Source organism: Ursus americanus, chromosome 8, assembly GCF_024610735.1.
Source record: "Ursus americanus isolate L20-20 chromosome 8, mUrsAme1.1.p, whole genome shotgun sequence".
In the NCBI taxonomy this organism is placed as follows: domain Eukaryota; kingdom Metazoa; phylum Chordata; class Mammalia; order Carnivora; family Ursidae; genus Ursus; species Ursus americanus.
This window is the reverse complement of record NC_142134.1, coordinates 40,514,159-41,077,737: the sequence shown is the minus strand read 5'-3', so window position 1 is coordinate 41,077,737 and position 563,579 is coordinate 40,514,159. Positions and strand designations below refer to the sequence as shown.

Below are 563,579 nucleotides of genomic sequence, written 5' to 3'. Positions count from 1 at the left end.
CAACCAGTCTCAGAAGGAGATTAAGAGATTTGTTATAGAATGAGAACACTGATTGCTTACTGGGTGCCAGGCACTGTTCGAAACAATTTACATGTAATGCAGAGAGAAAGATCAAATTAATATTCAGCTTCTGACTTTCAAATAAGATTGTGAAGCTGAACAATAACTTCAAAAAATAGGTCATTGAATCGGGAGGGGATTTCCTAAATTCTTTTATTAGGCTTCATCCCCCATCCGTTAGAAACGAGGCCTGGGTGACTTGGCTCAGACATTTCTTTCCTTGAGTAAAGAAGACACTCAGTTGAGGAGTTCTAACTATTCTGTGGTAGAAGGAGGGTGTGTTACCAAGGAAGTGGGAAGGAAACCATTCCTCTTCAGCCCCAGAACTGTGGGACGAAGAGAGCAAGACAGGAACGCAGCAGACACCTGTCCTAAGTATGTAGTATGAGACTGGGGAAGGCACCAAGGGCAAGAGGAGGTCCTTCTTCCTCCTTCCCCATCTGAGACTCTGAGAAGAGGCCTCATTGCAGGCTGCCTCATGTCAACCCATGTAGGCCAGCATGGCCAGGCAGAGAAAAGTCATGAGATTTAACTTTAGAGTCACCTATACTTTCCATATGAGGCCCTTGTGACTGAGGATATATGAGAATCTGGCTGGGGATCCACAGTGCCTGTGAGGGAGGTGAGGGACTGCAAGATGGGATAGGATAAAATGGAAGTCACAGCCAGTCACAGGAGGATGCAATGGTGGGAGGAAGCCAGGGAAGGTGGGGTGGGTCAGAAAGGGCCACCAGAAAGTGCAACAGAGACAGGCAGAGAGATACCCATGCATCACATCAGCCACAGCCCAGTGCCAGCAATGCCAAGAGCAACCAACTGGACAAGAGTAGAAGAGGTTCCCAAGGACCACAGTCTTCCCCTCAGCCACAAAGTCGGGCAACTCCATACCTCTCCACATGCCTCCACACAGTTAGCGTCTTGGAGCTGAAAGGGTGAAAAATCTGACAGACTAAGCGTTTATTTTCCAAGACAGACCAACATCACATTTCAAAGGGAGTGCTTAAATTATTGGACCAGATTAAATTTAAACCAGGAAGGCTGTAAATGTTCCAATGTTTTTACTCCTCACCAGCAGGTGGGGATGGAGGAAGAAGGCTGGATTAGTTAACAAAGGGACAGCTTCTCTGTGTTTCAGAGATGTGGTGTGAGTTAAATTCACAATCCTGCTAAATAAATTTAAAAATCAATTACAATACAGAATATTAAATGCTATGAAAAGAAGCATAGGGTGCTATGGGAGCTCAAAGCAGCAAAAGTAATTGCTGTATTGGATCAGACCCATAGCCATCCAGCCCCGGATTTGGTCTTTCTAGTGAAACCTCAAATGCTGAGCACTAGAGTAGGGAGCATGGCTGATTTTGACTTTGCATTTCGTCAACTGGAAAATTGAGGGTATTCCTTGAAATATCACCAGCTTCTCATAATATCTCACCTCATATTTGGCATCCATTGATTTCTCCAATTCTTCTTAAACACATTTATACATCTGCACCATCTTTGAGAGGCTTTAAGTCTCTGTAGAGGATATTTTTGAAACTTCTCAGGTTTTTTTAAAGGCTTATTTATTTATTTATTTACTTTGAGAGCGAGAAAGCATGGGTGAGAAGGAGAGGGAGAGAGAGTCTGAAGCAGACTGCGCTGAGCACAGAGCCCAACGTGGGGATTGATCCCACAACCGGGAGATCATGACCTGAGCGGAAACCAAGAGTCAGATGCTTAACCGACTGAGCCACCCAGGCACCCCCGAAACTTCTGTTTGTTATCATCCAATTTTGGTGAGTTAGGAAGAGTGAGGTGAGGCAAGTTCTGTGTATCAGAATCTTCCTCTTCAGATGGTTTTCCCCAACCCTGAGGGAAAAAAAAATAAAAAGAAACCAAAGTATATGTTTGAGGTTTAGATAGTACATACGGTTTGCTCAGAATGGCTCAAAACATGAATTTTATTTCCTCACATGCAGGTCTTCCTTTTGCCCCTAGAAATAACTCCAGTGTAACCCATGACTTTTTGGGTGTCTCTGAAGTAGAATAAGTCCATAGTCAGTCACAAAAATATCCAGCTCCCTGTCATCAACAAAACGTTAAGCATGGCTGAACAGCCAATGTTTTCGCCCTTTCCTAGCTTTGGGCTGCTACAGGGAGAGAAAATAAAGGGAAGTGGTCACTTGCTTTCCTCTTTCCCATCCTCATTTCAATTCCTCCTCTACCCAAGCTGCTAAAGAAAGAGGAGGGGAGGGGACAGGAAAGTTCTTACTTGACCAGTGTTGCTGTGAACCAATGTCTGCTCTCTGGCCCTACCAGATGTCTAAGCCTCTTTCTTTGTTGTTGTGAGTGCTTTGGAAACCCCCTCCCTTCTTCTCTAGGGCTCTCTCACCTGCAGCTCAAAAGTCAAGGCATCCCTATTCCCAGAGGTCTCTTACTCCTTCTCTACCCTGAAACTGGCACAATTTCCAGCTTCCCTTCCTGTAGACCTTTCTAGACAGGACCCTTTCCTGTTAGGGTTTAGTTTCAGACCACAGAAATCCCTCTAGGTCATTTAAACAGAAGGAGACTTACAACCAGGTTATAGGAGGCTGACAAAAATTGTTTGGAAGGGCTAGAAGAACACACTCTAGGCAAAGCATCTGGAAACAGTTACCAATGCCAGGATCACATCTCCCTTGAGGTCAGGAAAGCCTTCACCAGCAGGGTGAAATCTCTCTTGATTTGAGATAAAGAGACAAGTTCTCCAAAAATTCCCGGATCACTTTTAACATTCTGTTACACTGCTAATAAAACCCTAATTTGGTCTGGGAATGAATCAAAACTCATTCAGGCCTTCTTTGCCAGGGACTGCTCTTGGGGTGGGCATGGAACCCAGTTCTGGCCAATAAAGGGAACTCTACCAGGGTATTCTGGCTGACATTTTTCTCCCTGATGACAACGAGGCCTTTGAGGCAAAATCCTCTTTTTTCTTGTCATGCAATCCCTGTCCTCTGCCCTCACTTTTTTTTTTAAGATTTGTATTTATTAGAGAGAGAGAGAGCAACAGAGGGAGAGTGAGAGGGAGAACAAACTCCCCGCTGAGCGGAGAGCTGGACATGGGCCTCGATCTGAGGACCCTGAGACCATGACCTGAGCCAAAGGCAGACACCCAACCGACTGAGGCGTCCCTATCTGCTTCACTTCTTGTATTAGGTGTTGTTGCACACAGACCTATTCTTAGAGTTGTGACAGCCATCCCAAGAAATAATGGGACAAAAGTTCTGAGGATAAGAAGCCATCCACTGAGAAGAGAGAACGTGGATGGATGAGAAGTGATCAGGTCCTTGATGGCACCGCTGAACTGGCACCAAACTAGGACCTGCTACTTTCAGGGATGTTGTCAAGTGAGACCACGAAATGCTTTGATTACTTTATCAGTTATTCGTCAGACATTCAGATACTTGCAGCCAAATACATGTTGACCGATACGCAGGCTGAATCTCTGAACGCTGTGATAAGTTCTGAGAGAGGATGAGAGAGCCAGTCTGGGCCTAGGAAAAAGATGCAAAGCCCGCCCCAGTAAGCAAGTAAGTGTTTTCATGTTTCTGCCCAGTTGGGCCTTTCTGAGCAAGTTTCACCAGAACCTGGGTTCAGGAACAAGCCATAGAAGTTAGAATATGCGTATGGCAGACTATAGTGAGAGAACTGAGAGATTTACCTCCTGGATGTATGTATTTACCTTTCAGAGTAGGGCACAACCCGAAACCAGGGTGACATCACAGGAGGTTAGAGACCAGGAGAGGCTTCTCTGGAAACTTTCACAGCTGACCCTTGGACAATATGGGCTTGAACTGTGCAGGTCCACTTACATGCAGATATTTTGTCAATAAATACAGTACAGTACTGTTAATGTATTTTATGATTTTCTTAATAATCTTTTCTCTAGCTCACTTTGTTGTAAGAATACAACATATAATACATATAACATGCAAAATATGTGTTCATCGAGTTTATATTATCGGTAAGGCTTCTGGTCAACAGTAGGCTATTAGTAAGTATTAAAGAAGTCACAAGTTATATGTGGATTTTATTTTTTTTTTTTAATGATTTTTTATTATATTATGTTAGTCACCATACAGTACATCCCCGGTTTCCGATGTAAGGCTCGATGATTCATTAGTTGTGTATAACACCCAGTACACCATGCAATACGTGCCCTCCTTACTACCCATCACCGGTCTATCCCATTCCCCCACCCCCCTCCCCTCTGAAGTCCTCAGTTTGTTTCTCATAGTCCATAGTCTCTCATGTTTCATTCTCCCTTCTGATTACCCCCCCTTTCTTTATCCCTCTCTTCCCCTACCGATCATCCTAGTTCTTATGTTCCATAGATGAGAGAAATCATATGATAGTTGTCTTTCTCTGCTTGACTTATTTCACTTAGCATTATCTCCTCCAGTGCTGTCCATGTTGTAGCAAATGTTGAGAACTCGTTCTTTCTTATAGCTGAGTAATATTCCATCGTATATATGGACCACAACTTCTTAATCCAGTCATCTGTTGAAGGGCATCTCGGCTCCTTCCACAATTTAGCTATTGTGGACATTGCTGCTATGAACATTGGGGTGCATATGGCCCTTCTCTTCACTACGTCTGTATCTTTGGGGTAAATACCCAGTAGTGCAATGGCTGGGTCATAGGGTAGCTCAATTTTTAACTTTTTAAGGGACGTCCACACTGTTTTCCAGAGTGGCTGTACCAACTTGCATTCCCACCAACAATGTAGGAGGGATCCCCTTTCTCCACATCCTCTCCAACAATTGTTGTTTCTTGCCTTGTCTATTTTTGCCATTCTAACTGGCGTAAGGTGGTATCTCAGTGTGATTTTGATTTGAATTTCCTTGATGGCTAATGATTTTGAACATTTTTTCATGTGTCTGTTAGCCATTTGTATGTCTTCATTGGAAAAGTGTCTGTTCATATCTTCTGCCCATTTTTTGATTTGTTTATTTGTTTCTCGTGTATTGAGTTTGAGAAGTTCTTTGTAGATCTTGGATACCAGTCCTTTATCTGTAGTGTCATTTGCAAATATATTCTCCCATTCCGTGGGCTGCCTCTTAGTTTTTCTGACTGTTTCCTTGGATGTGCAGAAACTTTTAATCTTGATGAAGTCCCATAAGTTCATTTTATCTTTTGTTTCTCTTGCCTTTGGGGATGTGTCATGAAAAAGGTTGCTTTGGCCGATGTCGTAGAGGTTGTTGCCTATGTTCTCCTCTAGAATTTTGATGGATTCCTGTCTCACATCGAGGTCTTTCATCCATTTGGAGTTTATTTTTGTGTATGGTGTGAGATAGTGGTCAAGTTTCATTCTCTTGCATGTAGCTGTCCAATTTTCCCAGCACCATTTATTGAAGAGACTGTCTTTTTCCCACCGGATGTTTTTTCCTGCTTTATCAAATATTAGTTGCCCAAAGAGCCGAGGGTCCATTTCTGGGCTCTCTATTCTGTTCCATTGGTCTATGTGTCTGTTTTTGTGCCAGTACCATGCTGTCTTTGTGATCACAGCTTTGTAGTACAGCTCGAAATCCGGCATTGTGATGCCCCCAGCTTTGTTTTTCCTTTTCAACAGTTCCTTGGAGATTCGGGGCCTTTTCTGTTTCCATACAAATTTAAGGACTGTTTGTTCCAGTTCTTTGAAAAATGTCCTCGGTATTTTGATCGGGATAGCATTGAAAGTGTAGATTGCTCTGGGTAGCATGGACATTTTAACTATGTTAATTCTTCCGATCCACGAGCATGGAATATCTTTCCATCTTTTTATGTCTTCCTCAATGTCTTTCAAGAGTGATTTATAGTTTCCAGAATATAGGTCCTTTACGTCTCTGGTTAAGTTAATTCCAAGGTAACGTATGGTTTTTGGTGCTATTGTAAATGGGATGGATTCCCTAATTTCTCTTTCTTCGGTCTCGTTATTCGTGTATAGAAATGCAACTGATTTCTGAGCATTTATTTTGTATCCTGCCACGTTACTGAATTGCTCTATAACTTCTAATAGTTTGGGAATGGCTTCTTTTGGGTTTTCCATATAGAGTATCATGTCATCTGCAAAGAGAGACATTTTGACTTCTTCTTTGCCAATTTGAATACCTTTGATCCCTTTTTGTCGTCTGATTGCTGTTGCAAGGACTTCTAGTACTATGTTGAATAATAGTGGCGAGAGTGGGCATCCTTGTCGAGTTCCTGATCTTAAGGGAAAGGCTTCCAGCTTTTCCCCATTGAGAATAATATTTGCAGTAGGCTTTTCGTAGATGGCTTTTATAAGATTGAGAAATGTACCTTCTATTCCTACACTCTGAAGGGTTTTAATCAGGAAAGGATGCTGTATTTTGTCAAATGCTTTTTCGGCATCGATTGAGAGGATCATGTGGTTCCTGAGTCTTTTCTTGTTGATATGATGTATCACGCTGATTGATTTGCGAATATTGAACCACGCTTGCATCCCAGGTATGAATCCCACTTGATCGTGATGGATAATCCTTTTAATGTACTGTTGGATTCTATTAGCAAGTATCTTGTTGAGGATTTTGGCGTCCATATTCATTAGGGAGATCGGTCTGTAATTCTCCTTTTTGATGGGGTCTTTGCCTGGTTTGGGGATCAAGGTAATATTGGCCTCATAGAATGAGTTTGGTAGCTTTCCTTCTGTTTCTATTTTTTGAAATAGCTTTAGGAGAATAGGTATTATTTCTTCTTTGAATGTTTGGTAGAATTCCCCAGGAAAACCGTCCGGGCCTGGAGTTTTGTTATTTGGAAGGTTGTTTATCACTGACTCAATCTCTTCATAATTAATTGGCCTGTTTAAGGAATCAATTTCTTCCAGTTTCAATCTTGGTAGTTTATAGGTTTCCAGGAAGGATTCCATCTCTTCCAGATTGCTTAGTTTATTGGCATATAGCTGTTGATAAAAATTTCTAATAATCCTTCCAATTTCAATGGTGCTCGTCGTGACCTCTCCTTTTTCATTCATAATTTTAATAATCTGGGTCCTTTCTCTTTTCTTTTGGATAAGTCTTGCCAGTGGTCTGTCAATTTTATTGATTCTCTCCAAGAACCAGCTTCTAGTCCTGTTGATCTGCTCTACTGTACTTCTGGTTTCTGCTTGATTGATTTCAGCTCTAATTTTGGTCAACTGCTTCCTCGTGCATGGATTAGGCCTGTCCCTCTGTTGCTGTTCCAGCTTCTTGAGGTGAGAATATAAAAACTGCATTTTAGATTTTTCTATTCTTTTGAGTGAGGCTTGGATGGCTATGTATTTCCCCCTTAGGACTGCCTTTGCAGTATCCCATAGGTTTTGGACTGTTGTATTTTCATTCTCATTGGTCTCCATAAATTGTTTAATTTGATTTTTGATTTCCTGGTTTATCGAGTCATTCCTGAGCAGGATGGTTCTTAGTCTCCAAGTGTTTGAGTTTCTTCCAAATTTTTCCTTGTGGTTGAGTTCCAATTTCAGAGCGTTGTGGTCTGAGAATATGCAGGGGATAATTTCAATCTTTTGGTATCGGTTGAGACCTGTTTTGTGTCCCAGAACATGGTCTATTCTTGAGAATGTTCCATGGGCATTAGAATAGAATGAGTATTCTTTGGTTCTGGGGTGTAGTGTTCTATATATATCTAAGAGGTCCAACTCGTTGAGTATGGCATTCAAAGCCTTTGATTCTTTGCTTAGTTTTTGCCAGGGTGTTCTGTCTATTTCTGATAGTGGAGTGTTGAGGTCCCCTACTATTAATGTATTTTTATTTATATGTCTCTTTATTCTGGTTAAGAGTTGGCTTGTGTATCTTGCTGCTCCCCTGTTGGGGGCATATATATTTATAATTGTCATATCCACTTGTTGAATACTTCCCTTAAGAATAATATAGTGCCCTTCTGCGTCTCTAACTATAGTCTGTAGTTTAAAATCCAATTTATCTGATATGAGAATTGCTACCCCAGCTTTCTTTTGAGGTCCATTTGCGTGAAAGATGGTACTCCATCCCCTTACTCTCAGTCTGAATGCATCTTTGGGTTTGAAATGAGTCTCTTGTAGACAGCAAATGGATGGGTCATTTCTTTTTATCCAATCTGCAACCCTGTGGCGTTTATGGGATGGTTCAAACCATTTACATTAAGACTGATTACTGAGAGATATGATTTTAATGTTGCCATGTTGCCAGTAAAGTCTTTGTTTGTATTGGCTGTGACTTTCTGTTCTGTATCACTCTTGGGGCCTTTTTACTTTTATAGAACCCCCCGTAATATCTCTTGTAGGGCTGGTTTCGTGGTTACAAAATTGGTTAGTGACTGGCGATTCTGAAATGTCTTTATTTCTCCATCAATTCTGAATGACAGCCTTGCTGGATAAAGGATCCTTGGCTGCATGTTTTTCTCTGAAAGAGCTTTAAATATGCTCCCCCAACCCTTTCTCTCATTCCAGGTCTGTGTAGACAGGTCTGACGTAATTCTGATGCTTTTGCCTTGGTACGTGAGAAATTTCTTTGCCCTGGCCGCTTTCAATACTGTATCCTTGCATCTAATATTTGTGAATTGCACTATGATGTGACGTGGCGTAGGTTTGTCATGGTTGATCTTGGGAGGGGTCCTCTCTGCCTCTTGGACACGAATGTTTGTTTCCCTTGCTAGATTAGGGAAGTTTTCAGCTACAATTTGTTCAAATATCTCTTCTAGACCTCTGTTTTTCTCCACCCCCTCGGGGATGCCGATGATTCTAACATTGGATCGTTTCATTGAGTCAGTAATCTCCCGTAACCTACATTCGTGGGCGTGGATTTTTTTAAGACCATCTTCTATTTTCATTTTTTCCTCTATTAACCCATCCTCCAATTCACTAACCCGTTCCTCTGCTTCTGCGACCCTGGCCGTCAGAGCCTCTAATTTTGCCTGCATTTGGCTCATAGAATTTTTAATTTCTGTCAGATTCGCTCTCATTTCTGTCCTTAGGGATTCTATATTCTCAGTAACCTTTTCGTTAATAGTTTTTTCAATTCTACTCATCATTTTGACCATCGTTACTCTGAATTCCATTTCTGATAATTTGGTTACATCCATATCCATTATTTCTGTGGCAGAGGCCACAGACTCACTGTCTTTTCTTTGCTGGGGGGGGCTTCTCCTTCTTGTCATTCTGATGAGGAGAGGTTGCGGGGTTGTCCAGAGCCCAAATTATTGACTGGGTCCCAGGCCGTGCCCCTTGTTTTATAGGGATCTTAGGGATGTGGGCTTCTTCTTTAAAGATTTTATTTATTTATTTATGTGGCAGCCAACCAGCGAGAGAGGGAACAGAAGCAGGGGGAGTGGGAGAGGAAGAAGCAGGCTCCCAGCGGAGGAGCCCGATGAGGGACTCCTTTCCGGAACGCTGGGATCACACCCTAAGCCGAAGGCAGGCGCTCAATGACTGCGCCACCCAGGCGCCTCGGGTTGTGGGCTTCTTGATTTTTCAGCCTGCCTTCTGGGGGAGGGGCCTGTCGTGCCGATACTCAGGCAGCCCTGTTTGGGTAGAGTCTCCGTGTCCCCTGCGAGGGGGGATGGGGATGGGCACTCCCTGAGCCGGTATTTCCAGGCTTTTGTTCTCTGGCGGCTTTCCCTGGCGGTTTGCTGTGCCTCTTCTGAGAGTCAGAGCAGCAGCGGCCAAATTTCAGGCTCTGTCACAGAACAGAAGGATTGCGGCCCGTTCTCTACTAATGTTCTGGCCACTTTAACTCTGTTTCTGTCGGTGCTGCTCAACCCTGCAGCGTCCCGGGATGTGCGCCCCACACCCGGCGTCCCAGCCCTCACTTCCAGGGCCGGCGCGTCTCTGTCCTTTGTGTTTCTAACACCGCCAGCTGCCCCGCGCGCGCTCCCGGATCTCCCGGTCTCAGTCTGGATCCAGTGAGCGCACCGGGATTCCGGGGTTCCGCGAGATGCCTGGTGGCGCGCGCACCCGGCTCACGGTCTCAGTCTGCTGTTTTGCGGGTGCCGACCGTGAGCCCCGCTCGCTCCCCCGTGCAGGTGGCTACCGCTTCCCGGCGCCCGAACACGGCGGCTCCCTCCCCCTTCCGTTTATCTTCCGATATCTGTGGACGGTTTCATGGCTCCCCGCTTCGTACCTCAATACTCAGCGCTGGAGATGTTCATTTGTAGAGATCCAGATGCGTCTTCCTGCGTCTCAGGCTGGTTCCGTGGTTGTTTAGGCTGGTCTGGTACCGATCCAGCTCGACTCGGGGGATCGGCTGAAAACGGTGTCTCCTACTCCTCCGCCATCTTAACTCCAAGTTGCTATATGTGGATTTTCAACTGTGCAGAGGGTTTGTACCCCAACTCCCCATGCTGTTCAAGGGTCAAACATATTTATATTTGAGAAGGTCAGAACCCAAGACCTTTCCCTTCTCTTTCTGAGGAAAATGAGTATACCATAGGTAGCAAAAGTTTCTCTCCCTTTCTCAGGAGGGGAAGGGTAACAGCTGTCCCTCTCATATTTAAACTCTCAGATTAAAGGGGCTTACTCCCCTGCAGTACAGAACCCAGGACATATTGGGTAACATCTGGCCTTCATCTTATCACTATGGTGGGTGGGGCAAGTGAACACATAGTTATTGATGCGAGTAATAATAACTTTGATCTCTGCTCCAAAAACTCATATTTGCCTTCAAGATAATATCATATAGGTATTAAAAATGTATCAGCCATAGAAAGAAGCTTGTGTATGGTTCTTTACCTGTGAATATGTGACTCAGTTATAAAAAGGCTAAAGTGATACTAGATTGTGTTGCTAAACACTGAATGCACTGTGCCAGATATACCAACAGAAACAAATATATCCCAGTCCTCAGTCCTAATCTGATACAATCATGTCTAGGTATAAATCTCACCAAGAAAACAGAGAAACTAGAGTGTTTCTGCTGCAGACGAGGTAGCCAGTGAAGTTACAGGCTTGGGGACCACGTCATGTGAGCCAAGGTTGAAGAATCTGCAGTATTCTGAAGAGTTATCACAAGTATGAGGGAGAAGATTCACGTTCTTTTGATTGCTTGGAAAAAATTGCTCACGCTCAAGAAGCAGATTTTAGCTTCATATAAAGAAGACTTTTTCTAACAAAGCTTTCAGCGATGCAATGAGCTGCTTTGCAAAGCAGTGAGTTGTCTTGTTGTTGGAAGTAGCTACAGGGTAGCTGGGGTGACCATCTGTTAGAGACGTTGCCCAGAAATCTGTTTATGTGAGAGGCTGGTCTAATTAACCTTTTGGGACCCTGGCATCTCTATGTCTCCACAAAGTTTAATTGATCATCTGAATACTCTCTTTTTTGACCGCTGTCCTATAGAGTTCCTTTCCTTGACAGAATTGTTTTAACTTGCAGACTTGAAGCCAACGCTCGTATCACTTACTTTGTGACTTCAGTAAGTTAATCTTGTCGGTATAAGAGATACCAATACCTCCTATTCCATAGGGTCACTATGCTGATTAAATGAACTAGTACCTGTGAAGCATGCAAGCACTTAGAACAGAACCTAATATGCACTCGATGCATTATAACTAGTATTAGTTTATTCACGTATTTGCTTATTGCCTTTTTCTACCTTTTACTTGGCTACCTACTCATCCATAACTCCACTACTTTCAGTTTACATGCCTCTTATTTTCAGTGTGTTTGAGTACCTGCTCCTACGGGTAAAGAGCCATGTGATGCATTACATGTTCATACCTTTGTTCATTTTAAAATTATTGTCCTACTATAGTCTATTATTCATTAGTCATTTTACTGTCGAGTTATAGGAGCTTTTTATGTATTAGGTTCATGATAATAGTTGTAAATATTTTTCCCAGCTATCCTTTGTCTTTTTTTTAATAATAATTTTTTATTATATTATGTTAGTCACCATACAGTACATCCCTAGTTTTGATGTAAAGTTCCATGATTCATTACTTGCGTATAACACCCGGTGCACCATGCAATACGTGCCCTCCTTACTACCCATCACCAGCCTATCCCATTCTCTCACCCCCCTCCCCTCTGAAGCCCTCAGTTTGTTTCCCAGAGTCCATAGTCTCTCATGGTTCATTCCCCCTTCTGTTTACCCCCCTTTCTTCTTCCCTTTCTTCTCCTACCGATCTTCCTACTTCTTATGTTCCATAAATGAGTGAAACCTTTTGACCACAGAACTTTTGATGTGCAAGAAAAAAAGTTTTAAAAAATATACATTAGTGTTTATCTATCTTTTCATTCATGCAGAGTCCCTACTCTTTTTATTATTATTATGTTAGTCACCATACAGTACATCCCTGGTTTTTGATGTAGAGTTCGATGATTCATTAGTTGCGTATAATACCCAGTGCACCATGCAATACGTCCTCCTTACTACCCATCACCAGCCTATCCCATTCCCCCACCCCCCTCCCCTCTGAAGCCCTCAGTTTGTTTCTCAGAGTCCATAGTCTCTCATGCTTCATTCCCCCTTCTGATTACCCCCCCTCTCTTTATCCCTTTCTTCCCCTACCGATCTTCCTAGTTCTTATGTTCCATAGATGAGAGAAATCATATGATAATTGTCTTTCTCTGCTTGACTTATTTCACTTAGCATTATCTCCTCCAGTGCCGTCCATGTTGCAGCAAATGTTGAGAACTCGTTCTTTCTGATAGCTGAGTAATATTCCATTGTATATATGGACCACAACTTCTTTTTTTTTTTAATGATTTTTTATTATATTATGTTAGTCACCATACAGTACATCCCCGGTTTCCGATGTAAGGCTCGATGATTCATTAGTTGTGTATAACACCCAGTGCACCATGCAATACGTGCCCTCCTTACTACCCATCACCGGTCTATCCCATTCCCCCACGCCCCTCCCCTCTGAAGTCCTCAGTTTGTTTCTCATAGTCCATAGTGGACCACAACTTCTTAATCCAGTCATCTGTTGAAGGGCATCTCGGTTCCTTCCACAATTTGGCTATTGTGGAAATGCTGCTATGAACATTGGGGTGCATATGGCCCTCCTCTTCACTATGTCTGTATCTTTGGGGTAAATACCCAGTAGTGCAATGGCTGGGTCATAGGGTAGCTCAATTTTTAACTTTTTAAGGGACCTCCACACTGTTTTCCAGAATGGCTGTACCAACTTGCATTCCCACCAACAATGTAGGAGGGATCCCCTTTCTCCACATCCTCTCCAACAATTGTTGTTTCTTGCCTTGTCTATTTTTGCCATTCTAACTGGCGTAAGGTGGTATCTTAGTGTGGTTTTGATTTGAATTTCCCTGATGGCTAATGATTTTGAACATTTTTTCATGTGTCTGTTAGCCATTTCTATGTCATCATTGGAAAAGTGTCTGTTCATATCTTCTGCCCATTTTATGATTTGTTTATTTGTTTCTCGTGTATTGAGTTTGAGAATTTCTTTGTAGATCTTGGATATCAGTCTTTTATCTGTAGTATCATTTGCAAATATCTTCTCCCATTCCGTGGGCTGCCTCTTAGTTTTTTTGACTGTTTCCTTGGCTGTGCAGAAGCTTTTTATCTTGATGAAGTCCCACAAGTTCATTTTATCTTTTGTTTCTCTTGCCTTTGGAGATGTGTCATGAAAAAGGTTGCTTTGGCCGATGTCGTAGAGGTTGCTGCCTATGTTCTCCTCTAGGAGTTTGACGGATTCCTGTCTCACATCGAGGTCTTTCATCCGTTTGGAGTTTATCTTTGTGTATGGTGTGAGAGAGTGGTCAAGTTTCATTCTTTTGCATGTAGCTGTCCAATTTTCCCAGCACCATTTATTGAAGAGACTGTCTTTTTTCCACTGGATGTTTTTTCCTGCTTTATCAAAGATTAGTTGCCCAAAGAGCCGAGGGTCCATTTCTGGGTTCTCTATTCTGTTCCACTGGTCTATGAGTCTGTTTTTGTGCCAGTACCATGCTGTCTTTGTGATCACAGCTTTGTAGTACAGCTCGAAATCCGGTATTGTGATGCCCCCAGCTTTGTTTTTCCTTTTCAACAGTTCCTTGGAGATTCGGGGCCTTTTCTGGTTCCACACAAATTTAAGGACTATTTGTTCCAGTTCTTTGAAAAATGTCATTTGTATTTTGATCGGGATAGCATTGAAAGTGTAGATTGCTCTGGGCAGCATGGACATTTTAACTATGTTAATTCTTCCGATCCATGAGCATGGAATATTTTTCCATCTTTTTGTGTCTTCTTCAATGTCTTTTAAGAGTGAGTTATAGTTTCTAGAATATAGATCCTTTACGTCTCTGGTTAATTCCAAGGTAACGTATGGTTTTTGGTGCTATTGTAAATGGGATGGATTCCCTAATTTCTCTTTCTTCAGTCTCATTATTCGTGTATAGAAATGCAACTGATTTCTGAGCATTCTCGCCACTATTATTCAACATAGTACTAGAAGTCCTTGCAACAGCAATCGGACAACAAAAAGGGATAAAAGGTATCCAAATCGGCAAAGAAGAAGTCAAACTGTCTCTCTTTGCAGATGACATGATACTCTATATGGAAAACCCAAAAGAATCCACTCCCAAACTATTAGAAGTTATAGAGCAATTCAGAGTCCCTACTCTTATCTCTATTCTTACTGACTCCAAATGATGATTAAAAGGTGTCATCCCTTGCACTAGCATTATGATGTCTTCGTGGACACACAAAAGAAACTGCTGTGTCATTAAGATGCTTTAGCATTGTGCTTTTAAAAGCGACCCTTTCTTGGAAATAACTTCCTAGTGTCTCTGCTGCTAAAGAGCAGCTTCTCCTAACATCTGATCACTTACACAGCCTGAGTGTCTTTTGCAGCCAAGTCACTACCGAGGCTCCACTGCAAGGCTCCAGACAGACGGGAACTATTGTAACCATGATCTTATCTGCCAGTAGAAATCAGATTGCCAGACAAACCACACACCTGTGGTAATAGGGAAACTGAGTCCCTGCTGCTTAAATAAAAGGACCTGAGTTAACTAGCCGTCACAGGGACAGTTTAGCCCCATCTCTGAGCCAGTCACTGAGGGGAGGCAACTGTGCCGTATTGGACTCAGTGTCAGAAGATCTGGTTCATTCAGTTCTGTTCAATTCAATTCACACTTCCTGATCTTTTATTAAGTGTCAGTCACGGTGCTTGGTTATGGGCACAAAGAAGATCACATTAGTCGTCTGTGTAGATAAGGCACTCACAGTCTAACAGGGGAAATGGGATAATCAATGACTACAGCAGAGTTCATGATATCCAGATACACACAATATGTTTTGAAAATACAGAGAAGAAACCTGAAAAAGAAATCTCAACTTATCTCTGTTAAGTTTATCTCCTAAACATGATCTGCACATACTTAGTTGTTTCTTGGTGAGTAATTTTTTATTCACAACACTTTTGACACCAGATGAGAGGTTTTTCTTTTTTTTCCCCTCTTGACACCAAATACAGTGTCTTTTCCAAAACCACTTTAACAAGTGGTCCAGACTTTAATTAAGTTCTGGCTAACTACCCAGAGTTACTGCAGACTCCACAGGTTGAGACTCTACAAGACTGGGTGCCTGGGTGGCTCAGTTGGTTGGGTGACTGACTCTTGGTTTCCGCCCAGGTCATGATCTCATGAGTTAAGGGATCAAGCCCCGTGGTGCAGGGGGAGGGAGGCAAGAGCTTGAAGATTCTCTCCCTATGCCCCTTCCCCTGTATGCACCCTTGAGCATGCTCTCCCTTTCTCTCTCTCTCTCAAATAAATAAATAAATCTTAAGGAAAAAAAGACTCTACAAGACTGCTCCTACTTCAGATGCCAACACAAGTCCTGGGCCTCCCATACTTCTGATGGACCAACTATAAACTGGGGTTCCCATAACCTCTCTCAGGTTCTATAATTTACTAGAATGGCTCACAGAACTCAGAAAGGCACTTTATTATTACCAGCTTCTTATAAAGGATGTAACTCAGGAACAGCCAAATAGAAGAGATGCACAAGGCAAGGGAAGGGGGAAGGGGCATGGAGCTTCCATGGTCCTTCCAGACATGTCACCCTCCCAGCACCTTGATATGTTCACCAGCCTGGAAACTCTCTGGATCCTGTTGTTTAGGGTTTTTATAATGGTTCCATTACAGAGGCATGCTTGTTTGTTTTCCTCCTTACCCAGACTAAATGTGGTGGGTTGAAAGGTAGCCCTCCTAGAGATATGTATGTGTATGCCAGGGACCCTGACATTAGGCCCTGGAGTCCAGCAATGAGCCTGACTCTGGTCTTTCATGTCCCTTGGAGCTAAACAGGCCCATAACATCAGTGTTTCAGCCACCTTTTGAATTTCTTTGATTTTGATTTTTATGTTTCTAACTACTGTGTTTTTGGGGCAAAAGGAAGCCAAGGAGTCATCTGGACTAGATGGCTGTTGCATAGCTATTTTGCTATGTTATTAATTTATTTATGCCTCCCTGTTTCCAAAAGAGATATGTTGTTCAGAAAAAAATGTGTTTATTGTATATGATCAAGACTATGAAAGCCATCTATAGTACCTAAGTCACTGTCTCCTAGAAATTCCATAAAACTACTCATAAAGACATGTGGGAAAACAAAGTACACGTAATGGAAACGTTAACAATATATGAATGGGTACAAAGTTATTGAGAGCAGTTACATGACATATAAGGATTAAGTACCTTTTCTGACTGTAACGCCTACTTGGGAAAGTAGTGAACAGAAAGGAATTGAGCTCCTCTCTGATTATGCAGAAATCTTCAAAGGAGACATGGAATTCTAGGATTTGACCTATAAGGTTTCTTTAAGTGAGCAAGCTCCCTACCCTACAACCAGTTTATTTCAATTTAATTCCCTTCAGAAATGTTTATTGTGGTAGGTGCTAGAGAAACATAGCTGAGTAAAATAATCTCTGACTCAAAAAAGTCACAGTTGTGGGGGCAGGGACAGACATAAAACTACGTTTTGATGGGATGGGCTATAACTCATGGAATCAAAACTTAATATTATACTCATGATGGGATGAGTATAATAAATGTGTCTACACAGCTTTACAAGGAGAGGGGTGTGGCAGCAATAGTTAATTTTATTGTGCGGTTGTCAGGGAAAGTTGCAAGAACCGTGATTTTTAGGTTGGACTTTCGTGGTCAGCAGGCGTTCACCTGGCGGGTGAAGGCTTGTCCGCTGCAGGAACCAAGGGCTGGCAACGAATCCCGCAAAAGAGAGGATCATTTCCGGCATCCACTGAAGTTCGGGGTTTCCCGGCCGCCAGGAGGCGCCGTGGCCGCGCGCCGTCCAGCCGTTGCGCTTCCGGGCACTTGGGCCCAGCGCCGCCATCGCGGCCGAGCGCGGCCCCGCCGAGCGCCGCGCATCGCCTGCGCCGCTCCCGTTACCGAGGCAACCGCGGCGCCGACTCCGCGCCGGCTGGGATCGTCTCTCCGCGCCATTTTCAAACTGTCCTAGCGCCGGAGCCAGAGTCTGGGGCGGAAGGAGTCAGCGAGGGAGGCGAGGCCCGAGGGGCGATGCGGCCGCAGGCGGAGGAAGCGGCGGCAGGAGCGGTGGGTGAGTGCCGCTGCGGGGGCGGGAGGCCCGGGCGAGGCAGCCGCGCTCTCGCCGTGGCCTCTTGGGAGGTCCCCGCGGGCCGGGCCCGGGTGTTGCCGGGAGGGATGCCGCGCGGCCGCGGGAGGAAGTGGGGCCCGGCCGGGCGCGGCGCGGCGACGCCCCGTCGGATCCACGTACGACACCCCTGCCCTTCTACACCCGGCAGAAAAGCTGCGGCCCGGAGGTCGACCCGGGGCAGCTCGAGCGTCCCTGTTTCCTTCCGTGCCGCTCGCCGTGGGCGTCTGTGCGGTATGCACACCCGCTTACGGCCGGCCGATGGGTTGATTTAAAAGTTAAAGTGCCCTCTCGTGTAAGAATCTTACATGCTCTTTGTAAAAAACAAAGTGCCCAGAAGCGTAGGACGGGAGCCATTTGTTAACCTTTGCCCTGCACCTTCGAAAACATCCCCTCTACCTTCCAGTCTGTATTATTTTAGTTTAGTGTGGAAGGACTGCGAGACAACCTAAGTTTGGTGTTTGCTTTGAGTCTCTGTGCATATAAACACCCAGAATACTTTTGTTAAAAATAAGATGTACTGGCTTTCAGACACCCACCTCCCCAGAGGTAAGCTAGTGAGTAGTTCTAAACACGTATGCGTGGGGGACCTCCAAACCTAAGCTTTTATGTTGTGCTAGAAACTTTAAGTATAACAACGATGTTTGGGTGATGTAGGTGAGGGAAGACAGCAGCCCATAGGTCAGGATGTTTTTTGTTCTTCTTGGGGAGATTGTAATCTTTTCCATCAGTCCTGTGTTTCCATTATTTATTTATTTTTTTGATTCGTATTCATTCTCTGTCTCAGCCAGTATGTGAGGAAGTATTATTTCTGGGTAATCAAAGTTGGTACCAGACAAAGAGGAGGAATGTTTGAGTGGTGAGGCTCTGCTAGTTCTTGACAGCTGTATTTACGATGTCTCCAGGAGATTCTCTAAAACACCTTGCATCAGTCAGGTCACTCTTGTGGAAGGAACCTAGAAAGTCCATGGGGATGCCACTAAAAGAAAAGGTTAGCAAGAGTGTGGAGAAAGAAAGATTTGTAGAAAGGAGTAGATTAGAAGTGATGTGGCAAGTTGCTGCAGCTTGGTATAGATACTACACTTGATCTTATCCAAAAGTCCAGGAAGCAATTGCAGCTTGGTACAGAAACCAGAGTGCTAAAGCAGGACCCAGGAGACCTGAATGACCACCTTCTTTGTGGCCCAGTGGTTTGGGAAAGTTGCTCTCTAGAGGCAGCCTTTCCTTGCCTTTGAATAGAAAGAATGTCTAGTATGTCCTGTCTCCCTTACAGGGTAAGTTGTGAGGATCAGTTTTGCATGTACTCCCATGCATTCACGTTTGGATCAGTTTTGCGTGTACTCCCATGCATTCACGTTTTATAAGTTGTGAAAAACAATAGAGATGTTAAAACAATTTATTTGGCTTAGATATATGAGTACTAGGACTATATTTACCTGGCAAAGGTTAGAAAAGAGCAAAGGTTCTACACAAGCAATCTTTAGAAAACTCCATTTTAGGGCACGTTGATATATCTATTCAATATATTCATAAATATTGAAAAAGACAAGGATAAAAATGTGTGTAGAGATTCATATGTGTTTGTGTCTTTTTTTTTAATGGAAGTAAAATTTACATGGCGAAATGCACAGATCTCAAGTGTACTATATGAAAACCTTTGATAAATATAATACACTTGTGTAACCAGTGTACATAATATTTAACATAATATTTTCATCACCTCATAAAGTTCCCTCTTAACCCTTCCAGTCTCCACCCACTCCTGTTGACCCAGCCCACAGCTGTTCTGGTTTCTGTCTACATAGTTTCATGTTGCCTGTTCTTGAATTTATGTAAATAGAATCATACAGTATATGTGTCTGGCTTCTGTTGCTCAAGTAATGTTTTCCAAATTAATTCATGTGGTTGACATGCATCAGTATTTCCTTCTTTTTTATCCTGAGTGGTGTTATATGGTACAAATATCTCATAGTTTATCCTTCTGCTGTTGATGGATATATACGTTGTTTCCAGTCTGGGGCTATTATGAATAAAGCTGTTAGGAATATTCTTGTAGAGTCTGTGGATGTTTATTTTCATTTGCTTGAATAACTACCTAGCAATAGAATTATAGAGTTCTAGGGGAGAAGTTTAACTTTATAAGAAACTGCCAGAATTTTTCCACTGTGCTTTTACATTTCCATCAGCAACGTGAAGATTCCAGTTACTCCAAATCCTTGACAACATTTGGTCCCGTGCTTTTAATTTTAGCTATTCTAGTATGGGCGAGATTGTACCTCACTGTGGTTTTAATTCATATTTTGCATATAACTAATGGTGGTGAGCACCTTTTCATATGATTATTCCTATTCAGTTATCTTTGCAAGGTGCCTGTTAAAGTCTTCAGCCCATTTTCTTACCCGATTTTCTTTATTAGTAGTATTGAGCTGTAAGTGTTCTTTATGTATTCCATATACAAATCCTTTGTCAGATATTATGAATATTTTCTCCGAGTCTTTCGCTTTTTGTTTTCTTAATGGAATATTTTGATGGGCGACATTTTTAATTTGATGAAGTCCAAAAATTTATCAGGTTTTTCTTTTGTATTTAGTGCTTTCAAAAGAGGCTTCTCTAAAGATTCTCTGCCTACCTCAGGCTTGGGAAAATATTCTTTGTTTTCTCCATTATTTTTTTTAACTTTTATGTATAGGTTTATTAAGAGATACTTATTTTAGTGCAGAAACATGACTGTCATAAGGAGCATTTAAGTCAGTCTAAATATTCCAGAAGGCTGCCTACCTGAAGAGAAAGAAAAAAAACAGTTGCTTCATATTGAAAGAATCTTTTCTTCTTATCATGAAATAGTAATAATAGCCATAATAACAGAATAATGTTTTACTCTTTTCTTTTAGGACTTTAATTTTGAGGAGTGAATAAAACTCGTTTTGGAAGACAAGATGACTACAGCTGCAGAAAGAAAGTACATTAATATTAGAAAAAGATTGGATCAGTTGGGATACCGCCAGACTCTGACAGTGGAATGTTTACCGTTGGTAGAAAAACTTTTCAGGTAAAGATGAAAATACAGTTCTAAACCTGCGCGATCTTTAATCCCATTTATCTAGTTTCTATTAAACTTCATGTTACAGTAAAGAAATAGGTAGTTGTTGTTCTTTTTTTTTTTCTAAGTCCATCAGTCATCTGAAGCTCATTTATTCTTAGATCCTACTCCCATATCATCAGTTCAGGGCGTCCACATTGCAAAACTCTGGGGGTCACCTTTCACACTCTACTGTTGAGAGTAGGTTTTCTGAGAGTTCTCCCTGAACAGAATTACAATTTTTTAATGTGGTTTTCTGATATCGTTGTGTGTTCTATGTCTGCCCATTAGTCTTTAATTACTGTGATTCAATAAAGGTTTTTTCATACGTGGTTGGTCATTACTTTAGCAATTACATGTTACTTTAACTGGAAGATTCTATGTCCTTTTGTTCTTTTCCATTTTTTGTTCTTTCCTTGAGACTGGAGCAGGGAAATTGCTTAGAAAGCTTTTGCAGCAGGGCTACAAGCTATGATGATGGTAAGGAGAGAATGGAGGAAAGATATTTGGTGCTCTTTATTATGCCCTCCAGAACCCTTCATGATCTAGTTCTAGCTCTGCGATTCAAGGTTGGAGGATGGGTGAAGTATGTCTAACTTTCTAAGAAACTGGCAGACTTTTTCCACAGTGATCTAATACTCTGACAGCTTCATCTCCCATGTATTTAACCTTTGGAGCTTCCTAAACATATACACTCCCCACCAGTCTCGTCTCTCCATGTGCTATTCTGTCCGCCTGGGAAATCCCTTGGACCTCTCCCTTCTGCCCTATGCTTGTTTAGCTCTATGGCCTGCAAGATTGTCACATCTGCTACATGTTACCTTCAGTACTTATCATTGTTAGAAACTTGTTTTTGTGTTTCCTTTAGAATGCAAACTCCATAAGACTAGAGACTGACTTTACCTCTGCTATATCTAGTACGGGCTGAACACATAGTTGTTGAGTTTATCACATAGTGTTATAACTTTTGACAAACTGTCAATAGGATATAAGCTCCATGATAGTGTGTTCTATATCGTGTTCCCTGCTCAGTAAATACTGATGGAATGAATAGTCTACTGGTCTATGTTCTCAGAGGTAAGGAATCAATTCTTATTCTTATATACTAGCAGTTAGCTTATAGCAGGCATTCAATAAATCTTTGCTGAATGTACAGATAAGTTTCATAGGTTCCACAGGATCAGGTGACTAACTGGACATGGGGGATGAATGAGAGGAGAGATTGAAAGATGATTCCAACTATGTGTATGTTTCATAACTTTTAATCTTGCTTGAGAAATTTTTGAGCACCTGGTACCTTGAAAGGCTCCTAGTGTTTTTGTTTGTTTTTAGATTTGACCTCACTTAGTGTTAACATGTAAGTCTTTTTTGAAATATATTTTGTGTTATTAAAAGTTAATGGAATGTTTCCTTGTATTTACATTTTCTATTCTTTAATTTCAGTGACCTAGTTCATACAACAGAAAGTCTTCGGAAATCAAAATTATCTACTGTGAAAGCTGAAAAAGAAAGTGCCAATTTTGATTTTGTTTTGGAACCTTATAAACTTGAAAATGCAAGGTTGATCAAGGAAAATAATGAATTATACCTGGAATTAATGAAACTGAGAGAGCAATCAGGCCAACACATTAAAGGTAAAATTTTGTGATTTTTAAAATGTCATATTTTTTGCCCTTTTTGTTTTTTCTGTAGGAAAAGCTTATGTGTAGTATCGTGATAGTCTTCCTGCTAACAGGCTTGAAATAATGTAGAGTGCATTGAAGAGTTCCCAACAAGGAAAATAAATATGCATTTCATAGCTATAATCATCGTCACTATATGTCGATTAAGTTTTTAGAATTAAAATTGCTGTAGAAAGATGCAGAACATAGGTAATATAGTCAGTGATATTGCAGTAGTGTTGCATACTGACAGACAATAGCTACATTTGTGGTATGCATAGCATAACTTACAGAGAGGTTGAATCACTATGTTGTACACCTGAAATCAATGTAATGTGTCAACTATACTCAATAAATTTTTTAATTAATAAAAAAATTGCTCTAGGAAATATTAAATGCTTAAAGTAAAGAAATGTCCTTGAAAACTTTCACTTTTCCCTTACTGAAAGTAAGAGGGCTAAAGTCAGGTGAAAGCCTTGTATCATTCTGATTCTTTAATACCCCTGTCTTCGAGCTGGAAGATTGAATAGAATGATTTCAAAGGTACTGGACAGAGGGTAATTGTACGGTTATCTTCTTGTTATAAATTCTTATATCAGTAGAAAGCCCTGTCTGATACCTGGCATGAATTCATAATCCCTCAGCTACATACCTAGTTGACTGGATTGGATCAAATGCCATAATTTATATTAAGCCATATAGCAGAAGAAAAATATAATTCCCTTTTTTGTATAGTGACTTATTTGTAGTTTTGTTAATAGTGGTAGAAGAGGTAATAGCCTTTCAGACAAAGGCTTGGGTAAGAATCAGATGGAGCCTTTCAAATTAATGTGACTTTTGTATTTTGTGAAATGGAAGGACTTCATAGATTTCCTGATCTGTAAAATGGTCCTTGAATCTTTTTCATTTTAAGAGTTGAAAACTACGTTGAAGAAGTGTGCACGTGAAACAGCTGATCTGAAATTTCTAAATAACCAATATGTTCATAAACTCAAACTTTTGGAGAAAGAGAGCAAAGCTAAGAATGAAAGAATTCAACAACTTCAAGAAAAGAATTTGCACGCTGTAGTACAAACTCCAGGTGAGTCTGCCCCTTCTCAAAACAAATTGTACACGTCTAATCTTTTAAAGAGGTTAAAGCTGTTGGCTAAAATGAGACTTTGGACTTTCATGCTTAGACTTTAGTATTTGAAAAGATGATTTTGGATTGTCACATAAACTTTTAAATTTATTTCTTAAGATCTAGGTAGTATTTTATACATGTGCTTAGAAACTTACATAATAGTAGGTTCTTAGATGTAAGTAGTCTAACTGACTTCAGTGCCCGGTGTTTTATTTTCTAAATCGTTACTTTAACTTCTTTTTAAAATTATTGTTATTATTTTATTTTAGTGGTTTTTTTCCAAGTCCAACTGTATTCAGTTTTATTAAAAATACCCGTCATAAACAATCCTGGTATTTCAGGGAGGACATGGGCAGACAGTCATTAGCAGTATACAACTTTCAAACTCTGTTCTTCAATTGACTACTAACATCAGAAAGCCACTATAAAACTCAGTGAAGTCTTCATGTGATGATCTGAACAGAGAAGGTTTAGGGTGAGGGTTGACGGTTCACACTTAGCATGTTGTTTAACATGTTTAACAAGTGAAACAAAAATGGCAGAATCATCAATCTGAAGATCCACAAGCTAAAAAAGGAACTCTTTTGAGAGATGCCATCTCAATATTACCATTATTATTTTAGTTATAAAGGTAATCCATACTCATCAAAGAATTTGGAAATGACATGTTTTCTGCATTTTTTTTAGTTTATTTTACTTTTTTTAGCTTTATGTTCAGTAGGTCTATAGAAAGAGAAAAGAAATGAGGGGGCGTATCCAGAGTTGAGGGTAGTTCAGGCATAAAGTTGGAAGAATCACCAGTCCCAGTGACAAGATCGTCAAGATGTCTGAATCACGGGATGAAGATGATGGGAGTGAGTGAGGCATAGGATTATGAGATGAGGCGGCGACTGAGGAGTTAAGAGCACCGTGAGGACCAGGAGGCATTTGGTCAGAATGAAGACTGTGATCAGAAGGGAGTTGGAGATCTAGACGCTGGCACAGTTCTCAGTGGTGACGAACTGTCTCAGTAGTGACAGTCATCTTACGGTGTCCCTGTAGCCGTCTGGAACCAGTAGAGGATTGACATGTCAGGAAATGAGATTGAGGGGAGGGCTGTGGACTAAAGGCAAAAAAGATCAAGAAACATGGGAGAAGGTCTTGGAAGTAACTAGAAGATTAAGGGGAAAAATGAGGATAATCAGGTTTCCTGAGGGTGGAATGGGGCAGATTCCAGAGAGATTCACGTGGTGTAGTCTGTAGAATTCAGTGAATGAATGTGGAAGACTTGGGAAGTAGAGGAATTCCCAGATTTCTGTTTCAAGTGAATGAGTGGGTGGATGATGGTACTGTTTTTAAGATAGAGAAGGTGGAAAGCAGAGCAGGAGTTCGCTTTTGCATGTGTCGTATGTTACCCGTGGAACATCCGCATTGAGATTTCTAGTACGCAGTGGGATATGTGGATCTGTTTTTAGATGTGTGGTCCCAGATGGAAATTCGAATTTGAGAGTCATTGGAGTATTGTGGGAATTGAAGCTATAGATGCAGTAGGAATTATCTATGAGATTATGTAGACTGGAAAGAGAGAACAGACCCTGAGGGGAGGTTGGTAGTTAAAGGACTGGTGGCAGGAGAGGGTCTTTAAAGGAAACTGAGAAGGAACAACCAAGGAGGAAAACCAAGATGTAAGGGTAGGAGAAAATGATTTACCTTTTTTAGGTGTGTAACTACAAGCAAATCATTTAAATACTTTCTTCATCCTCAAAACAATAGATATGTGTACAAAATGTGTCAGGATCCTAATGAAGACACAATTGTAGATTATGTTTGTTCTTCATGCGGATAAATTCATTTTTCCATTGCATGTCTAATCTTGGCCAGGTGCTGGGGAAGGTAAATTATCCATGTAATTTGGATGTATCTGTCCATTAAAAGAAATTACTCCTGCTGGTTTTAAGGATAATTAAGTAGACATTCCCCACTAATTCAGGTTATAGCATCACTTTATATTAACAGATGACATTCATTCATTATATACTAATTTTGCTACATAAAGTTTCTGTTCTCTGCTCTTTTGGCATTGCTTATAAGCATGTTTATTTTAGTTATCACTGCTTTAACCTTCTCATTTGATAGTTTTCTGCTGGTGATGATTTCTTGAGTTCATAAGAGCAAATACCACAAGGCATGCTCAACTTTTAATCCTGCCAAAGTCTTGTTCCCATCTAATGGAGGAATATATTACATCTGGGTATATGTACCAAGCATGCCGAAAATAAAACTTGTTTTATAACCATGTCTTGTTGAGGTTTTCAGGAATGCATTGTTTAGTTAAAGATCAGGGTGTGAGTATATATATACATCAGGGAGGAGATATTTTATCATTAGGTAATACGAGCTAGAGACATCCTTTGTAACAAAAAGCCTAACCTTCTGGAATATTTAATTCTCTTTTTTTTTTTAATAATTTTTTATTATGTTAGTCACCATACAGTGCATCCCTAGTTTTTGATGTAAATTTCCATGATTCATTACTTGAGTATAACACCCAGTGAACCATGCAATATGTGCCCTCCTTAATACCCATCACCAGCCTATCCCATTCCCCCACCCCCCTCCCCTCTGAAGCCCTCAGTTTGTTTCCCAGAGTCCCTAGTCTCTCATGGGAATATTTAATTCTAAGGCAGTGTTTTGTTTCTTTTGAATGTTTTTGAAATACACAATTGTGTTTTAGGTGGCAAGAAAAGAAGTATTGCTTTTAGGCGCCAGCGTATGCAGATTGACGAACCAGTCCCTCCCTCTGAAGTCAGTTCATATCCGGTTCCTCAGCCAGATGACCCTTACATTGCAGACCTCCTGCAGGTGGCTGATAACAGGTGCATTAAATAATTTTTTGTTGGTTTCAATTAATCATTTGATTAACCGTAAGTTCCTTGATGCTAGGGCTTCAGTCTTTGCTGTTGTATCTCCAGGGCCTAGCACAGAACTTTGCATGAGCACTCAGGAAGTACTTTCTGAATGTTCCCTGAATATAGACTTTTTTTACTTGTTTTGAAACTTTGATCTCAAATAGATCATAAATCTGATGTTTCTGTCCATACTTGCTTTAAAATAATTTAGTGCCATCTAGAAGCTATTTTAGTAAAGTTCGTCTTTTTGCAGGACTCTCTCACTTCAGATATGTCAAATGCCAGTGACCGTGAATAGATTTGTAGCTGGCTTTGAAATTCTTGCTTCATGATTCTCTAGCTCTGTGTGCTTGTTTTTCCTTAAATTGGAATCAGATATAAATTCTATTTAAATAAAACTTCATCAAGGTCTATGGGAAAAGCACTATGTAAGTGTTCTGGGGATGTAAAGATAAGTAAGATGGTATTTCTGCTCTTCAGAAGGTTACATTCCAATACTAAGATGAGACAAGGAATACACAGAATACCATTAAGAAAATTTTAAGAGGTTCAAAAGAGCAAGAGAACACTCGTGACAGCCTCTGGGGTCATAGCGGGAAAAACATCCTAAAATGTGTACTACACTAGTAAAAATGGTTCGTTAGTATGGATACTTTTTATTTTGTAGATTATACAGAGAATATGGAGGAGTTTTTCCACTTTATTAACCTCATAACAATCTAAAGGAACACTGGTGGGGGTACTGATGAGGATCTCTTAGTTATTCCCACACACTGTTACATAACTGTGTTTATACAGTTACCTGAGCTTAGTTGTGAAATATTTTGTGGGGTTGTTTTTTCTGTTACAGTTGTAATCTAGGACTTCTCAGCAGTGTGTTAGTATATTTAAGGAGTTTTTGGTCTGTATGTATGGCATTTTCTGTCTGTAATCTTTTTCCTTAACATCTTTCTTTTCTGTCAAACCATCATAGGTGACATTAGTCTGTTGATGATCTCGGTTGTTTTCTTTTGCACATATACATTTTGTTTGTATTCAGAGTAATTCGTGTGCATACATATGAGTGCAGTTGCATACCTACTTTTCTCCTAAACCTAGATTAGTAGAAAATACTGGTTCCAATAACAGCAGGGACTTGTGCCAGCCTCACTTACTCTACTTCACAGAAAATCTCTCTTAAACGCAGACCTGGCCTCAGGCTTTATTTTTCCAATATGAAAGTGGTTATGTCATATTTATGTTAATTTTTGGCAAAGTTTGATGTAATACAAATACATTTGGGTAGTTGTAGAATTGAGGTAATTTGGGCAAATCTTGGTTTTGTTAGAATGAACAAGTTCCAGAAAGGAGTAGGTTTTTGCTGTAGTTATTTGGTAAATTATAGTATTTCTCAATATTTTTCTTCTCTCCAGGATTGCAGGGTAATTCATTAGAAAATACAGGGTCATTTAGGGTCAGAAAACATAGGTTAGCCCCTTAATTCTGGGCTAAACTCTAGTTTCCTGAACCTGAGAATTGGCAGCAGTACCTCAAAGAGTTTTAAGGATCAAAATGCAACAGTAGGCTTAGTGTATCTGATTTTCAAATGATTTACCACTAAATTTTTGAAATCTGTTCTTGTAGAATTAAATCTCCAAGATGATGTACTCTGTGCTGTGGTTCGGAACCCTTTGGCATCGCACTTCATACCTTACTGAGAAATAGAAAATAGAGAATTCACAGGAGAACATATCTAGTTTCATTTCTTTCTTTCTTTCTTTCTTTCTTTCTTTCTTTCTTTCTTTCTTTTTTTTTGTATTTCTTAACAAAAGTATATTGGCATTAGTTATAAATGTGTTTCAGAATTCAAGAACTTCAACTGGAAGTCCACCAGTTAAAAGAAAAGTTAGCAATGATGGAAAGTGGACTGAGAGATTATACTGAGCAGGTATGATTTTTATTTACTTCCATAGCAGGGATGCATGGTCTCATTGTTGAGATGGGTATGCTGTGATTGTAAATAAAGTTGGGTTATATTTGGTATTACTGATGCTGAATTTTTATACAGCTTTTATCTTTTCCACCAATTTGTTAATAGAGATAATAGCTGGAGTGGCTTAGCTGGCTTTAGAGCAAACAGTCCAGTCCATTATGCATTGAGGCAAATAGTAGTTTTTTGGGGTTTCTTTAGGTGAATCATCGATCTCCCCAAACATTGTAACCATATTACTTGTTTCCATCTTCAGGTATTTTACTGAAGTGTATTATGCTTTACAGTGGTATCATAAATAATTTTTTTTTTTTTACTCTTACTATAGATTTTTTTATTTGGAACATAAGTCTTGATAGTTACTCTTTTGTGGTACCATATTTGTTGTGTGCTTTCTCTACAACAACTAGTAAAAGAGTTTTTTGAAGAAGCAGGGGAATTAATATATGAAGGTTAGATCATAATCATAAAAAGCTTGTTCTTTCATACCTTCTGTTGGTGTTTGGCTAAATTCTGATTCGTATAATTTCAGGCTTGCTTAATATGCTTATTGAAGCTTAAATTGGGTAACACTTTTTTTCATTTTCTGCGTATGACTGCATTTTTTTGGAGTGAAGTGATCTGCACATACAAAATAGATAAAATTTATGGTATAACTGTTAAGTTTGTAAAGTACTTCGAAGATATTTGGATAAAAATGGAGTAAAAAGGAATTGTGATCACGTCAACCAAAAAACTCACAATATGGTGAGAGATTGAAAATATCAAATATGCACAAGTTGAATTGCTGATATTTTTCAATTTATAATCACACTTTCATCACATTTTTTCCAAGTACTTTATGAACACAAGCTGACCAGTCTTTACCATCTCTGTGAGGTAGTTGAGGTGTTTGGAGAAGATAGCCTGACCATTCTGACTGAAACCATCAATTTATTATGGTTATCAATTTTAGTTGAATCCACCCTGCTGCCTATCTTTTTGTTTTAAGTTCTGTTTTTCTCGGTCTGTATTCCAGATGTTGCTGTTCTCCACAAGCTCTTTCCCCAGCCTATAATAAATGCTCTCCTCAGGATACCACCTTGTTTCAACTTTGTTTCTACATTTAAAATTAGCAATGTTCACAGTGTGGCGTTCTTCCTGTTTAAGGCTTAGTCTTTGTACCTGGGCTCTTGGCTCTATTTCCTCTCTTCTCCTTTTTTTTTTTTTTTTTTTTAGGATTCTGTTTATTTATTTGAGAGAGACAGAGAGAGAGAGGGCACAAGCAGGGGGAGTGGCAAGCAGAGGGAGAGGGAGAATCAGGCTCCCTACTGAGCAGGACCCTGGGATCACGACCTGATCCGAATTCAGACGCTTAACCAGCTGAGCCACCCAGGTGTCCCTCTTCTTTTTTTTTTGCCTTCATTGATATTCTTTTTTTCTTTAACAAACACTTAAATGGCCACTTTACAACTAATGCTTTTAATCTCCCTAACTGTCCTAGAAAGAGGTGCTATTATGGTCATTACTAACGTCCTCTAAAAAGATCTCTTTTAACTACCTCTCCCTCTTGCTGGTGCCTTCTCCTCCCTCATGCAAACTTCTCTAAAGAGTATCTTGGTCTTCTGTCTCCACTTCTTCACCTCTTGCTGTCCTATTGCGTTCTGGCTTCTGCCTCCCATTACATAAATTGGTCTAGTTAATGACACCATGACATTAATTGCTAGATCCAAAAGGATATTTTAGTCTTTATTTTCTTTACTTCTCTGTAGTATTTGTCATTATTCATAATTTCTCTTTAAAATGCTTTCATGACTTCATTTTCTTTCAGTTTTCACTTTTTAAAAAATCTCTTACCATTTCTTCTTTGCTTTTTTCCTCTACCTGTTCCATGAAGTATTACTGTTTTTTAGGACTCTGTCTTTGATCCCTCTCCTTTCCTGGTATATTTTCTTAGAAGGTCTCATTTACTCTCTTGGTTTAAAATATTCCCTGTATGTTAATGACTTTTCAGTCTTTCTGGCTCAAATCTCTACACAGCTCCAGACCCATATATCCAATTTCATACTGGGCATTTCCACTTGGATGAAAGCTCTTCATACCATATGCCTAATACTGAACTTGTTATCTTCTGCCTCAAGTCTATTTTCCCTCCTATATTCTCTACTTTGGTTGGTAGCATCACCATCTGCCCAAGCCAACATTCTGTAGTCTTTCTAGATCTCATTCTCTTCCCTTCACATACCACTCACCAAGTTCTGTCACTTCTAAGTACTTTGTAAACTTACTTTTTCTGCTCTAACCTGTCTCACTGTTTTATGCCTTATTCATCTCTCAGACATTCCTCCAATAGGTCTCCCTTCCTCTGGTTTTATTCTTATTCATCTTTTAGTCCAGAGCAATCTTTCTCCTTAGCAAAGTATTCAGAGCTTATCATAATTAATTCCTGCCTGATTCTTCAGACCCAACCATAAGTTCCCTTGCATATTACAATCCATTCTTACTGAGCCATTTCTGCTCCTTCAGTCATACCATGTGGCTTTATACTTCTGCGTCACTGCCTGGAACATTCTTCCTTTCTTCTCTTCATAGATCATTTATAACCTTTTGGGCATATGTATTTGATAAAGTCTTCACTAATTTCCATAGGCATATGAATATATCATGGAGAGTAAATCATTTTATTCCCTTAACTGCTTTGGTACCATATACCTATTTCCTTTATTCTACCATTGAGCAACATATTATATAGCAATTATTGGTTTACTTGCTAGTTTTCCCTGTAAAGCTGTGTTCCTGAAAGTCAGAGACCGTATTTTATTCATCTTCGTATACCAAGAATTGTGCTCCATAATTGTTGAATTGAATGCTTGGTTTCAGTTTTCAATTTTTTTGAAAAACAAAAGCCCCAAAATCCAAAGCTGTAAAAGTGTTTGGGTTTTTCCAAATTCATGCATGTGAATAAGTGTGAATTCATGGTTGATAGTGATCTCTGTGATTTTATGTGTGTTGTTTTCTAAATAATAGATAATTAATTAAATTCACCCCAACTTCCTGTCCTTTTCTGTATTGAGTTTCAGTAGCAATTCTTCATGTCCTACACCCATTTGTTTATTCTATGTTTATTCCGCCAGGCACTGAAGTAGCTCAGACTCAGTTCTAGTACCCAGTGGTTTCTTTTTATATAAACATTGCCTAATCTTGGAGGAGGGAGCGAAAAGAAACAAAAATTAAAATTAACTGGGAAGAATCTGTTCAATACAAATACATATGAAAGCTTTGTTGACATTCTTATTTTGAAATTTTTTGTATTTATTTTTGCTTGTGTACATGCATTTCATAATCCCATATAAGTGTGGGTACGTATATGAATGTTAGTCTCTGGTACACATTGTGAAACATAAGAAAAATGAAAGCATATCCAAATAAGTGTTTGTACAATGTTAATTATTTCAGTTCAAAACAGATTTTTTTAAGCGATAACATGACTTTATGTCTTCAGATTGAGCTAAGAGAACGAGAGATAGAACGACTATCAGTTGCATTGGACAGTGGCCGCTCCCCTGATATTCTCTCTCTGGAGACTAGAAATAAAACCAATGAAAAGCTCATTGCTCATTTAAATATTCAGGTAATGGCTTTTATCATTATTTCACTGAGTATATAAAATCATTAAATGTCCATGGATTTGTAGAAGTGACAGAGTTGTTCACTACTGTATTATTTACCATAGAAAAATTTGATAGAGCCAAAGTATCCAGAAATAGGATGTAGCCATTGAAAAACCATGTTTCTAAAGAATATTTAATGGAAAAAAAGAATATTTAATGAGGCAGAAAAATATGTACACCATAATATTAAATATTTAAAAGAGGAGAATAAACTGTAGACACAATGTGATGTTCAGTTTGCTTTCTAAAAATGTACGTATGATCTTGGAGAGAGAAAACACTGGAAGAGAATACACCAAAGTATACTCACAGTTTATCTTTGTGTGATGAGATATTCTTTTTGATTTTCTTTATTTTCAAAAATTTTGTTTGTTCTATAATGTAAAAAAAGATTTTTAAAAAGAAATATAAAAACTAAACATGTAATAGATTTCCTCGCCATGCATTTGACCTAAGAGTAAAAGAACAGGGGAGTTATATAAAGCATGTTATGTTACCTTTAGAAATTTAGACGTGTCATTGCTGCCTGGGCTGTAACCAGAATAGAGTAAGTCACGAATATCAGCAGTAGCTCTAGAGCAGTGCTGTCCAATACAAATATGATAGGAGCCACATATGTAATGTAAAATTTTTTAGGGGCACGTGGGCAACTCAGTCGGTTAAGTGTCCGACCAACATTTGATCTCGGCTCAGGTCTTGATCTCAGGGTCATGAGTTCAAGCTTCTATGGAGCCCACTTAAAAAAAGAAAAGAAAATGAACTTCAGATCTAAATGTAAAACATAGAACTATGAAATTTTCTACTAACCATATGAAGAAAGTATAAACAGATGAAATTAATTTTAATAGTGTATTTACCTCAGTATATCCAAAATATAATTTCAGTGTGTAACTACTGTTGTAAAATATTGATATTGAGATATTTTACATTCTTTCTTTTTTGCATCAAGTCTTTGAAATCTTGCGTATATTTTATATTTATAGACATCTCTGTTTGGACAGGCCACAGTATGCATCTGTGGATACTAGTGACTACTATATTGGACAGCACAGTCTAGAGTAGTATTATCATTGTAGTGATATTCTTGTCGTAATTTTAGAACTCTCTGCTGGGAAAAAGTTCACATAAATGTTTTACTTTTCCTTTCCTTCCATGTTTAAAAATTGGAAGCCAATGGCTATATATTTTTATTACACCCCACATTGTCAGTTTTGTGAATCAAAGCAGTGTAAGATTGCAAATGTAAGATACCTCTGGTTTAAATTTTCAGTATTTTAAAAAATACAGTATTTTGAATTATTTTTGGAAGTTCAGTATTTAGGATAATTTTCCAATTCATATACCTGTGAATTACAAATTCAATTTAGGTTGACTTTCTTCAGCGAGCTAATAAAGACCTGGAGAAGCATATACAGGAGCTTATGGAAACCAAGGAAACAGTGACTACTGAAGTTGTTAATTTAAGTAACAAAAATGAAAAACTCTGCCAAGAATTAACTGAAATAGACCAGTTAGCACAGCAGTTAGAAAGACATAAAGAAGAAGTGCTTGAGACTGCTGATAAAGAGCTTGAGGAAGCAAAGGTATGTCTAGGTTGTGGGCACATTTGTTAATTCTCCTGGAACATAGTGAGCATAAGCCCCTTTGATATCTGATTTGGTCTTTTGGTTTGTTTCATAATTCAAGTTTTTCTGAAGTGTTGTTTATACTCTCTAAATTTGGGTGTGTTTCTGAAGCACACCTTTTCTTTGGATAGCTCTCCAGGTTTTGTCCTATTTTCCCTCAAGATTTTCATCTCTGCATTGTGAGTGAGCTTTGGAAGTTTGTCCTCTGTGTCATTCTGTGCTCATGATCCCTTTAAAAGTATTTTCCAAAAATCGTATGTCCTTACACATTTTTAAGTTGGTAGGTAACATTTTTCATCTTTAAGTTTAAATAGATATGAAAGGGGGCACCTGGCTGGTGTGGTGGGAGGAGCATGCAACTCTTGATCTCGGGATCATGAGTTCGAGCCCCAAGTTGGGTGTAGAGATTACTTAAAAATAAAATCTTTTAAAAATAATAATGAATAAATAAATAGATATGAAAGATGTAATTTCTAGTCTATTGTAAATATTGATCTCTTAAAACTGTCACATTGTTCTTTTAAATATAGATAAAAGACTGTTTCTTCTTGATATCTCCAGAGTTTTATCCTATTTTAATATATTTATACTTGAATATCTTTTCATGATCACCCTATCAAACATCTCTGCAATAAAAAAATACATGAATTGAAATTATTTATTTATTCAGAGATTTTTTATTTTAAAAAATGTCCTTTGACTACAAGGTTCAAAGTGTTAACATTTTCCTCTCAATAGTGTTATCATTATAATTATTAGTAATTGGTGGATCAAAGTGACAAATACAGCACAAATGTTGATACTTACTGAATTAAAAAGTAAAATTTTATTGGAAATACATCTCTTAATAAGGTACATATCTTATTAATACATACCTTAATACATATCATTCATAAACGTCGATTATCTTTTTGTTTGGTGCTTCAAATTTTTTCGAATTTTAAGTGACAGATGCATGACTTTGCTTTAGAAAGTGGGAGGAAAACAGTTGTGAGAGGGGAGGTGAGAAAGGAAAGATCATGAGATACTTAGACCACACACAGGCTGTCAGTTAGATAATTCTTAAAAAGGACTGTACATGCAAATTAAGAATCCAGATATGGATACCTTAAAATTACATGTATACAGTAGGTTTACATAATACTTGGGAAGTATTTATGTTATCCCAGGAATGGGTATAACCTAGTCTAAGGATCAGTACTCTACATCATTGAATCAGTTTCGTACAATGTCATTTCCACTAATTAGTGGAATAATAGTAACATACCTTAACATAATAAAGGCCATATATGAAAAGCCCACAGTATATCATACCCAGTGGTGAAAGATTAAAGCTTTTCCTCTAGGATCAGCAGCAATGCAAACATGCCCATTCTTACCAATTCTGTTCAGTGTAGTCCTGGAAGTCCTAGCCAAAGCAGTTAGGCAAGAAAAAGAATTAAAAGCCATCCAAATTGGAAAGAAAGAAGTAAACTTATGTTTCCAGATGACATGATCTTATATGTAGAAGACCCTAAAGATTTCACCAAAAAAAGCAGAACTAATAAATTCAGCAGATTGCAGGATACAAAATCAATGCACAAAAATCAGGTGTGTTTCAATATGCAAATAATTAAATCCAAAAGGAAATTAAGAAAATAATCCCATTTGCAGTAGTATCAAAAAGAATAAAATACTTATGAATAAACTTATCCAAGGAAGTAAAAGACCATACGCTGAAAAACTATAAAACATTGTTGAAAAAAATTGAAGAAGAAATAAATGGAAAGACATCCTAAGTTCATGGATTGGAGACTTAATATTGTTCAAATGTCCATGGTACCCAAAGCAATTTACAGATTCAGTACAGTACCTATCCAAATCCCAATGGCATTTTTTATAGAAATGGAAAAAAATTATAAAATCTCAAAGGGCCCAGGATAGCCAAAAGAGTCTTGAAAATAAGGAATATCGGGGTGCCTGCCTAGCTCAGTAGGAAGTGCATGTGACTCTTGATCTCAGGGTCATGAGTTTGAGCCCCACGTTGAGTGTAGAGACTACTAAAAAAAATAAACTTAAAAAAAATGAAGAACATAATTAATGCAGTTTTAATTTTTTGTGGCTCTAGTTTCATTGCAATATTCCTGTATCTCATTCCTCTCTTTTTACACTTCCTTTTGCATCTTCTCTGCTCATATGCACAACATACTGAGCATAGCTTCTCAGGTCCCATTGGCAGTGCTCAAGAATGACAGTTCGGTTCACAAAAGATTCCTATGGGTCAAAATATTTTAATATTGACATTCAGTGCTCTCATTTACTATATAGAGGTTCCACATTGGTAGTAGCAGGTGGAGGGAAGTCAAATAAGATAGGAAAATTAGGAAATGACAGTGCCATAAGAAGAACCTAAAAATCAAGGTTCAAGGAAGGTCCTGTAAGTATATAGGCAAAACAGGTTTTTAAGTGGGCCCTCTTGTTTCAGATGTTACAAATAGCTCCCTATAAGCATTCAGGATACCAAGAAATTAAAGAGAAACCTGGACTTTTCCTCTTTCCTGAAATTGAGCTTTAAAACAGCTAAAGCCTCCCATCTCACTGGTGAGAAGGAAGACTACTCAGAAAAATGACTTGGTCTTATTTGCAGTGTGACTTAGTGATAAATATTCTTGACCTTTAGGTCTGTACCTAATAAGTTTTTTATTCCTAGAAAGAGATTAAAAGAAAGCTTTCTGAAATGCGGGATCTTGAAGAAACAATGGCAAAACTTCAGCTGGTAAGTAGATGTCATGTTGAATTGCCGGAACTTTTGGTAAGAAAATTTGCATGCTGTATTTTACATATATTTTTTAATTGAGAAATAATTTACACATTATAATATTCACTCTTAAGCATTTAATTCATTGGTATTGGTATAGTCATGAAGTGCTGCAGCCATTCTGACCATCAAGTAACAGAACATTTTCATCACTCCAAAAAGAAACGTCATACCCTTTAGCAGTCCCTCCCCATTTTCCTCTACTCAGCCTCTGACAACTACTAATCTTTCTATTTCTGTAGACTTGCATATTCTAGACAGTTTATACCAGTGGAATCATACAATATGTGGCCTTTTGTGTCTGGCTGCTTTGATTTAGCCCAGTGTTTCCTAGTCTCATGCTTGTTGTAGCATGTATCCAAGTACTTCCTTTTTATGGCTGGGTAATGTTCCACTGTATGGATGTATTTAATTTTATTTCTATTCTTATAATTCTTTAATTTCATATACAGAGATAGCAAGTTAAATTTGAATTTGGAAAACCTGTTAGGAATTTTATGTTCTTTTAACTACTTCATGATTTATCAGTTTACTAATATTAAAACTAGAAATTGATAATTACTTGTTAAAGTTGTTGACTTTTATTAAAAGCACTCAGTCTGGGGCACCTGGCTGGCTCAGTCGAAGCATGCAACTCATTTTTTTTTTTAAGATTTTTATTTATTTACTTTAGAGAAAGAGCACGTGTATATGTGAGTGGGGGGAGGGGTAGAGGGAGAGGATAACAAGCAGACTCTCCACTGAGCATGGGAGCCCATTGCAGGCCTCAGTCTCACGAACCTGAGATCATGACCTAAGCCAAAATCAAGAGTTGGATCCTTAACTGACTGAGCCACCCTGGCGCCCCTGGAGCACGGGACTCTTGATCTCAGGGTTCTGAGCTTGAGCCCCACGGAGATTACTTCAAAATAAAATCTTAAAAAACATAAAACAGTCCTCTTTTAATAGCTTTGTTTGGTAGTGTAAACCATTTTTCTAGATAATATTTGTTCTGGTAGTCTTCAGATAAGGAAAACAGTAATCATCCCAGCATAAGCCTAGGTGTAGCATATAGTTCTATAGTCTAGAACTGACAACATGTCTTGCTTCCAGTTAGAAACTCCTGGGTGGTCACCTAAAAGATGATTGGGGATTTTTTTAATAGCTTGTTAAGTTGGATGAGTTTCTTTTAAGATTAGAAACTAAGACTAATACTAATTTTCAAGTTTTCTCATTAAATAGTCTTAAACAGCATAGCAGCAATGTTCTGGTGGCATAAGGCAGATTAAAAAATGAAGCCATTGCGATAAGCTGCCACACCATAGGAGCTTGAACACTTGCTGACTTTGATATGCTCACTGTGAATCGCAGTGGCTGCCTTGTTCTTCGCTTGCAGCTACTCAACTCAATATTGAATAACTGGATTAACTAAACCTGCTAAATGTTGTCCACTCTTTTTTTTTTTTTTTATGTTATCTACTCTTGAGTCTCATAGATATTGTGAAATTCTTCCATGAGGTCAGTAAACAGAAAGTAGATGTTTTGATGATGTTTTTACTAACCGTGTAAACTCTGCGAGGGCCTGGATTTTTGTTTGCTGCCATTGTATGTACGCCATGAACAGTTGAGTGTGATTCGTAATGCTTGTCTCGGACTCTGACCAAGTCTCAGTAGTATTGGCTGACAGTAAGGTGTTATAGTTACCTTCTGACCTTTCTTATTTTTTCCATTTGTACTATATTATGTATTTTTAAGATAAATACTAATGATAGTAATAGCTAACATTTACTAAGCACTTGCATATTCTAGACACCATGCAGAGTGCTTCACGTCCTTAGTTTCATCCTCACCAGTGAATCCTCGGTGTCCAGATGCTGCTTTTATCCCCATTGTGCAGATGAGCCTGAGACAATAACCAGCCTAGTTACTATGATAAGACTATGATAGTCTTAGAGTACTGTCTTCCTTCTGCCTTCTTTTAAAAATAAAAAGTCTTTAAAACTTTTTATTGCACAAGTATATATTCATTTTAAAAAGTAGACAATATGCTAAACAAATTAAGAGAAAATAAAATCTAATAATTCTACTACTCAGAAAGGAGCCCTATTGATATTTGGGTTTTATGGTCCTTTTAGCCACAGTCGATAATTAACTTTAGTCGAGCCCATATATTTGACTAACTTAAAGTGTGTGTCTGTGTGTATATGACTTACTCTTAATTAAATGTACTTACCAAAATATCTATTTTAAGTTCTATAATATTTTATCAAGTTGTTAGAAATCTTAACTATAGTGTTATAATTTGCAGGAATTAAATTTATGTCATAAAGAAAAGGAGAGACTGAGTGATGAACTACTTATAAAATCAGACCTGGAAACTGTTGTTCATCAGCTTGAACAAGAAAAGCAAAGACTTAACAAAAAAATGGAAAGCTTTGCAGTTACAGGTAAAATATAAAATGTTCATAACTTAAAAAGTGATTGTTATTCCTCGTGACATATTATTTTTCTTAAATTATCTTTCATTCATTTGTTCATTCAATAAATATTTGTAGAGTGCTTATTATATACCAGAAACCAGACTGGATGCTGTTGATAGAGTAGAAAATCTCCTTCAGTGACCTTACAGGATTCTTTTATATTTTGACTAGTTGATACAGGAAATGCTTGAATATTCTCCAATAGAAGTATATCCTTTTTTGAGGCAGATAATAGAATTAAGACTAAGAGGAAAACTTCTGAAATAGTGAAAAATTGAAGTGCAGAATCTTTATAAGGAGGTGCATTTGTATCACCCAAAAGAACACATTCTCATTCTCTCTTTCTCTCTCTCTCTCTCTCTCTCTTCTCCCAGTAGGGCAACTTTCTGCCAGGTACCAGCCCTAAATGAGTTAGCTTAAGAGACATGTAAGAATTCATCCACTGATCCATTCATTCGACAAATGTCTATGAGCCTGTTGTGCGCCAGGCTCTGTTTTGCGTACTGGGGTATATCATGGTAAACAAAATACACAAGGTCCCTGCTCTTAGGGAGCCTTTGTTCTGGTTAGACAAACTAGTAACACATAAATGAAAAAGCCCAAATTTAGATGATAAGAGGTATTAAAATAGGGGGAGATGTGCTAGAGATTGACTGACCCAAGGTCTCAGAGATAAGACACCAACCAAATGAAGATTTGGGGCCATTTTTTCCAAGCAAAGGAAATGGCAAGAGCAGAAGCCTGGTGCTGCCAAATTCCCATGTGTCTTCAGAAGTAAAAGAAAGCCAGTGTGCTATGTTAAAAAGAGACTATATCCTAGGCTCTTCAGCATTCATGTGGATAATATGTTTGACCCCTTCTGCACTTACTGCCTTCATGACTTGAGCACATTACTTAACCTCTCTATGCTTTAGTTTCCCTAGCTATGGGGTTAATGATGGCACCTACCCAAAAGATTATTCTGAGGATTAAATGGGTGAATAAATGAAAGTGCTTAGACCTATGTATAAAAGTTTGCAGTTTACTTCCTTTCATACCTAGCTGTGACCTCTCATTTCAATGTGATCTTTCGTATCTGAAACTCCCTGTTTCTCTGTGGTGCAAATGCACTAGCCTGCCAAAAATCCAACCACAGGTCAACCAGAATATTTACCTTCTATACATTTGCACATGAGCAACTAGGTACTGCTTGCGTGTGCACCAGACACATCAGTAGCCCTGTAAATTAGATGGTCCTGAACTTTAGCAGCACTCTCCATGATGTATAGAAGTCTTACTCTGTATTTCTTACCACTTGCTCTCCTACTCTTTGCAGGGAACATTTCAAATGTTTTCCATTCTTAATAAGCCTATGACGCTCATTCCACCTCCCATTCTGAGTGGGCGATCTTCAGGTTCCCTAAGAGAATGGAAGCCATCAGGGAGGCCTTCTGTCAGTTTCGTGTCTCAAGATCTTAAACTGTCCATTTTTATCTTCCCTCCTGTTACTATAGAAGTGTGTCCCTCTTAGGAAAGGCCACTGCCTCCATCTGTTCTCTGGATCCTATCCTCTCTAATTTTAAAACCTCGCATATTAATTATCTCTTTTCCCTAACTTAAGTCTGTACTGTTTTTGTCCATTGGCATTTAAACATACTTACCCTGATATGTCTCCTGAGGCAAGGGAAACAAAAGCAAAAATAAACTATTAGGACTACATCAAAATAAAAAGCTTCTGCACAGCAAAGAAAACAATCAACAAAACTAAAAGGCCGCCTACAGAATGGGAGAAGATGTTTGCAAATGACATATCTGATAAAGGATTAGTATCCAAAATATATAAAGAACTTACAGAACTCAACACCTGAAAATCAAATAATCCAGTTAAATCGGTAGAAGACATGAATAGACATCTTTCCAAAGAAGACATACAGATGGCCAATAGACGCATGAAAAGCTGCTCATCGTCACTTACCATCAGGAAAATACAAATGAAAGTTACGGTGAGATATCACCTCATACCTGTCAGAATGGCTAAAAACAACACAAGAAACAAAAGGTGTTAGCGAGGATGCAGAGAAAGGAGAACTGTCTTGTATGGTTGATGGGAATGCAAACTGGTGCAGCCACTGTGGAAAACAGTATGGAGCTTCCTCAAAAAGTTAAAAATAGAACTACCCTATAATACAGCAATCATACTACTGGGTATTTACCCAGAGAACACAAAAATACTAAATCAAAGGGATACATGTACCCTGATGTTTATAGCAGCATTATGTACAGTAGCCAAATTATGGAAACAGCCCAAGTGTCCATCGACTGAAGAGTGGATAAGGAAGATGTGGTGTATATGTATACAATGAAATATTAGCCATAAAAAAGAATGAAATCTTGCCATTTGCGACAACATGCATGGAGCTAGAGAGTATTATGCTAAGTGAAATAAGTCAGAGAAAGATAAATACCATATAATTTCACTCATATGTGGAATTTTTTTTTTAAAGGTTTTATTTATTTGAGAGAAACAGAGCACGAGCAGGAGGGAGGGGTAGAAGGAAGAGGGAGAAGCAGATGCCCTGCTGAGCAGGGAGACCAATGCAGGACCCATTCCCAGGACATTGGGATCATGACCTGAGCCAGAGGCAGACACCCAACCGACTGAGCCACCCAGGCACCCCACTCATATGTGGAATTTAAGAAAACAAATGAGCAAAGGGAAAAAGAGAGGCAAACAAAGAAACAGACTCTTGGGGCACTTGGCCGGCTCAGTCAGAAGAGCATGCGACTCTTGATCCAGAGTTGTGAGTTTGAACCCCGCGCTGGGTGTAGAGATTACTTAAAAATAAAATCTTAAAAAAAAAAAAAGAAAGAAAAGAAAAAAAAGAAACAGACTCTTAATGCTAGAGAGTAAACTGATGGTTACCAGAGGGGAGGTAGGTGGGGGGATAGGTGAAATACGTGATGGGGATTGAGGAGTGCTCTTGTCTTAATGCACCCTGGGTAATGTGTGGAAGTGTTGAATCACTATATTGTATACCTGAAACTAATATTACACTGTATGCTAACTAACTGAAATTTAAACAGCAACAATAAACCTTGCTTACCCTTTTCCCATTCTATGACAAAAACTTTGACCCATTCCCCTCCAGCCACCCTTTTCTCTTTTTCAGTTTTAACATCTTGAAAGGTCATCCACCCTTGCTGTTTCTGCTTGATCACTACTACCCGTTAGCTCCTCAGTCCACTCCAGTTGGCCTCCATCCCCACCTGAGCTGCTCTTGGAAGCGCTTCCCTCATCCCCATTATGCTAAATGTAGTGGTCATTTTTCATTCATTAACTTATTTGACTTCTTAGCATTTAACCCAATAGCCCATTCCTTCCCACCCTCCTATTTTCTTACCTCTCTGGTCACTCTCTGGGATGAATTTACCAATTCGTCCTCCAGATTGCATTGCATGCTGTTCTTTTGTAGATTTTATCCTACTACACAGAATAATTGTTTGACCTTAGCTGTATTTTTCATAGTTGTATTCTTAGCTAGTGCTGGGCATAGAGTAAATGCTCAATAAATACCTGTCAAATGAATGAAAGAAGAGATGAGAGTGAATCAGAGTTTGTCTTGAAAATCATTTCATGCCTCAGAATTAAATTAGATTGAACAATGTGAAATTACCAGTATTAGGCTACTTGGGACTCATGAAAAGGTAACTTGTGGTAAAAGTTAATAGTTGTGCTTATTTGGAGAGAGATGAGTTGCTTTGATCTCTTTGTATAATACTGTAGTAAATTCAAGCTTAATGTTAAAAATCATGCATATTAAGATTAATTGCTTATAGGCAGATTTTCTTTTAATGCATTTTCAGATCCCCAGAAAGTACCATGTGGTAGTTTATTCATTCTATAGTACTAAATGTTACCATCCTTGTGATAAGACAAAAGTAGGAGGACTTTGACTTATTAGATTTTATTTAAACTTTTAATGTAAATTGTGCTCTTTTTCCTCATTTTTCTCAATGTTTACTTCTTTTCTTTGATATCAGCCAGTGGTAGGTGATATACAAAAGTTAATGATTTTTAGTAGCTTGTATTCTAAAACTAATTGATAGAATATATTTGGCTAGTTGTGTAATTTACATGCAACACTTTTAATATTTAATTTACAGAAAGAGAACTTACTCTGGAAGTTGAAAGGATGAGGCTAGAACATGGAATAAAACGTCGAGACAAGTCACCCTCTCGTTTAGATACATTTCTCAAAGGTATAGAAGAAGAACGAGATTTTTATAAGAAAGAGCTAGAAAGACTCCAACATATAATACAGCGAAGATCTTGCTCTACAAATTATTCTACACGTGAAAAAATCCCAATATTTAAAACACTAGAAAAGGTAATATCTCTTTTTAAGGTTGATTGATAATCAGGAGTGTATCTTTATGAACAAACTTTTCTGGTGTGATTATTGTATTAAATATAACTTTATTCATATTTGTTTTTTAAAAGTTTTTCTTGGGGCGCCTGGGTGGCTCATTCAGTTAAACATCTGACTTTTGATCTCAGCTCAGGTCTTGATCTCAGAGTCATGAGTTCAAGCCCTGCGTTGGCCTCTGTGCTGGATGTAGAGCCTACTTAAAAGCAGGGGGTGGTGCACCTGGGTAGCTCTGTCGGTTAAGCGGCGTCAGACTCTTGATTTCGAAAGGCTCACGTCATGATCACAGGGTCGTGAGGTTGAACCCGGAGTTGGGCTCTTCTCTGGGCATGGTGCCTGCTCAAGATTCTTCCTCTCTCTCCCCCTGCCCCTTCCCCTTGCTCACATATGCAGGCGCGTGTACATTCTCTCTCAAAAAAAAGAAGAGATTTTTCTTAATTTTGATTTTTGGGTTTTTTTTACATGACCTATACTGTAGAAACATTCCATTTATCAGGAAAACTACTTAAGAACAAAGCATAACATACTGATTTTTGGAAATTAAGGAAAGATGAATAGCTCATTACATGTATAGGGTAAGTACAGGGACATCTGGGCTTCCAGAAACTGGAACTAGTAATTCATGCTACTGGACGTTTCCTTTCTGTCCTTTACTCTTGGTATCAGCTGCATTTTCTCTCTCAAAGCAGAGTGGCTTCATCCACATGGCAGACAACATGGCTACTTGCTATTCCCAGCCTTGGACCAGTCAGAAAGGCGGGGCACATTGCGCACACCAGACATCTTTCATGTTAACCATGCAACAGGAGCAGGTAGAGTGTGGAAGTGAGTGCAGGGCAGGTCTTCCCATTTGTCTGCTACAGCCACATCTATAAGTTAGTAGTCTAAAGATGTGTATTAGGTAAAGTTAGCCGTGTGTCATGAGAGATTAAAATCATGTATCTCTATTTTAGGTCATAATTATTTTCAATGTTTTATGAGTAGCATTTGAATTCTTCATTCACGTTTTTCTTTTTTTTTTTTAAGCTTCAGAGCTATAGGAGTTCTGGAGGCTTATGACTAACATTATCTACAAACTAGATAAAATTAGGGGAAGTTGGGAGTAAAATTAAAACTCAAAACATTTAATTTCAAATGTTTAAAAATATCAAGTCACTGTGACATATACATGAAGATAATAGGTTAAAAAAATTTCAGACTTGGCTGAGTTTACTAGTTTCATCATCTTTTTCCTGAAGATCCTGTGTCCGTTATCAAATGGTTGGGTTTTTTAACTTCATTGGCTAATGGCTGAATTTGATTTATAGGTGTTAGTAAAAACACTACATTGTGTTATCTGTTATAAGCAGAATGAATTGGTGAGAAAATGCTGTAGAAGTTAAAGTATGTGTTACTGAGTTGTTTTTTAAGCCCCATATATACTTAGGACTCAGAAAAAAATGAATCACTGAATTGATCATCTTCATTGCATAGGAGAATCTTCCATAAAATGGTTGATTAGTGTAATCATATATTTATTAAATAAAACTGAGTAGACAAATATCTCAGAGTTTTTAACCTACATATTTGATTTAACTCCTCCATATAAATTTACAGTTGAAGAACAAACAAGAGATATTGTTGAGGTACTGATAAAATCAGAAGAGACTTTTATCCCCTTTCAACTTACGTATTTTCTTAAAATTTTCTAATGTTTTATTTATTTATTTATCCTAACACAGATAAAGAATTCCTTTTCTAAAGTTTAGAAAGGTAGGGTGTTCAGAGCATTTTAGAGTTCCCATAATAAGTTGCAGGAATGGCAGGGAATAGTAGGTGTGTACATGAGTGAAATGGTTGAAGTGGAAAACAGTTGAGAGTTCTGGGCACTAGAGAGTGCATCTGCACCTAAACTTGGGTATTTTAAACATGTTTAGAAACTATATAGCAAACAACAAAGTTCTCTAAAGCTGGATTTGGTACACAGTTTTGAGTTTTCAAATCTTGCCCTATGACAAACTGAGGCACAGTTTCTTAGGATTGCAGTAACTCAGAAAAAATATTGATACTTTTAATATCAATGATCTTTGTCAAAAATACACCCATTGATTCTCTACTGTCTGTGTAGGGTGAGCACCGCCTCCTTTCTCCTTGTGCTTGTACTCACTATGGTTCCAATTGTGAGTTTCAAGTATAGTGGAGTAGAAAGGGCTTTAGAGTTGGAGACGCAAACTGCCGTTATGACCTTGGACAATTTACCTCACTTCATGAAACCCCTGTTTCCAAAGGTTACATGAGATAATAAGGGCCTAGCAGTACACCTAGTTCCTAGTAAATATTTCATTCCCTTATTATTTGCTGGTTCAAAGCACATCAGGTCTAGATACAAAGTTACATTCAGTTCAACAGGTACATATTGAGTGCCTGCTCTGAATGAGGCACTGGATGTGAGATAAAGAAGACTTAGCTTCTGTGCTTGTAGTGTTTAGTACTGTGTCTGTATGTCATGAGCATGTGCGTGTGTGTGTGTGTGTGTGTGTCAGGAACAATGGAATGGTAAAAGAATTATTAACAATTACATATGAACACAAATATAAATATCTGCATACTTATGTCTATACAAGATATATTTAGAAAAGAGCTAGAGTCCTTGCTTGAGAAGGCCAGTCAGTAATGTTGGAGAATTCATTCATTTTAGGTACCATGCTAGGCACTGAAGGTGTGGTCAGACCAAATACCTACTGTGTCTCTCATTGAGCTCACATTTTAGTGGAAAAGACGTATATTAAACACCTAATCATGTTAATAACTTTATAAGCTCATCTATAGTGTTAGTAAAAAAAAGGATAGAAGGTTTCAGAATGCTCTAAGAAAACAAAGAGGGAGATCTAAATTAGATTGAAGAGTCAGAAGATTCCTTAGAGAAAGTGAGATTTAAGCTGAGACCTAGACAGTAATGATAATAAACTATCAAATCTTTTTTTTTTTTTATGTCCCAACTTTATTTATAACCAGACGGCCAACTCTCACCCCACCGCAGGTCCTCAGCTTAGCTCTGGGAGAGAAGCTGGATGAACAGTGTGACTCTTCTGCCAAGCCTAGAGCTCAGGAGCCCCTCACTACTTCTGGGCTTTTGCCCTAGCCTGCTGAATTTTGTCAGCCGTGTCCCATCTGTGACTCCAGTGCAGTGGAATAGTACGAGGCTCAGCTCTGCTTGGTTCCAGTGCTCAGTGACCACATCTGCAGGATTGTCAAATCTTTTTTCACTGACTTCTCCTTTTCTAAAATCTATGCAAACCACCTCCTTTTTGTAAGATATTTTTATGTAGATATAGTTAGGTTGCAGATTTTCTTTTATAGTTATCTAAGCCTTAATTAAGTCCTCAAACCCTAATGTGCTTTTGTCCTGTAAAATATCTTATCCTTTAAGGTGTCCAGATAACTAATCTCATCCATTATGCTTTGATTTTGCTTGTTTAACCAAGAGGATAACTTACTTCCAAGTGGCAGGTTAGAGGTACCTCACAGATACCAAGTCTACATTAGTCATGGTTATGTGTACAGTAGATAGTGAATAACATATATCAGGATGCTTTCCAATGTACCAGATTATCAGATTATCTCCTCCTGGGGCTTTTGCATCTAGAACTTTAATGTTAAGATACCTTACATTCCCTCAGGGTTGTGAGATCAAGCCCTGCATCAAGCTCGCCTGGTCCACCGGGTGTGACATGGGCCTAAGATTCTCCCAGTACCCTGCTTGCTCGCTCGCTTGCCCTCTAAAAAAGAAAGATACGTTGTATCCCAAGTCTACATTTATCACCTTTATTTTCCACATCGTTTTGAAGATAGTGGATCTTTTGAATTGGACTAAAATAATAGGCATCATTCTGTTTTAGAAATGTTGGAAGTATTTGCTTATTTGGTGAACATCCTTAATGTATACTGCCTGGTAGAAATATTTATATTTATCTCATTGCAAAAATAGATTTCACATAGGTTGGGACTGGGATGGTTGTGGAGGTTGGTGCGGCTGGGAAATTGATCTCAGATTCAGTCAGAAAACACTGAAGAATGTGCTAGGCTGTAATAGTTACTTGCACTGGGTGAGCAGGCACACACATACCCTCCTAGTCCCTTCCCTGGAGACGGTTGTCAACTAGTGGTTCCCAGCAATTAGCCTGCATGAGAATCGCCTGGAGGGCTTGATAAACTGTAGTTACGGGCCCTATGCCCACAGTTTCCAATTTAGTATGTCTGGGATGGGCTCACCAACTTACGTGTGTAACAAGTTCCTACTTGCTGCTGATGCTTCTGCTCTGGGGATTACACTTCAGTTATGACCATTATAAACAACTCCAGGAGAATGACAGTTGAGGCGTCTGACAGGATCTGATCAAGTGGTATCATTGGCAGCAGGGGGGTCCCTTCTTGGGCATTTGAAGTCCAGGAAATTTACCCCAGTACTGCCTACACTTTCATCTGCTGCCCTCATTATGGATAAAAAATTTGCGTTCTTTTTGTCTGTTAACATTATTCAGTCACTGTCATTACCAACATCCTGTGACAACCATATGGTGATAATTATAACAAATGATAACTTGTTTTTAAATTATGTTTCAGGGTGATTACAACTCAGAAATTCATCTGATCACAAGAGAAAGAGATGAACTTCAGCGTATGCTGGAAAGATTTGAAAAACATATGGAGGATATACAGTCCAATGTTAAATTATTGACAGCAGAAAGAGATAAACTAAGTGTCTTATATAATGAAGTAAGAAACTGATTAAGCCAACAGATTATTTAGAACAAATTACAAGGGAACCAGTATAAATCTTTTAAATTACTGTATTATATGGACCTTGTTATATTCCTTCATAATTAGAATTATCTAAGTATGGTAGTAGTTTCTTTTGTTGTCCTGTTCCCAAAGCAGAGATCTCTATTATTTTTTCCATATTTATTCTCTTCTAGTCTATCTGTGTGTTAAGTCTGTTAGAGATAATTTCCTACTTCTAAAGCTACCTGGCACAGGTCTTAGCCTGACTCTGAGCCAAGTTTATCCTTGGGATTGAGACATGTTAGGAGTCTATCAGACAGTGGGTAGCACCCACAATTTGGATATATTTCATATTAAGGACTTAGCCTGTAGTTTAAAAAAACTCTAGGGAAGAGAGAGTTGGTACAGCTTGGCCCAGTTATAAAGCCTCAGTTGTCAGAGAGCAGGTGAATACGAGCAGAGCAAAGTGTCTAAATTTGTTCCATACCAATTTCCCGTGAAGTTCTAATGCTACTTTAGAGAGGGAGAAGGACATGTAAGTTAAAAGGTCAAGTTGAAAAAAGTGTTTTTTACTTTTGGAGATTTTTTTGGAATCTCCAGATTTGCAGATTGATTCATTTCTGGGCTTTCCCCACTATTGGCTTGGATTTTAGCTTTCTTGGGTCTGCTTAGTTAACTACTAATTGTCTATCTGCTGTCTGGTTTCCAAACTTTTGTAGCTGGCATTTCCTTTCAATCTCCTTGTCTTGGGATTTTGTTGTTGTTGTTATTTTAATCCTTTTACTCATTTTATTGGGATTTGGAAAGAGAGCAAAGGTAGCATGTGTTTAGTTAGCCTTTTTTTCACTTTGGAGCACATCCAAAGTGTGTTTTATTTATATCTTTTAATTCTTTAAGGCTCAGGAACAGTTATGCGCACTAAGAAAGGAGTCCACCCAAAACGCAGTCTCCCATAATATCGTTAGTCTTATGGAAAAAGAAAAAGAACTTGCATTATCTGACTTAAGAAGGATTATGTCAGAAAAAGAAGCTTTAAAGGAAAAGTTAAAAGTAAGTAATAAGATCGACTTATTTTTGAAAGGTAATTTATAGGGAAAAGGGAGGTCTTCACGTTTTACTGTGAAGTGACTATGTAGAATGTACAGCTAGATCAAGGGGTTGGCGGACAATGACACATGAACCAAATCCAGACCACTGTGTTTTTGTATGGCCATGTGCTAAAAATGGTTTTTACATATTTAGGTCATTGAAGAAATATAGAAGAATATTTCATGACACATGAAAACTATGAAATCCAAATTACATCGTTGGTCAGTGTTATTGGAATACCATGCTGGTTTGTGGACCGTAGTATTCTGTGTAGCTTCTGTCGTGCTGCAGGGGCAGAATTGAGCATTTGCAGCAGAAACTGGCCCACAAAGCCTAAAATACTTATTTGGTTCTTTAGAGAAAGTTACTGACCTGTGATCTCAATAGGAAGTTCCTTCCTCCTGTGGAGGGACATTATCTTTTTTTTTTTTAATGTAAAACAACGTGACTGAGTTATTCACATACCATTCAATTCAGCCATTTAAAGTGTACAATTCAGTGGTTTTTAATATATTCACAGACTTGGGGCTCCTGGGTTGCTCAGTCGTTAAGTGTCTGCCTTCGGCTCAGGGAGTGATTGTGGGGTCCTGGGATCGAGCCCCGCGTCGGGCTTCCTGCTCTGCTGGGAGCCTGCTTCTTCCTCTCCCACTCCCCCTGCTTGTGTTCCCTCCCTCGCTGGCTATCTCTCTCTCTGTCAAATAAATAAATAAAATCTTTATATGTATATATATATGTATATATATTCACAGACTTGTTCAGCCTATCACCACAATCAATTTAAGAGCATTTTCATTACCTCGAAAGAAAACCCCCGAAACCCATTAGCAGAGGTTCTCCATTTCACCCTGGCCTCCCCAGGCCTAGGCAACCATGAAGCTACTTTCTCTCTCTACAGATTTGCCTACTCTGAACATTTCATATAATTGAATCACTTAGTATGTATCTTTTTATCTCTGGCTTCTCTCACTTGGCATAATGTTTTCAAGTTCATCCATGTAGTATGTATCAATATATAAAATGTTCCTTTTTATTGTAGAATAATATTCCATTCTGTGGAAAGACGGAAAACATTTTAATTTCCATTTATGTGGTTTAAACTTTTTGACTATTATGAAAAATGGTGCTGTGAACATTCATGTACAACTTTTTATTGATGTAGGTTTTCATTTATCTTGGGTATATACCTAGGTTCATTGGATAACCATAACCATTTGATCAACTGTCAGGCTGTTTCCCAAATCAGCTGTACCATTTATATTCTCACCAGCAGTGTGTAAGAGTTCTAATTTCTCCACATCCCCACCAACACCTGTTATTATCTGTCTTCTTTATTTTCTTCATGTTGGTGGGTATGCAGTAGTATCCACTGTGGTCTTGATTTACATTTCCTCAATGGCTAATGACATCGGGCATCTTTTCATGTGCTTATTTGGCCATTTGTTTATCTTCTTTGGAGAAATGTCTATTCAGATCCTTTGCCCATGTTTACATTGCCTCACTGTTACTGAACTGTAAGAGTATTTTATATATTCTTGGTACAAGCTCCTTATCAGATACATGATTTACAGATACTTTCCCCCATTCTATGGGTTGCCTTTTCATTTTCTTAATGGTGTCCTTTAAAACACGAGAGTTTTAATTTTGATAAAGTCCAGTTTATGTATTTTTTTTCTTTTGTTGCCTGTGCTTTTGGTGACCTATTTAGGAGCAGTATCTTATATTTTCTTTTATAATCTCCCAAAAAATGTGTGAATGTACATAAAACACTTAATAGTGCTTGGAACATTATAAGAACTCAACATTAGTTATTATTGTTACTATTACGGATTCTGTAGTTTACTTCCAATAAGTATTATTGAGTTAATGCTTAGAAATTAGCAGCTCAAGTTAGGAATAAGAACATTTAAGCATTATAAGGGTAGTCTTTATGTCATACATTTTCAGTTAAAATTTTACCCCAACGGAATATTTTTAATTGGGATCTTTTGGAATACTGCACTCCAGAATGTGCTTTCTTAGAAAAATAAGTGTTAAAACTACCAAATGGAAAGTTTCTGTGCAATATGGCAGCTTTTAGCACAAGCTACTGATTTATTCTTTTCCGTACTTGTTGAAAGGACCAAGGAATGTAGAAACAGGATTTTAAAATGCAGTAGTACTGAAAGCTCAGAAAAAGTGATATTCATATTACCAGAATCTTTCTAGATTGTAGAAGTCAAGATTTATGAGTTTATAGGTGGTCTTTTACTTAAAAACTAATCATCTCAATCCTTAAGCCTCCTCTAGTAATTTCCTCTTATTCAGCTATCTACCCAGTTGTCACACCAGGCATCATCAGTGACTCCTCTCTCCTGTAAAGTTCTTTTCTCTCAACTAATCACCAAGTCCTATGTGTGCTACCTCTTAAAATAATATTCAACACTTATTAAGCTCTTTTCATGTGGGAGGCTCTGTTAAGTGCTTTTTACATGGCTGTCTCAGTAAATCTTCACAATAGCCTTTTCAAATAACTAATGCTTACAGATGTGGTCTCTGAGTTACAGAGTTTTAATAATCTGCCCAAGATCACCTAACTGTGAAGTCGGATGGAGTCTGGCTCCTGAGCTCACGGTAGTTTCTCTCGAATCTGTGTACTTCTTTCTGTTCCCCTGCTCCCATCCCATTCTGGCCATTATTCTGTCCCAACTGCGTTAGTGGATCAACAGGCTCTCAGATCTGTATTTTACAAAGAAGGCAGAGTCATCTTTCAGAGATACAAATCTGATCAGATTTAAAATCCATGAACTGGGGACGCTGGGTGGCTCAGTCAGTTAAGCATCTGCCTTTGGTGCAGGTTGTGATCCCAGAGTCCTGGGATCGAGTCCTGCATCGGGCTGCCTGCTCAGCGGGGAGTCTGCTTCTCCTTCTGCCTGCCGCTTCCCCTGCTTGTGTGTGAGCTCTCCCTCTCTCTCTCTCTCTGACAAATAAATAAATTAAAAAAAAAAATGAAGTAAAACCTATGAACTGTTTTCAAAGACTTCAGTGATTGGCGTTTGCCTACTTCAAGGTCTAGCTTCTTTTCCCCAAACTCAAGCTTCTTTCCCCCAAACTCATCTCCCCCATTTCCCACATCTCATTTTCTCAACTCCAAGCTTAATGGACTTTTTCTTGGCCCCAGTTTTCTGCATAGGCTATTGAAAAATCTTCCCCCCACTTACAGTACTTTCACCTGGCTAGTTCCTATTCCAACTTTAGAGTCAGGTTAAACATCATTTCCTCACACAGGAAATGAACCCAAGACTCTAGATTCCCTTTCAATATGTTGCCATAAAGTTCATTTTCTTAACAGAATATTCATGGTTTTATTATAGTATCTTGTTTAAGTTTGTCTTTTCTACTAGGCTTTAGTAACTGTGATGTCAGAGGCTTTATCCATTTTTCTCACCATGTATTCCTAACACCTTGCTGGGTGCTTGGTATGTAGTCTGTACTCAATACTGGTTGAATGATTTAATAAAAAATGCATACAGCACAGTGACGCTTCCAACCAGATATATAATTCAAGTGTCCAGGTGTCTTAATTGATTTTTTAATGAATAACATGGATAGAAGTATGAATCTGCATTAGAAAAATTCTCAGGGAATACCAGTGTATATCATTTGTCCTACACTTAGCATCAGCAAGAGTTGGATAAGATAGCCTAACCACGGGCGCCTGTGTGGCTCAGTCATTAAGCGTCTGCCTTTGGCTCAGGGCGTGATCCCGGCGTTCTGGGATCGAGCCCCACATCAGGCTCCTCCGCTGGGAGCCTGCTTCTTTCTCTCCACTCCCCCTGCTTGTGTTCCCTCTCTCACTGGCTGTCTCTCTCTCTGTCAAATGAATAAATAAAATCTTAAAAAAAAAAAAAAGATAGCCTAACCAAAGAAATAGTACTTGTGATTACACTGTTGACCAGCCTATTCTTGAAATTCTGATCTCTTGCTTGGCCCTGTAGTATTCTTTCCTGTCTCTATGATCTCGTCATTTCTTCTTTGCCTTCTGTTCCTCTGACATCTCTCATGAGGGCATACTCCTTTTTTTTTTTTTTTTTGAGATTTTATTTATTTATTTAACAGAGAGAGAAACAGCCAGCGAGAGAGGGAACACAAGCAGGGGGAGTGGGAGAGGAAGAAGCAGGCTCCCAGCGGAGCATGGAGCCCGATGTGGGGCTCGATCCCAGGACCCCAGGATCATGCCCTGAGCCAAAGGCAGACGCTTAACAACTGAGCCACCCAAGCACCCCTCATGAGGGCATACTCCTGATCACACTTAACCTGCTAGTTTTTTCCTTTTGTAGTTGTACTAATGGATTGATCTGTATAAATCTTTAAAAACAAATCCATGCCATTCTGTGTCTTCTATTACAATCACACGTGGAAGTAGTATATAAAGGATAAGAAAGTCTTGTCCTTTTTTTTTTTCAACCAAAAGCATCATTATTATAAAATTATAAAATGTCTAAAGGATTTCTTTCTAAAGGATTTCCATGTTATTAAAAAGACAAATAGAATAGTACTGTAGACCTGTGTTGCTTACTTTGCTAATTTTGTTTTTTTATCTGCTGTGAATAAACATTTTCCATAAAATTCTTTTTCAGAATCTCCAGGAAGTGAGTATTTTTGAAAAATCAAAATTAGAGAAAACTATTGAACATTTGACATGTATTAACCATCAGGTAAGTTATCAAACTGGATTTCGGGTAAATTGTGTTGTATGAATAACTATTTCAATTATAGTTTCAATGTGCTCTATGTTTTTAAAATTGCAAAATAGTAAGCTAGAGATGCTGTGTAACAGTGTTTAGGAGTATATACTCGGAAGGCCAACTACTTGGGTTTATGTCCTTCTCTGTCACCTATTACCTGTAGACAAGCTACTCAAACTTCCCATCTCTCAGTTTCTTTATTTGTAAAATAGAATGGTGGTAGTACTTCCTAAGTTTTTGTGAAGATTAAACAAGTTAATACATGTCGAGAACTTAGAAGAGTCACTGGCATGTTGTAGGCACTCACTAGGTGTTAGTTATGATTATTGTATGGTAATGCAGACATAGAGGAAAAAATGAAATTCATTTTCATTCCTTATTGCTCTCTCTAGAGGTAGAATTTTTAAATAATTGTTATGTGTTCTGAATCCTTTTTTTTTTCTTGGTGTTTCATTTTGGCTAGTTTCCTTTACAATGTCCTCACTGTTTTTATTTACCACGTCTATAAATATTATCATCTGTTTCTATCAGTTGATTTTTTTTTTCCTCCTCATCATGGGTTATATTTTCCTGATTCTTTGCATGCCTCGTAATTTTAGATGTCAGACATTGTGAATTTTACCTTCTTGGCTGCTGGATGGATTGTATCCCTATAAGTACTTTTGAGGTTTGTTCTGGGATACAGTTAAGTCAGAATGGAAGTAGGTTGAGCCCTTTCAGTTTTGTTTTTAAGGTTCATTAGGTGGGACCAGAGTAGCATTTAGTCCTGGACTAATTTTGTTTCATTGCTGAGACAGAACTGTTTTGAGTACGCTATCTATTGCCCCATGAATTATGAGGTTTTCTTTTTTTTATATAATAATTTTTTATTATATTATGTTAGTCACCAATTATGAGGTTTTCAATTGACTGATGGCAACAGGAATTACTCCTGGTCTACATGAGCCCTGAGTATTATTCCCTTTAACTTTTTGATGGTTCTTTCTCTGGCCTTGGGTAATTTCCTCTGTGCTGAGCTCTGCTCAGCTGAACACTCAAGGAGCACCTTTTATAGATCTCTGGAGCTCTGTCTGTGTAGCTCTCCTCCAGTATCTGCTCTGCAAACCCTAACTGCCTTGGCCTCCCCTGACTCTCAGTCATGTCTTCTGAACTTAGGGGAACCACCAGGCTTCACCTGAGTTCCTTTCCCTGTGACACAGCCTAGAAATTCTTGAGGCAGTAAGCTGGAGCAATGGTAGGGCTCATCTCATTTGTTTCTTGTCCCTCAGGGGTTACTGTCCATCACGGCCTGATGCTCAGTGTCTTGGAAACCATTGTTTCATGTATCTTGTCCAATTTTTAATTATTTCAGGTAGAAGGGTCCAGCTTGCCCAGAAGCTGAAAGTGAGAATTAATGAACAGAAAAGTATAAAAAATATATCTAAAGTACTAGAAGTCATTGGAAAGAGACTAGGATTTAGAAAATGTAAAATAAGGTAAAGCCTTAGAGAATAAAGTGAGAAAGTCTACAATATATTTAGTCAAAATTCTAGGAGAATGTACTAGAAGGTGTGACAGAGGCAGTATTTGAAAAGATAATGACTGATAACTTTCTAGATCTAATAAAAACACAGGAATTCTGATTCAAAATGCACAGTGAGTGCTGAAAGTATAACAGATCCCAAAGAAGAGAAAAAGAAAAATCCAAACCATTTGAATAGAGATAAGCAATGTAAGATACTTATGTACGAATTTGCTGGATCTCTGTAGAAAATATAATACAACCTTATTGAAAGACATTAAAGAAGACCTAAAAAAGTGAAGAGATATATCAGGTTTATAAAAAAGGTGACAAACATTATGTTTATAAAAAAGAGTGTAATTCTCCCCAAATTGATCTATAGAGTTGATGTAGTTCCAGCTGAAATTCCAAGATGGTATGTGTGTGTGTATCAATTGACAATGGATTTTAAATTTTACATGGAAACAGAGCTAAGAATTGCAAAGAAATTTTAAAGAAGAGCATGGTGTGGAACTTAGTCTACCAAGTATGAAAGCTTTAGAGTTAGGAATTAATATAAAGTGGTAGTTCACAAGGATTAAAGGAAAATTATAAAATCCAGTAGAGAGCAAACCCACAAAACCACAAAGATATGGAAACTTGATCTATTAAGGACTCAGGTCAATGGGAAAAGAAAGGATTATTCAGTAATTATTTCTGGGACAATTGGCTATTTATGTGTGTGTGTATACACACAACACACACATATATATGTATACATCTATGTATATTAAGAAGGAATTGCATGCTACTTCAAATATGCCATACCCAAAAATCAGTTGCAACCTTGAATGTTCAAGAAATAGCTACAATTTTTGAAAGAAAATACAGGAGATGGAGCACCTAGGTGGCTCAGTGGTTAAAGGTCTGACTCTTGATCCCAGCTCAGGTCTTAATCTCAGGTCATGTGTTCACACCCTGTATCGGGCTCCATGCCCAGCAGGAGAACATCTTTTTGACCTTGGGGAAATAATAATAATAGCAATTTATATAGCATTTACTTTGTGTCAGGTGCTTTCTCAACATTTTATATAATTTTAATTCTGATAACAATCGTATGAAGTAAATGTTAATATTATCCTTATATCATACATAAGGAAACTGAGGTGGGGGGGTGGAATTTGCCTAATATCACGCAGCTAGCAAGTGTCTGCTGCCAGAATGTAAGCTCCTAAACACAAATGAAAGGAAACAGATAAATAGGACTACATTGACAAGAACTTCTTTGTTCATCAAATAGCCATAAGTTGAAAAAACAGGCCACTAACTGAGAGGATTTGCTATACATTTAACCTAAGAGAACTCAACAGAAGATATGAATTGACACTTCATGGCAGAAGAAATTACAAGTGGCTAATAAACATAAAAAGGTGTTCTACATCAGTAATAGAGGAAATACAAATTATAAAACCATAGTAAAAACATTTCACATCCATCAGGGCATCAGAAATTAAAAAGTTCAGGGCACCTGGCTGGCTCAGTCAGTAGAGCATGCAACTCTTGATCTCAGAGTTGTAGGTTCAAGCCCTTTGTTGGGTGTAGAGATTACTTTTTAAAAAATAAAAAAATTAACAAGTTATAACACACATAATTTAGCAAATACATGTAGGGTCAGGGAGTGCAAACTGGTACCTCTTTGGAGGATAATTTGGCATTGCCTAGCAAAGGCATATTCTATGAGCTAGCAAATCCATTTCTAGATAAGAACCCTGGTTGGAGGTCAGTGAACTGTGGCGCCCAGACCAAATCTGACCTCTAGTTTGTCTTTGTCATAAAGTTTTTATTGGAAAACAGCCATGTTCATTTGTTACACATAGCCCGTGGCAGCAGACCAAAGCCTCACAAAGCCTTAACTCCCTGGTAGAAAACAAGAAACAATCTTGATGTCAGTTATGGGGAAAATAGAGAAATAGTGGTAATAATTCATACAGTGAAGTATTACAGAGCAGTGAAAACGAGTGAACAGTAGCTGCAAACATCAGTGTGCATGAATCTTACAAATACAGAGTCAGAGAACATGCAGCATGATTCTGCTTGTGTAGAGTTCAAAAGTATACAGACCTAAACTATATATTATTTAGGGATTCATACGGATAATGGTACACAAAAAAAATAAGAAATGAGAAACACGAGACTCATGATAAGTGGTTACTGTGGCAAGATTTGGGGGATGTGATTGGTGATTGGAGACTGCTCCCAAGCAGTTTCAAGGTTCGGGTAATATTTTTAAGCCAGGTAATAGATACATAAATGTTCTTTTGTTGTTGTTATTCTTTATACTATACATGTAATCTTGTTTGTACAAGATATACCCAAGGAATTTTGAAAGGTTTTTAATGGAAAAAAAAAAACAAACAAACCCAGTTTCATTTCCCACCTCTCTATACCCAAAACTACTACCCACAATTCTAATTCCTCCTGGTGTTTACCTCCCTGTTTCTAAATAATGTGCTTATAACTGCTTAGTCTTGTCTTACTTTATTGATTCAAGATTATTTAATGAATATCCATGATGTTAGATGATGACTTAGCACTCTTCCCTTTTGCTTCCCCCATTACTTCGTATTTACTACATATTACACTTACTTTAGTAGTAACTTTATATTATTATGACTTCTAGTGGCCCATGGGTCAGCCAAATGGGATAGTACTACTCTTGCCTTTTCTCTTACAGATCTTTTTCCTGGAATTAATCATTGCTTTTGTTTTGTTTCATTTTATTTTTTGTTTCTTTTCTGTTTTCATTAAACCCTTTGCCAATTTTTGTCAAGAACTGCAGCATCTCTACCACATGCTCAAACCTGTCAGTTCTGTTGTTTCCCACTGAAGACTTCCGTCTTGAGCTTTCCATCATCTTGCTCAGTTGCGGACTATGTCCTCTTATGAATTTCTCTGTTCCCCTCTCCTGTATTCAGCCTCGTGTTTTCTTTCCTTCATTCTGGTATAGCACCTTCTCTAGCGGTTTCCTGGAAAAGAGGACATGGGAGGAGAGTTTCTGGGTATACTACTTGTCTGAAAATGTCTTTATTCAGATTTCATAATTGATTTATGATTTGGCTTGGTATATGGAAATCTAGATTAGAAAATTATTTCCACTAAAAATTTTGAATACTGTCTTCCATTGTGTCTCAACTTTCTTTGAGATGTCTGATGCTATTCTATATCCTAGTCCCTTGTACATGTTTTTATTTCTGAAAACTTTAAGAATTTCCTCCTTGTTTTCAATTTCTTGGGTAATTTACTGTACTATTATATTTTCTCTCTCTGGAACTGTTTTTTGTTGTTGTTGTTGTTGTTGTTTTTTAAGTAAGCTCTACACTCAGCATGGGGCCTGAATTCATGACCCCAAGATCAAGAGTCACACACTACCTATTGAGCCAGCCAGGCGCCCCTCTGGAACTTTTATTAGCTGGTTTTGGACCTCCTAAAGAGATCTGAGGTTCTTATCCTATCTCCCTTATTTTCTCTTTGACTTTTTGTTCTTTCTGGGAGATTTCCTCAGCTTTATCTTCTAACTCTTCTATTGATTTATTTTAAAATTTAGTTATATTTCTGGTTTCCAAGAGAACTTTCTAGAAAGAGGTAGGAGCTCTCTCGGGTGTGATGTGCCCAGTATAGATTTTCAGCCAGTCTTCCTTGTTCTGTTCCTGACCCCCAGCGCACCACTTGGTGCCTTTGTGTGTTGAGTTTCTTCAGGGCACATCAGCTAGTTACTAACTGTGGTGATTTTAGATTAGTGTTCCTCAACTGAGGTCAGTTCTGCCTCCTAGGAGGTGTTTGGCAATACCTGGAGAATTTGTGGTTGACGCACTAGGGGAAAAGGTGCTTTTCATACCTAGAAATACTACTAAGGGCCTTGCCTACTCAGGAGACTGGGATGCTGCTAAAGGTCCTACGGTGCACAATGCACAGGTCAGCCCCCCCAGCAAAGGAATATCTGGCCCCAAATATCTGTAGTTCCGAGGTTCAGAAGCTTTGCTTCGGATTGTATCCTTCCACTCTGAGTCGCTCTTCTGTCTATTCTCTGTCTTCCATAAGTTACTGACATCACTTATCTATTGTTGTTTTCTTTCTTGTTCTCTATGTCCTTATGAGTGTGTTACTTTCTATTCCTTTACTGTCGTTTCAAGAGGGAGGGGAGATTAAATGTGTATAGTCAGTGTATAGTTTTAAATGGAAGACTTCTGTTTAACACAAATATTTCTTGGTTTTGAGTTTTACATATAGATCATTATTCTATTTAGAATTTATTTTTGTATGTAAAATAGAAATCTAACTGATTTTTTCTTCAGTGAGTGGCTGTCCCAACTCTGTTTGTAAAGAGTTTTTTCTTTTGGGGGCGCCTGGGTGGCGCAGTCGTTAAGCGTCTGCCTTCGGCTCAGGGCGTGATCCCAGCATTCTGGGATCGAGCCCCACATCAGGCTCCTCTGCTAGGAGCCTGCTTCTTCCTCTCCCACTCCCCCTGCTTGTGTTCCCTCTCTCGCTGGCTGTCTCTGTCAAATAAATAAATAAAATCTTAAAAATAAATAAATAAATAAATAAATCCCTGTACATTTAAAAAAAAAAGTTTTTTCTTTTCCTACTTCCCTTAACATACTGCCTTTTCTAAATTTACATCTGTGTACTTGTATTGACTCATTCGTGTGAAATCCACACTGTAGCTTGTAATTTATTCTGATATCTCAAATCCCCCACAATTTTTCCTGTTTTCTTAACTTTTTTTCCTAAATGAACTTCAGAATGAAATCTAAGCCACCTTCCTTATTTATAAAAGGTTCTGTTAGGATTCTTACTGAAATTTCATTGAATTTACGGTTATTTCAGGAACTTTTAATACATTTCCAATATTGTGTTTCCATTCAGAAACATGTTGTGTCTTTTACATTAAATCAGGTTGTGTTTTATGTCTTTCAGGAAAATTTTAGTTTCTTCATCTAAATCTTGCCCATTTTTTGTTTGGGTTACAGTATTTTCTGCTCTGATTTTTCTTCAGTTTAGTCCTATGTACTTATTGTTTTTTAGAAATTCCTCAAAATGTTTGCCGTGTTTGCTAATGGTTTCCTTTCCTTTTTTCATTGCTCTTATGGATATATTCTTTTCTTCCTCTCTTGCTTTTTTAAAAATTTTGTATCTTTTTTTTTCATTTTACTGATATTGATAAGGAGAGATAAATGTGTATGCCCGTTCTGGCATCTAGAACCTAAAGTATACAAATGACTTTTCGAGTATGGTTAAATAAATATAATTTATTTCCTTAGTTTTTCTCTAGAAATATTACTAAAGAGTGCTTAAAGAAGACAAAACTGAGACATCTATTAATTTTTTTAATTTAAATTATAGCTTGAAGATGAAAAATGTGATTTGAAGTCTAAAGTGTTAATAATGAAAGAAACAGTAGAGTCATTAGAGAACAAAGCAAAACTCCAAGCTCAAAAACTTAACCATGTGGCTGGTGACTCATCTCATAGGAAGACAGAGATGAACTCACTTAGGTAAGTTTATTGAAAGTTTTGTTTATTTCACTTCTGGGAACAAATTAGTGGCTATGTGAGGTTCTTAGTGGTGGTGTTTTGAACTGGGCCTTTAAGCAGTGAAAGTTGGCCCTGCAGTAGAATCACCTGTAGCAGTTTTGAAAAGTATGAATTTAAGGGCAGATCTCTGGAGGTACTTATTCACTGAGCAAACCTGGGTAGATGTTGAGTATCTCTATTTTTAAAGACTCTCAGACTGATATGATTGCAGGCAAGTTTTTATACCTACTTCCTTCAAAAATTCCCCTTAGCTACTTCGGATTATTTGTATTCCCTACTGTAGGATTGCTGAAAATTATAAAATTCTTTGTCATTTTCCTTTCCTCTTTCAAAAAACGTAAGATCAGAATATGCATATACAGAGTCTAAAAAGGTGATGTGTCTCAAAGGTAAGAAGGTCAGTATGGAAAAATAGGGTGTATCTATAGGTTAGAGTCAGGGTATGAAGAACATGGTATGATAACCAAGAGTGTCTGGATTTTACCTTATAAATGTGGAGAACAAACAAATTTTTAACCAAAGAGCTGATGTTATTAGCATACCTTTTAGGAAGTGAACTCTGGCAGAAATTGGGAAGATGGATTTGGAATCTTAAGAGACTGATTGCAAATGATGGAGACCATGTGTCTGGACTAGAAACAGTGACAATGAACTTGAACAGAGGCTAGATTTAGAAAACATTTCTTCATAAAATCAAAAGGATTGGATGATCTGTGTGAGAATGAAAGAAAGATTCAGTAATGCAGAATGTGTTTGCCTTAGGAGACTGGGTTGTTGGTTAGCCATTAGTAAATTTAAAATACAGAACATTGAAGGAAACAAAGTCAACAGGTTTTTTTTGGACTAGGTAGCTGCAATAAGTAAAAAGACATGATCAGAAGAAGGAGATCACTGAAGAATCAGAAGAGATATTCCTCTCTAAATTATATTTGCAGTAAGGATCAGGAAAAGATTTTCAGATGCCAACATGACATACATTTGTGAAACTAAATCAGTCATGAAATAATAACTTGAGATCAGAAAGGATTGTAGTAATGATGATTAGGAAGAAGATTGGGGGGGAAAGAATAGAAAGATTGATAGGGGCACCTTAGTGGCTCAGTCAGCTAAGCATCTGCCTTCAGCTCATGTCATGATCCGAGGCTCCCACGTTTGAGCCCTGCGTGGGCTCCCTATTGAGCAGGGAGCCCGTTTCTCCCCTCCCCCTTGTTTGTGCCCTCTCTTGCTTGCGTGCACGCACATGCTATCTTTCTCTCTCTCTCTCAAATAGATAGAATCTTAAAAAAAAAAAAAAAAGATTGATAAATTAGAACTGAAAGTGTTAGTGAACAGTAGAATGGATATTTCTGAAAACTGAGTTAGTGAAATAGAAAACAAATTCAAGAAATTCATCTAGAATTCAGAACCCAGAAGAATAAAAAGAAATGATGAGATACAAGACGCAGACCTAATCTACAAACACTGAGAATTGCAAAATATATAGTAAAATAAACAGTAGGATTGAAAATCCAAGGAATAATTAGGAAAAGAAAGGCCTGAGTTTGTTCATAAGGGTTCTGTGATTATCCAACAAATTTAATGATATAAGATCAAGAGCTTGTTGTGTCTGATTAATTAAGGTAAGGAATACTATTTTAGGGACTCATACACAGTATCTCTAATTTTTGCCTTTTTGCTGCTCTGACTAAAGTCTTGATAAGTTAGACTTCAGGAAGAACTAAGGTGAAAGCTGCTTTTTTACTTTTTTTTTATGAGTGCTACATACATCCTCTGGAAAGCTAGCTGAATAGACCAGCCTCACTTCTGGTTCATGTCTATATTCAGCTCCAAAGTACAGATACTATGGCGTATTTCTTCACCCAGAATTATTAGTTAGTCTACCTATTTCCCTGTTGTGTTGAGCTGACTGGATCTGCATTTAATCCATTTTGCTTTTTCCTTCAGACTGTAGCCACAACTCTCCTATCTTTTCCTCACAGGAGGCCCTTCTCAGTCTTATAAGGCAGAGCTTTCAGTGCCCTTTCTTGATCCCCTAGCCTACAGCTCCTTTCTCATTTTTTTTTTTTACAGTGATGTCCTTTTCTCTTGTTAGCTCAATGTGCTACTTCCCTCACAGACACTGTGTTAAAGGAAGGGATTGTGAAGACTTTACTGTCTACCTTGTACAACCTGGGGAAATCGCATGGTTCCATAACTGTATTTTGCTCTGACAGAAAAAAACTGACTTATCTCTGAGGAAAGTTTGTCAGTCACATTCTCCATATCATTCTCCTATTAGAACCATGAGCTCTAGCCTTCAGGTCCAATCCAAAGCTGAACCCAATACAAACCATGATGCCAAGCACTCCGTGGAAGCAAAGCCACATTACCCAAACCTCATGCCACTTTCGATGTCGTTAGTGGAGATCTTGCTGCCCTTTTAATCATATAAAGTTATCTTACCCTAGACATGGAGACATTTAAGAAGCTGATACTCAGGGACGCTTGGGTGACTCAGTCAGTTAAGCATCTGCCTTCGGCTCAGGTCATAATCTTTACGTCCTGGGATCGAGCCCCACATGGGGCTCCCTGCTCCGGGGGAGCCTGCTTCTCCTTCTCCCTCTGCCTCTCCCCCTGCTTGTGTGCTTTCTCTCTCTCTGTCAAATAAATAAATAAAATCTTAAAAAAAAAAAAAGAAGCTGATACTCAGATAGATGAAGCATATGTTCCTTTTTATCCACCTGGTGACCCATTTCCTCTTTCCCATCCTGAGTCAGGCATCTTTAAGCAAATTTCAGTGCCACCAAACAGTCTTTTCTATATCAAGCACAGTCTCTCATTGTTCAAATACAGCATCTGAGGGTGTAATACAAAATCCCACCTTAAGACCCCCGTTAATGTTAAACAAATGACTCTTGTCGTCTTTGAATTTTAGCATTTAATGAGACCTGGCATTTAATGCCCCAATTCAAAACTCCATAGTGCTATAAAGCAACTTTACCCAGGGAAGATGGTCTTAGCCCTCAGAGCATGTTAGCCATACTGGAGCTAGCATCAGTAAACTTTTTCTGTAAAGGAACAGAGAGTCAATGTTTCAAATTATACGCACCACCCAGTCCCTGCCTCATCTACTCAGTCCTGCCTTTGTAGCACAGAAGCAGCCATAGACACTATATAAATGGAGGAGTGTGGCTGTGGTCCAGTGCAACTTTATGGATGCTGGAATTTGAACTGCATATAATTTTCATATGTCACAAAATATCAGTCTTCTGTTGAAATTGTTTTCAGTCATGTAAACATGTAAAAATCATTCTTACCTCTTGGGCCTTACAGAAACATGTAGCAGGCTGTAGTTTTGCCAACCCCTGCTTGAGGATAATTTCCAGCCCAGTTAGACAACTGACTTTTCTCAATCACCCCCATAGTAAATAGCCTTAATCCTTACAACTGCTAGCAGTGAGGCTCTAAACGTTTAGATTCTTACAGCTGAAAATACCCTCAGACTGTTTTCAGTTTACCTTAGTCTTTAGTTATCTTTGGACCTTTTTCAAAACTAGAAGGTTGTATACTTATCCAGGATCAAATAAATGCATTAGCAGATTTTCCCAGAAAAGGCCCAGAAAACTCTAGTTGAAGTTAATACTATGGCAATGGGTATCAGTTGTTATAGTAGGATTTAGTTATATTCAGACAACCAAATATAACTGGTCTCCCTTGAGAAGTTTTTGTTTGTTAAAGGAACTGAGAACCATTTTAGATATGGGAAAGAAGGTTCACAGACTCCTTTGAATGCCTAAGAAGTGTCTTCTGGACATGCTAACATGTTTTCTACAAAGACAGGAAGAGGAGCCAGAGCCCCAAGTGAGGGCAATGAGCTCATAGACATGGACTTGGAAGGGCCAAGGGAAATTAGGGTCACCAGATTCAAATCATCATCCCTTTGTACAAAGGCAAAGAAAAGTCAGTACTGATCCCTTTTCCCCTCTCTGGCTCACCAAGAGGTGACACTTAATAGTAGCCAGCCTGTCTCAATTAACGGTGGGCCGTAAACATAGACTCTTGGAAGACATCTGAAATAAAACAAAGGGGAGACCCCAATCAGTGTGGCAGAGTAGGAGGATTCCCCCCCTCCCCCAGAGTAGCAGGATCTTGAGCTCACTTCCTCATACAGACACACCAGACAAGAAAAAGATTAATAAAAGGCATCCAGATTGGTAGGAAAGAAATACTATTTGCAGATGAAATAATGCTATACATAGACAACCCTAAAGAAACCAAAAAAACTGTTAAAACTAGCATTTGAATTCAGTAATGTTGCAGGATACAAAATTAATATATAGAAATCTGTTGGGTTACTGTACACTAATACCAAAAAGCAGAAGGTGATATTAAGAAAACAATTCCTTGTATAGTTGCATCAAAAAGAATAAAATACCTAGGAATAAATTTAACCAAGGAGATAAGAGACCTATACTCTGAAAATTATAAGACTTTGATGAAGGAAACTGAAGATGACAGAATAAAAGGAAAGATACACTGTGTTCATGGATTTGAAGAACATTGTTAAAATGTTCATACTACCCAAATCAATATACAGATTCAGTGCATCCTAATCAAAATACCGCAGGCATTTTTTTACAGAACTAGAGTGAATAATCTTAAAATTTATACAGAACTGCAAAGCCCCCAAGTAGTCAAAGCAATTTTGAGAAAGAACAAAGCTGATGGTATCATGCTCCCAGATTTCAAACTATACTACAAAGCTATAGTAATCAAAACAGTAAGGTACTGGCACAAAAACACATAGACCAATGAAACAGAATAAGAAGCCTGGAAATAAATCCACACTTCTATGGTCCATTAATCTATGGCAAAGGAGACCAGAGTATACAATGGAGAAAAGACAGTCTCTTCAATAAATGGTGTTGGGGAAACTGAACCACTTTCCTATACCATATACAAAAAATAAACTCAAAACGGATTAAAGCCCTTAATGTAAGACCTGAAACCATTAAACTCTTAAAAGAAAACAGGAAGGAAACTCTTGGATATTAGTGTTAGCAGTATTTTTTTTAATCTGTCTGAGACAAGGACAATAAAAGCAAAAATAAACAATTGGAACTATATCAGACGGAAGCTTTTGCACAGTAAAGGAAACCAACAACAAATTGAAAAGGCAGCCTACTGAATGGGAAAAACATTTGCAAATCATATATCTCATAAAGTTAATATCCAAACTATATTAAGAACTCATACAACTGAACACCAAAAAAACAATCGATTAAAAAATGGGCAAAGGACATGAGTAGACATTTTTCCAAAGAAGTTATGCAGATGGCCAAGAAACACATGAAAAGATGCTCAATGTCACTAATAATCAGGGAAATGCAAATCAAAAAACCACAGTGAGATATCACCTCAGGCTAGTCAATATGGCTAGAATCAAAAAGACAAGAAATAACAAGTGGTAGTGAGGATGTAGAGAAAGAAGAATTCTCATGCACTGTTGGTGGATTTATAAATTGGTGCAGTCACTGTGGAAAACAGTATGGTGGGTCCTCAAAAAATTAAAAACGAAATACCATATGATCCAGTGATTCCTAAAGAAAACTAAAGCACTAATTCAAAAAGATATATGCATTCTTATGTTTATTGCAGCATTATTTACAATAGCCAAGATAGGGAAGCAACCCAGGTGTCCATTGATAGATAAGTGGATAAAGAAAATATGGTTTAAAAAAAAGATATGGTATATACATATACAATGGAATATTACCATAAAAAATAATGAGATTTTGTCATTTCGTGACAACATGGATGGACCTAGAGGCTATTACACTAAGTGACAAAAGGCAGACAGAGAAAGAGAAATAAGTCACAGGGAATGTAAAGTACAAAGGAGAGGATATAATCAGTAATATTGTAATAACTTTGGTGACAGGTGGTAACTAGACCTATTGTGGTGGTCTTTTTGTAATGTATAAAATGTCAAATCACTATGTTGTATACTTGAAGCTAATATAATATTGTATATCAAAAAGAAGAAAAGTGGGGTACCTGGGTGGTTCAGTTGGTTAAGCGTCTGCCTTTGGCTCAGGTCATGATTCTCGGGTCCTGGGATCAAGCCCTATGTTGGGCTCCTTGCTCAGCAGGAGGTCTGCTTCTCCCTCTCCCTCTGCCTGATTCTCCCTCTGCTGTGTGCTTGCTCTCTCTCTCTGTCAAATAAATAAAATCTTTTTAAAAAAATGGTACAGTATTCAAAACAGTAACTGGCATAAACCAGTGGTAACTGGCATAAAGATAGACATAAAAATGGCCCAAATGAATAGAACTGAAAGTCCAGAAATAAACCCATGTATCTATGGCCAATTGATTTCAACAAGGGTGCCAAGAGCATTCAATAGAGAAAGAATAGCCTCATCAATAAATGGTGCTAGAATAGCTGGATAGCCACATGAAAAAGAATGAAACTGGACCCCTACCTCACACTAAATATAAAAAATTAACTCAAAATGGATCAATGACCTAAATAGAAGAGCTAAAAACATAAAACTCTTAGGGGCGCCTGGGTGGCACAGCGGTTAAGCATCTGCCTTCGGCTCAGGGCGTGATCCCGGCGTTATGGGATCGAGCCCCACATCAGGCTCTTCTGCTATGAGCCTGCTTCTTCCTCTCCCATTCCCCCTGCTTGTGTTCCCTCTCTCGCTGGCTGTTTCTATCTCTGTCGAATAAATAAAATCTTAAAATAAATAAATTAAATAAATAAATAAATAAATAAATAAATAAATAAATAAAACTCTTAGAAGAAAGCATAGGAGTAAATCTTTATGACTTTGGGTTTGGCAATGGATTCTTAGATGGGACACCAAAAGAATGAGCAACAAAAGAGAAAGGTAAATTAGACTTCCAACAAAATAAAAAACTTTGTGTATCCAAGGACCTTATCAAGAAAGTGACAACTTGCAGAATGGGAGAAAATATTTTCAAATCATATCTCTGATAAGGGTCTAGTGTCAAGAATGTATAAAGAACTCTTTGAACAACAAAAAGACGCAACCAGTCTTTTTTAAATGGGCAAAGGACTTGGGGCACCTGGGTAGCTTAGTTGTTAAGTGTCTGCCTTTGGCTCAGGTCAGGATCCCAGGGTCCTGGGATGGAGCCCTGCATCTGGCTCTCCTCTTGGCGGGGGGAGCCCACTTCTCCCTCTTCCCCTGCCTGCTGCCCCCCCCTACTTGTGCTCGCTTGCTCTCTCTGTCAAATAAATAAATAAATAATCTTTTAAAAAAGTAGAAATAAATGGGCAAAGGACTCAAACAGGCACTTCTCCAAAGAAGATATATAAATGACCAGCAAGCATATGAAAAGATGCTCATTAGGAAAATGCAAATCAAAACCACAATGAGATACTACTTCACATCCCCTAGCATGGCTATAAATGAGAAAGATAGAAAATACAAGTGTTGGCAAGAATGTAGAGAAACTAGAACTCTCGTATTGCTGGTGGGAATGTAAAATGGTTCAGCCACTGTGGAAAACAATTTATCAGGTCTTCAAAAAGCTAAGCACAGAATTACCATATGACCCAGCAATGTTAGGTATATACCTAAAAGAATTAAAAACAGACCAGTATATGTACACACATGTTCATAGCAACACTATTCACAATAGCCAAAAGAAAGAAACAGCCCAAATGTCCTCAACAGATAGATAAACAAATTGTGGTATATACATACACTGGATCGACCATAAAGAGAAAGGATATTCTGACACTTGCTGCAACATAGATTAACCTTGAACACACTGTACTAAGTGCAATAAGCCAAATACAAAAGAATATATATTTTATGATTTTACTTATGTGAGTGAGGTGCCTAGTGTAGTCAAATTCATAGAGACAGGAAATAGATTAGAGGTTACCAGGGAATGGGAAGAGAGAAGGAGGAGGAGTTATTGTTAAATGGGTACAGAGTTTGTATTGGTGATAATGAAAAAGTTTTGGGAAACAGGGGTGATGAGTATACAGGATTGTGAATGTATTTAATGCCACTGATTTACATTTACAGATGGTTAAATTGGTAACTATTACACAAATTCAAAAGAAAAAACAAACCAGGGATAGCATTATTGTTTCTCTTTCCTCTAATACGCCATTAGAATTCCAAACCTACCTCTGTTGGATGGAGCTTCAGCTCCATTTTAGAACTTGAACACTTCTTATGAATAGGACTCTTTAAGATGCTGTCTTTAAAATATATTTCATCATGAAGGGCAGTAATTACTTTGCCCCCTAAAATGAAATCATGTGTACATCTTCGTAATGTAGTATAACTAAAGACTTCGAGGCTCAAAGAGATGGTCCTATCCAGCCACATGGCTGGTAAGTAGAAAGCTAGAACTTTGATTTTAAGTTTTACTGCTTCACTGTCTTGTGGTAAGTCATCACTCCCTTTGCTATGTTCATGACACTTTTAAAGCTAAGAAATTGGTTCATTTCTCCTAACAATATAGTTCTCAAATTTTCTTTTCCAGATACCATGAGGAACAAATAATATGATAGTCACTCAACTATTTGTCCTTATGAACTTTATACCTCAGTTCTTTCATTAAGCAGACCTTTTTCTTAGCAGCAGTATTTCTGTCAGAAAAGTTACATCCAGGGTCAGTTATAATAGAATCTCTATTGTCCCTTTCCTGTCTACACTAGAGTATGAAAAGGTAAAGCTATTTTTAGGACTCACCAAGGGCCTATTTTATGTGTACAGTCAAGATGTTATCCTGCCTTCCTTATTAGGAATTAACCTTCCTTCTGAACCTTAAATGTGAAGACATCTTTACATTTCTACTTAGGACTTCAAACACTGCCAACCACTTGGTGTCCTTCATAGGGACTCTGTGGGCCATTCCATTTTTGAACAGACATTTTCCCTTCCAGATAGAGGATATTGGTCTCCCTGAATTCTTCATAGAAGGCAATGTCATGTAGTATAATAACATTGATATCAGGTTAGCCTACCTGGATTTACATCTTTGCTTTAAATAGCTTTGTCAACTTGGACAAGTTATCAGTTTTTTGTTTCTATAGAATTCAGATGATATTTCTAAGTATGGAATTGTTCTAGGAATGAAAGAACTAATGTGTATAAAGTATCAGTACAATGAATATTCGCCTTCTTCTTTCTCTGCTCCCTGTTGTTATATCCCTTAGTGTAATAGCTGTAGCTTTCAGGAACAAGTTAAATACAATGCAGTCACCTGGACCTCAGAGATAATTTTTTGAAGTAAAATTGCTTGAGCCTGGAGTCCTTCTGACTTGGTTCTGTTTGATTGTGTAACCCTGAAGAAGCCAGTCTCAGTTCAACTTTCCTCCCTACCTCTGGACCGTTATTCACTTGCTTTGGAGCAGCCTGGGTCATGTCTTTTGTCTTTCAGAATACCTTGGTATTGCCAATAAAACTTGCTCATTTCTATCCAGCTGTCGTGTCTTACTTGTGGGTTTGGAAATTGAAAACTCCTCCCCTTTAAGCAGTTGTAAACTGAGCCACCCGTGGTAGTTACTTCCCGGTCTTATCCTCAAACGAACTCTAAAAAGGAACATGTGGGAGGTCCCAAGAAATAGCCTGAGGTGAGAACCACTTCTTTCCAGCTGGCCAGGGTTGAGAACTCTAGGTCAGGGCTGAAAGCATCCCGGAACTAGATGACAGGAGAGCAAATTCTTGTTACTTCTGAAAAATAATCTCACTGATGAGTGAGTTATTCCTCTGAAATTGTCTTTATTTCTTCTGTAATGTTCTTTCTTTTGTTCCCTGAAGCCAGTCTTTACTCTTAAATATTCATTGCACTACAATAAATGTCCACTTTCCCCGTTTACTATGACCTCCAGTTGACTACCCACCAAAAAAGTCAAAATGGAAAACAAAAGCTCACTAGTCAGGATTTATGGATAATCCTTGGAAATGCCAGGCAATACTGTAAAAAACAACTATGCCTTTGCCTCCACTATTGAAAATAGATTTTATAAGGGAAAGTGTTGGTATTAGGAAACTGAGGAGGGCTTTAAAACTGCCAAGAAACCTCTAGAAAAGAGTATACAATTAATTTAATTTTTATACTATATTATTTTTAGGAAGATGGAACCATTTTGGAGAAGAATGGTGGACAGCAAGAAATAATATATAATATAATACCATTGATTATACTGGAAGAGCTTTAAAATAAGAAATAAAAGAAACTTTAAAAATAAGAAACTACTTTTTTAAGATCTCTCGTTTTTAAGAACTTATTTCTACCAGAGATAAAGAATGCCGTTTCTTTTTGTCCACTGGTTCTTTAGGATAGTAAATGAGCAGCTACAGAGGTCACTTGATGATTGTCAGCACCGGCTCTCCATGAAAAGAGGTGAACTTGAATCAGCCCAAGCACAAATTAACATACTGGAGGAAAAAATAGGTAAGTGTTTTTAAATTTTGCTTTTGCTAAATTGAATTTACTTTGTCTAACAAGCATTTCTCTTTTTTCATAGGTAAACTACACCTTCAGATGACTTCGCAGAATGAAGAGGCTCATGTAATGAAAAAGACCATTGGTGTTATTGACAAAGAAAAAGATTTTCTTCAGGAGACTGTAGATGAGAAGACAGAAAAGATTGCAAACCTGCAAGAAAACCTGGTTAATAAAGTATGTGACTGTTAAATACCTTTATCTGGCATCTCAACAAACAATTTCATTCTCTCTCTCAAATGGCTGTTCATACCTCCCATATGCAAGTTCCTAAGACCCAGAGTCACCTTCTAATATGCTTACATTTCATTTCATGCCAATAATTCAGATCTGCAAAAATTCTACTTATGGGGCACCTGGGTGGCTCGGTCAGTTAAGCATCAGACTCTTGATTTCGGCTCAGGTCATGATCTTAGGGTTGTGAGATGGAGCCCTGTGTTGGGCTCTGCACTGGGTGTGGAGCCTGCTTGAGATTCTCTTTCTCCCTCTGCCCCTGCCGCTCCAGCTCTCGCAGGTGCATGCACTTTCTCTTTCAAAATAAACTGTGATTTTACCGGATGTGATTATAGCAAACTCAAACAATTCAGGTTCTTAGAGTGGGTGGAAACATGCCAATATGTGAAGTACAGTTGGGACATAGAAATGTGTACTTTGAAGCATTCTTTTATAGTGTAATTTATATAAATTTGATAAATTATATAAATTCAAGTAAAGACATTTTTATATGAATGCTTTAGAATCCTTTATTTTCATAATTTTTGTAGGAAAAAGCTATTGCTCAGATGAAGAAGACCATCTCAGAGTATGAATCATCTATGAAGTAAGTAATCAATGAAATGGCATCCAGCTTTTTTTAGAAATTTTCAGTAAGTGCATCTTATGTCTTTAAGTAGCAATTTGACAATAGGAAAATTTCCTTGTTCAGTTTTCCCGTTTTTGCCGCTGACAGCATCTGAGTCTACTACATGAACATGCCATCCTCTTGAACTTTCTCCCCTCCTCCATCATCAACATCTCAACAGTTATGTCTGATTCATTATTCTTTTACAAACCTATTGCTCTTTATTTCTACTATAATTGTTCAGACCCTAATCATTAAAACTTAGATTACTTTAGTAGCCAGTCTGGAATTTGTTCTACATCAAAATCTGTCTTGAACAGTTACAAAATTTTACATCTTATGTCTCATCTCTACTTAAGACAAAAGTCACTAATTATTTTGTATACCTTTACACATTACATAGTAGTGGGAACTTAAACATTAAATAATATTTGCCAATTGAATCTATTATGTTTTGCTCCTAATATTTGAAAGCCCTCTATTTAAAAAGAAAAAAACAAAAGTCCTCTATTTTTACTTGACTTTTGGAATTATGAATTTATTTTATGACTATTTCTAAGTAATGATTGGAAGAGATCTAAAATATCTGCTTTACCTAATTTATCAGTGTCTTAATGCAATGTGGTTTCTTGTATTCTTAGTATACTTAATGTAGAGTACAACAGTTTTCTTTTAAATGATTTACAGTTTTCCAAAAAGCTTGCTTTCTTATTTCCACATCCCTTGTGTTAACAGCCAGCTAAAGGAAACGTTGACTAATCGGGACCGAGAAATAAGCAGCCTCCGGCGCCAGCTTGATACAGCTCACAAAGAACTTGATGAGGTAGGAAAATCTAAAGAAGTGTCTTTTAAGGAAAACAGAAGATTACAAGATGATCTGGCTACAATGGCGAGAGAAAACCAGGTATGAGCACAATGCATAAACTTTGATTGTTTTATGGCATATTCGTTCTTTGCTAAATTTTAAAGCTCTAAATATGTTTTTTAAAATTGAATGATAGAAATATCAACAACATAAATAATTCTTTGAGGAGAATGGAATTTATAAGAATATTAAAAATGTGGTTTAGAATGCTACTGTATATCACTGGGTGTTTAATTGATGCAACTGTGGTCTCCTTACCATTTTGGTCTTTGTTACGGGGAATCCTAAAGCTGAGAACATGGTGATTCTCTGTGGCAGATACCATGTCACTCTCAGCATCACTCCCAGGGCAAAGTGCTGTGTTTTAAAGACCCAGGATAGATTTTAATTTTTCATACTTCCTACCAGCAGCTTAGAAATACACCTATAAGTAAATTAGTGAATATTTTAGAATGGCAGATGCTGAAAAGTATTGGGTTTGTTTGTGCTGGTTTGTTAAAGGATTATACCAAGAAGATGAATGATTTTCCTGTTTTAAATACTGAAAATTTTTTTTAATTACTTTTAGTGTTCAGTGTACAGCATATTGCCAATAAATGAATTTTAAAAAATGTCACCCTAGGAGCATAGCTAACCCAATAATATAAATGCCAGATACATGGTCAAGACTATTGTGGGAGATGGGTGGTAATATTTGGTTAAAAAGTCGAGGTCAGGAAAAACATGTGAAAATAACTCTTGGGAACAGTTTTCCTTTTTCCTACTCTTATTCCCCCAATTCAAAAGGAGCTCTTTGAATATAAATAGAACTCATTAGGTGCCACATTCATTGTAGATTTATCTGTCTTCAATTTTCTGATTTATAGGAAATCTCACTGGAATTGGAAGCAGCCGTGCAAGAAAAAGAAGAAATGAAGAGTAGAGTTCATAATTACATAACTGAGGTGTCACGATGGGAGAGCTTAATGGCTGCGAAGGTGAAAAAAAACATTATTTAAGTTGGATTTAAGACTGATATCTAAAAATATTTTCATGAGTAGTTATTCTGTCTCCTCATTTATATATTTATTTTTTCTGTCCCCTCTCTTAGATACTAAGATACGAGAGTAGAGATCTTGCCTACTGTATTTTTATGTTTCCCCACAGATCTTAACTTAGTATGCTGTCTGCACAGATAGTGTACGCTTCCTAATTAAAACAAAAATCCCATTGTCTGTATATGTTTATGATAGGAGTATTCCATTGGTGACAATTACTAATTTTGAAACAATTTAATTGTGCTTAAAACCAGGAAAAAGAGAATCAAGATTTGTTAGATAGATTTCAGATGCTTCATAACCGTGCTGAAGACTGGGAGGTCAAAGCCCATCAAGCCGAGGGAGAAAGCAGCTCAGTTCGACTGGAACTTCTTTCTATTGACACAGAGAGGAGACACCTCCGAGAAAGGGTGGAGCTATTAGAAAAAGAAATTCAGGAGGTAATATATACATTTATCTTGTGATGACATTATTTAGTAAAACAATAACATTCAAAGGTACTTTAATGAAGTGAGGTTTAAGCACTGATAAAGTCAAGTTCAATATAATCTTTTATCATGAATTCTAATAATTTGCTTAGGAGCCCCGTTACTTTTTTTTAAATTGTAGTAAAATATGCATAACATCAAATATACCATTTTAACCGTTTTAAAGAGTACAGTTCTTTGGCAGTTAGTACATTCACATTGTTATGCAACTGTCACACCATCTCCAGAACTTTTTCATCTTCCCTGACAGAAACTCTGTACCCATTAAACACTAATTCCCCGTTCCTCACTCCCCACTCCCACCCTCCCTCACCATCCCAGCACCTGGCAACCCTATCCTACTTTCTTTCTCTGTGAATCTGACTACTCTTTGTACCTCCTGTCAGTGGGATCATAAAATATTTGTCATTTTATGACTGGCTTATTTCACTTAGGCTTAAGGTTCAGTTAACCTCAAGGTTCATGTGTGTTGTAGCATGTGTCCAAATTTCATTTCTTTTTAAGGCTGAATAATATTCCATTGTGTACATACCTCACATTTTCTTTATCCATTCATCGGCCAACGGACATTGCATTTGTTTTCATCTGTGACTATGAGGAATAATGCTGCTATGAGCATGAATGTATAATATCTATTCAGGTCCTTGCTTTCAGTTCTTTATGATATACCTGGAAGTGCAGTGCTGAATCATGGTAATTTTTATGTTTGATTTTCTTTTTTTCAGGAATTGCCATGCTTTTTTCCTTAAGGAAAACTATAACAAACATAAAAATATGAAAGTGGCTTTAGAATTTGGTAATGGATAGAGGCCGAAAGGATTTTGAGGTGCTTGATCGAAAAAGCCTAGACTGCTTTGAAAAACTTGTTGGTAGAAAGATGCATAGTAGAGGGGATTCTAGAATGGGCTCAGAAAAAAGAAAGAAGAGCTATTGACAAAACTTCTGTCATTTACAAAATACATAAATTGTCAAGAACAGAATTTTTCCAGAAATTTTAATGTTTCTTCTAGTAAGGTCTCAGATACAATTGAGGAACATGTTATTGGACACTGAAAGAAAGTTGATCCTTGTTATAAAATGGCAGAGAACTTGGCTGAATTAATTATGGTCTACTCTTGGAAGGAAAGTAGAACTTTTTTTTTTTTAGATTTTTTTTTTTTTTATTTGAGAGAGCGACCAAGCATGAGCAGGGGAGGAGCAGATCTGGTCTATGTATATACGTATATATACTGTGTGTGCGTATATATATATACACATACACGCACGCACACACAATGAAATATTACTCAGCCGTAAAAAAGAATGAATTTTCTAATTCTTGCATTTGCAACAACATGGATGGATCTAGAGGGTGTAATGCTAAGCAAAATGAGAAAGACAAATACCATATGATTTCACTCAAAGATGGGATTTAAGAAATAAAACAAATGAACAAAGAAGAAAGAGACAAACCAAGAAACAGACTCTTAACTCTAGAGAACAAAATGATGGTTACCAGAGGGGAGGTGGGTGGGGGAGGGGTGAAATAGGTGAAGGGGATTTAGAGGACACTTACCATGATGAGCACTGAGTAATATATACAATTGTTGAGTCACTATATTTTACATCTGAAACTAGTATAACACTATGTTAAGTCTACTAGACATAAAATTCAGGGGGGAAAAAGCAACCAGGTGTTGATGATTTGGAACATTCTTAGCCTATCCGGACAGTGTGCTCTGGAGACAGGGCCAAGTGTGTGGCTCCACAGCCTCTTTGTGAACAGATTAGGTATGTGACTCACGTAGCCAGTCAGTCATCACAGTAGAAGTACTGCCAGCTTGTACTGACAGGGACAGAAACAAAGTGAGATGGAAGGAAGGCTGTTGAACATCTGGGATCCTACCAGCAGAAAACAGGCTAGTAGAGTTACCTGGCTACAAATGTGTGTTCTCCTTAGAGGAAAAAGGAAGAATGGCTCTGTAGGTAGCTCAGAGACCAGCACGGCTGCCAAGAGCAGCTCAAAGGCTGACGGGGCTGCTATTGCCACCACAGGTCCCGAGGGCACAGGCCCAGGGGATATTGCCTCCTTGGTTCCAGAGTGCAGGGCCACTGCCACTGAGGGTTGAGAAGGTGGGGCCACCCTAGCAGCCCAGAAGACGACAGACCATCAGGGCACAGATAATTACTCTTAGGCCTTAAAACCGAATGGAATTTGCCTTGCTTGGTTGTAAACTTACTTTGGACTAGTAACCCTTTCATTCCTTCTGTTTTCTCCCTTTCATAGTGGGCATGTCTATTCTATGCTTGTTTTGCTGTTGTTTTTGGAAGCAAATAACTTGTTTATTAGTGTCACAGATCTCAAGAGGGAGCATAGTTTTGCCCCTGGATGGACCATACCCAGAGTCTTACCCATATCTAATTTAGATGATGCTTATATGATATTTTGGACTTAGAATTGATGCTAGAATGTTGGAATGGAGTGAATGTATTTTGCACAAAGGAAGGACATGAATTTTTGGGGAGCTAAAGGGTGGATAGAATTATGGGCCTTAAGTTGTGTTGAAATCCTAACCCCCAGCACCTGTGAATGTGGCCTTATCTGGACATAGGGTTTTTGCAAGTATAATCAAGTCATACTGGACTAGGGCAGGCCATAATCCAATGATTGGTGTCCTTTGTAAGAGAAATCTGGAACAGAAGATACAAGGGAGAACACCAGATGAAGCCAGAGGCAGAGACTGGAGTGAAGTATTTACAAGGCAAGGAACACTAAGGATTGCTGGTAGCCACCAGAAGTTGGGGAGGGGCGTGGAATAGATTCTCTCTTAGAACCTCCAGAAGAAGTCAACTCTGCTAACATCTAAATTTCAGACTTGTAACCTCCTGAATTGTGACAAGAAATTTCCGTTGTTGGGGCGCCTGGGTAGCGCAGTCGTTAAGCGTCTGCCTTCGGCTCAGGGCGTGATCCCGGCATTCCAGGATCCAGTCCCACATCGGGCTTCTCCGCTAAGAGCCTGCTTCTTCCTCTCCCACTCCCCCTGCTTGTGTTCCCTCTCTTGCGGGCTGTCTCTATCTCTGTAAAAAAATAAATAAATAAAATAAAATAAATTTCCGTTGTTTTAAACCACCCAGTAGTTTGCAGGGCTTGGTCACAGCAGTGCGAGGAACTACCCTCTCTCTCTGAGCTTTCCTATTAAGAGTATAATAACTGAAGGAATGCTTTACAACCTTCAGGAAAATTCTCAGAAGAAACTGTTCTTTAATTTTTCTGTTCTTTGTCATTGTTCATGTTTTTATGTGATATATAAAATTGACTTTTACAAATTTATATTTAGTTTTGGGGAACTTTGATTTTAAATTCATTAACTTGGAAAATCAAAATATTTACTTTTCTGGAACTGTTGAAATTTATTAAATCTTCACAGCACAGTTAGATTTTTAATGTCAATTTATTTCATTAATACCTATTAAAATTATTTTTCAAGTATGGAATTCTTATTAAACTCTAGAGTTTATATCAGTTTGTATTTATCACTTAATTTAAATTGAGAAAGTTAAAATGTGTACTATTCTAGGAAAAGAACTGTATCAGTATTTCAAACTTTATTATTTCAGTTATTAAAATCTTATAAAGTTGTGTATTACTATTAGGTTACATTAAATTTAAATACAACTTCAGGTATTTTGTTTTAAAGCAAACTCCATTTTGAAATTTAAAATTTAAAGACAGCTGAGGAGTGAGAAGTATATATGTTACATTTTCTTGAAAGGGTATTATAACAATTTATAAAGATAAAATTTAACCTAACTTCAGAGATCCCTCTTGTTCACCCTAAAACAATAATTCTCATCTTTGCATCTTCCAAATATATACATGAGGTACTTAGGTACTATGATGAATAATTATATACAATTTATTTGGTTAAGCATTAAATAGGCCATCTTTAAATAGCAGGCAGCTTCCTGAGAATATCTTAAAATATGTAAAAATTGGCTCTCATATTTTCATAAAGTGAGGTCATGGCTGCACAGACTCAAGCCTTTAAAATTATTGGGTTATTTCAACTTTTTACTGGTTTCTTTTTCTACTTTCAGCACATAAATGCACATCATGCTTATGAATCTCAGATCTCATCCATGGCAAAAGCCATGTCTAGACTGGAAGAAGAGCTGAGACATCAAGAAGACGCAAAAGCGGCGGTGTTGAACGATCTGTCGTCTCTTCGAGAGCTTTGCATTAAGCTTGATTCAGGCAAAGATATTATGACCCAACAACTGAATTCCAAAAACCTGGAGTTGGAGAGGGTAAGAACTTAGAAGAGTTTGGTTTGTAGCACATTGTTTTATCGAGCCCTACCCTCCTTGTTTTACTTATTCATGCACTGCCCAATATGTTTGTTTCCCTCTAAGAAGTTACTTTGACTACAGGATTTTGACAACTAGATTCTTTGCCAGTATTTTTCTGGCAAACATGGTGATGAAATCCGGTGCTCTCCATTTTGGATTAGTTTGCTGTTTAGGAAAATAGGAGTCTTCTTTTTATAGAATAGGAGCATATCCCAGTAGATTTCTTTTCTCTGTTTGAAGGTAACATTTAAATGAAGGATTGAGCAGTTCATTGCTTCCTAAACGGAATAGTTTTTCTGATAAAATCCCAAGATATTTAGTGGTGCTTGGTGTCTCAGTCGGTTAAGTGACTGCCTTCGGCTCAGGTCATGATCTCCTGATCCTGGGATTGTGCCCCGAGTTGGCTTCCTGCTCAGCGGGGAGTCTGCTTCTCCCTCTCCCTCTGCCCCCAACTCCTCTCGAGCGCACTCTCTATCTCTCAAATAAATAAATAAAATTTTTTAAAAAAATCCCAAGGCATTTAAATCTTACTTAATTTTTAAAGTTTAGTTAGCTGGAAGTTCCAATTCTCAAACTGAGGCATAACTTTAAACAGCCCAGTGTGTATTTTCAAACATAGGTGTTTTCAATTTTCATTCATTTAGTAGTATCTTTATTTTTGGGTACTGAGAAGCTCCAGTGCTGGCTTGACTGTGTAATCAGAGGACACATAATAGCCAAGAGGGGCCTTCTTGCTAATAAGATTGGCCACATTTTAGGATTTTATGTTTAATGACCCTCTCTTGACAAGGTAGTGTGAGTGAAAAGTATTCGAGGGCTGGAGTAGGTCTTGTAGCAAATAAGCCCTTACTGAAAATAGCAAAAATTATTTTGAAAATAAGATGATTTTCTTACACTTAAAAAAATGGTTCAAAATCTTTAACTGGTACCCAAAATAAATAACTGATGGGTGTATAGCTCTGCAAATAATTTTTCAAACAAGTCTAAAATTGTACTGAGGTAATCTTCCTTTGTTTTCCCTGTAGGTTGTGGCGGAATTAGAAAATGTAAAATCAGAAGCAGAACTGTTAAAAAAACAACTGTCAAGTGAGAGACATACAATTAAAAACCTTGAATCGTTGTTGGCTACAAATAGAGATAAGGAATTTCATTCTCATTTAACATCCCACGAGAAGGATACAGAAATTCAGCTACTTAAGGAGAAGTTAACCCTTTCAGAAAGCAAATTGTAAGTGGCATAAATCAACCTATGTAAAGAAAACAGCTTGTCAAAAATAATTTTTCAGTTTTTGGTGGGAGAGGGGGATGGAAGTGTATAAGGTGGTACAAAACCAAAATATCTTACTTAGGTGGTGGCTGCTTTTGGGAACTCAAGGGTTTAGTTCAGGAGAGACATCGTGTTTGGAAATGTAGATTTGTATATCTTCACCACAGAGATGGTACCCATGGAAGTGAATGAATGAACTTTAGAAAAATGTCTAAGTTTGAGGAACAAAGAGGAGTCAGCAAAGGAGAGAGCATTTCAGGATGGGGAGAGCCATCTGTGTCTCTTGCTGTGGACTAGGAAAAAGACCTCAAAAAGGCTGTGTGATATTACCTTTTAGGAGATTGATGATAGTGTCTTTTAAATGGACAGGTTTGGACATACTTGATGGAAGAGGGGAAGAAATCCAGAGTGGATAGTATGAGTGGAACAGTTTTAACAGAAGTTAGAAATATTTCTCTTTCAGGGCGCTTGGGTGGCTCAGTCGGTTAAGCGTGGCTCAGATCATGATCCCAGGGTCCTGGATCGAGTCCCATGTCAGGCTTTCTGTTCAGTGGGAAGCCTGCTTCTCCCTTCGCCTGCTGCTCTGCCTGCTTGTGCTCTCTCTCTCTGTCAAATAAATAAAATTGAAAAAAGAAAAGAAAAAAAATATTTCTCTTTCTGAGGCAGGAGTCAAGAGCCAATGAAGATACTTTACATCTTGAAGTTATAATTCATATCTTGTTCAGATTTGTATTTCCACCATTGCTGCAGTGCCCAGCACATAATGGAAGCTCAGTTTAAGTATTTGTTAAATAAATAAGATGAATGAATGAATGAATGAATGAATGAATAGGAAAACTTAGTGATAGAAGCTTCTGAAAAGAAAAAAAAAAGCTCCTGAAGTTGAGAAAATTTGTGTTAAAAAGTCTTGTTTTCTTTTTTTGTCCTTAAGGAACACCTCCATTTGTATTTATTAATAACAAAAACAAAGATCCGTAGTACTTGACCAGAAAACAGTTGCATTTGTTATTTATTTCTTTGATTTTTTAAATTTTTTTTAAGAACTAGTCAAGGCCGGGAAAATACCATGCTTCGGGCTAAAGTGACACAATTACAAACCGATCACGACGCTCTGAAAAGGCAGATTTCAGCTGAAAGATACGAACGGTAAGAAAAAATCCTTAGCACTGGACGGTGTTTTTATTTATCCCCTATCCTATTCCAAAAAGGATTTAATATGGCTTAAAAATAGACAACTTCCTTTTAGCATTCATACAAAAATAAATTTCTTCTGATATTTCTTCTTAAAAAGGCAACAGGTGTTGTGGAAGATAATATCCTTACAGTAAATAAAGTAGCAAGTATTGTCTCAGTGTTTTCTATAGCTTTTCTCAGGGCAAAATTCGGGCATTATTTGAAGGAGTATAGATAGGGAATCAGCAAGCTAGTAAGGATTCTACAAGAACCCAAAACAGTTTGGTCCAGTAGGAAACTCTAAATATAGATCATCACAAAAGCGATGATGATCGTAAGAACAATTGATAAGGGACACCTGGGTGGTTCCGTCGGTTAAGGGTCTGCCTTCGGCTCAGGTCATGATCTCAGGATCCTGGGATTGAGTCCCATATTGGGCTCCACGCTCAGTGGGGAGCCTGCTTCTCCCTCTGCCTGCCACTCCCCCTGCTTGTGCTTTCTCTTTCTCTCTCTGACAAATAAGTAAATAAAATCTTAAAAAAAAAAAAATTGAGGGGTGGCTGGGTGGCTCACTGGGGCGCCTGGGTGACTCAGTCATTAAGCGTCTGCCTTCAGCTCAGGGCGTGATCCCAGAGTTCTGGGATCAAGCCCCACATCAGGCTTCTCTGCTGGGAGCCTGCTTCTTCCTCTCCCACTCCCCCTGCCTGTGTTCCCTCTCTCGCTGGCTGTCTCTCTTTCTCTGTCAAATAAATAAATAATTTAAAAAATCTTTTTTAAAAATTGATAAATATGTGTCAGATATGGTATACCAATAATCTATTATGCTTATATTAGAGAAAACCAAAGCCACACAAATAGTAAATGGTAGAGTCAAAACTAAAATCAAGGTAGATCTTATACACCTGAAACTAACATATGTATGTTAATTATACTTGAATTAAAAAAATAAATACAAATTTAATGGGGCGCCTGGATGGCTCAGTCAGTTAAGCATCTGACTCTTGATCTCAGCCCAGATTTTGATCTCAGTGTTATGAGTTCAAGCCCTGCATTGGGCTCCATGCTGGGCATGGAGCCTACTTAAAAATTAATTAGTTAATTAATTACAATAATTAATTCAAATGAAGGAAAGGCAGATCTAATTTTATATCCCATGCTCTTATATACAATATATTCCCTATGGCTTAGTAATTTTCATACTCACTTATATTTCAGTTCATTTGCTTTGTTATATTGAAAACTTGAATCCCCAAATGTTACAAAGGAAAATGAGACCTGCTTTCACAACTAAAATCAAAATCTAATTTGCAAATGACTTGTCAAGTTACTTTTCTTCCATTACTCTTTCTTGCTATGTTAATACCATAGACATAAACATTCCTGAGATTTCATTCTCAAATAGTTCGTTAAATTGATTAGGTCAATTTTTTGAGTTCTCTTATTATCCTTTGGCATCAGAACTATTTGGAGTGTAGACAAAATCTGCTGGGAAATCAATATTTATGATTTCAAAGAGAAATGAAGCCTGAGAAATGAAGTGTTATAAAAGCATCAGTGACATAAAAGCAGTGTTACTAATTTCTTGTAATTGGAAAGATTTAGTTTCTCAATGTTCTAAACTACATACATGATGATTTCCATTCCCTAATGATGATTTAAATTCTCTTAAATCCAAGGGCCCTAAATCAAGCCCTCTTTTGCCTAGAGTTATAAGGCCCTGTTAATTCTGCTTTTTCCATTGCCCCCGGTCACCCCAAAGAAACCTTGGCTGGCATGACCATGACTCCTTTTCCTTACCATCCAACTAGATTATACATTCATACACCATCCCAGGGAACAGTGTTGGTTCCTGGGGGAAGAGAGAGTGGGGAAAGAAAAACTTTAGGTATTACAATGATTTATAGCCCTCTAAAGGATCTCAGTACATAAATAGCGTATCTAGGTATTAAAATTTCATGGGGAGAGATAGATAATTTAGGGGGAGGGAATATCTTAAAAAGTTTCTTTAGGGAGATAATAATGAAAGAAAGTTTGTGAAACACCCAGCTAGGTAGAAATCCTGGATACTGAAGAACATAAGGCAGAAAGTCTAGGCCAGAGACTCTGAATAGCCCACAAAAGAGGTAGCAACACAGTCACCATGCTTTGTGGGGCTGACTCAGACACAGGGAAGGAGAGCATAACAGAAATAGTGATTTCGCTTCTGACATTTGGGAGTTGTTATTAAGGAAGAGGCTAGATTTATGTGCACGAGGAGGTGGGAAAGGAAGAGGGGGGCAGAGGAGGGAACCACCCAACTTTGAAAATCTCTATTCAGGGAGGCTTTGAACAATCTCTTATGGTACATATTCCTTTAATTGAAATCTTTTATTCACTACTTAAAAATTATATAAGGACGTAGGATTTAAATTTAGTAGAAATACTCATTAATTAATTGAGAAGTTAGTTATCACCCAGTAACAATGTAGCGCCTTGTATTTGTATTCCACTTTTTGGTATAATCTCTTATTTGATCTTTACCAACAGAGAACGAGCAATCCAAGAGATGCGTCGCCATGGTCTTCCCACACCACCCCTTTGTTCTACTCTGAGGTCTCCTGTACATTCTCCTGAACATATAAACTGTTAATTATCAGAAGGTATGTATGTAACACCAAGGACAGGCAAAACTAATCTGTAGTTATAAAAATTCAGAAAGTAGTTTTCAGTGTGGGGGGAGGGGAGATTGCCTACAAAGGTGGTCAGGGGAACTTTGTGAAATAATGGAATGTTCTGTATTTTGGTGATGGTTACATGGATTGTTAAAAACTCAGTGACCTGAGCATTAACAGTTCATACCTTTTATTGTATGTAGATTATACCTCATTTTAAAAAAGAGAAGACATCCACAACAAAACACTAAATGACAGTATGAGATATCACATGGTAATATGTGATGAAGTGCCAAATTCAAGGTACAAATAATAGGTGGCAAAAGTAGACACAGATGTATAAATAGGAGTGTACATGGCACAGTAGACTCAATCCGACAAGATCGGCAGGTGGTTGAGAGATGATGAGGGAAGAAGGCATGGAAGGTAGAATGGGACATACAGGTTATATTGAATGTGAGGCAAAATTAGAGATTGTATGTAGTCTTGATTCTAGGAGTCAAGGGGAGCCGTCGAAGGTCCTTCTGAGTAAAAGATGAATATGAGGGAGGGATTAAGATGAAAGAACTGTTCCTGGTGGATCAAGGTTGTAACTGTATTTGGGCCATATTGGGGAGGGTGGAAATCAGAGGCAGGGAGACCAGAAAGAGGTATGAAATGAACAGTATATGCAGTTCAGTATCTGTATAATAATTGAAAGCTAGGGGGGCGCCTGGGTAAGGCAGTCGTTAAGCGTCTGCCTTCGGCTCAGGGCGTGATCCCGGCGTTCCGGGATCGAGTCCCATATCGGGCTCCTCCGCTGGGAGCCTGCTTCTTCCTCTCCCACTCCCCTGCTTGTGTTCCTTCTCTCGCTGGCTGTCTCTGTCAAATAAATAAATAAAATCTTTAAAAAATAATAATAATTGAAAGCTAGGACAGATTTTAAAAAACAAATTATGATATATATACAGAAAAGTGCCATATCCTAGTATACCACTCAGTGAGTTCTCACAAATAGAACACACTGATGTATCATCTACACCCAGATCAAGAAACAAAACCTCTCTCTCTCGGGCTCTCCCCTGGTCATAAGCCCTGCTCCAGAAATAACTGTCCTGTCTATTAAAAACATAGATTTCTTTTGCCTGTTTTGGGACATTTTTTAAATGAAATCCTACATTTCTGGCTTCTTTTCTTCCACCGTGTATCTGTGAGATTCATTTGTACTGTTGTGTGTACTTGTAGGCTGTTCAGTCTTGTTGCTGCATTGTGGGTACTCATTCCATTGTTGATGGAATGGCTTTTGGTAATTTCCAGTTTGGGCTCTTACAGAGTTATGATGAACATTCTAGTACCTGTAGGTGAACAGACCTATGCGTTTCCTTTGGGTATATACTCAGGACTGAGGTTGTTGGGTCACTGGACATGCAGATGTTCAGACTTAAGTAGCTATAGCAAGGTGGTTGTGAAGAGCTAGGATACATTTGGCAGAGGAAGGGCCAAAGGGATGTGCTGGTTCCCTGGAAAAGGGAATGAATGGGAAAGAAGTATGTCAGACCCAGGGCTTGAAAGGTAGGTGACTGTGAAAAATGCAAGCTCCCTGACTGAAATAGTGAAGTCAGTCTTTTTAAAAAATACGCATTTCTTTGCCTTTTTAAATAGAAGTATATAGAAGATAATTGAGCATTTCCTCGATGACTCGGAGTCCTCATTATGAACATTAATTATATACTCTGCTTTAACCTACTGATGCCCCCAGGGTTTATTGGTATTTGTAGGACCCGGGTTTAAATGATGTCTGATCGCTGTGCTTTTGCTTTTGTGTGTGTGTGTGTTTGATTAGACCGTGTATTTCCCTCTTTCACTTTGAGACCACTTCTCAGTGCTGGCTGCGATCGCTGTGTCCTCACAACTTCAAAGCCGTATTAATTTGACTGTGATTAGATGGACGTGCAGCTTCTCCTTATAAGGGCTTGTAACAGTTGTGACACGTACATTTTCTCATACCAGATTCACAGCTGCATTTTAGATCAGGGCTTGGTAAGTTAAGGTCCATGAGCCAAATGTACTCCACTGCCTATTTTTGTAAATTTAGCTTTTTTGGAGCATAGCCACACCTGTTTACATATTGTGTTAAGACTGCTTTTCTAAGTCGCTGATTGAGTAGTTGTGATGGAGACCCTGTGGCCCACAAATCTAAAATATTTATTACCCGGCCTTTCACATCCTGTGGCCTCTGGAAAACTCCACTGTACACCCGTGAGATAGTAGAGTGAAAAAACAATTCTTTAGTTTTATGAAAATAGGCTTTACCTTATAGACCCCCCAAAAAGGGAGGGTCTACACCCAACATGAGTCTCAGATTCACAACCCCGAGATCAAGAGTCACCTGTTCCACCAACTGAACCTGCCAGGTGTCCCTAGTTGCGATAAAAAATATATATCATGGACTTTGCTCTCTTAACTATTTTGAAAGTGTACAACTCAGTGGCATTAAATTCACAGTGTTGTACTGCCAAAACCACTATTTCCAAAACTTTTTCATCATCCCAAACAGAAACTCTGTATCCATTAGGCAGTAACTCTCTAGTCCCCTGACTTTACCTCCCTAGGCTCTGGAAATCCCTAATCTACTTTTAAGTCTTCGTGAATTTGCCTACGGATTTTCATGTAACTGAGATCATACTTTGTCTTTTCGTGTTGGACTTATTTCACTTAGGATCATGTTTTCAAGGTTCATCTATGTTGTAGCATGTGTCAGAACTTGACTCTTTTTTATGGTTGAAGAATATTCCTTTGTGTGGGTGTGCCACATTTTGTTCATCCACTCATCAGTTGATGGACCCCTGAGTTGTTTTCACTTCCTAGCTATTGTGAATAATGCTGCTATGAACATTGGTGTATAGTATAGTATTAAAATCCCTGTTTTCAAGTCCTTTGGGAGTACCTAAGAATAGAGTTTCTGGGTCATATGGTAATTCCGTGTTTAAATAATATATCCTCACCGAGAAAACATAAAATACAAAAACATAAAGAAGGAAATCAAAACCACTTTTTTTAACATTTTTTTGTTGTGATAAAATATACATAACATCAAATGTATCATTCTAACTTAAGTGTGCATTTCTCTGGCAATTAGTACATTCACATTTTTGTGCAAAGGTAATGTCCACTGTCCATCTCCAGAACTTTTTTATCTTCTTCAACTGAAACCTCTTTACCCATTAAACACTAACTGCCCATCCTCCGCTCCTCCCAGCTCCTGGCAACCACCATTACAAATTTCTGTCTCTATGAATTTGACTACTCTGTTTACCTCATATAATTGGAATCCTACAGTACTTGTCCTTTTTGTGACTTACAATGTTTTCAGGGTTCATCCAAGTTAAAACATGTGTCAGAATTTCCTTCTTTTTTGAGGCTGGACAATATTCTGTTGTATGAATGCACCATGTTTTGTTTATCCATTCATGAGTTGATGGATACTTGAGTTGCTTCTGTCTTTTGGCGGTTCTGAAAATGGATGTGCAAATCAAAATCACTTTTAATCCTACAACCCAGAGAATGTAACAATTAGCATTTTGGTATATACTTCCTTCTTGTGTTTGATGTGTAATAAATATACACACACATTCATAGACATATATACTTCTAATAGAGATCATACTCAAAATAGTTATCCTATTTTTTGTTTTGTTTTGTTCTTTGGGGTTTTTCCCCTTAATAAATTGTTGAGAGTATCTATTCTTATCATTAGAAGTATTTTTAAAATGCCATTTTAAAATCATTATCTAACAGTTCATGACATGGATGTTCCATGATTTACTTAGATTACTTTCTCAGTGTTTCCATTGTGGAATTTTTCATATTTGTGTGTGTGTGTGTGTGTGTGTGTGTGTGTGTGTGTGTGTGTTTTAATTGGGAGGGTGATTGGATAACACATAAGGTTAAAATATTTGGAAAAATATTTGACTATCCATAATGTGCTGTTTTAAGACGCAGACAACACAATTTACAGTACTTGTATATTAACCTAAAGGTCCTATTGTTCCTCATTTTGAGTGATTTTTCTCAGTTAACATGCTGTGTTATCCCTTTCTTTTCACTCTGTATTATTCATTTAGTCCTCATATACTTTGATGTACTTTGGTGGTTTGAGGAGAATATCTTCTTGAAGTATAGAACAGTACTTCTGGGGGCGCCTGAGTGGCTCAGTCGTTTAAGCGTCTGCCTTCGGCTCAGGTCGTGATCCCTGGTTCAGGTCGTGATCCTGGGTTCCTGGGATGACCCCTGCACCGGGCTCCCTGCTCAGCGGGACGTCTGCTTCTCCCTCCCCCACTCCCCCTGCTTGTGTTCCCTTTCTCGATGTCTCTCTCTCTTTCAGATAAATAAATAAAATCTTAAAAGAACAAACAGTACTTCTGAGCTATTAATTATAACTTCATTATGGGCAAAGGCTTTATTGGAGACTACAATTTCAGTTAAAGCTGAAAACAATCTCAGTTTTTGTGAATGTTCTAAGTAATTTTGTTTGTCATTTTTCTCTTAACTCACCTTTCCTGTCCCCTCTTTTTCAGAATGGTGGCTATCAATGAGTTACCTGTATGGATTTTTTAAAGGATAGAGCAGTAATGAAATATTTGGAGTACTTGTTCCTGAAAATCATGAACATTGACACAAATTCTACCTCTGTCAACTTTTATTTAAATCAGTGAATATTTATGTAAAAAATTTGGTTTAAAAGAGCCATATCTATGTGTATATTTTTATATGTATGACAGAACAAAATATGTATTAATAGTGCTAACTAATGTTCTGTCTGTATTTATACTATTTCTGACTTATATTACTCCTCAAAGTGTGTGTTCATACTGTGAATTAATATAATGTATTGTTCACATTATGCTTTAATCATCTTTTTCATAAAGAGCCATGATATGTGTATATAAATATTCTTACAGTACTTGTTTTCAAAGTGTTTTTAGTTTTCATGCCTGTGTTTATAACCCATATCTTTAATGCATTCAAATAGGATTATCAACTTTGATGCTATGCTCTCTTAGTTAACTATTTTCTTCTAAATGTAAAATTAATTATTCACCAGTTTGTTTTCTGGTAATATATTCAGGTCTATTTTTAACAATAGCAGAGGTCTTGATAAAATAATGATTACCATATATAATTTGTTATTGCTAACTCGAAGAACTGTGATGGAAAAGACACATTCATATATTATAAATAGTATTATTATTTTGGTTATCACATGGACTTTCATTTAATGCAAATTGTATCAAAGTCAAATTAAATCTGTATTTAGAATTTTGTAAGACAATAGAACAGAAATTTGAGACACTCTTTCAGTAAATAAAATTCCTCCCTGTATTAATTGAAAATCTCAGAGTATAAAAGTATGTGGAGTAAATATAGTATTTTGTTAAAATGCCAATCTGCATTCAAAAATAGCAGTTTTTTGCTTCTAAACCTGTGTGTTGTAATTTATGAGTCTTGCAGAATAGTAGTAAACACTGAATTGTGGCATGTTAAATAGAAAACAACTTTTTACAATTAATTTTCAAAGTTGTAATTTTAAGGAATTTAGATATATACATACATCAATAGAAGAACAGAAGTACAGAATAGAATGTCAGGTACAAAAACTAATCGTGTTTGAACCATACACATTTGAAGAAAATTCTGTTCTCTGCAGATTTCATTATGATTGAAAAAGAAGAACTTAAGGACTACCATAGGAAAGTTGAAGAGCAGTTATTTATGATACGTTTTGTTTCCTCTTGCTGTTTACTACAGTGGAGTGTGTGTGTGTGTGTGTGTGTGTGTGTGTGTACCTGGGGGTGGGCACTGTTGTTTTTCCAAAACTCATATGCCTTATATGTTCGGGTTATGCCCTTTGCAACAATTCGCTGTGTATTTGGGTGTGACGTGGCTTACTTTTCTACCACCTTTGTAATTTTATGAATTCCACCTCCTTCGTGTGAATTCATGTGTTATATAGCAAAATACAAGAGAAATGGGACTATTTGCAATGTCATATGGAAAATCTTTTAATAAATATATGTAAATAAAATTAAAAAATCTGTCCCCACCTTTTCCCCCAAGCAACAGCAAGACATTGTGTTATTTTATTTTTAATGTTTTCTATAATTAAAAATGTATAGCTTTAATTGTTATTTTCTTAACCATGTTATTACAATTTTTCTAAATTAGTTTTATTCTAAAATACTGAATGTTCTGACATTTTATAGATGTTTTTGTTTTAAGTAATTTTAAATTATGCTTGATATAGATTTTCCCAATAAACTTTCCAATTTATTTTCTCTTTCTTACAAATAGTTTTTTCTTAAGTTTTAGCAATATTCTTAATTCTAAAATTAAGTACAATTAATTCAAATCAAACTTTATCATGATAGGATATGGGGAAATCGCTGTGTTTATGTGCCAGGTATTTTGTTTTCTTTTTTTTTTTTCACTGACTTTGATTTATTTCTAGATATTTCAAATATAAGAAATGAAGTCAGGGGCGCCTGGGTGGCGCAGCCGTTAAGCGTCTGCCTTCGGCTCAGGGCGTGATCCCAGCGTTCTGGGATGAGCCCCACATCAGGCTCCTCTGCTAGGAGCCTGCTTCTTCCTCTCCCACTCCCCCTGCTTGTGTTCCATCTCTCGCTGGCTGTCTCTGTCACATAAATAAAATCTTTAAAAAAAAAAAAAAAAGAAATGAAGTCAAAATTTCTGTTTGAAATCCATCTACGAAATGATTAAACAGGCTCTCCCCAGTTCTTAGACGATTTTAGCACCTGACTTACTGTCTTTCTACCAGTAGTTCTATCATCAGTCAGTATCTTCTTAGAACAGTGGTTATTGACCAGGCCTGCACATTAGAGTTACCTGGACAATTTTAATGAAAAACTGATTTCTGAGCCCTACACTAGTCCAGATAAGAATCTCTGGGAGTTAGGTGTGAGCATTTGGGGTTTGTTTTTTGTTTTTTGTATTTGTTTTTGTTTTTTTAGTTTTAGGTTCTCTAGGTGATTCTAATGTGTCGCCAGATTTAAAATGCTAATTTAGAAACTGATCCACCAAACTGATTTCATGACATACTAATGGGACTCAACCTGTAGTTTGAAAACACTGCTCTAGATCTTACCATTATCTCCAAAAATCTCAACTTCTGGCATGCTGTTCACCCCACTTTCTGGGTCATCTGTCGTGCCTGCCTAACAATTCTTTGACTCTACCAGGATCTCCAGACAATTGATTCTCTCACCTATCCCTTGTCTAGAAGTCCCTGGCTTTCTGTTTTATCTAGCATCGGCATCATTTTCTTTGCATATACCCTAAATTCTCTTATACCTCTAAACTGAAAACTCAAATTTTGTTTGTATCCAACCGCTCCAGCTACACTGCGTCTGTACCTCAGCAGCTGAACGGGACTAGAGGAAAAACCAACCGTGCTGACTCTTTTTCACTTGAAACTTACGGCCCTGAAAATCAAGGCACTGTGTGAGGATCTGTTCACATTTTCCTGGTCAACTCACACTTAATCTCTCCTCAACAAGCATTTCACACCTTCTCTTTACTCAGACCTTCAGTCCTCCCTCTTTCTTGCTCTCAGGTTGTTTCTTTTTCACTGAGAAAATGGAAACTAAGGAAACTTCCTCACCCTCCCAAATCTATTAACAATAGATTTGGAGATATCCGTATCTTTATGACTTTCTATTCTAACATGAGTGATCTCTGCCTCTAGCTGTTTTATATAGTTGTGATCAGTATTCATTCCTCCTACTACTCAAAAGACTGCTGCATTTGACCCCACATTCCTAAGTCATTTTTGCTCTATTGGCTTGTTCGCACTTGCGTGCATACCTCCCATTTTTAATCTCCCATTTTAAAACCCTCCCAGACCCAACCATTCCAATTTTTGCACCCTTTAGAGAAAAAAAAAAAAAAATCTTTAAAAGGTGTTATCTACACTCACGCCATCCCCCCCCCCCTTTATACCCACCTTTTCTTCTTGAACTATCCAATCATGCTTTATTCCCATTACTCCAAACCATTTTTGTCACGGTACCAAGAACACCCATGTGTTCTTTATTACATTTTTCACTCATGTTTCCAGTTAGTGCTTTTTGTTTTATTTTGTTCTTATATGATACTGCTTCTGTCCTCTTTTGAGGAAGGATTGGGGATAGATAGAGCTTTAAAATAAATAAATGCATATGAAGATATGATTAACGACTTCTTCCAGAAGGCATCAGAAAAAGAGATTGCAAATGTAAAAGAAAAGCATTTTGGAGGATGCGTGTTGGAGGGCCAACATCTAGGTAATAATGAGCCTTAGAAATATTAGAATGCAAGAACTATTTTAAGAAATAATGGAAATGTCACTAAATCAAAGGATACAGTCTAAGGTCTTTATTAAAAGGGCTCAGAAAAAGCCAAGTAGGAGAGAAGGGGAAAACCCACATTTAGATATAGTATTAAAGACGAGGAAAGAAATTTTAAAAGCCCCAGAGAGAACAGTTCACGTGAAAAGGAGCAAGGATTGTTGGTGAGGTCTATTGTACTAATAAAAAAGGAGGGAAGGATAAAACAGGGAAAAGGAAGGGAGGGGGGAAGGAAAGCAGAAAGGGAGGGAGGAGGGGAGGGGAGAAGGAAGATCCATAACAATTCAGACCAAAACTGAATAATGACAACATGCTAGATGGAAAAACATGAGAAGTCGAATATTTGTGTTATCGGGAGAAGATACAAATACTAACGTTTCAGAAATCAACAAGGTGAAATAACACAGCTAAGAGTCTTAAAAGCAACTATCATAATGATATAACAGTAAACACTTACCTAGAACTTTATTCTTCCCAGGTGCTATTCTGAGAATTTTACATATGTTAACTCATTTAATTCCCACAACAATCATATTCTTTATTCTCATTTTATAGATGAGAGCATAGGCAAGAATTGCCTCTGGACATATAACTAGTAATGGTGAATTCACTTTTAGACAATTTGTTGAGTGACTTAACATTTAAACCAGCACAAGAAAACATGATCCCTGCAGTGAAAAGCAAGAAAACAAAAAAAGAAAGTATATTAGAAAAGTGAAACAAGATGACAGAAGTAAGTATATAAGAGTAACCACAGTAAATGAAAGTGGATAAATTTCTTCAATTAGATGGCAGAGTCAGTTTGGATTTAAAAAACAATATGTCAGCTACAAGAGAGATATGTTTAAAATAAAAAGCCATTGAAAATTTGAAAATAAAAGGAAAAGATTCACAAGGCACATAGGAACCAAGAGAAAAATAGAGTACTAATCTTATCTGACTAGATAGAATTTTAGGGAAAAGAAAAAAAAAAACCAAGGTGTTACATGCTGGTGAACAAGAACAGTAATAGAACATGAAGATACAGGCATTACAAACATAGAACTGTATGTGTATATGTACATATAGAAAACTTCACACCCAACAAACAGAATACACATTTTCTTCAAGTACATCTCTTAAATTTAAAAATATACCATATATTAGCCTTTAAAGGAAGGCTTCAAATTCAAAAGGATTAGATCATATAAATCATTTCTTTGACCATATTGCATAAAATTAGAAAATCATTGCATTTGGAAACTAAAATATGTCTTTCTAAATTATCCTCTGATATAGATGAAAATCATAAAATGAAATAATTTAGACTGATAAGTAAATGATAACAAAACCACTGGAATCAACATTGTGGGACACAGCTAAAGTAGGAGTAGAGGGAAAATCTAACCTAAATATGTTGATCAGGAAATAAAAACCTGTTAACAAATGAGCAAGGATTTAATTCAAGAGATTGGGAAAAGGTAACAGCAACCCTTGCTCTTTCCCCCTCCTCAAAATAATAGATAAATAATGAAGAACAGAAAACAATGTTAGAGAACAGTAACATCAACCACAAAAATTGAGATGAGCAAACCAAGAGTTGGATCAATAAAAGGACTGATTGATAAACTTTATTTGAAATAAGATTTATCAAGAAAAATATGCAAAATTCAAAACAAAAAGGGGAAAATAATTAAAAATATGTCAGGTATCAAGAAAATCAAAGTATGAAGAATAGTTACATGCTAATATATGAAATACGCAAAATCTGTGAAAATGAAAAATGCTGAAATTTGGTACAAGAAATAATATAGAACTCGAGAACAATATGTGATAAAGAAATTGAGAGACAGTTAAATATAAATGTGTGGGGTTGTATTTTTCTCAGTTTTAAGCTAATAAATTAACATATCCCTGTTTACTAGATGCTGGTAGAAAATAGGAGACTCCTGGGTCAGAGACAAAGGCCTTTATTACTCATGGCACAGCAAGCAGCATAAGCGTCATGTCTGTACTGGTTCTCCTTAACCCCCCAAACACCACCCGGGGGGAGGGAGTGTGGAGGGGCCCAGGTGAATACCAACATGCAAAGGTTCCTGTCACAGCCTAGGAACACTAAGTTTAGGGAATCTGTTTCTTTTATAACGAGCAATAAGTAAGCCTGCTCTTTGTCCAAAAAGGAGACATTGCCACATCCCTCCATGTTGCTCACAGCAAACACAATGCTGAAAAATGGTGTGGGTGAAGATGGGTTAGGGCCTTGCATTGTTGGCATGCCCACAGCAAGAATATACAGGGGTGTTCCGAGTCCATGGCAGTCTCTCCCAAGGATAATCCACACCTTGACCGTATATGTTCTTGGCCAAACGTAAGTTTTTATGTAAGTATGCCACTCCATTGGCCACGCTGCTTAATCTGATCAACAGAGGCGGGGACCAAACCTATTCAATTTGTCTCATGTAGTATTAGTTAAGGCCAGTATTAGTAAGATTCTAAGCAGCAGGAAGAGCCTAACCAGTGGTACTGACCTCAATCATGCTTCCCAGGATCCCAGACACAGCCAGCTGTGAATAAATATGGGGAGCAGTGGGTATTATTTTAGACATTCAGGATGTAGTCTAAGGTCAATCTGTTAATCATTAGGACTCTTGCAACGTAGACTGGTCTGCTAATCTCTGGTATCGTTGTCATGAGGCAATAGATGAACTTCATCTACAATGGAGAGAGAGGCTGTGGCCATCTTTCCCGCACTTACAGATAGCCCAAAGAGTCACAAGTCTCTCTAGTTTGGGGTTTATTTTGAAACTTGATTTGGATCATCGTTACATTGGTCTGGTTAAGAAACATGGGCCACGTCACCGAGTAGTTGGAGCCTTGATAGGCACGCATGGCATAAACCAAGTCTGCTCAGCAACCGGGAGAAGTGTATGCATTTGCATCAATCAGATTTTTAAAAGATTGTACTAAAAAAAAAAAAAAAGATCGTGCTGGTCTGTGTGTTTGTACATAGACAAGGCAGAGTCCGTGTTTGGCGATAGTCATAACAAGATGGTTGAAGAGCAGCCATACCCACGTGAATTTTTCTGTTCCCGTAGCACGTGGACAGGGATGACAGACACGGAAGCAGGTTAGATGGCCAGCCACTGCAGTTCTTGATTCAGGCAGACCATATGATTTTTTGCCAGGCTGCAATGTAGGCTCTTTGTAGGGGACAAAGAGAGCATTCATTGCTATTGGTTTGGGCCCCACTCACAGAATGCTGATTTGTGGATTAGCAGATATAAAGGACCAAATAGAATGCCCAATAGAGGCACATACTGTCTCCTGTTCCCAAAAAGTCCCACAAGATGCTCAGCCTCCTTTTTGGTTGGGGCATGGCTGGAGATGGAGCACTTTCTCCTGCGGGGCCAGAGAAATTGGGCATTGTGAATCTGCCCATACGGTCCCCAGAAACTTCACTTGGCAAGTAGACCTCTGAATTTTGTAGGGGGTTATTAGCCACCCCTGCTGGTGTAGATGTGAGAGTCAGAGGCCTTGAAACCGAGGCTTCTGACTTGCCAACCAACAGGAGATCACCTTCAGGGTGAAAACTCTGAAATCAGAGGGTAGAGGCTCCCATGCTAAGTCCAGGCTAGCCTGCTAATGATAAATGGCAGGAAGTTTGTCCCACAAGCATGCCTCTACTTTCTGCTCTTCCCTGATTGAGATAATCCTCTCTGACACTTACGGGATGGGAATATAAGCATATAACACCTCAATTTCTACTCTTCATTCAGATGTACAAGCAACAACAGTACATTGAATAACTCCAAAAAGTCCCACCAATAAGATTGTATTAGCTTCTCTTCCCCATTCAGAACCCTGTCCAAATCCCATCAGTTAAATCTAAATTCTTTGGACCAGGTAGGACGGTGACTTGGATGCCTATATCTAAGGGAGCTATAGAAATTTCAGTCCCTCCCTTCCCTGAAGTTTCTCAGTATATTTGTACAGAGTGTGTATGGCCTTCAGTTTTCCATGGGAACAGGGAGACCTTGACCCAATCATTTGATTCCTTAAGGTAGCAGGACTTTCCTGAGATCAGGACAGAGGAGGGAGAGATCAGAGGGCACAGAGAACAGCTCTCTTCGTGAGGCAAAGGCTTGTGTTGATTTTTACTTTCAGGTTCAATCAAACAAAACCAAAATTCTGGATCCTTCCTGCTGACATCATTTATCTCAGCTTTGGGGCTCTCTTGACCTAGAAGCCAAAGTCAATTTGCCTTTTAACTGGGGCCCCAGGGCTTGCTGCTCCAGGGTCATGATGACATCTTTCTCCCACCTGAGGATGAGAACACCTTTCAGACACCACCTCTCATTGCTCGGACTCTAAATATCCATGAACAGGACTGAATAAAATACTGTAGGACTGTTGTGGACTGTTGGGTGAGAATATTCACTACCGGTTTCTGTGTAATCTCCTCATATCCCCTTACCTCATCCTTTCCCTGTCAGATAGCCCCATCTGTCAGCGGCCTATCCTTGTTGCCCAAACTGTGAAGAACTGTGAGTGGTCTGAGATTCTTGTCGTATGCGCCACCTGGCAGGTTAGCCCGTCACAGGTTCGTGAGTGGTAGCAGAAGACACGAGACTTCTGGGTCAGAGACAAAGCTCTTTATTACTGCACACACCAATTCCTCCTGTCCCCAGATCCCAGCAGGACCACACAGGTAGACCTAGATGGACGCCACACATAGAGGGGGTTTATATCAGAGCTGAGGAACGAGAATCTAGGAAACTTCCACCTTCTATATAAGGCTTCAAGCAAACTTGCCCAACCATTGCCCTGGGGGGGAGACATTATCTTTTTTAAATTGGGCAGCAAACAAATCTGCCCCCCTGGTCTGGAGTGACAGTGTCTCTATCTTCCAAAGCTAAACAAACATCCCTGAAAGAACGGAGCAAAATCTGTCAGGGCCTCTGAGGCAGAGGCAGAATGAGATCTCCATGGACAATTACCTCCCAACACCTGTAATGTTAACTTCTTTTATTGTGGTAAAATATACATAACATTTACCATAATAACAATTTTAAGTGTACAATATGAACTGTGGTTAATGCACTTTTGATTTTCTAGTATTTATTCAGATTTTTAAAAATCTGTGCTTATAATAAGGACTGACCCATAGTCATCTTTTGTGTGAAAGCAGCATTGTCTAGCTTTGATGTGATAGTTATGTTAACTTCCTAGAATGAGTTATGAAATGTCTCTTTTCCCATGCTCTGGAATCCTTTGCATTACATGGGAATTATTGGCTCCTTGAAAGTTCGATAGAGCTGACTCATGAAATCACCATGTAGACATCTTTTTTTGAGGAAAATGTATGACTACCTTTTCAGTTTCTTCAACAAATATTGATCTATTCAAATGTCCCCCCCACCTTCTTAAGTCAGTTTTGGTGATTCAGTTTTTCTGGAAAATCTGTGTCATCTACATTTTAAAAATCCATACCTTAGTAGCTCTTTTCTTGTGAAGTGTGTGTGTGTGTGTGTGTGTGTGTGTGTGTGTGTGTGTCTTCACTGATTGACCAGAGAGATTGGCCAATTTCTTCCCTAAGAATCAACTTTTTATTTTATTGGTCAAATCTACTGCTTGATTTGTTTTCTGTTTCACTGACTTCTCTTTTCATTCCTTCCTTCTTTCTGCTTTTTTTTTGTTTTTGTTCTCGTTCTTGAGTTATATACTTAGCTCATTTTTAATCTTTCTTATTTTCTAATATATTCATTAAAGTCTGCAGAGAGAACTTCAGACTGCAGCCCCACAGGGTTTTTAGTCGTTATTTGTCATTGCTTTCTAAATAGATTCCAATTTCAGTTCTGAATTACTTCTTAACTGGGGTCACTACACAGTTTATCATACAAATTGGGACCCTTTGCCAATAAAATATAGATATTATGTCAGGACAATAGGTAAAAGTCAGGACTGTTCTGAGTGAACTGGGAAATATGGTCACTCTATTTTTTTTCACCCTATTTTTAAAAAAGATTTATTTATTTGAGAGAGAGAGAGAGAGAGAGAGACAGCATGAGCAGGAGGGGCAGAGGAAAGGGGAAGAGAATCTCAGACTCCACGCTGAGTGCGGAGCCCAACCGGGGGCTTGATCTCTAACCCTGAGACCATGACCTGAGCCGAAACCAAGAGTGGGATGCTTGACCAACTGCACCACCCAGGCGCCCCCTATGGTCACCCTATTTTTAACATGAGTTATTAAAAAGGAAGTTTTAAATTTTTCACATAGTAGTTACAAATTTTAAATTCAATAGAATTTTGATCAATGAATGTGGTCTGCATGGATCTTGTTTTTCGAAATTTATTGAGGTTTGGGGTTTTTTTGGCCAAAAACTTGGTTAGTTTTTGTGACGGTTCCCAATAGTTTTGTACAGAATGAGTATTTTCTGCTTGTTGGGTATACATCTCTTGATATCTTTTAGATCAAATTTGTTAATTCTTTGTGTGATTTGTCAATTTCTAAGAAAGTCTCCCACTCTGAGAACAAATTTTTAACTTTTCCTTTTATTTCAGTTTTTGGCTAAAAAAATTAAAAAGCTCTGTTTGATATGTAAAGTTTCAGGACCGTTATATTTTTTTGTTGACTTGTACCTTTCAGGATTTGATACCTTTTATTTATTTATTTATTTATTTTACTTTTTAAAAAGATTTTATTTATTTATTTGACAGAGAGACAGCCAGAGAGAGAGGGAACACAAGCAGGGGGAGTGGGAGAGGAAGAAGCAGGCTCCCAGCAGAGCATGGAGCACCATGTGGGGCTCCATCCCAGGACCCTGGGATCACGCCCAGAGCTGAACGCAGACGCCCAACAACTGAGCCACCCAGGCGCCCCTGATACTTTTTATTTTGACATTTCTTTTATCAGGTATTAATATTGCTACAACTTTATTGAAATACAATTTATATAATCCATACAATTCATCCATTTAAATTGTACAGTTTCTTTAAAAAGATTTTATTTAGTTGACAGAGAGAGAGAGAGCACAAGCAGGGGGAGCAGCAGAGGCAGAGGGAGAAGCAGGCTCCCCGCTGAGCAGGGAGCTCGAGTGTGGAACTCCGTCCCAGGGTCATGACCTGAGCCAAAAGCAGACGCCTAACTGAATGAGCCACCCAAACTGTATGATTTAATGATTTTTATTATATTCACAGCGCTGTCCAACCATTACCACAATCACTTTTAGAACATTTTCATCAACCCCCAAAGAAACTGCATACCAAGAGTTACTCTCCATTTCCTGCCAACTTTCCCCTGCAATCATGAATCTATTACCGTCTCTATAGATTAACTTGTCACACAGGTTAATTTGGTATAAATGCAATCATACGATATGTGGTCCTTTATGTCTGGCTTCTTTTACTTAGCATAAGGTTTCCAAGGTTCATCCATGCTGTATCATGTATCAGTATTTCATTTCTTTTAATGGTCAAATAATATTCCATTGTGTGGCTAATAGCACATTTGTTTGATCCATTCATCAGTTTGTGGGCATTTGGATAGTTTCTACTTTTTGGCCATAAATATTCATGTACCTGTTTTGGATGGATATGTTTTCATTTCTCCTGAGTATATACTTTGGAGTGGAATTTCTGGGTCACATGGTAACTCCGTATTTAATATTCTCAGGAATTGCCAATCGTTTCCTAAAGCGGCTGCACCACTTTACGACATCACCAACAATGTATGAAGGTTCCAATTTTTCTACATTCTTACCAACAGATGTAATTATATTTTTTATTATAGCTATCCTAATAGGTATTCCATTGTGATTTTTGATTTGCATATGCCTGATAGTTAACGGTGTTGAGCACCTTTTCATTTTCTTATTGGCTATTTGTGTATCTTCACTGGAGAAATATCTATTTGGATCCTTTGCTCGTTATAAAATTAGGATGTTTGCCTTTTTAATTATTGAGTTGTACAAGTTCTTTTTATGTTCTGTATACAAGCTCCTTTATCAGACATACGGTTTTCAAATATATTTTCCCATTCTGTGGGTCCTATTTTTACTCTCTTGATGGTATCATTTGTAGCACAAAAGTTTTTGATTTTGATGTAGTTTAATTTTATTTATTTTTTCTTTTCTTGCTTGTACTTTTGGGTGTCATCTAAGAAACCATTTTTTGACTCCGGGATGTAAAGATTTACTCTTATGTTTTCTCCGAAGAGTTATATAGATTTAGCTCTTACCTTTAGGTCTATGATCCATTTTGAATTAATTTTTGTAAATGGTGTGAGATAGTTGTCCAGCTTCGTTCTTTTGCATCTGGATATCCAGATGTCCCATATGGTTTTTTAAAATAAGTATTTGCCTAGTATACCCTTCTATTACTTTATTTTTAGATACCATCATAACTTCGTAATTTGGATGTTAAATACATGAGATACAGCAGTTATCCCCACTTTACAGGTTTGATGAAGTGTCTGAAGTAGAATGACAGACCCATGCAGAGACAGAAAGTCAGTACGATGGATAGGATAAGCGTTCTGATTTCTCACCCCATCCCAGGAGCTATTGCCTACCCTCTGAGCCATTTAAATAAGCCCACCTCACTCACAATAAATTCTGAATATTCACAAGAGCTCATCCCCTGGAGTTGTCAGGAGGTAATTAGTAACCTTATGCCTGATTAAGGGAAACTTACAAAACGATGATACACTTCAATTTTCTCACTTTGGAGATCAAGGCTGTTGGGCAGACACAAGAGGGCTCCGAAAAAGTTGCAAGGGACAAGTAAGATTCTCCTGCCTCCCAATATTTCTACTACCTTAGCTTTTTCCTATCTTTTGTTTTTATTTATTTTCCATATGACTTTTGTTTGCACAATTATTTTTTGTCCCACTCAGTTCATTAGTGTCTCCACTCAGTGAAAGATTTTGTTATTGTATTCCTTTACTGAGCACTAAGAAAATTCGATGTTCATATATAGGGAAAGGATTGAGAAGCAGACATGCTGGAGTACAGAATCAAGAGGCTTTGAAAGTCCATGGTCTCACTGAGGGTTTTCTTAACCTTGGCACTATTGACATTTTGGACTAGATAATTCTTGGTTGTGGGGCTGTCCTGTGCGTTGCAAGATGTTAGCAGCATCTCTGACCTCTACCCACTAGATGCCAGTAGTGGCACCTGCTAATCAGTTGTGGCTACCAAAGATGTCTCCAGACACTGCCAACTGTCTCCGAGAAGGGAAAATTGCCCACAGTTGAGAACTACTGATTTAACCATATAATCTCTCACATCCTTTCTGTACCCCCGATACAGCAGTTAAGTGGTTAAATTTTTAAAAAATTCCTTATGTTCTGCATCTTTTGTATTATATTATGGTCTCTGAAAATCTATGTCGTCACTGAAAGGTAGCTATTTCAAAAGTGGAATAATGGGCTGATACCTGGTTTGCTGTGCACTGTTATTACAGCCCCATATGTAGTAAGTATGAACCAATGTGTTTGAAAAGTGAGGGAAAAACAGCACCTGTCAAAACTGGTGTCTGATAGCTTCTGATTTCTGAGGCCCATGAGACATAAAGTCCAACTAGAAAGCTGAGCATTAAATTCTCTAGAACTCTTTCAGTATTTGAAGGCTAATTCGGGTACCTTGCCCTGCAAATTTAAAAGATAGTAGATCTACACTTGATTAATGTAAATTTGAATTTTTATAGAGTATACTTTCTCATGTAGTTGGCAAGACTAAATATGTCAAGAAAAGATCTCAGTTATATGTCCTACACAGATTTAATTTTTGGCTCTGAGAGCTCCTCATGCTACTGGATCAAATCAGAAAGATTTTTTTTTTTAATTCCAGTATAGTTAACATACTGTGTTAAATTAGTTTCAGGTGTACCATATAATGATTGCCAAATCAGAAGGAAGTTGCTCAGCCCCTTGTAAAATTCTTCATTATGCTTATTTGAAATAAAGCAGACATTAGTTGGAATATGCAAGAACCGAACAACTGAGTTTTACCTATAGTCACAAAAATACACAACCATATTTTATGCTGGTAATTAAAATATTTATTTAGAAAAACCCAGTTGGATAAAGCAACGTGCACTAGGTTCTCCCAGTATCAAAGCTTATTCTTCGAAGTCATGCATTTACATCACAATTATTAGTTGTTTTTGGCATTGGGGTATCTGGCCCAATATTGAGTACCTCTTAGGGTTACCTTCATCTTTTTTAAAGATTTTATGTATTTATTAGAGAGCTCGGGCTCATAGGCGCGCACCTAGCTGGGGGAGGGGCAGAGAGTGAGGGAGAAGCAGATTCCCCGGTGAGCAGGGAGCTCGATCTGTCATCTTTTGTCAAGGAGGATTTTTGTTTTACTTTGTTTCCAATTTCCTGATTAATAATGATACTGAATTATTTTTAGCATCTTTGCATGCATGGTGAAGGAAAAGATCACTAGAAACTAATTTCCGAGTTCCACTGAAACAGTCAAAGCAAAAAGTATGGAGAAAAAGTCTCAGTGTTTCCAGTTAGGCCACAAAATGAAAAGTTAACATATTTCCCTTAAAATATCAAACTCAATATTTAATTTCATTATGGCTGGGGACAATAACGCCCAATGTCAATGTCACTCTGTTCTGATGTACAGAGGCTCAGCGAAGCAATTTTGAGCCTTTCTATTTCTGTGTGGCATCTTTCAACTTGTTTGACTTCCAGGAGTCCCAGGGCTCTCTCGCAGGGTTGGGGCGCTGCGGGGGGAAGCTCCCTCTGGAGTCCAGGTGGCTCCCATTAGTCTCTAGCCCGCCCAGGTACCAGGGACAGGCTTTGCGTGCGCGGGGTGATGGCTGATGGTCCTGGGTTCTGACCCCACGCGAGCCTCTCTGCGAGCCCACCCCAGCAACCTTAGACCCCAGGCGTTGGGTGGTCCCCGAGCCATCCTCTGCAGGGCCGGGAAGAATTTCATCAATCGCCTTCCGCGTGGCCGGCTCGCTTTGCCTGTGCACCTCCAGGCAGGGGAACTGTCCGTTGCGCACCCTTCCCGGCGGGCGCGAGACTTCGGGCGCCCGGTGCCGGGCGGCGGCCGGCGGTCCCGGGCAAAGCCGGGCGGGGCGGCGGCGCGGGTCCGAGCGCCCGAGGCGCCGGTGGAACACGTGACCACGCCGCGCGGGGCCGGGCGCGCAGTGCCGCGCGGTGGCGGCGGCGGGGAGAGCAATGGAGGCCGCGGCCGCCTGAGGGGCGGGTGCGCTGCTGGTACTGCTGCGGAGGCTGCCGGTGCTGCGGGGCGGCTGCCGGCTTGCTCGCGTCCGCCACCCGCGCGGGACCTCCGGTCGCCGTCCAGTCGCTCCGCCAGCCACGGCGCCGGGCCCAGACTCAGGTGAGCGCCCTGTCGGCCAGCGGCCGGAGCCAGACAATGGGGGCAGCGGGCGGGCTTCTCCCCTGCACTCGCGACCCCCCTCCCTAGGGCTGTGCCCCCTCGACGCCCCGGGATTCCCGATCCTGCCCTTGCCCGGGGGGCGTGGGCTCCGCGTGGCCGGCCCGTGGACTTAGGGGCGGTGTCCCTGCGTGTACGGTGCGGACCCTCCCCGAGGAACCGGCGCTGGGTGTGCGCCGCTTTGGATCTCACGCGAGGGAACCTGCGGGCGGGCTGCGCCTCGGGAACTTGCTGAGAGCGTGGGACCTTCTAATTCCCGTTCTCCTTCCCGCGCAGCAGCATCCTGTCCCGGGGTCCCGGGGTCGGGTCCCTGCTGCGGCGGGGGCAGAGCGAGTCCTCGCCGTCTGGGATCTCAGACGCTGCCCGCGCTCAGCCCTCTCCCCACGCCGGAGCTGCATTGCTTTGTTTAACCTCTGACAAGCCATTTCGCACAAACTCTTGCTGCCCCAATTCTGATGAGCCACCAGTTTGATGGCTGAGGCAAGACAAAGGTTCTCCCTGTTTACTAAGGGCTGGAGCCGGGAGACTGCACGCTGCCAGTGGTGTAAAATGTGTTTTCCTTATCTTCTCCCAGGCATTCTTGCGATGGTTTTCCTGGTCCTGTAACCGTCATTTCTTGCAGAGGTCTGTAGTGGTGAGATTGGACCTCCTAACCCTACGGATACGGTAGGTGGGGTATGGCTTTTATTCATGGTTATCAGTAAACAGAAGGGCAGACGTTTACATTTTATGTTTGTTGTTCTCAGAAAAGAGGCATCGTAATATTTTCTGAATTCTGGATTTTAAGAAAGAATGTATATATAAAGAGACATTGACTCAGTAGGTGGAGGGGGGTGGGGGGGGACCTAGTAACTACGACCATGTGTTGTGAAATTTTAATATGGTTTTAGGAATAATGGCCCGGAAACTGATCTGGTGTAGGTGAGGGAGTGTGAGAATGTTGGGGGTGGTGGTGATGGAGAGGGAGTGGTTAGAATACAAAGGATAAGGCAATTTTAGTAAACGGTTCTTAGTAAATATCTTGTAGCAAATTTCAATTCATTAAGTTGTCAGTAAATCGGTGTTCACCTGTAAAAATCACCTATCTTAGTTGTTGAATTATATATAAAACGGCTAAGAATTATTTGGTATTGTATGTGACTCAGGAATCTGAATACAACAATCAATTTCGAGTAATTTTAAAATGTCAACAAAGGAAATACACCTTCACTACTGCCTCCTTTATTCTATGAGAAAACTGAATCCTAGTTCAATATATTCAACAGAAAATTGTCTGTAAGAAAAGAAATTTCAAAGGCGGGCTTTTTTTAAGAAACCTTTTGAAAAATGCATCTTATGTAGGTGATATGGTTGCACTATAGATTACTTCAACTCAGAAATGTGAAGGGAAAAAAATCATGCTACTAGATGGCCCCTTTCCAGTGTTAAGATGTATTTTCTTCAAAACCTTATTTTTACAGTCACCTCTGACATCGAGAAACTTTCACTCTAAAGATTTAGTACTTAGCACTAAATTTGGAGTCAAGAAAATAGTAATCCTGACTTGACATACTTAAGCATTTGGTTCAGGAAACAAAAGCTACCGTGTAGTTTTTTCTAAACTATAACGCACTATAATAAATGTAAGCTATTATTATTGCTGGATGAAGAATTGTATTTTTAAAATATTAATTGAAATTAGTATGAAATTCTCCAAAGCAAGGGACAGTGTATAGTCTTTTTTTGTAGTCCACATTTCTAACTTGGCTTATAGTAGGTGTTCAATAAATAGTTATGGAAAGAATGAATTAATGAAAAATAAAATACAAATGGATAAAACATGCATACAGATTGAATTGATTTTCTTCTATTAGTTTAATGAACAATTACTGAAGGCCTACTGTGTGTCAAAATTGTGTAAAATGTTTCTAGATATAGTTTATAAAAGCCTGATGACTTTCCTTTTTTGATCACGTCTGATGTCTGTTTCTATGAAGAATGGGGCCCTTTGGGTGGTATTAATGATCATCTCATATAACCGCATAGCACGCTAAAGCATTTCACTTGTTGTGTGTGCATATACTTTCCCACAATGGCCTATGGGAAGGCAGACCAGATGCTATCATTCCTGTTTTGTAGGTGAGGAAATCCAGACATGGCGAGATTAAATGACTTGCCAGCTCCTTGCCACTGAAGCAGCAGTGCCAGGGGCAGAAGCTGGATCTCATGCCTAGTGTTTTCACCTCTGAATCACACTGCCTTTTTCAAGATATACTATACTCCAGAAAATCACTCTCAAATGGAAAAAAAATTCATGGAAAAAGTCTAACTTTCAAATAACTTTTATATAAGGAAAACTTATATTTTACAATCTAGTAATTACTGAAGTGGTCAAATGTGCAAGTTAAAGGTGACTAAATTTGAACCCTGGATTAACAATACTAGCACTGCATCTTTGGCAAGTGACTAAATATCTCCAAGTCTCAGTTTTCTCATCTGTAAAATGGTGGAGGTAATAGTACCTATCTTATAGGGTTTGGAAAAGGATCAAATGAAATCATGTATATACGATGTACATAGCACAATATTTTAGCACAAACTAAGCATTCAGTGTCAACTAATTATTTTTCTTATTATAATGTAAAGCAGTGCCTTTTATATATTTATTTTTAAAAAGATTTTATTTAGAGAGGGAGAAAGCACGAGGGGTTGGGGGAGGAGCAGAGGGGGAAGGAGAAGAAGGGGGAAAGAGTCTCAAGCAGACTCCAAGAATCTCAGGCAGACTCCATGCCAACCATAGAGCCCAAGGCAGGACTCGACCTCCTGACCCCAAGGTCATGAGCCAGCTGAGACCAAGAGTCTGATGCTCAACTGACTGAGCCACCCAGGCACCCTTAAAGCAGTGGCTTTTAATATATATATACATTTGCACAGTAAGAGGTGAATTTTATATTGCCATGCAGTATATAGACATGTTACAAATATGTTAAAAAGAAATTCGTGAGTGAACGCTTAAACTTCCTATGTGCAATGCATTTTTATATTTTTATTCTATCTATTTTAAAAATGCTGGTTAAGAACCACCGAATGATTTCAGATGCCATTAATGGGTAGGACCCGATGTCTGAAAAGCGCTAATGTAAAGGATGATCAGGTTAAATGAAAGAAAAATCTTTTATTGAATCTTTGTATTTTCCCTTTTAATCATTTACATCATTTGGAATGAATATTAAATTACACTGAAAATAGATTCTTAAATATTTCGTAGTAATTACAGTATTCAGTAATTGAGTATTTATCATGATCTAGGTCCTGTGCAAAGCAGTCTACTTATATATGTTATCTAATTTAGTGCTCACAACAGCCTGTAATTTGGCCCTGTGTTTCCATTTGATAATTGAGATTACGACTCAGAGGTTTTATTAACTTGCCCAGGGTCATAAAGTTAGTAGAGATGAAGCAAGAATTCATACTGAGCTCTGTTTGACCCCAGAATTCTCTGCTGTCTCACCCACACCACTCTGTTCTGATGTTCTGTCACAGTGATTGCTGTAGATTTATCATTCTTTTTATGTAAATTCGAATGGCAATCTCAAGAATGTACCCCTTGTGGTACATCTTTTGTAGTTTCCTTTGAAAGGACCATTTGAAGAAAATTTTCAACTTAGTAAAGTTAGAAAGCATATTGGGTGGACTAGTAATTCACTTTGACTTTGGCTGTTCTTTGATGTAAATATTTTGGAATAGCTTCTCAGGTTTTTACGATAGAGTCAATTAATTGGTCAGTTTTATTGAGCACCCAAAGGTTTAATATGTCTTCAAAAGAGACATGAAATAGCTGTGTAACTATAAAAAGACTTCATTAGGAATGAATGTCAGCTTTTGTTAAGGCACAAAATGAAGACTTAAGAGCTGCGAAGAGTATTTTATGGTATATTGATTTGTCACAAACTCACCGGGCAGTACAAGTATTTAAGTACTCGAAGGAAGCACAATGAACTGCCCTATTAATTTTTTTTAAATTTCAGTTATTTGCAAGTGTTGCTTAATTTTTAACAGTATTTCAATTTTAATTTTTTTATTTTTGGGTATTTCCTCTTTTAAAACTGTTGTCAGAAAGAATTAAAGAATGTTTTAAGGGAATATATTTTATAAACAGTACTTAGAATTTACAAGTAGGTGATTTTAAATGACAGTAGAAAAGCAGATTTCCCTGTTTCTTTCACACTTACATCTTATAGATTCAGACTCTTGTAGTGTCTGGTTTGCCCTATTGCCGTTGACATGTAGGAGTGTCTCTTAAAAATGAGATGATTACCAGGTGCTTAAAGATATATAAATATGCTCCTGCTTTTGCATTGTAGTGTCTCTGTGCGTGGAGCTTTAAACTTTTAACTCTATGTTTAAACAGTTTATTTGTTGAATTAAGGTGAGTCTTTTCAAATTTGATAATTTTAAAATCAGAGTCTGTGTACATCATGATGATATATTTGACAAAGAACATCAGTTTCATGGTTTATTTATGTGGTTTGAAAATCCATATGTTTCTGTTCATCAGTCTTCATTTTCTGTTAAGATTAGATAGAAGTGAATACATTGTTTTATTTATTGTTGGATATCAGATTTCATCCTTAGGTTAGCCCTCAAAAAGCTGTTTTGCCACTAATGAAATGTGTACAAATTTAGTAAGCTTACATCTTATGCTTAATTTACTAACTTATTCCTTTTGTCTAACACTTGACCCTTACTAAATTGGTATAGTTTCTGTGAGCATCAGGAAACATTCCAGCTATTGAATTGTTGTTGTAATTTGATACTATACTTGGTTACCTTACATTTTGTGCTATTATTTTTTTTATTGAAGTATAATTGACATACAATGTTACTAGTTTTAGGTGTACAACCAAGTGATCGTATTATTACTCTCAATGTGAAAATTTTTAGAGATAAGAGCATAATCAACTTAAATGTTTATGCTGGTGACTTGCAGCAGGTCCATGTGCATAGTTTAGATTTACGTATATGTGTGATTTCCACAGATATATGAGAAGTGCAAGATTATAAACTCTTCATCCATAAATTAAAAAGATTCTTAAGGAACTCTGTGGAATTAAAAAAACAGAGTAAAAACCTTTAAAAGATGTCGAATGTCTTATAGTTACATGTTATCAGAAACATTTAAGAAGCCAAACAGCCCAACCATGTGTAATAGCTTTTATATTGTAATAAGTTTGCATGTGAAAAGGTGATTCCATTTGAAATGTGAAAAAGAAAAGCAGGAATATTTTCAATCAGATGTTAAAATCTTCACCAGCTCTTTCAGATGTTTGTAGAATTTTTCAAAAGTGTATTTTAAGGCTTAAGGGGAACTTTAAATAAACTTGCTTCTAAAACTTGTACTATAGTAAATATTAAGTGTTTGAGGAAAAGATACAGAAACTGCATTTCCTGAAACACCTTGGGAGATATTTAAATCAGAAGTAAGTACTCAGCTCATTAGAGACAGGTTGTTAGGATGTTAAAGAGGTAGCAGCTGCTAAGAGGAATTATTCCCAGTAACAAGAAAGGATTTACTAAAAAGGTGTTGGGCTTTTACCAGGGAGGGTAAGAACAATCCACCCATACGTCCACTGGCCTCCCTGGTGAGGGATTGCCTGGCACAAAGAGGGAAAAAAGGGGAACAGGCAGGGAGGGGATGCAATAGAGAATTTTGGTTATTATTTAAATCTGAGATAAACTGGAGTCCATATATAATCAGTGAAAATTCTTGTTAACCCGTGGTTTATAATTGTTAACCCATGGTTTCCTCACATAGGAGACATAGAAAGGAAGGGCCATGGTCCTATGATCACTGTTTTTGGAAAAAGAAACATCAGTACACTGAACCCCCTTGACAAAGCTATTTGTGATCTTAGATGGGGGCCACAGCTGTTCTTAGGGAAGCTTGTGACTGATCCAGCAGAGCTAGTAAGACACTGCTGGTGAATTCCAGACTGCTTTAAATGATGCATGCAGGATTTTCTTCATTTTGAAAAGTTCTTAGTAAATTTAGAGTGACTTTTTCTCTACCAGAGTATTGTTGTGACAGACGCAGTGGACTTTCTTGGCTCTATTATGATGCAGCTGCCCAGGCATGTTTGTGATGGGTTAACTGTTTTCTAGAGTTAATGAGGTCAGGGTCACAGGTTCAATTCTTGGGAAGGCCAGTTAGCTTTGCTTTGTTCTCTGATCTCATATTGTACTCTTAACCCAGACTAGCCATCTGGCGAAGGCAGATCATTGATCACAAAGGGACTAATAAACAAGACAGTGTGAGAGAAGCAGCATGACTCTTTCTAGAACAGTGGATGTTGAGTAATTAGAGAAACAATCCCAAAAGCATGTGCAAATTGTGTTTCATAGCATTGTCTTAATATGTGGAGGAAAACACGTTGTCTATTATTTTTCTTTGTCATTTCTGTTGAAGTCTCATTTCAACAGTTATTTTTTCCTAGTTGGGATTTTCTAGAAGTCTCATTCATTATGTTCTTAATCTGAATGTTCTTAATCTCCCTTTAGGTTTGTAGGATGGTGGTTATAGTAGTGGGAACGGGGTAAGTCTGCAAGTACTAGATCAAACCACTACTCTGTTGTTTACAGATCCAACTACACTGAATCTAGCGGGGGTCACTTACAGGTTTTCTGAGTCTCCCATGATGTACTCTTCTTCCCTTTATTGAAATTACCTCCAGTAACAAGCGAAATACCAAAAATCATCTAGATTTGTGCTGTCTCATACGGTCTGTGTGGCTGTTGAGTATTTGAAATGTGGCTTGTCCAAATGGAGATATGGTGTGAAAAATACCTTATTAATAATTTCAAAATAGACTATGTTGAAATAATATTTTAGCTATGTTAGGTTGAAGAAAACATTATTAAAATTAATTTTACCTGTTTCTTTTTACTTTTCTGAATGTGTCTATTAGAAAATTTAAAACTGCATATACAGCTCACATTTGTGGCTTGCATTCTACTGGGCAGCAGTGTTCTAAACCAGCCCCTCATTTTACAGACAAGAAAGCTAAGGTTCAGAGGTTAAGTAACTGAGCTGAGTTCTTTCCGTTGCCTGTAATCTCTTCTTGCTAATAGGTTAGGTGCTCTGGAAGATGGAACTCTTTGAACTACTAGGGGACCATTTAGTTCATGGCAATTATCATTAAGTTGCAAGATCTGTGCTTGAGTCACTGTGTATTAGGTGTTAGGCCAATTTGTGTGTGTGCGTGTGTGTGTGTGTGTGTGCACGCATATATAAGACGGAGAATTTGTAATGTTGATGTTTAGACTCAGGTTTAGCTTCCTATGTAGGTCAGAGGTCTTACAGCTTTATTTACTTCTGAGAAAAACACATTAGGTATTAGACATTAACAGCTGTATCTTGGATAAATAAGATCATGCTCATTAAAGAGCTACTTTAATATATATTTCTTACTACAAAATTTTCAGATAGTTTTAAATGAACCTTGATGGACAAAGCAGCAAGATTTTCAGGCTGTATCCCTTTTGGAAGGAAAAGAGCTAAAGTGAAGAGACATTGCTTACTCAGCCTGTGTTCTGAAGAAAGAGCGACGAGCTTTTATTCTCTTAGCCATGAATGCTCCTGCCGCGCCAGCTGAGGAAGAACTCGCCAGAGTTGGCTGGTACAAAGCCATGGCCCCAGAATGTGGGTTTTCTGTCAGTTCTGTGAACATTATGGTCTTTAATTGGCACCAATATAAAGGGAGAAAACCTTAGGACCAAATTTGTTGTCTTTATTATTTCTTGTGGAGATTTTTGCTTTCTCAGTCAGCACAGGCAGCTCAAATTAACATCTTAAAGATGTTCACTTTATGCATCTTCAGATCTAGTTTTTCTTTTTGGTCTACACAGTTCTAAGACACTGTCAGTTTGTTATCAGTGACCTAATGACAACTAGTAACCAATGACTTCGTCAGGCAGCCTCTGACACTTCAATTAATCTCATCATCCATACTAGCTAGAAATGTGCAGGAATTTATCTTTTTTTTTTTAAGATTTTATTTATTTATTAGAGAGAGAGAGCACAAACAGGGGGGAGAGGGAGAGGGAAAAGCAGACTCCTCACCGAGCAAGGAGCCTGACGTGGGGCTCCATCCCAGGACCCCAGGATCATGACCTGAGTGAAAGGCAGACGCTTAACCGATGGAGCCACCCAGGCAACCCCAGGAATTTATCTTTTTAAAGGGGTAGTGTGGAGGTTGAAAGGTGGTATGTGATTACTTCCAGAAGATTGGCTTATAAAAATATTTCCCGATTACCATTTTTCTCTGCTTTTTGTCTGTTACAAAAACCTGGTTGATCCTGGGTACAGAGAAACAAAACAAGATAGCAATCTCTGAATGGTTACCTTTGAGTGGCCAAAATAAGTAACAGTGCCCTGTGGTATGAAGCTTAATGAAAAGTATGTCAACCCTAAAAATAAAACTGCCGGTTATTTTACCAGCAAAAGATGTGCTTATTTGAGAATAGCAGAGAATTGCAATCTGGGACATGGAAGCTATGGCAGAACCATAGCCAAGACTGAAGAACAAAGGAGAGGACTGCTCTTTCATAGAGGAAAGGGGGGAGTTGGGAAGGGCTTCTCATGGGCTGAACTGTGAATGCCTCTCATTGGCTGGGCTGCTGGGATTGTAAAAGTAGCGTCCACCTGCAATGTGCCTCTTCGCCTTGGGTCTGAAATTGCCCGCTGGTGCTGGGTGTGAGAGCTCCCCCTGCTGGTGTCGAGACTTCATTCTAAATGAGGTATTCTTTTATTAATTTTCACAAGTACCATGACCGTCCACAGACCATCCAGGCTGAGTCATCGGAAACCCACTTTATCTCATGGCAGCAGACATGTACTGACTACACACCATGTGCTGGGCAGCATGGGTAAAGCATGAGAAGAACAAAGGCTGGGGGAGTGCAAATTACTTGAATGCAAAAATACTAATAACTTTGTCTTAGAGTCTAACTTAAGAATGTAACATTTTTACATTGTTGCAGAACGAATGCATTATGATTTATGTTCTACATTTCACTAGCAGATTTCATGTGCTGTCATGTTTACTGTCACCTCTCCTTTTTAACAGTAACGAAGTTTTTTTTCTTTGTCATTGGGGCAGCCAGGTGGGAGGCTGGGAGGCTGTTGTTGCACTGGGAGTCATATTGAGTACACCTTCCCTGTATCCCCTCCCTTTCCCCCTGATCCAGCTGCTTCTATCAGGCAGTGTGGAGTTGGTAGTGAGTATAAAAACGAAGAACTCACAGTTGAGTGAAGAAGAAACACAAGGCAGATTGTAAAGTGTGCTAGGATAGATCAAAATGCTATGGGAACTTAGAAGAAGGAGTGATTATTCTGGTGAAGAAGGATCAAATAAAGAAATATAAGGAGCTCCTTACAGAGGAAGTGATATTTGAGCTGGGTCTTGAAGGATGGGGAGAATTTTGACAGATGGAGAGGGGGTGGAAAGGTAAGCATGAAAGCCATGGGATATTGAGGTGGCAGGAACATCTGATGTGGAAGGGAGTAGCAGAGGCAGGACTAGAAAAGTGGGTCAGGCAAAATTCGGAGAGATTTGAAAAAGGTGAGGAGTGCTGACGTTTTTTTAGGCAATGGAGAGCTTTCCAAAGCAGCGAGTGGCATAATTGCCTTGACTTTGGAAGGATGACTAGGATTAAAGAGGCCTGGTTCTAAGGGCAGCTTTCCCTCTAATTAGCCTAGTGACCTTGCACAAGTCACTTCACTTCTCTCAGTTTCAGATAATCTCATGTATAAAATCAAAGGGTATGGGGCAAGAATTATCCAGTCAGTCAGTAAACAGATATAGTAGTTACCAAGGACTTAGTCCATGCCAGTTACCCAAGTGCGTTGTTGGTGCTGGGATACAAGAGCAGACATACAGGCCCTTTGCGATGGAGGCGATATTCTGGTGGGAGAGGGACAATAAATAGTAAACATGTAAGTATATAGTATAATGTCCTAAGTGCTTTAAACAAAGTAAAGCTGAGTGAGTGGAGTGAAATGTGGCACTGTTTCTGGATAGAGTAACCCAGAATACTTTGAAGGGGGAGAGCCGTGAGAATATTTGGAATCTCTTCCAGCTTTCAAATCATCGGTATAATTAAGTGAAAAGCTGTGGGAGTTCAACCTCTTCAACATCGATTAAAATCAGTTTCCAGATAGATGTTGTTCTTACAGTTTCGATTAGTTCCACCAATATGGTTATTGATGGGCAGGATCTTCTTAGCGCTCCATCTTTAAGTAGCCTAACTAAGTACAGCACAATCTCATTTTAGAAAACAGTTTCTTTGGTGTCGTGAAAAAATGCCACTCATGTTGGTAATTTGGACGCCATCTCTCTCCCTCTGCACATTATCCCTCTCAAACCTTGCAGTTTATGGAAAGGGAAGATGTTAACATTTAACCAACTAGATTTGAGGTGGTTGTTCAATATATTGAATAGCTCTTCTGAGTTATTTTAATATAAATTAAAATTAAGTGGGAGCTCTGGGACAGCCCTGTTTTAATTAGAGCTCGAATGCATCTTAGGAGACCATTTCTGCCAGTTACAATCATAACAGTGGCATTACGATTTTTTAAAAAAGAATTGTTAATAAGTTAGGTCTATCCTGACATCTTCCAAGTTTGACGTGTAGGTGATCCTTGTCAAATCAAGTGAAAGGCTGAAGAATGCAAACATTTTTCTTTGGCCCTTAACCTTTTTCCAGGAGATGTGAAATAGTTGAGCGGTGATCAGCAGAAGAGTATGCATACAACTGGCTTGTTCTTTATATGAGATATTAGGTTGGAAAATCTGGACTTAATTTATTGAGGACCGTTAGAGTTTTAAATCGATTTCCCACAAATGATGTCTGCAGTGTTGGGAAGCTAGAGTGGTGGGTTGTACTTTTAGAGATGGTGTAAGATGTGACTTCTGCTGGCCTAGAATCCAGGCTATGCTGCTTTGTTTCCTTGCCCAGTACTTCACAGCCAGTGAAACTGGCCCTGCCTGAATTATTTAACTCATCTTATCCTTTAAGATAGTTACAAGCAGTTGTTATAGAACTGAATGATTTATAATTTGGGGCTTGCACATGTATTTTCGTTCTTTCTTCATTTTCCCTTTTACTGAAGATAGAAGTACCTTCTGGGTCTTTGGTTCTGCCTGCTGGTTGTTTCTAATCCCTGCTCTAGATTACCTCATTCTGCCAGTCCCTGTTGTAATGTGATTTATCTTTTTAAAATTAAATTCTCATTAAAATTCCCTCATGCATCTATCTTTCTCAGAATGTTTAGCTGTTTGGTATAGAGCTTGAGAAGAAAGGAAAGACCTAAGGAAGAAAGGAAAGAAGGAAGGAAGGAAGGGGAGGAGGGGAGAGAGAAAGGGGAATTCTGTTTGGACACGGTACTAAAAGGTCATGTTAGTATGTGATTATTATATTTGAATTTCTGAAATTTTTGTTTTTTCTCAAATGTTTAAAAATATTTTTATTATGGCAAGATATATATAACATAAAATTTACCTTTTAACTTTTTTAAAGAAGATTTATTTATTCATTTTAATGAGAAAGAGAAAGAGCACGCACACTGTACGAGCGAGGGGAGGCACAGAGGCAGAGGGAGAGAAGCAGACTCCCCGCTCAGTGCAGATCCTGACATGGGGGCAACCTCACAAACCCAAGATCATGACCTGAGCTGAAATCACGAGTCAGATGCTTAACCGACTGAGCCACCAGGCACCCCACCATTTTAACCAGTTTAAGTATATAGTTCATTGGTATTAAGTACACTTAGAATGTCATACAACCATCTCCACTCTTCATTTCCAGAACTTTTTCATTATCCCAAACAGAAACCCTGTGCCTGTTAAACAGTAACTCCTCATTCCCCCCATCCCCTGGTAACCTTTTGTTCTACTTTCTGTCTCTATGAATTTGCCCATCCTGGGTACTTCATATAAATGGAATCACACCGTATTTATCCTTTGGTGGATGATTTACTTCAAGTAGTGTAATATTTAAAGATTTATCCATGTTGTAGCATATATCAGACCTTTATTCTTTTTTGTGGCTGAATAAAATTACATTGTATGTATATAACACATCTTAAAAAATTCATTCATCTGTTGATGGACATTTGAGTTGTTTCTGCCTTTTGGCTCTTATGAATAATACTGCTATGAACAGTGTTATGTATCTTTTTGAGTTGTGGCTTTGAATATATATCTAGGAGTAAAATTGCTGGAATCATATGGTAATTTTATGTTTAACTTTTTGGGGACCTTCCATACTGTTTTCCATAATGACCATACCATTTTAAAATCCCACCAGCAGTTGCACAAGGGTTCCGATTTCTTCATGTCCTCACTCGTTATTACTTGTTATCATAGGTAATATGGGTTTCTCCTGCTGTCCAAAAGTAGAGCATTCCTATGAAACCCTTTGTAAGCCGAAATGGCATAAGATGAAGAAGCAATTACAATTAATTTACATGGAAAATATTTTGAGCATTCCCAGACCCCAAAAATAACCTCTTAGGTTTTATTGATACCTACAATGTCTCTTGCTAATGGGCGTACACAATAAATCATGATAAATTGCAGATGCTCACAGGCATGGTTTAAAGCTATGGAGGCCTGACACTGAGATGCTGAGTGTAGTGCTTGGGGAAGGAGCTTGGCAGCACCACTCTCTCGGCTCAGGATGTGCACTGCCTCTGCAATGGCTCTCTGCAAAACAAATGCTGAATGTTTTTTTACTTTTTGCCTTTTTTTGGTAAAATCCAAAATCCTTTTCAGATTTTTTTCAGTTAGTGAAAACAGGTATTGATGTGAGTCTTTTGTAGAAGCAAAGTGGTGTATCATAAACTTTTGAAAAGCAGGGGAGTAACTATTATGTTGAATATATATATATATACCACATTTTGTTTATCCATTCAATTGTCAATCAACACTCGGGTTGCTTCCAGATTTTAGCTATTGTAAATAATGCTGCTATGTACATGGGTGTACAAAGATCTCTTCAAGACCCTGTTTTCAGTCCTTTTTGGGTGTAGACCTAGAAGTGGAATTGCTGGATCATGTGGTGATTCCATTCTTAATTTTTCAAGGAACCACCATACTGTTTTCTACAGTGGCTATACCATTTTACATTCTACCAACAGTGCACAGGTTCCAGTTTCTCCACATCCTTGCCAACACGTGTTGTCTTTTTGGGGGGGGTTGTTTGTTTTTTGTTTGTTTTTTTGGTAATAGACATCCTGACAGGTGTGAGGTGATACCTAATTGTGGTTTTGACTTGCATTTCTCTAATGATTAGTGATGTTGAGCATCTTTTCATGTACTCATGGGCCATTCCTATATCTTCTTTGGAGAAATGTCTATTCAAGTCCTTTGTCTGCTTTTTATTTAGATTGTTTGCTTTTTTGTTGTTGAGTTTTAGAAGTTTTCTATTTATTCTAGGTATTAATCCCTTATCCAGTATATGATTTGCAAATATTTTCTTCCATTCTGTGGTTGATTTTTTATTCAATGAATGCTGTCTTTTGATGTATAAAATTTAAAAATTAGTGTGAAGTCCAATTTGTCTATTTTCTCTTTTGTTACCTGTGCCTTTGTTGTTGAAATTGTTGCCAAATTCAATGTTGTGAAGCTTTTGTCCTGTGTTTTCTTTTAAGAGTGTTATTGTTTTATTGTCTTGGGTCTTACATCCTAAAACATTTGGTCCTTAATCCATTTTGAGTTAATTTTTGTATATGGTGTTAGGTAAGGATCCAATTTCTGTCTTTTGCATGTGGATATCAAGTTTTCCTAGTACCATTTGTTGCAAAAGGCTGTTTTTCCCCCATTGAATGGTCTTAGCATCCTTGCCAAAATCATTTGACCACATATGTACGGATTTGTTTCTGGGCTTTCTGTTCTGTTGTATCAGTTTCTAGGTCTGTCTTTATGCCAGTGCTATACTGTTTTGATTACTGTAGCTTTGTAGTAAGTTTAGAAATTAGGAAGTGTGGGTCCTCCAGTTTTGTTCTTCTTTTTCAAGATTGTTTTGATTATTCTGGCCCCCAGAAATTCCATTTGAATTTTAGGAAGAGTTTTTCAATTTCTGCCTAAAAATGCCATTGGGATATTAATGGGGAGTGCATTGAATCTGTAAGTTACTTTGGGTAGTATTGACATTTTAACAATATCAAGTCTTCCAAGCCATGATGTGATGTGTTTCCACTTATGTCTTCTTTAATTTCCTTAAGTAATATTTTGTAGTTTTATTTTTATTTGTTTATTTTAAGTGATCTCTGTGCTCAATGTGGGGCTCAAACTCATGACCCCGAGATTAAGAGTCATATCCTGTACTGACTGAGCCAGCCAGGCACCCCTGTTCTGTAGTTTTAATTGTACACATCTTTCACCTCTTTGGTTAAGTTAAGTCCTAAGTATTTTATTCTTTTTTTTTTTTTTTTTAATTTGAGGGAGAGAGCACAAGCAGGGGCAGGGGGAAAGGGAGAAGCAGACTCCCCACTGAGCAGGAAGCTTGATTCCGGGCTCAATCCCAGGGTCCTAGGATCATGACCTGAGCCAAAGGCAGATGCTTAACCAACTGAGTGGCCCAGGCACCTCCTAAGTATTTTATTCTTTTTCATGTGATTGTAAATGGATTTGTTTTTGTAATTCCCTTTTTACATGGTTAATTGTGTGTAGAAATACAACTGATTTTTGTGTGTTGACGTTGTATCCTGCTACTTTGCAGAATTCATGTACTCTAACACCTTTTGTGTGTGTGGGGGGGGGAGTCTTTGGGGTTTTCTACATATAAGATCATATCATCTGCAAACAGAGATAATTGTATTTCTTCCTTTCTAATTTGGTTACTTTTTATTTCTTTTTCTTCCCTAATTGCTCTGGCTAGAATTGCCAGTACTTTGTTGAATAGACATAATGAAAGCAAACATCTTGCCTTCTTCCTGATTTTAGAGGAAAGGCTTTCAGTCTTTCGTGATTGCGTATGATGTTTGCTGTGAGTTTTTTTTTTTTTTATGGAAATAAAAACACCACTTTATTTTTCTGAGTAAAGGCTAATCACTCTAAATTTGGAATTCTAAAATCAAAACATAAGAATTCTCCCCTCCTTTCCCTCACCTTCATGGAGGGAACCACTTGAGGAGTTGTCAAGCGCTCTTGGTGGTCTTTGTCTCTATGAAACAAAAAACTCTGCTGTGGGATTTTAATATATGACTTTTATTAAGTTGAGGTAGTTTCCTTCTCTTTCTGTTTGTTGAGTGTTTTTATCATGAAAGGATATTGAGTTTTGTTAGATGTTTTCTGTATCAGTTGAGATAATCATGTGGTATTTTTCCTTCATTTTATTGATAGGCCATATTACATTGATAAATTTTTGTATGTTGGACCATCCTTACAATTCAGGGATAAATCCTACTTGGTCAAGGTGTATAATCCTTTTAATATGCTGCTGAATTCTGTTTGCTAGTATTTTGGTGAAGATTTTTGCATCAGTGATTCTAAGGAATATTAGTCTGTAGTTTTCTTTCAATGTCTCTGTCTGGCTTTGGTATCAGGGTTATGCTGGCCTCATAGAACAAGTTAGGAAGTATTCCCTCTTCAATTCTTTTGAAAAGTTTGAGAAGGATTGGTATTAGTTCTTTACATGTTTGGTAGAATTCACTAGTGAAGCTCTCAGGTCCAGGACTCTCCTTTGTTGGGAGATTTTTGATTACTGATTCTATCTCCTTACTTATTATAGGTCTCTTCAGATTTTCACTTTCTTCATTATTTAATCTTGGTAGGTTTTGTGTTTTAAGGAATTTGTCCATTTTATGTAGGTTATTGAATTTTTTGGCATACAGTTCATAGTACTCTCAATACTTTTCGTTTCTGTGGAATCAGTAGTAATGTCCACACTTTCATTTCTGATTTTAGTAATTTTGAGCCTTTTCTTTTTTTCTTAGTTTATTTAGCTAGAAGATTGTCAATTTTATTCATCTTTTCAAAGAACCAAGTTTTGGTTTCATTGATTTTTTTTTTCAAATTTTCTGTTCTCTGTTTCATTTATCTCTGCTTAATTTGTATTTTCTACCTTCTGGTAACTTTAGGTTTAGTTTGTTCTTTTTCTAGTCCCTTAAGTTGTGAAGTTAAGTTCTCGATTTGAGCTCTTCCTTGTTTTTTAATGTAAGTGTTGATAGCTAATTTCTCTAGCACCTTTTGCTGTACCCTGTAAGTTTTGGTGTCTTGTGTTTTATTTTCATTTATCTCTTAAGTATTTTCTAATTTTTATTGTGATTTCTTTGGTCCATTGGTTGTTTAGAAGTGTTTAATTTCCACAATCTTGTGAATTTTCCAGTTTTACTTTTGTTATTGATTTCTGACTTCATCTCATTGTGGGCAGAGAAGGTACTTTGTATGACATCTTTTTTTAAAAAAAATATTTTATTTATTTATTTATTTGAGAGAGAGAGAGAGAGAGATTGACAGAATGAGTGGGAGGAGGTGCAGAGGGAGAAGCAGACTCCCTGAAGAGCAGGGAGCCTGGTGTGGGACTTGATCCCAGGACCCTGGGATCATGACCTGAGCCGAAGGCAGATGCTTAACTGACTGAGCCACTCAGATGCCCTGATATCTATCTTTTCTAATCTATTGAGACTTAATTAGTGGCCCAGCATATGGTCTATCCTGGAAAATGTCCCATGTGAAGTTTTTGCTTCATATATTTTGATGGTCTGTCATTAGTTGTGTGTTTATAATTGTCACATCTTCTTTCTTTATTGAACCTTTTATTAATGTTTAATATCCTTCTTTGTCTTTTGTAATATTTTTGTTTTTATTTATTTTTCTTTAAATATTTTTTATTTATTCATTTGAGAGAGAGAGAGAGACAGAGAGAACACAAGCAGGGGGAGAGGCAGAGGAAGAGGGGGAAGCAGGCTCCCCGCTAAGTAAGGAGCCAGAAATGGGGCTCAATCCCAGGACCCCGGGATAATGACCAGAGCTGAAGGCAGACACTTAACCATCTGAGCCACCCAGGTGCCCCAATATTTTTAAATTTAAATTCTGTTTTGTCTAATACTAGTATAGCCACCATTGCTCTCTTTGGTTATTTTTGTCTGAAATATTTCATCCATCCTTTCACTTTTAACCTGTTTGTGTCTTTGGATCTCAAGTGATTCTCTTGTAGATAGTTTATAGTTGGGTCATGTGTTTTTATCCACTGTGCCAATCTCTGTCTTTTATTAGGAGAGTTTAATCCAATTATATTTAAAGTAATTACTGATAAGGAGGGACTTAATTCTGTCATTGTGCTATTTGTTTTCTATACGTCCTATAGCTTTTTTGTTCCTCATTTCCTATATTACTGTCTTCTTTTGTGTTTAGTTGATTTTTTTTGGTAGTAAAATGTTTAAATTCCTTTCTCATTTCCTGTATAGCTGTTTTCTTTGTGATTGCTATGAGGATTACATTTAACATCCTAAAGTTCTAACACACTAACATGATTTTATAGAACTTTAATAACATACAAAAACTTTTTTTTATAGGTCTGTTTCCACAAACCCTTTTAGTTGTTGTCACAAAATTACATCTTTATTTGTGTGCCCCATATCATAAACTAATAATCCTTTTAAATGCATTAGTCTCCTAAGCTATGTAGAAAACAAGATTGGGAGTTGCATACCAAAGTTACAGTAATAGCAGCTCTCACATTAATAATATCTTTTTTCTTTAAATGTATTAGTCTCTTAAATCATGTGGAAAACAATAGAGATACAAACTGTTGTTACAATAATACTAGCTTTTATAATTGCCCATATATTCATTTTTATTGAGATCTTTATTTTTCCATACAGCTTTGAGTTACTGTGTAGTGTCTTTTAGTTTCACCTGTAGGACTCCCTTGAGTATTTCTTGCAGGCCAGGTCTAGTGGTCACAAATTCCCTCAACTTTTTTCTAATCCAGAAATGTCTTAGTTTCTCCCTTACCTTTGAAGGACAGATTTGCCAGATATAGGATTCTTAGTTGACAGTTTTTTTCTTTTAACACTTTGAATATATTAGTCCACTGTCTTCTTACCTCCAAAGTTTCTGGTGAGATATCTGGTTATCTTATTGAGGATCCCTTGTATGTGGTGATTCTCTTCTCTCACAGTTTTCAAGATTCTATCTTTAACTTTGTCTTTTGAAAGTTTCATTATAATGTGTCGTGGTGTGGGTCTCTTTCAGTGTTCAGAGTACTTGAAGTTCATTGAAATTCTTGAGTATTTATATTCATGTCTCTTATCAAATTTGGAAAGTTTCAGCCATTATTCCACTATTCTTTCTGTTCATTTCTGTCTCCTTCTGGGGTTCCCATGATGCGTATGTTGATCTGTTCCATGGTGTTACACACACGCACACTTAAGCTCTGTTTGCTTTCCTTTGAGCTCTTTTTTTCTGTTTCTCAGCGACAGTAATTTCCATTGTCCTATCATCAAGTCCACTGATTCTTTCTTCTGCCTCCTCACAACTGCCTTTGAATACAGTGAAGTTTTCATTTCTGTAATTGTACTTTTCAGCTTAGAATTTGTTTTGCTTCTTTTTAGGTTTTCTCTCTCTTTAATATTTCCATTTTGTTAATACATCATTTTCTTAACTCTTTCCACATCTCCCTTTAGTTCTTATAGCATCTTTAAGACACTTGCTTTATGCTAAGTGAAATAAGTCAAGCAGAGAAAGACAGCTATCATATGATTTCTCTCATCTATGGAACATAAGAACTAGAATGATCAGTAGGGGAAGAAAGGGATAAAGAAAGGGGGGGTAATCAGAAGGGGGAATGAAACATGAGAGACTATGGACTATGAGAAACAAACTGAGGGCTACAGGGGGAGGGAGGTGGGGGAATGGGATAGGCCGGTGATGGGTAGTAAGGAGGGCACATATTGCATGGTGCACTGGGTGTTATACACAACTAATGAATCATCGAGCCTTACATCGGAAACCGGGGATGTACTGTATGGTGACTAACATAATATAATAAAAAATCATTATTAAAAAAAAAAAAGACACTTGCTTTAAAGTCTTTGTCTAGTATATCTGCCATTAGGTACTTTTTCAGGGATAGTTCCTGTTGATTTGTTTTTTCCTTTGAACATATCATGCTTTTCTGTTCCTTTGTGTGACATGTGATTTTTGTTTGTTTGTTTGGTTGAACACTGGACATTTTAATCTAATAATGTTATAATTCTGGAAATCAGATTATCCCCCCTACCTAGGGTTTGCTCTTTTTTGTTATTGTTTCTGTTTTTTTGATTGTTGTAGGCTATGTCTGTGCAGAGGATTAGCCTGAAGGTCTTTTCTGAGCCTTTCCCTGGGCATGTGTGATCATTTTCTAATTTTTCCTGTGTATATGTTCTTTTGTTTTGTTTTGGTGCAAAATGGTGATTTTATTAAAGCATGGGGGCACGACCTGTATTCAGAAAGAGCTGCTGCCCTGGGATTTTGTGGAGTAACTCAGGGTTGTTTTTGAATGTCTTGGTTTTTAACGTCTAGCTCCTTGAGAAGGGGGAAAAAGTGAAGAGTGACGTGGGGGAGGGGTAGAGACACTGTCCCTTTAAATCTCCTGGAAGTCGCTTCAGCCAGAGGGAAGAGGCTTGCAGTACTAGGGGGAGGTGCAACAAAAGCGGTTGCCAGCCTCTTTGTCTGCACTTATGTGGTCAGAAGCAGCAGTCAGCAAACAGAGCACAGATCCCCAGTACTTGGAGGAAAGTCCTTTTTGCCCACCGTAGCTCCCAGTTGTGCAAGCTGTTCTAGGAACACATGCAAACACAGTTGCCTGCCACTCACTGGCTGGGGGTGGAGGATGAGTAGCTGCTACTGTGCTAAGAACTAAAACTGACCAAAAGTAACTATATTTTATAGTTCAGATTTACCCCTGGAAGTTGCAAGTCTTCAACAGACTCCAGAGTTGCAACATAATTGCATCAGACAGGTTCTGCCAGTTGAGTTGTTTTCTAGGTGGGGAGACAGATTCCTGGTGCTTCTTTCTCTGCCATCCCACCAGAATCCTCTCCCCTTTGCCCAATTTTGAATTGGGTTGTTTGCTTTTTTTGGTGTTTAGTTGTAGGAATTCTTTCTATATTCTAGATATTAATCACATATCAGATCCATGATTTGCAAATGTTTTCTGTCATTCTGTGAGTTGTCTTTTCACTTTCTTGATAGTGTTCACATGTTTTCTTAACTCTAACAATTATACATTCAAGTGAAAAGGAATTAATATAAAAAACAAGCAGCAAGCACAAACCTCGCTATGCAAGTAGATGGTAATATTGCCACTGTTTGATGAAGGCTCCCAGGAGAAGACAAGATGACCAAAGTCTTTGAGTCACAGTCTAGATTCATGTTCCCTTAGAGTTTACAAGTGCTTCTTCTGGGAAGCCGGTGAGCAAGGCCAGGAGTAAATCCTGAGAAATGTGGGCTGCTTACAGTCTAACCATCTGACATATACAGGAGTTGAGTAAGGTAATTCAAGTATTTTTTCTTCCATGTTGCTTCCCAAAACTTTGCTGATAACCCTAATACTTCTCATTTTCTTCCATATCTCTATCTACTTGGATTCAGCACTAGTATTTTGTCTGTGGTATTCACCCTTTACTCTGTTATATCTTCTTCTGTGTTAATTGTACCTTTTGCTAATTGTACATTTGTCCTGGTATGCCCATAGCTCATTTTGGTGAGAGAAAAACTACCCACTAGTTCGATCAGTAGCCAGATAAGCTTTCCCTCTGGTTATTTCTTTTGGGGACGGGATTATGCACTACAGTTCCATCTGCAAGATGTTTTTCATTAGTCCTCTTTTTGCAACTGCTGTATCCAACTTTCTCAAGAAGCTTGCCCTTTTGACCTGAATTGTCATTGTTTATAAATTGAAGCTGCAATAGTGTGCTTCTAGTTTTCATTGTTAAAGAAAATTGCCATTACTACTCTACCCAAACCCATAGTTAGGATAATGGGAAGAAAACACCAATGTACACTTACTGGTTGAGTCTGGGAAAGACTGCGGTGATTATGTGAAACTGAGTAAGTAAGCAAAAAATGGCCAGCACAGATTTTCAGGAAATTGTCTTTACAATGTGATAGATGGAGAAAGAGCATGAGGAGGTAGCATAAGTTTTCAGTACATGATCCCCTCGTCTTTTAGTTTTCATAAGTAAAACCGAAACAAAACAGAACAAATTCTCAAGGAGCATTAAGGTCATTAAGAAGTTTAGAAATAGCTGTGGTTCCTGACGTTTCTCTGTAGAGGTGCAAAGTTGGAAGATGGAAACCTAACCTCTGTAGTTCTTTTTTTGATTGATAAGATGGGTGCATATAAGAGCCCACTTTTTGTGCACCTGATCAGCTCCAAGTGTGGTCTGCTGTAGAGTTAGCATTGACAAATACGTTGGTATCAAAGCAGGAACTATTAATCACATCTTCTTTCCACTCCCAGGGTTCCATCTCAGTTCTTAAGAATGGATAAATTTCATGATGCTAGTATTGCAAAAATAGATTCAACAAGTGTAGATTTTTTTTTTGCAATTTTGTCTTTTTATAAGAGAAAAGAATTGTTCTCAGATGCAGTCAAATCTTCATTTTTACTGAGTAAAATAATAATGTCATAAAACTGCTTTGTTGGAAAAATTTTATAGTTACCAAATTTTTATATGTATAAATGTGTATGTATACATATGACTTTACATTTTCTTCAAGATTTACTTATTTATTTTAGAGAGAGAGAGCGCGCGGACACAAGCAGGGGGAGGGGCAGAGGGAGCGAGAGAGAAGATTACCCGCTGAGCCCAGAGCCTGACATGGGGCTCTATCCCAAGACCCTGAGATCACAACCTGAGTGGAAACCAAGAATCGGTTGCTTAACCAATAGAGCCACCTGGGTGCCGCTATGACTTTGTTTTTATACAATCTTATTTAGAAATAGTTTCTCAAAATTTAGCATTTGTATTCAATTGGTTAGAGAGCCAGTATCTTCAAAAAGGTAATAAGGAATATCCTCTGTTTCTTCAGAGGATATTTCAGAGTTTTATTGCACTGAGTAATGTTTCAGTATAAGACAATGAGCCATTTCTGTACCTAGCCTCAGGTTATTGAGTCTTGCAGTATTTTTTGGACTCCTTCCTTCAGCCACGACAAATGTGTTAGCATCTGTCTTAGAGCTAAGAATAGTTTAATATAAATTCCATACCACCCACCATACTTGCAACAAGAGAAGAAATAAATAAGAACTTTCCCATTCCCAGTAGATTGAAACTTCCAGACTCTGACTTTAGCAGATCTTATTTCATGAACATCTCTAAATATCTCTGCACTATTTACAGGGTAGAAACAGTATAGTTAGGCAATCAGGGTTCAGGATTGAGCTGTGAACTCGTAGGACACCTCTACCTACCTACCAGCATGCTATGGACTTCTTGCTCTAAATCCTGCAAACGGGAGCTCCCCTCTCTGACCATAGTCTTCTTGCCTTTCAACACTTTCTCAGGTATTTCAGTTCCCTTAAGATCTCAGTTCTTTTGACAGACTTTTTTGTTGTTGTTGTTGTTTAAAGATTTTATTTATTTATTTGGCAGAGAGAGAGACAGCCAGCGAGAGAGGGAACACAAGCAGGGGGAATGGAAGAGGAAGAAGCAGGCTTCCCAGCGGAGGAGCCCAATGTGGGGCTTGATCCCAGGACTCTGGGATCACGCCCTGAGCCGAAGGCAGACGCCTAATGACCAAGCCACCCAGGCACCCCACTGACAGACACTTTTTTGAGTGTCTGCTGTGTTGACATTTGGTAGGTGCTGCATAGTAATAACTTGTATCAGTGTGGATCAGTACACTTTACAAGGTACTTGCATATATGTTAGCTTACCTAACCATTATCCAAGCTCCTTTTCTTTCGTGTTTCAGATGAAAAACTTTCCTTCTGCAAAGCTGAACTTTCTACTTATTTTTTTAATCTTCATTACCTTCCATCTCTTCAGAAACTTTGGTCTGAGATTATCTCCCTTTCGCACTTGTTCTTTCCCTTCTTCATATAAATATCCATAGGCCTGGCCTATTATTAAAAAACAACTCCCTCTCCCTCTCCCTCTGCTCATGTGCCCTCCCTTTCTCTCTCTCTTTCTCAAATAAATAAATAAATAAATAAATCTTTAAAAAATAAAGGGAGGGAGCGCCTGAGTGGCTCAGTCGGTTGAACAACAGACTCCTGGTTTTGGCTCAGGTCATGATGTCAGGGTTGTGGGATCAAGCCCTGTATTGGATTCCCCACTCAGAGGGAGGTCTGCTTGGGATTCTTTCTCACCCTCTCTCTTTGCCCCTTTCCCTGCTTGTGCGTGTGCACATGCTCTCTCTCTCAAATCAATCAATCAGTCGATCTTAAAAAAAAAACAAAACAACTACCAGGGCTTACTTGGAGATGGCATTCAATCTTTTTCTCCCACTCTCTTGCCCACTCACTCACTCACTCACTCACTCACAGGTTTTTCACAAGTAGAGCCTCAAGTGTTTACCTTAACTCTTAACATTTCTACTAATTCCTCATGTTATGCATTCTGGCTTCCTATCCTCATCTTCAATTGAAACTACTTTTCAAGGATTCATCAAAAATTTCAAAAAAATGAAGTGACCTTTCTGCAGTCTATATGGGACACAGTTTGGTCATAGATGACTGAAGTGATTCTTCACCCTTCAGGACAACTGAAGTCATCTGAGAGTTGCCAATGTGGCTCAGAACCACCAACTGTGGTTGTTGGGCAGTGGGTTAAGGAGACAAGCCAAAAGTAGGATATTCAGAGCTGTCAGTCCTTGAGGAAGATGATGAAGTGCCCCTGGAACCTCTTGATGTGAGCCTTTATGTTCACACAGGTGACAGGGACCCATTATTTTCTGTGATTCATCACTTTCCTTTTGTAGTTATGCATTTGTGGTATGAGGCCACTGACAAAAGTACCTCTGCTTTTTCTTCATGTCCCTATAGGTGATCCCCAACTCCTCTGTAGTACTTATAACTTCTAGTGAGATAAAGTCCAGGCTGGTTCATCTTAAAACTGAGTATGTGCTGTCTTGGTTGACTTGGGCTCATAGTTTTGAAGGTGCCTTCAGGATACCATACAATGCAGAGCAGGAGTTGTGGTTCTCTTCAAACACCAGAAGGCAGCCATGGCAGTTAGTTAGTTTTGAATACCCTCTCAAGAGATAAAAAATCAGACAATTGTATTATTACCTCCATCTTTAAGTTTTCTTGGGAGCATTGTTAAATATGTCAAAGCTCCAATGTTGTGCAGAGGGAATCTTCCACTTCATTTGGGGATCAGTAGTGTATCTAAAATTTTAATTCCAGTCATGATTCCCAACAATGTGGCTAAGAGGCAGGTGTAGAACTGTGGTAGTGACTTTCCTTGGTAGAAAGAATTGTTTTGCTCTGGCTCTATATGTCTATCTGGAAAACACATGTACACACAAATGCATACACTCTCACACACGCAGTATAGGGAAGGCCTGTTATAGTGCTGTGTGCACTGAAGAAACTAAATAAATAGCTTGTTGAATTATTGCATGAAAATATAAATGAACACATGAGGAGCAAGGGTTCCTGGATGTTATAGGTGACTGGAAAATAGCATAGAGGAGGAAAGAAGACGGTGATAGGAGAAAATAGAGGGAAGTAAATGGTAAGACAAAAGAGTAAAAGTTAGATACATTCAAAAGAAATCTAATGAGTAAGTTAGAATTAGTCAAGATGGCACAAAAACACACACATAGATCAATGGAACAGAATAGAGAACCCAGAAACAGACCCACAACTATGGTCAACTAATCTTTGACGAAGCAGGAAAGAATATCCAATGGAAAAAAAAGGCAGTCTCCAACAAATGGTATTGGAAAAACTGGGCAGTAACATGCAGAAGGATGAAACTGGACCACTTTCTTTACACCATACACAAAAATAAATTCAAAATGGATGAAAGACTTAAATGTGAGACAGGAAACCATCAAAATCCTAGAGGAGAACACAGGCAGAAACCTCTTTGGTATTGGCTGTAGCAACTTCTTATTAGACACATCGCTGGAGGCAAGGGAAACAAAAGCAAAAATGAACTGTTGGGACCTCATCAAGGTAAAAAGTTTCTGCACAGTGAAGGAAACAACCAATAAAACTAATAAGGCAGCCTGTGGAATGGGAGAAGATATTTGCAAACAACATATCTGATAGAGGGTTAGTTACCACAATCCATAAAGAACTTATTAAACTCAACACCCAAAGGACAAATAATCCAGTTAAGAAATGGGCAGAAGACATGAATAGACATTTTTCCAAAGAAGACATTCAGCTGGCTAATAGACACATGAAAAGATGCTCAGCATTACTCTTCATCAGGGAATACAAATCAAAACCATGATGAGATACCACCTCACACCTGTCAGAATGGCTAAAATGGACAACTCAGGAAACAATAGGAGTTAGCAAGGATGTGGAGAAAGGGGAACCCTCTTACCCTGTTGGTGGGAATGCAAACTGGTACAGCCACTCTGGAGAACAGTTTGGAAGTTCCTCAAAAAGTTAAAAGTAGAACTATCTTATTGCCCAGCAGTTGCACCATTGCTAGGTATTTACCTAAAGGATATAAAAATACAGATTTGAAGGGGTACATGTACCCCAATGTTTACAGCAGCATCATTAACAACAGCCAAAACATGAGAGAGCCCAAATGTCCATCAACTGATGAATGGATAAAGAAGACATGGTGTATATATACAATGAAATATTACTCAGCCATCAAAAAGAATGAAATCTTGCCATGCGCAATGACATGAGTGGATCTAGAGTACATTATGCTAAGTGAAATAAGTCAGAGAAAGACAAATACCATACGATCTCACTCATATGTAGAATTTAAGAAAGAAAACAGATGAGCATATGGGGGAGGGGGAAAGGAGAGAGGGAAACAAGCCATAAGAGACTCTTAATGATAGAGAACAAACTGAGGATTGGTGGAGGGAGGTGGGTGGGGGATGGGCTAGATGGGTGATGAGTATTAAAGAGGGCACTTGTTGTAATAAACACTGGGTATTGTATGTAAGTGATGAACCACAAAATTCTACTCCAGAAACCAATATTGCACTGTATGTTAACTAACTAAAATTAAAACAAACAAACAAAAAAAAAGAATTAGGATGGTTCAGATGGTACACAATAGAATAAGAGTTGCCTGTTCTTTTATAAAAGATTATATAAGACCCTTGCCTTTTCAGGAAGGAATGGAAGTCTTCATCTAAGAGCCTCTGTTTCTTATAGAATATTAGGTGTAGAAAATGGGAATTCAGGGCGCCTGGGTAGCGCAGTCGTTAAGCGTCTGCCTTCGGCTCAGGGCGTGATCCCGGCGTTCCAGAATCGAGTCCCACATCGGGCTCCTCCGCTGGGAGCCTGCTTCTTCCTCTCCCACTCCCCCTGCTTGTGTTCCCTCTCTCGCTGGCTGTCTCTCTGTCACATAAATAAATAAAATCTTTAAAAAAAAAAAAAAGAAAGAAAATGGGAATTCAGAAAAGGAACTCCAATAAATACTTCTTCTTTAGAGGAAGGCCAGAAGCGGGAGAGGAGTATTTATTAGGTGAGAGGGGATGAGTGTCATGGAGGAGGAGCCAATTCCCTGCCCTTGCTTAGGCCTTCAGTTAGATACTGGCGTGACTTGATTTTCTGAAGAATCTGGCCTATCCCAGAACATGCCTCATAGTATCTCAAATTTTCATCATTTGCTTTACTTATTTGGTTTTGGTTACCTGTCCCTAAAGGGTTCCTCTTAAAAATGCAGTTCTTTGCTTGGGAGACGTAACCTGTTATTAGCATGGATTAATGTATTTAATTAGCATAAATAACTTAACACGGAAACAGGTTCTGGTTCTACAGCTCCTTGTATGACAAGGCTAGATCTCTCTACCTCATTTTTCAGATTAGATGATTGTACTAGATTCCGTCATTGATTTAGAAATGCTTATTGAGTGACAGTTACATGCTAGAGATTGTTTTTAGATCCTGGAAGAACCACCGTGAGCAAAACAGAGTAAACTTCCTCTCCTTCTAGAGCTCATATTCTGGTGCGTATGTGGGGAGGGCAGGCAAACAAACGGATACGTGAAATATATAGTATTTCAGGTCATGGTTTAAGTTTGGAAGAAAAAAACCAGGGAAGAGGGATGGTCCGGACATATGAGGGTGGGAAGATGGTGGTGTTGGCAATTTTAGATAGGGTGGTCAAGGACAGTCTCTCTGAGAAGTTGACATTTGAAGGAGGTGAGGGAGCTAGAAACCATGTGCTTATCTGGAGAAGAATTTCAAGCAGAGCAAACAGCAAGTGGCATGGGCCTGAGGCAGAGCCTGCCTCCCATGTCTGAGGGACAGTGAGGAGTCCCTGCAGCTGAGGAAAGGAAGTGGGCAGAAGGAGAAAAGGTGCAAGGAATGTAGAAGCAGACTCTGTGGGGCCTTGTGGGCCACTGGAAGGGCTTTGGCTTTTACTCCAAATGAGACAGGAAGACATTGGGGGAATTTAAGCATCAGAGTGACATAACTTTAGGGGAGTAAGGGTGTCCTCATGGAATCCATTTAGAAGATTATTCATAGCTTGGCCTGGAGGGATAGCAATGGAGAAGTGTTAGGTTCTGGGTATGTTTTAGAGGAGAGGACACAGAGAGACACAAGGGAGAAGGCCATATGAAGATGGAGGTAGTGATTAGAGTTGTGCCTTCACATGTCAAGGAACGCTGTGGTGAGAAGCTGGATGACGCCAAGAAGGATCCTCCCCTAGAGCCTTTGGAGGAAGCATGGCGCATCTGACGTCTTGATTTCACACTTCAGACCTCCCTAACAGTGAGAGAATAATGGCAGCCTTAGGAAACTAAGACAGGTGCCTGTTAGACATCAATGTGGCGATATTGATGTGACAAATGAGTTTGAATTTCAGGGAACAGAGCTGGGCTGGAGATGTAAAATTGCTAGTCTTTAGAGCTGGTGTTTAAAGCAGTGAGAGTAGGGGCGCCTGGTTGGCTCAGTTGGTGGATCATGCGACTCTTGATCTCAGGATTGTGAGTTCAAGACCTATGTTGGGTGTGGAGATTACTTAAAAATAAAATCTTAAAAAAAAAAAAGCAATGAGAATATGTGAGACCCCCCCAGGGAGGAAGTGTCTTGAGAAGAGAGTAGGTCCCACGACAGCCCCAGGGCACTTCTGTGTTCCGAGGTTGGACAGGTGAGAAGAAGACTTAGGAAGACTAGATGGTGAGGTCATTCAGGCAGAAGTCTGGGGGGAAGCGCTGACTCTTTCTCCCTTTCTGTGAGTACCAAGGGGGAAAATGATGTATTGCATTAGAGACCTCCTACTTTTAAGGTGCTTGGTAAGCTTTTGGTCTGTACTAACCTCAGATATCTTCCACCAGGGAAGACTATATGGGAGGAAGAAAGGAGAGGGAGAACCCTCTATCCTGCTCAAAAGGGAGCTTGAGTAGAGAGCTGCCAGAATACTGTTGGGGCGGCAGCAGGGAAGCTGTGTCTTTGGTCCTCGCCTCCTACTCCAAAAGAATGTACCCGATCAAAGGACAAGTTAGAATCAATTAGAGAGATAGACTCTTTCAAGTAGTTACAGCAGGTTGAGACTAGAAGGGGCTTAATTAATTCGGTAATGTGTGTTCGAGCTTAGCATACAGCCAGACATATAATGGGTAAGCAATTTACGAAACTATTATTAGTTAATATCTACTTTTTAATCCTAAACTTTTATTTTGCAGATAGGGAAATTGAGACTTATGTTCAGAAACCAACAGTGACTCCCTTAATCTACACTGAATGGAGAAATTAACAGAGTCCTTAGCGTGGCATCCAAGGCCCCTGCTTTCTGGTTCCAACTCCATTTCTGTTCCGACTCCTCACCGGCCACTCTCTCCTCACCCTTTACTCCGTGCACATGTCCTTCCCTCTTGATTCCATGCCTTCAGTCCTTTCCACTTTGCCTGCAGTCCCTTCCACTTCCTCTCTCCCTCTCCAGTTCCTTGCCCATTTTCACGGCTCTAACAACACCTGTGAATTCTATCCTGACCTCCCTGCCACCCTACCTTCTTCCTCTTCGAAATTCTCTAGCAGGATTCCCAGGGCACTATCTGGGTGCTGCCCAGCTTCTAGTCCCTCATACCTCTCCTGCGGACATCTCCAGCCTGTGTGGCAGAACAGAGCTTGTTGGGTAAATCCTGAGGGAAGCAGCCCAGGGGCTATTCGGTATATGTGTGTGTGTGGATATATGCGTGTGTGTGTGTGTGTGTGTGTGTGTGTACACCTTTGGGTTCTTGAGGAGAAGAGAATTGTGGGTTTTTTTGCTTGGCAGCTGTTCTGCAGAAGCCCTGCTAACAGAAGTTGTGTGTCTGGCATGGCCTCTGTGACATTTTGCCATCAATTATTACCTTGTAAAAAGACCTTGTAAGTCTTTAAGGTTGGATCCTTTCATAATATTATCTGAATTGAAATAGCTAGTGTAATAGCCCTATTTGAATGGACAACTTCTGAGAATCAAATAGGTTACTTCTTTTGATAAGACTCATATTCTCCTAAAATTTTTGCACTAGGATAAACTTAGAGTAGCCTAGAAAAAGAAAAACTTGATTCCTTGCAGGAAGATACTGGTAACAGTGATGTGTGCCCACAGTAACCAGTGTCTTTTCAGATGGACTCTTCTTGCTTCACGGGCAGAGGAATACCAAGGCTTCCTTGGTAACAATAATGACAGATCAATCATCTTGTATTTACCTTTGCTCCTCTGTCTAAAATTGTATTTACCTTGTCAATAGATGATCTAAGTTGTATTCCTCTACCTTAGTATGTTGTGATTGTAATAATTACTCTTAGTGCAGGTTGCATTTATTTATTTCTTTAATTATTACAAAAGTTTCAGAATTGGGATATCTGGGTCCAGATAAAGTGTGAACTCTGACTAATGTACATAGTATAAGAAACATAAATTATGCTTCTGTTTATACTTTCACTCTCATAAATTATTTTTATTTGTCTTTCTGTCTTGGGTATCATAAATGTGTTCATTTAAACTCTGAGTAAATGAGTGGGTACATTATATTTGATAGCATAGCTTGGTTGTATTCCCTCATAGTTAGTAACTTGAAGGTAATTCATTTGAAGTTGTTGACATTAATGAAAGATAGTTTATCGAAATGAAGACTCATTTGCTTTAATGTCAGTGTTGCTTCATGGCTGGTAACAAGCAAGAGCAGAAGAGAAAATTCGCTTATGTTCCATCATGTGATTTCTATTTTTATCCCTTTTTTAAAAAAAACCCCAGCTTTTAAAAACTTTTTTTTTAAGATTTTATTTATTTATTTGACAGAGAGAAAAACAGCAGCGAGAGAGGGAACACAAGCAGGGGGAGTGGGAGAGGAAGAAGCAGGCTCCCAGTGGAGGAGCCTGATGTGGGGCTCGATCCCAGACGCTGGGATCACACCCTGAGCCGAAGTCAGAGGCTTAACGACTGAGCCACCCAGGTGCCCCTAAAGACTTAATTCACATACCATAACATTCACCCTTCTATTTTTTATTTTTTAACACCCTTCTATTTTTTATTTTTAGGGGGGTGGGAGAGAGAGTGTGCTCTCGCACATGCAGGGGGTGGGGGAATGGCAGAGAGAGAGAGACTCTTAAGCAGGCTCCATGCCCAGCCTGGAGCCCAACAAGGGGCTCAGTTTCACGACCCTGAGATCATGACCTGAGCCAAAACCAAGAGTCAGACACTTAGCCGACTGAGCTACCCAGACGCCCCTAACATTCACCCTTTTAAAGAGCACAATTCAGTGGTTTTCAGTGTGTGTGCAGAGTCGTGCAGCTATTACCACTATCTAATTCCAGAATATCTTCATCACCAAAAAGAAACCTTTCGCATTCACTCCTTGTTACTTTGTCCCTGCAGCCCCTGGCAACCACCAGTTTACTGTCTATCTCTATGGGTTGCCTATTCTGGGCATATCATACAAATGGAATCATACAGTATGTGGTCTTTTGTGACTACTGGTTTCTTTCACTTAGCATAGTATTTTCAAGGTTTATCCATATTGTAGCAAAGCTCAGTGCTCCATTCTGTTTTATTGCTGAATACTGTTCCATCATGTGGATATACAACGTTGTATTTATCCGTTTACCATTTGATGGGTATTTGGGTTGTTTCCACCAATTTGTTTCCAGTAATGGTGCAGTGAACATTTATGTACAAGTTTTTATATGGGCGTCTATTTTCTGTCTCTTGGGGATATTCCTGAGAGTCAGTTCCTGGCCCATAGGATTAACCGTGTTTAATGTTTTGTTTTTTTTTTTAAAGTGTCTCTTTTTTTTTTTTTTTATTTGACAGAGATAGAGACAGCCAGCGAGAGAGGGAACACAAGCAGGGGGAGTGGGAGAGGAAGAAGCAGGCTCATAGCAGAGGAGCCTGATGTGGGGCTCGATCCCAGAACGCCGGGATCACGCCCTGAGCCGAAGGCAGACGCTTAACCGCTGTGCCACCCAGGCGCCCCCAACCGTGTTTAATGCTTTGAAGAACTACCTGACTTTTTCCCACAGTGGCTGTACCGTTTTATGTTCTCCCTAGAGGTGTAGGAAGGTTCCTATTTCTCTACATCCTTGTTAATACTAAGTAGTATTGGTCTTTTTAATTATGACCATCTTAGTGGCTATGAAGTGGTTTCTCGGTGAGCTTTTCATTTGTATTTCCCTGATGGCCGATGATGCTGGGCATCTTTAGATACGCTTATGGACCCTTTATAGATCTTCTTTGGAGATATGTGTATTGAGATTCTTCAGCAATTTTATGTTTGGTTTTTCAAAAATTGTTTTGTAAGAGTTCTTTATTCTACATATAAGTCCTTTAACAGATGATTTGGAAATATTTTCTTCCATGCTGTAGGTTGTCTTCTCACTTTCCTGTTGGTGTCCTTTGAAGCACGAAGTTTTACATTGTGACGTAGTTCAGTTTATTTTTTTGTGTGCTTTTGGTGTCATAGTTATGAAAGCATTGCCTAATTGTGGTCACAAAGATCTGTTCCTGTGTTTTCTTCTAAGAACTACATAGCTTTGGCTTCTACATTTAGGTCTTCGATCCGCTCTAGTTAATTTTTGTGTGTGGTATAAGGAAGGGCTTTGACTTCATTCTTTTGCATGTGGATCTGCAGTTGTCTGGCACCATTTGTTGAAAAGACTGTTCTTTTCCTCAATGGATTGTCTTGACGCCCTGGTTGAAAATCAATTGACCATAAATGTGAGGGTTTATTCGTGGACTGTCAATTTCATTCCATTGTTCTGTTTACTCTTACTCCAGTGCCACCCTGTCTTGATTAATTTGGCTTTACTCTTCTCCTTTTCACACTCACGTTACAAAAAGGGGCATTTATATTGTATACAGTGGAGTTGTCTCTTATTGGATTAGGTAATTAAGTTTGTGGGAAAGGCACAAACACAGGTGCTATTACCCTTGCAAATACTTCGGAAGGCACAACATTGCAGATCAAGCACCATTTTACATTGGCTCAAAACAGGCAGTTTTTTACCTAGCTGTCCCTTAGTTGAGCACCAGCTGAAGGAATTGGCTTCCATGTAAGGGCTCTGCTATTTGAAAAATACTTACCTTTAGGGACGTCTGTGTGGCTCAGTCGGTTAAGCTTCTGACTCTTGATTTCAGGTCAGCTCATGGTCTCAGGGTTGGGAGATTGAGCCCTGTGTCAGAGTCTGCTGAAGAGTGTCTCTCTCCCTCTCTTTTTGCGCCTCCCCCCGCTCACTTGTGCTCTCTCTCTCAACTAAATAAATACATCTTAAAAAAAAAAAAAAGACAGAAAGAAAATGCTTACCTTTAAGCACTAGAATTTCAGTACACATAGAAATTGGGCCCAAAGCAGATTGCCACCTCCTTTCCCAAGACCTCTCTGTACATACATACTCATACTGGATGGCTGGCTCAGTTGCTGACACGACTCATTGCAGTTGTTCCTTTCACCCTTCTCTTCTACTCTCCCTTTGCCTTCTGCCTCTCTCTACTTCCCTCTCTTCCTTCTTTCCCTCCTTCTTCTCTTCCCTTTTTCTTCCCTCTTCCCTACCCTCCTCTTTCTTTCTTCTTTTCTTTTCTTTTTCTCCTTCTCACCCCCCAACCCACCTTGCTGAATTTCTGAATCTTTATGTGGCTGTGATGTGACTTATAACCCCAAATTAAAATGTATACAAAATGAGCCAACTCTATCTCTTGCAGTTTTGATTTTAGCAGTTAAAGTAACTCTTTGGCAAGCAGTCAAACTTTAGGCCATAGTAGATACTTTTGAGCTTCAGCTGCTGGTGGCTGGACAGTGGAGGTGATGTTTTTAATGATCTAGTACTCTCTTTTTTTTTAAAGATTTTATTTTTAAGTAATCTCTGCACTCAACATGGGACTTGAACTCACAGCCCCGAGATCAAGAGCCTACCTACTGAGCCAGCCAGGAGCCCCAACTATCTAGTACTCTTAAAGAAATAAACCCTAAGACTTGTATACATACAATCAGCCAGTATATTGGGGTTGCCTGCCCTTCTCCAGTCCCACACACTTCTCTTGGTCTGCCTTTTGGTGACTTCTTTCCCAGTGAATGACCTTGTTCATTTATCTTCATTTCACCGAGATGAGGTTTTTTGAGAGGGGTGGCGTGGGGGCAGGAGAGTACACAGTGTGACCTCTCAGTACAGCCCTTAGGAACAGCTATTAAGCAGTTTTCCATACTTTAACATTTTTCTAGAGTTTAGTTCTATTCTGTCAGCATTTATTGTGCCAGCATCAGATTACCAAGATCTTCAAGAAGATCACTGGCCATGGGAGATGGAAGAACAAATAGATAATAAAGAAAAAATGGGATGGAGTTTCCTCAAAAAGTTAAAAATAGGACTACCCTACAACCCAGCAATTGCACTCCTAGGTATTTATCGAAAGGATACAAACATAGTGATTTGAAGGGGCACCTGCACCCCAATGTTTATAGCAGCAACATCCACATAGCCAAACTATGGAAAGAGCCCAGATGTCCATCAACAGATGAATGGATAAAGAAGATGTGGTATATGTATCTATACAATGGAATCAAAAGCCACCAAAAAGCCATCAAAAAGCCACCACTCAGCCATCAAAAAGAATGAAATCTTGCCATTTGCGTGGGTGTGGATGAAGCTAGAGAATATTATGTTCAGTGAAATAAGTCAGTCAGAGAAAGTCAAATCCCATACGATTTCATTCATATGTGGAATTTAAGAAACAAAACAGATAAACATAGGGAATGGGAAGGAAAAAGAAGATAAAACCAGAAAGGGAGGCAAATCATAAGAGACTCTTAACTATAGGAAACAAACGGTTTTTGGCGGGGAGGTTGATGGGGGGATAGGGTAATTGGGTGATGGGCATTAAGGAGGGAGCTTGATGTAATGCACACTGTCTGTTATATGCAGTGATGAATCCCTAAATTCTAACCCTGAAACTAATAATACACTATATGTTAACTAACTTGAGTTTAAATAAAATCTTAAAAAAATAGTTTGCTTATTTTCCTGATTAAAAGAGTATAACCTAATCATTGTTAAAAAAATGTATGGAAGTCAGGAAGGTGTTAACAAAAAAGTAAAACATGCATTCTTAGCAAGGATGATGTTGCCTCCAAGGGGACAAAAATTTTTTTCTTTGGGGTGGGGGGACTAAAATCAGATATAACAGTGGTTTATGGCCCTCTAAAGGACCACAATATATAAACAGGTATTTAAATTCTATGGGGGAAGGATCATTAGGAGAAAAGGTCTAAAAAGGCTTATTGGGTGGTGGGGGAGTGCTTCCTCTTCAAATTCATATGTCGAAGTCTTAACCTCTGATACCTCAGAATATTACTGTATTTGTGAGATAGAGTCTCACAATTAAAGCAAAAATGAGGTCCTTAGGAGGGTTCCTAATTCAATACAACTGGTGTCTTTATTAGAAAAAGAAATGAGAACAGAGACAAAAGGGAGACCACGTGAAGGCACTAGTCTTCAGTAAATTGTATGCTCCACGTGAGCTGAGGCCTGTCTTATTCACCATTCAGTTTTATAATATTACTAATAAGTACCATTCATAGGTATGGAAGGAATAAGTATGGAAGGAATTTATCCTTCCATATCAATATCTAATTTGAACTTCAAAATTGCTCTATACAGTGATTAGGTATGAAGATTCCTATAATATAGATACCTCTGGGCCTTTATCATGTCATTCCCTCTGTGGAGAAAGACACTTCCCTACACCTACCCCTTTTCTCTGTTAAAATCTTTCAGGACCTAGCTTCCTCCAGGAGTCTTTCCCTGACTCTCCAACATGCGTCCTTACGACTCAGTATTTCCTACCATGGTGCCAACCATACTGTGCTGTGATTGCCTATTATTATTTATTTCCTCTGCCAGACTGGCGGTCCTGTGAAGGGAACTCTGTCTTTCATCGCTGTATTTCCAGCATCCAGCAGAATGCCAGGATATTTTGTTGATTGATGAATCAGATCATAGAGCTAATAACTTGAACTTAGTTTGTTCAGCATCTAAATTCGGTTCTTTCTCAACTATACCATGCTGCTGTTCTAATTATTCACCTGAATTATTTGTCATAATGGGTGTGTTTTATCTCTGAATACAGAAGAATGCTGGTGGGTTCTGCCCTCTGCACAATGCTAGAGGCCTCTTTCACACTCTGACAGTGTGGTATGTGTGTGTGCGTGTGCGTGTGCGTGTGTGTGTGTGTGTATGTAATGGGTATAAAGTACACCTGAACTTGTTTTATACCACAAAGAGAAAGCCTCCTGGAAGTACTTTTATGGTTTTTCAGTAACCTCTTATTAGAGATTGTGATTCCTTCCTCCTTCCAGCAGTTGCTAGAGATGGGTATTTGACACTGTTTATGGTATAACATGAAGTTAACAAAGCTGAATTCATATTATATGTACATCTGGATCTTAGTTGTTTCATTTCTTTTTTTCACATAGACTTGGATGTTGTTAGGTCCTGGGATACGAGGGTGAATAGGAAAGGGCTCCACTCACATGGAACATACAATTTATTGAAGATAGTTATGAAAACAGATGGAATCTACCTCAGTGGGGTAGTGCTGTAGCAGAGATAGGGACGGAATGCTATGAGGCCTGATGAGCTCGGCAGCTGCTCTTCCTGGGGAAGAGCATTGTGGGAAGTCATCATATATGAGCTGGGTTTTGAAAGGAGAGTAGGAATTTGTCAGATGAAAAGAGGGAAAGAAATATGCAAAGACATGAATCTATGAAAAGATCTGGTCTAAAAATGAATATATATATGGGAAAGAGTTGGAAAAGGAGTATCTCCAAATCAGTAGTTGGTGTTTTATGGTTGTGGAATTGAGTAGGTTTCTCTCTCTCTTTTTCAGAATGAACTTTAATGTTGTTGCTCTATTGTTTTTATAACAAAATAAGATGAAATAGAAGCCTATGACTGTTGTAGCAGAATATTAGAGTGAATTAGTTTATTTCTTACTGCTGTTATTTGTACTTATTTTTTAATATCCGTATGAAAAAAACTAGTAATGCCCAATTGACTACATTGTTATTAGCTTTTTAGAAGAGGGTGCAGAACAGGATACCATTTGGTTCCCTTTTTGATAAACAGACCCCAAGTTTCCTTTTCCCTTGAGTTTCCATTGACTGGGTCTCATCTGGGAGGCCAGGATAGGCCTGGTGGGGGTGGGGGGCAGGGTTACCCTTTATGGAAGTATACGAGGAAAAGGTCTGTAACCTTGTTGAACAGCGAGTTTACCCTGGATGCAATTAGTAGAGCGCGTTCAACCTAGAAGGTGAGACAGAAAGGTCTGGCTGGCAGGGATCTGGGAGAGAGCAGATAATTTTAGTTATAAGAGAAGAATCCACAGATGGAACTTTCAGAGGCACCACAGGTCCAGAGAATGGAGTGAGAAACACTGAGCAGGTGAAGTCGGGCTGTACAGGAAACGAAGTCTGCAGACACTTGGCTGGTGGTGGAAGGTTCTTTTATGTGCAGTTTAGCAAGTCTTGCCAGGGCAGGGGAAGCCATTTACAGGCACCATGCCGGATCTAACACTAGGATCTGGAGGTTTTCCCAAAGCAACTTTAGAGTGAGGCTGGGTAGCCCTCTCTTCAGTTTATTGAATGATTACAACAGACTTGAAGGGATATATATATATATATATATATATATATATATATATATATATATCTATGTCTCTTTTCTGATTTTATTTGTAGAAGGAGGATTTTTTTTTTAAGATTTTATTTATTTATTTGACAGAGAGAGAGAGAGACAGCCAGCGAGAGAGGGAACACAAGCAGGGGGAGTGAGAGAGGAAGAAGCAGGCTCCCAGCGGAGGAGCCTGATGTGGGGCCCGATCCCAGGCCTCTGGGAACACGCCCTGAGCCGAAGACAGACGGTTAACAACTGAGCCACCCAGGCGCCCTGTAGAAGGAGGATTTTTAAAAAAGATTTTTAATTACTTTGTATTTGAATCATCACATTTTTTTCCCATTCAGAGGATATTTTTCTCTGTCCCTTTTGCCTAACAATTGTTTATTTCCTCTGGATCAAAACCAAACTTATTTCTAATGTCTTTTTGTTCTTTTTTTGCATTTTTTAAAAAGTAAGCTCTACATCCAACATGGGGCTCGAACTCATGACCCTGAGATCAAGAGTCACATGCTCTATGGACTGAGCCAGCCAGGTGCCCGTCTAATGTCCTTTTAATATTTTTTCTTTTAATCTTCTTTTCCTTTTTTAAAAATGTAAAAACTTCAACTTTTAAACTGTGCAATAGAAGGGTTTTCTTTTTCCCAGCAACAGAAGGCAAGTGTAGGTTTACCACTTGAATAGTTTAATAATTTGAATGATGGATCATGAGGGCTAGGAGAATGTCATGGGTAGAGACAAGAGAGGCAGGGTAAGGACAGTTGCAGCCTTGAAGCACTGTTTTCTAATGACTTATAATTAGTGTTATTAGATAAGTAATATATTGAAATACCTTTCAGAACTACATTGAAAGAAATGGTAGTAAAAAAACAGGAAAGAATTACCTCAGAATGGTAGTATTTGCTGGACATATGATCATTCATCTGTCCCATAAAATACTATTTTTTTCAGAAATGGTTTAAAAATTCTAAATCATCTTACATTATTTGTAGGCAACCAAGTACATTGGATCCCATATTAAATTACAACAGATTTTCTCTTGTCTTAAGGGCCTGCTATGGCATAAGTCCAAAGATTGGATGCCTGAGAAGTCCTACATATTTTTTGATTTTTCTACAGTGCTGTTAAAAAATAGCACACATGTTACTACGTGGGTGATTAAAGATTCTTGTTTATCAGATACTCTCTGATTATAAACTGAAGCATGGCTTCCACTTTCATAGAACCTCCTTTGAACTTGAGTATGGTGCATGCTGTGGTAAATGGTGGTAGTTTGCCAACTCATTAATAAGGTCAGTTTTCTAGATGATATAGTTATAAAATACAGGCCCTCTCTCATCAACAGATAGTTTCAGTAGCAAAGTCAAAGTGCTAAGACTTAAAATATTTATTACTTTTTTTATTTTTAAGTAGGCTCCATGCCCAGAGTGGAGCCCAATGCGGGGCTTGAACTCACGACCCTGAGATCAAGACCTGAATTGAGATCAACAGTCGGATGCCCCACGACCTGAGCCACCCAGGCACCCCAACATTTATTACTTTTAAAAGCACCCATCCATGGGGCACCTAGGTGGCTCAGTTGGTAAAGCATCTGACTCTTGATTTTGGCTCAGGTGATAATCTCAAGGTTGTGAGATCGAGCCCTGCATTAGGCTCTGCACTGGGTGTGGAACCTGCTTAAGGTTCTCTCTCTCCCTCTTCGTCTGCTCCCCCTTCCTCTCTAAAAAAAAAAATAAAGCACCCATCCTTTAATGACCAGCACACCGTACCTTTTTAAACAAAGACAACGATATATTTAGAGATGCCCTTTTCTCAAAAAAAAAAATCCTAAAATGTATCATTTCTCAAGCTATATTAGATCTTTACAGCATTTTCTCTCTTTTCCCAATTATCTAATCTCCTTAGATCAAATGAAACCCCTGCATGGTATCTTCTGTTCAAATTCTTTAATAACATTTTGTACTTAGCACTGCTTTGCCTCAGACCCACCTTAGATGAACTATGGAGAGTGTATCGCATATAGTTTTATTTTTAATGATCAAAGTACCTGTTCAGGGTAAGCTAGAAATACAAAGATCTCACTGAAAGAGAATGCTCATGTAAAAGGGCTGATTGGTTTTCTGATAAAAGCATTTTTTGTTTCCTGCCTTTATTCATTTCAGCTGTAGGAGGTACATAGTTAGTATTTGTGGCATAATGATGACATCATGAAAAGTTAAATGATATGTTAATTTAAAGCATTAGTGTAATAGATTTAACAAGACATTAAGAGTCAAATTAATGCTATGAAGTCATAAAGGAAAAATATTGTTGTTGGCTAGATGATAAGGGAGGGCTTTGGGAGGACTGTGGGATTTTTTTGTTCATCCATCCATTCATCACATGTTTACTGAGAGCTTACTAAGTTCTTTCTTGGAACCTTTCTATATGTTGGGACTAGAGCAGTGGATAGGAATCAGCAGTTCTCTGTTCTTGAAGTGTTGACATTCCGGTGGGAGAAAAATACACAGAAAAAAAATAAATTTAACAAGAAATATCTGAAAATGGCCCTGCAGGGGCACCTGTGTAGCTCAGTCAGTTAAGCATCTGCCTTCTTCTCAGATCATGATCCCAGGGTCCTGGGATCAAGCCCCGCATTGGGCTCCCTGCTCAGCAGGGAGTCTGCTTCTCTCTCTCCCTCTGCCCCTCCTCCCTGCTCGTTCTCTCCTTGTCTCTCTAAATAAATAAAATCTTTTTAAAAAAAGTGAAAATGGCCATGTAGAACTTTAATACAGGGTGCTATGATAGAGTGTCTCGAGAGGATACTTTAGCTTGTTGGCCAATGTAGGCTGCTTTAATGGGGTGACATTTAAGCTGAGACCTGAATGACAAGAAGGAACCAGGCATCCTGTGATCTGGACATTACAGGCAGAGGGGCAGCCAGTGCCCAGACCCTTCGGCAGGAAGGAGCTTGATCTGTTGGAGGGCCAAAAAGGTGGGATCAGAAAGGTTGGTAGGAACCAGATCATGTAGGGCATGTAGGACTTTTTTTTTTGTTGAGTTTGGATTAAATGCTAATTGCAGTGGTAAGCCATGGGAGGGCTTTAAACAAAGGAGGGCCATGAGCTGATTAATTTTTAAAAATTTCATCCTGGATGCTGTGTAAAGAATGGATTTAAAGAAGGCAAGAGCAGAAGCAGGGATGCTAATGAGGGGTGACGCAGAAGTCTAAGCAAGAAACTTTGCTGTCTTTTCGAGGAGGGTGGTGGGGGGATGCACTGAAGTGGATAAACTTGGGATGTGTGTTGGTATAGAGTCTATAGGACCTGCTAATGGATTTGAAATCCAATAATAGAAATAGAAATCAGGGATGACTTCTAGGTTTCTGGCTAAGCAACTAGGTAAATGATGGTGAACTTTAGAGAAAGGCTTGGATTTAGAGGGAAGGAGCCAGGAATTTCAGTTATGAAGGTAGCAATGGACATGGCTTATGGAGTAGGTGTTTTAGATTGGGTAAAAACAGAGTTTTTACTCAACGCTTCCAAGAACAGAGGACATCCAATTCTCCTTGATAAATTAAAAACTACTATAAATGTATAGTTTTTTCCCTACATCATGAGTTGTCAGGAGTAGACCAGGAAGGTTGGGGAAATAAAGAAAGAGCAGAGAATAGAAACGAGAGGAATAAGCAGGTCAGAGAAAGACATGGAGATGGAGAGGTACAGAAAGAAAAATTACAGACAAAACAAGACAGACACTCAGAATTAGAGACACAAAGGGCATGAGTATCCACAGAGATTCTGCATTCACCTGTGTTCTACACTTAGAGCTAAAGAGAGATACGGAAGACAGTTGGAAAGGAGGTCAGAACATTTTTCCTTTATTGTAATTTACTATAGAAGTGATACCAAGATACTGGCCAAAAGCAAATGAAACCAAAACCTTTTTAAAAGTAGAAAAATTGCCTTTATTCCGTTTTTTTTTTTCTTTCTATTTAGAGAGGATCTTGCACCCTGAAATATGTCCAGGATGAAAATGGTTTTTATAATTTGTTATTAGTGGCATGTTGAATAATGATCCGAAAAATGTATCAGTAGCAAAGCACAATTATTCACTTTTGTAAAGAAAAGAGACACGCAAAAGGGGTTCTTTCTCCTTAATGGAAAAAGTAACAAATTAACTTTCAATTATTGGATAAAGCTGAGCTGTGAGAGGAAACACATAAACAAATACACAGTGAATATTAACATACATTTTACACCATACCATACCTACCCTAACGCCACCTAAGTTTCTTGATGTAATAAATAGTCTCCAGTTAGAATAGAAAAACACTTCGAGATTTTTCTTTGATTATTGTAAATAGTATCTGTATTCATCCTAGACCCAATGTTTCTTTTCTTTAAAATTGGTTATTGGTTAAAAATGTGTTTACTAGAATTCCACAAGAACCCACAAATGAATCTGTTCGGCAGGGAGATATGAGTAACAAGATTTTAGATAAGTGTATTATTAGAAGGCCAAGAAAATAGAATGCTGTGTGTACTGTAAGAGGAAGTATATCAGCAGGACCCCCACTCCGCTTCCCTTCAAAAGTCCAGTGAAACTCTATTACAAATAATAAAAATAATTGAGAGAGTTTAAGCTATGGAACTACATTGGGCTGAAAAGTCAGGAACTATGTATGGCTGAGGATCGATCTTTCTTTCTTTCCTTTTTTTTTTTTTAAGACTTTAGTTTTTTAAAGTAGTCTCTACACCCTGGGTGGATCTCAAACTTACAGCCCCAAGATCATCAGTCTCCTGGTCCACAGACTGAGCCAGGCAGGTGCCCCAGGACTTTTCTTTTTATCTCTTCCCTTTCCTCCTCCTCTCTCTCCCTCCTTCTTTCTCTCTTTCCTCCTTTTAAAAAAAAATTCTTATATTTCCTCAAGAGGACATGCAGAGGACACCTAATTAAAACATTACACATGGCTCTGTTATTCATGGATATGTCCTAGTATTTCTGTGAAAAAAACTGGGCTAGATTTCTAAAATCTATTTTAAAATTCTAAAATAATACTCTGAAACTTTCATGTATCCTCTTTTCCTGGCTTCTTGCCTTTTAGGATATTTTATGAAGATGTTAATACTATTAGCATCAGGGTCAGCTCTGCTGGCTTCAGGACAGAACGAAGCCATGGGCACTGAGAAATGTCTGATGAGATGACTGGGGATGTGTTATGATTTATAAAGGCAGACAAATTACCACTACCTGTTGTTCGTGAATGAAATTAAGTATCTGCCACAGAGGAGTTGTGTATGAACGGTCATTCAGGACAGAGAGCTGCAACAGACGATAGTCTAGTTTGTTAGTGTGGAAAGCTTTATGCTGGAACTGTTACTGTTTGAGTTTTCCTTGGAAGTTTCAAGGTGAGTTTTGATTATTACATACAACTTGAAAGGTTAGGCAATGGATTACATGAGGCAACTGTCCTATGTAGTGAAAGAGAGACGTTTTGACTTGAATTACCACTTAAACACAGCAGCTAGTGCCTGCAGGTTGCCACATAGCTGTGCAGTTTGGGTTTATGCGAGAATATGGTGGGTAGAGTGGAGTGCTGGTGCTTTCTTCGCCAAGAACGAGGCATACTTCCCGACATATCTTTTCAACAAACACTCCTACCCAGGTGACAGAGATTAGAATAGATTTTAGAAGGGACCTTAAGAGGAAAAGATGAGGGGCGCCTGGGTGGCTCAGTTGGTTAAGCATCTTCCTTCAGCTCTAAGTCATGATCCCCAGCTCCCTGCTCAGTGGGGAGTCTGCTTCTCCTTTTGCCTTTGCCCTTCCCTCTGCTTGTGCTCTCTCACTCTCTAATAAATAAAATCTTTTTTTAAAAAAGAAGAAAAGGTGAGAGTAGAGAGGGAGAGTCTGAAAGATGTGTTGCCCATTACTAAATATTTCCCTCCCATTTGATATTATTCAACCAGGAGTTCTTAAAAAAATAGTAATAGTATTGTTATTTTAAAGTTTATTTATGTGGCTCTCATGAATAACCTAACAACTCCCTTTTTACCTTCAAGTGGGAATTACTGCCAGTCTGTGTTTGGCTGACGGTCACATCAGCACCAAGTGTGGTGGTTGCGAGAGCTCCCTGTACCCAGAGCCAAGGAGATGATTGTTGCATAAGCTCCCCTGCTGATCAGCTGTGTGCCCTCGAGAAAGTCTCTGCGTTACTGGCACCAGAGTCTTCATGTGTAACAGGGGTTGACAGCTTTTTAATCTAATGGACCAGAAAGTAAATATTTTAGGCTTCCCAGGCCACCTATTGTCTCTGTTGAATATTCTACTTTGGTTTTACTTGTTTATTGTAACCCTTAAAAAAATATAAAAAACATTCTTAGCTCCTGAGCCATACAAAAGCAGGTTGTGGGCTGGATTTGGTTCCCTTGCCTTTGCTGACCCCTGATCTATATAATAGAAAAGGAGTGGGGAGAAAAGTAAAAAGGAAGAATTTGAACTGGCAGTTTTTGGTTATAGGACTGTGAGCAACAGCAGGCTAAAGAGTAGATTCTGGGAGCAAGGGTTTTTGTTTGCTTGTTTTTTATTTTAAATATGTATCTTCATGATATAATTTCTCTTGTAGTTTTCTTGGTTTTAAATTCTTATCTCCTATTCTTTAGCTCTCCACACAGTACTTACCATTCTGTAGTACCCCCCAAATTTCTTATCGTATACAGATTGCTGGGAGAAGGAAACAGGTCAGAGGAATGGCTTTCTTTACAGATGGAGATGTGACATTTCACTTAGAGAAAGGAAGCAGCCTTTGTATTGCTCCTGGAGGCCTAAGCGAAGAAATGAGTATTAAACAGGCAGACCCCAGCAACTCTGAATTCTGGGAGGGACCTGGGAATGGCTGGGGAAGGCAGAGAGTGAATGTTAAGAAAAAATCCAATTCTTCCTTTCTGATAATGTTGAATGTTGTTACACTTAAACCAGCAGTTCAAAGCTCTGTTTAGAGTCCCCTTAGCCCATTTTGGAATGTGATAACGTTTTGGTTTCCTGAAAGACAAAAGACATTTTGGTTTCCTGAAAGAGGGCACTCTAGACCACACACCCCAGACTTCCCACTTTCCCTCCACGTCCTCCCCCACCAGTACACCTATGTCCCGTGCCCCTCCTGTGTTTCTCCTTTTCTCTGCCCCTCTTACATGATTTGCACAGCAGTCAGAAGCTGTCCAGCCACATCGCTTTCCCAGCTTGGCCCAGTGAGTTTCTCCACTGTTGCTTTGGGCAGGTGCAGTTGGTGACTTGCATGTGGTCTAATTACTCACTTCGGTGCTTTGATTCCAGAACCACTTTGAACATTTTCCTTCTATCCTCAGGCAGGCACATTGGACAAGAAAGCCTATGCCAAACTGTACTTTTTCACCTTCTGTTTACTTCTCCACCACAGCAATTTGGTAATGGCTCCCTCTACTCCACAAAAATGTTCTCTCTGTCTCTTTTTTCCTTTGGAAGGCTCACTAGTGATTTTGGCAGTGATACATGGAACGGACACTTTTTCAGCCCTTTCCGAACTGAACATCTTTGTTGCAGGGGCACTGTTGGCCATTGGCACACGTTGAAATGCTTTATTACCAGGTTTCTTGGCTCCCTCTCTTGCTTCTTGCTGCTCCTTCTCTTGCAGCACTGCCCCTGTTTCACCCCCCACCCCTCTGTCTACCCCTGTGATGTTGCGGTTTCCCTGGGTTCTTTCTTGTCCTATGTGCTCCCTTGAGATAGTTCCATTTATTTGTGGGGTGTTAACTGCCACCTCCATGCTTGCAGCTGTCAAACGTGCATTCCATCCCTACCTTTTCCCCTAACTTCACTCCCCTTTATCCAGATGCTTGACCGACATAACAGAATTCAGTTCACATCAAACTTATCCCAGTCCCTTCTCATAAAACCTGAAGCTCCTCTTTTATTCCCCATCTTGGTTACCCAAGTCACTCAGCCAGAAGTGTGAACATCATCCTAGACCTTCATGTGTTTCTCTCTTTTTTAAAAAAGAGCTTTTTAAAAACTTTTTTAAAATTATTTTTTTAAAGATTTATTTATTTGAGAGAGAGAGCATGCGTGAGAACGGGTGTGTATGCTCAGGGGGAGGAGAAGATGGGAAGGGAGAGAGAGAAAATCTGGGTATGGAGCCCTACGTGGGCTTGATCCCAGGACCCTGAGATCATGACCTGAGCTGAAACCAAGAGTCAGATGCTTAAACGACTGAGTCCCTCAGGTACCCCTACATGTTTTTTTGTTTGCTTCCTTCCCCACCTAATCATTTGGCAAATTTTGCTGATTTTATCTCATAACTGCTTCTCCTCTGCATCCCTCCTCTCTGCTACCATGTTACTAATTTAGGCTCTCATCACCCCTTTCCACCTTTTCTCCAGTTTTGTTTTTCTTAAATCCATCCTTCCCTGGGTAGCCATATCTAATATTCACACCTGTTGCCATGTCACACTGCTTCAGTTTCTTCAGTGGCTAACAGAATAAAACCCAGACGCCTTAGCGTGCCTCCAAAGACTTTCTGATCTCGCTCCTCCACCCCTCCAGACCCGTTTTTTTGATCACTTTACCTTCCAGAGATGCCATATTCTTGGAGTTCCTGGAGCAGTACATGCACTTTCATGTTTCCGTGTCTTTTCTTGTGCTGCTCCTTTTGTCCTGGCTCATTCTCTGTGTACTTCAGCACTCAGCTGAGATTCGTGCGCACGCATTAGGCGTCCCTTTCTCTTACCATGTTTATTGAAGTTATTTGTTGATATCTAGGTCTCCGTGGACTGGCACTCCTCCAAGACAAAGGAACAAAAATTTGTCCCTCCTCGAATCCCAAAGCCTTCCTCTCATTTAACCCTTACGACAACCCTGTGCAGTTGACATTATTATACCTGCTCTATGTGGGAGGAAACTAAAGAGCGAAAGAAGCTAAATAAATATCTTGCTCCGTATCATGTAGCGAACGTAGCAGGAGCCCAGGGGATCTGTCACTATTTACACAGACTGGTTACACATTCAGAATGAAACAATAACTTGTAGTGATTGTAAATTTAAGAAATACTTTTACAGACATTATCTTGTGATTTTTGGGACAACAGAAAGAACAGTAGGTTTAGTATCAAAGGCTTAGGTTAAAATATTGTTTTAGCCAATTCTAGCCAAGCTGATTCATGCCAAGTTCCCTCCTCTGAGCTTTGCCTCATCTTTAAAGTGGGCATGGTAGTAACTGAACAAGTCCTGCGCGTGGAAGTGCTTTGTAAGGGCTGTACGGATGTGTGCAAACGTGACTTCTTCCTTAGCGTTTCACTTGAGTTGACAAAGACGGGTGTGCCTCCGAGAACAGACTCTGGCCAAGTGACTTTTGTTCTTCATGGTATTGTACCTCAGCTCTTTACTTACAAATTAGAGCTATTTCCTTTCACTTTTGAGGAGCAAATGAATCGTGTTTAGGATCACCAGGACAGTGCCCCGTACAAGTCTGGGAGTACAAATGTACATGCCTTGAAAAGCTCCTGCCTTAACTTGAAGTCGGATTTCCTGTGCCAGAGAAATTGGGTCAGTCTGTAAGCGAAAGGAGCTTGCATTGCTTCGGCCATGGGGCTTCTATCCTGTCTTTTGTGCGCAGTGAACATGATGCTTCCCTCTCCCTCTCTGCTCTGCTGCTGCTTTTGTTACCAGAGGGTTCACTTTGCAGATTTTTTTTTTTCTGAGCCCTATCACTTTTCTTGATAGAATGTCTGCTGTGAAGTTGCCGCCTATGGGCATCACTTCCTGCAGGGAACCTAGCTGGTGTGTGTACAGGAATCATTCAGACAGAGTCATTTTGGTGAGGGTATTACAGGATTTTATGGTCTGCAACGCTGGATTCCCAATTGAATTGCTCCAAGTGCCTCCCTGTAAAGGAAGCGGTTTTATTTCATGTGCAGATAGAGTTTCAAGTTACCCACTAATTTGTATAAAAAGTTCCTAATGAAAAGTTTTACATTTACTATATGTCTTCACCTGAAAATTTCATTTAAAAATAGTTTCATCAGGGGCTCCTGGGTGGCTCAGTCGTTGAGCGTCTGCCTTCTGCTCAGGGCATGATCCCAGGGTCCTGGGATCAAGCCCTGCATCGGGCTCCCTGCTCTGCTGGGAGCCAGCTTCTTCCTCTCCCACTCCCCCTGCTTGTGTTCCCTCTCTCTCTGGCTGTCTCTCTCTCTGTCAAATAAATAAATAAAAATCTTAAAAAAAAAAAAAAAGTTTCATATGGGGGCCTGGGTGGCTCAGTCGGTGAAGTACCTGCCTTCAGTTTAGGTCATGATTTCAGGGTCCTGGGATCTAGTCCCATGTCGGGCTCTCTGCTCAGCAGGGAGTCTACTTCTCCCTCTCTTTCTGCCCCTTCCCGCCCCCGCTCTTGCTCGTGTGTTTGTGCGCTCTCTCTCAAATAAATAAATAAAATCTTTAAAAATAAATTAAAATAGTTTCATTTCTTTAACAGAAATATATTGAACAGTGTGTATTACCAGAAACTACTCTGATGAGGGGATTGAGTAGACGCATATTCCACCTTCCTTGAGTTAATGGCTTAGTCTGGAAGGTGTGCTTTAAATGGGTAATAGTCACATGTGATGCCTATAATGACAGGGGAAATGCAGGGTTTAGGACAGCTGTAATGGACTGTAGCAGGGTTATCTGTCTGGCACCCCTTTTCTAGGATCACCACTTATACCCACTTATTGTTAAGGCTGACCCGATGATGGGGTCATGGTTGATTGGTTCAAAGGTGACAGGCCAATAACTTCTCTCCCAGGAATGTTTGAAATGTAACAGAGGCAGGAAAGCCAAGAAATTTCTGGATGTCTGAACAGTAATGTGAGAGCATGGGAGCTCTTAGGGTTACCCTAAGGCCTGGAAGAGGGGAAGAAGTCCCAGTAAGAGAATGGGAGGAAATGAATCTGAAACTCAGAGGTGTGGAAACCAGAGACAGATAGAAAGTTCTGGCAGCATTTGGGTTTCTGGTTAGAGTTCTTTGTGAGGTCCAACCTGGGTACCCAGAATTATTACAATAAATCTCCCCCCCCTTTTTTTTGCTTATGGTAGTTCGGGTTAAATTTCTGATATATGACACCAGCACATTTTTTTCTGATACAGACACGTATGGCATGGGAACCTAACCCAAATTAAGGAATCAGGGAAAGCCACTTGCAACATATGTTTACACAGTGTTTTATTTTTGGTTAGATTCCCTGGGTTGCCCACAAATGATTGTTTAACTCCTAGTGTAGCTAGAATTGGTTTTTGTTTCTTCTTAGAATGGATGGATTCATTCATTCATATTGAAGGCCTACTACGTTCTAGGGGTTATACTGGGCATTGGGGAAGTAAAAATATTTACAACGCCCTGGGCCTCTGAGGAGCATTTGCTCTCTGCTAAACCTCTTACTGATGTTGTCGTATGCTTATGTGTCATATGCTGCACATGTCATATGTAGATGTGGGCTAGTCTGTGAAACTAACTTCTATATGACATTCTGTCTGTGGTAAATGCATTTCCTAGTTAGTGGGGAGAATTCGTTCCCTTTGGCTGTTACACTTCATTAATGCAATGAATGTATCTTTTGAATACCTTTTATGTGTCAGGAACTGTTCTGAGCTCTGGAAGCAGTGATGAAGAAAAGGCTCTGCTGTCATGGAGCTTAAAATTTTAGTTGGGGGAGATGGGCAATAAACAGTGAACAAATTAACGAACAGAAAATTTACTCAGTGGCATGTGCCATGAAGAAAAATAAAAGAAGGGCCCCTGGGTGGTGCAGCCTGCTAAGTGTCTGATTCCTGGTTTCCGCTCAGGTCGTGGTCTCAGGGTTGTGAGATCAAGCCCTGAGTCAGGCTCTGCTCTCAGCACAGACTCAGGAAGTCTGTTTCAGCTTCTCTCTCCCACTGCCCCTCCCACTTGTGCTCTCTCTCTAAAATAAACAAATCTTTAAAAAGAAAAAAAAAGAGGATGCTGTGGACAAGGGTGACTGGGGAAGGGGCAGGGGAGAGTGACTGGTGTCAGGGAAGACGTCACTATGGAGGGAACTTTTCGAATGAGATGCACCTGACTCAGGGAAAGAAGGAAATAGGGTGCTTCCAGAAATGTGCCTCTCCATACTACCAGCTGTGAGCTGTGAGTGGGGAGTAGTGGTTAGTCTTGGGTCCTGAGGAACAGTCTCTTTGGTATAGGCCTGGACTGGCTAGTAGCTACAGGTGGCAGTTGGACACTGAACGTGACTCGTCCAAATCAAAATGTTCAGTAAGGGTAAAATGTACACTGGATTCTGAAGACTTAGAATGAAAAAAATGTATTATTTTAATATTGTTAATGTTGATTATCGATTACACAATGAATTGATAATATTTTGACATTCTTATATAAAATATATGCTTAAATTTCATTTGTTTACTTTTACTTTTTTAATGTGACTGCTAGAAAATTCAAAATTACATCTGTGACTCGTATTGTTTTTCTATTGGACAGCACTGGTATAGATGAATTAGCCAGTGCTTTGGACTTAGGCTGATGGGGGTTTGAGTACTTACTAGGGTTTTTTAGTAGTTTTTGTATTTGTTTATTTTACTATGGACAGTTTACTTGATTCTCCCAGCCGGTTTTCATCTATTCGGTGGAGCTGATTGTATTGTCTTGTAGAGTTGTTTTGAGGATTAAACCGGATTTGGTAGAGTACCTCCTGTGTGCCAGGCACTGGGAAATCATACTGGCCTCTAATTTAGAAATGTTAGTTCCTTCCCCCACTCTGGGATGTGACATAAGTTAGTCATGCCTGCCTGTGGGTACTTGAATGTGTTTGGAACTAAGGAGTGACTGTGTTGAGAAATTGCTGTGCAGGTTTATGATACTATATTAATTTGCAGTTTGTCTTGTAATTATTCTCATCTTACAAATAAAGAGATTATATTGGCCTTGTAGAGTTCCGTAGGCACGTAGAACCTGGCCTCATGTTTCCTGCGTCCTGGCTAACTATCCTTCCTTTAAATGGCTGTAGTTTTTCTCCACAAGGTAGGTGAGTTCTTCCACTGGAAGCCCTGAATAGGAATTCTGGTGCCAGATTCCATGCCAAAGTGAGGCCTTATCTTCCGAATGTTTTTGATACTCTTGTTCTACAAAAGTGACAATATCAGAATCTTGAAGACCTTGTTTATGCTTCAAGAGATTAGGTAACCAGAAGCCCTTCTGGCGCAACGCCATGTACGATAGTGATTGGTTGGAAGAAAATGCTGATGCCTTTTATTTTGGCAGAAACACAAAGGCCTTTCCTTCCCAGGTGGTCTCTGTTTCTGTCAGTAATGTATGCACCATGGCTGGCAGTTCCTGGGCTTCAGGTTTGGGACACTGACAATTAAGATGATTTGGTTCCAATAAGGAAACTTTAAAATTATATCATTCGGAAGACTGAATTTGGCTCCTTGTTAAGATCAGAAGTCAGTTGCATAGCATGGAAAGGTTTGCTTAAATTTTAGTTCAAGTATTATTTATTGACCCCAATGTTAGAAAAATGTTTTTGTTTTTTTTAAGATTTATTTATTTACTTGAGAGAGAGAGAGCGAGCTGAGCACTGGGTAGGGGAGGGGCAGAGGGAGAGGGAGAATCTCAGGCAGACTCCCTGCTGAGCATGGAGCCCCACACCAGGCTTCATTTCACAACCCTGAGATCATGACCTGAGCTGAAATCAAGAGTCAGCTGCTTAACCGACTGAACCACCCAGGCACCCCAATGGTTTGCTATCTTATTAAATCTTATTAAATATCTGAGGGATTTGAAAATTGTATTTGGGAGAAAACTATTCTAAATGCAGTGAAGATTGTGTTGGTTTATAGATATGTGTTTTCTTCCAGTAATGACTTGCTTCTTGGAATCCTTGTGTCTCCAGTTGCTTACACCATCTTCCCTAATGAGTCATAATAATGTTTGCAACTCCACTCGATTGGCTACTGCAGTCTTTTGGTTGGGAATGTAGGCATAGGAAAAAAAAAGAAAAAATTTATATAATGATGTATGTATATATATTCATTTATATGTATTCTAGAATACCATATACGTTTAACAGAATTATCTGAAATCTTAAAAATTACATTTCTTGTAATAAAAGCAAAGAAATAATTTATTTTGTGCACCGATTTATATATCCACCAGTAAAAGAAGAAGGTACAATTTATCTACCTCCTTACCACCACTCATTATTGACAGCTTGATTGTTGCCCATTTCATGAGTATAAAATAATATTTCTTAGGATTGTTGACCTGTTGAATTTCCCTGTGAATTGGCCCATCATAAGTGTTGTTCATTGGCCAGTTGTTGTGTTTGGGTTTTGTTTTTTTCTTTCCAATTTCAAGGAAGTCTTTATATATTGTGGATCTTCTCTCTATCAGTTCTTTGGTTTTTAGCTTTGTTCATATTGTCTTCAGCCAGGAAGAAGTAAGGAAACTTAACAGTTTTTTCCTTTGTGATTGGTACTTTTTGTTTCTTTTTAAAGAAATGGCATAAAGCTATATGTGTGTTGAGAATGATATTTTAAACAAGATGTTAAAATGTATAAAATAAAAATAATCTAACTTATAAGGGTTACTTTGATGTCTGCGTGGAGAATAATAGTGAGGGGCAGAGACCAGGTAGGAGGCTCTTCCTTACAGGTGAAATATGTAGTGTTATGGAGTAGTGAGAAGTAGCCAGATTTTAGATATGTTTTTATATATTTCATATTTTTCAAAGGTAGAACCAACAAAATTTGGTGATGGATTGGATGTGGAAGGTGAGAGAAAGAGAAGAGTCAAGGATGATGCTAAAGTTTTCTGTCTGAGCTATTGGAAAGTTGGCGTTGCTATTTACTGAGATGGGGAAGATAGTGGAAGGAGCCAAGTTTGGAGGGGAAGGTCAGAGGTTCATCTTTGGACATATTACATTTGAGATGTCTGTTAGATATTCAAGTAGAGTTGGTAGAGGATGCAGAGGAATATATGAGGCTGGAGTTCGGGGGAGACAACCAAGGTGGAAATATACATTCAGGAAGTATCAGCATATAGTTGGTATTTAAAGCTATGAGACTGGATGAAATTACCCAGGGAATGAGTATAAATTATGACAGGAAGAGGCTCAAGGACTGAGCCCTGAACTACTTAAATGTTTAGAGGCTTGGGATATGAGGAGGACTCAGCAGAGATGGAGGAAGTCTCCAGTGAGGTAATGATAATGAAGTTCTGGAGCAAGAGAAGACAGTGTTTCAAGAAAGGAAGGAGCAGTCCACTGTGTGTGATGCTGCTGACAGGAAAGAATGAGGACTGAGAATTAACCATTGGATTTAGTCATATGAATGTCATCAGTGACACAGACAAGAGCAGTTCAGTGGAATGGTGGTGGAGACAGACTAATTGAAATGGGTTTAAGGGAGAGTAGAAGGAGTTGAATTGGAGACAGCAAATAGAGATAGCTTTTTTGAGTTTTGTTGTTATGTAGAGCAGAGAAATGGGACAGAAGCTTTAAATGGAAACGGGAGGTGTTTTTTTTTGTTTTTTTTTTTTTTAAAGAGGGAAGTATAGCATGCTTATATGTTCCAGCACATGCCAGTGGATGTTTGAGTGGGAAAATTAATGATGTAGGAAAAGGGGGGAGAATTGCTGGAACCTTCCTTTTGACTGGCCAAGAGTGGATGAAGTCTCATGTACAAAGTGGAGTGGTTGGCCTTAGGAAAATGGAAACATCATTCACAGTAGTAGGAGGGAAGAGAAAATACCATACCTGGGCCCAGCTACAGAGAGGTAAGTGGTTGCAGTGGTAAGAGCTTGTGGAAGTTCTCGTCTGATTGTCTCTACTCCATCAGCTTAGAGGGGCGGTTCAGGGGAGGCCCTGTTGGAGGTCTGAGAAAAGAGAATAAGGTATGGAATAGAGGTCTAGGAGCGTGGAAGAATGGGTAGTATTGTAGTATGTTAGGATTGTCTGACTCCACCAGGGACTCTGTTGCTTGAGTTTTATGGTCATGAATGAAAACGTGACCCATTTAGTTGAGTGTGTTTCTCTGGCTGTGTTCAGAAACACTGGTACAGTTGTGGGAGGGGTAAGGATTGGGTTTAGCTAGTTTAGTACTTTGACAGGTGAATAGGATGAAATGAGAAGTGGAGTTAGGGAGGTGAAAGTGTATGCAAGGAAGTGATGATTATGATGGACCATGAATCTAGGCTGGCTAAGAAGAAATTAGAGGACAAGAAAATAGTGAATGATGGTAAAAAAGCTATGGGATCAATGGCTTGCAGGAATGGGGGGGGTCAAGGAATTGTTAGAGATATTTGAAGGGAGAAGAGTAAGTGATAGAGAATTAGATTGAAGGGTTGCTATTGTTGATAATTTTAGAGAAGTGGCATTTTCATTTCTGATCGGATTTTTAGTTGGCAGTTATTTTAAGGAATGATTAAGGAATGATTTTAAGGAATGATTTTTAGTTGGCAGTTATTTTGAGGAAGATTTTTTAAGGAATGATTTTAAGGAATGATTTAAGGAATGAAATCTATTTGCTGTCTCCAATTCAACTCCTATTCTTCCCTCAGTTCTTAATATTCTATACATCAGCACTTAAATTTCTCTAAAGGAACCTAAAATAAAATTGTTTGTTTAATTTTCAAACCATGAACAATTTGCTGGGCTTTGCTGGTCCTTCAAATTTTTTTTTTCTTTAGATGTTATTTATTTATTTGAGAACGAGAGAGAATGTACATGCGTGCACACACACAGACACACACGTGCGCACATGAGTGGGGGGAAAGGCAGAGGCAGAGGATCTCAAGCAGATTGTGTGCTGAGCACGGAGCCTGACTTGGGGCTTGACCTCATGACCCTGAGATCATGACCTGAGCTGAAACCAAGAGTTGGACGGATGCTTAACGACTGAGCCACCCAGGCGCCCCAAAATATTTTTTTAAATGCTCTTTGGCAAGTCTAGTGCACTTCCAGTTTGAAGTTCTGGTACTTTAAGCTGTCTTTGCACATTGACTTGATGAATGTTTTATTGCAGCACACATAGAGTGTCTAGTAAAGTTACTTTGAAATTGAAGTAAAATTAGCTCTCGTCTATGTGAAAAAATGTGAGAACCATGAAGGATGTAAGGTTTTCTGGTGGAGCAGCACGATGGATTCTGCTATGGACAGGTTGTAAAATCTGCCTTGATTTTTCATATTTTCGTAGATGAGAGTTTGAAAAATTTTTGAATTTTTTAATGTTAACTCTTTTCATATGCATATACTTATATTATTTTGGTAAAAATGGAAGTAACTATTATTATGGTCTTAGGAAATTCTACAAAGTGTGATCAACCTCAAAAAAGAAAATTAATTACTGAGGCTTATTCTGACCTACTCTTTAAGAATAATTTTAATTATCACAGATTTAGAGCACTATTGCTTCATTTTTAGTAACTGATATAATTAACACTTCTTCCACTTAATAATAACAAGAACTGAAGATGTCAACAGGATAATTCCCAGAAGTCAAAAGCTAGTTTCCCAGGAGACCTCCACATTGACACTTGATGCGTCACCAATAACTATTCTTTACCAAGGTAAACAACGTGAACTCTCTGCTGAATTTCTGCTCTGTTAATTACATTAAAAACAGCACTTGATTTTTAAAGATTTTATTTATGTCAGAGAGAAAGCATGAGAGGAGGAGCAGAGGGAGAGAGACAAGGAATTGGCTCTGTGAGGAGCCTGGAGCCCGATGCGGGGCTCCATCCCAGGACCCTGAGATCATGACCTGAGCTGAAACCAAGAGTCAGTTGCTTAACTGACTGAGCCACCCAGGAGCCCCTGAAAACAGCGTTTGTGTTGATTTGCTGAGCATTGATTGAGGAGCTGGCGGATGTTTACTTTCACTTGAAGGTATAGGTAATTGTGGGTCTCTGTCTGAACTACCAAAGTCTGTTCTGAGAACTTGGATCTTCATCTTTTAAGAGTATTGTAGGTACCTTTAGAGCCACATGGAAGAATTTGGTTCGGCTGGACTTGAATCCATCTGCTTATGACTACCTTATTCAAGTACCATTTTTTTAGAGTCCAACATTAGGGTTTGATATTCTCTGTTTCCTCTTGCTCCTTTATTTTCTTGAATGAATTTGGACCTTATAAATACCTATTCTTTGGGACATGCTTTGATGCTGTATTCACCTGCCTTTGGTATGACTTGGTCAAAACCACATTTTACCCAAGTTAAAAATAAGACGTGTCTGTGGCTTAAGAACAGTGTCCTTCAGCTGCCCACATTGGGCATTTTAGGTTTTGGCATATTAACTGTTCCGAAATGGCCAGCTTCCATGATCCTCAGTGTCCTTTGATGGTTTTGCCCTAATGAGACCTGGCTCTCTTTCCTGTGACTTACAGGCTTAAGAAAGGAGGCTCTGTGTGGGTTAGCAGACATGGAGACTTTTGCAGGCCAAGCCAACAGAGTTCAATTTGTCACTCACTGGGCTAAATTAAGTGAGCAGCATGTTGGAAGTGGGACAAACTGGCCAACTGTGCATCATACAATGCCGTATGTGTTGCTGTAGACTATGGAATGGCGATGTCTGTTGATTAGCAGAGCCTATTGAAGTAAATGCTGGGGAAATCATACATATGTCATTTTTGGCACCAGATGTTAGTCCGTGGAAACCAGTTGTGTGGTGTTTTTCCAATCAGATTATTTCTAGACAATCAATGATTTTTTGTTAGAAGACATAGTTATTTATTTTTAATGTCAGAAAGAATTAATCTTGCTTGAATAGCATACCTAGATAAATGTAATAATTGATTCACCCAATTTTAAGCAGCCCTAGATACAAATTGTCCACAGGTTAATTATGAAAAAGTGTGACATTTTAGTAACCAGAAGCAAACAGTTACAGAATTAGAGTGGTTAACAAATTAAAATTAGTTTAAGTTAGTAATTTTGCTGTCTCTTCCCACAAACCTATCAGTATGAAGATATAAGGTTTTCCTATTGTTATGGGTTCAGTTGTGTCTCCAGCAAAGTTCATATGTTGAAATCCTATCCTAGTATCTCAGAATGCGACTATTTGGAGATAAGATCTTTACAGAGATAATGAAGTTAAAATGAGGATTTTTCGGTGGGCCCTAATCCAGCTGGAAAGGGCAAGAAGAGGAAAGCTGGACACAGACATACACAGGTGAAAAGACAATGTGAGAACACAGGGAAAAGATAAGCCACGGAGAGAGGTTTTCAGAAGAAACTAGCCCTGACACCTTGATCTTGGACTTCTAGCCTCCACAGCTGTGAGAAGATATAAAGTTCTGTTGTTGAAGCCACCCAGTCCGGAGGTACTCTGTTAGAGCAGCACTCGCAAACTAATATGTGCATCAGGTGTGAGCAAGAGAATAAAAACAGAAGGTTTTATAGGTAAATAAATAAATGCAAATTTTCTAAACCTTAATTTAGATTACAAATGATCTGAGTGGGGAAAACATCGCATAGGCCCTCTGCTGCCCAGTGCCAGAGCCCCTGCTGAGATGGCAAGTGGGGAGCACAGTAGAAAACATGAGATTTTAAATCTGGAAAGGAAGGACTTTAGACATCGTCTGTTGCAACCTCCTTAGTTACAGAGGAGGAAACTAACACCTGGAGCACTAGAAGACTCATCCAGGAGCACATGGTTACTTATTGACACATCCATACTGGGAACCCAGGTCTCTTACTTTCTGGTTCAAGGCCCAACCCCTTTTCTCAAGGCTATACGTATGTCATCAGGTTCTGCTGTTTTGGCAAATTTGATTTGAGAAGCAATCTGTTTTTCTTTTATTCCTCTGTCCTTTTTTGTTGTTGTTGTTAAGAATAGTTTCCATGTGGGGAGGGTATATGTTGTGGTGGGTGCTGTGTATTGTGGAAGACTGATGAATCACAGACCTGTACCCCTGAAAGAAATAATATATGTTAATAATAAAAACATTTTTAGAATGGTGCTTCTAAAAAAAAAAGGTATAAAAAATAACGTAATAATTACCTGTGCATCCAGCACTCACTTTAAGCTATTAAAATATTACATATCGAGTGAAAGCCCCTTCCCTGGTCTATTTCCCTCTCTATCTCCTTGAGGTGACTACTGTCTTGAATTTGTCATTTAGCTTTCCTATGTAAATCTCTGTACTCTCATTAAAAATGAGCGTATTACTAAACAGTATATAGTATCATTGTGCAAAAATTAAGCATCATACACAATGTCAAATGTATCCTTCTCAGTTTGTTTTTATTCTACTCAGTCTTGTTTATGAGAGTTTATGTTGCTGTATATATTGTTCCATTTCACTCATTTCCCCTGCTATGTAGTTTTCCATTTTATGAATATATTATCTTTCTGTATTCTTTTGCTGATATTTAGGCTGTTTTTAAGGTTTGCTCAAAAATGATGCTGCTATGAATATTCTTAAATATATTTCCTGTGCATATGTGTGAAAGTTTATTTAGGGTATGTCTCTGTGGGTGGAATTGCTAAGTCATAGGTTGTGTACATTTTCAGTCTTTCCAGATACTGCCAAATTGTTCTGCAAAGGGGTTGCCCCACTTTCCATTCCTACTTAGTAGTATGGGTTCCCGTTGTTCCACAGCGTTGCCAGCCATGATTTTTGTGCCAGTCTAATGCATTTTAATTTCTCTCATTATGAATGAATATCAGCATCTCTTTCATGTTTATTGGCCACTTGAGTTTTTTTAAAGTGTGTATTTTTTTCTTTTTCTAATCAGAGTCCTAGAGACAGAATGGACTGAGTGGTCCTAATGTCCATCTCCTCATTTTACAAATGAGGAAACAGGGACTAGAGAAATGTAGTGACAAATTTAAGGTCCCCAAACAGACAAAATCTCAAGGGCCATGCCTCCTAGTCCTCTGTTCTATTCTACCAAATAGTCAAATCATGCACTTGAGTGAATTACCTTTTTGGTATTGTTAAGAATAGGGTCTAGGGCTAAATCGATTGATAGAAGAGTTTAATTAGTGAGTGTGTGGATTACATATGTGACATTGTTTTATCTGAACTTTCTGAAAACCCAAACCACCATCTCCTTGTTTAAAATCCTTCTGGGTCTCTCATTGCTCCTTGGAAAGTCAAAACTGCTTTGCTCTCTCTGCTGGATTGGTCCCCTCCTGCCTCTTCAGGCCCTTATTGATCCCTCCTTGTCTGCCCTCCAGCCACACTGGCTGTCTTTTGGCTTCTGCTTGCCGTGCTCCCATCCTTTGGGGGGCCTGTGCATTCTCTCTCTGCCTACAACTCTCTCTCCCTCCTTCCCTCCCTCTGGCTTGTTCTCATGCTGGGCTCCTGTTGTCACTTTCTCCGGGAAGCCTTCCTGAGCACTCCTACTAGCCCTCATCCTACTCTGTGCTCAGAAGGCCTCATATCTTTCATAGCACTCATCACAGTTGCCGGTTTACATTTAAGTGTACAGTTATTTATATATTTTAAGATTTTTTAAATTTATTTTTGAGAGAGAGAGTGTGTGTGCGTGCCCATGAGTGGGGGAGGGGCAGAGGGAGAAGCAAAATCCCTGCTGAGCAAAGAGCCCCAATGTGGGATTCAATCCCAGGACCCTGAGATCATGATCTGAGCTGAAGGCAGAAACTTAACCAACTTGAGCCACCCAGGTGCCCCTGTATTGAAGATTTATATTTATGACTCAAAGGATATGGCAAGGGAGAGACAGAAGGAGAAAAAGGAAAAAGGAGAATTAGACATTGGAAGGAGGAATGCTAGATCAGTAACTGCCTGATCAGGGAGCCTACAGAATGGGCCATTTGAACTCTCTGAGCATTCCCGATACAGCTAGCTGGCTGGGTGAACTCCAAATCTAAGACAGTTTGGACAGTGGTTTGATGGGCCACTTATTAACTTAGAGGGGAAAACTTCTGAATAGATCTCAGCTAGACCTTTTCTTCTAAGATTCAGGTTTGAAGAACTCAAAATGAGGGTACACTATAAGCATAAAAAGCAGTTTTCTCCCTCCCTCACATTATTATTTTTATTTGCACAAGACAAGTATGGGTTCTTTTTTTTAAAGATTTTATTTATTTATTCGACAGAGATAGAGACAGCCAGCGAGAGAGGGAACACAAGCAGGGGGAGTGGGAAAGGAAGAAGCAGGCTCATAGCAGAGGAGCCTGATGTGGGACTCGATCCCATAACGCTGGGACCACGCCCTGAGCCGAAGGCAGACGCTTAACCGCTGTGCCACCCAGGCGCCCCAAGACAAGTATGGGTTCTGTATATGACTAATCACTTTGTTACCTTAATCCTTAAAAAATAATAGAACTCCTAACATAGTCTTGTGAGCGTCTGTGTCCAAGTAGAAATCTTGCTTTTATTATTAGATTTTTCTTTTTTTTTAAAGATTTTTATTTATTTATTCATTTATTTGAGAGAGAGACAGAAATAGTGAGAGAGAGCACATGAGCGAGGAGGAGAGGGAGAAGCACGCTTCCCAGTGAGCAGGGAGCCAGCTGTGGGGCTCGATCCCGGCACCCTGGGATCATGACTTGAGCCGAAAGCAGATGCTTAACTGACTGAGCCACCCAGGTGCCCCTATTGATAGATTTTTCTTATTCTGTGTCTTTTATACATCTCAGCATTGCCTCGGATGCAAGAAAAGAAGAGACATCTTCACCTTTTCATGAGTATGTCCATGATTCTTAAAACATTACATCACCACTCTTCCTCAAAGTTATTCTTTTTCTTTTTAATATTTATTTATTAGAGAGAGAGAGGACGAACAGGGGGAGGGAGAATCCCATGCAGACTCCCCACTGAGCTTCGAGCCCAACGTGGGGCTCGATCCCACGACCCCAAGATCATGACTGGAGCTAAAATCAAGAGTTGAATGCTTCACTGACTGAGCCACCCAGGTGCCCCACTTCAATGTTATTCTTAATTCACTATCAAAAGAAATAAGTTATTTCTGGATTTTTCACGCAGCAGTAGGTAGCGAACACGTGTTTTCAGGATGGGTGATAATAAACTGTCACATTTTCTGTTTAGTTTTGGTATCTCTTTCTTAGCCAGGGAGCTAAGAACTTCCTTTGTAAGTCTTCACTTCCTTCACAGCCGTGGGAACTCAGGGTTCTCAGTGGAACATGCTCCATGAGCTCTATGCTTTCACTAAAAGCAAAGAACAACTATGATGTTGCAAGAAGGCCAAATAGGAACATTGAAGCTATTAAACAAAACTACCTGTGCCCAAAAAAGTGTAATGTCTTTTGCTATAAAACAGAAGATATTTGTCTGTAGTATGTTATTGATCTTTCAAATGACTCTTTAAGGTAGTTATGAGCATCCAGTTATTTTTATTTTTGACAAAGTAAAAATAACTCAAACTCCGAGCTTGGGTTCTTTAATATGGTAGGAGCAAAGTGCAAACAAATCTGTTCCCATTTATAATAAAATAATAGGACTTAGCTGCAATTAAAAGGACCTATTTCATATGGTCGTGTGAGGGTAAGATGAAATAACTGTGAGTTTATAGGTTTAGAGATTGCTTTCTTGTCTTTTTAAAGCTCTTCATAAAAACCCATTTGTTCCCAGGCCACACTTCCTCAAGCCGAATCTTCCCCACCCTTTAGACTTCTGCTGTAGTTGGGAAAGGCCCTAGGGGTCCTTAGAATTATAAACCATAAATAGCTGACAGAGCACAGGAGATATGATAGAGGAGATATGAAATTCATGTCCCATGAGTGGATCCTACTCTATAAAGAATTATAAGACTAAACTCTGGAGACTGCTAGTGTTTAAAAGCACTCATCCTTATTGAACGAGATTTGTACGTTTTTTGACCTCCTGACACTGTCAGTCTAAATAGTATATTTGGAAAGTTCCAAGGCTGGCAAGATTGATTTATTCCAATCTGCACACCTTTTCAGTATTAGCTGTGTGGAAATTTTCTCTTCAGCCATAAGAAAGCTGTTTTATAGTCAGAGCAGGTCAAATAGTTCCCTAAAGCAAATAGCAGGCTGGCTTATCTGAACATGGTGAGGGAAATCATTATTCTTTTTTCCTCTTTTTCTTGGTTCCTCTGTAATAGCTTGGTCTTTAATAATTGGATCTCATTTGGGTTGTACAGAGCATGAGAATATTTAATGAGCACCATTGAGCTGTGATGGTTGTCCTGGTGGAAAAGCACTAATATATATTTACTAGAAAAGCACAAGGCATATTCACAGTCAAGCTCTCAGTATTCATCCTAGGGCTGTGCTACCTAGAATGGTGCCTTAGGTGGCACCAGAGATAATTGGTGACACTTGCCAGCCTTGCGCATGAACTTCTAATGAAAGCAGTGTACATATGTTTAAAGAGCATTAGTACCTAAGACAAACTGCCTGGGATCATATCCTGGACTGACCACTTACTGAATGACCTTGAACAGGTTATTCACCCTCTTAGTACCTCTATTTTTCCCCTCTGTATAATGGGGGCAGTGATAATACTTACCTTAAAGGGCTGTTGTATTTATAATGCATTTAGAACAATGTCTGGCACATACATGCTCAGTAAATTTTAGCTACTATCATTCCTTCTTTTCTCTTTTCTTGTTTCTACCTGACACTCTTTTCATCCTTTCTTTCCTTCTTTTCAGTTTTCCATCTTGTCATTTCCTTATCTTTTGGACCTGGCTGGGCCCACCAGCCCTGTCAGTCTCGTTGGTCTGTTCAGGGCTACTACCTCTTGTAGAAATGGGGTGTCTTTCTTTCTGTTTAGTAAGTTTCTAAGTTAGAGTTTCCTCTTTAGATCATTGAATGGAGATGTTCGTTCTGCCTTAGGGAAGGTGACCACAATTGGCTGTGCAGGCTGAGTTAGCTGAGATAGGTATTTACCGCCGGGAGGCAAGAAGAGAATGTGTTGATTCCAACAAAGAAGTTGTATTAAGCCATGGGTCTCACACATTTGTAAATAAATACTTCCCTCTTCAGGAAGGCTCCTACATTTTAGTTTAAGTTAGGATTCAAACATTAGGCAATTGCTAGTTGCTTGCCAAATTTTCAGTCTTATTTAATAAAAGGGACCATAAATACTGTGTATGTAGATCGCCAGACTATGTTAGAGCTAAGGATGCTGAGGGTCCTGTTGCTCTTGAAAGGTACCTTTTTTTTTTTTTGAAGTTTTCAGAGGGAAAAGATCTCTTTTCTGTTTGTTTTAGGTGGAGTACATAAAAAATAGGTAACTGTAATCCAGGTCAGTTACTTTTGGCCAAAATGGGCTAGTTAGCTTAGTTGCCTGTCTGCTTTCATTTTTCAGTTACAAAGGGAAAAATATATTTATAGTTGAAAAATATGGCAGACACCACCGTAACCAAGTGATCAAGATTAACACTGTCAATAATACAGTGTATCAGTATCCCTGATACAATGCACGTGAAGGACACAACATCACTTCTCTGATATTTTTGCCTAAAATGTATAACCTTAATCCAGTCATGAGAAAACATCAGACAGATCCAAATTGAGAGAATATACAAATAACTCACCAGTACTCATCCAAAGTGTCAAGATCATGAAGAATAAGGAAAGACTGAGGGAGGACCTGTCACAAATTAGAGGAAATCAAGTAGCCATAACAACTAAGTGCAATGTGGGACCCTGGACTGGATCCTGAAACAGAAACAGGATCATTAGGGAAACAACTGGTGGAATCTGAATAAATGAGTATGTAAATTTAGTTAATATTTTCATACCAATGCTAATTTCCTGGTTTTAATAATTGTACTGTGGTTATATAGGTTGTTAACATTAGGAAATGGTGAATGAAAGGTATATATGAACTCTAAAATGTTTGCAACTTTAGGGGCACATGGGTGGCTCAGTTGGTTAAGCATCTACCTTCAGCTCAGATCAGGATTCCAGGGTCCTGGAATTGAGCCCCGCCTTGGGCTCCCTGTTTAGTAGGGAGCCTGCTTCTCCCTCTCCCTCTGCCCTTTCCCACCATTCACGCTCTTTCTCTCTCTCAAATAAATAAAATCTTAAAAAAAAAGTTTGCGGCTTTTATGTAAATTTGAAGTTATAGCAATGTTAAATATAAAAAAAGAAATTTAAATAACATAGGTAAATTTTAAAAATGTATTAAGACTTGGAAGATAAAGTTGAGGAAAACTCCCAGGAAGTAGAGAAAAAAGAGAGAAAATATAAAAAAATTAGAGTATCAGTACTAGAGACCCAACATCCCAATCACAGGAAATCCAGAGAAGGAGAAATGGAAGGGAGAAAGTCAACAAAGATATAACTCAAGAAAATTTCACAGAACTGGAGGACGTCAGTTTCTATATTCAAAAGGCCCATTGAGAACTCAGCACAACAGAATGCAGGTGACCCACTCTGAAGCTTAGGTGTGACATTGCAAAATATCTGGGAGAAAGAGAAGATCTTAAACGCTTTCAGAGAAAATGGAGAGAACAGGTTACACACCCAATGTGAGAATCAAACTGGCAGCAAACTTCTCAGCAGCACTGTTGAAACATGACCACAGTAAAGCAGCAGAAAGAATACAGTAAGAAAATGAAGCAGTGTCTTCAGAATTCTGAGGGAAGTGTTTCTAGCCATCCCCTTTTGCCTGCAGTGTGCCTGTCCCTGGCCCTGAAACCCTTAATCAGGGTAGAAGAAGCAGAACTCCCAAACATAGCCGCTCCATCACCTCAGCCCCTGCCCCCGCCTGTCCCCCTCCCATCCCTGCAGTCCTGCTCACCTGCTCCTTCCTGGCTGCTTCCTTTTAGTGATACTGTTTTCTATGCCAAAATAGGATAGGGAACAAAATAAAGTGAAATCCAATACCAAAAAAAAAAAAAAAAACCAAAAACCCACTTTCAGTGTATGAGGGTGAAATAAGTACATTTTCATACATTCAAGGTCTCAAAATTATTACTTTCTAACAAATTACTAGAAGATTATCTTCATCAAAGTAAAGATGTCAAAGAGAGAGAGCACAGAAACCTGAAAAGCAGGAAATAGTGGCTTTAACACAAAAGTGAGGCAAAGGGAATGCACAAGGGTATTGGTGAAAGAAAATCTCAAAGATGACAACTTTGTGGTTAGCCTAGAGAATAAAATAGTCCAAATTTCAACAGGTCCAATGTCTTCAGGGGCCATGTTGCCAAGAAGATGAAATTGGCAGAATATTTTATTTAACTTATTAAGAGAAGATGTAAACAATTTGTGGAGAATTTTCAAAATAATTGCAGGTAAGTATACTTAAAAAATTAAAAACAAGACAGTCACTGAGTTTGGGGTTAGGGTAGGAACAGGACTTGTTCAGGAAAATATAATCATTAGTTTAGTATGTGGTCAGCTGGAAATATTTATGTAGTAACAGCATAGACATTGAATATAAAGCCATACAAAATGATAATAACTCTAGTGGGAGGATGGGAAGGGTGGGTTTGTGGGTATGGATTGGGAAGGGTGGGTGACTTCCATAGCGGAAGTCTAAAAGATAATAGACTTTTGTAACTAAAAAATCAAAAGTAGCAATATAACATTGCATTTGGAGATATGGAGGTCAATGCCAAAATAAACAATTAAAAGATTTTAATGTGTTTGCCTCTGGGAAGTGGGCAACATGGGACAGGGAAGGCACTGCTATTTTGTGTAACGAGCCATGTAGAACTAATTGGTTTTTAAAACTACTTGTATGTATAACTTTGCTAATAAAAGAAACATAAAAAAGCAAAGCAAGTAGAAATAAAAGTAAAAACTAACTCCCAAAATGAAAGTTATTTGAAACATTTAAGATACTTAATTTACCTGAAGAAAACGGAGTTTTTAATGATCCCTGCATGGTAACTTTAAGAGGAGAGAAGAGAGATAAAAAGTAACCGAAGAAATTACTGTTAGAGGAAGCACTGACTTCCTATACATGACAATTTGCCATTTGTCCCGGTTATCTAAAACTTCTCAAAGACCTTTGTTTTTTTTTTTGAGAAAAAAGATTCTCATGAGCTAAAGTAGAAATTGCACCTAGACCATGTTGCTTAAATTCTGTGTTTAACACAGTCCGTTACTGTCCTTCTCCCCCATTTCTTCTGGCCTGATGGGGATCAGGTATGGTGATTATTTATATCGGGTTATTGGCTTTTTAGATTAGTTTCCATTTCAACAGTTAGGCTCCATTAATTTTTGGTTTGAAATATGGTCACTGTAAGTAAAGGTATTGCATCTAAGACCAAAAAAAAGAAAAAAAAACCAAACCAAAACCAAAAACCCCAAATAGTAGGCCTGTCTGTGTATCTGTTAGTCTAGTTGTCATGTGAAACCACTGTATTGAGGTCAATGGGATCCTAATGTGGACTTTTTTTAATAGCTTGATTTGATTAACTTATTCTCTCTGGATTAATACAAATTTTTGTTTCTAAACTTGATCTTAGCCAAAAAGCCAGGAAGCAACAAAATAAATTATTGTTTCTACTGTGTGTTATTTAAATTTTTGGTCTTTATGTTTTTATTTGACAAAATTTACTGTCTTGTTGTTCTAATCTACTGTCTATTCTAGTGTGTGTTGATGAATGAAAATATCAGTTATCTTTGGTTGCTGATCTTTTCTAAGTGCTAAGTGAATTAACACCCACAATTGCACAAGTTTAACTGACTAATGCAAAATAAATGTGATGTGAGATGACAAGCATTAAGTTTTTTTCATAGTTTGTAAGAAGCTATTTGGAGGTTTAACTGAAAAAAATGAAGTTCTTTTCCTTGGGACATTTCTCATGATCATAGAAGAGTTTTATTAGAAGCCATGGGAACATGTTTCTCCATGTTATTCCATTTAAAAAACAATCCTTTTTTGCATCCGTTTAGAGGAGAAATGAAGTTGTTAAGATGACTAAACAAAATTTGCTGTGTTTCATTGCCTGTGACACTTTGAAAGGCATGTGAATCCTCTCTACCTCATCTCTGTTCCGTCCCAGTACCCTGACAGCATCCTATCACAGCATTTATCTCAAGGGTATATTAGCTTCTCACACCAAACTATAAGCCTCTTGGAGATTGGGGTTGGATTCTGTTCTTTATGGTATCCTCAGTGACTAGCATTGTGTCTGGGTATGAAATTAAATGAATACATGATTAAAATTTTTACAAAAAGCATTTTTTTTTCTATGAACTGATCACTGGAGGCATTTGCTGTATTGGAGATCTCCAAAACTGTTCTTGTATAAATAAAAGTATTAGCGACCCTCCATAATAAATTTCAGAAAAGACACTCTTCCCTTTTTAAAAATTTACCTCCCATGGAGGGTCATTGAGAACAACAATGTTTACTGAGTGTAGGATCAATTTGGAATATGTTCAACTATAAATAACCAGAAACCTAACAGCAGCTTAAGCAGTAACGACTTTGTAGGTCTCACATAATGGAATGTCTGGGGTAGGCAGCCCATGGCTGATCTGCTGGCTCGGTGATATCACCATAGACTTCGGCTCCTTCTGTTCTTCCATTCATCCTTGTAGGTCTTATTCTCACGCTTGTTGGTAGATCCCTGTTGCAGGTCCTGGTATCGTCCCCACATTTCAGGCAAGAAGAAAGGGAAGAGTGGCAAAGGGCTGAGGGGACATGCCAGGAGACTTCCGGCCCCTTTCAAAAACCTTTCCTAGAAGACACCCCAGTGACTTTTACTTGCATTTCATTTGCCAGTAAAAGCTTCAGGGGAGCCTGGTAAGGTAAGTATTTAGCTTTTCAGCAGTCGTAGGAAGGCGAAGAGTAAGTTGATTGTGGATCATTTTGAGAAATAAATTTCAGAAACTAGATCTTCCCTTAAATGTTTGCTGCTTTTTAAATAACTCTTCTGGAGCACTATTAAACTGGAGGGCAAGACTCATTAGCCCCTCATAAACATCAGTCTAATCAGTTGCTACCCTTATTAAAAAGAATGAAACAGAGTAAAATAGAAAAGAATAGAGATATCAGGGTGTGTCTTACTTGGTGAGGGCAAGTATTTTGTGAAACACTGGGTCACAATGTAAGGTATTTCTTACCTGTCCATTCCAATAAAAAAACCTATAAAATCATTGTTCTGTAGAATTGTTGATTTTACAAGTATTTATTTATTATTATAAGCAATTTGGGAGTATATGAGGAACTTATAATAAAGGAGACAAAACATGTGCATAAAGACTCATAAGACAGGAAGAGAGAGCTGTCTGCACTATGAAAGATACAGTAAAGTACTTTGGAAGGTAGTGGAATTCAGTTTATAATAATTCTAACAGGGGTAGGGGATGTGGTGAGTAGAGGCTCCGAAAGGTCTTTGAATGAAGGGAGTGGCCTTTGAACTGAGACTTGCGTCTTTTTTGTCTGCCCCTATAATGCACTGCGTGTTGTTCATAGCTTTGATTGTGCTCATTTCAGAACGCTGTACTTCCGCACAACCAAATTTTTTAGGGTTATGAAAATTTTGAGAGTTATCTTTATTTCACTTTGGACCTATTAATTTTGCGTTTTTCAAAAACGACTGCATTTTCTAAATCCCAGAATATCAGGATGACTTTTGGACAAGTCATCCTTACTTCCAGGTCTCAGGTTATAATTGGCCATTCTTATCTCACTGGAAAAATATGACCATATATGTGCTCCTTTATTTTTCCAGTAATAGCTTTGCTTTTACGGAAACAGGAGATTGGTGTTGCTAATAAAATAAAACAAAACTGTTTAAAAAAATCAAAGTGCTCCTAGACTCATAGTGTCTTAAGTGTTGAAAGATGCTTCAGAGTTATGTGGCTGGCCTCACCTAATTTATACTGAGGAGATGGAGATTCAAACACAAAGGAATGAAACATAAGTGAGAACCCAGCCTGGGTCATTGGCTTCTCAGTCCATTGCTGTTTTCACTCCTTCCAGTTAGTAATTTTAAGGATGAGGAGGTAGGAAGCCAGGAGAATGCTATTCCAGGACTCTCTATTCTTGCTAGATCCAAGATGATTTCACACCTTGAAAATGTTGTAATAATGTCATCAGAACTACCGAAGTTAATTGTTTTCATCCCACTGCTCTGTTCCTCTGGTCAGCATTCTCTGGGCTCCACAGTCATTAGAATTCTGAGGTTACTGCCGAGGATACAGTGACCCATTTTCAGAATCAAAAAGATCAGCTCATCTGTCTTCTTGCCAGTCAGTGGTAGGTGTTTGCTGCTCCTTGTTTTCTTCTGCCTCCACTCTTGAATAATTGCTTCCATCAGCAAGCTTAGTCATCTTCTCTGTATGGTGCAGAAGGTGATAAGTTGTACCAGTCCTATCCAGTGAGAGATAATAATAAATTTTCTTTCTCATGTGCATATATAGATCTTATCTAGTTCGTTGAGTCATAGGACTCCTGTCCTTTGACTCAGGAACATAGCAGTCATATTCTAGTTTCATAATGGTTTAGGGGAAAAGGAACTTCTGTAAGAAAAAAATTAAAAATTTTATCTAGACCCTAGACATGGCAAGATAGACCCTTTACACAATCAATATGCATATTATTATCTTCATTTCTATGGGGATAGACATTCTTGTCCTCATTTTACGAGAAGTAAGTAGTGGAGCTGTAATTCAATCCCAGATCCTTCTAATTCTACTTTGTATGGCACCATGGTGATCATATAGGATTAGAAAGGGATCTTTGCTTGATAGTAGATTTCTTTAAAGGACTGGATATTCATGGGCTTTGGTGCAGCAATTTCAGTTCTCATCAAGTTTGTCAAACCTCTGCCCTATCTTTTTTTAGACTCCTTATTATAAGTACACGTATGCAATTTAAAAATATGTGCCAAACAGAAACACTAATGTGAAAAGATATATGCACCCCCATGTTCATTGCAGCATCATTTATATAGCCAAGATAAAGAAATAACATAAATGTCCATTGATGGATAAACAGATAAAGAAATTGTGGCTTATATACACAATGGAATATTAATGAATCATAAAAGAGAGTGAAATCTTGCCGTTTGCAACAACGTGGATGGGCCTCAAGAGCATTACGCTAAGTACAATAAGCTAGGGAAAGACAAATACTGTAATACTATGCGATCTCCCTTACATGTGGAATCTTAAAAAAAAAAAAAAAAGCAACATCATAGATACAGAGAACAGAATGGTGGTTGCCAGAGACAAAGGGTGGGAGAAATTCCTGAACTGGGTTTTTTATTGTTATTGTTGTTTAAATATATTGAATAAAATTTTTTTTTTTTAAATGCTGCACTAGGGGAAAAAAGATGTAAGGTCAAGTCAGCATGGGAGCTTCTGGGAAAGACTTTCCTCTGTGATAAAGCAAGGAGCTATAAGACTAGAAAATCCTTTTTTACCACCACTCCTTCCTTCCTGTTTGGGAAATGGGCTTATGAGGAAGAATGAGATGCTTAGAACTGTGGCAGCCATTTTGTGACAAGTTTTCTTCCTCAATATGCCGGGGATGGAGGCAAGGAAGCAGAGTCTGAGTCCTCAATGATATTGCTGAACTTTAAACCGATTCTGAAAACTGAAGACTTTTTGTTACGTAGGAAATGAAATGCATTTAATGTTTAAGCCTCTGGTAGTTGGGTATTCTTTTACCTGTAGCCCAAAGCATCTTAAATAATATGGTTTCTTTTTGTAATGATACCTCTCAGAGAGATGTCCATCCCCAGAGGATAACATTTTAAAAGATGTTATCTTTAATATGGGCAAAGAATCTGGGGCGCCTGAGTGGCTCAGTTGGTTAAGTGTCTAACTCTTGGTTTCAGCTCAGGTCATGATCTCATGGGTCGTGGGATGGAGCCCTGTGGTGGGCTCTGCTGTCAGCAGGGAGTCTGCTTGAAGATTCTCTCCCTCTGCCTCTCCCCCGAATTGCTCTTGCCCATGCACATGTGTGCCGTGCTCTCCCTCTCTCTCTCTCTCTCTCTCAAATCAGTCAATTTTTTTTTTTAATGGGCAAAGATACCATTATTTAGAAACCTCTTTAATCTGGCATGATGTCTTTACCCCTAAGAGTTCCACAAAGTACAAAATTACTGTATTTGACTGCACCAGAGTCATATGATCTGTGACATACACCATCTCTGCATTTGCACACCAATTTAATGCTCATGAGTTCCATTCACAGACAGTATTGCAGAATGGCACTTTGAGACTCTCTCTTCCTCTTTGGTTGTCTGTCATCTCCACCCCTACACCAGGTGGGACTGGTTTATTTGCCTGGTGAGTACAGGATAAAAAAAAAAAAAAAAGCGTTTTTTTTTTTTTAAGTGCCATAGTACATCTTTGGTTTTTTCCAACTGAGTGGATTTTTTTTAAATCGCTTTTCCATAAAAATGGTGATACTTTATGAATATTGAAACTGTATCATTTATTTCTATCCAACTGACAGATTTTCATTGTTAATGACATCATTATGATAAGATACATTAACTATAGACTAATCTTCATCTGAATCATAAGGAACTGCAGAAATCCTCTGGTCCACCCTCTTTATTTTGTACAATCCACATTATCCCTTTTTCTGTCCTGCATGCTCCTGAGTTCTTTCATTTGCTCATTCATTACTTCATTTGTTCGTTCCTTCCTTTATCCTCAGTAAGAATACTTACTGAGTATCTATCACATGCTATGCACTAGGTTGGATCCTGAGGATACACTGAAAACATTTTTTGACTTCAGTGTGCCTGTAAATCTATGGGAAGAAACAGACTCACATGTTGCTAACTATGATACAATTTAATAAGTGGAGTAATGGGAGCCTTAATTATGGGAGCTTTGAGGATCCATTAGTTCATTCTGACTAAGCATTTTCATCCATTTCAGTGGGTGATTAGGAAACTTAGGGGTTTGTTTTGTTTTTATTCATAGATACTTAGAATATTTAAAGTAGAAAAAGATCAGAAACAGCAGTTATTTAATATCAACAAGGAAGGAATATAAGTGCAGTCATTTCTCAATCAAGTTCCAAGTGACAATTGTATGTACATAATTAGAGAATGAGGTCAGTCTATATTGTACAGTGACTTATTTTTTATTCTACTCAACAAAATAACTCTCTGTATGGGCCATTCATTGAGAGATGAAAATAGATTTTCTAAAAACATGGAGCAATATAGCCAGTATTTATTAAGTTCCTTCCATATGGCCAAAATTGTGGTAAGATTCATCACGGTCACCATTATGGTAGCTAACATTTATTGAGTGCTTTCTCTGTGCTGTTCACTGTATGAAGCACTTCACATGCCTCATTTCATCTAATTCTCACAAAAACCATACACGGTATGGTGGTCGCTATGATATCCTCATTGCACAGAGAAGGAAACTGAGGCCTGCAGATTGTGTAACTTGCCCATGACATGACCACCCAGCCATTGAGTGGCCGAGCTAGGACTCCATGTGTAGGAGAGCTGACAACACTGACTCTTTGGCCTTCCGTTTTGTTTGTGCCTACACAGTGAGCCCCCTTGGGGCTACGTGCTCCAGGCCCCGTGGAGGTTAACGAATACCTGACCAGAATGCAGAAAGGCTTGTTTCAATTGTCTCTAAAGTGGTGCACAGAAGGCCCCACTTTAGGTCACTAGTAGAGATGGCTGGCACACCTAAGGGGCCACTTTAGAGAAATACCCTGTGACCTCACCACCATGTCCCTTGCTTCATAAATACTGTGCGGTAAGGTGCGGACTGGGCAGAGCATGGGGCAGAGCATGGCTGCGTAGTGCCTGGATCGGCTGCCCCTTCGATTCCCCAGCCATTAGTTACCCTGAATGAAACTGTAAACGGTAGGGAGTGGCTTGCTTCGGTTTTCTGTCCCAAAGTGCTTTCTCAGACCGGAGGATACTTTACTGACCCTCCCCTACCTTCTAATACCATGTTCTTAACAACTTTTCTGGATAAAAGAAGTGAAAGATAAGGATCTATAGTTTAGGAAAGTTTATGCTTTTTTATCACATGGTAAAATTTTAAGCAATGATGTGAAACTGTATATAATCAAGTTCCATTCTCAGTCTTCTTTCTTCCGCCTGACATCCTCTTCCTAAGCCGATCTCATCTAGTCTGCTGATTCTAATCCCCATCTCTCAGATGGTGACTTCTTAAACTGTATCGGCAAGCCCCACCTTTCTTACGACTCCAAACTGCGACCTTCTACTGGACGTCTGCATACAGTTGCCCCATAGACATTTCATGCACAGAGTGTCTAAAGAGAAACTTAGGAGCTGCTCATCTGTGTTCGCTCATTCTGTCCCAGAATTCATTAATGGCTCGCCATCCACGCCATTCTTCAAACCACAAGCATCCAGATGTTGCCCTCCTTTCTTCCACCATCCTGTAGCTATCTCCACTCTAATCTGTGATTTTCACTGCCCCCAGTTATTTATCTCAAGTATTCTGATTTCAGGATTTTGTGGTGCAATTAATTAAATAGATCCCTTGGAGATGAAACTACTTAAAATGATTGGACTGGTTGGATATGAAGAAAAAGTACGCGCTGAATGAACTTTCAATGATTATATATTTTATTCTGATATACATGTCAGAATTCTGTCTTGATTTCAAAGTAGTTGAGGTTTGGAGCTTATTTCAAGCTGTTCCTTTTTGCTTCTGTAGCACTTTGTATGTTTCTCTATCTCACTGGTCACATTTTCATAAGTATTTGTTTTTATTTATCATTCCACTAAATAGCAGAGACTTTGCACCTTTGGTTTGCTCTGTAAGGCCCAGCCACCACCAACAAGCACACTGCTAGACACAGAGTGAACATTAACCAGTGTTTGCCAGTTCAAGGAATGAATCACATAGGGGCGCCTGGTGGCTCAGTTGTTAAGCGTCTGCCTTGGGCTCAGGGAGTGATCCCTGCGTTCTGGGATTGAGCCCCACAACAGGCTCTTCCTCTGGAAGCCTGCTTCTTCCTCTCTCACTCCCCCTGCCTGTGTTCCCTCTCTTGCTGGCTGTCTCTGTCTCTGTCAAATAAATAAATAAAATCTTAAAAAAAAAAAAGGAATGAATCACATAATATTAAAATAGAAAATTAACAAATAGGCTAGGAAAGCATAAGTTAATTTTCTAAGAAGTTATCAAATTGTTCTCTATTAGTAAGCAATCAATCAAATAGTTTCAGAAAATCTTAGCCTTTTTCACATGAATCCACATAGTATGAATTGTTAAATCTCAGAATATAATTTCTCTGCTTAAAAATCTTGAGTGGCTGTGTTACCTACTAATCAAGTATCCTTTCAGATCTGATTAGAAAGCCCCTGTTTATGATTTCACCCTGAAGGATTCTAAAATCTGATGTAAAAATAAGATAGATAATATGTCATAGTAACTAGGAGAATGATTATAAATGAACCATGATTCAGTAGCATTAATGCCAGCAATTTGCAATTTGGTCTTTTTTCCTATTTCTTTTGTGAACGACCATTATCTGTTTGATTAGGGTTGTCCGGCCTGTTGTAAAACATGTTTGACTTCTAAAACATGTGGAGATCACAAAATAATAAGATTCGTTTGTTCTTGCATTTGACAGCTAGAACTCAGCTCCAATCCACACTACTAGTTCTGACACTTATTCTCAAGGTCTTGTTTTTTCTGATGCTACTAAGTGGAGTTAATTGCAGAACAGAGGAATATCAAAGACAGTGGTATACCTGGTGCATTTAACCTGGGATTCGTCACTTTTTAACACCCCCTCCTCTATACAACATGATTACTTTTGCTAATAACCATTTAATATCAGTAACAATCATTATTTTCTATATAATAATTATACTATCTAGTAAATCATTCTTTCACTGAACAATTATTAGATTGATATATGTTTGTTGATGCATATTATAGTTTACCGATATATATCTAGTCTTGAAAAAAGTTATAAACAATAATAAATTCTGATTTAAAAGATATTATTCATATCCATTAAAATATTTCCTGTATAAGATAAAATCTGCACTTACCAAACAAAAATATCACACATGGTGGTTCTCCCTGTTTTCACTGTTTTACATGCAAGTTAAAAGCTTCAAATTGTCACATACATGACAGAGATGAAGCAACTGAAATTCGGCTTCTTCATTTTGCAATCATCAGACTATCGTTGTTTATTTGAATCTGTTCTTTAAGTGCTGGAATGTGTAGACTGGTGGGCGACACGAACTGTGAAGCCAGACTGAGCAGTTTGGCACTGTTACAGACTTCCTCTGACAGATGAATCTGTGTAGCTGAATCTGCTTCCACACGAGTATGAATGGGTGTTCTCCAAACTAAATTTCAGTGTGGACTGAGTGTTTAGTAGAGATGCAAATTTTAAAATGTGCTAATTTGAAGCTTATATGTATATCATCAAAATTCAGCATTGACTACAGTCATTGTTTGGAATTTAGACGAACAAAAGATTTTTGTGGGGAGGAATATTTGATCAGTGAGATTGTTTTGAATTGCCAATGCATGATGATAATCAGAACTGGACTGAGTTTTAGCCTGTTAGTCCATATTTTTGTATTCTCTCCAGATATCCCATCCCCTTATTTTCTATCCCTGGAGCAGACTGCTCCCACTGCCCTGCTCTTGAGATGCTACTGATCAGTCTTGAGTTATTGTTGTTTTGATTCTCTACTTATTGTGACCTACCCAGTGAACACGCATTATACCGTCTGCCGGGGTGGAGCCTGAACCCTGTCTAGGATTCAGTCGTCTCCCAGTGCTTCCAGTATCTTCCACTGTCTTCCCTTCCAACTTTCATTCCCCATCCCCAGCAGCATCAGCAATTTCACCAAATCCTCACTGTCAGAAAAAGAGACAGAAGGTTGTCCCTGTTTATTATGTTTTACCTTTATTATATTTCAAAATCTCAATAGTAGGAACAGTTATTGGTGAGTCAACTTAGTTTGTATTTTCCAGTCCTGCTTATGATGATGTGACCTTATATTCACAGATGAGTATCAGTGATGTACTGCCAGAGGACAAAATGCATTTCCAAATAAATTGGTTCACTAAAGGGCAGCTGGGGTGACATCTTGCTGTTTGGCATCTTAGTATCTTTTTTTGTCAATTAATATTGAAGGAACATAACGTCTCCTCAAATTGTTATAAGCATAGATTTGTCACAAACAAATGCCACAACCATTAAATTTTAGGAAATCTGGAATGGCATTAAAGTGTTTAATAGCTATCAAAGTAAGACAGTGTTTATATGAGATTTTCAATGACAGTGGAATGGGAGTCAGATTTCCTTTTAATATGATCGACTGGTGAACACTGATAATAACAGCTGCCGTTTGTTGAATGTTTACTATATGTGAGGCACTGTTCTAAGTACTTCACAGGAACTCTGAGGCAGGTGCTCTTATTACTCCCATTTTATAGATGAGGAAACTGAGAGATCAATTATCTCTGTATCACACAGCCAATAGGAGGCAGAGCTAGGGTCTCCAGTGTGGGTGATCTGGTTCCAGAGACCACACTGTGAATCACTACATTCTTGGTGATACTTAAAAGTACCCTTGGGTATCACCGAATCCTAAAGGCACCAGAAACTAGCAGGTATTCAGTAAATGGTTACTGAAATAAAATCGGTTATACATAGATCCAGAAGCTGGACAACCATACGTCTTAACTGACCACAATTTCTCCGTACCTAATACTAATACGGCTTCCTTACTTAAAAAAAATTCTTTAATGATGGAAATTTCCAAACATACACAAGTAGACAGGGTAGTATAATGAACCCTTGCTAATTCATCACCTAGATTTGACAGTTTTATCAACACATAACCAATCTTGTTTGCTCTATATCCCCTTGCTACCACACAGTTATAATATTTGAAAGCAAATTCCAGACATCATACTATTTTATTCATAAATTCTTCAGTGTCTATCTTATCAAAAAGGACTCTTTAAAAATAAAATCTCAATCACGTCACACCCCAAAATTAAAAATAACATCTAATATCTATTCAGTGTTTAAATTTTCCTGTTTAATAAATGTATTTTTATGGTTGGTTTGTTTGAATCAGAATCCAGCTAAGGTTCTTACATTGCATTTGGTTGATATGTTTCTTCAGTCTCTTAATCTGTGAACATTCCTTTTCTTCCCCCTTTTCTCTTATCGTTTGTTGAAGAAACAACAAATTTTTTGTAGAGTTTTCCTGTAGAATTTTCTGTATCATCTCACCCTACCTTTGGGTGAGGAAGAGTTGCTTTTCATTTCCTTAAAGCCTAGGAAGGGACAGTAGAACAATTGTGTACTGAGATATCCCTAAGTGGAACCATTGGCCACTGGGAAGCAGAAAGGGACAACAGCCAGCTTGACAATCCTAGTGTGCTATGTGGGGACCTACTTTTGTGCAGTGATCCCTTTATCTTTTATGTTCATCTGATAATAAAGAGGCATAGTAAGGCAAGGGAGTGCCTTCCGAATCCTCAAATAATTATCAAATGATGCTGAATGTATATGAAGTGGTATCTTCTAATTCTTTGAAAACTGATAAGCTCACATATGTTTGAAAAAATTAATTCCCATTAACCACAATATCATTTAATTAGAATACCCAATGCTGTGTTCATTCTTAAAATGTAGGTTCAGGGAATGGAAACTTTGGTAGTAAGGAATATGTTGGGTGATACTTTGAGACCATGTGAGTGTCTTACTCCCCAGTGTTTTTTTTGTTTGTTTGTTTTTTTTACATCCATTGATGATCCTAAATCACCTGATACATGGGGGTTGCAAAATGGTGATTTTTCTAATTTTATTGCGTCTTCTACATTATTAGTTGGCATTCTTCTGTAAAGAAAAGCTTCTTTTGTTTTTCTCCCTTGTCTTTTATTTGCTCTCTCATTACACCACCTCTCTTTCTCTTATTTTGTGGACTTTAAATTTTTAGAGTTTATGATATATTGCTCTCGTTTTTCTTTTTGGTGTTCATATTGCACACATTTGGTCAGTGGGAGACCCTCCAAACCTGTTCCTTTAGACTTTTAACGTGATCTTTAGTCTTTGGTACTTCTTGTTTACTAGCCCAACAAGATATCCCAGGGTCACCTTACTATCCCTGCCCCAGACTAAAACTCAGCCATTTCTTTAAGGATTCTGCCTCTATCATGGGGAATGGTATTTTAACAACCAAGATCTGGGCACTAGGTGTATGTATTGCTTTCTTCCATGCCCTTCTTAACATGGCCCTGAGTCTTCACCTGAGGGTATCCAGCCTTTAAAACCTACTGAGAGAATCCCTTAATCTCTCGCAGATCCCATAGATTGTTGGCAGTTGAGTGAACAGTATTTCCAGTTTTTCCATTCTCTGAGGATGAAAATTTGTAGGCTGTTTTCTATTCCAGTTGACTTAGAATTTTACTTACTTTGTTGTTACTGAGGAATCATAGAATTATAGAATTTTTACAACTTTTTACTTAAAAATTGTCTTAACTACACATGAAAAAATGTTCAAAATCATTAGCCATCAGGGAAATTCAAATCAAAACCACACTGAGATACCACCTTACACCAGTTAGAATGGCAAAAATTAACAAGACAGGAAACAACAAATGTTGGAGAGGATGTGGAGAAAGGGGAACCCTCTTACACTGTTGGTAGGCGTGCAAGTTGGTACAGCCACTTTGGAAAACAGTATGGAGATTCCTCAAAAAGTTAAAAATAGAGCTACCCTATGACCCAGCAATTGCACTACTGGGTATTTACCCCAAAGATACAGATGTAGTGAAAAGAAGGGGCACCTGCACCCCAATGTTCATAGCAACAATGTTCACAATAGCCAAACTGTGGAAGGAGCCGAGATGCGCTTCAACAGATGAATGGATAAAGAAGATGTGGTCCATATATACAACAGACTATTACTCAGCCATCAGAAAGAATGAATACCCACTATTTGCATTGGCATGGATGGAACTGGAGGGGATTATGCTAAGTGAAATAAGTCAAGCAGAGAAAGACATTTATCATATGGTTTCACTTACATGTGGAACATAAGGAATAGCATGGAAGACATTAGGAGAAGGAAGGGAGAAATGAAGGGGGAAAATCAGAGGGGGAGACGAACCATGAAAGACTATGGACTCTGGGAAACAAACTATGGGTTTCAGAGAGGAGGTGGGTGGGGAGATGGGTTAGCGCCATGATGGGTATTAAGGAGGACACGTTTTGCAATGAGCACTGGGTATTATATGCAAACAATCTTGGAACACTACATCAAAAACTAATGAAGTACTGTATGGTGACTAACATAATAAAAAAAATTGTCTTAACTAGTGCTTCTTTACCAATTTTGAAAATCTGATGTAAGTAAATTCTAGCCCTAGAAAATACTCATCCACAAAATATTTTTACATAGAATTTTATTGGGTTCTTGTACTTCTAAAGTTCAGTTGACACTATGAAACTCCACTTAATGATCCCAGTTGTGTTCCAGCCCTGCTGTGGTATGTGTAACGGAGCTCGGGGTCAATGAAGATTTAGGTGGCTTTCTTAAGTACACACTAGCAGAAACAAGACGAGAGCCTAGGGTTTTTGTTTGTTTTTTATTCTCATGAAAAATAACTAGTTTACCCCCATTTATTATCTCAGAGTAAGTTCTAGAATGTAGTGAGAAAAGGACCTTCAAATAAAAAGAATGGCCTTATGGAGTGAAAAAAGGAGGAATAAATTTTTATTTTAAGAACAAGAGTCAGTTAGAAGCAGGGCACCTGCATTTTCCAGTTTGAAAAGAATAGAATTCTCTGTTACTGAAATCTTTTTTTCTCAAATTCTCTTTTCGTGCTTCCTCCACCCCTGATATTTAACATGAAAAGTGGCTGATGTTTTTGGAGGCAGAGGCTACACATGGTGTTTTGGGAAATTAATGAACTGTGGAACTTATCTATCTATGAACCAGAGCTTTCCCTATTGTATAGCGTATGTTACTTTAGACTCTCTTAAGATAGGTATCTGGGTATGTCTGGCTGGCTTTATGAAGTACTGTTCTTGGTCATGGATTGTCTTTTATTAGTATGTCTCAGTTGTCCATTAACCATATGTAGCTCTTTAGTTTTATTAATGTACGGTTCTCTGTAAAAACCCTCTTATTCAGTACACCATTGTGACCTTCAATCTGGTAAACCTCATTTAATCTCGGCTTTGCTCCAGAGAGCCAAAGCTAGCTCCAAGGCAGCACATATCGAAGCTGTCTGTAGGCTTTGTTTGCACAAAGGGACACTTCTATTACACTGTCCTTGGTATCACAGTGGGTGGAAGAGGGAAATGTTATTGTCTTTTCTCCACTATTTTCTTGTAGTGCAAGAGATTGATCAAGACACAGGCAGGCACTAGAATTTGAGCAAAATAAAATGGAAGTTGTCACTGTGTCCCATCTTATCAGTTTTTCCTTATGAGTGTATGGGGGTGGTGTGGTATGGTACAGAAGAGGCTAGAAGTTGAACAATGCTGGAAAAATACAGACTGCTTAAACTGTAGGCAAACCAGGGAATGATTTTAACCCAAACTCACTAGACTGAGAGTCTATAAAATAATAGATGACTTTAATTTAATGCTTTTCTTAGAGTATAAAGTAGTCTGCAAAGCATGACCTACAGACCACTGAGAACACTGGTTGCAGAGCTTTTATCAGGATGAAACACAGTGCCTGTTTCTCTTTGTGTGTAAAGGAATCCTTAGTCACTGCTGATTCTGGAATTCTTTAGTCTGGTGCTTAATTAATTTGTTTGCTGGGCAGATCCTTCATGTCATCACTATACATGCTTCTTAACAAGGGTGATCAGGTCATTTTCTGCTGTTTCGAGATGCACCCAAACTAGAAAGGCAATTAGGAACATGTTTCAGTTTTTACTATTATGAGATAGATGGATAAATAATAGTTCAAATAAGGTATAAAAAATACTCCCTAAGTTTTTGTACCAATCACATAAAATGTTTTCTTATACATTTAAAAAAAAAAAAAAAGGAAGGCCCTACTCTGATAACTGGAAAAGTGTAAGACACTTTAAAATAAATAATAGACTTGGCTATAGTGACTATCATTGTTTGCGTCAACAAGAAAAAATATTTCTGAGGTAAAATTTTTTAAACTGGTATTTATTCAATAGCCAAGAAAATATGTCAAACAGTTATTTTGGGAATCTGTTTAAAAAGTCTAACAATACTACTCAGTTGTTCTGTCTATTTATAAAACTTTTTCTTGTAATGTTCATCACAAGTATTATTGGCTTGATTCTGAGGAAACAAAGCATTAGAACTGTGTATGAACTGGCTTTTTATTGTATGGATTTAGATATTTAGGTGGGGGAAGTGGTGGAGGGAAAGTGGGCAGGGGTTGGAACATATGTGGATTTACTGTTACTTTATAGGTTTTTAGGCTTGTAAGATGAACCCTCCATGAACTACTTCCTCCCTGGTATGCTGCACCGTAGGGCTGCTGCCACCAGGGGATGTTGATGCCTAGGAATGGCTACATGGTCCAAACTGGAAGGCATCTCAGTGATTCATCAGTTCGAGAAGCATTTATTCAACTTAGTATGCATCAGGAACTGTACTACACACTGGGGATACAAAAATGAATAAGGCACAAAACCAGTAAAGTGATAAAATTATGCATACAGTTCTACAGAGGGACAAAAACAAAGCTAAGCTTGATTTTATGGAAGATGTCCTGAAGGGAACTTCCATGTGAACTATACCTTGAGGGATGACTGTGAGTTCTGTTAAAGTAAAGATAGCCTTGCTGATAAGTGATTCCAAGAGAACATAACTTACATAAGTAATATGTAACTAATACACGTTATGTTTTCCTGTAAAACTGTAATCATAAATTCAAGGAAAAAAGCCCTAAGTCCTTATTACTAAAAATAATGTTTAATATAGACCACGTAGGAATATTATTTGGAGCAAGATTTAAAAGAATATAAATGTTTTAATATATTTAATTATCCTCTGGTTAATCCCTTATTATTAACAACCAATTCTTAGCCTAATTTGGTTTTAAGCCATCTTAAAATTACCCTAAATCTTTTAAGATCAAAATCCAATGGATCCTCCCTTCCCTATCTCTTTTTGTCTATTTCATTTGTTTGTCTATTTATCGATACCTTATTATCTGTCAGGATTAAAAACTTCCACGGAGCTCGGAATTAAAAAAAAAGACTTCATTCTGTTTAAGTTTCTCACCTGCCAGTTAGTTAGTGCGTAATGCTCAATAATTGCACAGTTGTTTTCTCTTTCTGTGCCTGAGACAAAATTGGCTTTCTGCCAACTCAGCTTGCACTTTACCCCATGAAGCTGCTTTTGTCAGGGCACTCTCTCCTTGTTACTAAATTCAGAGGATACCTCAAACACCTCATAGTGCACAGCTTGAAAAGATTATGTCACTTCTCTGCTTAAAACCATTCCGTTTTCTCATTGCTTTTAGGATGAAGTTTAGACTCTGTAAATGGCCACATTTGACCCCATTCTTGCTTCTAGCCTTGTCTCTTACTGCATTTCTCCACTCACTGTCAAGATCCCAAAGAACTGATTTTCTTTCAGTTCTTTGAATGAACCATGCTCTCCCTCACTTCTGGAACCTGCTGTCCTTGTGAGTTTCTTTCTCTACCCCTGTGCTGGCCAACTCTTACTCAGCCTTCAGGCTTGAGTTCAGACCTGTGCTTTCTTTTTAAAGAAACAAAACCCCAATCATGCCCTAAAAAAATCCATCTACTTCCTTCAATCTCAGTTTCAGTACCTCTTGTCTAAACAGTCATTCTTATATGTCAGGACTACTCTGAAAGCCCCCCAACTGGTGGTTCTTACTCTTGCCTCTCTGCATAGTCCATTCTGCACACAGTCACAAGTATGAGATCTTTAAATGTAAATCAGAATGTCTTGCTTTTATTTAAACCCTTCAGTGGCTTAGCATATAATTCAGCTCAGGTGATCAGGCATTTGAATACTTCGAAATTGCAAATCCCACTCTCATTCTTGTCTTCCACACTCAGTTATAAAGTGGGTATCCAGGTGATCCAGAACGTGCTTATATAATTTTTTAGGACTAAAATAAAAATACAAAAATTCTTACAGGCAGTGTTCCAACTTTTGAGGCGCCTTTCATCTTTGAGAAACACTAATTCAAGGAGTGCCTGCCTGGGTGGCTCAGTCAGTTGAGCGTCTGACTCTTGGTTTCAGCTCAGGTCCTGGTCTCAGGGCTGTGGGATCGAGCCCCCTTCGGGCTCTGCACTTGGCATGAAGTCTGCTAAAGATTATCTCCCTCTCTCTCTCCCTCTGCTCCTTCCCCTGCTCGCTCTCTCTCCAAAATAAATAAATAAAATCTTAAAAAGAAAGAAAGAAAGAAAGAAAGAAAGAAAGAAAGAAAGAAAGAAAGAAAGAAAGAAAAGAAAGAAAAGAAAGAAAAGAAAGAAAAGAAAGAAAGAAAGAAAGACTAATTCAGGCCTTTCCCTGGAAAGTCTTTTCTGGCATCTCTGTGCGCCACCCCCCACCCGCATGTGATGAACCTCTTTTCTGTGCTGCTTTCCTTAGGACTTATCATTTGTTGGGTAACTGTCTTTAAGCTCCTTGAGGAGTTCTAGATGATGGTAATGAAGAACGTGGCTATGAATTTAATTACATTTTGAAATATATTTTAAAAATTAAAGACAGTAGTAATCCTGTCTATTTGGAACATGGCAGTATCTTTATGTGAATGAAACACAGTATGGAGTTCAGACAAATTTTGGTGCTTATGTGAACTTACTGGGATCCTTGGAATAACTTTGTGTTTCCCACAAATTTGGAACTATTGCACTAGAGAACTAGCTTAGCTATGGATGTTCGATACAGACCAGTCACCCAAGGGTATGCAGTTTGCGGTAGTTAACACCTTCCGGAAAAGCTGCAGTAAAGTGGTGATCATCTGATGGTTGTAATAAGTGTTCTGTTAGATATGTGAAAACTGTGGGATACCCTTTTCCTGGCCTTTAGTGCTGACAGCAATTTCAGGGGCTCTTTTAAAAATACTGGGACACACTCAAAAGCCACTCAGGAGAGTCTTAACAGGTTGGATTTTGCAACCCAGATCTGTCAATTAGTTGTTACCTACTCGGAGGGAGATCAGATTCAACATGGACTTTTGAAAGTATTCTATTTCAAGTAGATTGTAATTTTTGGGATTTGCCCTCTTTCCTGATCATCCCGATGCATCTACCACTTTAAATCCTACATTTTTTTTTTCTTCAAAACTCATCTCATCCATGAAACATCCCTTGTACCCTTCTCTGTTCTGATTGGCTATACCACAAACTCTCAGACTTCCTTACATTCCACTTTATATTGTTCTGTCATGGCTTCACTATCCGTCAGTCATAGCTACAAGCTGTACTATTTCAGTATTAATCAGTCCTACTATAGGGCTTCTAGAGGACAGAATTTTTTTTCCCAAAGAACCTGGTGTAAGACTGGACAATCAGTAGTCACTTACTAAATACATACTTATTTAAGTTATTAGGCACTCACTGAACTTAATTTTTCTGCCTTCACTTTCTAATCAATTAGCTAATAAATCTGAATCTGAGCATCTAAAATAAATGTATGCCGTAGTGCCACTGAGCTACTGAAGGAGTCAAAGGACTTCTATGAGACCGAGATGCACCAATTGGCATGGGCTCTGGATAGCAGACAGCTCAAATGTCTGACCCATTTTGCAATAGCAAACACAGCAGAAAGCCGTTGGAGGTCTGATTGCCCTTGTAGCTTGCACTCTTGCTGAGTCACGGTTTCAGAACTCTGTTAGATTGACTGGATTCTATTTCTAAGACTTCCTTATATCTGCAGTATGAAAAACCTATTTTTCATTAGAAAGTGATCATTTAGAAACAAGAGCAATCAGCGATGATGCAAATTAGATTTTACCCTTTGTACTAAGTATACTAAATAGATTAGTAATTTGTAGGTGTGAAAATTCCAAAGGACAAGTGTGGGTAAAGAATTTTTCATCATTTTACTGTTATCTTCAAAAGAAGTACATATTTGTTGTTGATGTTTTGATTTCAGTCATTCTGGAATTAAATAAGATGGCACTCTAATTTTATGTTCATCTTCCACATCTCACCCTCCTCCTATCAATCTATCAGTCAGCAAACAGATATTTATTAGGTGTAGATAGAAATGTGTACGAGAAATGTAATTCAATTCAACAAATATTTACGGAGAATTTATATTGTGTCAAGCTCCCTGCCAGTGGAAGAGATACAGCATTACTCAGAAGCAACTCCCTGTCTCCTGGAATTTACAGTCTGCCTAGAAACAAGCAGTAAACAATTACAAAGGTGATCCAGATTAAAGGTATATAAAAATTAAACTGAATTGATTGATATAAGAGATAAATTTTACATAGCCCCTTCTTTTAAAGAGCTTATAATTGAAGTGTCAAAAGAAATATATACAACTTACTAGAATGACAAGCAGAATAAATATTGTAGAAGTAATAGTACTTTGGGGCAAAGTCTAGAAAATGATAAATTGGGACCTGGAGAATTATGAAAGACTCTGTGAATAAGAAGGCACCCTGGAAAGGTAGACATTTTGACAGTCACATAAAGGAAGGTAAGGCATTCTGGATGTTGGTGCTGTTAATTAGTCATACCCATCATCCAATCCTGTTGATGGTGCAGATTAAAATATATAAACAGCTGTATTGCTGACCAAGCTGGATTGAGGAATGTGGCTTGGACCCAGGGCCAAAATGGGGCTACAGCATTTCTCCCTTCTCCTTGGTTGCAAGTGTCTACTTTGTTGGAGGCATGACAGCTAGAAAACTGCATGCTGCCTGCGAAAGGAGCATGTGCTCTGCTGATGGGCCAGCAACTCTGAGAGAAGGTGCTAGTCAGAAGCTGGCTCGTGCCTGAGCGCTGACCTTCTCCCGTCAGATTGTTTCTCTCTTGGGGGGGGGGGAGGATATATAGGTAAAGAAAATGGGCAATTTTAATGGTAAATTGCATGATACAAACTGAAAATTCTACAGAAATCAAAGATCAGGGGAGGAGGAGGGATGTCAGCAGATCCTAGAGTGGTCAGGGAAGGCTGATTGCCTGGAGAAGGTAGGACTTGAACTACATCTGTGATCCAGATGCAAAGAACAGAGTCACACTGGTTTTTCTTCTCTGAATAGCATGTAAGTACATCAATAGAAAACAAACTGAATTACATGTTTTTTGCTAAAAGCCATGGGGCAACTCAGGCTGTTTCTTGGAACACTGTATTATTTGGCAAAGAAAGACAGATCACCTTTGGGTGTTCCAAAGCAATTCCACATAGGAGGGTACCCAGGTAACATAAAAAGCAACAAGGAAATGCCAAATGTCCATCTTCAGTGCTCTCTCCACCCCACCCCACCCCCAGTTAGTGTTGACCAAGTATCTGCTTTATTTCCTGACCTTTTCACTTCCACCTATATTTTTTGGTAGAGGAAAATAGGTATCTTATTTTAAATAGTATTTCATGGGGATGGCTGAGTGGCTCAGTTGGTTAAGTGTCCAACCTTTGGTTTTGGCTCAGATCATGAGATTGAGCTCCCCGTTGGGCTCTGGCACTGGGCATGGAGACTGCTTGAGATTTTCTCTCTCCTTCTATCCTCTCTCCCCCCTGCTCACATGTTCTCTCTCTCTTTAAATTAAAGAATATAGTATTTCATGGATAGATGGCAACACTGTGAAGACAGCCTTCCCATCCTCCTTTAAAAAGGTATTATTGAGTGGGTTGGGAATGAGGAAATCTAAAATTATGGGTTGAAGGGACAGTGTACAGTTGAATGCTCAAGGTGCTTTTAAACATTTTTATTGAAGTAAAATTGATGTACAGTATTTAAAGTATGAAATTTGATGAGATTTCACATACACCTGAAATTTCCCTCTACACACTGCCTTATTAGCATCTCTCAAATGTTGATATGTCACGTTTTCATTTTATTCAGTTCAAAACATTTTCTGACTTCCTGGTTGATTTCTTCTTTGTCTCAGGGGTTATTTAGAAATGTATTTTTTAGTTTTCAGTTATTTGGATATTCCAGCCATCTTTCTCCTATTAATATCTACTTAATTTTACTGTGGTTAGAGAATATGCTCTTAAATTTGGCCTGATTTTTGTGGTCACTTGAGAATATATTTTTCTATCATTTGGCCAATAGACCCAACTAGGCCCAATAAACTAGGCTAGTTTGTTGATAATGTTGTGCAAGTTTTCTGTTGTCTTACTGATTTTCTGTCTACTTGTTCTATTAATTATTGAAAGAAGTATTGAAATCTCTGATTCTAATTGTAAATTTGTCTGTTTCTCCTTTCACTTTTAGTAGTTTTCGCTGCTTGTATTTTGAACCTCTCTTATTAGGTACATAATTATCATTATGAGATGTCCCTCTTTATCTCTGGTAATAGTTGTAGCTCTCAGTTCTACTTTGTCTAATATTAATATAGCCATTCCAGCTTTTTATAATGTGTTAGTGTGGTATATCTTTCCCCATTTTTTTTACTTTTATTCTGTCTTTGTCTTTGTATTTGAAATGAGTTTTTATTATTTTTGTATAACCCAAAAAGCTTTCCTTTTTTATTTGGAATTAATTTGATTATCGATATGGTTAGGTTTAAAGCTACCATCTATTTGTTTTTTATTTGTCACATTTGTTCTTTGTCCTCCTTTTCTTTTTTTCCTGCCTTTTTGGGGCAGGATTGAGGTTTTTTTGGGGGGGGGCAGGACTGATTATTTCTTATGGTTCCAATCATTTATATTATTTGTGGTTGTCTAGAATTTACAGTGTACATCTTTAACTTATCACACCTCATATCCAAATAATATTATGCCACTTCACATATACTATATGAATCTTATATCAGTATATTTCCATTTTTCCTTACTAACCTTTGTATATTGTTGTCCTATATTTTACTTCTACATGATTTGGGGTTATAAACCCTATAATTTATTATTCTCGCCTTAAATATCCTTTAAAGACATTTTAAATTTTAACAAGTATTTCATACTTAGTCCCATGTTCGCCATTTTTGTTCATCTTCATGCTTTTGTATAGACCCACATTTCTGTCCGGCATTACTTTTCTTCTACCTAGAGAACTTCCTTTAGAATTTCTTGTAGTGTTTTATTGCTGGTGGTGAATTTCACCTTTGTTTTTGAAAGCAATTTTCACTGCATAGAAAATTCTAGGTTAGCGGGCTTTTTTTTTCTTTCATATTTTACAAATATACTGCTGTTTTCTGGCCTCAATTGAAATCTGTCATTCTTATCTTTATTCTTCTGCATATACTGTATCTTTTTTCTCTGGCTCTTTAAAAACTTTCTTCTTTTCCACTTGTTTTCAATAATTTGATTTTGTTATACCTTGGTATGGTTTTCTTTATATTTCTCATGCTTGAGGATTTGTTTAATGAAATTGGGAAAATTTTCAGCCATTATTTCTCTCTCTCTCTCATTTTTTTTTTTTTGCCATTATTTCTTCAAATAATTTTTCTCTCTTCTCACTTTTATCTTCTCCCTCTGAGACTCTAGTTATACTTCTGTTAGGCCACTTGATATTATCCCACAGCTTAGTTAGTTCATTTCCTTCATTTCAGTAATTTTGCAATCTTTCATTTTGGGACTTTTTATTGCTGTGCCTTTACATTTATTCATTTTTTTCTTCTATACTCTCTTATCTACTGTTATTGTCAGAGTATTTTTTATCTTTAAGGTTGATTTGGTCTTTGTATCTTCTCTTTCTTTATCATGCTCATACTTTCTTTTACCTTCTGGAACATGTGGAGCATATTTTATATATGTTCAGGTTCAAATAAATACATTCTCAAGTTGTTAGCTGTTTTAACACTTTTGTCTACTAAGTCTTTCATCCATGTCATTTCTGAGTCTATTTCTGTTGATTGATTTTTCTTCTCATTATTGGTCATGGTTTTTGCTTATTTACATACATATCTGGAAATTTTTATTGGATGCTGGACATTGTGAGTTTTATGTTATTGGGTGCTGGATTTTTCTTTTTTAAATTCCTTTCAACAGTTTTGGATTTTGTACTAAGATGTAGTACCTGGAGAACAGTTTGATCTTATGGGAAAGTTGTGTTCAAGTTTTTCTCTTGACCTTTGTTAAGCAAACTGATTTACAGCCTTTAGTCTAGTGCTCCATTGTTCCCACTGTTCAGGCAATACACTTGTGAGGATTGTACTCTTTGCCCTTATGTTAGAAAGTCTTTCCATTCTGGCTGGTGGGAACATGAACTAATCATGGTCTCTTGTATGAACTCCACTTATTATGCCCTCTAATCCATGCTTTAGGTAGTTTTTTCACATGCATGTGCCAATCAGTACTCAGCTAAAGACTGAAGGATAATTCTCTGCAGATCTCCAGACCTCCCTCTCTGTGCAGCCCTCTCCTTATCACTACCTTGTCTCTGAATTCCAGCTGCCTTGGTTTCCCTAACCTTCAACTCTGTCATCAACTCAGATCACTGGGCTGCACCTGGCCTCCTTCTACCTGTGCTGTTGGCTGTAAATTCTCTGCGGTTAGTAAACTGGGCTTGCCTCTTATTTCCCTTCTGTTAGGGACCCCTGTCCTACACTGACTGTTATCTACTGTATGAAAAGCATTACTTCATATATTTTGTCCAAAACTTTTTTAGTTGTCTTAAGCTGAGAAGGAAAAATCTGTTCCCATACGGCCACAATTCAGGTAACATTTTAAAGAATGAAAAAATGGAAACAGCTGTATTTAAAGAGCTTATTATTTCAGATATTCTTCTTTTGATTTAATGGTGAGGGTAGCCAGTTGGATAGGCTGCTTTCTTCACTGAACTTCAATGGAAAACTTATACATTAAACCTACTTTAGCTGATTAAGACTTTCCTTTGACTATATCTCTCAAAGGATAAACATTCTAGTCTAGGTTTAGGTGACAGTGACCCCTAGTTGTCTTATATTGGCCTTGGTGACTTCCTCTGAGATTATGATCTTGTGGTTTAAATCATCGATTTAGGAGGTAGATAGCATAATGAAGGAATGATATTAAATCCCTGACGCTTCAGTTCTCTGATTTTAAATTCAGACTGTTTCTATTAACCCGGCACCATGTGACTGCACTTGAACTCTCTGTGGGTAAAAGATAGTTTATCATCTCTCTATCAGAAGAGTCTGAAACATGAGATTTGAAAAGGTTTGACCCTGATTAATACTAGAAGAGATGCCTGTTCTAATTTCAAACCTTTTGACCTAGAAAACTGAACATAACGTGTTCCTCTTTTAATCAACAAAGAAAGTACATTTGATAATTCCTGTTTCCCATCCTTTCCTGAAGATGTCTTCTCTTTTTTCAGCAGTGTTCAGAAAGCTCTGATTATTTGAGCCTCCAGTAATAAGTATAACTTCAGAATTTTCAGAATTCTGGTTTCAGAATTAGGCCAATGTATATAATAGTTCTTCTGATGAAAGGCCTGCTGATGTCATGAAGAAAAGTGCTAGTGAAGTTGTTAAAGTGTCTGTGTATCAGTGGGTCCAAATGAAGCTGGAAAAGCCATTTGCAACTTTGTTTTCACCAAAAGGTGCTTCCATGTACTCAATTACAAGTATCTTTAAGTGATAAAATCTCTTTTCCTCATGGTACTGGATTTGTGAATTCCCTCCAATATTTAGTAATTATCATTTGTCATAATATTACCATCATGCCTCTAAAGCTTTCTTAGGAGCAAGGAAAAAAAGTCTTGCTTTACCTTTCTTCTTTTTGAGTCTGAAAATAAGAGTCCTCTCTGCCTTTCTGCCTCTGTTTCTCAGTCTCTGTCTTTTTCACGACCACCTGGGAAAGAGCCTTGTTCATTTCACTACATCCCTAGAGGCAAGGATGTAGAAGAGAAAAGTGATCCTCTCTAAACCTCGTAACTAGAAAGCCTAGAGCGCTTCCTTTGTTTTTTAATAGATAAAGAAAGATGAGGTTCTGAAAGGAAGGCTGAGACCTCAGTCTCTCAGCTTTCCTCCTGTATCACAGCCCCGAATCTCCAACCTAACTCAGAAGGAACGCCTGCAGGCGGCAGTGACTGTGTGAGGAGGGGAAGTGCTTGACGTGGGCCTGGAACATGGTCCCTGGGAATATGGGGAATGTGAAAATTATATAGCAGAGGAGAAAACTGAGGTTTTTTGCATTTTTCTTTTTTTGCACAAATGTAACTACATCTTTATATTTAAAAAGGGAGAAAAGTTCATAACCATCCCCACAATTTAAACTTTTCCCTTTCTTTTTTATTATTTTATTTTCCTGTTCCCTTTCAATATTTGCCCACCTGCATAGTGAATTTGAAATAAAACTCATAACATAAATAAAACTTGATATTCAAGTCTTTTAAGTCTGCTTTACATATTACAGATTTGCATGCTTTCCACAATCTCTTTTTGGATTACTGTGCACTTGTTTTGTTTTGCCTCACTGTGTGTATTTTATAAAAGTATCATTGCCAGAAGACAGAATTAATTTTCTTCTCTCTTTTGGGGGAAATGTAGGTTTTAACTCCTTTTAGCATTTTATGCCTCAGCTCTCTTGCTCTTTATCCCTACTGTCCACAGATACTCTCCAAAGATCATTTTAACTGAGATCTACAAGGGCTCGAAGTCTCTCGGGCACTGTCATTATGCATCATATTTACCTTGTTCTTTAAGCCTTTGCTCTAGATTATTGCTGAGACTGCAGATGATTCTGTGTGAATTTGGGAAGCTTAATTGGCTAATACATACTGCTTAGTTATTAAGCATGCTCTTTTTGGTGTCCCATGCACCATCTACTGTAGTTTCCCTTTGCTATTTGTGTTTTTTAATAACCTCTGTCTCTGAAGCAGTAAAAAGAGAGAAATCTTTCCTTAAGAAGTGTGATTGATGGAACTTCTCTCTCCTATTGAATTTCTGTATTTCTTATTCCTAATAATATTTTATTAGACATAAATGTTCCTATATTATATAACTGCTGGGCACACAAACATTCCTATTCTCTGAAAATGTGTATTTATAGTTCCAGATAATGAAAGATAAATGAAAAACAATCCTGCACAGACTAGTTAACATTTCAAAGGGCAAGATCTCTGAAACATCCCATTTCCTCCCTGTCAGCTCTCTCTCATCTTCATTTTTATCCCACCCACATTAAGAGTTCATAGTCCCTTCTAACAGCCACTGTCTTGGCAATATCCTTGCTCTTCCATAGTGCACACCCAGTTAAAAACTAAACCCTGGACAAATTTCAACTATTTGCTTTCTTCATGTCTGTTCCCAGGCTGCTGAATTCATCTGGCAAACAAAAAGTCATACATCCAAGCATGAATGAATGAATGAATGAGAGAAAAGTACTGTTCACTGGTATATAAAAAGTTATGGTGGCACAGAATAATTGTTCTAGAAGTCAGAGAAAGAGGAGATCATTGTGGATTGGGATGATCAGAGAAAGGGTGAGGTTTAACTTTTCTTTAGTCTTCTGCCATTACTTCTGCTAGCTGCTACCAAGTGGGATTTTATGAAGAGCCAAACCCAGACATTTAATGACAAAATTAAAATTGTTCAAACCCCACATATCAGAGATAAACACCAGATTTTTTGTTTTCCACCGAAGAAACAAAAGACTGACTTGACAGAAAGTTTACTTTGGGAGTAATGAGAGATTGGAAGATGAATTTGGGCCAGTTGATAGAAAAGAAGTCGTTGAAATACTAGACAGGATTTTAAAACATATTGGAAGTATTTCTTGTAGTTACCTGTCATCCAACAGTGATTTACCTGTCATTAAATCTTTCAAAAAGATACTCCAGGGACGCCTGGGTGGCTCAGTCAGTTAAGTGTCTACCTTCGGCTCAGGTCATGATCCCAGGGTCCTGGGATCAAGTCCCACATCAGGCTCCTTGCTCAGCAGGGAGCCTGCTTCTCCCTCTGCCTGCTGCTCCCCCTGCTTGTTCTCTCTCTCTCTCTCTAAATGAACAAAAAATCTTAAAAAAAAAAAAAAAAAGAAGAAGAAGGAGAAGAAGAAGAAGAAGAAACGCCAGAACTTTAAAACTTAAAGAGGGGCACCTGGGTGGCTCAGTCAGTTAAGCATCTGCTTTTGGCTCAGTCATGACCCTGGGATGGAGCCCCACATTGGGGAGCCTGCTTGGCAGGGAGCCTGCTTCTTCCTCTTCCTCTGCCTGCCTGCCACTTCCCCTGCTTGTGCTCTCTCTCTCTCTTTCTGTCAAATAAATAAATAAAATCTTTAAGAAATTGTAAAAAGGGGCACTTGGGTGTCTCAGTCGGTTAAACGTCTGCCTCTGGCTCAGGTCATGATCCCAGAGTCCTGGGATCGAGTCCTTTATCAGGCTCCCTGCTCAGCCAGGAGTCCTCTTTCCCTCTACTGTGCTCTCTCTCTCTTTGTCAAATAAATAAGTAAAATATTTTTAAAATAGTTAAAAAAGAGTCCCTTAAAGATAATTCTTTTACACTTTTGATATTTACTTGAGATACGTTACGAATTCCAATTTCTCTTGTTTGAACAAGTTTGCCTTAATGCCTTTCACTAATTACTTAAAGTTATAGATATTCATTGAAAAAAAATCAGAATGTAAGAAAAAATTTAAAGAATAAAATAAAAATCATCCAATTTCCTATACCCAAAAAGAGGCATTGTTAATATTTTATTGTCTATTTATATATATGTAAAATTTTTACAACAAAGGGATTATGCTACACAGATTATTTCTTAAAACCTTTTTCCTTTTTAAATATCATTAATGTTCTTCCATATCAAAAAATATTGATCAGTATTATGGTATTTAAGGGCTAGATGGTATTTTATTACACTGTTATGCCATAATTTAATTAATCACTTATCTAATGATGGCATTTAGGTTCATTCTATTTCTTCATCTTTATTTCTTTGTGGATATATTTCCAGAATGCCCTTCTGAAAATTCATACCATTTTGTTCTATCGACCTTGTAAGAAAAATATCCATTTCCCCATATCCTTGAGAAATCTGAGGATTATCAGATCTTTTCCCAATTTACCTTTTTGTAAAAACAAAACAAAAATTTTATGCTAGGTATTTTATGTTAGTCGAAATTTGAATTTTTACGTAATCCTTTATACCAGTGTTTTCATCATGATGTTGGCTTTGTTTTCATGCTTATAAAAGCCTGCTTCTTTCAGCATTTTAACATTTTCTGTTAGTATTCTAGTGAGGTTTTAAAATATTTACTCTTTTTAAAAAAATATTTGCTCTTTTAATCTACTTGTGTATAAGAACTCATAAAGTAGTCACCTATCTTAGTTTTTCCTAAATGTTTACTGGGTTGTCAGAAGGAAATTTATTCAACAATACATTCTTTCCATGTTAATTTAAAAGTCCAAATGTTACCTATACTAAATTCTAGTAAATTCAATCTATTGATGTATTTTCTAGTCTGTCCCCATGATTGTTTTTGGCTATTCCTCTTCTGGTAACACATTATTGAAATTTCAGTGTTATATTCCATTTACCAACTGGTAAGGCAAGCCACTTTTCATTGATTTTCACAATTTCTTTTTTACATATTGTCAATTGTTTATTTTATTAGAATAGTATCGGGGGCACCTGGGTAACTCAGTCGGTTAAGCATCTGCCTTCAGCACGGGTCACGATTTCAGGGTCCTGGGATTGAGTCCCGCCCCTGCTTAGTGGGGAGCCTGCTTCTCCCTCTCCCTCTGGCCCTCCCCCTGGCTCATGCTCGCTTTCTTTATCTCTGTCAAATAAATAAAGTCTTAAAAAAAGAAGAATATCATTATAAAATCCAATTCCAGACATAAAAATTTCATTGACTTTGTTGGACTTGAGTTAGAGATGACTTTGGGGACTTTCTCATTTAAGTTCTCTCTCTCTCTCTTTTTTTTTTTTTTTGTTAAGTTTATTTTCAGGAATATATATATATATATATATATATATATGAACAAACATTATTCCCCCCATGAATGGTACTCTTTTTTTTTCTATTATATTTTCTAACTAGTTTATGTAAACTGGAAAACTTACTAAAATTTGCAGTTAGTCCTAAGTTGTATCAAGGCAGATAACCATAAGCTGAAATAATTATAATTTGTTTCTTTTTCTAATATTTTTACTGTGTCTTTCTTTTTTGTCTTACTGCCTTTCAACTAAAATGTGCAAAACAGTAATAGCAGTTTTCACAGGCCTCCTATCTCATTTGTTTTTGTCTCTCTTGATTTATCATTAAGGTTGAACTTTCTATTCTCTTACAATAAATTCTTTATCTAAAGTTAAATATCTTTCTATTTTAAATTTACCAAGTCAGTTCATCATGATGAATTTTGGAGTGTATCAAATATTCTTTATTATCTACCAAAATGATTATATAATTTTTTTTCAGGTTTCCTAATGCTGAGTCATCCTTGCAGTCTTAGAGTAAACCTACCTTGACTATGAAGTATTATTCTTTTATTAGACTGCTGGGTTTGATTCACTAACACTCTAATTCAGATTTTACATCTATACTCATAGATGAGATTAACCTACAGTTGTATTGTGGGTGCTGTCTTTTTTATCTTTGGTGTCAATGTTAAACTTCGTTTATTCTTTTAATAAACTTACATCGAACTTCTATTATGTGTTTGGAATGTTGTTAGGTACTGGGAATTAAATGGTGAAAAAGATGATAAAATCTCTGCCATCTTGGAGTTTGTAGTCTGTTGAGGGATGGAGTTAAAGGACCAGGAAATTAGAAGTCAGTGTTGTAAATGCTACAGTAAGGGAAGTACATGCCCTATGGGAAAAAATAGGAGGAGCCTCTGTTTCAGATTTGGGGAAATCAGAAAATACTTTCCAGAGGAAGTAGCACTTAAACTGACATTTAAGTAAGAATGTACACTCAAAAGAGGTAGTGGAGGGTGGAGAGGAGAGTGTCCTTGGGAGATGAGAGAGCCTGTGGGAAGACCTGAAAGTGAGGGAGAACATGGCGCTTCCGAGAAAAGAGAAAATGTTCAGTAGGACTGGAGCAAGAGTGGGAGAAGGGGAGAGTTGAGAGATGAAGCCAGAGTGCTTCGCAGAGGCCAGAACTCACAGAGCCTTGTAGAACTCGCAGAGGTTTGGACTTTTCCTGAGATTAATGGGGACCCATTAAAGGATTTTCGGCAGAGAAGTGATATGATCAGATTCCTTTGTTAGAGGAATCTCACTTGTTGGCTAAGCAGGGAAGCAAGAATGGAGCCGGACCAGTTGGAAGATCATTGTGGTAATCCTAGAAAGGGATAACAGTAGTGAGAACCAGAGTAACTGGATGCCAGAGGAGTAGAAAGCTCTTCTGTTCTAAGAAGATGTAGTAGATTTCGACTGTACTTGGGCCACAGCCTACAGTTGCGGTGTTGAATCATACATTTTTGTATTTCTTCCATGATTATTAGATTATTCCTTTTTTCTACTTCTTTCTGAGTAAATTTTGGTAATGCATATTTTTCTTAAAAATCATCCATTTTGTGTATATTTTCAAAAATTTAAATACAAAGCTTCTATACAATTCTCTCTTCCATTTTAACCTCATCCGTATATGTTATATCCCATTTCTCATTCCAGATGTTTTGTATTCATATTTTCTCATATATTTTTGCTTATACACATCAGAGATTTACCTGTGTCAGCATTTCCCAAGTGGGTATTCCATGGAACACTATTACAAAGAATGCTCACAAATAAAAGTGTTCATGCCTAAACAAGTTTGTGAGACTGGATCATACTACTTAAAACAGTTTACAGGCTTTAAACTTTCCAGTCTTTAAGATTTATTTATTTATTTGACGGTGGTGGCAGAGGGAGAGGGGCAGAGAGATACCTCAAGCAGACTCCCTGCTGAGCATGGAGCCCAATGTGGGGCTCAGTCCCTGAGCTGAAATCAAGAGTGGGCCACTCAACCAACTGAGCCACCCAGGTACCCCAGGACTTTTCAGTCTTTAATAAACTAACGTGCATTATGAATTCTTAAGTGGAAGACTTTTTAAAATATATATATATATATATTTTTTTTTCTTTCGAGAGAGAGAGAGAGAGTGCAAGTGAGGAGACGCGTAGAGGGAAAGAATCTCAAGCAGACTCCCCAGTGAGTGCAAGAGCCTGACTCAGGGCTTGGCTCTGTCTCAGGAACCTTGAGATCCATGACCTGAGCCAAAATCGAGTTGGACTCTCAATGGACTGAGCCACCCAGGCGCCCCATTAAGTGGAAGATTTAGTGTGCAGTGTTTTTCAAACATTTTTGCCAGAAAAGGTTTTTCTCCCCACAGTGCACCTATCAGTATCTCCTGGAATGACTATTCAGTAGAATACTTTGGTGATTTCAAAGAACCAGCTCTTAGTTTTATTTATTAATTCTATCTTTTTCTAAATCATTAATGTAATCTTTTTTTATTTTTCTCTTCTTTTGATTTATTTTGTTACTCTTTCTCTAGTTTCCTAGAGTTAAATGCTTAGCTTATTCATTAGTAGCTTTCAAGGTTATTTTAAAGAACATTTTAAGGCTATTAATTTTCCTCTGCAATGTAGCTGTGATTGCATCCTACAGATTCTAGTATGAACCCTCTATTCTTAATTTCTGAATAATCTGTAATTTTAGGTTTGATTTCTGTTTTGACCCAAGAATTATTCAGAAGAGTACTTTTTAATATCCAGTGATTCATTAGACTTTGCTTGTGATTTTACTTTATAGTTGATTAGATATAAATGTATTCAATATTTTATTATTCTTTTTTAATAAGCATGATCAGAGAATATTTTATCTAATTGTAATATTGCCACTCTGTTTTCTTTTTGCATTTTTCTGATATATATTTTGCCCAGACCTTTATTTTCAAAATTTCTTTGTGATTCTTATCTCATGTATTTCTTGTCACTGATACATGATAAAATTTCTTTAATCCACGCTGAAGGTCCTACTCTTTTAATAGAAGAACTTAATCCATTCACATATATGTTGCAATGATACATTCTTTTTTATCAGCTTTATTGAGATATCATTCACACATATAATTAACTCAAAGTTTATAATCCAGTGATTTTTAGTATATTCACAGAATTTTGGAACTATTATCACAATTTTAGAACATTTCATCACCCTGAAAAGAAACCCTGTACCCACTAGCAGTCATTTTCTTTTTTCCCTCAACATCCCTCTCATCCCTAGTCCTAGGCAACCAGTACTTTACTTCCTGTCTGTACAGATTTGCCTATTGTGGATATTTTATATAAATGGGATCATATAATGGCTGGCTTCTTTCACTTAGCATAACATTTTCAAGCTTAATCGATGTTGTAGTGTGTATCAATACTTTATTCCTTTTTATTCCCAAACAATATTCCATTATATGGATATTTCACATGTTATTTATCCATTCATCAGGTGGTAGACATTTGGGTTGTTTCAACTTTTTGCCTATTTTAAATAATACTGCTGTGAACATCCATGTACATCTTTTTGTGTGGATATGCGCTTTCATTTCTTTTGTATACATACGAGTGAAATTGCTGGGTCATATGGTAACTCTGTGTTTAACCTTTTGAGGAAATCACAGACTTTTCCAAAGTCGCTACACCATTTTACAGTCCCACCATGAATGAATGAAGGTTTTAATTTCTCCACATCCTCATAAACTCTCCTTATTGCAAGTCTTTTTTATTATAGCCATCTGTTATGGACTGAATTGTGTACCCACCCCTGCAAATACATATGTTGAAGCCCTAACCCCCCATTGTGACTATATCGGAGATAGGTCCTTTAAAAAGATAATTAAGCTTAAAATGAGATCATGAAAACGGGGTCATTACCCAATAGGACTGGTGTCCTTTTAAGAAGAGGAAGAGACACCTGGGGTGCATCTTCAGAGAAGAAGACCATGTGAGGTCACAGCAAGAAGGCGACCATCTGTAAGCCAAAGACAGAGGCTCAGGAGAAACCACACCTTAATCTTGGACTTCCAGCCTCTAGAACTGTGAGAAAAGAAAGTCCTGTTGTTTAGGTACCTCTTGTCTGTGGTACTTTGTTATGGCAGCCCTAGCAAACCAATACACCACCCTAGTTGGTGAGAAGTGATATCTCATTGGGCTCTTGGTTTACATTTCCCTAATGGCTAATGATATTGAGCATCCTTTTATGTTTGTCATTATACTTTGCATATTTTATGTCTTCTATTTATTAGGATTGAATGTTGTTCCTATATTTTCTTTCCTATCATTTGCTCAGTTGATTAGGTTCATAAGTTAAATTTCCTATTTCAATTGTAGTAATGTTTATCCTTAGATTTTTATAAATGTGTTTAAACATGTTTTGTCCACGGCAAGAATGAAACAATGAGACCCTTAGCAATCATTTTCTCCTCTTCAATACCACAACCGCCAGCTCTCCTTCCTGTTCACTTGCCAATGCTGCTAACTGATCTCAATTCAATTTCCTAAAACTGATTAGAGTTACATAGGAGATGATCCCATTGGTAGATTGTACTATGAATTTGGTAGAAAACCCTAGCCTTTAGAGAAGAAACACACAATTTTCAAACTCTCAAATCCTACAGCTTGAGATTGGTAAATCTTTTTTACTAATACCTTTTTTTTTAAAAGATTTTATTTATTTATTTTTGGTAAAGATTTTATTTATTTATTTGTCAGAGAAACAGCACAAGCAGGGGGAGCAGCAGGCAGAGGGAGAAGCAGGCTCCCCTCTGAGCAAGGAGCCAGATGCAGGACTCAATCCCAGGACCCTGGAATCATGACCTGAGCCAAAGGCAGACGTTTAACCGACTGAGCCACTCAGGCATCCCAAAGATTTTATTTTTAAGTAATCTCTACACTCAATCTTGGGCTCGAACTTAAAACCCCAAGATCAGGAGTCACATGCTCTACCAACTGAGCCAGCCAGGTGCCCCTTACCAATAATTTTTTAAGTTTCATTTAAATGTTCTACATTTGTTTATCTGTAAATTTGGAAATAAAACTTCTGAAAAAATGGAAAGTAAGTGGGATATTTGAGTGAAACAAAAAGTAGAGGTTTTGTTTTGTTTTTTTTTTTTTGAGAAAGACATTACATAAATCCAAAGCCCATAAAGAAAATTAAAAGCTATGATTTCTTTTAAAAATACAATTGGTGAGGGACACCTGGGTGGCTCAGTCTGTTGAGTGTGGGACTCCTGATTTTGGCTCAGGTCATGATCTCAGGGTTGTGAGACCCAGCCCATGGCCAGCTTCCTGCCCAGCAGGGATTCTACTTCTCTCCCTCTGCTCCTCCCCCTGCTCCTGTGCTCTCTCTTTCTCTCTCTAAAATAAGTAAACAAATCTTTAAAAAAATACAATTGGTAAAATTGGCTTAGTAGAACTTTGTCAAGTACAAAAACATGAATTTTTGAATTTTTATAGCTGCATATAATTCTGTACATGGAACACTATCTCAAGTCCATTGTCTCCTTGAGATTGTTGTAATATGCTTATACTCATTCTTGTTAAAGTCATGCAAACCTCTTGCCTTTGGTTTCAATGTAAATGTTTTTGTAGCTGAAATGTCTCAAGCTCTCAGCTCTGATTGATGAACTAAAAAATATCTCAGGACATTACACAACAGTTTATGGTTCCATTAGAAATAACAAATTGTTGAGCAAGTCAGCAATACTCATCAAGCCTCAATTTTAGAACACTGTACTAAATAGTATGGGAATTTATAGAGAAATCTTGTAAGAAGCCCAAATTCTAATAACATATATTGAAAAATAGAGAAAAATCAAAGCAATTCTTGAAAGCCTAGTTTAATGGCTAAATTTGCAAGCTTCAGGTGAGCCTGAATGAAGTCATGTCCCCATTTGTTAGTGTGGAGGTTAGGTAATTTATGAAGCTTCAGTTTATACATAGGTAAAATGGAGAATATAGTAACGGTATCTGCCGCATAGGCCGGGAAAATTTAAATAGGATAAAACACGTATATGTGCTTATCAGTATAGTAGCTGGCAAATCATAATCTTTCAGTAAATGTAAACAATTGTTTTTAATAATTTTAAAATTAATAAATATTATATATATTCAGAAAGTACACAAATCATATGTGTACATTTTAACAAATAATGATAAAATGAGCACTTATCTGATGGCAAGAAATGGAACACTGCCAGCATCCAGAAACCACCCCTACTCTCTGTGCATCTTCCCCCCTCACAACCCATTCCCTCTCACCTTCCCTGCCTTGACTTTTGTGACGGTTATTTCCTTACATTTCTTTTAGTCTATTTTGAACTTTGTTAAATGGCCGTATTTGCTTCTTTCATTCAGCATTATGTATGAGTCCGTCCTTGTTGATGAGTGTGGCTCTGATTCATTTTTGTTGTATGATATTTCACTATATAAAAATCATGAACAGTTTGTTGGTCTGTCCTACTATGATGAGTATTTAAGCTGTTGCGCCCATGCACACCGTGGTACTCACATTGAGGAGATTCTGTAGGAATGCAATCTCTGAGTCATAGGGGACATGTAGCTTCAATTTTATTAGATAATGCTGAATTGTTTTCTAAGATGATTGTTCCAGTCTTAACCCTCTCCAGCCCTGTATGGGGGTATCTGATACTTCCTATCTTCACAAATACTTGGTATTGGTCAGTAAGTTTACAATCTGATATGTAGGTATATTATTGCAATGCATTGTTGTTGTTTTTTTTAAATCTCAAACTTACAGAAAAATTGCAAGTGCAGTACAACTAACCTTTTCTTTCTTGAACCGTTTGAGAATAAGTTACTAACATGGTACCCTGACATTCCAGAATACTTTAGTTTGTGTTTTCTGCAAATGAGGACATTCTCCTTGGTATCTGTAAGATAACAAAATCAGGAAGTTTACATGACTATATTGTTACCATCTAAGCTACAGATCCTGTACAAGTTTTGCTAATGGTCTGAATCATGTCCTTTATGATGATAGGATCCCGTTCAGATTGCATGTTGTGTTTGGTTGCTGTGTCCCAATTTGGTGTCTAACCTGGAACCATTCTTCAGTCTTTCCTTGGTTTTCATAACCTTAATGCTTTTATAGGCCACAGGCCAGTTATTTTATTGAGTATCTCTCAGTAATGGTTGTCTGTTGTTTTCTCACAATTAGATTCAAGTTGAGTTATCTTTCTAGGAATATCACAGGTGATTTTCTGTGTTCTTCTCATTGCATTCCATCCAGTGGCAGGTGATTTTGACTGATCCTGTTACTGATGGTGTTAGTTTAGAAAATTTGATTAAGGTGGTGACTACTGAGCGGCTCCACTGTACAATTACTTTTTTTCTTTTTGTAATAAATAAGTGTTTCTGGCCAGTGAGAACCACTTCAAGGGGACTTCTTTTTGACACATCACCCTCTTTCTTCTACTACTTCCTTACTTTCTGGCATCGACTCCCCATGCTGAGTCCTCCAGTGGGAGTGCCTTCCTTACCTCTGGGTGATCACTTACAAGTTTATTGCTTGCTCGGATCTTGCCTCTGAATTCCATCCGTAGCTATCCAGTTCCCTTACCTGACATTTCAGTTGGGTGTCTCACAAGGCATCTTAAATAGTACCTGTTCAAAATAGAATTCCTGACCTCACGCATTAAATGGATTCCTCCCTTAGTCATCTTCATCTCATTCAGTTGTAGTGCCAAATTCCTCTTTCCTCAGGCTGGAAACCTACCCTCAGCTTTTAGCCTTTGCTCTCTTCCCCACCAAAACCCAGTTTTAGTCTGTCAGCAGAATTTATACATTTTGCCTCCAAAATATGTCACATACCTTTCCACTTTTCTCCAATTCCTCTTGGCTTGCTCTCTTCTTCCTCTTCATTGGTTTCTCCACTTTCACTCCTGCTTCTTTCTAGTTCATTTCCACACATCTTTTATTGATGCAGATAGGATCACAGCACTTGCTTGCTTAAAACCCTCCAACATCTTCTCATTCTTTGCAGAGTAAAATCCAAACCAGTGAAGTTCCCATGATCTAACTTTGGCTTTGCTCATCAACTCCGTTTCATGTTCCTCATTTTCTTGCTGAAATATGAGAGCAAGGGAAACATTCCCTTCTTTCAGTTCCTGAGCATTCTAGGCTCTTTTCTACCTCAGGACCTCACCTGAACAGCATCCTCTTGCCCTTTACCTAGCTGTGCTTTCCTTATCCTACTCAGGTGAGAAAGGGTAACTGCCCCTTACTTAGATGGGTCTTCCCTGATTACCAGTTAAGTTCATCTCACTCCATACCTCATTATTCTCTATTGAAACAGTCTCTTTTCTTCCTAGTACTTAACGTGATTTGAAGGCATTTGGTTATTTACTTATTGGCCTTATTTTCCCCCATTAGACTCCAAGCCCATGAGAATAGCAGCTTGTGTCCAAAGTGCTAACAGTGTTAGAAGAGAGGAACAATAGTTCCGTGCTTATTTTGCCAAAAGTGAGCACAGTGTGTCGCCTAGAAGAGGAAATGCATCCTTTCTGAGGTAGGGAGAAGATTAAATGCTATTGTTGATGTAAGAGAATAAAATTATTTTTTGGAAGCTCCTTTTTCTAAAAACTACAAAAGACCGAGACAGGTAAAGAGAATCAATGAGACTCTATTAATAAATCATTATGAGATCTGCATTAATGAATTCTCTTTAAAATGAAAATTAGCTTATCATACAAGGCCATACTGCTTATAAAGGGAGGTCTTTGAAAACCAGTCTCCAGACTTCCATTTTGTAAATCATTGGCTCCTGCAGAGGTTGTGTGTGTAGAGTGGAAAAATGAGCTCAGCAGAGATGTCCATCATTACCTTTAAGTTTTGTCAGGGGATGTAGTTACTGGATAAAGGAAAAAAAGAAACAGTAGTAAAGAATAGGAAGTAAGTCTCTTTTCTTTCCTTTTTCCTTTTTTTTAGAGAGTGCTCAGGAGCACACGTGGAGGGGGAGGGGCAGTGGGAGAGGGAGAGAGACTCTCAAGCAGACTCCACACTGAGTGCAGAGTCCACCACTGGGCTCGATCTCACAACCCTGAGACCATGACTTAAGCCAAAATCAAGAGTCGGAAGCTTAACTGACTGAGCCAATTAGACATATTCAGATATGTTGTGAGAATCTGTTGTGATGATTTGAGATACATACCTATTGATTTTTAAAAGTTTTTCAAAACTATTTTTGTTAAAATTGAAATAATAATAGCTGTTTTAGTCAGCTGATCTATGGTAACAGCCCCAAAATTTCAGTGGCTGGCAAAAACAGAGGTTTGTTTCTTGTCTGCATTACACGTCTTTGGCAGATTGGCATTAGATCTGTTACTGCTCCCTGTGCCTTTTTTAGAGAGAGTGCATGCACGAATCGGGGGAAGGGCAGAGGGAGAGGGAGAAAGAGAATCCCAAGTAGACTCCATGCAGAGCCTAGAGCCTGATGCAGGGCTTGATCCTAATACCGGGAGATCACAACCTGAGCTGAAACCAGGAGTCAGGTGTTCAACCAACTGAGCCATCCAGGTTCTCCTCCTTGTGTTTTTTTATTCCATAATCCAGGCTGAAGGAGCAGCCCCTATTTGGGACATAGTGTACTCATAGCAGAGGGAAAAGAGAGAGCCAGTGAAAGCATGCATTGGCTATTAAAACTTCTGCTCAGACAGTGTGTATATCATGTCTACTCATGTGCTAATGTTCAAGGCCAAGTTCATTGTCAATAGGTTGGGGATAAATAATCCTCCTACAGGATCCTGCAAATGACATGGAACCAGTGAAGATACCAGACGGTATCCTGGGGATACCTGAGGAACCAGGAAGCGGACTGAGTATTTGGAAACATTAGTACCACGTTATACACTGGCAAACATTGACCAAATACTATTTGCCAAGTACTGTTTTAGGTGCTTTACATTTATTAACTCATTGCATCCCTACAATTATCCTGTTAGATAAGTATTATTAATTACTTCTCTTTTACAGATGAGGAAACTGAGGCTCAAGTTCACATAGTTAGTAAATAGCAGAGCCAGGCTTTACACCTAGGCCATCCAGGAAACAAAAGACAAGCTGTGAAATCATGTAATCAGTGCTTTTAGTGAAGCATGGAAAATACTGTTCTTTGTCTCACCCTTTCTAAGTTGCTATGAAGTTACTGTAAAAATTTTGTGGAGAAAAGGTCCCTGATAAAAAGTACCTTTGAAAATCAGACTTTACTAAATCATGAGTTCTTCAGGACTTGGGAATATGTCTTACCATACCTTCAAATCCTTAGCATATAACTTGATTCCTGGCATCTAGGAGAGGCTCAGGAAATGAATGACTGAATGAATGAGTATCTTCTCTGGAAGATTGCCTGAGAGAAATGTCCCCCATCCACTCATTTTTGAATTCCTGAGTCCTATCAGCCAGTCTGCTGGCAAATAAAATTGCTGAATAAAATCACGTTAGTCACTTAAAAACGTCCTTCATGAGGCTGGTTTTAATGTTTGTCTTGTTGTTGTTGTTCGTGTGTGCGTGTGTGTGTGCGTGTGTGTGTGTATTTTTTTATCAAGGGATGATTGGGAGAAAGAAAGAAAGAAATCAGTTATTGCATTTAACATAGAACTTTTGAGGGCAGTGACTACTGTCTCGATTTAGTGCCCCCCAAAAAATGTTCCATTTGAGAATTTCCTTTTAAAATTTGAGGCCGGAAAAACTTTGCTTTCCTGAGGTGTTCTAAGCCTTTTCCTTTCTACTAATGAGAATGATGGGACTAATTGTGCCTCTCTCTTCATTTTGACTTCTAGGGCCTTAAAGTCTAATTTGAAGTTTAATTACGGCATGCGTATTTGTGTCTTTCATTTCAGCGGTCTTGAATTTCTACTCTCACTGATATTTTCCCTGTCTGGACTTCAAAATTTCTGTTAATACTTTACTATTATTTGGTTATAACATGTGCTAGCTGAAAGCCACCCCAAATCTCAGTGGAATGAGGCAAACTGTAAGTAAATACACATGCATGCATACATTCTTACAGTCCTAAAACAACTCTTAGAAAGGCCTTTAAATATGGTTGTTGACAGCACAGATACGCTCTCTCTCTCTCTTTTTAAAGATTTTATTTATTTATTTGACAGCGCGAGAGAGAGCACAAGCTGGGGAAACGGCAGGCAGGGGGAGAAACAGACACCCGCTGAGCGGGGAGCCCAAAGTGGTGGGATCATGACCTGAGCCGAAGGCAGGTGCTTAACTGACTGAGCCACTCAGGGGTCCCCAAATACTCTTTTCCACGGATCAACTAGAAGTATCAAATGCTGTTTCTCTGTTGTTCCTATGGGATAAATATGTTCTTTAAAATGTTGGGTTTGCAGGTATACCCTTCTGAAAATGAGTGGCCTGTTTTTGTGTTCTTTCATTTTGCTAAAATAGTGCTTTTGCCTGAAAGTCTCTTGGTCCTTACAGGAAATCTTATAAATAAATTGATGTCTTTTATAATTCCTTTGAAGGAAAGAACAAAGATCATCCAGCTCTTGCCTTCTTGGGTGAAGGTAGACCTTGTTCATATTCTGCCTGTTACTCTCAGGAAAAGGACATTTTGAGGAGTTGTAATCATTTCAACTCAGTTGGCAACTATTTTATTAGTATTTTGTAGAAGATGATAAATCTCTGCTCAAGTCGCACAACTTGTCTACTTGATATTTGTTTTATGGGAAAATAATACCTTCTCTTTATGGCTGGCTATCACCTGTGTGATATGTCAACATGGAGAGAGAAGAATGTGTATCACAAGGTGACAGCAAACTGCCACATCCATCGGGGTGATGTCACTGAGCCGGCACCACCATCAATCAACTCTTCAAGGATTCTGTCTGAATTCTAATTTTGCATGTTGACGGAAGCTGGAGAACTATTCCAGGACAGATCCTAGTGCACAACTTCTTTTTCAGCATTGTTGTTTGAACTCCAGAGAAACACAAGCCTGCACTCTCATGCCTCCGGACCTTTAAATGCTCTTTTCTCTACTCTTTTCTTGCTTCCCCAGCTGGCAAAGATCGCTTTCTTCATATCCAGTCCAAAGTCATTTTCTCTGTGGAACATTTCCCACGTGCCTTATGCAGAAGTAGTTCCATGCTGTGTGTGATGGGAGAGCAGTTACTACTGTGTAGTGATGCAGTAGCTTACCCCCCTGGGGAAGGTCATCGCTCTTCAAGTCCTGGCATAGCAGCGCCTGCGTAGCCCGGTTGGTTGAGCTTCTGACTCTCAATTTCAGCTCCAGTCGTGATCTTGGGGTTGTGAGATGCAGCCCGTATCCCATCGGCTCCTCATTCAGCAGGGAGTCTGCTTGAGATTCTCTGTCCCTCTGCCCCTCCCCCACTCGCATTCTCTCGAAAATAAATAAATCTTTAGGGGAAAAAAAGATCCTGGTTTAAAGTTATCATGAAAAGGAAGAAAAAGTTATCATTAGTATCATTAGCACTTACTTCTGTATCACTAGTACATTTTCTTCTATTTCTTGAGGGGAGGGTCTGTTTAGGAAAGCTGTGCAAAATATTTCTAGCCATGGTCACACCCTGCAAATGCTGTCATCACCAGTGCTAACTAGTCCCGGTAGCCTCTTCTCCAGCCTGTTGGGTTCATGGTATCTGGCCTCTCATCCTTAATTTTAAAAATACTAAAATATTAAAAGTAACTTTTACAGGAATTATGCTTTCTATAAAAATGAATGCCTATTTATTATAGAAAATCTCCAAAAGCAGCCACACCAGAGAACTCAGAACTAAGTCACTCCCACATTTCCATATTTTAACCATGCCATATTTTGAATAGGGAAAGGTTTCATACTATTTTGCTAGCTGCTTCTTAAGGCAAGCTACTTATAAGGTTCATGTTAATATGAACTGATTCTGCAGAAGACATATCCTCCTTCTGCAGAAGACAGGTGCTGCCTGACAGATAATTAAGGACACCAGGTTAAAGTGACTGCACTGAATCCAGGTTTGAATTCTGCTTTTGCCCCTTGTCAGCTAAGTGACTTTGGGCAAGCTGTTTAAACCTTGGAAACCTCAATTTCTTTATCAGTAAAATGAGGACAATTATGCCTGCCTTTCCCAAGCAGGCATAAATTGATTTGTAGAAATAAAGTGATTTGATGTGTGTACATGCAGGGCGAGTTTTAGTGTGTCCACCTTTGCCTGCCTGTCCCGCTTCACCCTCCGTACCCTCTGCCCCATGTGTTCCTGCCCTTTGAACTTCCTGCAGTTTGTAAGTAGACCGGAATACCAGCGAATATTTTCTCATTACCTTTTATCCTGAAGATGTGCACTAGAGCAGGAGGGAGACATAGAGGACTCCAGACAAAAGCTTTATCTGGGGGGTCTGGATAGGGTAAGAACATCCCAGAGATATTCCTCATGCTGAATAAGATCTGTAGTTTAAAAAAAACAACCCATTAATGTCTGTAAGGAAAATAATTAGCTGAATAATGTTCATTATCCCTGGTAATTGTAATAATTAGTTCTCAGTCTTTGGATTTGTAGGGGTAACTCAGCGTGAGATGTTTGTTTTTATAGGAAGATAACAATAAAAGTCAGGAAGGACTAAAATAACATTTTGCTTTTGCATAAATTTACATGTTTTGGCAATGTGTAAAATTAGGAGGGACTGTGGAAAGAACAGACTCTATTCTCTTCTGCCATTTGGCGATGAGAAAAAAAGGAGGAGTCACACAGATTGATGTAATGTGGGGTCTGATACTGTTACCTATGTCCACCAGACTCATCATACTTCTGGCAAATGAAATCTCTTCCTATTTTGTGTTTTGGCACACTTCTGGTTATGCATTCTTTTAGCTGATGTTGACCACAACCTAACAAGAGCAGGTGAGGCTACAAATACCTACTTTGTTGAAAAGGACAAATTTGGATCAGAGGTGTGTAGGTTTAATTTTAATTTTTATTTTTAAGCTTGGGTTTTTAAACTGTTTATATACTGAACTGTATAAATAATAAATATTGTTATGAATCTGTATCACTTGCTGCAACAAAGATCTTTGCTGCACATAACTTTTTTCCATATGTTAGATTATTTCCTAAAGATAAAGTCATGTATTTTTTTAAGGATTTTATTTATTTATTTGAGAGAGGGAGAGAGCATGTATGAGGGAAGAGAGGGAGGCAGGGAGAGAAGCAGATTCTCTACTGAGCAGGGAGCCTGACAACATAGGGCTCAGTCCCAGAACCCTGAGATCATGAGCCAAAGGCAGCCACTTAACCAACCTGAGCCACCCAGGTGCCCCAAGATATAGTCATATAGATGGAAAAACTAGGTTCAAAGAAATAAGTGTTTTATGGCTCAGAATGCAAACTGCCTTTCAAACTATATTAATTTACATTTCCATTAACAATGCATTAGTCTTTGCAGTCTCCATTTGAATTCTTTCGTTGCTAATTTAATAAGCAAAATGTTAAATCTCATTTTGTTTTATTTCTTTGATTATAAGGTAAACATTTTTCCTTATGTAAATTTGCATTTCCTTTTGAAAAATTTTATTAATGTTGCTTAACCTTATATCATGAGGTAACACTGTTTCTATATAAATGGGATAGCTTTCCTTAATGTTAAAGTCATCAGGCTTCTAGTACTTTTCTGGGTCAGTGTAAGTACAACCGTGGTGCTGACCTGTACCCTACAGTGTGCAGACAGTGGAGCTAAGAGCATGGACTAGGAGCAGATTGGCCTGGGCTTAAACCCACGTTCTGCCCCTTACTTGCCATGTGTCCTGGGACCTATGTGTGCTTACTTAACTCTCAGACTTCAGTTTCCTCACCTGTAAATGGGAATGATAATAACAGTGTTTGCCCACTCGGTAGTTGTATGAATTAAATGAGTCGGTCCACATAGCACCTGGCATATTGTAAGCACTCAATAAATGGGAGCTGTTAGCCATTCTTGGGAATGCAAGCTCCAGGAGAGCAAGGGTCTGGGTTATGTTTGCTGCTCTGTCACTGCCCAGCAAGTGGTAGACTCCCAGTGGATGTGCTTGAAATACTGGCTCTAGAAACATTTCTGAATGCAGTAATACATAACCTAAGTTAAAGTGTCGGCAGTTGGCACTATTTTCCCAAGCAGTTTGAGGCAAACTTATGGGTCAGACTGAATGTAGCAGAAAGTGATATAATTTACCTAACCTTCCTTCACACAGTGAAACAAGAGCTTCTCAGGAGTCTGTGAAGAATGGCCAGAAACTGCCATCTGTGTCAGGACATTCCAACTGCCTAACTTGTGTTCTCTTTCCTCCCACTTTCAGAGACCAACCCTGACCCAAAATATGTCTTCGAGAGTAATCAAATGGAGTGCATTTGACCCAAGTCACAATATTAGCTCCTGTTCAGAACGAGCAATTTATTGGAACCTCTTTGCCCTATTTGTCTTTGCCTGGGGAATTCTCTGTAACAGTTTTGGACAGGCTTATTGAGGTCTAATTTACATACAGTAAACGTCACCCTTTTTGAGGTATAGTTTGGGCCAGTGTATAGTCATGTTGACCATACCATAGTCAAACTACAGGACATTTCCATCACTCCAGAGAGTTCCCTCACATCCCTTCCTCCTGTTCCCAGCCCCTGGCAGCCACCGATCAGAGATATGTTCCTGTAGTTTAGCCCTTTCCCAAATGTCGTAGAAATGGAATCATATAGGACCTCACCTTTTGTACTTCTTTCACTCAGCATAATTCTTTCGAGATTTGTCTCTGTTGTTACATGTAGTGGGAGTTCATTTCCTTTTATTTTTGAGTGTATAATTGTTTGAGCAATTTAAAAATTATCTTCTTTACTCCCTTAAAGTAAATGTCTGCCTCTTCCTGCCTGTTTTTTATAGAAGCTCCATGAGTGTCAAAATGCCCATGAGATATACTCAAAGAACTTTTATAACTCAGAAAACCTAAATAACAGGAAGATACATGGATGTGTAACTTGCTGAGGACATAGTGCAGTGTTTCTGAATTATACAGATTTTTTTCTTTCCCATCATGTTAAAAAAATGAAAATTTCAAAGTTCTTTCATCCCAGGAGAAAATGTAATGTAACATAAATTTTTTTATTTTTATTTATTTATTTGAGAGAGAACACAAGTGGGTAGTGGAAGGGGCAGAGAGAGAGGGAGAAGCAGACTCCCCACTGAGCAGGGAGCTTGATGTGGGGCTCGATCCCAGGACCCCAAAACCATGACCTGTGCTGAAGGCAGATGCGCAACTGACTGAGCCACCTTAATTTTAAAAGTGCTTCATAAAAATAAAGTGTGTGGCAATCAAATCAGATAAAAATTTCTAGTTATTAACATAAAGGGATTCCTATGTGAGCAAAGAAAAGATTAACTTATTTACTCATCTCCTTTGGGACCAATAAAGACCAAGCACCAATTTAACATTAAAAAGAAATGACATTCGGTTGAGTAAATGGTAATATATGAACTGTCTCATTAATTTTCACAATATCCATATTGTATAAATAAAAATATTATTTGACAGTATTTGTAGTTTTAAAATTGAGTCATTGACAGAGGTTAAATGTCTTACTCAACATCACATTATCTTTTTCTCATCTTCAAATTTCTTGGAGGCAGACTCATTTTATTCATTTTGCAACCTTGTGTCTACCTAGCATACTCAATATATCAGGCTGGCTGGCTGAAACAGCATAATAGCATGGAAGTAAAGAGTATATGCTTTAGAGCAGGAGCCTGTTTTTGCAAGTAAATTTTATTGGAAGATGGCCACACCCATTCATTAGAGAATTGCCGGGTATTTTTACTCTGCAATAGCAGAGTTGAATACTTGCATCAGTGACCATTTGGTCCCACAGCCTAAAATACGTACTGTCTGGCCCTGTACAGAAAACGTTTGCTGATCTCTGCCTTAGAGTCACAATGTCCAGGTACAAATCTCAATTCTTCCATTTACATTGTGATGCCGGGCAAACTGCTTGATTACTGTAATCTATAAAATAGAAATCTTCATCTATAAAATAGAAATCATAAGAGCAGCTGTCTTAGAGGGATTAAAACTCAACCCCCTACCAAGACCAACAAATTAAATAGAACTTTGAGGGCACCTGGGTGGCTCAGTCATTAAACGTCTGCCTTCGGCTCAGGGCATGATCCCAGAGTCCTGGGATCAAGCCCCACATCAGGCTCCCTGCTCCCCTGGGAGCCTGCTTCTTCCTCTCCCACTCCCACTGCTTGTGTTCGCTCTCTCGCTGGCTGTCTCTCTCTCTCTCTGTCAAATAAATAAAATCTAAAAAAAAAATAAACAGAACTTTGGCTGATTATTTCTAGACTGTAAACTGTCTATTCTAGATTTTAAACTCAGCAGGTCAAAAGTCTTGAATTCCTCATCTTAGTTGTCCCTAGTGAGCCTTGGACATGGTGGGCTTCAATGAACATGGCTTAAATGCAAGTAAACTTGTATTAGGTGGGCACTAAGTGAAATTTATCTCCAAGTGTATCAGCCTTGGCTCTTAACTACTTACTTGGTTCAAAGGACGGTACAAAAGAGCAAGAATTGTGAAGGTGAAATTTGAATGATCCTAAATGTCTAACAAAAGATGAAAAGATAAGTAAATTAAGAAATGGAGTATTTATGCAGGCAGTTAAAATAATAGTGAAAAGAATTTAGTAACATGGAAAGATGCTTATTATAAAACATTAGCTTTACAAATTGAAAAAAGTGGGGGGTGCCTAGGTGGCTCAGTCCGTTAGATGTCTGACTCTGGTTTCAGCTCAGATCATGATCTCAGGGTCATGAGATCAAATTCTGTGTGTGGCTCTGTGCTCCGCAGAGAGTCTGCTTGAGATTTTCTGCCTCTCCTTCTGCCTCCCCCCCATACGTGTGTGCTAGCTCGTGCTTTCTCTCCCTCCCTGTCTCAAACAAATAAATAACCCTTAAAAAAAAGAGTGGGAATACAATAATGCATGTAAACTATAATTACAACGTTTTTTTAATTTTTACAATTAAAAAAAGTTTAATTCCAGTATAGTTAACATAAAATGTTGTTAGTTTCAGGTGTACAGTTTAATGATTCAGCAATTCTGTACATTACTCAGTGCTCATTCATGATATGTGTACTCTTAATCCCCTTCCCCTATCCCCCCACCCACCTCCTTTCTGGGAATCACCAGTTCTCTGTTTTTAAGAATTATTTTGTTTGTCTCTCTTTTTTCTTTGTAAAACTTTTTTTAAGGTAGAGAAAAGGGCCTTCAAGTAATGGTTGTCAAGCTTCAACTATAAATCTTCTAAGGCTAAGGCCCCATACTCAGATTTTTTAAAAGATTTTGTTTATTTATTTATGAGAGAGAGCATGACTTAGGGAGGTGGGCAGAAGGAGAAGCAGGCTCCTCGCTGAGCAGGGAGCCTGATGCCGGACTCAAATCCCAGGACCCTAGGATCATGACCTGAGCTGAAGGCAGACACTTAACCAACTGAGCCACCCAGGCGCCCCAGAATTTCTGATTTAGTAAGTGTGTGGCAGTAAACTAGAAGCTACCTATTTGGCAGCACGTTTGGTGATTGTGGTGTAAACACTCCATGCACCAGACTTTAAGAATACTGTCTTGAAAGAACTATACCAGCATAGTTTTAGTGACTCTGTGGATAATTTTTTCACTTCTTGATTTGCTTTTTGTGGTGGTTGTTGTTACTAACCGCTTTTATGATGAAAAAGATAAATTTTAAATTTACCTTAGACAATTTATTAAATTATGATTAAATTTACAAACTATTTTAATTTTTAAATAAAAGTAAGCTATGTTATATCCATAGAGCTATTAAAAAGCACATGGCTGATCTATTGGACTGATTTGCAGTGATCACTAACATATCTTGTTAAGGGAAAAGAAATATGAAAGATGGTGTGTAGTGTATCTGATTTTTATGTTAAGAAAAAGGAGAGGAGAAAGGGTGAGGGGACATATATACAACTATATATATGCAAATGTAGTATATGCAAATGATCCCTGGAAAGACACAGAAGAAACTGGAACCATCCCTTCCCAGCCTTCCTTTAGATCGAGGGGATTCAGGAACATAGAAAGACTTTGGATCCTTCACATACATGGATAATTAGATGTGAGAGCTAGCCTGAAAACCTAATGATCATTTGTCATTTCAGCAATTGACCTTATAAACCAGCACATAAAACAAATCACATTTTTTAAAAATAATTTATTTATTTGAGAGAAAGCGTGAGAGAGGGAGAGCACAAGCAGACGGAGGGGTAGAGGGAGAAGCAGACTCCCCACCGAGCAGGGTGCCTGATGCCGGACTCTTTTGATCCCAGGACCCTGAGATCATGACCTGAGCTGAAGGCAGATGCTCAACCAACTGAGCCATCTAGGCGCCCAACAAATCACATTCTTTAAAAAAACAATCTTTGTCATGAGATGACAGCAATTCAGTTACATCTTCAGGCTCCACTTCTAATTCTAATTTCCACCACATCCACCCTTCCTCCACTAAAGACTTGAACACCTCAAAGTCCTCCATGATGGTTGCAATCAGCTTCTTCCAGACTCCTGTTCATGTTTATATTTTGATGTCCCGTGAATCACAAATGTTCTTAATGGCATTCAGAATGGTGAATCCTTTCCAGAAGGTTTTTCATTTACTTTGTCCAGATCCATCAGAGGAATCACTGTCTATGACAATGATAGCTTTATGAGATGTATCTCATTTTTTATGAAGTGTATTTTTTAAATAATAAGACTTGAAAGTAGAGATGACTCTTTGATCCATGGACCGCAGAATGGATGTGGTGTCAGCAGACATGCAAACAGCATTAATCTCATTGTCCATCTCCATCAGAGCTCTTGGGTGACCAGGTGCATTGTCAATGAGCAGTCATATTAAAAGGCATTTTTTTTCTAAGCAGTAGTCTTAACAGTGGGCTTTTAAAATAGTCAGTAAACCATGTTGTAGACAGATGTGCTGTCATCTGGGATTTGTTGTACCATTTCTAGAGCACAAACAGTAGACTTAGCATAATTCTTAAGGACCCTAGGATTTTCAGAATGGTAAATGAGCATTGGCTTCAACTTAAAGTCACCAGCTATGTTGGCCTCTGACAAGAGTGAGGCTGTCCTTTGAAGCCAGACATTTACTTCTCCTCTCCAGCTAGAAGAGTCCTGATTGGCATCTCCTTCCAACAGAAGCCTTGAGACAGTCATGAAGATCTGTTGTTCTGTCCACATGAAGATCTGTTGTTTAGTGTGGCCACCTTTATGAGTGATCTTAGCTGGACCTCCTGGGGAACTTGCCGCAGCTTCTTCGTCAGCACTCGCTGCTTCACCTCGCACTTTATGTTACGGAGATGGCTTCTTTCCTTAAACCTCATAAACCGGGCTCTGATAGCTTCACACTTTTCTTCTGCGCCTTCCTCACCTCTCTCAGCCTCCACAGAATACAAGAGTCAGGGCCTTGCTCTGGAATAGGCTTTGGTTTAAGAGAATGTTGTGGGTGGTTTGATCTTCTATCCAGAGCACTCAAAACTTTCTCCATATCAGCAAGAAAGCTGTTTTGCTTTCTTACTTTTTGCGTGTTCACTGGAGTAGCACTTTTAATTTCCTTCAAGAACTTTTCCTCTGCATTCACATCTTGGCCAACTGTTTGGTGCAAGAAACCTTATGTTTCAGCCTGTTGGCTTTTGACATGCCTTCCTCACTAACCTTAATCATTTGTAGCTTTTGGTTTAAAGTGAGAGACATGTGACCCTTCCTTTCACTTGAACACTTAGAGGCCAGTGTAGGCTTTTTAATTGGCCTCATTTCAATATTGTGTCTCAGGAATAGGGAGGCCCTATTCTCTGAGGGAAAGGGAGAGAGTTGGGGGAACAACTGGTTGGGGGAGCAATCACTGATAGTCTTGCTCAACACGGGGTTGCCACAGAACTTCGATTTGTAAAAAAATTCAGTCTCTGTGCAACACAGTAAAGCAAAGTGCAATGAAACAGAATATGCCTGTACTCTCAAAAGGAAAGGATCATTGACTGTCTCAAAGCTTTAACCTCCAGAGTTGGTGAACAGGCTCATGACCCCCTACCAGGCTCATTCTTTCATGCCTGAACCCTAGATTTTTCTCTAAAAATATAGGAAATTAGTAGCCATTTATTCTCCAACTATCAGGGTGGTACAGTTTATTTCCTAGGATGTGCTTTTAAACAGTTACCTTTGAGAAATTGAAAAGAAAACAATAGATTTGTTTACTCATCTGTAATTCAGACAACCAGAAGAAGTATGTATCTAGTGAGCTACTTTACTGCAGAGTATTGAATGAGTTCAGTCTGTGATGCTCAGGGTCTATTTGTACTTTCACTGAGCAGCAGAACATGAAACCCTCCCTTTCCCCTGTTCTTCCTCTTCCACTCTCCATAATGGAATAACGTCCTGACGCCAACATTGCAAACATAGAGGACCCTTCATTTCTTGGCTTGTCATTCCCTGTCTATCACATGGTTTCTGGTTTGAGAGGAATGGTGGTTCCTGGTGGAATCCAATTAGCCATGAAGAGTGAGGCTCTTTGTGGGGCTTATATATATCTGTTTCTCTGTTGGGAGTGGTGATCGTGAATCACAGTGGTGGTGGGAATGTTAATTGGAACAGGAAAAATCACATTTTTTTTCTATGCTGGCCATTGAAATTAAGGAAGGCTTAGATTTGAGACTCATCACGGATACTTGTGGGATACAAGGACACTGATTTGCCCAGAGTAGGCAATTTGTGATAGTGGGTGGTAGTAGTAGGTGGAGGTAATAGGAAGGGGTTAGATGGGTTAAGTGGGGCCGGGGTTAGTGGGGAGGTCTTGAATGACAGACTCAGTTAGAAATTCATTCTGTAAGTAACAGAGAGTCATCGCATGTTTTGTAGGAAGGGAGTAACTTAATGCAAGAAAAATTTCCCGAACTAATCTGGCAGTAATGTTAAGTGAGTAGCAGAGGCTGACTAACTAAATAGTACGATATTGTAGTGAGTCAGGCATGAATAGATGAGAGCCTGGATTAGGATGGGGACAGAGAGAACAGATTAAAGAGACATTCAAAGAAAAAAACTAACCAGGCCATGGAGAATAACGAAGAATGAGTAAGTGAAGTGACCGGTGTTAGTCTTAGAAAAACTGTTGTCATTACAGCTGGTAAGAAATAGATACTTGCTTTACTTTGAACATTTATCAGAGAGAGGGGGAAAAAATAGAGAGTTAGAAGCAACTACGTAGATACAGTTACCAAGGAAACTAAAGAAAAGAAAATTTTAAATTGTGGTGTCCAGTTAGCACCGTACGGACACCCCCTAAATCGTGGTGTCCAGAAATATATAGGAATTGAGTAAAGGCTTTTATTTGGGAGTCACAGGTCTTTGTTGACTTTCAGAAGTGCAGTTTGAGTAGATTGGCAGGATGAGGAATGATTTGGGGAGTTGAGAGAACAGTGCTGAGATGATGGAGATAAAAGTATAGACCACTTGCCTCTGAAATTTAATACTGAAAGGAAAATGAGAAATGAAAATTAATACTAGCAGCAACCTTTCAGATTACCAAAACTCGTAGTTTGGCTAAGAGGTATTTTCTGCCTGGAGGAATAGTAGAAAATTATAAGATCTGGAAGGGGGTTAGATTTCAACCCTTCAGCCTGACTCTATGGGTAGAACATCTGTGGAGATGTTTCCATGTGCTCATGGCTTTAGATTTCCCTCTTTTGTAGCTCCAACCACACAGTGTTGGGCAGATCTTTTGCACCTACACATTCCCAGAAGTTCTGTTGGAACATGAGAGGCAGAGGAAGGCAGGAGGTGAAGGAGCAGAATTTCTGTTCTCCTCTTGCTAGTGCATGCATGTACAGAAGAAAGGGAGGGAGGTGGTTTATATCCTTTTCCCCCTAACCTTACAATATAATTTTGTACCCAGCCAAAACTGGAATTCAGAGTTCTTGGCCCAAAGTCCAGATATTTCTCCTACACGGTGCTGTCAAGTTGGAGGCCTTAGAGAAGGAAAAGGAAAAGGAGAAGAGTATCACAGTGTGGGTCCTGCTGTCCACTCTGAGCCACCTAAACTGGAGTTACAGCTTCTTTCTCTCTCTCTTTTTTAAATTATTAACATATAGTATATTATTTGTTTCAGGGATACAGGTCTGTGATTCATCAGTTTTACACAATACCCAGTGCTCATTACAACACATACCCTCCTCAATCTCCATCTCCCAGCCACCCCATCCCTCCCACCTCCCTCCCTTCCAGCAACCCTCAGTTTGTTTCCTGAGATTAAGAGTCTCTTATGGTTTGTCTTCCTCTCTGGTTTCGTCTTGTTTCATTTTTTCCTCTCTTCCCCTATGATCCTCTGCCTTGTTTCTTAAATTCCGCGTATCAGTGAGATCATATGATAATTGCCTTTCTCTGATTGACTTATTTCGCTTAGCTAATACCCTCTGGTTCCATCCAAGTCATTGCAAATGGCAAGATTTCATTTTTTGATGGCTGGATAATATTCCATTGTATATATATACCTCCTCTTCTTTATCCACTTCTCTGTCAATGGACATCTGGGCTCTTTCCACAGTTTGGCTATTGAGTCACCGCTTCTCTTGCCAGTTGCTGTTGAGAATGGGTTGAGAATACAGTGCTCGGAGTGACTGGGTTATGTCTGCATGCAGAATGGAAGCTGCTCAAGCAGAAACCTAATTCCCCTGGCCCACACCAGCAGCACAGTTACTGCTCCCAGGAAGAGACTTTCTGAGTAATTCAGCTGTAGTTTCTGTTACAGTCTGTTCTCAAGTGGCACGTCATAGGCATCCTGACTTGCCAGAAGTCAGTGAATCCTGGAGATGTGGTCCTGACCCCCGGTGTTCCTCACTGCTGGACTGATAGCTTGAACTGCCGGCATCTGACTCTCAGCACGTGTTTTCTAGGGTGGACCCCCATAGGCAGCAGGGGCTGTGGAACATCCTGTTTGTGGCCATGGCAATGGGAGAAAGTATCGTTGTCAACTTGGTCAGAGGAATTTACCTAGATATACCTACTCTGGGCCCACTGAAGGATCCCATTGTTCTTCCCTTTCCCTCTTCCCTATCAGTCCCCAGGGTATGATACCAAACATATATTGCCTCATTATTGCTGATTTTGTTGTTGTATCTGAAAAAGAGATCCAGATATAGTTACTCTTGATTCACAAACAAACTGTTAACATTTCAAGTGTTCTGCAAAGTTCCCCCTGAGGATACAAGAAAGGAAATGAATAGAGATGGGACTGGGGCTCCAAACATGAGTGTTCACCGTAGGACAAGTTGTAGCCTGCTACCTCAACAGTAAGTGAGCTTCCATGGAGCTAGTGTACTTGAGCTGGGAGGCATAAGATTTATGGGAGTTTCACCGGGCTTCTTCTGTCTAAATGGGAAGAAATTTAAGAGAGGAAAACCAGATTTTGGACCTGGAACCATACATACAATGCAGTTAGTACTCATTATTCATGGATTCTGTATTTACCAGTTTGCCTGCTCGCAAAAATTTATTTGTAACCCTAAAATCTATACTTGGGGTACTTTAGTGGTGATTTGCAGACATGCATAGATCAGTGAAAAATTTTAGTTTCCTGATATGCATGTTCCCAGCTGAGGTCAAACAAGGCAATGTTCTGTTTTCTTGTTTCAACTCTTATACTGTAAATAAGTATCCTTTTCGTGGTCCGTTCAGTACCATGTTTTTTGCATTTTTGTGGGTTTTTTGTTGTTGGTGGTGGTGCTTGTGCTGTTTACAATGGCCCCTGTGCATAGTACCAGCGTGCTGTTTAGCGTTCCCCAAGTGCAAGAAGGCTGTGATATACTTTACGGAGAAATATGTGTGTTAGATAAGCTTCATTCAGGTACGAGTTATAGTGTTATTGGCCAGGAGTTCAGTCTTAACAGATCAACAATATATATTAAATAAGGCGTCTTTAAATAGGAGCCCACATGAAATAAGATTGTGTGTATATATTGATTGCTTGATCAGATGTGACCAGGGGCTCTCAGGAGCCTAGCCCTATATTTCCCCTAGGAGTGGTGGTTCCATGGTCACTAATTCAGTATTCATGGCAACTTAATAGCGCATACCTACTGTAAATAATGAGAATCGACTATACATAAAGCAAGTGCTTCCTTTCGAATGAGATATAGTTCACTAATAATTTTGGGTTAATGGTGAATATCAAATGCCATCCCAATTGACCAATGAGAATTAATTATAAACATCGTGAGATTTGAGCTGGGCTCCCAAAGCCTAAGCAGCACAGGTATTGGCATCACTGGTTGATGCCCAGGTCCTGGAGCCCTGTGAAAGAAGGGGACTTCTTAGGAGAAAGGATGGGCTCATTTCAGCAGTTGGTAGGTTGTGGGAGGCCCTTTAGAAAGTTTTGCTCAATGATTTCATTTAAACTTAGTTCTCAGTTGCCACTAAAAAGAGGATAAAGAGTTGAGAGAATGAAAATTTTTTTGAAGAGTGTCTTTTTTTCCTTTCTTGTTCTTTTGCTACTTTCTGCCTTTACTGTTTTCTTAGGGAAATCCATGTTGATAATTATTCTTGTTTCTAGCCACCCAGAAAATGGCATCCAATATATTACCTGGCAACCCTAGACTGAAGTGAAGGCCCAGAATCAAAAATTGTGCATGAGAGGGGTGCCTGGGTGGCTCAGTCGTTAAGCGTCTGCCTTCGGCTCAGGGCCTGATCCCAGGGTCCTGGGATTGAGCCCCACGTTGGGCTCCCTGCTCCGCTGGGAGCCTGCTTCTTCCTCTCCCACTCCCCCTGCTTGTGTTCCCTCTCTCTCTGGCTGTCTCTCTGTCTGTCAAATAAATAAATAAAATCTTTTAAAAAAAATATTGTGCATGAGAAATTACCAGAACTTAGCTGTTGCTGGAGCATGAACTTTGTAAAGTTTGGGTCATTTAGGGAGTTGTGAGGGACAGAGCTGCAGAGGAGGGCAGAGACTTTCATCATAATATTTCTCACACTCTGGTAATTATTGGATGGTTTTTATGTTTCTATCAACTGAGACAAAATGTGCCTCTTTCTTCCTTCCCGTCTTTAGCACAGTGGTTTCCAAGTTGTAAATGAAGATTTCCAACCCCCCATGGTTGTTTGCTTGTTCATAAATGTTAAATATACAAATATTTTGAATGCCATGAAACATTTACAAAATTGACATTTTAAAGGGTGAGATGAAGATATTTACATTTTTATTTTATTAATAGTACAAAAATTCCCTTTGCTCCATGAGAGCACATTCATTGAATATATCATTATTTTTTGCTTTGTTTTGTTTTGGTTTAACACTTTGTGATGTAGACATTTGATGGTGTGGTTATAAGTTCATTTTATTTTCATAATTTATTTAAGGACCTAAAAAAATTATTCATAAAGAGATGTTGATCCAAATAGAAGAATGACATTGTTGGATGCACTTGGTAAGTCATAATACATGTTTTTAGTCATATCTACCAGCTATGCCAAAATTTTGGTTTCAATTCAGTTAATAAGTTTTATTTTCCTATGTTACTCAGTTATTTTTGCTAATTATTATTAAGGTATTGCATTTTTATATTTCTAGCAAAGAGTTCAAAACTCATTAAAATTCATTTGGAAGGTTTAGAAAAATTCTGTTTCGAAGCTTTTAAAGTGTGCAGATATGAAGGTTTTTACTGACTACTTGTTTTTTCAGCATTCACATATTCAGGTATTAATGCTAGACATCATATTAGACTAGAACAGTAAGCACACATCTGACCAAATATTTCTGCCCTCATTCAGTGGGAGAGGAAGATAGGCAATAAGCTGATAAACAAGTATAGTTAAAATATGTTAGATGGTGAGAAGCATTTAAGAGAAAAATAAAGCAAAGAAGGGGAATGGGGAGTGTTGGGAGTTGTTGCTATTTTAGATAGGGCGGCCAGGGAAGGCCGTGTGGAAAAGTGATCTTTAAGTAAAGACTTGAAGGAACTGAGGGAAGATATCTGGGGACATATTCCAGGCAAAGGGAACAGCCAGTGGAAAGCCCTGAGGCAAAGTGTGCCTGGCCTCTGAGGCATAGCACCACTGGGACTTGAGTAGAGTACATCAAGACAAGGGTACTAGGAAATGATGTCAGTGAGGTAATGATGAAATCATGTAATGACTTGTAGGCCATTGTAGGGAATTTGGCTTTTATGCTGAGGCATATAGGAAATCATTAGATGGCTTGGGGCAAATGAGTCGTGTGATTTGACTTAGGTGTTAATAAGGTGACTGGCTGCTGGGGACAGTGGTGTGGTGTAGGAGTTGGGCGAGGAGTATTTGCAAGGAGGTCCTCTGGGAAGCTGTATTGTTAATCTGGGATGAGATGATTTTGGTTGGGACTAGCATGGTAACGCTGTAGACAGTGAGAAGTGATTGTGTTCTTGACATATTTGGAAGATAGATCAAGCAGGATTTGCTGACATTAGTTGTGGGAATTGTAAGAACGAGAGAATTCAAGGATGACTGCTCTAGGTGATGCTTTTGTCATTTTCAACAACAACAGAATCACTTGATAAAAACCTCTTCAAACACTTATTTTCAAAATATTATTTCCGTAGAATGAATTTCCTTGAAAAGTAATTATCGCTGATTGTCAAAGCATCAACTTTATCAGAAAAGTAAATAACAACTGGCTCTGAGCAGAATTGCTATTTTTGAAAAAATATTAAACATGCTTATTTTTTTACCTCAAAAATATCTCTTCTGAAGTGTATACCTGATGGTTGGCATCCCTGAAGCAGTCATGGGATTTTAGAACACTTGTCTACTTGTAAAAGAAAAAATGTGAGGCGACTTAAAATTTGACAACTCTTCTTGGTGCAGGGGTATGACAATAACCGAGCACCCACTGTGCCTCCAGTGTGAAAAATTGTCACGATCACCTCCCATGTTATTACAGGGTTTTATAATGACTCTACTAAATTAGCGATGCCAGTGACATTCTTGGTGCTCCTGTAGAGTCAACTTCTTTTCAGTAATAGCTTGCCCGTGAGTGAGGCAGTGAGTACATTCTTGTGTGGCATTAACTTTTCCGGGGCTCCTTTCTGCACTCCACTCAGTGCGTATATGTGCTCCATAAAACATTGTGTTTATTAAAGAAGTCATTTATTCTTAGAACATGTAATTCTTCCTTGGTACTCCTTTCTTTAGTGGTTCACTAAAACAGGTAGTTCTTTATGTATTTCATTATTGAGACAGGAATGTGTACTTTCATTGAACAGTATGATAAATTTTGCATGATGAGTAATTTTTGAATATGTATTTCCTCAGCTCTCCACCAACATTTTCTTTAACTGTTGGCTAAGGAATGAATTTGATTGCCATATTTTATCTGTGCGTTATGTAATTATCAGTGAATTACTAATGCAAGTGGTTGATTTTGGGATATTATTTAAATCATTTTTCACAGAGGCAGAATATTTTACAGATGGTGTGCGGCTTTTTATCTCTTGTTTGAAAATACTTATTACTGTGTATTGTGTTGACTATCACAGTGTCTGCATCAGTGAAAAATATATAGAGATTTATATTCACATCCTGGAGACTTAATATAATTTCGTTATTGTATTTTTCTTATTTCAAGTTTTAATTTAAACTCTAGTTGGTTAACATGTAGAGTAATATTGGCTTCAGGTGTAGAATTTAATGATTCATCACTTCCATACATCACCCAGTGCTCATCACAACAAGTGCCTCCTTAATCCCCATCGCGCATTTAGCCCATCCCCTGCCCATCTCCCTCCAGCAACCCTCATCTTGTTCTCTGTAGTTAAGAGTCTCTTATGGTTTGCTTCCTTCTCTGGTTTTTCCTCTTCCTCTATGTTCATCTGTTTTGTTTCTTAAATTGGACGTATGAATGAAATCATATGGTATATGTCTTTCTCTGAGTTATCTCGCTTAGCATATATCTCTAGCTCCAACCATGTCATGGGAGATGGCAAGATTCATTCTTTTTGGTGGCTGAGTAATATTCCAGTGTGTGTGTGTGTGTGTGTGTGTGTGTGTGTACCACCTCTTTATGCATTCATCAGTCGATGGACATTTGGGCTTTTTGCTAATTTGGCTATTGTTAATAATGCTTCTATAAACATTGGGGTGCATGTGCCCCTTCAAATCAGTATTTTTTTATCCTTTAGGTAAATACCTACTAGTGCAATTGCTGAGTCGTAGGGCTGGAGACTTAATTTTAAGATGTCTTGCTAATCACATTGGCTTTTTTGTGTTGTTAGTCGCCCTTTTTAAGGCAGAATATGCACTAAGAATGTAGTTCACTCCTAATACTAGTGGATGTAAATCAATATTTTAAGTAGTTTTATTGATAGTTTCACATCTTGGAGACCGATGTCTTATTAGATATTAGGTCAATGTTGTTTTGACCTCATAAGGGTGCTGGCAGAGAGCTCATATTTGAGATTCTGGGGACTTTGCAGTGTCCCCCTATTTATTTCTGTTATTCTGTAGCTGTTTCTCTGTAAAAAAAATAAAAGCAAAACTTTCATGAGCAAAATAGACCCTTTGCTTGTCTTTGGCAACAACAACAGAGGAACTGAGGAGACTGTCTAAAATAGCATTGTGGGAAGAAGACTCAGGTAATAGAGCTGAGAATGAGCAGCTTTGGCTCTTGAGCTTGCTGAAGGATTTACTAGTATTACTAGTCTCTTTCAAAGAACCAACTTTTTGCCTTGAATAACTTTTCTTTACTTTTTCTAAAGTTCACTGATTTCTGCTCTTATTTTTTATTATTTACCTCCTCCTTCTTTCTTTGGATTTATCTCTGTTCTTTCTCTAATTCCTTGAGATAGATATATAAGTGATTGCTTTCTAAACTTTTTAAGTATAACCGTGGCTACATTTCACCATTTTTTAATTTATCATTTCACTATTACTTAGGTCAAAAATTTTTTCTAATTACCATTGTGATTTCTTCTCTGACCCATTGGTTATTTAGATGTGTACTGCTTAATTGTCAAAATTTGAGGACTCTGGTTATCACTTATATATTGATTTGTAGCTTAATTGAAAACATACTGTGCCGTATGTTAATTAATTGATGAGGGTGGTATGACAATTTAATTCGGGAGGGAAAGCCTTTTCAACAAATGTTACTAGAATGAGTGGGAGGAAAATTAACCTGGGAGATCAACCTGTGGCCTTTGCATTATGCCACAAACAAAAATCAGTTTGAGATAGATCCTAAAGCTAAAACTACAGAACTCCTGGAGAATATGTTTTAGGCTTTTAGGTAGGCTTTAAGCAAAGATTGTTAGAGGACACTGAAAGCACTAAAAGAAAAAATGATAAATTGGAGTGCATCAACATTAAAAACTTCCGATCATCAACATTAAAAACTTCTGATCATCAAAAAGACAGAAACTGTAAAGGAAAACCACAGACTGGGAGAAAATATGTGTAATACATATATCTGACAAAGAACGGGTATCAGTTCTGTAAAAGAACTCCGGTAAATCAATAATGTAAGAACTACAGTTTAAAAAATGGGCAAAAGTCTTAGGACAGACACTGCATAAAAGAAGATATTTAAAAAGTGACAACTATTAGTTACCAGGGAGTTGCAAATCAAAACCTCACACTAGAATGGCTCAAATTGAAAGTCTGCCAACACCAAGTGTCAGTGAGGCTGTGTAAGCTGGCACTCCTGTGTGTGGCTGATGGGAGTATAAAGGATATAGCCATTTTGGAAGAATGTTTGGCAGTTTCTTATAAAGTTAAACATTGATCAACTCTGTACCCTAGCTGTTCCATTCTTAGGTGTTTATTCTAGAGAAATGGAAATACATGCTCACAAAAAGGTTTATACAAGAACATTTATAGCAGTGTTATTCATAATAGCTCTAAAATGGAAACTACCAAATGTCCATTCATAGGAGAATATATTGTAAGTTGTGGTATTTTCATAAGAAAGAGTACTTTCTGTATGAGCCCATTTGTATGAAGTTCGGAACGTATCTGTGGTAATAGAAATACAGAAACGAGAACAGTGATTGCCTTTGGGTTATGGCAGTTCACAAAAAGGGGCGCGAGGGGACTTCCTGGAGTGATGCAAATGCGCTATATTTTTATTTCGTTGCTGGTTACCCAATTATATTCCTTTATCAAAATGTATCAAATTCTACACTTAGAAGTAGCTTATTTTACTGTATGTAAATTACATTTTGCTTTAAAAAGTTAAATTTTTGATATTTCCTGAGTCTATATTATTTCAGAATAGTACGTTCAAAAAAGTACATATGGTTTTTATTTGTTGAAATTTCTTGAAACTTACTTTATGACCCACATGTGGTTAATTTCTATAAATGTTTCATGCGTACCTTAAAAGAATATGTAGTCACAGTTGTTGGGTACAACCTAATCCACATAGGTTACTGAGGCTGTTTGTGAATTGTGTTACTCAAATCCTGGGTATCCTTTTTCTTTGTCTTTTTTTTTTTTTTTGCTTGTTCTGTGACTTACTGAGAGATGTGTTAAAATATTTTATAAACTTTATAATTTCGAACATACACATCACAATTATTTTAAAGACCATATTCTATGACTTGTCACCTCTGCGTCCTGTTTTCATTGTCTGTTTCTTTCTTGAACCTATGCCCTGGTATGCCAGATATTGTTGATGAAATGCAGGACATTTTGTATAAAGAGCCACAGATACTGTAGATGGTGGTACCTTCCTCGATGGGGCTTACTTTTGCTTCTGATAGGCAGTTAGAATAGGGCAGACCTTCTTAGTCCAATGAGGGACCAAACTGATTTGATACTCAGCTCTGGTATTTTTTGGTCTGCTCACTTTAGGTGCCTATAAGCAGCTGCTTTCTGCTCGGCTTCTCAGCAGTTTGCCCTGTGCCTCTTAAAGATCAGTAGAGGTCTTTTTTTTTTTTTTTTTTTTTTTTGAAAGAGAGAAGAGGGGGGGAAGGGTGGGGCAGTGGGAGAAAGAGAATCTTAAGCAGGCTCCATGCGCAGCATGGAGCCCAGTGCAGAGCTCAATCTCACAACCCTGGGATCATGACCTGAGCCAAAATGAAGAGTTGGATGCTTAACCGACTGAGCCACCCAGGTGCCCGAAGATAAGTAGACGGCTTGAAAGGAAAAGCAGTATAATGATTTGTCTCAGTTTTGTTTTTCTTCTCCCTAAGATCTTGTCCTCTCCTGTCCTGGCTACCCTGGTGTAGCACTCCAATGCCTTTCAACAGCTTTTTAAATACTTACCCAGCTTTTCTGGTTTTGTTCGTTGGCAAGTTGCTCTGATACAAGCTAGCCCCTTGTAGCCAGAGCTGGGAATCCTTCTCTAAGCCCATACAGTCAACTCCTCGTCAGGGTCAGACACCCATTGTCATCCTGAGATGTGAAGAGATTTCTTTCTGTATCATTGCCCCAGAATGTTGTCTTCTTAGCTATGCAAAAGGCATATTTGAATCAGGGATTGTCTCCTGGACATTTCCCACATCCATTCCAGTTAAAATCTACAATGACTGTGACGGTTTTCATCCTGGCATGTTTAGAAGAGATGGTGCCTGCCCTACCCACAGGGAGCCCATTAACCTAATTAACTCTGTGATTGGTATTTGAATAAAAAGGTGCCTTACTACCTCCGGGGGAGGAAACAACCTAATGATTACAAAGTCTGCTAGGTTGAATTTGTGTCTTCTAGCTCCTTGAATTTTAGCTAAAGTACCATGAAAAACAAATGTGATAATTCTGTATGTAAGGATCGGGAGCATTGGTATTCATGGACACGATTCTCTCAGTCCCTTCAAAAGTAGAAACAATTCATAATAAATGCTTTTAAGGCCCTAGAATAAATTTAGGCTAAGGAATGCAAGTTTAATTTTATTAAACCTAATTTAAAACCTCAGCAAAAAACCCCAAACAAACCAAAACAAAAAACCACCACTCTTTTGTACTGACTTCTGCCAGAATAGAAAAGATTCATTTTGAAGGCTTCCCAAGAGGACTGAAGATCTAAAGCTCTTAATGTTTTGTTTTTTCTCAACAGTTCACAAGAGCAGTGATTCCTAGGTTTTCTCAGCAATGTACTCCATTTCCTGGCACGCTTAACCACTGATCTCCTTTTTATAAGAGGAAAATTTTTGGTGGAAAGTTGCCCAGCAAGGAAAGGACGTGTGGCTGTTAAGATAGGTAAGTCGTTTGTTTAGAGGATGGGGAGGGAAGTAGCTTACGGAGAAAGTACTAAAGAACGTTTTATTTATTGTGAGTGGGACTCTAGAAATGGATAGTATGCATTTCACAGCCAAGTTAAGAGATCCTTGTTGCTGATGACCTTCTAATTCTAGATTTAATTCTCAGCTCTTCTTCTTAGCAGCTGTATAAACTTGGCCATGTCACTTAAATTCTTTAAGCCCCTTTCTTTCATCTGTATAAAAAAATTAATATGAAAAGCTTTTGCAAATGGGAGGATGTAATATAAAAATGTAATTATCATTGTTTATTGTTTTGTTACTGTTATAAAATTCTATGGAATAATTAGTGGCCTTGTGTCTCATAGTGCATTTAGGCCGTAGAACTTGGTACTATGAATTTGGGGACTCCATCTTGAGTGCCAGGTGTGGGAGATCTTCCCCACCTGCCTCCCCTATAAGAACAACATTATACCTTTCTCTTGTCTACAAGTATCTGCTACTTTTTAGAAGGATGAAAGTTAAAGACAAGATCAAAGGAAAGAAAATACCTGTATGAGTTGTTATGGCAAGCATTATATTAAGTGTTTGGATACATTATTTCATTTAATCCATGTACCAAGTCTTGTAAGGTGGATGTTATCCATACCATTTTTTCTTAAGAGACAGAATTCCTCGGGGCGCCTGGGTGGCTCAATTGGTTAAGCGACTGCCTTCGGCTCAGGGTTATGATCCTGGAGTCCCAGGATCGAATCCCACATCGGGCTCCCTGCTCAGCAGGGAGTCTTTTTCTCCCTCTGACCCTTCCCCCTCATGCTCTCTCTCTCTCAAATAAATAAATAAAATCTTTAAAAAAAAAAAAAAGAATTCCTTAGGCAGTCACTTAAAAGAAGATAAAAACCATTCTGATTTGTCATAACTGGAAAGATATTACTGGATGGTAGGAACTTAAAGTTTTTAATTTTTTCAATGTTTTACAGTACACGTGTACAGCATCATAAAGTGGTTAATTAAAAATAAATAATGGATTTTAAAGAATCTTCGTCAAGTACCTATTATGAACTATGTACTGTTTTAGGTGTTTGTTCACATCGATGAGCAAAACATGAAGCTCTCCGCCCTATGGAGCTTATGTTCTAACATAGAGGGAAACAGATAATAAATAATGCATGTAATTGAGAAATAAATTAATTACTAGGCTATTAGAAGCCAATAAGAATATGGAAACAAGAAAAAGAAGAGCTAGGGGGAATTAGTGCTGGGTGGCAGGAGAACACATTGCAATGTTAAATGGAATGTCCAGGTCAGCTTCGTTAAGGAAAGACAGGAAATCAGGAGTTCACCATGGGCATGTCCTAGGCAAAGGATGCAGCCAATGGAAAGACCCTAAGGAGTGAACATGGTGGGATATTTCAGGCATAGCCGGGAGGCCAGTGAGCTGGGCCAGAGTGGACAGGACAATAGTGGGAGGTGGGTTTAGAGAGGCAATGTCAGCTTCAGAGAAAATCATGTCACTTCTTTAGTTCAAATCTATAAGAAAATTTACCTTATTTTCTTCTTGCCTACTTGGTTTGTTGTGTGTGTGTTTCTTCTGCATTTAAAAAACATACACGCACACACAGATGCGCGCACACACACACACATCAAATAAATTATACCTCCACCACTGTATTAGTTCTTAGGGCGACTGCAGTAAAATACCACAAACTGCGTGGCCTGAATGAACAGAAATGTATTGTCTCACAGTTCTGTCGGCTAGAAGTCTAAAATCAAGAGAAGCACTGGGTGTTGTATGCAACTAATGAGTCGTTGACTACTACATCAAAAACTAATGATGTACTATGTGCTGGCTAACTGAACACAACTAAAAAAAAGAGAGAGAGAGGGCCATGCTCCCTCTGAGACATAAAGGGGGGAACCCTTCCTTGCCCCGTCATAGATTCCGGTGGTGGCCGTCAGTCCTTGGCTTTCCTAGGTTTGCTGCCACATCACTTCAGTCACAGGGCTGTCTTTCCTTTTCTTAGAAGGACAACAGGCATTCTAGATTCATGATCCTACTCCAGTATGATCTCACTTTAACAAATACACTGACAATGACCCTCTTTCCAAATAAGATCACCTTCTGAGGTGCTGAGGGTTAGCACTTCAATATACCTTTGGGGGTACAGTTTAACCCATAACAATAATTAACAATAGGTGTTATTCTTCCCATCTTACTAGTGGAGAAGTAGGCTCAGAAAGTGTAAGTGACTTGCCCAAAGTCAGAGTCAGTGAACAGAATAGCCAGTGGTCAGTGCACCACTGTGGCAGGGATATGAAGATGGAGGCGACGGGGAACTGTTGTGTCTGAGGACAGGAGCTGCACACATACGCCATTGCAGTCCCGTCCATTCTGCTTAACCTCAAGATAGCTCAGAATTGAAGCTGTGTCTCAGCATTCCTATCAAAGGGAAATTGATGCCGCCTCTGTAACCCACTCCCCATTTTGCTCATTCCACAGCATGACAGACATAGGAAAGAGACGCTATTTCCGTGTTTTCAGAATTTTTCCAGAAAAATGATACTGTCATTTCTGTGGTGTGCAGAACATTTTGTGACGAGACCACATGGGTTTTTCTTACACAACACAGGAAAATATATGACTGAGTCAATTGGCATATTGCAGTAGAATTAGGGGATTTTGAAAGCATTTAATATATTTTGCTTTCTTATTGTATTTAAAAATTCTTTCTTAATATGAAGCTTATCTGGCCATTTGTAAGCCTGAAATTAGCATTAGAACTTTAGTTTTAGTCTTAGTCTTGAGAGATACACCTGAGACAAGGAAGGGTACTCCAAAACAGAACTGGAGACTTTTCCGTGAGTCACAGTGAAGGATGACATCCCTGGGTCAGGCTCAGTGTGCACAAAGCCACCAAAGGCAGTATTCCCAGAGGAATGTCTAGATCTTACTCAAGGAAAAACAAATCCCAAAGCTAAGCATTAAGTCTGGGTGGTGAGACAAAGCGTGGTTGGAAGAAAGGTCAGAAGGTCAAAACCAGAAAAATTAGAGCTATGTCAAGAAGTAGAATGTGAGACATACTGAATGGTTCAGAAAGTTGCTGGGGTAAGGGCTTAGGAAGCTTCCTTGTCCATGGCCCTGACTGCATGGGGTGAGGGGGGGCAGGTAAGACTGGGCAGTCCCTTCTTGTTAGCCATTGTTCGTTGTGACACAGTCTTGTAGTTTCTTTTCACCTCTGTTCTCAATGTGTTTTATTCCTCCTAAGTTCTTGGGCTTCTCATTCCACTTACCAGCTGATGCTTTGGATCTGTGTGCTGAGGCATATATTCTTAGAATCAAAAAAGGGAAAACCTGCCTCTTCCAAAGATGCTTCTACTCTGTTAAAATCGATTTTCTTTGATCCTGAAAGAATGTGGCAAGAGCAAGGTCTTCATATTTTCCTACTGACTGAGAATGATCCACAGTCTTTGTCTGCTGTCCGCACCACAGACGGCCACTCCCCAGAATGCAGCTGGGTCAATTGGGTCGGTGTGGGGGGCGGGCTCAGGGGGGAGGGTCAGGAGACACAGGTGCACCCCATCACCTCTGGTGACCTGGCTGGCACTGTGTAACTGCAGTGAACAGTTGCGGCTCTTGCTACTGCTGCTGCTGCTAATTGTCAAGGGCCAAGCAAGTCAGGGGTCACTGGTTTGTTACTTCCCTGCTATAGACATTCCCAGAATGTCTGGGGAAATAGGACGCTTTTCACAAGAAAGACCTAAAGGTGACAAGTATTAGAACTTAGTGACCTACTTAATCCCTCTTATCACTATGGAATGGGAATAAAATCCCCCTTATTTCCCAGTAGTGGTAGACGGTTGAGCAATGAGAAATACTGAGGCCTTCGATTAGAAAACATTTGATTAGAAAACATTTATTTATTTTTATTCAGGTGAAATTCGTATAGCATAAAATTAGCCATTTTAAAGATTTATTTATTTATTATTTGAGAGAGAGTGAGTGTATGAGCAGGAGGGCAGAGGGAGAGGGAGAGAAAATCTGAAGCAGACTCTGCCCTGAGTGTGGCTTGTTGGGGGGGGGGTTGCTCGTAGGGGGGCTCAATCCCACGACCCTGAGATCACGACTTGAGCCGAAACGAGTCAGACCCTTAGCCAGCGGCACCACCCAGGTGCCGCAAAATTAGACATTTTAAAGTGAACGATTTAGTGGCAGTTAGTACATTCACAGTGTTGTGCAGCTATCCCAGAACCTTTTCACCACCCCCCAAATGAAAACCCTGTACATGTTAAGCAGTTATTCCCCATTTCTCCTTCCCCTCAACCACTGACAACCACCGATCTGCTTTCTGTCTCTAGGGATTTACCTCTTCTAGCTATTTAATATAAGTGGAATCATGCAAGATGTGACTTTTTGTGTCTGGTAAAACACTGATTTTTAAACACAAGTCATTTTTATTTCAGTCTCCTCTTGTCATAATACTGGGAGAGCTGGGGTGCCACAGGAGTGTTAGCAGCTCTCTAATTAGGCCCTCAAAGAAAAAAGCCTCTTCAGGAATACATGCTTCACTTCCGCTGCGGGTGGGCTTCTCTTCGTGAGACAACCAGCAGTTTAGAATCAAGTTACTTCATGTTACTTAATTTACAAGGATATGAAGAATTCAGCTTTACTTCAGGATAGAGGTCGGTCCCCTCTGGCGTCCTTTGCCCCACCTCCAATTTGTGTCATTGTCTCGTGGTCTGAACACCAATTGATCTCATCACCCAAATGAACCTGTAACTGATACTTTGGCAGCAGGATAGCTAGAGATTATCTTGCTAGCTAAGCGACCAGGCGTAGTCTCCCCCCAGGGAGTTGAATGATACCAGCCGTTGAAGATGAAAATTTGAGAAATACTTTGCACTCTCATCTTTTGAGGCGGCTGATCATCCTGCCGCCTCCCTTCTCTCCCCCGTGAAATAGAGGCTGCTCGGGGAGGGCTGTGGGATGCAGACAGCAGAGGCCTGAAATGAGATTCTGCTCTCGAGCTGCCAGAGTAACCCAAGGTGGGTTGCACAGACGAAGCTGGCAGAGAAAGGGGGAGCTGGATGGCAAACAAGGTTCTGAGGGGACCAGAATTGTAGTTAAATCCTTTTGCAGGAGCAAAAGATCCTGCTGGTCTAGTGATGCAGAACCCAAGAATTAAACTAGCATAGAGCTAGTGCTTTCAGCAAATGCGACAAAAGTCTCTTTTCTGTAGACCCCCTCGGAGTGGGAGGACAGTTAAACACAGGACAGATATGACTCGTTGCCCTCAGATGGTGGTTATCATGTCTGTATTACGTGCCAGGTGTGACTGATGCACCAACTGTCTGCTCCAAAATACCTCTTCCAGGGATCTGAAAATACCACCTGTAGAGTAACGGAGGAGTGGACAGCACACAGCAGAGTGACGGGAGGGCTGGGGCGCTTTTGTTGCCTTCCCTCCCTTCTCTCTCTTCCTCCCCCGCTGCTTTCATCTCTTTCTACCTCCCCCCCACTCCACTGACATGTATGGAACTCGTTATGTGCCAGACACTGTGCTAAGGGCTAAGGAGATGAACTATGACCCTGCCATCCCTCCCATCATCTCCTCTCTACGTATGTTCTCCTGCGGTTGCCGAGAACTATAAGTAATTGTATACTTGTCTGTCTCCCAGAGAAGGAAGTAGCTTCTAGAGGCCAGAGTCCTTGCCCTGGAGCCTTTGAATCTAACATTGCCCTAGCAGAACTCGATGGAATTGAATTCAGATATGTAAGCAGATAACCGTATAAAATGATTAGTGATATTTGAGAGAGTTCTGCACAGAGTGCTGGGAAACACAAAGGGCAGAGTAAACAACTGCCAAAGGGAGCCACATGGCCTCCCACAGGTGTCATTTGAGCTGTCTTGAAAGATGAGAAGGTGTTTGCCAGACAAAAGGGGAAGGGGGGGGCACAAAATCTCCAGAGGTCACACCTATGTGAATATGCTTCTTGGGAGGAAACTGTGATCCTCTAAATCCTGCCTTTCTTTCTTTAATGAAATGTCAGAAAATAGCTGCTTGATTTGCCACTATCTTTGGATCAAGCCCACGGGCAGTATAGGCATCTCTTCCAGAAAGTGATAAGCCTGTTTCTTCTAGGGGCCAAAGTCCCCATCCCCACCAAAAAAGTTCTGTTGAATTCCTTATCTCTAAACTGCCATGTGTTTTAATCTTCCTTTTCCATGTGGAAATAAATGTTTGAAAAAATTCTCTTTCTTAATCGGTTTGAGTGGAGCCAAGATTTCACTTCGATAATCCTTTCACCCTTTCCACAAACATAGGCTGCATGCCTCCGCTGCCCCGGAGCCTCGGCTTACAAAGAACAAACAGAGATGGTTTCTGCTCCCAAGGAGACTAAAACTGACACCAGACAGGAAGCTAAAGTAGCACAGAAATGGTCCTCCTTTGGCATTTACTGTGGAAGCAGTCTTCACGCACACAGAGTTGATGCTGAAACTTTTCGGAACTGAAGTTTAGGAGTCCAAGGAACAATAAAGAAAGCCATCCTTACCACTAGGAAGAGTTACCAGGAAAAACAAAAAACATCTTAAGTCTAAACTTCACTGGGTACATATTTTTAAGGAGCCTCAGAAAGTCCATTCTATGCAGAAAGATACCCCAAAAGGAGCATATAAGATAAAGTTTTATGTTAAGTATTTGGTCATATGTACTTATATATTTTATTTTATTTTTTGAAAGATTTCATTTGTTTATTTGAGAGAGAGAGCATGAGCAGGGGGAGGAGGCAGAGGGAAAAGGAGAAGCAGACTCCCCAAACAGAGAGCCCAATATGGGGCTCAGTCCCAGGACCCTGAGATGATGACCTGAGCCGAAGGCAGACACTTAACTGATTGAGCCACCCAGGCGCCTCTTCTATATTTTACTTTATTTATTTTTCTAAGTAGGTTCCACACCTAGCAAGGAGCCCAACATGGGGCCCGAACCCATGACCCCAAGATCAAGACCTGAGCTGAGCTCAAGAGTAAAATGCCCAACCAAGTGAGCCACCCAGACGCCCCTATACTTGTGTATTTTAAAAATGTCATTTGATGTTCATTTATTTGCCATAAATTTTGGTGTTTTGTAAGGACTTCAGAATTTTCTGGAACTAGAACCCCAATTTATAATTCTGATTATTGCACAGACGAGGATGTGGCTTACCAAGACTTGTCTTACCTTCCCTAGTGGGGAACAGCTTAGTTCTGGGGTCAGGTAGTGCCAGTGATCAGTAAGGCTGCTCACCCTGCGACCACCACTTCAGAACGCCTCCTTCTCTTCTCCCTCTTCCCCTCAGCCTTACTGCCCCTAAAAGACAAAATCGAATGCCAGCTCCTCCATAATTCATTCTCTGACACCTTCCACTTCCCGGAAATTACTCATTTTCTTTCCTCCAAACTTCCACAACAGCTCATCCTGCCACCATATATACACACAGAACCTAACATTTTCTACCCAGTTTATAGTTTTTGGTAAATATGTCATATCCCATATGAAATTATAATTTCCTTAGAATCAGTAATATTTTCTTCTGTCTTTATGTCTCATCCTTCTTCCCTCATTCCAGTACCTGTGACAATGTAAAGCTATAATGGACACTCAATAATTCACTGAAATGGCATCAGTGGATGGAATTTCAGTCCAGATCAATGAACGTCTGCCTCCTTCTGGATGCCATCATCCATAGCATAAATCCTTAAACCATTATTTCCCAAAGTGGGTTCCAGTTAAATAGTCCTTAAAATGTCTATGGTCAGAACTTTTGGGAAATTCTAGTTAAACAAAGTTAAACAGGATTCTTTATTGTAGGACTTCTCAAATTGTAGGCACTGAGAAGGAGATAGAGTCCATAATGTTTCCCAAAATTATGTGACCACAGAAACCTTGATCATTTTCTCAGGATGTATATTAGTTTCCTCTTACTGTTGTAACAAAATCACCTGAAGTTAGTGGCTGAAAACAATGCAAGTTTATCGTCTTAAGAGTTCCTTTTGGATGCTCAAGGGGAGAATCCCTTTCCTTGCCTTTTCTGGCTTCTAGAGACTGGCCACCATCATTGGACTATGGCTCCTTCCTCCCATCTTCAAGGCTAGCAATGTAGTGTAGGGGTGGAAAAATGTTTCCTTCTAGGTTCTTTGCCTGGTTTAATAATGAAATGGACATAAGATAGATTAATAGGAAAAAAACAAATTTGATTTCATACGTACAGGAGCCCCCTAAAAATATGAGACTCAAAGAAGTAAGCAAAGCAGAAAGCTTGTATACCTCTTAGACAAACAATAAATTTGTGAAGAATTGACAGAACAAAAAGGTTTGGGTTTGGGCTACTAAATTAGTGAAAAAGTAACAAAGTTTGTTATATGGCCTCTTGGCCCTAACTTGCCTCTCTACTAATAAGGATGCCTTCTACCCTCCTGGTACAGGGAGGGTACCGCTCACATGAGAGATTTATTTCCTGCTTTCAGGGGGGACACACAGGAGAGTTAAGAGTGTCCTTCTTGCACTGACTGTCCCCCAAATAACTTTCATTCAAAATAATCAATATGCCAAAATGGCATATTTGAGGTGGCGTACTCTGCTGCCCTTCACTAGCATCTTCCAGTCTTTCTCTGACCTCTGCTTCTGTCATCATACCTCTTCCTGTGACTCCTGACACTCCTGCCTCCCTCATGATTGCAGTGGGCCTACCTGGAAAATCCAGGATAATCTTCTCATCTCGACATCCTTGGCTTATTCACATCTGCGAAGCCCCTTTGCTGTGTAAGGTAACATATTTTACAGGTTCTAGGGATTAGAAAGTGGCCATCTTGGGGCATTTGGGAGGGTTCAGTCAATTAAGCATCTGCTTTCTGCTCGGGTCATGATCCCAGGGTCCTGGGGTCGAGACCCACATCGGGCTCCCTGCTCAACGGGGAGTCTGCATCTCCCTCTGCCCCTCACCCCTGCTTGTGTTCTCTCTCCCTCCCTCTCTCACTCTGCTCTCCCTCTCTCAAATAAATAAACAAATAAAATCTTAAAAAAAAAAAAAAGAAACAGATGATAAAAGCTGTACAAATTACAAAGATCAAAAGTTTAGGGGTGCCTGTGTGGCTCAGTTGGTTAAGTGTCTGACTCTTGATCTCAGCTCAGGGCTTGATCTCAGGGTGTGAGTTCAAACTCTACTTTGGGCTCCATGCTGGGCATGAAACCTACTTTAAAAAAAATAAAAATAAGAAAAAAGTTTAAAGTTTACAGAAATGCAGAGAAAGTAAAACTTAATAAAAATGTGGTTGTGGTTGGTATTTGAAACAGTATAAGAAAGGTTAAAAAAAAAAGACATTGTGGTATTAAGACAGTTTAGATGATTACTTATACCAAGTAGGAGGATGGATGCCGGAAGAACCTATGGGCATAGCTAGAAGAGCACATGGAATTTGATTTTTCTAAAAAAATAGAACTTAATATGGAAACTTGTTATACCTGGCAAAGCAGGAGGGTAAAACTTGACCTTTATATAAATTTAAATGTTTCAAAAATTATTTTTGCCTTAGTTTGTCAATTCAGGATAATTTTTTCCCCTAATAAACAGCCTCTGTGAGAATGAATATCTGCAAAATATGTCGAACTACTTCAAAAATAATACAGGAACAAAAGAAAACTTCATCATGATTATTGCATTTTATAAACCTATTATTCTCTTAGCTTAAAAACATTACGAGAAATTAGACTATAATAACAGAATGCAAATTTTTGGATATCCGAGAACATTTTGAAACAGAAGAGATAAGATGTGAGAGGGTTGTAAATTTGGCAAGATAGAGTTTTCTTCTTCATAGTTTGGGAATTATGTAGTTCCATCTAGTGTAAATGCTGACTCCGTTAATACTGGAAGGGAAAACATCCGGGAACTAATCCTACCTTTCCTTTTCGGGAATGAGGAGTGCGGTAAATTTCTCCCTCTTGTTAGCGGTCCGCAGTTTGATGGAAACTGTAATTCTGTGAATGTGCCATTTTTATAGACCGTGAAATGCAATAATAATTTCAGTGTTTTATTACAGGTATCAGTTTGTTTTCCTCCATCTATTCCATTTTATTACAAATTATATGCATCTATATGATGAAGGTAATGTGCTTTCTTTCACCGAAGTGGAAGATACAGGACAGAATTGATAATATAAGTGTGGGGCACTTTTTTATTTTTTAACAGTTTCATAGGCTTTGTGCTCACAGATTGCATGCTGTACTTTTTATTTCAGTAACATTTAACAAAATCATGGCCATGGAGGAAATTAAACTTACACAGAATGTCCATAATGAGGCTCTGAGTGCTGTTGTTTCAGGTATGGTACGGAGTGGCTATGCGGAGTGGCAAATTAAAGAGACAAAAGCCATCTTTTTCTTATTGCTTCTAGCGTACACAGTTACTTGGATTTAACCATAAATTACTTGTACAGTAACCTCAACTGTCTGGGACACAACAAAGCAAAGGCAGCTAAAAGAGATGCCATTCATCCTCCAAACTCCTGGGGGAGCTTCTTAGCCTTTTGCCCGACACCTAATGATTTTCTCTATACATATAATTCTATCCTGCTGGATTATTTAATCTCCTCTGTCATAGGCAAGGGAGCATAAATTTAAAAGGAGAAGGAATTATGAGAATCAGACTCACCGATCTAATAAGAAGTGACAGTTAAACACATGAAAGAAGGAGGCAGAATACTTATTTTAAAATAGGCACAGAAATGTTTTAAGGCACAAGGGCATTGATAGGAACTGACCATCTTGAATACTTCCCTTAAGACGTCATTTTATTGCCTTGAAGCCTAATAGTAATGGCCCTGAGATCCCAAGAACAGTTTACATTCTATTCATGTACAATGTGTTATGGGAAAATTTCTGTTCAAAATGCTTTTATTTTTGATAATTTTTATACTGAAAGGAATAACAGTTAACCTCATCCTTCAATAATACCATATAAATAAGAATTGTCATAATATATTGCATTGAATGAGCCCTAAAATTCATCTATTTTTACTACTAGTGATCAGAACATTTTGATTTTTAAACTCCCATTCCAGTTTGGTTTCCCAAAATTCCTTCGAATGACTTACGTGGAAACCAACAGTGATTGGATTTACCCCACCTTTCTTGGCAGAGATATAAAGGTTCTGTGTATACTAATTCATTCTTGCTGGTTGATTTCCTGGGTGTTATGTCTTTTGTTTTGTTTTATCTGGAGCAGTTTCTCTCCTTTAAAAAAATAGGTTTAAAATAGCTTATTTGGATGTTATAAACTTTCCTCTTTGGGAAAGTAGAAGTCAAAGTTAGGACAAACGAGAGCTTTGGAAGACATTCTGCATTATGCCTGCACTGAACTTCTCTTTTTCCCTTTTTGCCCCCACTCAACAACACAGACCCTCTGGCCAGTATGACTTACCAGTGTGTGAGAGTCTGGTCCCAGAGTAATTTTCTGTGACTCATGTTATAAAGGTTTTACTACATCCCTAAGGGAGGTTACAAAGAAGTCTATTAGATCTTCCTAGTTTCTTATTGTTTAGGGTGAATTTGGGGGAAGGGTCGAATGTTTTCCCTTTTTTCTCGATTATGTGGCTCCCTTGACAAACATTATCTTTCCTCATTAGAAACCACAGGTTTGCTTTGCTGGGTGGCTCATCTGCACGGTTCTATGATTATAAAGTTGATTTCTCAAGTATTTCTTGTCCAAACCCCAGGTAAACCAGGTTTCATTTTAAGCTATTATTTCTTTGAATCATGAGAAATTGTACAGTCCACTGACCAGGAGCCTCAAACACAAGGTAGGAGAAGGCACCTTCTCCAGTGCAAATTTTTGTTATCATAGGTCTTTGATGTTAGAAGTTGACTCTGGCATTTAATTGGGGAAGAAACAGACACGTAATGATCTATCTCATTCCTACTCTCCTGTGATACAGCAAGATATTTGTCTAACTGTCCCTTAGATGGGGTAGGAGGTAGTATTTAATAGGAAATACGAAAAAATAGTATGCACTGAACCGCTTTGCACTGGTGAAGAAGTAGATACATAGAACCTTCAAAAGCAGAGCTCTCATTCTCTCCTTACTGGGAGTTTATTATCCCCTTCGTGCCAGGCGTTGTGTTCTATGTGACTTCACAAGTAACATTTTTCTTAGAGCCATTGCCATGTCCTTTTAGTGCCCATAAGATAGCACACGAAAATGTGTCCTTTCCCCATGCTGACTTAAAAAAAAAAAAAAAAAATGGAATAGAGGATTTGTACCATTAAAGTTGAAGGGGAAAATAAAAGGCATAGAGAAAATAATATACTTTAAAGTGAAACCAAAGTATTAACCTTAGGTTACTAGTTTTTGTTTTGATGAGTAGTGATTCAGATTTAATAAAACCTGAGCAGCCATAGATCACTTAAGTTCAGTCAAGAGTTTCCTTTTTCATTGATCAGGTGGGTTCATTTGTAGTTTTTTGGCTTCTGGGTTATTCTGTGTTTGTGTTTTCCCGGGGCTCCTTCTCACCTCTTTCAGAACACAGTGGCGGTGTGGGGAGGTCAGTCCCCACAGCTTGATGCATAGCAGGCAAAACAAATCCCGAAAAAAAGTCATCTCCAGTCACAGCTGTTCCCCTCAAGTTACACTGTCATGGGAAGATGATCCGAAAACACAGCCACTTGAATGAGATGTAGCCCCCAAAAGACTTGTATCAAGGTAGCAAACTGAAAGAAGAAATGTGAAATTTTGTGGCAAATATTGTTTAAATCTTGTTTCTTGTTTTTAGCAGTACCTTAATTTAGGTGTGAGAAATAGGCTTGGCTAGAAAGAACCTAACGTTTCCTCATGCCCTTAGTTTGAAATCTAACCAATATTCAAGGATTTCTTCCTAAGGATTTCTCAAGTTTTTCCTTTCAGGAGGAGGCCTTCTCCTACCTGAGCTTTCAAGAACAGATTTTATAACACTTAGAGTTAACTTAAACTTTTAAGATCCCAAGTTGGGGGTAGTGGCTTTTTCATACACCAGACTGCCATAACACAGAAATATTCTTTTGTTTCCATTCATCATTTAGGAATAAAAATGGGTCTTACTTTTATATATCATCTTGAAGAACAGAACCATTAAAGAAACATTCAGGGGTCTGTTTTTACCAAATTCATTATAGTAGAACAGTTCACTTGTATCTTGATGATTACTACGGCTTATTTAGCACTTTAGATGCAGTATTTGTAAGTTCTTCCTTTTTGGCTTGGCCTTCAAATAGAAAGTTCTAAAAGAATAGCCATTTCCCAATGGGTTCTTGTCCGTTATAGTACACTGGTGATAAATGGAATCAATTTATTCTTAGTGGCTGTTTAATTAACCTAGAACTTAATTTTTTTATATGAAATAGTTCAACGTGATGAAATTTTCAGCTGGGACTCCAGAAGCTGAGCCAGAATAGAAAGAGAAAGAATGAGTATTTCTAAGCTACTGTCCCTCTCAATATTAACATTGTTAATTCTACTAAGCGTAGAGGGAGCATAGATCACTCCACTACACAGGCTCAATAAGTTGCCTGAGGGTCAGAGTCACACAGAAGTTTCTGAATACACCGACACAAATTTCATTGGTACTTTAAGAAGCCACATTCAACTGCTTATCAGGTATTGTTGCCAAGAGCAAGGGGTTGCAAAGAGGTCTGTTTGTTCTCTAGCTTTTATGTATTCTACTGCCTTCCAGAATTTTTAACATAGAATTAGTGAGACATTGACAAAGACTGCATTGTAGTATTTTCTTAAAATATATCTTATTTTTTTAGAGCAGTTGTAGTTTTATAGCAAAACTGAGCAGAAAGCACAGAGTTTCCACACATTGCCTGCCCCTGCAATGCAGTATTTTAACTTTAGAATTTTACTTATATGAAAATCACAACTTTATTGAGAAATAATACACATAGCATCAAATTTACCTTTTTAAGGTGTACAGTTCTGTGTTTTTAGTACATTCATGGAGTTGTGCAACCACAACCACTCAAATTTCAGAATTAAAACTTACCTTTAATGAAGTTAAAATACCATTTAGAGAATTTAAAGAAGAGAAAAAATATCTCCCAAACTCATCATTCTCACCAAACATTTGTCATTTTTGGGTAAATTTTATTCTAGTTTTTTTTTTTTTAAACATCCAGGTATTTTTACAAAGGCTGATAAGAATGTTCTACGCAGTTACTTAATTAACATTGTTCTGGTGAGAGTAGATGGCTCTGTCTCTTTAAGGCTGCTCACAGTGTGATGAGGTGTGCTGTGATCTTACTGCTGTGTGCACACATGAAATTATTCAAGTGAAGAAAATAACTTCATGGCTGTGTATGCTGTGGTGTGTTGCTTTCCACGAAGCCGTCTCTTGGTATTTGAACATTCCAGAGCATTGTTAAAGCTTTATACTTTGGGTCATTAGTAGCAGGTAGACATCTTTTATTCTTTCATGCTAGGATGTGAGATCAATAAAAGATTAAATTAACTCACGAAGCTGATGTGTTCTTAGATGCTGCTGTCCCCTCAGTCTAAGGGCAGCCTCAGCCCTGGACCTCGTGAAGAATTGACTCAGCTAGCATTAATGGGGGTGCTGAGCAATGAAGTGTATAAAAGTGAACAATAAGAGAAAGACAGTGAAAACATAGGCACGGATATGAGCACATTTACAGAAGTTTTACAAGTGGCCAAAAATTATATGAAAACATGTTCTGGGATGTGAATGAACAGTTCTTTTAGAATCATATGAAGAACAATTTGAAAAATGTTATAATGTTATATGGAATAAAGGATGTGAAAAATGGGGTACTCATATGCTATGAGAGTATAATTGATCAACCTTATAAGAGGCTAATTTGATTGCATCTATCAAGATTTAAAATGCTGTCCTCTTTAATTGAAGAATAGCACTCTTAAGAATTTTGCAGAAGTAGGGGCGTCTGGGTGGCTTAGTCGGTTAAGCGTCCGATTCAGTCTCTGCTCAAGTCGTGATCTAAGGGTCATGGGTTCCAGCCCCACATTGGGCTCCACACTGGGCATGGAGCCTACTTAAAAAATAAAAAAAGAATTTTGCAGAAGTAATAGCATTGTATATAAAAATACATATACAGAAATATTCATTGAAGCTATATTTGCAATGGCAAGAAACAATCTATTGCTCAGCAGTAGGAAAATTGGCTAAATAAATCATGGTTCACAGAGCCATTAAGAAGAACAAGGTTCATATGTATTTGTGTGTGTGTGTGTGTGTGTGTGTGTGTGTGTGTGTGTGATGCCCAATGCAGATGCGCATGTTATACTTTCATGTGAAAAAATGAAAATTTTATATCTCCCTTTTATTTAAAAAAAAAGTGTATTTGTAGGTAAGTCTGTTCATGTGTAAGAAAACTGGGGTTGGGGATATTTTGCTTTTTATTTTATATTATTTTTTTCAACCGACTGGATTATGAATGATTTTTGCTTTTCTTTTTCCTGTGTTTTTCAGTCCCCACATTTGAAAAATTAAGTGACATTCTTAAGGCTTTCAAAAGATGAAATGATGCACCAATTTGAGCTAAGCTATCAAAGTATTGCCAAGTAGAAATTCTTAAGGAACCAGCTTTAATGAATAGATAAAATTAATTTCTAATTAGTATACCAGCAGTTTAGGGGCCCATGGCTGGCTCAGTCAGTAAAGCATGTGACTCCTGATCTCAGGGTTGTGAGTTCAAGCCCCGTGTTGGGTGTAGAGATTACTTAAAAAGTAAAATCTTAAAAAAAAGTAGTATATTAGTAGTATATATGGAAAAAGATGTTTCTAAAATATGTGGAAATAGTTTTTACTCAGGTTAAACCTTTTGAAATTTTTATTTTTTCTAATCATAAAATATTATGAAACATTTTGAAGATATAAATAAGAATATAAAGAAGGTAAAAAATTCTTTATAATCGGGGCACCTGGGTGGCTCAGTCAGTTACGCGTCTGCCTTCGGCTCAGGTCATGATCCCAGAGTCCTGGGATTGAGCCCCGTGTCTGGCTCCCTGCTCAGTGGGAGCCTGCTTCTCCCTCTCCCCTTGCCCCTCCCCCTGCTTGCATGTGCTCTCTCTCAAATAAATAAATAAAATCTTTTTTAAAAAAGATTTATTTATTAGAGGGAAAAACAGAGCACAAGTGCAAGCAGGGTGAGGGACAGAGGAAGAGGCAGAAAGAGAATCTGAAGCAGACTCCCTGCTGAGCTTGGAGCCCAGGCCTGGGGCTGGATCCCATGATCCTGAGATCATGACCTGAGCAGAAATCAAGAGTCAGACCCTTAACAAAACCTTAACCAGCTGTGCCACCCAGGCACCCCCCCCTTTTTAAAGATTCAAATAAATAAATAACATCTTTTTAAAAATCCTTTATAATTCTATCAGTTGGAGATAACAGTAGGCTAAGTCTTAAAACCTCATTTGTGCTATCATTTTGGAATTTCAGAAGAATTTATTTTCACCCTAATCACTTGTCTCTGCTGAATTAGTGGGGGGATACATATGATCTTAATGAAGTTTCTTAAATATTTCCTATAAAAAATTAACATTGTAATATTGCACATTGTAATAAAAGTTAAGGGAGTTAAAAGAGAAGGATAAAAATGCTGAAGGGTAATAAAGAAGGAGAGGAGGACAGAGGAGTATGACAACCAGATCTTCCCATTATTAAAAGAAGTGTCTGTGATCAAACTAGTGAGTAAAGAAATTTCTCTTTGTGTCTCCCTCCTGCTGTCCTGGGCTAGTAGTCATCCAGTGATCATTGAGATATTGTAGAGAATGGAAAGGACCATCACTGAGCTGGAGTACTTGTGTTTTTTGGTACCTGGGAGTAATTCTCTGAGGGACTCAAATCCTCACACTCTTTTCATACTTGCAGGAGGAGCAATTGGGTTACAAAATTAACCACCCTGAGATGCTCACCCCTGGCAGCAGGCCCTGGGTGCTCTGTTGTTAGCAGTCCATGGATTGTAGGCAGGCCTGGTCAGTAACTTCTTGAGGTCCCTCTGTCTCTTCACCCCCAAGTCCAGAATTGACTATTGAACTGTGCTCCCAGAGGCTGCAGCATCAAGTGGTTTCTAAATCCTCACCCTTTACTATGCCTCCTTTACCTTAAGGAATGGCTACCAAATTTGTGGGGTCTAGCGCAAAAGGAAAATGAAAAATGAAGAATTTTAAAACAGTACAAGCAAAACATTAGAACAAGCACAAGCTCTTTGGGACTGTACAAGTTACATTCCCACGATGCTGGCTCTGCTCACTTTAGCCTCTCCTCCTAACCCAGGGGTACCCTGTTACTGAAAGAGGTGCATACATAGTATCCCCAATCCTCTTTCTTCCCTTTTTTGAAATCTAGTCCCTAACTCCATACAGGGCTACAGATCTTCTGATCCTTGAAACAAAACTGCTCTTTGAGAATGAGGGACAGGTGTTGTAAGGGAGGAAAAAATTATTTTTACTACTATCCTCCTTGGTTCTCTACCTGGGGCTCTATAAATTAGACTGACAAAAAACAGATTAATGGGGGGGAAAGGTTTTTTTTAAAGATTTTATTGATTTATTTGAGCAAGAGGGAGAATGGGAGAGCAAATGCTCAAGCCATGGGAGGAGCAGAGGGGGAGGGAAAGGGATAAGCAGACCCCGTGCTGAGAACAAGCCCAACAGGGGGCTCAATCTCACAACCCCCGAGATGATGACCTGAGCCAAAACCAAGAGTTGGACACTTAACCGACTGAGCCACCCAAGTGCCCTGAAAAAAAAAAGTTTGGTCTTTTTGTTTTTGTTTCTTAAAAAGGTTTTATTTGTTTATTTGAGAGAGAGAGAGCATGAGCGGTATGAGGGGCAGAGAGACAAGCAAACTCCCCAAGAAGTGTGGAGCCCAACACAGGGCTCAGTCCCAGGACCCTGAGATCATGACCTGAGCTGAAATCAAGAGTCAGATGCTTAACCAACTGAGCCACCCAGGCGCCCCTGAAAAAAAAGTTTTTTAATGTGTGCGTCACACTTAGAATGGGAGTACTCAGAGATAATAACTTCGAGGGATGGTTAGAATTTGATTTTCCATACCATCTTAGCAATGGAACAATAAATATTTAGAGACACGACAAGACAAAGTAAAAGGACTTTGAATTTCTAGGGGTGGCAAATTGTGGGGAGGCAAATATAGAAAGAAACTAATGAAAGATAAGAGCCGCTTGGTAAGGTTTGTTACGTAGATTCTTTTGGTGCCATCTCCAGGCTGATAATGGTTTAAGTTTTCTCTTTTGTCCTTCTTGGCAGAGACAGGAGGGAGGATACCCTGTCGATGTTTGTCCTGCTTCTGGGCAAATAAGGGAAGGACAGAGAGCTTTTCCTGTATCTGCTTCTCAATTGCCTTCAGCTCAAAATAATCCTTATTGCTAAAATGGCATATTCTGGAGTTGGTATAATCTACTCCCCTCAGTGTCCTCTCCAGGCAGATGCAGCTCCATGGGCGTAGGATTCAAAACCTTGTGCATAGTCAAAAAACTTGCACCTCCTTCAAGCAGACACAGCCCTACGCTGGAGCCCCCGGCCTGGCACTCGACGAGTAGCTTCATTCACCTCCAGCACACTTGGCTGAGCAGCCTGCATATTCCTATACAGTCACCTTGCCTCGGGAACAACCTGGCTGGTCCCTTGACACAGAGTGGCAAGATCGATGAGCTAGAATGTCCTTTCTTATTTTTTTAAAAGATTTATTTATTTGAGAGCATGCATGCGTGGGGTGGAGGGTAAGAGGAAGAGAGCATCTCAAGCAGACTTCGTGCTGAGTGTGGAGTCCGATGCGGGGCTTGATCCCTTGACCCTGAGATCACAACCTGAGCCAAAACCAAGAGTCAGATGCTTAACCAGCTGCGCCACTCAGACGCCTTGTCCTTTTGTCTTAATACGATAATCTAAATACATTAATTTGGGTTCCTTGAGTACCTAAGCTTCTCCGGTTTACACTCTAGGCTGTAGCTCTTTGCCCTTTTTTTGGTTGTTTTTGCTTATATTTATTTAAAATTCCTTCTCTTAAGATGGTCTGTTATTGGGATCTGGCAGTCCATCTCCCTAGCTTCCCTGAATGAGGTGTTTTAGTAGTAGGCAAACAGATCTGTTGACTCTTCTATCATTCTAAGTTGGTGAGGTTTTAGGTCTCACTTCTAGGTGAGATGATACTTGTTTAAAAAAGGAAAAATTTCAATGAAATATAAAAAGAGAAAAATTAATCATTATAATCCTTTTGGTCTTTTGTAATTATTGGCTAGCTTTGCCTGAGAGTAAGCCAGGGAAAGGTGAGGATTGAGGTAAATAAAATCAGGTCTAAAGAGGGTTTTTTAAATTTAGGGTGCTGACATTAAAAATTAAAGGACATTAGATTCCCTTCCTTTCCCACACCCACCAAAAATAAATAATGCACACACCAAGAGTTATGGGAGATGGAATCTATGCATATTGGCCTTTGAAAACCCTGCATTTGTTCCTACCATGAAGTTATAGCAGGGTTGCATATGAGCCACGCTGAGCTGTTACTCACCTGTCTCGCTTGCTCTTCAGATCCCAGTAGTACCAAGGAGCAGTTTGGAGTGGGACAGAGCCTGTGACGATGTACTTTATAAGAGCCAAAATCATCCAGGACCGATAACTAAGCCCCCTTGTACTTTTCCAAACTCTTTTGTAACCTGTGTAAATGTTTTGTTTGTATGCATGTCTGTGTGTGAGTATAAGCATAGATGTGTGCAAGTGTGTGAGTGTGTGCGTGTGTGCGTGTGTGTGTATGTTGGGAAAAGGGCTGGAAGTTCAAAGTCCAGTACTCACTATAGAAAAACATACTTTGTTTTATTTACTAGCATAGATCCTTAGATTTGTTTCAAATTTGTTTGCCATTTCTGATGTCAAGAGGTCAGAATCTATGGTTTTGAAACAGATTTCAGTACTCCGGTGGCTCAGTATTGTACCTGTGAACTTCCATACGAGATATTCCATATGATCAGATTTATATGCAAAGATATATGAGATGTGTGCTTGCTGACCTTTTCTCTACATAAATACAGAATTTGTAGGCATATGAAATTCTCACCCCTGAAAATATTTAAAGCAGATTAGAAGAATATTTTCTTTGATTTTTATTTGAAAGCAGAACTTTCTTTCAGTCTTCCATATTGCTTTGTTCCTAATAAAAGAATTGGTTCTCTAGGTTAGTGTGAATTAATATGTGCTCATTTTACCAGTCAAGATATAAGCTTGGGGGCGCCTGGGTGGCTCAGTTGTTAACCGTCTGCCTTCGGCTCAGGGCGTGATCCCAGAGTCCTGGGATCAAGCCCCACACCGGGTTCCTCTGCTGGGAGCCTGCTTCTTCCTCTCCCACTCCCCCTGCCTGTGTTCCCTCTCTCGCTGGCTGTCTCTCTCTGTCAAATAAGTAAATAAAATCTTAAAAAAAAAAAAAAAAAGATATAAGCTTGACCACAAAGAGCAGTACTGAAAATAACATTAACTTTAATACAACAGGAATGTATTTCTCTTTTTTGTAACAGCTTAGGTGTAGACACTTCAGGGCAATATGGTGGCTCTTTCCATAAGGACGTCTGGGACATAAGTTCCTTCTCTCTGTTCCTTGGCCAGCCCTAGTGTGTGTTCTCCACCCATTTAAGCACACATCCTGGAAGTTGACTATATCCCATTATCTAGAACTTAGCTATAGACTTTTTAGCAGAGAGCCAGGTAGCCAGCTAAAACTGGAGTTTAACATTTCGTTAAGGAAATGGGGAATGGATACTGGGGCATAGCTGTCCATCCCTGTCACACTTGTCTGGAATCATGTTCTGCTCATCACATTTTCTACCCAGGGTAGTAAATGTTGTATGACATAATTAGCTTGTCAAGAAGTTAGACAAAAAATCTGACTTTAATTGCAAATGGCTTCTGTTATCACAAGTCAATTTTTACCATTTACCAGTGGCTTCCAGTGGTATTGTGTTAAGAAAGATTGTAGAGCTGTATTTGCACTGAACAGAAAAATAATTACACGATCAATAAGTGATACCCCTCGGCAGAGGATAGGAGAATAATGTCATGTGTTATTTATCTTTAGTCTTAGTTCAGAGAACAATTCCTATAAAGTCATAGATTTTATCCTATGTAGCACTGTTACAGAAGTTTTATTTTTTTTCCCCAGTGATTCATTCCACTGCTACCAAGCATGGGTCTAAAATGGGGGGGGGGGGTTGGGCTGGGACTTTATGTATAATGGAAATACCACTTACTAGTGGAAAGGAAGGCTTAACTGAATGACCAATTGAAATAAATTTTTAGAACACTTAGGTAAACCTGAGGATGCCAAGAAAGCCACCATTATGTGATCATATTCAGGGAAGAAAGGGTAAGAAATAGACTGGTAAGAATCAATTAATTTTCTCCTTGTTTATATGACTGAGTTAGTCGTTTGAAATACAGTATATGTGCTACCTTGTTTCACTTTATCTTTCTGTGTAGCTTATCTCTTTAACTAGACTATGAGCTCTTGAGAAACAAGTCTAAACGTGACACCCCTCTGTGTCCTCGACAGTTTCTAGCACATCTTACACAAAGAGGGAACACAGTAGGGATTTGCTGATTGCTGGATTGAATGGTGATCTAGTTAGCTGGGTTTGGGGTTTTTTTGGCTTTTTTCTGTTTTTTGTTTTTTTGTTTTGTTTTGTTTTGTTTTTTGTATTCAAGGAGTTTTCTCACTGCATAAGCATTACTATCCTCAATTTATCTTTCTGACACTGAGGTTGAAGGTGACTAAGTGAATTGTACCATTCTTCCGGTGGTTCTGAATGCATTATTGATTAGTAACAGAATTGACTAGCATAAATGGCAGTTGAGGATTTTCTTCCCCTCTTTTACATGTGTCATTTTGGCAGAAGCGAAGGACAATATTCAAGCTTCTCCAAGAGCTGCATGATAAATATTGCTGGATAAATTAATATCCTCTTGTAGATGAGAGCAGAACAAGGGGCCAGATCTGGCTGTCCCGATTTTGCTTTCCTTGTTCAGGCCACTGGTGGGAGTCACCCTTGCTCTTGGTTCAGGTCCCAGCTCCTCCCTTGCTTGTCTGTAACTGTGGGTGAGTCATGGCAACCTTGCTGGCCCTCCTTTTTCCAATTGTAAAAGAGAGATGAGTCTCTACCAGATGATGACTTATAAAGCGCCTCTGACTTCTGGAATGGAGGACCCTCTGAAACACAGAGCGTTGCTGTTGCTGTGCTCATTGCGTGATAATTAATTCATCTTCTCTTTTCCCCTCAACCAGATTTCCTGCTGAGGTAAGTAATGTGGAGTGGGTTTTTGGTTTTTTTTCCTTCAGCTTTTATTTCCTTTTGTGTATGTCTGGCCTTGTAAATGTGGTCAATAAATGCTATTATTATAACCCTTTTTGACAGCTCTGTAATTTAATTGTAATTCATTCAGAACATCTTTTTAAGACAATGATGTGTATTGAAGATGCAGCTGTTCCAATCTCATCTCCTAAACTGACAGGAATTGTTGCAATCACAGTCCCAGCAACTGTGGGAACTTCCGATCTATTCAAAGCCAAATATAGGGATATACTCTGTGTGTGTGTGTGTGTGTGTGTGTGTGTGCATGCATGCACACGCCTGTGTGTGTGTGTGTGTGTGTGGCCACTCTGTGTACCGTAGTTTGGCAAAAAGTGACAGTGTGGTATTTAGAGAGAAGCATCATTTAAAATTGGCCTTTGCATAAATATGTAAATTATTCTGAAGTAGAAAAACTCTTAGATTTGTTTTCTGTGGTGAGCTAAGCTACATACCTTCTATTAACGTTGAGAGGTAGTCCCTCTATTCACCTGAAGTGATTCCCGCTGTCAATGGCTGGTGTCATTAGAATCCCATTGGTCACCAGCTGTTGTTCTAGTTTGTTAGAGCTGCCATAAGGGAGTACCATGACTGGGTGGCTTACACAACAGAAAGTGAAAACAAAAACAAAACAAAACAAAAACCAGAAACTCATTTTCTCACAGTTATAGAGACTAGAAGTCCAAATCATGGTGTTGGCAGGGTTGACTCCTTCTGAGGGCTGTGAGAGAGAATCTGCTTCATTCCTCTCTCCTAGGTTCTGGCAGCCTCAGGTGTTCTCTGGCTAGATAGATGTGCTCCCTGTGTCTTCAAATTGTCCTCCCTCTCTACACGTCTCTGTCCAAATTTCCCCTTTCTATAAGAACATGGATTAGGGCCCACCCTAATGACCTCATTTTAACTTGATTACTTCTGTAAAGACCCTCTCTCTGAATAAGGTCAATTCTGAGGTACTGGTGGTTAGGACTCCAGGGTATTCTGGAAGGGACAAACTTCAATTCATAACAGCTGTCTACTTGAATATGCAGGAATTTGCTTCTTATGATGGCTGCAAATAATTTGTTCCCTAAAAGGCTTTTGGATGATTACAGTAAGATTCTCACTGGAGTTTGTTTATTTATTTATTTATTTATTTATTTATTTATTTATTTTAAAGATTTTATTTATTCATTTGAGAGAGAGAGAGAGACAGCCAGCAAGAGAGGGAACACAAGCAGGGGGAGTGGGAGAGGAAGAAGCAGGCTCCTAGCGGAGGAGCCTGATATGGGGCTCGATCCCAGAACACTGGGATCACGCCCTGAGCCGAAGGCAGACGCTTAACGACTGCGCCACCCAGGCGCCCCTGGAATTATTTATTTTATAATGATGCTGTTCCTTTCATTTAATTTGGGCTATAACACAGAGCAATTAAATCTACCATCTTTCTTGATATTTGGCCAAGTAGTTGCAGTGGAGCTTGGCCTGCCGTTTGACCTTCACTGCCCTGAATACAACTTACTCATATTATGAAAGAGATATAAATCCAGGTCACTTTGGAACTACCTAACTGGTAGATGAATTGAAGATGAATTCATCTAATTGAAGATGAATAACATGAGTCTTCCCCCCAAGTCCAGTTCTCTGTCCGCCTTCCCCCACCACTTCGACTCCCTGCTGCAAGAGGGAGTTTGAATGTAATTCAAAAAGATGCTCCTGGTATCACAGAATTCCTTCGTTTGAAGATTCTGGTGGGCTAGACCACAGTTTGTTATGAAACAGAAATTCAAAAATAGTATCTAAGACTAAGGGGAAAAAATGAAAGGCATGGAGATAGTATGATGTGATAGAAATAACAGTGAACTGGATATTAGGAAAACAGACTCTGATCAAGGTTCTGCAATTAACTAGTATGATCTTGGACAAATGAATTCACCTCCCTATCTCTCAGATACCTTCTAGCTTCAAGTCCTGTGATTCCAGGGTTGCCACAGCATAAGAAGAGGTGGTTAGAGAGTAATGATTTAGGTCAGTGCTTGAATGTTGTGTTTGGTGAAATCGTAAATGATGTTGGGTCAGAGATTCAGCATAATCTGTGAAAACATAAGTGAACATTAAGTGCACTGCAGCTTGCAGTGTGATAACACTGTGGGGAAGTAAAATGAAGAGGAGTGAAGTAGAATTAGGACAGTTTGGTTGTAAGAAATATGAGAGAGGAGACCAAAAGATTACATTTGAGTAAAAAAAAAAAAGGAGTAAAAGCTCTCAGAAACCTACCTATAGGTGGGGCAGGCAGCCACCTGTCTGGAGGGCCTCCACTCCAGCACTCTGATCAGCAGCCACGCCCGTATCTTTACCAACACTCAGGCGTATTTCTGCAGCCACACACTTGCTCATCAGCTCAAATATCCTATACATGCAAGAAAAAAGTAGTAAGATTGAAGGCTTCCTTTGCTTTCTAGGAGATTAGCACAGGGATCTAATTAGGAGAATGTGTGATTTCTGGTCTCTGCTCTTATGACCAACTCTTGGCACTCCATTAACAAGCTCTTCAGCTTCACTCTCCTCCCTAAGAAACTAGACGGTGGGGTTTTCGTGGGTATGTGCCGAGGGGAGAGTTGTTCCTATTTGAAGGAGTCAGATAGCCTGCTGGAGCCTGTTAGAAGAAGGGCACAAGCCTCGCTGCAGCTCTTGATGTGCTGTGTGAGTAATACAGGATGTTGATTTCAAGGACCATCTGGAATGAAGACAAGCGAATAAATTCATTTCAGTGAACTAGTAATTTTTTTTACAAGCCTGGCTTTTGATTCTCTTTTTGGAATCCCATTCTTTGAATTTAGGATCTTTGGAGAAGGAGTTGGGTTGGCTAGAAGGCATGATAATACATTTATTAAATATTGACTAGAACAAATAGTAGTCATGGCACGCGGTGACATGTACTGTATTATATGTTTGAACAAAGGACTCTGTGAGCCTGATGGAAGGGGGAAATTAGTTCTATGAGAGGAGCATGGTCCCTGCAAGTTCTGCTTGGGGGAAGTGAGGGCAGGCCTCCTAAACATCGAGCATTTTAGCTGGGTCTTAGCTGTAGAAGAAAAGACACAGTTGCGAGGCAGGGAGTTTACCGTGGACGGGGAAGATAGTGCTTGATGTATTCAGAATCCAGCCAGTAATCCAGTGTGTTTTGAGTTTAGGATTTGTAGTGAGAAGTTAAAAGGCAAACCCCTGGAAAAGGGGTAGGTTAAAGCTAGACTATGAAAGATGTTGAAGGCTGTGCCATGCTAGGGAGTTGAACTTGATCCTGTAGGTGAGAGAGACACTGAAAGTTTTTTGTTTAATTGAGGTATAATTGACATCAAACATTGTATTAGTTTCAGGTGTACAACATAATGATTCCATATTTGTATATATTGGAAAATGATTACTACAGTAAGTCTAGTTAACATTTGTCACCATATATAGTTACAGATTATTTTCTTGTGATAAAAACTTAAGATCTCAGGAACTTTCAAATATGCAACACAGTATTATTAAGTATAGTCACTGTGTTGTACATTATGTCCCCGTAGCTTATTTGTTTTATAACTGGGAGATACTCTTTTTTTTTTTTTTTTAAGATTTTATTTATTTGACAGAGACAGCCAGCGAGAGAGGGAACACAAACAGGGGGAGTGGGAGGCGAAGAAGCAGGCTCCTAGTGGAGGAGCCTGATGTGGGGCTCGATCCCAGACGCTGGGATCATGCCCTGAGCCGAAGGCAGACGCTTAACGACTGTGTCACCCAGGCGCCCCTATAACTGGGAGATACTCTTAATCCCCTTCACCCATATCCTCCTCCCCACCCCCACCCTCACCTCTGGCAACCACCCGTCTTTCCTCTGTAAGAGCTGGGTTTTTTAGATCTTTATTTCACTTAGCAAAATGCCCTCAAGGTCCATCCATGTTGTCCCCGATGACAAGATTTCATCCTTTTTAATGGCTGAAAAATACTCCATTGTATACATATATATTACGTTTTCTTTATCCATTCATCAATCCGTGGATACGTAGATTGTTTTCATTTCTTGGCTGTTAGAATAACGTTGCAGTGAACATGAAGATATCTTTCCAAGTTAGTGTTTTCATTTTCTTCAGATAAATACCCACAAGTGAAATTGCTGGATAATGTGGTGGTTCTATTTTTCTTTTTTTTTTTTTTTTTTGGTAGTTCTATTTTTAATTTTTTAGGAAACCTCCAAACGTTTTAAAGCATGATTAGATCTGCATGTTAGGAAGATCATTGCAACATTTAGGAAGATATCACAACAGCCGCATAGAGTATGGATTGGAACGTGCAAGACTGCAGTCAGGAAAATGAATTTGGAAACTATAGTAATACTCCAGTGAAAAAAGCAAGACACATTACCTTAATTCACGTGCTCATTATCTCGTCCCGCTGTTAACTTCTTCAGGAGCTTCTACCCAGGAGCTTTTATCATGGTCATTTCAATGTTAAGAGCTGCTGTCCTTTTTTTAAAAGTTCATTGGTACTTTCATTTTACATTCTTTCTTTAATTCTTAAAAAAATAACAAATTTCCAAAGGTCAAAAATTCAAGTTTAGAATGTATAAAGTGAACTCTTCTTCCCATCCCATCTGCAATAATGCCAATTTCTCCCTCCTCAAGATACCACTGTTTTTAGTTTTATGTGAATCTCTTTAGAGATTTTTCATGTATATACAAGAAAATATTAATCTGTATTCTTTCCATCCTATAATAAATATGTATGCAGACATACTGTACTTGCATTTTTCACTGGAGTATTGCACTCTGGGTGTCCTGAGTGTAGTCTCCCATAATATGGATTTTACTGATGGCATCCCTGCAGTGTGATTTCTTTGTCTTCTGTTTCTGTAAATTGGTAATTGGATCAAGGCACTATCAGATTTAAGTTGGATTTTTTTTTTTTTTTTGAAGACTACTTCATAGGTGTCCTTCCACCAGGGCGTCAGATAATGTCAGATTCTCCTTTTTGTGTGTGTGGCTGCTGGTACTTCTATGGTTACATTTTCAGCATTTTAATCTTTGCTCAGTTTGGAGTTTATTTTGGTGTATGGTGTGAATATTGGTTCCATATTTATCTTTTTCCAGTTGGCTGTCCAGCTATGCAAACATATATTGAATGGTCTTTCCCCACTGATTTAAGATACCCTTTTTATCATATATTAAATTCCAAAATGTATTTTGGAACTCTTTTCTGGGCTTTTCTATTCTCATATGGATCTCTCTGTGGATTCATGCAATAGTTTCATACTCTTTTAATTATTGAGAGTCTGTAAAGCATCTTAATATCTGGTAGGACTAGTTTTGCCTTACTACTCTGCTTTTTCAGAGCTTTTCCCGCCATTGTTTTCTACTGGAATTGCATTTGACTTCTAGATGAGATTCAAGAGAATGATGTCTTCATGATGTCACATCTTCCTATTCAAGACCATGGTGTGCCTTTCCATTTGGTCACTTGCCTGTCCTTTAGAAATGTCCCTAAGTTTCTTCCTATCTTCCTTCATATTCCTGGTAAGTTTATTCTTTGGGATTTTGTTGTCGTGGCTGTTATTATAATTGAGGTCTTTTCACCCATTATATCTTTTGTTTATTATTTATGAAAGTCGTTGATTCATGCTCCATCAGACTTACTGAATTCTGTTCTGTTTCAGTAGGTTTTTAGGTGACTTTCATGGGTTTTCCATCATATCATCTGTAAATAGTGATGGTTTTAACCTACTCTATTCCAGTCTTTTATTCATCATTCCTTTCTATTGTGTTGACACTAAACCTTCCTTAATCCTGGTTCAAAACTGTTTTTTTCCCTCAGTTGCTAGTACTATTTTACCACCTATTTGCTTTTGGCTTAAACCTAGCTTTTCCATCACTTCCTGACAACAGGTGTCATACATGCTTCCTTGGCCCTGGAGCTGGGAGCCAGTTTCATCAGTTGGTATCAGATCTAGAAAGGGTTAGGTATCAGAGGATACAAACCTTAGGCCATGTCCCTCAGTCTCCACCTTAACCTCTTCACATTCTTTTTCTTATAAGGTAAATAGCTCTTCATTTCTGATCTTCTCTCAACGTTATAATTTTTTGAATAAAGACATCTTGATTGGGTATTAATCTTGTCTTTTTCTTTTTGATCTTCTTTTCTCTTTCCTCCATTTTTCTCTGCCTTCCTCAACACTTTCCTTCTTTGTTCGCTTTTATTTTTCTCTTCTCTCTCATCCATCTTTCTCTTACCTCAGGTACCCTTTATATTTTATATTTGATTTTGAGTCTTGAGGTGGTTAAAGTCTCCTTATAAAGTTTCCTTATAAAGGAAAAATCTTACAGCTAGATATACCCATGATCAGGTAGAAATATTTAGGACATCATTGTTAAATGGAGACCGGAAGTTTAGGTCAGTGCAATGGGAGAAACATGTTGAAATATACCTAATGCCCCCTTGGGCCTTTAAGGTATAATTTGAGGCCAGAACACTAGGTATTATAAAATGATTCTTTGAGATATTACTTTTTAATACAAAGAAGTCTCCATTTCTAGATAGAATTTTTTTTAAAGATTTTATTTATTTATTTAACAGAGATAGAGACAGCCAGTGAGAGAGGGAACACAAGCAGGGGGAGTGGGAGAGGAAGAAGCAGGCTCATAGCAGAGGAGCCTGATGTGGGGCTCGATCCCAGATCACGGGGACCATGCCCTGAGCCGAAGACAGACGCCTAACGACTGAGCCACCCAGACATCCGGTAGATAGAATTTATTCTTGGAAACCTCATCTTAATGGGCGTTTTTGTAAGGCCAGATGGTGACTGTGGAAAGCAAGTGTTCTGACTGCTCTGACTGCTAAGAACTTTTTTCTTACCCATTTAGGTATTGTTCATTGTCATCAGAAAAAATGATTGTGTGAGTGGAGCCCTGAAAGCAAAATAGATTAGCTTTGAATGAGCAAAATAGACACATGTGAAGCTATAAGTGGGGCTTTCTCATTCACACACAATCTTATATGAGAACATTGGGCTTTCTACCGAAGTTGGAATCTTATGTTTCATAAGAGCAGAAGCCATGTCTTGATCATCTTTGAGTTTAAGATTATAAATTGACCCAGAGGAAGCATATTGTAAATTTTTGTAAATATTTGATGATTTGAGGCACCTGGGTGGCTCAGTTGGTTAAGCATCCGACTCTTGGTTTCGGCTCAGGTCAGAATCTCATGGGTTGTGGGGATCAAGCCCTGTGTCAAGCTCTTCCTCACTCAGGGGGAGTCTGCTTGAAAGATTCTCTCCTTCTTCCCCTCCCCCCACTTGTGGGAGCTTGTACATGCTCGCTCTCTCAAAATAAATAAATCTTATTTATTTATATATATAATTTATATATATGTGTATGTGTATATATATACATATATATATGTATGTGTGTATATATATATATACATACACATATATATACATACATACATACATACATATATATATATATATTTGATGATTTGGTGAACTAAACTAGACCTGACTGCTATGGTTTCAATGTTCATGTTTCCCCAAAATTTGTATGTTGAAATCCTAATGCCCAAGGTGATGGTGTTAGGAGGTGGAGCCTTTGGGAGGTGACAAGGTCATGAGAGCAGAGCTTTCCTGAGTAGGATTAGTGCTTTTATAGAAGAGACTCCAGAGAGCTCCCTGACAGAACTGTGTCAGGGCAGAACGGGAAGGCTGCAGTCCAGAAGAGGGCCCTCATTGGACCTTGCTGGCAGCCTCCAGAACTGTGAGAAATAAACTTCTGTTGTTTATAAGCCACTCAGTCTGTGGTATTTTGTTATTGCAGCCTGAGTGGACGAAGACACAGACTGTCCCATTGGATGAGTACTTTTTTTTTTTTTTTTTAATCTAGGATTTCAGCACAGGATTGTTAGTTGATTTAGATCACCTTCCAATTCTAGCACTGCATTGCAGGATGGTGGCTGCGAATGAGAGAAGGAGAAAAGCACATACAAGAACTACAGAATCTGTTTTCTTAGCTCTTTTGTGTGAGCTCACCTTCATTCTGGGAACCTACATTTCCCAGAAGGCTGAAATGTAACAAATTTCATTATGATGATTCTGAGTCAGCAAAAAAGGGTTAAAATGTGTTTAAAATATTCTGTTGCTATGACAAAATTTATGAAATGCATTTAAGAAAGGGTTCCACTAAAAGCAATAGACATAATGTGAAGGATTTACTTTTGCTAACTCAAAAAATCTACTCCTTCCTTGTGCTCAGATAAACAAGTTGTTGCTATAACTACTTGTACTGACTGTTGTACACTGACAATTCATTCTTCTTCTGCCCTAACATTTCTTATGAACATGAGCATTAGGAAATAATCATAGCTAGACACAGCAGAAAATTTCAGTCCCAGGAGACAAAAGTAGGTAGAATAATCTCAGCTCCACAGACAGATACACTAAGACAGAATGGTCACATGATGAGGGTATAGGCCAAAGCAATGGATTGTCAGTGACAGGAAGAAATTTTCTGTCCTTTCCGAATCTATAGACAGCTTCTGAGTCCCCCTTACCAAAGATTGCTTTGTGATCTCTATAAAAAGTGGAACCAGATTTTACAGCAGAGGTGGGCAAACTTCTTTAAAAGGCAAGATAGTACATATTTTAGGCTTTGCAGAAACTACTTGACTCCATCCTTGTAGTACGAAAGTAGTCATAGGTGGGCTTAAAAAAAAGGGTGTGGCTGTGTTCTAATAAAACTTTATTTACAAAAACAAGTGTGGGCTAGGCATTGTCTTAGAGAATTACCTAGATTTTTAAAATGAGTGCTCCTTCCCACGATCAGCAACAGGTGTGTTGTATATCATACATACCAGCTGTCCTACAGAAGGTAACTGTGTTTTAGGACACAGCTAACACACTTCTGTTCTTTTTCTCTCTCCCTTTCCTTCTCTCTCTTAGCAGCTACTTAATGCCCACCTAGAGTCCACTATTGAAGCTAGTCTTTTTTTTTTTTTTTTAAGATTTTATTTATGTATTTGAGAAGGGGAGAGAGAAAGCACGCATGCACAGGTGGGGCGGAGGGTCAGAGGGGGAGGGAGAAGCAGACTCCCTGCTGAGCAGGGAGCCCAGTGTGGGGCTTGAACCCGACCTGAGCCGAAGGCAGACGCTTAATCGACTGAGCCACCCAGGCGCCCCACTAGTCTCCTTTCTTAAGCAGGACATGTATAAGGAGCATCAAATCAGCCTTGCTGCTTGTTCTGCTTTCATTGTGTACATAGTTTCAGGAGGTGACTCCCTACCTTGGAGCCCTCCTGGTACCCCAGTTCCTTTAAGACTGAAATTCTGCCTTATTTTCCTCACCTCAGTCATTTCGATGACCACGTCTTCATATAATACTAGGTACTGTATTGAAACAAAAACAAAGAGCATGTACTTTTGTTATTGTCTCCTCTGTGTTAGACACTAGTACATGTTCATGGAAAAAGTGTATTTTACCACTTTTACCACTGAAGGATTTGGTCTTTAACAGAAACAAAACAAATATAAAATAACACATTAAACAAATATAAAATAACTCATGTGGTATAGCAAATAATTTAACAATTATGGTTTACTAAGTTATATTGAATATAATGAAATGTCAGAATGTGTGGTTCAGACATGAATTGCTTTTGGTGGAAGATTGTATCTGTCAGACACCTGTGCCAAGCCTTGAAGGCTGTACAGAATTTGGTGAAATGAAAAGAAAGGAGGACGTTCCAGGTGAGGGTATTGTTTTGAGCAAGGAGCTAGCGTGTATTAGACAGAAGTGTGAGAGAAGCTTAAACAGCAGAAGGCACCAGAGCGGGAGGAACTGGAAAGCCACATGGCGGCTGTGGTACAGTTCCTCCAAAGGACATTAGGAAACATCTGATGGTGTTATATGTGTTTTAGTAGAAAGTAAGCTGTAATAGAGGAATGATGGACTAAAATCTTAAAGTTCAAGGTTCTTGTTTCCACCTAGCCGCTTATTAATTATAAGTCTTGGAGTCCTCACTCACAGTCCTAGAGCATTAGTTTCTTTTCTTTTCTTTTCTTTTTTTTTTTTAATATTTGGTTTCTGGAGTAGAGTTCAGTGATTCATCACTGACATACAACACCTGGTGCTCATCACAACAAAGGCCCTCTTTTCTTTTAATTTATTTTTTTAAGATGTATTTATTTATTTACTTATTTATTTATTTTTAAAGATTTTATTTATTTGACAGAGAGAGACACAGTGAGAGAGGGAACACAAGCAGGGGGAGTGGGAGAGGGAGAAGCAGGCTTCCCACCAAGCAGGGAGCCCAATGCAGGGCTCAATCCCAGGACCCTGGGATTATGACCTGAGCTGAAGGCAGATGCTTAATGACTGAGCCACCCAGGCGACCCTAAAAGATGTATTTATTTATTTGAGAGAGAAAGAGAGCATGTGCAAGAGAGCACGCATGAGTAGGGGGAGCGGGAGAGAGAGAATCTCAAGCAGACTTCCCAATGAGTGCAGAGCCTGATGTGGGGCTTGATCTCATCACCCTGAGATCATGACCGGTGCTGAAATCAAGAGTCAGACCCTGAACTGATTGAGCCATGCGGGTGCCCCACAAGTGCTCTCTTTAATATCCATCACCAATATAACCTATCCTCCACTCACCTCCCTTCATCAACCCTCAGTTTGTTCTCTTTGATTAAGAGTCTCTTGTGGTTTGGGGTGCCTGAGTAGCTCAGTTGGTTAAGTGACTGACTCTTGATCTCAGCTCAGGTCTTGATCTCAGTGTCATGAGTTCAAGCCCTGCATTAGGCTCCATGCATGGAGCTTACCACAAAAAAAAAAAAAAAAAAGGTCTTTTAGGTTTGTTTCTCTCTCCTTTTTTTTTTTCTTTTCCCCTTCCCATATGTTCATCTGTTTTGTTTCTTAAATTCCGCATATGAGTGAAACCATATGGTATTTGTCTTTCTCTGACTGACTTATTTCACTTAGCATAATATCCTGTAGCTCTGTCCGTGTCATTGCAAATGGCAAGATTCCATTCTTTTTGATGGCCAAGTAATATTCTGTTCTGTATATATACCACATCTTCTTTATCCATTCATCAGTTGATGGACATTTGGGCTCTTTCCATAGTCTGGCTGTTGTTGATAATGCAGAGCATAAGTTTCTTTATTGGTCCAATGGCAGGTACACATCATAGAGACATCATGAGGGTAAAGTGAGAAAACAGATGCCAAAAATGTTTTGAAAGTCATAAAGTTTTCAGCAAATGTCAGAAATTACGATGACATTATGACAGTGGTGATGCAGGAAGAGTATGCTTGCAGGTGTGAACAAAATGAATTATAACTGCACGTAGGACAGGCCCGGTCAGTAGCATGTGAATCAACAGAGGAGGGCCTGTGCTGTGCTGTGTGTGGATTACCAATGGAGAAATAACTCCAACACAGTCAAAAACCCACAACAAAATGTCACTGAACATATACCCTGATCCTTTCTTGCTGATACAAATGCCATCTCATGATCCTCATTATAAGCAGCAATTCTAAATGTATGGCACACAACCCTATGAATAAAGGGAAGCTTGCCTTTTTATAAACTCAGCTTGGGTAAGACATGTGCCAGAATTTGGGAGCTCATTTTCATCCTTCTTGCTTCCATTGATGCCTCTGCTCTGTAATTTCATTCTGGATTTTTTATTCTATCTCTCTAGTACTCAGTTCCTTTATAATGATGGAAAAACAACTACAGGGTAACACTCTGAACGGTTACTGCCAGCCCTAAAAGTATCTTTTGGAAAAAAGAAAAACAACATGCCCTTGTGTTTGCCCCTTCACCGGGGGTTTACTACTTATTATTTCTTCATATTGCTTATCTTCTCTTTAAAGCCTGAAAATTATCTGCTTCCCTTCCCATCTGTTCACCTCATTGATTGCCCTGGGCAGGAAGAAGCTTCAGTATAGGTCTTTTTCCTGCTTTTGGTTTTAAGCCCATTACATACCCAGCTGCTTTATTGTTTAAGTTCTTACTCTACCCCTACTGGTACCGGGAAATGTCCTTGGTGCCCCTGAGGAGGTTAGATATGGAGACTGAGATGATCCTTAGCTCCTTTTATAAAAAGCGTGCATACCTTTTTCTGTATATGATTAACCTTGCGTGGTCATCTGGCCTTTTCCAATTGAGCAGCAGGTATATATCAGTTTGATTTAAAAAAAAAAAAAAAGGATGTTCTGGGCACTGCTGTTTGTCTGTGCTGGCCTGGGTGGAGACATAGGGAAGGCAATGCATAAGCACTGGTGCTGTGATTGGAGAGCATTAGGTCACGTTGAAAAGCAGTGATGTGTTGGAAAACATTAGACTGCAGGTCAGAAAATCTGGTTCTGTAGCTAACTAGCTTTATGGCCTTGCTTCAGCTTCTTTTTCCAGAATATGAATGGATTGAATTGGATCAATGGTTTTCAAACAGTATCTCTTAAAGATTCTTGACATTTTGAAACTGTTTACCTTAGAGGGCTAAGCTGACAGGGCTCTGACTCCCAAAGCCTCTTCAAAAAGCTCCTGGTCTCTCACTTGTATATATTGGGTTTCCATATGAAATTTCAAATAAAGGTTTCCAGAGCTAAAAATATTTGAAAGCAAGAGGACCAGATGAGTCCTATCATTTTTTCCAATTCTGATTTTCTATGAGTCTAAGACTTTGCCACAAAACATAAGGAGGGCATGTGATGTGATGAGCATTGGGTGTTTTACACAACCGATGAAACATTGAACACTACATCTGAAACTAATGTTGTATATGTTGGCTAATTGAATTTAAATTTAAAAAAAGAACATATATAAACATGGGATAGGTGTGTGACATAGAATTCTCTATTAGTCATTCAGCAAACTTTCACAAAATTCCTTGCAGACTGGAGAATGTCATAGCTTCTGAACATCGTAACTATCTTCACTTTGGTACTCTGTGGATTGGGATCAAAATATATATGAGGTTTAGAGCACCGGGTGACTCAGTTGGTTAAGCAACTGCCTTCGGCTCAGGTTATGATCCTGGAGCTCCGGGATTGAGTCCAGCATCGGGCTCCCTGCTCAGCAGGGAGTCTGCTTCTGCCATTGACTTTCCCCCTCTCATACTCTCTCTCTCTCTCTCTCATTCTCCCTCTCTCTCAAATAAATAAATAGAATCTTAAAACATATATATATATATATATGAGATTTAATATGCTCGATAGTCCTAGAAAATATAGAAAAGTTGAAAAGAAATTGCTAACAGATCCTCTACTCAAAGACAGTCACTCTTACCTTTCTGATTTATTTTCCTTCTAGGTTATTTACCTGTGTGCTGTGATAGTTTATCGTTCTGGGGGCTCCTGGCTGGCCCAGTCAGTAGGGCATGTGACTCTTGATCTCAGGGTCGTGAGTTCAAGCCCCATGTTGAGCATAGAGTTTTCTTTAAAAATTTTTTAAAGATTAAAAAAAAACCCACATAGTTTTGAATATATATAGTTTTATATCCTGGGTTTTTTATTTAATCTTAGAGCGTGGATGTTTTCTCAAGTGCTATTTCTGCTTTTTTTGTATAATATTAAAACTCCCACTGCCTGTGTTCTGAGGCTGAATGTATGCACACTCTAGGATCCAGCAGCTCCACTGCTATCTGAGTATCGAACAGAAATGCATGCATATGTTCACAGAAGCACATGTTGTGAAATGTTACAGGAGTAATACTAATAGTGGCCTCAAACTAGAAACTACCAAGATACCTATATTTTAAAATAAATATGTGGATTCACAGAAACAATGCAAAACAGCAGTAATAATTAACAATCCACAATTAAAGCCAGACACAAAACATGATTCCATTAAAAAGTATAGGAAGAACTGGAGCACCTGGATGGCTCAGTCACTTCAATGTCCAACTCTTGATCTCAGCTCAGGTCTTGATCTCAGGGTTTTGAGTTCAAGCCCTGCATTGGGCTCCACGCTGGGTGGGGAGCCTACTAAAAATATGTATATATAGGAGCGCCTGAGTGGCTCAGTCGGTTAAGCATCTGCCTTCGGCTCAGGTCATGATCCCAGAGTCCTGGGATCGAGTCCTGCATCGGGCTCCTTGCTCAGTGGGGAGCCTACTTCTCCCTCTGCCTGCTGCTCCCCCTGCTTGCACGTGCTCGCTCTCTCTAACAAATAAATAAATAAAATCTTTTTAAAAAAATAAAAAAATTTGAAAAGTATAGGAAAAACCAATCTGTGCTATTATAAATCAGGATAAGGGAGCATAAGAAGGACTTCTAGATGGTAGTACTGTTTGATTTCTTGATCTGGGTGCTGGTTATACAGCTGTGTCAGTTTGTAAAAACTCATATCTTAATATGTTCACTTTCTGTGTGTATTTAATACTTCAAAAATTTTGAAAGAACTCCTATAAGGACACCTGGGTGGCTTAATCAGTTAAGCATCTGACTATTGGTTTTGGCTCAGGTCATGACTCGGGATCGTGGGGTGGAGCCCTGCGTCTGGCTCTGCATTCACTGCAGTCTGCTCCAGATTCTCCCTCTCTCTCAAATAAATAAATAAAGTCTTAAGAAAAAAATAACTCCTATAGTTTCCTAAATTATATGTGATTGAGTGTAATAGTAAAGTGCTGTTGAATACTTTAAGGATTTGATCATATTTCACTCATAAAAGTAGAATTGAATCTCTTATGAATTCACTTATTAAGCCAGCCCTTGGGTATACTTCAGTGTCACTCCGTACTTCCCCATTATAGCACTTATCACACTGTATTATAACTTTCTACTGCTCTTTTTCCCACCCTGGACCAAAAGTTCCCTGGGAAGGAATACTTTTTAAAATTTATTTATTTATTTACTTACTTACTTAGAGAGAGAGAGCACAGTGGGGGGCAGAGGGAGAGGGAGAGAGAAAAACTTAAGCAGGCTCTGTGTGGGGCTCAATCTCACAACCCTGAGATCATGATCTGAGCTGAAATCAAGAGTTGGATGCTTAACTGAGCCACCAAAGCACCCCTTAATTTTATTTTTAATTGAAGTATAGTTGACTATAATATTATAGTTGACTATAATATAATATAATATTATGTTTTATATTATATTAGTTTTAGATGTACAACATAGTGATTTGACAATTATATACATTATGCAGTGCTTATTACCGTGATAAGTATAGTCATTGTCTATCACCATACAAAGTTATTGTCACCATACAATATTATTGCCTATATTCCTTATGCTGCACTTTTCATCCCTGTGAATTGGTTATTTTATACCTCTTAATTCCCTTATATTTGTACCTCTTAATCCCCTTCATCTATTTCGTCCATTCCACCACCCCCATCCCCTCTGGCATCTACCAGTTCATTCTCTGTATTTATGAGTCTGTTTCTGTTTTGTTTTATTTTTAGATTCCACATGTAAGTTAAATTATATAGATTTGGCTTTCTCTGTCTAACTTGTTTCACTTAGCATAATGTTCTTTAGGTCCACCCATGTTGTTGCAAGTGGCAAGATTTCATTTTTTTTATGGCTGAGTAATATTCCATTATATATATATATATATATATATATATATATATATATATATCACATCTTCTTCATTTATTCATCTGTTGATGGACACTCATCTGTTGATGCTTCTGTATCTTGACTATTGTAAATAATGCTACAGTAAACATAGGGGTGCATATATCTTTCTGAATTACTGTTTTTGTTTTCTTTAGGTAAATGCCCAGCCATGGAATTATTAGATTGTATGGTTTTGTTTTTTTTAATTTTCTGAAGAACTTCCATACTGTTTTCCATAGTGGCTGCAACAGTTTACATTTACACTTACAGTGCACAAGGGTTCCTTTTTTCTCTACATTCTTGCCAACATCTGTTATTTCTTGTCTTTTAGATACTTCACACCAGTGGTGTGAGGTAATATCTCATTGTGGTTTTGATTTGCATTTCCCTGATGGTTAGTGATGTGTCTCTTGACCATCTATATATGTCCTCTTTGGAAAATGTCTTGTCAGGTCATCTGCCCATGTTTTAAATTGGATTATTTGAGTTTTTTTGGTGTCAAGTTGTTTAAGTATTTATATATCTTAGAAATTAACCCCTTACCAGGTATGTCATTTGCAATTATCTTCTCCTATTCAGTAGGTTGCCTTTTCATTTTGTTGATGATTTCCTTTGCTGTGCAAAAGCTTTTTAGTTTGATGTAGTCCCAATAGTTTTATTTTTGTTTTTGTTTCCCTTGCCTAAGGAGACATATACAGACAAATATTGCTAAGACTGATCTCCAAGAAATTATTACCTATGTTTTCTTGAATTTTATGGTTTCAGGCTTCACATTTAGGTCTTTCATCAACCTTGGATTTATTTTTGTGAAAAGTGTAAGAGAATGATCCAGTTTCATTCTTTTGCATGTAGCTTTCCAGTTTTCCCAACGCCATTTATTGAAGAGACTGTCTTTTCTCCATTGTATATTTTTGCCTCCTTTGTAATAGATTAGTTGACTATATAAACGTGCGTTTATTTCTGTGCTCTCTGTTTCACTGCACTGATGTGTCTATTGTTGTGCCAGTAACTGCTTTCATTACTATAACTTTGTAGTGTATTTTGAAATCTGGGATTGTGATACCTTTTGCTTTGTTCTTCTTTCTCAAGATTGCTTTGGCTATTTGGGGTCTTTTGTGGTTCCATACAAATTTGTGATTATTTGTTCCAGTTCTGTAAAAAATACTATTGGAATTTTGATAATGACTACATTGAATCTATAGATTGCTTTGGGTAGCATGGACATTTTAACAATATTAATCCTTACAATCCAGAACATGGTATATCTTTCCACTCATTTTTGTTGTCTTTAATTTCTTTTATCAGCGTCTTAGAGTTTCCAGAATACAGGTCTTTCACCTCCTTGGTTAAATTTATTCCTAGGCATTTTATTCTTTTCAATGCAATTATAAATGAGATTGTTTTCTTAATTTCCCTTTCTGCTGTTTTGTTATTCTGTTCTATTTTCTTCATAGACATGCAACAGATTTCCATATATTGATTTTGTGCCATGTTCACTCAATTGATTTATTAGTTCTGATAGTTTTTTGATGGAGTCATTAGGGTTTTCAATCTATAGTATCATGTCATTTGCAAATAGTGACAGTTTTACTTCTTTCTTACCAATTTGGATGCATTTTTTTTTCTCTTGTCTAATTGCTGTTGCTAAGACTTCTAGTACCTCATTGAATAATAGTGGCAGTAATGGACATCTTTGTCTTGTTCCTGATCTTAGAGCGAAAGCTTTTAGCTTTTCACCATAGAGTACCTGTGGATTTTTCATATAAGCCCTTTCTTATGTTGAGATATATTCTCTCTAAGCCCACTTTGTTGAGAGTTTTTATTATGAATAGATACTGAAATTTGTCAAATGATTTTTCTGTATCTATTAAGATAATTATATAATTTTTATCCTTTATTTATTTATTTTTAAAGATTTTATTATTTATTTGACAGAGAGACAGCCAGCGAGAAAGGGAACATAAGCATGGGGAGTGGGAGAGGAAGAAGCAGGCTCCCAGCGGAGGAGCCTGATGTGGGGCTGAATCCCATAACACCAGGATCATGCCCTGAGCCGAAGGCAGACTCTTAACGACTGAGCCACCCAGGCGCCCCATCCTTTATCTTGTTAATGTGGTGTATCACATTGATTGATTTATGGATAGTAAGCCATCCTTGCATCCCTGGAATAAATCCCACCTTATTGTCATGAATGATCTTTGTAATGTATTGCTGAATTTTGCTAATATTTTGAACACATGTATCTATATTCATCCAGGAAATTGAGCTATGATTTTATTTTTTTGTAGTCCCTTTGGTTTTGGTGTCAGGGTAAAGTGGGCCTCAAAAATGAATTTGGGGGGCGCCTGGGTGGCTCAGTCGTTAAGCGTCTGCCTTGGGCTCAGGGCATGATCCTGGTGTTATGGGATCGAGCCCCACATCAGGCTCCTCCGCTGGGAGCCTGCTTCTTCCACTCCCACTCCCCCTGCTTGTGTTCCCTCTCTCTCTTGCTGTTTCTGTCTCTGTCAACTAAATAAATAAAATCTTTTAAAAAAATGAATTTGGAAGCATTCGTTTTTCTACAGTTTTTTAGAATAGTTTGAGAAGAGTGGGTATTAAGTCTTCTTCAGATATTTGGTATAATTCACTTGTGAAGCCATCTGGTCCTGGACTTTTGTTTGTTGGGAGTTTTTTGATTACTGATTCAATTTCATTACTAATTAGTCTCTTCTATATTTTCTATTTCTTCCTGATTCAGTTTTGGAAAACTGTATGTTTCTAGGAGTTTATCCATTTCTTCTAAGTTGTTCATTTTGGTGGCATATAATTTTTCATATTAGTCTCTTTTTTCTGTTTCTGTGGTGTCAGTTGTAACTTCTCTTTCATTTCTGATTTTATTTGCTTCCTCTCTCCTTTTTTCTTTCTTTTTTTTTTTTTTTTTGATGAGTCTGGCTAAATGTTTATCAATTTTATTGATCTTTTCAGAGAACCAGTTCCTGATTTCATCGATCCATTCTGTTGTGGTTTTTTTAGTCTCTATTTCATTTATTTCCTCTCGATCTGTATGATTTCTTTCCTTTTACTCACTTTGGGGTTTGTTTGTTTGTCTTTTTCTAGTTCCTTTAGATGTGAGGTTAGATTGTTTGAGCTTTTTTTGTTGTTGTTCCTTTGAGGTAGGCCTGTTACACTATAAACTTCACTCTTAGAACGGCTGTTGCTGCATCCCGAAGATTTTGAACTGCTGTGTTTGCATTTTCATTTGTCTCCATGTATTTTTTTATGTCCTCTTTGATTTCTTCATTGATCCCTGATTGTTTAGTAGCATGTTGTTTAGCCTCCACATGCTTGAGTTTTTCCACATTTTTTTCCTTGTAATTCATTCTAGTTTCATAACCTTGTTTGGAAAAGATGCTTGATGTAATTTTAATATTCTTAAATTTATTGAGACTTGCTTTATGGGATAACTTGTGATCTCGAAGAATATTCCATGTGTACTTGAAAAGAATCTGTATTCTGTTTTTGGATGGAATGATCTATATATGTCTGTTAAATCCATCTGGTCTAATGTGTTGTTCAAAGCCAATTTCCATACTGATTTTCTGTCCGGATGATCTATCTATTGATATAAGTGGGGTGCTAAAGTCCCCCACAGGTATTGTATTACTGTCAATTTCTCCTTTTATGTCTGTTAATATTGCTTCATATATTTAGGTGCTCCCATGATGGATGCATAGATACATAAAATTGTTATATCCTCTTGTTGGATTGATCTCTTTATTGTTACATAAAGCTGCTCTTTGTCTCTTGCTACAGTCTTTGCTTTAAAGTCTATTTTGTCTGATAAACAAATATTGCTACCTTAGCTTTTTTTTTAAATTTAGCTTCCATTTGCATGTAAAATCTTTTTACATCTCTTCATTTTCAATGTCTGTGTGTCTTTAGGTCTGAATTGAATCCCTTGTATGCAGAATATAGATAAGTCTTGTTTTTTTTTATCCATTCAGTCACTCTGTGTCTTTTGATTGGGTCATTAGGTTCATTTACATTTAAATTATTTGACTGATTGCCATTACTTATTTTCTGGGGTTTTTTGTAGCTATTCTCTGTTTCTTTCTTCTCCTCCCATGTGCTTTGATGACTTTTAGTGTTATATTTGAATTCCTTTCTCTTTACATTTTGTGTATCCTATTACAGGTTTTTGCTTTGTGGTTACCAGGGGGCTCATAAATAGCATCCTGTGTATATAGCATCCTGTGTATATAGCAGTTTATATTAAGCTGATGGTCACTTAAGTTCGAACACATTCTAAAAGCACCACATTTTTACTCCCCCCTCAGTGTTTTATGTGTATGACATAATCTTTTATATTTTTAAATATTGTGTATCTCTTAACTAATTTTTGTAGATATAATTGCTGTTACTACTTCTGTTTCTAACCTTCATACTAGCTTTATAAATGATTGAGCTACTTTTACTATATATGTTTGCTTTTACCAGTGAATTTTTTTCTTTTGTAATTTTCATAAATTCATGATTTTCTTACTTCTTACTTTTCTTTTTTGCTTAAAGAAGCCCTTTTAACATTTTTTTGTAAGGCTTTTTGTAATGAACTCCTTTAACTTTTTTTTTGTCCTGGAAACTCTATTTCTCCTTCAATTCTTTTTTTTTTTTTTTTTTTTTTTTAAGTAAGTGCCCAGTGTAGAGTGCAAGGCAGGCTTGAACTCACAACCCTGAGATCAAGAGTCAGACACTTAGCCAACTGAGCCCCTCAGGCACCCCTCTCCTTCAATTCTTATTGATAACGTTGCTGAGTAGAGTATTTTTGGTTGTAGATTTTTATTTTTCTTTTCAGCATTTTGACTCTATTGTATCACTCCCTTCTAGCCTGGAAAGTTTCTTCTGAAAAAAATCAGCCGATAGCGTTATGGGGTTTTTTCCCTATGTACCTACTTGCCTCTCTCTTGCTACTTTTAAGATTCTTTCTTCATCTTTGATTTTTGACATTTTAATTATTACGTGTCTTGATGTGGACCTCCTTGGGTTCATCTTGTTTGGTGTTGTCCGTGCTCGGACTCAGATGTATGTTTCCTTCCCCAGGCTTGGGAATTTTTCATCTATTATTTCTTCAAAAAGGTTTTCTGCCTCTTTTTTTTCTCTCTTCTCCTTTTGGGACCCCTATAATGCGAATGATCGTACATATGATATTGTCCCAGAGATTTATTAACCTATCCTTATTAAATTTTATTTTTCCTTTTTGCTGTTCTGCTTGGGTACTTTCCACTACCCTGTCTTCTAGCTTGCTAATTCTTTCTTTTGCAGCTTCTGATCCGTTATTGATTTACTCTAGTGTATTTTTCATTTCAACTATTGTATTGTTGAGTTCTGATTAGTTCTTTTTCTTAAATTTTTATTTAAGTAATCTCTACACCCAACGTGGGGCTCAAACTCAGGACCCCAGGATCAAGAGTCACATAGTCTTCTGACTGAGCCAGCTAGGTGTCCTTGACTAGTTCTTTTTAATATTTCCTATTTCTTTGTTCAAGTTCTCACTGAGTTCATCCACTCCTGTCTCAAGTCTGGTGAGCATCTTTATGACCATTACTTTGAACTCTTTATCAGGTAAATTGCTTATCTCTGTTTTGTTTAGGTGTTTTTGTTTTGTTTTGTTTTTTGCCCTGAAATTTGTCTTATTCTTTCATTGGTACATACTCCTTTATCTCTTCATTTTTTGCTTTCTGTTTTTGTTCCTATGAATTAGGTGGAACAGCTGCCACTCTCAGTCTCAAATGAGTGGCCTTGTGTAGGAATGTGTTCTGTGTAGATCGCATGTGCCTGGCAACTTTGGTTGGCTGGCTAGAGCTGGAGTAGGTAGGGCTGAGAGATCTTGGCATGCCCCATGTCTGGGCCACCCTAATAAGACAGCTGGAGCTGGAGCTGGAGTCAGCGTGAGCTGAGGCAATCTGTGCAGGGAGGGACAGCTAGGGTGGGTGTCCCCCAGAGGACAGCTAGGGTGGGTGCAGGCAGGAGGCTGCCTTGTAGGGACAGCTGGAACTGGTGTGGGCTTGGGGGCCCAGAGCTGACTGTGGTAGCCCTATCAGGCTGACTAGCGTGCCTAATTCTTTTCCCCTCTCTGTTTTAAGGGAGGAGAGGATACATCAACAATGGTGCTCACCAGTTCCTTTGACCCTGGAGAAAGTGAGAGTTCCAGTAGTTTTCCCACTGTTTGGTAGATGCTCTAGAGTTTGTAGCTGGGTTTCCTTTACTTATAGTTTCCCTTTAAACCACTGTTGGTTTTTTGGGATTGTTTTGTTTTGTTTCTGTGTCCCAGGTCAGGTGAATCTGTGCTTGGCCCCTCAGTGATATCCTTCCCTATTATGGGTTGGAGGGTGGGGGGTGGTGTTTCTGCCATTGCCGTGTCTCTATCTCTCCTGCCCTTTTCTTTGTGGTTCCTCTGTGTTGCACAGAAACTGTCCAGTCAGCCCTCAGTTCTTCAGGAGGCATTGCTGTATATGTAGGCAGAGATTCAGTGTGTCCATGGGAAGGGATGAGCTCAGGATGTTCCTATACTGCCATCTTGGGCCCAATTTCTGGAATACCGTCTTTCTTATATCCTTAGCACCTAGTGGGTACTCACGTACTTGTTGAATGCATAGAATGAATAGTCCTTATGAGGAAGATCTGGAATAAGGGCACTGTCCTGGGCTCCTGGTAGACATTCTTGTGTTTATGATCTGCCAAGTTGATACCCTCCTTCTGAGTTTGCACACATTTTATACAGGGGATAACTACAGCTAAAGAAGTATCCTCTAAACCACATTAAAAATACTCGTGTAAGAACTACAGTTGGAATCCTATCAGAGCAGCACTCTACCGTAGCCTTTGATAATCTTTTATTTCTTGAATCAAATCATCCACTAATTATATATAACTAGATTATATCTCCCTTTACATTGATGATGTATAATCAGTTTGTTTCCTATATTGATTAGCTTAAATTCAACTTAAAAATATGTAGGAAAATAAGGGAGAAAAAGGAAATAAAATTATCTTTCATACATACCTGGAAAAAAAATTAGTGAATAATAATATAGTATTCTGGGATTATAAAACCAACAGTGGGATCTCATCAGAGCCCAGCCAAGCCTCCACATAAGCTACACAAATCGTAGCAGCCACACACATAACCACATCATACATTAAGATGATAAAGTGCCATATTGTTGAGTATAAATAAAAGTTTATCATGGATTACTAATCGTGTGCTATACAAATTTGGTACAAAAAGAGCTAGAAGAAGGAATGAAAATGGCTTATAAGCAAATAAATAATAAAAAATCAACCTCATTTTTTTTCAAACTCACTTATAGATAAATATTAGCAAATTGAAACAAGGGTGAACATTTTCACCTACAAATCAGCAGCTGGTTTGTATGCATAAATAATGATATGGTATAGATAAATGCAATCTCTCTTAACAGTTGTCATCTTTCTGGAGTAAAATTTGCCAGTATATAAAAAAGTATTAAAATCTGGCTGTTCTTTGACCGAGAAATTTAGTTTTTCATTCATTACATTCAAGCAACTATAAAATTGATGTTTCAACAATTAATTCACTAAAGAACATTTATTGAATAAACACTATATTTCATAGAGAAATACTTAAGGATATGCAAAAAAATTAATAAGTAATGGTATTTATTATACCTAAAGTAGTCAAATTCATAGAAAGTAGATTGATGGTTGCCAGGGCCTGAAGGGGAAGTAGGAATGGGAAGTTACTGTTTAATGGGTGCAGAATTTCAATTTGAGATGATGAAGATGTTCTGGAGATGGATAGTGGTAATGGTTGTACAACAGTGTGAGTGTGCTTAATGCCACTGGACTGTACACTTTGGTATGGTTAAAATGGTAAATTTTTATGTTACATGTATTTTACCATAATGAAAAATACATAATAGATGTGCAATAAATGTTTTTTGAATGAATAAATGGCTTAAAAATCAAGGGATTTGACAGGGTGAAGAAAAGGTGGGGGCAAAGGTGACTATAAGATTTAAAGTCCTCATGGTGCCATCGACAGAAATTGAGAAATGGTAGGGATGTTGATTGATTTGCTTTCATGGCATAATTGTATATGACGTATATAATATATGTGACTGAGTCATATATATGTGTGTGTGTATGTGTGTATATATATATGAATCATAAATATATATGACTGAAGCAGAAAAGTTTTGGTAGACAATTAGAACTTAGGTGGAAGATTAAGGCTGAAAATGCAGACATAGAAATTATCATAAAGGTAGTATTAAAGTGAAGGGATGGGCACCTGGGTGGCGCAGTCATTAAACGTCTGCCTTCGGTTCAAGGCGTGATCCCAGGGTCCTGGGATCGAGCCCCACATTGGGCTCCCTGCGAGCCTGCTTCTTCCTTTCTCACTCCCCCTGCTTGTGGTCCCTCTCTCACTGGCTCTCTCTCTCTCTGTCAAATAAATAAATAAAATCTTAAAAAAAAAAAATAAAGGGAGCCCGCCAATTTCCTCCCAAGCACTACATAAGGGATTAAGCACATAATGCCCTCTGCTCTGCCCTCTGATCTTATTCACGGGGGAGAGCCCTTTTCTGCTTAAGGGCATGTTTTCAACAATTCATTGACATTTGTAAACTTATGATAAAATTGACTATTTTAAGGTGTCTGCAAACTATAGATTTTAAAATAATTAAAATGCCTCACCCTACTTTCACTTGATAGAGAAAAATGCAAGATTATGTGCTTGAAAAAATACAATGAAAATAGGGAAAGAAAATGTAGAGGCTCTTATTAATTCATAGCTGACCAGATGCCATAAAGCAATAAATCTTGGGGTATTTGTCAAGTCAAGCCTTTCATCAAAGACAGATGAGATACCTAAAGCTGGAGCCGCCTGGATTTGCATAAACTAAATTTCTGTTTAGTAACAATGAAACATTATAGAACTTAGAAACTTGCATTTTATGAGATGGCTATAGAAAGATTATTTTGAAGGTTACTTTTATTTCCTTGAAGGAACAAGAAATAGATTAGCATGTTTATAGTGCTACAGATTCATTATATTCCAGCTCACATCTCCATCAGTAAAGCTAAGTTCGAGGAATGAAATTGCTTGTTTTGAACAAAGGTGTCAGACAAACCACTTGTCTAGAGCACCCAGTCACACAGATACACAGTCTCTCTGGACAGTGGCAGCAAAGTAGTAATTTATGTTTGTACTTGCTCAGTGTAGAAAGGATAGTCCTGTCCAGGTGAGTCTCTTCAACCACACCCACACCCACAAATGCTAATCATTGACAGAATACTGTGATTTTAAGACAAAGGTCTAAGCAGCCATAAAGGAAAAGATTGATAGATTTGACATAAAAAATTTAAGACTTTTGTGCTACAAAGTATGCCATGAGAAAAGTTTAGTGGCAAATGGAAAAAATACTTGCAGCATATGACAAGTGGTTTATATCCTAAATATATGAAAAGTATATAACATTGAGACAGTTTTCCACCCATGAGAGGGAGGGAGGGAGAGAGAGAATGTGTTGCTGGTAAGGGTCCAGGGAGATTGCTGGTGGGAATATGAATTGCTGTATCCCTTTTGGAAAATAATCTAACAATGTATATTAAGATTTACTGACCCAGCAAACCCACTCTTATGTTATAGAAATAGGAGCACCCGTGCCCAAAGATATATGAACCAAAACATTAATTTGAGCATTGCTTGTAGTGATATAAAGGAAAAATCTAGAATAACCTGAATATCCATCGATAGGAGAAAAGTTTGAATAAATTATGGTAAGCAATTAGAACGAGTTAAATCCAAATCTATGACCTGGAGAGAGATGATATGATATACATAATAAATCCATGATAATTATGAAATGAAAAAGCAAATTGCAGAGTAATTTGTAGAGTATAATTTTTGTTAAAACCAACCAATATGCTTTAGTATATTTGTATAAATAAATAAATAATTTAAGGATAGCTGGGCATGAACCAATGATGAATATTCATGAACAAATGAATATGAATACTAATCTAGCTTTTACACCTCAGGTCCATTTATTTTCACATAAGGGCCTATAAAAAATTATAAGAAAAATGGACCTTTAGGGGCGCCTGGGTGGCACAGCGGTTAAGCGTCTGCCTTCAGCTCAGGGCGTGATCCCAGCGTTCTGGGATCGAGTCCCACATCAGGCTCCTCCGTTATGAGCCTGCTTCTTCCTCTCCCACTCCCCCTGCTTGTGTTCCCTCTCTCACTGGCTGTCTCTATCTCTGTCAAATAAATAAATAAAATCTTTAAAAAAAAAAAAAAAAGAAAAGAAAAATGGACCTTTAAGTGCAAAAACTTGGATTAATTATAATTTTTGATTCATGACTTATGATTCATTTACTTGTCAGTAAGTGCATCACTTTTTTGTATTGCTGTCTGGTGATTGATTGTGTATGAATATAAAATATTTAATCAGTTGCCAGTTGCTGAACATTTTAGATGGTTTCAAAATGTTTGGTTTTATTAATAATGCTCTGTAGCTATTTTTGTGTATTTTCTAAATATTTTCTTAGCACAGATTTTGAGAACCGAAACTGCTAGGTTAAAAGATAGCTATATCTATACATATATCTATACCTATCTCTACATATTTATACATCTCTATCATATATGTATACATATATGTATACATATAGCTATCTTCTAATCCAGCAGTATATATAATGTTCTAGTTATCTATTGCTACATAACCAACTGTGCCAAAACTTAGTACTTCTTTTTCTTTAAGATTTTTTTTTATTTATTTGAGAGAGAGAGAGCTTAAGCAAGAGAGAGCTGGAGTGGGGGTGGGAGGGATAGAGGCAGAGGGAGAAACAGGCTCCCTGCTGAACAGGGACCCTGATGAGGGGTTCTATCCCAGGACCCTGGATCACTACCTGAATGAAAGGCAGATGCTTAACCGACTGAGCCACCCAGGTGCCACACCAAAACTTAGTACTTCTTTTTTTGTTTTTTAACTAACAATTCAGAATTCATCCCTATGTTCTACCTGCCCCATCAGTGGAAGTTTAACATCATGATTAAAACTTAGTACTTCTGGGGCGCCTGGGTGGCACAGCGGTTAAGCGTCTGCCTTCGGCTCAGGGCGTGATCCCGGCGTTACGGATAGAGCCCCACATCAGGCTCCTCCGCTGTGAGCCTGCTTCTTCCTCTCCCACTCCCCCTGCTTGTGTTCCCTCTCTCGCTGGCTGTCTCTATCTCTGTCAAATAAAGAAATAAAATCTTAAAAAAAAAACAAAAAAACAAAAAAACTTAGTACTTCTAACAACATTTATTTTACTCATGAATCTGCAGACTAAGCATGTCTCACTTAGGATAGCTTATTTCTGTTCCACTTGATATGGGCTGGGTTGGCTCGAGGATGGGAGGCTGGAATCTTCGAAGGCTCTTTTACTTACATGTGTGATGCTAGAGCTGGGAAGAGTCAACTAGCTGGGAGCTGGCACAGCTTGGACCCCTTAGACACCATTCTCTATTGGTATGTGGTCTCTCTAGCATGTTGATTTTGGGGTAGCTAGACTTCTTCCATGCAGCTGAAGGCATCCCAGTAGAGCTCCCACCTCTCAGTGGAGGAGCATCAACATCACATTGTAGGAAGAGCAGATGGAATTATGGATTATACCGCCATGGCTGTCTTTGAAAAATATAATCTGCATCATACTTTTTAAGACTTTTGAAACATATTGCTAAATAGCCACTCCCAAATAATGTACAGTGAAAAAATAATTTTTCTTGAAACTGCTAAACAAGGATATATTTTTTTTTTCCATCTTTGCCAATCTGATCTGCAGACAATGTCTCATTTTTTTTATTTACTTTTTTGGTTACTACTGAAGTTTTTTGGCCATTTGTGTGTGTGCATGTGTGTGTGTGTTTGTGTGTGAGCTGCTGGTTCACATCTTTTACAGAAATAGTAATATAGTCTGCTATCTGAAATTATGAATTAGAGTCTTCAAGAGCAATCAGTTCATACCCCTCTTTTTACTGATAGGGAAACTGAGTCACAAAGAACCCCAAGTTCAAAGTTCTGTCAACTCAAGCAAAGCTTATGTCAGATAATTCAGCACTTTGAATAGACACTAAACACTTTGGATAGATGTGACAGTGATTAAAAATACTTTATCATTGGGAACTGCAGTGGATTGAAAATAACATTCAGATAGAAGTCTTATAATAAGGAAGCCTGTCTCTATAGAGAGGACCCTAACCATATAATATCGCTTAGAGAAGTTTTTAGTAGTACTCCAAAGTATCTCTCCAACAAAATTGTATATGATTAACAAATGCCTTTTTGCTTCCACTTGCTCAGCAACGAATCAAGCTCTGCACTGTGTCCTGTATATAGAGTGGTATACAAAATAGGTTCTCCGCCTTCGTGGGGCCTTTTCTCTCCTGGTAGCGACGGACATTAAACAGTAAAATAAATATAAAACTGCAAGTTGCAATGAGTGTTGTGAAGAAAAAGAGTAGGGTGCATGAGAGCACAAAGTAGGGGGTCTGTTTAAATACCCTTCAGGAAGTGACATTTCAACTTAAACCTGAAAGATGAGTAGGAGATATCTAGGTGAAAATTAGGGGTAGGATTTTCACTGAGGAAGCAAAGAGCTAAAGAAAGGAAGAAATGTGTGTTTGAGGAACCAAAAGAAGGCCAGTGTGACCCCAGGAGAGTGAGCAAAGATGAGCTTGGAGAGGCAGGCCAGGCCAGAGCAGGTGAGCCAAGAATAAAGATTCTGGCCCTTATCTCACTTACCTTGTTAAAAGATTCCTTTCTCTGCAGAGAAAGGACTGGAGGTAGGTAAACATGTAAATGGATTACAGTCATCCAGCCAAAACTGAGAGTGTCTTGATTAGGTGTGCTGATGTGGATGGGCAAAAATATGACATATATTCTAAGGTAGGAGTTATTGGACTTCTATTTCACATTGCAGTACTGTCCTTGATTACGTTTCACAGGATGCTGGTGTGTTCAGCCTTTTTCTTAGTGTCCTCTTCTCGTTTCATTCCTAACATGTCAAAGTGACTTCAGTATGGCCACGTAGCTATCCAGAGTGAAATGTGGTTTTCTGATCTGATGCTCCATTAAACGAGGAAGGAAAAGACACCTTCTAACATGTTTTCTGACTCCTCTTTGGCTTTTCACCACTTCCTGAAGCAGGGGAGAAACCGCATGATGAAGACCTAGGGTTTCTCAATGGAAGAGAATTGAGTGGGGTTGGAGCAGTTTAGAGGGACATGGGAATGATATCTAAGTCCTCTGTTTTTCAGACTTACGTTTTCCATGGTTGTATCAAAACTTCCTATTTTATCTGCTGTAGTCCCTGAGAAAGAAATTCTTTGTCAGAAAATTTGCTGTCCACGCATCTTTGGACTAGCACCCTTATTTAATTAAATTGATTCAGATCCACAAACACTTATGGAGAACCTACTGTATATCAGGCACTGTGGTAAACTGACATCCCATTTATCCCTCACCACAGCCTTGTGAAATAGGTATCATCATGCTCAATTTACAGATGTGGAAATTGACCTTTATTGTAAAAAATCAATATCTACTCTCTGTTTTCATCAAAGAATGATTGAGCCATCAGCACATCCCTTTCCCCACAGTTTAGCCAAAATGAGCAATGGCCTAAATGCCATCTAAATGCATTTAAGCAGAACTGAACCTGGAACAAATTCAGGTCATCTTAACAGCTAAAAAAATAAAGAAATTTAACAATAAGATGGATGTTGTCAGGTTAAATACATCATTGTGGGAAAACAAAGTCAGCCACCATCAGAGTCAGTTACCGTACAGCTTCAGGATATCTTGGACCTCACCCCCACTCCCTGCCCCACTCTCCTAATGTGTTAAGAATACCAGACCCAAATAAAAGGCTTTATGTTATAATTACCTCAAAACTTACAGACTTCTAGAATACAAACACTTTTTAAAGGGCAGATGGATATCAGCTGTGCTGATATTTATGTGTGAAATAAATCAGATGAAAGTCGTGAGACATTTTTAAACCTACGACTCTGTAGGGGAAGAAAACTTTTTCCTTCTTCCCTTCTACATTCTTTGGCTGGTCTTATAATTAAATTGACATAAGCAAATTAACAAGACAAAAACAAATTTAATTTTGTACATATGGGAGCCTATATAAATATGAGCTTCAAAGAAGTGACCAAAGCATGCAGCTTTTATACCTTTCAGACAAAGAAACAATAAATTTGTGAAGAATTGAAAGAAATAAAAAGACAAAGACGTTTGGGCTTGGGGTAATAGATTAGTGAGGAAGTAACAAGGTTTGTTTATATAGTCTTCTTGGCCTTGAATTCCCTATCTCTGGTGATAAGGATGCCTTCTGTCCACCTGTTACAGGGAGGGTACCTTTCACATGGGAGATTTATTTCCTGCTTTCAGGAAGACAAAGGATGGTCGGTTGGTGTGTCATTCCTGTGCTGGCTGTTTCTTAAGTAACTTTAATTCAAAATAATTAATATGCCAAAATGGCATATTTTGCTCCCCTTCAACTCGTAACTATAGAACTTTTTTAAAGCAATTAAATTCCAGATATTTTAATTTCATTCATTTTTTATTGTTTATCCATCTAACATGACCCAGGTACATACTAGGTTCTAAAAATATGGAACTATACAGCATTATATTAATTTGTTAAATATGTATACCCTTCTTCATACCAAAAGGTATATGAATGACATCATTCCCAACCTCAAGAAGTGGGGAAGATTGACAAGGCTGTGGAAGTAAATACCCTGATGGAGATATGCTAAAGATTTACTGTAGCGCATGGTGACTGGGGAGGGGAGGACCTAACACAGACTGGGTTAGGCAAGTAGGGCACCCCCAAGAGAGATTCCCTGGAGGAATAAATCAACTGCACAAAGACCATCACTACAGTTTTGCGCAGTATGTGTGTTTTACGTTTTGCTCTGTTTGCCTCTTTCCTTTGCTAGCTTAATCTCATAATTAAATTGACATATGGTTGAAGACCAACCATAATTTTAAGCAGGGTGTAGGTGGCTGGGCTCAGTCACAGAGTTGCTCTTCCTTTTAGCCAGATGCATGCCTGATCTTTAAAAAGAAGATTCTTATGCTGTGTCTTCTGCTCCTTCAGCCCATTCCTCTACATCTCAGAAACTTATTCACATATTGCTCCCCAAGAGTCCCAGTAGTGCAGCTGTGGTGAAGCCCATCCACACATCCAGCCTGGCTGGGGAGACATCCTGCCGCACTGTCAGCATGACGGATGGACCTGCATCCTGGCAGCTGCGGCGGATGAAAGCAGTAGAGGAGCTCAAAGCCTCCAGTCAGCTATTCAGCCTACAAGTCAAAGTCCGTGTTGGAGTAGTTGCTGTTTTCTTCCATGGATCTGGTTGACATATGGACAAGGGCAGACTGTAACCTAAAGTGCTCACAAAGTTTTCCAGGCCTTTATGGCTCTTCTCTGCCATGTGACTACTCATTATAGGGCTTTTGTGTTTTCTTGGTCCATTAACCCCCACTTTTAACCTGGGTGGATTTCTGTCCATTAGAACCGAAGAGCCTGGACTAAAACAAATAGTCAAAGCACAAATTTATGAATCTTTCTATCCAGCCAGCAATCCAATGGCTTAATTTTCCAAGGTAAATTTTTATTTCTGGAAGTTTCATTTAATTGAGGCTTATAGAAAACATTTTTTGTGCTTGGCTCAGTTAATATTGAGTCACTATGGGAAAGAGTGAATAAAAATAACCAAGGTAAACGATCTCTCTGGATTCCTCTGCCCTTGATTTCACTGAGGAACTTTTATTTCCAACTGGAAATCACCATTTCTCTTATTCATTCAATAAGTGAATATATAACTAGCAACTGCTATGTTCAGGCATGGTTTATAGATGCTAGGAATGTGAAGATAAATAAGACATGAACTTTGTCCTCCAGGAGCTCACAGTTTAGTGGGAGAGACTGACAAATAAACCAGTGATTATAATATATTAAATGCTATATAGGGGAACACTGGGTGCTGTGGAGGCACACAGGTAACAGCACCTGATCAGCCTTTGGGAGAGCCAGGGAGCCAGTCAAGGAAAGCTTCTTATAGGAGCTGACACTGAAATGAGTCTTGGAGGGTCAGTGTGAGTTAGCCAGAGAAAGAAGCTGAAGAGGGCATACTGTGTACACGACGTAACATGAGCACAAATGGGGGAAAAAAAGACAGTCTAGGGGCACCTGGATGGCTTAGTCGGTTAAGCGTCTGCCTTCGGCTCGGGTCATGATCTCCGGGTCTTGGGATTGAGTCCCATGTCTGGGCTCCCTGCCCAGCAGTGATTCTGCTTCTCCCTCTCCCTCTGTGCCTTCCCTCCCTCTCTCTCTCTTTCTCTCTCCCTCTCTCTCAAGTAAATAAATAAAATATCTTAAAAAACAAAACAAAACAAAACAAGACAGTCTAATTCTTCTGTGCCAAATTACAAAGTTTTTTTTTAAGATTTTATTTATTTATTTGACAGAGATACAGAGCACAAGTAGGCAGAGTGGCACGCAGAGGGTGAGGGAGAAGCAGGCTCTCCACTGAGTAGGGAGCCTAATGCAGGGCTTGATCCCAGGACCCTGGGATCATGACCTGAACTGAAGGCAGTCGCTTAACTGACTGAGCCACCCAGGCCCCCTACAAAGTTTTTTATATAAAGTTTTGTTCCCCAAAATTATCTTTCAGAATAAAGAGAGTTGCGTTATATTCGGGTCTTTAAAATCCTTTTATATTATAGGGCACTCTTCTCACTTACATTATTTTGAACCATAAACAGTTGTTTAAGAAAGACACAATAGCCTGGAATTACCTCTATCACTGCTGGCTTGTGTACTTATAGAAGTCATTTGACAAAAGAAGCAAAGAAATTCAATATAAATTTAGTGTAAGTATGGGGGGGGTGGGAAATGACTTCATAATTGCAAGTCTTAGATATCATTGCAAGTAAGCCTTTTAAAGATCACTTTAAAATGAAATGCAATTAGTGGTTACTTTGTGGAGATCATGAATATACACACACAGGATGAATGGAAAATAAAACTTCTTATTTTAAGCAAATGGACATTTGTGGCTTGAGATAAAATTTCCTGTGATAACATCATGTACAGATGAAAAAAATATTTCCATTTTCAAGATAATAAAGCCATTTTCACTTCATTCTTCTTTTTTTAAATCCCCTAAATAATGAGAACAAGAAACAGAAATTCAGACTTCATTTTTGATGATGCTAGGAGATATGTTTAATCCTGAACTAGAATTTATGAAGACTGAAAAGTGGCAGAGGAATGGTAAGAGAACAGCAAGTTCAAATCAAGTTTCTCACATGTAGCCATTCGAAGAACCCCTGAAAAGCTCAGAAATAAAGGCATCAGGGACCACAAGAGACAGGGGCCGGGTGGGAGACCAAGAGGAGGGCTTTTAGGAGATTTTCTGTCCAAGGAGCAGTTGTTCCCCACTCCCATTCCACACAGACAGGTAACCAGGCCTCCTCTACCCCCAGGAAATCAACCAGAGGACCACCAGACTCTGAGATACCAGGCACAGAGGAGGTAGGGGTGAGAAGCCCTAATTTGTGCACTTGACAATGATTACCAGTAGCGTGGATATGCCAGGTAAGGAGTTGGTGGATTCACTCCTAGAGAAAATGAACTATCCTGGAGAAAAACCTGGAGATACTGGCATTTGAGAGTCCTCTTTTCCTAACAGACCCCTCCCAAGTTTTGGCAAGGAACATGGCTGCCTAGAGTCTACATTTCCTGGTATGACCACTAACTAAATTCTTTTTTCGTGTTTAATTTTTTTTTCTTTTTAAGATTTTATTTATTTATTTGTCAGAGAAAGAGAGGGAGAGCGTGCACAAGCAGGGGGAGGGGCAAAGGGAGAAGCAGGCTCCCTGCTGAGCAGGGAGCCAGATGTGGGAGTCAATCCCAAGCCAAAGGCAGATGCTTAACCGACTGAGACACCCAGGTGTCCGAATCACTAACTAAATTCTTAACAGCAGTGTGAGCAGCTTCTTCAACTCTCTTAAAAGAAAGTTGCTTGTCTTCCTCTTTCCCTCACTCCTTCCAAGGGTAGGATGTGAATGTGCTGGGGAGGCAGCCCCAGCCATGAGGACAAGGGAAAGACTCTGGGCGACGGTGGAGCAGCAAGATAGGAAGAACAGAAAGAGCAGCAGTGTGTCCAGCACTAACCGTCAACTATGGGATGTTAAAAGAGAAAGAAAGAAACTCCTGACTTGTTTAAGCCACTGTAGTTGGGGACCTATTTGTTGTAGCAATTTAGCCTGTAACCTAACTAATAATTACGTATGTGAAAAACAACAGAAAAGACCAAGCTGTCTTTTTGCCCAAATACTCCATAGTGAAGCCTACCGGTTCATATCATGTGCCAGCTTCAAAACGGCTCTTTAGTGCTTCATTATTAAATATGAATGGACAGCTACGAATCACTAGACATTTGATTAAAGCAACCAGCATGAAAGGCAGAAACCAGAGTGAAGAAACAGGAAAAGGGAACTCAAAGGAATCAGAAGCAATGCAGGGAGGCAAAGAAAACTTCAAAGAAAACATAGTTAAATCCTCAGGGAGATAAGAGAAAGAAACTGCCCGCGTGAGAAAAGAGTAGGATGCTATTCATTCGGAGAATACAGAGAATAAGAATGAACTCTTGGAAATTAATCGTTTAAGAAGCAGATGGTTCAATAAAAGTGTTGGAAGATGAAATTACAGAGGTTTCCTGGCAAGTAAAATTTTAAAAAACAGTGAGATGGGCAATGGTGAGAAAAAATTAAGAAAAATGAAGATTATTATGTGCAACATATTACTAACACGTTTCAGAAAGACTGAGAGGAGAAAATATTGAAGGGGACTGTTAAAGAAATTATCAAAAACAATTTATAGATCACCACTTTATAAAATATCTGAGTTGAATAATACAGTATTTTCAGATTAACATATTTAATTAAATAAACATATAATTCAATTAATATAATATTTTAAGAACACATTTGACTGTATTTCAACTATATCCCTAAAATATTATACGTGTAAATTGGCCAGGAAGTCCTATAAGACGCTGGGGACAGGAAGGCAGTCTTACTGGATAAATGGGAAAGTGCCTGAGATGTAGGATCACTTTATATTTGATATGTTCTGGAAACTTTAGAAGGTTCTGAGGGCAAAAACATGCGTGTGAAAGAGAGAGATTGCCCTGGCTCCTATCAGAATTCACCCAGTGATGGTTTCCTAAAGGTAAGAGGGGGCTTTATATGCTGGCCATGATGTTATAGGCCCAATAATGATTGCCAGATTTCTGACATGAGTATCTGAGTACCATCAGCTTATGGTGACGTTTCCTGAAATAATCATAAGATGTTACATGTTTAGGAAAAATATGATGGTTTTTGTTTTAGACGTACTGAGTTTGAGGTATCTTTGGGGCATCCAAGTAGAGCTTCACTCTACAGATCTGAAAAACAAAAGCTTTCAATTAGCTTTTTACTTTTCTTTTATTACCTTATACAAAACTGAAATTCAGCTAGTGTACATTGGTATGGCTGTATTGGTTGCTAAAATTTTGAAATAGTTTATACTCATTGGTGAATGGTCACTTCTCCTAAAACCCCAAATGCCATCCTTGCCTACACCCTGGCTGTTCTGTCCCATTCAATCCTATTTACACGTTACTACCCCATAGTCCATCAACTAAAGGGTTAACACTTGGCCCAGAAGTGGGCCTCCAAGACCCCTTCCAGCCCTGCAGCTGTCCTGTCTGCTCTAATTGTGAAAGGTTTTAATTTAACTCCTCCTCACAGCTCATGAAGGCTGAAGGCATTTCCCACATATCAACATGTGTAGTTTGTGTCATGACCTTCCACAGATCTGATCCACACATCTGGGAACACATCTGGGAGCACTTCTCTCCTGTCTCCTCACTCCTGGCAGTCTGAACTGCTTATTGCTCCCTGACTCCCTACACTTTCTCACCTTCGTTTCTTTATGCTCACTGCTCAGAAAACACCTTTCTCTGATTTCTGAACATTCCATGCTGTGTTCGTTCTTCAAGGCCAGGCCGTCTTTCCCTTCTACCAGCAAGACTTCCGCATTTAGAAATGAGAATTCCCTCCTCAAAATAACCATCCCTTGCCCATGGAGCATATCACTTCCCCTCTTATAGTAGGGTATCTCAGTACTTTTGGTGCAGTCTGTTTTATCATGGCAAGGCGACAGTCATTGTTGAGTAAAGGAGGGTGTAAGTTTAAAGAACTCTGCCAGTTGTCGCTGTGTCCCTGTGCAGCTGCTGGCAGATTCACCGTTTCCGTAGACCATCTACGTAGAACAGTCTCAGACTCTCCCCCGCCCCATCTCCCTGAGTCTGTCTGCTATAATACAATATTTGGTTCCACATCAAAAAACAAAATTAAATCAACAACCAAAACCAAACAAATGCAAAAATGTTTGCCAATTTTCTGAACTATTTAGTACTTTCATGTTGTGTTTCAGTCATCTCTCTTTAATGTAAAATGGTGACAGTAATTTTCCATTTTCTGCACTTAATTTAATTAATCTTTCAGAAATGCTAGAGCAGAGCTTTTCTAAAGAGTGTTGCACTGTTTGCTGCAGCAAATCAAGTTCCTATTGTGACACTGGCAGCGGAGGATGAGTCATTGCTTTGGCTGGGACGACATGTTTCCTGAAGTCAGACACAAGAGCAGAGTACCTAATGGTACCTTGCTACCTATAATCTCTCTCCAGCGCTCACTCTCTGCCCTTCACAGAAGTCAAGTAAAAATCAAACTTCCCATGTTGGTTGAGGTAGCAAATGATTTGTACTTCTGACCATTGGTGTATAGACAAATACGTTTTCCTGGCATACATCTAATTCATTTTTTTCTTTCTTCTTTTAAATAAGATTGAGGCAAAATACAGGCCACGATGTGTTTCTCATGTGGTGCCTCAGGTAGTCGTACCCAGGAGTGGTGTCTGCATGTGCCCTGTGTAGATACTGATGGAGAGGTGGGTGGGCAGGAGGCACTGGCCAGGACCTGCCCTTGCCAGTCCCAGCCTGCTGTCCCAAGCACCCAGCCAGATCTCACTTCTGCAATGCAGTTCTCAGTGAATCTTTATTTTTTCGGATAATAGGGGAAATGAAACTTCCTTGAGATGCCATTTTCCTCTCCTGTGAACCTAGAAGAGGTTGAATGGAACTAAAGCAGCTAATCTCTCTCATCTCCCTTACATTTTCATTGATAGCTTTTAATGAGAAGATTACATATCTTCCCCTGGGGCCAAGTGTGAGAGGTGAATGTAAATGAAATGAGCTGACGTACAGATAACGTCAGGGTCAGGAAGGGAAGCATGCGCGGTAGCATGGGGGCCACTATACTGTTTCACACATGTTTCTCAGAGCAACTGTCACAGGCAGAATCCTGAGGGGAATACTCCATTGGCCGTTTTCTCCTTACTGGAATTAGAATTATGTCAAATGCCAACTGAACGGTACCTGTACCTAACCTGAGTCCTACTGTAGAAGTTTCTATCGCAACATAGGAAAATGCCCTACTGGGCTGTGCATCCCTCACATTGCAGTGTCTCTGACTGGGATAACTTACCATGTAGAAGAATCTCTTATGTTTGATTGGGAAACTTTAGACTTCAGATAGCCCAGAAGGTAAGTGTGTGGAATGTGAAGAAAAGGCTCTGGACTTGTCCTGAACTGGGAAATGGGAGGGAAAAGCAACCAACATTAACTTTAATGCCATCGGAGTATAACCTCCAACTTTTTACCTCTGTGGCAGCAACTTTATACAGTGGTGTATTTCCCAAGCACTCTTATTATTAGTGAGGTACCCAAGTTCTCCAAAATGTTAGAGTGCGTTCAGAGTTAGTACTCTGTAGATGATTCCCACTTACCTACATTTTAATAAGCTTTGTCGAATGGGAGAGGAAAGGGTGCATGGTAGCTAGGGCAGAGGAGTTGCACATAATCTAAGCTTTGTGCTCTGCGACCATCATCCATCATGGAGGTTGTGGGAAAAGTGAGGCTAAAAACCACTGTGGCATGAGCCCCTTTGTGAACTATGTCTTCTCTTTCTTCATCATAAGAATTGGGGCCCAGATATAGTCAGTATCTTTTGAAGCTCTTAATTCTCTCTTGCTCAATCCGCCTTATTCACTGAAGCACTATTCCCCGATAGCTTTTTCTTACTTGGCTTATCCAGCCCTTTATTGAGTGGCCACTGACAGGAACTTGGGAATCTGAAGAAAAGCCCATTTTCAGAGTGAACGTGAGGGACCTCAGCTCCTTTCCTGTCTCCCCATAGCTGGAAGCCTTCAGTTAATAACTGGGAGGGGAACACTCCCTGGAAAGTTGTATTGTGACACTTGGGAGAGGATTTTGCTTGGGATGCTTCATACTCATAGCACTCCACGGTGTTTTATCAAGAAAAAAAATATGAAAGAGTGAATTCTGCAAGGCAGAAGATAATTTGAAATGGAAACCCCCCCCCCAATAAATAAGTAAATGAATAAAACATCACAGCAGCACCAGAATGTAGAACTAATCTTCAAGTGTCAGGGCTGTGGGGCCCGTTAGAGAATACTCAGCTTATTGTCCTCGTACAGGCTCTATTGCAGACGGACGAGGAGCATGATTTGTTTCCCACTGAAAAGTTGGGAGCATCATGGAGGATGTGCAATTTGTTTTCAGAGCTTCCGTCATTCAAGTTAATAGAGGATATTTCTTGAAATAACTTGTCCTGAGTCAGAGCTGGCATCTTACTAGGAAAAATACACATTTGAGGGACGCGGTTTTGCTCACACGTGAAAGACTCTGTGTTTTAAACTTCTGGCAATTCATGTGCTCACTTTGCGTGAGCTGGAACTGCCAATCAGCCGGAAGTGTTTATTAGGTGTCTCTTGGCTTCCACCACATTTCGGTAGGTCACGTAAGCGGTGCAGGGAAGCAGAGGACACTGCCCTCCTGGAGCTCACCGTCTGCTTGCTGAGATAGCGTAAGCATGGCTTTAAACAACTGAAGAGGTAAGCAAGCTCAGTGCATTATTGAGAGGCACTAAATTTCACTAAAACACCAGGCCCCAGCCTTCACAGTTGTCTTTCAGGGTCTGCTAAAGCCTCCCCCTCCACAGAGTCCTCTTGGATTGTGTCAGAGGAAGAAGAGTCCTCTTGGAACGTGTCTGTTTGTTCTCGACCCCAAGCCTTGTAGCGTACCTACAGAGTCCACTGACATTACCAGGATATAGGCTAGCCCAGAACAAAGGAGAGTGCCTCATCTCATGGTCCTTTGAATTCTAATTTTAAATTGTATATGTGTCTATTAGTGTCTGTGTATCTGGTATATCACAAACATGACTTCTTTATGTGTTTGTCTAGAATTGTAGGCAACTCGAAAGAGGGTTAACATTATTTTCTTGCTCTTTAGAATACTACTACATGCCAGTGAGATTTCCTTGTTCTGGGTTTCAGTAAAACAGAATAGAGAAATTTTATTTACATCTTCTGAGTAAACCTGAATTACTCTGAAAAATATCTAAATATCTAAAGCTCTCATTATTTCTTTTTTCCTCTTCATTCTCTTCTTTCTCCCATTTTGCTTCCCTATTTCCCATTCTTCTCTCCCCTCTTCTCTTCCTCATCACTTTTTCTTTCTTTTTTTCTTTTTAAAGATTTTATTTATTCATTTGACGGAGAGGGCATGCACAAGCAGAGGGAGCAGCAGGAAGAGGGAGAGGGAGAAGCGGGCTTTCCACTGAGCAGGGAGCCCGCCATGAGGCTCTATCCCAGGACCCTGGGATCATGACCTGAGCTGAAGGCAGACACTTCAACGACTGAGCCACCCAGGCGCCCCTCTTTTTCATAGTATCTAAGAAATGCCACCTAATGGTAAATACATACCCATTCATTAATTCAGTGAATTTCTTAATACTAACCAGCACTGTACTAGCTAATGTTTTTTGAGTGCTTACTAGGTGCCAGATATTCTGCAAAATATTTTATGTGCAGTATTTAATCAGTAAGCTACGTATTATTATTATCCCTATTTTATAGACAAGAGAACAGAAACTAAAGAGATTATAGAACTTGCCCAAAGTCTCATAACTAGTAAGTGAACTGAGACTCAAACCCTTCAGAAGTTGTATGCATCATGTACAGTGAGGTCTCAGTCACACAGTGTCTCCCAGACACACTTTTGGAATGCAGCAGAGCGATTAAGATCATGGTGTTTTGAATTAGACAGACTCGGTTTGACTCTCATCATGGCCACATATTAACCATATTAACACTGGTCGAATAATTTTACCTTTCCGAGCCTCGGCTTCCTCACCTACAAATGTGGAAAATAATAACTTACTGAGTGGCTGGGAAGTATTACGTATAAAACTTCAAGTCCGGCACATAGCCAAAGTTTAATAACGTTTGCTAGAATTATTATTTATGGGAGAAAATAGCATCTGCCCTTTCTGCTATCAACTTCATTTAATTACAAACATATTTTGAAATATTTTTCATTGTCCTCAGTAACCAACTGGGAATTTACCATTAACGAATGTGTCTAACTAAATATTTCTTGAATCTATTCATGTCCTCATCTTGTGCGGTTCTTTTTTTATTTTAATTCCGGTTAGTTAACATACATGTAATATTAGTCTCAGGTGTGCAATATAGTGATTCAGCACTTTCGTACATCACCTGGTGCTCATCACAAACGCACTCCTTAATCCCCATCACCGATTTCACCCATCCTCCTACCCACCTCCCCCCTGGTAGCCAGCAGTTTGTTCTCTATAGGTAAGAGTCTGTTTCTTGGTTTTGTTTCTTATTTCTTCTTTTTTTTTCCCCCTTTGCTCATTTGTTTTGTTTCTTAAATTCCACATCTGAGTGAAACCATATGGTGTTTGTCTTTCTCTGACTGACTGACTTTGCTTAGCATAATAGCATAATACTCTCTAGCTCCATCCATGTTTTTGCAAATGGCAAGATTTCATTCTTTTTTATGGCTGAGTAGTATTCCATTTGTGTGTGTGTATGTGTGTGTGAGTACACACACACACACACACACACATCACATCTTTACTCCATTCATCAATTGATGGACACTGAGGCTGCCTCCATAATTTAGCTATTGTCAATAATGCTGCTATAAACCAGGGTGTATGGATCCCTTTGAATATCGTGTGCAGTTCTGGTGATTAGTAACAAGCTCTAAAATTTCCCACATGTTGTGTGAGGGAGCATAAGACAGTACTTCCAATTTATGGTTCCAGAATGATCTTCAGTCTTCTGCCTAATACCCTGGTGCTTCGTCAGTACTTTGGGTATTGGTCTAGGAAAGAAATCATGAAAAACTGATGGAGAGAATAGAATATTCTGCAACAGTCTGTCTTCTGACCTGAGTACCTGTCTAGCTATATGGCTGGAGATCAGGCTCAAAATACAGAGACCTGGTTTCTTTACTCTTAGCATCTGACCTTGTTCAGCTAACTTAGCTTCTCCAATCTGATGTAGAAATCAGGTAGTGACTTCACCATCACTCCCAACTCCTTGAAATTGTTATATGAAAGGCATTTGAAAAATATCAAGTAATGTGATTCAGCAGAAATGAATCTGGTGCATACAGGTTTGATTTCCTGAATGAAATTTTATATTGCAGGAATTTTCTGCCAAAGGTAAAGCAGAGTACTTTTTTAAAGTCATGCTCCACATTATGAGTTTTTAAGTGATGCCCCAAACCAAGCTCAGCAGGCACAGAATCTCGGGTTTAATAAAGCTTTCTTCTTTAATTAAGAAGTGGGAGGTTTTGTTCAACTCGGAGATGGTTTCAGTACCTGAGAAACAAATGATCAACAGTAGAGATTTCAACAGTACGCACAGCAGCTCTGGCCTTGGCAGCTCTCAGCCTGTTTCTGCCTGCCCTGCCCTCATCGTCTTCCTTCAGCCAAAGTGACTGCCACATAGGCAGTGGCTTGTGTTGACAAACGGTTGTTGACTCTTGCATCTAAAAGTCTAACTTACTGGGAAGAGTGGCAGTTTTTCTTGACTAACATTTCTCAAGTATTTTTGACTTGACCTAGAAAAAGAACTATTTTATATCAGAACATATGTGTGTATAAAGTTGTGTATATAAACACACATAAACACACACATATATAAACTAGAAACAAATTTCATGAAATAGAGCTCACTCTATTTTGTATTCCACATTATTCTCTTCTTCTCTTTTATACTTAATTTTAAAGGACCCTTGGCCATGGCCCACTAAATTGATTGGAGGGTCTGCTAAATAGGCTGTCGCCCATTATTTGAAAGACACTGGCCTGAGGATTCTCTTAGTCCAGACGTCACTGGGCTTCACATGCCCTCAGGGGAAGGCTTTACATTCTCTTCAGCTCATCCCCAGGGTACACACATACCACCTTCATGACCACCCACACGAGCACTAGACCCTTTGAACCTTCAGGTGGAGAGAGCCTCATTAGCTGCTGCCAGGGGTTTTTCTCCTACTTAGTCTCCAGTTTTTTCTCATAGGAGCCAGAATCTTGAAAACTTTGTGAATTTTGAAAAGCAACTTACTCTCCTCAATTTTGAGTATTAACAAGTGTCAGGAACTCAAGAGTTCCTGTGATATGCCGGGGCTAGTTCAGTGCTCTGTACACAGTAGGACTGCAGTAACTGTTGTTCATCAGTCATGGTCTGGGAGCTGCACTGAACACGGTGGAAACAGGGCTTTTGTAGAGATAGCATGACTTGTGCTGGACACAATAGTACTGCTTGTCCTTAGATGGGCAGAGGTTAGTAGACAGGATATAAAGTTGTAGGGTTATTAGGTGGAGTAAGAGTCCAGGGAGGGCATACATTCCTGAATATATAGACACCAAGGAAATCAGACAGGCATTCTGCTCCAATCTGAGGCCCACACATTAGTCACTTTTCTTAGAAAACGTCACTGAGTCAGACGTCACGATGGCAATGGGGTGATGGAGGTTGGAGATTTAAATTCTAGGTTCCTTCTCCATCAGCATTGTCATATTCCTAGCAATAGGGACCTGGATCTTGACACAAAGAGAAGGGATGACTTGGTCCTCTTTTACCAACTTTGCAGACTATGTTATTGCCTCTCCCAAGCCCCAGACGTCCTTCATTTTGCTAAATAAAAATAGTGGTAACAAAACCAGCATCATTTAGAGACAAACCAGGAGTGGAGAAAACATAATTAATAGATAATTTATGAAAAGAGTTACAAATTTTATGAGCTAGAATATATTCCAAACTTGCTTTGCTTTTTAAGGAAACAGTTCATAGAATTTTAGATTGGCGGGGCGGGGGTGCTTAGATAGTATAGGTTTAGTCACCTCATTTTATAGATGTGGAAGCTGGGGTCCCCAGAAGCTAGTAAATGGCAAAGGTTACTAAGCCCAGATCTTTAAGACTCAGGCTCATTTCCCCATATTCACACAACCTCTTGAAGTGAAGAGCATTTGTCCTCTGGTAAGAAACAGTAAGCAAAAATGTCATAGTTTTAGCCACTGTTGGACTTGGTGATGCTAAAATGCACAGAAAAACAAGCAGCAATATTTGCCCAGAGTGGCCGCATTTAGGTTACAAAATTCAGGCCACAACGTTTGTGGTTTAGGAGTGACCTTTCCAGGGTTTCCTGATGTTAGTTGTGGAGCTCCTGTGACTCCTTGAGGTGACTCACTTCGGACAGTGAGTTGCATGGCAAACATTTGCATTTCTAAGACACCTGTCACTATAGAACGTAGATTACCTCACAAAAGTGATTCCCAACCATGAAAGGACAAAGGACAGCTTTGGTTTTCTCCCCTACTCCTAACATCACACAGACCCAGTGGTTACTAGTCAGAGACATCTCATCCAAGATACAGGTGAAAATTTAAATCATGGCCTCTTGGAATCTTAGAGTCGGATTACCATTTATTCCATCAACGTCTGGTACATGAATTAATGGAAAGGTTCTACAAAACCAGTAGTGGTTGTATTTTTTTTTTATTTCTCCCTAGAATAGGACTGTTCCAGAGTGAATCTGTTACTGTCTGAGCTATTTTCTAAGAGTTAGTCTGGGAATGAGAAATCTGGGGCGAAGACAGTGATTCTCAAAGAACTGTGTCATCCCTGCCTAGTGCTCTCCAATGAGAACAGAATAAGTAGCAAAAGAAGTAAACTTATTATCAGCACAAGAGAATGGGGCTCAGATCAAGGAAGAGTAGCCTGATAGGACTGTCTGACACAATCTGAAACACTGAGACAGATTAGAATTTTTTTTTAATCTTTTAAAACAAAATTTTTGTTCTGTTCTCAGAAATGATAACAAGGCAGGTCTACCCATAGATAGGCACAGAGGACCAGGTGAGTTCTTATTCCTTTCTTAGACCATCTGAACACTCACGGTTTCATTCTGCTACCTCTGGGGTCTGTTTTTCATAGGTCATCCACGCAAGCAACAAGCATTTTGCCTGATGGGTCTACGACACATTAGTGTCACTTTGACCTTGGTCCACTTGCCACTGGTACCATCAAGAATTTCGGCTAAGTTTATTAAGACCTGTTGCTCACGTAGTAGAACTAGTGACTGCTATCCTTTATTTCTAAGAACTTTTTCATATTCAGGCATGGTTTGAGAATTTGACCCTAAACTCACCTTCTATCCAGCAGGAGCTGAGATTGTACCTGCCCTTAGGTTAAAAAAAAAAATTATTAGTGAATCAAATCATTCTGTAATCTGTAACTAAGTAATTATTTCACTAACCCTTATTGAGTCTTTGTATTATCAATAATTACTACAACTTTTGTCATGACTTCAGCTGTCTAACCACTGAGCTCATTCACAGTTAAACCAGTAATAACCACCCAAGTTACTAAATGTCCTCTACTCAACAGTCCTCAACAAACATTCCATTCTTCAGGGCTTATTTCAGGTTTATCAGTGCCACCCAGCTCTCAATTTAGTGAAGGTATTGATGTAAAGACACACAGACATTGACATTGTTACTAGTTCAAGAGTACCAAACTGAGATACTGCATTTTTTAAAAATCAGCTTGTTTTTCAAAGAAATCACTGACACGTAATAATATCACAGAGGCTAAAAACTTGTAAGCATGGTGATAGGACCTGGTGAGCAAGAGGTAGCAGTTACTTTAGACATAGTGGTAAGACCCTTTCATGCCAGAGAATGGGAAATAAATCCCACTGAAATTCAGGAGCCTTTTACATTAGCAAAATTTCTAGCGGTCTAGTGGTCTGGTGCATGTTATGATATCTCTCTTAAGGTGAAAGACAAGTTGTTGCATCTTGCCCATCCTACTACCAGAAAGAGGCACAACACCTAGTAGGTCTCTTTGGATTTTGAAGGCAACATATTCCTCTTTTGCGTGTGCTTATTTACTGAGTGACCAAAAATCTGCTAATTTTAAGTAATGCCCAGACCAAGAGAAGGTTCTGTAACAGGGCCAGGCTGCCATGTAAACTGCTCTGCCATTTGGTCCATTTGGTCCAGCAGATTCGGTAGTGCTCGAGTGTCACTGACAGAGAGGGATATTGTTTGGAGCCTTTGGCAGGCTCTATATGAATCACAGCAAACATCCAGGATTTGGGGACAAAACCCTGCTGTTCTCTGCAGATAACTATGTATCTTTTGAGAAGCAGCTCTTGGCTTGCTAAGGCTAGGCAGCTTTGGGCTTAGTAGACACTGAACACTTCACCATGCACCACCAAGTTACCATGTGACCTGACCTGCCCGTCATGAACTGGGTGTTGTCTAAGCCACCAAGCCATAAAGTTGGGTGTGCAGAGTATTACATTATCAAAAGGAAGTAGTGTGAGCAAGATCAGGTTCAAGCAGGCCCAGAAGGCACAACTAAATTACATGAAGTGGCCTCATTACCCACGGTCCCCATTCCTGCCACACTACCTTCTCTCCCATCCTGTACCTACCACCTCATGGGGCGATCCCTAAGACTTGTTAACTGAGGAAGAGAAAACTTAGGCCTGGTTTATGGATAGTTCTGCATGATATTGAGGCACCACTCGAAAGCTGTCACGCTGTAGCCCCATCCTGGGACAGCCCCAAAGGACAGTGGTAAAGGGGAATCCTCCCACTGGACAGAACTTCACTCAGTACATCTGATTGTTTGTTTTGCTTATGAGGAAAAATGGCCAGAGGTACAAGTCTATAACAGTTCGTAGGTAGTAAGCAGCCAGTGGTTTAGATGGTCAGAGACTTGGAAGGATTATGATTGGAAAATTGGCGACAAAGAGGTCTGTGGAAGAGGTAGGTGGGTATACCTCTCTGAACTGGCAAAGAATTGCAGGATATTCATGTCCCATGTAAATGCTAACTAAAAGATGACCTCAGGAGGATTTTAATAATCTTAGCAGCCCCTTTCCCCATCTACTTGTCAGTGGGCCTGTGAATACAGTAGTGGCAGGGATGGAAGTTACACATGAGCTCAGCAACACTGCCTTCCACCAGCCAAGGCCAATGGAGACCTACACTGAGTCCCCAATATGGCACCATGCACTGAGATGAATAGCTACCTACCTGGTACAGGTTCATTCCATTGGACCACTTCCGTCATGGAAGGAGCAGCACTTTGTTCTTACTAGAACAGACACTTACTCTGGACACAGATTTGCCTTTTTTGCACACAATTCTCTGCCAAAACTCACCTGTGGGCTTATCTGCTGTAATGGTATTTGACACAGACATCACTTCTGATCAAGGAACTTGATAGGCCTATGCTCATGGAATTCGCTGGTCTCACGATGTTCCCATCATTCTGAAGTGGCTGGCTTATTGGAATGGTGGGATGGCCTTTAGAAGACTCAGTCAGAGTGTCAGCTAAGTGGCAATACTAGGGCTGGGACTGTTTCTCTCACAGCCAGGCTCCATGGGTCTAGGAATACAGGGCTAGAAATAGAAATGGTCCATTATTACTCCTATAACCCCCTAGGGAAATCCCCTTGACCTTAGGTTCTGCTTGCCTGAAGTTCTTAGTTCCAGTGGGAGGAGTGCTTCCGCAAGGAAACACAACAGTGATTCCATTGAACCAGTAATTGAGACTGTCACCCAGCCTCTGGGGCTCCTCATGCCTCTCCATGAACAGGTAAAGAAGGGGGTAAACTGTACTGGCCAGAGAGATTGATCCTGACTAGCAAGGGAAAATTGGGCTGCTGCTATACCGTAGAGGTAAGGAAGAGTATGTCTGGAATATCTGGAGATCTTTTATGGCATCTCCTAGTACTCCTGGGTCCTATGGAGTAATAGAAAACTACAACAACCCAGTTCAGGGCAGCTAATGGCCCAGGTTCTTCAGGAGTGTAGGTTTGTGTCACCTTACCAGGCAAAGAACCTTAGACAGCTGAGTTCCTTGCCAAGGACAAAAGGAATGTGGAATGGGTAGTGGAACAAGATTGTTACAAAGATTACATAGGAAGACTACATACATGTATTCATGTAAATATACATATACATATAAAGAAAGCTATGGCCACAGAACCTGCTAAAACAAGGACTCATAGTTATGGGTATTTCTTCCTTATTTTATTATGAATATGGTTATATATCTATATATATATAGTAACCAAATATTTTTGTTTTCTTCCCTCTCCTCTCCCTATTCTTTTATATAAGATAATAATAGCATTATATCTCAGTAGGTAAGTTACAGAAGAAGTGTGAATATTACTCAAGGACTTTGCATCCTCTTCTGGGGAGCGGGTTAGTATGTTTTCAAATGTATGTGGGATATTTGTATCATGTTAGTGGAAGTATGACTTTGTTATTGACTTCATTTGGAGATTAAATATGGTTAAAGGAGATGTATATAGGTGCCAGGTTGACATAAGATGGAGTGTGATGATAATATTTTAAAAAGATTTTGTTTGTTTGTTTAGAGAGTACATGCGTGAGCAGGGGGAGGGGCGGAGGGAGAGGAAGAGAAAATCTCAAGCCTACTCCCGCAGAGCACCCAGCCCAATGCGGGGTCCATCTCACAACCCTGAGATCACTACCTGAGCTGAAATCAAGAGTTGGACACTTGAACAGCTGAGCCACCCAGGCGCCCTAGAACGGGATGATCATGTTGATGTGTCGGCTTGGCTAGGCCATAGTCCCTAGTTATTTAATCGAACACAAACACTGTTTAAGTGAACTGTTGCTGTGAAGGTATTTTGTAGATGTAATGAAAGTCTATAATTCATTGACTTGAAGTAGGGGAGATTATTCAAGATAACCTGAGTGGGCCTGAATCAGTAAGTTGAAAGGACTTGGGGCATCTGGGTGGCTCATGCGCTGGGCGTGGAGCCTGCTTGGGATTCTCTCTCTCCCTCTCAATAGATAGATAGACAGAAAGATAGACAGACAGACAGAAAGTCCCCTTAAAAATAGGACTGAGGCTTCCCTGAGAGAAGAAGTTCAATCTGTGAGTAGCAGCTTCAGTCTGTGCTCATGAATTCCTGCCTGCCCTTCCTGGGGACTTGGCCTGTGCATTTCAGACTTGCTTAGCCAGCCACCACCTGGTGTAAGCCAATTCCTTGCAGTGAATCCTTTAATATATCTTACACACACACACATTTCTACCTCTGTCTCTTACTGGTTCTGTTTCTCTGATTAAACTCTGATCCATACAGCCTCTGATGTCCCTAACGCTTTTGTCCTACTGCACTAAATATGCAGGGTAAGGTAGCAGGCAGCTACCCCTGCCAATATTTCCCACTCAAAGTCAGCCTGATTTTTTATTCACAGCACTCTCTGAAACTCAAGTGGCACAATTTGGCAGTGAAAAGAACCAGCACCCACACATCTTCTAGCATGTGGGAGAAATGTGGCCAGACACCAAGACTTCACATTAGCAATTATGTCTGCCTCTGTTACTATTTCTAAATATTATTTGGTGCTGCTTGTGAATTGTTGTAAGACATGTTGAAGGGGGTTCTGAGACAAATCGATGGGAAAAAACAGAAAACTGAAAACTTGATGTGGTTTTGAGAAATAGCAGGCCCAAGAAACCTGCCAAGTCATTGTCATTTTAATTGATAGGTCCTTGCCTAGACTTGGGTTAAGTACAGACTTAATTCAGTAGGTTTTGTTTAGGTATTTACAGTCAGTGCTGCTATTTGTGACCTATACATTGCCCCAAATCAACATGCTGTGCAAAATCATAAAACGAGAACCAAGTCTAATGGGAAAAATGGGATATTAACACAACACACAAAAAAATTATCAATATTTTTTAAAAATAGGAACCTAATAAAAAATAACAGTTTTCCACATATTAAATGGTCATGAAATACCTAAGTACTACAGTAAATATGGCAAAGCCTTGAAAAAGACCTGAAGTTTGCTTGTGGACTGGTCTGTTAGAAGGGCTGCAGCTTGTGAGCTCTTGTGAGGTAGGGGAAGGCAGCTTCTCCGAAACTGGACAGAAAGCTGCAATACCACATGTGTTATGAGTGTCTCCTAACAGGCGGCAGTCTGGGGTAACTGGAAGATATCTGAGGTGTGTGCATGTGTGCGTTTTGCTACATGCCTCACTTCAACTGGGTGCACTACTCTGCATTCACCTAGTGTCTCTCGTGGATGAGATACCATAGATAAATCACACTGGAACACATTTGCATTGTCAAAACAAGTGTGATTGCAGGACCGACTATACTACATAAAGAGATCACCATCCTTTATCTCTATTTTCAAAATCTCAAAAATCCTTTGGAAGTTTGGCACAGGTTTATTTATTAGCAAAACTTAAGGTGAATATAGATCTTTTCCAGAAATCCTGCATTTGATGATAAAGTGTGGTCACAGACCCCACTGGGGTCTAAATAGACCTTTATACAATCTGAAAAATTCTGATTTCCAGAACACACCTGCCCCTAAGGGAATGGGGAACAGTAGATGCATATTACTGAGTGCGGGCATCATGGCAGGTGCTGTAGATGTAGAGTGAACAAGGCGCAGTCCCTGTCCCCGGGGAACTTGCAGTCTGGGAGCTGTAGCATGCTCTGTGGTATCGTAGTAGATGTCTGTGCGTGCACAAATGGAGAACAGAGGACGGAGGCATTCTTTCTGGCCAGAGTGTTTAAGGACATCTCTCCAGGGAACATGACACCTGGAATGTGTTTGGGGGAACAGTTAGGAGTTCTCTGGGCAAAGGCAGAAATGTATTCTGAGTAGAAGTACATGAGTGAAGGTGTGAAAGCACAGAGTCACAGAAGATCCAAAGTGACCGCTTTACTATCACACACCTATAATGTGGTCTGTTAGTTTGCTAAGGCTGCATAACAAAGTCCTACAGAATGGGGGACTTAAACTACACACTTTATTGGCCCATGATTCTGGAGCCTAGCAGTCTAAGATCAAGGTTTCATTGGTGTTGATTGAGGCTTCTTTTCTTGGCTTGTAAATGGCCATCTTCTTCTTGTATCTTTACATGGTCCTCCCTTTATGTGTGTCTGTCCTAATCTCTTTTTATAAGGACACGAGTCATACTGGAATATGGCCCACCTAATGACCTCAGTTTACCTTAATTACCTCTTTAAAGACTCTATCTCCAAATACAGTCCTATTCGGAGGACTTGGGGGTTAGGACTTTAACATATGAATTTTAAGTGGACACAGTTCAGCAGTTCAGTTCATAACACATGGTGTGGCACAGAAGAAGTGCGAGCAAAGCACACGGAAGCCAGAGGCAGGTGTGGTCAATTATCGTTGGGCTTGGTGACTTGGGAAAAGCTTCGAGGACATAGGTCTTGAAGAATGAATAGAAGTTCATCAGGTTGAGAAGGAGGAAGATGATCTTTCTGTCTGACAAAACAGCAAATCCAAACTTGAAGCCTGCCTGAGAGGTGTAGAATATATGCCGTAGCCTGTCCACGTGAATGTACAGGACCTGGTATTCCCTGATGTGGGCTGGTCACCACACTCTCTGCTTGTGCACCCTGACTTGTGAATGCCAGTCATGACCACCCCTGGGCCTCTCACCGTTTGTTCCAGGGACCCCTGCCCTCTTATAAAAGAGTATTGTCGATCCTGTCTCTTCATTTTCTGAATCAACACAACAGCAAATATCTGCCTCCCTCTGTGCTTCCCCAGAAAAGCAGACAACGCTTCCTTCTCCCTCATGTAACTTGACAGCCACCGTGATACCCCTTCCCTCCTCTCTGGAAGTAGAATCTCAGTCCTTAGTCTTTTTATGACATGGCACTGGAGAGTGCGGCCAACCTGACATGTTGCCAACTCCTTCGTTAAAATGTACTGGGATTACTGGATGCAGTAAAAATGTGATAGCCACCGAATGCTTGTGGATCACTGTACTTCTAGTAATCTTTTTTTTTTTTTTTCCTAAAAGAGGAAGTGATAGAATCTTAAGCAGTCTCCACACCCAGCGTGGGATCCCAGTGCGGGGCTCAATCTTACAACCCTGAGATCATGACCTGAGCTGAAATGAAAAGTCAGATGCTTAATGGACTGAGCCCAGGAGCCCCTCTAGTAATCTTTTTTTTTTTTAAGATTTTATTTATTTATTTGAGAGAGAGAGCACGAGAGTGGGGTGAGGGGCAGAGAAGCAGACACCCCGCTGAGCTGGGAGCCTAGTGTGGGACTCAATCCTGGGACTCTGGGATCATGAACTGAGCTGAAGGCAGACGTTTAACTGGCTGAGCCACCCAGGCGCCCTCTAGTAATCTTTTTTACTGAACAGTTTCTTAAAAGTATTCTGATGTTCTAGAGCTAAGAAAAATGTTGTGAAATTACCTTCTAATTAAATTACAGGATTCAGACAGTTGCGGTGAACTGTGTCCTAATATATACTATTTACATACCTGCTTAAAATCAGAACTTGACGTAAACATTAGGTTTATTTAACTAAAATGTTTCAGTCAACTCACTGAGCAGTGTACTCTGGATTGTAGGAGGTGTGTATACGAAATATACGATACCTAAAGAAAATAAAAAATTTCTGAAATCGGTGTGCCTGGCTGGCTCAGTCAATAGAGCATATGACTCTTGATCTCAGGTTGTAAGTTCAAGCCCTGTGTTGGGTTTGGAGATGACTTAAAGATAAAATTAAATTAAAAAAAGATTTTTGAAAGAAATAATGAAGACGTGATTCCCAGGGTCTGTCCAGAGGAACACTAGTCATGACAGATATCAGAAAATCAACTCTGGGAAGCACCCCATATTCTCTGCTCTTTTTGAAAGTGATAATGATATCAGCATATTGAGACTCTGAAAGGTCTCATAGTAAAGAAACATATTGAACTTTATTTTACCTGGATTCTCAAATGTACTGGCCTTTGAATAAGAACCTGGTACCAACCATAGAGTACATTCTGAGAAACCCCAGACCAGGGATGCCTGGGTGGCTCAGTCTGCTAAGCGTCTGCCTTCGGTTCAGGTCATGATCCCTGGGTCCTGGGATTGAGTCCTGCATTGGGCGCTCTGCACAGTGGGGAGCCTGCTTCTCCCTCTGCCTGCCTCTCTCTCTCTCTGGCAAATAAATAAATAAAATCTTTAAAAAAAGAAAGAAAGGAAGGAAGAAAGAAACCCCAGACCAAGACATTTGTGATGCTTAAAATGAACTACAATAGGGAAATTCTGTTTCTCATTTGGAAGCATACCATATAAATCCAATGCAGATAAGTTGTACACTTCTATTATTTTAGGTTTAGAATGAAATGAAAATGTAAGAATTGCATCCTTATGACAAATGGAAAATGAATCAGATTTGCTTGACTTTACCCAGTGATTTTTAATTTTTAGAACCTTCTATATAAACTAGCAGTTATGATGATGCAGCCATCAAATGGCATGTAATTATATCCATGAAATAATGGTTAATGTGCACCCTTTTAAATGAAAAAAAAATCCCTAAGGTAATTATTGGATGATGAAAATGAATTAATTCAATTCAGTACTTAAGGAATGAAAATTACTGTGATCCCTAAAGCAGTCTATATGTACATATAGATTCTTTCATGTGAAAAATTGCAATAGAAAATTGCTGAAATACTAAGAAAATGCCTTTTATACTATAAATTCAGTCTTACAACTTAAGACGGTGAATTTCCAGAGAGGCTGGTAAGCGGATGTTTCATGGCCAGTAAGAGATGGGATCAGGATTCGGGCCAAGAACTCTTTGTCTCTGGGGCCCACACACTTAACCCCTAACTAGAGCTGCAGCCAGTAAAAAACAAATTTAGTAGGAATAACCTTTCTTCCTTTTCCCTTCCCTCCCTGCCCCCCACTGTCCCAATCACCCAATGAAAGTAGATTTGTGTTATAAAATTCTAAAACACCATCTTAAATACACTAATGTTGGAGATGACTTTGCTAAACTATATATACTTCTAATGAATGGCCATTGTATCTTGGAATATTTCACATTAGCCTTGCAGAGGTGTTCTGTCTTACTGCTTTGTTAAAACTGCTTTGAACTTTTAGACCCCATCTGTACAAAAATATTCACAGTGAGGGTCGGTGTTACTTATGAAGAAGATAGCTGCTAGTGATGACCATGCACTTAATCCAGTTGATTCTGTGGAGACAAGGCAGCCCCCAAATCATAAACTGATCATAAAATAGTTTATTTAATGGATATTTGTAGGCCCATGCTCAGGTTTTCATAGTGGTTGTTGTGCCATAGAATTGCAGATATTTCATAAAATTTAACTATTTGCTTTTCTGATGTGAGAGATCTTATACCAAACTTTGAGAGTAAAACTGGGAAACCAAGTAAGTCTAACTCCTTTTCCGATTTATAAAATTTCATTTCCTATTAATGTTGCTTTGTTATGGTTTGCTGTCAGATGTAAGGTGAGCCTAAATGTAATTACTGAGTCTTTTCATAAAATTAATCCTGGAAAATTAATTAATTGTCCCAATCAATAATAAAATAATCATAAAAACAAATTTTTAAATTTTATTTCAGATGTAAAGATATTTCTGACAGGAAATGTATTTTGGAAATGAGGAGGGGGAGAATTATTTTTTATAACTCAGGTGTGACCAAGGACTAAGACTTTGAAGTATATTGTAAGCTTCTGCATTCTGACTCCTCCTCTGAAGAGAACTGGTGTTCTTAGGCCTAGAATCTCTTTTTCTTGTGGTAAGAAGGATTTGTTGTTGGATGGATAGTTCCGATAGGTATTACTGTTCTTTTACCTTTCTCATAATAACTAAGGCATTGCTGAAATGGCCTTTTCCAAGTAATTCTTGAAAAGTGCATTGACATTTAGACTTTGACACGCCTTCCCAGATAATGTGTGTGTATACTCATGCCAAGTGATTGCCTATATAAAGTGTGGGACAGAGTGCCAGAGTGCCCAGTTCACCAGCAGCTGTCGAACGGGGCCAGCTGTACAGACGATCCACCAAAGGAGGCCATTCTATGCTTGCATGAAGCCTGTCAAGTTCTCTCAGCTAAGGCTTCCATATTCTGGGGTCCTCCCCAAGGCTGTCTTTATCCCTTCCTTAACTTTGTATTCAGCTCCTTCCAAGTTCTGTTCACTTTCTGTCTCCTTCAACAATATGACCAATGCAGACCAATGTTATATGGTGGCTGCCACCATTCTGGACACTGGAGCAGTACTAAGAACTGTGTCAGCCTCCTTGGCTGAACTTACAGACCACCCATTAGTTAAATACACAAGTATCCTATTGTTACTATAAAAAACACCTAATTTAATTTATCTTTATTTATTTATTTTTAATTTTTAAGAAAGATTTTACTTGTTTATTTGACAGAGAGAGAGAAAGCACAAGCAGGGGGAAGGGCAGAGGGAGAAGCTGGCTCCCTGCTGGGCAGGGAGGTGCATGCAGGCTGGATCCCAGGACCCTGGGATCATGACCTGAGCTGAAAGCAGATGCTTAACCAACTGAGCCACCCAGGTGCCCCATAATTTATCTTTAATTATAGTTAACTCCCTTGGTTCCAGCTCAGCTGAACACCACCAAATCCACCTTGACTTCAGAGCAAGTGATGATTTTTTTCCCCATCAATAAATTCTGACATAATCTAAGATGCTGTATGTAGCTTGAAAGCTAGATTTGTGGGTCCAGACTGGGGATAATGATGTCATAACTGATACTTTTAGAATTTTGCTATGGTCTATTAGAATATTTCTGATTAGAGAATTAGGGATTAGATATTTCTGCAGTGGGGAAAAAGCCAATCAGTATAAAAGGAAAAAGGAAGAGTTTCACCTCAGAAATAAGTGAAATGTAGCACAAATTACTGTTTGACCATTTATAATAATGCTGCCACGTGTAGAAATCAGGTGTCAATTACATATTTTGAGTTTTGGACAGTCATAGAGAAAATATTCATTATTTCATTGGTCAGCACCAAAGACCAGTGATACAATATAACAATAACTGTAGCATCTTAAAGAGTTTTTTTAATTTAAAATTTTTAATTGACTCATTTTATATAAGGTCAGCTCTTTTAATATTTGCCTGATGTTCTTCGATGGTCTTCAGAGACTACTGATTATAATTTTTTTTAAAGATTTTATTTATTTATAGACAGCAAAAGAGGGAACACAAGCAGGGGGAGTGGGAGAGGAAGAAGCAGGCTCCTAGCGGAGGAGCCTGATGTGGGACTCGATCCCGGAACGCTGGGATCACGCCCTGAGCCGAAGGCAGACGCTTAACGACTGTGCCACCCAGGTGCCCCAACTGATTATAATTTTTTAAAATTACCCATTGATGGGAACCAGAAGTAAGTGTTATGAAAATCTCTGGCTTATTTTCCTGAAAAAGTAACTACTAAAGGGGCGCCTGGGTGGCTCAGTTGGTTAACCAACTGCTTTTGGCTCAGGTCATGATCCCAGGGTCCTGGGATTGAGCCCCGCATCAGGCTTTCTGCTCACTGGGGAGCCTGCTTCTCTCTCTCCCTTTTGCTGCTCCCCCTGCTTGAGTGCTCTCGCTCTCTCTCTCTCTGTCAAATAAATAAAATCTTAAGGAAAAAAATAACTACTGAAAACATACGAACGTTCTGAAATCAAACCCTCCAATTTGTTTTGTTTTTACCATTTTTAAGTGTTATGATTTCAATTCTATTGCACACACTTCCTTTTATTTTTTAATTTAAATTCAATTTGCCAACGTATAGTACATCATTAGTTGCAGATGTAGTGTTCAGTAATTCATCAGTTGCATATAACACCCAGTGCTCATCACATCACATGCCCTCCTTAACGCCCATCACCCAGCTGCCCCATCCTCCCACCTGCCTCCCCTTCTGCAACCCTCAGCTTGTTTCCCAGAGTCAAGAGTTTTTCATGGTTTATCTCCCTCTCTGATTTCTTCCCATTCAGTTTTCCCTTCTTTCCCCTATGATCCTCTGCACTATTTCATATATTCCAATATGAGTGAAAGCATATGATAATTGTCTTTCTCTGATTGACTTATTTCATTTAGCAAAATACCCTCCAGTCCCATCCACGTCGATGTAAATGGTAGGTATTCATCCTTTCTGATGGCTGAGTAATATTCCATTGTATTTATAAACAATATCTTCTTTATCCATTCCTCTGTTGAAGGACATCTTGGTTCCTTCCCCAGTTTGCCTAATGTGGCAGGATACAAAATCAATGCACAGAAGTCAGTTGCATATCTATACACAAACAATGTGACTGAAGAAAGAAAAATTAAGGAATCGATCCCATTTACAATTGCACCAGAAACCATGAGATACCTAGGAATAAACCTAACCAAAGAGGTGAATGATCTATACTCTAAAAATTACAGAACACTTATGAAAGAAATTGAGGAAGACACAAAGAGATGGAAAAACATTCCATGCTCATGGATTGGAAGATTAAACATTGTTAAAATGTCTATGCTGCCCAGAGCAATCTACACATACAATGCAATCTCTATCAAAATACCATCGACATTTCTCACAGAGCTGGAACAAATAATCCAAAAATGTGTATGGAACGAGAAAAGACCCTGAATCACCAGAGTAACCTTGAAAAAGAAAACCAAAGCTGGGGGCATCACACAGCCTGAGTTCAAGCTGTTACAAAGCTGTGATCATCAGGACAGCATGGTACTGTCTTTTAAATAATAAACACAGTGAAAAGAATTTAGCTCTGGTTTGAGGACACCAGGCCTGGTACAAAGCCTTAGGGATGGGAGGCACCTAAATGACAGTCCCCTCTCCTCTTAAGTGTGATAGAACGCATTGTCGTTCCAGGGACCGCTCAAGTTTGAAGGCTTCTTTGCAGGCTGTTGTCTTTTTTGTGATTGGTCATTGTTCTATCCACTTTCTTAGTGTCTTAACATCACAGCCCAGGGCAAAGGGGTTTACACCACTTCTTCCGCACTTCACGCTCCGCCTCTGAAAGGCCAGAACTGAAGATAGCCACAGGAAATGAGATAGTTACCTTGCACATCTTTAACCTCATTTTTATACCCATATTTCTCTGTAGACTCTGGCCAGCAGAGGTCCGGGGGTTCTGATACCCAGATAGAGACTCATACCTGTGTGTTTTGTGCAGGTATTTTTCCATACACTTTGCAAGCTTTCAACTTTTCTTTTCCCTCAGGGCTCCTGACTCCAGCTTCAAAGATACATTTCCTAAGACATAGACAAGTTAGTTCATCTCTCTATGCCTCAGGCTCCTCATCTGTAATACGGGGATGTTAATAGTATTGACCTCATAGGGTCATTGTGAGGATTAACTGAATTAATATTTGGAAAGTTCTTAAAGCAATGGTGCATATAGTAAGGGTTAAGCAATTTTAAAAAGGGGTAGGGGCGCCTGGGTGGCTCAGTCGATTAAGCGTCTGCTTTCCGCTCAGGTCGTGATCCCAGGGTTCTGGGATTGAGCCCCACGTCAGGCTCCCTGTTCACGGGAAGCCTGCTTCTCCCTCTCCTCCCCGTTCATGCTCTCTCTCACTATTTCTCTCTATAAAATAAAATAAAATAAAATAAAATAAAATAAAATAAAATAAAATAAAATAAAATAAATAAAATAATAAAATAATAAAATAAAATAAAAATAAAATAAGATTGACCACTGAGTAAATGGTTCCTTGAAGAAAAGGAAGGATCTGAAAAATGCTTCTTCTGGTATGGGGTGATACACTCTTTCTTTCCTGAAGGTAGGAGTGGGATGATGTGGATGAATTTGTTATTGAAGAAGCAGAATTGAGCGGTATTACCTAAAATACCTGTCGGAAATCCTGGCCCTGAGCCTGGGTCCTGACTGGATGAAGTAATATGTAGAAAGATGTTCATAGCAACTCCTTTGGGACTCTTCATAGTAGAATTTAAAAGGAGACAGGAGAAATAAACAAAATATATGGCAATGGAGGGAACTGGGGGCAAAGCTTATGCCAAGAGTTAACAGTTATCTTCTGTATCTAAGAAAGGCTAAAATGTGATTCTCAGTGGAGAATACACACACCCACACCCACACCCACACATAAATAGAAAGTTACTTATATAAAGGTATGTAAGTTTTTCTAAGCACCTGACTTACGTGTTTTCTCAGCTTCTGTGGAGAAGGGCACTGGCCACCTGCTTTGTTAAAGAAAGCAGGCGCCACCTTTGTGTGGCCTGTGCAGGGGGCTGCTGTGCGGCCACCATGAAGCTCGGAACCCTTCCGTGTCGCCCCACGTGCTTCTTAGGAGCCCGGTGGCAGAAGACTTACTGTGCCCTTGGCGTGTCTCTGCCTGACTGTGCCCAGCCAGGGCCTGGCCCTGACGTTCCTGGCACAGGGCTTGGTCGCTCATTCACTCCGATGGCCGCCCTTTGCCCCAGCTCCCTCGGCCAGAGGCAGCTCAGCTGTAATTTGCTCTCAGGCTCAGAGGTGCAGCCCTGTCAAACTGCAGCGCGTGTTTCTCTTGTAATCCACAGACAAGAAGAAAGGAGGTAAATTCCAGCCTTTTAAGAAGTTGTTTGGCAGAAGGAAAAAGAAAGACACTTTGTTGTCCCAGGAGGCATCAGCAGGGAGTAAGAGTCACTCTCCCCGGAGTGTCAGCAATGGGACCTTCTCTTCAGATGAGGAGACCCTGGCAGACAATCTAAGGTAATAATTTATACTCCCCCCCCACCGCCCGTCGCCCCAGACCTTTGGCAGCGTCCCAAGTGGGGAATGGGATCCCAAAGGAGGGGAGGGTGGAATCACAGGTGTGTTGCATCTCTGGGAAAGTGGAAGACTTGGGGTTCTTTGTGCGTTCTGTGTGGAGAAGGCACCTTGGGGAATTGGCAGAGAGTCTGGCCTCATTTTCCGGGAGAGCACAGGGATCTGCGCCTTCATTTCGCTGCCCTCGCCACTGGCGTGGCTCGACAAGTTCACCTGGATAGAAGGAGACTGCATTCCCGTGTCCTGTTGCTTGGCAAAGAGAGAGGTGATCCTAGATTAGATTGTACGTCCATGTTGAGAACAGAGACTGCTCAGGCACAGAGTGGGCACCCTTCATACCTCTGGTAATCTCGAGCAACTTCTGGAACCTGTCATGGAGCTTCTGCTCTTTGTTTTCTTCTTTTTTCTTTTTCTTTTCTTTAAAGATTTGTTTATTTGAGAGAGCGTGAGCGTGCAAGCACGAGCGGTGGGAGGGTCAGAGGGAGAGGGAGAGACAGAATCGCAAGCAGTCTCCAGATGAGTGTGGAACCATTGGGGGCTCAATCCCAGGACCCCAGATCACCCCCTGAGCTAAACCCAAGAGCCAGATGCTTCACGAACTGAACCAACCAGGCACACTTGATCTTTGTTTTCTATGTTTCTCCATCTCTCCCCCACCTTCCTCTTCACCCCTCCCCTTTCTCTTCCCCTCTCTCCGGCCCTCCTTTCTTCAGCTTCCCCCCCCCCTTTCCTTCTTAGAGCACAAACACTAAATCTGGCCATGACAGTGTCAAGAACTCAGAAAAGCAGCGTCAGGAGGTACTTTCTCACCTGAGTGCTGGGAATTGAAGTCAGAGTCAGAGATGGTTAAACTCAGCTACTGACAGCTTAGAAGTCAGCTCCTCTGAGAAGCCTTTTCCCACTACCTGATCTGATTTGTTTACCCTTGCTGGCATTCCCCTAGCATCACGCACCTGGCTCCAGCAAAGAACTTGTCACTTTCTATGGAAATTACTGATTTGCCTGTCTGTCTCTCTCATTTGACTGCCAGTTCCATGAAGTCAGGGACCAGGTTTTATTCAGCCTTGTATTAGGTGCTCAAAAATGTTTCCTGTGAATGCCGGGCGCCGCACGAGTTGCCCTAATACATGTGGAAGGAATGGATGATGTAATCTGTGATATTTTTTGCTGTGATTCAAAGACAGACAAGAACAAAACATCCTCTGTGTTGTATGTCAGTAAGTGAATTCTAACAGACTCTACAGTTGAGCACAACTTACAGAATTCCTACGCAAACAGGACACATTCAGCTTGGCAATGCTCAGCGACAGCATTTGTGGGTCCTGACTGATACTGACTCTTTTCCTCCATGGGCCTGTATTTGTTTCCTATTATCTTTAGTAAGAAAACTGTCGAATTTAACTGAAGGAAATTATTTCACTGAAAGGGAACACAGCTAGCACTGAACTCACCCAGTTGTTGGAATGCCAGTATGTACTGATAGATGCTTGAGTATTGTTCAGTATGAATTTTTCATTTTACTTCCGTTCCTTCAGTTGTAAAATAGGAATGTGACGCTTTTTTGCTTCACAGTGTCAGAATGAGGTATAGGTGCTAAATGTGGACAACTAGTAGTTTAATGCAAAATGAGGTTGAGTCTAGAAAGTTCTCCTTTAGAAGAACTGTTCTGTGAAAACACAGCCTGTCCTTTTTATGGTTTTGCCAAGTCTCTGATTTTCTTACTGAACGACTTGGGACTTTTAGAGGAGCCTGGATCCTGGGGGTTCTCCTCCCATTTAAGTTCTATTCCATATTGGTTCAAACAGCTACATTTTAATAAAATACAGGTTAAGTCCCCTGTTCTTATGACTGGCTTTTGTTGATAAACCTATATTTATGAGACATACACTATATTTTAATTATTTAACAGTTGTTTTTATATTAAGGAAGCTGGAAGGATAAGCTTTGGGTGAAGAGTTTTTTTTTAAATGTCCTTTTAAATATTTTTTAAATTAAAAAGATAAGAAAACAGGAGTCATTTAAAACATACATTCCCCTTTTCTTCTCGGAAATTGACCATTGCAAAATAACTCCACCTGCAAACTAAGTACTATATCCATTGCTTACCTTGCTTACCGTATAGCTGAATTTCTGATTATTCGCCCTCTTTACAGATGGAGAAAATGAGAGATGTTATTTCCAACACTTCTTTTTTTCCACTGAAGTATAATTAACATGTTTCCAACAATTTTTATTTTCAATTTACTGCTCAATTAATAAACGTGTTACTTTAGATTGGGTAACGATTCACAAATTTCTGTGCATTTTATTTGCTATCTCCAAAATGGACAGCTCTCACTAAAACACAAAACTCAAAATTCTGCTAGCATGGTGGGTAGAGGTTCTAAGGTGGCAAATTTCAGCCCAGGGTGAGGGAGAATTTCCTAAATACCAGAGCTGCCTAAAACTGGAGAGGCTGGGTGTGTGCCAGCAGGGGTTTGGACTGATGAAGGGGAAATTCTGCACTGGGTGAGAATTTAAAGGAGTTGAACTTTAACATGTTGTCAAACTCCAAGAATCTGTAATTCTAGAAATGTCTCCATGGCCAAAAATAGCTCATTATTGATCTGCTCCTTCTGCCTGAAATTTCTCATTTCCTTTGGGCTTTTAAAGCATACTGTTCTTTCTCTAGGTTAGAAGCATTTATTTCTCCTAGGCTGCTGCTTTTAAATTATACATGCCTGTGGGGAAAGCAAAATAGTAAATCAGGTTCAGTTTTTAACAATTTAATGTGACTTCCTTTATTTATTAAATACAACTAAAATTGTGTTTCCCCAAATGTGTTAAATATAAAAAGGGGGGGAGGGTCAGCTTGGCAAATAGGTTTGGGAAATTCTTGGCCAAAACAAATAGGATCCTTTACATAGGACTTTGCAGACCTTTTACTATGCTAATGTGCCCTGGGAATCTCTGAGAAGGGGGATGTAGTATGGAACATTTCCAGGACTCCTGTGGCCACAAACCTTTTTTTTCCACAGAATATCCAATATATTAAAGCTACCACTTATTGAACTTAATGCAGTGTGTTTTGCATAGGTGAACTCATAATGTTCACATGCTCTGAGATTGACATTATTATCCCCATTACGTTTTTTTCAAAAATTGAGATTAAAAAAATTGAGATATAACGGGCATATACCACATTAGTTTCAGGTATACAACATAATGATTCAGTATTTTACTTACTGTAAGATGATCACCACAATAAGTCTTATTACCATCTGTTACTATACAAAGTTACAAAAAAATTCTTGTGGGGTGGGGGAGTGGGATAGACCAGTGATGGGTAGTAAGGAGGGCACGTATTGCATGGTGCACTGGGTGTTATACGCAACTAATGAATCATCGAGCCTTACATCGGAAACCGGGGATGTACTGTATGGTGACTAACATAATATAATATAATAAAAAATCATTTAAAAAAAATTCTTGTGATGATAACTCTTCTTAGCGTCTTTCAAATATATAATACAAATAGTATATACAATACATAAAATAATATATATAGTACAATATATTTAGTACAATCGTGTTATTAACTGTAGTCACCATGCTGTACATTACATCCCCATGACTTATTTTATAATTGGAAATTTGTACCCCTTCACCCATTTCACCCACCCTTTAACCCCTCCCCTCCGGCAGCCATCAGTCTGTTTTCTGTATTTATTCATTTTGTTTTGCATGTTCATTTCTTTTAGTTTTTAGATGCCACATATAAGTGAGATCATACAGTATTTGTCTTTCTCTGTCTGACTTACCATAATACCCTCAAGGTCTGTCCATTACCACAAATGGCAAGATTTCATTCTTTTTTATGACTGAATAGTATTCCTATGTGTGTGTGTGTCTGTGTGTGTCTGTATGTCTGTGTGTGTGAGAGAGAGAGACACATCTTATTTATTTATCCATTGATGGACATTTAGGTTGTTTCTATATCTTGACTAGTGCAAATAATGCTGCAGTGAACAAGGGGTGCATGTATCTTTTCAAATTAGTGATTTGTTTTCTTCAGATAAATACCAGTAGTGGGGGTGCCTAGGTGGATCAGTCGGTTAAGCATCTGCCTTTGGCTCAGGTCATGATCCCAGGGTCCTGGGATCAAGCCTGCATCCAGCTCCCTGCTCAATGGGCAGTCTGCTTCTCCCTCTCCCTCTGCCCCCCCCCCCCATGCTCACTCTTTCTCTCCCTCTCTCAAATTAATAAATAAAATCTTTTTTAAAAATTAAAAAAAATAGGGGCGCCTGGGTGGCACAGTCGTTAAGCATCTGCCTTCGGCTCAGGGCATGATCCCGGAGTCCTGGGATCAAGCCCCACACCAGGCTCCTCCACTGGGAGCCTGCTTCTTCCTCTCCCACTCCTGCTTGTGTTCCCTCTCTCGCTGGCTGTCTCTCTCTCTGTCAAATAAATAAATAAAATCTTGAAAAAAAATTAAAAAAAATAAATACCAGTAGTGGAATTGCTGGACCACATGGTAGTTCTATTTTTAAATTTTTGAGGAACCTCCATACTATTTTCCATGGTGGCTGCACCAATTTATATTTTGACCAACAGTGCACGAGGGTTTCCCTTTTCTCTACATCCTTGCCAACAGTTGTCATTTCTTGTTTTGTTGGTGATGGCTGTTCTGACATTCAGACCTCATTGTGGTTTTGCTTTGCATTTCCCTGATTGGTGTTGGCGAGCATCTTTTCATACGCCTGATGGCCATGTGTATGTCTTCTTTGGGAAAATGTTCAGATCCTCTGCCTATTTTTTCATCAGACTGGGTTTTTTTTTGTTTTTTGTTTTGTTTTGTTATGTTTGGTATTGAGTTGTATGAGTTCTTTAGATATTTTGGATATTAACCCCTTTTCAGATATATGATTTGCAAATATCTTCTCCCAATCAGTAGGTTGCTTTTTCATATTGTTGATGGTTACCTTTGCTTTGTAGAAGCTTTTTAGTTTGATGCAGTCCCACTTGTTTATTTTTGCTTTTGTTGCACTTGCCTTTGGAGCCAGAACTGAAAAATCATCACCAGGATTGGTGTCAATGAGCTTATTGCCTATGTTTTCTTCTAGTTTTATGGTTTCAGGTCTTACATTCAAGTCTTTAATCCATTTTGAGTTATTTTTGTACATGGTGTAAGATAGTAGTCTAATTTCATTCTTTTGCATGTAGCTGTCCAGTTTTCCCTACACCATTTATTGAAGAGACTGTCCTTTCCCCATGTATATTCTTGCCTCCTTTGTTGTAAATTAATTGACCACTTATGTAGTGTTTACTTCTAGGCTTTCTATACTGTACCATTGATCCATATGATTGTTTTTATGCTGATACCATACGGTTTTGATCACTCTAGTTTTATAATGTAGTTTGAAATCAGGGAGTGTGATTCCTCCAACTTTGTTCTGGTTTCTCAAGATTTAAGGAATAAAATACTTCGTAATAAATTTAATAAAAGAAACACAAGGGGTTGCCTGGCTGGCACAGTCAGAAGAGCAAGCAATTCTTGATTTCAGGGTTGTTAGTTTGAGCCCCATGTTGGGTGTAGATACTACTAAAAAGAAAATAAATAAACTTAAAAAAATAAATGTAAAAATATAAAAGAAACACAAGATTTGTACCCTGAAAATGACAAAATACGATTGAGAGAATTTTAAAAGATCTAAATGTAAAAACATCCCCATTCATGGATTGGAAAACTTAATATTGTTGAGCTGGCAGTACCCCCCAAACTGATCTACAGATTCAGTGCAATTCCTATCAAAGTCGCAACTGACTTTTTTACAGAAATCGGCTAGCAGGTTCTAAAATTCATATGGAAATGCAAGAGACCCAAAATAACCAAAACAATCTTGGAGCACTCACACTTCTCAAGTTTAAAACTTACTACAAAGCTACAGTAGCCTGTATCATGTGGTACTGGCATAGGGTATATAGATCAATGGAATTTAAATGAGAGTACAAATGTAAACCCTCACATTTGTGGTCAACTGATCGCCACCACGTGTGCCAAGGGAGTCAATGTGTAAAGAATAGTCTTTTTCAACAAATGGTGTTTGGACAGTTGAATTAGCCACATGCCACAGAATGAAGTTGGACTCCTTTCTTACACCATTGACACAAAAGTGAATTCAAAATTAATTACAGACCTAAATGTAAAAGCTAAAACTATAAAATTCTTAAACGAAAACAAAGGAGTCAATCTTCATGATTAGATAATGATTTCTTAGGTACCAAAAGCACAGATGACAAAAGAAAAAATTGGTAAATTGGACTTCCATCAAAACTAACTTTTGTGCTACAAGCAACGCCATCAAGAAAATGAAAAGACAATCCACAGAATGGAAGAAAACATTTGCAGATCATACATCTGATAAGGGACATATTCAAAATAGGTAAGGAACTCTTATAACTCAGGAATAAGATAACTGAAACAATGTTAAATGGATAAACTATTCGAATACACACATCTCCAAAGACGATATTAAAAGGTCCATTAACATATGAAAACATACTTGCTCAACATCATTAGTTATCCGGGAAATGCAAATCAAAACCACAATGAGATATCACCTCACGGCCATTAGGAAGGCTATAATAAAGAAAGACAGGCAGTAACGTGTTGGTGAGAATGTAGAGAAATTGGAGCCCTCATGCATTGTTGATGGTAATGTAAAATGGTACAGCCATCGTTTTGACAGTTCCTCAAAATGTTAAACATGGCCCAGCAATTCCAATCCTAGGTATATACCCAAAAGAAATGAAAACACGTGTCTACACAAAAACTGTACACATATGTTCATAGCAGCATTATTCATAATAGCCAAAGAGTTGAAACAATCCAAAAGTCTATCAGAAGATGAATGGATAGGGGTGCCTGGCTGGCTCAGTTGGTAGAGCATGCAACTTTTGATCTTGGGGTCTTGAGTTCTAGCCCCATGTTAGCATCCATGCCAACTTAAAAAAAAAAAGATGAATGGATAAATATAATGGGTTGTATATCCATAAATGGAATATGATTTGGGAATAAAAAAGAATGAAATACTGATACATGGTATGATATGGATAAAATTTGAAAACATTATGCTAAGGGAAAGAAGTAAGTTAGAAAATACCACCTAATGTATGATTCCATTTATATGAATGACTCAGACAGTTCATGGAGACAGAAAGACTAGTGGTTGGCAGGCATGGGGCGGGTTGAGGGGGGTGGCTGTTAATAGGTATGGAGTTTTTTGGGGGGATGATAAAAACTAAGCTTAGGTGGTAGTGATAGTTGCCCAATTCTTTGAATATACTAAAAATCATTGAAATGTATCCTTTGAATTTTATGACATGTGAATTATATCTCAATAAAGATTTTGTTTTAAAGTAACAAACGTGGCAATGACGAGGTCGTATCTGGCTAAGTGATAAGTTCATATTGGCAGGGGAGATTCAGGGTTTATCCTGCTCTCCTAAATCCCCAAAACAGGAGGTAGAAATGTGGGGCAGAACAGAAAAGGATAGTTCTGTGTTAGGACATCACTGCAGAGTAGAGCAGGCTGGTTGGAAGGAGAAGCAGCAGCACCCACTTACTTGAAGGTGTTGAGCGCCCAGCACCGAGGGAAACGCTCTGCTTGGAGGGACAGAGGACATGGAGGAGGAGCTGTGGGTCTGCTTGAGACTACCTATTGGAAATAGTTGTCTGTGCCTTTGAGGAAACACAGAGTTGTTCCTTTGGCCACACATGTGTGAATCTACAAGAAAGGTGATATAGACATCAAGGGAATGGGCTCCGTCAGAAAGGACTGCCCCACATGTGTTACCATGACAAAACTGTTAGAGTCTACAACGTTGCCCAGAATGCTGGAGGTCCTGTTGGACAAGATTCTTGCCAAGAGAATTCATGTATATCTATCAAGCACATTAAGCCCACTAATAGCCAGGATAGCTTCCTGAAACGTGTGAGGGAAAATGATCAGAAAAAGAAGGAAGCAAAGAGAAAGGTCGTTGCTTTCAAGTGCCAGCCTGCTCCACCCAGAAGAGCACTTTTTAGAACCAGTGAAAAGGAGCCTGAGCTGCTGGAATCCATTCCTTTAAATTCTTGGCAAGATAGATGCTTAAAAGAAAAAAGACATCTGGACTGTAAAAAGAGAAAAAATTGCCTATGATTGACCCCATGCAGCCCCTCTGCACACACACATACACACAAAAGGAAACACAAATCCTACTCTCTACTTATCTGATGCCCTTACTTAGTAGTCTCATGCACACACACATATACACCAATGTTAAAAGCCTAAGATAATCTTTAGTCCTGATCCAATACCTTCACTTTACAAATGGGGACGCTGAGACTTGAAGAGATCACAGCGGGGTGCTGTTAGTGTTAGAGGTGTGATTAGAATCCAAGTCAGCTGATTTTGCACGCGGCAGTCCTTTTGTCTGAAACAACACCATTCCCCCAACTCATTACTCTTTATCCTTCATTTTTCTACACAAATGTGCCTTCCTCAGGGAATAAGCTTACTCTGCCCCCTCAGCCTAGATCAGGCCTCCCCGCCATTGTTTTCTCCATTTACCTTTCCATAAGGGTAGGCCCGCATGGGCGTTCATTGTATTTCTAGCCTCTAGAACTGTGCCTGTCACATAGCAGGCATTCAGATTATTCATTTATTGAATGTACAAATACTGCTCTTTTTTGCCATATTGACTCTTCCCACTGTACATTCAGTGTTCATCTACTTCACTCTTCAGTTTCGCACCATGGTAAAGAGTCTCACTCTCCCCTTGACCCACTGGGAAAGGAAAATTACACAGCGTAGTAAGACAGCACATCATCAGTGAGATTGCCGTGGGGCTCGGGCTCCCTGGTACCCGTGTTGAGCCTTTGGTCGCTCGGCCTTGCCGCTTTTCAGCAGAAGTCAGAAAAGACTTAGTGACTTAGGCAGTTATACTCTACCCTTAGGAACCTGGGATGTGCTGATCGAACAGGGACGAGAGAAGAGGCACAAGACCATTCAGTGAGTGAAATTTAGGGACTAAGCCGGAGAATGAGTGGAGCTGGGCTGAGTAAGTGTAGAGGGGATGGAGGTTGATGGATCTGCAGTTACTGGTGACACAGCGCGTGGGAGAACAACAGAGCGGGAGTCAGCGTCTCTTGTGGACGCGGTTGCTTTCACTCCTGAGCTGTGTGATCTTAACCAAGGCAGCCCCTTCATCTGTGAAATGGATATGCTCTCTCTCCGGCTTAGTATGAAGGCCAAAAACCCCACATGTAACTTTCCACTATCTGCTATAAAACAGCACTTTACAAACACAGGGTAATATTATTACTGCGATAAAGATGGTGTTGATACTAGTTTTCTATTTCCAGAGCATAGACCAAGACTGACCTGACTCAGAAATGGTGACTAGAGAGGTTTCTGACAAGGTCTTTCTTCAGGTGGAGCAGCTGAGGAGGGAACAGACCGCACGTGGAGTCCTTACAGAGCTTCCTGGGCAGCTTAGACAGTTGTTCGTCCTATGCGACGGAGGCACAGGACTGAGCTCAGGGGCTGGAGTCAATGACCCTTTGACTTCCAGTTCTAAGAAGGTGTGTTTTAAGATTCCAAAATTCCCTCCTCTTCCTTGAGTGTTTTTGTCTATCCTGTTTCCGTTGTAATTGTTAGGTGATCGGTAGTCCGTGGCTTGTGGAGCACCATATATTTTCATAGGATACCAAAGTCCGGGGTGCGTCTCCAAGATGCCACACGAAATAGACTCTGACTCCAGTCTCTTCCGGCAACTCCGGTTTGTTTGATGAGGATACTTAATTGCTCTTTAGCATTTCATTTGAATGAGACTCACGGATCTGTTTAGAAGAAAACTGCTGATCAATTGCAATTGCCCCAGTTGTCATGGAAACAAGCTGCAGTGGGACTATAATTATATTTCCTTATTCCTGAAGTGAATCCCTAATCATTGCTATGGTAATTACCCAATATCTGTGGTCCCAAATTACATGATGCTTGTCCAAAAAAGACAAAGGATAAGGAGTAGGGGGGCTGGCCTGAGACATGTGTGAACCGAGCAGCTGCAGAAAGCCTTCTCCTTTTTTGGATGGGGAGAATTTCCTGCTGTAGGCTCACGCTCCAAGGTTCGATGATGTCAGTGGCATCTTACAGTGTGCCTGGTGTGTAGCGTAGTGGCTAGAAGGCTGTATCAGGTAGGATGATTTCAGCTGTAACAAGAAACACAACTAGTATCTTCAGCAGTAAGGAAATAGATTACCTGACGTATCTGAAGGTCCGGAGGGCCTGGGCTTGGGCATCCCAGTAGCATGGGGAACCACATCCTTGGCTGTCAGGCAGCGACACACGCCAACAAGAGGGAAAGTCAGCCGCTTGCGAGAGGAGCAGAATCAAAACACCAGATGCTTCTCAGAAGTGTCATCCATCCGGGTGGGCTAAGTCGGAAAGGAGAATCGAGACACAGCCTCCGAAGCGTGGCTCGGTGGCTGTTTTTGGTAATTAGCTGTCAGCATCCAATTTCCTTTCCCAACAGTTTTTTTTCCCCAGTTTTTTTTCCCCCCCCAGGTAATCAAGTTTGCCTCTCTGTGTGTACCTCTTATAAGACATAGTGCCTGCTTCCTGTGACAGAAGCCAAAGGGCCAGATTCTCCACTTTCCCCCAAGTGCAGCCTGGCATGAGCATGGGAGCCCCCTGGCCAGTTGGTCCTTCAGTCCTGGACTTTGACTTGGCCGGTGCTCAAGGATGTAAGGAACACAGCTGTGACCCCTGCCCGTAAGCAGGCTCTTCCTGTGGCGTGGTGGCTGCTGCGGTTCCCGATGCCTGCTCCTCTGCAGCTCTGCTCCGGTCTTTTTCAGGCCTGGGCTCTAGCTTCCTTTGTTCTTCAAGTCCCCACTAGTCTTCCAGTAAATTTTCTTTCGGTCGAGTAGGACAAAGTTAGTTTCTGTTGCTTGCAACTAAGAACTGTAGCTGACAGAGGAAACCAGGAAAGCTAGGTGAGAGAGATGGAGGGTTTGACACAGAAGGTGGGAAGCAGGGCCTGGAGCACTTCCTGATCTGATTCGAAAAGGAAACCCAGAAGAAGCCTTTTAAGATGCTGAATGTCCTCTTCACTTGCTCACCCATTGGCTCCTCCAAGTTTTCCCCGATGGCCTGCGTAGGCCTACCATACCTGAAAAATACCCTTGGTCTGAAAATATGCCTCCTCCTCCCATCAGCGTATTTCCTCAAGCTTTCCATTCCCTCAGTGACCTACCCGTCTGGGAAACTGACTGTTCTGTGATATTAATCATTTACTCTTCCATTGAAAAAATTTACTCACACATTTTATTGTACGAAGCACTATGGGAGAAGCAAAGGTAACAGATGTGATCCCTGCCCTCATGCAGCAACTCGTACTGTGATGGAGATAAGAGGACAGCATTACTGTTGGAATCACGTCTGTGTGGCACTTTACAATATACACAGCGCTTTTATTTTCTCTCTTATTTCAGGCATGATGATAGTAACCATACCATAAAACAGTAAGAGATATGGGCCTAGGCCTTTCAAAGGAAGAAAAGACTCCTTTCTTCCAGGAAGCAGGAGGGGCTGTGTGGGGGCGATAAGATTTGAGCTGGACTTTGAAGGATGAGTAGGGCCTGAAGCGAGAGGTTGGCACTGGGCGGTCCATGGAGAGGAAGAGCCCAGAGAGGATACTTGGGGAGCGGAGTGGCGTGGCTTACAGGCTGCTTGAGTAGGGCAACGCTTACGTCAGTGCTGACACTACTCTCAGTGCTTTACATATCCTAACTCGTTTCATCCTAACAGCAGCTTCATGAGGTAGGTGCTCATGTCCTGCCCACTTACAGATAGGGAAACCGAGACGCCTAGAGATGTAGTTCCTGACCAGGGCCACACAGCTGGGAAGTGGGAGAACCAGGTTTGAGCTGCAGGCACGCTGGCTTGAGTCTGAGCGCGAGCTCCCTGCACGCTCCACGACCTCCTCGTCTCACAGAGCCGGAGTCGTTGGGGCTGTCGTGCAGAGCTTTAAGTGCCGGCAGCCATTGCAGCTTCATCTGGGAAGGTTTTAACAAAAAGAAACTGCTGGAAGTTTCTGAGCTGGTAAATGAACGGCTTTAAGGTTGATGCGGAGTTTGAGAGGAAGCGGAATTGGAGAGGACTTCAGTTGGAGATCATCTGCAGATGTCAATCATGTTACCACAGGCTGGAGGTAAAACCAGGTCACAGGGACAATTATACACTCACTGGCTCTTCAGCTGCCGTCAGGGGTTCTTCGAGCTACTTCTCAGGTCTCCCACACACTTCTTTTTCTGTGTTTAAGAACAAATCCTCGAGTGGCTGCTGTCCACCTGGGTTGGGGGTGAGAGTACCATGCCAGCAATTTTTCTCCAGGGGTCCAGGAAAACAAAAGCTCTTCATACCATACTTGCAGCGATTTTAGAAGTCTGAAGTCATTTTAAAATTAAAAATAATAAAATAATAAAAATAAAAACTTCTCCTGAGGAGAGGTTAAATGTGTGAACTTTATATTGTTTTTGGACTGGTTACTAGTTCTGTGTATTACAGCACAGTGGGACAACCCCTTCAGGCCTCAGCTGAGTTTTCTGAAATCTTTGACAACTTTAAGTGCAGAAATGGGCCCTTCAAAACAGCCTCTTTTGGTCTCTGTGCTGCCAAAGTGCGCCCAAGAGTACTATATTATTTATCCTTAAACAGCCTTTTAGAGCTTCTAGGTAGAATGATGACAGTCAGTCTGGCTGACTCTGGGTAAATAAAAGAGAAGGAGGTGGAATTGGGGAGTAACGGCAGTGTGTCTTCCTTCCTCTCCTTCCAGACCCATAATGACTTAGATCAAAGGGCTTAAATGTAATAAGATGTAGGTAAAACAGGACCCCCTAGGCCACTCCAAGTCTGTCTATGTGCTAATAATCAATAGTCAGATCTGTTAGAATAGATTGAACCTATCAGAAGCCTCTGGTCTCTAGTTAGTAGTCCTGTTCATAGTGTTTAACCCTTCTGGGGTGTATGGGGTCAGGATGGAACCCTAGGGGCTGTTGCTCTGTGACTCAGATATCATGATCAGCATTTCAAGCATTGCACCTCCAACTTTCCCATGATTTTAGGCAAATGTCAAGAAATTCTCTCTTCTTTCTCTCTCTTCTCCTTCTCCTCCTTTTATTTTCTTCTTTTGTCTTATAAAGTCTCTACTAATCTTTCAGAGTGTGACTGTTTAATTTGGGTAGAGGATATGAAAGTGATGTCAAATCTTTGGTGTGAAATGAGGACATAGGGCACACCTACTTATCTTTCAGCCATGTCTGCACATAGTTATAAGTCATGATGCTATATTTATACATTTTTTAAAATCTTGATTAATACCAGTGTTCATAGCAGCATGTGAATACACACTGGCCAAAAGGTAGAAACAAAATGCTCATCCACAGATGAATGGGCAAACAAAATGTGTTATACATCTTGTAGAATATTATTCAGCCTTAAAAGATGAAATTCTGCCACATGCTACATGGGTGAACCTTGAAGACACTATGCTAAGTGAAATAAGCCAGACACAAAAGGAAAATGTTGTATGATTCCACTTGTATGAGGTGCCTGGAATAGTCAAATTCATAGACATAGAGAGGAGAATAATGGGGCACCAGGGTGGCTCAGTCAGTTATGTGTCCGACTCTTGATTTCAACTCAGGTCACTATCTCGGGGTCATAAGATCGAGCCCCGTGCTGGGCTGCATGCTGGACATGGAGTCTGCTTGGATTCTCTCTCTCTTTCTCTCTCCCTCCCCTCTGTCCCCACCCCATCTCTCTCTCTCTCTCTTTCTCTCTCTCTTTCTCTCTCTCTCTCTTTCTCTCTCTCTCAAATAAATAAATAAATCTTTAAAAAAAAGAAAGGAAGGGGGATAGTGGTTACCAGGGGTAGGGAAAGGGAAGATGGATGGTTATTGTTGAATGGGGATAGTTTCAGTTTGGGATGACAAAAAGTTCTAGAGACAGATGCAGTGATAATTGCAAATATACTTAATACCACTGAACTGTGCATTTAAAAATGGCTAAAATAACAGATTTTAAGTATATTTTATTGCAACCAAAAAATCTCCGTAAATAGTATGTAAATACAAAAAAATTCACGGATGGCGTGCCTTGGTGGCTCAGTCGGTCAAGCATCTGCCTTCTGCTCAGGTCATGATCCTGGGGTCCTGGGATTGAGCCCTGTATCACGCTCCCTGCTCAGCGGGGAGCCTGCTTCTCCCTCTCCCTTTGCCTGCCACTCCTCCTCCTTGTGCTCTCTCTTTCTGTCAAATGAATAACTAAAAAATCTTTTTAAAAAATTCACAGATGCTGGGATCTCATTTGGCATTCACAGATTCGGTATTTAAGCAATAAGATTGGTTCACCTTCTTTTGTATAAGATTTGCAGTCGTGGGTGAACTGAAAGTCTCTTACTTTTTTTTTTTTTTTTTAAGATTTTATTTATTTATTCGACAGAGATAGAGACAGCCAGCGAGAGAGGGAACACAAGCAGGGGGAGTGGGAGAGGAAGAAGCAGGCTCATAGTGGAGGAGCCTGATGTGGGGCTCGATCCCACAACGCCGGGATCACGCCCTGAGCTGAAGGCAGACGCTTAACCGCTGTGCCACCCAGGCGCCCCGAAAGTCTCTTACTTTCTTGTCATAGTCTAGCAGCTCTTGTTCACGTAGCATCATTGTTTCCCAAAGAAATCCAAGCATCTACAAACACCATGGTAAAATAGAAAGCTCCATCAGCTGTGACTCAGGAGCCTGAGTTCTGGTTTCGGTTCTGTCTTGGTCAAGTCTCTCTCTCACCTTCCAGGACCTCAGCTTCTGTTGTCCAAAAGGAGACAGGCTGTGGACTCTGTAATCACAGAAGGCCCCGAGAGCAGCGATTGTCGGCTCTGCAAGGCCTGCCGTTTGTTACTGCAGACGGTGCCCTGGATTAGCGGCCCCCCTTCAGCTGCTGGCATCCTTGTATCGAGACCCACTGGCGATGTGCAGAGCAGCAGCCCGAGCCCCCAAGCAACGGGTGGAGGAGCGCGGGCAGGCAGAATGGAGCGCAGGCTGAAGTCGGTCTGGGAGCTCGGGATTTTCAGTCCTACCCATTGATTTCTGCCCTGTTTTTGAAGGATTTCTGAATGTGAAGGGACAGATGATGTTATTCGTTAAGGTCTAACGCACTACAGGCTTTCCCCTAACCTGGACCTGACCTCACATAAAATCATACAACACAGAGCCTGAGGGGTGATAGTAACAAAGAAATGGGGAAAATGGGAGTTTTTTGGGAAACACTGGTGACTTTGATTTCATTGATGTTGAGTTAGCAGACAGTGAATGGGACAGCCAAGTAGCAGGATCCACTGTGGAGCTGGACATGTGGGGAGAGGAGAGTGTGTATTGGAGTCACAGAGACCGCTTTTATTTTTTATTTATTTATTTTTTAAAGATTTTATTTTATTCGACAGAGATAGAGACAGCCAGCGAGAGAGGGAACACAAGCAGGGGGAGTGGGAGAGGAAGAAGCAGGCTCCTAGCAGAAGAGCCTGATGTGGGGCTCGATCCCATAAGGCCGGGATCACGCCCTGAGCCGAAGGCAGACGCTTAACCGCTGTGCCACCCAGGCGCCCCCAGAGACCGCTTTTAAATAGTGATTGTTAAAACCGAAAGAGTAGCCTTAGGCTGTTCTACTGTCTATGCCTTTGAAAAGATGACGGTAGGAGTCAGCGAAGAGGGAAGCCGAAAGATCAAAAGCTGGGCTCTATGGGCTGATTCGAGGTCTCTGATGAGATGTTTGAAATCTGAACCTCTCTACCAATAACAATAACATCAGTGACAATCGCAATAAAGCCAGGACAGAGATACAGAAATGAGAGTTATGACATCTCAACCACGCTTTCTGTCCCTAGGGCCCCAAGAACTTCTGCTGCCTGGCCTCCAAGTCCAAAGGGACCATTTCTCTGACCTCTATAAGGCATGGCTGTGATTCTTCCCTGAACTAATGAAGACGTTCCCTCAGAGACCAGTGTTGTTTTAAATTTCCCAAGTCGGCCTCTTTTTCTTTCCTTCTTGAGTTTGTTTGTACTACAGGTGCTTCGCATTTGACTTTAGATCTTTTTTAAATTTAAAGGACTGTTAAATGGATTGACAGTCCTTCGTTTAGAAGTTAAAAATCTGGGGGATTTTAGGGGTCTTTATATGTCTCTTCTCATGATCGAGAGTCTGCTCTGTGTTCTTGGCATAGGAAGAGAAGGTTCCCACACAGCAAGTGCCATTTTTTCCTTTTGAGAACATAAAGCCTGAGGGAAAGTTGCCGCTTTGAGGCTCAGAGGCCCTACCTCTAGGTTCACTCATAACAAAAGGAAGGGGGAGGATTGGCCTGATTCGCAATCAATTGTGAAAGATCTTTTAAATGTCAAGAATAAAGAAGTCCAGATGAACTCTGCTAAGGTACAATTTGTGTTAAATTGCCCCTCCACCTCCCAATCATGTAATTCCTAGTTCCCAGCTGTTAAGGACAATGATTGCACCAAACGCTTTGTTCATAAGAGCATAGTTGCAAGCTGAGACCTCCACACGTGGCCTATTCAGTTTGAATTCTAGCTCTGTCTCAAATTCTGGAACTCTGGGCAGTGTTTTTACCTACTCTTTGTCTCAGCTTCCCCTTCAGAGAAAAGGAAATAATCTACATTGTAGAGTTGTTTGGAACCGGAACTAGTAACCATGATCACCAAAGATTTAAAATTATACAAATTGCCAAGGATTTAATGTTAATTTGCATTACGTAAACTGAAATATTTAGAAAAGAGTGTTCATTCATATAACTAATAAACCAGTTACCATTCTCCTCCACTGTTTCTTCTCAGAGCTTTAAAATAGGACAAAAACTAGATCTAAGAAGAAAAAGGTAGAAATGTTTTTGGGCACTTTGAAACGTAATCCTCTTAAGAGTAATAGCCATATAAATAAATTGGCTCTGACAAATGTAGAAACTTCATAAATATCAAAAAGTTATTTAATCACTTCTGTTTCTGGCTGTGATGAAGTAGCTTGTAGCAAATCAGTGCTGCCACCAAGAACAACTAGAAATGCAGACAGACTATTAAAACAAAGATGTCTGATTGCTGCTCATGCATCAGACGTGAACAACGAGATACTGGAGAGGACGGAAGCCCACTGAGTTGAGCCCAACTTTCTGCGCATTGCTTCTCCCCTGTGGGCATTAGGTGACTCCTGGTAGAGAGCAAGAGACCAAAAAGCCTGAAAGTGGCTGCCAAGAGGAGAAGGCAGCAGAGCTGTAGGCAATCTCCTGGAGCCTGGAATACAAAAACTGAAGTTTGTGGCTGCTGAGATAGCCAGGACTTGAAGGACTGAAATCCCTGAGAGAAGAGAAACTCAGAAGAATGAATCTAAATCTGGGCAACAGCTTTCCTTTTGATGACTTTGTTGATAAAGCTGCACAAGGATAGAGGCTGAAAGGCAAGGCAGAGTTTTTGACAGTCTGTGATGTTGGAAAGTTGAAAATTGGGGTCTGGGGCCGACCAAGGAGGGGGACCTTAGGAAGCAACCCAGGCTGTCAGTTGAGACAGCAGGAGGCCTGTACCCTAGAAGTGAGGACAAAGCAGAGGTAATCTGAGCCTTACAAAGATTGCTAACCAGCCATGGTCAGTTCAGTCGTAATTGGATTGAGGTGATCTGCTCCTCCACTGATGGCTGAAGGATTGGGTGAGTCCTCTCTGGAAGGAGGGAACCCAGCCTCTACAATGTTTCATTCTTGATATATAGAATTCAATCAAAAAATTACCAGGCAGTTGAGAAACAGACTGTGAGAAAAACAAAATAATAGAAGTAGACCCAAAGATGATAAAGATGTTGGAGTTTCAGGTATTTAAATAATTGTGATTAATACATTCAATAAAATAGTTGATAAGATAGAGAATTTCACCAGAGAACTGGAATCTATTAAAGAGAATCAAATGGAAATTCTAGATATGAAACACTACTGAAATTAAGTGCTCAATAGTTTTAACAGCAGATCGGATACAACTAAAGAGAGAATTAATGAGCTGAAGGCTACATCAGTAGAAAAATCCATACTAAGGGACACCTGGGTGGCTCAGTTGGTTAGGCATCTGCCTTCGGCTCAGGTCATGATCCTGGGGTCTTGGAATCAAGTCCCACGTCAGGCTCCTTGCTCAGCGGGGAAACTCCGTCTCCCTCTGCCTGCTGCTCCCTCTGCTTGTGCGTGCGTGTTCTCTCTCTCTCTAACAAATTAAATAAATTAAATAAATAAATAAATAAATAAATAAATAAATAAAATCTTTTAAAAATATCCATACTAAATCATATTGAGTAGAAAGAATTGACAGGTACGTAAAAGAGCATAAGGACATATGGCTCATGGGGAGGCAGTCTAACATCGGAGAATCAGAGCTGGAATAAATGAAAAAGGGGATAGAACCAATATTTGAAGGCTGAGAATTTTCCAGCACTGATAAAAGACACAATCAACAGGTTTAGGAAGTATTATGTATCCCCAGCTAGATAAATTAGAGGAAAATCACACTGGCTGCAAGAGAGTAAAACTGCTGTAAACCAAGATAAAGAGAAAAATCTTAATATCGGCTATAAATAAAAGATGATAGGACTACCTGTCTTTTCAAAGAAGCGGTGATACACCCTACAAAAACTCTATAGGTTACAGCATAACTTAATGGTGAAATATTGAATACATTTTTGCTTAGTTCAAGACCATGACAAGTCTATCGTTATGACTTCTCTTCAACTTTGTGAAGTTCCTAGATAATGCAATGTGACCAAAAAAAAAAAAAAAAAAAAGAGGAAGGGAGGGAAGAAAGAAGGAAGGAAGGATGAATTTAAAATAAACAAAACTGCCTTTTGTCACAGGCAACCTGCTCGAATACATTGAAAATCCAAAAGAATCAACTCATATTATTATAATTAATAAAAAATAGCTAAGCCTAGTTTTAAGAACAATATGCAAAGATCAATTGTAATTTAATATTCCACAAATAAAAAATTAGAAAATAAAAATTTTAGGCTATAGCATTTGCAGTCAGTTCAGAAACATCAAATATGTAGGACTAAATCTATCAAAATATGTACGAAGCCTCTACACACAACCTTACGAAACATTCTGGAGAGAAAGTAAGCGGGAGCTAAAGGAATGAAGGGATAGCTGACGCTCAGGGATTAAAAGATCAAGTATTGGGAAGATGTTAGTTATCCCAAAATGTATCTGTAGATCTAATGCCGTCACAAAAGCAATTCTAGGAGTGTTGAAGTGTGTGTATGTATGTAAATTTATGCAGAAATGCAGAGATAAGAATAACCATCTTGACAAAAAAAATCAAAGCTGGAGAAGTTAAACTACTAGATATCAAGACTCATTAAAAAGCTGTAGTAATTAAGACAGTGTGGGATTATTGCGGTAAAAATAGACAAGGAGACGGACGGAAATGAGGCCAGAAACAGATGCACATATATGCAGTCACTTCATTCATTGCAAGTCACCCCCTGTCTTCACGCCTTGGTTTCCTCTTCTGTAAATAGGCTTCATACTAGTGCCTTCCACATACAGTTTAAATATTATATGTGAAAAGGACTCAGATATTATACTAAAGAGGTTAGAACATACTCAAGGGGCACAGCAAGTGTCTGATAAAATCTAGCCAGTATTAATATTACCATTGTGACTGTCCAATGGCAGTGATTATTGTAATTATTACTATTATTATTGTGTAATTATTACTACTGCTGTCGTTACTGTTCATTTTCTCAGTTATGGTTATCTGGAAGTGGGGGATGGGTGGGCATTAAATTGTGCTTGGCAGCAAGGAACATTGGAGGCAACACAGAAGAGTAGGACAGTGTTGATTCTTAGCCTACCTGCGAAAAGAATGGGATCAGGGAGGTATCAAAGTTGCCTTAGAACCTGGAATGGGATTTGGCCTAGCACAGGGTGAGGTGGCCACACAACTGTAGTAAACATTTATTAGTAAACATTTACTAAGCTTCTAAAATTGACTTGTGTATATATGTGTTTGTAAGAATATTTGAAAGCACGTATATGTGTATAAGCCACTTGTAAAAACACTGTGTAGACATGAAGTCGGTTACGTCTTCTTCCATCTGAATCATAGCCAGGGATTTGAGAGAGAAGTTTAGACAGAAAAGTAAAAGATTTGCTTCCATAATTTTAAATGAAAAGTTTATTTCATAACCTCTTTAGGTAAACCTGGATGTTCATTTTGTAACACAGGTCACAGAGTCTCTGAAGACAGGGAGATAATGAGATAATTCTTTTCATAGTCATATCCTAGACAGGGCCTCCTGTTTTGTGCGTGGGTTGCTGCTGTGTAGTATCTGGTGTTATTTCGCTGAAAGCTTACCCATTCTTCTAGCTATTTAGTACCTCTAATCCTCCCACGTGACATTTGCACCCTTCTTCCTCTCCCACCACCCCCCCTTGCCCCCACTAGAGGAAAGACTCTAAGGCCTCCCTGGGCTTTAAAACACTTCGGTGGGCCGGTGAGGGAGTGTGCTCCAGAGCCCTGGGTTCGTTTTCTCACGCCACTGCTTCTATTCGGATGACTTTATTTTTTTTTTAAATTTTTTTAAGATTTTATTTATTTATTCGACAGAGATAGAGACAGCCAGCAAGAGAGGGAACACAAGCAGGGGGAGTGGGAGAGGAAGAAGCAGGCTCATAGCAGAGGAGCCTGATGTGGGGCTCGATCCCAGATCGCCGGGATCACGCCCTGAGCCGAAGGCAGACGCTTAACCGCTGTGCCACCCAGGCGCCCCTATTCGGATGACTTTAGATAAGGTTATTCACCCCCTGAGTTTCATCTGCAACAAGAGGTTGGGGTTGAAATGACGAAAGACTCTCCAACCGGTTTTTCATCAGGGGGATGGTTGGTGGCGGCTGTTACTATTATTGACAAAGATCGCCCAGCCAGGAGGCTCACATCCGCATCTTGCCTTTCTCAACCTCATCTGCTTTTTTACCATGCTGCCTGTAATTTGGCAAATGAGAAGACAGGATTTGGTGCTCAGTCTTCCCACCTCCGTCTAGATTTGGGCAGGACCCTGCCCGCTGCGTGTCTGTGATTCAGCTTAGAAGCCCCAGCTGGAGGCGCCTTTCCCCGGGTGCTGGTGCCGGGTCACTGATAAAAGCTCCAGGCGGGACCTGTTCTAAAGGGGGGGGGGGTGAGTGCCTTCTCACCCCGGGAGTCTGCCCGTGTGCCTGGCATCGTGGAAAGTTACCTGTCCTGCCTTCCAGAGAGTGTGCGGTTGTGCCTGCCTCTGGGAGCAGCCTTCCCAGAGAGCAGTTAGGGTGGAGACTGAGGAACAGTGGGCTTTGGCTGCTCCTCTTCCTGCAGTTCACCCCGTCGGGTGGAAGTCCTGACTCCATGAAGTACAACCCTTCACCTGAAATGTGCTTACTGTTGGGTACCTACCACTTACGAGCCGCTCACTGTGCATGAAGCCCATCGGGATTGCCCCAACACACGTTTCTCTTTAAGTCTAGCTCCAGAGACTATATCTGTAGGCCCTATCACCAATTCTTGGCTTTGTCAGGTCTTTGTTTTAGATGTACGGATCTTTCTAACAATTTGGTTGTCATCTGAAAGAGAGAATCTCTTGCCTCTAACCTCTAAATCTGCATGTGACTTCAGAAGTGCTGGTTGAGCAGACTTAGTGGGGGAAAACGGATGGCGGCAGCTCATGAGGACATGGGCTCCTCCAGTTACAGTTCCTGCCTCGTGCACCGGGTCTTCTACAAGTCAAGAGCTGTCTTCGAGTTCTCTCCTTGAGTGGCCCTAAAACCTTGTGTTGGAGACATGATCCCTTATTTCTGGGAGACCCTTTCTCCTACCCAGCTACGTGGCTGACCCCTCACAGAAAAGGACACAATGCTGAATGAGACAGGGGTTGTGGGGGGAGTCCCCTAAATCATGAGGAACAGGAAACTGAATTGCCAAAAGAAATATTATCATCCTAATAAAACAAAGCACATGATTTGCATTCCAGGTCCTTCAACTATTCTATGGGAACCCGGGCATTTTCCCATGACAGTATTTTTATCCCTGATGGGGGAGCAGAAAGTGAGCAGACAGTTCAAGCAATGTCACAGGACAACATCCTGGGCAAAGTCAAAACTCTTCAGGTAAGACAGCTTGAGATCGGAAAGTTAGAGCCATAGGAGGGGCCCGGTGATGGCGGGAAGTGGGAAAATCCCGAGTGGCCTTGAGTGATGGATCGGAGATCCGGGAGTAGCTTCTGGTGAGAATTTTTGCTCTCTCAACCCTGACTCTGTTCTCTGGCAGCCTTCTGTTCCCTGTGAGAGCTACATTGTCACCATTGTACCCACCTGCATAACAACCCCACTCCTGTTCTGTCGAGCTCTTCCCTCATTTTTAACTGCATGAGGACAGGTACCCAAGAGAAGCTGCAGGACTTGGGGGCAGGGGAGAGTTGGAAAAAAATAACCATTAAATGTTGCCCATAATCCCTGAGCGGAGGGTTGACTGTTAGCTGAGGGCCTGCACAGCACGTCTCCGTACTTGGACAGTGAATGGTGAGACTCTTTATTATTTGCCGTATTTGTAAATCTGGCTCCCGCTGAGCCACCCCGTCTTGGAGAAATGCCAGGAAGCTCTTAAACCTCCCTCCTGTTCATGCTGCAGAGTCGGACAGTTTTCCTCTATAAAATTGGCTCAGGTGGTAATTCCTTAATAATGAAAATATAATAAAATAATTATTCACTAAACATGATTGCGATCATGGGAAATCCAGGGAAAGCAAGAGGTGCAGAGACACCTGTGATCCGACCATGTAGGTTTGCCTGATGGCCTGGTAGAATTCACTCACCCGACAGAAGTGCCCAAGCAAGGACTTCTCTGAGATGGGAAGGCTTGGAGGTGATCCAAATTATGAACGGGGAACTCTGGTTTGCTGGTTTCCATCTGTCTGTAAGTCTACAATAACGAATGTATAAATGAATGAGATGGGGAGAAGGAACAGCTGGCTTGAGTAGCTGCCGATACAATGAAGCATTATACTCAAAGGAAATTTTCTATTTTCTTGAAATGTTCTTGTTTCTACTGAACATTAGCTATGCATTTTGTGATCTGTGTTTGGTTACACGTCCACACACACTCAGCTGAATATAGCATATGGCAGGCGGGGAAATAGCTAACACCCTGGAACCACACCCGAACTTGCCTGGATCTTTACACCTACTGCCAACCATGGCCCAGGGCCACCGTCCTGCCCTCAAAGCTAACGTAGGCCCTTCCTCCAGAGTCCAGCAGGTCCTTACTAGGTTCTGCTCTTAGTTCTTGCTGGCTCTGCTGCTACATGTGTATAGACTCAGAAGAAAAAGCAAGCTGTCACTTCTCCTAGGTTGGAGAAGAGGAAGGGGTATGATCGCCAAAGAAAACATTGGACCCCCTCCCCACATTACCTTTCCTTTGTGAAGTCTTTTGTTTCCTGGACTGTTATTCTTAAGAAGTTCTGAACCCCTGGCTCATAATATGCACTTTCCAAGAGGAGTGACTTCCAGAGTTCAGTCCATGAAACAGCTGTATTTTATAAGGGCTTTCGAGGAGTTCTTTAAAAATTAGATAGTAGTGTGTTGTCTTAAATGATGTCTGTGCTAAAATCACACTGCATGCCACTGCCTCTCCAGGAAGTGGATTTGGAGTTGGAAAAAATATATAATTCCGCACTGTTGAAACTCAGTAAAAATATGCGAGTGCCTGTTATTCCGAGTCACACTGCAAGGCACAAGTTTAAGTTTAACAAATCGGATCTCACAATTAAAATGTAAAACAACAGCAACAGTTCTATTAATAACAAAGAAAAATGTGACTAAAGCAGCATAACTAACCTGAGTGCTCTCCTTTGGACAATATCTACTCATACGAGGTCTGCCTCATTTTGCTTCTGCTGTATGGATTCACAAGCTTCCTTACAGCTCTCTAGTTATATTTTTAAAAAATAAAAAGGCTTTGCTCTTTGAGGAGGGAAATGGGGACCATTATCATAGAAAATGTGATTTTTGGAGTGACATTAAGATATAACTGTATCACCCCCAAAAGACTGTGCTTTATTTTTCAGTCGACTAAGCAGTATGTTCCTGGTAAGTCATAGAAATAGTAGTTAACTTCATTAACTTGCATGAATGCTTTGCATTTTTCCATGACAACGTTATGCTGGTATTGATGCTTAGTGAGCAGCATAAGAGACCGCCCCCTCGTAGACTCCGGCATGGAATGAGGGTGTTTAGCTATGTCAGAGGCATGTGTGTTTTTTATGTCCGAAATCGTGTTTGTGTATGTACGTATGTTTATTAAAAACAGAGAGAAAAGTAATGGATACCTATTTGACAGTAGACGTCCTGGCAAGCTGACTAGCCACCATTATTAAGACATTCTTTTGAAATGAGATTTCTATCATAATGCCATTTGCGGGGTGGGGAGGAGCCATTTTTCTCTGGCCTAAGAAACTTCCCAGCCCTTGGAAACCCCAGAACGGTGCGTGTATGACCGTTTGGAAAGATTGCCCTCTAGTGTCCACACGCGGTCATCCCCGCCCGGCCGGCCGCCATGCGTTGCACCGCGGTGGTCTGTAACCTCTCTCCCGAGTGCAGAATGACTGAATGCAGCGTGAATTCACCTGCATTTTCTGAATCAAGTGAATCTATCACCTGCCAAAATTTCTGTGGCAAGTGATTGAAGCTTTACAAGAAAAATGACATTTTTTCCTGAGTGTAAAAATACTACGTTTGTAGGGAGAGCAAATTCTAATACACAGGACAGTTATAGGGGCCAGACCAACAGTGATGCCCTTTTTGAAGACCCTACACATAACAGTCAGTTGTTCCATGGCCAGTGAGTGAAATAAAAATTCTGTGCCAGGCCTCTCGCACCATCTGGCTGTGTGGCCTCTAGGGAAGTCAGTGAACCTCTCTGACCCTCATTGTCCCCATCTGAAAAATCAGGGGATGAATATGATGGATGACCTGGCCCCTCCAGTTCTTAAAGTCGGCCATCTATATGAAACCGCTGCTCAGCCGCTGTAGCCCGGAGAGCTCGGTAAGCGTCACACTTCGTTGCCTTTGGACTGCAGTGACCTTGATGTTCCTTAAAGCTGCCCGCATCACAGATCAGGGAGGTGCCTGCTTATTGCAGATCAGACCCAGGCCATGAAGTGGGTAACAACTGTTGATAAAACTCAGGCAGGAACATCATAGTCTAAGCATGCAGGTGATTTTTAGAATGATACCACACCTTCATCAGAAAATGCTAACTCTGTCAGTCCACGGCCTATTTAGCCCAGGAGGGAAAGCCTCCATCCTCAGGAGCCGCTGACTCCTACGGAGCTGGATTTCACCTGAAAATGCCGAGGTGTCATATGTTGGACGATTTTGACACCTCATGCAGCTGTCAAGGACACAAAGAATAAATACCCACTCTTAGCCACTTCTGCGTAGAGCAGATGTCTTTAAATCTATATGCTTTTTCTTTTGCCTCTCTTTAAAAATTCATTTTAACTACGAGTGTATCTGTACTTCACTCAAGAAGAGAGCAACTTTATTTTTTCTTCTGCTTTGTTCTCACAGACACGGACTAAAGGATGGCTGTGAGGAATCTGGGGGAATCCAAAACTGGCAGTGTGAGGGCTGCAGAATATGATGTGCTTGGAATCCCCCCACCATAGGAAAAAGCCTCATAAATATGGATGTGCATTCCTATAACATCGTTCTCGGGCATTCCATATTACAACAAAATGGCCCGATTTGAATGAATAAAATATAGTGCCTTTTAGCTCACATTCCAGTCCTCACAGTAACCCCATTCACAGCCGCAGGCGGCTCGGCCTGTCGGTGTAGGCGCAGTGTTCTCCCCTCCTCTCCGGCTGTCCTTGCCGTGTGTACAGAGGGCCCCCGGGTGGTAGGGAAGGTGGAGGGAGTGGTCGTAGCTTACAAAGTTCCTCTCGTGACAGTGCCTGAACAGTGGACAGAACTAAAGTCACCAAAAAAAGTCACACATTCAAGTCACATGACACCTGAGATTGCCAAATGTTTTCGGCAGTCACTTTTTAATGGTCACTATATCACACAGTGGCTCCACAGTCCTGTCTCCTTTGAGTCAGCTGAGGGAAGCATCTGGAGCAGGAACCGCAGGGAAGGGAAAAACATGCAGGTGCAGGAGCCTTGGCCGTGAGAACCTGAGGGTCAGTCACCATGGCCTTGAACAGTCCTACCCTGGCCTAGTTCTGCGGTCTCATCCCTGACAGCTGTAGGTGTGTGTATCTAGGTAGATAGTCCTTTGTCTGGACAAAGAGCCTGCCGCCCGATCCCTGAACGCGGCCAGCACTGCTTTGATGACCCAGGTCCCCCCCTCCTCCATCCCCCTAAGCTCGCAGCCACCAGCCTGAATTTATTTTTTCTGGAGGGATTTTAAATCAGAGGCTTTACAGAAATGTATTGTTATTCTTAAAGACAACAGCATGGTGCTTCTTTTGCCAGGATGCACATCTTTGTAACATAAATCATCCCTTCGATACACGCACGTTCTCATTCCCACTCTCCACCTCTTGTTCCCTCCCTCTCTCCCCACCCTCAGCTGGGTACCTGCCGCCAGGCCCACACCCCACACCCCTGCACCCTCCTCTCAGCTCGCCTCTTCGATTTCATTCACCACTCCAGTTCTTAACACCACCCTCTCCACTTCCCAGCCTTCTCCCGTGTGCCTTATTTCTCCTGTTCTAATTCCATCAGTTTCCTCTTTCCATTCTTCCATTGCTCACCACGACAGCCATCCCATCTTTGGAGCTTATTTGCATCTAGACTGCAATTACATTATGTCATACACTTGTTTGTCTCTTAAGCATCAGGGTGGACCAAAGTCAGTGTTCTAACAGATGCCCTGACAAAGGGAAATAGCAGCGTATTCATTCTTTTTTTGTGATGGTAGCAAAAAACCCAAACTGAATGGCGTTGGACTCTTAGGCCAAGTTCTCCTTGGAAGCTCATTAAAGAATTATTTTTTCTATTCTAACTAGAAGAAATACCCTCATCTTAGTTGTTCAGGAGCATTGAGAGATGGTAGACCCTGACAACAGGAGGTCTCGGTCTAGGGATTTAGAACACTTTCCAGCTCTCGTCCAACACTCCTAGAGCAGGGATAACTGATAACCCGAAGGCTGGGCTGGGAGTCCCAGAGGGAAGTCCTGCTAGGGCTCTCGCTAGGACACAGGAACATGCCACCTCCTCCGCCCAGGTCCCGACCCCTCTCCCACAGGTCAGCAGGGGAGCCGGGCCTGTGACTTTGTTACGCTGTGTCCTCTTGTCTAACTCCATCGGCTGCTCTAACCGGGCCTGCTTATTGATCTGCTTAGAGTAGATACTAACTGCCGCTTCCTGCTGCACTGGTTTTGAGAAGACACCCTTTTTCAGCCTTCTCCTCCCAGAAACCCTTTCAGGCTGCTCAAGCTGTCCTTCACTGGCTGAACTCGGGGCTTTTGATGTGTGCTCCTTCCCTGTGGTTCCAGGGGAGCCGGGCTCAAGCTGAAATAGCAGCAGATCAAATACAAGTCCTCTGTCTTTCTGTGCTCCTGACTTGGCATGCTGGGGTGCCCTGGGGTGCGGGGAGGGGAGACTTGGGCTCATCTCTTCCATGTCTCTGCAGCCTCACTGTCTACCATGCAAGGCCGAGAGGCAGCTGGGCACGAGTGGGTGGATTTAGTACCCTTGAGTTTGGAAGGGGCATTTCCCTCAAGCGATTCCCCTGCCAGGGAACTTCGGCAAGATATTAAAAATGCTGCATCATCTCTTTATTTCTGCCCCTAGAGGAAGAAAGAAGTACAATATCAAATGCGTGAGAACCTATGGAATGCAACGCAAATAACACGGACTATGGTTTTAGGAGACCTGGATTCAAATCCCTTTGCGGCCACTCATTCTTTCCATAAGCTTGGGCCAGTCACCTCTCCCCACTGGACCTCTGACATTTTTTATAAAATGAGGGAGTTGGACTACGTGATTGCTAAGGCTCTTTGCAGCTCTATGGGATTAAATATTAGCCAGATTAAAGATAAATATCGATAATGCATTCCCATTTTTTTTTTCTTTCTCTCTCTCTCTCTCTCTTTTTTTTTTTTTTTTTTTTTTGAGGCACAAAAGGACTGTGAAGCCCAGGTCCCTAGGGCTAGAGCAGTAGCTCTCAGCCACAGCAGTTTTATCCCCCAGCGGATATCGGGCAACTGATGGAGACATTTTTGGTTATCTGGACAGGGAAGGAACTGCTCCTGGCATCTAGTGCCCAGAGGCCAGGGTGCTGCTGCTGAACGTTTTACAGTGCACAGGACAGCTCCCCACAACAGAGAATTATCTGGCCGAAAATGTCAGTGGTGCCGAGGTTGAGAACCCTGCCGTAGAGAAAGGCAGGAGTTTCTAGAGTGTGTTTAATTCAGTAGTCCTTCAGGGGGCCACGCATACCCTTTTTTCTTCCTGAATGTTGTTCATTTTCTCTGCCACAGCCCATTAAAGATTTTGCCCTTTAATAATATATTTATATTTTTTTCTTCAGATAATATATTTCCTTTCTAATCTGGCTTTTCTCTAATTCTAAACACTATTGATCCTCCTAATTTCTACCCTGTTTTCCCCCACACCCCCTTCTATCTACCTGCCCCCAATAATCCTTCCTTGGCCTTTTCCTTCTGCCTACTTCTCTGGCCCTTCCCCCCTGGGTTCCTTCTGTCCCACAGTTCACGGTGTCTAGCTGCAGCAGGGCAAAAAGAAGTAATAGTGGCAGCACAGGATTGTTCTGTGCCTTCCATGATTTCTGCATTGATCATGGAAAGACTTGCCAGCACTGGGGCCTCCTTCACCTCGGTGCCCATGTGAGCAGAACATGGTGTCCGACAGAGGAGCTGGCGAGGAAGGTGGCGAAGGCAGAAATATTCAAGGAGAGCGTGTCCAAAAGAAGCCAGAGGGCTCCCCTGTTACAGAAACCACGCCGGTCTTGATTTCCCCCAGTGGTTCCTGCATTTCACGTAACTATTTTCTATTCCATTTTTATACTTTTAAAAGACTTTTTTTTATACATACATTTATAGGGTTAATCAAAAAACTTTTGTCATAACATGTATCCCCACTTTTGGTTTGGAAATACGGTCTCTCCGCCCCCTGGATAATGTTGGCATCCCCCGGAAAGAGGTGGCTGGATGAAAAAGCTCATGGCTTGAAGGTGGGAAAGGAAAAGAAACTGGAAAATGAATTCACTTGTTCCAGGACTGCATCGTGGCTCACTGGCATGGTATTTAGTCTAGAAACGCTGTGCGCAGAACACGCCTCAGTGCCCACTAGATGTGCGGGGGCATCTGCTCGCGCTTCCCTGCTTCAGAACGTCTTCCTTTGGTTTTTCTCCAGCGACAGTTGAGCAAAAACATCAAGTTTGGGCGGCCACCACCCAATGCCATTCCCATGAAGAAGGCAGACAGTGGTGAGGCTAGCTTAGAAGAGGATCTGTTGCTGACCAGCCCCATGGAAATTGTGACTCACGAGGACATCATCCCCTCGGACACCGAGAACAAAGTAAGGCTCCTCCAGGGAATGACTTGGTTGCTGATAAGCGAGGGGAGGACGTTGGGCAGTGGCCAGGGGCATCCAGTAACTCCTGGGTCTGCTTTTCTGATGAGTAGCCCTGGGCTGGAGGGCACTTCGTGGTCAGGCGCCGTGACCTGCCGCAAGGCGCCCTTGGAGGGGCGGGTGGTGGGGGGGAGAGCAGACGTGCCCTTCGTGGGCACTCCTCACGGCATCTTCCACTTACTCTTCAAGCCTCAGGTGGGCCCACCTCTTCTGAGAAGCCTTGGCTGGTCTTACCCGCGCGGTGCTGTCTCCTCTGTCTTTGCTGTGCGTCCTTCGTGCTTCTTACACATCCGTACTCATCCGTGTCCGTGTAATTGTGTTCTCTCGTCTCTAAATGTGGAGTTCCTTGAGGACAAACTGGATCTCCCACATCTCTGTCTCCCCAAGTAATTACTTGTCAAATTGGACTAATTTAAAGGGAGATGAGAAAACAAAGGAGTAGGTGCTTCACGAGACAGAACGTATCAGGCCAGCTTGAAGTCTACTTAATGAGGGAAGAAAGTCACATTGTTCCAGCATTGTCCTATCTGAATTTGGTCCTTTGACACTTGGAAAGAAACATCATGAGCATATCCCAGAATGAGTCCTTCCAGCAGCGAAGGGACATCCTCGGGCCTCTAGTGGGGAAGGAAGGAAGGCCCCACCAGCAGCTGGAGCAGGGAGCTCTCTGGCTGAGGCATGGAGGCTTCCAGTCTCAACAGAAAGCATTTTCTGTGCTTTCTCTGCTGACCACGGCGCCTGAAATTACGCTGGCTGTTATTAAAATGGACGTGCCCCCAGAAGTCATGCTTGTTATCAGCTAACATGTCATAAGGCCAGTAAGAAAGAGAAGTGATTTGCAGGGCAAAGTGAGGAAGGAAAGAACAGGCCGTTCCCCCGCTGTGGCCCACCTCTGCCTCCGGCCCTCAGGACTCCTGGTTCCCAGACATGTGGGTGGCGGGCGGTGCCGTGGGTAAAGTAGGATGTGCTAGGCGGCAGCCACGGCCATCAGCCTTCCTGCAGCCGTCCCCAAGGACTGAAGCAAATGTCCCCACTGTCACTGAGGATCTAATAAGTGCCAGGGACCGTGACCTGGGGGAGACGGAGGCTCGGTTGTTTTGCAGGTGCTGCCCTAGCCGTGGGTATTGCAGAGATGAGCGAGACTAGCCTGGGGGCTACCTCTGTGTGCTTTCCGTTCTAATGAGAGGAGAGTCACATGCAAGTCAACAGATACCATATAAATATAAATAGAATTACTTATATAATAAGTGTAATAACTCTGGAAAAAGAAAAATGCTGCACAGAAGGTAAAACGGAGTGATGGAAAAGTGAGTAACATGGTGGGTGAGGGGCCGCTCTCTGGACAAGGAGGTCATAGCAGCGTGAGCAGACCAGGGGTAGAGGCCGTGTCCTCGGCAGAGGGGAGAGCAAGTACAGAGTCCCAGAGATGGAGCTGAGGGTGTCCTAAATGAAAGCAGGTCTGTGCGGCCGGCCAGACCCTGGAGGGGGCAAAGGGAGGCTAGAACAAGGTAGAGAGGCCGGATTGTACAAACCACGGGAAAAGGGTGAGTTCTATACTGAGAGTAGTAGGAGCCTCTAAGTATTTTAAGCAGGACGGTGACACAATCTGATTTGTGTTTTCTTCTTTTTTTTTTCTTTAAACTTTATTTTTATTTGAGGGAGAGCAAGAGAGCATGAGCGGGAGGGGAGGGGCAGAGGAAGAAGAGAGAGAGAATCCCAAGCAGTCTCCACGCTGAGCTCAGCACAGAGTCCGACGCAGGGTTCGATCCCATGACTGTGAGATTATGACCCGAGCCAAAACCAAGAGTCAGACGCCCAACCAACTTGAGCCACCAAGGCACCCAATTTGTATTTTCTAAAGATGCTTCTAGGTGTGGTGCAGAAAACAGGCTGAGGTCTGACAAGCTGACACTATTGCTCTGGAGGGGACGGTAACACCTGTTTGTAGATATCGGCTGTACCAGGTAGAAGGTACAGCGGGCCATCAGAAAGGTGCCGGCGATGAGGCGTGGGCGTTCCCAGGGCAGGTGAGGCAACTGCGCTGGGGATCTTGAGCCTTTTTCTTCTTCCTTCCGTCCTGAGGGTTTTTGCCTCCTCTGGCATCCACCTTCTCAGCCCAGCCCCTCGTGAGCAGCGCTGGTAGGGCCTTTTCTTCTCACAGAGAAGAGGTCTGGCGTAGAGGTGAGAGATCCAGCAGGTGAAGGGGCCGAAGGCACAGAGGTCGGGCATGTGACACAGCCCTGCTTCCCAGGTAGGGTGGCTAGAGGGTGGCGCCTGGCCTCTCTCAGCCGTGGGGAAACACAGCAAAGATGGAGGTTAGAGACCGCCCAGGTGGAGATGTGTTGAACTGAGGAGAAGAAGAAAGTGTACACTCTGTGCCAGGAGTCCTAGTCTGGACATTAGCACGGTCCCCACTGTGACTCCCACCGGCTCTCTGCAGCCAGCTGCAGCCTTTTCCACGCGCAGCCAGAGGCTGGTTATCTGCCCAGAACTTCCTGTTCCAGCATTTGACTTGAGCGCTCTCTTTACTGTTCCAGACCAGTGACACTCCAAGTTCTCGGAGTCCTCTGAATCTGCCTGGAGCCAGAAGTGAGATGGAAGAGAAGGTAGTGTGATTTGAACTTATGCTTTTAGTTTCATTACTTCAGTTACATTTTGGCCCCCTCTTTTTTCAGTCCACCGTCTCATTTTTCCATTCCTAAATGCTGCCTTCACCCATTACCTTCAATTCCTTCAGAACGTTACCAGTGATAGATGTTAGGGCGTCTGTTTCCATGGCATTGAACCTGCTGGGACTGAACCCCACTCATGAAAACAGCCACCTCCCAGCCTGCATGTATTTGCACACTTAGACATTGGTCATCTTCCTAAATGTGCCACGTCCTTTAAGACACTGTTAAGCCACTGAAAAAGACATTCCAGAACACCTAAAGGTACACAGGTCTGTAAGGAAAAAAGCCTCCTTCTATTTAGAGATGAAAAAAAAAAAAAAAAAAGACCTCAGCATTTCTCTACATGTATGTTTTTGTTTAACTTTTTTGTGTTCAGTCGAAACCCAGGACTGTGCCTGCAGGAGTCCCGGGAACCCTGGAGAGGCCAGTCCACTCCCATGAGCAGTCTTCACCTGCACGGGGCTCCAGGCATCCTCCCGGGGGCTGGTACAGTGAACAGAGTATGTCCCTGAGTCTTCTGAAGGGGGGTGCCTGCAGACTGTGCCACCACCCGAACAATGAAGAAGCCTGGCTGGAATACACTAGAAATGCAACCTTGCATTTAAATCTCAGCTTCAGGTGCTTCTCTGTGCCTTCAGTCTGTCACATTTGGCTCGAACGCTTTTTATTCATCCCTCTATTAGGGGATGGAAATAAATGATTCATCTCTTTTCAACAAGAGTTCAAAATTTGATACCTATTGGAAAGATAACCATAAACAAAAGTTAGGAGCCCAAAGGCTGGAATTATTTTTCCTTTCTTCTGTGCTGCTTATCATAAGTTATTATTTACTGAGCATCCATTTTGCTCTTGGAGCTGGCTTTATCTTCTGTGCATGAATATGGAAGGTAATCGTGAAAAGCAAAGCTGTCCGCTAAGCCCCACCGGCTCTGCACGGATAGCATGAATGCCCCCACCGACCCTGTGCCTGAGAGCGGCCGGCCCGGCAGGGAGGGCCCAGAGCGCCCTCTGCCGTGCGCTGGCGCCGTGCAGCTGGGAGCCCTCCCCTTACTGCCGGCCTGTAAATTCTCAGGAGTTAAGGTGTGGCTTCTTCTCCGTCCATTTATTGAGGCCTCTGGGTGCAGGGTGAGCTGGGTCTCTCTGACCTATCTAGATATGTACCGTTTGTCGAAGTTGTGGTTTCTAAGTGCACGCATCTAGGTTACAGTGCTGCCGTTCACCCTCTGAGGGACTGCCCTCACCCCTGTGTGGTACATTTCTGCCCTTCCTTTTTCTGCCAGGGCCTCCACCTCTCAGCGACTTGGTGCACTTAACCCAGGGCTCTGTGGCCTTGGAGTGATTGTGCTAGAACATTTTTGTGGGTAGTAATTTCATGCCCTAGGCATAGACGATCTACTTTGCTGTTGTTCTTCATTCCTCCCCAAAATATTTATTGAGCACTTGCCAAATGAGATTTGCTACTTGGGCATAAAGGGGACTGAAGAGATGAAAAAGACACGTTCCCTGCCTCAAAGGGACTAAGGTAGAAGCTGAGGGATGTTTGCAGGTGTCTGAGGTCGTGTCTTAGATGATAGAGTCCTTAGCATAGAGATGAGCTGGTCCAGGGCTGAGCAAACTATTGACTTATTTCAGGCTCTGTGGCCATAAGGTCCAGCCAGGACACTCCCCTCTGTTGTGCTCTTCCTTTGTAGCCCAAAGGCAGCCAAAGACAATGGACGATGGGCATGGCTGTGTGCTAGCAAAACTTTATTTACCAAAATAGGCTGGGGGCAGGATTGGGCACCCTGGCTATGTTTTGTCAAACCACCCATCTACTCTAACCTCCCCCCCATATTATTCAGAGTAGGAAAATGAGTCCCTGAAAGGTTACATGACCTTTATGAGTTAATGCACATATCATTGGCAGAATAAATCGTCAGTGTCCCCTTTTAATTCCCAAAGCCGTGCTCGTCTCACTGTCCCAGCGAGCCCCCTCTGCTCAAAGCCGTCCTTGGGTGGGGCCGCGCAAGGTGCAGGCTCCATCCAGCAAGGGGCCTGTAGCTCTGGGACTCTTCGCACGTGGTTCTGATCGGGACTGTGTGGTTTGATCTCCATACAGGTGGCTCCAGTTAAACCATCTCGGCCAAAAAGGCACTTCTCTTCTGCTGGAACCATCGAAAGTGTCAACCTAGATGCCATCCCCCTGGCCATCGCTCGCCTGGACAACAGTGCCGCGAAGCACAAATTGTCTGTTAAGCCAAAAAACCAGAGGGTGTCCAAGAAGCACAGGCGACTTGCCAGGGTATGTAGAGCCCATACCCCGCTGACCAGGCAGCCACCGTTGCTTGCTGGCCCCCGATTCTACCCAGGGGAGGTGGTGCCGTGAGGGGTCAGTAGAAGGAACGAGGTCTCTCTCATCAGGGACCCAATGTGTGGCAGTGAACAAGGGCAAGCAGGCCCATTAACTTTCTATCGCCCTTTCTAACGTTGCCTGTCTGGAGGCTGGTGGACCCCAGCTCGCCTACCATGGCTCAGCCAGAGGCTCTTTGTTTTGAGCTGGGTGGACTTCGAAGTCACAGATTTCAGGGCACATCGATGAAGTGCAAATCTCATTTTTTCTACTGGTTCTCCTATGATTCATCTGTATTAAGCAAAAGGAATTTAAGAATGACCAATAAAGGGTCTACTGAGTCAACATGAAGGGGATGTGTTTTCCTCCACCCTCGCAATTTACTCTTGGTGTGCTGGCCTGGGTTTACCGAGCTCTCTACTTAGGAACAGCTGCCCCTTCTTTTGAGATGAAGAGGCCCACCGACATTGTGAATAGGGTGGGTAATGGTTGCCTGCGCCAAAAGAATAGGCTAATTCTTTTTTTCCTTACTCATGTTAGGATCGACCAAATGAACAGGGTGGCCTTCCGCGTCAGCTGTCCCTGGACCAGAACGGACACTCTAGAGAAGACAAGCCAATTTGGCACGAAGAGGAACCAGAGCTGCTGGACTTGGAAGAAGAGAAGAGATGCCAAGAAGAATACTGGCTAGAACTTGAAGCCAAATGCAAACGGCAAAAGGCTGAGGCAGCTGAGAGGAGACGCCTGGAAGAGCAGAGACTCCAGGCCCTGGAGAGGCGGCTTTGGGAAGAGAACAGAAGGCAAGAGCTCTTGGTGGAGGAAGGAGAGGACGAGGAGGGAGAGGAGGCAGACCTACAGCCGGAGGCAGAAAAGAGGCAGCGGGAAGAGGAGAGCCAGAGACTGGAAGAGCAAGGTGGCCAAGGCCAAGAGCTGAGAGAACAAGAGGAAGGAAGGCACCTGGAAGCCCACGAGCAGCCGCCCCTACAGCGACACGCACAGCAGGAAGGGCAGGCGGTGGGGAGCGGGCCGGAGGAGGCTGAGAAGTCTCGGCCATCACAGGAGGAAAGAGAGTTGAAGGAACTCAGGAGGCAGGAGGAGCTGGAGGAGCAGCGGAGGCAGGAAGCTGAGAAGCAGCAGCGGTGGGAGGAGGAGGAGCAGCAGGAAAGGGAGGAGCAGCGGCGGCTGCGGGAGGAGGAGGAGGAGCAGGAGGAGCAGCAGGAGCAGCTGCGGCTGGAAGAGGAGCAGCGCCGGCGGGAGGAGGAGGAGCAGCGGAAAAGGGAGGAGCAGCTGCGTTTGGAAGAGGAGCAGCGCCGGCGGGAGGAGAAGCAGCAGCAGCGGGAAAAGGAGGAGCAGCAAGAATGGGAGGAGAAGCGGCGGCGGGAGGAGGAGCAGCGGCGGGAGGCGGAGGCAGAAGCAGAGAGAAGGGCAGAGCTGGGAAAGCGGCAGGAAGCGGAGCGTCCGGAGCGTCGTGAAGCCGCGAGAGTGCATGAGGAGAAGTGGCAGCAGCCGGACGACAAAAGGGGCTTGAGGAGCCCACTTCAAATTGACTTTGCGGAGAAACCTGGGAAACGAGAGCACCTGCAGCCCGAGAAGCAAAGAGAAAGCTGCGAGGAACCCAGGATTTGCGAGAAGCGGGGTGAGGAGGCCGAGCCAGCCGGCGAGCAGCAGGGGCAGCGCGGGGATGTGCCTCGGCATGGCCGTCGTGCCCGTCCGGAAGAGAGACCAGAAACTAGCGTGCAGCCTCCCCAGATACAAGAGGCGCAAGTGGAGGAGACGCCGGCTCGCAGGGAGAAGAAGGAAGCCGCAGCCCCAGAACAAGACAGAAAGGGGGAGGAACTCCGGTGGCAGGAAGTGGATGAGAGGCAGAGCATGCCCAGGCCGTACACTTTCCAGGTGTCATCGGGAGGGAAACAGATTCTCTTCCCCAAAGTCAATTTGAGTCCAGTGACACCCGTGAGAGATGCGGCACTTGCCTCCGCTCCCCACGCGCCCAAGATCCCCCAAGCCAGCCCGGCCTCCCATACCCTGCCCTCTTCCCTGAGTGTCCCCCACACAGCCATTCTGGTCACAGGAGCGCAGCTCTGCGGCCCGGCGGTCAACCTGAGCCAGATCAAGGACACGGCGTGCAAGTCTCTCCTGGGCTTGTCAGAAGAAAAGAAGCACGTGGATGTCCCTGCCCTGGAGAACCCGCCCCGAGCGCCTGTCGACGCCCGGGCAGGCAGCGGGAAGGTCAGGGTCCCCCAGGAGTCTCCGAGCAGCGTGGCCGCACTAGCCGAATGGGCTTCCATTCGGTCCAGGATCCTGAAGAACGCGGAGGGTGAGCAGCGCAGCGACAGAGACCAGTCTCGGCCCCGTGACGAGCACAGCCCCAGGGCCCGCTGTGATTCCCGCGGGAACCTCCGGAAGACCCCCCCAGTAAATGCGAAGTTCTCTATTATGCCTGCGTGGCAGAAATTCTCCGACGGTGGCACCGAGACCTCCAAACAGAACACAGAAGCAGAGAGCATTAGAAGAAGACCCTCGCTGGGACCCGGCGACGGGCCAGTGCCCCAGCCTCTGGCTACTAATGAGCTCCCCAGGCGTGCAGAGAAACCAGAGCCGGCAGACACCACAGAGGGGTGCAAATTTGCCAAAGACCTCCCATCTTTCCTTGTCCCAAGCCCTGCTTACCCGCCACCGAAAGCAGTGGCCCATGCAGAGCCCATGACCACTTCGGACAGTGAGCCCACCAGCGGTAGAGGAAAGCCAGACCCCTCGATGCCTGGCCAAGAGGAAAAAGCCTCGCCTTTTGGAATAAAATTGAGAAGGACCAACTACTCCTTGCGCTTCCACTGCGACCAACAGACAGAACAGAAGAAGAAGAAAAGGCACAGCAGCACCGGGGACAGTGCCGATGGCGGCGCACCTGCACCCGGGAGCACAAAAGGAGAGAGGGAGACGGAAGGCGTGGCCCCCAGGCACGGCCTGTCGCTGCACCCCGAGAGGAAGCAAGCCCTGTCCGCCTGGAAGGACTCTGCCGAGAGAGCCCAGCCTGCGCCCGCCGCCCCGCCCGGGCCCCCACCGGCTGCGGAGCACGACAAGGCAGCGGGCAAAACGCCCCTGGCGCCGAAGCCCGCCCTGGCCCCCAAGCCTGCCGGTCAGACCCCCCCCTCGTCCCCACTCTCCAAACTGAGCAGGCCCTACCTGGTGGAGCTGCTGGCCCGCCGGGCGGGCAAGCCGGACCCGGAGCCTGGCGAGCCGGGCAGGGAGGCTCAGGAGGGCAGTGCCCCCCGGCCGCCGTCGCCGCCGCCCCCGGAGCAGAGGAAGGCGCACAAGAGCGAGGAGGAGGAGGTGGAACCAGAGAGGAAACCCGCTTCCCCGGCTCTGCCCGCCGCTCGGCCCGACAAGCCTTCCCCGACCCCCGAGGCCGGGAAGAAAGGTAGGTTGGGGTCGGTGGGATCGCCCGGCCTGTGCCCGGCGCCTCGGGTGGGTCACGGCCGAAGCGGCAGCGGCTCCCGCCGGGGGAGGCCCCTCGCAAGCCCTCACCAGGCGTGTTTCTCGTTCTGCCGTGGAATTGCGGAGAGGCCGGCTGAGCGACGCGCGGCCGCTCACGGCGTTCGTGCGGCTCAGCCAGGGAGCCCGTGCCGGTGCTCTCGGACGGACGCGCTTCGCCGGCCGGTGGCCCCTGGCAGATGGCCCTCCCCGGCAGGACGTCCTGAGGCTTACGAGGGCCGTGCGGGGGCGCTGGGGACTGCGGGCTTCTGCACCAGGCGGCCTCGCTGGGCAGTGGCGCCGAGCGGGGAGCCGACGGGCCGTCGGCCGCAGCACCCGCCCGAGGAGCCGCGTGTGGACGGGCCGCTGGCTGCAGAACGCTCCGCGGCTGCACCCCGCTGCAGCCGCCTGGCCCTGCGACGCCGCCCCGCTGCCTCGTGGCGCTCCCCACCAGCCGGGCTCTCTCGGCTTGGCTCAGGGGCCCCTGAGAACCTCCATCCCGTACTTTTTCTTCTCTGTTTCGGAGAGCTGGCGGTAACTGCGGGTCATAGTCCCGGAAGCTGCTCACGTTTCTTAGAGACGTTCTCCCCGAGGTTTATCAGGAAGCCCGGAGGCCTGCTCTGTTGCTGAATCGTTGGGGTGCACGAGAACAGAGCTGTTCCCCAGCAGTACTGGTTGGGCTACTTGCCTTAATCAAGCCTTAGACCAACATGTAAATCAGCAGTTTCCAGACCATTTCTCCCTAATTTCTGTTTGTGCTGCTGACGGGAAGCCCATTTTCAGTTTTTGCTCTATTTGTGTTTTTGTGTTTCCCTCTGGGCTGGGCCCTGGGGCATCGCCATGGTGAGTCCCACAAGCCCGGTAAGAGCTGCCCCCTAGTTCCCCGCAGCCTGGCGGGACTCGTGCCGGCAAGCCCCGTTGGCCTTCAGAGCTAGGTGTTTTGGGGGGCCTGGCTCTTAGGTAAAAGTCTTAAAAGTTGGGGCACCAGGTGTGGAGTCCAAACCCTTTCACCTCAAGGAGAAGCTAGGAGTTGTGAGTTCCCTCCCAGTTGTGGGTTGTTGCACAGGCAGTGGGTTTATGGTGAGATTGTGTCTCAGTTTCAGTCTCCTTCCGTGTGTGGTTTTTCTCATTCACACAACGTGTAGGAGTTGTTCAGCTAGTTTTTGAATCATTTTTAAAGGGAATTGTTGCATATGTAGCTGTATGTTGGGTGTGTCCATGGGAGGAGAGGAGTTCGGGATCCTTCTATGTTGCCACCTTGAACTGGAGCCCAATTTTCAGTTTTGACATTAGCTTTGGTGTCATTAGCTTTTATGATCTCTTCAAAGTCCGTCTCACTGTCTAGGGGACTCTATCACTCTCCTTAGCTTCTCCCCAGAGAAATAACTCTTCTTTCTCTTAGAGAAGTCCCTTTATTATAATTTTCTACCAAAAACCGTTACTGCCCCGTTTTCTTTCCCAGGATCCAGATTCTGGGCTGTCAGGCTCTGCTAACTGAATTTCTCTTTGCTAGAAAAGAAGCATGAACACAAAGTCCACAATGCCCTGGGATGTCTAAAGACCGTTGGGATTTTCCCGCCCCACCCTAGGCCAGGCTGACCAGTGTGTTGGACTGAACACCCCCATCAGAATGTAAACGTTAAGGCTGCATCTCCAGTTTCATTTGTAGTGCCATCATTAGCTAAAACCCCCGGAGCGCCGCATGCATTTAGGGTGAAGTTCACCGAAACAACGGCCGACATAAGTCTGTGTTGCAAATCATGGTGCTACCTTTTATTTTCTTCGGCCGGCTCCTTGACAGCGCCGCCTTCGTAGAGCGGCCGGCAAAGAGCTTGTCAGCTCTGCTAGGTTCTTCTGTTTGTATTACTAGTAGCCTCACAGTGTGCTGAAAGCAAACAAGCGAGGGTAGTGTTTCTGGTTCTCTCCCTCCCTGTACTTGGTGCTTCCAGCTTCCCTCGGGGGTCTGTAAATACACTGTTCTGTGTGGCCTTCTGGTACGTGGCCTGAGAGAGGATGTCTGTGCCAGTCTAAATAGTAAATATTAGAAGAGCTTGATTTCATTTTTCTTTTTGGATTTAAAAATATATCCGAAATTCTAACCTTTTCTTCCTTTAGCCCCAGTGACTCGCCTTGCACACCCCCTTTATTTTGTAGACCACTGCTGTAGAAAGAGATTTCCAGCCCCGAGGCTGAGGCCAGTGAGAACCAATCCATAGGCTGAGCCACTATGAGAGCTTTGACTCTGAATCCACCCCAGTGGGAATTAAAATAACAATGATAATCCCTGTGCTTGTTCTTTAGATGTCGAATGAACCAGATATTAAGTGGCCCTTTCTCCAAGAACTTACCTTCGGGAGAGTAGTTCAAAGCCTGTAAGGCCAGGCTGTAGCTGCTCATGTCCCCACAACATGGAGGAGGGAGTGTGAATGGCCTGTAGTTCCCCTCATCCGCTGAGTTTAGAAGGAGAGAGAATAGGTTTAAACAAATGTTTTACCCTGGCTTCTTCCACCTCAACTCTGATTTTTCTATGACCTTGTGGTAGCTGTCTGGGCCAGCCCTAAGTCAGTGATCTAGAACTTTACTTCAGGATATGAGAGTCGGTGCCATTATTTGTTGAAGGCCTTTGGACAACCTAGGCTGAAATTCGGAGAGGAACCCTATTTTAACATCCTCAAACATTTTCTGTTTATTGATCCCCAGCTACAATCCAGACCTGTTAGGCCCTTACACGTACTGTGTTACAGCCTTTTTAACGTCTGGTCATAATTCCAGAATGTGCTATTCAAGCCACAGTTCTAAGGAAATAAAAATCTGGCTAGCGATTTACCTTTTCAAATTAAAAAAAACAGGCAATTATACTTAAAAGGTATTTTGACCCTTGTGATAAAAACACCAGTCAAAATTGTTGTCAGGAAACTGGCCAGTGGTTTTAATGACCTTCAGATGGAATGTTTAGTGTAGGATTTTCTGTTACGTAATAGCTTTAAATGGAAATCATTTGGGTCTTGGCAATTTGGTTTTCAGACCTTTTACAAACAGGTGTTACACGGCCCTTGAGTAAAAAAACCCAAAATTTATTTAATTAGTTCCCATGTATCTAAAGCTTCTCAGGCATAATGCTTGAAGTGGTGAATACAGTTGACCCTTGAACATTGTGGGGTTAGGGACACCACCTTCCCACATGGCTGAAATCCGTGTATAACCTTTGACTCCCCCAAAACTTAACTACAGCTGACTGGAAGCCTTACTGATAATATAGACAATTAACTCATATTTTGTATATTAAATACTGTATTCATATAATAAACTAAGCTGGAGAAAAGAAAAAATGATTAAGAAAACCATAAGAAAGAGATAATTCATTTACAGTACTGTGCTGTTTATTTTTTAAAAATCCACGTAGAAGTAGACTTGCGCAGTTCAAACCCACGTTGTTCAAAGGTCAACTATATTTTTAATTTTTTTTGGCTAACTGAAGATTAAAAATACCTTTCAGTTTTTTTAATACTTCTGAAGTGTGCCAGTTTTCATTACTGTGTTAGATCTTACCTGAATCTTTATTTGATGATTAGGGAGAGTATAACAACCAAGACTCATTGTAAGTAGGAATTCTCTTTGTACAGTGTTATAGATCTAAAAGGTATAGGAAAGCAGAATCTGCCCCTTTTTTGTGCTTGAATTCCTAATTTGGTTTTACTTTGGTTCTTTCTCCTCAATATAAAGTCAAGTTGACTGAGAGCCCTGTTTGGTAGGTTCTGGATCATCAAAGTGAAAACTTCTAGTGGATTTCAAAAGAACAGGACTATAGTGAGCCCTTTTCCTTTGAGAGAGTAAAGGATTCAGTGCCAGAATGATTATCTCTAAAAGGGCATAATTTTTACTTAAGGGAAAAGAAGGGGATGATTTTCATAGACATAAACAGAACAGGTCACTTGTAAAGCGGTTACTATATGCCAAGCACTGTCCTGAATGTTCTGACGCCCAGGATCTCTTCATCTTCGGGGCAGCCTGATGAGGCATGTGCCATTATCATCTCTACTCTGTGGATTAGAAGACCTTAGGAAAGTTCAAGTAGCTTTTGCTTGACATGAGGTCAAACCCAAGGCTGCTTGGTTTAAAAGTCTAATTACTCAGCCTCTGCTGCCCACCACCTGTGAAGCGCGTTTGCCCCCGTTGTCAGCCACCAAGAGCGCAGACTGGAAATCAGAAGTCCTAGGTTCAGACTTCAGCCTGGGCGCTAACCGCTAGGTGACCTCGGGTCTGTCAGAGGAGAGCAGTGGCCCCAAATCACGGTTTCCCACTGTGTTCTTCAGAGCCCTGTGCGTCCAGCAGCCTCACTGGGTGGAGCAGCCTCCCTTGTATCTCTTTCATCCGTTGGAGTGCCACATAGGATGTTCTGGGCGTGCGGTTTAAAAAGCAATAAATAAGAACAATAAATCAAATAAGAACCTGAGTCCCCTGTAAGCCCGAGATTTTCTGACACGGGAGATCTTATTTTTACTTCCATTTGGAGGGAAGGAAAATGCTTCTGTGTTTCTGTTGGTCAAAGACGTTACCGCCCCCCCAGAGACGCCTGTCAGGCATCAGCGCAGAGCTCCCGTCAGGAAAGGACAGTTGAGTATTTCATGTCACAAGCTGCAGAGGGTGTGGGATCAACATAAGTGAGTGGTCTCACTGCAAACCTGCTTTTGCCTTCGCGGTTCTGATCACAGTTCCATGGTGGGGGGCAGTGGCTGCGCGGGCAGATCTCCACACCACCAGACAGTCCTCAGACACCACAGTGCAACGCCGTTCCGACGCGGTCTACCTGGAGATGGCATCAGGCCCCACAGGTTTAGGGCTCAGTCCCACAAGACTGTCCCCTCTCCAGATGCCATTCCCAAGTTCCGGCCATCACCTGATCGACTTAAATCAGAGATTCTCATGAACCCCTCCTTGGGTTCAGTTAATTAGCCAGAGCAGCTCACAGAACTCAGAAACAGTTTGCTTTCTAGATGACCAGTTTATCATAAAAGGATATAATGCAGGAACAGTCAGGTGGAAATGATACAGAAGGGCAAGGTATGGGGAAGGGCATGGAACTTCTCTGCCCCCAGAACACACCTCTCCCTTCAAATCTCCATGTGTTCACCAAGCAGAAACTCCCTGAACATCGTCCTTTTGGGGTTTTATGGAGGCTTCATTACGTGGGCATGACTGATTACATCATCAGCCATTGGCGACTGAAGTCGATCTCTAGTCCCTCTCCCCTCCCTGGAGGTTGGGGGTGGGAACAAAAGATCCAACCCTTCTAATCACATGGTTGGCTCCTCTGGCAACCAGCCCCATCCTTAGCGTTGGTCCCAAAGTCGTCTCATTAATGGAATAAGAGACACCTTATGCTCTCAACACTTAGGAAATTCCAAGGGTTTTAGGAGCTCTGAGCTCTAGAAATGAGCACAAAGACCAAATACGTTATTTCTTTAAAATTTTTTTAAAGTTTATTTAATCTCCACACCCAGTGTGGGGCTCGAACTCATGACTCAGAGATCAAGAGCCACATGCTCTACCAGCTGAGCCAGCCAGGTGCCCCCAAATATATATTTCTTCAAAATCACAATATCGGGGCACCCGGGTGGCTCAGTCGGTTGAACATCTGCCTTCGGCTCAGGCTGTGATCTCAGGGTCCTGGGATCAAGCCCCTAATCGGGCTCTCTGCTCAGCAGGGGACTCCGCTTCACCCTCTCCCTCTGTTCCTCCCTGCTGCTTGTGCTCTAATAGATTAATAAAATCTTTTTTAAAAAATAAATCACAATATCACAGTCTCTTTTTCCACAGAAAAGCCGGTTCTTCAGAGCAGGCACTCTTTAGATGGCTCCAAACTTGCAGAGAAGGTTGAAGCTGTGCAGCCGCTGTGGATAACGTTAGCACTGCAGAAGCAGAAGGGGTTTCGGGAGCAGCAAGCAACTCGAGAGGAGAAGAAGCAAGCCAGGGAGGCCAAACAGGCAGAAAAGCTCTCCAAAGAGAACGTGAGTAGCCTGAGGTCTTCAACTTTAACTTTGCCTTCCCTGAGTTTGGCTCTTTTGGATCCCAAGGGTTTTAAAAAAAAAAAAAAAAAAAAAGCTAGCTGGGAGTGGTGGTGAATACTTAGGGTGGAGCAATAAATTGGGCACCGTTAAACCAGGGAAGTGTTTTCAGTTAGTAATCTTGTTTAGTTTCCTTATGCTCTCAGGTTGATCTGACTTGGTAGAATCGTGATGACAAGCAGTGATCCGTGCACACAGCAGTTACACAAGAAAGAAGAGAATGATTATATTTGAGCAGGAAGTTGGGAGGAAAATCAGGAGTCTTGCTCTGTGGCCCCGATTTTATAGTCTGTTCGATGGGCCTCTTCTTGGAAAGTGGCTTTCCCTCTTTGAGACCTTTGAGCTGAGCTGCTCCATGGTTGGGGGTCACAGTTGGCCCCACATTGCTCCCAAGTGCAGTCTAACTGCTCCTTGAGGAGCAGAGGTTGGGGGCTGGCAGGCAGAAGGCCCCACGGCCTTGCACGGTCAGTCTTTCCATGTCCTTAGGTTGACAACACACGCCCCCTGACTCTCCACCCACCCAGGTCAGTGTCAGCCTGCAGCCCAGAAGCAGCAGCGTCAGCAGAGCGGGGTCCCTGCACAAGCCCCCTGCCCAGCCAGAAGAGAAGAAGCCGGAGACCGCAGCGTCCAGGCTTGAGCGCAGAGAACAGCTGAAAAAGGCCAACACCCTTCCTACATCCGTGACAGGTAGGGAGAGCAGGCCCACGGCTGTGTTAACTCTGGTTACGGGCTCGCCGTCTCACAGCTGCTTTCCGTCCTTGAGTGTGAGCACAAGCACAGCACGCGAGGCCCTTCGGGGCCCGGCTGCCTCACAACCCCACACGCCCGCTGTGAGGAAGCTCATCTGATAAAGCCCTCCAAGGACTCCCCACCGTCAGTGCTGCGATGGTAAATGGCTAACAGTCACCCTTCAGGGAGCGGGGAGACCTGATTCGTAGCACTGGACAGTTTTCATGGGGTAAACCCTCCCACCGTGGCCAGTCTCAAGCTATCAGTATGGTATCGACTGGTCCGCTAAATTCCTGAACGTTGAACGAGCCCTCTCCACGCCCCACGCCTCCAGCCCCAGCAACAGGAGGCTCACTGGCTCCTGCGAGGGAGACTAGACACCCTAAGAATCCTCTCAAGAAAGGAAGAGGCAAGATTATAATAGGATTTGGGGGAAAGCCTAACGTTTAGGTAAAATTTAAGCGGAATGGGGTTTTGATGGGTTCAGAGCAGAGAAGGGATTGTATATAAAGGGGTTGATTTCAGCCTGAGCTGAAAAGTGGACTCGGTCCTGTTTCCTGTGACACTGAGAAGTGAAAGCTGTGGAGGCTGAATCTGAAAACCCCTATTGGAGCTCAGCACCCGGGTGGGAAATGGAGCTGCTGCTCTGAATGAGGGACCACGTGGCTCGGATGCCCCAGGAGAAGTGGGCCAGGCTCTGCTCACTGACGGGATCTCCCGTAGCAAGTTTCTGACAGCGCGGCTTTAGAGAGCAAGGTGTTCCCCTGAGTCCTTTATATTAACAGCACGGATTCATACTCGTGATACATAAAAGACATTTTTTTAAAAAATTCTTTATTCTGTTAAAGTGATTCTGTAATGTTTCCAGCTATTTCCTTGCTACAGATCACTTGAAGGATGGATAGGAGTCAGAACAAGCTTCCTCCCAGAGGTTAACAGGGCATCTGTTTTCCCTTCTGGGCAACCTGTGCCCTAGAGGGCACCCGCCCCGGAGACCTAGGCTGTTATGCCGCTGTTACCTGCCAGCTTAGGTATGGAAATGTAAAGAGGCCTCGCCCTTTAAGCTCTATATACTGTTTTGGTGAGGAGGAAAACAACTGTATTTGAAAACCACTTTGGAGCACTGTATAATTTCTCAAGAACCTCCATGGGCATAATTTCATTTGATCTTACACCCAAGAATTCAGGATTCTAGCCATATGGGTGTGTCACAGATCATTCTTTCAAAATAAAATTCCACAGAGATCACAGCTTTCTCTGCCCGACTTCTGTGGAAGTTCCAGAGTTGATGCAGTTCAGTGTAGCTCCAGCTCAATGAAGCAGACCTTTGTTTTGAAGTATTTGTCTTTTCCATCAGTATTTCCTGAGTTCTGTTCATGTGCAGGCCATTGCCACAGGCACTAAATAGGACTCAGAGATAATAAGCCCAGATTCTTCACCTTAAGAAGCCTCTAAGGTCTAGAAGAATTGTGAGACAAGCCTGAAAGTGGTGAGACCTGGCAGGAGCCGGGGACCTCAGAGGGGTGTGGGGGGCACCCCGGGCCTGCTTGGTGGAGAGGGTAACTTTTGACCTTACCAGTTCAATAAATTCAGACTGCTGGTTTGATGTTTTTCTTCATGAAACTGGTTGGATAACTAGAATCACAGCATTTACCTTTGATTTCTTATCATGCAGGCATAGCTTCTGTACATAAAAAATTAGGCTTCTAGAAACTGAAAACCAACTGCACTGTGATTCCGTATGCAATATCACATCGCTTTCTTTCCCTAATAATTCCCACTAAAGATGCCCAGTGTTTCACTGGGGTTTCCTTTCTGAATCTTGCACTTCTACATCAGAATGTGGCTCTGACTTACTCTCCTTTTCCTTCAAAACGCAATCCAGTGGAGATCTCGGATTCAGCTCCCCCCGCACCGCTGGTGAAAGAAGTCACAAAGAGGTTCTCAACCCCAGATGCTGCCCCCGTGTCAACAGAACCAGCCTGGCTGGCTTTGGCTAAAAGGAAAGCCAAGGCCTGGAGCGACTGTCCACAGATCATTAAGTAGAGTGACTTTTATCTACTCCTACTGCCAGTTATTGGCTCTTCTCTTGCCCTTGTTATTTATTTTTTATATGAGGTAAAGAAACCACGCTAGGGAAGAGCAGCATGTTTCATAGGCTCTAAAATAATGTTCAGAACCTGAATCGGTGGCATTCTCTGTAAAGAGTGTATTTGCACAATCCTAGGTCCTGGCGCCTTGAGCTCCTCCTTGTTCTCAAGAGAAAATTCCATCCGAGGGACCACATGCAGCAAAATCTCCAAACTAAGAACTTTTTACAAGAGCCTACCATGCCCCTTCCACACATACACCCACACGCCATTTAGAACAGGACTTTTGCCAATCTTTGTAATAATTTTTTGATTCTCCAACTTCTTTTATCTACAACATTTACCCTACCATGTGTTTGGTGGCTTCTTTCCTTTTCTACAATAATGGCGAAAGAAAGGGTCATATAGACAGAAACAAGATGCCCATTCTCCTGAATGCCTTGAGTAACTGGGAATCCTAAGTTAACAGTCTGGCCACCAACTCTGCCCGTGTCTGCTTTTCTGAATTCTCCCTGACCTGAAACCGTAACACAGAAAGTGCATCTATTCACCCTTCCACCACACTGTTGTCCTGCCACACCAGTACTCTCCTTAAGGACATTAAACATTTGGCCCAGGTGGCTCCTAGGGAACATTTTTATTTAGGATCATAAAGAAAGGAAGCTACAGATTCTCTTTCCAACTCTGAGAACCCCCACTTAGTGCAGTGGTTCTTAAGATGTCCTGGCTCCAACTCCTGCCTTCCGAATTAGATCCTGTGAGTCCGGGCCAGGAAGGTCTATTCTGGCAAAACTCTTCAAATTCTGATACATCCCAAAGGAGAACTCTGGGATATACTGCTTCCAGGGTAATCTAGCTTTTGAAAGTGAAGGGAAGGCTCATTTCACCCAAAGAAGTAAAAGGAAAAATAAAAAAATCAATTCCCCCAAACCAGGCATTTACTACAAGATAGGAGAGGCTATGGACATTGAATGTCTCTGAATATTCCCTTAGGTCTTTAGGGAAAATTTAACAGGAAGCCAAGATTTGGAACCTTTGTACTAAGGACTTCTGTGGAAAGTTTCTTTACCATAATCAAGTGATTCATATTTAGAGTCAGATGTTCAATAGCATTTATAATTTTGAGCATTCACCTTGCTACCTTTAAAAAACATCTGAGTGTTAAGTGGCCTTGCTCTTCCACACATGTGGTCCAAAGAAGGGACGTGGCAATTCAGAAGCATGAAGCATAGACCTACCAGCAAATCCACATATTGCCAACACTGACTTTATATTTCATGGTGTTGGCATAGTCTCCTTTTCTGAGATTCTGACTCCATAATAGTACACATCCTTTGCCCAATGCTTAGGGGAATTGCATTCCTTCTTCCTCCTACAAAAACACATCTTACCAGTATCCATCATTATTTTCCTTTATGCGGAGCTCATTTGACGGGCAATGTATTGTTGCTATCATTCACCATATAGAAGGCATTTTCTTTCTGGAAATGATGGCTCAGCCTCATGGTAGCAGCTGGCAGGCGTGATCAAGCGGAAAGTTGTACTCTTGCAAGTTGGATTTAATATTCTATATACTGGACCTTCCGACTGTTAATCAATGTAATTAATTTTTCTTTTTATTCCTGTGGGAAGCAATTAATATTCCACTGCATATTTTCCACACTGACGTTCATTTCTAAATCAAACATGTAGGCATTTGTTAGTTTTCAGTGATTTCATTACTAACACAACACTCTTTTTAATGGGAATCTTTCTACCTAGAGCCCTGGCATTATAGTGCTACGGTAATTCTTCTGAACTTTTTCTGTCATCCTGTCAGCTCTGGATAATACCACAGTAAGGGTGGAGAACAGGGGAAGCAATCAGGTCATCGATGAAGAATCCTAGAGGAGTCCACCGCTCCTGGCTCACATACCACCGAGCACATACAAAGTAGGGGGAAATACCTCAGTTACAAAGTTTCTATTAAAGTCTTCAAAAATAAAAGAGTACACTGAGGACGGGACAGTCACAGCACTTACTTCCAGCAACTTCTAAAGGGTACACGTTTAATATTTCATGTAAAAGGACTCCAAATTTGCACTAAATACCAATGAAGTGTTATTTTGCTTTAGTTGTGTTGTAGTCTTTTCTGATCAATAGCTATGGGGGAAATTCTGTAAAAAGAAAAGACTTTTTTTTTTTAATGAATTATTGCTATGTTAAATATATGGGTTTTTTTTCTTAACTTAAACATACACTTCTTTTGGCAAAGGTAACAGATTAACCTTTGTTCATAAACATATATATATATATAACTAGAGTTTTTTGTTTACTTTTTTAATTTTTCAAGTGCAATTGTTTCTTACACATTAATTACTATTAAATTATCATTTTAGCCAGTTATCAGCAAATTATAGTATGCATTCATTGTCTCTTCTTGTGACATTTAGTTTTAATTGCTTATTTTAAAGCAGAAACACTAGTTACAAGTGTCTTCAATATTTTTACCAATAATAAAATTAAGTAGAGACAACAATGAAAAATATCTTAGTGTGATTTTAATATTATTTTGAGATTTTTGGTTGTATAAAGTTTTAATGTAAAATGTCCATTATTGAAGGAAAATGATCTTTCAATAAAAAATACCTACAAGATCTTCAGCACTGATGGAATTTCCTTTTCAAGTTGAAGTTTTTGCTAATTTTAATGACAAGCAAGCCCATATTTACATAACTTCTGTTGAGAAAGAAAAATTTCAAGGCATTTCATGTGCTACCTCGTGTTTTTTACTAGGTGTGGTACAGAAAAGTAATGAATAGGGGCAAATAACATGTTTATCTCAATCCTAAATTGGAATCGAATGGTCTGCATCAGAGGAAAGACTACTACACAGCCTCGTCACCCCACGTGTGGGCTTCCGAAGCGCAGCGGTGGCTGGAGCCGAAGCCGGTGGGAAAGGCGGCTTGCGGCCCCAGGCCAGACCTACTGAATCACAGGCCTACACACACTCGGGCACGGTGAGTGACGTGAGTGAGGCCCTCACCTTGGGTGCCAAAAACTGATTAAGATAAATACTCTTCTATTACAGTATTTTTTTTTTAAATAAAAATTAGTACTTGGGGCACTTGGCTGGTCCGGTAGAGGATGTGAAGTGATCTCAGAATTGCGGAGTTCAAACCCATGTTGAGCTTAAAGATTACTTAAGAAAAAATAAATTAGTACAAATTCCATTGTGAACAAATATCAAAATTTTAAATAAAGACAGGGATATTACTGATTTTTCTTTTTGCCTCAGGATGCATAATGGCTTAGCAAAGCCCCCTTTCAGCCTCTCAACTGGAATGTGCATTTTGTTTTAGCCAGAGCTGCAGGCGGTTAATACGCACATCATTAAGATTTGAGAAGCGCTGATCGAAACCTTGGCAGAAGAGATGTTCTTTTCGACCAGTCTGTACCTCAATCCCCTCTCTAGGTTTGGGGAAATCTCCCAACTCACGGGTCCTGCACTCCCCGCCCACCGCCACAGATGAAATGAATGCCTGACACGTGCTTCGCTGTACTCGTGGGCATGGCACCTGTGTCACTTGAAACTGGAAGAGACTCTGCATTGATCTCGCAGTTCAACTGTGTGTGGAAGTCTGGCAGTGGCGGGGAACAGCGTCTGGTGTTAGTGGTTTGGCATTTAAAGCTTCAAGGACAGCAGCTTGTGTCTTCCCCAGGCCAAAGTCATGGTGGGATTTCAAGCATTCATTGTTCCTGGCTGTAGAGCTCTAGCCCTTGTCCTAATTCTCTATTCAATATTCTCTTAAAAAATTCTTTCCTGCTTAGGGGCGCCTGGGTGGCTCAGTCAGTTGAACGTCAGGTCATGATCTCAGGGTCCTAGAATCGAGTCCCACATCGGGCTCCCTGTTCAGTGGGGAGTCTGCTTCTCCCTCTCCCTCTCACCCCTGCTCATGTTCTCTCTCTCTCAAATAAATAAAATCTTTAAAAAATTCTTTTCTGTTTATGGGGCGCCTGGGTGGCACAGCGGTTAAGCGTCTGCCTTCAGCTCGGGGCGTGATCCTGGCGTTATGGGATCGAGCCCCACATCAGGCTCCTCCGCTATGAGCCTGCTTCTTCCTCTCCCACTCCCCCTGCTTGTGTTCCCTCTCTCGCTGGCTGTCTCTCTCTCTGTCGAATAAATAAATAAAATCTTAAAAAAAAAAAAAAAATTCTTTTCTGTTTAAAATAGCCTAAGTTGACCTCTATAGCTTGCAGCTAAGAACTCTGGCATGTTTGATGTTTGGGGCTTTACTGGACAACTGAAATTGATACCACAGTTGACTATAGAGATGAAGGGAAGGTAAACAATAGGAAACATTTTTGTTACTTAAGGTGCTTTAGCACAAGTGTTTGGGGTGCAATATGCCCTAAATAGTAGTTACTACTACCACTAGTGGCTAAATTCCAAATATCACAGCAAAAAAAAAAAAAGCAAGCTGCTTTATTATCTGAACTGGAGATCATGAAATTTCAAAAACTGAGACATCTGTCTATCTATTTGAGTAATTTATGTGACATGGAAAAGAATAACACATAACTTCTCTTCCCAGTGATCTTTGCTACTACCATCCAAAAGTTACTACCCTAACATACTACCCTAAAACTTAGTGGCTTAAAACAGCTGCCATTTTTGTTATTTTTCAGGATTCTGTGGGTGAGGAATTAAACATCTGGCACCAGGATAGCCTGAACAGCTGGGGGCTGGCTGGAATGCCGGGAGCCGAATGTGTGGGGCTTCACCTGTCCCTGTGATCTGCCTTTCTCCGGCTTTATAATGCGGCGCCAGAGCCACTGCCTTCCCACATGCTTCTCCGTCTGGCCGCCACACTTTTTATTGGCAGCTCAGGGATCCCGTGAAAGCAGAAGCTGTCAGGTCTTAAAGCTTAGACTCAGAAGTGACGATAGTGTCACCTCCACTGCATTCTACTGGCTAAAGCAAACCACGGACTAAGCCCAGGTACAAGAGGAGGAGGATGCAGAAAGGACATGGATCCCGGGAGGAGGTATAGTTCGCTGGGGGTAATTTCATGCCAGGCAAATGCAGCTGTAAGCAAAGTGCTCTGGGACTGGAGAAGCAGCTCCAGCTTCGAGTCCCACATCGGGGGACATATGAGAGATCAGGATACTTAGAAGTATATAGGGTTTTTTCCCTTCCTGGTTTTTGTTGTGTTCCCTTCCACCAAGCCAGTGAACAAAAAGAGACCTACGACTACAAAATCTAATAAATTGAGAAACAGAGGTACAAAAATATTCATCAAGGTTTGTGTATCGAAAATTGAAGAAAAGAGGGTAAATCAACTTTAAACTCTACTATAGGAAGAGACAGATATATAGATATCATTCAATACTGGTATTCTCTTCATTGAAAAATACTAAATAAGGAACCTAATTTGACAAAAAGATCCTACCTTTGAAAACCTTTTGTTATGAATCTCACTGTAAATAGGTAAATGGTGCATAACATCACGGACTAAGTCTTTAACCCACCAGGTATATTCTGATCTTCTTTTTCACAGAAGTCTTCTATAAAAAAAAGAAAAAAACCCGAAGTAGAATATCTGTAGCCTAATTAAAAGAAATTAAAGAAAATTAAAAGAAAGTGATACTAAATGAATTGATGTTTTTGTCCTATAATTTCTTTTAAAAGCATTTGCTGCTCCTACAGGAAATAAAATATGATCATTCTCCAACAAACTATAATAGACAGGTTTCTTAGGCAAAATATAATCTTGAGTATAAAATAAGACTATCCAAATGCTCTAGAGTATTTTCAGATGTCCCAGATAATCCAGCAAGGACTGAACCTGATTATATTTGATAGCCACCTGACAAATCCAGACAATAAACATAATTATTCCTACATCCAATAATAAGCATTGATTCCCAGACCACAGGAGAAGAGAAAACTTCCCCAGGAAGTTCAGACACACTTTGCAGTTGTCCACTCTTAGATTCCAAGATCCACAGTTTCCCATCGGTAGATGCTGCTGCCAGCAACATTTCACTGCTGCCTTCTTGGTAACGGAAAGCAAACGGTGTTGCATACACCTGGGAGGTGGTTCCAAACTTCCACTGGAGGTGACCTTTCACATTACAACAGTAGATAAAGCAATCATGGGAACAGAAAAATATTTCTTGCTCCGATGCTGAGGTACACGGGGATGAAAAGATTGGTTCACTGGTAGAGAACTGCCAAACCTGAAGGATAGTAAAGGCAAAAATATTTCATTCATCTAATTTCAATTCTCCTGTATAGTGAAGCTTTATTCTTAATACAAATGTAAGTGGTGTAAGCTACTGAACAGTAACTACACACACACACACACACACACACACGCACGCACACACACACAGGAAATAATGGCTTCTTCTGAAAAGTAGCATTGTCAAATTAGACCTCTGTTCCAGTCGTAAAGTCTAGAACAAAATACACTGGAGTCTTACTACATGAGTCACTGCTATGCCTAAGAGGATGAAATAAAATTAATTTTAAACCCCATTTAAGAAGGAGCTACTACTACTATGTTTAGAAATGTAAAGTTCAGGGGCGCCTGGGTGGCTCAGTGGTTAAGTGTCTGCCATTGGCTCAGGTCATGATCCCAGCATTCTGGGATCGAGCCCCGCATCGGGCTCCCTGCTCAGCAGGAAGCCTGCTTCTTCCTCTCCCACTCCCCCTGCTTGTGTTCCCTCTCTCGCTGCCTCTTTCTGTCAAATAAATAAAATCTTCAACAAAAAAAAAAAAGAAAGAAATACAAAGTTCAAAGACAAAACTGTACTCAGTTTTCAATGTATCTTATTAAAAACTGTACCTTATTCTATTCTCCTAATGTAAGGAGAAGGAAGTAAGTGGACTGAAGAGTTTATGTGCGATAATTGAAATTAAAGGTTTAAACAAAAAGCTATGAGTTATGTGTCTGCTCTGTGGATATATACTATTTACTTTTTTTTTTTTTAAGCTTTTATCTATTTATTTGACAGAACACAAGCGGAGGGGAGTGGAGGGAGAGGGAGCAGCAGGCTTTCTGCCAAGCAGGGAGCCTGATGCAGGGCTCCATCCCAAGGTCCTGGGATTATGACCTGAGCCGAAGGCAGACACTCAACTGACTGAGCCACTGAGGTGCCCCCATTTGCTTATTTTATAGCTACCACACACAAATGTCGGCCAATATTTTGAAGAAAACACGAGGAGGAAAAGGCGTAAGTCTAAGATAGTGTTTGCAAATGCACAGTAACAGCAGAATAAAAACAAAATGAAAACAGTGGGCATTTTCATGAAATAGGATTTGTAATCCTAATTCTGTCCCTCACTTGGGCAAAATCATTTTCATCTTTCTATTTGTTCGTCCAAAAAAATAGGAGTAACAGCCTTTGCCTCTTATTTCTCCTTTCTCCTTATTTCTTATTTGAATGTATGAGAGTACAAACTACTTTGTTGTTGTTGTTGTTGTTTTAAGATTTTATTTATTTATTTGACAGAGATAGACAGCCAGCAAGAGACGGAACACAAGCAAGGGGAGTGGGAGAGGAAGAAGCAGGCTCCCAGAGGAGGAGCCCGATGTGGGACTCGATCCCGGAACGCCGGGATCATGCCCTGAGCCTAAGGCAGACGCCTAACGACTGCGCTACCCAGGCACCCCTACAAACTACTTTGTAAATAAAAATATTAAGTGACCATAATAAAAGATTCCATCACAAAGTAATCGTCACACAGTAGGAGGAACTGCTAAACTATGAGGGCTAAAAGTAGAATGAAAAGCACCACAATCAACGCTGGCCATCAATGGGCTAACTCAGGGTGGAACTCGTGCGCTCGAGGCCACCAACAACCCCCCAGATCACACATCCAGCACCAGGCCGCCACCGACAGTCGCCTGTGGATAAAGAAATGGAGGGGATGCTCCCAACAAAAAAAGATCTAATGTTGCCTAGAAGAAGCCTCCCTGCCGGTCATGAGGTTGAGGATGGGCCCTCCATTCAATGCAATTTGGGTTATGCAACTAGTTCAGTTTCCACAGAAAAAGCACAGGTTTCTTTAAGTGTTCAAAACCACAACAGAAGTTATAATAAAATTGCCTAAAAGCTGGTAAAGTTTTTAAAATTAGAGGAGAGCACGCACAAGTAGAACAATGCTTGGGTAGAATCTTCAATCTATCCCATCATTCAAAAATGAAGAAACCCATGGCTTGACAATTAAAATCAAACTGGTTTTCAACACAGTGAGTTGAAGGATGTTTATAAAATTTTACTTCAGTTGTCACCAACTACTATGACTTGGAGAAAGATGTAAAATAGAACCAGAAATTTTTCACCTGTTCTCCAAAGTGAGTAAAGCAGAGTAAATTCCCATCCACACAGCCAATACAAACGTACTGCAGGCAACACCGTGGAGAAGAGAAGAGCGGCTTTCCACAGCAATGTTCCCAAACTCTGTTCCCAGTGGCCTGCCGTGGGCAGAAAGCAATTTACAGCATTTAAGTCATTCTGCTAATCAATTACCCTTTATAAAACAAAGTCCTAAATCTCCCAGAGGCAAAGCTATAAACATCAGAACAAGCTATAACGGCATGCTGGTATCATAACTGAAGCTCGTACACAGATACGCAGCTATAATTAATCAGTGCTCTTTATGAGAGTGGAGATGAAACTTACAATAAAACCAGGAAATAATTAGTACATAAGATCTATCCTGAAACCATTCTAAGTTCTAATATGACTGAGAAAATTCTGCCAATTTAAAAAACAGATAAAAGACACACATAGAATTTCTATTTTCTCATCTTTCTAGACTTCGTGTTAATCATTTTTAATGAGTTCTGGTTCAGTGAGAGCTAGACTATAATTAAAAACCACTTCAAATTGCAAAAATAAAACATTTAAAAAATAGGTAATAAAATCAATACGTATTTTATGCCTACAGGATTTATAGCCAGTAAATGTCCTCCCAGCGTAGCCACATATAAATGATGTGGAATCAGGCTCAAACAAGGGGAAGAAAAGACAGTTCCTCCACATTTTAACTTCCAAACACACTTCTTTTCCTGCAAATAAGAAAGCAAATTAATTGGTTTCTGTTGGTGGTTAACAAATCTACATGTGCTAATCCTCATATTACATCTATTTAATGTAACTTTTTATTCTTAGTATAAAAGTAATACAGACTCCGTGTAGAGATTCAAGTTAGTATAAAGAAGACAAGGACCACCCAGAGATAACCACTGTTAATAGTTTAGCATTTTCCCTTTTGATCTTTTTGGGACAAACAGTTTAATGTAGTTGAGATCATTCTGAATATATATTTGATATCTAATTTTTTTTAAATATTTTATTTATTTGAGAGAGAGAACAAGCAGGGAGGAGGGGCAGAGGGAGAGAAAGAAGCAGACTCCCTGCTGAGCAGGGAGCCCAATGCGGGGCTCGATCCCAGGACCCTGGGATCATGACCTAAGCCGAAGGCAGACGCTTAACCAACTGAGCCACCCGGGCACCCCTACTTGGTATCTAATTTAGCTCACTTATTTGGTAAAACTCTTTAGATATTACTTTAATGCATAATATCCCATCTGAACATAAAATAAGTTCTCTACCTTATCATGGAGATTGTTTGGAACTAATTCCCTAGAATTATGAACAACTTAGAAATAGACATCTTGGTATACATATATGTCCATGTTTCTGATTGGTTTGCCAGGATAGAATCCTAGAAGAATTTTACTGAATCAAAGGATATGAAAGTTACCTGTGGCCAGACTGTTTTTGTCAGAGGCTTCACTAGTTACAACCTCCCCCCACTCTCCCCAACATGTACCATACCACTCTGATCTAATACTATCTGTTTCTTCATCACAGAGTTTTAAATTTTCATTCCTTTGATTATTAAAGGTATGAAACATTTAAATACGTTTAGTAGGCATTTCTTCTTTGGGGTCTTTTATGTTTATATCCCTTGTTTATTTTTCTATCTGGGTCTTCATAATTTGTATTTGTTCTTTATTTCCATTGTTATCAATGACTTTTAATGTCACATTTGCTTCAAATTGTTTCCCCAACTTCTCAGGTCTTATTGATATTTTCCTTTGTGATTCTTTTCTATTGGCAAGATAGTAATGCTACATTCTTTATATTTAAAAACTCTGAGTAGCAAATTTATTTGTGAAAATCTGGTAAGGAGGTTAAAATGTCTTAAGATATTAAGACTGTTAATTAACTCATTCTTCCCCACACCACGATGCTAATCTTAGGGAACAGTTAACACCTCCTCCCTTAGTCAAGAGCTCCTAACAGTTGCACACTCTTCTAAGCTCATAATAAGAAACTGATGAGGTGAATTCTCACATAAATATCCAAAGCGTATGCACGCTGGTCGTGAGATCCAATGTAGATGAGTCCTGTGGTTGGGTCCATGGCTGCTGAGCTTTTGACAGCATCCTCAGTAGGAAACGTCCAGTATTTTTCTCCACTATTACTTTTCAGAACATAAACCAACCCATTATAACAGCCTGTTGGGAAACAAAATAGAAAAGATGAGATTTAAGTACATCGTTGGAAAATAATTTTTTAGCCTAAATCATGACAATTTATGTTCGATGTTCTTCATATGTACATCTGTGGTCAGCTCAGATTTAAATTCCAGCAGTGTAAAGCAGAAACCAAACAGCAACCACTTGTAAAAAATATTTATTTAGTAGGCATACCTTATTTTGTTTAAAGCACCCTTAAGCACTTCACTACTGAGAAAACACTCCCCACTGCAGTGGAGAGAGGCTTTGACAGACCCGGAATCAAATCTCTTCATGGCCATCCTTGGGCAAATTACCCAGCATCCCTGAGCCTCAGATTATTTTTCTGTGGCATGTGGACACATCTACTCCAGTGTTAATGTGATAATTAAGATAATATGGATAAGTACCCAGTGCATAGAAGGTGTTCAAGAAATGCTAACATTAACAATAGCCAGCATTTACTGAGCTTTTACCTTGTGAGGTGTTCTAAGAATTTTACATCTATTAATTCATGGAATCCTCCCAGTGAAGCAAGTGCTATTATATCTGCATTTTACAGATGACAAAAGGAAGCACAGAGAGCTTAAGTTACTAGGGTAAAACTATTCAGCTGACATGTGGCAGAGGCAGGACTTGCATCTAAGAAGTCAAGCTCCAGAGCCTATGCACTTGACTACAGCAAACTGCTTCTCGCAAACTGCCACAACGAATGAGAAGATAGAGCAGGAGCCCCTGACTTTGTGCAGCCAGAGTAACCCACGGGGAAGAAGGGGTGCTCAAAACCTACAAAGAGAAGATCACTCAAGTTCCCTGCAGCGCATGTAAATCAGGGGAAGCTGACTTTGGGCACTGGCCCACCATTCTCTGTTTGGCTCTGCCTATGCTTCTTACCACAGCTGCTCACTTGAGGCCCAATTCCAGAATAACTGTGGTGCTGTTTTCTTTCGAGCAGTTACTACTTAGTAGCAAGAAAGTGGCCTGCTTAGTGATGGTGAAGAGAAATGTCCTACAGAGTGCAGTACCCCAGGACTCAGCTGGATAATGAAAAATTTCCTTCAGTTCAGTTCATTTCCAGAAGGAAATCTTTGTGACCCTGGGTTAGGCAAAAATTTATTGAACAGGACATCAAAAGCATGATTCATAAAAGAAATGATAAACTGGACTTCATTAAAATTAAGAACTTCTCTTCAAAAGACATGATATTAATGAAAGAAAGGGAAAACAAGCCGGAGACTAGGAGAAAATATGCAAAACACATATCTGATAAGGGACTTGTATCCAGAATACGTAATATTCTCAGAACCCAATAAGAAAACAAACATAACATTGATATTTTCAAAAAACTGAGCAAAAGATCCAAAGAGACAGGTCATAATGGATACACAGATGGCAATTAAGTTCATAAAAAGAAACACAACATCATTAGTCACTCGGGAAATGCAAATTAAAACCATAATGAAATACCACACGACAATCTGAATGGCTAAAATAAAAAAATTTTCAAATTCACCATTTCAGGTGTTAGTAAGGATGTGGAACAACAACCTCTCATACATTGATGGTGGGAATGCAAAGCGGTTCAGTCAACTTAGAAAATATTTTGGCCATTTTTTACAAAGTTAAAACTATGCTTACTGTACAATCTCCACTTCCTAGGTCCTGACCCAAGTGAAATAAAAACTTATATTCACCCAAAATCCTTTTCACAAATGCTTATAGCAGTCTTATTCATAATTATCAAAAACTGGGGGAAAAGCCTGGAAATAACCCACATGTGAATGGACAAACTATAGTACATCCACACAACAGAATCCTCAGCAATTAAACCTCTTGGGGCGCCTGGTGGCTCAGTCAGTTGAGTGTGCCCCACTCTTGATTTTGGCTCAGGTCATGATCTCAGGGTCGTGAGACTGAGCCCTATGTCAAGCTCTGCTCTGGGTGTGGAGCCTGCCATAAGATTCCCTCTGCCCCTCTGCTCTGCCCCTCTACCCCCTGCGCTCACATGGGCTCGCTCTCGCTCGTAAGAAAGAGAAAACAAACAAACAAGCCTGTTGATACATGCAACTATATGGATAAATCACAAATACATGCTAAGTAAGAGAAGCCAGACTCAAGAGCAAAAACTAGAAAAAGCAAAACTAGAAGACAGAAAACAGATCAGTGGTTGCCTGGGGTTAGGAGGAGGAGGAGGGATGACTACCAAGTGACACAGAACCTTTTGAGTAATGAATTCTTGATTGCGGTGGTGCTTACATGACAGTACACATCTGTCGAATCACAGAGCTACAGAAGAGGGTAAATCCTACTGTATGTAAATTGTATCTTAAAAATGTTGGGGCACCTGCGTGGCTCAGTCAGTTAAGCTTCTGACTTTGGCTCAGGTCATGATCTCAGGTGCTGGGATCAAGCCCCACGCTGGGCCCCCTGCTCAGCACAGAGTCTGCATTTCCCTCTCCCCTCCCCCTGCTTGTGCTCTCTCACACATGCGCTCTCTCAAATAAATACAGAAAATCTTTTTAAAAAGTTTAAAGTCCTAAGTGACCACCATGTGCCACAGGCCTTGCACACAGACCCTCGGGCTACAAACAGTAACATGCGCACATGTATCACCGAAAGGTTCCTGCAGCAGATGTTTCAAAATGTACGTGGGCAAGAAGGAAGGATCAAACTCAGATTCAAGTAGATCCCAGCTAGGACACCACAAGTAGGGAGACATATTTCTAAGCACTTCGCACAAGATTTGACAAGCAAAAAAAGTAAAACTTGAGAGGGGGTGGTAAAGAGAATGGTAGTCAAGCAGAGGCATTACATCTGGACCCCATATTCTTAGTAAAGTACAAGTCACCTATACCTTAATGAAACTGAAGAGCAGCTGGTGGCTAACACTTGATGAGCCTGTACCCAGCAATGTGCCAAAGGATTCATAAGCAATTATCTCACTTCATCTTCTCAAAAGCTCTAGGACGTATGTGGAATTTAAGAAACAAAACAAATGAGCAATGGCGGGTGGGGGGGTGAGGGGAGGGGGCTGAAACAGGTGATGGGGATTAAAGAGGACACTTGTCATGATGAGCACTGAGTAATATATAGAATTGCTGAGTCACTATATTGTACACCTGAAGCTAATGTAACACTAGGTTAGCCATACTGGAATTAACATAAGAAATTAAAAAAAAAAAGCTCTATGACTGTAGTGTTTTTTAAAATCTGTCCACAAATTCTCTGATATTCTTCCTTTCAAGAACTGGAGCCTAAATGTCCCTCCCCTTGAGTGCAGGCCAGGCTTAATGATGTGCTTCTCGTGAACACAAGCAAAACTGACGGTAGGCAACTTTGGAGACTAAGTCATAAAAGTACTGCATTCCTCCTCCCGCCAACCCCATCCTGCCCCCAACCCTCTCGGAGCACCCACTCTGAGGGAAGTGAGCTGCCAGGTTGTGAGGGCACTCAAGCGGCCTATGGAGAGGCCCATGTGACAAGAAACTGGAAAGCTTCCTGCCAAGAACCTGCTCAGAACGGAAGCCTTCTGCTGGCAGCAGTGTCAGTCAGCTGTCCTGGAAGCAGACTTTCCAGGCCAAGCCAAGCCTTCAGATGACTGCAGCCACATGGGAAACCCTGGACCAGGACTTCCGCCAAGCTGCTCCTGAATTCCCGACCTCAGAAACTGGGACGTGTTTGTCACTCTAAACCATTAAGTTTTGGGAGAATTTACGATGCAATGTGTTCTATTTATTATACCCACACACTCATGAGAATACATGAGGTCCTAAGAGGTTCAACAACGTGTCAAAGTTCACAGAGCTGAGTACAGTTTTAGAGCTAGGTTCAAATCCAGGGACTAAGACCCAAGGCCCACACTGTGAATTAGCACGTGGGTAACTAGTATTCTTTAACAACCTCCAAACCCACCATATTTAAGTTTTCAAATTTAACTTGCTTGTACTAGCATTATCATATGGTAATTAACTCTATGAACCTCAAATTCAGAAACTTACCCACTACAATAAAGTTTCCACACTTAGATACACATGCTGAGGATTCAATTCGATCTCCCAAAATCTGTTCCCATTTCACCTTTCCAGAGTAAAGGTCAACTGCAACCATTCTGTGAGAATGGGAGCCAATGTACACAGTTGCGGATGACTTGTCAACAGCAGGGATCACAACTAGAGGCGAAGCATCCACACATTTGCCCGTGTCTGACCTCCACCTCACATGTAGCTCCATCTTCTTGGCTGCTAGCACACATGTTCCCTCTTCAGAAACTTCTGCAACACAGGATGGATCTTTTGACTTCCTAATAAGAGCTGGAGGATTTAAGCTTTCCACATTTTGAATATTAGTCTGTGACATTAAATCAGAAGAATGGGCTGAAGAGCAAAGTCCTAACTTAGTTAAAAACTTAGTATTCGGTGACAAAATCTGACTCCCTCTGCTCACTGCAGTAAAAGCAGTTAGCTCATCGTCACAACTTAACATCATGACAGATTTCTGACGTAAAGATTTTCCACTGGTTTCTTCTTGATTAACGTCGTTGAATTTTCTTTTCACGGCATAATTCTTGCTAAATACCAGATCTTCATCTGGAAACACTGTTTGAAGGACATGATTGTAAATCTCTAAAATGGGGCTGCTAAGAATAATTTCCAGAAGTCCAGGTACTGATGTGCCAACTAGTTTCTCAATCTCATTGAGGAGCCGTATAGACTTTAAGGAATCTCCACCACTATTTAAGAAGAGTGACTCATCAGGAACCTTCAAAGGATCTTCTGAGTGATTCAGAATAGACTACAGATGAGAAAAGGGAGAAACATAGTGAAGTACAGGCCTAAAACCAAAACAATTCAACCAATTTATAGGTAATATATAGAGCATAGTACTTATATTAATGATATGAAAAGGCACAAAATATTTTCATTAAAATAAATTTTAAAGTTATTTTCTTTATAGTAAAGAAGACCATCACTATGCTACCAATTTTGTCACAAACTCTAAAACTACAAGTTATATTTCCCTTTAGAGAACTTTTCCTACCCATAAAATAGCGAGTAGAATTATAAAAATATGATTTATTAACTATAAACTCCACAAAATACTTAATATCTGATATTTCTATAATATGGGAACAATATTTATCTTCATTTGCTTCACTAAATTAAAATTATATTCCAAGTATCCAAGAATGAAGTGAATTAAGACTTTTATCAAGATATCCTTTATTTTCAGACAAGACTATACAATTACAACCTCTTTTCAGAACCCTTCAGAAAGCTCCACATTTTAGCTAAGAAAAACTGTACTGACCTATGGTTGTAATATACACATATTTCAGAATTTAAATTGTTTGCTATACATATTTCTATATATACAAACAGTCCCCAATAATGATTTGACTTAAGTTGTTGTTGGTTTTGTTGTTTTTTTTTTTTTAAGTAGGCTCCATGCCTAGTGTGGAGCCCAGTGCAGAGCTTGAATTGATGACCCTGGGATCAAGACCTGAGCCTAAATCAAGAGTCAGATGCTTAACTGACTGAGCCACCCAGGCATCCCTTAAGATTTTTTAACTTCACAATGGTGTGAAAACAATATGCATTCATTGAAAACTGTACTTCAAATTCTGATCTTTTCCCAGTCAAGCAACATGCATTATCTCATGATGCTGGGCAGGAACAGCAAGCAAGCCACAGCTCCCAGTCAGACATGTGATCACAAGAGTAAACAACTGATACACTTGTAACCATTCTGTACCCATTCGACCATTCTGTTTTTCACTTTCAGTACAGTATGCAATAAATTACCTGAGATATTCAACAATTTATTATAAAATAATGTTTCTGCCCAACTGTAGGCTAATGTAAGCGTTCTGAGCACATTTAAGGTAGGCTAGGCTAAGCTATGATTTTCGGTAGGTATATTAAATGCATTTTGACTATGAAATTTTCAACTTACAGTGGGTTATCTAGATGTAATCCCATCATACATTGAGGAAGATCTGTATATATAAATTCCATTAACCAGAAACATACATGTTAATGCAAGTTCCTCGGGAGTAATGGCCTAAGCCCTTATACCACAGATTGTAGTGTAGCAAGATTTGGTCATTTTCTCAACTCTGACAAGCACTGCACCCCACTGCCCCATTGGGGAAAAGTTATGTCAACATGGGTCTTGTCTACCTGTGCCTTTTAGTTCTACCTCGCTTCTAATAAATTTCTTTGTGGGGAGCTTAATCTTACAGAAGAGAACCTAATCATTAGTTTAATACAATTGAATATACAACAGGATATTATTTAACATTACTTAACATTCGGGCACCAATAACATTCTTAGAAAACTTTATCAGCTGTATTAGGATGTTAATAGTCCCAAAAGATATAACACGACCTCTATAATAACAAATTTGTATCTTAAAAGTTATACCTTCCACAAATACTGTAATTTTTCCCAAAGTTCCTCTTTTCCATTAAGTTTGCACTCAGACTTCAAGTTTAAATCATTTAAATATATCTTGTTTAACTCTGAAACATCAATTTTGCCTAAAAAGAAAAATTATTTTAAAAATTCAGTTCAAACCCTATCTTCATTAGTCATAAGAATCCACACATTTTTCAGTGTAAAAGTTTGAAACCTTATAGTTTGTGAAAGATAATCAATTCTAAAGAAAGTAGTCCCATGCTACCAAGAATGTAATGGGTAATAAGAAAGGAAGAGCTAATGTTTATCTTATAGAGTTAAAGAAATGGTCCTACTAACTGAACAATTACTGCATTTGATGTAAATATTTAATAAAGGTGAGACTGGGAAGGCAATATGGTCATTAAGAACATATGTTTTGAAATCAAAAAGTCTTAGATAGAATTTCAACTCTACCACTAACCAGCAATGTAATTTTGTGAAAATTAACCTCTTTAAGCCTTATTTTCCGTATCTGTAAATGGGAATTATACTACCTACTTGCAGGATTTTCTAGAGATAAAATGAGTTAATTATATAAAGCACTTAATAGAGGTCTACCACAATATGTGCTAATATTACTTAGAATAATAAGGATTGAAAAGGCGTTTAAACCAGTATGGGGTGCCTGGGTGGCTCAGCTGATTAAGCGACTGCCTTCGGCTCAAGTCATGATCCCGGGGTCCTGGGACTGAGTCCCACGTTGGGCTCCCCCTGCTCTGCGGGGAGCGTGCTTCTCCCTCTCCCTCTGCCTACCACTCCCCCTACTTGTGTTCTCTGTCAAATAAACAAGTCTTTAAAAAAAAATAAAAAATAACCGGTTATGAATTAGTATTCATTTGGCACCAAAACACAGCTGCTTCAAATGATTTTACCATGAGATGTAAATGGTAGAGAATCGATCAACAAAATTTCATCCGGGATTGCATGACTTGGAAGATGTTTCTGCAGTTCTTTAAAGATGTATTCCTTTACCAAATCGTTTTTGGACACCATGAACAGAATTAATTTTTCCTGATTATACCATGTAACTGCACAAGACTCCACTTGCTGAAGTCCTTCAGCAACCTATGAGAGAGATTATCCCAATTTGTCAGAGGACATTTAAAAGCAAACTTTCTAAATGCTCAAACTTCTCATGTCTGAAATCAACACAGTCAAATTATATTATAAAATAACTAGAGACTTAAAAAAAATTGATTGCTACTATTGCTATTACCAGCACACTGGGTTCTTCACGTTTTTCAAAAATAATTGCTCTCAGAGCAAAGTAAACCATTATTTTCACAGTTATCGAAATCCCTTCGGTCACTTATCTAAAAAACAACCCTCTCTTCATGCCGGGAATAAGGGTACACTGAATAACCCACACTTACTACTGTCATTCATCATTAATACAAAAAATCTTAGGTTTAAATAACATTAATAGAGAATGCCGGCACATTCTCAGTGGTGGCTACCTCTAAAACCTACATATGCTAGTAGATACTTAATATTTAGATAGTTCTACCTGTTGCACAAGTTCAATGTTAAGACGTTTGCCATGTCGTTTGATCTGACTGTCCTTTCGTCCCAAGAAAAACATCTCTCCATCTTTCACCATCACCAAGTCTCCCGTGGCTCGCATTATGCCAAGTGGTACTGTCATTTCGTCATCAAGAAAACATACTCTGTTTCTGCCACCTTCACAAGATATAAACATCAACGTAATAAAAAAAATCCATGAAAATATATTAAAAACCATCAAATCAAGAACACCTTCAAAATTTCAGTTACTAAGTTTCACATTTTGAATATTTATATGAAAAGGGGACAGCACACTTTTAAATGTTACCTGATAAAATTAAATACAATAACCTCAGTAAAATAAAGTGAAAAACAAGATTTCTAAAAACATATATGTGATTTAAAAAATTCTTAGAATACTGATTATAGAGAATTTTGGCTATAAAGGTCCAACTTGCAATTTCTAAATTACTTTTATATCTTCCCTAAGGGTATCAAACACTGTTATCTGAAATAATTATGGTAACATATTAAATGTTTCATGACTGTGAGAATGAGATTAAAAATTATCATCACTGAAAAGAATACCAGACATAAGACAAATTGATCAAAGAATAAAATTAACATATCAGATTTTTTTTTCTTGGAAAAAAAAAAATATTCCCAATCAACAAATATAAAACCACCTAAAAATACTTGGCCATGGCCTTCTTGAATTGTGAAGCCATTAGTATCTCTGACTTCAACTACTGTTCCAAGCAGTGGAAATCCCAGTGGTACTGGCAATTCACATCTATGGAAACACAACAACCCAAACCATATTTAAATTTTTCATTTGAATAGAAGATTTTCCAATGTATTTAAATCACATCATACCAAATAAAAGTTTTGGTTATCTTATAATTCAAAGACTGCCAAGAGGAAAAGGTTAGGTGGAAATCTAGTATAATAGGTTATTTATTTCTGTTCAGTCACAAAAAAGTTATAGCAGGATCTGCAGCACCAGTTATAAGAAAGGTTCTGGATCCCCAGCTTAAAATTCTAGATAAAATACGGGCGCCTGGGTGGCTCAGTTGGTTAAGCAGCTGACTCTTGATTTCAGCTCAGGCCATGATCTCAGGGTTGTGAGACTGGGCTCTGTGCTGGGCATGGAGCCTGCTTTAGATTCTCTCTCTCCCAGGGCATCTGGGTGGCTCAGTCGGTTAAATGTCTGCCTTTGGCTCAGGTCATGATCCCGGGGTCCTGAGACTAAGCCCCGCACTGGGCTCCCTGCTCAGTGGGGAGCCTGCTTCTCCCTCTCCTTCTGACCCCTACCCCTCGTGCTCTCTCTTGCTCTTTCACTCTCTCTCAAATAAAATCTTAAAAAAAAAAAAAAATTCTCTCCCTCTCCCTGTGCCCTCCCCCACCCTCCCTCACTCTAAAAAATTTTTAAGAATAAAAATCCTAGATAAAATAATGTTCCTAAAATTACTACTGCAGTGCCTATCAAAAACATTATTAGTGTTAATCTTAAGATACTGGAAAAATACAGTTTCTCTCTAGTCTACTTAGTAATTGAAACCCTTACTTCAAAGTAGAATTAAGAAACTTCTCTGGAATCCTGTAAAAAGTTGCCCAACTTGATACCTCTGTGATACCATAAACATTAAATATTTGTGTTTTATTGTCTACTCCTCTCCAGCTTTTGAGAACAGTCAATGATGGAAATGCTTCACCACCAAGGGCTAATACTCGAAGAGAAGTACTGGCTGATAAAACGGCTGACTTGATAAGCTGAGACCCAAATCTTCTAAGCAATGTTGGTGTTGCCTGTGAATACATTAAAGATAATTTATTTCCCTTCATTTCTTTAAAAAAGTAAATACTGTATAATTAGTTCAAAGCTTAACAATGGGCACCCACATGGAAATTAAGGCCGTGTTTATCAAATTATAAATCATTTTGGAAATTTGAAGCAGCATTACCTTCTTACTGTGGATATCAATTTTGCTTTAGCAAAAACCTTAAGAAAATATTAGTTATGTTTCAATGGATAGTTAAGACAGTTTAAAGATAAAAAGGACAAAATATATAAAATCAGTTCACATTTTCTTTCCCATTATCTCTATGTAGAAAAAAAGTATATAAAGGGTTAAAAGAAGTTCCTCAGTATGAAAAAAGATCTTTAAAAACAGCTTTAGTGAGGTATAATTGACATACAATAAACTGTACATATTTAAAGCATACAATATAAATTGAGATACAGATATATAGATATGAGTGAAACTATCACCATAATCCAAATAGTGAATATATTCTTCAGCCCTAAAATTACCTACTTTACCATTGTAATTCTTGCCTTCGACTGGACCCCTTTTCCAGACAACCACTGATCTATTTCTTAATGATCAGCAGGCATTTTCTAGAATTTTATGAAAATGGAATCACACAACACATACTCTGTTTTGACCTGACTTCTTTCACTCCATATAAATACTTTGGGATGCACCTACTTTGTATTTGTCAATTCCCTTCTTGTCTCCGTTCAGGCTGCTGTAACATAATACCACAGACTAGGTAGGTTACACACAATAGAAATTTATTTCTCACAGTTCTGGAGGCTTTAAGTCCAAGATCAGGGTGCCAGCATGGTCAGGTTCTGGTAAAGCCCGCTTTCAAGGTTACAGACTGCCAACTCGTTGTACACTCACATGGTGGAAGGGGCTAGCGAGCTCTGTGGGGTCTCTTTTCCAAGAGCACTAATTCCATTTATGAGGGCTCCACCTTCATGACCTAAAAACTCCCAAGGGCTGCACCTCCTAATACTATTATATTGTTCATTAGGATTTTAACGAATGGGGGGGGCACAAACACTCAGACGATGGGACTCTTTATTGCTGAGTAGTAGCCCATTGTACACATCAGGACTAGCATTTGCATTTCCCTGTAAGATTTAAAATGTATTAATTTCTACCCCAAAAGCTCTACTAGGATTTTGATAGGAACTATGTTTAATTTATAAATCTTGACAATATTGAGACTTCAATCCATAAACATGAACTGTCTCTTCATTTATTGAGCTCTTTAACTTCTATCAGTAATGTGTTGAGTTTGGGGGGTTTTTTTGTTTTGTTTTGTTTTCCTTATTGCACTGCCTGGAACAACCGGGGTAATGATGAAGAGAAGTGACAAAAGCAAACATCCTTGTTTTGTTTCCATTCTTAGGGCAAAAGCGTGTAGTCTTTCACCAAATAGGAGGTTAGCTGTAGTTCCCTTCATCATATTGGGAAGGTTCTTCTATTCCTACTTAAGGTTTTTTCTTCATCACAAATGTTGGATTTTGCCAAATATTTCTTCTGCATCTGTTGAGATAATATATGCTACATAAATAATGAACAAAAAGCATAATTATCAGTGGATTTTTGGATGTTAAACCAAATGTGCATTCCTGGAATAAATGCCACTTGGTCACATTTTAAATTTACTGAAACTTGTTTTGGGTTGAGAATATGATCTATCCTAGAAAACGTTCAATGTGCTTGCAAAGAATGCGTATTCTGCATTTACTGGATGTTGTGTTCTATAAATGGAATTTGGTTGATAATGTTGTTCAAGTCTTCTATATGTTCTGATTTCTGAAAAACTAGATTTCATTCAATTGTTAAAAGTGGGGTATTAAAATTTCGAACTGTTGGGTTGTCCAGTTCTCATTTCAATCCTGTCCATTTCCATTTTGCTTCATATATTTGGAACCTCTATTTTTAGGTGGATATACATTTATAATCGTTACATCTTCTTGATACAACATGTACTTCTTGATGTACTGACCATTTTATCATTATGAAATGTTCCTGTTGCTTGTTTGCTTTTTTGTTACTAACTAGCCTGGATTAAATCTGTAAAATCTGTCTTCCTGGTGATGTGTGGCCACTAATGTCATTGCTTACTTGTTCTTTTAAATTTTTTTTTTTCTAAATTTATTTGAGAGAGCGCACGAGCATGAACAGGGGGTAGGGGGTGGGGAGGGAGAGGGAGAAGCAGACACCCCACTGAGCAGGGAGCCCAACATGGGGCTCGATCCCAGGACCCAGAGATCATAACCTGAGCCAAAGGCAGACGCTTAACCATCTGAGCCACCCAGGTACCCCTTAAATATAGTTTTCATTTTTAAGTCTTACTTCCTATGAGTCACCTTGTGTCTGTATAGCTCAGTAGTCGAGCAACAACTGACTGCCCACAGTGATGGATTTGTGTGTATAGACAGATGAGCTCAAAGTTAAGCCCATTTTCAAGCCTAATCCAGCTTTTATTTTCCATGGGTCCTTTTGTGTCTCTAAAGTACATACACATACCCTCAAGGTCAGCCAGGAATGTGCTTGGGCCCTCTGGTCTGATTCACACGTGCAGCCTTAGCCAAAATGTGCTTTCCCTCCCTATCACCACAACCTCAAACCAGTGGAGATTTTGGCCCTCCGTGCTCGCCCACTTCAACATCATTTCCACAGACAGTGCTTTTAGGCATGGACATAACCTACCATTCCAAACTGAATACACCCCTTTTGAGCAACAGGCCCTGACAAAACAGAAAAGTCTGTTTTGACTGTGCTGGGGGAGGCAGGGAGAGCAGCTTAGTCTAGAATGCCACGACTTCCATTTTTATGCAAAACGCAACAGCTTTTAAAAACAAACACTTTTCAGATAGTTGTAGGCCTTTGGTTGATTTCCAAAGTGTTGACGTAGTTGATTTTTGTCAATTTTGTCCAGCTTTACAGGTGCTCTTTATTAGGGAGAGGATCTGCCAGTCTCTTTACTTGACCATAGAAAATTTCCATGTGGATCAAGATTTTTAAATGGTTTCTTTCAATAAAAGCTAGAAGCAGCCCTAATGGACAACTTGAATTTTAATTCAAAAAGATGATTTAAAGTCTTGGTTTGTCAAAATATTTAAGTAATAGGATGACCCAACATCCCAGGACAAGCTTACTGTTCCAGATCCCTGTCTAGGAATTTACCAACTCCATTCACTCTCAAGATTCTGGGTTTTTAGTAATAAATTATAATGGCCACCCTACTTATAAGGCACCCTAAATCAAGTAAACTGTTCCACCAAGTTTTGTCATAAGGAAAATCTCTTATCAAAATGAAATGTTCTGGGCATGCCTGGGTGGCTCAGTTGGTTGGGCATCTGATTCTTGATTTTAGCTTAGGTGATGATCTCAGGGTCCTTGAGACAGAATTCTGCGTTGAGCTTGGTGCTCAGCAGAGTCCGCTTGTCTCTCTCCCTCTGCTCCTCCCCCTACATGCACATGATTGCTCGTTCTCTCATAAAAAAATCTTAAAAAAAAAAGAAAAGAAAAGAAAAGAAAGAAAGAAAGAAAAGAAGAAATGTTCTGGCCTAATTTCTGGTGCTAAAGATAATTTCAACTTTGAACTCTACAAATAAATGCACAGCTACGAATACTCAGCAAGATAAAGCATAATAGTAACACTTTCCAGATACTCATAAACTGAAATGATAAAATTTAGTGGCAGAATACTAGTCAATATACTGTGTTACCAAATCCTCCTAGGCACAGAAAAATAGGACTTCGTAAATAACAGATAAAACAGGGAATGTTACAGTTCCTTCCAAATTTTCTAAGGAAAAATTCACATAAAAATGAAAAACACTATTATGCTGACATTTTGGTAGCTAGCAACCCAAGATTTTGCTCTAATTAAATGATTTCACTTTTAAAGGGCATCACGTTTAATATAACTCTGCTACCCAGAGTATATTAAAAAAAAAAAAAAAAAAAAAAAGCAAAAAGCTCAAATGTATTTTAGGTTTGTAAAAAACCAAAAAGTAGACCCTTCTTTCCAAAAGGTCCTTATTCCTTATTCCTGAAACAAAGTCAATCTTTAATTTCCTCAAAGGCTTAGTCCATTTCACTTTGGGGCCTTTCTCCCCCACAGTAAATCAAGATGTTCTTTTTTAATTTTTAAAACCTTAACAAAGCATGTACTCTCTTTTAAGCTTTTAAGATCCTTGCTTAGGGGCGCCTGGGTGGCTCCGTTGTTAAGCGTCTGCCTTCGGCTCAGGGCATGATCCCGGAGTCCTGGGATCGAGCCCCACATCAGGCTCCTCTGCTGGGAGACTGCTTCTTCCTCTCCCACTCCCCCTGCCTATGTTCCCTCTCTCGCTGGCTGTCTGTCACATAAATAAATAAACAAAATCTTTAAAAAAAAAAAAAAAAAAAAAGATCCTTGCTTAATATCCAATTAGTGGGGTGCGTGGGTGGCTCAGTTGGTTAAGCGCCTGCCTTGGGCTCAGGTCAAGATCCTTGAGTCCCGGGATTGAGCCCTCCATCGGGCTCCCTGCTCAGTGGGGAGTCCGCTTCTCCCTCTGTCCCTTACCCAGCTCGTGACCACGTGCACTCTCTCAAACACAATCTTAAAATATACCCAAGTAGGTTTTCAGGTAAGGTCATTAGTTGTAAATAAAAAAAAAAAAAAAAAGCTTCCTGTATAGATTTTAAGTATAGAATATATATTATATAGGCAAAAAAACAAAAATCCTTGGTGATTTATATATCATTTGATAAGAAATTTGACTTTGGAAGGAAAAGATGAACCCTAACAACAAATGTCTCACTATGAGACATAAAGAGACCTGACAATACCGAATCCATCCTTAGCACTCCATCTTGTTCATGTGGGCGGTTTAACAAGATCTTGTTCACATTGGTGGCTAGGTGTTACAGGCCCTTTGGAGATTAATATACATAGCTTAGCAATGCCCACTGCCGCCAGGCTAGGAGGAGGGGGAGGCTTGCTTTGGCCCTCCACAAATTTGTTCAAGATAACGCATTTTCTCCCCTTTCTGAAGTACAGATGGTGCCATGACATCTAAAGAAAGATTAGCTGTCAGGTACATGAGACCCTTTGATCTTACTACAGTGCCTTCCCCTACACGTCCCTTTGGTCTAGATCTGTAGACTAAGGTCTGGTCTTTGCAGAGAATAGCTGCACCCCTCCGCGTCATCACCCACCTGGTCCTCCCGATCAGTATGTTACCACGCATAAAACTATGGAAACTGTATGGAGCTGCCTGCTTCGTTTTTTCCAACTCAAAAAAAGTTTGGAGGATACTTTACAGTTCTTCCTCCCCAACCTTCTAACAAGTCAGGACATGCCTTATACAGAGGAAAGGATAGCCTGTCAGCTTGTGTACTTCTCTTCCTTCCTCAAACTCAAGATCTGGGGGCGCCTGGGTGGCACAGTCAGTTAAGTATCTGAGTCAGTTTTGGCTTAGGTTGTGATCTCACAGTCATGAGTTGGAGCCCCAGGTTGGGTTCCGCACTCAGCGGGGAGTCTGCTTGAGATTCTCTCCTTCTCCCTCTGTCCCTCCTGCTCGTGCTCTCTCTCTCTCTCTCTCAAATAAATAAATCTTTAAAAACAAAAATAACTCAAATTTGACCTGCTGGTAATACTCCAAATTAAGTACTGTGAATTAAATAAAATCATCATGAAGCTATATGCACAACTTGCTGTGTTCTGGGATCAGAGTTAGTAAATGTATATATGTTTCTCAAAGATTAAGGCCCCCAAAAAGGTTAAAACCCAATGCTAAAGTAAATTTTTCTGAAAATGTGCTAAAACATTAAGCAAGGGGGGGCGCCTGGGTGGCACAGCGGTTAAGCGTCTGCCTTCGGCTCAGGGCGTGATCCTGGAGTTCTGGGATCGAGCCCCACGTCAGGCTCTTCCTCTATGAGCCTGCTTCTTCCTTCCCACTCCCCCTGCTTGTGTTCCCTCTCTCGCTGGCTGTCTCTCTCTCTGTCGAATAAATAAATAAAATCTTAAAAAAAAAAAAAAAACTAAGCAAGGGGATCAGATTTAAAGAGATAGAACTCATTGACTTGACATAGAAGGAAAGTCTCCTTTCCTTTAGTAACTTTCAAGTTTACTTAGGTATTTTGCAAATGTTTCCTGAAAACTATACTCCTTTAATATAATTTGTTTTCCTACAAAATTCAAGTCTTGTCCAGACTGATAGAATGATCACCATAGATGAGAATTTATATGCATTGATATACCCAGCAAGCCACATTACTATATTCATTTTATATATATTATATATATATATCTACAAAATTATATATATAAATAATATATATAAATAATATATCTATAATATATACAAAATTATATTTTTTTAAAGGATAAAAAACTGCCTAAAAACAAAGTCAATATCAAATTTTGCCTTTAGGGTAGAAATTTAACATCCTCAAGTCTCTTACACTAGATATAAATCTGCTATTTTTAGTTTATCATGATTTGCATATAATTTTGTTAATTCTCTTTAGTATCTTTAACCACTTGCAATGTAATAATCTTAAGGCTTATATACCAGTCACATACTTTCAGATAATATTTTTTAAAATCTCTTAAGTATTTGTTTCCATAAGTTAACATAAAATATACTGATATAAAAAGTCAAAATCTAAATTCCTAACTAATTATAATTTAACTTACTTTAACTCTGTGTTTTCCACCAGAAGCTAAAGTTTAAGATAGGAGAGGCAGGGTATCCCAACAGATGTGAAAGAAGGTCAACTTCTTCTAGTTATTATTGTACCAAATGGACAGTGAAATAATTTTCTAAATAGAATTAACTGATTTTTCATTCTCAAGCAAATTAAGTGATATCATCAGGAGACAACCCTTAATAATCTAACTCGATTATCACTAACCTACTATAAAAAAGCTACAGGAATACAAAATATTCTCTAAAACTTTAAAAATGTTAAATAAAAGACAAAGCATTTCATTTGCCCCCAAAATGTACCTGCAAAATAGTAACTCTGTGATGGGAAAAGAGAACAGCAGCTAACTTTGATGGAAGCGCTTTGACAGAAGTTGGTACAATAAGCAGACAGGCACCACTTGATAGAGCAACAAATAGTTCCACAACGGAAGGATCAAAGGTCAGAGGTGAAGCCAGAAACAAAACATCTTCCTGTGTGATCTTGAAAAGTACCCTAAGGCAAAACAGAATGCAGTTCTAAGAAATGTCTAACATTTGGTAATCACATAACCTAAAAAATTATGACCATTAATTTTCTGGATGTTGGCCAGATTTTTACTCTTTTTCTCGTAGATTAACCAAAATGTGCTATTAATTCTATAACTCTTCTTTATGAACATAAGGATTAAAAGCCATTTAAAGCAATATCCACCTCCTACCATGACATATTTTATCATCTGTGATGGCTTTCTGATGTGTAAATGTGGCTGGATTGAACCACAGTCCCCAGAATTTCCTTTCTAGTATGTTTTCCATTAGGGTAAAAAACAGGGATCTTCTCTCTCAAGAACGGAAGAGAAGGGAGGTGGCTGCCATTTGGTAGAACACACACCTCTCTGTTATTCCATCAAACGCTAACCTAGGTGCAGCAGTGAAGGGATTTTGTAGACAAAGTCCCTACTCAGCTGACATTAATCTAAAGGGAGATTATCCTGGGTTAACTCAATTTACTCAACCGGAAGGCCTTTTAAAGAGTGTTAGGCTTTCTCTGAAAAAGAGACACAGCATCTGGGTTTACAATTACTCTCCCTCCCCCCTAGATCTTTCCTGACTTATCTGTGAACAAGCTCATGCCTATGGGGTTCCAGCCTGTTCATTATCATCCCTTTCTATTTATACTACAGACCAGTCTTGCTTAGCCCCCACAAACGTAAGCCAATTTCTTATAGTAAGTCCCTGATAAATCCTCCTGGTTCTGCTTTTCTGGTAGAGACTTATTCTATCCGACTTATTTAATGATGCTTAATAGAGACCTCTAAATCCCTTTTCGCACTCTTTGGCCTTTTCTCTCAGCAGCTGAACAAAGAGCAGAATGTATGTCGTTAGGATATTACAGAGTATTAGACAGTCACTGGCAAGCCTGTGGCATTGCTTCATTTTGAACACACAAAACCACTCTATCTAAAAACCAGCGATTGCCTTAACTTCAAAACATCTTCAAGTATCGTATTGTGGGGACCCACTCAGAACCCCAGAGCTGATATGAAGATTACTTTAAGCTGAGGATATTTGGGATTTAACAGATATGGAAAGAAGCCTGCTTAGAGCTTCCCTTATATGATTATTGTAACAACTTCTGGGAAATGAAGTTGCCATAAATTCCTTCTTCAGAGTGGCTTTTACTCCCAGGAAGGAAACCAAGAGTGAACCTACTATAAAACCCCTCTGCACGTGACTTTTATGGCCCTCAAAATAAACCAAAAAGGGATTTTTAACAGGTAAATAGATTTCATTAAATTCAAGCAATCAAGAATTTCCTATACTTTAATAAATCAGCCCCTTATCCCTCACTGGGCACACACTTGCTCCCACTTTACACATAATTCCTGCCTCTGCTGGCCCAGTGCCTCTCCCACCCCCACTAGATTCCAAATTTGCTCTACTCTCTTCAAGTTTCCTGCATCTCCATCCCACCTCACCTCTCATACTCTTAACACATGACTTTGCCTTCTATTGCGTAGGAAGTTACAATCCATCAGCTTCCTCTAACATTCCTTACCCTTCCATCTCAAAGTATCTTACTCCTTTACAACACTATTTCTTGATTTTTCAAACCAATTCTCCCGGGGCACCTGGGTGGCTCAGTCGTTAAGCGTTAAGTGTCTGCCCTCGGCTCAGGTCATGATCTGACCTGCATCGGGCTCCCTGCTCAGCGGGAAGCCTCCTGCTATCGCTCCCCCTGCTTGTGTTCCCTCTCTCGCTGCCTCTCTGTCAAATAAATAAAATCTTAAAAAAAAAAACAAAAAACAAAAAACAGTTCTCCCTACCAATTCTCTACCATCAGCCTATTAATGTTTCCCATCTTTTTTTTTTTTTTTTAAGATTTTATTTATTTATTTGACAGAGAAAGAGCGCACTCACAAGTAGGCAGAGCAGAAGGCTCCCCACTGAGCAGGGAGCCCACTGCGGGGCTCGATCCCAGGACCCTGGGATCAGGACCTAAGCTGAAGACAGCCGCTTAACCGACTGAGCCACCCAGGCACCCCTCTTTTAAGGTTTTATTTATTTGAGAGAGAGAGAGAGCGCACATGCGTGTGCACACATGTGTGAGGGAAGGGACAGAGGGAAAAGGAATCTCAAGCAGACTTCATACTGAGTGCGGAGCCCAATATGGGGCTCGATCTCAAGACCCTCAGATCACAACCTGAGGGGAAATCAAAGTGGGACACTTAGCTGACTGAGCCACCCAGGTGCCCCAGTCTCCCATCTTAAAGATAAACCTATACCCTCCCAGAATTCTTTCTTTCCCATTAGAACTAGCTCCTAGAAATGGACACTGTCTTATCTCCATTTCCTTATTTCTCATTCCCTTATCCCTAGCCTAATGTAGTCTGTTCTCAGTCTTGGACACTCAGAAATAAAGTCACTGAAGACCAGATTATCAATTACAAGACTCCTCTGCCTCATTTCACCATTCCCTTCTTCTAGACCCGCACTGTCCAATATGGTAGGCACTAGAAACATGTGCCTAATGAGCACTAAAAATGTGGCTAATCCATATTGAGATGTGTAAGTGTAAAATACATGCTAGATTTAAGATGAGCATAAAAGTGTAAAATACCTGATTTTCATATTGATTACATACTGCTATTTTAGATACACTGAATTAAATAAGATATTGTTAAATTTTCTTCTTTCTTTCTACCTTTTTTGTGGGGTGAGGGGGGAAAGGGAGGGAGAGAGGGAGAGAGAGGCAGAGAGGGAGAGAGAATCTTAAGCAGGCTCCACGCCCAGCACAAAGCCTGTCATGGGGCTCAATCTCACGACCCTAAGATCATGACCTGAGCCGAAATCAAGGTCGGATGCTTAACTGACTGAGCCACCCGGGCACCCCTCTTACTTCTTTGTATTTTTAAAATGTGATTGTTAGAAAGTTTTTAATTACATAAAACTTAAAATGACATAAAAATACACATTTGTCTCACAAAGTTTTTTTTTTTTTTAAGATTTTTTTTATTTATTAATTTGACATAGAGAGACAGCCAGCGAGAGAGGGAACACAAGCAGGGGGAGTGGGAGAGGAAGAAGCAGCCTCCCAGCGGAGGAGCCCAATGTGGGGCTCGATCCCAGAACGCTGGGATCACGCCCTGAGCTGAAGGCAGACGCTTAAGGACTGCACCACCCAGGTGCCTCTGTCTCACAAAGTTTCTATATCTGTATTTGTTTCCTCCTTTGACTTCCTAAGACTACTCTCCTTTGATTCCCTTCCTCTTCTACTTCCTTCTTTCTTCTCAAACTGAGAATCGACTTCATAGAGATTTCTCATCTCCTGATGAGCAAACTGAATTCTGTAATGCTATAGGAATGAGCTTAATGAAATGCAGATCTTTTTACATCTACTGGGTTTAAATGCAAAATTCTTCAACAAGGCATACGAGGCTCCTGCCCCCTCAGGTCCCATGGCTCCTGCCCTCCCAACTCCTTCCCCAGCCCTGCCCTGATACACTCTAGCAAGCCAAACTCCTTTCTTCTGTACCTTTGCCGCACCTCTGCCAGGAATACACTTCTTTCTCAATAATTAAGAAGCAAAGCTTCAACCATCATTTGTTTGCTCCCTGTTTGGCTCCAGGTCTGGATCAGAGAGGTGAAGTCCTAGCCTTCAAAGAACTAAAGTTCAGATATAGTCAAAACAGAGACCCAACTACTTATGACTATCAGTTTAGGAATAAGAGTTCTAAAAAACAGGGGCATCTGGGTGGCTCAGTCAGTTAAAGCATCTGACTCTTGATTTTGGCTCAGGTCATGATCTCAGGGTCCTGAGACTGAGCCCCAACTCGGGCTCTGCAGCACTCAGCGGGGAGTTTACTTGAGATTCTCTTTCCCTCTCCCTCTGCTCCCCCCCCCACTCATGTGCGTGCTCTTTCAAATAAATTAATCTTTAAAAAAAAGTTATAAAGAACAGAGATTAAGATTTTTCCCTTGAGGGGTACCTGGGTGGCTCAGTTGGTTAAGTGCCTGCCTTCAGCTCAGGTCATGAACCCAGAGTCCTGGGATCCAGCCCGGTGTCTGTATCGGGCCCCCTGCTCAGCAGGGAGTCTGCTTCTCCCTCTCCCTCTGCTCCCCCTGCTTGTGTTCTCTTTCACTCTCTCAAATAAATTCTTTAAAAATAAATAAAAATTAAATTTTTCCTTGGGGTGCCTGGCTGGCTCAGTTGGTAGAACATGAAACTCTTGATCTTGGGGTGATGATGAGTTCAAGCCCCACGTTGGGGGTAGAGTTTACTTAAATGTTTTTGGGGTGTCTGGGTGGCTCAGTTGGTTAAGTGTCTGCCTTTGGCTCACATCATGATCCCACAGTCCTGGGATCGAGCCCTGCATTAGGCTCTCTGCTCAGTGGGGAGCCTGCTTCTCCCTCTCCTACTCCCCCTGGTTGCACTCTCCCCTTCTGTCAAATAAATACACAAAAATCTTTAAAAAAATATTTTTCCCCTTTAAAGTAGAAGTTTTGAAGAAGGATTTGAAGGACAGAACTCACCGAAAATGTTGGATGTTTGGGACTATACATGCATGAGGGACTCTGACAATCTTAGGTATCCCTGTAGTGCCTGACGTATGGAGAACATAGGCCAAGCAATGCTTTCCCCTCACATCCATGTGCTCTTCTGACTTTTCTTCATTGCTGTTCCCAGAATTTGTGCTGTTTGTCATTTCTTCTTTTTCATATTTCTGTTTTCTGTTATTTAGCATCAAGCTCCCTTCAACATTTTTCCAGTGAAGTCTGAAGAGTACTAGGTCACTATGTTCTTTAAGTGTATCATAATTCAAGAATATTTCATAGGAAGATTTGAATTTCTGTTACATGGGGAAAAAGTTCACAATATTAATATGTTAAGAGACATTCTTTTTTACATAGAAGTAAAACAAAGTATTCATTTACTCCTTCAACATGGCTTTGTGTAATTCTATATAACTAGGGATTAAAAAAATAAATTAGAAACCTGCAAGGATAAAGTGTTGTCCTTACTTTCAAGGTCACCTTCAAAATAAAAAGGCATAAAAACATACAACTGTAGGGCAACTGTGACAATGCATATGCTCGAAATGTTAATGAGGATACAGGAAACTGAATTTAACTGTCTGGAAGGTGTGAGATTGCTACATCATATGTTAATATTTGGGTTATATGTAGCTTTTGTCCAAATAAAGAGGGGTACTTTATTAGGCAAATAGCTAATGCAAAGTATATGATCTAAGAAAGTTAATGTTGTGGAGAACGTTAAGCATTCCAAAGTTGAAGAATTGGGGGAGAGGAAGAAGGTAAGTAGGAGAGGTGATGCTATCCTTAATAACTTTATATACTCAATACTAACCGGTTTACACCTTAACCTATAAGCAATGAGGTCCAACTGAACAACAGCACAGGCTAGACTTTACTCCATCAAGGATAGATTGATAAGACTTTTGATAAGTGAGGGTCTTCCAATGAACCTTTTGCAACAATTGAGATATGCTCTATAGGCCTGACCTAGTCTGTTGCAACAAGAGTAGACACACAAAGCCTATGAGCAAGAGCCAATAGTTGCGTAACTTTCTGAATACAGAGTGAGCCTACAAAGATTGCAGAGTTTCTGGCTCAGGTATTTGGTAGGAGACAGATTAATACAGATTTACTTAATTTGGCTAAAAAGATACTAAATTCAATTTTAAAAGACTATTTTACGAATAAAGAAATAATGAAACACGGGACGCATCTTACTGAACACCTAACACCAAATATTACCCATAAAGCAGTGTTCCTTGGCTAGATATTTGGTTGGTAGTCATTTAAAAAATTAAAAAATAAATTAAGTTTTCCAGAGAGGTCTGGTGTAAGTGCTAATCTCTTTTTCAAAATTGAAGCCTGGTTATAATTCTTTAATGTTGTTGACCACTGTGAATTGACTCATCTCTTATATTTGTGGCAAGTATTATAAAATTTTCCTAGTATAGAAACAACTTCAGAAAGAGAAAAGAAATTCAAAACAATGCAGTACCTTATTTTACATCTAGAACACCCATTCATGCTATAGAGCAGTGTTTCTCAACAGAATGTAGGGGGTAAAGGGTGTCTCCAGGAGACATTTGGCAATTTCTGGAGACAATTTTGGTTGTCACAACTCGGTGGGGGAACAGGGGGTGCTACTGGCATCCAGGGGGTGGAAACCAGGGATGTTGCTAAAACAACCTATAATATACAGGACACTCCTCACAACAATTACCCAACCCAAAATATCAACAGTGCTGAGACTGAGAAACTGCAGAGTTAGAAAAGGTGGACACGGACAGACGGACGGAAGGAGACACACACATTCTTCAACTGAAAGATAATACATAAAAAAAACCAATTTAAATACACACACTTACATTAATTTGCTGTTTTTCAACAAGAATATAACTTAGATTACATTTTTTCATAAAATGAGTTGATAATGCTGGTGGTGAATCTGGATCAATAGGAGCATAAGCAGCAGGGACTTGGAGAATTCTAAAGAAACAGTACAGAGTCAGCATAGACCTGTTGAAAATCATCTTTAAATAGTTCTATTTCTCTACATACTTTACTATGGACTATATCAGAAATGCCCAAAGTTTTTGTTGACACATCTTTGGTTATAGTTATTTTTATTTTGTCTTTAAGACAGAATATCCATTATTAAATTTTTATCACTTCATAAACAGAAATCCAAGATTTTTTAAAGCTAATGTACTACAGTGTAATATACATGGTAAACACTACTTCTAGAATACCAAACAGGTATCAGTGTCTTGTTTCTTCATCTAACATATGCTCAATAGTCACATGTAACTTACTAGTATGCAGATTAATACAATCTATACTAAAAATGACATTTCACCAAAACCAGGATACCTTAAGGGGGAGGAAAATGAACTTTAAAACTGAATAAGTGACAATAAGATCCAAAATCAGTTGTTTTAACTAAAAGTACTTTGAGGTAGGGGGACCTGGCTGGCTCAGTCAGTAGAGCATATGACTTGATCTTGGGGTTGTGGGTTTGAGCCCCACTTTGGATGTAGAGATTACTTCAAAATAAAATTTTTAAAAAGTACTTTGAGGTATACTTTGGGGATAGATTTTTGTAGGAAATTCTTAATAAAATTTTGTCAATGATTGGATGAAAGTAAAATTTTAACTTTTTTGCTTTGCATTTATACAATTAATCTAACACATCCCATGAGATGAATATCAACTTTTCTAATTCTTTAGCAGCTCTTATTTATGCAGAACCCTAACACAGAAATCACTATATAAGGATAATATTCTAGAACAATAATGATGAACGTTTTGCAAATGATTTAGTGTCTTCCTCAGTTCATAGCTCAATTTTTATGAACCATCATCCAAAACTCTCATTCATTCATTCACTTACTGACTACTTGAGTACCTAAAACTTCAGTCTCGGGAAAAAAAAACAAACAGTTATAATCAAAGAAAACAAGTATTTCAGAAATACCATAACATCAGAATTTATGACTGTTTTCTTTTGGCAGACAAATGAAGCCCTTATATTTTGCAGATATTTAAGTATTCTATTGGAAAAAACTTCTGGTCTCTCCTACATAAGCTCAAATTAACTTAAATGATTAAAAATAATCTTGGGGTATATATGAATCCTTTTAGCCTAAAATCAAACAAGCAATACATAAAAATAAACAGAACAGTAAGTTACAACATATTCTATGTGTTAAAGAATTATAAATTAGGTTAAAAATCTAAAAATTTAATATTAAAACAATTACCCTAGAATCCAAGAGGGTAAGTTGATCCCAGGATGGCAGTACAGACCAACTTCTCGAATTCCTTGAAAGTCACAGTGTAATTGCAGGAAATTTGATAATTCTGAAGCAGCATTAACCACAGTCTTATAGGTGTAATAAACTGGAGGCTGGTTGTTACACTCATCAAAACATACAGCTATTTTATCTGAATAAATGGAGGCAGCCTGATGCACCAATTCTTGAAGAGTCATTTCACTGAAGTTTCTATAAACATCATTGGTAGCAGAGAACTCTACCTATACACAGAAATATTATGGGGACAGGGAGTTTTAGGGAAACTGGTAGGATGAGAAAGGGAGAGATAAACTTCTATATAAATCATTCCTCACAAAAATAAATATATCAAAAATAATTAATCACAGGACCCAGGAATGGTCTGTCGTGAGAACAAGGAGGTTGAAAATTAATCTGATACCATCGACCTAACACTGGGTCAGTACTGCAAGAAAATTGGGGAGAGGAGCGGTATACACAGAGGAGAAGCAAACAGGTAAAAATGTAGTCTCTCTCGACTGCCCACAATGGGAAAAAAACAAAAAATAAACCAATAAAACTCAATTTAAAGCACTACACGCTTAATTTTTTCATTTTTCTTTGGTTATCATCCCAGATTAAGATAAAGGGGTTAAAATCCTGCATAATGTCTTTGAAAAGACTAATGCGAATAAACTGTGCTTTTAGGAACTGAACTCAGGCGACAACAAAATAAACCTTTGATAGAAAAAAGGAAAAACTACCTAAATCCACCCAATTTTAGTCTACTATATATAAACTATATTATTATAATACTTCAGAGGTCACATCAAGTCACTTTTATAAATGTTGAATAACCTCTTTATTCTCTATTTTTAAATTGCTAATAAGTTCATTTAAATTTAAACTATAGTATTACAACTCAAAGCATTGTATCAATACAATATTCTCTGGACTTCTCAATAAAAAAGATTTTAAACAGTATTTCATCAAAAAAACTTTAGGGATCATCGATTTAGAAGAAATAACTCTAATATTTCCTTGAGAATAAAGGTGATTCTTTTTCCTCTTCTGTGAATTCTTTTCTATATTTCAAAAGCAAGTAAGATTTACCAAGTAGCCTATTTTAGTTTTTTTTACTTGTTCATACATTTTTAACTGATTTCATTAATTCAAAATAAAATTAACTTACATCTATATCATTTAATTTATATGAATTAGAAAACAAAACATTCCTAAAGAGAGAAAAATGAGCCAACAACCATTGAGATCCATAAGGTTTGAATCTAAATATAAAATTTAAAAACATAAGGTAACTATAGTTTTTAGTAAGCATTTCAATATTTTCTTTTGTAATGTACAAGATAAAATTTTTAAACTTTTCCTCATACACACAAATGATCATTAAATAAAGGCTGTCCATAGCACACATTATGCCCAATGCGTTTATCACAGGAGGTATAGTCAGTGCAGAAGGATATCTTCTGCTACTCTCTCCTGATATGAGTAACAGATTGTTTATATTATAAAGCATTTTCACAAAAATGTTATATTGTATGTATCCCCCCAAAATGCATTTTAAATGCAAAAACAATTACAGCAGTTAATTTTCCACATGAGGACACTCTGATTATTATACTCCAAAATACTGGACATCAAAGGGGCAAGATTATAAACTAAAAAATACCATTTTTATGACAAATTACAACACTTACCACACATATTTATACAATTCAGATGTTCTTCTACTTTTAACTGCCAGTTTCCCAGTGGTTGCTACAGAGATTTAAGGCAAGATCTATTGCGTAAGGTTTTTATTTCAACAATCATAAATACACTCTCTCCAATAAAAAAATACTATGCTTAAAAAAAATACTTATTGGACACCCAAACATTTCTGAGACCTCATGAAGGGGGGGGAAGCAAATCTAGTAAACAGATTTTATATGTAATGGAATCATTAAGATGTTCGCTACTTCATTTACAACAGTAGAGGCTATTTATTAAGCTATCAAAGGTCTTAAGAGTGTCAACAAATTCTCGTGCTCCAAGGGTTTCTCTCCCTAGGTTATCAGTTATTTTAAAGACAGTTAAATAATCTAAAAACTTTATTTTGCTGTATCCATTGGCTTTTTAATTTACATTACGCAACTACATTTTATAACAATGCACTTTGTAGCTCCCAAAACACTTTTTCATTTGCTCTTCTGAACCACTCTAGCAGATAGGTGGGGCAGATTTATTTCCTTCAGAATGAAGGGGCAGAGGGTCCGAGGCTGGGTAACTCTGGAGAGATCACACAGGTCAGTTTAGTCTTTGCGCGACACCAACCTGCCAGATGCCACTGACACGTACCCCAGGCAAGGCGATGGCCCTGCGGCTGAACGAATCTGCACAACCACCCCGAGGCCTCACCCTACTTCACTTGCCTCTCACAAGCCCCTACCGGAAGCTGCCTCCTGTGACACTCACTCAGAAGGCCTGGGGATTGTGGCAGACGCCTAAGCCCATCCCGACCCTCCGAAAGCCCGAACCCAGAATCTCCCCACACACACGTGAAAAAAGCAGTTACCCGCAAGCCGTAAAGCGTACCGCCGGGATCTGAGAGGCACGGGCACTCGTGTAATCTTCTGCGTCGCTGCATTGACGTCAGCTCGAGCGACCGGGGGCAGAGGGTGGCTCACTGCCCCGCCCCCACCCGACGGGGTTGAGCCAACCTGGGAGACGACCAGGCCGTGTTTTTGCCTACTGCTGTCAACTCAGACACCTGTTGTGGTCATGCAGGGTTTTGGACACGGTTTGCAAAGACTTTGGAGCTAACCAGCTTAGAGTTGTGCCCTTTCATACTCAAGGAACTCTGGTGAGATTCTTTAACTCGGAGCCGCTGTCTCCTTGTCTACAAAGTGAAGGGAAAGATATTGTCGAGGTTTGATGTGAAGGAAAGTGAAATAGCCCTGAAATGTAATAGTAAATGGACTTAATCCATCTGACATTTTCTGAGAATCTGCGGTAGAGCTTGGAAGATTGTGATTGCCCTGATGAAGCCTGCAAAGGAGGTCCCTGTCATAATTAGGCTGACATTTTAATTGGAAGAGACAGATTTAAAGGATGACTAAGAAATTTTCAGTCTTCAGTAGGAGCAATAAATAAAATAGGTCTGGGGGGGGAGAGTTACCTAAGCTATATGCCTGCATAATAATTGGTTTCCAAGTTATTACAGTTGGAGACATGTAAATTATTGCAGGTGTCAAGGGAAATAATAATGTTATTTTAAAGCTACTCTGCAATAGCAGAGAGGAAGTGATCAGGTTTTTTTATAATTTTTGCTGAAGGACTGAGAAGACCATCCAGCATTCACAACTATATATGAAAAGTCATGGGACATCCTCCAGTCCTTAGGGGTCAGTGGCAAGAAACTATCAGTAATCCAAGCAAGAGAGAGCTCCATCTGCTCATGATAGCTTCACCCGGATATACCACAGGCTACTCAAACAATTGGGGCTCCAATTGTCCCCAAACATTTCTGTATTTGAGAATGACACCATAATTCACCCAGCAAAGAAACCTAGTTACCACCCCTTTTTCTTTACCCTCCTATATGCAATTAGACCCTTTGTCTCCACTCCTCAATCTCAGTCTAGTTGACTACATCAGAATCACCTGCGGTGATGTTAAACAGATTCCAGATTCCTGGACCTCCATCCCCACAGGTTCTGAATTAGTTTTCTACCGAGGGGCCTACAATCTGCATTTTAAAAATGCTCTCATGTTCATTTCTGCTATTGATACCTTAGTTCAGGTCTCCTTGGTCAGCTTTTCCCCAAAGCCTATCTAGTCTCACTTGGCTCCAACTCTAAAACTGCTGCTAGAGTGATGTTGGTTTTATTATATTATCTTTCAACTCGGATATTAACAATAGTTTAGTTGTTTTTCCCCTTATACAATCTACTTTTTTCCTTCTGTTATGGTTTTGGACACTATCTTTCATATTAGAGGCTGCCTGGGGTGTCTAGTAGTCATGGATTATCTGCACATATTTAAAAGTGGGACATTTAAAACTTGATTGGAAACGGAGTCTGTGGGACAAGTTTGTTGAAAATCAAGTTGAGAGAAAAGGGCTTGTGGTGTATGTTTGGGGCGGTGTGTCTCAGAATTGAGTATAAAATTTGTCACTTATTTCTATTTCAGGTGCCTAATATCCTCCAATATGAAGATACTGTTTTAGGGGCACCTGGGTGGCTCAGTCGGTTGAGTGTCCAACTTAATCTCAGGGTCATGAGTTCAAGCCCCACACTGGGCTCCATGCTGGGTGGAGCCACTTAAAAAAGTTAAGAAGGGACACCTGGATGGCTCAGTCAGTTGAGTCTACCTTCAGCTCAGGTCATGATCCCAGGGTCCTGAGGGCTCCCTGCTCAGCTGCGAGTCTGTTTCTTCCTCTGTCTCTCCCCTAATGGTCATGCACACTCTCGCTCTCTCAAATACAATTTTTAAATTTTTTTAATAAATTAAAAAACAAAAAAAGAGGCATCTGGGTGGTGCAGTTGGTTAAGGTCCAACTGCTGGTTTCAGCTCAGGCCATGATCTCAGGGTTGTGAGATTGAGCCCCCATTGAGCTCCATCCAAGCTCAGGGGAGATTATGCTTGAGATTCTTTCTCCCTCTCTCTCTCCCCCTCCAGCTCATGCACTCTCTCAAATAAATCTTTTAAAACATTTTAAGAGGAAAAAAAAAAGGCATTGTTTTACTCTCTCCTGAACACAACAGCCATAAGAATTAGGCTACAGGGGTGATGGGTAGTGGCATAAGGATGTAACCATTCCTAAATGGACTTCCAATCCTTTTAGTTACCCTTGTCACTCCTCTTTCCAGAAGCCAACTTCTCAGTTTTTTAAAGCGTTCTGTGATGTAAATTGGACTGTGTATTGGCTTTGCTCCCTGCTGGTCTAGAATTTAGCTTTTCTGAATCAGCGGAGCCCTTTGCTTTTGACTCCAGAATGTTATCTTTTCCTCTATTCTTGAGAGTTTAAGACTTTTAAATCCCTTTACTATCGTTTTCAGGGGGTCCTATGAGGAAGCAAATGCAGAAGACCATGTTCAAGACACCATCTTTACCTGGTAATCTAGAGTGACCATTCTAAAACATACACCAGATTAATCATAGCGTTCTCCTGCTTAAGACCTCCTTCAGTGGTCCCTCATTGCCTGCATGATGACATTCAGACTCTTTACCGTGGTAAACAAGATGGTTCGTTATCTAACCCTGTTACAGTTGACCACTGCTCTCCTTCCCTCCACATCCCTCATAACTGGTCCTGGAAGCTCCAGCTATGATTAGACCCTAGTAAATCTTCTGAGTATGCCAACCCCTTATGAAATTTCCACACCTGGGACGCCTCGGTGACTCAGTCGGTTAAGCGTCTACCTCTGGCTCAGGTCACGATCCCAGAGTCCTGGAATTGAGTCCCATATCGGGCTCCTTGCTCAGCGGGGAGCCTGCTTCTCCCTCTGCCTGCCCCTCCCCCTGCTTGAGCTCTCTTGCACTCTCCAACAAATAAGTAAAATCTTAAAAACCTCCTTGATGCCTTTCTTCAAGCCTTGTGTCAATTTACCCATCCTCCCCCCACCATCCCATGAACCCAGAATACTGTTGGGAGGGACACTCTGCCATGGCCCTGAATGTCCTTACAAATTCTTCCTGGGTATGCCAAAATCACAAGGTATTGATTGCTCTTTATTCAGGTCATTTCTCAGGGTTGTTTGGGGTGATGGATCTTCAGAGCTGGGGTAATGTCTTTCCCAAGGAGGTTTGCTTTCATTTACTAAAAAAAACAAATCCCCCAAACTCAGTATTCCTTTCCTGTCACACAACCCACTGCATGTGCAGACATCCATCTCTGCCTGATTCCCTCTCTCCAGTGGGAGTTGGGATGCATGGGGAACTGACAAATGAAATTCTGGCCACTGCTTTTGCCAGGAACAATAAATATCTTTGACCCGGCAATCTCAGGTCTACCACGAAACAGTAACAGGTTAGCATATTAGCTTTTCAGTAGGGTACAAGCCTAGACCCTTCCCAAAGGGTGACTTACACTTTTTACAGAAACTGCCAACAGCTGCATCATTTCTAAGTTTGACTTCTTACACTAAATAGTTAAGTACCTTAAAAAGAGTTTCATGTCTTATGCACCTTTTTCCCCAACTATCTTTTTACTCTTCTTCCATCCACTGTATTCATTCCTAGGAAGTATCAAATGTCTACCCCAGAACCTTGCTGATCCTTTGCACATCTATTGATACACTCTAATTTCAATTCTTTTCACCTTGTCCTCCACTCATCTCAGTTGTCAATGTCATTTAAAAAAAAAAAAAAATGATTTCAAAAACGATTTTGGGTATCCTTGACCCTACCTCCAATGTGTGGGTTTTCCATCATGCAGTTAACTCAGGAACAGTCTGTTGGAAGAAAAGCAGAGAAGGTATGTGGAAAGGGAGCATGGAGCTACCATGCTCTCCAAGCATACCACTCACCCCCGAGTCTCCATATCACCAACCAGGAAGTTCTCCAGGCCCTGTCCTTCTGGGTTTTATAGAGGCTTAATTACGAGGGCGTGATTGATTAAATCACTGGCCATTCCTTGTTGATTCAACCTGTAGCTCCTCTCCTCTCCCTAAAAATCAAGGAGGTGGGGCTGGAAGCATGGTTAGTTCCCCTGGCAACTAGCCCTTATTCTTAGGTGTTTTCAGAAAGTCACCTCATTAACATAAACTCAGGTGTAGTTGAAAAGAGTTTGTTATGAATATTGACGCCTTTATTAGAGGCGAACCAAAACCACTCAACCACAGAGAACAAGCAAATGGCTACCAGAGAGGAGGTGGGTGGGTGAGGGGAGGAGTGAAATAGGTGATGGGGAGTAAGAGTACACTTACCTTGATGAGCACTGGGTAATATATGGAACTGCTGAATCACTATACTGTACACCTGAAATTAATAGAGCAATGTTGCCTGCATTGGAATTTTTTTAAAAACACACCTTTATTGCTCTTACCACTTAGGAAATCTCAAGGACTTTAGAATATCTGTGCTAGAAAGAGGATAAAGACCAAATATATATATATTTCTTACCATAAATCACCATGACATACTACCCTGAAGACAAGGCCAGCTCCCTGTTATGTGATTGTAGCATCACAGTTGGGATAATGGTGTTTTACATGATTTACTCTTAACAGTGCTCAGCTGCCCAGTTGAAGGTGGAGAAAATTAGTGGTTGGGTTCATTTAGGCTTGTTTTGTCAGATGAATAGGAAAGAATGGAGGGAAAGGGAGGTCACACTGTTCGCAAGAGGGAGTCTGTTTTATTAAAGTTCTGCAGAGGAACAGAAACAACATATATATATATACATACACATACTACATAAAATATATTAAAGTATATGTTTGAAAGAGAGAGAGATACACATGTATTTTAAGAAATTGGCTCACACAATTGTGAGGGCTGACAAGTTTTAAATCTATAGAGCAGGCCAGCAAGCTGGAAACTCTGGCAGGGTTTCTATGTTGCAATTTTGAAAATTCTATCTTCAGAAAATCTCTCTTTATTCTTAAGACCTACAACTGAGGGACACCTGGGTGGCTCAGTGGTTAAGCGTCTGCCTTCGGCTCAGGTCATGATCCCAGGGTCCTCGGGTTGAGTCCCGCACTGGGCTCCTTGCTCAGGGGGGAGCCTGCTTCTCCCTCTGCCTGCCGCTCCCCCTGGTTGTGCTCTGACAAATAAGTATCTTTAAAAAAAAAAAAAAAAAAAAAAAAAAAAGACCTACAATTGACTGGATGAGGCCCACTCACATTATGGAGAATAATCTGCTTTATTCAAAGTCTACTGATGGGGTGCCTGGGTGGCTCAGTCTGTTAAGTGTCCGACTCTTATTTTGGCTCAGGTCATGACCTCAGGGTCATGGAATCTGTCCCCACTTGCGTTGAGCCCCTGTGGGGCTCTGTGCTCAGCAGGGAGTCTGCTCAAGAGTCTTCCTCTCCCTCTGCTCCTCCCTCCAGTCACGCTCTAAAATCAATCAGTCAATCAATCTTAAAAAAGAAGTCTACTGATTTAAATGTTAATCACATCTAAAAAATAACTTCACCACATCTAGACTAGTGTTTGAACAAACTGGGCACCACAGCCTAGCCAAGTTAACACAAAATTAATCATCACATTGGAGATATCCATCAGTATGTCAATAGTGAAGCCTAACAAACAATTTTCAATGAAGCGAATTCAAAGGCTGAGGAAGAGTACAGGACCCTCGTGGGCCTCCTGTGTGCAGTCATCTTCCATTTTGTCACAGTGCGAGGAGCCCAGTATTATGGTAGATCCTGAGAACTTCCAAAAAAGTTAAAAGCATTGGTTCCTGCCATCTAACAACTACTCAGCTACATAAGAAGAAAATCTATGCACACAAAAAAATGAGTTTACACTGCATACTATAGCTTAGTCTAAAATGTCTAAGGGGCACGTGGCTTTTCCTGAGAGGTTTGGATTTTCATTCTGACTTTAGAAACAAGAAGGCAATTTTCCTTAGGAATTGATTAGGCTCTATTTGAAATCCAAAAAAAGGTGGCATGAGAAGTGATGCCGTGGGGCAAGAGTTTCAGAGGCAATAACATATACGCATATATTATTTTATTTTTTGTTTAAAGCTGGGACTTGGTATGTTTATTTTTAGAATAGACTGTATTTTAGAGCAGTTTCAGGTTCACAGCAAAATTGAGCCGAAGTACAGAGTTCTTTCAAACCTCCTGCCCCCACACATGCACAGCCTCCCCCATTATCAACATCCCCCACCAGAACAGTACATTTGTTTCAACTGATAAACCTACATGGACACATCATTATCACCCACAGTCTATAATTTACATTAGGGTTTACTCTTGGTGTTGTACACTATGGGTTTGAACAAATATGCAACAAATATATAATATATGCATCCACCATTATAGTATCACACAGAATAGTTTCACTGTCCTAAAAATTCTCTGTGCCCCTCCTATTCACCCCTTCCTCCCCACCAACCCCTGATATCTCCACAGTTTTACCTTTTCTAAAATGGCTTGTAGTTGGACTCACACAGTAAGTAGCTTTCATAGATTGGCTTCTTTCACTTGGAAATATGCATTTAGGTTCCCTTCATGTCTTTCCATGGACTGATAGCTCATTTCTTTTTAGGACTGAATAATATTCTATTGTCTGGATATATCACAGTTTATTTACCTACTTTAATTTGATTTAAAAAAAATTCCCCCAACACACACACACACACATTTTGGAAATCTAAGCCACCTCTTCTGTGACACTCCACATTCCCACTAGTATTTCTGCAGAACTTACTATTATATAGCGCTTACTTAGTATTACATTTTAAATGACTTTATGTGTCCTTTCTACTCGGCCAGGAGTTTTTTCCTGTTCATAAGCAATGGCCTATTTATTGAAATGTCTGGATCAGAGAAATAAGATCTGACTAGCTGGTGTCAAGAATGGAGCCTGGATGTGACTATTACCGTGCTATTCATCATAATGCACTAACTAAAGATCACTATTAAAAACACACACACACATATTTAAACATACTTATTACATATATTTGTCACCAACGCATCACAATGAAGTCACAAAAAAGTAGGCTTAGTTTAATTCACAACAATATAGATCCCGTGAAAACACATTTTTCATCTTCTTTATGATTTTCAATACTCTGCTTATTTTAATTTAAAGCAATTAAACATTTGAGAGTATATGTAAAAAACTGTAATTTAATTCAGACTTCAGAAACTTGGGAAATAAAAGGTCATGATGGAGAAACATTAAGAAATTTGTAGAATCACCAAACTCTCACAGTACCATATTCCTTTATAAAAGCATCTCAGTAGAACAAAATAAAAACAATGGGAGACAAAAACTATGGAAAACACAAAAGTCAAATCAGAGATTTTGGTTTAGTACTTTCCCTGAGTCTCTTGTTTTTAAAAATCAAATGTAAGTGAGGCCAATTCAAAACTGACCCACAGGTCTTGCCTCCTCCATGTTGATATGAGGAATACATTTAAGACAAGAGGCTATACACTCAAATGGTCCCAGGGCTTTATTCAAATGCCAATTTGCTTATGTCACTGCCACAGGGTTATGTGACCTGGTGCTGCCTGCTGTGCATGGGCTTAAAGAGCTGTCAAGATTTTATCTTGGCCTGCCATAATATAACATATGAGACTATGTACCAAATGAAGACAGATTTCAGTTATTAATAAATACTAAATTTCTAAATGGATTTGGACACTATATACATCAAATTAAGGTAACTTAATAACAAAGAAACAAACACCTTTATGTTTTAAAAAAATCTTACATAAACAGGAGTTGGGGGCAGGTCAACTTAAAAATTTAAATCTCAGATGTTATGAGAAAATACTTTAAAAAAACTGTATCTTTTAAATCCCAATAAAATAGAGAAAAGTGATAAGGTGATGCTCAGAATTAGATGGGCATGCTAATTCCAAAATAGTTGTCACCTTGATTCTTAAACAAAATTGGCCCCTACAATGTTTCTACTTGATCATTTAATTACAACTATGTATATATATTTATACATATATATGTGTATATGTTTGCAAATGATCAAGCACTTCATTAAAAGAAAATATAATTAAAAAGGATAAAAGGGTTGTTAGAATCTAAAAATTTATTTTTTACTTTAAACGTACTAGGTTACTTGCTGGGCTTATACTATAAGGGCACTAAGTAGTATGAACCATACTTTATAGTCAAATGTAGGAAAACACTTCCACAGACATGTTTTTAGAATCATTTTTAAGACATCTCAAAGACAGGTGGCAAAGTACTGCTAAATTGTATGTCTCCCTTCATCATAATGAAATCTCTATTTCAGAACAACAGCCGACATTACAAAAACTAATAATCATGCACTATCTTAAAATTGAAGTGAAATGATGGCTCTAAACACCAACAGTAGGACACTTTTTCACATTCCTATTAATTATTTAATCTTGTAATATAGGTATCCCGTTGCACAGGCTGAAAAGTGAGGCACAAAAAGGCATGTATTTGTTGTTCTTGTTTTAAGATTTGTTAGGGAAGCCAAGGTCAAAACCACACTGAGAACTCCAGGAGCCTGACGCTTTTGGGATATAATGGATTCAAGGTTTGCATAAAATGTTATATTTAATTCATGTCCTGTCCGCATCACACCACCTTAGTCTAACCTCTTGCAAACTCTTTAAAGCATAGACCTGGCAAATGCCACTTACCCCCACCTTCTCTGACCAGGTAAAAAAGGCTAGCCAATGTTTGTGCGTTAAAAAAAAAGAACAAAAAACAAAAGTAACACCAATGTTGTAGTACTGTATACGATTAGCAAGGTTCAATTATGAAAATATTCCACAACTGAATTTCAATAGCTTTCAAGAAACATTCCACAAAATTCTCTAAGAATCTGTGGGAAGGTATAATGCCTGGCAATCTTCACTGAAACAGAAATTTACCTATTCTTTGCATTATTGTTGCTGATGCGAAATTAAATGTAGATGATCTCAGAACTGGTAGCCTCAAAGTACTAAACTACTAAATAAAACTGAAAGGATCATCCAAATTCCTAGATAACACCAAAATATTTATCTAGGATTATTAAGGAAAGCATAGCACTTTGGTACTCTTTTCAGAAATCTCAAAACTTATGAAGGTAAACATAAGCATGTGGCATTTTATATCATTTCAAGGGAGTAACAGTAAATGGATAGGGTGTTAACCACCACTAAAACTTCTTGACCAACTTCGTATCTTGAAAAATCATATCTGTCCCTGCCAGCTACCATTCCAATTCCACAGGGTATTTTCCAGTGAGACAAGCTGTACAATGACCATTCTTTTCAAAGCTTTCCAGACCATTCCCATTCTCTTGAATCATAATATCCTGCTTTTCCACTTTCTGTTTTTTCAACTTTATCCCTTCTTGTACAGATGAAACCAGTCCACCCACTGACAGATATACGACACTGTTTGCTCCTACAGGGGGAAAGAGAGAAAAAGGAAAAGGTCATTACACTTCCTTTGGAAAGGACGACCTGACTCAAAAGACAACAGTTACAAACAGAAAAACTCAAGCCCGGATAAAAGTTCCTCCTTTAGCTTCTTTAAGAGGGGGAGGGGGAGGGAAGGAGTAAGCAATAAAACTCTGGGCCTTTATTATTTTTTAAAATATGTAATTGGAATTTAAGGGAGAATATAATTTAAAATAACAGTGGAGGCTTCAAATACAGAATGGATTCAGAAAGCTTCAGGAGTAATGTTCTTGATTACAAAAATAGACTTTGAAGTCAGGAAAATCTGGGTTCAAATTTAAGCACAAGGTTGCTTACTTTTCCTAAGACTATTTTTTCATCTACAAGATAAGGGAAACATGGCCTAACTGTAGAGTAGCTCCGATATTATTACAATAATATAGATATGTTCCTGGCAAAGAGTAAATGTTCAAAATAAGGTATCAATTGGGTGATATTCAAAATATTTAACTGGTAAGGCACAGACAAGTCAAAAGAAACACCAAACGTAATCAAGCAGTGTGGAGGTACCAAGGTACACTGGCTAAACATCTGTGTAATATTTAAATAGTTTATCTCGCCCAATTTGAAAAACAAATGTTTTATCCAGGATAACCTAGATCTCCAAGTCTGCTGACTTCTTTATTGAAGATAACCCTACAGTAGCTTTTCACTTTTCTATCTGTACCCACATCCAAATTATTCTATTACAATCTGTGGTAAAATTGTTTTTGTTTTTCTTGGGAATCTGATCTTCGGAAGGCTTTAACTATTATGCGTGCAGTTCCCTCTACCTGGAAAGACTTTCTTCCTTTTCACCTGATCTCACTTTGGCCTAGGTCTCCAATATAGTACTTACCATGGTGTCTATATACACCAGGCACTCTCATTATTCAGAATAGTGTTCAATATCTGCTCACCATGCCATATAACATGTATTTTTAACAAACGCTGGACATTGCTTTTTTTTACAAGTGTAAAGACTGACAAGCTTTGGATTTTCTCTGTTTCAATAAATAAAGTTTATAGAAATTTTAATACCTACCCAGATATTTTGCAAGATGTTCAAATTCAGGTTTATTGGCAATAAGCTCTTCTTTTGTTGGTATGTTTATTCCCATAAAGCATGGATACCTAATTGGTGGTGAAGCTACTCTAATGTGTACCTTGGAAAGAAATCATTTTCACACATTATTTTGACATTCATTTTAAGAATAATTGTGCAAGGGGCGCCTGGGTGGCTCAGTCAGTTAGGAGTCCAACTCTTGATTTTGGGTCAGGTCATGATCTCAGGGTCATGAGACAGAGCCCCAATTTGGGCTCCATGATCAGCATGGAGCCTGCTTGAGATTCTCTCTCTCCTTCTCCCTCTGCCCCTACACTCCTCATGCACTTACAAGCTCTCTCTCTTGCTGTCTTAAATAAAAATTCTGAAGAGATTATCATAATCGTAATAACAGCCATTAAAAAGTTGGAAACTCATAATCGCAATCATTTTTTTTTTTTAATATTTACTTTTTAGAGAGAGAGAAAGCACGGACCCATGAGCGGGAAGAGCAGAAGGGGCAGAAGGAGAGGGAGAGAATCCCAGAGTCTATGCTGAGCGCGGAGCCCAACGCCAGGCTTGATCTCATGACCCCGGGATCATGACCAGAGTGAAAACCAAGAGTCAGACTCTGAACTGACTGCGCCACCCACGCATCCCTCATAATCACAATTATCTTTAAAGCTTTGTAGAAAGACTGACACTGCTTTCCATGCCACTTTCTCCTACAAGAGATTTTATTTTTGAATCCATTCAACTATTAGTTGTAAATGACATCCCACTTCTGTAATTTTATTTATTTTTAAAAAATCACTTCTGTAATTTGAATTACTGAGATATTCAGAGTTAGAATAAGCTCTGAGATTTAAAAATATAACCCAATCTGGCAAATTTATTGCAACAGGATTTGTTCTGCATCTTCAAAAAGAGAAATACTCTAAAAATTTAAAAAGCACTCTATTTTGTGGCTTTACTTTTTAAAATTACATACATGTTTTCCAAGTTGCTGCATAGTTATCACTAAACCAACTTATTTGAAAAATGACAATTTATTATATTGAACTATCCATTTTCATTCACTGTACTAAATTGCAGTCTTTATGCCAGTATCATATTGTTAATTATCAGGACCTTAGGATATGTTTTAATATTACTTACCTCTTTTGCTCCAGATTCTTTGAGCAATTTGATTATGGGTGAGATGGTATTGCCTCTTACGATGGAATCATCTACAAGAACAATTCTTTTGCCCTTAAAGTTGTCTGACAATACTCCAAATTTTTTTGCAACACCAAGTTGTCTTAACCTCATGTTTGGTTGAATGAAGGTTCTTCCTACATACCGGTTTTTACACAGCACTTCCACATATGGAAGCCCACACTGATAGACAAGAAACAAAAGGACAATGAGCTGCAATAAATAGAGAACTCTAGGTTCCTATTTTCTCTAGGTCATGCTTCCATGATAGTATGTATGCAAACATTCAACTGCTCTTCTGAACTCTCCATTAACAGATTACAATTTTCCTTCACTATTTAAACTGTAGGGAAAAAAGGCAAAAAGAAAAATCATTCAAAGTAATATACCCAGTAGAAAAATCAATTCATTTTGCCAGGAGTTATAATGCTTTTAAACAAATATTCCTCTGTCTTGGAAGGGAACACTAAGTGTGTGAAGACATGACAAAGAATAAATCCCGGTCAGAAAAATTCACAGCAATTAAAGCAAACTTTTCAATGTAGTGAATGTTGAGCAGGACAACCCAGGTTCACTACAGTTATATAATCTACCTGGTTATGAAAAATGAAATTAAGCATAGTACTAAAACCTTACATAAAATAAAATTTTTAAAGTTTAAGAAAAAAGGGGTGCGTGGGTGGCTCAGTCAGTTAAGCGACCAGCCCTTGATCTCAGCTCAGGTCTTGATCTCAGGGTCATGACTTCAAGCCCTGTAATGGGCTCTGCCTACTTAAAATATTATAAATAAATAAATTAAAGAACATTACACAAAATGAACATGAATGGCTTTATTATCACGCATACTAAACAGAGAACAAATATACCAGGGTACTTCAAGAAATAGGATTTAATAATAAGTAAATATTACCACTAAATTCTATATATGTTCATGATGTTATCTTTTTAAATGAAGAGAATCATTTTGCTCATCTCTGGGTGGGCGCCACTAAAATAGTGCCATTGAATCAAAAGGCTGGAAAATAACTCTTGGAAAGGACACAACATTTTCTTTTTCCTTACAATATATCGGTAAGTTTCCTCTTTATATACAAGGATTTCTCATTTCAGTGCTACAGGAGCATTTCACTGCATGTCCAGAGAAGATACCTTTCCTGCGTAACCCAGAGCAGCAGGTGTCGCAGATTCCGGAACAGTGCTAACCAAATCTGCATCCACAGGTGCTTCGATGGCCAGCTGCTGACCACAACGGTATCTTACTGTGTAAACCATTTGGTCTGGAATGTTTGGAAAAGGAAATGGATTATTTTTACTTAACATGATATTATTATTCTAAGAAAATTAGCTTGTTAGAACGCTATACATGGAGTATAAAAAGTAAAGTAAAATATATACAACTAAAATGGAAATACATAAATTGGAGAATTCACTATTCAAAAAAAACTGGCCTTAATACACATCTGAACATCATAATCCTTACTCCTAAAAAGGAAAACAAAAATCATTGAGTCAAATGAAAGGGAAAAATAGTGATCATATGACTTGTAGGGTCAGCCCCATATCCATAACATGTAAGCAATGTGCCTCCAAAGAGCCAGGTAAGCCTTCGAACCAAGAACTGCCATGTTTCAATGAGAAAAATATGACACTTATATAAAAAGTTAAAGATATTTTATTTACCTTCAAATATACTATCTGGTCTTGCAAAATAAACATACTCAAAGATACAAAAAGCCATCGGGTTTCCTTCAGACCTTGGTATAATATCAAGCGTCTGGACACTACGTTTGGTTATTTCCACGATTTCTCCAGGCAAGACTTCACGGTAATATCTTGGGAAACAATGTTAAAGAAAGAAGACTTTAAATAAACCAGTCCTTAAGACTATAATAACATCTAACTGTAAAGTACACACAAAGTCCCTTCCCTTAAAAAGGAAACATGGTTGAATTTAAGAGATGGCTTAAAAAATTAAAAAGTAGGGGCGCCTGGGTGGCTCAGTCGTTAAGCGTCTGCCTTTGGCTCAGGGCGTGATCCCAGCGTTCTGGGATCGAGCCCCACATCAGGCTCCTCTGCCATGAAGCCTGGTTCTTCCTCTCCCACCCCCCTGCTTGTGTTCCCTCTCTTGCTGGCTGTCCCTCTCTGTCAAATAAATAAATAAAATCTTTAAAAAAAAATTAAAAAGTAACATTCCTCCAGCAGTCAATCTAGTATGTGTATCTATTACCCCTAAATTCTAATTTGGATTTAAAAAAATAAAAGACCTAAGTTTTATTGAGTTTTGGAAGAATAGAGGCTAAAGGGAACATTTTTATTCTGGATTAAAAAAAAATTTTTTTTAAAGATTTTATTTATTTATTTGACAGAGAGAGAGAGAGACAGCCAGCAAGAGAGGGAACACAAGCAGGGGGAGTGGGAGAGGAAGAAGCAGGCTCTCAAGAGAGGAGCCTGATGCGGGGCTCGATCCCAGAACGCCGGGATCACGCCCTGAGCCGAAGGCAGATGCCTAACGACTGAGCCACCCAGGCGCCCCTGGCTTAAATTTTTTTTATCGTAACTGTTCCTTGTTGAGGAGATTCTTGATTCTTCCTTTCTAAAACTAGGTCTCGTGGTATTGTGAAAACAAGATGTCAGTTTCAGAATAAGAAGGTATTACAGGAACATTAAAGTCAGAGCAGCTGCTAAGTACAACATACAAAAGAAATTGCATTTATAGATATGTCTTCATGCAGACATCAGAAAGAAAACTTTCATGTGAAAAATGATTTTTTATTGATGTGGAAAAAGTGAATATGCTGAGTGAAACAAAACTTACCTTGCACCAATTGATAAAAAGCTGCAAGATTCTGAAGACACCACCCATCCTTCTGTTTCTGAAGATTTTTTCTCTATGAATCACAACGCAATTTAGTTAATGGATTCAAGAAATTTTACAAGAAGCTACCTACTTCAAGAGAACAGTTAAACACCAAATAGAGAAATTTAAAAATATCCATTTCTATAACGTTTCCCCCATTTCTACAACTTTAAGAGCACATGAATTTAACTAGAACTTAAATAAAAATCTGAAACAAAACAAAACAAAACAAAACACATCGATCTTCATTCAACTTGAGCCAAAGATAAAACTAATGATACCAAAATTCTTTCAAAAACTGATTTCAATGTCTCAAATAGATATCTAATAAGTCAAAAAGAAAATCACAGAAATCATACTACAATCGAATGAAAAAGCTGGGAAAAGGCAATTCAGACATGACGAAACAGGAATGTCCATTAAATTCTTTGAAAATGGCTCATCCTCAGAAATACTCAAGGAAATGTACTTTAAAAACCATCATTTTTTTTCTTTTTACCTAGTTCCTTCTCGTTCATAAGTTTCTTATGCCTAAAGATTTGAGGGTGTGCCAACAGTGGGACAATGACTTGGAAAAACACTATGAAATTATATTTCTTCTGAAGTGCATTACCTTTATCATTTATATCAGATACAGGCATAAGACGTCCAATGCATAGAGGACGATTTCCATAAGGATCTCGTACTGCATAAATAACATCTCTGTGCATTATAAGCAGGGAGTATGCTGTGGGTGCTTCCTTCATTAAGTTTTTAATCCTGGAATTAATTAAATAATTGAATGAATAATTTCAGTTATAAACACATGCAAGGCAGAGCTCTCATTACCGAGCTACGAGCTTAGCCTAGTTTTACAATTACCTTGCTACCCAATCTGGGGTGCCATCTTGTTCCTGAGGAGGTGTATACGCCAGTAACTGGGTAATCATTTCGCTATCAGAACTTGTTGACAAACCAATACCGTGCCGCAGAAGCTATTTAGAATAGAGAAAAGTGTAATCATTAAAGGGAAAGCTCCACCTGACCCTTCTTCACCCAACGGCCCATCATTACACAAAGAAATCAGGCATTGTGTCACTTTTCACTTATGACAATCCTGTATTCTACTAACGACATGTATATAGTAATGGAGAAGCACTGCTGGAGGCAATGGGAAGTCTCTGTAGGTTTTGAAGCAAGAAGAAAAACAGGAGTTCTAGGAAGCATAAAGAATAGCTTTTGAAAACTAAGTTTGAAAGAATGCAGACCTGCAATAAAGGTGGGGGAGAGTAGAGAAGGCACAAGAATTTGGAACTGTGATTCTAACATTTTCAGCCCCTGACAATCCTGACCAACAGGACACATTCCCTTAAGAGTGGCACACTATAGTGGGGCCTCTCAAGCCAGGTTTGCTGGTGGTAGTGCTGATGGCTATCCACCCTCACTGATTATCGCTGCCAGAGTAGAAGAAAGGAATTAACCATATTGAACAATTAAATGTAGATGATGTAATAAAAATTGGTTGAGTGCTCTCATGCTGATTATGATCTGAGCAAGGCTGACCACGATAAGAACACCACCATCAACATGTACAGGCTAAGTTTAAACTCATACTATACAACATTTTCAGTAGGCAGTTAAATGTGTAGAAGTGAAATCCATCATCTGGGTAAGGCGATATGTCTACAAAGAATGAACTAGGTATTGCTCAGAACTGAACTTTTGGTGGTTATCTCTAAGTGGTGAGCTTTTTAAAAGTAATTTTTACTTCATATTTATACTTTTTTTATTGTATGAATTAAAAAATTATTTTTTCACTTGGGGGTAGAAAAACATTTTATTATCATTATAATATTAGAGCCTAAGAAGAGGGCAGAAGAAAGCTCTGGAAATAACTAAAGCTAGAATTGAAAATAAAAGGACAATGAATGGTATGGAAGCATGGTTCTAGGTATTTTCCTCCCACCAAAATTCACCATCATTTGACTTCTGTCACTACTTATCCCATGTAAAATGCCTGGTTCTAGAATGCTAAGGAGAGAACTCTGTGTGTAGAATCATCCTATTAATGAATACCACCTGAGGTTTTTATTTGTAACGTGACCAGATCAAGATTATTAGAATCCAATGGATAGAAGAGACTTGGTATCAAATGAATGATAAGAACAGATAATTAAGCTATCAGGAATATAAATATACCAAGTAATTTTAAAAAAGGAAGATGAAAGGATGATGAATAAAGGTATAGGCACAAATTAACACAGAATGCTCCAAATAACATGCTATGAACAAAAAAGAACGTAAGTAAACTCTTTGTCCTTTCTCCAAGTGGTTTCCTGTAATTGTTTCCAAATCACTTTTTCTTATATTTGTTATCTTCAAGTTTATATTCCATTCTCTTCTTATGCTTTGAATATAAGGACAAAGCTAAAGGGATAGGAAGAGTCCATAAACACTAATTTCTCTGTTTCTAACAACAACCATATATTAACTTTTCCAAATCTCGACCCTAAAGCAGTACATCAGAATCACCTTAGAAGCATATTAAAATGCAGACTGACCACTGTCCCACCCCAGACTCTGGGGTGATATCTTAGAATCTACAAGTATAACAAGTACTCCAAGTAATTCTAATACAGTTGTCCTTTGCAGTTAGGTAACAGGTGGCAAAATTACAAAATATCCTGCACCAAGATCCCCAATAACTTCATTTCATTCATTTATCCTAATCATGAAAAAAAGCATTAAAAAACACTTACCTTTTTCCTTAATTGAGCAGCATTTACCAATTCGCCATTATGTGCCACAGCTATTTTCCCATGAAGTGTTTCAACAACAAAGGGCTGACAATTTTCTAATTCACAGTTTCCTGTAGTGGCGTATCTTGTGTGTCCAATTCCAAGGTTTGAAATATATAATTTCTTCAAATTGTCTTGAGTAAAGACATGATTTACAAGGCCCATTCCCTTGCAAAGTCAAAGTAAAAGCTCATTTTAGAAAAAAAAACAAGACTTGTGGCCCTAGTCAGTAAAGGCTTTTATAAGTTTCTGCTCAGGCAATCCCAAATTAGACAATGCACTTCACTTAATTCCTCTGTGCTTCAAATTCTAATCTTAAATAAGGACTAATCTAATTGTAAGAGCCATAAAACATCTTTTTAGAAAAAAATTTGAGGTGAAGCTCACATAACATAAAATTAACCATCTAAGGTGAACAATTCAATGGCATTTAATACATTCACAATGTTGAAGTGTGTGTTTTATGAGATACTTTTCATTAAAACATTGAGGAACAAATGTACCAAACAATAAAATTTGTCAAATATAATAAACTAAATCAATGCATTTTAAAAATTCAAAGCATGTTAAAACATTTATGTAAATGACCTGTTGCAATGAGTCAGTCTAGCAAACTACCACGCAGAAAGAAATGCACCCTCATTTGACAAATAGAAACGGCTGCTCCAGAGTATGACTTCTATATGCAAATTATTTGTTCAGATTTCCTTCCCCCACCAACATACTAGTTATCACCTGGCTGTTGTTATCTGTATTATCAACATTTCATTATGTTCAAATATACCTTGTGTGTTTTGAATGTTGGTACTGAATTCCCATCGCTGGTCACAATACCAGCACTCTCCTGACCCCTGTGAATATAAAAAGTATCAACTGTTAAATATAAATTTACCTCACTGATATAAGCCTCTTTATAAAGCATATTTTTCTCAAGAGCATCCAGGAACTGACAACACGTCACATGCTAGTGCCATTTCTACTCATGATGGTGTGACTAGCAAGCAGCAGATGATATTGTCTGAGTTGTAACTAACATGCCAGGCACTGTCCTAAGAATTTAAATGAATGATCTAATTTATCAGGCTCTCACAACAATCCTTTGAAATAGATACTATGGTTATCATTCCCATTTTACAGGTAAGGACACCAAAGAAACGGAAGTTAAGTAACTTGCCCGATATTACACAGAGAGAGGTGGCACAACGAGGATGAGAACACAGTCTGACCAGAGAGCTTGTGCTTCTAACCTCTGTACTCTGTGACCTCTAAGTAAAGTTGAGTATGTACACATAAATGGAAATCTCCAAATAAGTTAGCAGGTAAAATGCCTAGTGGTGGGTCCTAGAATAATGAACAAGATTCATTTATTTTTGAGGTTTTTGCTTTGCTTTTCTGCACTTTTCACTTTTTCCCCAACAAGTAAAGCATCTATCACTTTAGTTATCACAAAAAAAATAATAAATGCTGCTTCTAAAAATCCTAAGCTCATCGGGCACTTTGTATTTCATTTCCTGTGTTACTATTTTTAGGTGACGCGATAGAGAAGAAAGCCGAAAGCTAGGCCAGATAACCCACAATGAGACTTCAGAGGATCTGTACTACTGTGCAGTATCACAGGACAAAATAAAGGTTCTAAATGATCCACAATTTTTAATAGTTCTGAACAAGTGCTATAAATACTAGACGTTTATTAACAAATTTTTGTTCCAAAGAATATATATCAGGGTAGAAATAAAAAGTAAATCTCTAATATATGTATGTATACATTAATAATTAATATATTGACTTATTTGGTAAAATGGATCTTTTTCTAAATTACATACTGTAGTTGTTTAGGCATTTTAATAACAAGAAAAACTACATTAAGCACACCCACAAAGTAAAAATCTAAAAAACTTAAAACTGAAATTTTACTAAATTATCAATACATTAAATAGACATGCATAATACTACACACCTTTTAAGACTAGATCATTTGTGACACAGGATTTCTTTAGTGAAATGATGTGGTCTTTAATGTTAACCTATGCTAGAAGACTAAATGACTCATATCAGAGGGGAAAAAGTAACGTTAGCCATAAATCTTGGGGCAGAAAGAACCTCTGCCAACCACCTCTAAAATAATTTTTTTAAAAATATCAACAATCATTTAGTAAACCAGAATAAATTATGTAAGAAAAGAAATTTTTTAAAAATGGTTTTCCTTTCATCTCAAGGGTAATTTCCCCTTAAGGTTGAAAAGAAAAACGTTAGAAATCATTTGGGTCCAGGCTTCTTTAATCACAAAGCCTGCTTATTTGGCAGTTTCTCAAGTTACTCCCCTCAGGCAGCTTGAACCAGTTAAACTAGATCTTTTCAGCTCTTTGGAGCTTATTGACAACCAGCCGTCTGGTTTCCTAGGAAACAAAACCTTGGCTAGAAATAGTGAATCATTTCCAGGTCACTTTCAACATGGAGAGTGGAGCAGGAAAGCACTGGACTGAAGAAGAGGTTAAAGCTTTGCTAAGTGTCTGGGCAGAAAAAAATATACGAAAACAACTTTATGGAACCCTGAGAAATAAAGGAATATTTATTTATATTGCTAAAAGGCTGCAAGCACTAGGAGTATACAGAGATTGGAAACAGTGCCGGGCAAAGTACAAAAATCTCAAATATGAATACAGAACAGTTAAATATGCCCATAACTCTGGAGACAGCTCTAAAACTATGAAGTTCTTCCATGATTTGGATGCAATCCTGCAGTATGAACCTGCCACACAATTAACAGAGGAAGATGCAAATGGCAGGTGCCTGGCAACGCTGAGCCAAAGTGCAGCTCCAGGGACCACTGAAGGTAAAAAGAAAAAGTAGCATTCTTTTGTTTTTACCTAACAAACTAGAAGAGTAGGGACTTCTGAGTCTATTTGATAAACATAGCCTGGAATATCATGGTTGAGAAAAACAACTGACCTGTTATGCTGTTTTGCACAAGGTAAAAATTTTAAAAAGATTAAATATCTCCACTTTTTAAATCGTGAAATACTGAAAAAACACACTAAAATAACATTAACCGCTTAAAAAACAACAACATTAACCACTAATGCCAACTCTCCTTGAGCATGCCTAATGTTTTTTGGAAAATGGATTGGGTTTTGAAAATATTTTAGGTTTTAATTTTTTAAGAGTGGCAAAAGAAAAAAAAATCTAATATATTGCTCCATTGTTGTTTCTCCAGAGCTCCAAACAAGACATCTGTATTTACATTCCCATTTTCCTAAATTTATCAATAAAAGCACTAAAATACTAGGAACTAATAAACAACTTCTTCATTACTTGTTTGGAAGAACAGCTCCATTTAAACAACCAGTGAAACAAAAATAGATTTGATAGGTTAAATGATTTATGATTAAATGATTTAGATATTAAAACAAGGTTTTTGACCTGCTGTGTTGTGAAGCCCAACAGTATTTACGTAGAATTTGCTCGGTCTGTGGAAGCTGAATGTATCACCAGGGAAAGCGGGGGAATCAGTGGCAGTAATGAGATTTCACCCACAGCCAAAGTCTTACAGATCCTATTTTTAAGGGCAGAGTTGTTCAATTCAATTCAAAATCTCAAATACCTACTGTCTGCAAAGCACTGAGCTACTTGCACATGCATTCAGTGATGTGTAACCTCAGAAAGCAAGGCACCATGAATAAATTTAATACCCAAACGAAAATGGCTTAAGTGGTAGAATAAAGCTATCAAATAAGAAAGGAGGGTAGGGTAAAATGACAAAGTTGAAGTTAGGTTAATTTGGTTAATTAGGTTAATCTGAACTTCGTAATAAAAGCTTAATAAATCATTTGGTAAAAAAACCCACTCCGCTTAACATACTCCCTTTACGTTTCTGATATGATACAATTCTGAGAAAGCTTTGCAGTCACTGCCAAGTTAAACAGCAATAACATTATTTTATTCAATTAATCATCCTGTACTCTTCATCATTTAAATGCTTTAAATATTGATTAATGATAAGTAAACCACTCAGCTTTGAAAAGCTTTGATTTTAATCAGAGGTTGGTGTTGGTGTAATGAAGATGTGGGTGCTAATATCTCCATTTTTTTTTTTTTTGCCCCTGTCGTGTCTCTTGTCTCCTCTCTCTCGTGTGTGTGTGTGTGTGTGTGTGTGTGTGTGTGTGTGTGTATCTGTGTGTGTTTAATTTCCACTAAACTGGATCTCCTTCTAACCCATTTAGGTACTACCACGGCTCCAAATCCCCCACTTTCACTTATAAGCAGAGGGCCCCTAATTACAACTTAACCTTGTACCTTTAAGGTATCTCAAGCCCCAAATTCTAAAACTACACTCTCCCCTCATTCAGAACTGATCTGCCTACAAATTGCTGCCACCTTACTATCACTGTATGTCCAATCACTTAAATAGAAACATTTAGATACCCTTGACCTTTGGTGAATCACTAAGTTCTTAAAAAAAAAAATCTGACATGTTTCATAAATTTTTCTCTGTTCCATTCTCATTACCACCAAGCAGAACTTCATCTATCACACAGAATATTAACATAACCTCTTAATTGGTCTCCCTACTTTCCAGCCCCTTCCCACATATCATCCACAACGCCACTGGTTGTTGTTCTTTAAACTTTTTAAATCATAAAATTACAAGCACATTAGCATTTTGTTTACTTTAATAATAATCTTTAAATTATACCCAGAACTAATTATAATTCAGGATTAAACATTATTTAATAGTTCCATAATATTTGAGTGCATATACCAGAGTTTATGTTTGCCCCCTTAGAGAAATGTGCTATAATCAATACCTTTTGTCCATATTTAACATTATTACTTTAGGAGAGACTATCAGAAGTTCAATTATTGGCCAGGAAGGGTATGATTACTATGAAACAGTGTTTTAAAAAAACTGCTTTCTAAAAGAAATGTACTTTATTAACAATGAGACTGTCCCTTTTTATAGAGAACCCTGTCATATCAGATCATAGGATGGGGTTGAGGTGGGGGAGGCACTTTGCTAATTTAGCAAATAACAAAGTATGCTAATTTAATAAACAAATAACTATCTATAATGGTATATGCCATCAACTTATTTTGCATTTGTTTAACTGCTAGTGATATGGAACAGTTTTCTACATGTTTATTTTTACAAATTAACTGTTCAAGTCAATTGAGGTCTTAGAAATTGCATGATCTCTTTTGCCTTACAATTTTGGCTGATTTTTATTTGACCTACAGAATTCAAAAGTTTTTAATGTAATCAAATAGTCTTTGATTAAAAAACAAAGTTTTTGATTAAAGTTTTTAATGTAACAGTCTTTTCTAAGGCTTAGAAAGCCCTCCTTTCTCCAGGTCTGATTCATTTATAATGTCTTCTGGTTTTTCTATGGCGGAACCAGCAGAATTTTTATTGATGTAAGATAAACTGAAGAACGGAAGAAAATGTTGGGATCAACCTCATGCAAGTGGTAAGGACAGAGGATCTGGTTCCCTCTGTTAGGCAGCTGGTAGCCTGACTGAGCCTTGGCAAAGGACTCAAATACAGACTCTTAAGAGGCTTCGTGTTCTGGAAATTATAATCATCCTCAACCTCAGAATACCTTTGACCTACTGCTGCCACCGAATCACATTCCTTCAGTGACCAAATTTCCACCCTATTTCCCTCCTCTTACTTGATACAAATGCACCAGGAGTAATGACTTAAGAGTTTCAGTTTAAAACCTCCAGAGCATGGGACCCCTGCATACAATTTTGGGATTGATGCTAGGAATGATCAACCTAAGAAAAAAATACCCCTGAAGAAGCTGGGAAGACAGCTTTCCTTTTTCACTTTGGCCTGTATGTTTAGCTCCAAGCTGTTTTCAACAAACACAAAACCAGGCCCTAAATCAGATAATAGAATAGCAAACCCTTACCCGTCCTTACTGTTCTCATGATGAAGCTCACATGTTACATTAACTAGGTACATCATCTTCCACACTTCTCTTTAGAAGAGAATTCTTATGTAACTACAGATTTTTATTTTTCATATTACCAACTATATGCCATTTGAAAACAGTAGTGCTTCCCTTATTTTCCATTTGTTATTCTTTTTAAAAATAGGAATCCCTAATATAATCTTTAAGACGACAAACATTCCGGGGCGCCTGGGTGGCGCAGTCGTTAAAGCGTCTGCCTTCGGCTCAGGGCGTGATCCTGGCGATCCGGGATCGAGTCCCACATCAGGCTCTTCCGCTGTGAGCCTGCTTCTTCCTCTCCCACTCCCCCTGCTGTGTTCCCTCTCTCGCTGGCTGTCTCTCTGTCACATAAATAAATAAAATCTTTAAAAAAAAAAAAAAAAAAAAAAAAGACGACAAACATTCCTTTTCTTATTCTTCAATGGAATGCCTCTAAACAGTAAACTGTAACTTTAAATGTTCATGCCATTAAAATCATGCCTAATATTTGATCTCCTAACGTAAAGTAAAACAGAACGCTATTTGTTACTCAATAGAACAAAATTGAAAAAACATATAGAAATAATATAAGATGAATAATAAATCTTTGATTCAGAAAATTACAAAGAGTAATCAAAACGTACTTAACTACCTCCTGATCAGTCTTCAGCCTCATTGTAATTATGGCTCATCTTCATGTGCCTACTGCCTACTGACTCCAAAATTCTATGTTGGGTGCCTCTGAAAGATGTATTTTAGTTTTTCCTCACTATTACCCTTCTCGTTTGATTACTTTAAAAAGTGGTCTGTGCCTCATTTTATAAAAACATCCAAGCTATAAAACCAAGAGATCAAGAGGGGACCATGTTTACTCTTCAAGGTTGGCATGGTTCTTTTAAATGACACATTCCTTGGCCCACTTAAACATAACTTAGATTAATTTCTGGAAAGTTTAGTATTTACCAATCAGCTAATTATAAAAGACATAAATTTTAGCTATTTTACCAAATATGTCAATTAAACAAGATTTTCTGATTATCTCATTACAGGACCTCTGTTTAACATTGCTACTATCATTTATGAAGTGCCTATTATGTTAAAGTACCTAAATTACAAAAATAAAGAAAACACCTCATTTTTTTTTTCAGAGGGAGCATAAGCATAAGGAGGGGTGGGGCAGAGAGAGAGAGAGAGTGAGAGAATCTTAAGCAGTCTCCATGCTCAGTACAGAGCCTGGCCCGGGACTTGAGGATCTCACGACCCTGAGATCATGATCTGAGCTGAAATCAAGATACTTAACTGACTGGGTCACCCAGGCACCCCAAGAAAACATCTCATTTAAAAAATGTAATTTAATTTGAAAACGAACCACAATCATCCCTAGAAACACAAAATTAGAAAACATATCTAGTCAAAGTTCAAAATAAACCATGTCAATGGATGGAAGAAATTAAAATTTTCTTTATATAAAGGTAAGTATTTAAACCATATTATACTGCTTTAGTACAAAATGCGTCTATCACAAATCTATAATCCTTCATGAATATGATCACATTCAGCTTAAGCTACTAGCATTCTCAGTCATTATTAATCCAATTTTTATCTTCCTTAGAACTTACTCTAAAAGGAATTCTGTTCTCTTTCTAGGCAAAATGTCAATTACATTAGAAGATAAGGAAGACATCTCAGGAAATCCTTTACTTTTGGTTTCTCATATCAGACCAATGGAACTAGGTACAGTATTGTGGGTCAAAAATACAATGATACTGATCAAATTCCAAATCAGAAAGTAAGACTGGCTACTGAGAAAATGCATGATTTTTCCTGATAGAAACATTTAGGATTATCTTATGCTTCCCCTTTTTTTTTTTTTAACCAATGTATACTAAAAAAAAAATCATTTCTAAAATAAATGATTTAACAAAATGTAAACTGCCTAGTAATATTAGCCTTAAAATTCACAACCTTTATTCTTTAAACATAATAGAGAATATAATGGTCAAATTATACATAGCAGGCGCTTAATATTTAATGAACATGTCACTTTAGCACTCCTGAGATCTAAGACAAACAGAATCTACATTTGAAAGTAAATAATATCAAATCAATGAGGTCAAGGATGGTTTTATTCACCCAACTTAAATCAATATAAATCCCCATTTTGCTTCTAAATTTTTACTGAAGGTTGTTAATTCAAGTAAGGAAAAATACTGAAAAGCATTTCAAAACAAAGACATTAAACAGAGCACAAAATAAAAACAGCTATACTTCAGGTAAATGCTAAAAAGTGTTTTTTAATGGCTTACATTATATATGTTGAGGTCTGAACTACCTTTTTATTAAACATAAACATGAAATCTGAGAAAAACACAAGATAATGTGGTTGTTTAAATAACCAATATAACCTCAAGTAATGTCATTACCATAAAATGAGTTGCAAAACTGTGCTACAGATATAACGTGAAGGTATTATGCTAGGATAAGTGGGGACATTCTGCTGAAGGCATTACGGAATTTGACACACTTCCTTGCATTAAAAAAATCTAATACTTCACTTAAAATGACATTTGGTCTTTGACCAATGAGACATCTTTTATCTTCATAAGGAGTAAGAAGCACCAGTTGTTATAATGTGACTCTTCCAACCCTTTATTCATGAATCGTCTTGGTTCTCAACCCTGACTAGAATCACACTCAACCACACTAGAATCACAATCTGGGGATGAGAGGTAGGAATAACAGCAAAGTAGTCATTTACAAAAGCTCCTCAGGAGATACTGATATGTAGCCAAGGGAAATCATTAGATTAAAAGAGGAGATAAATTGCTCCCGCCTATGCTATCACAAAACAAAAAACAAACAAAAATTGTCCGCAATGAGCCATTTTCTAATTGTATTGCTTTCTACAAGTAAATAATACAAAATTATATATTCAACATTCAATATATACTGACATACACACCACATACCAAAGGAGGAGGACAAAAGAGTAAGAAATGGTAGGAAAAAAAAGATGATCAAAATGTGACTAATTAAAAACAAAACTTTTTTAAGGCCAGTCACTGTCATGGTAAGAAACAGATTCAGGTTCTGTATTTCATTTCCCCATTAGTTTCAGAAAAAAGCTAATGAGCTATGAATTGTAGTCCATCACCTAAGGAGAAAATTTGTTTACTAAGGTTGCATCCAATCACTTTACTTATCTTAAGTATGTAACCTATGTACATATCTCTTTCCCTCCCCACCTGATACAGGTAACTCTACATCAATTATGGAACCCTCTATTAATCCAACTTTTATTCCAACTATAGCAAATGAAGGAGGAAAACACTGGACTGTGCCAGAAGTCAGGGCTCTAATTGGCATCTGGTCTGATATAAGTATACAACAACAACTAGAAGGAACAGTGAGAAATAAAAGGATATTTGAACAAATTGCGGCCAAGCTTCAGAAATTTGGAATAGAGAGAGACTGGAAGCAGTGCAGAACAAAGTACAAAAACTTAAAACATGAATACAAGATTGTAAGAATGGCTCAAGACCAAGGCATAACTAAGAATATGAAATTTTTTACTGAGTTGGATGCTATTCTGGGACACAATAAAACAGAAAAGTCACAACAACGGGAATTCCAAGATGAAGAACAAGCCACCAGATGCGCCAATGTAAAAAAAGAAGAGGATCGGACAGGTAAGGAAGGCAAAAAAAAGTAATCTAAACATCAGGTCACATCATATGAAAATGTCAGTAGCATGATAAGGTGAATATAATCTAAGTTAAACAGGCTTCACTATATTCCACAAGCTAAAGGTTGAATTTATCATGAAACACATTTAAGGTATATGTCTCCTCCAGGACACAGAGAATAGTACAAAGTTATACATAAGGATGAAATAAAATTGATTTCCACAAGTTTAAAAATAGAACAATTTTACTAAAGTAAAACTGCAACTCTAAATGGCAGAAGTTAAAGCAAGTTTTCATATTAACTGTAGTAAAATTGAGTGAACAGAAAAAGAGCATTAAAGAACTTAGAAAAATACAAAACCCATGAGTACGTCTTTGAAGTTTAGGTTCTTCTGGGACACATCATAAAGTTCTTTAAAATGAGTTTAACACAAAGGATTGAGATACAATATACACAGAGATATGATAGCATGAAATAAACTAGATGAGTTCTAGACCAAGAGTCAGGAAAAGTTCTAGCTCAGTCTTTGTAGAATCTGGAACCACGTTTTTCCTCTAGACTTGACAAGATGTTCTTAAAGACCTCTACTAACCATCTAGATCTTAACATCTGCCTTAAACAATGCAGTCCTAACTCTCAGAGTATGAATGTATATCTAGGGGAAACAGAGGCAATGACAGAGAGTTAGGATTGAGAAATGGTGGCGAGAAGTCCTGAAATCTTTCGCTGGTAGAGAAGAAAGAAACTGGCCTGCTAGAGAACTATATATGTCTCATTAAAATTAAAATGACTAGGGATAAAGTCGCCCAACAGCAGCAGCATGATTATATTCAGACAGTAACTGCTAGAGATACAGCTGATGGTGATTCTATGGGTTACATGTCAGAAGACTTTGTTAGATACTTACAACACCAGATATCCATAGGGATCTAATACTAAAGATGTTTAAGGGTGGGGAATGTAAACTAGAGAAAAGCAAACAACCACAGTATTTAGCATCAGGATTTTTTTTTAAAGATTTTATTTATTTGAGAGAAAGAGAGAAAACATGAGTGGGAGAGGGGCAGAGGGAGAGGGAGAAGCAGACTCCCTACTGAGCAGGGGAGCCTGACACAGAGCTTGATCCCAGGACCCTGGGATTATGACCTGAGCTGAAGGAAGACGCTTCACCGACTGAGCCACTCAGACACCCCCATCAGGTACACTTTAAAAGGGAAAATAACATATTAGAGTTTAAAACACTATCCTGAAAGTGAATAAAAGCAAACCACCATATATCCCACTATATTCAAACAGTCATTGCTGGAGATCCGGCTGAAGATGACTTTGTGAGTAATATGTCAGAAGACCTAAGAGAGGGAGGGGCACCTAGGTGGCACAGCAGTTAAGCATCTGCCTTCGGCTCAGGGCGTGATCCCGGCGTTATGGGATCGAGCCCCACATCAGGCTCCTCCACTATGAGCCTGCTTCTTCCTCTCCCACTCCCCCTGCTTGTGTTCCCTCTCTCGCTGGCTGTCTCTATCTCTGTCAAATAAATAAATAAAATCTTAAAAAAAAAAAAAAAAAAAAGAAGACCCAAGAGAGGGAGATTTTTTGTTTTTGTGTGTGTGAAAAAATACATAAGACATTATTATATGATGTTGCTATGGACTGAACTGTGTCACCTCTAAAGTCATATGAACATATGTAAGAGCATTTGGAGATGGGGCCTTTGGGAGATAATTAGGTTTAGAGGTCATGAAGGTGGGGACCTTATGACAGGTTTTATGATTTAATTACATTTGATGTGTAATATATAATAATATAACATGCTATAATAACTAAGATATTATAAGAACATATACAAGCTTATGACATTATATGAAGAGTAATACTCATATTTACAAAATACAGAAATGGAAGGTAAAAACTGTTAATGACAGTAACGTCCCCTATAGCTGTGGTTTTCAAAGTATAGCAGCATCAGCATCATCTGGGAACTCAGGCATGCTCAAGTTTGAGAGACACTGTCCTACCGTTCAGGGTATTAAAGGGGTGAAGGAAAGTTAAGTGCTTTCTGTGTGATGGTTTGCCTTTTACACAAACCAAAATGAGCAATAGAGGGATCACCAGGCCCCCAATCAAAAGCCTAGCTAGCCATCACAGACCTCGTACATAGTCTTTCAGTTCAAAGCTTCATATAGCCTTGGAAAATGTAAAGATCATATTGATTTACAAACCAGGTAATCAAATTCCCCACACTCTGGGCAAACTTCTTTGTCTGACTTATCAGATATGACAGATTAAAAGCTCAGTGGGAGAAAGGAAAGGTGCTAGGACGGTGAAAGGTAAAAACAGGGAGAAATTAAGGAGACTAATTTGATAGGAACATGCAGCTGACTAGGGGTACGATAACAAAGGTAAATAAAACTCTGGGGACTAAGGTTTCTCAGGGCATCACAGCAATGATCCTTGTCACTAAAAGCAAAAAAGATAAAATCAGATTGTGTTTAGTAAGTTGGAAAGATTTCCATGGAAATAATTAAGAACTTTAGCATTCAGAAGATTTTAGTTTGTTAGTCCTCTGGACTCACTTAAGTACAATGCCTAAAGATAATTTTTTATATGTGAAAGGAAAACATTAAGTCAGATATAAACTGACAGGGTTTTTAAAAATTGGTATGTTTATATGTTAACTTGGAATATGTTTAGAAAATATGGAACAGGAAATATTTACAGTCATTCTAGAAATTAAGCTATTTTAAACTTTCACGTGAAAATAAAAGCAAAGGCATAAACCCACAAGAGAAGAAAATGATTTTTAAATTATCTATGTATTTATTAAAAGATTTTACTTTTATGTAATCTTTATACCTAATGTGGGGCTCAAACTCACAACCCCGAGATAAAGTCACATGCTCCATTAACTGAGCCAACCAGGCACCCCACAAAAAAAACCTGAAATAGGAAAGGACTTTTGGCACACCTGCAATATACAACTATTGGGGCATGAATCGCCACTCTACTATTTAGAAGATTGTTGTACTGAGGTATAAAGATACGGATATTTATCTTCAGGAAAAAAATTCACATCAAATATTCTTTCTTTAAAAACAAAACACAGGGGCACCTGGGTAAGTTCACTAGGTTAAGTGTCCAACTCTTCATCTCAGCTCAAGTATTGATCTGAGGGTTGTGCACACAGCCAGGATTGAAAACCACAGCTAGGCTGTCATATTTAGAGAGTAAGGCCAGCAGAGGGCTGAAGAGAGTAAAACATAAAATCCAATTTGATTCCATTTAGGGGAGAAAAATAAGCCAATTCCAATTATCACTTTAAAAAATGCATAACTAATGCAATATGAAAGAAGTTAATTACTGGGAAGAATCACAGAACTCCTGGGCTATGCCTACCTATTGCAATAAGTAAAAAGAAATGGCCCATGAAAATCAAACAACTATTTCTTTGGATCTAAAATACATTTATTTTTCCCCCACCTGAGGCATAGGCAAGAGATGATAAAAGGAATCAGAAAGCTAGCAGAAAAAGGGCTGTCTGAAGAGGAAATCGGTGTTTGACAGTCTTGTCGGTTACCTGTCTCTTCTGAGTAAACCTAAAATTGACTCAATGCATCTCTAGTATCAGTTGCTACTTATATATGAGGTGGAATACTTCAATGTCTTTGTATTCTTGCAAGTCACTCCTTTCTAGTATAGGCAGTCAAAGGTAGATCCATTTTGGCTTTGCGGGGTGGAGACAGGCATATATTTATCCTATTGGAGGTTACTCTTATCAGCCTAAAAATCACAAGTGAAAGACTACACTGTTTTTTTAAGAATAATCTTAAAACTATCTATTTTCTTTTTGGTAGTAAAATGTATTTCCAAAATTAAAAGATTCACTATCCCCACAATTGCACAAAAATTAACAATGTGATGGCCAGCAGAGGGCACTAAATTATCTATTGTTAGTACTTCAGAGGCTAAGCCAAGTTTTTTTGTTTTCTCCAATTCATGTATTTCTTCATTTATTTTGGTTTATTTACAATAAACCAAAAATTGGAAATAATTTTCTTTAAAATGAAATATTTAAACAGTTTTGTACATTTTGAATACAATTTGGATAATCTTAGCAGTAAAATTATAAACTAATACAGTTTCATAACATGAACCATAATATTGGGAACCTTTAAATTTTTAATTCAATAGAAGATCCAAATAAAGACTTGACTGTTAAAATTTCAGAAAACCCAAAAACTATAAATGTAAAAAAAAAGTTGAGACTTAGGTAAGCTGGTAAATTTAAATACAGGCAACTTGATAATTATAAAGGTATGACTCTTCTAATTCTTCCTGTTTATATTTTCACAAACTCTTTAAGAAGCTGTGACATAATAAAGAATACAGAGGCGCCTGGCTGACTTAAGTCAGTAGAGCATGTGGCTCTTGATCTCAGGGTTGTAAGTTCGAACCCCACATTGGGTGCAGAGATTGCTGAAAAATAAAATCTCAAAAAAATTAAAATAAAAAATAAAGAATACATATATCTGGTTTTGTGCCCAGTTCCTGACACAGAGCTTCAAAAACCTTTGGAATTTCCAGTAGCAGGAGATTCTTTTTTATTCTAACAAGGTGATCCAAAGTGGGTTTCTAGATAGCTTCAGGACAGAACTGGTCACCATAAAGACCAACCTTGTGATTAAGAGGCTTGGAATTTTAGGCCAGCCCTACCTCTAGCAGGGAAGTAAGTGTGGAGACTGAATTCAGTCATGTGGCCAGTGATTTAATTAATCATGCCATAATCAATCATGTCAATATAAACTTTGGCTTAGAAGAGCTTCCTGTGAACACACTGACGCACTGGGAGAATGACAGGCCCCCATTCCACAGGGAGAGGACATGGAGGTTCTGTATCTAGGACCCTCTCAGAGCTTAACCTGTGTGGATCTTCATTTGGTTGTTTCTGAGTTCTATTTTTTATAATAAAGCTATATTCCAAGTATAGGGCTTTCCTAAGTTCTATGAGTTGTTCTAGCAAATGATCAAACCTGAGGGGTCATGGCACCCCCTGAAGTTGTGGCCTGTCAGCTGGAAGTGAGGCTAGCATCTGCAGTAAGGGCAACATTACGGAAGACTGACCCCTTAAAGCTGCAGAGTTTAATGCTAGCTAACTCCAGGTGGTGAGTGTCGGAAATGAATTACAGTATACCAGGTGGGAAAGAAACATAACAGAAACTAAATGCTTCTCTTTCCTTAAAATATGCTAAATTTAGGGATTTCCTCACTGCCACCCTCCAATATGACATCTTATTTTCTAGTACTAACTATTCAAAATTTCCACAGAACACCTAATCTCTAAATATTTCTATTTCCCAGAAGTAGGACATGTGCCTGAGCCTAGAAGTGATGGTTTTAGTCACTTAGATAAAATGTTATAAATTCAGATTCTGCTGAAATAAGGTTTACCAAGGTTTACCTTTGACTTGTGCTTTCCAATGGGGTGGGGGTGGGGGAAGGGCCTGGGCATGGAAGGAGGTAAGTCTATCTACAAAAGGCAACCAGAGGGATCATTACGGTGTTGGAACCATGGAGTATCTTGACCTTGATGGTGGAGACATGAACCTAAAAGGTGATAAAACTATTATAGAACATAATACACACATATACACACTCACAGTGAGTACAGTGGAACAGGAACTCTGAATCGGAGTAGTGAACTGTTATCAATGTAATAGCCTTGATCTAATAGTATATTACAGTTTAACGAAACGTTGTCATTGCAGAAAACTGGACTGAGTGTGAAATGGATCTTTAGTATTTCTAAAAACTGCACGTGAATCTACATTTATCCCAATAAAAATTTCAATTTTAAAAAAGGTAACTTATTAGGTAGCCTTATGAGGCTCCAAAGTTCAACCTGTCATTTAAGGTACTGATATTGCTAAAAGCTAAACTTCATTCTAGTCTCACTGTGCAAACATGTCCTTAAAATAAGATCTGATCCTATCCTAACTATGTAAATCTCCACAAACCTATTGCTGCATAGGCTTATGGGCCCCCTAACCTCCTCACCTTTTGCCTCACTGGTCTATTAATAATAACCACTGTGTGGTTTTATCTAGTTTTACAATAATCATTACAAGCAACTGCACAGACAATAGTAACACAAAATGTTTTTTTAAAAAAATAATGTCCCAGGGCACCTGGGTGGCACAGGTGGTTGTGTCTGACTCTTGGTTTCAGCTTGGGTCTGATCTCATGGTCGTGAGATCGAGCTCCACATGGGGTTCACGCTCAGCGTGGAGTCTGCTTGAGTTTCTCCCTCTCTGACACTCTGCCCCTCCACCTCTCTCTCAAATAGATAAATAAATCTTTAAAAAACAATGTCCCAGTGTATAGGAAAGTACAGCAGGAGTGAAAGTATACTATCATAGCATTGTGATACTTCAACATTGCAATCCAACATATGCATGAGGAAGAGCTTTCCCCAAACTACAAAGAGCTGACTTGTAAACATTCTATACATACAATACCATACTATGATAAATGCATGTTATATTTACCACACTAAGCACCATCAGTTCCTTAAAATGTTTATTACCTGTCTGCTGTTAACAACTCAACACGAAAATTGCTAAGACCATTTAATCTTAAGGTCTTTTACCTATTTATGTGTATTACAATAAGGATCATTCTCAGTTACAGTAAGGATCAAACAAAAAAGAGATGTAAGAGCTCTGTGTCAAGCATTAAAATGTAACAATGAAAGACATTACGAAATTGTGTCTAAAAGTGCTATCATATTCATGTTCCCAAACAGAGAATACTGTGCCTAGGGACTTTTAAGGCAGAATACTTCCAAGATTTTGAAAGTGGTGAATCCTACAAAGGCATTTAAAAATTTGGTTAGAGATGACAAAATGTTCTTGGCTATGAGGTCACAATTTGTTTTTTTTTTTCCCTAAAGATTTTTTTATTTACTCGAGAGAGGGGGAGGAGGGGCAGAGGGAGAGGGAAAGTCTCAAGCAGACTCCATACTGAGCACAGAGCCCCATGTGGGACTCAATCTCAGGACTCTGAGATCACAACCTGAGCTGAAACCAAGAGTCAAATGCTCAACGAATGGTGCCACCCAGGTGCCCCTAGCCTATAGTTTTGGTGCTGGAATCCAACCTTACTAGTTTTTCGGTATAATCTTCAATTACAAAAGTAAATCTGAGTTCTGTGAATAGGAAATTTAAACTGCTATTCTCTTTGTTTTCTGACAGAGGAAGATACCATAAGTACAGCGTCAGAAGAGCTGGGCGGCCCCAAAGCACCACAAAGTATCACTGTGTCAGGTACAGGGTCTAAATTGTTTAAAAAAATTTTGGGGGGGCAACTGGGTGGCTCAGTCAATTGAGCATTGGACTCGTGATCTCAGCTCAGGTCTTGATCTCAGGGTGGTGAATTCAAGCCCTGTGTAAGGCTCCACGCTGGGCGTGGGGCCTACATAAAAGAAAAAAAATTTAGGCTAAGATATATCAGTTTAAGTAGTTACACCAAGACTCTCCACATTTGTAAATATTCAGTGAAGATTACCTATTGATGAAAAGCAAGTAAATTATCTCACCAATATTGGAGATTAGTCTGCCTTTAATTTTTTAAATATCTTATTTGAATATGAACATATGAAGAAATTTTGATCCTCACTGAAATTATTGTAATCTTAATGCTTTATGTCAATCCAGTTTGTTTTAAATGAATGATATTCAAATACAAGATTTATCTGTAAGTCTGTATAATTGTAAATCACATTGATTTATAGGTAATCATATTCCTTTAGAAGATGCTAAAAATCACTTACAGATTTTAACAGTGAGCAACACAGAGGCTGGAAAACACTGGTGTGACAATGAGGTCAAAGCGCTTATACACATATGGTCTGATGAAAAAATTAAGCAAATGCTTGAAAGGGCCACAAGAAACAAAGAAATATTTGAGGAAATTGCCAGAAGACTAATGCAGTTTGGAATAGACAGAGACTGGAAACAATGTTGTACCAAATACAAAAATTTAAAATATGAATACAGAGTTTTACAAAAGAAAAATGGCAACCCTCAAAGAAAAATGAGATTTTATGAAGAAGTTGACTGCATCCTAAGAGGACCAACTCTCAGAACTGCCAAATGGAAACATGGTAACCTTGAAATTGACTTTTTAAAATAAAAATTCTATTAACTTTTTTCTTCACATTGTAATGTAGCAAGAGATTCCTCAAAAATAAAATTCTTACACTACTGTATGTTCAAATGACCCAAAAAATTATTATGAAGCACATACCTAATTTAAGAATTTCAATCTTTCTAAACCTTTACCAAAACATTCCTAATTCTTAAACTCATTCTTCGTTATCTGCCCAACCACTTCAATGTTTTTACTTTATGTACTCGAATGCTTGAAGATGAATATATTTTAAATGATGTCATATAATTATTCTTTTCCTGTGTTCTTTTGTTTTAAGAATTATTTGAAGGTCATACCAAAAACCCAAGAACTTTGAGCGTCAAAAGAAAAGCACATGAAGATGGTAAGAGCCTGAGAAATGCCAAGTTTTGGCACTGAAAAAAACTTGTTGCTTTTTCCTGATAAAAGATGTTTACTCCTGTCCTTGACAAATTAGACTAAATATATTGTTATAAGCTGTGTGAGAGCAAAAAATGCTGAGCAATGATTTCTTTCATAGCTCATTAAAAGTAACAGAGTAAATGAAAACTTTCCCAGAGTCAGAAATTTCTGCACAACTGTCCATTCATCATGAGAATTTAAATTACAATTTACAGTGATTGCTATCAGAAGACTGGGATGGAAAAGGAAAAAAAAAAACCCACAAAGTAATAAGTTCTGAATTTTAGTTTTCTCCAAAGGTAGCTAGTAATGAGTATAACATTTTAGCAATCCTACAAATAAGCCAACCTAATTATGTGAGCTATAATTCCAAATTGACTCATTACAGATATCAGGAAAATACAACGTAGTAGAGCAAATAGAAGAATAAAAATACAGGACAGAAGAAAAAGCACTGAACTGAAACTCAGAAAACCCGAGTTCCAGTCTCTCTCTGACAGGATGCAAAGCAAATCACTGCATCTCTCTGAATCTTTAGGATAATTTAATTTAAGCATTTTATGATTTATAATCTATCAAATTATTCTGAGTATACGCAAATAGTTGAAGAGCTTAATTTTTACAAACTGAACACACCCATGAAGCTACCACTCAAATCAAGATTTAAACATTATACCAGCACCCTTCAGGCCTTCCAGTCATAATCATCCTCCTAGCCCCTATAAAGGTTATGATTATTCCAACTTCTATCACCATAAATTTGAAATCATAAAAGATGTTCTTACTTTTTTGGTATGTGTTCTTTAATGTGAAGCTCTTTCACTCAACACTGTGAGATTCAACCGTGACTTTACTTGTAGCAGGAGCTTGCTCTTTTTCACTGCTGCAGAATATTCCATTATAGGTATATACATACTACTACCTTCTTTATCCATCCCACTGTTGGACATTTCCATTATTTCCAGATGGGGGCTATTACAAATAACACTAAAAATTCTTGTGCCTGTCTTCCAGTAAACATACGTATGCATTTCTGTAGAGTATATACCCAAGAGTGGGATGGAGGGTCATGGGGTATGCATATATCCAGGTACAGTTCTTTACATATACTAAGCATTTTATATATACTAATGCATTTACTTCGTACCACAACTCTATAATGTAGGTGCTATCATTACACCCAATTTATAGAGGAGGAAATGGAGGCATAGAGAAGTCTGTGCTCTTGAGCCAGCTGGCTAACATTGCTTCTCTGTGAGGTCCAGGGACTGTAACTGTCCTGTGCAGTACAGTATTCCTAGTACTAACCACAGTGCCTAATGCATATACAATAGGAGCTAAACAAATATTTTTTGAATAAAGTATTAGATAATAACAGGAACATCCCTATCCCTAACAACCCTTATTATATCTCAAGTATGCTGAAAATTTAGTCTCCATTTTTGGACCTAAAGTGGAAGTCAGATGAGTTGTCCAGAACTTTACCATCTCTTAATGCCCTATAGTATATATGCTATTGAAAAGGAAACCTGCTAAGGGCTAACCACACAAAAATATCATTTCCAACCCCTGGATTTTGCCCGTTGAGCCTTTAAATACATAAGTCTAGCCCAACAGATGAGAAAACAGACTCAAAAGTTAGGAGACTTGCCCAAGATCAAACTGATATTGGAAAACTGGGACTAAGTTTCAAGTCTTACAAAGCAGTAGTACTTTGAAACTCTTTTGAGGATAGATAAGTCCTGCTTCAAACTAATATAAAAAGCGAAGTTGTAAATAATAGTTATAACTGGAAGAATTGAAAACACTTATGATTTAAAACAGAGAATCGTTAAATTACAAAAGTAATTGAATTAAAAAGTCTTTCTAAGCCAAAGACTGGTACAATTAGCAAGGACAGTTTTAACATAAGTCACTTCCCCAACCACGGGAAATGGGACACTATAGAAATGGGACATATTTGGTCATTATTACTAAGAGATGAAAAGCAAAATAAAGTTATCCCCAGCCTTAAATTTGGCAACTCAAAGCAAGTTCTCTGACAACCTATTTCCTGTGTACTCCAACAAACTTAAATGAAGACAACTGGAAACTATTCCATAGATGTTGTCTGAGTGCATCTCTTTCTCTCAAGTACCTTTCTAGTGATAATATTATATACTCTATTTACAGGACCAGTGTCTGTATCTCTTAAGAAAACTGCTCCTGAGATCACTGCAAATAGGTTTCCTCAAAGCATAACAGAACGAAAAGATTCTACAGAACGTTTCTACAGACAGGAAACCCCCTACATGATCCAACTTCATCAGGTAAATCTCAAAATTTTTAGAAGTATGAAAATGTTTATCAGCTGTAGGGTTCAATTCCTAACCCAGGAAAATGATAATTCACTTTCAGGGTGGGCATTTTCAACTCCTAATTAACCAAGGAAAGGCTAACCAGATGATTCATGGGATAAATCTATGAAATTTTAATAATTCCTTTTATGGAATCTTCAAAATATGTCCATGTCATTCTAGTCTCCAAAAAAAAAAAGTGCCTGTAGTTAAAACGTGAAGATTTCTGATCTAAAAAGGTGTGTGTGATTTGTTAAGAACTCCGCAAACCACTGAACCAAAGATTTTAGGACTGAAAAAGCATGTGGTGATTATATATCTGTCACGGACACACATACACACGCAGTTTGCATCTAAAGAGCTCACGAAAATGTTAAACTAAAATTCCCCAACAGAAAGTAGAGCTATGGAATAAATCTCCAAATCGCCAGAACTACTAGAAAGAGGTACTTCTGAATGAACCCGTCTGGATTAAGTATCCAGTGCATGACTATCTAGTAATTGATGTTCTATTTGTATTTACATGAAATACATAATATACCTTGCAGGTACTCTATTATCCCTGTGACTAAATTTTTTAGATCAGATTATACTTAAGACAAAAACAGAACCAAATACAATGCAAAAGTAATAGTAATCTCACCTTCTAGATTCCATGTTTTAGGAAGATAATGTGACAGAATCCTGTTACTATTGTTTTAAAACAACTAAGTATTGAGGTGAGGAGGTGGAGACTTCTGCAACAGACCACCACTTACCTGTGTACAGCGTATTTAACTAACTCTACTGTATATTAAATTATGACAACCTATTTAGGTGTCCAGTTTTAACATTCCTTGACTCAATGCCATAGAAAAACATTAGTTTTTAATCTCTGAACCCTACGGACTAGTTCAGAGTAGCAGAAGACTTTTATCCTTGAGACATTAGGGAATTTCATCATTCTTCCAATCAGTTCCTCTAAAGGTTGAGAACTTTTGCTAAATCAGAATTTTTAACTGGATGAATTTATGGGAGAGAACCAGCCTTCTCAGTGCACCTTAATGATTTGATGCCTACACAAGGAAAATCTTAAACAAGTAGTTTTCCATTAATACATTTGTTCCTCAGAAACTACTGGGTTCCTTGCCATTGTTATTGAAAATATCACAAGGTCACTTTTCAAAACCAGTTTAACAAAGACTTACTTGGTCAGATGAGCAGCCTCAGAGAATCCATTTATTATTGCTTTATTATATAATTACATTTTTATTGCTCTTATCTTGTACTGTCTAATCACTAATTCTTTCACATAAAAGCAACTACAAAAAGTGCATGTAGCTAGAAATCAAGTTGTAGTCATTAAACAAACAAACAAAACAAACCTTTTTTCTTCCAGCACATATTTAAAGGAGAGACTGAAGATCCTCTTCCCTTCACAGAATATCCAAAATAACTTATCCTAAGAATTTTATAAACTAATGTTGCTCTGAACTGCCATAAGTAGATTTCAGTTTTTCCTTGGATTATATATATATCTAATCTTCTCGAAAAATGTACAGTATTTTAAAACAAGATCTCTATTAGGGTCAACCCACAATTATCCAGGGTTAGTCTCATTCAAGTTAAAAATATTCTTTCTGATTCAACCCAGACTCTAAATTACTCTCAGCTCTTTGTAAAGAAGGAGTACATAAGATGTGAAACTGAAGTATTTGCGACTCTGAAAAGATCAAAAAGACTACTTGCAATCCAAGTTTGGTGAGGGAAAGCAAATCATTTGGAATGCATTTATACTTGTGGCTCCCATATTGCTGATAAATGTTGCTGCCAAGTTCCTTAAACCGTTCTAAAAGTTATGGCTGCAGTATTGCCTTACGAAAACTTTGTAATACTTTCAGTGATAATGTCAAACCTATGTTTATATCAAATGCCAAGTAATAAGAAATGGAAGGATCACAGAAGACGAGTTATTTTTTAACTCAAAGGGATCTACCAATTTTTCAAAAATCAGTATGTATCTAGTCATACAGGAACTGCTCCCCTTTCCCTCTTTTAAAGAAGGGGGTTACTTTTTGGCATCTTCTTACTACAACCTTTTCCTTCATTATCTGAAACCCGTGACTTTTGCAGATGCACTATTTCCTGTGACTGGTTTATTTTCAGTATGTATGAGATCTACAACCGGGACTTCCTTTTGAGTATCAACTAGCTCTGTTTCCCGGGGTCTGAACTCTAGAATCCCTAAATTCTTGTAGCTATGACTACGTTCACATCTACAATTTGCTCAAAAGCTCTGCCCTTGCAAACAAAAGCTTGTGGTGGTCGAAAGCTCCGCGAGAACACCTCAAGGTGTTGTAGGTCCTGGACCAGCAGCCACCCCACACAAACCTTCACAAAAGCAGCTCCACGCTCTGCAAGATTAAAACGGTCAAGTAGTGGGAGAAGTCCCGATTCGGTCAACCCTAGCGAACCGGTCTTACAAATTGGCCGGACTCATGAGAGGTGCACACACCGGAGAAGGGGAGGAAAAGCCCCTAAAAGCATTAAGGGTTTTGGGAGAGAAGCAAGTCCAGGGATGCAAGGTGGTGCCCGCGCACGCCTTGGCAACCTAGCTGATGCCACAAGCAGATATCAATCCATGCAATACAGGTCGGTCTCCAGGCCCTCAGGCGCACACGAGATCCCTAACTCGGGCCGCGGGAAACGGCTTGGGCTGAAGGAGACAGAAGCACACGCGCCGCCACCCCCACCCCTCAGCCGGTTGCTCACCGGTGCTGCAGCCCCACGAGTCCCAGAGTGATCACATGCGGCACATCTAGCTGCGTGGGCCACTCTCCTGAGGCGATGCACCCAAATACGCCACATTCCTCTCGGATTCCCAACTCCTCCAGCTCCATGTCGCTGCCCAAAGCACGTGGAGGGACCTGCCGCCGCAGCAGGGGCCTGAGCACCAACCAGCTGCCCGCTCGGCCCGTACGCCTCAGAGGCTCGCTTCCTTCCCAGCAGCTCTACCCTCGCTACTGCGGCGGCGCGCGCTTTCCCAAAGTAAGCGTGATTAGCGGTCTCCCACTGCACACCCTGCCCCGCCCCCCCCCAGGATGCACCAATGAACGAGGAGAGAGGGAGACGCTCCGTGGCTGAGAGGAGGAGTCACAGACTCCTGGGGTGGAGCTTGTCCTCCGCCGGATCCCTACGGGAAACTACTTTTTCTGCACGTGGACATCTCCGTTGTTTTCTAACACCCAAGACTGGGGTGATGAGAGTAGTAGGGTTAACGTCATTTCTGTCCCAGAGAATGTAAACTTTGTATGGCCTTCCTCACATGCTTTCCCCCGACCGTCACTACTTGGTACGCTCCAACCTATGAACCTGTCTCGCTGCGAAGAAGGGAGCTGGTCAACGAGACTCTGTAGAAGCAGGAGGGGCCGCCAGTGCGCGCCACTTTTCGCCTCTTCTGGAACAGCGCCCGCGCACTAGGGTGAGCGGGGGGCGGGGGGCAGTCTGTGTTTCTGCGCCTGCGCGGCGGGAAGCCTCGGGGGTAGAGCTACCTCCCGGAATCGAAGTTGCTCTTGGGCGGCAGAGACCTCCGGGGTTCCGTCCCGGCCGACTGCGTTGCTACCGGAGAGCACGTTTGGGCGCTCAGGAATACTAGGCCTGGCCGGGGGTGTGTCTGTCGGCCGCTTCCCCTCCCCGCCACGTGAGCCTCTCTGACCACTCCTCTTTTCCAGAGTCTTGCCTGTCTTCCCAGCGCAGCCGCTGCTCCCAGCCCACGCAGGATAATGGCGACAGCTGAGGGTGAGTAACAGGCAGCCCCCGGAATCTGCCGGGGACTCCCTGCCTTCCACGGTCTTCCCGCCACCACTCCCGCCTGGAGGTTACGGATTCGCCGCCGACACCAACGCGCCCCGCGGCTCTCCTGGCAGCCTCCTCCCGGGCTGTGCCTGGTCTTGCAGCCGCCCCACTAGGCCGCTGAGCGGGCGGACACGTGGCCCGGGCACCGCCAAGCGAGGCGTAGGAAAACCCAGCGCTCCCGGGCCTCATCGAACTTTCTGAAATACTCGGAACTAGCTCTGGGTTGGGGAAAAGAAACAAAGTAGAGGAAGAGGGTGATTAGAAAGAAATGGCTACGGGTTGGAGAGGTGCCTGGAAATCATATTGGTAATCAATAGTTACTGCAGAACAATCACAGGAACATATGTATTGATTTTTCAGTCTTGCTTTTACTATTAAGTCAATAGACTGTTATTTCTGGAAAGTTAATATTTGAACCTATTGAAAAATTTACTTTCTTTGGTCCAGATTTTGTGTGTGTTATAGTCGTTGATGCCATGATGACTTTGAAGAGCTCCAAAAGCACCAGGCAAAGAGTTGCCTTGATTCACTTTACATTTATCCTATTTACGTAATCTTGTTATCTGCGAGTGATTAGGTCCTCAGAAAATATCGCTTGTGACATTTATGCTGATAAAACATTTTTTTCTTTCCCACACACTCAATTTCTAAATTATGGTGAACCAAATTGCTTGTGTTGGCTGGTCGGTACATTGTCTTCCACACAGAAAAATTGAATTTAGGTAAAAAAAATTATAGACTTAATCTAATATAGAAATCTGTCATTTTTGCTGAAGTGCTTAAAAGCCACATGGTTGTTCTTAGGATAAAATTGAAACACTGTCAGCATGATTTATGAAGCCTGAAGGATGAATAGTGAAATGCAAGGGAGGGAAACTGTTTGGGCCTAGGGAGAGCATGTCAAAAGCCTGGGAGTGGGATATAGAAATTCAGTTACAGAAATTAGAGTTCTGGAAAGGGAATAAAGAAGTCTGACGTTGGAGCACGAAGCGGAGGCTCTAACTTGAGGGGCCTTTTAAACCTTGTCAGTGAATCAGGACATTACGGTAGGATCAGGATTCATCCTCTAGGTACCCTGCAGCAGTAACTATTAAACAATTATAACTGGTTTGTTTAATGGTCACCTCCACTAGTTGATCGGACCACTGCTCAGTTCTTCTGCCATTCTTTACTACTCTGTACCTGCTGCCCTCCCTCCCCTGCCCAATAGCAGTGTACACACACACACCCACACATACAGTTCTCCAACCATACTGAAGTCCTGCCCTGCACTGTTACCCCTTGGTCTTTTTTTCACCACCACTACTAACCCCTTTCCCTCTTCTGGCTTAATGTTTATTCTGCCTCAGATCTCAACCTCAACCTCTCTTTGTTCTAGACTTCCTTCTCTGGTGTCTAGAGTAGCTTAGGTTGGCCTGCTATGAACCTGTGATCCCGTAGTCTCTATATTTCTCACATCATACCTACTATGATGTCCTGTTTAATTTCAGCTTCCCTCAGACTCAGGTTGCTTGAGAGCAGGAACTCTGTCTTGTTTACTGGTATATCACTAGTGTACCTGGCACACAGACACTAAAAAATGCCAGTACTGAGAATGAGTCTGTGTTCTAGGAGCATGAGGGGTGATTTCTTCTCTTTGAAATTTTAAGTCCTTTTTTTTTTTTTTTTTTTTTTTTAAGATTTTATTCATTTATTCGACAGAGACAGAGACAGCCAGTGAGAGAGGGAACACAAGCAGGGGGAGTGGGAGAGGAAGAAGCAGGCTCATAGCAGAGGAGCCTGATGTGGGGCTCCATCCCATAACACCGGGATCATGCCCTGAGCCAAAGGCAGACGCTTAACCGCTGTGCCACCCAGGCGCCCCTAACTTAGTCTTTAGGAAATTTTTCCTGAAATCTGATGTCTCCATTTTATCTCCACAGTACTGAATATTGGTAAAAAACTCTATGAGGGTAAAACAAAAGAAGTTTATGAATTGCCAGATAGTCCAGGAAAAGTCCTCCTGCAGTCCAAGGACCAGATAACAGCAGGAAATGCAGCCAGAAAGAATCACCTGGAAGGAAAAGCTGCAATCTCAAATAAAACTACCAGTTGTATTTTTCAGTTGTTAAAGGAAGCAGGTAAGTAGCTCTCCCCGTGGCCTACCCTTTCACATTCTGTCTCTCACACACATTTGGTCCTTTCATGGGGAAACGGCATTATTTCAATTAAGAACATGTTGGCTACCAGTGATATTTTCAGTTGTTATAGGAAAACAGGTACATGGCTCCCCCCACAACCTCCTCCCTTTTAAATGTTGCCCCCCCACACACACCGCACACTCTGATCTCTTTCATGGGAGATGACATTATTTGGATTAAGAACGTGTTTGGGGATGTTTCAAAAGCTAAGGTTACTTAAAGCAGGAACTCTTAAATTTCACTACAATGCTTAATTTGGAAATTAGTAAGTAGTATCATTAGTTAAGGAATCTTTACAGTTTGCTATGGTCTTTGGCATGCATATCCTTTCTGTAACTTTTCTCTCTTAGGAAGATGTCCTAGGAGAGACCTATCTATGAAGGAGGCCTGTTCTGGTATTAGGCAGCTCTCATAGAAGAGCTGAAATTTGGTACCTAAAATTCTATGCAGTTATTCTTTGCTCTGTCCCTTGGAAATAAGACAGAATTTCAAATCCCTTTTCCACTTGAAAGCCCTGAAAAGTACTTGAAGATTGCCACCACAGCTTCTCATTCCGCCCCAAGTGAGGGATTTGAATAGATCAAAGATCTCCAGGGTTATCTCTACTCTAAAACTGAAAGAAGACTATTTTCTATAGAGACATCTATTCAAAAAGATTAGATCAGAACATTCTGTGGAGCGCACTTGGATTAAAGAAAGGGGAATTAAGATAATGGGCTTTTCTTCAGGGATTCAGTCAATGCTGATTTGTCTGTAGTATATGAAATTTCAGCTAATAAAAGATTTGAGCTCTTTTCCTCCTGTGTAAAAGGCCTCATTGCCTTGGATCAGTCAACCTTTGAAGCCTCTGGTTCCTTATCTATAAAATAAAAGCTTTGTTTTTTACTATCCCAGTTCTAATTCTATAATTTAATAATTTTGTCTCCTTTTGCTAGCCAGTTGCCCTTTCATTTCTTAGAGCTTCCAGTAAGCATTACAAGCATACCCTGTTTTATTACACTTTGCTTTATTGTGTTTCATGATACTGCCTTTTTTTTTTTTAAACAAATTGAAGGTTTGTGGCAGTCCTGCCCCTTCATTGAGCAAGTCTCTTGGTGCCATTTTTCCAACAGCATTTGTTCTGTTCATGTTGCCATCACATTTTGGCAAGTCTCTCAATATTTCAAACTTTCTCATTATTTTATTGTTATGGTAAACTGTGATCAGTGATCACAACTTGCTGAAAGCTCAGATAGCGTTTTTTAGCAATGAAGTATTTTTTAACTATATACGTTTTTTAGATGTCATGCTGTCACACACTTAATAGACCATAGTATTGTGTAAATATAACTTGTATGTGCACTGGGAAACCAAAAATTTATTTGATTTGCTTTATTGTGGTGGCATAGAACCGAACCCGCAATACCTTCAGGGTATGTCCATAATCTCTTAAATTAATCTTCTAAATCCAAAGGGGAACTTAATGCCTTTGTTTCCTAGTCAGGATAGATGTACCTGCCTTCCACAAAATAACAAGGTAATTCAAATTAAATCAATTCTGTCAATACAGAATGTGTTCTTGAATAGTTTTGCCTCTTTCCTAGTTTTCTGTTTAACATTTTTAAGGTAGTGTGGGGGAAAAAAACATTTAATTGCCAGCCTAATTTGTCATCTACATCATAAATCCCTCTATACATTGAAAGTAAGTATGTTCTGATAAATTTAAAGGACCACCCACAGTTCCTAAGTAATACGATTTTAGGATTTTTATTTCAAGGCTTCCTTGATAGGTGGTTTCTCAGGGACTGAGTAGATTGCTATAGAGAGCATCAAACTAATTTTGGGTTCCTTTTGCTCTAAAGATAAGTGATCCATTTTTAACTTGCCAAGTTATCTCATTCTCCCTATACGTATTAAAATTTTAAAAAGTTGCTTAATACTATAAATTGTTCACAATAAAAAAATTAGTTCCTGTGTACCCATAGTAGTTATACATAGCTGCGGGGCTTTATGCGCACACACACACATACGCGCGTGCGTGCACACACACACGTTTTATATATACTTTCAAATAATGGAAGATAAGTACAGGCCCAAGTTTTTATTTGCTTATTCAGTAAGGGACTATTCAGTGCACTTTATGGGGCTTAACAAAAAGTGAATTAAAGTGACCCAAATTGTCTCTCTTTGTCCAGGACTTTCCCAGTTTTGACTCTGAAAGTCCTGCGTCTGAGAAAGCTGGGAAAGTTTGTCATCCTAAATGAAGTACTCCAACAATGACCTTTAAACTACTGTAATGGCACATTTAACATAACTAAAACTTACTTGGTTCACAGGAAATGTTGAAAGATGTTTTTCAGGTTTTATACACTTAAGGAAATAAGGAAAACTTAAATTTTAAAAAATTCTTAGATTTGTTTTAGAGGACAGATTAGGAGTTCTGTTGCCTTATCTAATTTTTGCTTGCTGATAGTTAAATAAATGCTATGTCTAGTTGACCACCAGTGGTCTATTTAAAATTGCTTTCTTTATAACCAAGGTTATGTTCCTAATTAAGGTATTTCTAGAAGTTAGAATGGTAAGAGCACCAAATGAGATTTTATATATCAGGATTCTGGTTTTCTCATTGTCAATCGTAAGCAAACTGTAAAATACTATACAAATAAGAGATACAAGTAATACTGTTTTTCTGTGGAAATAATATCATATATGCTATATCTGAGTTATGAAATGTGTGGATTTGGTCTCAGTACTTTACCTTTTAAGTCTCAGTTCTCCCACAGAAACCTACCATAATTACGTTTAAGTGTATGTAGTGATAATGGATATAAGTCCTGCAGTTGTTAAACCACAGATGAGGAGCCTGGCGGCCTTAATACATGGGTGGCCCTAGGGATATGTGGGCTGAGTAGCTGTCACACGCTGCAGTTGTGATTCAGAGTATGAAGTGACATTTCCGTAGTAATCTTCATAGGAGGCTTAAATTCTGTAAACAGTGAGACATGGGGAGAATTCTTTTTCATCCCCCCCAGTCATGAATTTTGCTAAGATGATTAGTATGCATATTAGAAGCAATCATTATATCATCTAAACTGAGTCTTTTTGATTTTTTTTTTGGAAGCAATTTTTTTTTCCTGTACTAGATCATTACCATAAATTAATTCTGTGCTTTTGGTTCTCTTAGATGTGAGGAAGAGTATTCCTCTGAGTAAAAGTAACTATTGTTTATATTTAAACAGTAGATTTGGATACTAGTCTTTTAAGCTTGATAGACAAATGAGCACATATGTCTAATGATTAACAGATCTTAAAAGGAAGAGCTCTTAAAGCCAGGCATGTAGTTACCATCTGCAATTCAGGATTGATGTAAATCATTTGCCTATCCATGAGCATGAGCCCAGTCATTCTTTAAGGGTTAAAATGACCATTTACTTACACTCTTATTCTTTCCCAGAGTTCCTGTTCATGTAGCATATCACAATTCCCTGTTTCAGTTGAATCTTACTGGTCAAACCCAGAGGGAGTACAGAGAAAACAATACAGGTTTTGAAACTGGTCCAGGCACCATTACTGATTGGCAACATGACCCAGCTTGTCAAATTACTTAACTTCTTTGAGCCTCTGTTTCTTTCACTGTAAAATGTAATGATACCTATCTGAAAATTTTTATGTATGGTTAAATGAGATAACATATAAAACACTTAGAACAGTGCAGGTCTTACATAAATGTAGATTCCCTTCATATAGGGAAATATATATGTATGTTATTATATGGCAGCACAAAGGAATCCTGTAGCATTAATATGATTAAAACATCTCCTAGAAACCTGTATGGGTTAACATAATAATGCTTATCTTCAAGTTGCAGTGTTAGTACCTAGAATACCTAGAAGTGGAATTGCTGGATCAGGTGGTTGATTATATAGCATAACTTATTAGAGAGGTTATTTTCCAACATCCCCAAATAAAATAGCTCCTGTCAAAAACTAGCTTTTTATCTTAGTTTTCCAAAATCAGTTTGAGTAGAAAAGAAGGGAAAGAAAGAAATGTTTTCTTTGCTCTTGGCCAGATTGGCCACTATTCTTGCTGCTACCTGTTGGATACTTTCTCTCAGGGATTATTTTTTTCAAACGTGAGGAGAAAAGGGTGATCCAAAATGTAGGGCTGCACCTGATTGTGATAAGTGGATTGATATTTTATAAGGCCTATTTAACACTGGACTGTCAGATATGAGAATCATATAACCAAATCTGATTTAAAGATAATTTAGTACCATCTAGATGAGTTATATGCTTTATGCAAAGTTAGGTAAGCAGTGGCAGAGGAATTACTCATAAGTATTTTTTGAATGCATGAATGAATGAATAAATGGTAAAGACACCAGGACCCTGACCTTCTGATCCACTATATACTTTGCCATGTAACATTAATATGAAATACTATTAAATATTTTGATAAGCATTAAGAAAGCCATACTAATAATTTTGTTTTCCTACTTCTATTTTTTTTTCAAGTTAATTTATTTTTGGCAGTATCATTTAAGGATAACGTATTTGACTAGATGGGGTTTTTGTTGCATTTTTTTTTTTTTTGTAAACAGCAGTTTTATTATGCCCAATTTTAATGCTTTTTAAAAAACTTTTTATCAATATGTAGGTATCAAAACTGCTTTCACCAGAAAATGTGGGGAGACAGCTTTCATTGCACCTAAGTGTGAAATGATTCCAATTGAATGGGTTTGTAGAAGAATAGCAACTGGTTCTTTCCTCAAAAGAAATCCTGGTGTCAAGGAGGGATATAAATTTTACCCACCTAAAGTGGAGCTGTTTTTCAAGGTAATTACTTTATGCTTCTGTGTCTTTTTTTTTTTTTAAGTACAGAGACTATTTTTTTTAATTTTTTTAAGAGATTTTATTTATTTATTTGAGAGAGAGAGACAGCGAGAGAGGGAGCACAAGCAAGGGGAGTGTGAGTGGGAGAAGCAGGCTTCCTGCCGAGCAGGGAACCCAATGCAGGACTTGATCCCAGGACCTTGGGATCATGACCTGAGCCGAAGACAGACACTTAACGGCTGAGCCACCCAGGCGCCCCTGTGCTTCTGTGTCTTACTATAATATAGCAACAAACATAATTTCAAAGTCAAAAGATTTAAACGTTATTAAAGTTAAATAAAATCCTTAAAAAATAAATAAATTTTAAAAATAAAATTAGCAGTTATTGGGAAGAAAATAACAATTCAGAAACTTTTTAAATTTTTAGTTAAAAGAGTTTGAAGTAAGGTGAATACAAGGGATCTTTTTATATTCAGATACAGAAAAACTATTACCAATATCTCTTCTAAGCAAAAACATAATAAAGATGTAGGAATCAGTGGTTATAAATTTCTATGGTTTTCTTTATTGAAACTGCTTTTTGGGATGCCTGGGTGGCTCAGTTGGTTAAACGACTGCCTTCAGCTCAGATCATGATCCTGGAGTCTCAGGATTGAGTCCCGAATCAGGCTCCCTGCTCAGTAGTGAGTCTGCTTCTCCCTCTGACTCCCCCCCCCCCATGCGCATGCTCTCGCTCTCTCAAGTAAATCTTTCTTTTAAAAAGATTTTATTTATTGAGAGAGCGAGAATGAGGGAGATGGCGAGCAAGCATGCAGTGAGAGGAACAGGGGGAGGGAGAGATGGGGAAAGAATCCTAAGCAGACTCCACGCTGAGCAGGGAGCCCGACATGGGGCTCCATCACAAAACCGTGAGATAATGACCTGAACCAAAACCAAGAGTCTGGATGCTCAACCAACTGAGCCACCCAAGCACACCTTGTATAGTTTTAAGATTTTATTTATTTATTTGACAGAGCACACAAGCAGTGGGAGCAGCAAGCAGAGGGAGAGGGAGAAGCAGGCTCCCCACTGAGCAGGGAGCCCTATGCAGGGCTTGGTGCCAGAAACCTGGGACCATGACCCCAGCTGAAGGCAGATGCCCAACTGACCTAGTCACCCAGACATCCCTTATGCAGCATTTTTTACACAGTGAACTAAAATTGCCTCTCAGCCTTTTGGCCCAGATCAAGTAAAATCAGTAAACTGCATACCTTAAAATGTTTATCTTATGGTTATAATACAAATCCAAAATTCATAAAAGAAAAATTTCATGTGCAATTGGGACACTACTTAGACTAAAATGAAAGTTTTTTTTACTAATGCCTTTATATGAAATCTCTTGAATTGTTAAAATAATATCCCTAAAGACTTATGGTCTTATATAAATTCCTATTAAAAATGAGGTCAAGAGCAGTGCCTGGCTGGCTCAGTTGGCAGAGCATGTGACTCGATCTCAGGATTGTGAGTTCGAGCCCCACATTGGGTGTAGAGATTATTTAAAAAAAAAAAAAGTGCCTGGGTGGCTCAGTTGGTTAAGTGTCTGCCTTCGGCTCAGGTCATGATACCAGGGTCCTGGGATCGAGCCCGATACCGGGCTCTCTGCTCAGTGGAGAGCCTGCTTCTCTTCTCCTTCTGCCTGCCCCTCTGTCTGCCTCTCTGCATACCTTGCTCTCTCTCTGTCAAATAAATGAATAAGTTACTCACTGAATATCTTGAATTTTAAAGTAGCTGTTAAAACTAGACAAAAATAATTATTGTGAATTAAAGGGCATTTCAATAAAAAATTAATTCTTTAGAGAAAATAAATATATCTGAGGAACTCATGGTCAAGGAAAAAAGGACGACTTCCGTTTATCTCAAAAATTCAAAATTTTTATATTTAAATTAATTGTATTCCTGTATTTTGTTTTCAGGATGATGCCAATAATGATCCACAGTGGTCTGAAGAACAGCTAATTGCAGCAAAATTTTGCTTTGCTGGACTTGTTATAGGCCAGACTGAAGTGGATATCATGAGTCATGCTACGCAGGCTATTTTTGAAATACTGGAGAAATCCTGGTTGCCCCAGAACTGTACGCTGGTTGATATGAAGGTACAAATAAAATGGAGATTTAAGAGTAAAGATTATAACTGAGAAATGTCTTTAGTTGTAGAGTTTTGAAAACTTTTCTTTGGTGATATGCTGTTTCTAGATTGAATTTGGTGTTGATATAACTACCAAAGAAATTGTTCTTGCTGATGTTATTGATAATGATTCCTGGAGACTCTGGCCATCAGGAGATCGAAGCCAACAGAAAGATAAACAGGTAATGCTTCAGGATTTTTTTTAATCCTTTGCAAGATCAGGCAAGATAGAGGTGAGTAAGAAGATGGGAGGAAAAGAAAAGGCAGCTATTGTTCCATATGATAAGAACCAGAGTTGATTGCTGTTTACTTTTAAAGATAAATATCTCTCACATTTCCTATATCCTGAAAAGAAAAATAAGAAAAGTACTTTGCATTTACAAAACAGATTTCTCATTTATTATGCCTGTCACACAGAGCAAGTGTCATCCTTGTTTGGCCAATTGAAAACTAAGGTGCTGAAAGGATGATAGATATCTTCACAATTGTAAGAATAAGGGCAGGGGCGCCTGGGTGGCACAGCGGTTAAGCATCTGCCTTCGGCTCAGGGCGTGATCCCGGCGTTATGGGATCGAGCCCCACATCAGGCTCTTCTGCTATGAGCCTGCTTCTTCCTCTCACACTCCCCCTGCCTGTGTTCCCTCTCTCGCTGGCTGTCTCTATCTCTGTCGAATAAATAAATAAAATCTTTAAAAAAAAAAAAAAAGGCAGATCTGGAACTCTGTCCCAAGTGTTCTAGATCTTACCAGGTTCCATTTCTGCTCTGTCCTATGAAAAACAAAACTAGGGCAGATGCTGTCTACTTAATACATAGTAGTTGCTAGTGTAGAAAGCACTTATTCTTAAGTGAAAATATAAGTGTACTTCACTATCTGAACTTTCTCTAGTCTAATTCAGGAAATGAATTTATAGGTTCAGATACATTTTCAGATCTGTTCCTTGCTATGCAAGCTTTTCATAATCTACCCAAAACTCAGAAATCAAATAATTTCATAGCAAGAATATTACTAATAGAATATCTGTATTCCAAACTTTCTATTTTATTTTCTAGTCATATCGTGACCTCAAGGAAGTAACCCCCGAAGGGCTCCAGATGGTGAAGAAGAATTTTGAGTGGGTTGCAGAAAGAGTGGAGGTAAAACTTTTGTAGTAAACCCATGCTGTTCTGTGTTTTTCTCCAAGAAAATCTTGCTTCAAAAAAGAATAGAGGCGCCTGGATGGCTCAGTCAGTTGAGCATCCGGCTCTTGATTTCAGCTCAAGTCAGGATCTCAGGATCTCAGGATCATGGAGTCGAACCCTGCATCGGGCTCTCCATTTAGTGCAGAATCTGCTTGGGATTCTTCCTCCCTCCCTCTGCTGTTCCCCCTGCTTGCATGCTCTCTCTCTAAGTAAATAAATAAAACCTTTCTTTAAAAAAAAAAAAAAAGGAAAATAAAAGTGAGAAGGTGCAGTTATTTCTTTTTTCCAGTGTTTTGGTTTTTTTTAATATTATTTGAGAGAGAGTGTGTACGTGCGTGTGCAAGTGGGGGGAGGGGCAGAGGGAGAGAAATAATCCTGAAGTATACTCCCCACTGAGCGCAGGGCCTGACGCAGGGCTCAGTCCCAGGACCCTAAGATCATGACCAGAACTAAAATGAGGAGTCATCCACTCAACCAGCAAAGCCACCCTAGGTGCCCTTTTTCCCGGTGGTTTAAAAAAAAAAAGGAACACCCTTAAGAAATGTACCACCTGAACTATCCTCAGTGACATACTGAAACTCCCTGCTGTAAAACTGGCCAGTACACTCCCAAATTCTGTCGGGGAAACGTAGAGTCCTTGTCTCCTCCCTGCCCCTTACATTTCCTACCCATCTCTCCACTGCTACTCAGAGTTCCTTTAGCATGGATTCCATTAAGTAGAGTTGAGAATTAGAACTCCATGTGACCTTAAAATGTCACTTTAAGATTTATGGTATTATCGGGGTGCCTGGGTGGCTCAGTTGCAATGTTAAGCATCCAACTCTTGATTTTGGCTCAGGTCATGATCTCAGGGTCCTGGAATCAAACCCTGTCTCAGGCTCTGCACTTGGCAGGCAGTATGCTTGAGATTCTCTCTCCCTCTCCCTGCCCCTCCCCTGCTCCCCCATGCTCTCTCCCTCCCTTTTCCCCTCTCTCTCTCTCAAATAAATCTTTTAGATTTATGATATTATTACTATAATTCCATGGCAATTGAATAGGATTTGTGGTTATCCAAAGGTCATAGCTAGTTTTCAGAACATCATTTCCATGGAAACATGTATTTTGAATTCTGAGCACCTAACTTAAAGATTTATAGTATGATCTCCTTATTTTGGCTGATTATGCCTTAAAGCCTCCATTAAACACAATGGAATAAAATCTAAGGATGAACTATTTTATATTACAGTTTCCTGAATATTAATTAGAAGGGTTGAGTATTTATCTTTGCTTTTTATTGTAATAGTAAATATAATTTATCTGATTTATCTTACTCCTTAGGTCTTAATTATGAAGACCACTTTTCTTTATATAAAGAGGTTATTTTGAAAAATAAATTATTTTGTTCTGTTTGTCTCTGTCTTGAATTTGGTCTATTAAAGAAAATATTCTGTCCAGTTGTAATTTTACTATAGCTCTGTAAACTGATTATTCTTACGTTACTCAATTCTATATCCATTTTTGCCGTTTTCTTGTGCATATTCATGTTTTTCTTTTCCAGTTGCTTCTGAAATCAGAAAGTCAGTGCAGAGTTGTAGTATTGATGGGCTCATCTTCCGATCTCAGTCACTGTGAAAAAATCAAGAAGGCTTGTGGAAATTTTGGCATTCCATGTGAACTTCGGGTAACATCTGCCCATAAAGGACCAGATGAAACTCTGAGGATTAAAGCAGAGTATGAAGGTAAATGTCACATAACTAGAGCATTTCAGGAAATTCTGATTTTGACAAAAAATTTTATGTTTGGACTAGTAATACTGAAAAAGAATTTGCCACATTTCCACAGGGGAAAATGTGATAGCCTAGGCTTTCACTATACTCACTTCCAAAGAGTATAAGGTTCTCTAGGCACTTTTTCAGTCAGGGAAAAAGAATTGAAAATGCAACATGGCTGCACTTGAAAATAATGCAACATTGTGTGTTGATGGCATTCAAGTTTTTAAAAAAATGTTATAAATAAATAAAAGAGTAGAGGTCCTCACTCCCCAAAAGAAAGTGAAACATGGGAGGAAAATAAGGCTAGAATGAGTCTTTACCTAATAAGAAGCCCCTGAAGTATTGTTTCTAATATGCTCCAATAGAAGATAGGCCCCACATCAATTTTGGGAAGGCTGAGGTTGAAACAACAGATCTTTTCAAGTATTTTTAGTGGTCAACCTTTCCTAGGAGGTAGTTGAATGTGAAATTAAGGAGTAATTTTAGAATTTAGTATATAAAAGAAATGTCTTGATGGGATAGTATTGATCTAAAATAATGGAGTCCTGGAGACATAACCAAATGTTTTTCAACTGGGAAAAATGTTGATTTGAGCTTGCTTTCTAGAGGTAGTTGTTATAGGAGCATAGTTATTAAGGTTTGGGGCGGGGGGCAAGGAACTGGGATAAATTCCGAGACCTCTCTTTTAAACCTATGAAAGCCTGAACTCTTTCTCCAGAAAAGTGCAAATACATAAAATTTTGGATTCCAGGTTAGGAATCTCTGTGGTAAGAAACAAAGGAATAACTTAAAAATTTATCAAAGAATGAAATGTTTAAGAGATATGTTAGAAAATATATTGAAGGGTCTTAAATATTTGGGTACTATATTATTGAATTTGCCTTCCTTCATTCATAATGTGCCCCTGAACCTCCAGTCTCCATTAACAAGGTCTCCCTATACTCTGTTGGTTGAAGGACAACAGGACAGACACTGGTTCAAGTGGTGTCATTCTTTGTTTCGGTGAGCCTAAGCAGCCATAGTAGAAGGGCCTTTGAGCCATTCCCTCACTAATACTGTGGTACCCTGTTGTACTATAGATCTCAAAGATGGCCAAACTTATTCTTTCTACTTTGTTTACTTGAGATATAATAGGTGGTGAAGTGAAATATATATTGAAGATAGTATGTAATAATAGTGTCTTATTTATGCTTTTTCTGGAAACTGCTAATAAAGGAACTGAAGGAGTTAAGACACATAGGCATTTTGTTTTAACCTATCTTAAAATCTCCTTTCAATTCAATTACAAATGTGTAATTTCCCTAGGGGATGGCATTCCTACTGTATTTGTGGCAGTGGCAGGCAGAAGCAACGGTTTAGGACCAGTGATGTCTGGTAACACTGCATATCCAGTTATCAGCTGCCCTCCACTCACTCCAGACTGGGGAGCTCAGGATGTGTGGTCTTCTCTTCGACTACCCAGTGGTAAGACACATGAATTTTAAAAAATTGTTTATTAAAGGGGCACCTGGGTGGCTCAGTCGGTTAAACATCTGACTCTTGATTTCAGCTCAAGTCATGATCTCAGGTTGTGAGATCGAGCTCCGTGAAGAACATGGAGCCTGCTTGAGATTCTCTCTCTCCCTCTTTCTTTGCTTCTCCCTCCTGCTCAGGCTGGCCTTCTCTTTCACCCCCCCCCCCCAAAAAATTGTTTAAAGAATTTCAAATATGCACAATAGTAGAGAGAATAACATGAAATCTCATGTACCCATTATTCAGCTTCAACATTTAATATCTTAGGGGCGCCTGGGTGGCACAGCGGTTAAGCGTCTGCCTTCGGCTCAGGGCGTGATCCTGGCGTTACAGGATAGAGCCCCACATCAGGCTCTTCCGCTATGAGCCTGCTTCTTCCTCTCCCACTCCCCCTGCTTGTGTTCCCTCTCTCGCTGGCTGTCTCTATCTCTGTCGAATGAATAAATAAAATCTTTAAAAAAAAAAAAAAACAACATTTAATATCTTATTACATCTGTAGCAGAAATTACATCTGTAGCCCTTTCTGCTAGATTATTTTCAAGCACGCATAGCATTTTATACTTAAATATGCTTCTCTAAACAGTAAGAACTCTAGTTTTTATTATTTATTTTATTTTATTTTTTAAAGATTTTATTTGTCGAGAGGGAGAGAGAGAGCAAAAGCAGGGGGAGCGGCAGGCAGAGCAGGCAGAGGGATAAACAGGCTCCCTGCTGAGCAAGGAGCCTGATGTGGGACTCAGTCCCAGGACCCCGGGATCATGACCTGAGCCCAAGGCAGATGCTTAACTGACTGAGCCACCCAGGTGTCCCAGAACTCTAGTTTTAAAATCATAATCATGGAGGCGCCTGGGTGGCTCAGTCAGTTAAGCGTCTGCCTTGGGCTCAAGTCATGATCCTGGGATCCTGGGATTGAGCCCTGCATTGGGCTCCCGGCTCAGTGGTGAGTCTGCTTTTCCCTTTCCCTTTTGTTCCCCCTGCTTGTCCTCTCTGGCTTTCTGTGTCAAATAAATAAATAAAATCTTTAAAAAAAAAAAAAGGAAAGAAAAAAGGGCAATTGCTCAGGTACATAGAGTGGCGCAGGAGATCTGATGGCCTAACTGCTTCTTGACTTTAAGCCAGTCCTCTTTTTTTTTTAGCCCCATTTTCACCCCCCACCTCTCCCTTCAAAGGTATTGGGTGCCACTAATTCCTCAACCTTTGCATGGGTTTTTTAATGTTGGTCACATTGTTTCTCATCTTGCCCTGCTTCCAGTTCAGGATAAAATTTTCTTGGTCTACTGAATTAGTTACCACTCCATTTCCTTTTCAGCTGACAAAAAGTTATCACTGTTACTTCTTTGTTCTTACATGTTCATGTCTATTTTCTTTATTCCCTTTACTACTGTTTTTATTTTTATTTTTTTAAAGTTTTGGCAGATATCTTTAATTCAAGTATAGAAAAAATAGGATATCCTTAATAAAAATATTTTTTACAGCCGAGTATATTTGATTTATAATCAGTAAACATACTGAACAAACTTTTTAATATAACATTCAGCTACTTACTGCTGTCTTTATACAGTTTCAGGGATACACCTTGTGATTAATCCATCTTTAACTAGATCTTTAGCTGGACATCTGATTGTATCAGCTTCTCTAGTTAAAAATTTTCTATGGCTATAAATGAAAGTATAACTAAATTTATGCCAGAGGAATAGTATAGGTATTATCAGTGGAGTTTAAAAAAGGAAGAATGTGATGACCAAAAATTTGGCAGTTTTTATCTAGTACTGTCCAAGGAGACAGAGGGACTCTGGAAGATTTGTACATTCTGGTGGCTAGAACTGGGGATAATCTTTTGAGGAAAAGTTTTATGTGGCCTTTGTAAAATACTGAAAACTATTTCTCTTTCTCTTATAGCATGCTCACTAGATAACCTAACTTTTTGCTAATTAAGCTTTCATGATGTTAGAAAGGGAGTCCTGAGCAGTGCAGGCACAGGTATTTCAGTTACTAGAGTAGAACCCTGTACCTAGAATACTACTACTATTACTAACAGTTGACATTCATTGAGTACTTACTATGCACCAGGCACTGCTCCAAGCACTTTATCTATATTAACTTGTTGAATACTCCCATCTTAATAGATAAGGACACTAAAGTTAACATTAAGTACCTTGACCAATGTCACATAGTAAGTGATGGAGCTGCATAAATTGATTTATTAATACAAACTAATAAATTTGCCTTGTGATTTATACTTGATTCTTATTGGAGGTAGTGGGAGTCAAAGAGCCTGATGAATTCCAAGACTGTTGGGGAAATGGAACTTTTGGATCTGTAAGCTAGTTAGTACTTCACTGGAGCAACACAGGCTTAATAGTACCACTCCATAATAGAAAGTCTGCCTGAGTAAACATGTGGCCCCCAAGGAAGTTACTCTCTTAGATCTTATTAATACTAAATTTACTTAGAACCTGGTATTCCATAAAATTATTCTTTGGTTTTAACTTTTTTACTGCTTAAAGATGTTAGAATAGTTCAAGTGCAAAGACAAAAGTAGCAGCTAGAAAATTATCAAAAAAATTTACATACCTCAAGTTTATCCAAGAACAGGTGCTTCTGTCCACTTGATCCTTGTTTTATTTCTATTGTCTTTCATCAGTGATTTAAAGATTTACTGTATGTGAAAAGAACTTCGAAAAGGGTGAATTTCTTTGCAGATGGATTCGGTGAAAAAGTGATAGATGGGGGTGCCTGGGTGGCTCAGTCATTAAGCGTCTGCCTTCGGCTCGGGTCATGATCCCAGGGTCCTAGGATTGGACCCCGCATAGGGCTCCCTACTTTGGCAAACTTGCTTTTCCCTCTCCCTCAGCCTGCTGCTCCCCCTGCTGCACGCTTGCTCTCTGTCAAATAAACATATAAAATCTTAAGGTGATGGATGATATATATAAAATACCTGTTCATGGTAGAGAAATATTACTAATCCTCTTAACAATCACTTTACCACTCAGTAGCAGAGATGGAACTCCTCTGCAGATCCCACTTTAGACAAGGATGGTACAATAGCTTTTTATTGTTTGTGATAAACAGGACTTTTCTGAGTATAAAATAGTTTACTAGGGGCCCCTGGCTGGCTCAGTTGGTAGAGCATGTGATTCTTGATCTCGGGGTTGTGACTTTGAGCCCCATGTTGTGTGTAGAGATTACCTTTAAAAAAAAGTTTACTAAGTGCTCTTTTCATTATTAATTGACAGCTTAATATTCTGTCTTTCCCTTTCTGAACCAATAGGTCTTGGCTGTTCAACCATACTTTCTCCAGAAGGATCAGCTCAGTTTGCTGCTCAGATATTTGGATTAAACAACCATTTGGTATGGGCGAAACTGCGAGCAAGTATATTGAACACATGGATTTCCTTGAAGCAGGCTGACAAGAAAATCCGAGAGGGCAATTTATAAAACATCATTGCTTTTTTTTTTTTTTTTTTTTTTAAGAAGAGCTACATTTCTTGTTTCATTTCAGAAAAAAATCAAGATGGAAAGTTTTTAAATCAAAGAAAACAGTAAAATTTATTAGTGAATAAATGCTTCTCTAGATTCATGGATCAGTAGACTCTATGGACATATTAACATTTCTTCAGAGGAAGTGAAATTACTATAAGGACACTTTTAAAATCTCTTAGCTACTATATGGTCACAGGTAGATAACAATCCAAATGTATTCCTTAAATGCTAATAATGTCCTATTATAGAGCTCTAAAGTTACACTTGACCTTCTGTATCTCAACCCGTAAGTTTTAAAAAGTTAAAATGTTTGTATCTTAGAGTGATAAGAGCAATATAGTCCTCTTTTATATTATGATCTTTACAAAATCTTAAGGGTGTGGTGTTTTATTTGCAGTCAGTATCTCAAAATAGATGTGTATTTATCCCCAGCTATAGACCAGGATGCTGTTTTGTTTTGCTTTTATTTGTTTAAAGTTGAGATTGGTGTTGGGGGTAGGGAAGACACATGAAATAAGATGAAAAGATACTGTGGGAGCCATAGAAAGGGTACTTTTCTGAAAACTTCTCTGATGGATGTCAGGGCAATATCCCATGGGAAAAAAAAAAAGTAGAGTCACCTTTGTCATTCCAGATGAAAGATTTACTAAATCTTACTTAGCTATAATGGGTGCCTCTATGGATCATAAAGTTCTTTTAATTCTGATAATACATGTTTTAGCCAAACTAACAATCTTCAGCCTACCATGATTTTCCAAAATTGGAATCTCCTAGTTGATAACCATACTAGTTTCTTTCTTACAACAATAGAAGTCTGGGGAGGGTACCCAGTAAGATTGACCTCTAAAGGAGCGGTTGTTACTGAGAGGTGTTATAATTCATCATCAATCTATAAACCATATTTGGAAATCACTGTTACATTATGCAGACCTGAGGACTTTTTTATAGATAACTAAATTTTAATCTGAATGTCTATGAACCCCTTAAACTTCCATGTATAATTTTATGTATGTCTTCACTTTTATGGAAAGGGGACAATCAAGGATTTTATCCAAAGGATAAAAATGTTAAGAATCTCTGCTACAGGGATGCCTGGGTGGCTCAGTCAGTGAAGTGTCTGCCTTTGGTTCTGGTCATGATCCCAGGGTCCTGCATCAGGTTCCTCGGTTAGTGGGGAACCTGCTTCTTCCTCTGCCTGCTGCTCCCCCTGCTTGTGCTCACTCTTCTCTCTCTCTGACAAATAAATAAAATCTTAAAAAAAAAAAAAAACAAAAACAAAACTGTGATTTTAAGTGTGGGAAAAAAAAGAATCTCTGCTACAAATGAAATATTGTTAAGATCCTTGCCACTGGCTTACACTGTCTACACCATTTCACCTCCCTCTGAACTGTTAACAAGCTAGCATCTCTTATCACTTCTTTTACCTCATCTCATGGGGTAGGGTATGATTGTCATAACCATTCCTTCCTTTGACTGACACTAAGATATTCCTATCTCAATCCTGATGTTTTTGTTATATTTTTCTTTCCCTTTAAGTATTGACGTTTCCTACTATTGAGTCTATTACTTACAAGTAATTGTTGGAGAAACTCCTTCAGCTAAAACTAGCATTACTGACTCCTAGCTCTATGTTTGTAGACTTGTAGTTAGTTCATTTCTGTCCAAACTTACTTCATCTGCCATCCAGCCTGTTAACTGGCTGTACTCTCTGTCCCAAATCAGAAGTGTTATTTCATCCTTAATGTTTCTCTCTCACATTTTACATCTCACTTACTACAGAGTTCTGAATTTACCCAGTTTACCCATCCTCTGTACAAAAGCCTCAAGTGGGGGTCAAATTCTACATTATTGGACTGATCTAGAAGGTCTTCATTCTCAACATCTTGAAGTTGTCCAAGGACTTATAAACTGTTACCATCTCTTGCAACATAGACTCCTTTGGAATTAGGCCCTTGACTCTCTCCCTAGAGAATTGCACACAAAATTTACCAACAGATTCCATCAGTTTTTGCATTCCCTTGAAGCCTATCCATGGTTTGTAGTTTAAGAATCATTGATGCAATCCATCAAGGGAATTGCTTTCCTCATAATTTTTGGACTGTTACTTATCTGTACTTTTAATTCTTTTTTTTTCTTTTTCCTTTTTGAAAGTTTTAGTTTTAATTTTTATTTAAATTCTTTAGTTCACATACATTGCAATATTGGTTTCAGGAGTAGAATTCAGTGATCCTTGACTTAAATACTACACCCAGTGCATATCATAACAAGTGCCCTCCTTAATACCCACCACCCATCTAGCCCATCCCCCACCCACGCCCTTCCATCAACCCTCAGTTTTTTCACTATCATTAAGAGTCTTTTTATGGTTCATTTCCCTCTTCCCACCCCCCCATATGTTCATCTGTTTTGTTTCTTAAATTCCACATGAGTGAAAACACGGTATTTGTGTTTCTCTGACTGATTTTGCTTAGCATAATACACTCTAGCTCCACGTCATTGCAAATGACAAGATTTCATTCTTTTGGATGGCTGAGTAATATTCCATTGTATATACATACCACATCTTTATCCATTCAATGTACTTTTATTTCTTAGAACTATTAAAATCTATTCTGTCATTAAAATCTATTACCAGAGCTTCATCTTCACTCCATCTATGAAACCTTCCCAAATCCCTTTTTCTTTGTTGAATTGGAAGCTGCAAAAGAAGAGAAAATGTAATCTTACACTTTATTTCTTTATGTTGCCTTTTGCTTTGATGTATGCCTAGTGGTCTGCTAGAGATGGGAGAATTGTAAAAATTATGTACTGCTTCATTCTTTTACGTTAGTTCACAAGAACAATTAAAAAAGATGTGATTTTAACATCTTTAAACTTTGGTTTTGTGGCCTCTGAATAGTTGTCATTGGCTGCAATTTCAGCTCTTCTATCTCCACCTGCAAAAATTCCACCTGCTTTGATGCAGTACAATTTCTTTTTTTTTTTAAGATTTTATTTATTTATTTATTTGACAGAGACAGCCAGCGAGAGAGGGAACACAAGCAGGGAGAGTGGGAGAGGAAGAAGCAGGCTCCCAGCAGAGGAGCCTGATGTGGGGCTCGATCCCATAACGCCGGGATCACGCCCAGAGCCGAAGGCAGACGCTTAACCGCTGTGCCACCCAGGCGCCCCAGTACGTGAGAAATTTCAAACACTGATTTAGACAAGTAGATAGGACTGACCATTTCAATGGTCATTATCAATTTCACTGTTAGATTTTTAGAGTATGTATATCCTCAGTAGGGTAGTATCATTAATACTAGAGAAAATATTTGAAAGTATTTTAACTGTTAGATTAACTTATACAAACCTACCTGGTTTGCCATCTTTGGGTGATTTTACTTTCTTTGGGCTTGTAGGTGAACATAAAAAGAGGAAGAAAAATTTGTCCAAGTAATACAGTAGTTTGTATCATAAAGGCATGCTTATAATTGCTGTTGCTTTAAAGCCTTCTGAAATGTAAACACTATAGCCAAATAAAAGACAAAGATAAGTTGTGTGAAGCTTTATTCATTCATCTATTCATGAAATAACATGCTTTGCCTGGTTTTATTCTAGGCCCTAGGAAAGCAGCACTGAACAGAAGGCCCCCACTGTCACAAAAATCTTATTGGGGATAACAATCCATAAAATATGTCTTAGGTAGAGTTAGGGAAGTATAAGTGCCTATGAAGAATAACCAAGGTGATATGACAGTTCTGGGGATAAGAGGAAGGTTTTTTGCAAAGAGCAGCGCAATGATGTAAAAGAGCAAGTCATGCAAAAATGTGGGGAAGTACCCAGACTAGGGGCAGGAAGTAAAACAGCTCTGTCTTTTTGAGGACCTGCAAACATGCCACTGTTGGCTGCAGCTCTGGTGAGCAAAGGTAAGAATGGAAGGAGATGATGTAAGCAAAGGCTAGATCACTTAGGACCTAGAGGCCTAAAGTATGAAAGGCAAAACCACTGGAAAGTTTGAGCAGGGGCATGATGTGACATATTTAACATGTTTTTAAAGTTCTCTGGCTATTGTGTGGACAAGTAAGGAGACTGGTTAAGGAGCTATTATAGTCCAGGTGAAGGATGATGTGACCTTCAGTAAATTACTTTTTTATGCCTCTACTTCAAGTGTAAAATGAGACTAATAATACTCCCTCCCTCTACTGTTAGGAGATTTAAACGAGTCAACATATGTAAAGTATATCCTGACACAAGAGTACATTATGTAACATCCCCTTTGGCAGACTGTAGAAGATGGTATGAGTAGAATTGATTCACCATGAAAATCACCTTGAATTTAATAATTTAATTTAATTTTAATCACCCTGAATTTAATTTCAGCTGATTTCATTTCTAAACAGGGAAAAAGGGCAGAGAATCAGCATAATGTGGCTTATCCACAGTTCATCTTCAGCCCAGCAGTTCTTGGGAAGCCAGAATGAAAATGTTTTAATGGTGCATTTTGCATTTAACTCCCCACAACCTCAAATTACTTGGCATGGAGTTGTGGTACAGTAAAAATAGCAGTAGAATGAAAAGATTTCCTTGGGCTCATTCCTGTGAGCTTCAGTTCTCATTTGTAAGGTACCACTAAATATTTCTTCTGCCTGCTTCACAAAGTGGATAAAATGACAAGATACTATACATGGAAGCTTCACAAATGGCTAAATGCATTGGTGCAAAAAATAAGGTTTTGAGTACCGGTTATGTGCAAGATCCTGGGGATGCAGCAATTAACAAGATCCAATTTCTGCCCTCAATGAATCTTGGGAGTCTTCCAGGGGCAGACAATTTCAAAACACTACATTGTCTTAATATGGAGTAAATGATCAGGGATTCTGAGTACACAAAAGGAGGAACAAGTATACATTGTGAATGAATGTATTCTTTGCACTCTATTCTTAATCCCTCTTACCTTAATTTTCATTGAATTTATTACCACTGAACATAGTATATATTTGTTTATTGCCTATCTCTCCCAACTAGAAAATATATTCCAAGTATACTGGGTTGTCTTTTTTTTAATTGTGTTCCTATCAACCAGTATAATGCCAGACACCAACACATACGAAGCATTTAGTAAATATTTGTTGAATGAATAAATGTGCAAACTCCCATAGCTACGGCAACATGGAACCACACATAACTAAATGTTAGAGGAGTATAACATGCAAGGGGACTAGGGAGTGAGTAACAAAAGACCTATGTGGATTGGGGAGAGAGAAAGCAGAGGCCAAACCATAAAGGACGTTACATGATAGGCTTTTGGATTTCATCTGGAGGGTAGAAGAGTGGCATCAGATAAATGCTTTTTTTTTTTTTTAAGATTTTTTTATTTATTTGACAGAGAGACAGCCAGCGAAAGAGGGAACACAAGCAGGGGGAGTGGGAAAGGAAGAAGTAGGCTCCCAGCAGAGGAGTCTGATGTGGGGCTCGATCCCAGGACTCTGGGATCACGCCCTGAGCCGAAGGCAGACGCTCAACGACTGAGCCACCCAGGTGCCCAGATAAATGCTTTAAAAGACCACTCTGGAAGACTCGTCTCAAAAATGGCAGATAAAAAGGCAGATGAAATCCATATACTTTCATCCAGTTTGCAACAAAACCTGATGAAAAGGACATAAGAAATAAAACCACAGGAATTCATACCAGAATTCTGAGGAATTTCTGGAAGCTACATAGTATATGCATCAAGACTGATGCAGAAACTAAAACTGAATCCTTTTATAAAGTCAATCTTCTGAGAAGTTAAGGTAATCACCACTAAGGCTGTGGTTCTTAACCTTGGGTGGGGTGGGGCTGTTGCATAAAAACACTTTTGGAGAATTCGATGAAAAGCGACAAAACCTTTCCTCAGAAAAATTCACACAAAATTTTGGGTATATCAGATGTCATCTGGAACTCCCTTACCCCCCTGAAATCTAGGCATAATTAGCTTAAAAACTGTGACAGTTGCACAGTCTTTCAAATGAAAGTCCACAACTCTTTCCATGATTTTTACTAATTCACAGAGCTTATAGTGTCCTGAGATAGAGTTCACTAGACCAGTAGTGCTGTTTTTACATTATACCATACTGATCAGACATGAAATGTACCAGGCACCACTGGACACAACTATGAGCTGGACATACCTTTTACCCTGAAGGAACTCAGCTTAGGGGAGAAATAAGCAAAAACTCATGTTAAAAAGTTGAATACCAACTATGTGCCAGGCAGTGTGCTAGATCCTAGAGATACTGCGGTAAGTGTAAATATGGTCCCTGGCCTCATGGAAATGATAGTCCATATAAACAGGCTTCAAATGAGTGCTCAGAAGTACAGAGCTATATTAGAGAGTAACGGGAATGTCGCCTAGTCTGCAAGGTCAAAGAAGTAACTTTCTAAAATATGGAACCAGGTACAGAAATATTGAAGGATAAAAAGAATAAGATGCTGGGAAAAAGAGAGGAAGTGGCAGGAGTTAGTAGGATTTTGACAATATTTCAGTCTGCAGAGGCGTTCATTAAAATGTCCTGTTTTTTAAGACCATTCAACAGGTACTGCGTTCTGACATTCAAACATATCTTTATATTTATATTTAAGCTTTTACAAAAACCCTAAACCTCTTATGTCTTTGTATTGAGTGCCAGTAAATGCCAGGATGCATGAAGTATCTGTTATCCCCAGAACAATAATAATATTTTCCCTATTTTACACTCGGGAAAACTGGGACTCATAAATAACTTGCTCACATTCAGACATGAGGAGTCGCACGCAGAGCCAGGAACTGAGCCTAGGCATTCTCACCCTTTACACATTATCCTTTGGCTTTATTGCCGACTGTACCTGAACTGGAGCTCACAGGGCAGCCAAGGGGGTTTCATCAAACGTGCTTTGCACTTGTTGGTTCTTTTACCCTCTGTGCCTTTCCTCATATTCGCTTCTCTGCTAGAATTTTACCCAACCCCAGGTTTTCCTAAATCATCTTTTAAGATCCTTTTCAAATACAATTCCTCTATGAAGTGTTCTCCAGCAGAAAGAGAAGCCGTCTCTATCCCCACTTTCCTTCAAAGGGCTCCCTAAGGTTTCTAGTTAGTACTTTACCACTCTATAGGCCTCTTTTGTCTTCCTTACATCGTCATTCAGCTCCGCCTCGTGCAACGAGGGTGCTGCTTCGCCGGCAGTGGTAGCCCCAGAAACGCAGGCTGCTTTGAGCCGAAACTGGTGAATCCCTTCTCGACTCCCCCTCCCGGGGTCCGACACCTCGTTCTTCAGACCAGTTTCAGGTAAGGTGTATCAACCCTATCTATCCACGCAAATTTCTAGCCAAGACCTCTGAGATTACGATCTCCGCCCCTGACTCAAGAATAAGAGCGCTTCCGACTCCGAAACGCTTAGCAACCACCGGCTTCCTCCCCCGCTTGGCCGCCTCCGAGATCCTCTTCCGGGGCAGAGGTCGTCCCGCCCCTTCCTCGCGTCTCCTCCAAGATGGCGAGCGGCGGCGGCGGGGGGGTTTCGGTGCCTGCGCTCTGGAGTGAAGTGAACCGTTATGGCCAGAACGGTGACTTCACGCGCGCTCTTAAGACCGTCAACAAGAGTAAGTGTCGGGGCGGGCGCTGGGGCGGGCCCAGGCCGCAGGGAGGACGCGGCCTCCTTCCGGCGCGCGCGACCACCTCCGAGTAGACTCGGGAATTGGAGATCGCGCCGCCAGCTGCACGGGGGCCGGATCGCGGGGCAGGCGTGGGTTGCAGCCCCTCTGTTCCACCTGATCAACCCTGGGTCCTGGGTTGCTTAGAGCCACGTGTACTTCCCTCTTTACCCTCCGCGGGGTAGCGAGGGTGGAATTTAAAGAGATCGCAACTCCATGCGCCTCTTTCACACTGTTTTCTTACTCGACTCCTCCGTTTTTACTCCTTAATTCGCAAATATCTCACATCACCACCTTTTCTCCTTCCTTTTAGGGGAGTGATCAAGACAGTATTGCTGAGGGAGCTTTTTCTCTAGGGCCGCATCGGAGGGATGAATCTGCTAGGGACACGTAGTTTAGAAGCTGGTGTTGACGAGTTGCAAGCTGTACAGACTCAGGAGAGAGGGAAAAGGGCTGGATATAAATGTTAGGGCTTTCACTCTCATAGATAAAATCTGTCTCCAATGTCATTAGATCAGAAAATATGTGTGTGAAAGCACTAACATTTGAAATAACGTCGGAAGAAAAGTATGGCCTGGTTTGTTTTTGTTTTTCGGGTTTTTTGGGGGGGGGGGTGCCCCGAAGTTGATAATCTTGAGTCAACTGCCTTTGGTGTGAGGTTTACTTATTATATTCATTTATCCTTTACTATGTAACTGTAATAGGGCCATGCTTTTTAATGCTCTGTCATGGTAAATTCTTTACTGAAGATGCAGCCTGTATTTGGTTAGATTTGAAAAAGTGATTACTAAGGCAGGCTTTGGCTGTTTAAAGCAGTAACGTACAAATTATGTCAGTAGCATACAGGATTGTATAATTTTCAGTATCCTGTTGTAAATGTAAAAAGAAGTGATTGTGCCACAGTGCACTTTTGATGATTTCAGACATTAAGAAAAATAGCTACTGATAATAGTTAATTTGATTCCTAAACTTGCTTTGAATTAACTTTAGCCCTTGGCTAAACCGGCAACCAGTATATTCAGTAGCAGTGTAGTAAGTATTTTGCAGGAATTATTTAATCAGCACTTTCAGTTTGTTGATCAATATATATTTTCTTAATTGGGAAAAATTTATATGATTCTTACACAGATTTGGGTTCCTAATGTTGCCAGGGGCAAGGGTAGTGATTGTGGTCATTTTGACACTGAACCACTGTTCAACTTTGAAACTTTGCCATCTGAGTCCTTCCTTGTCCCCTTTTGGTCGGTCGTCTTAGGTGAAAAGGGAAATTTTGAGTGGTTTTTGGAAATACTGCCAGCAAAATAACTTGCATTTGTATACGTTACAGCTCATAGATTTTTCTAAAGTATTCTCATTTATTCTTAATAACTTTCATACTCGTTTTGCAGATCAGAAAACTGGCATTTGGCAGTGAAATGATTTGCCCATGACCTAAAGACACAAACGACAAGCTTGTACTCAAACCTAAGTCATTTGCTTCCAAATTCTACATGAACTTTTTTCTTTCTTGGTGAACTAATGGAATGTGTAGGATGTAGCATGGGTCCTAAGGTGAAAAAGCTGGAGAAAATAGCTTCTTTCTTCTTTATTTCATTATTTAAAATTTTCTTTTTGCTATATGCATCCTGGGAATCTATCTCATTGGAAATCTTACTAAATTATAACTGCCTTTTTGCCACTTCTTAGTGGTCATTTTTTTTTTTTAATGTTTCAACTAATTGTTGCTGCAATAAAATTGGAAATGTAGCTTCTTGAGGCAGGGGGTGGGAAAATTTAGGAAAATGTGAGAAGGGAATGGATTTTAAAATTGTTTTCCTGGGGGCGCCTGGGTGGCACAGCGGTTAAGCGTCTGCCTTCGGCTCAGGGCGTGATCCTGGCGTTGTGGGATCGAGCCCCACATCAGGCTCTTCCGCTGTGAGCCTGCTTCTTCCTCTCCCACTCCCCCTGCTTGTGTTCCCTCTCTCACTGGCTGTGTCTATCTCTGTCAAATAAATAAATAAAATCTTTAAAAAAAAAAAAAATTGTTTTCCTGGGGCGCCTGGGTGGCGCAGCGGTTAAGCGTCTGCCTTCGGCTCAGGGCGTGATCCCGGCGTTCTGGGATCGAGCGCCACGTCAGGCTCCTCCGCTATGAGCCTGCTTCTTCCTCTTCCACTCCCCCTGCTTGTGTTCCCTCTCTCGCTGGCTGTCTCTATCTCTGTCTAATAAATAAATTAAAATAAAATAAAATTGTTTTCCTAAAATTGTTCTCTAGTACTGCAGATCAACAAGGATGATGTAACTGCCCTGCACTGTAAAGTGGTATGCCTTATCCAAAATGGAAGTTTCAAGGAAGCCTTGAATGTCATCAATACTCACACTAAAGTGTTAGTCAAGTAAGTGATTCAGTTAGTTGTTTGTGTAGTTATTAGAAATATGGTTACCATAGCTATAACCATTTCCATGTTTGTTTTTTTCTCACTATTCAGGGATTTTTGACCTTCCTTCTTTTTTGCTTGGCAATAGTATTTCTGAAACTGGAAGGAGCAATAGTATCTTTGTTGTTTTCTGCCTTGGGGAGCCTTTTTTCTTTACCTCTGTCTTCCCTTTGAACCACTAAGAAGCAGGTAAACTGCTGAAGGATATGGGTCATAAATGTAATGAATTCTTGGATGACATAAGGAGGCAGAGAAGGTAGAATGTGGGTAGGGATGTTTAAATAGAGGCCTTTAGGATGGTATGGCAGTCTTAGCCTGACCTCAGTGGCTACCTCCTTTGAGAACTGTTGAGGTGAGTATGATTTTTAGGTCAAGATCGTTCGGTGTCAGAGTTCTTTAGCAGTCTTTAGAATATCTAGCATTTGTTGTTGTTGTTGTTAATCTTTTTCATTTATTTCATTTATCATTTCATGAAATGTGAATTTATGTTCTAAATTTTTACTGTAATTTGGTTTTGTTTTTTTTTTACAGTTATGCCTAAGCCCCAAAAGAAATAGGTATTGAAATAAAATTTTTTGCAGTATATTTACTCTTTAATGAAATACTGGCTTATAAAGTTAAAAACAATGTACATTTGACCCTTGAACATCTCGGGTTAGGGGCACCAATCCTCCGAACAGTTGAAAATCTGTATATAACTTCAGACTCCTCAAAACCTGTACTGATAGCCTACTATTGACTGGAGGCCTAACAGATGACAAACAGTCGATTAACACATTTTTTATGTTATATGTATTATATATTATATTTTTAAAATAAAGTAAGCTAGAGGAAAGAAAATGACATTAAAATCATAAGGAAGAGAAAATACATCTAGGGTGCTATACTGTATTTATTGAAAAGTATCCACATATAAGTGGACTCACGCAGTTCAAACCCATATTCAAAGGTCAACAACTATATAGTATACTTTTTGTATAAGAAAAGGAGGATGTAAGAATTTATGTGTGTATTTTCCTGTATTTGCAAAAACAAACACTAGGTGGAGAAACAGTGAATAAAAATAGTCAGTAGGAAGTAAAGGGGAGCAGGGTAGATGTGAATAGCAGTGGATGTAAAACCTCTTAGTGTATACCTTTTTGGTATTGGGGGGAGTTCGAGCCATATCTACACAGAAAGATTGAAAACTAATTTTAAAACTTTACTAAAAATAAAGTAAAGGGGACACTGCTTTCTAATAAACATGTTTATACTAAAATTCAATATCTTTTTTTTTTTTTAAGATTTTATTTATTTATTTGACAGAGAGACAGCCAGCGAAAGAGGGAACACAAGCAGGGGGAGTGGGAGAGGAAGAAGCAGGCTCCCAGCAGAGGAGCCTGATGTGGGGCTCGATCCCAGAACGCTGGGATCACGCCCTGAGCCGAAGGCAGATGCTTAACGACTGAGCCACCCAGGCGCCCCTAAAATTCAATATCTTGACTTTTGGTTATTTTGTGACATAGGGAGATTTTCAGATAATTTTTTTAGCCAAGTAAATAAAGGATGTTGTCATTTGCTTGATAAATATTCTTTCTCATGGATTATGGTTAAAACTCCAAACTGAGGGGCACCTGGGTGGCTTAGTTGGTTAAGCAACTGCCGTCAGCTCAGGTCATGATCCCAGTGTCCTGGGATTGAGCCCCACATTAGGCTCCCTGCTCATGGGGAGCCTGCTTCTCCCTCTCCCTCTGCCTGTTGTTCCCCCTGCTTGTGCTGTCTCTTCTTCTGTCAAATAAATAAATAAGATCTTTAAAAATAAATAAATGAAACTCCAAAATGAGTTTCAAGTGTCACATTAATGTAGATGACTTGTCAGTGTAGATTGGTAATGTTTTTATTGTGTGTTTATCAATTGGTTGCAAGTACTGTGTTCTTTTAAGATTTTAGTTACCTTTTCTTTGCTATTCATTTGCTTTTTTGAACACATGTAAAGCAGCTTTATATGGCTTATTATTTGATTAGTTGATCTAAGAAACTTCTATAATAACCCATTAAAAATAGTGTTCAGTCGGTGGAGCATATCACTCTTGATCTCAGGGTTGTGAGTTCAAGTCCCATTTGGGCATGGAGATTACTGAAAAACAAAATCTTGAAAAAAAACAAAATAGTGTTCAGATTGTTTTTTTTAATCTAAGACAATTAGTTATTTAGCTGAATCATGATTTCATTCTTAGATGTTTGGTTTCAAAGGGCCAATAATTCTAAGAATATCCATGAAAGCAAGAGAGGCAAGGGAAATGGATGTACTATTTTCTGCCACTTGTGAACTGATTTTCAGACATGTTACTAAACTTTGTCAGTTTTCTCCTCTGTTGTTAATGGAGATCAAATGATTTAATATAGATCAGGTGCTTATAGCATATTTGTCATAGTGGGTGCTCTGCATTGTTAGCTAATGATCAGATAATGGTTTTTTCTTTTTCAGTAACTCTCTTTCCTTTGAGAAGGCATATTGTGAGTACAGGCTGAACAGAATTGAGAATGCCTTGAAGACAATAGAAAGTGCCAATCAGCAGACAGACAAACTAAAGGAGCTTTATGGACAAGTGGTAATTACTGCTTTAAAATACATGTTGACTGTCATCCTGAGTGAGCATGACTGTACCTGTAGCGAGGAGCAGGGATGAGGAACCTCAGCCCATCCTGATGCTCCACCAAACTTGCCACCAAACCAGTTCTTGAGGTTTGAACATATTCCCTCTTCTTGATCTTCACACAAACAGTTGCATATATAATATTCTATGAATAAATTATTTCAGGTTAATTAGAAAATTAGAATTAAAAACTATCCTATGAAATTTTGACTTTTTAATTGGAAAGATGAAGGCCAGTGGGATATATGTAACACAGTTTTGAAATTATATTTCTAGTTTTTAACACATTTTGTTTTAAGGTTAAAATAAACTAAATCATGATAAATAAGAATTTGGATGAATTGAACTAGTTTATGAATTCCCTAAAACTATCTTATTCTGAAAGGGTTTGAGACCTATAGTTAAGCCTAATGTAAAAATAGAGCTGTTAATGATGAGAGGACAGAAATGTTTTAGTAGAACTAACAAAACCCTCTTAAAGATTTTTAAAATGTCAGTAAGGGCAAATAATGTAATAAATGTCCCCAAGAGATAGGAGGAGTTTAACAATACATACAGGTTGGAGAAAGATTTGGACAAGTTCATGGATTGTAGGTTTATAAAGAACTTTTAAGGTAAGCAAGGCAAATTTAGGGTAAATTCCACCATTTTGAGTTTGATGAAGGGCATCAGTCTCTGTCATATATAGTTGTCTTGATTTAATTTATCCAGAGTGGCAGTTGTTATTGCCCTTTAGAACAACTTGAATGAAATAAGCACGAATTATGTTTTGTGTGCTTGATATTAACCTTTTACTAGTTGGTTTCTGGGAAAGAGAAAATAATTAAATATAGGGAACTCCTAGGAAATATTAACTCATTTTGTTAACATCTAATTTTGTTCCTGTTCACTGGGGCTTAATAATCATTTTGTGGGTGGGAAAATTTTTTCATTGTAAGTCAGATTTAGGTAGCAGGGTGATTTCTTTGGAAAGATTTTCTTTCACAACCCACTTAGGCATTTTCCTAACCTCAGGAAGGGGGTAAATATAATGACTTCTATCTGAATCATGACTACAAATCTACAGTGTAGTAGAGATTCATTCATTGCAAGTTTTTGAAAGTATTAGTAGCACACAGAACTAATGGAAAAATTGTAAAGGAAAAACTGTTGATTGCCCATATCATGCTGAATAACCTTTCCTACTTAGTGATTCAAAAAAAGGTTTATATGATGTTTGAGACATAATACTGTATTTGTCTTCTCCTCTGATCTTTTACTTGGTATTTGTCTCCCTAGTTATACCGGTTAGAACGCTATGATGAATGCTTAGCAGTGTATAGAGATCTTGTCCGAAACTCCCAAGATGATTATGATGAAGAGAGAAAAACAAACCTTTCAGCAGTTGTTGCAGCTCAAAGCAATTGGGAAAAAGTGGTTCCAGTGAGTATCTGTATGTACCCACACAGCTGTGAAAAATATTCCTGTCTAGTGTTTGACTGGTATTTTGCTCCATGACAGGAGAACTTGGGCCTCCAAGAAGGCACACACGAACTATGCTACAATGCTGCATGTGCTCTGATAGGACAAGGCCAGCTGAGCCAAGCAATGAAAATCCTACAAAAAGCTGAAGGTTGGAAGTTTATTAAAATTATGTGTAATTGTAATATGCATATAACGTAAAACATTTTTTCCAAAAATTGAATTTGATTTTTGTGAAATTTATAATTGGAAATTATTGATGCAGTGGGAATTTCTCAAAGTTCATCTATCCTGTCTCTTGGCATTTTAACATGTCTCTCCCCTATTTCTGTCTAATCCTAAGCCAGAGTACTTGTCCATTTTCATCCATACCAGACCTTATTTTGAGATTTTTTTAATAAGTCACTATAAGTATTAAATGTAAATTGAGTTAATGTCAAGCATTTACAGCAGTACATGGCATATAACATAAGCATCCAGTAAATATTGATTATCATTATTAAACTGGTACTCAAGTACGGTGATAATTAGTGTGCCTGTGTGTGTACGTGCATGCATGCATATACACTGCATTTGTATTGGTAACGCTATTCAAGCACAGTTTAACTCCATTTAGTATGTTTTCATATACAACATTTACATGCTTTGAAGCTTTTAATTAAGAAAAAAAGAAAAATAGTCCTACTAGCTTATGTTTGTTTTCAGCTCTAGAAACATGTAAACTTTTCTTCTGTGTACATATTTCCCTGGAAGCTATAAAAGTGATGTAGGGACTTCAGTGACAGTGGGGAGGAAGAAAAGGTGAAGCAGGGTCGATTTTAAATGTTGGAGGTTAAAATAAAAGCAGAAGTTGGAGAACCATGAGAAGAAAAATATGTTTGAGAATTATAATTACTTGATTATACCCAGTATGGACAGTGGTGTGGGAAAAGGACATTCTTCTACATGGAAGTTTTGAGTGTAAAAATAATACTGACTTTGCAGTGGACAATTTAGTAATGTGTGGCAGATTTTAAAATTTGCATACCCTTTGATCCAAGGATTTCATTTTAAGGAAATAATTAGATTAATTAATAATAGTAAGATAAATGAAGAAATTTATTATAAGGAAATAGATAAATTCATGTATGTATTTTTATGAATCCTAATTGAAGGAATAGTCATAAGAAAAAATTAGAAACCTCATGAGTTTCTGTCCTATAAGAGGATTGGCTAAGTTTTACCATGACCACAAAATAGATTACAATGCAATCATTTAAAATAAAAATGTAGATCTAGGGGCATCTGGGTGGCTCAGTTGGTTAGGCTCAGGTCATGATCTCATGGGTCCTGGGATCTAGCCCCCCACATCAGGCTCCATGCCCAGCAAGGAGTCTGCTTCTCTCCTCCCTCCGTCTCTCTCTCCCTCTCTAAAATAAATAAATCTTTTAAAAAAATAATGTAGATTTTTATTTATTATAATATTAAGATGTTCACAATATATTAAATGGGGGAGGGAGGTCTCAAAATAGTATGTAGAATATCACAATTTCATTTTAAAAGCAGCTGTGCATTTGCATTTAAAAAACAGTAATGAAAATGCTAATAGTGGTTGTCTCTTGGTGGTGGGATTATTGTCTTTACTGTTTTTTTTGTCATTGATTTTTTGCAATCAGCATTTGTTACATTTATATTTTTTAAATGCCTTTAAAATTTTTTTAACCCAGAGATTACAAATGAAAGAAAAATGCCAGAGAGCTAGAATAGTCAGGAACTGATAGTATTTATGTAACATTTATTATTATTTATGTTGATGCTAATAATAAAATCCAAGTTTGCTTGTTATTAAAATTATCTTGAAATCTTCTGCCCAAGAATTTAGTTCTTGGGGCCCCTGCATGGCTCAGTCGGTGGAGCAGCTGCCTTTGACTCAGGTCATAATCCCAGGGTCCTGGGACTGAGCCCTGTATTGGGCTCCCTGCTCAGTGGAGAGCCTGCTTCTCCCACTCCCTCTGCTTGCTGCTCTGCCTACTTGTGCTCTCTTTATCTCTCTGTCAAATAAATAAATAAAATCTTTAAAAAAAAAGAATTTTTTGCTCTTCATAATGGTGAAAGGAATGGCAGTTACCTGCGATATTAATTTTAAAACCATTTTTTCTTATAGATCTTTGCCGCCGTTCGTTATCAGAAGATTCTGTAAGTATTCCACTGATATTAAACCCAAATTTTACATTCTAATATAAATTTATAGCATGCGTCATTGTAGTATTTATTGACTTGTTAGAGTAGGTGGTGATTTATTAAATATAAATCACAGTAAAAATCCTCTTGATCAATTATTTGATGAAATCTTAGGCTGGGAAATTGCAATACCACAATTTTTATATGCCGTATACATTCTATTTTAAATTTATATTAATATAAATACATTCTCTTACTTTAGACGTAAGGCTCAGACCTTTTAATATGGGTCCTTTCATAGGAATCCCATGCGTATTTCTTAAATGAACCACAAATAATCCAACAGTCATAATTTCCAGTTGTCTTAAAGACAGTTATGAAGTAGTTTCATTACAGAGTCCTTATAGCTGTTAGCCTTTTCATCAATCTTTTATTGTTTTCTGGCACTCACTTATTTACACAGTAATTTACTTTTGGAATGACCTTTGTCAAATTCCTAAATTTTAACAAACTGATTCTAAGGGAAGTTTTCTGAAAATTATATGTTGTCTTTAAGATAGTGTACCTTTTGAATGTTTGGAATACTTGGTAAATATGAAGATCGATTTGGAGAATTTACAGGGGGAAAAATGTTTCTTTTTCTCCTTAGGATGGGACTGAGGAAGACCCACAGGCAGAACTGGCCATCATTCATGGGCAGATGGCCTATATTCTGCAGCTTCAGGGTCGTACAGAGGAGGCGTTACAACTTTACAATCAGATAATAAAACTAAAGTAAGTTATTAAAATGAAGTGCCTTTTATAGGGGATGAAGTCTCTTTTTAAAGGTTTGTTTCTTTTTGACTGTCGCTTATTGTTCACAGGCCAACAGATGTGGCATTGCTAGCTGTGATTGCAAACAACATCATTACTATTAACAAGGTATGGGATATCCATGGCTTTCTTACATTTATATTTTATACTGAAAATATTCCCTCATCTTCATCTTTTTTCCATACCACAGTCCAGTTGTAGCAAAATCACAATCACAGGTTGACTTTCATAATGATGATTCTGCAATCTATATTCAAGTAATAAAACTTTTTTGCATTTATAGTCTCTGGACTATCTTACCCTTTTCCCAGTTTATAATAAGGTGGAGAATCTGTATATTGAAAAATAAATTGTTTGGACTCTTAAACTAAGGATGCACTTATTTTATGTGTCATTTTTATCTGTTGAGTCTAAGTTTTCTATATATGATTTTTTTCTTTCCAGTGGTTTTTATTTTGGGGGGAAGGGAGACATGCCCACCCCTAAAGCCACATGTCAAATGTAATTACAAGTAGGAATATAAATGATCCTAAAGAGTACTATACTAGCAAAATTAACCACCATTTAAAACATTGTTTTAATGGAAGAACATTTCAGATTTGAAATTGAAGTCAGTAGAAAATAAGAAAAGTAACATTTGATTTCTTTTGATAAACTGTGATTTTTCAAGTGCCATCTTATTTCATCTTCACAGTTATATTTTTAGGTGGCAGTACTTGCCTCCAATTTGTAGGAATATAATCTGAGGCTGAAAGGAGTTAAGTTATTTTTATAAGGTCATAGCCTGTTAGAGGTAGAACTTGGATTCAGATTCTAGTCTCTTGACTCGAGTCCTTCGTGGTACTTCCCTCCTCCAATAGCAGAAATTCAGAAGGTCTCCAGAGATGAGATAATAGCATTTGAGAGAGTAGTAGTTGTAGGATGTTGCAGGCCTTTGGCATGGTTTAGGGTTTCAAAAACTGATTCTGGCATTTGAATCTTAGCAGCATTATATACTTGCCTGTGTTTATGAATTATTTGAAATGCCAGTGAGGATAAATTCTTTTTACCTGATATAATTATGGGAAGGAGAGTGTGTGAAACACTAAATAACTTAATCTTGCTGTAGTTATATACCAAACTTTTTTTTTTAAGATTTTTAAAAAATTATTTCTTAGAGCGAGAGATTAGAGGGAGAGGGATATACCGAACTTTCTTTAGTCATCAGACTTTTTATTCAAAATAGTGCTGGATGAAATAATAATGCAAAAGAAATAGAAACTCAGTCTTAATCATTACATCATTTAAAAATCTCATTCTGGTATTGAAAAAAAAAGTGCGTGTTTAAATTTTTGACTTTTTAACTGCAGTATTGGTGAAAGAAAAGGTCTCTGAGCTGGTAAATTTATGGCTCACCCTTGAAAATGAGGGTTACAGTTTGAGGGTTAAACGACAACATAAGCAAGTGAACATATGGAGAAATACTTAGGACTTATGAGAAGAAAGTGAGAAAACAGAAGTTAAAAGGATACATACATGCTAGTTAAAAATTTTTAAAAGTTTAGATTGAATGAGAACAAAGTATGGGAAGCCTTGAAAATCAAATTTTTGAATAGGTGCCATGATAGCAAAGTTTAAGAGAAGTCTGGCAGTGGCATGCATGATGAATTGAAGTATTAAAATAGTACAGAGGAAAACCAACTAAAAATCTGGTTTCTTAAGAATTGATTTATGTGAGGGGCTCCTGGATGGCTCAGTCGGTTAAATGTCTGCCTTCGGCTCAGGTTATGGTCCTGGGGTCCTGGGAACGAACACCATATCAGGCTCCCAGCTCAGCGGGGAGTCTGCTTCCCCCTCTCCCTCTGTCCTTCTCCCCAGCTTGTCCTCTCTCTCTCTCAAGTAAATAAATAAAATCTTTAAAAAAAAAAAAAGCAGTTGATTTATATGAAAGTTTTTTGCTGTACATTAAAATAATTTTTACATTGGTTTGAAGCTTCACACTCAGAAAAAGTGGTATTTATTTCAGATATCTTCTTTGTCTCCTTTTAGTCTTCAAACTTGTAGAAGACCTGGTTTAAAAACATAGGGTATCACTTACTTGTGAATACATTATTTAAGAAAGCTAGAATACAGTGCACACAGTAGACATTCCGATGCTCAGTTTGTCCTTCTCAAGATGCATGTAATTTAATTGTCTTCCTTCCTAGAAAGGTATGTGACATTCTGTAATTTTTAACAGGACTTTTATAAGGCAGATAACACTGTGTTTGCTGCACACAAGTTTGAGAATTTGAGCGTCTTTGAGCTACTGCCTAGGTGAGAAGGGCCTTAAGGAAAAGAAAAAGAGCAGCTATTTTACATTAGCTTTTTTTTTACTAAACAGGGTTTCAAAAGAGGTGTGAATTTATTTCTGAATTTTAATGATTTGCTTACGTAATGACTGTTTCAAAGAGGAAAGAATTATTTTCCTCATTTATCATCTAAATTCTAAAGGGCATGGTTTGTAGATTGCAGATTTCTTTGTATCTTCGTAGTCTTGATTTCCACTGTAAGATTTGTTCTGTCCATAAGTACTTTTCTTCAAAAAGCTCAAAACAAGCAGTTAATAGTGGAAGGATAAATCAAAAGAAAACCAAGAACCCAAGACAAATTTATATGTATCTTAGGGGTTTAAACAACCTAACCAGGTAGATGTATTATCTTCCAAGCTCTCTTGTGTATAAAGCAACTAAATGGAAAAGGAATAGAGTCTTGACATGTTAAAAGGTTAAAGTCTGAGATTGCTGTTAATGACAGATGAACTTTTCTTTGTCAGGACCAAAATGTCTTTGACTCCAAGAAGAAGGTGAAATTAACCAATGCAGAAGGAGTAGAGTTTAAGCTTTCTAAGAAACAGCTGCAAGCTATAGAATTTAACAAAGCTTTACTTGCTATGTACACAAATCAGGTAGGTAGCAAATCTCTCATTGCTCTGGCTAAACCTTTTGTTGGAGTATGGCATATGAGGCATAATGGGTGGTGTAACAGCCCAATCTGTGTATATTTTTTGTCTTACACCAATGTATTTTTCAGAATGTCATATATCATAGATTTTGTTAAACAGGTAATTTGCCCAGTTCTTTGTAAAGGTCTATAGCTGCCTCTTAAGAGGAAGAGGACACTATTCACACTTGTAAATGAGACACTGTTGTCAGTACCTTATTTCTAATCTCTCTGAATTAAAGTAGAAAGATGTCAACTGTGATTTTAGGTTTAAGATCTGTCTTTCATTTTAGTTTGTGCAGAATTATTCAAGTTATAAATGCTAAGGAGGTCAATTCGAAATCTAATATGCGTTAATTCTAAAGATTTCTTACTCTTCCACAGGAGAGGTTTTCAGTAGGAGAGTGAGAGGCAGTAACATTTTTGTTATTTAGAACGGAGCCAGGTTATTCTTGAATACTTTAGCAAGAAATACTTATACATTTTGTTGCTTTTAAGCAAAGGCTGATACTTGTATTTTCTTTTTTTAAACAAAACTCAAAATTTAAGCTTCCAAATTAATTTAGAACTAGTCCTTTCTGGGGCACCTGGGTGGCTCAGTGAGTTAGACATCCAACACTTGATTTCAGCTCAGGTCATGATCTCAGGGTTGTGAGATTGAGCCCGTGTTGGGCGTCGGGCTCTAAGCTGGGGCCTGCTTAAGATTCTCCCCCCCCCCCCCCCGCCCAAAGATCTAGCCCTTTCCTAAATGCTTTTGTAACTCAGTAAATTCAGTAAATGGAAATCTTTCCTTATAGTAAAAAAATGAGAATAGATACTATAAACCACTTCTCAGTAGTTCAGTAGAACTCACTAGTTCTTCACTCTTGTCTTTCAGCTGAGTTCCTTCCCCTTCCACCCCCATCCTTTTCTTTTTGGTCGTTCACTTAATGTTTAATTTCATTAACCAGCTTATTTTTGTGGGGGGGAAATACTGTTTTTTTTAGGCAGAACAGTGCCGCAAAATATCTGCCAGTTTACAGTCCCAAAGTCCTGAGCATCTCCTGCCTGTATTAATCCAAGCTGCCCAGCTGTGCCGTGAAAAGCAGCACACAAAAGCAATAGAGCTGCTTCAGGTAAAGGAATTATTTGAATTTTTAATGAGGTGTCATGTTGTTGCATCCTTGTTTCATTTTCATTATCATAGCCTGTAAACTTATAAATAAAGTGGGAAAACTAATAGGTAACATACCACTAGACAAATTCCAGAGTGTTACTTTAGTTAATTCTTGAGCTACAGCTTTGTTTTATGTACATTTGCATTGTGGGGTGCCTGGGTGGCTCAGTCAGTTGAGTGTTGGACTCTTGATCTCAGCTCAGGTCTTGATCTTAGGGTGTTGAGTTCAGGCCCCGTGTTGGGCTTCACGCTGGGCCGGGAGCCTATTTAAAAAAAAAAAAAATTTTTTTTTTTTTTTTGCATTATTAAATGTTTACCATAAACTTGAAGAATGGTTTTCATTTGGAGATCAATTTAGCATGAGTTAACAGTTTGTTTTAGGCTTATAATGTCAGAATATGCTTAACCTCTTTTTTCAGTAATGTCTTTCCCAATGAGTCCCAGTCCAAAACCTCAAACAATTACAGAGATAGTAACTTGGTTTTTATCATCCTAAATCAGTTGTTGGATTACACATTTGAAATTCCTGAGGGTACAGTACCCTGGAAAGTTGAGCAGGGTAAAATTAGGACCATCCTGAAGGATCCTCAGTAAGGAGGCAGCATCTATTTGAGTATCTTATTTAAACAGAAACAAAACTGTGTAATAATCTTAATTATTATTTCTCTATTAATGACTTCCTGGAACTTGATAGTTTTACACTTTCAGAGCATAATTTTAGAACAAAATGGGAATCAAAATTTTTCCAAAATTAAAATTTTGATCTGAAACCAAAACATTAATATTTTAAAACTGGATTTTAAATTCTGTGTAGAAGTGATAATTGAACTGTGTGCGGTTAGTTGTGTAAATTGTGTTTTTTTTTTTCCCCAACTAAAAACATTTTAGGAGTTTTCAGATCAGCATCCAGAAAATGCAGCTCAAATTAAGCTGACCATGGCACAGCTGAAAATTTCCCAAGGTATTAATAATTATTTCATCATGATTAAAATATCATTTTAATGGAAACATGGTTGAGATGTTTCTGAAGTAGTTGTGAACCATGTGGTTTTAAAAATTTTGCAAAAAAATTTTTTTTTGGCAAGTGATGAAGCATTATTACTGTTTCAAACAGCCTTTCTTCAGGTTATTAAGTTTTTAGGATGATTCTCAATCTGTGCCTTGAAAGTGGGTAGCAACGGATTCCTATGTTTCAAAAGATCATACTTAAACTTCCTGGGTGTGTCATGTGTAGAAATGCTTATATCTGTCACTTGGTCATATTTGCATGAAAGAAGGGTTACTTTGCATTTAGTTTTCTTAACTTAGCCCTTTCTCCTTTGTTTATAGTTTATGACCCACATCTTTGGGGGAGAAGAGGCAGGGAAATTTAATGAAAACTGACATTTTTTAATCCTACAGAAAACTGCTGGTGTTTTTTTGTCGATTTGAACTAGCCTTGAGTGATTATCTAGAGCTTTTGGTAACCACTATTCACATATAGCTATTTTAAGTTTAAAATTAAATGAAATTTTTAAAAGTCAGTTCCTCACTTACACGAGCCACATTGCAGAAGCTTCATAACCACATGAGGCTAGTTGAACAGCATAGATAAAGACATTTCCATCATAGGAAGTTCTGTCTCTGATGTAGACCATGCATTCTCAACATGAGGGTGGGGAATCATTTATTTGGTGGGTGGCCAAAAAATATTACAGATATTATGATGGCCAGAACGAAAATTTCATGGCTAACGATGAGGATACTTGACAATTAGGAAAAAAAAGTCTTAAGAGATTTCTTAGTGTTTAGTAATAAAGATAAGGTTAAGAAACATTGTTGGTCTTGGGGCACCTAGTTGGCTTATTTGATAGAGCATGCGACTCTTGATCTCAGGGTCGTGAGTTTGAGTCCCAGAGCCCCACATTGGGCATAAAGATTACTTTAAAAAAAAAAAAAAGGAAAGAAAAAAAATATTGTTGGTCTCCTGTAATGTTACCCATTCTCACATTTCCTTACCTTCCTCCCTTATTTCTTTTTCCTTTTCCCACTCTTCCTTTTTCTTGCTCTTCCCTTATTTTCTTTCCTTATCCAGTTTCCAGTTTATTTTTGAGAGGAGTATTTATCCTACTAAAATTACTAAGAAAGAGCTGTCATTGGTTTCTATTTTGTTTTTAAAGACTTTGGAAGGTTACATTGTTGGTGTTTGCAATGAGTAGAAAATCAGTATTTTGACACTGGAGGAAATTTTCCATTGCACTCATATCTGCAGTAACATGTTTCAGTGTCTTTAGGTAGGATGTTAAGTTACAGTCTGAAAATGGAGAAAGAGAACTCCGCAGACTGGGTGGGAGTTGGGAGACTTCTTTTCTGGTTAGCATCTCTGCCATTAACTTTCTTTGTGGGTGTTAGCAAGGTAAATTGTTTCTTGAGACTCAGTTTCTTTATATGTGTGTAAAAAGAATAAATAGAGCACATTATCCCAAAAATCCCAAAGCTGGAGTATTTGGAGATACTATAAAATAGGACTTAAATTTCTTGTTTTGTTTTGTTTTAATAATATGTTTTCTTCAGTGTGATGATGATGATGTTTTTAATCTCTCAAGGTAATATATCCAAAGCATGTCTAATATTGAGAAGCATAGAAGAGTTAAAGCATAAACCAGGCATGGTGAGTTTATAATTAAAATGTTGTAAGACTAAAATAGTAGTGGAATTACAGTCTCTTGGTATGTTGTTTGATGTTTCTTTGTATTTAATTTCTTTTTATTAATAATGTGGGAGTAGTAGTTAAAATAAGTTACTTATCTGGTCTGCATTTAATGTCGTTTTGTGTTCTGCTTTGCTTTGGCTTATTATTTAGGCAAGGTGCTATTTAGGCCTTACATTATCACTAAAAGCCAACCTTAAATAACCTAACACCTGTATAGGGAATTTCTTAGCCTAAATTATTTTATCATGTCTTCAGTGTGATATTTTGAGTTAAAACAATTTAGTAATAGTGACCAACAAATTTAGTTTTTAGTTCTGTGATGATTCAGTCATCACAGATTTAGATCACCGATATAGCTGTGAAAGCATCTGTTTCAAAGTAGAGACTAATGCTGTCATTGGTGGTATGTACATTTATTGAACGGGGACTTTTATTCATGTCTCTATCCTCTAACACAGCTTGTTTACAGTTGGCACTCAGTAATGTATAACAATATTATGATAATGCTTTATCCTTTGAAGATTCGTTTTTTTTAAGACTGGACTACAGTTACTCTATATCAGAATCAAATATAAATTTTTCTAGTATGTCATATCTGGCCTTCTATTACCTTTCAAGAAATTTATCCACTTCATCATTGTTGAACTTACTGGCATAAAAGTTGTTCAGGTATTTCATATTTATCCATTTAATATCTGTAGACCCTCTCTCATTCCTGATACTGGTTATTCAGGTCTTCTTTTTTGTTTTCTGATCAGTTTAGCCAGAGGTTCATCAGTTTATTGATTTTCTCAAAGAAAATCTTGTTTCTATTCCTTTCTATCCTCATCTCATAATTGCTCCTCCTGTTCTCACTCTACTATAGCCACATGGGTCTCCTTGCTGTCCCTCCAACACACTAGGCAAGCTTTTCACTGGCTTTTTGTAGCTCAGGCCAGATAGAACTTACGTGGTAGTTTAGCCACACTCGTGTGTACCTCACTGATCACACATTGGGTTTGCCAGCAGTGTTTTATTATATAAACTAATTTTCTAAGCACTTATTCTCAGCTATTATTCTTATCTTGCTATGCGCTAGTAACAAACTGTGAACTGGCACTGGTTTAAAAGGAAAGTCATATTTTATAGATAACTACCTTTGTATTTGGGAACTACTGTTGTATATGGTATTTCTAGTTATTATGGTCTAGAAAGTAAGAATTTTTATGGTGAATTTGGTACTGGCAGAGAGCCTAGAAACTTTTATTTGCTATTTTTTCCAATTTTTTTCATTTTCAAAAAGCTTATTCTGGGAGAAAAGAAGGTATTTTATTCATTAATTTATACTTTTGGCTGGGTAGGTATCTGCATTAGTGACTATGTACAGCCATGAGGAGGATATCGATAGTGCCATTGAGGTCTTCACGCAAGCTATCCAGTGGTATCAAAACCATCAGGTAAATAAATGGAGTAAATTGTTATGAGGGTATGTTTTTATCTAAAAAAGCTGTAGTAGTGAACTCAAGTTACAAGAATTGAAATATTCCAAGTCACTATTTAAAGAATTGAATACTGTTAGACTGTCAAATTAATTTTTTAAGTATACTAGATCCAAATAAAGTTATTAGAAATAAGAATTATTGCAAAATGAAAAAAAAAAGGCTCAGGTTTTGAAGTCCTTTCTGGTTCGTTATATGTATTTGTGTATAATCTCAAAAAATCATACATGAGTACATATGGGAGTGCTCATCGTTAGTGGCTGGAGAGCTCATGGATGGCAGAAAGTGGTGGAACAATAAGTATGTGCAATAATTGTATCTCATTTTTCCATGGAATAAGAACATCTTCATTTTTTCCAGTGTGAGTCTCTGCATAGGCAATATCCCACTTATAAATATACATGCACACAGGTGGCATTTATACTGTTGGCACTATTGGCAGTAGAGGGATATCAGTGTTCTGGGAAATACTGTGTTAATGTTTGAGAATTATGGTGATATATCTCTAAGATTTGATTATGGGGAAATATTTCTAGTTGTAGACAATCTAAAAAAAGGTTGTGGTCCAAATTCATAAATTGATCATCACTTGTATAATTTGTCTACCTCCCTTCCTGTATGTTTGTGTGATTTTTGTTGTTATTTCATGAATTCAGTAAAACTTTGAGGAATTTAATAGAGAGGCCCAACTTAAAGTCTAATGAATATTGTAACTTCATGAACTTGGTAGATATGTAGCTTAAATTTCTTTTTCCTTTTTTTTATTAAACCTGTAGCCCAAATCTTCTGCTCATTTGTCCTTGATAAGAGAGGCTGCAAACTTCAAACTCAAATATGGGCGGAAGAAAGAGGCAATTAGTGACCTAGAACAGCTATGGAAGTAAGTTGTAAAAGCTGGAGATGTAAAAATGCAAATTCTATTGCTATTATTTGATACAAGGAAGTTAATTTTGCTTGTTTGTTATTTTTTCCAGTTTCATAAACTGTTCACTGACTTTGTTTTTCTTCTTTTTTTAAGACAAAATCCAAAAGATATTCACACCCTGGCGCAGCTTATTTCTGCTTACTCACTTGTAGATCCTGAGAAGGCAAAAGCGTATCCTTTTGACCTTTTGATTGTTCTTTTAGACAGCTCCCAAGTAGCGTGCTAGATCCCTTCCAATACCTGTTTTGACCATGGCTTTTTCTGTTGTAAATTTCAACAAACAAACAGAACACTCTTCTAACCAGTAAGAGCAAAAATGAGAATTTATTGGTCAACATGACTGAAAAATACAGTAGTAGATCCACTTGGGGGTACAGTTTGATCCAGAAGCAAAAATGAAGTCAAGATGCAGCTTATATCTCTTCAGGTTCAAGACAAGCAGCAAAAAAAAAAAAAAGAAAAGAAAAAGAAAAAGCATATCTTATTTGGGTGGCTGTAAAAGATTCTGAAATGTCATTCTGATTGAACTATTTTAGATCACATGCCTAATAGTTACTGTGAAGATAAGAGATTCAGTGCCCTGATTGGCTGAGTTTGATCATGTGCTACTCTAGTCATGGTGTGCTCCCAAACCCAAGGTGGAATCGTGGATGCTAAGTAGCCACAGCTCAAAACCTTGGTAGTGAGGAAATCTACGTTTGGTAGTTGTTTTGGAATAGAGATTTTATTAAGCCCCATCTTGAAGTAGATTATGGTTTCTTTTTTCAGGGTATATAATATATAATTGACCTTATCATCTGATTTGTTTTTTTTTTTTTTTTTTAAGATTTTCTTATTTGAGAGACAGCACGAGTGGGGGTGAGGGGTAGAGGGAGAAGCTTACTCCCTGCTGAGCAGGGAGCCCAATAGGGGGCTCAATCCCGGAACTCTGGGATCATGATATGAACCGAAGGCAGATGCTTAACTGACTGAGCCACCCAGGCGCCCCTAATTTGTTACTCTATAGAAGATTTAAGAACATTTTTTTACTTTTGACAAAGGACATCAAAAAAAAGACTGTTTTTCTTTTGGCAGACATATGTATGTGTATATATTGTGTTCCTGAACTCCTGTTTGATCCCAGCCTTAGTAAACATCTGCCCTCGTCAGATAGTATGTCTCTAAAAGTAGACGTCGAGGCTCTTGAAAATTCTCCTGGTGCTACTTACATTCGGAAAAAAGGTGGAAAAGTTGCTGGAGATAGTCAACCAAAGGAGCAAGGGTAATGTTTTCATTGTAACATTCACTAATGTGGACTTTAAATTACATAAGGAATGAAAAATATATTCTCTGAAAACTCCTTGTGAATAAAGTTTAAGTCCCCCTTGTTTCTTTTCCACTTCCTTTTTGCTATGCCCAGTTCTTAGTCCTTGTGTTGTGTACCACCTCCCCCCATCCCACCCCCAAATTAACCTTTGGTATTGAGTGTCTGTCTTCAGGACATTCTTTGTGTTTACACACAAAGGTGATTTAGAAATATTTTCCTTGGATTGGTTTATTTTTTGTTTTTTTACAGAAGGGGATTATGTTGTACTTACTATTTTCCACCTTGCTTTCATTTACTAAGTTGTGGCGATTTCTCCATATTCTTTTTTTTTTTTTTAAGATTTTATTTATTTCTCAGAGAGAGAGCATGAGCAGGGGTGAGGGGTAGAAGGAGAAGCAGACTCCCTGCTGAGCAGGGAGCCCAGTGTGGGGCTCAATCCCAGGACCCTGGGATCATGACCTGAGCCTAAGTCAGATGCTTAACTGACTGAGCCACCCAGGCTCCCCTTCTTCATATTTTTAGTATAGACATATTTCATTCTTTTTATGCATAGTATTCCATTAGCTGGTTGTCCCCTACTTTATTTACCTTGTAAGTTTTTGGCGTATATTTAGTACATCATTTAGTAATTCTGTATCGAGTTTAGTTCTCATATAGTTCTATATGAGGTTTATTGTGCTGATTTGGAAGGAAGATTATCAAGCTTCATTAACTTATAAGAAATCAAATTCCAGTTCTTCTCCCGCCTGGCCATCTCAGAAACACAGTGAAATGTTTAAGATTCCATGAATAGAGACTTGGAATGAATAGAGAATGGAAGAGAGATAATCCTTCCCCAGATTTCTGGCTTTCATGGTTTTTCACTGTTTCTCCTTTTTTTTTTTTTTTAAGATTTTATTTATTTGAGAGAGAGGGAGAGAGAGCTAGAGAGAGCATAAATGGTGGGGAGGGGCAGAGGGAGGGGGAGAAGCAGACTCCCCACTGAGCAGGGAGCCCAATGTGGGGCTTGATCCCAGGACCCCGAGATCATGACCTGAGCTGAAGGCAGATGCTAAACGACTGAGCCCCTCAGGTGTCCCTGTTTTCTCCTTTTCTGAGTGCCTTTTGAAATGTAAATTTTTTCCTAACTTAAAAAAAAATATATTAGCAATAGTATATGAGTAACTACATTATGAACTCTGGTAAAAAAGCATTATCATCCTCATAATAGATTTTTTAACTAAAATTAGGAACTGGAGTCTCAGATTACTACCTGGTCCAAATTCCATTTCATCATATGAGTCCCACCTCAAACCTTATCAAGAATCCCAAAATGAAAAATTCAAGCCAAATCTTAAGGGGATTTTCAAATAATGCTTATTTAAAGGTTTTCCTCCTTCCTTCCTTTCCTTCCTCCCTCCCCCCTTTCTCTCTCTCTCTCCCCCTCACCCCCTAACTCCCTCCCTCCATGCTCAGCGTGGAGCCCAGCACAGGGCTTCAACTCACGATTCCGAGATCAAGACCTGAGCTGAGATCAAGAGGTGGATTCCTAACAGACTAAGCCACGCAGGCGCCCCCTATTTAATTATTTTCTGTATTTTTTTCCTCTTTCAAAACAGAATTGAGTAATTAGTAAGAATATAGCTCTTTTCTAATCCTTTAATCCTCTCCTTTTCCTTAGACAATTATTAAGATATTGACCTTTTGGGGCGGCTGGGTGGCTCAGTCGTTAAGCATCTGCCTTTGGCTCAGGGCGTGATCCCAGCGTTCTGGGATTGAGCCCTACATCGGGCTCCCTGCTCTGCTGGAGCCTGCTTCTTCCTCTCCTACTCCTCCTGCTTGTGTTCCCTCTCTTGCTGGCTGTCTCTATCTCTGTCGAATAAATAAATAAAATCTTAAAAAAAAAAAAAAAGATACTGACTTTTAGGCTTTTAAATTTCAGCACATTATTTTCATTAGGCATTATTAAAGCCTTTTATGCTCACTTTTGGATACAAAGGTTTAGTTTTTTGTTTTTTTTAAGTAATCTCTACACCTCATGGGGGGCTCGAACTCACAACCCAGAGATCAGGAGTCACATGCTCTACTGACAGCCAGCCAGGTGCCCCAAAGGTTTAGTTTCTTTTGAAGATACACTGTGTTGTTGACAAAAAATAAGTCATGGTCCTTTCCCTTAAAAGAACCTAAGTCTAGCAGAAGGAAATACAGCAGTAATTTCAATAAAGGTTGCATGTTCTGTGATTGTGCAGGGCAGAGGGTATAGTCCTTCCTGGGAACAGTTGGGGGCTAGGAAATCACCTCATGGAAGAGGTGACTGTGTTGACTCTTGAGGAGGATGAATTAGGCCAAGTGTGAGCAAAGGCAGAGAACCTTTGGGAAATTGCAGGTATGGCTGGAGGGTGATTTTTGTAGAGAGACAGTTTAGAAGACTTGCTTAGCCTGGGTGAGAGATGAAGCTCGTTAAAGTATGACCCTGTATGTTGCATTTCTTATTCTTTAGAATGCCCTGAAAGAATTTTCACAATTGAACGACTTGGTAGAATGAATTTTGGGCAGAAATTGTTGCTGTCTCATCTTTTTAGTTCACTGTTTCATATTTCCCATAGAGGCATGTCACGTATGATTATGTGCAGAGATATTTTTTATGTCTTCCTCTTACAGGTGTCAGAGTACTTCATTATTTTGAAGTGTTTTCTTTATTTTTCATGATCCTTTCACTACACCTTCCCTTTTTTTTTTAAGTGTACGTAATAAAGATTTTACTTAGAAAATTCTGTAAACTCACCAGGTTCAAGATCTGGAAGATAAAAACATACAGAATAAAAGCTTCTTCCCATCCTTATATGCTCTTCCTCTCTCCAAGGTCACAACCAATGTTTCTTGTCTTACATACCCTCCCAGAGATAGTCTTTGCATGTATGACACCTGCGCGTGGTTCTTTTGCCTAAGAGTTTAGTTACCTGTTCTCTAATTTTGCCAAACATGTAACTTAACATAGTATTGTAGATTTTCATGCTTGTGCAGATTTCTTTTTACTAAATTTAATGTATGGCAATATAAATGGTGTCTGTTTTCTGAAAACCTTGCTAATCTTTTTTAAACCACTTTCTAAAAACTATAGTGTGTGAAGCTTGATTAAACTTAACCAGTATTAATATCCCGCCTAGTTTGTTAACTTTGGAGAGACAGTGCCAAATCTTAAGTGCCTAATGATAAAGTGCCCAGCTCACTCTTTTGCACATGTTTAATGCTGTATTGATATTTTATCATGACAATGGTAATGATTTTTCTTCTCTTTGTAGACAGGGAGATTTGAAAAAGAAGAAGAAAAAAAAGAAGGGTAAGGATTTTTCTTTTTTTATCTTTAGATTTTACAAGATAAAAGCTTGAGTTTAGCCCAGTATAAAAATCTTCAGACAAAAACACTGTTCTCTCGATTGTCTTTGAACACTGACTTTTGCCTTGACTATAGCTAATATTTAATTTTTTTTACTTTAAAGACCACAGCTCTAGAGAGTTTGATTGCCTGAATTCAAATTTTTGCTCTAGTTAATGTTGCTCTTTTGCTATAACTGTGAATAGATTACTTAATGTACCTGCCTGAGTTTTTCATCTATAAAATGGATGTTATATATCCTTCTAGGATTAAATGAGATACCACATGTAAAGATCTCAGAATGATGCCTGGCACACAGTAAGCCCTTTATTCATTAGGGTGCTTTTAGCTACAAACTGAACTCAATTTGAACTGGCTATTTATGAAAATAGCTGTGTATAGGAAAGATTGACTAATCTAGGAGTTTTATCTCTTCGTATACAAAACTGAATCCCGTTAGAGTCATATGTTTGTTAGCAACAGTCAGGGTTTGTCTTTTTTATTTATTTTTTTTAAGATTTATTTTAGAGAGTGCATGCAGGGGCAGGGGGGTATGCAGAGGGAGAGGGAGAGGGAGAGAGAGTCCCAAGCAGACTCCATGCTGAACTTGGAGCCCAACATGAGGCTTAGTCTCATGACCCCAAGGATCATGACCTGAGCCGAAATCAGAAGTTTGAATGCTCAACTAACTGCACCACCCAGGCGCCCGTGGGGCTTGTCATTTATATCCACAGTTCAAAGAGGGCCTTTCTGCAGTTGTCATGTCTTTCCCATTAATCTCATGGGCCAACATAGGTCATTGTCTAAGCGTGAACCATTAACCAAGGGAATGACATGCATGGATTGGCTTAGGCTGTGTTCTTAATTCCTGGCAAGAGTGGGTAGAATTACCATGTTTGGCTTCAACTAGTCAGAAGTTATCCCTAGAGCCACCTACCTGTTCCTGAATCTGAGAAATCTGTGGTATAAATCAGATTCATTCTGTCTTTCCTTCTTTCTTTTCTTTCTTTCCTTCCTTTCCTTCCTTTCCTTCCTTCATTTCTTTCGTTTATTTTTAAGTAGGCTCCATGCCCAACGTGGGGCTCGAACTCACAAACCTGAGATTGAGTCCCATGCTAAGTATTTGTTTCATGTATTAGTAATACTGCAAGGGAACAGCTGATAACTACAGGTAGCAGTAACCTGTAATATCACTTTCTTTTCTATTTTTTTGCGGTTTCCAGATGAGTATTTTTTAAAACTTATAAGTTTTAAAAACTTTTTAAAAACTTGTAAGTGACATATGCTCATTCTAAAAACAAAACTTCCGTCATTATACAATGGCAATAAAGCATGCAAAATTCCCTACCCAAAATTCATACTCCCAGAGATAATTACAATTTAACTTTTTTGTATATAGAAACATATATTATTTATACATTTACATGATCAGTCAATAAAAGTTTTTAGAAAATTGATACGAACAATATCTTCCGGATAATTTGTTTTAATCTTCTACTTTAGACTGTATCATGCAGACATTTTTCCAAATTAATAAATATAGATGTACTTTTTTTTTTTTTTTAAGATTTTTATTTATTTATTCGACAGAGATAGAGACAGCCAGCGAGAGAGGGAACACAAGCAGGGGGAGTGGGAGAGGAAGAAGCAGGCTCATAGCGGAGGAGCCTGATGTGGGGCTCGATCCCATAACGCCGGGATCACGCCCTGAACCAAAGGCAGACGCTTAACCGCTGTGCCACCCAGGCGCCCCTATAGATGTACTTTTTAACCCACAGCTATAGCTTCTTTTTTTTTTTTTTTTTTTAAGATTTATTTATTTATTTATTTGTTAGAGGTGGGGGGAGGAGAGAGAAAGAGAGAGCGCACAAGCAGGGGGAATGGTAGGCAGAGGGAGAAGCAGGCTCCCTGCTGAGCAAGGAGCTTGATGCAGGACTCAGTTCCGGGACCCTGGGATCATGATCTGAGCCGAAGGCAGATGCTTAACCTACTGAGCCACCCAGGCGTCCCCATAGCTATAGCTTCTTATAATGTGGGCATACTCTAATTTATTTAATCATTCTCTTATTGATAGACACTTGTTAGTTTACTTTAAAGAATACCATAGAGAATGTTCTTTTTAAGATTTATTATTTTATAGAGAGAGGGTGCTAGCAGGAGGAGGGGCAGAGAGAGAGAGGAGACTCCCCACTCTGCATAGAGCCCGACGTGGGGTTCAGTCCCACAATCCTGAGATCATGACCAGAGCCGACTTCAAGAGTTGGACGCTCAACTGACTGAGCCACCCAGGCACCCCCATATTCTTATACATAACTTTGTGTCTTATGGGTATCCGCAGGATAAATTTCTAGATGTATAAATTTTGGCTAGTACTGCCAAATTAAATTGCTCTCTCAAAGGCTATACCATTATACACTTCTGCCATAGTGTTTGAGTGTTTCTTACTATCTCATCAACACTGGGTATTGTTACTGCTTTTAATATTTGTTTGTTAGAATTTTGCTACCTTTTCATTTGTAATTACTGAGGTAGAACATTTTTTCACATGAGTAAGGACTTCTATTTCTCCTGGCTTACCCTAATTACACCATTTTTCTTTGCATGATTTATCTATTGAATATCAAGACCTGTTTCTTTTTCTTTTTTTTTTTTTTTTAAGATTTTATTCATTTATTTGACAGACAGCGAGAGAGAGAAAACAATCAGGGGGAGTGGGAGAGGGAGAAGCAGGCTTCCCACTGAACGGGGAGCCCAATGCGGAGCTCGATCCCAGGGCGCTGGGATCATGACCTGAGCCAAAGGCAGACGCTTAATGACTGAGCCACCCAGGTGCCTCAAGACCTGTTTCTATGTTAAGAATATCAGTCCACTCTGTTATATAATATGCAAATATTTTTTTGTTATTTCTCTTAAAAATGTATCTCCTACCAAATGCAATTAAGTATTTTTTATATAGGGGCACCTAGCTGGTGCAGTCAGAATTCTTGATCTTAGGGTCGTGAGTTTGGGCCTCACGTAAGGTATAGAGATTATTTAAAAATAAATGAAACTTTAGGCAGCAGCTCTTCCTGCCCACATGTCTTGTCCCCGTGCTTTAATAAATCACCATTTTGCACAATAAATAAATAAATATTTTTAAAAAAATTTTTAATAGATATATCTGTGAAGTCTTTTCCTTGATGGCTTCTGAATTTTGTATTATGCTTAATAAGGTCTTTTCCCTGGCTAGATTATACAAATAAAACCTTCTCAGATGAACTTATTTCAGTTTTAATGTTATTTATTCCTGGGCCTGGACACATTCTTTAAGCAGACTATCTTGAAAACATTATGAACATATCTCATTTCTTTATCCCTTAATACACAGGAAAACTGCCTAAGAATTATGACCCAAAGGTGACCCCAGACCCAGAAAGATGGCTACCAATGAGAGAACGTTCTTACTACCGGGGAAGAAAGAAGGGTAAAAAGAAGGATCAGATTGGAAAAGGGACCCAGGGAGCAACTGCAGGAGCTTCATCTGAACTGTAAGTCGTTGCTCCTCAATTGAAGTCACTCACAGCATAGGTTGATTCTTTCTCAGATGGACTCAGGATCATTAATAAGAATTTTTAAAATATATTTTTAGTATAAGGAATACAGTTAGATATCTTTAGTAAGTGTTTTGCCAATATGCTTATGTAAAGGAAAAAAAATGTGTTTCTGGTTTGATTATATTGTAAATACTAGGATTATAGAATTATAAATGTTAGGATTCCAGTATTTTCAAAAGGAAGCTAAATATACTGAGTCATTCAACTAACTGAAAATAAGGACAGATACTATAAATAAGATGACAAGAAGTATTAAAAATGTTACTAAATAAGTTATTCTAACATTGTAAGATTGAGTCATTTAAATTTTTTTCTTTCCTGCGCTTTCTAAAAATTGGCATGAACCACATATTTTTCTTTAATTAAAAGCAGTAAATACTGTATTCAAAAGAAAAATGGATAGGAAGTTGGGGAGCCCACTTTAAAAGAAATAGAATATGTGTGGGAGATTGTTAGGAGTAGAAAGTGAAATCCACATACATATGTTTTTATAGTCTTTTCCTTTGTTGAATATATGAATGACCAACACTCTCCTGACCTGATGATTTCAGGGATGCCAGTAAAACTGTGAGCAGCCCACCAACCTCCCCAAGACCTGGCAGCGCAGCAACAGCATCTGCATCTACAAGTAATATCATACCCCCAAGACACCAGAAACCTGCAGGGGCTCCAGCGACAAAAAAGAAACAGCAACAGAAAAAGAAGAAAGGTGGAAAAGGTGGCTGGTGATTAGAACATTCTTGTTTGCAGGCTATTTGTAGTCTCGCTGACACTAGGAACATAATAAAGGTAACACAGCAAGAAGCACAGAGCTACTCCCTCTCCCATACCCACATTTTCATGAAATGATTTTCTTGTGCATCACACAGGAAAACATCTTCCTCAAACTCTGCCTAGTCAGACTTAGCCTGCTTGTACCACCTAGCTTTGCACAGATGATAAGGACTCAAAATAATTGGACATTTTCCCACCTTGATCTCTGTTGCCTTTTTTCTCTTTGTGTGCTGTGATCTGGTGTTTTTTCAGTTTCACAAACAAGGCATGTTATCCAAAATTTCCTAGGATTTAAACAGAACCTACTTCTGTTTCAACTCGAGTCCGAAGATATTTGTTCCTATCAAATCCCACTTTAAATTATGTCTTAGGAGGCCTTAAGAGACTGAAAGTGGAATCTTCTGAGCATTCCAAATATCTGCTTAGAAATATCATGTGATAAAAAGGGACCTTATTAATACACTGGTGTTCTTCACTTCATTACATGAATGACCACAGGAAAACTAAAGTAAATGTCATGATCGCTTTTAACCATAAATTCTCTGTCGTGTGATCCTGGAGTATGGGATACTATATATACATACTATATATATAGTAATGAAATGTGTGTGTATGTACATATATACACACACATATATAAATTAGGACTTCTTTGCACCCTGTATTGTTTTCAGATTATGATGACATTATGCTGATTTGGCACCATTAAAGAACTCAAGGAAAATGTATCGATGTTGCAGGAAGTTGACTCTTAGACCCAGTGTTCTGAGTCAGTTGGGTTTGGAGTGTCTCAATCAAAAGATTTAATGGCCCTGTTAAGAGCATGAACATTGACTTCTGAGGTAGAGAGGAAATCCTCCAGAGTTCAAAAGCGGGCAGTATTAGAACTTAACTATTTGGCCCAATTAATAGATACTAAAATGACTCACCTTTGTCATTTGGGGTACAACTATTCATTACCCTTCTCAAAGTAATGAAGTATTGTACAGTCAGTCTGGTGTCAGTGTTGCTCTGGTCTTCCTTGCTTACAAGCCACTTTCCCATTGAACAGCTGTGAGACAGACACACTGGATTGCCACCCTTGTTAGTATTCATTTTGTGCTGCCCAAGATAGCATTGAATTTAGACTGAGTATTTCCTTGTGATCATATTATTTCGTCCTTGTTAATAAAGTGCTGCTGTGTTTGACTCTGAACATACCTATTGAAACTTCTTCAAAGATATTTTTTAAAAGGCTTTCCCTCCTTTGTAAGAGTAAGAAATGCAGTGCTGCCTAATCAGAATCTGCAGTAATGTCTGAACAAGAGACCCTCCTATATATGAATGACTTATTATGGCATAATATTTTTTGAGCTCAGAGAATAATCTTTTGGTAAGATATACTTATTCCTTCTGAATATATACTCCATTACAGGAATAATTGTTCATAAATTTGTTATTTAGGATTCCATTAAATTTCTGTGGTGAAGGATAATCATTTTTAGGTTAACTGAACTACAGAATTTTGGTGAAAGTTATCCATCGTTGAAAATTTTGACCCAAGGCACCAAGAGTGAAATTTCCATTTCTCTATTTAGTCATTGTAATTACTAGCCTTTGTTATTACCAGTTATTACTAAGCAACTGAAACCTCAATTTAAGTAAGTTATAATTGTCAAATGAAGTATAAACATCTATATTAATTTTCTAGTAATTATTTCTTCTTTTAGACAGGTCTTTAATCAATGACATATACTTGGTGTGTGTGTGTGTGTGTGTGTGTGTGTGTACGTGTACATACATTATAGAAGCCAATATGGATACATCCATTCACTGTGGTACATTTTAAAATAAAATATTCTAGCAGTGAGTATGGATTAAGGTGTTTTGGGTTTTGGCATTTTATTGAGGACTTTCTGGTTGGTATACCTAAGAATTTTTTAGACTGAATATCTAAAATTGTTTCTTGCCCCTCCCACAAAGCTTCAAAACTAATCTGATGGAACTGAGAGAGTCCAGTTGTAACTTCACTAACAATTCATCATGTTCATGTGTGTTTATAAACAAATTGAGGAGTAAACATTTTTTAAGTTACTAAGCACAGCATTTTCAAGGCTGCTTGTAAACTGCTAACGTTAAAAACTTACATCACTCAAAGCTGGAACCAGCCTGTCATTCACTGTTGCTTACAAGCCTATTGGAACAGTAGATCTGATGAAAGAAAGTCAATTTATTGCATTAAGATAATTTTATTAGATTGTGAAATACATCCTTGAGAGCGGTTTAAGAAAATAATAAGGGGCGCCTGGGTGGCTCAGTCGTTAAGTATCTGCCTTCAGCTCAGGGTGTGATCCCATGGTCCTGCGATTGAGCCCCATATCGGGCTCCTCTGCTGGGAGACTGCTTCTTCCTCTCCCATTCCCCCTGCTTGTGTTCCCTCTTGCTGGCTATCTCTGTCTCTGTCAAATAAATATATAAAATCTTAAAAAAATAATAATAATAATAAAAAAGAACCATCCATATATTTTTCAACCAACTTAAGAAATATTAACACCACCTTTGAAAGGTCCCATGGGTACCTGTTTGGCTGCATATGGGAACATTGGGGGGTGACTATTTTGTTTAGTTGTAGTTTTAATACCCATCATTACTACTATCTATGTTCCTAGTGGACTACTAATTTAATCTCCAGGTAATTCCGTTTAAGCGACATGTAAAAAAAAGGGAACCGTTCATGTTTCTCTTAAGCATCTTGGATAGCGGCCGCTAGACACTCCTAGTGGAGTTAAGACGGGAGGGAGGATGGGAAGATACCCGACTTCGCTTTTCAGGCTTGTGATTACTGGCTGGGAGAGGCGGGGAAACCTCTGGGATGCTCTGGACGCCGGCGGCTTCCGAAGCGTTCTTCCGATGGGAGACACGTGGGCCGGGCGGCTCTAGGATAATGTGGGAGAGGTGACGCGCTAGGAACTGGGCCGGCTTGGAAGGCCTTTCAGAGACTGCGGCCCACACAAGGGTATCGGGGCCATAGTGCGACCTCCGGAGGACGTGTCGCCTGGGGCGTTTTTCCTACCCGGAAGATCAGTCCCCCGGGTCTCTCCCAACTCCCGTGGCTGGGCCTCCCCCACCTCCCTGGGTCAACGCTTCCTCTAGCTCCCCCGCAATCTCCCCTCCCCCGCCCCGCGTTCAGCGAATCCGCGGCGCCGCAGACCCCTGCTAGCGGGCGTCAGATGCCCGGCGGCAGCCAGCGCGCCCTGGGACTGGCCTCGGCCGCGCAGCGACCGCAGGTGTTGTCTACGCCGCGTGGACCTACGTCTCCACCCTGCGTCCGCCACGGGGGCCACACCTACCGGGACCCAGGGCCCAGGCTCCAGCGCGCGGGCGCGCGGAAAGAGGGAAGGAAATCAGGGCGGTGGGGATGGAGAAGGGGAAGGTGATGGAGAAGGGGAAGGTGATGGAGAAGGGGAAGGTGATGGAGAAGGGGAAGGTGATGGAGAAGGGGAAGGTGAAGAAGGGGAAGGAGCCGCAGAAAGAGAAAATTCGGGAAACAGGAAAGGAGGAGAAAGAGAAAAAGGAGGTGGAGAAGGAGAAAATTAAGGGAAAAGAAAAGGAGAAGGGGAAAGGAAAGGAGGAGAAAAGTAACTGTAAAGAGGAGGAAAAGAGGAAAGAGCGGGAGACCGAGAAAGAGAAGGAACAACTCAAGGGAAAAGAAGAGAAAGAGAAGAAGGACAACAGCGCCTTGACAAAGCCCCCGCTGGAGCCGCCGGTAAGGGACCGGGCCTCGACCGGCTCTCCAAGGCCATTGTAGGCGGTCAGGCCCGAGCGCCGCCGGCTCTGTTACGTCCGAGGCGAGGCCCCGACCCGCGCGGGAGGGAAGCGGGTCTCCTTTGAGGGCATTTTAATCTGTGGATGCGAGGGGGTGTGCCAAGCTTCGCAAGACCGTTGCTAGCCCCTTCTCCCTGTCACCTGCCTTACCCTCACCCCCCACCCTGCTCCTGCGCTCACCCTCGGGCGGCGTAGCGATGAGAAGAAGAGGTCATGCTTGGTCCGCACCGGGCGGAAGGGGCCCTTCGCCTGCCGGGTCTCTGTCCGGCGCTCAGCGGCAGTGGCCACACCCCGCCTACAGCGCCGAAACCAGCCCCCAGCACTCGCCGCACGCGGGCTCTCTATCCGACTCCATTCTGTAGTGCAGGGCCCCTGAATTCGTGCAGATGTGTTTGAGGGCTGGACCTTCTCTGTGGTTACTGCTTCCTTTGTTTTCGGAGCACCGGCACCCACAGGGATGGTCACCAAGTTTTAACTGAGAGGTCTCAGAAACCAGGCACTGCAATCACAAAAAGACAAATACCTATGGTGTTTGTACTACTTATATGAGGTACCTAGAGTAGTCAAAATCGTAGAATAGAATTGGTGGTTGCCTGAGGCTGAGGGGAGGGAGAATGATAATGAGTACAGAGATTCAGTTTTACAAGATGAAGACTTATGGAGATGAATGGTGGTGATGGTTGCAGGGCATCATGAATGTATTTAATACCACTGAATTGTATGCCTAATAATGGGTAAGATGGTAAATTTTATATTATGTGTATTTTACCATAGTGAAAAAATTGAGGGGTGTAGGATAAAAAGAAAGAAAAAACAGGCATTGTTTGGATCAGCTTAATAAGCTTCTTGCTCCTGGAGTTCCTGAGCTCGCAGGTGCTTTCTGGTTCTAAACAATTTGAATTATTAACTGCGATTTGATCTCTGGTAAAACACAGACTATTATAGATCCATTTATCGTTAAAAGAATGACTATTGACAGGGAACGGTGGTGTTCAAAATCACAAATTGTGTCAGAACTTTTGGCTTAACAGTAATCCTAGCTTTCCTTAAGAGATGGTAAACATTAGAAAGCATGTATTTTGCTAAAAAATAAAGTAAAATGTAAGCATTAGTGACTGCAGAATTTCTAGACAGGTTAGAGTAGGGACAGCCATGTGGTTGAAAAGAGAGTAGGGAACTGTTTTTACTCACAATATTCCTAGGATGTCAGATACCATTATTTTAGCACCACTGAGAAAGAAAAAAAAAATGCTGCCAATCAAAATATGACATATCTGGACACTTGGGTGTCTCAGTGGGTTAAGCATCCCACTCTTGATTTTGGCTCAGGTCATGATCTCAGTGTCTTGAGATCAAGCCCCGCTCTGTGCTCAGCCATGAGTCTTCTTGGGATTCTCTCTCCCTCTCCCTCTCCCTCTGCTCCTTCCCTCAACCCTGCCCGCAAGGGCACGCTCTCTCTCTCTGCAAAAAAAAAAAAAAAAAAAAAGACATACCATGATTTATAAAACCCTCATTATGGATATGTTAAAATGGGGGGAGGAGTGCATCTTGGAACTGATAAAATATGTTGGGGGAGCCATGAGTGGGGCCATTGGTGGAGACAGTAAGGGGGACACAGTCCACACCCTGCAGCCATTTCTTGGGCCCAACTTCGCTTTAAAGCATGTGATTTAAATCATCCTGTGAAGTATTCTTTATCCAGGAAGTCCTTCTTCGTCACCACCACACTCCCAGAATGACACTATAGCGTTTAGATGCAGAGGGAAGGGAATGGAGATGAAGATAGAAAATAACTGTGGAAATACCATTTGCTTTACAAGCCATCAAGAACTCCAAAAACAAACATGCACTTTTTCTAATTCTGTTATTCACAAGACAGTTTTCATAAATCATGCTCTACTATACAAGACCCTGTTAGACCAGATCTTCAAACATCTTACTTTCACATAGATCTTATTTTCAACAAAAGAAAAAGTGGGATAATGAAAAAAATTCACTTTTTACTAGAAACCCAGTCTAAATCTAATGTCATTTAGTGTTCAAGTACAAATGTAAAAGATTATTGTTATTTCCAAATAATGTCATTGAAGACAATTACCGGTGTTTTTTGTGCATGAGAAACTTTACCAGTAGGCAGTTTGAGAAATAGAATTGAATTCCTGTGGGCAATCTGGCTGTATTGTTGGTCATTTATTACTGTTCACATTAAATATTGTACCCTAAAAGCCACCTTTCTGAGCACTCTGAACTTTTCATACCAGCCTGCCCTTCTTGTCTCTCAATCAGTTATTATAAAAATTTCTAAGTCTGGTATGTTGGTGGAATGCTGCATTCTAAAGTTTATGTCAAGTTCAACAGGTTTTAACATCGGGTTCTAAAATAAATCTTCATTTGTGATTGGAACCTCTTTAACAATTTCTATAACCTTAGCCTTTTCATTCAATCATGATACTTATATTAAAAAGTATAAGGTGGAACTTTGCCCTAAAGTCTTTTAAGCTAGTTAGTGATCCAATTAGGGAAAGAAAACAGATCAGTAATATGAGACCTTAGGTCCTTACATGCTGAATGGCATAGTCAGTAATGAACCATAGAGGTCCAAGATACCAAACAACAAACTGAATTCTGGTGCATTCCCCAGTGGACATGAACTCAAGAAGCAAGGTAAAGTCTGAAAATTGATCCAGAGATCTATGGCACCTTCTATAAATCCTGATATATGTAAAGTCTATATTTAATAGATTGATCACCACCATTCTAGTTGGAGGATGGAGGGATGTGGTATGATTAATACCACATAACTAATGGCTGTTTGGTACAGTTTGTTCTAGATCTATTAATTTTTTTTTAAGTAAGCTCTACGCCCAACATGGGGCTTGGATTCACAAGCCCAGGACCAAGAGTCCCATGCTCTACAAACTGAGCCAGCCAGGTTCCCCTAGACATATTAAATGTTCTGTGAAGTTTTGTTCTGGTTTACAATTCTACAATTATTGTTGGGTCCTACCACAGGCAGGCACGCTTCCAGGAGCCAGGAAAACAAGGCTCTGGTCGCATAGGTTTCTTGATTTGTCTTTTGTTTTCACAGGAGAAAAATAAGCAGATCCTTGTGTTGGGCCTGGATGGAGCAGGAAAGACCAGTGTTCTGCACTCTCTAGCTTTAAACAGAGTCCAGCACAGTGTGGCACCCACCCAAGGCTTCAATGCAGTATGCATCAACACTGAAGATAGCCAGATGGAGTTTCTGGAGAGTAAGCCCTCTTTCTCATTAGTAACAGGGTAGGCTTATCTTGTTATACTTTAAGCCAGACATACGTTAGCAACACTGCACCCTTATGAAAAAGTGACACTGGGTCAGGTTTTCCTACACTTTTAGAATGCATGTATAGTTCAATAGTGCAGTGTGGAGGATCTCACTTTCTATTCTTATTTCCTCCTTTTTTCAGTGCTGGCATAAGAGGGAGCTGCAAGGAAGGCTATAGCACCCCCTCCTATAATAGCCTCTTTTCCTTTACTACCCCCAATAAACATTCAGTCTAAGTAAATACGACATACTTCCTTCTCTGCAAATGCAACTATAAAAAAGCCCCAAACCTCTTTTTGTAACCAGAGGGCAACCCAGAAGTCTCTACACTAAAGTAATTCTGGAGTCACCACCTCTCTAAATATTGCTGTTCCCCAAAGTTGCATTAGATTCTGTTCTTTACATTCTCTCCTTGGATGATTTTATCCATCCTATTGGCCTTAAATACCATCTTTATGCTAATGACTCCCAAATTTACGTACCCAGCCCAAGCATATCCAAATGTCACCTGACATCTTCACCAGTATATCTAATTGGCCTCTTGAACCTAAAAGGGTCAAAACAAAGTGCTTGATTTATCTCCATAACTGTTTCTTTCCCTATAATGTACTGGTCAGTAAATGGTTCCTCACCTATCATGTTACTCAAGCCAGAAAACTAGGAGTCACCCTGATGTCTCCTTTTGCACCCCCAACTCCAGTCCACAAATAAAACACTATGAATTTTTCTACCTCTAAACAAAGCTTGAATTCATCAGTTATATCCTTTCCTACTGCACCTATTTCATTTGGAACCGACACCATCTCTCCCTTAGATTACTGTAATCGCCTTTTTATTTTTGCTTTCATCCAGTTACAAAAAGAAAATATGGGCAGAGAAATTGTTCAACGTGTAGGCAAATCTTTCAGCTAACAACATTATTAGGAATAGAGGTTTTAATTTGTTCAGAAGCTATAGAAGAAATAATAATTCTAACCAAATAGATAGCTAAGAAAGTAGTCTCCAAATATAAAAAGTGAAAAGAAAGCAAGGAAGGAACGAAGGGATGAAAAGAAAGGAAGACTTTGATTAGGGGAAGAAATGGACATATCTACCATTGGAGTGAGGGATTTCAACATATTGTCAATTATTAATAGAATCAAAGAGGAAAAAAATCAGCAAAGATACAGACAATTTGAACACAATAAGTTTCATCTAATGGACCATATAAGATTTTCAATTAGACAATTTTAGCTACATCCCAAAGCTATAATACATGGTTCTTCTCAAAGGCTCATGATCCACCTAGTGGATCATACAGCAAGCATTAACAAATTTTTCAGAGAAGGGGCATCATACAAACCATGTTCTTTGAATACATTGCAATTCAGTTAGAAGTTAATAACAAAAAGATAAAAATCCCTATATAGGTGAAATGTCATAGGTAAATCCTTATATAGATGAAGTGTTACACACACACGAAATGAGGAACAACCCAAATGTTCATTCATGCTTAAACTAAATATGTTAAAACCATATGAATTACTTAGATGATTACACATTCTTTTAAAAAGTTAATAACACAAAATAATTTAGGGAATTAACCTACCTTTGTAAAAGGAAAACAAAGGACAGGCAAATCAAGACATTTTCCCAGTAGTATTTTAATTTTTTTTGTTAAATTCCTAAAACAAGGGTCTTCAAACTTTTTCTGTAAAGGGCTAGGTAGTAAATAATGTAGGCTTTGATGGCCACATGCTCTCTACGCAGCTACTAAACTTGTAGTGTGGAAGCAGCGTGGACAGTATGTGAACAAGTCCACATCTGTGTTCTGATAAACCTTTATTTATAGACACTGAAATCCAGATGTGATAATGTTCATGTGTCATGAAATGTTATTCTTTCTCTTTTTCTCCCCAACATTTAAAAATGTAAAATCCATTCTTTGTTCCTGGGCTGTACAAATGTAAGCAGTGGGCCAGATTTAGACTGTGGGCCATAGTTTGCCAACCTCTGTTGTAGGAGAAAAATAAAAATTAAATTCATTGTGTATATATATTATCATACCAGTAAATTTCTTCTGGGAAGAATCAGCGGAATGAAATAATCCAAAGACATTTTTTTTTTTCTGAGGCAAATATTCTTTAATGCCCACAGGATCCTATTAAATCTTAGTGCAATGTTAAGAGGAGAAATTAGTTCTGGGATTTTGACGAAGGAAAAAGATTGTGCAAATGAGGGTGGCCAGTGAATTCAGTGTATTTAAAACTTATTTGGGGGGCGCCTGGGTGGCTCAGTCGTTAAGTGGCTGCCTTCGGCTCAGGGCGTGATCCCAGCGTTCCGGGATCGAGCCCCACATCAGGCTCCTCCGCTGCAAGCCTGCTTCTTCCTCTCCCACTCCCCCTGCTTGTGTTCCCTCTCACTGGCTGTCTGTCTCTGTCAAATACATAAATAAAAATCTTTAAAAAAAAAAACTTATTTAGGAGAAAGGTGTGTTTTAACCTATCACCCCGAATTATTTTAGTAACATATAACATACTCCCATTTTCTGAGCTTAACAGATAGGCACTGGTCCCTGTGGCCGCAGCATGTTACAGGTCAGGAGGCATCCACTGTATCCACTGTAGTATCTAGTGTCTTTATGCTGAGTCTTTGTGTTCCAGAATGATTGAACCACTTATGGAGGGTAAATATTCCTACCAGCCATTTCCCTAGTAACATGTCTCTGGTCATTCTCAGAATTGGGTACACTCTAACACAGTGGCAATTTTATCAGAACACCTGTCCTGTGTTTGGAAATTACCCAAAAGTGCCTTTCCTGCCTCCTCAGTCGATGTTTCTGCAATGGTTTTTTTGTCTTCTTTCTCTACTGTTCTCTGTAGTTGGTGGCAGTGAACCTTTCCGTGCCTATTGGGAAATGTACCTGTCCAGAGGATTGCTGCTGATCTTTGTGGTGGATTCAGCAGATCACAACAGGTTACCTGAAGCCAAGAAACACCTTCATCAATTAATTGGAACAAACCCAATCCTTCCTCTGGTTGTGTTTGCAAACAAACAGGTAAAAATCTGCGCAAATACAAGTTGTACTCAATAGTTTTATTATTACTAAAAGAAATAGAAATGTCTACTTTTAATAGCTAGATATTTAACAATATGCTGTAAATTCAGTTTAGTTTATACTTATTAGATCTACTGGATTATGAGCTCCTTAAGAATAAAGACCATTATTCATCATTGTGTCCCTTATACTGAACAAGCATAGTAGAAATTTAACAAATATGCGTTGAATTTAATTCAATAAACATTTACTGATGGTTGAATTGATTTCAACAAAATATTTGAGTGTCTACCATACATAAAGAAATAGTTTGTTTTCGATCAATTAGCCTGACCTGAATTTATTTCACACACATAAAAAATATTTAACAACCACGGAGAGATTGGAACCTTGTACAGTGTCACTGGGAATGAAAAATGGTTCAGTCTCTTTAGAAAACAGTGTGGCACTTCCTTAAAAAATTAAAAATAGAACCCGCATATGATCCAGCAATTCCACATCTGGGTATATACTCAAAAGAATTGAAAGCAGGAACTCAGATACTCATATATCCGTGTTCACAGCAGAATTATTCACGGTAGTCAAAAGGTAGAAGCAACCCAAATGTCCCTCCGTGGATGAATGGATAGACAAAACGTGATATACATACAATGGAGTATCATTCAGCCTAAAAAAGGAAATTCTGACACATGCTGTAATATGGAGAAACCTTGAGGACATTATGCTAAGTGAAATAAGCCAGTAACGGAACAACAAAGATCGTATGATTCCACTTTTATGAGGTACCAAGAGTAGTCAAATTCATAGAGACAGAAAGTAAAGTAGAGGTTACCAGGGAATTGGAGGAGAGGAGAAGGAGGAGTCATTATTTAATGCATACAGGGTTTATATTGGTGATGATTGCCTTGGGTTGGGGGAAGGAGAAATGGGAGTTATTGTTTTGTGGGTACAGAGTTTCAGTTTTGCAAGATGAAAGGACTTCTGGAGGTGGATGGTTTCACAACAGTGTGAATATACTGAACCGTACACTCACACATGGTTAAGATGGTAAATTTGTTATGTGTATTTTACCACAATAAAAAAAAGTTTAAAAAATTAAACATCTATAGCATTGTAATACTAAAGCCCCTCTTTCAATTGCTAAGATTGCCAATCATTAGGGAACTTGATTCTTCCACTACTTCTAAGGGTGAATGTTTATGGCAGTAAACCAAGTAATTACAAATGATGACCTAAAGGAGGAGCCTATGTTACAGTCCAGCCTGGAAGCTAGTTCTGCAGATTATATTTAAAAGAAGGGCTGGAGGGGGTGCCTGGGTGGCTCAGCCATTAAGCGTTTGCCTTCGGCTCAGGTCATGATCCCAGGGTCCTGGGATCAAGCCCCACATCAGGCTCCCTGCTTGGTGGGAAGCCTGCTTCACCCTCTCACACTCCCCTTGCTTGTGTTCCCTCTCTCGCTGTCTCTCTCTGTCAAATAAATAAATAAAATCTTTAAAAAAAAAAAAAAAAGAAGGGCTGTAGGGTGGGTGGCTGGGTCAGTTGAGCGTCTGCCTTCGGCTTAGGTCATGATCCCAGGGTCCTGCTTGGCGGGGAGTCTGCTTCTCCCTCTGCCTCTGTCCCTCCCCCTGCTTGTGCGCTCTTTCTCTCTCAAACAAATAAATACAGTCTTAAAAAAAAAAAGAAGAAGAAGGAGGACTGGAGCTTTGGTTTTGTTTTAAACTGGAGCCTCTTAAGTACCGCAAACTACGAAGACCATGGTACATGTAAGTGAGCTGTATGGTATTCCATTGCATGAATATACCACAATTTTACCATTTTCATGCTGGGTGTTCGGGTGATTTCCAGTTGTTTATTGTTATTAACAGTGCTACAGTGAATCTTCATGTATGTGTCTGCTTGTAGGTGTGTATCAACATTTCTCTAGTGCATACACCTAAGAGAGGAATTGCTGGGTTTATGGATTTGTATGTATTCAGTTTTACTAGATCTTACCAAGTTGTTTTCCAAAGATATTGCCCCAATTTATTCTTCCACCAGCAGAATATGACAGATTTTTGCAGCTCCACATCCATTTCAATACTTGGTATTGTCAAACTTTTTCATTTTTGCCAATCTGATGGGGCTGAAATTTTATCCTGTTATTCTAATTTGCATTTCCTTAACTACTAGTGAGCTTGTAGTTAAGCTCTTTTCAGGTGTGCATTGGTTATTAGTTTCAAATTTGTTTCATTCTTTGAAACTAATTTCCACATCTGTGAATTGTCTTTTATTTATTTATTTTTAGAGAGAGAGAGAGCGCAAGTGAGAGAGAGGAGGGGGCAGAGGGAGAGGGAAAGAAAGAATCTCAAGCAGGCTCCATGCCCAGTGCAGAGCCTGACATGGGGCTTGATCCCATGACCCCCAGATCATGACCTGAGTGGAAGTCAAGAGTCGGTCACTCAACTGACTGAGCCACCCAGGCGCCCTGTGAGTTGTCTTTTAATATCTCTTCCCAAACTTCTATTAGGGTGTTTATCTTTTCTTATTTGAGTTGTAGAAATGTTTCTTATCTTTTGGAAAAATAATCCTTTGTTACTTACATGCATTACACATATCTTCTTCAGCAACTGGTTGACTATTATTTTACTTTGCTTATCGTTCTCTTCTTTATACATAGCTTTCCATTTATTTTTTTAAATGACCACATTTTTTAAAATTTATTTTCACTCCAGTATAGTTAATATACTACTTTCAGATGTATAATATAGTGATTCAGCAGTTTCATATATTACTCAGTGCTCATCAAGGTAAGTGTACTCTTAATCCTCTTCACCTCTTCACCATCACCCCACTCATCTCCCCTCTGGTAACTGTTCTCTATAGTTAAGAGTATGTTTTTTGGTATGTCTCTTTTTCTTTCCATTGTTTCTTTTGTATCTTAAATTTCACATGGAGTGAAATCATATGGTATTTGTCTTTCTCTGACTGGCTTATTTCACTTAGCATTATACTCTGTAGATCCATCCACATTGTTGCAAATGGCAAGATTTCATTCTTTTTTATGGCTGAGTAATATTCCTCTGTGTGTGTGTGTGTGTGTGTGTGTGTGTGCGCGCACGCACGCGCACGTGCCACATCTTCTTTAGCCATCTATTGATGGATACTTGGATTGCTTCCATAGTTTGACAATTGTAAATAATGCTTCAATAAACATAGGGGTGTATATATCCCTTCGAATTAGTGTTTTCTCATTTTTTGGGTAAAATACCCAGTAGTGTGATTACTGGATTATAGGGTGTTCCATTTTTTTTTTTAAGTAAACTTTACACTCAGTGAGGGACTCAAAATCATGACTTTGAAATCAAGGGTTGCATGCTCTACTGACTGAGCCAGCCAGGCATCCCAGGATAGTTCTATTTTTAATCTTTTGAGGAACCTCCGCACTATTTTCCACAATGGCCGCACCAGTTTACCTTCCTACCAACAGTGCACGAGGGTTCCTTTTTCCACATCCTCGCCAACACTTGTTGTTTCTTGTGGCTTTGATTTTAGCCATTCTGAAAGGTGTGAGGTGATAACTCATTGTGGTTTTGAATGGCATTTTTCTGATCATGAGTGATGTTGAGCATCTTTTCATGTGTCTGTTGGCCATTTGTGTGTCTTCTTTAGAAAATGTTCATGTCTTCTGTCCATTTTTTAATCAGATGATTTGTTTTTGTGTGTGTGTTTTGAGTTGTGTGAGTTCTTTATGTACTTCGGATACTGATTCTTTATTCGATATGTCATTTGTGAATATCTTCTCCCATTCAGTAGGTTGTCTTTTAATTTTGTTGGTTGTTTTTTGTTTTGTTTTGTTTTTGCTGCGGAGAAGCTTTTTATTTTCATGTAGTTCCAATAGTTTATTTTTGCTTTTGTTTCCCTTGCCTCAGCAGACATATCTAAAAAGATGTTGCTATGGCCAAATTCAGAGAAATTACTCTCTTCTAGGATTTTTATGGTTTCAGGTCTCACATTTAGGTCCTTAGTCCATTTTTAGTTTGTTTATGTGTATTGTGTAAGAAAGTGGCCCGGTTTAATTCCTTTCCCTGTTGCTGTCCAGTTTTCCCAACACCATTTGTTTTTCCCATTGCATATTCTTGCCTCCTTTGTCCTAGATTAATTGACCATATAATTGTGACTTTATTTCTTGGCTTTGTACTCTGTTCTGTTGATCTGTCTCTTTTTGTGCCTGTTTTGATTACTACAACTTTGTAATATAACTTGAAGTCTAGAATTGTGCTACCTCCAGTTTTGTTTTTCTTTTTAAAGATTGCTTTCACTTTTTGGGGTCTTTTGTGGTTCTATGTACATTTTAGGATTGTTTGTTCTAGTTCTGTGAAAAATGCTGTTGGTATTTTGATAGCTATTGCATTAAATCTGTATATTGCTTTGGGTTTTATAGACATTTTAACAATATTTGTTTTTCCAATCCATGAGCATGGGATGTCTTTCGATTTCTTTGTGTCATCTCCAATTTCTTTCAACAAAGTTTTATAGTTTTCAGAATACGGGTCTTTTGCCTCCTTGGTTAGGCTTATTCCTTGGTATTTTATTTTGGTGCAATTATAAATGAGATTTTTTTTCTTAATTTCTCTTTCTCCTGCTTTGTTATTAGCATAGAGAAATGCAACAGATTTCTGTACCTTGATTTTGTATCCTGCAACTTTACTGAATTCATTTATCAGTTCTAGTAGTTTTTTGGTGGAATCTTCAGGGTTTTCTATATATAGTGTCATGTCATCTGCAAATAGTGGAAGTTTGACTTCTTCCTTACTAATTTGGATGCCTTGACTTCTTTTTCTTGGCTGATTGCTGTGGTTAGAACTTACAGTACTATGTTGAATAAAAGTGGTGAGAGTGGACATCCTTGTCTTGTTCCTTACCTTAGGGGAGAACTCTCAGTTTTTCCCCATTAAGTATGATGTTAGCTGTGGGTTTTTCACATAAGGCCTTTCCTGTGTTGAGGTATGTTCTCTCTAAACCTACTTTGTGGAGGGCTTTTATCATGAATGGATTAATTACATTGTCAAATGCTTTTTCTGCAACTATTGAAATGATCATATGCTTTTTCTTTTTTATTGATGTATCATGTTGCTTGATTTGCAAATATTGAACCACTCTGGCATCCCAGGAATAAATCCCACTTGACCATGGTGAATAATTTTTTTAATGTATTGTTAGATTTGGTTTGCTAATATTTTGTTGAGGATTTTTGCATCTATGTTCATCAGAGATGCTGGCTTGTACTTCTCTTTTTTGTGGTGTTTTTCTCTGGTTTTGGTGTCAGTGTAATGCTGGCCTCAGAGAATGAATTTGGAAGTTTTTCTTCCTCTTCTGTTTTTTGAAATATTTTGGGAAGGATAGGTATTAACTCTTCTTTAAATGTTTGGTAGAATTCACCTGTGAAGCCATGTGGTCCTGGACTTTTGCTTGTTGGGAGTTTTTTTTGATTACTGATTCAATTTCATTGCTGGTAATTGGACTGTTCAAATTTTTATTCTTCCTGATTCAGTTTTGGGAGGTTATATGTTTTTACGAATTTATCCATTTCTTGTAGGTTGTCCAGTTTGTTGGCATGTAATTTTACAATCATTTTACAATCATTCGTATTTCTGTAGTGTCAGTTGTTTTTTCTCCTCTTTTGTTTTTGATTTTGTTTATTTGAGTCCTCCCTCTCTCTCTCTCTCTTTATGAGTCTGGCTAAAGGTTTATCAATTTTGTTGATCTTTTTGAAGAACCAGCTCCTGGTTTCACTGATCTGTTCTATTGGGGTTTTTTAGTCATTTATTTCTGCTCCAATCTTCATTATTTCCTTCCTTCTGTTGGTTTGCAGTTTCATTTGTTCTTCTTTTTGTAGCTCCTTTATGTGTATGGGTAGGTTGTTTATCTGAGATTTTTCTTGCTCTTGAGGTGGGCCTATATTGCTATAAACTTCCCTCTTAGAACTGCCTTTTCTGTGTCCCAAAGATTTTGGACTGTTGTATTTTCATTTTCATTTTTCTCCATGTAATTGTTGACTTCTTGGTTGACCCATTCATTGTTTAGTAGCCTGTTATTTAGCCTCCATCTATTTGTGCTCTTTCCAGATTTTTTCCGTGGTTGATTTCTAGTTTCATAGCATTGTGTTCAGAAAAGAGGCATGGTGGGTGAGTGAGAGTGAGAGAGAGAGAAAGAGCACACGAGTGGGAGGAGGGGCAAAGAGAGAAGCAGATTCCCCACTGAACGGGGAACGGACATGGGGCTCAATCCCGGGACTCCAGGATCATGACCTGAGCCAAAGGCGGATGCTTAACTGACTGAGCCACAAAGTTGCTCCTCCTCCTCCCCCTCTCCCTCCTTCCTCCACCTCTTCTTCTTCTTCTTCTCCTTAAATAAACTCTATATCCAGTGTGGGGCTCCAGCTCATGACCTTGTGATCAAGAGTTCCATGCTCTACGGACTGAGTTCTACAAGGAACCCCCTTTTTATCCAACATTCTCCTCATATTTTCTTCCTCTCCATCAGTGAATTTATTACCTTGAGACATTGTACATGTTACGGGATCCATTAACACTGTTCAGAAGTCCCTACAGGCTCTAAGAATAAATGAATTCTGATCTCAGACAAGCATTGGAATGTATTGGGATGTATTGGGATGACCAACATCTAGAAATGTAATCAACTGCAACCAGATACCACCAGAAACATTTTTCTAGATACGTCTCCTGAGGCAAGGAAAATAAAAGCAAAAATAAACTATTGGGACTACATGAAAATAAAAACTTCTGCACAGGAAAGGAATTCGTCAACAAAACGAAAAGGCAAGGGGGGCCTGGGTGGCTCAGTCGATTAAGCAGTTAAGTGTCTGCCTTTGGCTCAGGTCATGATCCCCGAGTCGTGGGATGGAGCCCCTAGTCGAATCCAGCTCCCTGCTCATCGAGGAGCCTACTTTTCCCTCTCCTCTGCCCCTCCCCCCTGCTTGTGCTCTCTCTCTCGCTATCGCTATCTCTCTCTCTCTCTCAAATAAGTAAATAACATCTTTTTAAAAAAGGCAAATACTGATTGGGAAAAGATATTTGCAAATGATATATCTGATAAGAACTTAATACCCAAAATACGTAGAGAACTTACACAACTCAACATTTGAAAAACAAATAATCCAATTAAAAAATAGGTAGAAGATATGATGAACAGACATTTCTCCAAAGAAGACATACAGATGTCCAACAGACACATGAGAAAGATGCTCAACAGCATTAATCATCAGGAAAGTGCAAATCAAAACCACAATGAGAGATCACCTCACACCTGTCAGAATGGCTAGAATCAAAAAGACAAGAAATAACAAGTGTTGGTAAGGGTGTGAAAAAAGGACCATTGTCCATTGTTGACAGGAAAATAAATTGGTACAGGACCCACAGTATGGTGAGTCCTCACAAAATTAAAAACAGAAATACCGTATGATCCAATGATTCCCCACTACTGAGTATTTACCCAAAAAAACTAAAACACCAATTCAAAAAGGTATATGCATCCCTGTGTTTATTGCAGTATTATTTACAGTAGCCAAGATATGGAAGCAACCCAAATGTCCATCAACAGATAAATGGATAAAGAAGATCTAATATATATACATATATTGGAATATTACTCACCATAAAAAAGAATGAAATCTTGCCATTTGTGAGAACTTGGGTGGACCTAGAGGGTATTATGCTAAGTGAAATGAGACAAATACCATATTATTTCACTTATATGTGGAATCTAGACAACAAAAGAACAAACAAACAAAAGGGAGAAATTGACCCATAAATACAGAGAACAAACTGATGATTGCCAGAGGGGAGAGTGGTAGGGGAATGGGCAGAAAGGAATGAAAGGGAGTGGGAGGTACACACTTCCAGTTATGGAATGAATAGGTCACAGGGATGAAAGGTACAGCATATATAATGGCATATGCTGAATATAAGGTATTGTAATAGCATTGCATGGTGAGAGACGGTAGCTACACTTATGGTAAGCACCGAATAACATACAGAGTTGTCAAATTACTATGTTGTACACCTAAAACTAATGTAACATTGTGTGTCAACTATACTTCAATAGAAAAAAATTGATCCTATTGAATATGATTTTCGGTAAATAAAAAAGAAATGGAAAAACAAAAATAGAAGCAGGTTGACCACAGTGTTTGGAAAATTGATTAAGGTATTAGAATGGCTTGACCTCATTCCAAAAATTCCTTTTTGATGATAGCTCATAACTACTGGTATAATTCTGCTGCCCTTTATTTCTCTCTCTCTCTCTCTTTTTTTGTAAGTAATCTCTATACCCAATATGGGGCTCAAACTCACAACTCCAAGATCAGGAGTTGTTGCATGCTCTACCAACTAAGCCAGCCAGGTGCCCCATTGCTGGTACTATTCTGATTAAAATCTTTATATTCAGGCAACCACTGGGGTCATAATAATGGGGTCATGATATCCTTCACATTAAAATGGAGGTGGGATCATTGAGAGCAATAAATTAGAATAACAAATGTATCTATCCAAAAAGATTGCAAAATAACCAGCTTTTTCCTATCTGTTTTCCATTCTGGGTGAAGGATCTTGAAGCTGCCTATCGTATTACAGATATCCATGAAGCTTTGGCATTGTCTGAGGTGGGAAATGACAGGAAGATGTTCTTGTTTGGAACCCAAGTGACTGAGAACGGCTCAGAAATACCCTCCGTCATGCAAGATGCCAAAGACTTGATTGCACACCTGGCTGCAGATATGCAGTGACCACGCCCAGGCCCACTGTGCAGCTCTCAATCTAAATGTCACCAGGGAAGGTTGAGTGACAGGTTTGAAGCCAAAGGTTTTCACTGTCAAATAAAAAATAAGCCATTTCCTATTTTCTTAATGCATGACATATATACAAAGATAATGTTAATTGATTAAGAGCCTCTCTACATTTAGATTTTGAACTTTGAAAATATTGGTAAAATAATATGTTTGGGGGATTTGGATTTTCATTAACAAAATTAAAGTGAAGATTAGTAAGCATTCAAACCATTTGCAGTTTTTCGGTGACCTGAGATTTAAATTAAAATATTTTAATAAACGACCTCTTTTCAAGTAAAAATCTAGGTGTCTTTCCTTAAGTAGATTCGCATAACACTGAAAGGAAAGAAATATCAGGATAAGGCAAGGAGAAAAGTAAGCACTACCAGACATACATAGAAATATAAAGTAACACATGTAGAAAGATTTAGGAAAGACTTCTCTTTCAGGAGCTGATACACTAGAATAGGAACACTGAGGATTTGATTTTTAAATACTTGACATTTTGCTTTTATACATAGATAGCTTTCTTCACCAGAAATATTTTATGATAATTCTGTTTAACTACAAACGTGGTAAAAATCCAACTTTTAACCTTAGCGTCTTGTCTTGATTTTAAAAACAAACAAAAGGACTTCAGTTTCTAGTCAGTATGTAAGAAGCTCGGAAACTGCCACTCCATTCTAACAAGTGAAAAGCTAAACAGACTGAAAAATCAACAGCTCTTCGAGGATCCATAAAAGGCGAGGACACAAGGCAAACTGCTGCCCCCAAGACTGAAGAAACCAAGAAGAGAAAATTTACTGGAGCAGAGCTTCATGAATGGAAACAACTGTGGGAACCAGTGCCAAGGGAGGAAAACCAGAACTGTAATTGACGAACTGCTGGAGGCTCAGATGGATGACTATGAGTAAAAACTCCAGGTGATCCAGACACAGTGGGGTCCCTACAATTTTGTGAGACTTATCTTTAGGAGCTTGATGAGATTCCCACAGCAAATATTAGAGAAAAATCCCCTGGTGCTTCCAGAGGAGGGAAAAAGGAACCAATTTGAAATATACCAAAGCACTGTGTTTTTATTAACAAGGCCTGCCTTCAGGGGAAACTAGTTAACCAGAACCTAACTTGCTGGGGTACTAACAGAGCCTAACCTGGGGAAGAGAAATGCCCAACTCCAGCCCATTCGAGCCATCTCGTCCCACATAAGCAAAGAAGAAAACAAAGACACACATGTGAAGTTCACTGTCCAGAGGCACAGGCTCACTAAAAGACTAAGACTAATCATAGGAGTATAGAACACTTCCCCCTCCCACACCCCACCACCACCTTACTAAAGGTCTGTTTGTAGCAGTTTCTTTTACTTAGTACATCATGCTTGGCTATTGAGGAAAAATTACAAGACATACCATAAGCCACTGGGTGGCTCAGTTGGTCAATTGTCTGACTCGATCTCAGATCAGGTCTTGATTTCGGGGGTGTGAGTTCAAGCCCTGTGTTGGGCTCCATGGTGGGAGTGGAGTCTACTTAATAAAAAACAAAACAAAACAAGAAAGCAACCACACAGAAGAGACATCAGAACCATATACAGCATTGGAACCAGTACGGCAGAGATGTTGGGATTGTCAACAGGAATTTAAAACAACTTGATGACTAATATGATTAATGTGCTAAGAGTTCTAATGGATAAAGTAGAGAGCATACAAAATCAAATGGGCAATGTAAGCAGAGATGAAATTTTAAGAAAGAACCAACAAGAAATCCTAAAGATTAAAAAAAAAACAACTTTGTAACAAATGAAGAATGCCTTTGATGAACTTATTAGTAGACTAGACACAACTGGGGAAAAAAATCTCTTGAGTTTGAGGATACCTCAGTAGAAACTTCCAAAACTGAGAACAAGAACAGACTGGAAAAACAACAACAACAACCCAGAACAGAATATCCAGGGACTGTAGGCAACTACAAAAGATGTAAAATGCATGTAATGGGAATACCAGAAGGAGAAAAAAGAAAAAAGGAAATAGAAGAAATATTTGAAACAATAATGACTGTGCAGATTTCCCCAAATTAATGTTAGACATCAAACCACAGATCCCAGAGGGTCAGAGAACACCTGTCAGGATAAATGCCCCCAAAACTACACATAGACATATAATTTTTCAGCTGCAGAAAATTAAAGATAAAAAAATCATGAAAGAAGTCAGAGGGAAAAAGCACCTTACCTATGAGGAACAAAGATAAGAATTACATTCGACTTCTCAGAAACCATGCAAGTAAGAAGAGAGTGAGTGAAACATTTAAAGTGTTGAGAGGGAAAACCCACCAACCTAGAATTCGGTACTCTGTGAAATTATCTTTCAAAAGTAAAGGAAAAAGACTTTCTCAAATGAACAAAAATCAAGGGAATTTGTTGCCAACACACCTGCTTTGCAAGAAATGTTAGAAGTTCTTCAGAGAGAAGGAAAATTACACAGGTCAGAAATTCAGATCTACTTAAAGGAAGAGTACTGGAAAAGAAATAAGTGAAGGTAAAATTAAAACTTTTATTTTTTATTCCCCTTTTTAATAAAGATTTTATTTATTTATTTATTTATTTATTTATTTGAGAGAGAGAGCATGAGCATGGAGAGGGGGAGGGGCAGAGGGAGAAGCAGACTCCCCGCTGAGCAGGGAGCCCCACGAGGGGCTGTATCCCAGGACCCCTGGATCATCCAACTGGAAGGCAGATAGTTAATTGACTGATCCATCCAGGCACCCCATGAAAAGAGGATTTGTTCTGCAAATCCTTCCTTTTAAAATTTGGGATTTGTGGCAAAAAAAAAAAAAAAAATTAGTGAAGAGGAATTAGCCCCTCTGAATGTTAGCACAAAATCTCCACTATCAAGTATTGGAATGAAATGGAACATACTTGAATTTAGGCATACATGTGCATAATGTTAATTGCCCTCTGAGAGATGAGATGTTAGAGTGATACTTTAAGGTCACTGGCTTTCTCATCTTCAGAGCTGCAGAGTAATGTTGAACAGTATCATATCACAAGAGCCACTTGGGTTTCTAAGGTCAGTCAGACAAACCTTAATCTGTCCTATGGAAACTGGATCACACAATGATTCAGGATTGTCAGAAACCCTGCCCTAAAGATTGCCAAGTACTGGCCTTTGGACAAATCCCTTAACCATATTGTGTCTTACTTGGTCTTCACTCTAGAAAAGGATTAAATCAAATGCAGACTACTTCCAGCCCTAAACTCTGATTCTATCTCTTATGTTTTCTAAGGTCGTTGGGGGTATACATAAGTTCCTGGATACCTATTTCAAAGGTGATGCCAGAAGCTTTTGGGATAGGGGATGATAACGCTGTTCAGTCTTGTTTTTCTCACATTCTGATTTTAGCTTCTACATTTTGGTAATAAGTGTTGTGGCTGGAGTTTTTCCCTCAGTGAAGAGATGTTGAGTGCCAGCATGGTGGCGGCTGCTTGATGCTGAGGATGATTAAAGCAGGGACTTGAGAAGCTCTCAGGCTAGCAAGGAAGGTACATGACGCAGGGGTTTCTAATGAAATGGCACTCAGCTAAGACAGGTTAGCATGTTGTCAGAGAGGCTGCCTGGCTCCCAGTCTTCCCCACAGGCCTCACAGGTAGCATTCACTACCTTAGAATAATGACCATTGCCAGCCTTCCCGGCTCAGAAACTTTAAGTATAGTTAGCACAGTAAGAATGGATCTGTCTTCGGGCACCTGGGTGGCTCAGCTGGTTAAGTGCTGCCTTTGGCTCAGGTCATGATCTCAGGGTCCTGAGATGGAGCCCCACATCCCTGCTAGGCAGGGAGCCTGCTTCTCTCTCTCTCTCTCTCTCTCTCTCTCTCTCTCTCTCGGTCCCCCTAATCGTGCTCAATCTCTCTGTCAAATACATAAATTAAAAAAAAATTTAAAAAAAGGATGGATCTGTCTTTTCATTTATTGATTTAGTCAACATTTATTAAGCACCGACTATATGCCAGAACTCTTGCAGTTAAAATGATGGAAATTCAACTTAAATTTGTGTGTGCCAAAAAAGGGCATTTGGGGGGCTCATTATACTAGGAAATCTAAGGTATGGGCAGATTCAGGAGTTCAAAGATAACAAGGCTGTCTCTCCATCTCTTGGTCCTGCTAACCTCTGTTTGGCTTCATTCTCAGATTCCCTCTGCAAGGAATTGCTCTCAATGCCAAACCTACAACATTCAGATAGCTCATGATCCCAGAGCAAAATGGGTCCTCTCTTTTAAAGCAGCCATCCAGCAAATCTCATGGAGGGGGAAGATTGGTTCTGCTGGGCTCACATAGTGATCCCTGTGGCCAAATTGCTCCGAGCTGAGGGAGGGGAGAAGGATTAACCCTCTCAAACCATATGGAATGAGTTCCCCACAGAAAGAACGGGGTCTACTTTTAGAAGAGGTAAGGGATTCTAGATAGGAAAAAAATAGAAGGAATGTTAACTAAGCACAGCCGTGGGCTTACACCAGCCATCAGGGCAGAGAATGTCCCTATCATTAAGGAGCTTATATTCTAGCTGCGGAGGCACACACAAAAAAAGCAGATGAAATAATTATAAATTGTGTTGAATCAAGTATCTGAGATAGAAAGTAATGGCAGGAACATTTTTAAAATTACTATGGGTTGGAAAAACTTGAGTGGGTGATATTTAAGCCAAGAGCTGAAGGATAGAAAAGAGCCAGTGTGTGAAGAGAGGAAAGAGTGGGCTCCAGGCAATGGAGACAGGTGTAGGAAGATGCTGAAATGGGAAAGATTTTGACATGTTAGAGAAGATTGAGGAGGCTGGAATGTAGACAGCAAAGGTGGAACAGCCCACAGTAGACCGGAGAGAGAGAGGCAAGGACCAAGATCCTGTGGCATCCAATGGTGCAAAGCTGGAGAATTATTATAAATAGTTTGGAGAGTCATAATTGTCATTACACCAGTTTGAGGGCACTTCAGAATCCAGAGAGATGATGGTGGCCTGGGCTGGCATTGGTGAAAGATGGAAAGAAAAGCATTTGAAGGATGAACTGGTTGCCGATGTACTGGAGGTAGGGAGGGGGGTGAGGGAAAGAGAGAATCCAGATTGATTCCTAAATGTCTCCTGGGAAAGACATAAGTCAGTTTCATGAGATTGGTGTATAAAATCAGAATGCCAGTATGTAACTGCGATGTGGACCAGAATTCATTCTGTGTGATCCTAGTCTCTCCCAGTAAGAAAAATCCCTGAGAAGCTGGATCATGTCAGAAGGTTGCCTGGTGAGCATGGATCTGTTGATGTCTCAAGAGGGCCTGAAGAACCAGCTATATGTAACGCTTGCAGTCTGTTGGCTTTGGACTCGCTCCTCTCTGCAATTTTTGAATAGACATAACCACTAGGATATAATATTTGAAGGCATTCCATTTAGTGGTGGACTAGTACTGATTTAGGGGTGCCTCTTTAAAGTAAATTTACAGAACTCTTGCCTTACTGTTCACATACTGAGTTAAAACTCTCTGATAGCTTTATTTCTCATTTCCCCGAGTTTTGGGGATATACTTCTTGAATTTCCATACTGTACTGCACATGTCTGTATCATGTCTGAGGGAGCAGATTTCCTGATTCATGTATGCCACACTCTTCTCATTCTTCTAAATAATATCCACAATCCAAAATGTTTCTCTTTTAACTTTTTTGCATCTGTGAAACAAAATATATCCATATTGTGCAAATGGTGTATTTAGGTTTACCATATGCTTAGACGGATGACTTATTCTTGAACATCTCTAGTGTCTTGTCCCAAACAAAAACAAAAAACCCACATCAGGGAAACCCTACCACTTCTTTTCTCCTCTACCACACCACCATGGCCATGAAAATTAGCTGAAAGCACTCCTCGGGATTGGGAGAGGGTCCAGATCACTTACCTTTTAGTATCTCTTAGTATAATAATGATAAAGAAGAGAGAGGGGGTTGCCAAAAAGAGGGCTATAAAAATTCTGGTATATTGTATTTTAAAAAATACCACATCTAGTGGAGAAAGGGGATCCCTCTTACACTGTTGGTGGGAATGCAAGTTGGTACAGCCACTCTGGAAAACAGTGTGGAGGTCCCTTAAAAAGTTAAAAATTGAGCTACCCTATGAACCAGCCATTGCACTACTGGGTATTTACCCCAAAGATACAGACGTAGTGAAGAGAAGGGCCATATGCACCCCAATGTTCATAGCAGCATTGTCCACAATAGCTAAATCGTGGAAGGAGCTGAGATGCCCTTCAACAGATGACTGGATTAAGAAGATGTGGTCCATATATACAATGGAATATTACTTAGCCATCAGAAAGAACGATTTCACATTTGCAGCAATATGGACGGGACTGGAGGAGATAATGCTAAGTGAAATAAGTCAAGCAGAGAAAAGACAATTATCATGTAGTTTCACTCATTTATGGAACATAAGAAATGGGAAGATCGGTAGGAGAAGAAAGGGAAGAATGAAGGGGGGGTAAACAGAAAGAGTAATGAACCATGAGAGACTATGGACTCTGGGAAGCAAACTGAGGGCTTCAGAGGGGAGGGGTGGGGGAATGGGATAGGCCGGTGATGGGTATTAAGGAGGGCACATATTGCATGGTGCACTGGGTGTTATACGAAAGTAATGAATCATGGAACTTTACATCAAAAACTGGGGATGTGCTGTATGGTGACTAATATAATATAATAAAAATTATTTTAAAAAAAGATACCACATCTAACAAATTAATGCTATCAACACACACACATATTGTGAGATAATTACAGGATTTATAAAAAACAATGATTTATAGTGCACTACAGTAGACAGTGTGCCCTGTAACCAGACACAAGTTGTAGATGAATGTATTATTCTTGTAATCCCGTCAGTGTTTCTTTGTGTCTGTGTGTAGAACTTCATGTGAAGAAAACTTTAAAAATCTAAATTTGAGATTTTTCCTATTAAGTTTGAATCAAATGACATATTGGTGTCGCCCATCTCCCATACCCACATTATGACTGTTGTGCATTTAGTAGAAACTGATGGAAGTCAATCTTAGCGGTGGAGGGCCTTAGAATATTACCCCTCCCAGCATGATTAGGGAACAAAGGCCTATGGAGAACGGCCGCCACAGAACCCCTGAACCTAACAGGGACCTGGCTATGTGGCCCGAGTGGTACCTCAGCTAGACTGGAAGCTGCTATGTTGTCCCCAAGGCCTGAGCCACGAAAAGCACTCCAGAGTCCTCGCCCTTAACAAAAGGAACAGCTGGTCGGGAGCCCGCCGGTTTTTCTCCGCCGGCACGCTCGAGTGGGCGCCTGGAGGCAGGCGCGTCCCCTTGGCAACCGGAGAAAGCGCGGGGAGGGCCGCAGGGCCGGGCTGCTAGCGCCGGGCCTGGAGGGGGCGGGGCTTCGTCGCCCCGCAGCCCAAGCCCTTCGGGTCCCGCGCAAGACACCCAGCGCGCCTGCGTCCCGCTTCGAGGATCAGCGCCGCGCGCCGCCGGAGCTTCTGGGCACCAATGGAGGACGAAGAAGTTTCAGGCTCATCTGCGTTTACAGATGGGCATGGCGCGACAGAAATATCCGCTCCCTCCGAAGCCCTTCAGAAGCCCTTTGTCCTCAGGCTGCTCGACGTGCACAAGCTTGAGGGGCCGGAGGAACCAGAAGAGGCCGACAAGCAGACCCAGCAAGACCAATGGAACAAGTTTGATGAGGCCGAGGAGACATTTGAACCCCACACGTCCTATGAGCCCCACGAGCCCTGTGAGCCCCACAAGCCCTATGAGTCCCACGAACCCTATGAGCCCCACAAAGCCTACGAGCCCCACAAAGCCTACGAGCCCCATGCACTCCGCAAGCCACGTAAGCTTCGCGAACCCCGTAAACCCCAGGACCTTCATGCTCCCCGCGAGCCCCACAAGCCCAAGGAAGCCGAGTTGCTTCCCAGAGCTGCCGCCGTGGTGATCTCCCCTTCTCTGGTGACCAGGTTCCCACCAAGGATTCCGCCATCTTCCCTGAGCGGTAGGTGTTGGGGCCCTTCCCAAGGCACTGAGCCACCCCGCCCTGTCTAGAACTGAGAGTTTGAATGTGAATGTGTGCATGCAAGAGCTCACTTTGTTTGAAAGAACGGTAATTTTTGTGTCATTTACCCGCTGCTTTGCAGTCATCTACCTTTGGACCGTATGTGACTCTGACGGGTAATTGAGACCGGGAAATGAGAGAAACTGAATCTCTTCACTCTCTCCTGTCTTCACCTGATGACCTCCTAGATGTCCTTGATTATTCATTGTAACTTCTTTTTGAAGCTCCTCTTAATTCTTCTCTGTACTCATTGCATTTACTCTGGGATGCCACTATAGCACTTAAGATGCTATATTTTGCTCCCCAGTTAAAGGGAGGGATCCTTGAAGGGGGATATTTTTGTCAGTGTTTGGCACATGGTGGCACTCAATAAATGCTAGCTATTACATTATTAAAGTTGTAAGAACTCATTAAGCAGAAATTCAAAGTGTACTTACTAAATGTTTACAGTCCTCGCCAAGTTCACAAGGTACCTTACAGGGCTAATGGGTCTTGGGTATTAACATCCCTTGCTCTAACCACACTGGGTTCACTTATGACTTTTCATTGATGATCCCACCCAAAACAATTCTTTGTCCATATTGGGCTTCCAGTCCCTCAGCTGACCACTTTTAATCTCATCTTCTCCTTGGCTCCTCTTTATCAGCTTACATTTTACGGTTTGTCAGTGGCTTACCTACATATTCCACCACCCTGTTGACTCTGGCTATCCACGCTACTTCTCCAAGCAAAACCCCAGCCCTGGTTAAACCATCCATCCTCTGCCTACACCTGAGCAGCTGACTCTTGCTGAACAAAATCACACAATCATATGGTTTCTTTTATTTCAATTTCATGACCACACATCTTACTGGTTACATGATAACTTCCTAGCAAGCCCACTTTATTCACCTAGTAAGTTAGTTCTCCTAATCTCTGAGAAGATAACTGTCCTCTTTACTCTCCTCCAAATGTTACACTTTTGACCCCCAAACAGCTGAAGACTTTGTCTCACAATTTATTGAGCAAATAGAAACAGTCATGAGCTCTCTTATTTTCTTATTTACTTACTTACTTACTTATTTATTTGACAGAGAGAGAGCACAAGCAGGCGGAGCAGCAGAGGGAGAGGGAGTAGTATAGCAGGCTCACCACAGAGCAGGGAGCCTGATGTGGGGCTTGATCCTAGGACCCCAGGACCATGACCTGAGCCGAAGACAGATGCTTAACCAACTGAGCCACCCAGGCACCCTGAGCTCTCTTATTTTCTTACCACTAATCTATTGCCTTACCCAAATCTTCACCTATGGATTCTTTTTACATATTTCAAAGAAGAATTGTGCCTTTTTCTGTGAAAAGCAAAATCCTCCACTTGTGCTTTGGATTCCGCTCTTGTCTCCTGAAGAATTTTGTTCTTGCCATAATCCCATTAATTAATTTCTCCATTTCTAATGAATCAGCCCATGAATGCTCACATGTACTCTATAAGCATATACTCAAGAACCTTTCATCCTGAAAAAACCCTTGACCCCATGTCTTCTTCAGACCCCTCCTTCTCTCACCATAGCCATCATTTTTCTGTTCTTTCATTGCAAAACTTGTCCAAAAAGTTGTCTATACTTACTCCATTTTCCCACTCATTATTCTGTCCTCAACCCACCTAGTTAGGCTTCTTTTCCCTCCACTCCACTGAAACTGCTCTGATTTACTGCCTTACTCTCCACCACCAACCCTGTTATAATGCATGGAGATTTCAGTATCCATATGGATGATTCACTTGGCTTCTCAGTTCTTTGACCTCCTCACTTTGAATGATGGTGTTCTTCATCCCATTTTAGGCATCCACTTCTCTAGCCTTTGTAATGTCAATGGCTGTGTCATTTCCAAAATTTTTTATCAAGCACTCTAATCTCTAACCCTGTCCTATCTTTCCAACTCACTCACTCCTTCTTGTACCCCCTCTATCAATTCTTCAGCTTCAAAAGGACCTCTAACCCATTGATGCTATTAAGTTTTCATGATATATCACTACCTTTTGTCCTCTGTCTCCCTTTACTCACTTGATAGTCCACGGTTCATTAATGGAATCACTCCCTTGCAAATATCCTTACCTCCCTTGCTTTTCCCTCTATCATTCTTGCCCAGTTAATCCAATTCTTGCCAGCACTTGGAAAACAATGACAAGAGAAAAACAAACTATGCTGACTGATTTTAAATTAATGACTTTGAAATTCAAGTGGGTTCTCAATGCTGAAATTCAAGTGGGCTCTCAGTGCTGCTCGGCAAACATACTACATTTCCCTGTCAATTCATTTTCCAGCATAGAATCTACCAAATTACCAGCATCTGTATATATATACTCTGCCTTTTCTCCTGTTAATAATCGATGAACCATCTTTATTCCTATTAAAGGCCATTCTCTCAACCTGTATGTTGGATTCCATCCTATCTAACTTTAAGCTCTTTGCTCCTAAAATTAGCCCATCTCTCTCCTACATCATTTTATTTTCTCTACTGGGTCATTCAGCACATGAACATGCAGCAATAACTTGCATCTTAAAAAAAACAAAACAAAACAAAACAAAAAACCCTCCCTTAATCCCATGTATCCCTCCAGATACCACTCCTATTTCTCTGCTCCTCAAAACAGTTGTTATCTCCATAGCCTCACTTCTCATTCTCTTAAGAACCCACTTTAACATTCATCTCCTCTACTTGGCTGAAGTTGCTCTTGTTGAGGTCATAATGACCTCTGCCTTGCCAAAATCCAGTGGTTAATTCTTCATCCTCATCTTACTCATTGGACACGTTCACTCCCTCTTTGTAGGAAGTCCTTCTTTACTTGCCTTCATTGCCCTCCTATCTCATCAGTTGTTCCTGACTCAGTTTTCTTTGAGTCAGGAACTTCTCTTCCCAGCCTCTAGGTTGAAGTGAGTGATGGCTCAGTTTTCTCAGATTCTTTAGAACTTTCCTTGTTCCCTAAGCAATGTCATCAGTTCCATGGCTTTAATTGTATGCTGGTAACTTCTCAAATTTCTCCCTTGAGTTCCAGAGTTTTATAACCAATTGTCTATTTACTATCCCTACTTGAGTATCTAGTAGGCATGTAAAATTGAATGTGTCCATAACTGAACTCTTACGTCCACACCCAAACTTGCTCTTCCTTCACTGTTCCTCATTTCAGCAAATGGTACCACCACTCATTCCTCTAGGTGCTAGAATCAAAAAACCTTGGAGTCATTTTTTTTTTTTTTAAGATTTTGTTTATTTATTTGACAGACAGCCAGCCAGAGAGAGAGGGAACACAAGCAGGGGAAGTGGGAGAGGAAGAAGCAGGCTCCCAGGGGAGGAGCCTGATGTGGGGCTCGATCCCATAACGCCAGGATCACACCCTGAGCCGAAGGCAGACGCTTAACGACTGAGCCACCCAGGCGCCCCAAAAAACCTTGGAGTCATTCTTGACACCTGTTTTTCTCTTACACTCAGCCTCCAAACCATCAGCAAACCTCAATTTTGAGATATATTGTGACTGAGCACTTATTAACATCTAAAGCTGCATCATCTTTGTAAGTCACTATCATCTCTTGCTTGATCCACTAGAGTGGCTTTCAGCATGTTCTTGCTTCCACTCTTGCCCCATTCCTCCCCGTCCCCCCCAGTTTATTGTTCATATAGTGGTCTTGGATCTTAGAACATAAATGATATGCAACTCGCCTGCTCTCACGTCTCCAGAGGGGGTTCTCATCTCACATAGTTTGTAATCTAAAGTCTTTAGCAGGCCTGCAAGGCCCCACATGATCTGGCTCCCACCTGCCTCTCCATCCAAATGTCCCACCATCTCCCCGCCATCTCTGCTCTCCAACCACATGGCCTCCTTGCTCCCACCTCACAGTCATTTCTTTTGACTTTTCGTCTGCCAGGATACCCTTTGCTCAAGTATTTGTCACCTTACGAAGATAGACCAGATCACTCTGTTAAAAAGAACACTTTCTAGCCTGCTCATTTTCTTTAAAGTACTTGTCTAACTGATTCTGCAGTATTATGTGTGTATTTGTTTACTGTTTATATTAAGCTCACAGAGGGCAAAACCTTTGTCTTTTCCACCGTTTCATCCTCAATGCCTCAAGCAGTGCCTGGAACAAGTTAGGACTTAGCAATTATTGTTGAATGAAGGATTTCTTTATTCAGCCTCTGTCACCAAGTCCAGTGGTTCCTTCTCTATCCTTAGGGTTGTTAAGAAAATTAATTGAGTTAATATCTGTAAAGCATTTAGAGCAGATTGTGGTACTGCTAAGTGCTTAGTAGATGTTAGCCATTCTTAGTAGTGGTGTTAGTATTTTTATCTTATTTGACCTCTGGGCAGCATTTAATACAATTGACCACTCCCTTCTTGAAACATATACCTCTTAGTCTTGGCCTCTGTGACACCACAGTCCCCCAGTTTATCACCTATGTGACTGCTTGCTTCTTGGGCTCGTTTGCTGAGCCCTCCCTATTTTCCTGTACTCTAAAGAGCTCCATCCTGACCCCTTTTCTTTTTTTTCTTTTTCTTTTTTTTTTACTTTTCCCTCCCAGGCTGTCGTATGTACACTTATGGCTTTAAATAGCATGTCTGTACTACTGCCTCCTAAATTTATATATTCCAGCTCTACTCTCTTTCCTGAGTCTCACACTCATGTATTCAAACTGCCTACTGGACATCTCCATTTGGATATATCATAGGCATCACAAAGTAATATACTTTGAGATAGAAGTCTTGATTTTTCTCCCAATCTTGTTCCTCCCTCCCTCCTCCAACTGAATGCTTCCAGAAATTGCCAAATAGATTGCAGAGGAAACAAAGGTAGAAGCAGGGAGACTACTCGAGAAGCTCATCTAAAAATCCAGGTGAGAAATGGCCGTAATTGGGATGAGGGTGTAGCAATGCAAATAAATTAATTCAAGAAATAGAAAAACTAACAGCTGGCATTGGATACATTTGATTTGAAGGTGAAGGAGGAGGAGGAGTCAGGGACAAAGTAGATTTTTTTTGGCTTGATCAAACTGGATGCTATTTTATAAAGTAAGGATGGCACCCTCACTATATAATTCTGCTTGTGGCTTCCCATCGCTCTTAGGATCAACGAAACCTTTGCAGGGGTCTCTAGAGCTCCATGGTCCCTCTGACCTCACTCCCTTCCAATCCCTCTTGCTTACTGTGCCCCAGTCATAACTGGCTTCTTTTCTGTTCTCTAAAAGGCCAATCCCGTACTTGCCCCTGCTTCAGAATCTGTATTTGTGGTTTCCTCTCCCTAGATGCTTATTATTTTTCCAGGATTGTCATGATTAATTCCTGTTCAGGTCCCAGTCCACATTTTTATTTTATTTTTTCTTTCCTTTTTAATTAATTAATTTTGTGTTTGTTTATTTATTTATTTTTCTTCCAAGTTTTTATTTAAATTCCAGTTAGTTATGGGGAGCCTGGCTGGCTCAGTTGGTGGAGCATGTGACTCTTGATCTCTGGGTTGTGAGTTTGAGCCCCACATTTGAAATAATTACTTAAAAATTTTTTTTTTTAATTAAAAAAATAAATTCCAGTTAGTTTACAGTGTAATATTAGTTTCAGGTGTAGAATTTAGTGACTCAGCACTTAGAGTTCTCATCACAACAAGGGCCCTTCTTAATCCCCATCACCTACTTAACCCATCCCCCACCCACCTCCACTCTGGTAACCATCAGTTCATTCTCTATAATCAAGAGTCTGTTTTGCGGTTTTCCTCTCTCTCCCCACCCCGTGTTCATTTTTTTTGTTTCTCAAATTCCACATATGAGTGAACTCATATGGTATTTGTCTTTCTCTGCCACTCCGTGTTTTTAAAAGGTGGGAAAGCCTAGCTCTTAAGAGGGCCTTCCCTGTCTATGATGCCTAAAGTAAGCCCCTCTGATGTAGCTTGATGATGACATTCTCTCAAAAGTTCTCAAACTCTGCTTTGGAAAATACTACTTTAAAATTTCCTATCTTATCAATTTGTTTTCTAGATTTTAGATTTTCCTTGTTAAAAATCCTGTCTTTACATTAGTTCCCTTGGTAAGGCTTAATAAGCATCTAGCATATTTGCATAATATTTAGGAGATATTTAGTCAGCATGTCACCATACTTCTGTTCATTCAATAAGATTCCTTCATCCACCGAACATTTGCTGAGCATCTACTAAAGCACTCTTTGTGTCCTGTGGGGCTGTAAAGATGACTGACACATGGCAGTTTGGTTGTGTGCATATTTTTAAAATTTTTATTACAGAACAGGGCCCATCATCTATTACCTTACTAAGGTATCATCATCTAATCATCAGTGTCACTGTTAAAATTTATTAAGCACTTACTATGTTCAGGATGTAGACACTGAACCATAGATGAGTAAGACAGGATCCCATCCTTGAAGGACTGTCAGTGTGGTTGGGGAGGCTAAACACATCCATAACAATAACACATCCACATAGCATACAAAGTAAAGTAGATCGGAGTATCCCACAGGACAGTCACTTCATTGTTCTGAGTTGAATGACAATACTAACCTCTATTTTTGATGGAGAAGAAAGGCTCAGAAAAAAATAGGACCAAAGTATTCATTTAAGGTACTTTCCTACAATAGGCTGAAGTAAAGATTAAATATTTAATCTCAAGCATACAGAACTAAGAGTACTTCATTTGGATTTTATGTATGTGTGTATATATGTATGGATGGATGTGGGCTCTATGCCCGGCATGGAGCCCGTTGTGGGGCTTGAACTCATGACCCTTAGATCAAGTCCTGAGCTGAGATCAAGAGTCAGATGTGCTCAAAACTGACTGAGCGACCCTGGCGCCCCTTAATTTGGATTTATAAGGGATTAGGGAAGTGATTTAAAAGAAAGAATCTCAGACAAGTGTGGGAGTATGGAGGGAAATCAAATTGAGTAAAACTTTTTTTAAAATTTAAAACTTTTTTGAAATTTGTAAGACATTTACATGATTAAAAAACCAAAACAATCTTAAAAGACTACAAGGAAGTGTCACCTTCCCACCCTGTCCCCTCTCTCCCCTTTTACAAGTAACCACTTTTATTCGTTTCTATTTATCTTTATATAAATACAAGAAAATAGTACAAGCTTATGTGTGTGTTCCCCCTCTCTTATCAAAGAGTAGTGCATGCTGTCCTGTTCTTCACTCTTCACTTGACAGCATATCTTCCCATATAACTACATATAGAGTTTCCTCATTCTTTTTTAAAAAGCAGATGCCTAATGTTTTATGACATAGTTGTGCCACTACGAGTTTAACACCTCATTTGTTCCTGGATGTTGCTATTATTACAAGCAGTGCTGCAGTAGATAAATCTGTACATGATGTCGTTTAGTACACGTCATACAGGTGTATCTGTAGAATAAATATCCAGAAGTGGGATGCTGGAGGGTAAACACATCTGGAACTCTGATTTAACAAAATGGCCTTCCGTGGGAGTTGATGTTATTTTGTACGCCCAATGAAAGTGGCAATGGAAGTGTCTGTTCTCTATAGCCTCACCATTGTAGTGTGTGGTTGGACTTAAGGCCTTTTGAAAATCTAATTGATGTGGGCTCTTGGGTGGCTCAGTCGGTTAAGCATCTGCCTTTGGCTTAGGTCATGACCCCAGGGTCCTGGCATCGAGTCTCACATTGGGCTCCTTGCTCAGTGGGGAGTCTGTTTCTCCCTCTCTCTCTGCCCCTGCTTGTGCTTGCTCTCATTCTCTCTCTCTCTCTCTCAAATAAATAAATAAAATCTTAAAAAAAAAAAGAAAATCTAATTGATGAAAAACTAGTGTGTCAATTAAGTTTTAATTTGCATTTATCTCACTATCTGTATGACATTAAGCATCTTTTTTGATATATATATTTTCTTATGTCCTTTGACTATTTTCCTTTTGACTTGCTAAGTATTTTTCTTGCTTACAAGGAGATTAGCCCTTTGTCTGGGATATGTATGACCTTTTTTTTTCTGTTTGTTGGTGGTCTCCTTGTCTTTGCTTGTTTTTATTTCATTTTGTTTTGCCACAAAAATATTTTTATAGTAAAATCTATCAAACATTACTTTTATGGCTTTTTGGAATCATAATTAGAAAGTCCTTCTTCCACTTCTAGGTTATGAAGGAATTACCCATGTGTTTTCTTTTATAATCTTTTAAAAAAATATTTAAATCTTTGATCCATTCAGAATTTATCCTGGTGTTTGGTGTAAGTTATAAATCCAGCTTTCTTAGCAGCTACCCAAGTTGCCAGTGCTGTCTCACATAGATGAAATTGGGTAAAAATGAACATGAAAAATAGATTTGAAATTTGAGAAAAAGGGTCACAAAAGTGTAGGTGTGAGAGGAGGCACAGCTTTATAGTTAGAGGATGTAATAGTTTTGACCTCTAGTTTGCACAGAAGTCCCTGGTTTCTGTTGTTGTTGTCATCTAACTAGATGGAAGGACTTGTCCTTTTTCTGTCTCTGCTTTCTCAACCTCAAGCAAAACCCTTTCCTACGCTCTCCTATCTCTTGCCCAATGTCCCTGAGCTAAGGCAGTGGGGAGCACAGTGCTAGGGAGCCGTACCTAGGAGAAGAGCAAGAAGAATGAACAATAGTGACGGATCACATAGCTTATTACATCATATCAAAGAACATCTCATTGTTTGTTTACATAGTCATACCCAAAATAGAAGTGGACTGCTTTATGACCAATCTCCAGAACAATAGTGCACATAAAACAAGCACAAATTTTACTTCAAAAAGCCTTGAAAACTAAAGTAGGTCTTACTGAATAGTATCTTACAGGCAACTATACCATTGAACATAGAGTGAAACCTGCTAAAAATGCTCTTGAGGCATCATCGTTCTTCCCAAGTTCCAATCCTCATGACAGCTAATCTCCAAAAATACCTCTCCTATTTCTCTCAAGTTCCAGCTTGCCTCTCTCTTACCCTCTCTTCGTGTGCCCCCTAGATCTATTCTGAGAGGTGCTCCCTGCTTTTTTTTGGTAGGTCTAGTGGTACCCCATTCAGTACAACTCAGGACTAGAGGCTGAACATCTCAAACATGGGTTCCTTTGGAGGCAGGATAGAGGGCAAAGTGGAGAACAGTTTTACTTAGACATTTCATCCTTATATGTTACAAAATGCTTTATTGTGCTTGCAATGGGACTCACAGTGAACAATGCCTCACTACTGCCATGGGGGAAGAATAGGTTTCATCAGGCTCTCTCCCAGCAGATGGCAGCCTTCTCCATCAAATGGCTTAGACCATCCCATTTTTTAGCTGTAGGTGGCAACGTGAGTGATGTGGTTTGGATGCTGCAGAATAAAATACAGACATTTAAAGGGCCTAATGCCCCCATAATGTTCTGATTATCTCTTAGAGGGAGTTGGTGTCCATCATTTTGCTCAAAATCCTTTGGGAGCTTCCTCCTGGTAGCCTTTAAATAAAAGCCAAATTCCTGCAGAGCTCACTGGGATCTGGCCCAACCACAAATCCTACTGTCCTCTCCCTTGCTCCCTTCCCTCCAGCCACCCTGAGCAGCTGTCTTCCTGTGCCTTTTGCTTGATTCCACCTCAGGACCTTTACACTTGCCATCTCCTCTGTCTGAAATGCTTTCCCTCTCTCTCCTGGTTAGAGCCAGGTTTTGGTTTCAGCCTGTCTGATTCCAGAGCCAGGAGTCTTACCCATTAAACAATATTGTGGTAGAGCCCAAACTTGTCTGCTTCAAAAAATACCAGTACCTGTGTTCCACCTCCAAAGATTGTGGATTTAATTGGTCTAGGGTGTGACCTGGGCCCCACAATTTTTTAAAAGATCCCCCAAGTGATCTTCAGTGTGCAGACAAGTTTGGAAACCATTGTGGTAGTGCTTTGCTTGGAGCATTAGCTAATAATAGCCACCTGAGAGCTGTTCTATCCCACCAATTGGTAAGATAACATCAAAAGTATTTCTAAAATAAAGAGTGCAAGGGGTGCCTGTGTGGCTCAGTTGGTTAAGCATCTGACTCTTGATTGTGGCTGAGGTCATGATCTCAGGGTCATGAGATTGAGCGCTGTATCAGGCTCTGCACTGGGCATGAGCCTCTTAAGATTCTCTCTCTCCCTCTCCTCCTCTCTCTCTCTGTCTTAAAAAAAAAAAAAGAGTGCAAGCTCTACCTGTGGGAGAAGCTACCATGAAAGGGCAATAGAAAAAGTGTTATTCATTCATATTATCAGTATTTGTAGAAGTGTTTTTAGAAATGATTCAGTGTTACACTGACTTTCTGACCTGTGTATATAAAGCTGGGAACCAAGCTTGCTGGATACACAAAAAAATCCATGGAACAAGTGTTGCATCTGTGCTGAGTGACAGCCTGACTGGGCACAAGGGGCGTATTTGTAGTCTACTCTCCCCTTTTCCTTAGGTCTGAGTCAGTTTAGCCTTAAAAAATAGAATAATAGATTGGGCGCCTGCGTGGCTCAGTTGGTTGGGCATCTGACTCTCGATTTCAGCCCAGATCATGAACTTGGGGTCTTGAGATTGGGCTCCACACTGGGCTCCATGCTCAGCGGGGGGAGTCTGCTTCTCTCTCTCTCCGCCCCCCCTCCCCTCCCCCTGCTCATGCTCTCTCTCTCTCTCTCAAAGAAATAAATAAATCTTTAAAAACAAGTAGAGTAATAGAAAATATCCCAATTCAAAAATTTGTTTACTATTTTTTTTTTAAGTTTGTAACCTATCTCCTACTATGCTGTAAACTCCTTGAGAGGTGAACTTACTTATTTTTGTTCCTCTCAGCACTGGTACCATGCTGCACATGGTAGAAACCCACTCAATACTGGGTTGCTGTGTTTCCTGCAGTGCTCCCACGCTGATACACTAGAGTTGTAACTGATAATTCTGATCACCATGCATATCTATGCAGGGTACTCTACATATATGTCACTAATCTTTATACAGACATACCTATTACCCTCCTATCTGAGAAGGGAAAGTGAGTCTCAGAGAAGTTAAGCAGCTTGCCCAAGGTTGTACGACTAACAGAACTGGGGTTTGAGCTATGTCTGTCTGATGCCAGAGCACACCCACCTTCCTTTACCCAAAATACTTCAGAGGGTAGGCAGTGGTACTTCAGAACTCTCAGATGTGATTAAAAATTCCCAAGAAAAAACCGTCTGGAACAAACTGTCCTTATGAAGCCTATTATAATAGTCCTTTACATAACTTGGCCTGTATGATCTCCTACATTTTCCCACATTTAGCAAAAAACTAAGCATGATTTTTTTTTTAAGTGGGTTCCATGCTGGGCCCCAGTGCAGGGCCTGAACTCATGATCTTGAGATCAAGACCAGCCAAGATCAAGAGTCAGACATGTAACCAACTGAGCTACGCAGGTGCCCCAAAACATTTTTTAAAAAGATTTTATTTATTTAACAGAGAGAGTGAGTATGAGCAGGGTGGGGCAGAGGGAGAGGGAGAAGCAGACTTCCTGCTGAGTGGGGAGCCCAACACAGAGCTGGATCCCAGGACCCCAAGATCATGACCTGAGCCGAAGTCAGACACTCAACCAACTGAGCCACCCAGGTGCCCCTGAACCATGATTTTTAATTTGCTTAACCATTTCTTCTGTTTTGGACATTTCAGGTGTATCCAATTTTCCACTGATACCACAATAAACGTTTTTGTGCATACATTTTTGCTATACTTGGAATAATTTCTTTTTTTTTTTAAGATTTCATTTATTTATTTGACAGAAAGAGAGCAAGCACAAGCAGGGGGAGCAGCAGGCAAAGGGAGAAGTAGGCTCCCCATTGAGCAGGGAGCCCAATGTGGGGCTCGATCCCAGGACCCTGGGATCACGACCTGAGCCAAAGGTGGACACTCAATCAACTGAGCCACCCAGGCACCCCTGGAATAATTTCTTTAGGGTACATTTCTACAAGTAGAATTAGGTTAAGGAATATAGGCCTTGCCGACTTGTACTGCCAAATTATTTTTCATAAAGTATACTAGTTTAGATTTCCACCAGCAGTACCCAAGAGTACTCATCTCATCTTATCCATCTGGTTTCATTATCCTCTGCAAAATTTATTCTGCTAATTTTATAGTTAAAAAAAAATCTCATTCTTAACTTACATTGCTTTGATTACAAGCAAGCATGAACTTTTTCTTTTATTTATATATCTTTATATATGCATTTATGTCTTCATATATGAATTCAGTTTCTGTCCTTTGTCGATTCAACTTTTGACACATACCTGGGGTTTTTCTTATTCATGTATACTATTGTAATCTTCAGGTATTAAGACTATTAACCCTTTGTCATATTTGTTGCCAAATATTTTCATTTCCTCTTCAAGTTTTAATTTTTGGCACATAGAAGTTTTAAGTTTTAAATATTTTAATCTATATTATTCCTGTATATCTCTTGTCACCTTTAACTGAGATTAAAATCTAGTGATTAAGTAGATATCCTCTTATTTTTGCTCTAATTCAGTTAAAAAACATTTAACGTCTAGATTTACCTGTGATTTATTTTGGTACATGGTGTGACATATTTAATTTAGCAACTCCCCTAGATAATTCTTTTTGACTATCTCTTTTTCTGTTGATTTGTGACGCTATCTTTATCGTATCTTTGATTCTTAGTGCATCTAATGTTTGCTTTTACTTTTCTTTTTGTAGATCCTGGTCCCTGTGGCATTGCAAGAAAATGGTAAGACTGTCGGTATAGTACTCTTCTCCCAGACTACCTAGCTGATGGGGCAGACTCACTCTGGGGCATCTGAAGGAAAAGCCTATTTTGGGGGTTCCTTTATCATTTATCCCTTTTATCTTGGGGGTTCCTGTGCTTTTTCTTGGTTGTAAGGCCATTTTCTAATGACAGTTCCTGTGTAAAAAGGAAACGAGATCTAAGTGATTCAGAAGTGAGATGGGGGAAGAGGACTGAGATGTAGGAGAACTCGCCTTAGATTCACTCAGTGTTTTACTTGTTTGCTAGATACTAGGTGTATGTTACATGCTCGGTTTGAACCTTTAAGGGACTTGGGATGCTGCATTGACAGTCTCATGTCACAGGTTTTGTGAAGCTCCGGGTCAGTATATCCTGATCTCCCCTCATCTCTATCTCAAGCACAGTAGCTAATGAAATTTCAAGAAAGTGCTCTCTATGGAAGAAAGCAAGTGTGTACATACAGTACACAGAACAGATGCCTCCTGAGAATCAATGCTAATTTTTTGTTTCCCTAAGATGGAGTTAGAAGAGGTAACAGAGTAGAATCATTAAAGAGAAATACCAAAGATTAATACCAATGGCTCAGATAGATGAGAAGTAAATAATAATAATTTTATTTGTATCCATTCTTTGAATAAATGGATTAAATCATTCATATTTATTATTATTATTTAACATTTACATTTATTGTTATTATTTGGAGTTTTTGGATTTCTTTTATTTTTTTAAAATTTTCCCTATCCTTGAGATAGGGAGAGATCTCTCTTTCTTTTCTTTTTTCTTTTTAAGATTTATTTATTTGAGAGAGAGTGGGAGCATGGTGGGGGGGGGGAGCAGTGGGAGAGGGAGAAGCGGACTCCCTGCTGAGCTCGGAGCCCCATGTGGGGCTTGATCCCATGACCTGAGCCAAAACCAAGAATCTGATGCTCAACGGACTGAGCCACCCAGGCATCCCTAGAGTTTTTTGGATTTATTTGCTATGCTTTCTAGTGTGTTTGTTTTTTCCCCGCTCAACTCTTTCAGGCAGTAAATACTACTACCTTATCTTTATGTAATGCTTTGCAGTTAAAAAAAATTTCTTTTTTCTCACAAGAATCCTGAGAAGTTGATAGGGCAGATAAATCAACTAGATTTTACTGAGGGAAAATGAAATTCAGAGAAATTACGTCACTTTCCTGAGGTTGTGTGGTGGCTGAGTTAGAAGAGCTGGTAGAACTAACATTATAGTGTTACCAAGCACCCACTTAAAATACCACAGTACTTCAAATAAATGTATGTCAGGTGAGCAAACTCTCCTGTGGCTAAGTAGACAGTGAAATAGTTTATACCTGATAAGTTTTTATACTTAAAAAAAAGACTGTGAAGAGAGTGTTTTTTAAAAAAAATTTTTTTCTCTTATTGTTATACCACTTCTTGCTCTTGTTTGGGTGGTTAATTTGGCTTGATTCTATGAGGAAACTATGTTTGCTTTATTATTTATCCCTGCCCCCGTCGTCTAAAAATATTCTTGTTAAAGGAATATGCTGTGCCTATTCCTTTAGGCATAGGAATGCCTATTGGCATTGGCAAAGAAAATATTTTCTGAATAAACAACGTAGTTAAATGTAAAAGAGCATTTTGACTGAAAGAGATTTGTTTGTATTACCTGCAATCATTTCCATCATTATTGTTGTATAAAGGTATATTTATTGTTCTGCACCTACGATAAGGATTTCAAAAACTTTCTGAGCTATTGACAAACTACAGGAGACTGGGACAGCAATGTAATCCTCATTAAAAAAATCTGCTTTCAAGAGTGAAAATCCTTCAACCACATTTTTTGTTTCTGCCTAGGACCCTGACTACACATTGTGAGGTAATGCAAGGAGTGAAAGAAGGGGGAAGCCTGTGTTAAGATGAAGAGATAGGGTGGAGATGTAGTTGTGGTGACATAATACACAAGAAGTGAATGAAGAGGACAGGTGTTAGACCTCCACACAGAATTAGCAAATGTTAATGAGATTATTTCCAACTGAACTAACAACCCAATTAACATCTACAGGAATAAACTCGGAAACTGTCATTGGTCTATAAAATGATACATTAAAAAAACATTATTTAGCTAGTGAAGAAAAGGTAGTGAGGGAAACCTTGGCTTGGAAGTGATGACAGCAGCCAGAGCATACTTGTTTTAAAAGATTAATGTATATAAGATGTTTTGTCTGCAACTCTGGCTTTCTTTCCCTCCATCTAGCCATCCTCCCTGGAAAGTTGGCTCAGGCTCTCTCAGCAGGGCTCATGCGGTGCTTACGTGATGAAGCCCTTCTTCTGTTGAATAAGGATGTAGGTTTTTTGTTTTGTTTTGTTTTTTTGTTTTTTTGCCAATGAACAGTATCTTCTTTGTTTCTAGATATTAACAGGCATGACTTGGGGGTTGCATCATATTGATTACGTAGCTGATTCCAAATGTTTACCACCAAAAAATATTTTGGTTATCTCTACCCACAATCACATGTTTTGAAAGTTTTTTGTTGTTGTTTACAAAACAAACTACATTTATTAATTTTTTTTAAAAATTAAGAGCAGATGTGCGTATCATCAGAGAGTCCTATCAGCATGAAGTAACATGGAGATGGTATAATTCAGAAACAAATTTGGTATTTGGTGTAACCTCTACAGCCTGACTGTGGATGGTGTAGGATTCCATTTGACCTTTTGAAATATTCTAAAGGTTGTGGACTTCCATCATTATCTTCATAGGTCCCTTAAGGATTTGAGAACTTTGGACTGGAAACTTGTGAATTAAGCAGCAGAGTTCTGAGGGACAAAATGCAGATAGGTTAACTGCAATAGCAAAGGGGGAAATTAGAAGAGTCCAGAGTATTAGACATTGGGGAAAAAAGAAGAGTGGAGGTGAGGTACTGTTCTTACTAACTTCAAACCTGTTCTTTGTCTAGAAACCTATTCAAGTGAGAAAGGTTTACTGATAGTTCCATGATTTTCCCTTATAAGGCACTTAAACTAAGTTTATATTTTCTTTATTTTTTTATTTTTATTTAATTTTTTTTAAAAGATTTTATTTATTTATTCGACAGAGATAGAGTCCAGAGTATTAGACATTGGGGAAAAAAGAGCGTGGAGGTGAGGTACTGTTCTTACTAACTTCAAACCTGTTCTTTGTCTAGAAACCTATTCAAGTGAGAAAGGTTTACTGATAGTTCCATGATTTTCCCTTATAAGGCACTTAAACTAAGTTTATATTTTCTTTATTTTTTTATTTTTATTTAATTTTTTTTTAAAAGATTTTATTTATTTATTCGACAGAGATAGAGACAGCCAGCGAGAGAGGGAACACAAGCAGGGGGAGTGGGAGAGGAAGAAGCAGGCTCCCAGCGGAGGAGCCTGACGTGGGGCTCGATCCCACAACGCCGGGATCACGCCCTGAGCCGAAGGCAGACGCTTAACCGCTGTGCCACCCAGGCGCCCCTATTTTCTTTATTTTTTTAAAGATTTATTTATTTTAGAGAGAGTGCGTGCCTGTGCAAACATGCACCTGAGTGATGGTGGAGGAACAAAGGGAGAGAATCTTGAAGCAGATTCCCCAGAGCCATGGAGCCTGATGCAGGGCTTGGTCTCTTGACCCATGAAATCATGACCTGAGCAGAAACCAAGAGTCAGGCACTCAACCAGCTGAGCCACCCAGGTGCCCCTAAGTATGTATTTTAAACCATTAAATACCAATTCAATTCAAATCAATTAGCATATGCTGAGCATTGACTATATACAAGGTGTTATACTAGGTATTGTGGGTGGGAAAGGAAAAAAGAACTAACATTTATTGAATTCTCACTCCATGGTTAGAAGTTCCTAGGCTCAAAACAGGTGTAAGCAATATCACTGAACAAGAATTTAGAACAACAGTCATAAGAATCCTAGCTGGGCTTGAAAGAAGCATAAAAGACACCAGAGAAACCCTGGCTGCAGAAATAAAAGACCTAAAAACTAGTCAGGCTGAAATAAAAAATGCTATAACTGAGATGTAAAACAGACTAGATGTAATCACAACGAGGATGAAAAAAGCAGAGGATCAAACAGATGATACAGAAGATAAAATTATGGAAAATAAGAAAGCTAGAAAGACGAGGGAAAGAAAACTATTAGACCATGAATACAGACTTAGGGAACTCAGCGATTCCACAAAGCACAGTAATACCCATATCATAGGAGTCCCAGAAAAAGAAGAGTGGGGAAAAGGGGCAGAAGGTTTATTTGAACATATTTATTTGAACATAACGTCCCTAATCTGGGGAAGGAAACAGGCATTCAAGTCTAAGAGGCACAAGAACTCCCCTCAAAATCAACAAAAACAGGTCATCACCAAGCAGAGTGAAACTTGCAAAATATAAAAAGAATGAAATGTTGCCATTTGGAATGATGTGGATGGAGCTAGAGATTATTATGCTAAGCAAAATTAGTCAGAGAAAGACAAATACCATATGATTTCACTCATGTGGAATTAAACAAACAAATGAATGTGGGGGGAAAAAAGAGGGGCAAACCATAAAACAGACTCTTAACTATAGAGAACAAACAGGGTTGTTGGAGAGGAGGTGGGTGGGGGATGGGTGAAATGGGTGATGGGCATTAAGGAGGGCACTGGTTGTGATGAGCACTGGGTGTTGTATGTAAGTGATAAATCACTAAATTCTACACCTGAAACTAAAACTACACTGTAAACTAACTAGAATTTAAATAAAAACTTGAAACTAAAAAAAAGTCTATTAAAGAGTTCAGGCGAGTTTTAGGGAGAATGCTTTTCCATATAGCTAGCTAGCTAGCTAGCTAGATACTCCAGGAGCGCCTGGGAGGCTCAGTCATTAAGCGTCTGCCTTCGGCTCAGGGCGTGATCCCGGCGTTCTGGGATCGAGCCCCACATCAGGCTCCTCCGCTGGAAGCCTGCTTCTTTCTCTCCCACTACCCCTGCTTGTGTTCCCTCTCTCACTGGCTGTCTCTATCTCTGTCAAATAAATAAATAAAAAATCTTAAAAAAAAAAAAAAAGACTCTTCAGGGGGGTGGAAATGACTTCTATTTGATGGAGTTGGGAGAGAGAAAACTGGCCCCTTCTGGGTCCTATTTCTTTGGGACCTGCCTGTCTATAGTGAATGATATTTGTCATATGCTTTCTGTCACATAGCAAACTTAGCTTCTGCAGGGGGAGGCTTGCAGTTTGGGGGGACAAGTTCAATTCAGGAATGTCAGGAATCCACACTACCCTTCAATACCATTTCATCAATAATAGAGACAGTATTTTTATTCTATTTATCTGACTTCTGTACCTATTTTTCAGTTAGTTCCTAATTGTGGGCAAAAAAGGGTTGTTATTTATTGGGCCCTTCAAACTCCAAGGAAGTACATAAATAGCTACAATATGAGCTGCAGGAACATAAGTGGTATATTAATCTGCACAGGATAATCAATGCTGCAGTAACAAATAAGATACAAAACTCTCAATGACTTAATGCAATAAAAGTTCATTTCTCCCTCATGTCACAGTCCATTGTGAGATGGCTGGCCTCTTCTGTCTTTTCGCCACGCCGTCTGGAATATGTGGCTTCCAGAGTCATTGCAACAGGGGAAGAGGGAAGTGGAGGAGGCTCTTAAGCTCTTAGCTTGCCCTGGAATTGATACTCAACACTTCTGCAGAAGTTAGAGTAACTATTCACATGGCTCTAAACAACTGAAGGGAGGGGCGCCTGGGTGACTCAGTCCGTTAAGCATCCGACTCGTGATTTCAGCTCAGGTCGTGATCCCAGGGTTGTGAGACTGAGCCCCGTGGTGGGCTCCACACTGGGTGTGGAGCCTACTTAGATTCTCTCTCCCTGCCCTCCTGCTCCTACACCCTTCCTCTCTAAAAAATAAATAAATAAATAAATAAATAAATAAATAAATAAATAAATAAATAAATAAAGAAAATAAAAAATAAACAACTGAAGGGAGGCTTGGAAATGTGGAGGAACACGTGAGCACAAACTGTGTCTGCTATAGGTAGGTTCAGAACAATCAGGGAAGCTTCAAAGGAGCAAAGTAGGGAAGAAAGGGGGTTGAGTGGTACTCAAAGCATATTTTGCCTATTTCATAGCTTTCCCAAAGCCACATATTCTGTCTGAAATTTACCTGTGCAATCTCTTCAGGTCCATTGCCATCAGGCCATTTACAAATAAACTTAATATGAGAATTGAGAATTTTTCCCATTGAGTGTGCATTTTATCTAGGGTCTTCAGGAGATAATAAGCTCTTGGTTTTATTGCATATTTATTATCTCTGTTTCACTATGTTCTATACTATTCATGATTTTAGGAGTGAGAATTTTGGGTCCACAATATTTTTGAATACTTTGTGCTTTCAGTACTCTTCAAATCACATCAAATATGGCTTTGGGGTTTTCCCACCAAGATGGGATTTGTTTGAGTAGGAGTTATCTAATATAATCATATTTAAATATGGTTAAGCATTCTCTCTGAATTAATCAGTTGGTTTTTGTTAGTTTTTTTTCTAGGAAGAGAATCCAAGATCTTTCTAGGCCTAAAAAACAATGGGGCACCCCAGATAGGTAAGGCAACATTCCATAGTCTTGTTTGTGAGGATTGTGTTCCTTACATTAAATAGGTAAGTATTATTCTTACTTGCCCACTAACCTTGCATCCCAGGTTTATCCACTCTCTAGTCAACTGAATCTACTGAACTAATATTGTCCCCTCATTTAAGTCAACACATGGAAGGCTAACCCTAAGTCAGTAGTTCTCAAATTAGTCTGCCCATGGAATCACCTGGGGACCTATTAAAACACTGATACCTGGGCCCCATCCCCAGAAATCCTGATTTACTTCGTCTGGAGTCCAGGCTAGGCTTTGGGAGCGTTAAAAGCTCCCCAGATGATTCTAATAAGCAGACAGATTTGAAAACCACTTTGAAACTCTTGTGTCCATCCTTTGGGTTCAGCATTGCTGCTTCCAACATACTATCTCTAAGCCTCTTCCTAGAGCACAACTGTTCTCTGGATCTCCAGCCAGTAGGACCCATGGAGCTCCCATCTTTGGCCACAGGACCCCCCTTTTCTTCTTTGGCTCCTGAGTAAAGCCTTAAGTTTTTCCTTTGTTTCTGAACTATTGCTTTAAAAAAATGATACACTTTATTTTTAAAGCAGTTTTAGGTTTACAGAAAAATTGGCCAGAAGTACAGAGAGAGTTTCTGTATTACTACCCACTCCTCTTGTTTCCCCCATTATTAACATCTTGTGTTAGTGTGGTACATTTATTAAAATTGTTGAAGAAATATTGACACATTATTCACTAAAGTCTGTAGTTTGCATTAGGGTTCACTTTTTGTGTTGTACAGTTCTATGGATTTTGACAAATGCATGTCATGTATTCACCATTACAGTATTATGTAAAATAGCTTCACCCCCCTAAAAATGACCTGTCCTCTACCTATTCACCTCTTTCCCTCTGTGCTCCCCTCTCCAAAACCTTGGCAACCACTGATCTTTTTATTATATCTATAGTTTTGCCCTTTCCAGAATGTCATATAGTTAAAATGATACAGTATATAACCTTTTCATATTGCCTCCTTTACTTAACAATATACATTTAAGGTTCCTCCATGTCTTTTAATTGCTTGGTAGCTCATCTGTTTTTAGCACTGGCAAATATTCTATTGTCTGGTTGTACCACAGTTTGCTTATCCATTCATCTATTGAAGGATATATTGTTTGCTTCCAGTTTTTGGTAATTCTGAATAAAGATGCTATAAACATTGATGTGCAGGTTTTCATGCAGATAAAAGTTTTCAACTCATTTGGGTAAACACCTAGGAATGCAATTTCTGGATCATATGGTAAGAATATGTTTAGTTTGTAAGAAATTGCTAAGTATCTTCTAAAGTGTCTACTAATCCCACCATCAATGAATAAAATAGTTCCTATTGTTCCACATCCCCACCAACATTTGGTGTTTTGTATTTTAGCCGTTCTAAAGGTGTATAGTGGTATCTCTCTCATTGTTTTAATTTCTAATTCTCTAATGACATGATGCTGAGCATATTTCATATGCTTATTTACCATCTGCATATCTTGTTTGGTGAAGTGTGTGTTCAACTCTGTTACTCACTTTTTTAAAAAAAGATTTTATTTATTTATTTGAGAGAGCGAGAGCACAAGTGGGGTGAGGGTCAAAGGGAGAAGCAGACTCCCCACTGAGCAGGGAGCCCGATGCGGGACTAGATCCCGGGACTCCAGGATCATGACCTGAGCTGAAGGCAGGCACTAAATGACTGAGCCACCCAGGTGCCTCTTTTACTCACTTTTTAATTGGGTGTTTGTTTTCTTATTGTTGAAATGTAAGTGTTCTTTGTATATTTTGAATACCAATCTTTTATCAGATGCTATAGACCAAATGTTTATATTCCCCTAAAATTCATAAGTTGAAACTTAATCCTCAATATTCTGGTATTAGGAGGTAAGGCCTTTGGGAGGTGATTAAATAATGAGGATGGAGCACCCATGAATGGGACTAATGTCCTTATAAAAGAGACCTCAGAGAGCTCCATTGCTCCTTCAGCAATGTGGGAACACAGCAAGAAGATGTCTGACTATGAACCAGAGAGCAGGTCCTCACAGGCACCAAATCTGCGGATGCCTTGATCTTGGACTTCCCAACTCCCAGAATTGTGAGAAATAGATTTCTGTGGTTTATAAGCTACCCCATATATGGTATTGTTATTGTAACCTGAGTTCCAGGTTACAATCTTGTAAGACTGTTAGACATCAGGTATGTGTCTTGCAAATATTTTCTCCTAGTTTGTGGCTCATCTTTTTATTCTCTTTGCAGTGTCTTTTGCAGAGCAAAAGTTTTTAATTTTAACAAAGTTCAACTTACCGATTTTTTCTTTAATGGATCATGCTTTGGTCATGTTTAAAAAGCAATTGCTAAATCTAAGGTCACCTAGATTTTCTGTTATGTTACCTTCTAGAAGTTTTATAGTTTTGCGTTTTACATTTAGATGATACATTTCAAGTTAATTTTTGTGAAAGGTATAAGGTGTGTCTCTAGATTCATTTTTGTGCATGTGGGTATCCAGTTTTATAGCACCATTTGTTGGAAAGACTATCTGTTCTCTGTTAGATAACTTTCAATCCTTTGTCAAAGATCAGCTGACTATATTTGTGTGGATCTATTTCTAGGATCTGTATTTTCCCATTGATCTATTTATCTATTCTTTCACCAATACCACTGTCTGATTACTGTAGGGTTGCAGTAAGTCTTGAAGTCAGGCAGTGGCAGTCCTCTGATTTTGTTTTTCTTTTTCAGTATTGTGTTGTCTATTCTGGATCTTTTGCCTCTCCACACAAATTTTAGAATCAGTTTGTGAATGAATATCCACAAAGTAACTTGTTGGGATTTTGATTGGGATGACACTGGATCTGTAGATCAAGTTGGAGAGAACTGACATCTTGACAATATTGGCTCTTTGTATCTATGAACATGGACTGTCTCTCCATTTATTTAGTTCTACTTTGATTTCTTTCACCAGAGTTTTGTAGTTTTCTTTATAGAGATCTTATACTTATGTTGTTAGATTTTCACCTATGTATTTACATTTTTTGTTGCTAATGTAAATAGTGTTTTGTTTTTAATTTCAAATTTCCATTGTTCATTGCTGGTGCATAAGAAATCAGTAGAATTTGAATATTAATGTTATATCCTGCAACTTTGCTGTAACCTAAAAATTTAATTTTTAAACGGTTTGTTTTTAAACATTAAGAATATAATATGCTTTAAATTCTCTCTTTTTCATGGATGGGTACATACACATATACACTGTTGAGAGGTATGCATTGATAAGAGATGTGTTAATGAATATTGCTAGAACTGTCAGTAATCTTAGAACACTCGTCTCCAACCTACTCCTATTTGAAACCATTAAAAAATTTGAAGGAGTGATTTGGTTGGGCAATTGAGCTCAAATAAATTAAGTAACCTAGCCTGCAGGTACCAAAACTGGGATTTGAATCTATGTTCATTGCACACAAAGCCCATTTACTTACATTATATCACAATGGCTATTTTAGAAAGGTATGGTCCCATTGATAGCATGGAGAATTAGAGTCAGGAAAATTGATTTGGGGCTATTATGATAATGCAGGAGAGAAATAATGAAGACTTGTCCTACAAGAGTGGCTTTAAGGGTTACAAGAAAGAGTCAAGATAGAGATGGATAGGATATAGTGACAAATGAAGAACCTGAGGGAGAGGAGGAGTCAAATATGATTTCTAGGTTCTGTTTTTAGGAGTAAGCTGGAAAAAGGAGTAACTGCAAAAGGCAGCTTGGCGCTTTGGTTGAGTGTCTGACTCTTGGATTTGGCTCAGGTCATGATCTGGTGGTTGTGGGATTGAGCCCCAGGTAGGGCTCTGTGCTCAGTGCGGGGTCTGCTTCAGATTCTTTGTCCCTCTCCCCCATCTCTGCCCCTCCCTGCTTGCCCACATGTGCGCGCTGTCCCTAAAATGAATAAACAAAATCTTTAAAAAAAAGAAAAGAAAAAAAAAATGGAACCTATGAGGATACATTCAAAGAATTTGTGGTTGGCCAGACTGACAAAGAAAGATTAAAGACTGTCTCATAAATCATCAAGTACATAAAGCATGTTATTGAGATGAAAGCTAAATAAATATTTGTTATAATGGGAGAGGGTGTAAGAATTTCAGAACAATAACACTCTGGAAATAGACTAATGAAAGCTGTTTTGTGTTTTCTGACTCTGGAAATATGTAAGACTAGAGATTTAGCTGTTCAGAAAAGGATGACTGAAAACAGAACTCTCGAGAGTTCTTGACCTTCTAGGTCCCTTATTCTCGAATTCTAGGGGTGTGATTGTGTCAGATATTGTTATATCTTATGGATCCAACAAACAGGTACAATATGGATAAGAATCGTATGCTCTGAGGTTAAGTCCTCATTGTTGACTGTAAAAGATTAAACATTTATTTCCCTGATATTGTTAGCTATGTAACAGCTAAACATGGGCAATTTTTAAATGTTGTCAGAATAGAGTGGAGAGTCATCTGCGTAATATGTTACTTTGACATGTCAGTTAGTCTCCCCACTTTCTGATGAACATTACATCCACATTTTTCTCAACTGTATAGTCTCTGCTCTTTCTCATCCCACTGATCCTTTCCTTCTAGCTTGCTTTGAGCTGGCTCTCCTGCCTTTTACATAATTCTCAATACTTTTATACTATGTGTTTTCTAGTTTTTATGGCCAAAATTTTCTTCTTAAAAGCTATTTTATTTATTTGAGAGAGAGAGCATGAGAGAGAGAGAGAGAGATCACGAGCAGGGGAGAGGTAGAGGGAGAAGCAGACTGCCTGCTGAGCAGGGAGCCTGATATGGGACTCCATCCCAGGACCCTGGGATCATACCTGAGCTGACAGCAGACACTTAACCGACTGAGCCACCCAGGACCCCTATGGCCAAAATTTTCAGGCAGATAATGATCTGATAAAGGTTCAGTCCCTAGAAGTCATCATCAGGACTCTATATTATGTATTGACATAATTGCCGTGTCTAAGGTACCTTTTGCTTTGAATTTGAAACAATAAATACAATACCAATATACACAGTTGAACATTGAACAACACAGGTTTGAACTGCACAGGCCCACTTGTACCCAGATTTTTTTTCCAATAAATACAGTACTTAAAAGTATTTTCTCTTTCTTATGATTTAAGAAAATCATAACATTTTCTTTGCTCTAGGTTATTTTATTGTAAGAATACAGCATAAAATACATAAATAAAGTATATGTTCATTGTTTATGTTTTCAGTAAGGCTTTTGGTCAACAATAGATTATTAGTAGTTAAGTTTTGGGGGAGTCAGAAGTTATATGCAGATTTTCAACTGCATGGGGTCAGTGCCCGTAACCCCTCGTTGTTCAAAGGTCAACTATATATATGTCACCTTTGCTTCCTAATCCCTGACTCCCTTAGGCTTTCTCCACCAGAGTTTTGTTATTTACCCCTAAGATGCTCTTCACTTTTTCCATTACCACTGATATTTTCCTGGCCAAGTCCCATTGTTTTTTGTTTTTGTTTTTGTTTTTGTTTTTGTTTTCCGTTTCCATTCTTGGTATCTAAGTTATATTTGATGCATCTTGTCCTGAAATCTTCCTCTCCATTCCGTGGTGCTCTTACCTCTATCCATCAGTCTTCTCTTTTGGAAACAGAGTTACTATCTTCCCCAATGTCACTCCCCCTCTGGCCCTCGTCACCTGAGGCCCTGACTTCTGCTGTAGCCTCTTCTTCCTGTGGTCATCCTCTCCTCTCTACTCTGTTTTACATCACCATCAGGTGAGTTCCCAGTTTTCACCATTCTTCATTCACAGACTGTGATGGAGCAGCTGTCATGTACACCACTAAACTATCCTAAGGGGAAATCTCCAAAAGATTAAGTCATACTCCTTCCCCTGGATGAATTTACAGGCTGGAGTGGCAGGTGCTCTTTGTCAAAATTGTGGAGGACCTTGTAAGCCACAGTAAGGAGTTGGGACTCCATTGTAAAGCCAATGGAAACCTTTAAAGAGCCTTTAACAAGGGGGTGACTTGATCAGATTGGAGTTTAGAAAGATCACTCTGGCAGTGATGGGGATGATGGGATCTGGACAAGGAAAGCTGCAAGGATAAGGAGAAATGGACAGATTTAAGCTGTATTTAGGAAATGGAATCAGCAGAATGTAGGGGATGGGAATATTAATTCATTCGTTAATATTTCTAATGGTGACTGGCTGATGCTTGCAAAGTAGAGAAATAAGCATTGTATGCAAAAATATAGATAAGGTTAAAAAAAAGGACCTTTTAAATAATTAAGCTCAATTAAGTGGCAATTTGTTATATGCAAAGTTAGGTTACCAAGGTACCTTCTTCTGCCTTCCCTACTCATTGTAACAATGTTACTTAATGATTTCCCAACGTGCCTCTGTCCAAACATGCCTTGACCCATACTTGATTATTCCCAATTCCCACAGTACCCGCAACATGGAATGTGCCTCCTTTCTGGCGGTCTGTGCCTTTCACTTTCTTCCATGAAGCCTTTTCAGGTGAATCCCTCACTGATTCTCTTTTTCTCCTCACCCTCTGCTCAGGAATCATGACTATTTTACAGACTAAAAAAAAGATCTGATGTCCGTAAACACTTACCCCATTGCCTGGCCCACAGTATTTCACAAATGGGAGCTACTCATATTACCCTGATACTGTTCTATTTTCTGATCCCTTGGTACAGGGCTTCCCCACAGCGGGAGCTCAGTGTTAGGTAGATGGCATCCCCGTTTTGTATTGACCTGATTATAAATTAAGTGTTAATTATACAATGGCATAAACAGACCTCTTTCAGAAAATAGGTTCATTTTTGTTCACCGTGTTTTAAGACAGTAGGTAAAACAATTTTCTTTTATTTTTATTTTAACTACATAAGTAGTTGATCTGTTTCCGATGACTGGATATTGTTAAATTCTGTAATAGAGGTAGTTCTGGAAGTGAAATAAAATCAGTAGGGAAGCCATCAAGAGCCATTTCTAAGGTGTCCATTAGTAGTGAATTCCTTACCATTTGATTTTTCTGCTTTTTAACAGAAAACTGTTTTGGGGAAATCAAGATCCTATTTGTCCTATTGCCCGTATTGCTTTGAAGGCTCAGCTAACCAAAAGACTTGAGGACCTTGCCCATCCCAAAGAAGTCTCCCACCGATATGTACCTAACAGGTTAGTGTTTGTGTGTTATCAGGTTGCTTTATCAGGAGTCCCTAGGGAAAATGAACACAGAACCCAGCCCTTTTATCTGAAAGCCATAAATTGTCCAATCTGTAGTAAAAGATTATTAAGGATTAAAGATTCTATATATTTCCTAATCTGATGCTACAGAAAAACTTTTCCAGAGCAAGACTAATAGTTAGCTATTACAGATTTGTATTATATCTTATAATGTTTTGACTTACCAGGATTTTGAGGGTTTATTTTACAAAGATTTTATTTATGTATTAGAGAGAGTGCACTCGCATGCACAAATCAAGGGGGAGGGGCAGAGTGAGAGGGAAAGAGAAAATCTCAAGTAGACTTGTGCTGAGCACAGAGCCCCATGTAGGGCTCGATCCCATGGCCTGAGATCATGACCAGAGCCAAAATCAAGAGTGGGGCACTCAACTGACTGAGTCACCCAAGCACCCCTTGAGTTTTTAATAAAGTGGCAGTACTACGCTGGGATGTGTATCATATATAACATTGTTGTGCATGAACTATTTATGCATGCAGTTTCTCATGGATTTTGCATACCACCATGGGCTTGATTACCATGAGTTAATTATTATATGTAAAGGTGAGAATATTATTAAAGTCTTTTGATACCCATTGCCAATTTGCTTTTAGTGCATGTTTGTTGAATGATTAGGCTTTCTGCTGGTTGGTTCTTTGAAGAAAGACTGGGTGGGGGGAGGGGATGAGCACAAATAGTGAGGGAAATTAAAGTAACAGGAAGAAGGCAAAGATACCATTATTTATCTGAAGTTTGGTTTCCAAGATAATTGAGGTGGTCATTTCTCTATCTCTTTTTGATATACGACTTTACTCAAAAGTCAGCAAACTTTCTCAGGAAGTGGGTAGTTAGTAAAGTTGACCATAAAGTCTCCATTGCAACTACCCAACTCCACTATTGTTGCAGGAAGCAGTCACAGACGTTATGAAAACTGAGTATGTCTGTGTTCCAATAAAACTTTAGAATTTTTGCATCTATGTTTATGAGGGGTTATTAGTCTGGATTTTTCTTATAGTGTCTTTGTGGTAATGTCTTTGTTTCTTGTAATGCCTTTACTTGTTTTTGGTAATTCTGTCCTCATAGAATCAACTGGAAAATATATAGAATTGGCATTTCTTGTTTATGTATTTCATAGAATCTACAATGAAGTCATCTGGGTCTGGAGTTTTTTGGAGGGAAGATTTTTTTAATTTAAGATTTTTTATTTAAATTCAATTTAATTAACACATACTGTATTGTTAGTTTCAGAGGTAGAACTTAGTGATTCATTAGTTACATATAACACCCAGTGCTCATTACATCACGTGCCCTCCTTAATGCCTGTCACCCAGTTACCCCATCCTCCGGCCCACCTCCCCTCCAGCAACCTTTAGTTTGTTTCCTAGAGTTAAGAGTCTCTTACTGTTTGCCTCCCTCTCTGTTTTCCTCTTATATTATTTTTCCTTCCCTTCCCTTATGTTCATCTGTTTTGTATCTTAAATTCCATTAGATGGGTGAAGTGATATGGTATTTGTCCTTCTGTGACTGACTTATTTCACTTAGCAGAATACCCTCTAGTTCAGGTTTTGTGTTTTTTTTTTTAAGATTTTATTTATTTATTTGACAGAGAGAGACAGCCAGCGAGAGAGGGAATACAAGCAGGGGGAGTGGGAGAGGAAGAAGCAGGCTCCTAGTGGAGGCGTCTGACATGGGGCTTGATCCCAGAACTCCGGGATCATGCCCTGAGCTGAAGGCAGACGCTTAATGACTGTGTCACCCAGGCGCCCCTCTAGTTCAGGTTTTTAACTATAAATTCAATTTATTTAATAGATATAGGGCTGTTACGAATTTGTCAAAATAACGCTTGTTAAGTGAAGCATGGGATCACAGTTCAACAACAGACCTTAACAGAAATTGAAATAGTGAAGTTCATTACTCACAGATCCTGGAAGTACCTGGCATGCCTCGAGGAGTCATGCATGGAGGTTAAAACAGTGCAGAGAGAGGCAGGACCTAGGGCACATGTCTTATTAGGGCTGCAGGTGGAGTGCTTTGGAGTTCCTAGGCCAAAGCCAGATTGGTCAATTCAAACAAAAGAGCAGAGCTTTGGTAAGCTCCTTGGGACTCATATCTAAAGGATGCATAAAGAAAGGAAGGCATTGGGAGTCAGGAAGGAGACTGTTGGTTGCAGGGCTATTGGCAAAGTCGTATCAGGAATGTACATTTCCTTATGACTCGGTGGACTGGTATCTAGGGCATGTGCTTGTGAGATGGGCTAAGGTCAGTTTAAGGTACCTGGAGGCTGCTTTGTCAAACAAAATGAGTGCTGCGGCAGCAAGACCATGGAATTGCTTAGTAAACTCTTGACAAGGGCTCTTCAGATTGTATCTTTCCAAATGAGCATTGGTAGTTCATGTCTTTCAAAGAATTTATCTATTTCACCTAAGTTTTAAAATTTGTGGGCATAACCTTGTTCATATAGCCTTTTATTTTCCTTTTAATATCTGTGCAATCTCTAGTGATTATCTCTGAGAGACTAAGAAGGTATTTGGTTTTAAAAGCAGCAAATTTTCCCTTTTCATTAGTTACTTTTTGGTCTATTTAAAAGAACGCAATTTATTACAGAAACTTTATTTTGGAATAGGATATTAGAAACCAGCTGGAACTTGATGGCTGTGACCATTCATGATTTCTCCCCATGTGGAAAATAGCTCAGTAGTAAAGGGATAAACTGTCATACCTGCTCCTAGGCGTAGAGTTGGGGGTCATTGTTGGAAATTACTGTTATTGGAATTCATACTCGTTTCACTCAGTTCTTTTCTTTTCTACAACTTTCAGGCCTCAATATTACTACAACTGCGGCAGAGAGTCTGTAATCTGGGAGATCCCTTCTCCTGCACTGTTTAGCCAACCCTCCAAAAGGATCCAGAAGCTGGCACTGCCCAACAGATTCAAGAAAGAATGTCTAATAAATAGGTAGAATACCTTGATAATCTCCATAAATTCTAATCTAATTTGGTTAAACCTCACAATGTTTTTCTTATTTTAATGTATGTAGTTTCATAAACTGGAAGTCCACTTGCATTTCAAAGGATCAGGGTAAAAACTCAAATGTATGCAGCAACTGTAGGTAACCAGAGGGTCATCACCAGTAATTACATTTGTGGGGTTTTTTGTTTGTTTTTTTAGAGAGAGTGAGAGAGAGAGACAGCATGCATGAGCAGGTTGGGACAGGGCAGAGGGAGAGAGAATCTCAAGCAGCCTCCATGACTTGGAGCTCGATCTCACGACCCTGAGATCATGACCTGAGCTGAAATCAACACTCAGACGCTTAACCGAATGAGCCACCCAGGCGCCCCACCAGTAATTACATTTGACTCAAATTGTGGTGAAACTAAAATTCACTCTGAACTTACATTGTCAGCCAATTAAAAGGAAATATGCAAATGAAACATTGCAAGTTTTTTCAATTTGTAGAACTTGATGTTTCTCTTATGTTTCTATGACTTTTCAAATGTTTTTCTTCTTGCTTTGAATGCTGAATTTCGCCTTGTCTTTAAAAGACAGCTTAGGTGGTACTTCCACATGGGAGCTAAGGCTGTGATGTAGTTGTTGGGAAAATGTTAAGTTGCATTAATGGAATATGTATGGTGTACAATTACAAGGAGGTGATAGTACTATGTATAGTACTTTAGTCGAGACACATTAAGTGTATGTGTCCACTTATGGATGTTATACCTTAAGAAACTGATACTAAATTTGAGACTATTCAGAAGGAGCTGAATGAAATGTTGAGGCCTCTGGAAACTACGTTACATGAAAAATAGTTAAGAGAAATGACATGTTTAGCCTAGAGAAAAGACCGAGGAAGTAGTGATAGCTGTGCTCAGATATTGAAAGGGTCAGCATCTGAATAAGGAAAAGGAGGTAGAAGTAAAATTACTTTGTGTTGATCCTAGAACTAGATCTAGAAAAAAGATTTTACAGAGCAGCAGGGGTCAGCTAGGTGTAGGAAAATCTTTCTGACTGGCTCTCCAGTAATGGAAATGTTTATTGGAAAAGTCAACTGCCACCTTCACCCCAACCCCTGAAAGCACTTGTTCAAGCACAGCCTGGAATGACAAGTTTACATGGATTTTAGAAAAGACTCCTACATTCAGAGAGAGAATTGAACTGGACAACTTGGGTCTTTTTCCATCATAGATTCCAGCAAAAGAGGCCCAATTCCTCACACAAAATTTCTTTGTTTCCTTATTTATCAGTTCATTCAACAAAATCTGGTAATTTAGTTAAAATGTACATATAATTTGATATTTATATATCTATATTCATTTTTATTTTTAAAATATCTGTATAATCCAGAGGAATACTTAAAATTTAAATTAAGCTAATTAACATATAACGTATTATTGGTTTCAGAGGTATAGGTCAGTGATTCATCAGTCTTATATAGTACCCAGTGCTTATTACATCATGTGCCTTCCTTAATATTCATCCACCGGTTACCCCATCCCCCCACCCACCTCCCCTTCAGCAACCCTCACTCAGTTTGTTTACTATAGAGGGTGGGGGCAGTTAATTGTTTAATTGCTATAGAGTTTCACAAGATGAGTTCTGCAGATGGATTGCACAACAATGTGAATGCACTTAACACTACTGTACTATACACTTAAGAATGGGTAAGATGGGGGGTGTCTGGGTAGCTGAGTTGGTTAAGCATCCGACACTTGATTTCAGCTCAGGTCGTGATCTCATGGGTGTGAGATCAAGCCCCACATTGGCCTCCATGCTCAGTGGGGAGTCTGTTTGAAGATTCTGTCCCCCTGCCCCCTCCAACTTGTGCCCTCTCTCTCTTTCTGTCAAATTAATAAATAAATCTTAAAAAAAGGAATGGTTAAGATGGTAGATTTTATGTTATACGTATTTTACTAAAATTAAAAATAATAAAAGAACAAAATACTTAAAAGAAGTTCAAGACATGTACACTGAAGACTACAAACGTTAAAAGAAATCAGACTTAAATAAATGGAAAGACATTTCCTGTTCATGGATTGGAAGTCTTAATTTTGTTGTGATGGTGACTCTCTCCAGATTGATCTACATATTCAGTGCAATCCCTATTGATATTCCAGCTACCATTTTTGGTGGAAATTGACAAGGCAATTCTAAAATTCATATAGAAAAGCAAGGTACCAGCATAGCAAAAAACAATCTTGAAAAAAAATAATGAAAACTTATTTATTTATTTATTTATTTATTTATAAAGATTTTTTATTAGAGAGAGAGAGTGCGCACGTGAGTGGGGGGAGGGGCAGGGGGAGAGGGAGAAGCAGGCTCCCCACTGAGCAGGGAGCCCCAATGTGGGGCGCTATCCCAGGATCCTGGGATCATGACCCAAGCTGAAGGCAGACGCTTGACCGACTGAGCCACCCAGGTGCCCCTGAAAACTTATTTAAAAGCTACAGTAATCAAGACAGCATGTTACTGGCGTAACAATAGACATATAAATCTATGGAATAGAACTGAGAGTGCAGAAGTTAACCCTTGTATTTATGGTCAATTTATTTTTGATAAGAATGCCAAGACAATTTAATCAGGGAAGAATAGTCTTTTAAACAGATAGTGCTGGGATAACTGGATATCCAAATGAAATTGAACCCCTACTTCACACCATACACAAAAATTAATTTAAAATGGATCACAGGGGCACCTGGCTGGCTCAGTCAGAAGAGCGTGAGATTCTTCATCTCAGGATTGTGAGTTTGAGCCCCACATTTGGTGTAGAGATTATTGAAAAATAAAAAAAATCTTAGGGGTGACTGGGTGCTTAGTTGGTTAAGTGTCAGATTCTTGATCTCAGCTCAGGTCTTGCTCTCAGGTCCATGCTGGGCATGGAGCCTACTTAAAAAATAACAATAATAAAATAAAATAATTTTTAAACTTAAAAAAAATAAAATGGATCACAGACCTATAAATATAAGAGATAAAATTATAAAAAGCCTTAGAAAAAACCATAGACATCAATCTCTGTGACCTAGGCAATGGTTTCTTAGATATGACAACAAAAACACGTGACAAAAAATAATAAATTGGATCTCATCAAAAGTAAAAACTTTTGTGCATCAAAGGACACTATCAAGAAAGTAAAAAGATAACCCACATATTGGGAGAAAATATTTGAAAATCATATATCTGATAAGGGACTAGTATTCAGAATGTGTATATATATATATATATAATTTTTAGAACTATACAAAAAAAGTCAACACAGTTTAGAAAAAGGGCAAATGATTTGAATAGACATTTCTCCAAAGAAGACATACAGATGAACAAGAAACACATATGAGGATGCCGAATATCATTAGTCATCTTGGAAATGCATATTAAAATGACAAGATACTACTTCAAACCTTCTAGAATGGTAATAATAATAATAATAATTAATAGAATATATGTATTGGTGAGGATGTGGAGAAACTGAAACCCTTGTACATTGCTGGTTGGAATGCAAAATGGTGCAGCTTAAAAACTGCTTTTTAGCTCCTCGAAATGTTAAGAATAGAGTTACATGATCAGCATTCTATTTCTAGACATGTACCCAAGAGAATTAAAAATATATGCTCACACAAAAACTTGTGGAAACAGCTCAAATGTTCATCATGGATGAATGGATTTTAGAAATGTGGTAAATCATTTGATGGAATATTATTCAGCCATAAAAAAGAATGATGTACTGATACACGAATCCTGAAAATATGCCAAGTGAAGGAAGCCAGACACAAAAGGCTACATATTTGTATGATTCCATTTATTTGAAATTTCCAGAATAGGCAAACACATAGAAAGAGAAAATAGATCAGTGATTCTGGGGGCACAGGGTTGGGGAATGAAATAATGGAGAAGGACTGTTTATCGGTATAGGGTTTCTCTTTGGGGTGATGAAAACATTCTGAATTTAGATAGTGACAGTATTTACACAACTTCGTGAATATGCTAGAAACCACTGACTTGTACACTTCAAAAAGGTAAATTCTATGGTATGTTAATTATGCATCAGTTTTAAAAGCTAACAGACTATCCCTAGAGGGAAATCCTATATTTAGTTGTGAAAAACTTTTTTCATATTAGGTTTGTAGGTTTGTTGGTTGGTAGGTTTTTGTACCAGGAAAGGGATATGTGGGGACCAGCCTATGAAAATGGGCCAAGTTCCTAGGAGTTACGATCAGCACTATCTCAAACTGCACTGCAGAGGAGACTGGCTATCACAGAGGGGTCCTTGGTAGTGACTGGAATTTTTATCTCAGGGATTTAATACGAGGTTTTGGTAGGAAGTGAAGTGTTTTTTAAATTGCAAGTCTCAACCCATCGGTGGATCGTGAATTTGATTCCAGTTTTTTTTTTTAATGAAATCAAATGAAATTTAAAAAATCAGAATACCTTGCTCAGGGCAAGCATTGTTTCATAATAATTTTGTTTCAGATACATGTGCACGCGCATGTGCGCGCACACACACAGATTTACATATACTGTATCACAATATAACTTCTTACTGTGGATCATAGTAAAAAAAATTTTAGGAAATACCAGTCTGGTAGAAAAAACACTAATGATTATGGGAAAAGAGGTTTCTGAGATAGGAAAAATTACACATAATCGATCAGAGGTTGAGTACAGTAATGAAAAATGCAGTTATTTTTCCTCCAACAATTATAATATTTCATGTTCCATTTGCATATAGGCCCTACAGTGATTACTTAACAAGAGATTCTCTTCAAATCTCTTTTCCTTCTGCCCGGATATTACAACTCTCAATAGCCAAAGCCACAAGTCCAAACTATGTTCCTCCAAAAAGGGTAAGTGGGTCCATGTGAAAGAAACACTTCCTGATTGATTTTGTAACAACACGTTTATAACTGTAACATGCTCTTCTCTTATTTCTAGATATATTTTACTTTTCTCCCTGTTTATTTTCTCCTCTCATCAAATGAACTTTTCTGACTGCCTCCTCTGTGCCTACTGTGTCACTTAGGATTTGATCAGAGACGCAGAACAACAATGCAGAATTAGACCTTAAGCAATTATGGAAGCTGACAGAGAAGTACATGGAAGGCTGTTTTGGAAGTTGGAACTTGGGTCTGGTTATAAATCTAGAAGCAATGAGAGATAGTAAGGTTAGGTCAGCAGTTACCTAGAAGGTATCAACTTCAGGGGAACCTATTCCAGGTTCTTCAGGCAAGGGGACTCTAACCCGTTCAGGCAGGGGAAGAATGGCTGATTGTATTGGTAAGAACGCTCAGCAGTATTTACGGGCTTAAAGTCCCCAGCTTTGTTGGAATCTGCCCATATATCCCTATTCCAATTTTCAAGGTCCTATTCCCTCCCAACCATTGCTCTAACTTTAACATAGGAGACCATACAAATTTGGTAATTCAATTTGCACTGTAATTAACCCACTCACAGAATTAGATTGTGAGTTTGGTTTTCAGAATTTTCAGCCCTATGACCATAGAATATAAGGGTTTCTTTTAGGGAAGTTACAGAAACTTTCTGGTCCCTTACTGAGACATTAAGGAGGGAACTTAAAGGCCTGAGCCAGTCATTTCTTAATTCACTTTCTCTAGTGCACTTAGAAACAACCAATTAGGGACTCCTGGGTGGCTCAGTCGGCTAAGCATCTGCGTTCAGCCCAGGTCATGATCTCAGGGTCCTGGGATCAAGTTCCCTATCAGGTTCCCTGCTCAGCGGAGAACCTGCTTCTCCTTCTGCCTGCTGCTCCCCCTTCTTGTACTCTCTCTCTCTCTTTCTCTAACAAATAAATAAAATCTTAGAAAAAAAAAAAAAAAAGAAAAGAAAGAACCAACTAATCCCATTATACTTCTTTATTGCACTAAAATAATTTCTGGCAGCAGCTGCTTGGTCACCCAGTCTTGCTTTTTGTTTTGCCACTGCATGCTATGGACTACCAGTATTTTTTTTTTTAACTACTGGCAATAGGATCATTAAGTGACCTTTAAATCCAATCAGCTCAGAAAACAAATTCCAGGTAATCTAGAATCAATATAGAGAACCAATTCTTCAAGTTGTGATTTGGTTATCTGTTGTGTCATACCAAAGCACCCCCAAACTTAGTTGTGTAAAACAAGCATTTTATTACACTCAAGGATTTCATGAGTTAGAAGTCTTTCAGTTGGGATATCTCTAATGGCTTGGTTGTCTGAAATGGTAGGGGATTGAAAGTTCCTTCACACCTACCTTAGTCAGCTAGGGCTGCTGTAACAAAGTACCAGAGACTGGGTGGCTTGAAAGATATTTATTTCTCACAGTTTTGGAGACTGAGAAGTCCAAGATCAAGGTGCCACCAGATTCTCTTCTTGCTGAAGGTCCTCTTCCTGGTTTGCAGATGGCCACCATCTTGCTGTGTGCTTACATGACTTCTTTGTGTGTGCACAGAGAAAGAATTCTTATCTCTCTTCTTATAAGGACACCAATCCCAATATGAGGATTCTACCCTCATGACCTCATCTAAACCTAATTACCTCCCAAAGGCCTCACCTCCTAATATTATCACATTGAGTGTTAGGACTTCAACATACGAATTTGAGGGGGACGTAAACAGTCTGTCCATAGCAACCTCTGTATGTGGTGCCTAGGCTGATATGACTTAAAGGCTAGATGCAGTTGGGAACATTCACAGGAGCACCTTCATGGGGCCTCTCTATGTGGCTTAGACTTTTCTCAGCATAGCAGCTGTATTCTGAGAAGGAATATTCTAAAATGGAGTGTTTCAAGTTTGAGTATTCCAAAAAAACTGGGTGGAGGCTGCATTTTTTTAATGCTTTGGCCTTGGAAGTCACATGTCACTGCAGTCATACTCTGTTGATTGATGCAGTGACAAGTCTGGCCAGATTCAAGGGGGCAGGACACAAACCCCACCTCTCAATGAGAGAAGTGGCAAAGAATCTATAGCCACTTAAGAAAAAACCGTGGAATCCTTGAGCATGGCTTTTCTATACAGAAAAGACTGTTCAGAGGTATGCTCTTGATTTAAATAATTAACAGTCCATTTTTTAAAATATTTTTTTATTGTATTATGTTAGTCACCATACAGTACATCCCTGGTTTTTGATGTAAAATTCGATGATTCATTATTTGCGTATAACACCCAGTGCACCATGCAATACGTGCCCTCCCCACCACCCATTTTTAAATTTTAAATTAAAAATCTATTTCTTTCCTAGGCTTTTAAATTTAGCTGGCAAGTTTTATTACTCTGTTTATAATTCTAGCAGTTTTTAGCAATGACTTTGAAAAGTCCTGAATAATGTTTGACTTGGTTTCTAAATGTAATCAAATACCTTCAAATAATTTTAATTATATTTATTAATATTTTAATTTGATTTCTTTTTTAAGCATTCTACTTCAGCCATCTACATTAACAAACAAAATTTCAAATATTAAATAACTATTTAAAAATCGAATACATCAAATTTATAAATATGGTAAACTTAAAGTTTCAATGTTATCAGAATGACATAAACATAAGATTTCAATTTAATGCTGTAAGTCTAAGTCAAATACTCAATTATACGTTTCAACTTGCAGTTATAGGGTGATCACTCTAACAGGCCAAATTATCTTAAAAATGGACATGCTTTTGTTTTGTTTTGTTTTGTTTTGTTTTGTTTTGTTTTGTTTTGTTTTTAATAAGCTCTACACCCAGTGTGGGGCTCAGACTCTCCACCCCAAGATCAGGAGTCACATGCTCCACTGACTTAGCCAGCCAGGTGCTCCCATGCACATGCTTTTAATTTTAGTAATATACACATATTTTTTATTTTAATGATAATTTCTAATTTACTGAAAAATTGCAAGAATTAACATTTTGTTCCATTTGTTTTATCATTCTCTTTCCTCCATGTGGGGTATGAGTATGTGTGTGTGTGTGTGTGTGTGTGTGTGTGTATTTAATTTTTTTCCTAAATCATTTTTGAGAGATACAGACATCACACACCCATTTTCCTAAATACTTCAGTGTTTATTTCCTAAGAACAAGATCATCATCTTATGTAACCACAGAATTATTATCAAAATCGGGAAGTTTAATTGATAAATCTACTCCATGTTCCATGTCCAAATTTCATCAGTTCTTGCACATACGTATTCCTTTTTTTTTTAAGATTTATTTATTTATTTATTTATTTAAGAGAGAGAGAGAACAGGGGGAAAAGGCAGAGGGAGAGGGGGAGAGAGAGAATCTCGAGCAGACTTCCCGTAGAACACAGAGCTCCATCTCACAACCCCAAGATCATGACCGGAGCCAAAATCAAGAGTAGATGCTTAACCAATGGAGCCACCCATTGCACATACTTATTCTTAATACAAAGTATTAATTCCATGATTTTGATTCTCTTAACTTTTTTACAGTTAATACTGAATCTTCCCAGAGTTTTAAAATACACATGCCCACAAAGGAAGCCAATTTACTCTCACAGGTACATTAGGTTACTTGCACCAGAGACTTTGGGTGGATGAACTGTAGAAGGTCTTTTTTTTTTTTTTTAAGATTTTATTTATTTATTTGAGAGACAGAGTTTGAGAGAGAGAACATGAGCAGGGGGGGAGGGAGAAGCAGGCTCTCCACTGAGCAGGGAGCCTGATGTGGGGCTTGATCCCAGGATCCCAGGATCATGACCTGAGCCAAAGGCAGATGCTTAATGGACTGAGCCACCCAGGCACCCCTGTGGAAGGTCTTTTTACCTCTGTGAATGTCATACTGAGTCTCTTTTTATGGGAACTTTGTCAGAGACTACAAAACTTAAGAAGGGTTGGTTTCATAGTTCACTTAGTTCATATCCATCATTCTCTCTCTACTTACAGATGTCCACAGCTCCTATTCAGACTAATCAACCTGTATAGATTTTAAAAATCTTTGACTCAAGAGATTTTGACTTTGAAGATTCTTTTTTTTTTTATAACTTTGAAGACTCTTATTTTATATTTAGCAGATACCTTTGAGTATTGACCACCTGTACTCTGCATATCTCACATGGCTTTGTCTAACTTACTATCCTAATTTGTAAGGTCATTTTACCAACATGTCCCTCCCCCATCATTCTCAATCTGATTATATTCTGAGAACAAAAATTTGAGAAGTAAAGTTACCAGATTAAGGGTATGAACATTTTTGAGGTGATTCATATATTATCCCAAAATGTGTTCCAACAAAAGTGATTTTGATTTACATATTCACTTGCATTATTTGGGCTGACTTTTACATTACACTCTTGCCAACATTAGATACTACTTATTTTACAAAATATTAATTTAAAAAATACTATCTCATTAATAAAAACACTTTAATTTCTCTGATTATTAATAAATTTAATAGTTCCCAACATTTATTTACCTGTGTAGTTTTCTTTTATAAACTTGTCTATTTGTGGCTTTATTTTTCTATTGGTCTGTATATTTTTAATTGATTCATAACAGTTCTTTACATATTAGAGATATTCTTCATCATATGTATTCGTATTTTTCCTAGCAACCACCTCAATCAAGATACAAAACATTATTCCCAAAATTTTCTTTCTGTTTCTAGTCAGTTCCACTCTACCCCTGCCCTAGAGTTAACCACTTCCAGATTCCTATCACCATAGATTAGTAGTATTTCTTATTCTTTGTAGGTTTATGTAAGATTTATATTATTTCTTCCTCTTAAATATTTGTTAAAATTTACCACTGAAGCAATCTGGGGTTAGTGTCTGTACAATTCCATGAAATACTAATTAATCATTTCCAATGAATAAAGCTTTGTCTCCTATCAGGCTCTGGGAAAATCAAAGAAATATATGACAACCACTGTTTTCAATTGAGGCTTATAATCAAAAAAGAAAATAAATCATTCATTTACTCAATTCATTAAACAAGTATTTCTTAATTATATAATACAGGATATGACAAGAATAATAAAATAGTTCCTTTCCTTAAAGTAAATTTCAATTTAGAAGAAACCATAGACCTATAGGTAAATAAGTTTATTTGATACTTATGAAAGAGAATAAATAAAGCATTGAGAAATATCAGAGGAAGAGTAGGAAAAATCCAAGACAAATTCTCTTCCCAGGGAATTGTGCAGACAGATAGGACCTTAGGTTTGAATCCCAGCTGTGCAACTTAGTCACTATAAAAACTTAAATTTCTGAACTTCGTATAGTACCTAGTTTCTCCATGAGTGAAATGCAAATAAAAGTGATACCCTAGGTGAGAAATAAATGAATATTAGTACATGTAAAATGCTGTCAGCATTAGTATCATCATTGTCTTAACACAAAAAGGGATTTGCAGCATACCTTGTTTATTATTTTTCTGCCCACAGTTAAAACCCTATTTTATTTCCAGTTATTGATTATATTCCCTCTCAAAGTCTTCTGGTAAATTTTGAGTTTGAATACTAGTAATTGAAATAGAAGACCATGTAAGTTGAACATATTTCCACAATTCAGATAGTGAGAAATGACTTGGGGGAACAACACAGCATTGTCTATGGAGAATGTGATTCTGCCTTTCTTCCTCTTGGCTTTGGTTTCTTTTTCTTACCTGTTCCAATTAGAAGAGAACCACTTGAATTCACTTTAAGTATGGGGATTTGTGATAATATGAGTCCCAGTTTCCAAAAGGCAAAAGTAGTTAAGAACAAAGCAGAGCTCTCCCCATTACAGTGTTCTCATGTAGTAGGCCTGAGCCTTCCCTCTTGGCTGAGTTTTTATTCCACAAATTAGCATTACCATTTATCCCTTAGTCAATATGTAATGTTGCCATTTCCTCCCCATCTTTAGTTTAACTGTAAGTTTCTGAAAAGCTGGGCTGGAGTTCATACAACCTAGTTTGAAAAAGGTGGAAATTGATCCTTTCAGCTATGATCATGGTTACTGCAAGACTCATCCTTTCTACTGGATTTGTGGAGAAGTCTGGTCCAGAGGCCAGACAGTTCTTTGTAACCTTGATGGAGATGGTGTTTATTATTTGATACTTACAGACCCTATTTTATTTTTCTTCCCTAGATTGAAACCGAGATTTCAGTTCCTGCCCTGAATGCTGTTGCAACTCCAAGAACTGTAGACCTTGCCCACCCAAGGATCAAGATAGAGGGTCTGTGCTTTGAAAGAGAACGAAGTGAACTGCCCATCCGTCCTGTAAGCCACCACTGCCTTGGCATCCTTAACCTCACTTTTTGGTTGTTCCTAGGGTGCTATTTTGCTATTATAGGGCATAGGCCAAAGTCACTGGGAAAGATAATCTTGAAAGAGTGGTCTGTGGCATGAAGGAAGACCTAGCTGCAAGATATGTAGAGAGACTAGGGATAGAGGGCGAAGAGCATGGGCTTTGGAATCAGTAAGAGCTGGGTTCAAATTCCAGCCTCACCACTAGTTCTGTGATGTTGTGACAATGTTCCTGAGCCTTATTTATTCATTCAAGTACTTGAATGCCTACTGTATGCCAGCCACCATTCCCAGTGAAAATAAGTAAACAGATAAGATAATGTCAGGTAGTGATAAGTGCAACGAAGAAAATAAAATAGGAAATGATTGACTATGGGTGAGGGTGGGGAATAAGCTACTTTGTATATGGTACTCAGGGAAGCCTCTCTAAGGAAGGGATATCTGGTGTGAAACCTGAGTGATAAGAAGGAGTCAGCTAGGTGAAGGTCTGAGAAAAGAATATTCTAGTAAAGGGAAGAGCACGTGGCAGAGTTTTAAAGTTGGGATGATTTTGAAGTTGGATGGAACAAGGTGAGCAAAGAGATTATAAAGTTAACAGGTTCCTACTGGGAGGACTGTTGTGATTTGAAATAATAGATAAGGCATTGGTGCTCAACACAGAGCCTGGCACCTTCAGTGGCTTCCCTCCCTCTTCCTCATTGACACTCCCCTCTATTCATTGTCGTGGCAAATTGGTGCCCAGTCCCCGTTGAGTGTTCGGTAAATATCTAATGACCATATTGCCAAGGAGGTTGGATAAATTTTACCCTCTAAGAACTGAGGATGCAATATGGAGTTCTGTTAGGAAAGAAAACTAGCCTGGGATTCAAAACCCCTCAGGAGAGCATCTTGAGTTTGCTAAAGGGACTTGCCTTGTGACCCTTGGAAAATAACTTTATTTTCAGTTTTTTGATATATAAAATGGAGGTACAGTTATTTTTCTTTAGTTGCTAGGTTTGTTTGGGAGTTTATAAAAAATCTTGTTAAAAGTGATACCACTGCAGATAGTCATACTCTTAGAACCCAAAACAAGTCTATACCAGTGCAAAACAGTACTTTAAGGGCTACGGAGGGGTATTTGTTATCCATCGTGATTCTTTTGAGTGAGCATTTAAGAGAGAGAATAGGAGCTATATGTCATCCTTCCAGTTTTACCAATAAAGCAGCATAATAGAAGGCAACCTGGCAGGTGCGATTTTCAAAGTTAAGACCAGAAGGAGTTGATCAGTCAGTCAGTCAACATATATTCCACGCCAGTTATGCACTTATTCTAGCTTTTGGCAAACATGTACTTCTTTCAAGAAGTTTATATTCTAGTGGGGAGAAGCAGACAATAAACATACCAACAAAGAGATAAGTGAGCAAAGTGAGGTGTTGGTAAGTGCTATAAGGAAGATTGAGTAAGTGTATTGTAGCGGAGGGTTACCAGCCAGGTGGATGTCTCCTGGATGGTGAGGGAAGATGTCCTTGAGAACATGATATTTGAGTCTTGAATGATGGAGAGGCAGCCATGACAAAGTTGAGGAAAGAGGATTTCAAGCAGAAGAACTAGCAGGTGCAAAAGTCTGAAGGTGGAAAGAGCTGGGCCAGAGGGGCCTTGTGTGGCAAGGATCGTCATGATCAAGGTGGGGAGGGGAGGGAGATGAGGTCAGAGGAATGGGATAGCAGTCAGATCACGTAGGGCCTTCTAGGCCACAGTAAGGAGTCTAAATATTGTTCATAGCAAAATGGGAAACCGCTAGAAGGTTTTAAACCCCGAGAGTGACATAATCTGACTTGAACTTCAGAAAGTACGTACCTCATAGGGTTATTATGATGATTAAGTGGGAATAAAATAGGTGCCCTACTTAGAACACTGTCTGGCTTATGGAATGCACTCATTAAAATACTCATTCTCTCCCTCAGTAATTGGTATGTGAAGGCTGGATTGTAGAGAGCAAACATGGAAGCAGGGAGACCAGTGAGGAATGTGCTGCAGTAATCCAGGAGAGAATCCTGGATGGTGATTCAATTAGGGCCATCACTGTAGAGAGAGGGAGATGTGAAAATTGGGGTATATTTTTGTATCTTTTTGCTTCCACTATAGATATCCCGTGCTGCCTTGCTATACAAACCTAGCCCTCGAATAATTGCTCTAGCTAAGCCCAGGCCTCTTCATCAAGATTATCTACCTGTCCGTGATGCTCACTGGCCAGTGTCTTATGCTGCTATCCATTGCAAAATATCTCCCAGAATTCAAGAACTAGCTAATCCAAATACAAGGTATGTCAATTTATCGCTGAGATGGGACAGGAAAGCTGGGGGTGCTAGGGAGAGGGAAAAATTAACCTAATAAGACCAATGAAAATAATCGTAGAAATACAAGAAATTTTCAAAAACCTCTCACTTGTTACATTAATTGTGACAAATCTATGGTCTTACCATAAATATAAGGCAGCAGTTAAAGGGTTAGTGGACTAGTATTGAAACTTAGATCTGGGAAACAACTCTGTAAGGGTGGATATGGGATTATTTATCTAATGTATTGTTAAGCAAAACAAATTACATAACAGAGCACACAATGCTAAGAATGCTCTAAGAAAATAGGTATGTGCCATATATTTGCTTGCATGTGCCTATAATATCTCAGAAGAGCATGCAAGAGGCTAGTAACAGTGCTTACTTTTGGGGGGCCTAGGGAACTGGGGTGGAAGGAAGATTTATTTTTTATTAAATAGGGCTTTTGTGTTTTTCCATGTTTTTGCATCATGTACATGTATGACCTACTTGAAATAAATAATACATTCAACAAAGCAGAAATGGACTCTAATTCCTGTTTACTTTTTAGAAGATTTCTTAACTTGCCTGAACCTCAGTTCATATTGTTTCCTTCATGAGATAATGCCTGATCCTCCTTTCTAAGCATCATCAGAAAAACCTAGGAGAAACTGAAAAAGTCATAGAAGTCTTCAGCTCAGGGAACAGGGATTATGTTCATTCTTATATAATATTTTTAAATTTTTATAATGTGTTTTGCCTTCAACACCAATGAAACGAAGGTTTCATTGCTCATTGACAAAGGAAAGGGAGGAATAAGACCAAGTACTCAGGGTCTACCCCGTGGCAGAGTTATTATTTGGTGGTAAGGTGCTAAGGGTGGGAACTTAAAAAATTTGATTTCTTTAAGTCCACCAGAGGACTGCTGGGCTTGTTTTAACACTGCCAGATTATTGAAAAATTTCCAGAATTAGCTTTTTGTGGAAAGAGCCAAGGCTTTGGAATCTGATAGATACATGAATCTGGATTTGACTACAGGTCATTTTTATGACTTCCCTGAGCCTTCATGTGCTTATCTGTACAATGGGGGCATGACACCTGTTTCATGGGGCACTTATGAAAAAGCAAAACAGAATAATATTGTAGAGCCTACACGTAGTGGATGGTTGAGAAATGTTAGTTCCATTTTCTGTTCATTTTTTTTCAGGTTGCATTCTTTTTCCCCCATTTCAGGTCTCCTGTGCATATTATATATTACGATCCAGATGTCTTCAAAGTCAAGCCGGCCGCTTTGAAAACACAGTGTTCTCCAAGGATCCACAAATTGGCAGAACCTCTTGTGCGTTAAATACAGAAACCACGTCAGTCAGACTCTAGTTATGTGTCTAGAAAACATATTAGGTGACTTAGTTCCCTACTCTGGTCCTGTCACTTTGAATTCCTGCATCCCCCAAAAACCATAGAGACCCCCAGGGAACACCACTGTGACCATTGAAGAGCAATTCCCGCCGTCACCTGTAGTCGTGTCTTTAGCAGATTTGGAGACTCGAGCACGCAATAAAAGAGAAACCGAGAGCCTGCCTTCTCCTTGCCGTGTCTCCTCACCAGCATCTCGGCCATCTCATTGCTCTGACTGACCTGAAGGAACACTTCCTTATGTTCGCCGGGTTTGTTCTTCTTTTCCTGGAGAGATCCACATTCCCCCAGCAGCTGCTCTCTGCTCAGTCCCTGCTCTAATAAGTCCTGGGAATTGAAATAATTCTTTGTGTTGTTTTCCAACCTCCCCTCCTTCACTGAGAAGTAACACTGAAATGGTGAAGCCTTTGGGGATAACTTGAAGTGCTTTTCATAATCTGTCGATTAAATTTAGGGAACAGGTTACCTTAAATAATCACCCCTGCACCAATCTCTGTTCCTTCACTCACGCTGCGTTAT

The 563,579-nt window shown here is 39.3% G+C and overlaps 8 protein-coding genes and 2 long non-coding RNA genes across 22 annotated transcripts; 6 read left to right on the top strand and 4 right to left on the bottom strand.

The window, feature by feature from the left end:
* Nucleotides 1-17,320: 17,320 nt before the first annotated feature.
* Nucleotides 17,321-90,366, top strand: CEP135 (centrosomal protein 135). 2 transcript variants are annotated; one of them, XM_045815927.2, is made up of 26 exons: nucleotides 17,321-17,560; nucleotides 20,510-20,667; nucleotides 22,141-22,331; nucleotides 23,272-23,439; nucleotides 26,195-26,336; nucleotides 28,212-28,296; nucleotides 31,820-31,948; nucleotides 33,356-33,571; nucleotides 36,303-36,368; nucleotides 38,698-38,836; nucleotides 43,013-43,236; nucleotides 47,878-48,030; nucleotides 48,934-49,086; nucleotides 53,742-53,819; nucleotides 60,730-60,881; nucleotides 71,230-71,345; nucleotides 71,419-71,573; nucleotides 72,161-72,216; nucleotides 72,973-73,141; nucleotides 73,969-74,079; nucleotides 74,394-74,579; nucleotides 78,705-78,914; nucleotides 79,982-80,184; nucleotides 81,265-81,369; nucleotides 83,923-84,035; nucleotides 88,604-90,366. In XM_045815927.2, exons 2-25 carry the CDS (start codon nucleotides 20,555-20,557, stop codon nucleotides 84,023-84,025), a joined length of 3,423 nt encoding a protein of 1,140 aa, XP_045671883.2. In that variant the 5' UTR covers nucleotides 17,321-17,560; nucleotides 20,510-20,554; the 3' UTR covers nucleotides 84,026-84,035; nucleotides 88,604-90,366. The 2 variants fall into 2 exon arrangements, with proteins under 2 accessions (XP_045671883.2, XP_045671882.2); XM_045815926.2 differs by having other exon boundaries at nucleotides 17,321-17,564.
* Nucleotides 90,367-103,580: 13,214 nt separating this feature from the next.
* CRACD (capping protein inhibiting regulator of actin dynamics) lies at nucleotides 103,581-362,381 on the top strand. 5 transcript variants are annotated; one of them, XM_087864121.1, is made up of 13 exons: nucleotides 103,582-103,773; nucleotides 104,405-104,496; nucleotides 231,073-231,215; nucleotides 312,160-312,331; nucleotides 334,491-334,626; nucleotides 341,902-342,066; nucleotides 344,658-344,726; nucleotides 346,891-347,073; nucleotides 347,662-350,539; nucleotides 356,410-356,600; nucleotides 357,182-357,344; nucleotides 359,272-359,428; nucleotides 362,252-362,381. In XM_087864121.1, exons 5-13 carry the CDS (start codon nucleotides 334,507-334,509, stop codon nucleotides 362,268-362,270), a joined length of 3,945 nt encoding a protein of 1,314 aa, XP_087720247.1. In that variant the 5' UTR covers nucleotides 103,582-103,773; nucleotides 104,405-104,496; nucleotides 231,073-231,215; nucleotides 312,160-312,331; nucleotides 334,491-334,506; the 3' UTR covers nucleotides 362,271-362,381. The 5 variants fall into 5 exon arrangements, with proteins under 5 accessions (XP_087720249.1, XP_087720247.1, XP_087720250.1 ...); XM_087864123.1 differs by lacking the exon at nucleotides 312,160-312,331 and having other exon boundaries at nucleotides 103,581-103,773; XM_087864124.1 differs by lacking the exon at nucleotides 334,491-334,626.
* LOC123804095 (uncharacterized) lies at nucleotides 309,167-312,071 on the bottom strand. The gene is made up of 3 exons (XR_006783068.2): nucleotides 311,783-312,071; nucleotides 310,779-310,875; nucleotides 309,167-309,859 (listed from the first exon to the last, which is right to left on the bottom strand). It is a non-coding gene; the product is annotated as an uncharacterized LOC123804095 (long non-coding RNA).
* AASDH (aminoadipate-semialdehyde dehydrogenase) lies at nucleotides 358,200-397,473 on the bottom strand. Of its 7 annotated transcripts, none has more exons than XM_087864125.1 (16): nucleotides 397,325-397,408; nucleotides 394,741-395,015; nucleotides 393,346-393,466; nucleotides 391,478-391,794; nucleotides 386,765-386,957; nucleotides 379,526-379,767; nucleotides 378,645-378,751; nucleotides 377,963-378,135; nucleotides 377,328-377,520; nucleotides 376,420-376,535; nucleotides 373,995-374,787; nucleotides 369,833-369,996; nucleotides 368,416-368,538; nucleotides 367,810-367,941; nucleotides 365,431-365,698; nucleotides 358,200-365,023 (listed from the first exon to the last, which is right to left on the bottom strand). In XM_087864125.1, the coding sequence occupies exons 1-16, from the start codon at nucleotides 397,394-397,396 to the stop codon at nucleotides 364,971-364,973; spliced, it is 3,342 nt and encodes a 1,113-aa protein (XP_087720251.1). In that variant the 5' UTR covers nucleotides 397,397-397,408; the 3' UTR covers nucleotides 358,200-364,970. The 7 variants fall into 7 exon arrangements, with proteins under 7 accessions (XP_087720251.1, XP_045672039.2, XP_045672041.2 ...); XM_045816083.2 differs by lacking the exon at nucleotides 358,200-365,023 and adding an exon at nucleotides 396,468-396,528 and having other exon boundaries at nucleotides 365,111-365,698; nucleotides 397,325-397,473; XM_045816085.2 differs by lacking the exon at nucleotides 358,200-365,023 and adding an exon at nucleotides 396,468-396,528 and having other exon boundaries at nucleotides 365,111-365,698; nucleotides 397,345-397,385.
* Nucleotides 397,474-402,539: 5,066 nt separating this feature from the next.
* Nucleotides 402,540-438,294, bottom strand: PPAT (phosphoribosyl pyrophosphate amidotransferase). The gene is made up of 11 exons (XM_045815879.2): nucleotides 438,023-438,294; nucleotides 415,514-415,580; nucleotides 414,691-414,897; nucleotides 412,814-412,926; nucleotides 412,566-412,711; nucleotides 411,911-411,983; nucleotides 410,776-410,927; nucleotides 410,245-410,372; nucleotides 409,057-409,278; nucleotides 407,899-408,019; nucleotides 402,540-406,818 (listed from the first exon to the last, which is right to left on the bottom strand). The coding sequence occupies exons 1-11, from the start codon at nucleotides 438,148-438,150 to the stop codon at nucleotides 406,622-406,624; spliced, it is 1,554 nt and encodes a 517-aa protein (XP_045671835.1). The 5' UTR covers nucleotides 438,151-438,294; the 3' UTR covers nucleotides 402,540-406,621.
* PAICS (phosphoribosylaminoimidazole carboxylase and phosphoribosylaminoimidazolesuccinocarboxamide synthase) lies at nucleotides 417,180-459,718 on the top strand. 2 transcript variants are annotated; one of them, XM_087864120.1, is made up of 13 exons: nucleotides 417,180-417,562; nucleotides 423,917-424,351; nucleotides 432,832-432,897; nucleotides 435,108-435,244; nucleotides 438,982-439,048; nucleotides 441,028-441,225; nucleotides 445,921-446,099; nucleotides 448,049-448,228; nucleotides 448,329-448,442; nucleotides 449,312-449,395; nucleotides 450,978-451,158; nucleotides 452,497-452,655; nucleotides 455,975-459,718. In XM_087864120.1, exons 1-13 carry the CDS (start codon nucleotides 417,181-417,183, stop codon nucleotides 456,139-456,141), a joined length of 2,349 nt encoding a protein of 782 aa, XP_087720246.1. In that variant the 5' UTR covers nucleotide 417,180; the 3' UTR covers nucleotides 456,142-459,718. The 2 variants fall into 2 exon arrangements, with proteins under 2 accessions (XP_087720246.1, XP_045671836.1); XM_045815880.2 differs by lacking the exons at nucleotides 417,180-417,562; nucleotides 423,917-424,351; nucleotides 432,832-432,897; nucleotides 435,108-435,244 and adding an exon at nucleotides 438,447-438,731.
* Nucleotides 459,719-463,641: 3,923 nt separating this feature from the next.
* Nucleotides 463,642-493,244, top strand: SRP72 (signal recognition particle 72). The gene is made up of 19 exons (XM_045815919.2): nucleotides 463,642-463,780; nucleotides 466,083-466,203; nucleotides 468,713-468,836; nucleotides 470,160-470,303; nucleotides 470,382-470,493; nucleotides 472,486-472,517; nucleotides 473,152-473,276; nucleotides 473,366-473,423; nucleotides 476,110-476,241; nucleotides 477,263-477,391; nucleotides 478,321-478,393; nucleotides 480,018-480,082; nucleotides 481,465-481,560; nucleotides 482,379-482,482; nucleotides 482,621-482,698; nucleotides 483,651-483,788; nucleotides 487,115-487,152; nucleotides 490,556-490,715; nucleotides 491,333-493,244. The coding sequence occupies exons 1-19, from the start codon at nucleotides 463,672-463,674 to the stop codon at nucleotides 491,508-491,510; spliced, it is 2,016 nt and encodes a 671-aa protein (XP_045671875.2). The 5' UTR covers nucleotides 463,642-463,671; the 3' UTR covers nucleotides 491,511-493,244.
* A 525-nt stretch (nucleotides 493,245-493,769) lies between these two features.
* LOC148109570 (uncharacterized) lies at nucleotides 493,770-495,663 on the bottom strand. The gene is made up of 3 exons (XR_015725464.1): nucleotides 495,540-495,663; nucleotides 494,349-494,470; nucleotides 493,770-493,993 (listed from the first exon to the last, which is right to left on the bottom strand). It is a non-coding gene; the product is annotated as an uncharacterized LOC148109570 (long non-coding RNA).
* ARL9 (ARF like GTPase 9) lies at nucleotides 494,766-510,803 on the top strand. The gene is made up of 4 exons (XM_045815978.2): nucleotides 494,766-495,300; nucleotides 498,448-498,610; nucleotides 501,525-501,700; nucleotides 510,303-510,803. The coding sequence occupies exons 1-4, from the start codon at nucleotides 494,953-494,955 to the stop codon at nucleotides 510,480-510,482; spliced, it is 867 nt and encodes a 288-aa protein (XP_045671934.2). The 5' UTR covers nucleotides 494,766-494,952; the 3' UTR covers nucleotides 510,483-510,803.
* A 7,249-nt stretch (nucleotides 510,804-518,052) lies between these two features.
* SPMAP2L (sperm microtubule associated protein 2 like) lies at nucleotides 518,053-563,256 on the top strand. Its single transcript, XM_045815918.2, has 9 exons — nucleotides 518,053-518,554; nucleotides 531,264-531,294; nucleotides 537,837-537,902; nucleotides 544,977-545,105; nucleotides 547,969-548,106; nucleotides 552,869-552,983; nucleotides 559,191-559,322; nucleotides 561,475-561,650; nucleotides 562,878-563,256. Exons 1-9 carry the CDS (start codon nucleotides 518,053-518,055, stop codon nucleotides 562,990-562,992), a joined length of 1,404 nt encoding a protein of 467 aa, XP_045671874.2. The 3' UTR covers nucleotides 562,993-563,256.
* Nucleotides 563,257-563,579: the final 323 nt, after the last annotated feature.

Coding starts and splice junctions, on each gene's coding strand:
- CEP135 (XM_045815927.2), top strand. CDS start 20,555: ATGACTACAGCTGCAGAAAGAAAGTACATTAATATTAGAAAAAGATTG. Junction 26,337..28,211: donor CTGCAGGTGGCTGATAACAG/GTGCATTAAATA, acceptor AATGTGTTTCAG/AATTCAAGAACTTCAACTGG. Junction 74,580..78,704: donor TAGAAAAAGAAATTCAGGAG/GTAATATATACA, acceptor TTCTACTTTCAG/CACATAAATGCACATCATGC.
- CRACD (XM_087864123.1), top strand. CDS start 334,507: ATGGGAACCCGGGCATTTTCCCATGACAGTATTTTTATCCCTGATGGG. Junction 342,067..344,657: donor CCTCGGACACCGAGAACAAA/GTAAGGCTCCTC, acceptor TTACTGTTCCAG/ACCAGTGACACTCCAAGTTC. Junction 356,601..357,181: donor AAAAGCTCTCCAAAGAGAAC/GTGAGTAGCCTG, acceptor CCACCCACCCAG/GTCAGTGTCAGCCTGCAGCC.
- AASDH (XM_045816082.2), bottom strand. CDS start 397,396: ATGCAGCGACGCAGAAGATTACACGAGTGCCCGTGCCTCTCAGATCCC. Junction 393,467..394,740: donor TTACCCTCTTGGATTCTAGG/GTAATTGTTTTA, acceptor CTGTTTCTTTAG/AATTCTCCAAGTCCCTGCTG. Junction 369,997..373,994: donor TGGAAACTTTATTGTAGTGG/GTAAGTTTCTGA, acceptor GTTTCCCAACAG/GCTGTTATAATGGGTTGGTT.
- PAICS (XM_087864120.1), top strand. CDS start 417,181: ATGGAGAGTGGAGCAGGAAAGCACTGGACTGAAGAAGAGGTTAAAGCT. Junction 417,563..423,916: donor AGCTCCAGGGACCACTGAAG/GTAAAAAGAAAA, acceptor CACCTGATACAG/GTAACTCTACATCAATTATG. Junction 424,352..432,831: donor AAAAGAAGAGGATCGGACAG/GTAAGGAAGGCA, acceptor TTTTGTTTTAAG/AATTATTTGAAGGTCATACC.
- PPAT (XM_045815879.2), bottom strand. CDS start 438,150: ATGGAGCTGGAGGAGTTGGGAATCCGAGAGGAATGTGGCGTATTTGGG. Junction 411,984..412,565: donor ATCTGATATAAATGATAAAG/GTAATGCACTTC, acceptor TGTGATTCATAG/AGAAAAAATCTTCAGAAACA. Junction 410,928..411,910: donor TTTTTATCAATTGGTGCAAG/GTAAGTTTTGTT, acceptor TTGTTTCCCAAG/ATATTACCGTGAAGTCTTGC.
- SRP72 (XM_045815919.2), top strand. CDS start 463,672: ATGGCGAGCGGCGGCGGCGGGGGGGTTTCGGTGCCTGCGCTCTGGAGT. Junction 482,699..483,650: donor GATCCTGAGAAGGCAAAAGC/GTATCCTTTTGA, acceptor GTTTGATCCCAG/CCTTAGTAAACATCTGCCCT. Junction 487,153..490,555: donor GAAGAAGAAAAAAAAGAAGG/GTAAGGATTTTT, acceptor CTTAATACACAG/GAAAACTGCCTAAGAATTAT.
- ARL9 (XM_045815978.2), top strand. CDS start 494,953: ATGGAGAAGGGGAAGGTGATGGAGAAGGGGAAGGTGATGGAGAAGGGG. Junction 495,301..498,447: donor AGCCCCCGCTGGAGCCGCCG/GTAAGGGACCGG, acceptor TTGTTTTCACAG/GAGAAAAATAAGCAGATCCT. Junction 498,611..501,524: donor CCAGATGGAGTTTCTGGAGA/GTAAGCCCTCTT, acceptor TGTTCTCTGTAG/TTGGTGGCAGTGAACCTTTC.
- SPMAP2L (XM_045815918.2), top strand. CDS start 518,053: ATGGAGGACGAAGAAGTTTCAGGCTCATCTGCGTTTACAGATGGGCAT. Junction 545,106..547,968: donor CACCGATATGTACCTAACAG/GTTAGTGTTTGT, acceptor TACAACTTTCAG/GCCTCAATATTACTACAACT. Junction 559,323..561,474: donor GTGAACTGCCCATCCGTCCT/GTAAGCCACCAC, acceptor CTTCCACTATAG/ATATCCCGTGCTGCCTTGCT.